This window comes from Anabas testudineus, chromosome 18 (genome assembly GCF_900324465.2).
Source record: "Anabas testudineus chromosome 18, fAnaTes1.2, whole genome shotgun sequence".
Classification (NCBI taxonomy): domain Eukaryota; kingdom Metazoa; phylum Chordata; class Actinopteri; order Anabantiformes; family Anabantidae; genus Anabas; species Anabas testudineus.
Genome location: NC_046627.1, coordinates 16,013,349 through 16,590,064, shown reverse-complemented (window position 1 = coordinate 16,590,064; position 576,716 = coordinate 16,013,349). Strand labels below are relative to the sequence as shown.

At 40.6% G+C, this 576,716-nt stretch overlaps 7 protein-coding genes and 1 long non-coding RNA gene across 25 annotated transcripts; 1 reads left to right on the top strand and 7 right to left on the bottom strand.

The window, feature by feature from the left end:
• Positions 1–97,954: 97,954 nt before the first annotated feature.
• Positions 97,955–100,693, bottom strand: LOC113157917 (caspase activity and apoptosis inhibitor 1). Of its 2 annotated transcripts, none has more exons than XM_026353577.1 (6): positions 100,503–100,693; positions 99,700–99,894; positions 99,108–99,192; positions 98,924–98,990; positions 98,748–98,815; positions 97,955–98,619 (listed from the first exon to the last, which is right to left on the bottom strand). In XM_026353577.1, exons 1-6 carry the CDS (start codon positions 100,605–100,607, stop codon positions 98,132–98,134), a joined length of 1,008 nt encoding a protein of 335 aa, XP_026209362.1. In that variant the 5' UTR covers positions 100,608–100,693; the 3' UTR covers positions 97,955–98,131. The 2 variants fall into 2 exon arrangements, with proteins under 2 accessions (XP_026209362.1, XP_026209363.1); XM_026353578.1 differs by having other exon boundaries at positions 99,700–99,891.
• Positions 100,694–121,985: 21,292 nt separating this feature from the next.
• LOC113157625 (CXADR-like membrane protein) lies at positions 121,986–123,913 on the bottom strand. 2 transcript variants are annotated; one of them, XM_026353216.2, is made up of 3 exons: positions 123,782–123,913; positions 122,500–122,826; positions 121,986–122,280 (listed from the first exon to the last, which is right to left on the bottom strand). In XM_026353216.2, the coding sequence occupies exons 2-3, from the start codon at positions 122,816–122,818 to the stop codon at positions 122,129–122,131; spliced, it is 471 nt and encodes a 156-aa protein (XP_026209001.1). In that variant the 5' UTR covers positions 122,819–122,826; positions 123,782–123,913; the 3' UTR covers positions 121,986–122,128. The 2 variants fall into 2 exon arrangements, with proteins under 2 accessions (XP_026209001.1, XP_033182674.1); XM_033326783.1 differs by having other exon boundaries at positions 122,500–122,822.
• A 6,992-nt stretch (positions 123,914–130,905) lies between these two features.
• Positions 130,906–266,708, bottom strand: LOC113157683 (phospholipid-transporting ATPase ABCA1-like). The gene is given in 51 exon segments (XM_026353281.1): positions 130,906–131,779; positions 139,772–140,015; positions 148,331–148,423; positions 149,590–149,618; positions 149,620–149,694; positions 151,840–151,974; positions 152,943–153,084; positions 154,998–155,104; positions 156,602–156,664; positions 161,022–161,142; positions 161,588–161,717; positions 163,426–163,549; positions 169,291–169,435; positions 171,917–172,032; positions 173,165–173,342; positions 177,414–177,583; positions 178,982–179,056; positions 182,407–182,512; positions 183,217–183,311; positions 191,586–191,775; positions 192,594–192,692; positions 196,574–196,701; positions 199,880–200,019; positions 200,485–200,517; positions 200,628–200,735; positions 202,576–202,624; positions 204,598–204,800; positions 207,697–207,772; positions 209,184–209,398; positions 213,031–213,168; positions 213,831–213,970; positions 214,665–214,796; positions 216,085–216,256; positions 216,840–216,953; positions 217,274–217,478; positions 220,471–220,692; positions 224,663–224,885; positions 233,247–233,423; positions 233,869–234,074; positions 236,815–237,012; positions 240,782–240,898; positions 241,558–241,697; positions 249,211–249,403; positions 250,269–250,355; positions 253,124–253,321; positions 254,047–254,174; positions 256,151–256,278; positions 256,408–256,549; positions 256,750–256,843; positions 261,901–262,030; positions 266,531–266,708. Coding segments are annotated over 50 exon segments (6,738 nt in total). The 5' UTR covers positions 261,967–262,030; positions 266,531–266,708; the 3' UTR covers positions 130,906–131,650.
• Positions 266,709–300,285: 33,577 nt separating this feature from the next.
• LOC113157377 (adhesion G protein-coupled receptor L3-like) lies at positions 300,286–494,813 on the bottom strand. 12 transcript variants are annotated; one of them, XM_026352846.1, is made up of 24 exons: positions 494,164–494,813; positions 473,036–473,121; positions 440,319–440,539; positions 416,300–416,513; positions 388,325–388,434; positions 376,932–376,946; positions 373,236–374,045; positions 361,834–362,196; positions 359,140–359,243; positions 356,033–356,218; positions 353,820–353,858; positions 343,513–343,696; positions 338,861–338,983; positions 336,999–337,204; positions 334,413–334,589; positions 326,632–326,841; positions 324,131–324,351; positions 318,707–318,773; positions 316,811–316,902; positions 310,749–310,917; positions 310,381–310,506; positions 307,868–307,964; positions 304,485–304,610; positions 300,286–301,769 (listed from the first exon to the last, which is right to left on the bottom strand). In XM_026352846.1, exons 3-24 carry the CDS (start codon positions 440,371–440,373, stop codon positions 300,820–300,822), a joined length of 4,644 nt encoding a protein of 1,547 aa, XP_026208631.1. In that variant the 5' UTR covers positions 440,374–440,539; positions 473,036–473,121; positions 494,164–494,813; the 3' UTR covers positions 300,286–300,819. The 12 variants fall into 12 exon arrangements, with proteins under 12 accessions (XP_026208631.1, XP_026208633.1, XP_026208635.1 ...); XM_026352848.1 differs by having other exon boundaries at positions 373,236–374,036; XM_026352852.1 differs by lacking the exon at positions 300,286–301,769 and adding an exon at positions 301,778–303,108.
• Positions 494,814–506,226: 11,413 nt separating this feature from the next.
• Positions 506,227–546,420, top strand: LOC113157264 (multiple PDZ domain protein). Of its 5 annotated transcripts, none has more exons than XM_026352628.1 (49): positions 506,227–506,315; positions 508,481–508,576; positions 510,076–510,242; positions 512,346–512,507; positions 512,745–512,884; positions 513,081–513,294; positions 513,602–513,724; positions 513,891–514,091; positions 515,399–515,501; positions 516,006–516,094; positions 516,815–517,049; positions 518,280–518,366; positions 519,192–519,271; positions 519,508–519,654; positions 520,254–520,424; positions 520,957–521,142; positions 521,393–521,602; positions 522,542–522,700; positions 523,038–523,190; positions 524,709–525,053; positions 525,319–525,430; positions 526,338–526,536; positions 527,094–527,135; positions 528,110–528,217; positions 528,858–528,938; positions 529,081–529,258; positions 529,359–529,469; positions 533,056–533,118; positions 533,267–533,338; positions 533,937–534,114; positions 535,086–535,282; positions 535,456–535,547; positions 536,278–536,356; positions 536,749–536,817; positions 537,594–537,689; positions 537,789–537,863; positions 538,106–538,214; positions 538,320–538,465; positions 539,180–539,263; positions 540,236–540,429; positions 540,652–540,666; positions 542,314–542,461; positions 542,570–542,656; positions 542,761–542,857; positions 542,951–543,114; positions 543,800–543,904; positions 544,190–544,284; positions 544,667–544,790; positions 544,888–546,420. In XM_026352628.1, the coding sequence occupies exons 2-49, from the start codon at positions 508,561–508,563 to the stop codon at positions 545,032–545,034; spliced, it is 6,255 nt and encodes a 2,084-aa protein (XP_026208413.1). In that variant the 5' UTR covers positions 506,227–506,315; positions 508,481–508,560; the 3' UTR covers positions 545,035–546,420. The 5 variants fall into 5 exon arrangements, with proteins under 5 accessions (XP_026208413.1, XP_026208410.1, XP_026208414.1 ...); XM_026352625.1 differs by having other exon boundaries at positions 538,019–538,214; XM_026352629.1 differs by lacking the exon at positions 522,542–522,700 and having other exon boundaries at positions 538,019–538,214.
• On the bottom strand, positions 508,592–514,698 carry LOC113157266. Its single transcript, XR_003298440.1, has 3 exons — positions 514,618–514,698; positions 513,942–514,110; positions 508,592–509,646 (listed from the first exon to the last, which is right to left on the bottom strand). It is a non-coding gene; the product is annotated as an uncharacterized LOC113157266 (long non-coding RNA).
• An 8,937-nt stretch (positions 546,421–555,357) lies between the features above and the next one.
• On the bottom strand, positions 555,358–567,520 carry LOC113157520 (leucine rich adaptor protein 1-like). Its single transcript, XM_026353070.1, has 2 exons — positions 567,009–567,520; positions 555,358–565,108 (listed from the first exon to the last, which is right to left on the bottom strand). Exons 1-2 carry the CDS (start codon positions 567,234–567,236, stop codon positions 564,719–564,721), a joined length of 618 nt encoding a protein of 205 aa, XP_026208855.1. The 5' UTR covers positions 567,237–567,520; the 3' UTR covers positions 555,358–564,718.
• Positions 567,521–568,525: 1,005 nt separating this feature from the next.
• On the bottom strand, positions 568,526–571,604 carry LOC113157596 (5,6-dihydroxyindole-2-carboxylic acid oxidase). The gene is made up of 7 exons (XM_026353172.1): positions 571,250–571,604; positions 570,648–570,970; positions 569,779–569,983; positions 569,487–569,654; positions 569,162–569,341; positions 568,913–569,059; positions 568,526–568,812 (listed from the first exon to the last, which is right to left on the bottom strand). The coding sequence occupies exons 1-7, from the start codon at positions 571,602–571,604 to the stop codon at positions 568,625–568,627; spliced, it is 1,566 nt and encodes a 521-aa protein (XP_026208957.1). The 3' UTR covers positions 568,526–568,624.
• Between the last annotated feature and the right edge of the window lie 5,112 nt (positions 571,605–576,716).

The window sequence follows — 576,716 nt, the reverse complement described above, 5'->3', positions numbered from 1 at the left end:
TGCTGCATTGTGTAAATGGCAACATTTAGACAAAGCCGTAGCAACGTGGAGACTAAATAAAACCATTACCAGAAAGGACAAAGTGGCATTTCGCTTTGAATATAAATCAATTTCACGAGGCTAATTAAATATCACAGCTTTTATTTTGTTAATTTAGGACTCAAATGAGAAACATGTACAGCCATGAAAACAAAATATCACTGACAAGAAAGAAAAAAAAGTTGAAAATGTTGCCACGACCACCACCGAAGGCAAGTTGATAAAATATGATGCTGTGCAGTTGTGCAACTATTCACACCTCTGCCATGTTATCTGCAGTTCTTACAGTAAACACAATAAATGTGTGAGCATTAAAAGTTCAGCTGGTAAAATGTCAGTCCAAACAAAAATGATAATCTAAATGACCTCAAAGAGATCTACGTTAATAGTGGAAATATCCAGACTGAAATAGCACATCACACTGGTGACTGCTCAAAAGCTCTTGCTGTCACTCATTATACACTATGGCTGCCATGGTAACTGTTGGTAAGGCTAAAAAACACCATAAAATAACATTTCAGTCAAACATGTGAAGCAAAAATCAAGGGGATTTTCTGCATTTTTTTCTCCTATGACTGTACCTGGATGACTTACAGTAAATCAATCCATTTTACCTCTTTACTGAGACTAGAATATGTGCTCATCTAGCCTTAATATCTGGTGACTGTTTCTTTGAGAAGAAATACGTCCAACATGTTGCCTAAGGTGTATTTGTTCATACTTAATTAGGAAAAAGCTCATTTGCTTTTGGGATATGTGTTTATTTGTGTTCCAAGGCTGAGACGAGAAGATTGACGGCAACTTCAAATCTGTGCATTAAGTGTGGCGATTCAAGATATTTAGTGGAGAATGCAAACTCTAAAGTAGACAAGTTCACAGTGAGAGTCATGCAAGAACCTTTTTATATTCTCAGTCTGCATTTCTTTTACTTTACTCTGTGAGGTTTGTTCGTCCGTGGATAGGCTGGATTCAAACAGGTAACACTAACCTGGGCGACAAGACTGAAGAGAGGGTGGATGTGTTTCAAACTGCTCCTCCGCACATGCACACGTTTACATTTAAATTTAAAGAAAATTGAGCTTTAGGGGTATTTTCTCCCTTTGGACAGGACACTTGTTTTCTATCTTTATGCTAAGCTAGGCTAAACTTGCCATCTCCATCACTGTACTTAATAGAAATCGATGGACATGGGATTAAACTACACCCTCTTATGTAGGGAAAAAAAAACCCAATGAGCGTATTTCCCAAAACGTTAACTATTTCATTCATAGAAATCAACACAATACAAAGAATCTCCTCTAGACCAACTAAAAAAAAGAATACTCTGGCCTTCCACATACCATGCAGAGAGGAAGCCGATCCTCCCATTGTTCACTACAAACTCTACATTTCATTCGTTTTATTCTCTGTCATGGCAGCTACTCCCGACACGGGGGAACAGTTTAGAATCAAACTGCCAGGAGTCGACAGCTCTGGTGTTTAGGGAGAGTGGGCGAGAGAGACAGAGAGAGTGTGAGCGAAAAAGAGAGAGAGAGAGAGAGAGCTATGGAGGAAGAAATGTGGAGGCACAACAGGTAGCTCTGTCAAACTCCAGGGGTCTGCCTTGCTGATCCCTGCCTCTCATTAGAAGGGAAAGATGACACACAGGCAGTGTAGGAAGAGGGGAGGATTCTGGGAATGAGGCAGAGGGGGAGGAGAGAAACGCGAGGGAAAGACAAAGGGCAAAGTGGGCTCCTAAAAAACCTTTCCACTGACAGGTTTTGGTGTAGCACAGATACGTTTCAGGGAATGACGCCGGTAAAACAAAGCTTCATGAGACGACGGCTGGGTGGGTGAGGGACAAGTAATTGGAAGCTGTGGCATGACATGCGACCCACTGACTCACTTGTAGGGCTGTTTCTGGTAACTGGAAGTGCAGTGTGAGCTCAGGGAGGTGCCGCCCCCACAGTCTGAAAAACAAAAGTCTCCGTAGGTGTGGAGAGAACGAATACACAGGCATCCTCCTCCTCCAAATATGTATAGAGCCACCACCAGCATATAAACAATCCTGGCGATGGTGGGAGTGTGTAAGTCTCACCTTACAAAACTCCACATTTGACAGTTTTCCTGGAGGGGATCTGCTAAGAGGCGGCGCAGTCACAATCTGTATTCACGGTGAAATACCGAAAAACAGTGGCTGGCACGAAAGCGCTGTCATCAAATGCAGAGACAGTGTGAGAGGCTGTCAAACGCCAGGTACTGTACCAGAGTCCTGCTGCCTGTAACGACAGCATTTTATGCTCCAGTGAACATGCAAGGACCACCATGTCACAGTGTACACACAGAGAGAATCTGTGAAGCGCTTTAAAAAAAAAAACAAAAAAAGTTGACACATCCTGGGAGAAACAAAATGGCCTCCTGTCAAGACGGGTCAGCGGGAAGAGGCTGGTCACTCTTGCTGCTCTGTTACACCTCAAACAACTCAAAAGAGAAGGAAACTCTGGGCGAGCCGAGTAACTTTTGGAGCGGTTTTCGATCATGAGCAAATTATGACGGATGCACAACCTAATTTCGGCAGTGCAGACAACTTGGGAGTGAGTCATGGCTGTGTGTTTTTATCAGCAAGGTGTTTTCACACAGTTCCCCAACACAATAAAACCTGAAGATAACACATGTACAGAGAGACTTTTGGCAAGGCTTGTTTGCCAGCTCGCACACCAAGTGCCAGGGGAAAGTGGAAAAACAGCTATAAATTATTAAACGTCTGACCAACCAAATCTGCCCCTAAAAAAAAAACCAAAAAAAAAAAAAGCTAAATGCAGCGTCTAGACACAACATTGTATTACTATCGCTTGACTTGTTAATGCACCAGCACTCAAGTATTTACATAATTAGTTCAGCTTCCTGAAGACTGCAGATTAAAATAGCTGGATCCAGTGTTTACTGTATGTGTTTCAGAAGGCTCAAAAATAGTGAAAATAAACAAAAGTAGCAATAAAACGAAACCTGCTGATGGACGTTTTTGATATAATTCATATAAAATCTAATAATCTCATTATTTTGACTTGTTAAGATGTTGTTTTTTTTTTTAAAGAATATAAAGCACATCAAAAGCTTCCTCAAACATTCAAGAAAAGTAGCAATAAGCCACAAATACACCTTTAAGTGATAAAGGACTTCAGTTGCATGGTACTGTACATGGATTATGTACAAAACAGTAGAACTTATTCTATCAAACCAAACTCCATGTTCACATAGTAACAGTTAAGATGACAAATCAAACTCTGCATATAAACAATACTGCTTTCTGAAAAGTCAACTTTTGTTTTGCACACATCGCTTGCACACGTGGCTTTTCAAAGCTTATTTTCAAAGCTCCCGTGTAGCTGAGGGCATCGACTGAGGCGTGGCGGGAACACTTAGCTCCTGAGAGACGTCTCCACATCGCAGCGCTTCCTCCTGGAGAGGAAGCGAGACACCGCTGAGGGAAAAAGTGCGAGCTGAGGTGTGGTGATGGTGGTGGGGCATAATGACAAGTCATAAAATTTTTAATGCCCGCACCCTTTTTAGTGAGACACTCAATTATTGATACATTTATGGTGTGTCCAAGAAGCTGCAGAGACTTAGTCCAGCAGGACGGCGTGGGGGTTACTGACTGAAAACAACAACAAAAAAACCCCTCGGACGTCACTCTTTTCAAATCTGTCAGACTTGTCAAGGACCCAAATGAACGAGGGAGCAGCAACACACACGTTCTGGTGGAAGCAATAACATTTGAATGTCAGAAAATAATTCTTGCAGTAATATTTTCTAATATTAGAGTCACTGCAAAGGCCATGAATGGCCATGGGGGGAAAAGGAAATGACTTACTACTTTCGCCCGTGACAGTTCATAATTCCATTTCCAATATCTTTTCCTTTAAAAGTTTAAGGTCGCTCTTGATGTACTTGGCATATCTCATATACGTCTTTTGAAACCTGCTCTTTTTTTTAATGTTTTCCTTTGTCATTCTTTGTGTGACAGCTGAAGTGAAATCTCTTTTATTATTTCCCTGCCATCGCATGCCCCTGCATAATCACCCTGAATGTGCTGTAATTACACCTCCCCTGAAAAGGGTACTGGATGCACGACTTTATTGAGGAATGAGCCAATGAACGCCGACTTAAACGGCAGACCTCGTCTCCTGCCTTGTCGCCGTGGCAGGGACAGGGCTTTCAACATTTTTTTTTTCCGGTTGGTGTCTCACATTCTCAGGCGGCAGGTTTCAGTGAATGCCGGTACTTGTCATACCAAGCAAAAACAACTTCCACTCATACCTAGAGCGAACAAAGACGCTCCCAGCTGAGGCGTGCTGTTCAGCTTCTAAGGAGGAATTCCATCTCCATCTAAAATATCTCCACGTGGAAGCACCGCTTATGTGACTCGCAGGATGTTTGGCAATTCCTTTGCAGAAAGATTAAAGAAATGCCCAGTTTTCCCTAACACACTGCCATGCAGCTACTAGCTATGTGGCTACTGCTGGATCCTAATTGGAAGCAGAGTGGCCCTTTCCTGGCTGCCTCCTGTCAGTGGATATGCCACTTGTAATGTATGGCATCCCACCCACTCACTTCGAGATCACACCGCAGCTCAGTGTTGAGCTTGTTTTCCAGATTGGTTGAGCATGCCGGCTGGCCAATTTGCAGCTTTCGAGTTCAAACAACAAACGTGCATTTCCTCTTTCTTTTCTTTCTGCCTGCTTTTGAATACATGTTTGTAACAGGTTGTAATTTAAATGTCATATTTTATGTTCGTGTAAAAGCTTTTTTTTTTTTCTTTTTCTCCTCTTTCTGTGGATTCACAACTTGAAGCTCGCGATTATATTTTTGCCATTACAAAAATCACGGATTGAAATTCACAGCATGCAGAATAAAACAGTGGGAAAGCGCAGCAGCATGGAAATCAGCTGGCTGAGGAGAGAATACATGAATAGGAGGCTCAGACACACATGCCCTCAAGACGAGTGATCATTCACTGGATGCTGACACTTGCCAATTACAAACCACCCACATCCCACTTGTTTTTAAGAGTAATTAGCCAGGCCCAGTGTGTATTCCAGGAAGGTCTTGGGAGATGAGAGAAATCTGCCACAGGTCAGCCTGCTCAGTGGAGGGTTTAGTGCTGAGAGAGCCCCTCTCCATTCAAGTCCGCGCTCAAAATGTGTGGGCTGCATTGAAGTGGAGTAATGGAGTGAAGGTTTGGCACGCTTAACGCCCCCGGGGTCAGCCACGATCATCATCTGACAAGAACCACAAAGGCAAGAACACACACACACATGCTTCTGCTGTGGAGTCGGTGTGGCAGGGGAGCGACGCTGGGAACAAATCTACATGTGGTGCGTAGCTAAACTCGGTTCACAATATACCTTTTTGTCCTGCTTGCGTAATAGACCCGAAATATTTCTGACACATTTTAATAGGTGGGAACATTCAGCTCTCGACCATATGGCTTACTGCTGATGAGAGCAAAAGTATAAGTGTGACTCAGAGAGGCGTTATCACTGGTGAAAATGAACGATTGTGACTGGGTATAGTTGTCTGAAGCTTCTCCCTGTTTATAACAAGGGGACTTTAATGGTACCTGCCATGGAGTGTGATTACTGCGTGTGTGTGTGTGTGCACTTACACACAGTTACACTAGATGAGGAAAGTAGAAACTGCACACAGACTCTAAACCGTTCAGTATCCATTTATCAATCTAATAACAACCAAACATCTTTTTTTATTGCAACAATCACAGCCTTTTAAATACTGTGGAAGTCCAAAACTGCCAAAAGTACAATAATAAAAATACTTATAATACAATTTGTATTCTAACAATAGAAAACTATAAACCTTCCATTGTTGTAACCAGATTGAATGCGAAACGCAAACAATTTCTATTGGTTACCAGGTCCTGAGGAAGAAAATAGGAGCCTCTATTTTACATTTGAGTGCCATGATTATCAAATCAAATAAAGATGAAATGGAAACACGCATAGAACTTTGCGTTCTTATTTGAACAACGCAAAGATCGTCCCTCTTTAAATTGTAATCATGTACAAACATGTGACTGATGAAATGTTCTGCTTGTGTGAGTTGTGTCAATACGACAGAACAAACTCAGTTCAGCCGTGTGCGTACAGGTGAAGAGAAATCGCACAAGATATTATGTTATTTTATCATCGGCGTGGAAACGGAAATAGAGAATCTAAAAAAAGAAGAAGAGAGCGACTTCTTAGGGTTTTAAATTGTGCCTTTTAAGCCTGAGAGGGATAAACTAAACCTGGACTTATAGTCTCTTCTACATGATGCATGAAACAGGAAGTGATTTGGATCATTATATGCATTGTTGGCTTAAAGCTATAGTGTGTCATTTGTTTTTGTATATGCTCCATCTTAATGTGGACTTATTCGCATTAGCTTAGCAGCAGTGCAGAGTTATTCCTTTGGTTGGAGCATGGCAAAACAGGAAGCAGGGTTTGGTGGAGTGGACCAATCCCAGTCTCATGCTGCCACTAGATTAGTTGCCAAAAGTAAGATGAAAGATAGACAACACACTTTGTATCGAGCTTCCTGCAAATGTGTGTACTGACCAAGAAGTGTGGCGAAAAATGCATTTTAATTCTGTTAGTACTGGACTTTTATACATGCACGAGTCCAACGTCTGCTCTCTTTTTAAAGACAGGACCACGCATTAATCAAACAACTAGGGAAAAACGCGGCAAGAGCCTCAGCCCAGAAAATCTGACAGCACATACAGAGGATAGTAATAATAGTTGTGCGACTTGCCTGTGACCTCCTGTCATGGCATGATAAATACCTGGCGGTCGGTTATGGTCGACCGAAACATAACTGGAGGATTGCGCGCCACTTACGGGAGCTTTGTTTCAGCTTGGCATGAGGCACTAACCTCCTCCCTTTGTCCCCGCTGACCCTCGATTCAACATATTTACAGCATTTAAACACAACAGATGGCGTGGTCGCTCTTGTACCAAGCAGGTCATGGAAAATAAAAATCTCAAGGAGCCACAGAACAATCTCGAATCCCGAGGGCGTTGTTTAGTTCCACGCAGAGGTGGCAAAGAGAAATTTGTTTGCTTCTCCTCCTGTCCTTTTGTGATGTTCGAGCTCGGCTCTCGTCTACTTTTTCAAGGTTTTATCAGAGCGGCCTGCGTGTGGGAGAAGGAGAAAGGCACATTAGCGCTGTTGTGAGCAATTCCTAGTCACCCATCAACGTGCGGCGTGTCCGGTAATTGTTGTTTAATTGGCAGTGAAATGTTGTTTTCTGCTTTGACAATTTACAAAGGATGTTAGAAGAGAAGTGAGTCCACTGATTCAACAATATCCACCTCTAATGCTGAGGAAAAAAATAAAAAACTAAGTGAACTAATTGCTGTTTTCTGAAAACATATTGCTTTATAATAAAAAGAAATCCTCCCTGTGTAGTTGTGGATTACTGTAGCATCGCTGTTTACCCTCTTTTGAGGCGTATGTAGGTGGAACTCACGTAGCGCAGTGAAAAGAAAAGGACAAGGATACTATGTGATCTTGAGAGCATACTTCAGCTGTTAGACACGCGATGCAACTTATCTGTAGTTGGGAGAAGTGCTATAAACAGTGCTAATTGTGCTGCTGCCTCTTCTTCTGCAGAACAAAAGGCTGCTTCTCAGACGTCCGTTACAGGCTGCGAAAGAGTCTCTCTGCTCAAGGCCACTGAAATGAATTGAGCAGGCATCAAAATAAAAAAAAATAAAAAACACACACACCACAGCGTGAGGGTTTATCTGTCCATCTCTCCTTCTTTTAGTTAGTGCACTCCTTTATCACTCCCTCTATCCGCCTGTCTCTCTCTCTCCCTCCTGCTTTATCAAGGCAGTGAGACCCCCTGGGAGGCTCTGATCTCCAGTGCATATCCTGAAGAATTAATGACTTCTAATGTACCAGTTAATGCAGAAAAGGCGGAACATCCATCATAACTGACAATTTAATGGCGCTTTCATAGATGGGCCACTCACATCTCTCCCATTCTCCTTCACCATTTTCTCCCCCTCTCCCTTTTCTGCTAACAGACACACACACACATACACATACATATGCAACACATACACCCAAGAGCAAGATTAATCCTCTCAGTGGCTTCGCGGTAAATGTTTCTAAAATGTTTGGAGAAGCATTTCATCGGAGGGATACATGAAATCTGATGGGCCAGACCTTAATAAGGAACACCTAATGATAGTAATCTTGGTCTGTAAGTAAAAGCTATTAGATACTACAAGAGAAGCAGCTCCTTGATGCGGTATGTTAATGAACCAATGTCTGATGATTAGTTGCTACATGTGTGAATGTGCACATTTTCTTAACAAATTGTTCCTGATTGACAGTAAATCCGCTGTTAAATGGTCCGTTACGGCTGTTATCACAAATGCTTCACTGCTTAATATCACCTACAAGAACTAGCTGCCGAGTTACTACAGAGAAATTACAGCGTTCGTGAATGGAACGAGGGAGCTTTGCTGCTTTCATCCGCTCTCACAGCTGTCTAGCCAACACGCCGTCATGGTCCCAGCTCTGTACTTAGGTTTTTAGTTTCTTCCCACGCTCTCTCACTCACCTGGCTACACCCATCCAGCTTTTTTCCATTCTCTACTCAGCACAACAGATTACCTGTCCGCAGCTCCTCCTCCAACACCTGGAAACAAGCCTCATTATTTAGGCTTGCTACTCGCTCTCAGCAAACTGCCAGGTTGTCTTCAGCTCTTATACTGAGGACAGCCAGCCTGCTCTCTCTTGCCATGGACCCAGCTCACGCTCTCGTTCATGCTGTTAGTTGGCATCTGGACTGAGGTACATTTACTGACGTGACACATCAGATCACAGGTTTATTGAATGCACATGCAATTTGACATGTCAACATATTCAAGTACAGTTCTCCAGCTTTATTGGAAACTCCCTTCCATACAATACATTTTCCAATGCTGTATATATGGTGATGCTGATCCCTAGCTTACTGACTAAGCCTACTGAAAGTATGGGGCACAGCACACAGTAAAGAAAAGGCATTATATCTTCTGCTGCCAGACCTGCGCAGATGCACAAACTCAGTGGATGATATAACATGGTTCATTAAACATTAACGTATCTTTGACCCATGTAGTAAAAATAAAAATTGATGGTAGTAAAAAATAGTAAAAAAAATCAATTATCAAGGCATAAAAAATAATAATAATTTAAAACATTCTTGCACCAAACTAGAAGAAATAATGTTGAGAAAACAACTGTATTTCATGTGCATCAGTGTCATTTAGTGTCAGTTGCCAAATTGCCCCATTAATCACACCTGAAAGTGACTTGAGCGAATATGCAGTAAACATAATTGGCATACGTTAAGTTGCTGTAATACGGCTCACTGTCACCGAGCAGCACCGAGAGAGAATTGCTTTGCTGCCCAGCCTCTTTGAGGTGATGTAGAGGACCAATATTCCTCGGAACAGCTTGCACAGGCAGCTAATGTCCCTTTCAACACATCTAAAATTATGTTCAGAGAACTATCCAATCAATGGGATTGTCCAGCGATGGGAGACTGAGCCACCTTGCAGCCAAATGAGTCGGTGTTTCATAATGGTGAGCTAAATTTATTGCAGCACCTGAATTGGTCTTTGCAGGATTTAATCTGAGAGGAGGAAAAAAAAAAAAAAAAAAAGCTGATAGTTTTCACTCAGCTATTTCCAGACACCACAAACACAAGTGAAAAGTGTTGGCTACTCGGAAACACTGCAGACTATGATCTCAGTTTGCTGGCCAGATGAAGATATTGGACTACAATGAAATTACTGGAAATGTTGCAAGACCTACAAACAAGAGAAGCTAAAATGTTGGAAGGGTTGATGAAAACGGTTTAGATTAGTGCCGTCTCTGAAGGCAGACTTCCTCTGAATGAGACAATAATGAATGTGGGCAGTCCACAGAACAAATGAGGATGAATGCTCATGTTTACAGAGAGGACAGCATCTTTTTAGCTTTTACCTTTATTGCCATCAACAGCCTACAACAAGCTGTAAAAACAACATTGACCCACTATCACCTCGTATTTATTTGTCATAAATATGTGTTAGCAAACAGTTGCCAGTTCACACAGCTGACACGAAGCAATAAAAGCCTTGATATTGAGTCATATTTCTGGTCATCAGAGACATCTCAGTCCAAAATTCACTCTGCTTAAAACTTAGTTTTGGTGCCAATCTGCACTCGAGAAAAGAAAATATGCTACAGTAAACGCATCGCTGACCTGTTGCTCATTTGATCTGCTCAGGTGGTGAAACAAGTCGTCCCCCACCTTCATCAACTGGACTGCTGCATTTAAACATCAAGCAAATGACACAAACATCTGGTTGTGATTATGGACAGGTTGATCATGTTGGTTAGGTTTAGGCACAAAAATAATAATAATATGCTGGTAGAAGCAACATACGGTATTTTACAAGTGGACAGTCTCAATGTCACGTAGAGTTGACAGGAAGTACATATGTTACTGTAAATTCCCTCCCTTGTGATTGTGAAACCCTTCAATAAAGACAAACCACAGGGGACTATATTACATATTATATATGGAGCACACATCCCAATAACATGATGCATTAAATGTGCTTTAGTTTAGTTCAGAGTGCTGTGCAGTAGGGCAACTTCATGCAACAACAAGCATCCAGTCTGACATTTGACAACAGATACTATCAACCGCAGTGAAGCACAAATAGCACACGAAGGAAAACTCATGAAGGTATAGCCCTCCAAAATGTCCACATGCACACATGCTTGAGATGGATAGACGTTACACCGGCCTGAAGATTTTTCAGTATGTAGATGCACAGTGCCATTTTAGAAGTCACTTTCTATACCCTGTGGCTTGACCTCTCAGAGTTGACAGCAAAGTCAATAATAAGTGAGTACAACCGAGCTTTTAGAGGATTTACTTTTCCATGGCAAATTTAATCTGTGACAGATGCTTGTTTTTCTGGGGACATCGCTGCTCACAAGGTTGGCTAGGTCAAAAGTACAAGACGAGCCTCTCAGTACGGAGCGGGCAGATGCTAAGAAAAATCATTGTTATTGACCTGCAACAAACTATCAGATAGCCAAGTACAGCAGCAAGCTGATCAGATTACTTGTTACTGTATGTGCAATAATCAGACGTGCAACTCAAGCATGCGTTAAATGGGAAACGTTATCACTGTGGTGGAGTCAATTTCAGATCTTTATATTATCTCAAGGGGTTTTTGAGGTGGTTTAATTTGTTGTCCTCGGGGCTGAGGTCCTTCCTTCTGTTCCCTCCATTTCAGTTTACCCTCAAAACACTACTTATCCACACACACCAGCTGTCCTGTGTTTTTAAGCGAGGCCAAAAAGAAATGCTGAAGCCCCCCCCCCCCAAAAAAAAAAAAAAAAAAAAGTGGGCTTACAAGGAATCACAGCGCATAATGAAAGGAAGCAAAATCTGGTTTCTTTTCTAAGTAGCAATCTCAAGTCAAATAGCCGTCGGTAACCGGTGGATGATGTTTAGCGCTAGCTCATTTAATTCCTTTATTATTTCTCAGCAAGCTCTGTGCTTCAGAAATCACAGGAAATTAATTCCATTATCTGTATCACTTCTCGTCTGTGCAGAGCACCTGCATATGAAATGCAACACACCCGCCATCTTAACATCTCTGCCATTGAAGTGACATTACTATTGTCATGGCAACAAACCCCCTTCTCCATAGAGAAACTGTAGAACAGAGCATCCTTGGAGTCAGGTACGCCAGATTTAGATTTGTGCACAACACACAAAACCAATCCCGTCTCCTAAAAATTACGTTTCCAGCCTGCTAAAGTCCAATCACAAATGTGTCTTTGTGGGCAACGTACTTGCAACACAACAATATTTTCTACTAACGTAATGGCCATATGCTCGCAATTAACTAAATTAATACAGGCGGCATCTTGCAGTACAACATTCAGTTTTGAAGGATTAATAGAGATCAAATCTATCTGTATTCACATTTTAAAAAAAACACACTGACCCAAATCACTGCGGCTTTCTTGTCTAAACCCACCAGGAGCCTGGACTCAAACTCCGATCTGTGGTTTGTCAATCCTGCACGTTATACACCCTCCATCCAACCCAACCACCCACAGGCCGGTAGCCTTCCATTTAATAAACGTGACACTTCATTCATTCGTTGAAACAAACATAACATTACAAGATAATTATTAAATGATTATGTTTGCTTAATCACTGTCACAACCTAAGTGGCACAGAATTGTAATTTTCAGGAGACACTTTTGGACAAATCATGAATGACAACAGAACCACCTTTGGTACCTCCATATAAGTTGTACTGGACTACAATGCACTGGAGATAACTACACTGCACTTTTTATGTATCTTTTCCTGTACTTATTCCTCCTTTTTCATGGTGTGACGTCCTTTATACGTTGTTTTGTACAGATGTTACAATAAAGTACATATTTTATCATGCTGCACAGTTGCTATTCCTGCCGTAAAACATTTGGTAGCGAATGCAGAAGACAGCAACAGACAAGTCGTGCTGACAACATGCTAAACGATGTTAATGTTAATTCAATATTGATGAAACAGTGAAACTTTACATTATAAAGAATCGCAAAGCCGTGCTAGAGAAAGACTGAACCGTGATGACTAATGCTGCAAACTTCAAGAGCGAGGAACAAATGAAGAGACCTTTTGTGCTGTCGTGTGGGACCAAAAGAAATCATTACATTAGCAAATGTGGCAGTTAGATCCTCAAAACTCCTCTTTGCTGTTCAATTTGCTGTTCATTGCAGATTTTTGTCTGTATTTGTCAAAGAAAGGACTAAGGGAGAGTGGAACAAAAAGGCTTTTGATGTGCCTATACTCAAGGACATTGACACAGCACCTTGAAAAATCTAATTTCCAAAGTGTGAAATTTCCTCATTCTCTCCCATGATAGCTTCATTTCATAGTGAAAGCTAATTATGGCTGCTATAATTTCTTTCAGCAGTCAAGTCATCGACTGGTCAAATACAGAGCAGCTCACCAAATGACACAATGTAATTGCTGAGGCAAAAACAAATGCTCTGTAAGTGCCTAGTCATTATATACAAGACAGTGGAACGTACAGGCAGGAACAACACTTTGTATTTGTATTGTCTGGCTTTTTCTGTGTCACTTGTTGTTACTGAAAACTTTTTCACTTTGCATGTTTCCTCACATCACCTCACACTTTCTCAAACTGTGCCTCTTTTGTGCACCCTTTTTTTTTTTTTTTTTTCCTCCAGTGGAGCAGCTGTCTCTCCTTTTCAACCCGAGTAGAAAAGCACAACAACATTTTTACAAGCAAAACAAACAGTCAATCTGCCCCTTTGACATTGTCTTGTTAAAAAAAAGAGAGAGAGAGAGAGAGAGAGACTCGGCCAGATTTAAGATTCACAAGGGTTGCAATCTGCATGCTAAGGCCCATCAATTTTTCATGGCTCTCACACTATGAGCACTCACAGCCTGAAGGGGGTAATGCAAAATTGATTTGTGTATTAAAACTGCTTAGCCAAGCAGGCATCACTGGGAAATGTAGTGATTACCCCCTTAGGACTTGAGAAGGCCACTCATAGCCAAAGTGATCAAAAAAAAAAAAAAAAAAAGGGACTCTTCTGTCCACACTAAAATAATTTGTGTGCATTATATTTTAAACATAATGCAACACAATAAACATTAAAGAGGAAAAATGCAACTGGTAATAGAAATAAGTCCCAAAACTTATCTTAATGCGGAAAGTTGCTGTAAAGAAGAATAACAGAAGAAACGTTTCCATTCGCTGAGTCCAGCAGATACGTTAGTTAAAAGCTATGGAGATGAACATTATTTCTTATTCTGGATACGAATGAAATAAAGTTTACTAACTACAGTTGCCACTGGCATCAGAATTACTCTTTGCTAATGAAAATGCAACAGCAGATAAAAGATTCACTAAGGTTTATCGATTTTCACCTGGAGGTTGCTGTTGTTGACTTGGATGCAAAAATGGAACCAAACCATCTCACTAGTTGACAGGAACACACGTCTGTTAGACGTCACCAACGGACGACACTGACTGGTTTATGACACCTCCCCGTGATGTACAACCCATCGATACCCTTGCGACAACCTTTATTCGGCGCAGAGAAAACTAAGTAATCGCTGCATGGAACAACGCGACCTGTGTCCGGCCCGGGTTTACAAATGCTCACCTTTGTACAGTGATCTTGCCTGCCAGCACAAAACACCACTAACACATACATATTTATCAAAGCACATTTGTAGGGGTCATCAAACACATCGTGTGGACTCTCGCCCGGCTCCCCTGCCTGCTCATACAAATATATGTCCTTGAGTGTCAGAGGTGAATACCTGCAGTCCTTAAGTTGGCAGTTGCAGCCATTATCAAAGGGATCGCTAATATGGTAAAATGAGCTTAGGCTACAAGCTCTCTGCTGTCAACTGACTCCAATAAGGTTTTTTTTCCCAAACATAGTTTTGAAATGTTAAAAAAAACAGATTTAAAATGCAGGTTTTCGTCATCCCTTGGCTTTAAGAAAACAACTATCTTGTGAAGAATAGCTTTCATAAAGGTTAGACTTCTTTTGCCGGCACCAATGTGAAAACAAATTCATAGCGTCCCCATAAATTACATACCCATCAACTCACCCTCCCACATTATGCTTTGACAACGCTTCAACTCTGAAAAGCACTCAAAGGTCATTTTTATCCCGCAACATGAAAAGCTCACTCCAATAAAAGTCCTTTAATGATTATTTGCAAGAGAGTTGGCACATGTCACTGTCGCCGCCAAACAAGTGGTGAGTCATAGTCAGTTAATGGTCAGCTCAACAAGCAGAGTTTAACACAAATGGAATGCCATTTCTTAATTATTGCTAGTGTCATGCAAGCTTAATTTAGTGCTGACCTGCATGTCAAAACATGTCCTCCACTGAAGGGCCTGCAGTGAGGCGGTGAGAGGTTGAGCTGAGATTGAGCTGATTAGGTGGGCTACTGTACAACCGCAAAAAAAAAAAAAAACGGTGACTATGACCAGCAGCATTCATGCACAAGATAATTATGCTGGGCGCACACACTCACACCAACTTTTAAATGATCTGGGCCAAAACAAATTCACCAAATTGCATCAAATTACTGCCAAGTAACAACAGATCCATACACTGTTGGGAAAGTTTGAGTGAAAAAGCATGATTCACACCCCTCCGGCCTTTCTGATGCTATCTCGTCTTAGCTGTGGCGAAAGAAAAGAGGCTCATTCCTGACAAGAGAGGACTCCAACCTGTTGTTAGAAATGTGACTGGAATTGGCAGTGTGGCTTTTTATCCGTGTTTGAGGAGCAGCTACTGACCTTTCCAACTAAGAGCTCAAACATGTTGTCTACTACATCTGGGCTTTGGGCCTGGCAGTCACTGGGCTTTTCAGTGATTATGGAAATATTTGTAGATGTCTCTGCCTGGAGAAAACCCAGGGGAGTATTTACCAGGCCTACCATCAAGCCTTTTTCAGCTTCCGCCTGTTAGTGTGGCTTTATGGTTGTTTTGTTCAGCCTGTAATCCCAAACAAAAAAGTATCATCACAGGGGTGCTTCTGTTTTCAAAAACTTTCTCTATCACCAAACATCCCAAAACATCTGCACGCTATCACACTTTTCAGAATAATGTAAACATAATCAGGAGCAAAACTCAGCAGAAAGTTATTGAAATTGACTATTAATGCGTAATAAAATCAGTTTCCTTCGACTCGTGCTAAATAAAGACAATCAGATCCTGATCAGGAGCTACGTGCTCACATTGCTGCCACAAAGATTATTTTCCTGCCACTCATGTGCGAAAGACAAATTTAAATAACAATCACACCAATCAGAAAGACCTCTCCTTTTCCCTTTGAGTGGCTATTTCTTGTGTTTCTCAAACAGTAAAAGAACATTTACTTTATGCTACACAATCATTGTAATTGTTCAGTAACCTGTTGTAATTTGTTGACAAAGAAAAGCTGAAGCTTTTAGCTGTAACGTGAGCAATAAAATAAATAAATAAATGACTAAAATAAGTCAGATGCGGTTTTGTTAACCATCTAGCTTTAGGCTTTTAATTTGCAAATAACATAGACTGAGATTGAGTGACTGGAAGTATTTAAGATGTAAAGCACGAAAAATATCGGCATGGCGAATGAAGACAAATCGCTAATTGTGAGTAAATTCATTATTTAATGAGTCATGCTGCTGTGGAGCTAATGCAACACACGGCAGCTTGAAAACACACAGTGTCTCAGACGCTGCCCTTTAATACGAGCTTCAACACCTCGAGGCTCAGGGACGCTTCATCTCTGAATGTTCTTTTAGCTAAAGGGTCACATTCAAAATCCGAGCCATTCAAATATATTTTTTACCATTCGACTCCAAAGACAGATCTGTAAGAGCACTATCTCCAGTACGTGGGAGGATCTTATCTAACCTTTCCTGCCTCATGAAAAATTCAGCATCCTGGCCACCAATCTCCTCCGTCTCAGGATGTTATGTCCGATACAGAGGCAGAGGAGCTGGGGAGAGAAGAGGAAATTGCTTTGGACTCCAGCACTGCATGATCAGTATTATCATTGCAATGGACCTCATTCACCCACATATTCTATAGCTCCCTTTACTGTGCGCATTCACTGCAGTCCGATCTCATTGCAGCCATGGATGTGTGCGCAGTGTGTGTGTGTGTGTGTAAGGCCTTGAGTTTGTGATGGGTCTTTGTGATAGGGGTGGCAGGTTATGTAATGAGGGGGAGGCAGCGGCGGGGCGCAGAGGAGTTGAGCGGCAAACCGTGGCATGACAGCTCTCCGAACATAGAGGGAAGGTCTAATGTGGGTGAGTGACAGCGATGTCGAGATAAAGCTTCCTGTCAGTCTCGAGCAAGTGCTGCCCACCATCAGCACCAACCCCCACCACCCTTCTTCCCTCGGGGGGGCCTGGCAGACAGGACAGAGAAGATCCTAAATATCACACAGCTCCAACATTAGACAAGCCAAACATCTGCTTTGTAAAGAGACACAGGCGTCTCGCCTGAGCTTTTTGCATCTATCTCAAACTGTCCTTCTGACTGGCAAAAAAAAAAAAAAAAATTATTATTACAAATACGTCTGCAGACAGGACAGAGACAGGGAAGTGACAGGAAGTGATCCGGACAGGTTTCACTTTTCATTCATGTTTCATGGACTTGAGCGAGTGGTTACTATTGTTTTCTTGGCACTTTTCAGTGGAATAGTTTGACATTTGGAAAGGTAAGCTTCTTTCTTTAGATGTGTCTCCATGTTAAGTCTGGACCTACCCAGAGGCTGGCTAGCTTAGCTTTAGCATGACGACTGGAGGCAGACGTCTACCTTGCTGCAGACTAAAGAAATACACCCAGAGATGCCAAATCCCAGTCTTACGCGTGAGATGCATCCACCCAGCTACCTTATATCAAGCTAATAAAACACTTACCCATGTATAAATGTGTGGTACGTCAGCACCAGAGAGCCACCCGTTATACGTAACGGGTCACGTCGGCCTTTGCATTAGGTCGACCGACTCTGTCTAAAAAGAAGTGTGTACAGAGAAGATGCTCTTAGATGCTAAAAGCCCACACCATGCTCTGTTTGTTCTCTCTTGTCTGGTGTTTGTCCTGTGTGTAAATACTTTTACTATTGTTAGTTTGTCTTTTTCAGACGTCACTTGTATCAACAGAGATAAATACAGTCACCCACAGCTGTTGTTTCACTTGTATAGTTAGCGGTAGGCTAATGACTGAGCATGTGCAATGCTCCATTTGCAGAAGTAATGTCTTTATTTTCATGATCCCACTTGAAGTTTTTCTAAAAAGTTGGCCGTCCTTCATACACCTAACATAACAACACCTCTACACCAAAACAGAAAGACTGGACAAATGTAGGTAAGTTGGTTTCCCTTGATTTAGGTCTTTATGCTAAGCTAAGCTAAGCTAGGCAGTTAATCTAAGGATATATAGCAGCTAAGAGGCAGTTAGCTTAGTTTGAAGGTTGATATCAGTAGGAAAAAGCTAACCAGGCTAAAAGGTTCAATTATGTCTTCTGGTACATTTGAAATCCACATATTTGCTTTTTAAAGTCTGTTAAAAATGACTTCTTTTTGGTTCTGTCAGGGTGGGTTGGGAGTATTAAATAGCAATGATCTTCACATTTAAAAGTGAATAAAACACTGCCTTATGTAAAAGAATTAAAATAATGGACACATTGGAAATTTAATTATGACTGTATCTTCAATCAGTGAAAGCATTTCACTCCTCCAGTTACTGCAGCTGCATTTTGAGGATTTTTTGGAAAATTAAAATCAAGTTTGCTGCTCTTTTAAGTGATTGCAAATTACAAATTCTGGCTCGGTAACTGGTTATTTCAGAACACTTAGGTTTTGTTTGACAGTATGCTGATTTGCCTGCAGCACTAATGTGGGGCAGATGCAGGATAAAGGAGGATGACTATAATGGCCACTACTGTACAGAGGGTTTAAATTTAATCCTGAGGCGTGAACAACCCACGCAACCCAGGCCAGCCACCAACTGTATGTTTGCTTTGCTGTGCACACAAGTGTGAACAACACCATCAGCTGCACGATCTCACAGTAATGCCTCAGCCTTTTAGACGAGAAGTCACACTGCTTTTCTCTGCTGGGCAGGGGGACAACCCCTGTCCCCCAAGCGGCGACTGCAGCCCACCCGTTGAGCCAGACGACAGGGAGCAGCCGTGCCAAGGCACCCGGCCAGAGGCTTGCCAGCAGGGGTGCCAGGCCTGGGCTGAGACAGCCTTTCCTGCTGGATGTCCACCTGGCTGATAAACACTACAAACTCCACTCACCCCTGAGGGCTCACAGCAGGACATGGATACAGAGACGCTGCTGCTAAGAAGAAGAGATTAAATGAACAAATGTATGTTGAAAAGATACGGTGTTACACATCTAGACTATCATAAGCTATGTTTGGTGAGAAAATATAGCTTATTTTATTAAGTATCTTATTGATATGCAGCAGCAGGCGGGAGACGTGCAACATGTTGCCTCATGAGAACGTTTTGGTTTGAGCCCATCCTAAATGTCCCGGTGATATTTGAAGGCACTAACCTTTGAATTTCCTTTGACCTACTTTACTTCCCTGCTTTTTTAAATGCAAAAAAGTAAAAACTAATATATCTTACATAGTGGGAGTTGCCAAGTAAATGTGTTATTCAGTGTTTTCATCAATATCAAATTTGAAGAGGTTCAAAGTGATTTAAATCAGTGACTATTGGTGCACATCAGTGTGTGACATTTAGACTGTGAGCTGTGAAATACTAGTTGGACATAGCTGCATTTGTTATGTAAATGTGAAATGTGAAAATCAGTGCAGCTTTTCATTTGAGTCTGTGTCAGCAAACTATTAGCTGCTCATATGTAGTCAGTGAATGTAGCAATCAATGGATGTATGGATGTATATTGTTGCCATGGTTTCTTGATGTCTTGATGTCTTGATGTGTGCTGTGAGCCGATCTAATGTGAGAGTGGGCTTTGTAGTGATGTGTGGTTTTGTGATAGAATAGAAGAAAAGCGGATTTTAATTGTGATGCATGTTCAGAAGCAGAGAAGAAACAGCTTTGGGCGTCAAGATCTTTGTCGAATGTGAGCGAATCTTAATGGTTTTAATATGTTTAAATGCTGTTTTTGTCATTTAATTTTATTGACGAAGAACGCCTTGACCTCACAGGTGAACGTGTTAAAAAAGAAAAGTAACACATACAGTATGGGGACTTAATCAATACCTGCTGAGGTAAAGTGGCCCAAACCATAAAGTGTCCTCACAGTGAAGCACAGACAAATAAATTATCTGAGGGAAATCAAGATAATGACTTTCATTTACTCAATAAGCAGATATTAATTATCTGTCCTGCAGATTAGGGGGCCAGACGTATTGAGAGCCTTGAGATAAATGGCTCTCTGATCAAGATATTATGAAAACCTTTTTAGGTCCTCCAACCAAACACTCATAAATTTCCATTTTAATTCCTGTCCTTGTTTTGGCAATAATTGCAGAATTTATTCCAACGCCACACCCTAACCATGTTTTGTTTTCTTCAGGGAATTTGTTATCACAAACATGGTGTCTCCACTAGCCCTCAGACCACCGCCTCTCTCTGTGGAAAAGTAATGAAATGATGAATTTGTGAAACAACCGCAGGGTGACTATGATGAATTTTGTGGTATCTCTCAGACTAATAGCTCAACAAGAACAACTCTCTGTAGACGAGCGCAAATAGGCAAAGCAATCATGATATTTGTGGTTTAATGCACAAAACATGAGCGGCGGTAGCTTAAATTGAGGCGGCAAATGTCTCTCTGAGAGAGAGGTTAATCCAGCATTGATTACTAGGGGCCACCGTGTTTTTTCCACAAACACTGAAATGCAGCATCCATTCCCCGACTGTGTCTCTCTTCAGAAGCATATTTGCCAGAGGGGTGAGCTGATTTGTAGCGGGCCATCGTGCATTTGGCTGTTGTCCAGTCGTTTAACCTGCCAATAGCGGCATAATCTTGGAGATACTCACGAGAACAAATATTGCCCTGCAGCCTAGCTAAGCCGATGGCACAGAAAGCAGTGTGGTTACTATCACAAGGCGAAGGAAACCTTATCTATTAACTGCCAAGGCATTCCTCACGTTGGCAAAGTGTCGGTGGGCACAATGTTTGCAAGCACTACTCCTGGCTGTTAGGGGAGCCTTGTTAGGGGATTCCTCAGCAGCTACAATAACTCAGCGATACACAGGTTGCTTTACATTAGTATTTTAATCATTATTCTTATTATTCAAACTTGGGTCGTGCAGCGCAGATAACAGGGTGCGGATGGGAGCAGCCTTTTTTTAACGTCAGCCAGCAGTGAGAGTCCATCATTATTGACGAGCCCACCAATAAAAATGATACTGACTTATGCAATATCACCTTCGAAGACTGTTTTGGCTAGCTGTTGTTGTCCCTGCCTTCACGTTTTCCTTGTGTTATGATGGAAAGAGAGTTTGAGTAGAAAGATGTAACACTGACTAATCAACAGTGGCACCTATCCTGGCTTTACTGGCATGTATTGCAGTTTTTTGGTACATCAGGAAATATCTCGAGTAATACCGTGATTAGGATTTCACCATATCACTCAGCTCATTCAGTTCAGTCTAATATGGAACATAGTTTTCAATGAAGGGTGCACATTTCTCCTTCACATCGCTTTAAATACGCACAAGTTCCCGATGGATCAACACATTTACACACACATATGCACGTGTGCACACACACACACACACACATTTTTTGGGGGTGAGAAACAATAACACAAAGAAGCTCTAAATACTTTAAACCCCTTATTAATTTGGTACAGAACCATCATTTTGCATTACACATGCATTGTTTCTTTGTCTTGGGCGTGTGTGCTAGGGAGAGCATGTTGGCACACATGCAACAAAAGGGCCAGCTGCTAAAATTATGTTTCTTTCTCCTGTATGTGTGTGTGTGTGTGTGTGTGTGTGTTAGCATGCCCAGTAACCACGGCAGTACCTCGGCAGGGCGTGTGTCTGATCACATACCAATCAGTTGCCTGGATAATGAGTATAATTGATTGGAGCCTCATTCAAATTCTGTGGAATAGAGCATGCAAATTGTCCTTGCCAAGTCATAATGAGGGCCCTCTTTAATGGGACAATCAAAAATTTCACTTCTAATTTTGCAAACTGAAGCAAGTGCCCTGTGTTGATTGCATGGTCGGGTGCCAGCATCGATAGCACGCAAATAGAGAGGTTGGTGTTTCATATCCATTTACTAAGAAAATATGCCACATGCATATATCCACGTGGATGGGGGATGAAGACTGAGAGGGTTCATAATCTGTATTTTATTCACTGGAGCTTTTTTTTATGGTTTACTGTGACATTGATTGGTTCTAACACTGGCCACAAGAGACATTATTTTTGATGCTCTACTGAGGGGCCACTAAGTGCTGAGACCCTCCATCACCACCATGCTTACAATGTCAATATCCTGAGCACTTGATCCAGCATCATCCTTAAGGAAATATTCACAGTGGAACACAGCAAAAGAGAAAGCACACGTCATTTTAACGGCAAGCCCTTTATTCAGCCGCAGTGAAGCTATAAACTCTTTAATTTTTTTGTGTTTGCATTTCAAAATGAAATCTATCCAATATTAATAACCTCCTACTGGAAGGATGTAGTAAACAGGTCCTGTAAGTTACAGAAACTTTTGCAAACTGATCACCACAGCATCCTTAGTAGTCTTGTCATTCTTAGACTAATGAATTAATTAACAAATGAAAGAGGATTTGCTTGTCTTGGGCTCTTCCTCAGAGGAAGGTTAATTTTCCTTCAATATGCTAAACTGCTTACAACCCAGGACTTTATTCAAGCACCAGCCTTGCAGCAAACTCAGTGGTCTGTTCTGTGACGGCCTTTTGGCCCATCCTTAATCCTTCAGGATCCTGTGGTCAATATCTTAAGATTGATTCACCTCTCCAGTCAAATAAACTATTAAATCCATTAGTGAGATGGCTCTGGCTTACTTTACATTTTGATTACAATCAATTACGATTTCCTGCTGCAGATCTGATTCTGTGGTTCTGTCTAAATGTTAAAATGCTTTATGCTGTAGACTCAAACAGTGATTTTACAAAGTGAAAATTCAGCCACTGGAAGAAAAAATTACTATTTAAGGGCATTGAAATTCTGTGCAATTATGGTTTTGTTCAGCGACCCTAGGCACTGATCATTATCTTGTTGGCAATGGAAGTAGAAAATGAAATCCCGAGGCCTCTAATGACAAAGATTTATAGGTGGGTGTAGTACCATATTTATCATGGATTTTTTACAGAGAGATTTTCTGTGATGAGTGTAGATGTGTGGGGAGCGCGGACGTGGCACATGAATCAGTCCGAGGTGGATACAGAGCCTGACTCTGCTACCAAGGACAAAAAGAGCATTATGACAAAATCACAGGAAAAAGTCAAGTCGCAGCCTGGAAGACAGCATCTTCTCACTATCTGGTGTATAACGTTTCTCAACCAAAACACAAGCCGTTTATTCTTATAATCCCCATATTAAACGTATAACAGTACCGAAGACGGATACAAATAAAAACGTTAAGACCACATATATTAATTGTGTACAACTAATGGATCACTGCGTTGGGTGACAAATCCACATCAACAAGTAGTCGTCCTCATTGAAAGATCCACTTACTGGTGGACATACAGTATAATATACAAAATCTTTAACTAACAAACATTTTAGAGCCAAAAGTAGAATGAATACTAGACATGCATTCATCAAGTCGTCCAAAACACAACCTTCAACCTCCTTCAAAAACAAAAACAAAACAAAAACAGTATAGGTTAAATAGGGGAAAACGGCTAATTCACCCCTCACGAGCCAAACTAAAGCTAAGGGAGGATACTAATAATAACTATATGGAGTGGTGTTTGTCCTCCTCCTCTGCTAATGTGCCCCTTACATAACATGAGCCACTGATGGGTTACGAAATAGGGCGTTTTCACACCTTGGTTTATTTGCTGTAGTTTAATTGACGAATTTGTAGCATTTTGTCACACAGAAAAAAACCAGAGATATATCAAAATATGTTACTTTAAACTCTTATTGGTCAGATGTGTCTGCCAAAGGAATAAAAAAGTAAATACAGCAAAGAGGTCCTGTGTTGTGGACTACTGCATGTTTCGGTGACACGGGAAAAACAATTACACAATGTACTCTATGTTAACCTGTGCTGGCTGTTTATTACTTTATATCACTTGCACAGTCATCCACACTCGATGTCTGTGAGGCACTGCACCTCCGCACGACTCCACGTTTGTCTGCGATTCATCCTGCAGCATGTTTTGGGCGGACAAACAAAGTAAATTAAAATCTACATACTGTATAATGCAGTGCCCCCAAATCCAAATTGGTAGAGTCATACTCGAGCGGATAATAACAATATGTTGATAATGTTTTGGCTGCTTTATTTATTTACACTTCTTGACGTTGGATTGCATTGTATTGCACCCGTACCTATAAAGTGGACATGTACATTTCTCTCTCGCTCTCACTCCAGTAGCGTGGTTCATGCTCCCGTCTAATGCGTTAGGAGACGTGAATCACAATGACTGAACTAGACAGTAAGGTGCTATGTTAAACTAAATTAATGACAGCTGATAGTATGCCACTAACCGCTTTTAGGGATTCTGTGCAGTATTGGAGCTAAAGATCTAATGAATCAATAGGAAACACTTAAAAGGCCTTGTATGCACAAAACATTGCCACTAAGAGCAGAGGTCCTCCTGATGTAACTCTCAGTGAGTGACCGGATAAATCATGCATCCCTGATTAGGCAATGAAGTAAAAGACTTATGGTTGTTAGGTGATTGTCAACATTGATTACCACTCGTTTAATTACACTGCCTCATGAACTGTACCAGTGTTTTTAGTGTGTGTGTGTGTGTGTGTGTGTGTGTGTGAAGTCCTTCCTAAGCTCATAGTAACTACTACCTAGTTTTAATTAGTCATTTACTAATTTGTGTTGAACTATTAAAACGTAAGCAATGCCTCCGCAAGACCTTAGCAACGTGTAAATCGGTCTCTAGTGGCATCCACTCAAAAGCAGTCAACTATAAAAGAGAAGCAGGACAAACAATCCATATGGGCGTTATAGTTGGAGGACTTAACAAAAACTTTTGTAATTTGAGTTGTTTTTTTTTTTGTCCCCCCAAAACCAACCATTTTAATCAGGTCCCTTTTTAAAACACATTCCATCTTTTACTCCTCACATATTAACAAGATAATATCAATTCATTCAGATAAGCCATCTTGTTGAGTCAGCTGCCAAACAGCACAGCTAGTGTCAAACAGCAGCAAAAAACAACATGGTGGTGGCTAATCCCTACATAAGAGCATAAGAACCACTCCAACTGAAGTCTCTTTTACGAATTTTGAATTCAAGAGTTTGTGCATCATGCTCCTTAAGTAATGCGTACATGCATTTGGTTCTATCTTTAGCTGTTACTAATACAGTGTTGTCATGTCTGTTCTGACACTGACATGAATTATGCCCACAAACGTTACTTATTATTCTGCCACTCGGTAGTTACTGTCTCACTAGTTGATTCAATCGGATAATCGAAGAGATGTCGATGATGAGGAAAGAAGAAATTAACCAAGCCACAGTTCAGACAAGACTGGCTTTTACTCATTAGTAAGAGCTTAAAGAGATAAAAGGATACAAGACAGATGCAGAGCTGGTATTTGTGCTGTTGGCTGAGTAAGTAACAAGCTGTTAGCTGGCTTGTTTTGTGTTGTTGTGCTAGTGAAGTTTGAATTTTTGATCAAAAGGCAAGTCGACACAGGTTGACCGAGGTTTAGCCGCCGGCTATACGTCTTGAGGTTTGTAAAGGTAGTAAATCTTTCTAAGTAACACACTAGGCTATGTGGTGCAGTAACAGACCAGGCACATGAGGCAGAGTTGACATTCACCCTATTATAGTCGGCGTGGTTGGTGTAAACATGTTACATATTGGGGCTTTACAATTTTAGCCTCTCTTGCATGTGCTCCCTGGCATGTTGCTGCGCCTTAATCTTTGAATTTTTGCTCAAAATAGCATCATAAGCTTTCTGCAGTCCCACAGTTTGTGTCTGCGCCCTGTATATTCTGGGTGATAGAATTTTTTGGTAATCCTTTTGGATTAAAAAGACTTCTTGTAATACCTGGCGATGCAAGTCCACCACACTTAGCAGGTAGTTCGTGTAAGCCCGTGTTGCTGCGTGATGAGGAGGGAAACAGAGTGTTCAGGGGGAAGAGACAGAGATGGAGAGAGAAAGAGGGAGCGAAGGGAGAGAAAGAGCTTTAATGCTGGTGTCCCTTTTAGACATGCTTTTAATTTCTCTGCAGGAATATCAGCAATATTTAACTGGAAATGTCACAGAATGTCAAGTTGGAAAATGTCACTGGGGAAGGACTGGAGGGTGACCTCAAACCTCCCCTTTAAGATGAAATAAATATGCCTCTGTGGTATTGTAAAGGGAGATTTTTTTTCACAACACGATTTCTCCATTTTACAGGGGGCTATTCATTTTCGTAGCAACAGAGGGGCGAAAAGGCAGAAGGCAGGCCAGGGAGAGATAAATGAACTCATCAATCGTGGCGAGTGGGGACACGAGAGCGGCTGACGTGTACCATGTCATTTTCACCATCCGTTGGGTAATTGTTGACTTGCAGCATCGCTGCATCATTGGATCTCTCCTCCCATGTGTGATTAGACTGGTGAATACTAAAAGCACTGGTTACTGTTTGCGAAACGATCTATTGGTCAAACATTTACATATGAAAGCATACATTAAAGGGTGAGTCACTCGCTTGACGAGGCAGTCACTCCGTCGTCACTCCGAAGTCAAAGCTGTTTTATTAGGAGAATAAGCTGGCGAGTATCCTGTGCTTTAACCTTCACAACACAGCTGAGGCTCTATAAATAGTGAAAAGATAGTGATTTGTTTATCTTGACCTTGTGGAGTATTAAAGAAGCAAATTATTTACAGTGAAACTGAAAATGTCTGCGCCATTGCTGGCAGGCGAGTTACCCAGCACTTCAACAGGCTCCACCCAGTGCTGTACAGCCATGACAAAGCAAAGACGTGATGGATGACCATGCTCCTCCCATTTCCTGCATCAAGCTGGACATGCATTTGTAAAAACTCACTATACACTCCTGAACAGTGAAGCGCTGCAGAATCTGTGCTGACATTTGAACCGATGCAACAGAGAACTATAAACAGCCCTTAGGCTTGATGAGCTGGAAACCTACACTACAGCAGGCGGCATTGTGAGGTATCTCACTGTACCAAAGCACGGGTTACAGGGAAACATAAAGCGACTGTAATCCAAAATCAATAAGGTTGGAGACAAAGAAAATATTACACAAACAGTAAGAGGACAGAGGGCACAGTTCAGAGAAAAAGCACAGGGATGTTTTAGTCTTTCTTTTCAAGGTGTGCCAGGGAAATTTTTCTAAAGGCAGAAATGATCCACTTATGCCCTATCAAGACATTAGCCAGGAGTGCTAGGTGTCAGATTAGATACGCACTCGCTTTGCTGCAGTGCATCAGAACATCTCTTTCCCCTTCCCTCTCTGCTCTCTCCGCTACATCTCCCCTTAGATAGCTACATCAGTGCTTTTAACATTAAGGAAATTGATATTAACAAGATTGAGTCCATTCTCTGCTGGGTTTTATAGTTTCCAGTAATGGAGCTAATGCAGATCATTACCAACAGAGCCAATCAAATTATAATCTGGCCAGGCAAACATATCCAGCTGACCCTCACAAGAATAGCAATAGCTAACACGAGAAGCTTGGCAGCAGCCAAGTCTTTCACAAGACTTCATTAATGCTGGAAGATTCACCTTGTACAACTTTCTAAAGATGTACAGTACATCTGTACAGGGTTCTGTATGATACAGGTTTATTTAGTAATTTGTATTAGTATTTGTTGTATTTGGTTATCATCCTTAAGATTACAGGCCTAGTTCATTCGATGGCACGTGGCGCTATTGGTAGCAATGACTAATGCACTTTTAATAACACAGGTTCCATTTGAAATGCAACCAACCAAGCACAGAGTATTAATAAATAAGACTAAAGACAACTGTCACCTGCAACAATCCAGTGTCATCTTTCACATACGAATACGTATACTGGCTTTTGCCTTTTGCGTCATGACTTTCATGGACTCACATTTCCATAAATCACTCATGCATCAGTACACGATTTGAATCCAAGTGAACTCCACCATTAACAATGAAACCTTCAGTACAGCATAGAGATGAATAGGTCCTTAATTCATAGTGAGGAAAGCTATCGGAGCTTTGGAGGTTTAAGAATGGGGACAAGTACAAGTTGACTTACAAAAATAACAACCCTTAACTTGACATTTACATAAACATACTCATCACCTTTGTGCTAGGTAAAAATTATATATTAATGACACAGATGCATCATCTGCTGCTGATGGCTTATGGAAAAACAAAACCAAATAACTGCTCCCTAAAGTTAATAACCAAGATAACATGAACTCACATTCAGGCAGAACAAGTCAGGCAACAGACCAGTGTTTCTGTGAAGACAATTATGTTCTTATGCAAACAGAGGTACTGTCGACAATTAAAAGTTATAATGCAAGTTGTTATTTCACTCATACTAACCGAGGCTCTTTCAACAGACATTATTCTTCAGCCTTGATGTCTATGGTTTCCAGTCTTCTTAAGAAAGTTTTAGAATTGAAATAAGCCACTCTACACCTAAAATAATAATATTTCCGTTCAAACCAAGTCTACACACCTTATCAGAAAATACAGATAAGACATAACTGAAATGTTCAGTCTTGGATTAAAAACTACCCCCTCAACCATGGTCCTCAATTCAAACAAAAACCAACTTTAGGAGCACAAAAGATTTAATGCCAGCAGAAAAAAAAAAAAAAAGTGTTTGCTGAAGGTCAAGGCAGATATACAGTGACACTCAAAAGATGTGTGGGTGTTTTTTTTCCCTTCTTGTGCTATTGGCAGGTAATCATATTAAAGGTGCATTATTTCAAGGTCCCAGTACTTTAAATGTGATAAAGTGTAATCTGCTAGCTGTGTGTCCTTTTCTGGGGTCAGCTTGCTCCTCTGCTTTTGTCTGCAGCAAGTCCAGAAAGCTCCCGGGATCAGTCTAAATATGACATGTTGATGGACTGAAATACGTACGAGATAATAACTTCCTGCAACTTGAAGGTGGTGAATAATTGCTCTTTTAAAATTGCAGTTCCCCAAAGCATTTGTTAACAAGTAGGTGGTCTGGAGCTGCCATTGGCAAGCGTGGGATGCAATGCTTTATGTAATCGGCAAACAAATATGTTATGCAAAGCTCTTTTGATGAAGTTGCAGTGAGCAGGAGGGAGTACAGACTGGGACCTTGAACCAGGACAAGGAAACAGTTAACATCAATACCTGTTGCGTACAGTTGTACTTGCATTTTCTCAGTGTTGCCTCGTGAAAGCAACCCACATGGAGTGGCCACAACCCACTTGGAACCCAATAATACTCAATGAGATAATAACTCTTATTACTTTAACCTCTCAAATCATACAACTTCAAATACACCAAAGCTTTTAGATCATGGGAAAGAAAAGCTTTATATTCTGTGACCCACCAGGAATTTTCCATTATCTCAGTGGACTGCTTTTAGTGTTGCCTATTGTTATGAAGTGTTTCATAAATGAGCATATTGGCCACAGATTAGGGACCAAGACTTTGATTCTAGCTGACAACACTTCAACCTAGTTAACCCCCATTTAAACTTATGGTGTTTTCAGTGTGTTTTCACTAGCCTGTCACAAATCCATATATGTAATGTAAATTCACCTGACATCCTCAACACACCCGCGCTTTGTATTGCCTCAAAAACCAGATACAGCGGTGTGGCTCAGGCTTTGTCTGCACCTGATTCATCTTCTCAGAGGTTGAGTAATGTCAGGGCAGCGTTGCATCACATCCAGAGGGGGATGAAATGCCATACATGTTCCTGACCATGTGCACTCCATCCCAGTTCCTGTTTCCATCAGACCTTGTGTCCCCAGGCTCAAGTGCTCCTACATGGGCAGAGAGAACAGGCATTAACCTTTGAGGATAGGGCTTTTTTTATATATCTGTTTTCAAGACGAAGGGAAAATAGGGCATCTGCTTCTATTGATTTTTCCTATGTCTGCTCTGAGTCAGTGGCCAAGTTTTGAGAGTTTCATATATTCTCGCTCCCTCTCAGAGCTACTCCACAGATCTGTCTTTCGATGCCTTGGGGTGTTAATAAGCGTTTTCACTTTTGAGAAATCAGAAAATGTTCTTTAGGTTTGTCTTTTTGTACCAAATCCTATTATTGTCTTCCTTTTCTGACCACGTAAAAACAGCTATTTTTCCATTTTGTCGATTCAGTTTAAAGATTTGTTTGTGATGCATTTCTCCTTGTACTAAAACCTTCAATGCTGTTATTATGCACAGCATTCGTCTGAGTGACACAGCAGTAATTTCCTATTTAATGATTGCATTGTCCTCTGTTCTCTCCTCTTCTCTTCATGGACATTAATTTTTATTGTATAATAGCTTGGCTGTGACGCTACACTAAGTTTGCCTTTATGGTTGTTCATAAACATTGACCACAGTTGCACATTATAGTCGACATTTTTAAAGTGTTAAGTAAAACAAAGTCCTTGAAATTGTCTATGATGAGAGAGCGTTTGGGTCCGCACACATCTCAAATTATGTGAAACTAAAATCCTCGGAAACCGAATGGCTGCAATTATTAAGGCTGATGATAACGGTGTAGGAGTTTATAACCACATAAATGAGCTGCACAAACTTGAGGTGGTAGGAATTGCCTCTACAGTACATGCACTGAAAATAAATGATCACATTTAAAAGTGGGAATTTTCAGAAAATATTTAAATATATAATACACATTTAGATAAAGTCTGACAATAAAAAAGGAAATATGCTTCTGTGTGCTGTTCAAAAACAAAAGGGATATGGGTTTTGAATGCTCAATTCTGTTAAATTCATATCGTAGATGCATGTGTCCGATTTGAGTTTAGCAAACCAAAATTTGAATCATCCTCCAACAGAATTACTCTGTTTTGTGAGAGTGATTTGTCCTCCTAAACATCAAGGCATTGAGTGAATGCAAGTAGTTCAAAATTAGCAAAATAAACAAACAAATAATAACAGGGTCGTAGTTTAATCTTTGTTGTCACCATCTTTCACCAAAAAAAAAAAAAAAATCACCTTTAAACTGTTATTTGCTTTGGTCGCTTCCCTGTGAAGTCTGCCACCGCTCACGTTCCAAAAATTTCCGTCTACCTCCAATCTGCAATTCAAATGGAAAGAATATGCAAAATAGGCCAGATGGTGCATCCCAGCCTGCTATTCCCCAGCCCATCACAAAACCCTTTCTGTGCCTATTCTTCTGCACCCCCCTTCCTCCCCCCCCCATTAACAAATACTTTCAAAATATTTACAAATTCCAAGATGTCTCAGATGAACTGATTTGCACATTTATTGAATTAATTCATAATTAGAGGTAAATTACACATTTTGACATGTCAGTGTCAGTGCTGTTAGAATATATGTTTGAATCTAGTGCAATGCAAACTCTGAGATTCACTAGCTTTTCTGCCTGATGCTGAGCCAATCAAAACAGTGGGATTCCCATTTTCACCAGGCCTCCAAGAGGTCAAACGTATTGACATTGCCCTTGTCTGTTTGTTTGCATGTACTCTGCCAGTTCAGTCATAAAAATCTGTCAATCACAAGTCCATCAACCCACACAAAGATGGACCAGACATCAAGTTTTACAGACTTGAATGCTTAAGCAACTTTCACCTGCCAACCTTTGGCTTCCAAGGACCCCCCCCCCCCACCCACCAAAAAAAGGAGCAGGAAATGATCATTTGCATCTCTGCCAACCTGTCAAGTCAAACCCTCACCAACAAAATGAACACTGTCAAACCCTGACATGACGGGCAATTTTGTGCACACATGCCAGAGTGTGTCAGGAACTCATCTCTCCACCTGTCCTTCAACAGCACCACTGGGTGCCATCTTGCTTTTACTCGCTCCTGCTGATGAGAGGGGGACATGGTACTACTCCCCTCCCGATTCCCCCAAAATAGAGCCCATGTTTCATGTCCTTCTTGGCAGCAGTGAGTCCTCTTTGTCATGACACATTGTCAGAAAGCTGTGCAAAGTAGCAATTTGCCCAGGTATGCTCAATCCAAATTTTAAATACAAGTGAGACATGATCCCTCTAAATTTAGATCAAATCCCATTAAGCTTGCAAAGATCAGTGACACACTGGTAGAGGGTGTGGACTAATAAGATGTTCATGCAGTGCTATCTTTGGCTCCTACTTTTTATTTTATGCATTTCACTTTACAGTTGTGGTCGATTATTTTTGCCTTATATTGTAGAATGTCTAGCTGAATTATTGCTACAGGTATAAAAACACAGCTCTTAATAGAAAAAGAAAATCTTATGCAACTCATTTCCCTGACAATAACTGATGCAGAAGTATGAACTACAGAATGTGTTCCTGATATCATTGCATTTCTTGGCTGTGGGTAAGCATCCTGTTCTCATTTCTGAATGAAAAGACTGTGTAGAGTAGACCACATCAGCCTGACACCAGGTTTATTTGACCTATATGAAGCTTTTCACACCTGCTTTTAAATTTTCACAGTGCACCTTAACAGCTCTTGATAAAGGGTGCTACTGTCATGCCGCCGGGGCATAGAAACAAGCTGTTAAAAAGCAATAGGAACACCAGTATCAGTAGGCAATCCCCAGAAACGAAAAAGAAATATGTCCATTACTGCTGCGGTGAAAATAACATCAGCTGCTGTGTATTGTATTGTCCTGTTTTCACTCTGATATCAGACTACACACTAATGTAAAGCCCATAAAAAGGAGCCCATAAAGCCAGCTACTCCCAGATTCTTGATTAAAAAGAGCACATTAAGAGCCAACTTGACTCTTCCACAGACAATAAGTCATACGTGCTACCACTGCGTGTGAGCACTGAGGGAAATTTTGCAGTCAGGTCTAACCTCCCTTTTCACAGATACCACGGCACTCAGGGACCTTCCTTGTACATATCATTGCTGCCCTCTGCAGTTCTACACCCATTTGCTTCTTAATGAAGATGACAAAGCCAAATGAGTTGATAAGTCTATAATAGGCTGCTGTAAAGCAATGGTGAATTTCGAACTTGAGCAGGCTTTTGCTGTCCCGTGACACATTTTGTGAAAAGCATTATTCATGTATTCTTATCAATATAATTTCCAATGCCATCAGCTCTGCATGTTCTCTGCATGTCAGACGTCCAACAATTAATTCTACACAAAAAACGTGTGTGCTCAAAAAAGTTACATTGCAATCAGAGAGCACTCAACTCTTAACTTTCAACTTTTCATTTCTAGGGCAAGTCCGGCGTCCTATTTTTTATCCGCCAAAGCACAGATCCACACTGACATTAATGTTCAACCCACACCTGTGGTGTGATGTGCCTTGTGACACACAACTCAACTCCTTCCCCCTTGGGCCCGCTCGCCGGCCTTCCTGCCGCATAACAGGAGAATGCAATTAATGACAGATGGCCAGGCGATGACCACGTCCTTGAGCTGCGAGACTTATTGGCACCTACCGCTAATTGTATCACGTATAACACAACTAAAAGCATAATAAATCTGGGAGAGAGTGGAATGTTTTATGCAAGCCCGCTCCTCTTTTTCCAAGTGGTAAATTGCTCTGCTCTTGAAATATCTACAACCTTATGACACCCATACTGCATTAGCTTAATTGCCTTTTTCTCTGCCCAGGTTCTTGGGCATTCAGAATCAGAAGAAGGAAAAAAAAGAGGCAGTGACGGTTAAGAAATTGCAAAGATCTTTAAACTGATTAACAACAACAGGGGGCGATTAGTTGTCATCAGCTGCTATGGAGAGATTCGAGGTAAAAGAGCATGCTATTATGATATGCTGTGTATTTTCTCACTGGTGATGACATCATCAGTACAGCCTGTTACTGTAGGCTGTACCTAAGACATGGCAAATACATAATACTGGACAGACAGACAAAGATGTAGATAGGTGTATGAAAGTTAAGGTTCATGAAACTCCATTAACGAGGACTCTTCACCTGAGTCTCAGAATGTCTGCTTCTCACACGTGTCCATGTAGACAGCTTGTGTCACTGCAGGGTTTTTCCCTCAACACCGAGTGGCACTCCCCACCCCTACCGCCCAGCCTTCCCATTTCACCCTGTGCTCGTTATGGGGAGAGTGATGACGATGTCTTGGCGCAGCTGCTGCTGCTGAGCCACGCTCCCTCGCCAACGTGCTGGAAGAATCCTAGATGCGTAGCCACAGGCGCTCAGGTACATGAGCTATCATATCCTGCGGCAGAAACACACTTCAAAAACCATTCACAAATATTCGCAACATGTGGGCACCAACACACCCAAGTGATGAGTGAAGTGACGGAGGATCTGTTATAATCTGATACAAAAATCCTGTGGTCACTATAGGTTGAGATGCTTTTTTATAAGGTCTGCACTTTGCCCTATATACAAAGTGTTTGTTCAAATCTATTAAACTGTCATACAAAACTGCCCCTTCTTCCCTTCTCCTTATACTTAATTTCCCCCATTCAGTCTCTATTGTCTGTGTTTTTTCACAGGCTTATCTCCTACAGACTCTCGTCCCCTGTGGTAACTTTACCCTTAACCTAACGACCTAGCAAATTAGTCTTAGCCTTCCCTTCCATTGTCGATTATGCTGCAACACAGGCATGGTAATAAGCCGTCAGACAAAGTAAATGCCCATGATGTAGGGAACAAATCTTATTTGGCTGGTCCACAAGTCCACAAAGAAAGCTGAGTCTGCAGCAGGGCTGCTTACTCTGGTGGAAAAAGGAGATTTATTAGCATATTTCATTAAATATATTGAACAACCAGGGACCATGAGGTTCAAATATTTTGATACAGAGGATATATTTCAGGGAGACTTTGATCAAAATAGTGGGAAATAAGTGTGGCTTTTTAAGATAATGTGGACCATCGTTATCCCCTAAAGGCAGTTTATCTGTGCAACACAATGAAAACTAAAATGTAAAAAACCCCAAAAACAAATAAATGACCAGGAACTCAAGGGGTGAAAATGATCCCACTGTGGTTTTGACTGTAATCACCTTTATTTGCATGTATCAAAATTATTTGTTATATCTAACTTCCTCCCGTCCTAAATATTATCCAGTACTCACTCACTTCACTCCTTGACGAGCATTGACGAGCAAACGAAATGACTAAGTGGACTCGTTGCTTAGCTGAGTAAGCACAGCAGGACACATTTCTCCTCACCTCAGCGGGGGGGCAAACCGGACAAACTAACCTTTAAAACCACAGAGGCAAAGAGAATGGGTGGAGCAGGATCCACCACCCCCGTGCCTGCACTCACAACCACATGTGTGGTTGAACTCGCAGCTGTAAAGAAAGAGGATTTCCACTGAACTCCAGAGTAAAAAAAAAAAAAAAAGAGGCTGTTGGAGTGAGCAGAGAGTTTGGGGTAGGTGGTGGGTGGGGAGGGGTGCAGAGACACAGATGGGGAAATCAATAAGGGTGTGTGAAAAACGGTCTGAATGGCTTGCATTTCCTCACTGGTCATCAAAAGGTTATTTTACACCCAAAAGCATGTATTGATTGCACATACTCAGCACAGTCTCTCAGAGAAAGTGGAGGAATATCTGCTGGGGGAGTTTGCACGCTTTTTTATTTTTTGCATTAGGATTAGGGTGGGCGTTGGGGACGATCAATGCTTGTTTAATGTAGATACAGGGATGAAGACATGAATCATAGGCTCTGGGGCTATTACATTTTATTTGGCATTATCATTGGTGGGCTTTAGGGCCCCACTATACTTCAGTTCAGTCAACATATGGAATTAAACTCTCATGTCAAATCCCATGTGGTGCCAAACGTATCTGGCATGAATGTGGACATCCGTGGCAGAACAGGCTGCACACGACAATCAGCTAAATATACGACTAGCAGACAATGAAGAGAGAGAGCTGAAAAATATTTAGACCCAATGTCTAATAAAGCACCCTTTACTGAGGGCAATGAGGTTGTGTTGAGTCAAAATAAATAATTATTAAAGAATTTATAGATTTAGATAAGAAGACTTATTAACACATAACAGATTTTGGGTTGTAAAAAACACATTTTTAAGTTATTTCCATTATTAATTATTGTACCTGTTTTATTCCCCCTTTAAATAACCAATTAATAATTTAGTCCATAAAATGTCCTTCCAATTAAATTTTAATTGTTTAATTTTTATATTATTCATCACGATAAAAACAGTCTTTATGTCGGAGAATCTAGAATCAGTTCTGGCATTTTTGTTTAAAAAATAAAATAAATGATAAACTAGTTTTTAAAATTAGTGATAAATTTTCTGATAATTGACTTTTATTTCAGCACTAGAAAAAAATTCTCCATCTCTTTTGTCAATGTGATACTTGTTTTGTCTTTTTGGTTCTTTTTTGCTTAAATACTTAACTTCTACAAATGGAAAAGATATGTTTGACATTGCAGCTGTAGACTATTGTAGAAACACTTTGTTGATGGCTTAATAATGTTCAAAAATGCAGATTTGATGCCCTGTTACACTTTCAATAATGTCCACCATTAAGTAGGAAATGTTTGAATGAATTCTTTCTTATTAATATATCAGCAGTCAGATGTCTGAAAGGAAATCAGCTCAATCAAAGTTTTATCTCAAATACACTGGCAGCTTGTCCAGAACCTTTTTCCAAGCACTGGCATAAACAGTTTAAAATGATCAATTCTATTAAAGCATGAATCAACACGAAAAAACCACTACATTGCTTTAGCAATGCAGATCAATTCATCAGCAGATATCTGAGCATGTTGAAAATGGTTTATTGTGCAATATGGTTGATGATGAAAAAAAGCAAGGCTGGACCAGGGTCAAGATCAATCACACTGGCAGAAAAAAAAAAAAAATGTTGCAATTCTGCTGATGAAGAAAAGTTAGCGGAGAGAGCATGGATCATTTTCACTCGGCCATCATTGTACCGTCCCCAGCACTTGTCAAGCTCCCAGACAGTCATTGACATGGACCACATAGCCAAGCAGCAATCTTGTGGTTCAAATGAATAATTCAACCATAACCAATAAGCCGATGTTCCAGTGCTCAGCCTGTGACACAAAAACGATAGCATCCCCACTTATGTCTGTTGAAATTACAGAGATTAATAAGAGCACACAATGTTGGCACGCTGACAAACAACAACCAGCATGTTTGATTTGTGTGGCTTCGGAGGAGGAATTTATTTACGAGCCGCTTTGATGTGGTGTACAAGGGGCAGAGAAATCTGACGCACGGTCCTCTTAAAAAGTGGGTTTGGTTCATCTGGCTTAACTAATTGAGAAGGGGAAAAAAAAAAACATGCACACATCAATCGCTGTGAAAAAACAGAGCGGAGACAGGAACAAATGTGCAGTCTCTTAAAGGCAAAGTTAAATGTGACACCACTGTACATTAAAGTATGATGTCATGCAAACTTGCAAACATGCAATTTAACAGCTTTGCTTTTTGCAATGCACCTGTGTGTACAGCATAAAGTTATTAGTGTACATAAAGTGATGATATCAATAAAATAACTTACGATATGGTCAATATGGTCAAGTTTTTGGCAGTCTGACATCCTTCCAAACCCCCTGCATCACTAAATTTTACATGTGCATCATGACGAAATGTGTCTTTTTAGTCTTTAAGTATATTTCTGAGTTTACCTGTGTAACTACAGTGATTGTGTATTGGGCTTTGATGGCTCTCAAAATGCTGGTGACTGACACTTGGGCATTTGCATTGGGCCCAAAAGGCTCCTGCAGACACACACACAGGACCAAAGCTGTGTATTTGTGTAAACACAACATAAGAGTCTACAGCCATGTTAGCAGCTCAGAGAGGTTCAGGTGTAGCAGCACTTTAACCACTACTAACATGCTCACGATGCCAGTGGAACAAACCACTTTAGTTTGTTAGCATGCTAAAATGTGCTAATTAGAACTGCTATTAAATACTATTGCAGACCATTAGCCCTGCAGGTATTAAATACTTCAAGTCATTAGGTTTCATTCCATTAATGTCTGTACAAAATTACATAAAAAGTGTGTTAAAATATTTAATGGGTGGAGTGGCCAACAATCAGTAGCTCCAGCTTCTCAAATGTGAAGATTTGCTTCTTTTTCTGTTCTTTACTATTATAAATTGAAAATCTAGGATTGTGGACTGATGGTCAAATAAATCCGACACTTTAAATACGTCACGTTATCGTTACAATCAACCAAATAACACAATCAGCAGTTTACACAATCTATGTATAGTACACATGTTTTCTCTCTCGCTTCATTTCTCAGTGTCTTTCACACACACATGCACACAAATCACTGATGCAAATGTTGATTGTCAACTGTGATGACACCGTATATATTATATGTGCATATGTAACATATTCTGTAAATTAGCCATATACACTGTTGCCTCACAGTCATCAAGTCCTGGGTTTAAACCTTAGTGCAGTTCAGCTTGAGCTGTGCATGGACATGTATGATGTACACATCCAGAAAGTTAAGATCAGATATTTTCTGTGAATATTTCACTAATATGAACAGTATCAGCACATTTGCCATTTACGTTAATAGTCAACATGTACTCTTTTTGCTAATAGAGAATGTAACCAGGTTGCAGTCAGTGTTCCCTACAAAATGTATTGCTGCATAGAAATGTAATGTTCAAGTAATAGGGCTGCATACATGGTGCCTAGAGATAATTGCAAATAAGAAAACATAACATAACAACATAACTGCACATGAAAATTGAGAAATATTGTAGTGTAGTAGTTTCCACAAGGGAGATTTGGAAAGCAGAGCTCGTCTTTTTGTATGCAGCTAAGAATTCAAGCACTTTTAGTTCAGACTAAAGTTGAATACGGAGACAAGATGGACGCCTTAACGGTAATGGTAGCTGACAGTGTGATTAGCCACTGACAGCACCATTAGCTGGGAAAGTCACCCACATTAAGGGCTGTCCTTTCTTACTTTCCTTTCCCTTCTTGTGGCACATCTAAAGTTACCAGAATTCAAATATTATTCTATCTTGTGTGGTTCTGATGTGTTCAGAGTAGCTGCATAGAAAGGCGCTTTTGTTCTCTAGGCTTGACAATTTCTGATATTTTTTTTTTTGCGAGTATTGATACAGGAAAGCCACATGCAACCGATGAACAAACACTGTAGGCTGCGGTGCAACCAGCTCCGAAAAGCCAAACACCGCAGCTATGGATCAGTATTGCTTTCTCTTGACAGGGAGTGATTGATCACAGGCCGACATGAGATTTCAAGATGAAAACAGCAGGTGTCTTCTCTGGAGGAGGATGTCGAGTAACAGAGCGGTGCGCCCGCTGATGAAACCGACAGGCCGGCAAAGACAGAAACCAGAGCCTTCACTCGCCCACGCACCTTACGTGACTAGAGAGACTCAATTGAAGAGCCTGAGACTGTGGATGCAGCAGCTCTTGCCGCTGCTGCTGCCCTGGAAGTCTGTTACAGTGCTCTCCCGCTGTTTTGAAATGATTTTCGATTGAGGTTTTTATTTTTTATTTTTTTTGCTTTCGTGTCAGTTGCAGAGAAATATGCCCTGACCAGTGTTAAAGTGAGGTTCTTCTTCTGGTCTCTTTTGATGGTTTTTAGGGGGTTGTCTCAGGATCAACTTAATGTTTGCATGCTAACGATTTTGGAGCTTTTTAAACATGCTGGTCAGGGTGGACATTTGACATGTCTGATTTGACTAATCCCAGTTAATTCTGTAATTGGCGGAAAATGTTTTCTGCGTTCCTATGCTCCTTAACTCACCCGTGATTTATCTGTCAGTCAAAGTCTTATGCCTCTTTCTGCCCCTTTATATCAGTGAAAAGCCCTTAGTGGTTCACCAATGGGGCCGTTCAACACAGCAGCCTGTTATCACAGCAAACAACACCGATAAGACGATAAGAGAGCCTTTTATCACAAAGCAGACGTTTAAGAAGGACAAAGCATGTTGGATTTCAGTTGTGGCACATTCCTCTCTCCCGTACTGTCCTTCTGTCTGTGTCACCCTGATTCTATATCTATATAAATTATAATGCAAAGAGCGTTCAGAGCATGAGGCACCCATTCAAGATTGATTACATGGATATCACATCCCATCAAGGACATCAGTGGGCTCCTAGCAGCCTAAAGTAATTCAGCCACATGTTCAGACATGTTTAGGCAGCCTTTTGATACTTCAAAAAGGTTGGAATGTTTGTGATAACATCTCTTGACATCTATTCATGTGGTGGTCTGAGCCTGTGAATGCAACATATTGCCGGTTTTCTAAAGGGCAGCAGTAACCATGGAGAGGCAAAGGCATGTTTGAATCATGACATTTCATGACAATTCATCACAATGAAGACAACTATGGAAGATACGTGTGCTCGATATTCACTTGGGCTGTCATTTACCGACCTTTTTACGTTGAGCTACAGTGTTTATTGGGGAAACAAACACAAAATGGCAAAGCAAACCACCAGTCGAACATTTAGGTCTCACATAGAAATGACATGTTGATGTTTTTTGAAAGAGAAGTAGACATTGTAACATCAAATTGATCATAAATACAGTGTTTGCATTGTTAATATTGTAAATGTATTGTAGCTGGTAGCAGCTGTTTGTTTGCTTTAATCAACAATACTATCATCCAATTTGCACACCATGTTTGCTAATGCAAATGTAATCATTTAAAAGGATAATTGAAAAAAAAACAAAAAAAAACATTTGCATGATATGTACATACAGCCCGTGGTGACTGTTCAAATATCACTTAAATCTACCAACAAGGAAATGTTAAAACAGGCTTTAAATGTTGTTTGAAATACATTTGACTTCAAATTATTTACAAAAGCTTAGTCTACAAACACTTCTCCTTTTCCTGAACAGTTATATATTGTCAAATCAGAACATTTTTAGTATTAAATTATCTCTATCTGTTTCAGTGGTAATAATAACAATAACCATGAATTAAAAAGGAAAACTACTGTTAATTATCTCATTTAAACATTAAACAAATCATTTGTAAACTTATCTATTTGCTTTGATTTATAGTACAATATTTTTGTCATATCATTAAAAAGCATAAATAACAGCATTAGTATATATTTATGTTTGCTTTAAAACAGCTGCACATAGTGAGTTGTCAATGACTAATTCTCTTTAATGATTAAATATGTGGTCAGTGAATAATAATTATTCTGCGCTTCTGCAGCTGGAGGTTTTTCATGTCCCTTATCTCAACGTAGGCTGAACAGAGGTCAACGTAAACAACTGCCAGAGGGTCCAAAGGATCTAATACATTACTGGAACATCTAGTGAGGTTGAAGTAGTTCAGTGGAAGATGAGTTCTCACATTGAGATGGTCTGCTCCTGCTTAAACAGGGGGTCAAGGTTGAGAGGTAATCCAATAAAGCTGATTCACTGCGTTGCTGTAATGTGGGGTCGCGGTGTTCTCAGACGCTGGGAGTGGAAGGAAACTAGTAATTGTCCTTGAGAAGCACCACTGCTGGAGTAATGTGCATCAAGCCAGTTGTGAGTTACACTGACGACATTATTGCAGACTTGCAATTAAAGCTCAAAACTTTGCTGAGTCTAATCTTTCAAGACATTTAAGTCTTTGGCTTGTTGACGATGTGACTTTCCAAACCCGTAAATTGAGAGCAACGTTAAGACGCATGGCAGCGCCTTCCCGAATGCTGTAAGACTGGCCTTAAGGGTGCCAATTGCTCTGTTATGGAAATTGCATTGGCTACTTGTCAATGGTGATGGCTTGGGAGGCAGGGCCACCTAATTGGTTTAAAAAGTATCGTGCCATCCAGAAGAGCTTATCAATGCTTGATACCCAGATCTAAACTGATGATTTAAAGGGCACGGCCGCCTGAGTGGAGAACACTGTGATTATGGATGTCAATGATAGCTCTTTAGAGGACATACTGTGCCATAGGTCAACATCTTACTATGTGTATTATTATGGAGATGGTATGATACAGGAGGCGAGACATTAAACCATTTTGTTTTCATACACCTGCATACTCAAAACACTAGACATACATAGGGAATGTATTACAGTAGAAAGCTACCATGCCATGTGTAGAGTCATACAGAAACAAAGTCTCATCAGGTTGCACATTTCCCTACTCACGGGCACTGAAAAATTTTAGCTAATGATCACTCATAAGTGCATACTTCTTAAAGAACCTCATCACTTAATTTTTTAAACTTAAAAGGTCATGTCTTCTATCTGAGTTTTGCTCATTTCCTCCTCGTTTTGCTCTTGAATCTTTGTAATCGTTTTCTGTTCTGTCCCACTGCTTCTCCCCTCCCAGCAGATACAGTAATATCTAAACTAAAGAGAAATTGATTCTTCTGCCCTTTCTCTGGATAATTTACATGTTGGACTCAGCTAATCTTCAGTAAATTGTGGTCCAAAACTTGTAAAGGTCACGGATGCCGGTACCTTTTGACGACTGCCGCGCGAGAGTTGCTATCTGTCCGAGCTCATCAGTGCTTAGGGTCGGCACGCGGGAGGTGACAGACAGCATGGGGAATGATCAATGTGGCGGCAGCTATTAGGTTGAAAGGGCAACTGTGTTTAAGTGAGCCACCAGGGGAAGCATCGTTTCCATCACTGAACTGGAAAAACGCCACTAACATCAACTAGTGATGGTGTGTTTACAGCTACACAATCGCATCAGATATTACACTGGTGAAGTGAACGGCATGGCACTAACCCACATGTTTTAAGTCAAACTGAGAGGACTATTCATTTTTGTTATAAAATCAGTTTATGATATTGTGAGCTCAGCTAACTAGATGCTCCTTTCTGCTAGCCTTCCTTGCCTCTGCAGCTTCTGGTTGGCTCGTTGAAACACCATCAATGTTGAAGCCATTTCGCATCTTCTCTATGGTTGTGTGAGGCCCACTTAGTTGTCTGGAAAGGATGTCATGATTGCCAATATAATTGTGTGTGGAGTGCCCATTTCATTTGGAGTGAAGAAACATGTCACCTACTGTAACTGGGTGGTCCAATAATGGGTTTTTAATGATTATTAGACAACAACAGAGTTGTAAAGGACAGATGATTAAGCTAAATCATGTTCTGGAGCCACAGATCTTACAATAGTTAAAAGATGCAATTGACTGAAGGTTTTAGTCTCTTCCCCAAATATGATCAATGAGTATTACACTCTTTAAATAATGCACAGTATCTGCATTATCAAAATAGTGTATAAAAAATACAGACAAGAAGTAGGACCCTCATTTTAGTTTTAGAGGTTTGTGTTTTTACTGGTTTGTTTACCGAGTGCTTTTATCCTAGCCATCATCTCGTTGGCTGATGCTCTACCAAGGCCTTTCTTTTAAGTGCTGTATAATTTTCTTAGAGCTAAGCTCATTTCTCAGCATCACTAGCCCAACTCAAAGCCCAGAGCACTATTTCCAAATTTTAAAAAGGTCACAAAGATGTAGAGGAAAGGGCAGTCATGCCTCCCTCTCATCACCCTGTCACTTACGTGTGTCCACAAGGAATGGTAAAGGACAGGAGGGCCTGTGGCAGCATTTGATTGTGTGACGAGTCTCGTAAGGGATCTGTGTGCGTTATCTAATGCAGCCAATAGTAAATGTAAGACACAAGCAATGAGCCAACTAAGGCTTTTCCTTTTTTTTACTTGAACACCAGGGAATTTTTAAATTGATGGCAATTATTGTTTAGTGATTCAGGACAATTGATTTCTATTATGGATGGTGTTAACGAGACCCCGAATCAGGTCACACGTGGGATGATAAGGCTTATGCATAACTGAATGAAAACAGATTAGATACACAGACAAATTGTAATTGGAAATTGAGGGGGAGAACAGAAAGAAACAGTTGAAAGTCTGAGGAGTATAAAAAAAAAAAGTAAGAGTATTTCCAAGGTCTCTTGTGTCTCTGTTTAGATATATTGTTTGCTGCTTTTGTAAAAGCAAAGCGAATCACTGAGAAAAGCAATAAGAAATACTGGGCACTGAACTTGGTATTGGCATGATCTAAACTTATTCTGAAATAGGTCAAGGTCAAAAACCTGGAATTTGTATCATGGACAACCTGCATTTTCATAATTCTTATAAAAATGATTATTTGAGGTATGTAAAACTGGTCTTAAATACTGTATCTGAGTAGTAATGTTAAAGAAAGGTGTGATGCACAATGACAAAAGAATGATATGATCCCTTTAAGAAATATTGTAGTTGGAGATAAACTGAAAATACCCAGAATTATGATGACATAATTTCCAACCTAATACCATGACTCTGACTGTGTTCATGGTAAATATGATCTGATCTGACTGAGTCACAGCAGTGGCAATCCAGCAGTTAGCAATGCTGGTTATTTCCAAAACACGGGAGACAGAGGCTGCCTACCTTCACTTCAATCTAGTAATTGACCTGCAATTACAGCACATCATAATTAAAGGCCCGCTTTCTAGAAATGATTCAACTTTTGTCCTTTAGCAGTTTTTTTTTTTTTTTTTTTGAGAATTTAAGCTAACATTGGAGGACATGTGAGCACACAATTACAACAGACATAAAGGATCGGTTGTCACGGGTCTTTGTAATTTCAATACTCATCACAGGTGAAGGGTAATATTCTAAAAGCTGTCCTGTGGAGTTAGGCTAGCTGTCATAGCGTTGGACCTCACTGCTGCCGATGATGACACTGATATTACAGGAAAAAAACGAGGGCACTAAATCCACAGTAAAGTTAACTGAGCTCTGTCTTTGCAGCACATTTCTGAGGCCTCTGTCTCATGACACTGTCTATTCTAGTAAAAAGCAGACATCATGATACTGGTGCAACTACTTCTGGTAGCAACAATGATGGTGATATCTTTTAACAGGGCTGCTATAGGATGGTTAAAAGTATAGATTGTAAATGGGTCTAGTTAAGACAAACCTAGATAAATGTTTGATAAAAATTCTTCATTTTGATATAATCAATCAACATTTATATTCTGCATAAGTAATGAGATGAGGAATCATCCAATATCATGCAGATTTAAGAATCCTAGGTTGAATTGTTTCCATTCACACATTACAATGGGTTTTATTTTACCATGTCATTATGGAAACAATGATTATAACCTGAAGTTAGAAACAGGATGTTATGATTAATTCATTTGTTGCCTCAACTGAGCTACATTTATTATTTTATGAAGACTGTTCATATTAAATTAGAGATTAAATTAACCTCCAATTCACATACAACTTGAACATGGTATAAAACTGAGCACTGATTTAAGGCCAGTACAGCAGAGATACAGTAATTAAAATGGAAAGTCAATTTACAATTATGTGACAACAGAATTTACAGCATAGCAGAGCCAAGGAGGATTGGGAATTGAGAGAATGAACAAATTTGGACACAGCTCATGTCTCCCTTGACATCTTATGCTCACTAGTACACTAATATAAATCAGATTGCAGGAGCTGTTTCTGAAATGTAGGTAAGATGAAGCACACAGGCAGAGTGAAAAGAAAATATAAACCTGGATTTAGCTTTTTTCTACTTTGCAGTGGATGTGAATGTAGTAAACCTTTTTTCCAATCATGCTCACAAATACAAATAATATTCTGAATGATGATTAAAAAAAAACAAAAGAAAAACACAAGGCTCATCATTCTGTTTCGTTTTAAATATGCATACTTATGGATTTCTTCATAATGTGTCAATCAATTGCACATTAGCATTAGCCAAGGACGCAATCACACCCTCTCTGATTGTCCCACAAGGAAGATTACAGCTGCTTAAGTGGCCAAATCACACAGAAGGTGAGCACGAATGGGCGGCTTCACCTTTGCTGTCACTGTCAGTAATGTTGGACGTTAGCGCTTTGTCACGCCGGGAAGTCATAGAGTTTGACTAAAGTAAAAAGACACGGATGAGCAATGATCTTCAAAATGAGGTGAGGTTTGATAAGCGCACTGTATGTGTGTATTCATTTATAATTGAGCGATGGGTGTTCAGCACATAATTTATTCAATGACTCACTTGTACTCCTCACATTCAGCACAATTATATGAGCATCCATTCTGAGCATCGACACAGTGAATTTTCTGTGTCTCATTTCATGAGCGGCTGTGATTATAAACCTAGTTTTCTGAAGGAGCAGCACTGAAAGCACAGTTCATCCCATTGTGGGTTGAGAGCTCTTTTCCACAACAGGTGCAAAAGAACCTAGCTTTTTGTCTAGAAGATCAGCCGCTTGTCGTCGCTTGGTGTTCCACTGTAGCTCAGGGCTAACACTGTGTCTGCACAAGAAGCACAGCATGAGCAGCACATTATATAGTGTAGGTCAGCCCTAATTTAGAAACACTCAGGGCGCAATACACAGTCATTGTAGTTATGCATGCACACAGGCAGAAAATAGACGTGTGTGAAAGTGTGAAAATACAGTTTGAGTTCTGTTTATATGAATATACAATGACCTGTTATGTTAATAGCTGCAGTGATTAAAATAATGTAGGAGCATATATGTTCCATTATAAGCATTGTGAGATGCATTTCAACAAAGAACCTAATGCTAACTTTAAGGCCTTTTTTTTGGTATGCTAGTTTCCATCCATCATTTTCTGCTCTCAGGTTATGTTGCAGACACTACTGATGTGTCGTACAATTTTGTCCAAGATGCAGTGGCAACAAAAAGTATGTGAAGCTTTTGGAATTATATGTTTTTCTGCTTTATTTTTTTCCCCCCTGTAGAACTGTTTAGCTCTGTCATATTCTTTGGACGTCTCGTGTGCGGCTCTCTTAAAGTCATTCCATAGCATCTCTATTGGGTTGAGGTCTGGGCTCCAATTTGACCACTCCAAAAGGCACGTGTTTGTGTTTTCGGTCATTGTCCTGTTGCAGCTGAGTTTCACGGCTGACGAACAGACATTCTCAAATTATGCTGAAGACTTTCTTTAAACATTAGTTTGTTTACTTCATTAATAAGTGTTTGTTGTGTTCTTGGGGTTGACTGGATGCCCACTTCCCAACAGTCCAACAGTCTTTGACATCACTTTGTAACCTTCATGTAAATCATTTATTCTTGATCATAGATCCTCTGAAAGCTCCTTAAGCACATTCTTCTTGTGTGGAGTGGTTTTTGTAAGTTGAAGTAGCTCCAGTTCACACCTACAAATTAGTGCATCAGATGTTAACTTATGCTAAAACAAATGAGCTTTTTTGAGATCATTATTTAAAAGGTTCACACCTTGTAGCCTGGGGAAGAGTTATTTGCAAACTTCTCTTTGTCATTTAGAAATAGTCAGGTAACAGATCAGCATCACATCTCTGAAATTTGCAAGTTGTGTCAGAAACCTGAGCCAACAATTGGTGGAAACTTGAATTGAATTTGTTCCACAACGTCAAGTTCAAACAGCACAGTGATATGATGAGAAGATCAAGGCAGATGTTGGAGCCACAACAGTAACAAACTCCTTTAATCCCGGGGGGTTTTGTCAGCATGTTTGCCAGCAGTTCTCCTCTGGTGAAAGAAGTAAATGACTGAACGAACTCACACAGGTGGAGGCACTTAGCTAAAGACATGATGCCAATCCAAAACTTTTGACTATGAAGGATTCAGGGAAACATTTTATTCCCAGCATCTTTTTTTTAGCCTTAACTAATGACGGTCAGACAACCACCAGCAGCACGTTGCACCACCTAAACATAAGTTTGATTGCACATTTGTGCGAGTGAGAGTGTAAGTCGGTATTGGCACTTTGCTCAGTCACACCACAACATCGTGGAATTGACTGTAAGTGCTTTAGGGCTGCTCTAACCTCTGTGGGTTGAAAGGATCTAGGTGTGTATCCACATCGATGATCAAAGCAAAGTTAACCCAGGCAAGATTATTTCTCCTGTGTGCAGTTACTCTTTAAAGCTAAGACGTTTGAGCTGCCAGGTGTTGTTTGTGCTCATTCCACAAAACACACAGACGAGATCTTGGACAGTGTTTAAAAGCGTACTGGTGATGAAGATTAACTCTGCAGCTCCAGTAATTGGGCTTAGCCCATAACTCTGTGAGATTTCACCATCTGGATGTGATGGTCCTGAGTGTGGGGCGTCCTGTCAGCAAACACAGGTGTGTCCTCTATTTCTGCCAAGCTCCTATTGGTGTTATTTTAGGTCCTGTGGTGAATAATTTTCCCCTTTAACCAAATTCAATGTAATATTAGTCTACTACAACTCCGGTTGGCCTAGAATCAACTCCAGGGAACGTATAAATTATTTTAAAGCAGCTCCCTAGGTGATGTACAATTGCAGTAGGTGTTGGTATGGACTTCACACTAGGAGTGTGATGTGCTCATGTCCTTCAGAGAATAAGTGTTACTTTCCTGACCTGACTGAAAGGGCACAGGCTACTTTGCTCTCTTAAGTACAGGGAAACCCTCCCTTCATTTAAACAGCCTAATTAAAGCACGGCATACGTTGCTGAATCTAATTAATGTCCTGTCACCTAATGGTGTTATTTTAAATTAAAAAGAGCCATATCTAGCTTGTGATCTGTGTAAACAATTGATTTCTTCTACTTGCTTTATCAGCTTGGACAGTTTCTGAGCACTACACAAGCGTCATCCTGACGTTCGGCTTGTCTCATCCGCGCTGGCCTCGATCCATCCGGCCCAGATCGGCCATTCCATTGGATTATCATTGACAGGAAGTCTGGACCTGCTGAGAGAGGCACTTTCCCTCCTGATTCTCGATCTGACATTGGGACGGACAACAAACAACTCTTTTTCCACGGGGAGCGCAGCGCTCCATAATCCATGCTGACCTTCCCTGGCTGCAATTCAGCTTTATTTTTAGTCAGACAGAAGAGGAGAAACCTAACCGTGTGTTGCTGATGCAGAGAGCACTGCAACAATTTTCCCAGCAGTACTCCTCTTTATTATCGCTTTTAGTCTGATGAATAGCAAAAATGAAATGATTTGGCTGCTTGAAGCTTAAACTTAAGCTATCTCTATGACTCAGAGTTACAGCACTTCACATCCTTTGCTGATAGTATGTGGGTATTTTTATGCACATACTGGGTTGTCGACAAAATAAAACTTAAAACAAGATATTAAACTTATAAAAGGACCTATGATGTTTAACATGCAATGAAGGTAAGGTTTGGAAAACATATTTTATCCATGTTCCTGGATATTGCATTATATTGTGAGTTAGGTTTTGTTTCTAGGGTCAGTAAGAAATAATATGTTATTTATTGCACCACAATATGACAACATATGACTGTCAATCTCAACAGGAAGTAGCCGACCTGGACTAGAAGTTACTTGTTGTTTTTTTAGGGCAATATTGCCATTGACAGGGTAAAGACCTCAGTGTTTAAGTTATAGGTTGTTACTCGTTTGTATTTACAGATGCACCTCAAAACACATTAATTATTAAGTTGACTCAGTGTTTACATCTTAGACGAGATGCTATCTCCTACAACATTATTTCAGTTTTATAATGCTTTAAAGAAAGGTGGCTGTAAACTGTCACACTGTGGACTTCGATATTATACAACAGGTCTGGAAGTTGAGTCATGGAAACTTATTTCTGTTAACAAGAACAAGACAGCAATCAACAAAGAAAGAAGGACTTGTTGTTGCCATGACTGAGCTTCCAGACAACCTCACCTGGATGACAAAGAATCTTGCAACTTATCAGCTCATTTAATTGAGAAAAGGTAAAATAACCACCTGGTAGTGTCTGTTGTGGAAGCTATATTTAGGATGCACTGAACCAGTGTTTCTCTCCCGCTACTCATTGTCATCCACAAGTCATGGTTTCTGCTCAAACAGATTACCAAACCCCAGTGCTGCTGTTTAAAGTCTGTATACCATCAGAAACATAAGGTAACATGAATTTTCTTATGATTGCCCAAAATGTCCAACAGGGAAATATTGATATGATTAACATATTTACCTACATGACTACCTACTACATAATTATTGTTCATACCAACATTTAAGGCTCTAGTTACCTCTGTCTCCACAAAACTTTGCTAATATTACTGCTAAGTCTTTCCATTTCACTCTAAATGACACTGTGTCTTTAAAAAAAGATGCAGTGTTATGGATGCAATTTTGTGTTAGTAAAATTGGGTAATTATTACAAAGACTCTTCTGCTATTTACATACTTTAGTTGATCATCGGGGATCATCTAGAGTCGAAAGCACCTGGAGCAAATCAGATGAAACTTTGTGCCAAAAGATAATTTGGTGATTAATATTTTGGAAAGTTAATATCGGAATAAGTAGGTAAAGAAGAAAAACGGCGACTTTACCGTAACCTGCCGCAGTGTGTGTTTGTGTCTACGGCGTGTGTGTGTGTGTATTATGTGCTTTCAAGCTGCTGCAGTGCTTTCAAGTCTCAGAGAGTAGAAAGTACAGAACCAAGAAATGGTGAACAGGGGGAGTAAATGTTAAAATTACCATATTGATGGATGTTACAAAATAGGGGCTTCATCTTTTTCATCTGAATTTCAATGATGCATAATCATAATGGTCATTTTCTTTGCCTATTTGCATAGTCCCCAGAATTATTCAATTTTTAGGTCATTTTACCAACAAAGAGAAATGAAGACAGGAACTATGTTTTTATGTGGGTCATGACGACAAATCACAAATTACCACTTGCTGCAGAAAACCTGAAGCTGTGAACACACTGGAGGAATTTAATTTTTTAACATGACAACTTGCTATAAAATGAGTTTGAATCACACGTTTTTAGCGTTTGATTTGCTACAGTTCATTACCACAGACATACACTAATCGGCGCAAGTACATAGTCAAATGTTGAGACAGAAAACAGGATCAATAGACTAGATTTGTGACGGCTGTAACAATCTGAAGTTAGGGGCAACAGGTGAGAGCAAATCACCAAACCAACTACCAGGGTCAATGCATGTACCTAAAATAGAAGTAATATGAGCTTACGAATGTTAACAAATGGATGATCCAGATATATTAATTGTTCATTAAAGTCATAAAACAAAATTAAGGGTCCAGATTTATTAGTAGAACTATACTAAAAACCATGACGGCCAACAGAGTTACTACAATTGATTTTGATGGGAACGTGGATGTGGGTATCAAATTTCATCGCAATCCAGTTTATTGAGACATTGTACATTTTAAATGTCGGGATTAGATTTTACTTTTGGGGCTCTTACGCCCACTCTGTTCTGATTGGCTGGCTTGCAGAAGCCTACCAGTAGGCTGAGTAGTTCATGTTCTAATATCCTGTTTAATATCAGTGAACACACACCTAAATATACTATATGACTATATACTATTCTCCTTTTAAAAGCACAAATGTCAACCTCGTGGTGGGTCTATTGAGGTAAAGTTAGAGAATCACCAATATCAGTATTATTAAACAATTTAATATATGTGTGATAAGCTAATATTTGGTGATAATATCTGGCAGGCCAATTTATTTGCTAGGCTCTGGATTTGACAGAAGACTTAATGGAACTCTGCAACAGCTCCCATTATTATTATTATGATGATGATTATTATTATTATATTTTGCATGCAAATCAGATCTCTTGGCACAAATGACTGGACACATAGCTTTGTATTTTTGCTTTAGTTATTTCACAGTTAAGGCTCCAGTGTTCATGTCGCCTGAACACCATTTGATATCGTCTGTTTAGACGGTTTAAATTAGCAACAGCCAGGGCTGCTGAAACAGTGTTTAACCTCGCTGCCTTTGATGTTTTCCACAAAACAGTGCTATAACTACACTCATCTTTGTGTTTGCATAAAGTGTCCGTGGATAGCCTGCTGCAGGTTCCTCACCAAGGTCTCCATAGCAACACCTTGTCATCTGTGTTTAAGTCATTCTGTGCAGCAGTAATGTCAGAGGGAAATACAACCTCAGTACCCATCACAAAGTGACAGTGCAATTTACTCCCTAATCCTGTTTTTCCCCTCAAAGAAGCATCAACACCTGCATTACTTTAAGGAAACCGAGAAAGTAATCTCGGTAACTTTATAAGCTTTTGTGTCAAAATATTTACGACTGTAAATTTAAGCCCGTATAGATTCAGATGGGGTGGATGCGGAGTGTTCTTTACCTGTAATTTCTCCTAAATTACAGTGTATTTGCAGCGTGCTGTGGCAGCCCAGAAGCCTATTTTAAAACTCATAACAACTCAAATCACATACATAGATGAGATTGTTGTTATGGTCTGATATCGTGGCATAGACAGCTCATCCAAACACCGCATAGGGAATCTACATAATCTATCAATACGCTGTAAAGTTTTGAGCCTTCAAGAAGACTCAGGAGATCAATACTCTGCTGCAGGTATCGACAGGACTTTAAATGGTGTCTTAACACAATGTGCAAACTCTGGAAACCTTTTTTTCACAGTTTCTCCATTATCCTGTTGCACATTTGTTTCAGAGACGCGGCATTCAGGGGACTGAGGTTCCCTGCAGAGGACTGGGGGGCATAAATGAAGTGAGTTTTAAAAGGAAAGTTAATCAAAATCTGTTCATCGTGTCAGGTTGTGATGTAAATAAACAAGCCACTGAGAGGCTGCAATCATACATCACCCGGGATTTGCTAAATCACCACAATGGACTGTTAAATGTGTTTGAGACAGCGGATGTAGAAAGGTTCAATCTTATTGGACACATTAGAGCATATTAAGTGATAACATGCACTTTAAAATAAACTCAAATCCTAGTTTTTCTAGGTTGGTAAAATGATGAAATTGTTAAAAATAAACAACACATGCACATGATAAGATGGTTTTATACACCCCCTCAGGTTGTCCGCACAATCAGTTTTATATAGTTTAGTCTAATGTTTTACACTTTAATTAGATACAACTTGTCAGATATTAATCAAAGTGTAACTTTAAAATACCACTGCCAATTAAAAAGAGTAAAAACTTAAATTGGCAGCAATAAACATTTTCCACAAATTACAGTCAAGTTTTGCTTTTTGATGTGTTCTTGAAGCTGTCGCATTTAGTTTTCACTTTGTACATCTCCTCCATTTCCTTTGTGCTTTGCATTGTTGGAGAACGTTGTACATCAAAAGCGCACTTAAAAAATCAAGGGCTTTCAGTCATGTTACTAGCATGGCTCTTTGGACAGTGTTGGTTGGCTGGTCTACACTATACCAGACTGAAATATATTAGATGGCTTATTTGTACAGACACTGATGCATTGATTTATAATAAAGCTAGAGTTTTACTTATACTTTGGCTTATGATGAATAACCTGCAAACGAATGAGTTTACCCACCAGCTTGTTTATCGTGCGTTTATTCGTTTACATTACAAATCTCAAAACTACTAAAATAAAACCCAACTTGTGATAAATGAGAATTAATTTTTTTATTTTTCCATTTCGGTTACAACTTAAAACAAGTTTTTAAAATTCCCCTCAGCAAAATTTTGGAAGGTCACTGTCATCTCATTATGGGCTTAGCGCCATGTTGATCACATAACACAAACAACATTTTTGTGTGTTGTTTCACCGTCCACGCACATAAACGGGCTCTGTCAGGCTGTTTCTTTGTATTGTTACACACAAAAATGTGAGAAATCTAAGGCTAATGTAACATTAAAACACAGAAGATTATGATGTATTTTATATAACAACTAACCACAGAATCTGAAAGAAAAACATTAATTATGAGTAAAATAATATCAGACCCATAAAACAAAGTCACACACTCGCAGCTAAAGACCCCCCCCTAACCCTTTCGTCTTCTGATTTCCCTCTGTGGGTGAAATCAGACAACATTTAAACAAAAAAAAAGATTACTATTATCATCTAGGCTCTTCAGTCAATACGCAGGGAAATAAATGGTTTGATGACAAACTCTAAGACAGGCTGTTTTGTCGAGCTGTGATAAACTTCATGCTTTAATAGATGATCCTCAAGTAGATTTTTCTTGACTTGTTAAAAGAGTGATATTTCAGACTCTCATTAGCATTGCAAAACACAGTATATTATCTTTGTGAGACAGAGCCCTTTCCTGACAAATTTCATTAACAATATTAAAAGAACAACTCTCTTTGAGCTGCCATTTCTTTTTAGTTGAAACAGATTTACACTTTTGCTATAAATGTAGCGACGAAAAGACAGCTTTATCTTATTTAATGCTATATTAAATAATTTGTTGACACTTTAACAATCTCACAATTTCAACAATAATCTATCTTAATAACCAAAGTGCTTCTCTTTTTATCTCGTTCTCTGTCAACTGTCAAATTAATTGTTTGAGTACAACGCAACACTGTGTATTCATTTAATGAGGAAAACGCTGACAACCTGAAATACGACTCCCCCTCTATTGTTGCTTGTTGCCTCACACTTTTCCGTTTTTTTTGTCTCTCTCTACAGTAAAACTAGTTAGTGAGAAACAACAAACGCGATTATAGAGCTACCGCCAATGGACACACATACTCGGAGGTGAGGGTCCTTCTGGGGCAACACGAGTCTCTCACGCTCATCCTGATTATCACCACTTAATTATTATTTATCTACTGTCAAGTGATGCAAATTAACACAACAGACAGCACCAACTGCTCCAAAACAGCAGAGTGCTGTGTTTGTTTACCCCAAAAGGTCTAATTATCGTCAGACTCAGCCCCCCCCCCCTCCCAGCCACAAACCGTAAACTATTAAACTAAAGCTTTTGACACAGCTTTTTTGTTTTATTTTGACTTTTTTGTGTTAGCGTGTCCCAGCATGGTGCCGACCCCGTGGAGCATGATGGGCAAATAAGAAGAGAAAAACATCTTGGACCAACATGAAAAGCAGAAATGTCTTGATCTGGAAACGCTGTCTCACACGGTGAAAGCCTCGAGGTGTTACGCTCTACACTTGAAAAGACTGAAGACTGACGACTCTTCCCCTTTTGCTGTCTATGATGTGCATCTTGCGAGCGTCTAAGAGCAGGCAGTGTAGGAGCAGTCAACGGGAAGCCCAGTGGATCACTGTTGAACTAGTAACAGTAAAGACTGAGCTGACATGCTGTGGGAATATGGGCTAAGTGAGCTGTGAAGGGTTGGAACACTTGGAAGAGGAATCTGGCAGGCGGGTGCTGCATATTTACATATCTGGATGCTTATAAATATATAAAAAAACAGAGTGATTAAAATTATTATTGTTATGTTAAATTAAATAGTTTCAAATGAATGATGTGTCTGAGACCTGGTTGATGTTTGAGTAAACGCTTAATTTAAAGTCACAATAAGCTGACCACACTATAAGTGTAAGTTAACACTGTGGATAAGATATCCTTTGATTGTGTAAATTTCATGCACTGTCCAAAAAAGTAAAGTATTATTAATCACCAATTCCTTGTACTGTCCAACCAACAGTGCAGAACAAAAATATATTTAATTTACAGGGTTCAAAAACAGAAAAGCAGGCAAGCCCTCGTTTTTAAGAATCCCTCTCAGATTTAGCAAAGTTGTGATCATAACACAAATTAAACTAAACCCTGCAAACTCAAGACAGAAAAGACAAAAGAAAATTGACCAACTGATTAAATGCAGATTGCTTTGGAGCATAAAAAAGTCAGTAGCGGTTTTATGGCTCCGCATCGGCATTAGCTGGGGCTGGATGCATTATGTTATGTCCGTCCTTCTGTCCATAAGGCCACCCACTTCTTATGAACACGAGACCTAAGGAAGGCTCGGAGGGAATTTCTTCAAATTTGCCACAACTGTCAATGTGGAGTAAATAATGAACTGATTAGATTTTAGTGTCCAAAGCTGACTGTGACCTTATGGATGTCTTATCCTCGTCAATACTATATCTCAGAAACTCCTGTGGCGCAAACTTTCACTTTGACTCATGCATAAACTTATAAGAACATGAGTCTGGACAGACATGATGCATAGAACTGCAATGTAGTAATTCTAGTTTAATGGGAAGTGGGTCACTTAAGTCAATCATGAAAATAAATACACCATTACTGTCTCCTTCAAACTAAATTCTTAATTAAATTAAAAGCCAGTTTTTTCCTTGAAAATAGATTTAAAAAATCATATTCACATAGCACAAACGTATTTACATATTACTGGAAAAAAGGCAGCTTCTATATGGCCAGCGAGTGTAACCTTGACATGATTTTCAGTAGTATGAAGCCTACTGCTACAACATAGCTTGACAGCACTTTACTTATGTGCACGTCTTACAATGTTCGTGAGAGTTCAATTAGAGTGCTGTTCATAAGTGATTTGTTTTCAAGTCTTTCTTTCAAAAGACATATTGATTTCTATGAGCTTAACTGAGGATATTAAAATGGTTTAACAGATTCACTAAAAGCTGCCACTTTGCATTAGAACTTCTCAAAACTTCTCAAAAATCATTTACTGCTGCTATCTGCAGTCTGAGTCTTGTGCCCTTACTGCCTCGAACTCCCTGCAGCCACTGCTGTGATTATGGGCCTACATGGGGGTAACAGCAAGGCCCTCTATTCCCCCCATGCTATAGTCATCAAAAAGTCTGACCCTATTCTGCCATATCCATCTCCCACTACTGGAAACCTCTTAATTGATGGATGAGGACATTATGGGAAATGGCAGGAGTTGTTATGCCGGTGATTTTCCTTCAAATGTATCTGCCAATTGGCTGGTGGAAGGACGGCTGAACGACAACTTTCTTGGACCCTGAGCAGGCAGAAAGACACGTGGGCTGGAGATGCCACATCAGCAGGGGGTAAAAAGCGAGGGATGGATGATTGATAGGGACTTAAAATGGACGAGGGACAACCACCTACTCTCTCATCGTGCCTACAGCCACAGCGTTGGTGATTTCCAGTGGCTGGAATCAGGAAGGGTCTAATGAAAAAGGACTGTGCTCTTTTCCTCGTCTTCATAGGCTTTCTCTTTCTCTGTGTGTCTCTGTCCTTCCTTGTTACTCACACCCAACCGCTTTCTCTGCAGACAATTTCTCTATTGACAAAGTGTACTAATGAAATGTCACCTCCGACAGCTGGCCAAGAGGATTGATGTGCCAGAACTTTTTTCGCTTTATTTGAATTTTCTTTTCCTGCACTTCCTTCTACTTCATGTATTCTCTATTGTTTTTTTTTCTCTACCATCCATTTGGCAACACTGAAAACATCCATGCCCATCTGTAACACAGGTTTATTAAACTGGTCAGGATTGTCATATGTCATGTACATGTTAGATAATTACTTAATGAACCTATGTAGTATACATTTAAGACTGCAGCACCCATTAAGTCAGTAAAGCCACAGCAGAGGCATCCACATATGCAAGGGCATGAATCCACAAAACTTTGTTAGAGGCGAGACATATTGCTATGACAATGGAAAGAAAGCAGCAGTGGTAACAAGCCAACACCCGAGTACACACTGACATTTACATTGCAGCAAAATACTCAATAAAAATTCTGCTTCAGTTTGCAGATGACGGTACGATAAAGTTACACACAGAGGAAAACTGAAAAATAAGGTAATTAACCTTGGTTTCAAAAGTATATCTATTAATCTTCTATTATTAACAAGTATTTTTAAGATGCACACCCACCCATTTATAAATATTTTACTTGTTGCACTTATTTATCCACATATTTAATGGCACATTTCAGATTAATCAAAAGAGGATGTGAAGTGGGCAGAAGGGTTGGAATACCCTGTTAGAGCTGGACATGACTGGTTTTGGTCTTTTCACACTGGCAGTGAGGACGGTGGACTGATGGTTTGTGGAAACAAACACTAATGGATCCTAGAATAAGGTCTAAGAAGCATTTGTGTTGGCCCTTGCTCCTTATTGAAATATATATTTATTAAACAAGAATTGCCCATCTCTTGACAACATAAGAGTTCATATTGTAAAAAATTAAAAAATTGACATTGAATAGGAAAGAAAAGTTGACATAATGCTGATTTTTCATTTAAGGGTTAGCTGTGACTGGGTAATCGTTGATGGGAGTTTGCCACTTTAGGTGCCAGCCAACCGTCCATGAAAATTGAATACAAACTTTTCTTTCAGACACAGGCCCCTAAACTCATAAAATAGGCACAAATATGGGAATAAATCCATAATTCAAGCTCCCTGCCCTTACGACCAGCCCGCCAGTCCTTAGACATCTAGACACACCGCTGCACAGGTCAGCTGCATGGGCCGCTTTCTCTACAGGCGCACAGCAAGGAAAACAGCGTGACTGAGCAACACTAGAGAATTGCCTTGCACTGCATGCTGAGCGGCATCTCAAGGCGAAGATGGAAGTTGTGGGTTTATGTGTGTCAAAATTCAATCTCAGTGAAGATGACGTATGCAGAGTTAAAAAAACATTCTATTAACATAAGCAAAAATAAATAGATACTACAGATGACAAGCTTCTGTCCCCAAGTATGTGTTAAGTTATATTGATATCTGATTTGAAAATAGCTTAATTTGTCTCAATATGAATTGCAAATTAAGTCAGTTTGTAAAACAGACAAAATTTTTTTTAGGGAATCAGCTGGGGAGTAAATTGGCATTACTCTCAATTAATCATCTTCTACTGTGGTCCAGCACTCAGAGTGATTCATTCACAGGGTTAGACACTCCATTTTCAATTATCACCACCCACAAATAGCCATCACTTTTAATTGGAAACCTGTTCTGTGGGGTCTTAACATAACATAAACACTGATCTGCTCTATACTGGAACCAGTAAATTATTTCCAGCTGCAAAACCTGCGCTCAGACACAGGTATATGTTCTATCCTACTGTTGCTCTGCTCTGTAGGAGTCAAAACTTTCCAGCGTGTTGCATCTCTCGCCACACTCAAATCATACAGTATGTCAAAGCAGGTGTTCTGCCTCTGACAGTAAATGGAGATTACCTGCTTAAATTCAGTGTTGATTTACCCGTGAAAACCGTGGACAGGAAACACCACGGGATGTGCTAACGCCTCAGGACAATACTGTAGGTACATTTATTGGCACCAGGGAGCTGATGCTGTCTTTATGCCCAGGGCTTAAATATTGCTGTCTGTATTCTGTCACTTTTATTTAACCTTGAGGGGATGAGAGGCACTGCCAAACAATGTTAAAGCAGTGACTTACCCCTTTAATTTGCTCTGTATATAGTTACAACACTGGAGATCCCTCAAAACTGAATTATGTCCAAATCCATTTTTACACTAAAATGCTCTTGTTTTCAGGGCTGCATCTCACTTTATTCTTTGCCATTTGCTATGTAGTATCAACCACCTCTCCCAAACACTACATTTGTAAAGAAGTAAAGTGCAATCAGCAATACGTTTTGTGTGGAATGCACTAAATGATTATTTTAGACATTTAAAGAGGTGTTTCTCAGAATAACCTAGATTTACATGGATAAATGACTTCATGAAGTGTGGAAGTGAAGAGCTCAGAGCCTCCAGTCGTCTCGATGTCAGATGAAAATCATGTTGTCAGACTGGATTGAGGTATTTACAGAGCACCTCAGTGCAAGACAGCTTAATGTAGTCAAGACCCAGGAGCGCTGTCAACTGTCAGCGTGACCTTTCAGACATGTGCTCATTAACAAAATGGACAAAACTTGTGTAAAAGGGAACACATTAAAGTGAACAGAAATGATGTGTTTGTAATTAGACAAAATTCTGTGGCGCTTATCTTTTCTATTTTAGACCAATCATTAGTCTGTGGGTACATTGTATACTGTGCTGCGTCTGCTCCGTCATGTTGTTGAAATCACAGAAGGTTAATGGACGATTTTCACATTTCCACATTTTCACATTGCTTTAATTCTTAATCAACACTGTTTCATAAAATGACATTCCTGTGCAACTAAGCCTCAAACAAGATTGCATTGTTGTAGGTAACATTTCGAGGTGGGTGAAGGACTGTTAGACCACCAATTTAAGTTCAACACCAGAGTACTGTGTGTGATTAAGGAAACGATATTGAACTTTTTTTTCAAATGTTTATTCTTGTCTAGAAGTATCTTCCAATATTCTCCATCCTCAGCCAGACTCATTGAACAGCACTGCTAGCAGAGCAGAAAGATTCACTTATACAAGTGTCTGAAAAATCCATGAATAAAGCAGTGATGCTGGTCTGGGGCAGTTACATTGAGGAGAGACTTTGCTCACTTCCTTATTGTCTTCACACATTTGGTTTTCAACCATCAGTTTAGCATTTAGCATCGGTGCACTTGTTTCTATTTCCAAAATCAATTTGTAATTGTTGCATATCATCCTCCCTCAGTGGACTTTGTGTCTTTCTTACAGGGCTCATGATGGAAAGATAAAGAACTACACACACATTTACTAGTAGAGTAACAAAGCATGATCTGATTGCTAATAGCTCACATAAATAAACGCTATATATGTATGTATGTAATATATATGTAATTAGTATGTGCTCTAATTTCACACTCATCTCAGCAGGACTGTCGAGTTTCTCAGTACAAACATTTTCATATTATTGTGTTTAGCACTGTTAGGGATAAACCCTCCTTACTTTACTTAACCGTAACTTACTTGGTTAATGGACAAGAAAGAAAGACTGTGTGTAACATGATACTGGTATTTATTCTACATTATAGAATTACTGTGTCACTAAAAAGGGTTGAATCCTCGCTAACTTGCCTTGATCCTGTAGTCAAGCGTAAATATATATATATATATATCACATATTTGATTCAGAGAACTTTAACTATAGGTTACTGGCTTAGTTTATCATTAAACCAACATATAGGCTGATAATTCAGTGGGCAACAGTAAAGTTGATCTGCTCCTGCTTCAGTCACGCAGTCAGTAGATTCAGAAGCAGCAGACATGCAAATGAACCCACTTCACTATTCAGAGAACAACAGAGGAAACATTGCTGTGCTTTCATCTTTGACTGTTTTATTTGTTGACAAACTGCTCGCTCCTTCCTAATTCATGTTATTTGCATTTAGTGCCAGGTATTACATGATAATAATGGCATTTTTATTGCCAAGTCTCCTTTGGTCTCTCAAAGCTGAGATCACAGGAACATCCTAGGGCTACAGCAGGATTACTCTGTAGTGAGATAGTGCACAGCAGAAGTCACATTAAAACACAAAGAGACCTCCTGTGATGTTATTTGCTTGATTTGGTTCATAGATGAAAACATACAGAGGAATGGTGCAATAAAAATAAAATACAAAAAACTGGAAATAAAAGGCTGCTCTTTGCTGGGATTTGATTTCCGGCGGGGGAAGAGGTGTGTGTGAGGCGCCCTTTGAGTGACTTTTTGACAGCTGTTTGTTTTTGAAGAAGCACCGGGGTAATTTATTTATTTCTCTGACAGATTGTGGATATGTAAAGCGTCTTTGCTCTCCGTACGGAAAATTCCTTGAGCCCTCTTTGTTATTCATTGTTTGAACAACACAAGACATGGGGTGCAATGTTAAACAGTTCCCCTTCTTAAACACACAGAGTCTGAAAGAACGAATGCCGCTGCAGGTACTATTAAATAGATTTTCCCCTTCAAACACAATATCAGGAAAGATAATGAATTACTTAATGTGTCCAATGCACACTCATAATGTTGATTAAAAATTAACAGCTTCAGTTGACTCTCAGCCTTCAAAGCCAATTTACTATAGTAATTGAAGAAGATGAAACTGTGAGCACAATGGACTTGAGGCAGCATATTGATAAGAATTGATGACTGCATTCAGTGTCTGTACATTTCTTGCACAATGAAACAGCAGAGCAGCAAGAAGACAAAGCGAACGGTTGCTCCGTGTTCAGCTTTATCCTATTTTACAGGCGTTTTTCTTCTCCACGCTACGTGTTAGACAAGGACCATGTGCCATCACGTTCATTTTCTACAAGCTCGGGAGGCGGTCTACTAATTTAGCACAGCTTCAACATTTATTGCACCACCTCCTTATTGTTATCTAACAAGCTAAGTTAGTTAGTGAATTCGCTATGCGCTATTAAGTAGCACCTCAGCTCCTGCTGGTCTGTAATCTCCCTAGTGTTTCACTTCCTTCCACGTTACATTTTGAATTTATCTGCACAAAATACTTGAAAGTGGACAAGCTTGCACAGGCACGTAATTCTGGGCTGTATGACTGCATACACCCTGCGTCTCTTATAGACAGCCTCTCTGTGCCACAGGCTTTGTCAATACAGCCATGACTTATATTAATTTCACTGCTCCACTGTAGCATTGATCAGAGCTTCTATCATTCCGATGATCTCATTTCAGGCCGTAATGTGAAACTAAAGGGTCAATAAAGACGTCTTATTTTATTCCCATGTTTGGACGGTCCAGTGGTTTAAGGAGCCGAAAGAACGTGCATCTCTACGATAACCATCTTCAGTTTCATTTAAGAGCTTGTAATAGCAGCTCCCACGAGCTGTGTTGCAGTGAGATGTTTACTCAGTTTTAAATGACAAGTCCCAATGAACTGCACTTCTTTCTGTCTTGTGTTCCACCAGCATTTCTCCATGTCCTTGACACACATAGAGCCCTTTCTCATTCAGGTAACGTTTAAATTAGTAAACACAGTAAAATGCTGTTTAGCTTTAGTTCATACCATTGAACATTGTGCCTTAAAATAACACTAGACACTAGCGACTTAGGTGTAGCAGTGATAAGAATATTATCTGGCATGACGATATGTAACCAATATCAAACTTTCTATTCGTAAAAATATATATTTGACGATCATAACAAATCAGGCGTTTGAGTCCAACACCATGAAGATGTCTCTTCAGGTTTGTTTGCCTTCTCTAAAAAACAATTCACTGAAAAAACCCCCAGCTGCCTAGATGGCAATAAACTTTCATTTCCTGCCTAAAAGCTCACTATATACAGCTTTACCATGTCACTGTGCGCACAGCATCTTGTCTTTTCTACAAAGACAAAGGTTAAAGCAAAGGAAAAAAATGCACAAAGGAACAGAGCAGATAAAAGCTATGTGCTCCATATTAACTGTAGGGGTACACATTAATATCACCGCAGCTCCTTTTCCTATTCTTTGTTATCAACGCAACACACCATCATATCGAAACACAAACCGTGCTGAGGATTCTGGAGAAACGTTATGTGCGATAACGTTGCTGTGAGGTGCCCTTTGCTTGCAGATAGGGTGTGTAATGAGGTAAAAAGGGGAAAAACATCGGATTAATAATACATGGGTCATTTGTAAATCAAAGAGGGGGCATCAGGCCAATGAATAGGCTTGAGGATTTATTCTGATTACAGAATGGCAATAAAGAGCCATTTACAACCTGGTTGGGACAGCTAGTAATTAAGAAGCCTGCCTTAAAACAAAGGGAGAAGGAATTCTGTGGGAGTATGCCGTTAACTCCGGGGAGAACCACTGCATGCTAATGGGCATGCCGTATTTCACCTGCAGCTGGTGGACAGGACCAAGAAAGCCAGTCCTCCAAGAAAATGTGCAGCAGCCATCAATCTTATTATAATATTTGGACCGCACTGCAGTATAATGCTATGGCCTGCAATGGATTTGCTGCATTGTGAGGTGGAATACATTGGAAATTAAATGGGTGGAGTCGAAGGGAACAGGGAACTTTAGTGCGATAAACCAACACGGTTACAAATTTACGCCTAAAATCATCCATACTTGTTGTCAAAGGCGCAGCGGTTGTCATACCAACTGTGACTCCGTCCTCAGGTTACTCTAATTAACTTCCACTTTAATGTATGACATTGCAAACATCAACATATCGACTACATTAGTGTCAGTCTGATTTTATCCTCTTGACAGCATGATGGATTAAGTGCTCATGGCTGCAGTCAGCCACCTCTTTAATTGGTTTGTCTAAATGTTTTATGAAATCAAGATAAAATTCAATCAATCCCCCAAAACTGCTGATTCATTCTAAAACGGCAGCGGACGTTTTGATTTATATCAGTAGCCAAGGGAGCTGCAAAGGTGATATGTGCGCGGGTCGCAACAGCTCAAGGTTAAACAGTGCTAAAAGTGTTTTTTTATGACAAGGAGGTTGGAAACGCCAACACGTGAAAGAGAAGCCTGTGGGTTTTACTGCAGGGCAGCAGAGCTACAGCTACATATCTCCAGATGCTTCACAGGCAGGATGTGAGATATGAGACGCTACAATGTACAGTTTGATCAATCTCGCCACTAACAATCTGTTAATTCATTATACCATCAGACTTTCAGAGGAAATCAATGATCATAACGCTTTACCAGCTTTCTTTCTGCTTGGTTTAGCAACTCTTTATGCAACGTTGTCCTCACAATTGGTCTTGTTCTAAATCATTTTGTACAGTATGTAGGACTTCCAACAACCAAATGTAAAGACATTTTTATTTTCATTATAGATTAATCTGCCCATTACTTTCTTGATGAATCATTTGCTCACAAAAATGCTAGAAAAAGATGAAAAACACCAACTGCAATGTTTCATTTTGTTGAAGAAAACCCTCTAAATTATTAAAAACAAATATTCACATGTGAATTAAATTTGGCAAGTATAATATTTACCATTTCCACACTTTCATTTAAGAGTGTTAGCATGCATGGTTTGTTAATTAGTACTAAGTACAAAGTACAACTGAGGCTGAAGGGAATGTCAATACTGGGCAAATTAAATGTTTTGACCTGGAAGCAGAGCTACAGATAAAGTCAACTGGACACCAGAGTTATTACAGTTAATCCTGTGGACGTGAATGGCTGTACCAAACTGTATGCTAATGTACACAGTTGTTGTCAAGATACTCACACGTCACCTTCTAAAGGAGAAAAACACGAGTTTGCCAAAATCAGTTCATCCTCAGGCGATGATGAACGTACAAAAGTGAATGCAAACCCATCAAATGGTTGTCTATTTCAAGTCGGACCGACCAGCCAACACTGCTGAACGTAAAGGGTTAATCAAAGCCAGTTGATTAATCGATTAATTGACTGAGCTCTAATGATGTTTCATCATGATGCTTTCTTCATAGGAGTAAATGGCAGCACACTACTCTGTATTTAAGATGTACACTGGGAAATGCTCTGTTTTATCTTGATGTGATTTTTAGTGTGAAAGTCTAATTAGTTTTAATGGGTTTTGTAATTGCAGATTAATTGCTTATTTTGAATGAGGATTGATGTTTTTATTCAAACGAGATTGATTTCTAATTAAAATCTAATTGAGCATAAATCAGGGAAGCAACCCAAAAATAACCATTTGGTTTTCCTATAGTGTATCTGCACATTTTGCAAGTTGGGCTATAATAGGCGTTCACTGGTTGCCTGCAGCTGTGATTCACCATATCCTTGCATAGATATTTTTCTGCAATGTGACATATGCTATCTGGAATGTCAGCTGAAATGAGAGGAGGGCTGAAATGCAAAGCCATTTCCTGCTTGTTCCATTATGGAGCTCAGCCATGTTGCTCATCTATTGTATGGCTTCCTCTAAGTTATCTGTCAGGCCTGGCAAGCACCCTATTATTTTCTGCCATTTGACTGTCCCCTCTGCCACAGTGCAACACTTCTGTCGTGCCATGTGATCAGTCTGATTCTTTTGACATCCAGCGAACAGTATCTAGTGATCTGTAATGGCGGTAATGTTTCCTGTCAGAAAATGGTCTGGGGAAATAGGGTGTGGGTGAGGGAGAGAAAGCTAAAGTGAGAATAAGAGACTGAGTGAGAGTAAGAGGAGATAACAGTGAAAGGCAGACAACCTTTATTACAGTCCAGTCTTTATCCAAAGTCAGAACCACAGCAGCGTTTTTTATTGTTGTTGCTTTTTGTGCTTTCTGCTTATATCTGCGCTTTCACTCCATATTTTTTCTTCACCTGTGAGTAAGGCAGGAAGCCAATCACGGCCTCGGTGTGTGTGCACACAGCAGCAAAGCAACATTGCTTGTGAGGCTGTTAGCTCAGAATGGCTTCGGTCTATCGATTCTCTGGAAACTTGGAGGTAGGAGACAGAAGATGCAAACACAAAAGTGTTCCGCTATAATTCTGCTGTTGCTACTTAGGTGTTGTCTTTCAAGGAGACACCGCGGCTGGCTGTTACTCTACACGCAGCAGTCACATCAGTCTGAAGTGACAAAGCTGTAAAGTGCATCTTTAGGTTGATGTGCTTTTCAATTTCACTGACAAACGTTGGCTTTGAATAAGGCCTGAGACGAAATCCGATGTCAAGTTAGACTCTGAGGTCAAAAATCACTACGAATTTTCTACATTAGTCACCCAGAAGTCAAGAGACATACAGGAACCAGGTCCATTTCTGCAGGATATTGCCTAAACATCTTGTATACTAGCATACCAATACCCTTTCTATTGGTAAATGCAGTATTCTCGTGACTGGGTGACAGCATACTGCAGTAATTACCTTTGCTTGCATCAGAATTTTTGTATTCAGTGCATTCAATACTTGTCTCAAAAGCAACAATTGGAGCATAATGAGTCCACAGCAAGCATGCACGTGTAAAAAAGAAAAAAAAAGCTGTAAGATTCCTATTAATGCCATCCTATTTACATAAATGACAGGGTCAAAACATTGGAACCACCTCTTCGTATTATGCACTCCAGTACGGCTCCACTACCCGCTTATGACTTAACCTATAGTTACATTTCAACAAAAACTAAGAAGTTATAACCTTGTAAAAATAGATTTTACGGCTGAGCCTATCCAATAAAGTGGACTGCGAGTGTATGGGGAAGGACTATTAAGAGCGGGACTGTATTATTTTGAAAAACAAAGGACACCTTGCTAATCAAGCCCATAAGAATTAAATCTGAAGAAAGTCTGCAATCTGGAATGGAAAGAGATGAACACTCAAGCAATAAAGGAGCGGTACTATGCGAGGAAGCAAATAATGAAACTACAAGTAATTAGAAGAGAACAGGAAATGGCTTCTGTTTTTCCAAGCCAGCCAAATCCTCAATCTTCAGTCATTTCCCCAGTGCGAGTGTCTATATCCATCGTTATTCAGATTGAGGAAATGCATTGAAAATAGATATTTATAAAACCAGAGCACCAGTAACCAAACATGTAGTGATAACTTTAAAGTCAAACGCCGTCCAACGTTAGTTTCATGTCAACAGAGTCTCTCGTCCCCCTTCTCTCTCTTTTACTCAGTGACAGACCTTAAACACTATATCCAAATTGGATCTGGGCGATGTGAAGCGAGGTCTGCATCTGCTCTGAGAGACACATACACTGAGGAGGATGATCGTTTGAGGAGGCACTGAAAGTTGTGCTGTCATTGTAGAAAATGCTGAGAGATTAATATGGGTGCATTTCACTGCCATCATCTTGCTTTCATTATCAAGTAACAAGCTGTGGGGGGAAAAAAAAAAAAAAAAAAAAGGAGAGACGCTGCTTCACCGCTCAACCTGAGATGTGAGTGTGACATTATGTTGACAATTCAGTGTGTGGGTACTGTTCAGGCAGACACAGGCATATCAATGCGAGCCATTACTGTCTATAGTAGATTGGCTTAGCTTTGTGCTGAGGTGTAATTGCGCAGCTGTCTGGCATTAGTCCTTCCAAACAAATTGGCTTGGGTTAGATTGTCTTCCAAATCTACCAGCGAGGATAGTGTATACACACACACACACACACACACACACCATCCGCTTTCGTTTTGCTTCTAATTTTTAAAATGAATTTGAACAATCATTAGTGCTTTAACTTGCAAGTTTTATCCGCTGCAAGTTATTATTGGATTGTATTGGTTCGCTGGCAAAGTCTGTGGAGGTGAAGATGTGGAACTGTGGGGACTCCATCAAGGCAGCATGCTTTACATCCTACAATGAGCTGAGGTCCTCTGACATGTGTCGGGGTTTGACAGGGGTTATCTAGTCAGGATTATGCCTGTGCCATGGGATCTCCTTTCATGCATTGTGGTTTTATGCATGCACACAAAATGTCATTCTGGACATTCCTATACAAAGCCCAGGGTTACGTAATGCAGAGAATGAAACCCTGCTCCCTGTTGGGCATTAATGTCTTAGCTAATGAAGGGCCAGTGAGGGTCTTTAAAAGTTCTTGCAGCTGCACAAAGAAACTGCTAGGAGCACTTTGTGAATTAATACACATGTTGTTTACATTGTGACACACTGTGTGACTGTGTAGCTTTTCAAAATCAAAAGCTCAGCTGGAAACCGGTAATGAATGTGTGCGTGTTGCCCTTTAAAATTCAATCAGGCCAAATTTTCCACATGTATACAAGAAATATCTAAATGTTATAGAAAGATAACCATGAGATCAAAGTACCTATAGAGCATGCGTAGTCGTCAGAGGATGAACCCTAATCGTATTTTAACCCCTGTTATCCTGTTTTATCTCTCTGTGCAAAATATATATATAAAAACTAATGAGTTTTCAATGGTATCTGCTAAGCAAATACAAGCTCCTCATACTGCCTACAAGTAATGGAAAGTTATTTTATTTTGTGGCTAAATTTGCCTACAGTCAGCAAAGTGTGCTTATTAGAAAACTTAACCAAAAAAAAAAAAAAGAAAAAAGAAAAAGATCAAACGAATTTCTGTGACAACTTCAAGTCAGCAGTCTTTTAAAAAATCAAAACATGATTAATCTCCACCATAAAGTCTGTGGAATGGAGCCTCCTTTTTTTATGAATGGACCTTCAAACTCCTCAAGAGATGATTAATCAATGTCTGAAGAAGACAGAGGAAGAAAAAAAAAAAAACCAACACGTTCATTTTCTGAGGGAAAGGGGGCTGACTTTTGTCAGCTTTGACTCTAATGAGTTCCCCGGCAGAATTGCAGATTACAATTAAGTTTTCCCCGCCTTTGTATTTACGGTGTCATTACTTGACGTACACATTGTCAAATACTATTGTGAATTACAATAAGAAATTATACCGGTGTCTGACCTCATGAGAAAGCAGGGGGGGATTTTAAAGCTACTTAGAGATGCTGGTTTGTTTAACTGACTGCAGATAATCAAAAGTAGATTAAGTGTTTCTGTGATAATATCCACGGGTAATTTTCTAATAAGGTTTTGCAGTGTGTTGTGTTTTTGTGCATCTATATTTATGGTTAAATATACATTTAGACAATTAGTAGACTAACTTGAGCTGTACATTTCCAGCTGACTTAATCTACAAAGAAAAAAAAAAACATCCACTATATACATTATTTCATCAGAAAATATCCCCTATTTCTGCTGTGAGTTCTCAGTCAAGCTCCTGCCCGCTGGACTGGGCAGTTTCAGATCGGAAGTTGAAATGTAAATTCTGAATTTTACTTTCAAAGCAGCTCAGAGCATTAAGGAATGGCAAACTGCTCCTATGAAAGTTTTATTCCAAGCTGCTGACAGTAATCCCTTTCTCATCAACCCTTTGAACGCGTTTGCTGTAGTTAAAAGAGGGAACAATCGATAATGAACTGAATCTGGCCACATCAGAGCCCCCATCTGGGACATGAGTGTTCGCCCCCTCCCCCTCCCCATAAATCCATAACATCATGGGTGAAACACAGCGACGCAGCTAAAGCTAATGAGCAAATATGTTCTCACTCGACACAGCTATCTTTTTAAAAAAGCTGAAAACAATACAGTATTTTCAACAGAATCCACTGGTATCCACCCACTGAGCCCACCATTATTCCTCCATCAATGTCATTCAGAGGTGTCATCTCAATGTGGATCTGTCTCAGGATATTGACTGAAACCGAACGGAGTTATTTAATGTCACCTCATTTTGTCTCTACTCATATAGCACCATGTAAATTAAGTTCACAATATAAAGTTATTTAAAAAAAATAAAATAAAAGCACATTTTCCTTTGTGCAGCTCTATCTGTGTCCCTCTGTAGCTTTCCCCATTGTTCAATCCAGTCACGTACGCCCTATTCCCTCACCTGTTTCCTACAGGGTCACATTCCACCTCAGTTAATTGAGTAATTAAATATTTTTATATCTGTGCTTTCACGGGTGGGAACAGCCATATAAATACTGTATTAACAGGGCAGACTTTCTGCTTTGAAGGTCAAGCATGTCGCACAGACTTCTGTCTGCCCATTAAATATTTTATTACTTCAAAATGAAAAATAGTACATCCAATTCAAACATACCTGCAAGTCATTCACAGAGGCTTTTAGCTGCAGTGTTTACAATAGAAGCAGGGTTGAGTTATTTTTCCTCTTTTGTATCTTGTTTAGATCATTGCAATTATTTGCTCTCATTTATAATACTTGAAACAGAGATGTGAGTTATAATCAGTGGTCTAAAACAGATAGGGCTACGCTAAGGTTACCACTAAAGGTTTACAGATTGTGTACTGAATTAGCCTGCTTTAATTAATAAAAGCCATTCAGCGTGTGTTGTACGGGTTGTACAGAACAACTATATCCACTATTGATTTATTTATTCTATTATAATGCCGGGGAAATGTGAAAAATACCGAAGCTCAAGCAGCCAGTGAAAAGTAATATTCAAAATGATGAATCCACTAATTGGTTATTAGGTTATTTGCTTATTTTGATGTCAATTGACTAATAAATACATTTTATAATCACTTTAGCTGTAATGCATTGAAGATGTAATCAACTAAAAATGTCTCCATGACTTCCATTTTTACAGCATTTCACTGAATAAGTGAAAACTCAAAGGATCATCATAGTCACTAGGATTCATTCCCTGTACCATGAATATGTACCAAATACCAAATGTTCATGACAGTATATGTAAAAGTCGCAAAACTGTCGATGTTATGGGTGGCACTACAAAAGTCAATAGTCAATATCTACACAAAACTGCAGTGCAGCCAACCCTGTCTCCTAAAAATGTTGTTCTTATTCAACTAAACTGCAAATGTGATTGAGTTTTTATAGCCAGTGTAGAAATACTACATTTATTATGTTAGAATAGATCAGTTAGATCCAACAAGCCACTTTCAATATTACATATTACTGGATGTTATACTGCAAGAGCGGATCTTAAAAAATCTGTTGTCCTGAAACATTTTACTCACCATGAGTGTATTTGTGAGTTGTCATTTATGTTAATTGTCAACATATGCTCCTTGTGATAGGAGAAAACGTTTGCACTTCTGCAGTTTAATCCTATAGAAACCCAATTTTCAGGAGATGGGGTTTGTGCAGCAGTCACAGCAAACATCTACCGCAGGAACGACTTGGTGACATTTGAGAATCCTGTCCTGCTGCTATAAATGCCCCCCTTGATTCAATAAGCAATAAACAAATGAATTAAGAGACAATTAAATGCTGGGCCCAATGTCAGACACCAATCCCCCCCCTCAACCTCACTGCGCAGATACTCACAAGCGTACCGAGGTTATCCCGGGCTAACATTAACATTGATCAGGCTGCAGCCTCCCACTGCACAGGGTGCCCGGCCCCTGCTGTCCAATCTCCACCGCCTCTCTCACCTTGGTGCCATTCCATCATCCACAGAGTAAAGACCCCAATGTTAAACATTAATTATTCCACAGGCCAGGACTCATTTGACTAATCAGCAGTTACGGGACTCAGGGGCGCAGCCACTTGAGTGGCAAATGCCAATATGCACTCTGTTGGAGGGGGCAGAGGGAGGGGTGGCTATGGATCAACAAGCCAATATGGAAGAAATGATCCATCATTTTGTCAGCCATTGTCCAGAGGGTGAACTGCGTGTTTTGCCAATGAGAAGCTGCTGCAGTAGTGGTGGGGAGGGTCAACAATCTACGCCTCCCTGGTGAGTGCGTGACCGTACTAAAAACCGCCACTTACAGCTTTTAATTACAAAAGAGAAGGAGGGAGAGGTGAGAGGGATGCAAGCATCAGTGCTACCCACCGTACAACGCTCTGTTGTGTCAGTGATGGTGCTCTAACAGTAGTGTGAATTTTAATAATTTGTTTGAAAAGGCAAAATGAAGCAAAGGCCACATGCTGCCATCATCATATCATAATACTCTTAAAACCCCACTATCCAAACAGTCCAGGCTCGTGTTGAATGACTGTTATTAAAGACACTGGACCAAAGGGTCTGTGAACTCATCTTCAAACAGATTGTGTACATGTTGAACTCTGTTGAATCAAAGTGGCAAAGAAAAACACAAAGTGGCCATATTTCAATGGCGCATAAATTATAACCTTCTTTCCTAAAAATGCACTAAATTCCATTCCAGCTTCCCACGCTATACAAGCACAGCATTTACAGAGAGCTTTTAACCGATTGCATTATTTAAAAAGCCACCCCAACGCACAAAAGCAATTTGGTAGAATAGCAGCCGTAAAATATAGCTTTCAGTATTCAGTCGTGGGCACAAATGGTTTGTCTTTCATCACTGCTTTTTCCTGTGACTGCTTCTGTCCTCTTGTCAGACATGGCACCCACCTCCCCCCACCCGGCTGCAAAGAGCATCATAAGTGTTACTGCCACACTTCAATACAATTGATCTCCCATCAGGTACACTTGAACCTCCCAGCCTCACCCAATTTATGGAGCATTTTCTAATGGCGCTATTTGAATTCCGATATTTGATTTTTTGGCAGTGCCGCAAAAATGTGAGCGGAGACACCACAGCTGTCCAAATTCTGACAAGGTCAATGGCAAAGATGCGAGGTATTTTGTAAGGCTAGAAAGCATCATTGCTGTTTTCAGGAATCTGTAATTCAAAGATGTCTGAAAAATATACAGAAAAATCTAAAAGAAAAGGAAACGCAGTAATTTCGGCAGGCAATAACTTATCCCATTGAAGGATATGAAAAGGAGGGGAACTATGCAACTAATTAAAATGCTGGAACGGTGTAACCTTCAGAGTTTCGATGTTTAAGCATGGCTTCTTGCTCCACCAGAAAGTGGCAAATTAAATCAGGTCTGAGCAGTGACACGCCGTGAGAGACAAGTTCAATATGTATGATTTATCTACTTAGACAAATGAAATCACTGTCAGCTTATTCTTGCGAAAAGGTTTCGATGTCTCCTCCTTGGGAGCAAATGCAATTTGTATCAAATTTGATTTTGTCAAAAACTTTTTTTTTTTTCCTCCCCCTTCGCCCAGTGGCCCAGGATAATGGCTTTGAAGAGTGAATGTGCAGTTTGTTTTCATACAGGGCGACAGCAAGTGGGCATCCACTGCCATTATCAAAGTACAGCTAAAGAGCAACACACTCTGTATCACTGACCTTACACAGTCTGGATACGACAGATAGAAAGATGAGAAAACATATTACAATTTCTTCTCATTTTTAATAAAAACAGCAACATTTTGGAGAGCCGTGTTTATTAAAGGTTTTGCATGTGTTTTTTCTGTGATCAACAACAAATTCGATTTCTTCAGCCTTGTCAAAATACATTGATTCATTAGAACTATTATTTTTATACTATTATTAGGGATTTATCAACCAGGTGTTTTTGATTCTGCTCCTGATCTAAGTACTTTCATACTGTGTATCTGCCAATACCAAGTCTGATCTGATCCATTGAAATCCCAGCTGTAATGCAATACACTTTCATTTTCAAGAGCTTTTTTAGGTCCTGCTTAAATATTCCTTCAATCAACAAGTTACTTAAGGAATTAATGTTAATAAGCTATAGTAACTTTACCTTACTAAAAATAAGAAGCTGATAGCTGAATGTTTTTACACTGTCAGGTACTAATAGTGGCCTAAACCAGCACCAGAGTTTAGCACAATGTGCTCCAAACTTATCTTAATGTGCCAGACTCGCTGAACAGCACTGTCAGCAGTATCTTATTCATTGGTTCTCTCTATTATCAGTGTTTTGCTGCTTCTTGTTGTGGTTGTTTTTTGTTGCCTGCTGTTCTTTCCGCTTTCCTCTTTCCACTCACCCCAAACCGGTCGAGGCAGATGGACGCCCACACTGAGCCTGGTACTGCTTGAGGTTTCTTCCTCCAAACAAAGTTTTTCCTCTCCACTGTCGCCTAGTGCTTGCTCAAGTGGGATTGTTGGGCTTTTTGTTTGTGACCTGTTGGGATTTGGTGCTATGTAAATAAACTGAATTGAATTTAATTGAATTCTCATCAGAGGATTTCTGCAACTCTCAGTTATTGTAGTGGTATACTACTAGCTAAAGGTACATATCTCACCCCCTCTCTCTCATGCTAGTGCTTAAGCTGGATATCGTAGCTTTGTCTTTGTCAAATAGTTTGATTACTGACCAAATACCTGCAAAACTGCAAAATAAAACTATAATATGGTAAATGTTTTACTTTGAGCCTTCTGCATTTACTGCAGCTCATGTACAGTCTCACAGGCTATCGATTCTCGTAAAGATCGTTTCATTTGCTCAAAAACTTCAAAACACCTACATGTTGTTAACGTACACTGAGGTGATGTGCTGTCGAATAAAGAATAAGGAACTGATTAGAGTGACAAGCAACGTCTATGGATGCTGGTGCAGCATCCAATTATTTAGTCATTACTACAGACAATCCTCCTGCGGTATTTTCATAGTTAATGGAGCCATAACCAGCTGATATCAAAAGTAAAAGGACAGGGTAAACTTTGAGTTATCATTTCTCACCATACACAACAGAAGCAAAGTGTTTAAAAAGCGCTGACACTGGATGTGTTCTAAGCAGTCAACGCTTTCCAGTTTCTAAATTATGAAACTGTCGAATACATTAGATCCAACCAGCCACTTTCAAGTAGGAAACTTCTTCGGTTTGATGTGGCTCTGACTGAAGCAAACGCTCTTTGAAATGTAATAATCTCAGGATAGTTTGTTGATATCTGTGCTGCTGTCACCTTCGGATACAGAGTGCTTAAAATTATTTACTGACCTTTTCTTCGCATGTTCCATTATATAACCATTTACCCAGCAGCACTGAAGATGCCTAAAAAGAAGCGCTAACAGATGTAATGACTGAATTTAAGTGCATTTCCCATTTATCCTCAGCTCGCCCAGCCTATTTAGCTCCCCTGGTCTCATCATTTCCTGAATAGCACCCTCAGTGGTCAACACCAGTCTGAATGGTAACAATGACAAATGTGCTTACTTTCGTTCTGCAATCACCATCAGCTCCAAATCCATAGTAATTTTCTCCAAAAAGGATATCCACATTAGCTAAGTGAATGATTTATGAACTTGTCCACAGCTTTAAATACAGAAACCACAAAGGGGAAGTTGGATCATCCTCATTATATCCTGTAGTGGAACTCTTAAGTTATGTGTCCATGCACTTTTTAAAGAAATTATATACTGGATAAAGGAAAGGGCATCAGGAAGAAATACAGAAATAAAGTCCTTTCTAAATAAAATGGCAGGATATCTTATGTAACACATAACCAGTATGTTTTAAAGGCAGAATTTATTTTAATAAATCTGAAAATAAACGAAACAAAAATAACTAAAACTTGCATTTTTGCTACATTGCTGATAGATAAGAAGCTTACTGTACAAATATTGTTGGCTAAAGAATGAGAAATATGTAACAACCTTGATGAATTAAGTTTAAATCCTAAAAGCAAAGATGAATTTGGTATTTTGAAGGTATTTTTATTGGCATGACTAACACCTTTGTCTATATACAGTAGTGACGACTATAGCAAATTCTTCTTTAAACAAATGAGATGCCTGTCAGGACATTGATTTAGGCTTCACCAAGGTTAACATGGATGTAAAACAAGAAGTAAAATATTAGGCAGCAAAAGTTTTTATAGTTAATTGAAAACTTTGTGCATCAAATTGGCTTTTTTACATAAATAAAAACAAATCAAAATAAATAAGATGTGTGAACAGACAGATGAGATGAACAGGTACAGCTGGCTAGAAAAACACACCCAAAAAAAAAAAAATTCACAAACACTAATGGAATATAAATACAACTGAGTAGCATGTGAGGGTTAGATCAGCAGTGAGGCTGAAAGCCAATGAAGGCTCCGCAGAAGACTGGTGCTGGGAATATGGCCCACATGTGTGCATCTACCACCTGTTTATACAAGGAGTCACTGAATCACAGCTGAAATTTAGCCGGAAAAAAAGTTAAAGCAGCTGACAGGAGCAGCCAGTGTGGTTGAAAAGGGAGATGCTGTAAAGACAAGAGTTTATAAATAGCTACTGTAGAAGTCGAAAGCTACACACCACCTTTTCCTTTCCTCACATGCTCTAGCTCCTAACACACGGTTCCACATACTATCCAGGTTTAAATTACAGTCAATGGCCAAAGTCATTCTGGTTACAGACTGTAACCATGTTGAAATTGCTAATCTGGGGTCACCCTCAGGCCTAGGAGTTAAGACCATGGACCTTTTGTTGCATGTCTCTCGCTCTACCTCATTTGCTGCTACTTCTCCACCATTATTACTCCTCTAAAACCAAGTCCTTAACCCGCTCCTCGTCAAGTCAGCATTTGTGATGCGAACACTGAAGCTGTGCCAGCCTACAAATATCCAGGTGTGCACACCTGGACAATAACTTGGACTAGTTAGTTCACACAAGTGTGCAATATAAAGAGGGGCAGAGCCATCTTTTCCTCATAAGGTGGCTTAGGTCAATAGACATCTCGAGGAAGGTCCTACAAATCTTTTACTAAACTACCGGAGCTACAAGGCGAGAACATCCTGATGGACCAGACAAGCAGCTGCAGTGGACGACTCACCTCACTGAGTTGCAGGACCGAAAGCTACAGGAGATCCTTTATCCCCACAACCATCAGGCTCTACAACAACTTAGCCAACAGCAGATAATTACTACTTACATTTACTACCTGATTTTCCCTTTGGGGATTAGTAAAGTTTATTCTATCTTATAATAATCTAATGAAAACATGAAATGCCCAACCACAAATAACTACAATGTCCCATCTAAAGTACGTCTTGGTGTGAATTCTGCAGGAAAATGTGTGCTTCAATGCATTGCTGTACAACAATTGATAAAGGAGCTTCCAAACAATGCTCAAGTTGAAGAAACACAACTAAGTTTTATTTACACTGAATCCTGAACTGCTTCAGTGGGGCCCATCTGTACTTCAAGAAAAAAAAAAAGATTGTAACTTTCTGCCGTGTTGAAGTGGTAAAACATGGAACCCAGAGTTTGCACCAGAGTTTTCCTGAGTGTGTTGCCGTCCATTCTATTATAAGAGGTTCAGTATGGAGCAGGTCGATATAGAGTGCCAATCTAGCTGATGGGGCAGCAACGTCCAGATTTCATCTGCAGAACCAGCTGGCTGAAGGGGGGAATCTGCACTGAAGATAAGGAAAAGTATGACTTTAATCTCTCAAATGGGGCTTCCTGTGGCCTCAGGAAGTCAGAATAAGGGATGCTCCAGCCATTTAGCCCATACTGTACCACTCTCTCCCTACAGCATCACTTTGCTGTAGTTTAATGTTTCATGAGGCTCCCTGGCAGTAAATGCCTGATAAAAACTGATGTAAACAAAACGCTTGGAGAAAGCTGCAGATCTAATCACAATTAGGGATATAATTGCTTACTAGTGACTATTTTGAAAACAGAACAATAATGATTTCCAATGTGTCTTGAGGTGTCGCTTGAGCTACAAAAGCTGAGCTGGGCATCGGTGTTGAGGGGATCTATAAAATGCCCCCAAGATATCCCTGCTTTTCTTTGCCAACAGCTAAATTCTTTTCCAAATAATATCTTTACAGCACACTTAATACTTTTATTCCTGTGACATTTAATACATTGTCACATTACACTATTTCAGCTTTGAAAATTTGCTGCAGTCATACAGTAAGTAGTCTTTTTTCTAAATATAAAAGCTTGTTCCTGGGGCAGAGTCCTAAACAAGCACCGTACTGCACATTTCCATTGCTAGTAAACCAAGAAAGTGTGTAATGTGTCATTCCCTTCCAAATAAACCCAGATGAGATTAAAGTAATGGTCAAATTGGTATCAGTGACCCTAACCCTGTGTCAAAGTCCTCCAACCTAAGAGGTTTCATGGGGAAATAACTTGAAAACATTTCTGTAAAAATTGAATCAAGGGCCATTTAAAGTATTTAAAACAAATGACAAGTGCATTTATTTTTCATGTTAGGACATTGCTTAGCATAAATCTGGGAAAATTGGACCTTTCCAGTACAAGTACTCTTGTGGTTTTACTTTTTGAGTGTGTAACTTGAAGAGTTCTGAGTCTGAAACTGCAATCATATCTTAAAGAAAAGACTCTCCTCCCGAGTTGTGTGTAACGGCTTATTTGTAGATAATTAAAGTGACTTGACAACAATTAAGAGCAATTAAATCATTAATGGGCAGGTAATGGATAATCTGCCTGTTGTGGCAGCCTGAAAACTCAAGTCAATACTCAGCCCGTAATTATGATTTATGCTAGGTTAATAATTGCAGTAATCTTAATGTGCATGCAAGGCTGAATGTGTTGCCAAACTGCTAAGGTGATACTTCATTATCTATTCATAATTCATCATTACATGTTATAGTATCTCACTTAAATAACTGTTTGTGCCCGTTAGGCAGGATTATGAGCAAATGCTGTATCAGTCCATTTCCCTTGGGTTTCGCTCCTTGGATTCAGCAAACTGTGAAACACTTGGGGACACCCTGAGGGACTGCTCACATTAAATATTAGCTCTGACAGGTGTAGATTTTTCATGCCAACTAATCATCGCGCAAATCACTCTCCTACATTCTCAGGAGCCAGGGCTCAACAAGTCTGCTTTAGTCATGTGTGAGTCACTAGATCTGGTCTAATCGACTGTGAATCAAGACCAGGACTAGAGGGCATTGAGACTAAATCAAACTTTAGATGAATCTAACAACGGTTTAATATCTAACCTATAAATATAAGGAGGTTTTGGATAATGTACAAATAGTACAAAGCATATTTTTATGGTCAGTGAATGTTTCTGTTGTATATCCGCACTAATTAGCCGGCTCCTTTGTTTCGTGGTTAAACTGTCACTTTTATTCTTTTACAGCCCATCTTTAACCTAGATAAAGCTGTGCCAGAGGCATGTCAATATTGTTTCCAACTCCACCGTCAGCAATGGAGGTTGATAAAAGTTATAAATTACTTAATACACTCTGTAAATTGTTTATATTGCTGGGAAGAAAATAAAAAGGAGCGAAGCAGTTAGGGGATAACAGATCTTTAAACCTCAGGCAGGTTGAGACAATATCCGCAGCCGAAACAGTCACAACAAAGTAGACACGAGAAGTTTAAGACTTGTGGAAGTGAGTGCAACAACAAATGTACGATATTTCCCTCCAAAATGTTCAATTCACATTTTTGATGTGGATGTAGTGGGCAATTTATCATAAGCACAATTTATTCTGTCTTCAAAAAGCAGGAACATCTCAGCAGTGTCTTTCTCTTTAGATGGGGGATGTTTCATTTAAAGCCTATACATTACATTTAAAGGAGGCAGGCACTGACTTCACTACAGGTTTTTTGGCAGAACACCGCTTCACTGCCCACTGGCCAAAGGATGCATGAAAGAATCCCAATTGTCGTTGTCAGTATATTTCTTTAAGGTTAGATACAACTATTCATAGTGATCATTAGGTTTACACAGCATAAATGATCCTCATTCTATTTTAGAGAGTATTAGTACTAGTGTGCACTCACTGCATTATAACAACAGGTACTTCTCACATTTGTGCAGCAAAAAGAAACAATTTCTTGCTCTCACTTATGGAGAAAGCAGCCGAAAAGTCGAGCAGACAGACTTAGAGATAGATAGAAAGCAGCAGGGAGATTATGAGCGTTTGAAAGTATTTTAAAGACACCACTGATGTATGTAAATTGATGCTTCCTCACTCCTTTGTGTGTCTGAAGGAACAGAGAGGCCGGGGCCCTAGAAAGAAAGAGGTGGCTTCATTTTGAATTCCTACACTGCCCCCTGTTGGAAATTCACAGACATGCAAGGTGTGAATAGATTGAAGCCACCAGAAATCCAGTTTTTGTTTGTTTTGTTTTGTTTTGTTTTCAGGTACAGTACAATTTAATACTGCTGTGAGACTGTCTTTGAACTGGCAACATGTTTATAGAGAAAAGGCTGAATGGATGCATGAGGATTACAGCGTCTCTTTTAAATAATGATGTAAATGCTGCACCTTTACAGTAACAATGCAGTTTTTCAGGCTCATAACTCATCTTCTAATATAACACTGGTTGACTGGCTTGAGCTCAATGTATGTGCTCACCATTTAAAGAGGGACGATCGCAAAACGTTTGAATATACGAGGCTCAGAGACAAAGTGTAACACTGGTCCATCTGAAACTCAAGGATCAAAAACAGAGCATGTTGCTACAGTAGGTCAGGAAATTTTCATTTAATGTGGTCTATTGTTGCTTACTGCCAGAGAAGAGTGGATAAATCAAGCCTGGTCAGACACAATGGGAGAGAGAGAGAGAGAGACGAGGGGGTGGTGGGAGTGAAAGTCCACACATTGGAAAATGAACTGCTGTCTTTCAAACCAAAAATCCCACATGATGGCAAAGCGGCGAAGTGGCACTGCACTGTGACAGAGGCTTGTTAGTGACTTTAGCTTAAGAACTACTACTGCTTTTGGCCCCCTCGGAGAGGGCAGAGAGCTGGGAAAATGAATATAAAGAGGAGCAGGGTGGGGAAGCAGGGACAGGAGTTGCAGGAGTGAGAGAAAAGGAGATACGGCCATGGATCAGCGGCCCTCTCTAGTTCAAGGAAAGTTCATTGGAACCCTTGTGCGGATTCATGTCATCTGTTTAGCTGCTCATTGGTCCCCAGGGTACATTTCTCCTGCTTTACAGTCTGTTCAACTTGACAAAAGGGCAGGAGGCTTATCAAGTCTCCAGCAGCCAGGAACAGGTTCTCAGCCAAGATACATATTTCAAATGAAATTCACAATATCAATTATGGATCTCTCCCAGTATGGACAAAGCGGTTTCAGCTTCTCACTGGCAAATATAAGCATATGATGGTTTGGAGCTTCTGAAGGAAAAACAACCAGTTATTTGGCAGACACTAATAGTACAGTGTCTCTGTCAGTGAGTAAGTGGGCATGCAGGATGCTATGAAAAATTGCTCCTTCTGTCTTGGTCCAGATGACTGAAAAGCAATGGGAATAAAAAAGGAGAGTCATGTGTAATTGCTGCGACAAATGCCAAAGTGGCAAATGGCTGTTGTCAAATGGAGACAGTTTTATAAATGTAAACAGGGAAATTAGGCAGAGGACAGTCCATAGACGCAACTCCCCTGTGAAAAACTATCTGCGAGCTGCACATATCAATTAATAAGTTTCGGAGTGATTGAAAAATCATTACAAACCGAGCTAATACACAAACGTTTGCAAATTCGCCGCCGCTACACATTGAGGACAAAATAACAAACCCCTACGTGAAAGGACATCAAGCTTCTAATGACGTTAATTGCAATTTTGAACGCTGCTGCACAGCTTTAGTTAAATGTCAATTTAGGCTGTGTAGTAGCTTTAAAAGAGCACTGAAAACAACATTTTTCTATGGGAGCTCTCAAGTAAACAAGAGATACATGAGTTTCAAAGAGGCAGATTAGTGCTTGAGCTGAAAATACATCACCTGCAACAACTCAAGAGGTATTCAAGAGGCTATAATCAGTGCTTTACCAGTTGCTGGATTATCAAGCTAAAATTAAATGTGTCGTTCATGTCAACAGAGGACAATCAGTGGTCTTGCTTTCTTAGCTTGCCCATTCTGTCGAACCCCATACGCGTCTCTTTTTTAACATCTGCCCATGTTTAAAATAACGCTACTGTGCAGGATAACAGTGCAAACATTAGTTCAGTGAAAAACTAGGTATGGTAAAAGTAATATTAAAGGTCAGACTGACTCTAAAACACCAGCTTAAGAGCAGAGAAACTAAAATTATCACCAACATGTGCTATGTAATACTATAATACTCACTTCTATGTTGGCGCACCTCACCTCTCTATCAGTGAACCTCTGGTACTTCGCCAGGCCTGCCCTACTTTGTCTTCTGAAATACATTGTAGTTGTCTAGTCTCTAAACCACAGCGTCAGAAATCTGTTGTGACACATTTAAAGCTGCAGTGGATTCAGATTATAACAAGGATGTACTGTAAGACAGCTGATCTGCTGGATCTTTTCTTTATCATTGTAAACATCCTGTCACACCACCTCGGCTAGAATTGCTGCCTCTTTGTTGTAAGTCTCTGCCAACCAGGGAAGTTGCAGTTTACATGCACATCTGTTCATATTCATATTCTAATCAGGTTATTCATGAGCCCAAGTGGAGGTCCGTGCCAGAAATGAAGAAACCTTCTCCAGACGTTCCTGAGATGTTGCCTTAACAAGAAGAGGGAGAAACGTTTGGGTCGCAGCGAGCTCGACCTTTGGCCTCAAGAATCAACTGCTGAGTTTGAGTGTCAAATTTGATTCAGTGAAACAAAAGCAAAAAATACAAATAGAAGTCTCACAATCCAGAAAAAAACATGTATTAACAGAGCGAATTCAACTTTAGGTCATAAGTAGAAGTAAGAACCACACAATCTTATTCACCATCCTGTCCTCTATTTTAGAACCTAAACTTTTGAAGTTTCACTTCAATTCAGTGTAATGCTTATACTATGAAATGTACGTTTTCATTCCCAAAGCTAAACTAAAACTCAGTTTTTTCATTCAAACTTGCTTCCTGTGAATTATAACACACAAAAGACAAGAAATCCACATTGGAAATCATCCACTTAGCAACGACTTGTTTCTATTTCCAACCTGAAGCAGGTCAAACTATTTTCCAACTACTCCATCATTACTTCAAAAAAAAATTAAATAAATAAATAAAAACCAGGAGCAGAAAAAGCTCATTTCACACGATAAAAGATGAAAATAGAGTGATGTAAACTAGTGCAGGAAGGCAGGAAATAAGCTGGCACTCCAATCACACCGGAATAATCCTTTATGGGAATTTCAGGAGCGCAGAGTGCGGTGCTGATTTCCGCCTCCTTCATCACTCAGAGAACTGGAGGTTCTCCATCCCGAGGGATGCTTCAACTTCCCATTGCACACAGTTCAACTCTGAATTACAAGGAAGAATGTAGCTGCTCTGAAGGCAGAGGGTGGCCCTATTCCTTGCTCAGAAAATAATATTCTCACAGTACACGTTGTGTCGTGTTTCCACCTGCTGTATCTCAATATTTTATTACGATATCCTCATGTATATCACCTGGGGCTGGGAAAAAAACTACAAAGACAAACATATGTGACGCGTTCTTCCTGTTTTGAAAAACTCACGATGTGACAACGGAGGACAGATTACATTTCATTTCTATATTGTCTGCAGTGCACTTCTTCTAAACCACACACACATTGCAGCTTTGAAAAAACAAAATAAGAGGCAACCTTCAAGCCTTTAAACGTGTACCTCCTGGTTGAGTGAAATGAAAAATGAAATCTGTTCAAATTAGCTTCCACATTGGTTTTATTATTCAGCTTAAACCATGCTTCAATGTGATTAAAATAACAGCAACTGCAGAAAAAGGCTGGGATAATAAACCGAGAGGTTGTGTGTATGTATCATAATTCTTCATTTAGGCACTAATTCAAATTGAAAAACAATATAGGCTCATAACGGTGACATGATTTGCTCACGCTTGTTTTCAGCAGCGGCTTTGCTTAAAGCTGAGAACCTCTTAATTTGAGGAGCTGCAGTACTTTAGACATTTCAAACAAAAACAACATTATATTGTTCACAAAAAAACAAAAACAAAACATAAATACAAAGCGGGGAGACTGAAATGCGCTCCTTCCTCCAGACAACAATTTATCAAATGCTTCTCCGCTGGAACTGATGCTTTTCAGAGGAAAGCGAGACAAAATGGTATTTAATTTGTCCATCAGTTCTGCCGTCACATTTGGGAAAGTTGAGTTTACTGGTAGTTTATGTTGAAGTATCTGAAGACAGCTGATCGTGATATGCAATTTATTATTTCCTTAAGGTTTGTAATCAGCAAGACATGAGTGATGACTTTCCCGTCACTGAGAAATAACGAATGTTTAGACTTATTACTTCAGTCGACAGAGTTTGAAATACAGCCACAGACGACGCGACAGCCAAGTGAAAGTAAAATCTGTTGAATAATCACACTAATTTGTTTCAAGTTAGGAGAAGGTTGCGTGAGAGATGTTGATTTGAACCACTTGTAGAGTGATGTTTAAGGACTGCACGGAGAATCAGTACTAAACGTGTGTTTTAACTCACAGCACTGGTCGACAACTTCACCATAATGGCAACAAATCAGAAATGTTTATTGATAATCACACAAAGTTTGACAGCGTTGCACTTGTTTAGCTGAATTTTCTATAATAATAATAATAATAAGAATGAATTCTTATTATTCTCAATGCTAAATCATTAAGATCACTTGGCAGATACATGAAATGGCCACATTAAATCTACTTTGACTCTGTGTTGCTTGTGTAGCCTCACATTAGGTTTACAGTAGCGCAGGTCAGTGGTGTTGTTCCCAGTTTAAGCGAGTTAGATGTGCACTTGTGCAAATGGCAAAATAAAGAACTTGACTTGATCTAACACTCTCAAAGGTCAACAGGTCAAACAAAACAAGTGCTCTAAACTAGATGCCCATAAAGACAGTTGCTCCCTACTGTAATACGGCCCCCACCCCATACGACGCAGTACTGACATCATCATAACATGGTTGTAATGACATTTCGGCACAAACTATGTCTGAATCTTTTTTTACCAGAGGACAATCCCCAACATGGCGGACAGAATTGAACTGGAATATAAAAACTAGACTCATCATTTCAGTCACAGTGAAGATTTCTGGGTATTTTGTGCCAAAACCAGCTTTTTTTCCCAAATTGTTTAGCACTAACTCTTAATAAATGGGTGAAAGAAAGTGCATTTCTTGTTCTAAATCGTGCTAATTTAATGAAATTCAACTTGTACGACACATGGCAGATGAAGATTGAGGACCACTGCATCAGTCACATCAAACCAGCAGCTAGACAGGCCTCCTTAGCCAACTTCCCAGCTTGCTTATTATTCTGTTTGGGTTGCCTGCATGCCTCTCTTTATTGCACAATTCATGGCAGCCCATAAAGGCCATTACAGAGCAGTTTAAAGTGACAAAGCATGTGATGTGAACAAGAAGCAGGAAGGCCATTATCACCGTCTGGGGCCAAGCTGCGGTGCCAAGTCCAGCTGGTACCCGCAGCCCACCGGCAGTGCCCCCATGACGACTGAGCGTCCACCGAGTAACACATGGGTCTCGCTGCTGTCCTGGAATACCACTGAACGTCATCACGATTTAATGAGGTGACAGTGCATTGTATCAAAAGCTAGTAGGGGGTCTACTGCTGCCTTCTACTTTCCCCTCATTAAAACCCTTTTAATGGGCTCTGAGGAGGCCAAACCTCCTCTAACTGGCTTAACGCTTGTTCAGGTTGTCAAGGAAAATTATTCTTGTTTAAGGACAAACCTGCTATTCAGCAATGAAATATTGATTCAAGTAAACTTCAAGGGAGCTGCTGGCTGGCACTAGGATAATGGCACAGTGTCTATAGAGCTGATGGCTTTCAGAGACTCAAAGACTTAAAGAATACAGAGTAAAAGTTTAAATTTAGCAAGTGAGGTGAGGAGCAAGTGTCTGGAAAAGAGTCTACCGATAATTACTGTGTGACACTCCATCACTACGCCACAAAGTTACGTCTAAATACAGCAAGACGTCAAGTTCAAACTAAAAAAAAACAACAACAAAAGGTTAAAGTGAACACTGACAATCATTTTGGAGACTGGATGACATTTACAGACCCGGGCTGTGCCGGCACCCGGATGGCATTTTCTTACACTAACAGCATAGCATGCCTGGTAAACAGATGAGATCAAGCAGAGTATAATCTATATAATACAACCTTATGCTTAAAGGACACTCCCCCGACAGCACCTTTTTCCATGTTTGTGTTCATTACGTGTTTGCACTCCTTGAGCTCACGCCTGAGAATCGAGCCTCGAGCCACACAAGACGAATACGCTCTCCATTCAGTGTGACAGCTTATGGAAATCAAACAGGAACAGGCATTAGAGGCCGGCATGTAGAGAGTGATGTTTTTAGAATAACTAATTACATCATTAACCACATTAGAACAACTCTGCATTTCAGAAAAGGGCAAACAACTTTTAGAGCACCACGCACACACAGCGTTTGCTAGTTTGCATGGCGTGGCAGCACAGCGCTACGAGATAGTATAGCTAAAATAAATACAGGGGCCAAATGATATGTTAATTAGTCTGACAGCAGTGGTGGATTTACTCCGTTAATGAGTGCAGATGCTTAAAAGCAGATAATATGTCAGTGAGTTATTGTGATTAACATAAACTGAGCTTTCTTTTTCCTCATTCAGGCACCGACACACTTTTTAAATCATAGTTCACGACACGACCACGGTGCGGGTAAATTTAATGTCATCTTAAATCTTACAGCAACAACAAATGAAAACGCTGCAGTTAGTCAAATAATAAATAAAAATTCTACAAAACCTACCTTCATCTAGGTTTGAAATGCCAAACTAATCACAATTTGTCTACTTTTTGGGGGTTTTCCGTATTTTATATGTGTTTTAATCTAACTCTAGCCTTATATAGACAGCCTTATAGTCCATACTATTTTTAATTTACAATATTTTAGAACCAGCTGTATGTGAACACTGCACAAAATCACCAGTTTACATATAATATACTGTACTATATACTGTATGTTTACAGTACATTTACAGTATATCTATATACTGCAAATGTATATTAAAACACCAAATGGCAGGGAAAAGAAGACTAATCGATGAGCTGATTGCTAAGAATGGTGAACCCAGCTCCAAAACTTTTACAAGAGAAGATCTTTGAACTGCTGCCCGGCTGGTCAATAAGTCTGAGTCACACACAGAAGTCTGTGACAGCACTTCTCTATATTAAGATACGTTTTAGATCTGATGGATCCTAAAAACTAAAAGGAACAAGTCACATTATTACATTACATTATTATCACATTATCTAATAGGAGGAAACTGGATAAAATGTATTAGATCAACATTTATTCAGTTGATAATTTATGGTAAGTCCTCCTTTTGTTGACTGTGATAACATTTTTTTTTAGGGGGGGGGTTGATACAGTGGTGTGGTTCGTTTTAGAAAATGTAGTTTGTGGCTCTGTTGAACGATGCTGCATTATTCAGCCTCGCTTCATTTATCACAGCAGCACGTTACAACTCAACGCGACGGCACCAAAAACTCCATCCTGCAACACGGCCCTACAGTTGAGTCGACACCTCTGAGGCTTTACTGCCGTGCTGTATTAGAGTCTGTTCATTTTTTTATTAGCCCGCTGTAGTACCTAATAAAGTGTCTGCTGCTCGTGTGTGAACAGGAAATAGAAGCGCTCTCCTCTCTCTATCGTTTGACCTCTGGACAGGTCTTACAGGTAGTGCTGAGAATGCAAAGATTGTGATGGGATTTATGGTGCCATTACAATTTCTGTCACTCTAAAATAAAAAAAAAAGTCCAAGAGGATGACCTCTACACCAGAGATTCTTATGACAGTGAAGGACGCTTCAACCAGCAGCTAATCTTTAAAAAAGCTAATACGTGAATCGTCTTCTCACCGACCGACTGCCAGACTCTGTCGTGGGTTGTGACATTCAAACAGCCTTGTCAAAAAGTCTGGAAACAAAGTTCAGAGATGTGTTGTTGTTTGTTTTGTTTTTTTTAACAAATGCATTTATCATGTGTTATGCTCAGTGAAATTGAGAGACAAACTTGAAATCCCTCAATGATTCTTGCATAGAGGCACTTTCTGTGATGTGAGGGGGAGCTATAACTCTTCAAAACAGCAGTTATCCCCGGCAATCTATAAACATACATCATCCCGGTAACAACACATTCATCACAGAGCGGCGAGAACAGAGCTGAGGAAGGGAAGGTCTGCGTAATATCTCTGATTAAATGCCGGGGAAAGCGGCACCCAAAAGTTACATTCTCAAGCGAAATCATTTGTTCTTGGCAAATTAGTGTGGGCAGGTGCTATTATTCTCACATGAACTCTTTGGGCTTTGCAGGAGAAAATTCATCTTTTCAGAAACAGGAGACAGCGAATCACTGTGAAGTTATTCAATCACAACGTAGGGATTCAAGTGAAATTACCTTTTTTTTTTTTTTTTTTGCTTTGTATGCAACTACTGGACTTGTGTAGATGGCGTTTAGTGCGATGATGGCGATGGTCAGAAATAAGTCGTCCTGGTTCACAGAACATGGGGGACTGAAGAAAAAAGAATTACTAGACTCGGTGTAACTGCGCTATTTCACTTTAAAGCTTCATTTAGCACTCAGATGAATAACCTCTTGCTCCCCCTTCAAAGGGCACAGTGCCACCGCCGCCTGAGCCTCGTCCTTTAAACAAAGGCTTCCATCAACAACACCTCAATGTGCTTAACTGACCATTTCTTGCAAAACCATCACTGGATCCTGCCGCAATATGAATAAATAAGCAAACATACGCTCATCTTGTGCCCCCCCAACATCCCCCCACCCCCCCCACACACACACACACATACACAAAGCGAGTACAGTTCTGAACTCAATTTCACACTTCACTGCCTTCTCAGACAATTTAGACAGGCTGATGCCAACAGCAGAAAGTGAAGAGACAATGCATTTATTTATCGACTTTTTGGCAGAAGGGGGGATTTGTCAGACTCGCTGTGTGTGTGTGTGTGTGTGTGTGTGTTAGAGAGACTCTGTGTATATGCGAGCATGTGCCGATGCGCCTATATATGACAGAGACACATTGGAGGGAAGCAAGAGAAATGTGATTCAACCCCGAAGAGACACAGAGGGAGCGTGCGGGAGAGGAAGAGTGAGACAACAGGCATATCCAGGGGAATTGTTTTCTTAGTCACTCATCCGGTGTTTGTCCCAGCGCTCCAGCAATGTGTCTGAGGAGGACATGAAATGCGCCACGTCCACCGAGAGACAAACTCCACCGTGAGAATCCTGACAAATAAAAAATGACTACAATGGAGTTTAAATACAAGTAGGCCAGTTGCCACAACAGCTCAACGCAAATATGTACGTACACTAAAGTCTATATTTGTGCACACACACACTGTCAGTTCCAGTTGGATGATGGGAAATGTGCGATCCAGTGGTTTTGGAGTTAATATGGTTTAAGAGTTTTTTTGCACGTCCACCAAGCAACGTAAAGAATAACAACCATACATTATGTGTGACAACAGGATAGTAAACTTAATAAAGAAATAATTCCAGTTACAATCCACAGGACTCGCTCTGTGGGTGCCTTCGTGTGGAGGGTCTGGAAGGAGCAGCCCGGGCTCCTCTTAAAACACATCTTTAAGTCTTTATTTTGTATCAGTTGCACACACTTTGCAAAGTGGCGTCAAGGACAAAACCTTTAAGCTGGCAGAGGAGGGTGGCGGGTTGGGTGGGGGGGGGGGGGACAGAGTGCCTTTCCAAAGAAGAATTTCTGCCTGGAAATTATTCAAAGCACAGCCGTGTACAAAATATCCAAGTGCTCCCCGAGTCGAACTGGAGGTTCAGGTCCACTGAGCAGTTCCTTATCTCAAAGACTTGGGGTAATTGACTCAGACATATCAAATAAACTTTCCACAAAATTCACGAGTAAGCAGGTATGACATTCTAATTGGCTTTTTAATTAAGTCTTCCGGCAGGGGGTAATGCGTTTGAAATTAATGTGACATTTTCAACTCCAAAGAGTTTCGGTTTCGTCCAGTTAGGATCTGATACAGAGGCGGGTTTTCAAAGCTGCGAGGAACCTGACGCCTGACACTAAACAACGCGCACGTGCACGTATCAGCGCCGGCATGGGCGCAGGCAGGCATCTCATTTGAGGGGAGGTTTCTCACGGCAAGAGGAGTCACCGGGTCAAACAGTCTTTCTCTGCTAAGACCACAGTCTGAGCAACTGGGCACAGATATTTTCCATTTGTAAGACAAACATGCAGCTACTGCAGTTAATGGAAGCAACGTTTTACAGGTGTCACTAATAATATTGTAGCCTAGATTTGAGTAGTTGAAGCTGGTCTGAACCGGCACACAGGCCACGGCTCACTGTTCTCAAACCTGACCTTCACAACCAAATACCTGAGGATTACCCGTCATTGTTGAGGATCCCAGTGTCTCTGTGTGCTCACTTATGTGCTGCTGTCTGTCGCATGTCTCTCACAGTGCAATACATCCAATACCAATTACAAAAACGAGAGCTATCAATATGGAGGCATGCTGAAGTGCGGTGTAGGGAAACTGGGAAGGAAGAGAGAAAAAAAAAAAAAGACAGCAAACGACTTTGCAAAGGAGATGAATGTTGTCTCCTCTCCCTGCAATATGAAGGGGTTAGTCATCCCCAGTTGAGTTTTATCCAACACTCTGTGCTATTATCATCATTTCCCACTAAGCACAAGCTCCCAGATACTCCCCAGAGAGCGGCATTGAGCTGTACTCGCGCCTTTGCCATGTTACCATGGAAACATTCCCATGGCATAGCCCATTACAGAAACAGTCACTTACACATCAGTTCGCAAAAGCTTTCGGGGGAAGATTTCCACCCCAGTGCAACAGCACAGCGACTGTATCATGCTCAAAACTTTAAACCTAAATCTTACGGTGCATCTGCAAAGATATGTGGGGCACGTGGTTGGAGCCTGTGCATCATTGAACTCTGTCTGATAGCATTTTAACATACATCACTGGCAGGAACATGCATCTCAGGAGGAAGTCGGATTTCATGGAGGCTAAATTAGCATCCTGCTCAATACAGAATAAAAAAGCATCCCATCGTAAAATAAACTGCTGTAATTATGACTCCTGACTCATTTGATCGAGCATAAATTTAAAGTAGCAAACCACCCCGCAGCATCCCCCTGTCCTCCATCACCCAAACGAGGACCTTGATGAGGTTAAGTGCATCGGCAGCCCCCTGCCCCATTGTTTCACGCGTTCAGCTGTGGGGAGCCATTATTCTGCAGGTCTGCTTGGTTTGATTAAGTCACGTTTTATTATGTGCCTCTGCACCTGTGTAATGAGCCTGGCTTAAGGATGATAAAGCTTTGATCAAACACCCAACATGGCTGCTGTGACTCCTCCCTATCTGAAATATATATATATATATATATATATATATATATATATATATATATATTTCTATATTTAAGAAGGCAGTGGTGAATGCTGAGTCTAACTCTCGGTGGCAGGATGCTGTTTGTTTACCTCGGGGGAACCAGAGAAAACAGAGATAGGGTACGGGGCATCTTTTCGGCCCTGACTGCAAATACCAAACCCACTGAGATCAGGTATGTGCTGCATCACAGCTTGCATGTCTGCGAGCCGCAGTCATCACTCACATGCAAGAACACTGACTGCTCTTTTTATGACAGATCATTACTTCAGTGACTAATGTGTCACCTAGGAATAGGTGGAGGTGAGGTTATCAATACTGAGGCGCACTATAATTGGTGGATGTTCGCGCTGGATGCAGCACGAGGAGTCGTGATGGATCTTTCGGTTTTGGGGATGTTGATTTTTTTTGAAGTGACTCATCACTTCCGTGTGACCTTTAATTGCGCAAAGCGAGAGTCAATTCATCTTTGCAGGAAAAAACGGAGTAAAAGTTCAATTGTGAAGTGTTGAGGATGGGAGGGGAGGGGGAGGGCTGCATTACCTGCTGATTAGTTTGGAGTTGGACAAGATTAAAACGAACGAAAGGGAATGTTGATTAATGCTACAGTCACTTCGAACTCACCTTGATTAATTCCACAGAAAGCGTTATTAGTGTGCTGAACTATTTAGCCTCTGACAAACAAATAGTTCATTTCCTGAGCTCATAACCGTGCGCACGGCACAAACTCATTTGACGATGACATTATTTTTTTTTGCTCATCAACATTGCACCGAATGATTGTGTTCCCATTTGTAATGAATACATATGCCAACATCATTTTCCAGTGAATTATTTGCAGACAGCAGCCGACAAATGAATGACAATGTGGAAGCCGCACTTGGTGCAAACTTCCAGCTTCAGGCAGGCCTCTGCAGGTCCAGAGGAGCTGGAGCCAGGTCCAGAAGCTTCGGGGGTACTTGGACACTTGGAAGATAAACAGCCACCTCTTCTCCTCCCAGCACGTCGCCTCCGTTTACCAGCAGTCCCCGGTAACACCTGTTCCTGCTGAGGTACATATCAGGAATGACATTTTAACATCTGTCCCCGAATCAACTCGTCAACCCTGCGCTTTCTTTTAACGGCGCTAACACAATGACCTCACTGTCACAAGCAAAACTCGAGATGTTCATTAATTTAAAGGAGCAAAATAACCATTATCATCACCATTAGAGTCATTATCCAACTGCAGACACTCAGTCACAGTGACGGGCGCACGGATTACACAGGAACTATCACTTCTACTTCTACTACAGCTGATCCAGGTGTCACTGTACCACCAGAGTTTCCATATGTGGGGTATAGGGTGTCATTTAACAAAGCTCTGTCCACACACATTTGTATGGAGAACGGCGTACTCTTACTGGACTGCAGGGTGCATTTCCAAGACAAATATAATAAGGAGAACCGGTAAAGACAACTTAAAACAAGACGATCAGCTGAAGGAAACAGCTGAACTCACTGTAAAAAAGAACAACCATCCACGATTTGCATCCCAACTCTTGAAAAAATAAAAATAGCACCGCTTGAAACCACTTGATTCACTGTCACCAGGCAAAAATCATTCCTGGTGGGTTTTTTTTTTTTAAGGTGCAAAAAAGATGTTTCTTCATCACCCCTCTCACAATCAGAACAAGGGATAAGCAATCAGTTTAGAGAAGCGTAAAGCAGACACTGGCTGGTTAATTGGCTGTCAAGAAGTGGAACTGAAATAGCACTCCATTCATGTGACATGATGAAGAAGAGGAGAGCATGGATGCTGGAACTGGAAGTGGTGGTGTGTGTGTGTGTGTGTGTGCTTTTGTGCCACTCACTTTGTTGACTGCATGACTCATGCGTATTGTGGAACAGTTTGAGCGACTTGGACGATAACTTCACATCTGCTTTTCCCCCATAAGAGAAACACAAATGTATAAGTCGTTTCTAACACGGCTGCCTCCTTGTTGTGGTGACCAAAAGCGAGCAGAAACAAAAAGGAAGTGCTGAATAAATGTAAAGTCCCATAAATTCAGTGTTTAAAAGCTGTGTGTCTAACGTAAAAATAAAAGCTTTAATATTCATTAAGTATCCCCACAGAGCTACATGCTCCCATTTAGTTAAAACACACAACAAGGCCGTTAAACTCGAGGCGAGGAGCGTAAAACCCTGATGGCAACAGACAGAAAGCAACTCACCGAGCAATTTGCTCCTCTTTTGACATTCCTTTTGACGATTACTTATGTAATACAATTGCTTGCCAGCTGGTGGTGGGAAGCCATTTGACAGTTTTATCACAACTTTGACAAAAGTAATTTACTTGGCTCGGTCCCTTTGTGCTTCTGTGGGAAATAAATCATCCAAATAAAAATAAATAAATGGCGCCCCACAACCATTTGACAGTTCAATGTCTTCCAACTTCCAGCACCAATGTGGCGTAGGCTTCACCTCAGCGTCGTAAAAAATGGGAGTTAGGGTGTGTGTGTGTGTGTGTGTGCTGTGATTGATCATGTGTCTCGGGGACGGTTTGGTGGTCCACTGGCGATCGTAGGACAGCTGGGACTGCAAACTGTGCAGCTGTGGAAAGCTTCTAGCTCCACAGAAAGCTGGATTTGTTTCAAGACAGCGGATACATGATGGCTCTGGAGTTTGTCTTTCACATTTCTTACATCTTGAGAAACCTTTCATTGAGGATCAGCATGTGCTCCGCTGCAGGACAAACTGATGTTTCTTAATAATATCATTTAGAGCTGTTCTGACACGTGGCATTTCTGACAGTAACACTGCACTTCCCCGAAGATCATGTCGTTACAGGACGAACCAGACTCTGAGGGACATGCCGGGCGACCAATGGGAGGCTGAAATGATACCATTACCAGCATCATTACAAAGTCAGATAGAGCCCCTGCATTAAGACATACCTCCTCCACATTAAATGACTGAACAGTGGTTATAACTCCAGTCATATTGCTTTGAGTTTTATTTCCACCGAGGGTGGAGGCCCCCGCCCCTTTTTTTTTTTAAAATAATGCCTGTTTTATTAGACATGAAAGCTCGTGTTTGAGTTATTATACTCAAATGAGCTTCAGAGTGTTTTGTGTTATTGATGTAGAAATAGAAATATATTCTGACGCTCACATAATTATCATGGGGGCTATCGCTCTTAAATCTCAAAGGAGCGCTAAATCTTTTGCATACTATTATAGATTAGGGGTTGCAGTCTGCATACTCATTTCAGCCGAGCTCGTTCATGTTTACTGATGAAGCTTAACTACATTACACGAACTTTTAAAAGCCACACAACATTACAGATTTAATAAGCCTTCTCTATTAGTTGTAAAATAAATCCATTTCAGGCCATCTACCATGAAATTTCTGTGAGAAGGCACAGATCCCCTCAGAAATGAGGCTTGTTGATCATGTTGCAGTTGCAGTGGGAGCTGGCTTTGATGTAATATTGTGACATTGCATTTGATTATGCTGATTGGATTGTGCGAGGTGATCCATTCTGCCTGATGTCTCTCGATATCCTTCAAAAGCGTTTTGCTTTATTGGCTTGTTGGTCTCCCCGCTAGAATTTCAATGGTTGTTTGATGGTATTAATGCACCATTTGGATGCAGACCCCGAAGTTGTGGAGTGGGGGGAAAAAAAAAAACATGCACAGAGAGAGCATGCCGAGAATCTGAAAGTCAGATGTCAGAGGAGTCAGTGGAGGGGAGGAATTTTCTCCAAATGCAGATACTACACTGGAGTGGAATATCAAATGTTCAAATCTCTTCACAGATTTTGAAATAGAATAAAAAAAAAAAAAAAAAGGGAGCTCTTCTCCTTGAAACTGCACCAAACTTAGAATAACCCCACTTCGCTTTGTTTTCTAAAGGGGGCTCTGCCAAGCTTCCACTGCAGCTCTCGGAGAACAAGCCAAGCATTTACGCACGCAAATGAAGAGAATGGCGAACAGATGTGCAGCACACCTGGGATGAAACTACGACAAACTGCGATTCTTTTCTATTCCATCACAGAGGACTCGCGACAGCAGGATCCCTTTTTTCCTGGACACACGTGGCCAGAGTGAGCTACAATTTAAATGACATGCTACATCTTGTTGAGGAAATCTAAAACGTCAGGGCCCAAAAAAATGAACACAGACCCACAGGTGAAGCCACCACCTCTGGAAGAATCTCTACATTCACATATAATCAGCACGTTCATGCCTCCAATCATCATTCACTATTTCCTATACAGCAGCAATTAACACCATCACAGCATTAGACATTAAATCAAAACACAGCAGCTCTAACGTCAAACTCTCCTTCCACCATGTTAAAAAAAACGCTGTCTTAAACTTGATGAAAATCAAATGTGTCCTATGAGTCACTGCTTTGGGAAATCAATTCATTTAGTCATACAGAGGTGCTAAGTTATTTATTGCCCGTCAGCATGAGCTGTTAGTTCAATTTAATTTCGAGCTACAGAAAAGAACACAGATGCTACTTTATTTGTGCAAACAGGAAAAAAAAAAAAACACTTTTCAGTATCTTTTTTTAACACAGTAACATCTCGAGTTTTATGCTGGACTGAATGTACTGCTACAAAACACATGTAGAGCATAAACATTAAAAGAAATGCACCACAAATCTTTAGAGTTTAACTGTGGCGGTGAACAAGCTCTGGGGTCCAGAGGTTTAGGGGCTCCGGACTTCACCTGTGCAACAACTAAAAGATATAAAATAGCAAAAATAAATAAATAAACTGGACACACTAAATGCAAAACTGACCACAATAAGATGCTGAATTTCCCAAAACCCCAACATCAACAACGAAAACGTCACTTAAAAACCTGCAAAAGAACACAAACACGTCCACAAAGACACGTAAAGTGTTCTCAAAGTGACGGCAATGATGCAAAACAACCGCAAAGACGCATTCAAACTAAACAGAGACACAAAACATCTAGTTAAAACAATGACAAAGAGATAAAATGGCCACTTATTTGTAGTTGGTTATGTTGGGATTTGACCAAACTGGACGTTGCTCCACTCCAACAGGTCAACACTGCATCTTAGAGCAGCCGAATGCACCAATTCAAGAAGTGACTGCTGCCCTTGTCAAATATGATGCAGTACTACAACTTAAAATTAGCATCGGTTCCAGCTGCATTAATAACTTGAAAATACTGCTTACAGCTGACTGCATTAAGAGAAGATTTTAAAAAAACATGAGATACATTACCCATTTTTTATGCCTATGAAGTAAAGTGTTAGATTTTTACCTGTTAGTGGAGACAAACCTGGTAGAAGAAGAAGAAGAGCGACTTATCCATAAACCGACGACCATGGAGGTGTGTGCAGGTTTTAAAGGAGAAGCCCGGTCACTCTCTATGTTTATACATCTTTAGCAAAAGTACATTAAAATAGAGAATGACCTTCATGAAGAACAAACAAAGACAAAATAAATATTCTTTCATTCGATATTTACAGCATTGTGAGTCTCTTCCCTAAATTGTATTGTATTGTATTTACTATGGTATTTGTTGCTACATGTTCACTCCTGTATGTGTTCAGTCCTTAGGGGCCACTGCTACAACTACTGTTTAACGCTCTCTATACATCCACATGGTCAACAGCTCCCACAGTATGCAGCACAAGAAGCGTCACATAGTATGAGGTAGATTGTTTTATGTGTTCTTATTATTATTATTATCTCTAATGAGTATCACTAACCAGTGTCTGGGTCACAACACTGAGGAAAATGACAGACGCCGCTATTAAACAGTGGACACAAGAACTACTTGTACAATCTTTTTTTTTTTTTTTTTTTTACTTTGATAATAGCACCATTCACAGCAGCATCATACTTCAATATTTTAATCATTTGCCAGGTTCATTTGAATTCCAAAAGTACTCCCTTAACAAAACAGCATCATCTCACCTCCATCAATCCATTTTTCAGCCTACTCATTTTGAGGTCTGCTTAAAAAGCCATTTATCTGCTCATTGGAAATCATAATTGGCATTCTAATAGCAGTAAAATGACACCGATAAATACTCACCAATCACAGACACCACGAGCACTTTAGAATCGTTTTCCCTTTTTACTAAAGTGGACATTTTCCTCTTGGAATCATCAATGACTACAATGATACCTGCACATAAATGCATAGAGAACGGTGCATTTAACACTCACTTCTCCCATGAAATAACCCTTTTAAATGCAAATACTCAGGGGGCAACTGGCTTCTTATACTTTTCATCGTCCCCTTGGGGGGACTGGGGCCGAGAGCTGTTTTGTTCTGCATCTGCATGTAATTGTGCGCGTGCACAAACACACACACACACACACACACACACACTCACACAGAGAGGAACAAAACAACATCAGAATAAATTACAGCAAACACTACAGTATTAGATAGGAGGTCGTTATTAGATATTGTTAGCTCTAGTAGTTATACAGAAGTGCAACATTTTTTTAAGTTGCCTTCAAGAGGATACAACTGACACGTTCACTAACTTCATATGTAGATGAGCCTTATTATCTTCAATCATTTTTGTATTTTGTCTGTTTACACATAGGAAGGGAAGTCTTTAGTAGATGCAAATAGAATACAGACAGCAGTACTTGGTATTACTACACATGCTTCACTTTGACCTTCAAACAGGTGTTCAGTGAACAAAATACTGCAAGTGTGTCTAAATCCCAGCACAACACTGCTGCCACCTGCTTTGGTTTGCGAACGCATTCCACTAACACTGACTCAACCAGAACTGCTGCCATGACAGAGTAACAAATACCATCACTGCTAAGAGACTTTAATACTGCCCACGACTATTTTTACTGTAATGTGAGGAAATATGTAATCTGACGCTCTCTCGGGTACAAATTAGAAAAGTTACCACAGATATGTTGTAGCAGAGTAATAGTGCCATCTAGTGTACAAAGGGAGGATCTACAACTCATAGGAAAGTGTTGGGCCATTCCTACAAGACACTAACTCAGTAGAAGAAGGCTTTGTAAGTTTAATTTTGGATTAAACAATTAGATTTATCAGTCCAATAAGGGCTAATATGAATCATGACATAACTGGTCAACTCAGAACAATGTCAAGCTTAAGAACATAATCAGAACTGTGAAGTTCTTTAACGCCAAAACAAAAATAAAAAAAATCTAAAGGAACCATTTTAAGCATTTTTCACTGGAGACAGCTTTTTCCCATTGCTTGCTTTCATCAGAGCCTTGATAGCCCTGGCCCTCATTTCCAACTCCAGAAGCTCCAGTTGTTGAACAGACGGCTGACAAACCGAAGGTGCACGATTTGAAGCGGGTCCTCCCTGAAAGGGAACAGTAACGTCTGAAGGCGGTAGCGGTAAACTCTGTTCTTTAGCTACCTCCCCGCCTGAACTGGAAGTAAACGCTAAAATCTCACTAACACTTTTGTCTATGTCTCTTTGAATGTCTTTCTTTGCTTCAGCTGGTTGGGAACCTGCTGGAGGGTCTGGATCTGCTGAGTCTGGGTTTACAGCTGGATCAACAGTCTCCCTGGTGGCGTCCTCAACTTTGACTGCCACAGTTTTAACAGGCTGCTCCTCCTTCGGTCCCTCTATGTCACTATCATAAGCGTCTGCGTTTATGCTTAGGACGTCACTCTCCTCGCCTGAACCGCCTCCTTCTGTAAAGAGAAGAATGGCAAGACGTTTAAAATGTTAAATAGTCTTATTAAAGCTTTTTTTTGCTGTCTTTGGAGTTTCTGTTTGACCCGTGGGAAGTTTTGTTTTCTCTATATTATATATTAATTACCTTGCTTAGGGTCCTCTGTTTTTGTTGTTTCTTTGAAACAAGATGTTGAGTCAACATTATTGTCTTGCCTAAATCAGGAAAAGGGAAATAAACAAATAGTATATATAATACAAGTTTAAGAACACACACTATTCGCACTCTGAATTGTGCACTGTGCAAAGTTAGGAAACACTCACTGGCTTTCTGATGTCATCTGCATGTCAGTGATACATTCATCCCCGTTTCCAGATGTGAGATCTTCACCTAGACACAATAAAAAAAAAAACAACAACAACATTTACTTAATGATAATGTCTCTTTTGAAAAAAATCACTGTTTAAACACTGATAGTCGAGAAAGTACACAGCTGTAGAGTCTTACCTGCTAAGATCTGAATAAGATTTCTCTCTGAGACGGGCTCCAGTTGATCCCAGCATAGCTTTTTGATTTCGTTTAAACTACAGTCCTGTGAAGGATCAGGTGTTTAAACAGTATCTTTTACACTGCTTCAGTAGGCTCCAAGCAAACAGCAGAAGTCCCTAACTGCATTCCTGTCCTTGTAACATATCTCATGACGTCTTGATTCAAATGTCAAAATGTAGATTCACATTTAACTTGTTACTATACAGCTCCATAGCTAGAAGTAAAAATGCATGTACAACAACGATAGCATTAGCAATGTCAACGTAACTAAGTGATTGTGAAGTGCTGTGAAAAAGAAACATGTAGCTAAGGATATGTTAGATCATCCAGATTAAAATCACAAATGACATATGTGCACTATAATAAATGCCAACAAAAATACAAACACAGTCTCGTTTTCCAATGTATTGTTGTAAGAAAATACTTGCCAATGTAGACACATCAAATGTTGTGACACTTCGGATGAGTTGTCATTAGGATTTCAATAAGTGAAAACATTTCCTAACCCAGGGACAGTTATTAAAATTGACTTCATATGCTCACAAATCACCTTGAGTTCATCAGGCAGCATCTTCCGCAGCTTCTTCTCTCCCAGTACATGGAAACACTGTTCCAGCATCTCCCGCTTGTCGGCGATATAAGCAGTGATGGGTTGAAATGGCAGGCTGAGGTCTAGTCCCCCCTCCTCGATGTCACTGCCAATCCTATCCAGCTCTGGATCCGCAAGTTCATCCTTCGAGTTCTGCTTTAGAAAAGTCAACAAGTTATTCAATCTGGACGTTTTTAATACATATTTGAGATGTAATTGATGTCATTCAAACAACTACTAGAGAGTTATAATTATGGTACCACAATGACACAAACAGTTACTTGATTGTTGAGTCTTAAGACGCTTTAATTTAGCAAAATACTGAGCTTTTAGTGAACATTATGCTGTTTGAGTGAAAGAGAAAAGCGTGGTGCTCTTTTCAATCATTATATAGCGTCAATTTTCACAATTGGTAGCGACCTAAATGGGAATCTTGACAGAGAGCTAAAGAAATACCAAGTACCAGGTTTAGTAAATATTCAGACTGTCTGAAAACAAAACACCTAGTTTAGCTGTTAGCTAGTTTTTTTTACTGCACGTCCACTAGCTTGGCTACAATACTGTTTAAGCTAGCTTACAGTAAATTTAACCAAATCTAGTGTAGTTTTTATAGCTATAGCTCGTTTGTTTGACTTGTTTAACTTTAAATAACACACCCGAAAAAGCCTATAAGCTGTTAAATAGCGCAATCAAAGCGCAGGAATAAGTTACTGTTGAACCATAAACAAAACTAGATTAGCTTGGCGCTAGCTTGAACAGCTCACCTCCTGGTTGGACTCCGTGCTTCTCCGTTTGCTGTTGTCATGTCGTTCTTCAGACTGATAGTGTTTCCTCTTCTTTTCGGCGCTACCTGGTTTCTTTTTAAGCATTTTTAAGCAGTTTTGATCATCAGAAAAACGTCTTGTTTATCCAGTTGAATGTCGCGGGGTAAATGACGTCACCAGCAGGCGACGACTTCTTCTGACGTTAGTGGGAAACTAGTTTTTCTTAGCGCCACCTGCTGGACTGGAGCGGTCCTGCTGCTCTGTCTTTATTAAAATTCCCCCAAAATGAAAGTAAAATCAAACAAATTTGCATCTATGTGTGTTCTGTTAATTTGTTAATTAACATTCAGTTTCCTTATTTATTCTACAAGCATAGCAGTGATGTTCTATTGGACTCAGCTGGAACAAATGAAAATGTAGTGCTAAAGGTTTGGCACTCCTATTAAAACAATACAACACATACTCCTACATATATACTCCTGCAACATCTTAAAAAAATTTAAAATATTACATGTATGCAGTAGACTGTATGCATATATCTATTATTCATGAGTGCAGCCTGAAGACCTAACGTGTTTCCTTTGAGCCACAGAAACAAAGCCTGTCTGTCTGATGCTATATCATAATGTGTAAATCTTACGGCCGCGTACTTGGATTGAACCTTTCTTTTACAGTAAGAGGTGTTTTGCATGTGAGCTCTCAAGCTAATGATGGAAGCTGAAATACATTTCAGGCTGTGTCCCATCATCATTTTACACTTCAAAGCTTGTTCAGATTACTAGTGACAGTCAATCACAAGTCATCATCGCGTATATCACGAGGTCTTGCCATATCCCAGTTTCCATCTGCCTCATCGTTTCATCAAACACTATGTAGTGCATTCATTACTGCAGAAATCTTTACACCTTTAAACTGCTGCTGCTGCTGCTCGTTTACATCACTGAAGTTTTCCCTTTTAAAATCAGGGAGGACACTTCTCATTAATAATAACAATATAAAACACACAATTTCAAGTGGAATTCATTCATAACTGGACGTAGGCACATATAAGTGCATATGCATACTGAAAACTGACTATTTTTTGCCAATGAAACAAAAAGGTACAGCATTTTTAAATAAATCTATGGCCAACAAAACGTCCTTGACTTCACTCAAGTTCATATTAATTTCAAACAAGCTCCTCTGTGGATCAGAATTTTGCTGCTGTGTCGTCCTTATTGCCTCCCAGGTAGCCATGTATTTTCTTTATCTGGACCGAGACACAGGTTTCAAGGTGGTGACGACACGAGCAGGCCGTGAATCAATCTAATTGGCCTCCCCGCCTCTGCCCGAAATGAGGTGGGAGCCAATGCAAAGGCTGCCCGGGCACCATGGCGACAGCTGTCTCCACATAATGCAGGTTGTTATCCTGATGCCATCCGCCAAATTATGCAGTGGATGTGGTGGGAGGTGTGCATCGATCACAATCACGTCACAGTGTGTTTTCTTTGCAACATCTGCTCCCGTGCGTCTGGATGCGGCCTCGTTAAAAGGGACATAGGATGCTGGCACTGGCACTGTGGCGAGGGGACACTGCAGCCATTAATAGGGTCAGAAAAACAATCACACCGCGCCTGTAGCAAAAGCAATCCTCACTAAAGTCCTTCACAAAGCTCTACGATGAAAGACAGCCCCGCTCCAAACAGAACATTATCACACTTGTTAAATTAAAGAGAGCTCATAGAAACAGTTTTTTATGATTCGCGCTTTGTCTTCAAAAGAGCAAAACTGCTCTGTTGTCTAACGAGGAAATTTGGCAAATCAAAAGATTTATAGCTGTGACTTGAACGCTTTATATTTTTCTTTTCTTTTGGCCATTTTCACATTTAATTAGTTTAGTTGCACAATGCATAGAAAATGGAGAGGAAAAAGTTGAACTGGCGAAGGAGAGAAACTTGTGTGAAAACAGCTAAGAGCACATGTTGATAAGAACACAATATAAAACACAATATAAAACATGTGCAATTCAACCTGATGCAGAGAAGAGTTTAGTTTATGAGCTGAAAATGAACAACAACGTGTTTTGATTCCACTTAATTAATCATATATGGCGTTTCTCATAGCTAAGGCAGTGCTCTGGCAGCGACACGAGCCGGTCCGAGACTGTTCAGCGATGTGACATTTACCAAATAAACCGTACGCGCCGGCAATTATTTCCAAAGAGAAACAGTGTTAATTTAACTTGGAGTACATAAATCAACACCCACACCTCCCAGATCCACTCATTCTTCTTCACACTTCCCATAGTTTGGAACACATTTTCTTGATGCCATATAAGTTATACGTGTGAACTCTCCAATCAACACTTGTCCTTCACAAATCAACACTTATTGGCAGTGAGGTTGGCTTCGTGGAGAATAACAATTCCTCTGCCAGCTGAGACAGATACAGTACAGCTGTGCATCTACCCCGTCGCTCAACTTTGCCTGATATGAAGCAGAACTTCTTGTCAGTCCTCTTTAGATATGAACAACACTCCTTACTTTACCACCAGCAGCTCTAACATAAGCATCCCGTAAGCGCCACTGGACCACCGGAGATAGTGTGGCCTGCACTTGCAGCAGCAGTGTACTATCGCCCCTGGAGATGTACAATTACTGTGTGCGTGCGATGTGTTATTTCATGCATTCAAGTGTTGGGGATTCTGTAAAATGTAGCACAACAGCAGACGCGAGGGTCATAATTAGCTTACAATGCACCAGAAATGAGTTTTTAATTACAAAAATCCACCCTAGCTTGAACAAAATGTTATGACATGACCGTGCTTTCGCTCGTTCGGCGCTATGTAGCATGACTCCACTGAGATAAATGTGGGTGGACACAATAATAGACACGACATTCACTTCGCTATCATTAGTGGCACAAAGACCCAGCTAAAGCCACCACCTCTGAGCATCATGGAGAGGTCAGACGGGGGTCGTCCGGCCACCTCGCTGCAGCAAACGTGAAGGAACACTGTGTTAAAAACTCTGCAAGCAGGGTTTTCTTTTTTTTTTAAATGCCTATAGACTATTTTAATGGCCGTCCAGGCTGTTCCTATGTTTTCAGTGAGCGTCCTCAGCTGTCATCACCAATAACAGTTTGCTTCATAAGTTTCAATTATTCTTACACAGTTTTGTGCAGCCGGCTGACAGCTGTCACCAATTAAGCTGAACTAATGTATTAGTTGTCAGAAGCTACACAGCTATAACCACCGGATACCACATTGTCTTAATTATTACTACTCTTCACATTTCCGGAGAGGCTGCTTTTTGATTTGCCTCAACTTTAAATCAGCTTGTTCTGGTTTCTCCACCCAATCACAACAGACCTTACATAAGCAGGTTTGGTAACACGTGGGGCAGGAGTGACTATTGATTGTGTCTGTGGAGCAGCTCTTGTCCTGTTCACATTATTTCCACTATCTATCTCTGGCCAAGAGAAAAAAAAAACACTTCCCGAGTGCCGTTTTAATACTTTTGTTTGCTTTTATGATGAAGCACGTGGTGGCTAATTAGGCAAATTAACCACATTAACTACGTGGCAGCACGTAGAAGAGCACAGAACAACCAATCGCTCTCCTTGTGAGTCGAGATCATGGCACAACAGCTCTCCCGCTTCCCTCATTCGGCATGTTGTTAATGTAAATATCAATTGTTCTCACTTAAGGAGCTGCTTCCCTCCACTGTGCTGCCAGGCAGCTTGTTAGAGGATTGAAAAACAAGACAGTGTGTTGCACACCGTTGTTGCCCTGAGTAATGAACGCAAGAGATGCCTATTAAAAATCTATTCATTGCCTCGCACCGACGTCGGGGGAGTAGCGCGGCTCATCAACAACAACAGTCGTCGTTGAGCGAAGGTGATTTTTGCTGTGGTGGGATTCAAAACAGGCTTTCGGCAGCAACGCCTTTTGGCTTACACTAGCAGAGGCCTCTTTTAAATATTCAAGCATTCCTGCGCCTCTGAGGGTTGAACAGCACATGTTGAAGCACACTAGTGTACAGCATCGCCACAATAAGACATCCAGATTAAAAGTGTGTCAGGCGGTCGCAGCCGAGACATAAGAGAGGTTTCAGATTTACAGTTGCAGTTTCAGTAAATGTAAGCAGTTCATCTTGGATGAAGTACCCAGAGTAACACAAACTTATTTTTTTACTTTCAGGGAACAGTTTTAACGACATAACTCACTGCACTAAGTTAACATGACAGGCGTCTCCTGTACACGGGGCTCCATTATATCTGGATTTACTCTCTAAACATTTGCCAAAAACCACAATCCACTACTCTAACTGAGTTTTTTTTTTTTTTAATATTAGGTTTTTTTTTTTTACTCGTGAGAGTTGGAGCACATTTCCGCTTCATCCCTCCATCCCAGGCGGAAATCGCCTGGAGAATATCCGTCTTAAATCTATGCTGTACCCAAGAAAATAAAAAAAAGAGGCTTTTTTCACAGCTCCTGTGCATTTCACATAAACCAGTCAAGTGATGTCAGTCATACTCATATTCCAGCTGTCACTGCAGTCGTCTTTCCTACTGGGATAAGCCTCTCACTACTTATGCTATAAGCCTTGAAATTGTTTAGTAAATAACAAGATAAAAAGTGCATTTCTTCATAGGACAGGCTGAGAGATGGGGCGGCGGATGAAAATGACACTGACGTGTCTCATCTGAACACGTTCATGTGGGAGCAGCTTAGGAATAAGCAACATGTGAGGGGAGGAGGAGAGGTGAGACGAGCGATGAACTTTGAAGCTTCTTTTGGAGTGAAACCAGCAGCTCGCAACTTGCGAGGCTCCCAGGAGTTGTGCCATGTGTGTGTGTGTGTGTGTGTGTGTGTGTGCGTTCGAGTTAGAGCGAGCGAACAATCAGGCTGAGATAGCCTGTCGGGCTTCGCCGGGTGAGGGTGAGATGAGGACCAGACACAGGATGGGATTTGGTCTTCCTCTCTTACTCTGATTCAGTAATTGAGGACTAAGATTGGGAGGAAAGCTGACTGTTTCTGGCCCTCAAGGGCTAAACCCTGGCCTCGCACAATCCACAATCCGTGGCTACTGGTTCATTCCCCGACCCTTCAGCCCGGGTTGGGTACACACATTTCTCACTTAATAGAGACTAGAAGAGAGACAGAGAGAGATGAGTTCATCATGGCCTGCCTGCCTGCCTGCTTGCTTGCTTGCTTGGGGATTGTCTTGAACAATACTTACTACCTGGCTGTCTTCTTCAGCCAAAGTCAAACAACAGCATCTCCAGGAGCCAAACTGTCTGTGACGGTTAGCAGGAGCAGCACCGATACGTCACTGTAATCGCAGCGTGTCTGCTCAACATAAAGGAGTTTGTTTAAGTTAAGACACAGCAGCAGGTGCTTTCATTACAGCCTGATCTAAAACAACATACTGTAACGTATCAATAGAGAGTTGAAGGGATAGATATGACAGAAAACGAGGCGCAAACCCCCAACTTGAAACTGCTTTAATTCATTCATAATGAGCCACATCTGCTCAAAAATAACACGTAAACTCAGATCAAACCGCGTCCTTCACCTTATGTAACTCATTGAACATATACCCTAGTGTGTCAGCAGGTATGTTGGCGAACGACACAGAAAAAGTTCGATGAATCCCAAGGTAGCTTTGAAGTGACAAGCCTCGCAGCAGCCTCTAAGTCTGACTGACAGCAGCCAAGTCGGACATATTAGTGTCATTTCCAGCTGTCACAGGAATATTTACAGTCACATAAGCCTCGGATTTATCCATGCCTAATTTTTTCTTTTTTTTTTTTTTTTTTGGAGCAATTTCTCTCTCCTTCGCAATCTGTCTCTCGTAAAGAGTCTCCAAGAGGAAACCTGAATCAGGTCAGATAGAAATATATAGAAAGCAATTCAAGGAGAAGCCTTTTAACCGTTTGTTGGGGAGAAAAGCGCTGCGCTGCGCTGCACTTAGTGTGACTCTCCCTCAGTCCATCCAAAGAGGTGGATTTTGTTTTTAAAAAGCTGAAACTGCAAGAGGTTTGTCTGCATTAACAGACAAACGTCGTCCTGACACTCCAGCATATCATTAGATGGCACTGTTTCATTGCTGAAGAGACCGACTGGCTCTTTGCTGCCCAGAAACAATGATGCAGCAGCAGCAGCAGCAGCCCTCAGTTCAACAGCATGATGTCATGCTGTGATTAGCATGGACCCAAACATCCTGTGAACCAGCATATGTGCTGTTTAAACACAAAGTAAATAATAGAAAAACATGATGTGTATGTATGATTAGTATAGTTTATAATTCTGCGTCGTCCCACTCAAGGATTAACGTGTGTCGCTCATTTAATTCCTGTATCAGCAGGTGGAGGAAAAGAATAATTACTGTTCTCGCATGAGGCTCCGTAGAGGGAAGAAGTGGCAGCGGGAGTCTGGGAGGTGTCTGGACAAAACGTCTTGTGGGTCTCTAGTGTGTATCAGTGCTCCTCCGTGTTGAATGCTGACTGTAGCGCGTCGCTCTCGATTTCGTTTTGACAGCACAGGACGCCTGTAGAACCATTTTAATTATGGTGTAGCTGATTTCACGTGTTGACTGTCTGTGGCTGAGAATAATTCGGTGGGAACTGCGCGTGCATGAAGTAGGAGCCTCAAGGACAACTGCTTCACTTCAGTTCATTAACCCGTTGTAGGAGGAGCTGAAAAACGTTTGTCACATCACTGAGGTGGTTAGCATCAACTTCAGGTGCACGTGAAGTGCTGTTTAGCAGAATAACATATGAAGGCAACAACAACTATACCAGCTTGTGAGCATGCTTCACACGCTTCACGCAGATTTAAATGAAAAAATGTACTTGTTTACATAAATTATGTTGTATTTATTACACACTCTGTCCACGTTTGTCCAAAGTAAAGTATCACGGAGGCTTTTGCAGTCACATATGTCGACATCTCTTTAAATTTACTGTGGGAGTCAGATGAGGAGTATCTTCTGTGATCTTGTAATTCAAATAAAGGCGAGCGATCATATCATTAAGCGACTTCTCAAAACAAGGAGTGGAAGCAGCAGACTTTCATTCTCTTAAAATAACCCTTTTGGCTACAGCCACTCCAAACATTAAGGCCTGCAGGGTCTCATAAGGCAGGAGGAGAGTCTGGAGTTATGGCTCTCATATGTTGGACTGAATAAATTTAACATTTCCCGCCAGGATGTTTCCAATTGAGAGCAGATGTTGCAAAGTTCCCTCACCTGATTTGCACTTATCACATACGGCTGATCCCTTTTTTCTATCAATCCATGATGCATACACAGGTAACAATGGAGGTGTGTCTGCTGTCCCGCCTTCAGCATCACGGTGACCTTGAGCAACGCGCCTCCACCCGTTCTTTGAGGGCGTCCAACGGTGTGAAGCTCTGTTTGATCTGAGGAGCTCAAGCCCGGGAAAACGCGTGTGAAGGTGAAGCCGGGCACTGGTGCTAAAGGAGTTTGCATGCTGAGCAGAACTTAAGAGGATATGTTGAGGTTATAAACACACACACACACACACACACACAGACGCGTAAACACACATTAAAGGGCCATATCAAATAGGCAGGACCTAGGATTTTAGCTTACATACAGTGCGAGGGACTGTCATGCGCAGTCAATCAGCCGTCCGTCAGCTCTTTGATTGGAGGAACAAAAAGGCCTCCAGTGAGCAGGCTGATGAATGATTATGCATGACAATAACGTTTCAAAAGCATCACGCCTCCTAAATATGACAAAGCAAAGCGCTGGGTGTGGGCTGCTGCAATCCCCAAACTACTTTCAACTTGAACTGAGTGCTGCAAAACTACAAAATGCAATACATCATTGATGCTTTAACTATTGATGTCCTCCTGTCACTGGTCCACTGTGTACCCTCATCATCCATCACGAGCTCCTTCTTGTCTCTTTTCTCTCTCCTTACACCTGTACTCTTTACAAATGAGCTCCCAGGATGCAGCCTGTCTATCCCCACCACTATCAGCCGCTCGGCACTATTCTTCACAGCTGAGCTAAAGTGTTGGCTCAGATAAAAGAGCTCTATGTCTGAGTGCACCGGTGAGATCGATAACCAGGAATGGGTATAAATGCAGATCATGATTTGGCTTCGATGTGCAAAATGAAAAAAAGGGCCTCGCAAACAAAGGGCTCGAGCTGAACCTAAAATGCTGCAGCTCCTCTTTGTTTTGCTCAGAATTGCAGATTCGACATTTGCGCGTCCATCTGAGGGAAAAACAGCACATGAATAGAGATGAACAGCCGCATGCATTTCACATAGGCGCAGATCTAAGGGGTTTACAGGCCTATAGTGACCTCATGTGGCATCCAACATGGCGCCAACATGGAGCCCATCATAGTTTGAAGCTGCTGTCGGTGACCAATTTGGAGACTCCGCCGGTCTGACACTGAGGTGTAAAATGCAGATGTCTGAGGTGTGAAAACAGTTCCAGGCAGAGAGGCTCCCCGTGGTTTTTGGTGTTACGCACACTTTCCTTCACACCCAGAAATGGTGCCAAAGTCCCAAAAATTTAGTTTGTATTCAGATTAGAGGAAGGTAGAGTTTGGGATGGACAGAAACAACAGTCTGTCTGAATCGGACCTGTCGTGCTCTCGCATTAAGATTTTCTAAGTACTATCTGGGATTTTTAAAGTTGATAAAAAAAACAGTATGAAAATCCAACGTGCTGAGACTAAGTCGAGGCTACAGACTTGGTTGTCTTAAAGGAACAAAGGATTCAACATCACTTTTAATTTAGACTGAAGTGTCTCAGCGCCCTTTTTCCTTATGATCTAGGGCAGGAAGAGCTTTGACCCACACACACAACATAATACAACTTTTAACTCAAAAATCGTGGTCTTGAATTTTGATATGGCTTCTATAATCCTCACTTCCAATCTAAAATTAGATCCATCATCCTCTGCCTGCCAGAATTAACAACGAATCTTCAGCTCAACCATAAAACTGTAGGAGGACTGAGTTAACAAACAACTCCGATTTGGAAGAAATTTTTATTTTTCTCAATTTGACGGGAGTGTTTGGCAACCTATCCAGCACCTTTCAGCTCCAATCACCTATCCTGTAAACAAAGAGTCAGAAAGAGGAGACAGCAAACGGCAGCGTCCAAGGCGAAACTAAGGGAGACTGACGGCAAACAGGTAACAAGAATGCTGGACTGAACAAACCCAGAACTGTCATAAAGTTGTAGAAATTCACTTGAAAACTTCGCTCTCGGACTCCCGGGAGTCAGGCTCGTTGAACAGCACTGGCGGCCGTGCAGAAACAGTTGCTTATGTGGGTTTTGGAGCGAGGCTCGTCTTTCTAACCAATCAGTGTGATTCATGCAGCTTCAGCTTGAGTAACGAGGGCTGCTGGGAGCAGAGTGGATTGATTTTGAGCTCCAGACTGTTTCTCTCAAGCGTGTATTATCCTGTCTTTTGTAAACCACTACTAACGTGACACTGAAAGGATTGTTGTGGTTTGTTTCTGAACGACCCGTCGTTAGCTGCTGTACGTCGCCACCAGCTGAGCAGAGGGGCGTGGCATCACCTCGTTGACACGGCAGATCGTGGCTTTGATGGAGCAACCCGACCTTTGTCCCCGTGTCCTACAGCACTTGGCACAACCTGCTCATTAGTGGGTCCAAGGGTCCACACCTGCCATCTGTCCCAGGGCTAAGGTTCAGAGGGCCCCCCGCTGTGCCCGATTGCACTCTCTTTGGCCCTCCCAGACGAGATGCCAAAGAGCAGAAGGTGACATTCCAACTTTCTGTCTCCCTCTCAACTCCAACTCTACTCAATTCCAGGTTGGCTTTACTGTGAGAACGCCTTTTTTCCCCCGCTCTGCCACCACTGACTACAAACAGAGGTGGAGAGAGCTCGGTTGCGTCTGTTTGCTTTGTTGACAATGTGAAGACAGAGCAGGGGAGAGTGCACCTGCCTGCGAGTCTCAAATCGGCAGCATCTGGCTTTGAACGCATCACCGTGTGCGTCTGTGTACATACACACACTCCCTGCATACATTTGCTTGTAGCCAATGGCAGTGTGTGTGCATGGGGGAGACGAGAACGGGCAGAGAGACGATCCAAATAAACTGCTTTTTGTTTTTTTTTCTCTTTTGTCTAAAGCACTTTTTCCAGGGGATGCTGATGGTTGATAGAGATGTACAAGTGTTGCTCAGCATGACAATGCTCACTCCTCTCGTGTGAAAGTCACAGAGAAAGACAGAGAGAGCGGGAGAGGGAGGAGGATCAAGAGTGGGAGGAAAGAGTGAACGATGGGAGACAGTGCTGCAACTCTCCTGTCAGAGCCTGAAGCCCGACTAGTGCCGACGTTCATCTCATGTGTCACACAGACAGAAATTAGGATGGGCTCTCATACCCATCAATCAGGGGCAGAGCCTCGGCAACTGTTGCAGCTATAAATGAATCCCAGCATTTAATCACTTTTAATCTCCGTCCTCTACAGGTACATCCTCTCTCAGCTGGTCTTAATCTGAAAATAGATTTTATAAAAGAATCTAAGTAATGTCTTTAAAGGCCGTTAAGTAAAGGTCCAATTTCTTCTGCTCGCTCCATTAGATCTGACAGAGCATTTATTTTCAATCACAGTAATGAACGATTTAAATGCTGCTGTCTGTTAAAAAGAATAAAAAAAAAAGGAAGTAGGGAGGAGAACAATCTGTCCTTATGGAAGTAGTTTTGCTTTGTTGGCATGTGCAGTATATAGATACATCATATCAGCACCATCTGCAATATAAACTACATTAAGCGACTTAATATAAACTTTGACGTATTGATTATGTAGCATAAGTGCTGTAAAGATTTCCCAGCAGGATAAAACGTTAGATTTCATTAGCGCTGGAGTAACAGATTACACATCCCGTCATATAACTTCTCCTGAACTGCACACATCACTTACGGTGCTGCTGTACAGACGTGATACAGACCCACACTTGGTGATGCTGCAGTTATACTTCTCACCTGAACCACTAGGGGCCAGTAACAGAACATGTGATCGTGCGTCCACTGCATCACCCCCAGTGTCCCGACGCCGCATGGCGTCCAAAGTGATCAGGTGAGAGACACTGAGAGGCGCTCTGACAGGGCGAGGGCGGTTCCTGCGGGTGGGTAATAAGTGTAAGTTATTGTCCGGCTCTGTTTGTAGTCTCGTAAGAGAAAGAAGAAGAAAGGAAAGGAAAAAGGTGTCTACCTTAATGTTTATGACACACAGTAGGGGAGCATAAAGAAACCCCCCCCCCCGCCCCTCACAGGTATCCAAGCCAGAGCTGCAGGAGGATGTGATGCCTTCAGTGGGATTTAGCAGTGATAGAGGAGAAGAAATAAAACATGGCATTAATGTTGTGTTGCAAATGACTCCACCTTTGATACCCCTCCAGTGAGCGTTCAACACAGCCACCTCTTCTCCTGTTTCGTTTTTTTTTTTTTCCTCTAGTGACAAACTCCAGCCTTATATGTGAAGTTTCTATAGCAACCCTGTTGCCAGCATGAACTCATCAGTTAATTTCCCCATAGGCTGTCTGACAAAGAGAGAAAAACAAAACAAAAAAAAAAAGACTTTGTGAGCCAGGTTGACTTGGTGGGGGTGGGGTCCGCTTCGCCGGCGTCACATCTACTCAGTACAGTAGCTGCCGCTGCCGCTGCTGCTGAGCTGTAACCAATCAGAGAGTGGAGACGGGTTCAATGATCCCAAATGTACCGACTTTTTCGAAAGCATCACAGCAGAAATAAGCAAAAAAAAAAACACAAATACACACGTGTGCTGCAAGGCTGAAGAACACGTTTTAGGACAGGTGCCTCAAGGCAGCAGTGGCACATTTGTAACCTCTTCCCAGGAAGTGCATGGAGAGGCCACAGTAAACAGTCACAAGGAAAAAAACCAGGAGTTGGAGAGCAGAGGACAGGGCACAACCTGCCTTGTTAATGTCTCTCTGACAGCAGGAGAGGCCTAATGTGGGTGGAACACACACACAGCCTCGGCATTGATGGGCATTCGAGGGGGCCGCTCACGCGGCTGGAGATCCGGCAGCTTTTAGGCTCTGACTGTGGCTCTAGAGGTCTTTGGAAATGTCAATCATGTGCCCTTGGATCCACACGCTGCGATGCGGGCTTCACAGCTGAACTGAGCTCGGGCCCTGCGGCTCCCTCGCAATCAACAACATCTGAACGGGGCCACTTTAACTCTCACTGACGTCCTGCGTTCAATTATATTCATTTGGAGCTGGAAAGCGCGCCGCCTTGATGATGGTGACCCCATCAGTGGAGGTGTGAAGAGAGTTTAAAGAGTAGCCGATTATTCAAAGTACAAAAGTTCAAGCAATAGTTTCACATTTTGAGAGAAATCACCAATTCTACCTCTGTGACACGTGTTGTGTGTTTTGGTTATTGGAGAAGCTGCAGCAGTGAGACGTTAGCGTAGCTTAGCATAAAGCATAAATGGGGGATGTTTTATTTTATGGTGCCTTAATTCAATGGAAACAACAACGTTATCCATCACTTATTATAAACAAAACAATGACACTGAATCGTTTTTCGGTGAGTGCACTTTAAAATAAAGACAGCACGACTCTCCACACTGTAAAACTTGCTAAAACTAAACATATAAAACCGAAACGCAGCCCAGTATTTGTGCTATTATTGATTTTACCCTGCTGTTTGTTTTTTTTTATGAGCTTTCCCATTTTCCCCGCTTGTTGACAGGAAGGAACATTAATTCAGCTGCGTGTGGTTATTGATAAATAGCCCAAAGTAATATGATTTGTTACAGCTCAATCATTTTATCTACGTCTGTAAACTTTTGAAAGCATCACTCGTCATAACAGACGCAGACTAATAAGTTCAGGTGGAGGAGCACCGTCATTGATTTGCAGCGCTAATAAACAGCAAAGCTAAATGCTTGTGCAAACCTTATTGCTGCTCGGTATGCTTAAAGCTGGGAATACAAGCATCCAATATTAGGTATGAATTTTTAATACTGGATGTTCAACTAGGGAAATGCTCTGTAAGTAATAAGAATGGGTTTCAGCTGCTGACCAAGGACGAGACTTTGGACGAGGCCGTTACAGTCTTAGCTAAGACTAACAAACACATCAGCTTCTTCAAAACCACTGCGTCTTTTTAACCTCAACTTTTCTGAGAGACTCACTTTCTACACAGTGCGAGTTTATCCTAACATCACCGATGCTGTGCAGTCTCGCTCGCTCGGTTCAAATGCTTCCTTCGACTTTCAAACCGAATGAGAGAACATATATTTCAGCCACCTCATGAATTGTTATTGCTCCTTCATCCCTGGCTGGTGTCAAGTCGGAGGAAAGGAAGAGAGACGTGGTTCCCTTAGAGTTTGTCAGCCAAGATACAACGAACAATCATATCAAATGTCAAACTGGATGTTTTTTAATTAGGCACATAAAACTAATTATATGTGCAAACGCGTGGGGGAAAAGCATCATTCTGCTGTTTCTACTTCTTCTTCACCTGGAGGTTGAATCAAAAGTTGGCCTCCATCTGTTCACTAATGTAAGCACAGTCCTCTACAACGCACAAGCTGCACTAATCGGTAAAAGGTGGGGTTCACAAAGAGGCCACGTTTGCCGTTTGTCTTCACGACTGTTCTCAGCTGCAACAGTTCTGGTGCAAACACTCAAGTTCCTTGAAAGTCTGCTGTGTTTCTAGGTACGAGCCTCCGCATTTCACAAAGTGCTCTTCTTCCTGCCTGCCTCGCCTGGAAAGAGGCCTAATATAATCACATCGAGCCATGACAGCACTTCAAACCAAGCAGAACAGACAAGACTCAAATGGCATCAATAATATTTTCGGGCGCAAGGAAGGGCAGGAAAGCTTCTTAAACTTTTTTTTTTTTTTTTTTCCCATAAAAGCCCAAACAATTTCATCAGAGTCTCATTCAGATGGCTCGGTCACGCCAGGTAAAAGCTTTGACATTGTCACCTGGCACGTCATAATATAAACTGCGTCAGGGTGCTTCCGCCCGGGTGGCCCTGACACCATCATCTATATCTCTTTGATTGTGGATGGAGCTGCCACTCAGAGCACCCCGCCACCTGTCAATCACACGTTTCACCGACACATTAATGACCCTCATTATTTTGCGTGGCCATATGGCGCCTCTGTGTGTGTGTGTGTTTGTGTGTGAGTGCATGGGCACGTATGCCTGCGCCACCTCTTCTGCTCCAACCGTCCTGAAAGCAGATTGCACAGGAGACGAGGCCAAGCTCTTGGTCACCTCCCTTTGAATCTCATTGCCGTGGTTATTCTGACAGAGGAAATATGGCTGCGGAGCTGGGGGGCAACCGTAATGGACTCTTTGCATCTGCTTCAGAATGTCATCCCAGATGTCCCCTTCTGTCCGGCAGGAGCGGGAGAATGAGCACCAGGCAGAGCCGTGTAATCGACATGCGAGGATACCCAGGGGTGATTGGAGGCTTCTGAGAGGAATAGAGGATGCCGGGGACGGTGAACTTTATTTCACCCTTGAAATATTGAAAGTGTCCATCTTTGTGACAATCACTCATGTCCAGAAAGTAGTTTGCGGGTTCTGCAATCAGAAAACAAACCTATTGAGGGTAATTCCATCCAAATGGCACAGGAGTTAACCTTCAGTATGGCCTACAGAGAAGATTAAAAACGGATCTGATGACTGGTCAACACTCCCTGGATCAGTGTGTGCAGAGATGCTACTGCCAACTTTTGCTATGGAAGCTTGAAAGAACTCTTCATTTCATTGTGGTTCTTCACATTTCTAATAAGAATAACAATACTAGATGTTATTTTCAGATATTAATAAGTAAAAAACCTTCACTAAGAGTAAATCAGTGGCTCAGTGAGGTGGAGTTCATCCACACATCATCAAATCTGTTGTTTTTGAATTGAATTCCTGTGACGCCTGTTCTAACAGAGAAAAGCTGACGGGAAACGTCCTGGAAAATGATTTCCTTGCAATGTTTTGCTCGTTGAGTGGATGCGGAGATGGAATGGAAAAACGGCCTGTGGCTCAGTACAGCAGGACTCAGGGTCGCTGCAGCCTGACACGACGACGCCGCAGGTGAAACTGACCTACGCCGACTGACTTCCTGCTCTTAAAAAAGGCTTTTTCTTCGTTGCCATTCCTGTTCTCCAGCTACATGCATGATCTGCTAATGAGCTTTATTTATCCAGCGAGATGGAAACACTCTGGCGATGTTTCATCTTGAACTGAAATGTTAAAAACCCACCAGCTTGCTTTAACTACCTAATCAGATGCTGTTGTTTCTTTTGGTGCGAGAGGGAGAATTCACTGATTAGTGAGATTCAAATTATCTGCAGAATATACCCCCAATTATCCATGTTTAAATGAAAACAAATATTGAAAATTACCATTTACAAAGAACTGTTTATTAGTGGCAGCAGACATCGGTTGAACCACTTTACGAGGAGCCGGGCTGCCATCACCGCTGAATGCACCTGATGTCATCAGTGGGTTTATTTTTAGACCACGGTTTGAACGTCACATACTGTATTTGTGTGTCTCTCTCTTCTAGTCAGCCCTGTCCTCGGAGACGACTACGTGGAGAGGCACATCTCCACCTCTTCTCCTGTGTCAGTGTATTCCAGTGAGGTGGGAGGCTGGAATCAAATCTGCTGCTAACAACAAACAACCAGCTGCAAATTCTGGGACCAAACATGTGCTCTCTCTCGCCTCGGAGTCGAGACTCGTTGCACTCGGTTTCAGGTGATGCATCTGACAAGTAAAGTGGTTTGATTAGCTGCCTAACAGCGAACTTAAGATAAGAACGTGCCCGGGTTGTAACACTTTGAGAATGACTCCAAAAAAAAAAAAAAAAATGTGGTTGTGGTTGATAAGGAATTACCTGACTCTGAAATGCAATTAATTACTGGAGATAACTTAAAAGCTATTTGCCAATTCAGTTTTTTTTCTTTTTCATTGTATTTTGTCTATTTTTGTGCAACTACATTAGCAAAAGAAAGTAATTTTACTGGATTAACAGACTCAGAAAGCAAATACTGTTCTACATTAAAATCAATCACCACAATTAGATGATAGATATTTAATGATCTTAGAGAGACACTTAGCAACTTTCCTTTACCCAACGACTACAAATAAATCACTCACACACACACACACAAGGTGTCTAGAACAAAAAGCTTGTTAAGCTCGTCACTGATGCAGAGATCTGGGCCACAAAGCTAAAGTCACTCGCTCAAGCACGGCACCTCTGCTTTGGCTTCTTGTTTCCTTACAGGCTTCAGATGCTGTACGGACAGATCAGGGAGGGCTAAAAAAAAAAAAGAAAAAAGATGTGCTGGATCCCAAAAGTCCACACTCGGCCAGACTCGCTGACTTGTGGGGCTTCGCAGAGGAGTTAGGGCCCAGCTTTGCCAAAATTCATCTAGTCTGCAAGAGCTCTCATGCGAATATGTGGCGTGGGCTCCGTGTGGCCTTCCACAGAGTCTGCGAGCCTGCGGACGGCGGTACGAGGGAGATTTCTCATGGTTCAGCGCCCGGTTGATGTGATCGTGGAAGATGACAGGTGACAGAGGCTTCTCTTGTCTTTGAAATAAGGTCTGGAGCAAGGTCCTCAATTCCCTGCGATAATGTCAGGGAGCTAATAAGGTGCACCTGTTGTAGAACAATTTGATAATAAAAATGTCTGAGTAGCTGATGTTCATTGATTCTTTAATGCGGCTCTCACAACTCTTTTTCAACCTCCTGTTGTTGCAAACTCACGTATTCACAAAGAACATTTCAGTCACTGTGAGATTCTGTGAAATCGTACTCCGCCAGGACTCAGCCCGCGTGTCCGGAGCCCGGACATCTAAATTCAGCAAAAACAAAACAACAAGCGCGGCACAGGAAACCCACAGAGCACAGAGCAGCGAGCCGAAATGTGCTCTTTGACTAAAGCTGTTAAGCCCCTGCAGATCGATTGGCTTGGCCTTTTTACTGGCACTGTACGCGCACACGCACCAAACAGTGGGGGTGTTGTTCTGACTTGCCCGTACACGCGTGGACAAACCCAGATGTAAGCAGAGACACACACACACACACACACCCATCAAACTGTAAAGACGGCGTCTTTTACCCTCATGCAGCTTATTAAACAATATACTGATAAATGTATCTGAGTGCAGTTACGTTCCCTGCAAAACATGTTTGTGTTTGCAGTCATTGTTGGGCGACAGCCTTCTTATCGTGTGTGGGAGCCAGCGTGATGTTTAGAGGAGTCTCAGTGGGTACTAATGCGTCATGTAAGTGCACACAGCACTCCAATTTACTTACGAGGTAAATGTTTACATCGCACAAAAGGCCCACACTTATACAAGCGAGCTGGGAAAAAAAAGTAGAGGCACAGCGAGACATTTATCGTGATAGCCTGTAATTTCTGGTTGTATCTTTTAAAGTAGAGAGAAAGAAAATCCAGGGAGACTATTTTGCAAACAACGTCCCCTGTGAAAATCCAAAGGAAAGTGTTTATTGCTGATGACCTTTCCTGTTGAGTCAAAAACAAGTAGTTTGAGCGTCTCCTGCTTCTATGATTTAACACATTTCCACAGGAGACAGGAAGTTGGAGTGGGACAAACATTTGTTTCTTTTATTCATTTGTTCGTCTTATTAAAATATCAGTGCTGGCTCCTGTCAGATCGTGAGTTCAGTGATCTCACAACGAAACAAGGATTATTTGAGGGGGTTTGTGTAGCTGCTGCAGCACTCTGAAGGTCAGCCATTTTGTGTGTCCTTAACACTTTTTTTTTTTCCCTGATGCAGCGAAGTACAGTGATGGTAAACATATGTATCGCTTTCTTTTTTAGCCGACTGCGCTTATCTGAGAGAGTGCAGGGTGCTGATACTGTTAGTTTCCAAGCTGTGGCACCCCATTCAGATGTGGCTTTAAAGAGCGGCCCTCTCTCCCGCCTGCTTTGTATTCCAGGGACGCTAAGGTCAAACCTCATTTGATTTAAGGGACCAGAAAATATGTCTTTAAAAAAAAAAAAAAACCCAGTCTTTGTCAACTGCAGCGTTTGTGTCGCCACGTCCCTCAGCAACTAGCTTTATGAAGGGGGGTTCCTGTGCAAAAGGTATGGCAAAGTTCTTAAAGTGTGGCCATGAACTGTTCAAAAAAATAAAACAGAAAAACTGGGTGAATCATCCTGTGCTCAATCAAGCTTTGCTGCATCAGTATGCACCTGCAGGCAGATGTGTGTGGCGCATTAATCGGTTCTTTCCTGTCTTTCATTTTAACCCCTACCCCTGAACTGCATAACAATTCAGCTGCAAATCAAACTGTGTGTGTTTTTCCCGTGTGTATGGGCTGACTTTTCCCTGACTGGTGCGTCCACAGTGTGAACCTACTGCCTCTGACTCAAATAAGCGCAGATCACAACCCTAAGTAACCCTATTTGTCTTCCTGTTTTTATTTACTCTCCGACTTTATGCTTCCGTAGTCAGATGCGGTTTGATAACAGTGTCATAGCTACAGATTTGAGCATCTGCTCAGGCTCCCAGAACAAGTCCGGGCGTAGCTGCTGGGTCATAAAACCCTGTCAAAGTGAATAATGAGGTGGTCTCCAAGGCTGAGTGTGTGCCAGACCAGGTAGGTGACGTGCTGAGGGCAAAGCATGCTGGGAGCTGCGTGGTTCTGCCGACAGGCTCAGCAGCGCTTTGTCATCTGCCAAGTAGGCTTGTGTGTGTACTCTGAAGGGTTGGGAAGGACTGTCGGCGAACTGGGGGAAGCCGAAACCCCTACGCGATGTCAGATAAACACTGCAGCATTCCCGGCTACACAACAGATTGGAAAGCGCTGGGAGGCGCATTAGGAAAGGAGCGGGGGGAAACAGCAAAGGCGTGAGAGTGTCTGGGCCGTGAACTCTCCTTCAGTTTTGTTTTCCCTCTTTTACTCCCCTTCCCCTCTCCCAGAAACCTTGTTGGCAAACCGAGTCTCTTCACCAACCCATTAGACGCTGCGGTTTTGAAGCGGCAAGAGGCTGTGAGAGCCGGCTCGTTATTTCTCCTCTATTGTCAACGAGATCACTGTGTCCTTTCAAGCGAGTGCATCGCTTTCCAGACAAGATTACATACAAAGTCACAAACAACGTTGAGACTTGAAGACGCTCTTTAATGGGCAACATGATAAATCACACCCAACTAGATAATAGAGGAGGATTGTGGGAGGAAGAAAAGGGCAGATGCAGCTGTCAGAAGCCTCATTTAAATACATGTACGCATGCTCAAAATATAAAGTACGTTATGATTTCTATATATAACGTGTTCTGGCTTGGACATCAGTTCTCGTCATTTAGTGCAGAGCATGACATACAGAGGTCCAACCTGCATTCCTGACGTTACGAAGGGATAGAACCACATTTGTTTTGATTCACCCAGCTGCCAAAACCCTCCAAACCTTTCTGGATGACAGGCTGTATCTGAACAGAAAGAACCATCCAGCTTCAGATCTGGACTGATGTACTTCAACAGTGTGATGGCAGCAGATCTGGAACTCTGCCACTGAAGAACAACATCTTGTCCAGGTTTTGCTTTTATCTTGGTATCTAGAGAAAAATTAAAAAGGCAAAAACCCCAAATGTGACACCAAAAGGTTTCTCTCATACAATACAACCAGTTATTCTAATAAGCAATTCCTTCAACCCTCAACGGACTATCACTGCTATCATGCTGTTCATCAAAAGCAGTAGAAATAGTACAGAAACAGAAATAGTAAACTATTTGATTTGAATCCTGTTGGATATTAGTATGGTGGAATCATTACATATGGTTGAACCCCCTTACAGAAGAATGAGAGTAATGTACAAGACAGGAGCAGGTTGTCCCTAATTTAATTAATATGATCATGACGATGCGATACAAAATGAACCAATTTAACTCATGGTGAACCAAGAGCAAAACAGAAGAAAGAAGAAGCTCATTCACTTCTACAGTACCACTTCGGACTATTTCCAATGCTGATGCACCAATAATCATTTGGAAATCATACGTGGACAGAATTAAGATTGATCGGCCATCTCAGTCTCAGACAATCAGTTCTGTGCTGATCACGTTTACATTGATAGTAGTTCCAGATGCAGACCAGAGTGCAGTGGAGCTAGGGGAATTTCCACTCATTGTTCATGGAGCTGTTCACCCACTTTGCTCCTCCACTTAAAGCCTTTGCTTAACTTAGCTGTGAAATTGGAGCAGGACCTAAGGTGACAGTCCGACCCTTTTGTCAAAACATGCTCTGTCATACACATCATGTAGACACAAAGCTCACAATTTGTAAAGCGTCTGATGCGTAAACGAATGACATTGAAAACAGTCTGCAGCACCTGTTCACATCTGGAATAGTACAAACACTGCACTTTACTTGTGCTTTAACGTTATTCCATTAGCTGAAGAACTTTGATTTGGGCATTTGTTTGAATGAGAGTGAGAGAAAGATGGAAAATGTTAAATTACATTTAAATTAGCTTATTCTATTCTTGTGTGTGCTTTCAATTATTGTTGTTATAAATAAAGGAAACTGGAATCTGCCATAATCATCGCTTGCATCTGCATTTTTAATTTACAACATTTGAAACTAAAAGTTGGGACTAGAATTAAGAATCAAAAGAAAGGCTCATTGTTCATTTTCCTTATTTCTAACAGGGCAGTCATCTATTATGTGAATTATTTGTCAAAAAACTATAGGTTGAGCAGAATTACAGTAGTAAGTCTACGCCAGTAAAACTTAAAGACAGGTACATTATTTGTCCGTAGCTGTAAGTGAACACATCATTGACCCCTCGCTGGATCAGTGAGAGGGTGGTGGTCCAACCAGCTAAAGAGGGAGCAACATTGGAAAGACCAGAGAAATAAATCAGAAATACAATGGTGTTGTTGTAAAACTGAAACAAACACGACCACAGCTCTGCACAAACGAACGAGTGAACGCACGAAGGATTTACTGTAAATGCAGCCGATGAACAGGCTTCATCCGCTTGTGTGTGACCCACAGTCAAGGATACAGACCCGAATTCTCGATGCACGTGATGTTTCTATAACAGATCTCTGAGCGTTCACACAAATATGAGTCCACACAAGCTACATGATATGTGACTTTTCACAATTCAGGAAGCATTATTCTCATTAAATGAGGGTTCATCAAGGACTTCACAAAAACATTAAACAAGTACTTTAAAAACTCAGGGTTTTACAAAACACCATAAACTTCATAAACTACGATGATACAAATATAAAGGTTTGTTGTATCCTCAACAGATATTAATAACTAGTTTGATGCTTTTGATTCCAGCTCTGATCAAACCTGCATCAACATGTTCAACAGGTCAGAGAAGTTCCAAACATAAACCCTGCTCATCATCAACATTACTGATAAAGACAGAAATCAAGTCAGAAATCAAATATGAACTAAAGCTTTATTGACAAATTAGTTTGACATATTTATGTAGAGTACAGCAAATTAAAAGCACCAGTAAATAAAAGAAGCTGCACACAACAAACAACAGTTTACAGTAGTTAATGCTGATATAGAATTTAGTAGGTTGGTAGTAGAAGAAGCTAGTTAGTTAGTTAGTTAGTTAGTTAGTTAGTTAGTTAGTTAGTATGAATCCTGTCCTTTTGACCTTTTCTATACAACACAAAACCAACTAAACCAGCAACAACAAGAACAACAACAGTAAGTGACACAGCAATCAGTCCAAGATGTCCTCTCATGTCTCCTCCATCCTTGCGTCCAGCTGCATCACCTGCAGACGAGAAGCAGCAGTGAGTCAGCAGGTGTCAGGTAGGTGACTCCTGTCAGACATTATCTACTGCACTTTCATTCCATCACTCATACCAGCTGTTTTCTAGTCTTGTCAACACCAACATCTGATCTGTGATGTTTCACTCTCACATCAACAACCAGGAAGCAGCTTCAACTCTGATCCACACACACACACACACACACACACACACTAACTCACCTGGATCAACTGTCAGGTGGATGTTGATGAGGTCATGTGTTCCTTCATATCCAATGTGACACTCATATGTTCCAGTATCATTGAGGGTGACGTTCTCTAGGATCACAGATGCGTCTCCGTCCTTCATCTTTGGATCTTTCAGCTCCACTCGATCACGATAAGATGGATCCTGGTAGTTTTCATACCCACGGTTCTCTCTGAAGAAGAAGATGTAACCCTCTAACTGCAGGTCTATTCTGATCCATTTTAACACTGTGATGGCAGAAACTCTGAGGCTGTCACACTGAAGGACGACGTCATCTCCAGGTTTTGCTTTCATCTCTTTATCTAGAGAAAAAATAAAAATAAAAGGCAAGAGTCAATAATATGACCTTTTTTTTGACAAACATGAACAAGTGACTGATTGGAACATATCAGACATTTAAGATCATTTGGTCAAAGTTCACACTGACAGTTTGTCTTTGAGCTGCAGTAAAAGTCTCTGATTTAAAACTGCAGTGACGCATAAAGCCTGAAACAACAAAATGATTTGACTGATTCATTTGTCTTTACTATTTAGCACATTATTAAATATCCCATGCATACCATCACATTCTGGAGAACACATACTGCCTCAGTACATAAGCTCATCTACATCAACATCTTATTAAATCCATAAATTGAAACGTCTGTGTGTTTTCTGTTGGTTCCCTAATTTTAGTAAGCAAGCTGAGTTGTTATTGAACCGTAAACCCAACATACCACAGCCTACCTTCAGCAGCAGCGTGATACAGCAAACATGTGATAAGACAAAGGAATAAAATCCACTGTGAAGACGTCATCTCTAACTTTTCTGATACTGTTAATGTTAATTTTACTGTTATTATTTTGAATGAATTTCTCGCCTCGTGTAAATTTATAAAGCTTTTTTTTCTGCTTCCGGGTTCTGCACATGCGCACTAGTATTTCTGCGCACTAGTATTTCTGCGCACTAGTATTTCTGTGCACTAGTATTTCTGGGCAGGTCCTCGTATATTCACTCTGCTTCCTCCATAAACTACGATGATACAAATATAAAGGTTTGTTGTATCCTCAACAGATGTTAAAATATGTATTTAGTCTGTTGCTTTGTGGTGTATTTTAACCTTTTTTTTTTTGTTGTTGTTGTATTTGAAGAAAGATCAGCTGTAATAAATCGGCGTGTTTTAACTTACTACAAACTCTTAAACTCTACTAACAGAAACATACAGCTCCCACTTGAATGGAACATCTGAAGATCATCAGTAATAACATTAATTCTTACCTTAGACTTCATGATGAGGAGGATGGTTCCTTTAGCAAAGGAAAAAATCAAAAGACTCATAATCTCCCATGTTTCTAATGTAGGCTATACATACAGAAGAACATCTTTCACTGCAGCTGAAACCTTTAACAGTGTCAGTAACACGCAAGAACATGAAGTAAAACCAGACTGCATCACTTCCTTACAGGAAACACTGGTGGTTTACTGTATGTAAATGTATCAGGTGTTGAATTTGCATTGACAGTGACAGTCGCCAAAACAAAAAACAAAAAACACACTCCACTGAACAGGACTAAACTGATAATTCTTCATCACATTAGAAAAACGGTTTTACACTTTTTTAGATATGATGTCTATTTATTTCCTTTTATTTCTTACAAACATGCAGAACCACATTCAGATTTCATGAGAAACAGGAAACAGGATGATTACAGAGCTCTTTGTGTCCTAATCATGTTCACCACAGTCTACACAGCACGACACATTTTAAAAAAACACAATACTTAAGATATTTAAGATATCATCCATTAAAACCTATAAGAATTACAAAACAATTACAATTACAACAGCAGATAATAATCCAATCCTCCTTATGCACAGACATGCATCTGCCAAAAGAGGGATGACGTATCCTTGTATTGAGTTAACTCAAATTGAGTTAACTCAAATAATCTTTCATTGTTAACTGTGAAATACAACAAATTAGGTTATAAAGAGTTAGATTCATAAAAATTAAGCAAAAAAAGTTACAAGTTAGAGAAGGGACTGGGAATTATAAAATCATGATATGATATTAAACGCTTGACTTTAAGGAGGTTTTGTTGTATGACTCAAACGGATCACAAGCTCACCAACTTAGTTCATTTATGATTCTCAACAGTTTCTCTAGTTGAACCACATATTAAAAGAAAGTTGACTCACAAGTAATAATACGTGTTTACTGGGAAAGAAATTGTATCCAGGAAGAATTAGATAAGTATTTAGCTGGCAGGTTTGTCCTTAAGGTGTCTTTGGATGATTAATTTTGCACTGAAATCATTGTCTCTCATAATCAACTCCTCCGAAAAAAAGACAATTGCAATTTTTATAAGCCAGACAAGTCCAAAAGTGACACGATGTAATGAATTGGGAAGGAGAGTAATTCTCCACTGATTGCAAAGGTGACTTAAAGAAAACTAAATTATTAAAATGGCCATAATCAGTCAGCACCCCTAGACAGTTCATGCCTGACGGTGCTGTGACAGCGAGTCACACCCACCACCTTCAGAAAAGAGGAGCAGTACTTTGCAGAGATCAGCCGGACAGGAAAAAGATGGCTGGAAGGCACTGAGAAACGTCTCTGGCTTCACGGTGGTATTGAAGCATTCAACGCTGCAGGAGCTCCTAAATGAACACCAATCAAAAGAGAATGGAGGACCACATGGCGAGCTCGAACCCTCATCATCCCTCAGCATGAAGTCCCATAGAGGTGGGCGGCTCTCTGGTGTAACTTAAATAGCACTGGACTACAAGAGCGACAATACTTGGTCATTACAGGCATTACTGACGCAGCTCTGTCTGGTTAAAGGGGCGATTAACCTGAGCCCTGTCACAGGATGTGTCATCACAACCCACCATTTGGCACAGGGGGTCATACAGCCACACAGAGGTGACAGAATAAGACTCTGAAGTTTGAGCTCTGCTGTGTCTACAGCGTGTCAGACCGAACCTGGCACTAAAGAAATAACCAGAACTATCGGTGACATACCTCAAATACAGTAGAATAGCTACCATAAAATACAATGGGGAAAAAATGATTAGGAAGCTGTTATGTCAGACCTTGAAGTAAAGGGCAAAGAGGAGTTGGTATTTTCATCCTTTAAATCAAACCAGCACACAAGATGAAGAGTTTAGCATGGCGCAAATGCATAAAAATGTCAACAAAGGCAATTAAATGAAGGAGGAGACGCTTTACCACAAGACAACACGCACAGACGTGTAATATTTTACACCAGCTGTAGACAGGGTCTCACACTGGGGGTATGCTTGCTGAAAAATGCAGAGCCAGCTCAGCCAGAAAGATAAAACACACACTGCAGCGTCCAAAATCAATGCAACACTTATTTCTTTCTTTTTCCTTTGTCTGCAAGAAACTGCTGAAGTTCATTAGTAATAAACTGCTTGTACTCACACTCACATTTGGCTACATGTAAAACGCGCAATATGACCACAACATCGCATTAGTCCTTTATGATCCTGGCTCACACGGCCAAAATATCAAGCTACCTACATAAATCACAGTCTAAAGACGTTTAAGTCCTGGATCACTTATGATAATAAGAAAATAAATAGCTTCTCATATAAATAAGAAACCATCAAACATAAGAAGGAAAAAAAAAGGCAGGTCAGAACCATAATTAGGTTTTAAAATAACTTTCTGATCACAACAAAGGCTTTAAAAGGGCAACGTTTCAAGCACTCTGGTTCGGGGCACTTGTGGTACCAATCCCCAAATGTCAGCATCTTTCTTTTATGTATGAAGCAGCTTCAGGTATTGTAACAACACTGTTGTTGCCACAGACTGTGCAAATTGTGTTTTATATATAACAATTCATTAACAATGCATTAAAAAACACAACAGCATCGATTTAGCATTGGTTTAGATAATGGATGGAGTTAGTGTTGAGTCCTGCAAAGACTTTTCACCTGGATGCTGGATGAAGTCTCTGACTTTAAAAAAAACTGAGTTGACAAATTGTCAAAATCATGTGTGAAGAAACAAAACACAACATCAGTAAGGTCAATATTACAATCCATGTGTTTCTGTAACCGTAGTGATGTCTGCTGCTGTGGAAACCTTTCAATTACTGAGCTGTACTGTATGCAGAGAGGATTTCATGTCTTTTTAATGACTGAACATGCAATCAATTCAAGGACATGCAGGATGACAGTCAAGTTGTTTTTCAAAGACTGTAGTGCCTTCAGAGATTTGTTAGATACAACAAAATATGTTTATTATATGACAACATGAGCAAAAATAAACTAAATAAATAAAATACTGTGTGCGTGACTTTAGTAAAAGAAGTAAATACACATTGTGTGATTAGCTTAACACAAATTAACACAATTTATTTTAATATGTTTAGTTCAATACTGTAAAAAGCATAAAAAAGAGGACATATGTTTAATGAGTGATGATTATGCAGAGGGGAGTCTGCTTTCAATAAAACTCAAAGGATAAGTAGCACAAGTTTGTCACAAAAATACACACAATGAGGGAAAACCATTAAAATTAAGAATAATACAAATATAACACTAGACGAGTGCCTCTGAAGTCTCTGTACTAGTTTGACTGGAGTGAGAGGAACAGAGACATTGCACCAATTACTACCTATTCTAGGCCTCCTATAACTGGTACCCCGAAGCAAGAACAGCACACTCAGAGTACAGAGGGTGATTACAGTCTGAAAAGATGGCAGGAGCTTCCTGTAAAGCTCGCCTGTCGAGCAGATCATTGAATCCCCTCTAACTCCTGTAATCGTCCCATTCAGACTGACAACGCCTTTCATTGTATACTTGTACCTGACGCCGAGATTGGCAAAAAGTCAAGTCATGGGAACGAGTCTTGTATGCACACCGAGATCTACAGCAGAAAACGGCGATACCGGAATAAGGTGCTGCTTGTAAAGTTGAGTAAATTAAACAGAAAAATAAGGAATTTGATGATAAAATGAGGAAGCACTGCTAGAGATGCTGTTCAAAAGGTTCTGTGACAAATCTCTCTCCAAAAATAGGAGCAGCTTTCAATTCCTTGAAATGAAAAATATCTTTTATGTATTGTTACCTGGTGTTCCTGTCTGTACTTATTTTCCCCACTCTCTATTATTTCAGAGGGGAGACAACCAAATAAACATTTAATGAAATGCTTTCCATAGTTTCGTCTTGCTCTGCATGTTTAAATATAGCTGCATATTGAAGAGATGCATCAGGGAGAGAATCAATGGCTCAAACGAATTACCAGCCCTGTGTGCTCAGTCCTACACACTCCAATCTCCAGATGTGTAGTGTAACCTCTGCTCATTCACCTCCCCGGTAATACACCGGGGCAAGAAAAAAAGAAGAAAAAGAAACGTTGTTAGGGAATAATGGTGGAATGTGACAAGTAATCTTACCTTAAGACTTGAGTTTTATTGCTTCTGAAGTTCCCAGCTGACTGATTGCCTCTGGCGCTGTGCCCAAGAGCTCGGCGTTCTAACGAATAAAGTGAAAAGAAAAGCCACGACACAGGCAGAAAGCCCAAACATTAACTCAAGATACTCAAGTTGAAGGAAGAGATAATGTGACTTGAGATGTTCTGTGAGTGGAAACATCAGTGATACTGAAGAACTATAAAAAAACTAATTAGAGGCTGAGTAAAAGCTGAGTAATCAATAAAAAAAGCTACATAGGGTAACGTACAAGCAGCTAAATGACAATGACGAAATAACTAAAACGTTAAGTAATCCAAACAGTTAGAGAGTAACAGAGTAAATTTACCTAAGTACTGCACTTAAGTACAATTTTGAGAGCTTTCTGCTACTTTATACATGTTTTAGACAAACGTTGCACTTTCACTCCACCACATTTATTCAATAACTGGAGTTACTGGATATTTTTTACAGAATCAGATAAATAATAAATAATACAGTTCAATCAAATGACTTTATCGATTGCCAGTGTGAAATTCAGATGTTCCCTGCAGTACATGATGCAGAGGAAATTCAAATTACAATTAAAACATGTGATCAAACCGTGCATAGTGTTGTTACAATAACATCCACTGACATCAGCTGCAATATTAAAGTGATGAAAATATGAATGTATTCATAAGTATTATCAATAAGTTAATATTCATTGATGAGAAAATTGTCAGTCATTACTTTGTTTTGTAATTCACTTACGTTTTGCACAAAGTTCAAGTTTCAATTAATATGCAAATTGTTAAGTCATATTTGGTGGGAAATTATGAAACATGAGGCTTCTTTTATTTAATTGCATTTTCTACAAATGAAAATGCAAATGACCATTAGTAAAATGTACATTATAGATTATTGGTTGTAGTATTAAGAGTAAATACAGAGAAATGTCTGACTTACAAACAAAAACAACCAAATACCTGAGAGAGAAAAAAGAAATCCATATACATTTACCAATAATTTAGACTTATAAATAGTGTAGACACTTACATAGATTAGTTGAGGTCTGAGTGTCTAATCCAGAGAGAAAACAAAGCAGGAAATTGGTTGGGGAAATGTTTTTAGAGTTCGACATTTTAACACACATATTACATACTAATGAACTGTCTGTTCCAAAAGAGAGACCTATTTCGTGATATAGAGATGAAATTGGGAAAACAATTGGTATAAACTTACAGCAAACTACTGTAGCTCTGCTAGAAAAAAACAAAACAAACAAATAGAAAGAAAACCCACACAGTAAAACGTGTTTGACAAGAAAATGAATTCATTCTCAGGAATCTGGCAGACAAAATATCTCTTCCCCATTGAGAAGGAGCTATGCCACTAAATGTGAAATAAAATGTCTTACCCACTGTGGTGAAGTCTGTATTTTGGATTCCCATGGTCTGAGTTATACGATGGATGTACGAGAGAGTCAACAAGAGCCTGTAACTGAAAGCTGCACTCAAAGTGAACGACATAAAAGATAGAAAAGAAGGGCAAGGCAATGAAACAGCAAATAAAAGTTGAACTGAAGAGACTTTCAGATTGGAATCCAATGAATCAATGGACAAATAAGGCAACACACAAACAGAACCACAGATGCATCACAGTTTGTGCAAATGTTTAATCATTGTCTTGGCATGAAGTAATATTATTCACTACAAATAGGATTGATTATTCTTTGCAACAGGCATGACAGTTAATGTCGGAAGTTAGCACGGCATACAAATGATGTCAGGCTCTTAAAATAAACCAGCACGCCTGTGAGGAGCCGATTGAACAAGTATTTACATTCTCAAGTAAGTGCCAAGAGTTGTGATTTGCATAAGAAAAGCAGATTTGGATTTGTAAATGTTAAGACATTTACAAATTCTCAGAACAAAGCGTCCAAAATTGTAAGAAGCGTTAGATGTGAATATTCCTGAGTTAAAACTGCCCATGAAACAATCCTGAGTGACATTTGACATACAGTACGCAGCATTGACCATTTTCACAGTATTTATAATAGGAGCATTAGGACCAACTAGCTGTTAAATGCAATAAAATGTATTCTGCTAATTCTTTATTCTGCGTATTTACACTTTGCCCCCGGATTTACAGATTTAAGTGTTCTACAGTGGCATCATATTACATGAAGCACTTATACACACAATACATATTTAAGACTGCTTAAATATTCAAATTAAGGCAGCTGGTCATGGAACAAAAGTTAGAACAAATAGCTGGTAATAGAAAATAAATTGCTATCAAAGGTTGTCATATATAAACAAAACTGATTCTTTCTAAACGTACTAATTCTTAGTGGTTAATTTGCCAGTGTTCTCATTTTAAACTGTAAATATGTGAATAGAAAACCTGACAAAACAATTTGCAATAAAATAGTGTAATAAAGTGATCTATAGACATAAATCAGAAATGTTTCCATAGTGCAAAAAAAGCCCACTGTGACAAAATGTGTTTACTAGCAGGGTTTTGTGCATGAGATGGAGTGCTACAGTACAGCTCCCCTATTCTGGCTTTTGTGGTCTGCACACCAGCGCCAGATCCAGTATGCCCTCAAACATTCTCAGTGATATAGTCTTTTTTTATTCAGTGAAAAAAATTTTTATAAATAAAATAGGGATTTCATGAGGCAATGATTTAAAAATGTTCATAAAACATAAATTTAACTTTTTTTTTTTTTATCCATTCATTAATGATTCTGGAGAAAAATTTGTGATGTGTGTCCACAAGCGCATCTGACATTGCATCTAACGTAGCATCACAAAGGTTGTGAGCTGCGGTTGGTGCTTTCCTTGCAGACTGAACATTTAGTTGGCTCTGACTGACTGGGCATTGTTTCAGCTTCTTTTATTAAACATCATCTACAGCTGATTGGAAGCTCGCTCAGACATTTAAACTCTAACTCGTCTCACAGAGTTATTCATCATTTTCAGCAGCAAATCACGCAGTACGAGGTTGAAGCTTACTACGCCTTCAAATCTTTTGAGATTTACAGTGACAAAAGATCTTGAAATGAGCAGCTTATTGATATTATTTGATTTGTCATTAAATAAATGAAGCATTTGTTCATTGACTGTTAAATAGGCAGATTAATGGTGAAGTAAAAATCTATCAAACAGGTCACATATTGTCTCTCGTCTATCATTACACAGTGCGATCTTATTATAATCATTAGAATCTAAAACAACTTGTAAAAAATTAAAAGAATATAATTAACTATTGGTGCTAATGCTAACGTAGACACTGTGCAGTGTGTGATGCTTTCAGGGGATCGTTTACTCCTTGCTCTCTCCTGAGGTAAATGTATATTACAAAACTGAATGTTTTCAAAGGCTGATTAACACCTGTCAAATGAATAGACATGGTCACATATTGTAGTTTGACTCAGATCATTTAACGATGTTGACAACAGATGGAGAATTTTTAATCAGTGCAGCAGCTGTAGAGTCAGTGCCACTGTCCTTTTACACCACAAACACGTTATGTTGTTGACCAGTGTTTGACACAGTGCACTCGCTGCCAAGGTAAGTCAAAGTATTTTCAAAGATCTACTTGTTCACGTTGTGGTAATTAGGGCCAAATATAGTGCATTGCTTTGCTTATGAAAGTGTCATTTAATGTCAGTGCGAACATTTCTGTGTTCAGGTATACAGTACTGCTGTTTGTGTCACATCTTCACTGCCTCTTCGGAGGTCCTCACAGACTGCAGTGGCAGCTCATCTGAAGTGTCCACTGGGTTGTCATAGGCTTGAGAGTCTTCCTCTCCATGCTGGTCCTTTGCAAAATTCACAAACACCTGGAATATCATTGAGAAAAGAGGAAAAACTCAAGATCAAAACACACACAGAGTCCCGAAGAACCTGTGGATATTTCTCTACCCATCTCATTCTTGCTCTCCTCTACCCTCTGCCTCTAAAACAAACAGAAACAGTACCACAGATAACAGGGCGCATGTGAATGAGTTACCAGACAAGGGCTATGAAGCAGCAAGTAAGCGTCTCGGCTCAAACAGTGAATGTCAGTTTGACGTCTCTGACCAGCTGAGAAAGTGAATAAAACAATCATTCTTCTCTCTGTGATGCCCATTTAATGTCAGAAGAAATCAATCCTATAGCTTTTATAAAAAGCTGTGTGTACTTTATTGTGCTGTAAACATTGCTGCGATCTTGGCTTTTTGTTCTCTTAGCATTAGCTGTTTATAGTGGTAAAGCAGCACAAAGATTTTTATTCTGCTGGAAAAAACAACAACAAAGAGGATCATATAAAATTATAAGAGCATTGCTTTTTCATTAAAAGGTTTTTAGTGGCCGTATGAATATAAAAGGATATATCAATTACTAGATTGTAGTAAAAAAACAAAAAAAGAAATAAAACACCATTCAGACCTTCTTTATGAGAAACTCATAGAATTCAATACTACTTTATAGCAAGAAACACATCCTTAAATTAAAGGGGACATAAAATATATAATGCAGTATTCCTCAGACTTTGGGTTTTGACAATGAGGCTAATAAACAGGGTAATAATAGAAGTCATAAGTATTGTTGAATGACAAACTGTCTTCTCATCAAAGTCTCGTCAGGAAGACAAATAAATGTATTTCCCAAAATACTGACCTGCTGGTTAGGGAACATATATGATATCATATAACATTAGTTGATTTTAATTAGCTAAATGTATCTTTCTATCTTTATTTAGGATGGATTGACTGAACGCCATTGGCAGATGTATAAATTCTTTACACAGCAGGTAGCACAAAAGCAAGTTTTTGTTCTTTATTATTAATTTAATTTAACTACATATATCCAATTGAGACTAGCAACCTGTCTTTCAAGGGAGACCTGGATGGGGCTGCTGCCTCCTTGCCCCTCTCTAGATCCACCCCTGCTGAACACAAATATAGTTTTCCACATTATTATTGGTTGAAAGACAGTCCTGGAAGCAGCTCAGTACAAACACCTACACTGTATAATTTGGTCTCAGAACAGCTGAAGCAGTCTGAGGTTTAATGCCTTGCTTAAGTGGCATTAATAGTAAACGTAACATCTTGCTAAAGTATTGTTTAATTGAAAATGGTTGCCTATATGTGTAAAGCTTCCTGGGCAGGACTGGTCGTGGAGATGTCGACTAGCTGGGTGTGGGAAAAGCAAAACAGCAGACTACCTGTAGCTGAGGAACGAGCTACGCCTGCAGAACGCCTGAAGCTACAGTTGCTTCTGTTTGTGTGATGTCAGACCATCATCATCATGCTTCAAGGTCACAGTTGTCACGGCATCTTATCAGGGGAGAGTGAGTAAGAGGATAAGAATGACAGCAGCAACAAATACACCCTGTGCCCATCTCTTCTGCTCTTCTGGCCTCTGACCCTGCCACTGACTGATACTGACTTAATGTGCTGAGCCATGCAAAGCATTTCATATTCACAGTCAAGTTTTGCAAATCTGGTTTATAAATAACTTAATGATTCATATTATTACTATATAATATTAACAAAAAACTTTATTGGTGCAGTCCACATCACTTTGAACTGAAACATCCATGGTAAGCCCCCACCTCCACCACCACCACCGCCGTTTGGTGATGTGATTTTCTTCATAATGTACTCGTGTGTATTTAGCTAACCATCCATTCATGACCTCAAAGTCATGCACCAGTGCTGCTGAGTGGCACTTACTTAATGACAGATGGATACAGGCATTAATTGCATTACAGAAGACATATCTGGGTGTTTATTCGATGCCCACTGAGGCAGAACAGTGGAGGAGAAGCATGCTGAATCACCCAATTAACCTTTCCTGTATATCAAAAAAGTCCTTGCAATATTTGACATATTAGGTTAATTTATCAAAGATTAACAAATTCATCTGATATGTAACACTACATTCCATGTGGAGTCCTGTTTCCGTGCAGCTGACTAATCTACGTCTTGTTTTTGCTTCTCTGTTAGCTCTGCTTTGGTCTCCATCAACTCCTGATATAGACTGTTATTTATCCTGATATACAAAAATAGTCCAAAGTCACTGACCCTAATTTTTTGTACGATCACCTTTAGCTTTTATTGCAACACACATTCCCCGTGGAATTGTTTGAATAAGATTCTGCAATGTGACAAATATTTAATCCCATCCCCAGTTACATTATTTTTTCCCCAAGATCTTATATTGATGATTTTAAAGTCTGACTGCTGCGCAAAGTCTTCTCTTGAACATCCCAACGATTCTCAGTGAGGTTAAGGTCTGGACTCTGTTGGCCAATTCATAATGTGAAAATGATGTGTCATGGTCCCTGAACCACTCTTTCACAATTTGAGTCTGATTAATCCTGGCGTTGTCATCTTGGAATATGCCCGTGCCATCAGGGAAGAAAAAACTCATTGAAGAAATATCTTAGTCATTCAGTATATTCAGGTCGTCAGCTGACCTCATTCTTTGGCCACATAATGTTGCTGAACATAGATCTGACCAACTGCAGCAAGCCCAGATCATAGCACTGCCCCCACAGGCTTGTACAGTAGACACTAGGCGTGATGGGTGCATCACTTCACCCGTCTCTCTTCTTACCCTGATGCACTCATCACTCTAGAACGAGGTAAATCTGTACACATCAGGCCACTTGACCTTATTCCTTTGCTCCAGAGTCCAATCTTAATGCTCCCTAGCAAATTTAAGCCTTTTTTTTTCCAATTAGCCTCACTGACAAGTGGTTTTCTTAAGGCTAGACAGCTGTTTAGTCCCAATCCCATGAATTCCCTTGGCATTGTGTGTGTTGAAATGCTCTCACTTTCACTATAATACATAGCTGTGAGTTCTACTGTTGTTTTTGTTGTGATTTGATTTCACCAAACGTTTTTGCAGTTTTTCATCGATCACAGTCATTCAAGATTTTTTTCTTACCATATTTCTTCCTTGAAGATGATGGTTCCCCACTATCTTTCCAAATTTTAAAAATGAGTTGGACAGTTCTCAACCCAATTTCAGTAGTTTAATCAATCTCCTTAGATGTTTTCTTTGTTTGATACATGCCAATAATTTAACCCTTCTGAAACAGATTAACATCTTTTCCTCAACCACAGGATGTGTCTTTTGACTTGGTTGTTTTATATCCAAAAATCAACACAAGAGGAGTGATTCATAAGAACTTAATAAAAATAAACATGGCCTCTCTCACAAAACAAAATAAAAAGAAAACAATCAAATGTGGACTGTTAAATATCAGATCTCTCTCATCTAAATACCTGCTATTATTTGATAAGTGACCATCAAATAGATTTTAGATTTTAGATGGAGGAGTAGCAGCAATCTTCCACTTGAACTTATTAATCAACCCCAGACCTAAACATAGGTTTAATTCATTTAAGAAGCCTAACTCTTACCCTATGTTCCAAACTGGAAAAGTAAAACGAACAAACAAACAGTCCTGTTTGTTATTGTGTACCGTCCTCCTGTCCCTTACTCGGAAATTTGAACTGAATTCTGAGACTTTCTATCTGATTTGGTTCTTAGAGCAGATAAGGTCATTATAGTGCCTGACTTTAATATCCATGTACGTGCTGATAATAACTGCCTCAACACTACATTTAATGCTTCATTAAACTCCATTGGTTTTACTCAAAATGTAAATAAACCCACTCACTACTTTAATCACGTCCATGATCTTGTTTTGACAAAAGCCGTTGAAATTGATCATTTAATAGTTTTTCAGCGAAACCCTTTTTTGGCTGACCTTTTTTTAAATAACATTTTAATTTACTGTCCTGAACTTCACCTCACCTAAGAAAAAAATTTCACTACAGTAGATGTTTATCTAAAAGCGCTGTTGGCAAATTTAAGGAACTGACTCCATCTTTTATTTTAGAGCCATGTACCCACACAGAGGAGGGCAGTCAACTTAATTTTAATCCAGCACAAGTCGACTATCTTGTTGATAATACTGCAACCTCACTCCAAACAACTATTGCCCCTCTGAAAAACAAGGTAGTGAGGAAACTAACTCCACTGTACAGGTCACAAATCTGTAGCCTAAAGCAGACATCATGTAAGCTGAAAAGGAGGTGGCGTTCCCCTAATTTAGATGAATCTTGCATAGCCTCAAAAGAAAAAATTATAAAAAAATAAAAGTAAGTAAGCAAATAAGAACAACCTCAGGCTTCTTTTCAGCATCGTAGCCAGGCTGACAAAGAGTCATAGCTCTGCTGAGCCTAGTATCCCCTTAACTCTCAGTAATAATGACAGCAGCTCTAGATTTGTTTGTAAGACATCCCTGTAGCTCATGCTGAGTTAATTTCAATAATTATTGCATCTACACCATCAACATGTCTTTCAGACCCCATCCAGACTAGACTGCACACAGATGTTTTACCTTTTGATTAGCACGTCAATATTAGATCAGATCAATCTATCTTTAATAACATGCTACATACCACAGGCTTTTAAGGTTGCTGTAGTCAAACCTCTACTCAAAAAGCCTACTCTGGATATAGAGGTTTTAGACAATTATAAATCAGTATCCCAATCTGCCCTTTTCCTCTAAAATCCTCGAAAAAGTAATTTCAAAGCAACTGTGTGACCACCTGAAGGAATGACCTGTATGAAGATTTCTAGTCAGGATTTAGAGTGCATCATAGTACAGAAACGGCACTGGGATGGTTTTGAAGGAGGAAACTGTGCTATTTAACAAAGAACTGCACTGAACATTTTTTTGTTGAATTTAAAGTTGCAACTGAAGCATACTAAGTGTGTTAAAATTGTATTAACATTGGCTTGTACACAACCCTAACCCATAATTAATGTTTTTAATCCTTGTTTTAACTTTATTAAAAACAAAAAACAAAACTCCCACACACTGTCTGGCTTACTATTGGAACAATTATTCATTTATGATGTTTTGGTTTGATCGACCTTCATCTGGTACATACCAGCACTAAGCCAGAGAGCATGTGGGAGTCTTTTTCCAATTTTGTTCAAGTTGGTTTTTCCTGTCAATAATTTTGACTTTAAAGGCATTCATAACACACCACACAGAAATTATGAGATAGCAGACTGTACTATAAACAACCTATATAAAAGTAAATCAAAGACGGCGCTTTTCTAGTCTAAAACTATTTTACATTAAATTCCACTACTATTTCAACATGGTTATAAACATAAAGAAAGTAGAGGTGATAATTAAGATTACATGCAGTTAGTATAGTGGATATAAAAGGTCAACTCCTCCACTCCACTGTCCACACACAAGGCAGCAAATGCTTAACATTCCTAGCACACAATCTGCTACTGGCAGTTTAGAAAGTCACATTTTCCTTTCAAATGCTCTGTCTGCTCTGCACTGTCTTGGCCATCAGCATTAACGCCTGAGCTTCAAGCTGTGTGGATCAATATTAATTGTAGTGCAACTTGGGTGTTATATTATAGGTCGAGGCTCTTCTCTATAAATCTCCAGTTGAAAGGTGACTGTCTGGGTCTCCGCAGGTTCTCCAGTCCTCCTCCCTGTGCTTTAATACTGTGACCTTGTGGTCCAAGAATGATTTATTTACTGCATCATATGTGGTAAATATTGACCAGTGCAGAATATGGGGCGAGTTGACAAAAAAGTAAAAAACACAAATTCTGCTAGGTTGCAGATGACGCCAGTCTTTTAAGCGGAAACAGGGTTCGCCCGAACAATCCTTTGGGAGAAACCAAATCTGATTTTAAACCAGATGAAGTTAAAGCACTTAGCCTTTCATTAATCCCTTTCCTGTCATAGTGGTAGTCTAATTGTCCCCTAAAGGGCATATTTTAGTTAAATAATGCCACAAAAGATGATTTTATCTTAAATTAAGGTTCATCCACAAATGGATCAAGTTGATTGTGAAATGCTTAACATCCCTGTGGTGCTCTTCATATTGCATAATTTGAATTAAACGCAGTGCCACAGAACAAATGAATACACAGTAAACCCACCACGCCATTCACTCAGATATCATGTCTAGATTTTTTTTCTCCCTATAGTGGACTGGAGTGATGACCTTTCTGAACCCCTCAGAGGTCATTTTTACCTCCCACTTGGTCATCTACTGCTGAGCTAATGGTGGGTTTGTAAGACCAGACACACTTGCACTCGCCTCTGAGTGCCTGATCACATCAGGTCCCTGGGGCCATTTGAAAAACACAAGGTGAAGCCCGTCTGTAACGGGCAGGAGTCTTGGTTTATCTACCCAATCAGGGCTGGCTAGTGCAGTTGGGATAGAATATAAAAAGAGTCCTGGCTGTGGGGGAAGCTTTGGATAGAAACAAAAAAACCTCAGTCCAGATTCTGGATCAATACTGTGACCTGGCAGCTGAACTATCTTGGCTACTCAAACTCAGTGGAGTCCTCATTGGTCAGTCTGACAGCCTAAATGGGTGAAGACAACATGTGGGCAATGATAGATCTTTAAATCTTATCCTGGCCGGTGCAGACTTGGGTTAACTGAGAACACCTAAAAAGCTGACAGCACTGATTGATGACCTAATGAGCCCTTACATAGTGCTGTCACTCCACAGATTTACAGTAGGACAAAACAACAGGCACCCAGAGTCTCTGCAGTCATCCAAAATTTCAAACATGAAAATTTAGACTGAAATTGTCAGCTATTTTACAAGCCGCAACCTGCTCAAAGTGTTGTTTTGTGCTCAACAATAACCACTGAAATGATTGAACAACTCCACTGTCATGCTCAATTTAGTCAATACACAGTACAAACAAGTTTCATAACTGCATTCAGATGGGCTCCCGCGCTGACAATACTACATTGGGATAAAGGAAAATGTGTCATCACAGCATCTGTGCTTTGAACAAACCTTTGGAAATAATAAAGTCTTCACAATTCGCATGAATAACACCCAAGGCAAAGCACAAATGTTTAACACATTATGGAGCCTGTGTGTAATTTCCTAATACCAGTAACAAAAACCAAGCAAAGCAGATGCACATGTTGCAAAAGCATAGGCACTCTGTGTGTTAAAGCCTTGTGAATATGTTTGTTTCACTACCATTTTTGATGATTAAAATGAAGATTAATATATTTAGACAAATGTTTAGATTTCTATAGCAGTAACCAATCAAATACAGTATATTGTGCTACACTGTACTGTAGGTGTACTTTAACCTGTTGTGCAGGGGTGTCCAAGTTAGAAAGCTTTTCATAATTTTTGTGGTTTGGAATATTTTGGGCAGGGTAGTAAGAAAGCTCGATGACGCACTGGAGCCCCTCAGCTGCAGTGAACTTTCAAAAACTCAATCCAAAATGCCACTGAGATCTCAACATTGCTAGTAACTAAAATTCCTCCCTTGGAAAACAGTGTTTTTGAACAGTATGTGGTGTAACTTAGTGTGTTAAGATAAGTATGGCAGGTCTACGAAAAACAATCTAATAAAGTTTTTATCCACTGGTTACTGCAGCTTTGTATTGGCCTTTAAAGAACACCATTTGACATTGGCCTGAGGGAGAGCGCTAAGTTTAAGTCCACTTGCGTCACGTCTGTAATAACAGTGGCACAGAGAGGAAGAAACACTACAGGTGCTTTTAGAAAGCAGAGATTGCAGCTAGAATTATTTTATCATTAGTTTGAAATCTTATTTGATACACAGAACATATACTTATTCCTGCTTTACATCTGGGTTTGGAAATATTTAAGTCTCTGGATAAATATCAGCAATAAAAGCCTAATATAAGCATACAGCCTGTAGATGCATTGTATCCAATCGTGGTTTCCTTATGCAACTTTCTCACACAACAACCAAACAAAGTGTTGTTTTTGGGCCTCACCTGATCTAGAGTGGTCTGGGACACAGAGTAATCCTCCACCTGCAGCCTCTGCTGATGTTTGGTGAACTGGCTGAAGATCATGGCCAAAGCTCCCTGCGTGTAGGGCAACTGATACTGCAGTGTGTTGTGATGCTTCTCCTTCAGGATGCTGCCCGGGAACGTCTGCTGGACAAAGTCCTCAACTTGCTTCAAGGCAGGAGGCGTGCCGCCAACCCTCACAATCACTGTGTAGCCATCACCAAATCTAGAACAAAACTCCACTGTTAGACATACAGTCCCAAAAAAGAACTGCAAACAAGCATGGCAGTGCCAAATTGTTCACGGTTGGTCATCTAAATAAGGAACACTCTCCTCCTGTGGTCATCACATGGTGTGATGGATAATAGTGTGTTGAGCTGGAAGAACAAGATGAGATAGGGATCAAAAGAGATGACAAAATTTAATTGGTCTCACATTTCCCCAGTCATTTCCAGCTTTCTGGATGTGGTGAGCTGGACAAACGGGTGAGGCACAGCAACAGAGGACAAAAGCAGCTTGACTCAACAGTGCGACAAAGTTTATAGCTGGTGGGGAAACTTTTTATCTTTATGTATTAGACTATGACAGGAACAATGTCATTTTAAGTATCTCATGCTAACATAAACAATGGATACTTCAATTAATTTAAATTACATTTTATTTACAGTAGCCCTGAATCATAAATCAGTCATTTGTGCCCTGTAATTTGTAGAACTCTGCTCTTTATCTGATTTGAACTCTAGGTGTTCAAATCAGAAAAAGAATATTATCCTAAAATGTGAAAGAGGTGTCAGCATCTGTGCACATATGTTTGTTACACAAGTTAAAATCACTAAGTGCAAAAGCTGCTTAGCATTCTGCATCTTCCTGGTTGTATGCTACGTCTGGTGAGCACCAAATAAGACTCTGTGCCTTGTTATTCTGTCGTTAGCACTCTTATGACCCATTGTTTTCTGCCTAATTAATTCCCTAATGTTGGATTTACTCATGGAAATGTCCATGTGGGCTAGTACCGAGCTATATGCAAGTCAGAAACTCCCTTAGAGGCAATTAGAGATATGGTGAATAAACTGCAGGCCTACGTGATCCCAAAGGGAGTGAGAGAGGAAGTGAAACTCGGTTGGTGCTGAGAAGCACAGTGAATGGACCCCATGGGTAGCAGAGTCCTTTCACCACAGTGCAGAAACAGTGCAACGCTGCATTAATTGTATATTGCTTATTTAATGTTAATTTCTATGTGTATGTTACTTGTAGAAATGTATTATGCAAAACACTGAACTTGATTTGATGAGCCAGAATAGATCTTGCAATCACACATGTATAGATTATCTACAGCAATCAGCATATGAAATAACCACTCACTTCATTATTAAAGGTGACTGAATCTATAACTAGAATAATGTATGCTATAGATATCAGAAGTAACACTAAGATGAAGAAAATAGCTGACAAATTTATCACTACAAGTATACGCTTGTCAGCACTTTATTAAAAAAGCTCAATTCAGACAGTCTGTGAATTGTTTTAAATTATATCCCTCCCTGACCTGACCTCTGAAATCCTGTTCTTTTCTAGATATTCACTGTGTACACAAGGCTTTTCCTCTAAAAATGAAAAGTGAATGTTGAATCTTAATGATCAGATAACCAGAGGTTTCAGCAACGACTCTGCCATTATAGCGCAAAAGAAATTATTGTTATAAATATGTCACTACATGTTAACTCAATATGATTATGATTCACACACAACTTAATAAAAAGTACAAATTACTTTTTTAAATTTAAAGTAAGACCTGGTACGTCTTAATGGGCATTAGTAAATGTAATATGTTATTTTGGCCAATTTCAACATGAAAGTGTGAAAACAAAACCACACCGATCTTGGTCGGGTGTTATCACCGCTCTTTTTTCCAAAAGCTTCTGTTAAATCTGTTTAACATTCAAGGGCAATGTAGAAACTACTGTAGCAACCTTCAACAGCATGACTTTAAGCAAACTGACAAAATTATGAATATGTCAAATGTTACGACCGTGGCTGTTGCAACCTCTCACAACAATATATTAGATGTTCTAATAATATAACTATAGTTTCTCATATGAAACGTGAACGTATAGCCAGAATCCTTATTGGGTTGTGTGAAGCCACATCATATATCATCTTTTATTTTTATGGGATGCAAAGACTACAGAGTCTGTAATCAGACACCAGCAGCCCAACATCACAGCTATCCCCACACATCAAGCTTAATTCATCATCCAATCAAGACTATGGCCACAATCCCCTTGTGTTTATTATAGCTGCCGGCTCAGGAAATGTGCTTTGTCCAAGGACTGCCAAGCTCAGCCAAGATGCAAAAACATTTTTGTAAAAATCCAATAAGCTCAGGAAGCATTATGGCAAAAGGGTTTGGTGAAACGGTTTGGAGTATACTGTATGTGGGTAATGAAATGCTGCTTGTCAGTGACGGTAAAAGGATTTATCAATTAGCTTCCTCTCATTCTCTCTCCCTGCCTACCTTACTTCTATTTCCTTTCTTGCTGCAGCTACACAGCAGCTTTGGCAGCACTTTGGGAAAAATACATTTTTTTCATATTCATAATTTTTACTCTGCCTCTATATTCACAACAAAACAAGTTCTTTCATCTTTGATACGCTGCCTGTCTGGACGATCTTAAATAAACTCTGCCTGTGTAGGGGAAAGTAGGCTCACATATCTAAAAACAGAACTACACTGCATAGTCATAACGATATCACATAAGAATTAATTAGCATTTAGCGGGTGACTGGTTTTAGATTTAAAAGCCAGATCTTTGCAATTTGAAAAATGAATGTTTAAAGTTAAGTCAAGACTGTCACAGCTAATTATTTGACAACATTTTACTTTAGAGATTTAAAACAGCAGCTCAACACAGCATGGCAGAGCCTCTGTAATGTCTGGACTGCAGCTCTCTCTTCATTTTCATTATTCTGCCTCACTCTTCTCCTCCATACTGGTCGCTGGGAAGGCGTTCTTCCATGTAATTTAAAACAAACAACAGCCAGATACAGATAAGGGCATGACAGCCAGAATATAATTCTACTGCCTTCCTTCATCTGTGGGAGTCTAGAAAGGTCACCCTCACCACTGCCAAACCTTGTATTTGTGTCCACAGGAGGGAGAACGGACGCAGGGCAAGAGGTCACAGTGCGGCTAGGGTGGTCTGATGCTTTGATCGGGGCAGGAACTCATCCAAAAAACTTCCTTAGTTCCAAGGGGGGAGCTTCTGGCAGATGCACGACAGGAAGTGTGAGGACAGAGGGATTTGCCTGCACACTGATGTGTTTTCTGCCACATTGCCGCCACCAAGTATCAATCAGTGGAAAAGTATGAAACTGTCGGCATGAATGCGTGCGATTGTGTGCAATATATTCAGTCAAATATGAACTAATCAAAGCACTGCCCTGTGACTGCATAACAGAGATGGTTAGTAGTATATCAAATTAAGACATGAAAACAAGCTCATTCTGGATGTTTCCAGTGTTAATTCCATCAACACAAATAACGTTTTGTTGCTTACAGTAAATTAAAAAACACAAATGAAAAGAATAGTGTTTTTCCTCAGTGAATAAAAGCTAACTGATAATAACAGTCTGAAAAAAAAAGACTAATTAAGATGTTTTAAGAGCAGGGGGGAATAGACACAGTATTTGAGAACAACTAAGCACATTTTCTTTTCCCACTAACTTCACCACAGCAACACATGTAACCACAACAAAGACTTTGACTTCTGTAGCCTCAGAGTGATTACTTCAAAAGGCACGACACTAATACTGATGAAAACTAGATTAAAACTGACACAGATACAGTGACTAACATTGGACCACTACTGGGGGCCTTAGCTAACCAACGTCACATGCTTACACTTTCAGAGCTAATTGTTATGATTGAATGACGCCAGAAGGAAGTGACAACATGATCGCTGATATGACTGCTGATCATTCTCGACCTTGGAAAATAGTCAAAAGCCATTTAATCTGTTCCTAAGAGATGACGATTAGTAGTGTCTGTCAGTATTTATGTGACGACATATTTATGAAGTGTTTTATTCAATATTGAGTTTCAAAAGTAATCTTACTCGAAACCATCATTTAGCCTATAAAAGTTATTACTACGGGCTTTTCAAACATGTATACGGACACAGACCTAATAAAACATAGCCATAAATAACCATCCAGCCATCTCTACAGACCTTGAAAGATCTGATGCAGATGCAGATTCATCGCTCGCTTCTATCCACAAAACACTTTGATGTGAAATCTAATAATATGTATATATATAAACTGTACAAGAGTCGCATTCCCACATAAATTAATATTCCTACAAACTATCCAGGGTAACAATACTGTATATTGTAAGTGCAGACAGCTGTCGGATATGTACAGTACCTTTACAGTGCACCATCTGTGTCTCTCCATCCTCTAGCAGTCTTAATTACACCTATGTTGCTGATGCATTGTAAACCACAAAGAGAACTATTTTGTCATCCATCTCTGCTGGTGACACGCACTAAAAAGCTGTAAACTATTTACTTAATGGCACACCTGCAGAGCTGATGCACGGTGAGTGGGACATAGTTTATTGGACTTCTCAACGTCAACTTCAGGGGATTGATCCAAACTTTTAGACACCGCTCTTGTAAAAAACTCCCCAGCGCCCACACTGAATTACCTTAATGCATTAAAGGCACTTTATACTCCACTTTTATATCATGATGTGCTTTAAGTAAGGAGAAAATAAGACTCCAGACTGTGGTGTGTACTAACTGCAGGTACTCTATGAAGCGGGGATATGAAGGATATCAATCAGTGAAAAATCCTGCATCGGCTAGTGGGTGTCCTTCCTAACTGACAAGATTATAGGGGAGCTTTGAAGCTGTTTTTATTGGTTCCTCCACTTCATTTGAGTTTACTTAACACCTGGGAGCTTTCATACCAGCACACTCCTATACTAAACCGATATTTACAGCCTCTTGCACATTTTTTTTTATTTTTTTACTTATTTATTTCTCCTTCTCCACCAGCCTTTCATAAATTCTTTGAAGTGTGATTGATATGAGGGGCTCAATATCAGGACAGGTAAGGAGGATGTTTTTACAACAGCAGAGGAAGGTAATCAAGGGGCTTATTTAAATGGACACCCTGCTGTTTGTAATCCACCACACAAAACCAAATTCCCTGCCCATGTCACACGCTGACCAGCTTCCTAGCAGCTTAAATGGGGTACTTTGGCTCATTTGGGGCTTGATTGATACACAGAGGCAAGATTGTTAAAGCAGAAGGGCATCTCAGTGATAAAGACAGGGTCACCACTGAACTAAAGGGGGCAGCACTAACAAGCAATTGGATGGCTGGCCTGGAAGCCTTGCCACCTGAGAGTAGCACAGGGATGAATAAATAAGAGTAATATAGTCAAAGGTTTTTGAAGGCGAGAAGTCGATGGAGGGAGGGAGGGCTGCGAATGTGGGAGGGTGAGTTGTATTACATATGAGCAATAGGGGGTCAAAATGTGAGAGCTGCTCCTGCGGTGAGATGCTGCACTCCTTTCAGGGGCCTGTGATGAAAAAGAGATGGAGAACTTAGGGGTGGGGGTTGGGGGGCAGGGGGAAGAAGAAGCTGCACCCATAGCTTTGCAGGTCAGCCGCTTACACGGTGTGACACAGGCATGCACCACCTGCCTCTGCTGCTATGCGTCCTCCTTCTCTTCTTCAAACCTTGCTGTCTGATGGAACTGTTCCCATCTGCAAACTGGCAACAGCCCGTGCATTTGTGAGAATCTGGCCTCTCCATCTCCCCCACAGTAAGTATTCAAGCACAAAAGCAGTGGACGGTCAGCGTTTCACTCTGCAAAGCCAGATTGATGAGGCTTGCGACAATTTAAATGATGGCGGATCACGTGGTAAATGGAGGTAAGGGCGCATGCAGGAGGGGGGCAACATGGTAGCACAAACATGTAGTGGGATAGTGACGAGAAAAGAAAACAGAGAAGACAGTCTTTAATTGCCTTTTCAGTCATTAACAGGGTCCCACACCTCATGAAACATTAATTACACCAAGCGCTGCAGAGATAGGGACGCTTAATTAGAAATTATTCACTGCGTGGCGAGAACTGAGCGATAGCATTTCAGCAGCATGTAAATCGTCCGTGAGAGATCTAAAATAAGCACAGCAAAAATCTGTGTAGACGTCACGCTTATCAGGCTTCCTCTCACTTGTACGTCTTGTGAAGTGCGATTCCCTTTTACCTGATAGCATGTTGAGTGAACTAGGGCATGTGTTAGCCCTCTGTGTTCTTCCCTTGTTTACTACTTTTCTCCTTACCCTCCCTTTCCTCCCGTGCCTCTTAACGATCCTATACCTCCTGTGTGGTTCATAATTTATTTACACCAACCTGATTTCCCCCTACAGTCAGGATGTAATTGACACAGAGGATCTGTCCATTTCCTCAACATCTGGGAAAGATTGATTGGTACGTCACTCTCCCATTTTAGCCCTTCATCTCTCAACTCATTTTCACTCTTTTCTAGCCCCATCTACCATCCCTTTTCTCGCTCCACAGTGGTCTAAAAGCACAGCCAATGCGACATTATGATGCTCTTGATGGGAAATACCCTTGACACTGCTGCCCCCGCCTTGCTGTTTCAGGCGTTTCCCCTAATCCCCAGCACGACTTGAAAAATGGTCCGCTCCACCCCTCATCCCAGGTGTATTGATCTTTCTCTCTACCCAACGATCGCCACCACATATTCCTGTTGTGAGTGTAGCTTTTGTGTGTGTGTGTGTGTGTGTGTGTGTGTGTGTGTGTGTATGTCCGTCCTCTTAGAAGATCACACAGTGAAGTGGTAATAATGTCACCAGACTGTACCTAAGGTAATGGATCGGCCTCACTGTTACACGAAGGGCTTGGGGCGTAAGTGCTGGCCTCAGATATCAGACAAGAAACCAAGACAAGGGAATGAAGTTAAAAGCAAGAAATATCCATAATGGAGATGTAACAAAATGCATTACGACATGTGTACAAGGCCTATTAAGGATGAGCATGAGGACAGGGAGGGTGAAAAGAGAATTTATGGGTCTGGAGGGAAACAAATGTTAAGCTAAGTCAGTGCCGGAGGATTTAGGACACTGAACCAAGAACCACAGAACCCAACTGCAATTTTTTCCTGGTATGTACAATCAATGTAATAATTTTGAATATAATACCAGCTGCAGCTTGGCAGCCAAACACATGTGACTTTAACTTGAGCTCATGAAGAAAACACCATCATCCCGGGAACCAAAACAAATTAATGTATAATTGTTCTGTAGCCTCTGAAATAGTTTGAAATCTTGAGATGAGGAGACTGAGATCACTCCACCTTCCTATTTCTGTACATTGTAGTTTTTATTCCTCTACATATATATATGAAGAGTCTCAATACAAAATGTATTCAACTAATAAACAATGATACATTATTGGCGATTAACCAGCTGTAAATATGGAAAGTGGTTAAAATCAGCTCCACCTTGACCAGCTGCTGTTTTTGTTACACATCATGCTGCTATAGTAACACAGATTTTTGCCTTTATTTTTGATTGATAAAAGGTTTTCGCCATATTTTTAACAACTAAAAGTTTGTTTGCACTTTACGGCAAAAATGTGAAATAAGTTTACAAATATTTTGTCCTTTTAAAAAGCAGGTTTAATTGGTGTGTATGCCTTGACATTCGTTTTCCACAGCTACTGACAATAGGTTGCTTTTCTGAATGGAAAAAAAATAACGATTGTGTGATAATTTTACAAAGCAACCCTTCCAAATTCTCAGATAAAAGGTTCCTGAAGTCTCTCCTAGACTTTGTCCATGAAGTTACTAAGGTTAACAAACCTTTTTTATTAGTCAGTAACATTTGAGTTAACGGGATTGAAGTCAATAATAATATAAATATTTAGTTTTTATCAGTAACTCAAAATCTTGTGAGATATAGTACCTCTGTACCTAAAGTAAACCTAGAATTTGAAGTGGTACTATCAGTGGTGGAGAACTTTTTAGAAAAGTTCTTGCACTTAGATGAATATTGAGCCGGTATACCTGTGCCACCTCTGCTAGAGCAGCTAGAGTTATAGCAGGTACCTCATTAGGTTAGGTTAAGTTAGCTTAGCTTGGCATAAAGACTAGAAACATTTCACACTTCATAAAATTCCCGTGGAGTTTATGTGAGGTTCCACTAGTACTGCACACTTTTTGATAAATCATGCTTTTCATGGTCCCTTTTATATTCAGTACTTGTTAGCTGTAGCAATAAATTCTCTTCCCGTCCTTTGAAAAACTTGAATCATAGATTTTTTCATTACCAATATACATGCTCTCTTGTTATTTATACATACTGCATAAATAACAGAACACCTTGGTGGGAAGCAGGGATTTCTTTCATCTCAATTCAAGCTTCAATATATATATATATATATATATATATTTATTCTACTCTTGGTCTATCGCACTCAGTAGCAAAACAAAGGACCCTTACCTGCTCTTCAGATGCTGGATGCTCCCGAGACACTTAAATCGACCATTTACCATGATGGCCATCCGTGTGCACAGTGCTTCACACTCCTCCATACTGTTGAAAGAAAGTAAAGAGTAAAATTTGCAGCATAAATGACAAGTACAGGTAGTAATAATACTACATGTGCAAGCTATTTCCATTTCAGCTAAGAGACAATGACAGCTTAAAACTGTTTTGTCCTCGTTCAGCCGCTAAAATATCAGGTCCAAATATGTTTTATACAGTGTAGAACTCAATTAACTCACAGTACTTTGCTGATTTACTGAAACTTTTCTCCTCATTTAGTAAGGGTTAGACCATTTGTATGTGTCTCCTTTGACACCTTGAATGGACGACAAATTCGGTAATTAGAGGGAAAGGAAAGGACCATCTGTAGGTCTTATTATCTCATTTTTTCTCTTTCGGTGTTGGGCTGCAGCACGAGTCATTTGTACATGAGGCAAAACCTGTGAAGCCTTTCTGAAGAATGGTGCAATTAGGATTATGACTATGTAAAACCTGGTGAATCTGCTACTTAACAAAACACAACCACCTGGTCATGCCATGGACAATTGGATGCAGCTCAACCACATTGCCTGCAACAACACTAAATGTTTTCATTCCTCCATGAAGGCAACACGTACTGAATAATGAGGGCAATATATTCCAAAAGAGCCGAACAGATTATTCACATGACCTGATTTAAAAACTCAGGCAATTTGGGAAATGGTAAAACGAATGGGCATTAGAATTGTTAAATGGTCCACATCGACTTGGACCATCAACTTGTAGGTTTCATTTAAAAAAAGAGAAAGAGAGAGAGACATTTAATTTTTTTTCCTCTCGTAAAACCGTGTCCAAAGCCGCCCAACACTACAAAAGAAAAGTTGGGAAACTTAAATTTGCTCCAGGAAGTCTTGGATAATGAAAAGACTCCAACACTAATATTGACTGTTTCTCTTTTTATGGAGGAAAAAAAGCACGAGTCAGTCAATATGCCCTCGTGCTTCATGAAAGCTTTATAGCAGCCAGCGTGTCTCTGGCAGGCAATATTAACTGCCGCACAGGAAACAATACCTTTCAACTAAGGCGTAACTCAAATCAATCACGATGACAATATTTACTGCTCCAATTTATTTTTGGGGGTGGCGGGTGGGGAGGCAATTTGGATGCAGAAGAGTCAACATCTTGTGTCTACATCTTATTGGGTGGAAAAAGTCAAATAGAGAGTGAGGTTGTACCTGTGTGATGTGAGAATGACTGATCGTCCCCTCTCTGATGACACTCAGGATGCAGTCCCAGAGGAAGCGCCGCGCTTTGGGGTCCATCCCAGTCGTTGGTTCGTCCTGCAACAAGTTGAGCCTCTTCAAAATAGTTTTCTACTTTGGCTCATCATTTACTAATGTAGAACTGTATAGTATACTGTTTACTTTTAACAGATCCCCTAACAATGTGAGCGTACATAGCCACAGTAGGGGAAAAAACGAAATAATTGAAAAGACGGTATCATCAAAACACAAAAACTGGGGAATATCTTTTGGAACAATGCATGCAGCGAGGAGCTGTTTTGTTGTGGTGAGCCAACACATTAATAAGACACTTTACAGTGTCCCTTTATTTGTAAACACACACAGACATATTTGTGTGTAGAGACGTAATTATAGAACAAATATAGGACACAGAAAAACGCATACAGACATGAAGAACATAGGTACATGCATGCACACATAATGAAGACACATACTGAAGCACTCTCCAACACACACAGAGTGTCAGTGACTTGCTGTTTCCTTTTCCTCGGGGCTAGTCTGTCCATACACGATTAGAGAATGACAGTACTCAGTCCACTGGCTGGTTTTGTTCCAGGCCTGGTTCTCCCTCACTAGCAGAATCCTACAAATCCCATGGGGTATTTCCATCACCATATCCAATGTGTCCCTGTGCAAAACCTATGTGGCACTGCCTCAAGGCCTCCTGGGCTCCCTGGGCTAGCACACAACACTGAAACTGACACAGACACTGACAACACATTATCCCACTGCCTCAAAGTGAAGACTAGCTTGGCTCAGACGAGTAAATAAGGAGATTTGAAACTCTACAGCCAAAAAGCAGAGCCAGAAAACAGAAACGGCTGGAAAGATTATTGAGTAATTTATTATGGATTACTCATTACCTGACTTATTAGCAGCATAACCTGAATAATTGCTACATTATGCAAAGTAACAAATGGATTATAGTTTACAGGCAGCAGATTACATTGCCATATGCTGTGTACAGTATACAGTGGCAAGAAAAAGTATGTGAACCTTCTGAAATTGTGTGGTTTTCTGCATTAATTTGTCATAAACAATCTTCATCTTTTTTTTATTGTTCTTCTTGTCTTTATTGTTCTTCTTTTTTGTATAGTGGACATCTCATGTGTGAGACTCTCTTAAAATCGTTCCATAGCATCCCTTTAGGGATGAGGTCTGGGCTCTGACTTGGCGACTCCAAAAGGCAGTAAGCAGCACCCTGCTAGTTCAATGTTTTACCTTCTGTAGAGTAGTATTATTTACAGGGTTCACATACTTTTTCTATTTGTACTGTAAGGTGTTTATGGTTGTTCGTATTGAAGACATGAAAGATCAGATTTTTTTTGTGTTGTTATTTTAGCCACATCATATTTTTAGGTACTCTTGACTAAGATGAAATAAGATCACATTTAATGATAAATTGATGCAGAAAACCACAAACTTCCAAAAAGCTCACATACCTTTTCTTGCCACTGAAGATACTTCAGATACTTCTGGGCATAAACTTGCAGTAAAATTTTGATCGTATTTAATGTCTTGAATCACAAATGTTTTCAACATTTACTTTCTACTCTAGTCTACCATGACATGTGGCAGGCAGAGCGTACAATAATAAGTAAAGTTTGCAATAATCATAATGAAAATTTATACTTCAGGGAGCCCCCAGTGTCATTAAAGTTTGTCCCTCATAATAACACGAACAGAAATTTCCTAATGCACATTAAAGCTGCTTAATTGAATGCATGTGATGCAGCATATTCTGAGTCATACCTTCATTAATCTTGCTTCATGCTCCTGCCCTCAGTTTTAAGTCCTGATGAATGGGAATTTAATCCATGCAAACACAGTTCTGTGTGCTCTACATTTTTCTAAAGGAATTGGTTCTTTCCTCAACAAAATGAATTAAAACATGACCAGTGAGTGACCCCTGAGAGACGCCATTGTCATCCACAAGTAATGTGATTCAAATCCTTGGGGAAATTTAGCAAGAATTTGTGAGTTTGATCCAAAGCCTGTTTTTCTACTCCTCATTTCTGAAAGCATATGTTCTTACTGATTCCTATACTCATCATATTCTTAATACTGTCTAGCTGCTGTAGTGCGAACAATATTCATGTAAAGTATTTAGTACTTTTTAATCATAGTAGACGTGTATCATACTTTCATCATTTATACCACATCTGTAAAGCTGTATCTCACCAGGAAGATGACTGGAGGACAACCGATGAGGGCTATTGCTGTAGAAAGTTTCCGTTTGTTCCCACCGCTGTAGGTTCCTGCTGACTTGTTAGAATAGTTCACAAGCCCCAACTTCTGAATCCCCCACTCGGCCACCTTTTGACAAGAAAAAAAACAAGGAACATTATGGCCTCAAGAAGAGGGTTCAAATTAGCCCCATGAGTACAACTGTATTTCAGTGTTTTAGATCAGCAATGTATTCATTATTCTGTGTCTTTTAAGGACAAGCTATGACAGCGGAAAATTACTGGACCTTAATCACAGGTTGCTGAGGTGATTTACTGCTCTCCCTGCTATTTCAACAACATCTCATCAAACATTAGCAATCAAGAGCAACACTAAAGAGCACCACCGGGTCTCGAAGGACACGTGCAGGGTTGAAAATAACTGCAGGTTGAGGGACCTTTATTTACAGCATAGTCCCTGCACATTATGTATATGTATTTATTTACTGATTATGCAAATATCACAGCACAAGGGCCCAGTTTGGACAGAGAATGGCCACCATATCACAAAGGGCCACAGTAAAATCAAGAGTTATGGTAGCAGCACAGAACTGGGTCCCTCTGCATTGCAGCTAAGACATCAAAGACCTGGCGTCAGGTTTGAGGCCTATGGTTGCCGCCAGCCTCTTCCTCTTTTGATCTTACAGTTGTAGAAGTGGGCAGTGCAAGAGGAGTGCAGGGAGGCTACATAGGGCCGGCCACACCACTGGGCATGGTGAATAATGTAGAGACATAACCCACAGCTGCTGCTTCTGTACCACTGGCCATTTTTCATTATGTATGGTTTCTCCCACTGAGGTTCTCTACCATTCCAATATATGCTCCAGCTTGCCATAAGTGCACGCCAGGTGATGCAAGTATTTGATGCATTTATTTAAGTAGTTATTTGAAGAAGATGTTTAAAATGTATTATTTGTATTAATCTTTTAATTTTAACATGTTAACCATAAAGCTACATTGTTAACTTGTGTTATTTTAGCGTTCATAACATACACCATAAAGTTAACTACTTTTTTTTAAAATACAAGGACAAAAAGTACAGGAGGATGCAATAGTTACCATGGCAACCTCTTTTTCCGGTACCCCTCGCAACCTGGCGTAAAACTCCAGATGTTCTCGTCCTGTAAGGAGGTCATCAATGGCATCAAACTGGGGACAATAGCCCATATTCTGGTGCACCTCGGTCATTTCTGTTCGTATGCTGGGAAAGAACATATCCATTACACGATGTGACTAATGTTTGCAAGAAATCATCTAAAGGTTATATCAAATGGCTGACCATGACACAGAGTATGATATCATATATACAACGAGGACAGTTAGAAGGCCACTAAGTTGCTTACTGCTTTATAGAAAAGAGAAAATCAAGGTCCACATTCCTCTGTGAAACCCCAGTAATAAAGATGTAGATATATTAGAGTACAGAGTAGTTCATTTCACACTGTGTACAGTACTGTGTACAGGCATACCAAGATGCACCTTCTAGAGACCAGTAAAATAATGACAGCAGTAGTTCTGAATGCAGACATGCCCTTTTCGCAATGCACAATATTAATGCTTTCACCACCTGCAGGCAACAAATGTTACAGCTTCTTCTTTTTGTAGCTGCTTTGTTTTTTATTTTTTCCAGAGACTGGAACTATGTTATTTTCCAGCAGCAATGTTCAGCCTTGAGGAGGCAAAATGTGATTTGATGTGTCTGGAAGCTGCTGGATCTCAACAAGGTCACGGTGAACTGAAAACTATAATGATCTATTATTGGGTTTTGTTTTAGCTTTGATAAAAGTTCATGATGTGTTATTATAGCCTTTAATCTGATTCAGGGACAGCTTTGTACTCATAATTAACTCCACTAGATTTTGCTGTTTTACTGTATAGTAAACAAACAATGAGGCTGTGACATTGTGGATAACCATTTCAGTTTAGTCTCCACGGGCACCGAACATCCAGAAACAACAGGTACAGAGACTAAATTAAATTGTTTGTCTAACACTGTGCATGCTAATAGTGGCTAATAGTATGACTAAATGTGGCATTAATACACAACGCCACAGAATTTAAAAGAATAGTTACAGTTGGTATTTCCCAACATCAGACCACCTGTGAGCCACTAGAGGCAGTTAGCCATCTATTTTTTTCTTTTTGGCATTTAACAGTGGCGAAAGGCCGTAAAACAAATGTTGAATGCAGGTAAGAACAGCTATTCCCTGTGAGTCTACAATTCCAGATAAGACGTACAATTGCCACAAGAGCTGAAACGTCTGTTTAAGAGATAATGCTTCTTCTCTTGTGCCGATCATTCCTCTTGCCAATGCATAGAAAGCGTAATGAGCTGAAAACAGAGGAGTGGGCGTACTCACATCTGTTTTTCTCGCTTTTCAGTTTTTGTTTCCCCCTAAAGGTCTCTGGGATTTTTCTTTGATCTCCGTTACACACATTAATCAACTGTGTTGGGTCTTGTTCTATTCAGCTCTCGTTTCTTTGTTGAACAAAAGTCAATTACCAAATGTATAAATTAACAACTATAGCAGTCGCTGTGACGTGAAAACGACCACAGCTCATACTCAACCACTCTCAATTGTGCTGCCTTAGAGATGCACACCGAGACAAAGCAACATAGTTGTTTGTTCCTAAAAATAAAGAAGAGCCTTCCTTCGCTCAGATGCTTGAGTCTCATACTGCTGGTGTCAAGGTATTTTCTGGCATGTGCAAAGATTTCGTATGACTGATTCTGAGGAAGAGACGAAAAACAGGGAAAAGGAATGAAATATGTGTAAGATGTGCGAGAGGCAGGTAGAAAAAGAGGGAGCAGAGTCTTCAGCATTTCTGAGAATATCTCAGTGAGGAGACATAAGAAAACCCAGGTTGAAAAGGCAGAGACTGCAGACTGTGTAAAAGATATCGAAACTACCTAACCAAGAATAACAAAGAAGAGAACGTGAGAGACAGAGAAATAGAAAGCTGTGTTATACAGAGCGCGAGTAGCTCAGAAAGGGTGTGAGCTACAGAAAAAAAAAAAAAAAAACACCTCAGCTCAATCCCCATCTGAGCAGCCATCTTGGGTGGCTAATTATGATGAGCTACTTGGTGCACTAGTGGGAGTTAGCGCCTCACCTGTATCCATTTAGGAAGGCCTCTCCACTGGAGGCTGGGATATCTCCTGTCAGCATCTTGAACGTGGTGGTTTTCCCAGCTCCATTGATTCCCAGCAAGCCAAAGCACTAGTAGACACAATGGGGAGGCCTCCGTTAGGAAAACAGTGCTTTGTACACACAAGCCTCATTAGAAAACAGACAGCAGACAATATTGCTGGATGATAAATATCAGATATTCTTCAAATAGTATGTATGCAGATGAGTTTTCTTTTGAATAAATCCCGTTCATTAATCTTTTTAGTATAATCTATGTATGGACTATGTAAATAGTGTACATAAATAACTGAAAAACAATTTATAGAATATGCATGACTGCTTCAGTGTTCAACATCATAACAAATTGATGTATTTCTGTACACAAACAAAACAACAGACTCTAAATCAACACAGCAGGCACACAGGAACAAATACTGTAAGAACCCGACCGTTCCCAACAGCATTTTTCCCTACCTCTGTAAATTGCTACAACAAACATTAACAACGCTTCTTCTTTTGTCCCTGATGCTGCTCATCTCACATCCCTCTGGAAGGCACACGGCAGGAAGTTGACTCTGTGGATCCCCGTGGTCATGTGACCGGCCCTAGGTGCTCTAGCTCCAGCATAAATATTTGATTCCTGTCATTCATTGATCCCTGCTAGTTTGTGACCTGTGCTTGTGAATGCATAGGAGAAAGCTAAGCTCGATGTAAATAATGCATGGAAATGCACTGTGTGATCAGCAGAGCCCCATGAATCACAATATTCCACTGGCATTTACATTGGGCTCTAAGTAAACAGTGGCAGAGAGGATGGATACCAGCGGAAAGCCCATCGAGCACGACCGCCTGTCAGCATTTGAGATTATGTTTAAATTAGTGTGTGCGTTTGCGGAGGGGTGTGTGTAATGTGGAACATGTTATAATGAATAAGGAGTCTTTACACAAACAATTTCTGTGTTTCTTTGTCCAAAACTACATAACATTTCACTTGTTGCATGGTTGTCTATGGTAAAGTTAGTTTGCTTCTGCCAGTTTACAAGTGTACTGAACTAACCATCCGTGGCTCTTCATGCCTTCGCTCCACAGACCCCGTTGCTCTAGCAATGCTTGTCTACAAGCCCGCTTGTGTGTCTTTTAGCACATGCATGCTTGGCAGTAGCATAATGGCAGAAAACAAGGCCGAAAAGGAGATTAGCGCTCTTGCTAATGCCTTTTCTAAGCAGGGTTTGGAAGATATTGTGATTCGACTCAGTAAGTTAAGACTGAGCCAAACACCAGTTCAAATCTTTCACAAAATAACTGCCTAATCAAAGCCCAGACAGACAACTTGTGCTCATTGCTTCATGCTCTCATGTGCCAATATTTTGCAAATATTTTGATTAATATTCAAATTTTGTTGAATGTGTCAAACTTTATTTTCAGAGGCAATCAAGAATGAAATAACTTCTGCCATATGGGTGTTGCTGTTGAATTCTTAAAAGTAAGCAAATGTGTATAATGCAAGGGCGTCTTCTAACATGGGTAACAACAAATATATTACAGGCTTGAAAAGGGGCTTGTGTGATTCAGCAGCATTTGGCTCACCTCTGCAGTAGGTACGCCCACACATAGCCTGTCCACAGCAGGAGTTTTCTTCCGAGGGTATACCTGCAGGGAGCAGACAATAAAATGAATCAACCAGGCAGCTAGAGAAAGAGAGAGAAAAAGGGGGGAAAGAAAGCAGGAGGCAGGGAAAGGGTGGGGTGGGGAGCAGAAAGTGAGAAAGATAGCAGAGAGGACGGCATGAGAAAATATGGAGCGATAGACCAGAGCAGCAGGGAAGAGGTAAGATGGAAGAAGCAGGTGGAAAAAGGTGCAGGGAAAGTGAAGGAAACAAATTTTAACAAGAGGGGATAATTTGCAACATTTAGAGCGAGCCAGATGGGAAAATGTATTTTAAAAAAAGGCAGACGCTTGCACAGGGAGGAGGAGGACGAGGAGAGGACATGAGCATTCGTATTTGTAAATGCAGTGACAGCATTCATGAGGAAATCTATCTCCACTTTGAGAACAGCTTCACCAACCCCCGATAACCTTCAGCACACTTACAAGTCACCCAGAATTTTATGCATTGATGCTAATTTAAAGCAAAGCTGCATCCAGTGCTCCCAGTATACAGTGAGATAACTTTGGTGAAACAGCACGCTTACGATAGATGCTATAAAGATGTGACAGTGTTAGGGACAGTTATCAAACTGTAAACAACACTGAAATGCTATTGTAACATAAAGCAAGTTTCTGGGACAAAAAAGGTTGGAGCAGGACATGTAAATTAAGAGCTCAACACAACATATGCCCCAAAATTACAGCTTGGTGAGAGAGCAGGTACTGCCTGGTCGACTACTTTGTATCTTGATGTGTGAACACACCATCAGGTTGTGAGTTGTAACACCAAGCAAATGAGCTGGAATAAGCGAACTCTCTCTGTGAAGCTAAAGGGATCTGCGATTTCGATAAATCTCTGCAGGGATTGTCGCCTCAAGCAACACCTTTCACGCTGCAAAGGACCCATTATTTACACAAATGTATTACTGCGGATTTTATAGCTAAAAACAATTTAGATTAGCATGCAACACCAGCATTAAATAAAAGTGTTGGGATGGGACTTCATGTCATATACAGAGGTGTTAGGCGAGGTGAAAACGTTTGACCTGTATAACCTAGCCAACTTCAGAACATGTAAAGTTGGGGAGCCACCAACATTGTGATGAATCACACTACTGACAACTACCGGTAATGTCTATATCAAATATCATGGTAATCCAGTTGATGTCGCTCTTGACCAAAGTGTTGGACCGACAGGCCTTTAAGTGGACAAGCAGGGCCCATCTATAGCACTCCCACCGTGCTAACTTGAGGCCTGAGTTGCTGAAGCCCATCTCTCCAGACAAAGAGGAGTTACTCACATTCTGTCTGTGAGTCGGTACCCTGCTATGATCCGGTAGAAACACTGGAAGTAAGAAAGTGGTTGATGTTTTTCCAACATCTCACTTGAAAACTTTCCATGCTGCATCCACAGCTCCCCCGCTGACCAGCCTCATCCATGCACATTTGCATTCAAGACTGCATCATCTGAAAATCTCACAAGAGCAGCTAAAGAAACCACCACTTCAATGAGACAGGATGTGTTGAAATATATTTTAAAAAATATAGCTGGCGAACATTCGACAAAATGATGTATTTAGTGCATGAGTTTTTGTTTTTTCCCCACACACAACACTATGTAAGGGTTTGATATGTTTTCAAAGTAGTTTCAAGGCAGCGTTGTCTTGCTCTAGCACAGAAAGACAAGACAAGGCCTTTGTTGTTGTTGCTGAGCGCGACAGTTAGGACATTTAGCATTCTGAATCAAGGACAGCACTGTGCCCTTTGGAGTCATGAAAGAGTGACTACTGTTGGCTGTTTTTCACTTTTTAAAAACCGAAAACACACTTCTGTACGAGTGCTGTGTGTTTTTTTTTTTTTTTTTTTTTGTGCCTGTATGTGAGTGTCAGAGACTGAAACCGTGAACGTTCATTAAAACCGAATAGTGACAGCGTACGTTTTCTCCGGATGAAGGATACATTTCCTGTATAGAAACTCTAGAGCTGCATTAATAAAAGTCAGCTGTACCAGCTGTATTCAGAATGCTACCAGGTAAATGTAAATTTAGAACTGCCACTTCAAGCTTGACAAACAATGACATTGCATTTATTACAGAGCCGGCACATCAGAGGCATTAGATAAAAGCAGGAGTAGCATAGATCCATCATTCTTTCAGTGCCATCTGGCAGCTGCAGTCAGTACTTATCAACCTGGATTACACCTACTACTTTTTAATGATAGTTTGCAGTACTAAAGCCACATCAAAGCAGCAGATACTGTATATGTACGGAGGAAGACAATTAAAGGATAATGCCTCTCTGACTTGAGTACCACAGCAGCTGTCATAATAAGCAGGCCGACGTCTAATTTGATGAGACAGTTGAGAGAACGTGATGGCAGCACTTGTCTAATCTCTAAACATAGACATGGGCAGGAAAATCACGTTTTAAGCTCTGCATGGCAAACTTAAGGTAGTAGACAACCATTCAACAAATGGTTAGAACATAAATTATACTAATAACCAATCTCACACCAGTTTAATGTAATTTTATATAATGAATTCCATACAATTTCAATAACCAATATAAGTTCTAATAAATACACTGCATACACACTGTATATTAATATTCTAATAGGTAGAGGAAGCTTTCCTGCGACAATACAAACATCAGCGTACTTGTTATTTATTATCTGTCACACATTCATCTGCTGAATTCAAACAGCTGTCACAAGCTTCTTTAAAAGTTTCTCTGTCAACTTAGTGAGTGACTGCAAGGTTAAACTGCCAAGCACTGGGCCTGGCAAAACGCTCACAGACAGACACACTTCCATTACAGTCTCCATCGATTACAGTGACAACAATAATGCAACAGCTAAGTGGAGGCTAGCAGGTGGGGCACACAGCAAAGCGCCCCTGTTTACAGCAGCAGGAAAAGGAAGGGGAGGAGCAGGAATCTGACACATGATTGATGGCCTGTCGATCGCTTCAGAGGCATGCTTAGATTTATGACGGGACCCAGCCTGTGGCGCATGGCCACCGAAGCAATGCGCTCATTGATCAATTTGTTATCTGCACCTGAAATGGATGGCGCGCAGCTGTGGTGGGAGTCAATGAGGGCAATACAGGAAGACTCCCGATGCCTTCTGTCACTGAACTTCTGTTTTTGTGTTGTGATGGGCTACAGTGTCTCAAGTCGGGAAAATATTGGAGGATTAAAAAAGTCAGATCTTCAATTTTAGCTAAATAAAGAAACATTCTAACAGCCCAACACACCTTCTCACATTGTGAGACCGTTTGTAAAACATTACCCATCCAACTGTTTTACTCAATGCTTGTTCAGTAATTACCCTCGGGAGCACACGTCTGTGTCCATGAGCAATGAGTGAAAGATTAAGTATGGTGAGACTGCAAGGACCGAGGGAGTAAAGGAGTGAAGGAGCGTGGTAAGAAGCAAGAGGCTGTTAGATCGTCCAGCTGTCAGTGCTGGAGCTGCAAACCAGGCTGTTATAGTGACACTTCCTGCTGCCATGCCACCCGCAGGGAGGGAACATCTGCCGATGTATGAAGCGTTAATCTCAGCAGTGTTGAGGCACGCATCATCACAGCAGGCGTGACTTCACCTACCGCAAAGAGGGGAGGGCCAGAGCTATATAGGACCAAGGACCTTCAACTCCCTATAAATATGATCTTGGTTGGATCTGATGCCCACTTATGATACTTGCAAATGTTCACAGCTGCAGGCGAGCGGCCCGTCTTTCCCATTTGCCCAGCAAACCGAAAAATACAGGTGCACGTAGAGGTAAACTCCTCTCACCCGCAGGCACATGCACAAATGTAGTAGATTACTGCAATTAAAGAGGTTTCTAAGTGCAACGTAGTGTAATGACAGAAAAATGAATAAAATTAACGAACTTTAACTAAAGTACAGTAAGTGTCATAATCCCATAATAACACCTGCAGTGACTTTCTACATGTCATCAATACTGGACTAAGTAGAAGGAAAAAAAGTCGTTTGAAGAGTTATATGATAGAATAAAGAGATAACATGACAGATAGGTATTGAAGGTAGGTGTATTGTGTATACTAGCCTGTAAAAATGCTAAATCAACCTACTGCCAATAATTCTGCCCACACACTTGAGTGTAAATATTCCGACGTGCAATATTCACACAGCCTGAGGAAAAAATCTCTCTGAATCATGGACTTGTGGCTTGTTGCCATAAACAATTAAAATCAATTGTAATCCCCCAAGGGGATGAAAAGAATAAAGCAGGAGATCAACCGCTGACCAAATACATATAAAAATGACTGAAGTGGGCAAAGTGATTCATACACAAAAGCAACATTTATGCAAAAGCTCGGAAATGCTCTGCATTATACCTTAGTGAGGTCGGAGATCCTTAAAAGGTCATTCTGGGCATTCCCTTTATAAACTCGCTCACGTTCCCGAGCAACATCGATATCCTCTTCCTCTGCGGATAATGGCTTTGCTGAAATAAGCCTGGCAGAGAGAAGTTAACCACAGTTAATACCCTTCATTAAAATTAACATGAACTCACATGACAAATTATTATGGTCAAAGTTTAAACTCAGTGAAACAATCTCTGCAATTTTCATAAATAGTTGAAGCCACAGGCATTAGTTTCCACGGCAACTCGGCTTTTGGAGTAAGTAAACACTTAGGAGGCGGGGGGGGGGGGGGGGGGGGGGGCAGCATTTGCCAAACAGATTCACCATGCAACAGATGTTTTATATAAAATGAATAGATGGTGCATTACAGATTTAAATAGGGGAATGAATAAGGGGGGAACTGGTTTATTTGTCTGTAACAAATAATGGATGATAAAACACAACATGCACAAAAACTGCATCAGAAAACAACATCATGTAAGTTTGAGTAATGTAACGGTTTTGTTAATTCACTCTAAAATTACTATTATAATGACCTCGGTTTGCAGAAGAACTTATACTGGATGAGGATTGTGACGACGAACATGACGGCTCCCTGGATGGACATGGCGCAAAGGTTCTTTCCCACCATGTCCCAGCTGAGTGGATCCTTGAATCGGTCTTCACCTAATAAAGAAAGTAAGAACAAGGATAAGAGGAAAGAACATAGAATAAAAAAAAATATGTGTGTAAACAAACTCAGGAGTTGGCAAGTAATTTCATGTTAATGAAATTATCGTGTGTCATTTCGTGTTAATTTCTCGCCCTTATCTACAAGCTCAGAGGCTGATTTAGCAGAAACATTGTCAAAGCACAAAGAAATTACAAGATGTGCGTTTTCTTTCGAGGGCAGCCAAATATATATTTGTCAAAAGTTAAAGGAGAGCTGGAATTTGTCAGCTCTTTAAAGTGTTTTTAAGACATGTTCAATGGTGAAAGTCAACTGTTTTAAATGCCACTTAGCCTTAAAAACAAAATAAAATAAAAAAAACTGCTGTCACCAGTGTCGTGTGACATCCTGTACTTTTCATGTTGAAGCCTCTTTTGGCTAATGAACACATACTGTAAGTAAACCTGTGACAGCACCCCTCTAATCATTTTAAATTCTCAGCTCTCACATTTCCTCCGCTCAGCTTCTACAACCCTTCAGCCTCAGGGGGGGAGGGTAAGGAGACAAGAAAAACGAAAACGCTTTCAGTCTCATTCTCTGGTAAATAGCCCCTCTCCACACCAGCCCTTTTAAGTTGTGATTGCTTTTCTCTTCCTGCTCTCCGCCACCACTGCAAATGATTCCTCAAACCATTATTTCCTGCTCCATCTCTCTACAGATAAGACTCCTCTTCCTCCTTCATGTGCTTCTTTGCCTCTCGATGGCCTCCTCAACCCTGGAGGCCATCAAGAGGACCAGTCCCCTTCTTTTCCCTTTTACCTGTCTAAGATGAATACATGCAGAGGGCAGACCTCTAGAGGAGGTTTGAGAGTTGTCTCACTGGTCAAATATTTCTCTCACTGGTGGTATAAAGGGCCAATATTATAGGATGTAGTACTTTAAGATTATGTTGTTAAAGTGTTATTTGAGGCTCTGATACATGGTTAACAAAAGGAATAAATGGTCTTCCAATTCATGCCACATTTTGACGGCTGAATAAATGCAGAACCACTGACATTGATCTAACTGTAAATGCTCAGCTCAGATTTTTTTCCTATAAGTTGTGGTAGAGCTTCAAATCCCACACATAAGAAAATTACAAAGCCTGTAAGCCATGACATATGTTGCAAATATGTTTTGAACAAAAGGAAATTTCAGACCAAGGCTGCCCTCAGCACGCTAATTGTTAAGACTTCAGGCCACTTGCAGAAGAAAGTGATCTACATGAAGCTATTATGATACTTCCTGCAAATAAAAAAATGAAGAAAATAATTCAAAATAGCAGCGTGAGTAACTCAATCAAATTTGTAACCACACATTTGCTGAAGAGAAAATATTTTTGAGATTGATTTTGCTATATCTAAACTTGTGTATTTAGTATGTATTTCCTTCCTTCTGTGTTTTCTTCTTTGCGTTTTTTATATTAGTAAAATTTCACATTCCAGCCCCCTTAAGCTATTCTTCTTTTGTTTATCCTAACATGCTTATCTTCAGCATGCATGGTAAATACTCTTACAGTAGCATTTAGCATTGCAGCTTGTGTTATATTGCGTACATGCAATTATCTCACACCATAGTTTTTACTTTTGTTTGAGGAAATTCTAATATTGAAATGCAATCCAATCTAAAACAAGATGAATCATTAAAAAAAAGACAAACAAATGGGAATTGGTGGTGCCTTCTTACCCAAACTGCTAAAGATGGTTGCCATTGCCTGGTTCTTGGCCATGTCAATTAGCCCTCTGCCCAGACAGAAATGAGGGAATATCAGCAGCACCTGCTTCACTATGTTGTTGATGCGGGTGACGTTCTGTTGAGGAAAATGCACACAAACATGCACAGCGAGATAAGAATTAGTGTCATGTGAAGCCTTTGAATGTTTTCCCACTGGAAAAAAAAACAATATCTTGACTAACCAGCTAGAATCAGCAGGGCCAGAGGTGCAGGAAGTTTGGAAGACTGTTAAACGTGTGGATAATTAACAAACATGCTGCTCGCAATTTGCATGCTGAGTGCTGTTGTGTTTTGTCGCAAGGCTCTAAATGGCACGCTGAGGAAGTGAGTAGCATTTAAGTTCATCAACTTTCTTAAACATTAGGAAACAGACTGTATTATATGTGAGGTAGCACATAGACAGCATGTGTAACCACAAATTGATGAGGTGGTGCTCAGGTAGGCAGATGTTTATCCTTAAAATCTTAACTAAGGCTAGAAGGAAAAACCCAGAGACCAAAGAAACACAGCTGACAAGAGCATAACAATGTGAAAACAGCTACAGGCACTTTAAGTGTGTCTGTCTCTGTTTCTCTTCTGACACTGTACACAAGACCAAAAAGACAAATACACAAACACAAAGCCAAAACATCATGTTTCACAAGGAATACATAAAAAGCTAGTCATATCTTGAAACAGCATTTCCCAGCAACAACTTATCCCTGTCCACAAAACTGCACCTTCTCCCGTTCCGCTTCCTGGGGGTACAACTCAATGGCGGCATAGAAATGCACAAAAGCAATAATTAATTAAACTGAGACACAGCAGACAAGGCTGCAACAACCTGGTTCAAATAGACTAGGGGGTACAGTAAGACAGCGAGAGAGGAACGGGTGAGAGATGGAAGACAAAATATTACTACATTTGGTGCGGCATGGCGTTCAAAAGCAAGTTCATGCATTATGCATAGTACTTCATTGCAGCACAGTCTTCAAAGCTCTTGCATAGTAGCAGAGAGACTATAAATTTATCATTTCTGTTTTTTTGGGCGAGCCCAAGCAAAGAGTAGGTGGGGAGGGGACAGCAGAGCATTTTGTTAAAGCTGTGACGCCCGTTAATGTCACAGAATTCATCCACGGATGTGTGGAGCTCATCTGTGATTTATTAGTTTCACTGAGTACGTTTTAACTGGCAGATAAGGATGAGTGGCTGCAGCCTTATGAGTCCGTCAACCTTAAGGATATTAACCTTTTAGGAGACATGCTTATTCACCTTCATAAGGAGAATTAAATAAGATAGCTTAGTTTAAAGACTAGAAACAGGTAGGAACTGCTATGCTGCCTCTGTACAGGTAACATCTGCAGAACAATCAGCCAAAACATTTTCTTACATGTTAGTTTTAACAAGTTTCAGAGCAGCTGTAGCTGTTTCCTGTTACCAGTCTTTATGCTATGCTATGCTAAACTACGATGTTTGTTATCAACATACTAACACAAATATCTGCATTTTTGCAGAAAATGTCATTTTTGCAATTGCGTTCTTTTAAAAACATATTCACAGTTGCAGTTTAGCAAAATAGAAATCCTCATTTTCATCTTCTTTCACAGAATAATTCAGTTAGAAAGGTGACAAAGATGCTAATTTAAAGGGAACTCCAAATTCCAACAGTGTTGAAACATGTATATGAACTCCTTTACCTCAGTCCTCTCTTGGACAGTCCGAAATGTAAGTGTCTGATCCAAAACTATTTGAAAACATTGACAGTGTTAAATGTTTAATAATCTTGTCTTTCTGAATATGTCAGTTATTGCAGCAACATATCATTTGAGGACATCCAGGCCAAAGAGATGACAGCGATCTAATTCAATCTTTCTCCTTTATGACAAAACGCAGTAATGTTCAAGATCAAAAGTGGGCCCGTACATTTTTTTTTTTGCATGAGTAGGTGGTCACTGGCCTAGTTTCTCTCAGGCAGATATGAGAGTGTGATGAAAAGGCAGGACAATGTCAGAACAACCCTTCAGATGTCCAGCAATGTGTTCAAAAATAATTCATCACTCATTTTTGTCTACTTTTACGCATTTGCTTGAAGACTAAAGAGTACAAAGAGCGGCAATCATGGTCCATGTGTTAGAATACATTCGAATCTACATTAAATGTTGGAGTGGGGATCATTTGAATATATCCCTTTCATCAATCAATGCATCAGTATTCATAACATTCAGCATGAAATATTACAGATCGTTCTTATAAAGCCTGTACTATGTGGAGAGAGGGAGCAGAGGTGGATCAAGACACATTATTTTACATTAGCAATTCCAATAATAAACACTTTCCTCTTAAGTGTACCTCTTGCACATTTTTTTAGGTTACCTTTTATCTAGTTTATATACAATATGCATCAGCCTTTTGATTATACTAAGGTAGCTTTTTTTTATATATATGGAGATAAGGATCATGTTTTCGGTTCAAGCTTCAGTTCAGTGTAGCATAGGAAGTTACCGAAACGTTTCTCTTTGTAAACAATGCAAACATACTGTATTTTTCCCCTAGATGTTCATAAACCTAGACTCACTGGCCCACCCTATTTTACATAAATGAGGAGGCCATAACATTTGGGAACTTGGGATTTGATGAAGTCACAGAAATAAACAACCACTATAACTTGGCCTATTCAAGCCATCAGTCTAAAAGAGAGGTCTAATTCAAGATCAAGATGAAATAATGCACATGACTGCGAGTTCATCAAGGAGATCTAAGAGGCTCTTAGTCGGGGATGATGAAATGCTAGACACGTGTTCCCTTTATGTTCATGGTATACGCTAATAAATAATTTTCAAATACTTTTGAAGGTGGTGTGGCCTGCGAGGCGCTTATCTGATCCATATCTCTACTTATGCTTATTCCCACAGCACAGTCTACAGTCTAGTTAGATATTTCTGGAGATTATATTCATGTTTTTGACTTGCTGTAGTTCTTGTGGAGAAGCAGGAATAATCTAAACCAGTTAATTCAGTATAAGTCCTTGCTTCTGTTTCAATAAATAAACTATAAAAATCTACTGTCTTTTATATCTTTAAAAAAAAAACATCCTGCCAGTAACACAGGACGACAGACAGTCTACTCCCATTAGCCTACATCAAGTAGGTAGTACCTGGTCAAACGGACACACCTGTACGGTAATCCTGGGCAATCTATGTGTGCCTGTGGTTATCTCTGAGTGACACGTGGTGGAGGTATTGACTCAGACACTGCTTCAAGCATACAAGGCAGTCTGAGGTTGATGCAATCCACAGGGAGCTGGACAGTCCTGAGGGGAAGAAAATTTCCCATTGGTCTCAAGACAAAACTGGGGCACAGACTCTGTAAAACTGCAGTTACTTTTTCTATGTCCTCTCTTGGAAATTGGTGCTATGCCCAAAAGGCATCTAGATTCACCCTGTGTTCGAAAACAGAGATCAAATTGCAGCATGGAGCTTCACTTTTGACTGACATTGTTATACTATTGCCACCGATGAGCAGTCTAAAGATGGTGAGACAAAGCTTTGACAGTAGAAGTCAGAGAAGGAGAGATCTGGATCTACCCTTTCTGGCAAACTGGGCCACCATCTATGTTAGCTGTTTTCTGAGTCTGCATCATAAAGATATCTGCTCTGAACAAGGGACAAACGGAAACCTGGAGAGTAATAACATTTGTTGATTGATGTTGACGCATCAGGTTGTCTTATCGGCAGTGAAATCAAGTGAGATTAGCTGAATTATCATAGACCCCTGTCACTGTCAAGCCTCAGAGAACCACTATCTCAGTCCCTAATGCCTTGGACAAGAGAAGTGTGTAGTAAATCCATCCCTTTACACAGCCTGTGGGCAACATACTGTCCATTAAATTATCACCAGTGGCGCCCTCTTTATGAGTAATACGCTCCACTAACACTGTATCAATAAATAAAGTGAATGCAGAGACAACAAAATGGCAACGATGACTTTGTTTGAGGAGAGACATGCCAGATGAAAATACAAATTGATAATGAATGATGGTGATAATGAAATCACAATGCAAATGAGGCAGCCTCGTTAGGAGACAGGAAACATCCCATGCCATCGCAGAGCGGCGCCAGAGGAAACATCAAGTCAGAGGCAGACGTGTCGAAGGAGGGACAGAGGCAACATTTTTCAGACAAACATTACGCTCCGTCTGTAGTGTCGGCTCAGAGCTGTGGGAGACATTCTGATGAAGCATCAGATGTATAAGCAGCTTGTCAGCGACTGAAGCTCTGTTGTGTCTGTTGACAAGGAATGACTGATCAGCGCCAAACTAAAAATATGAGATGAAAAAAATCCAAGCGTGGGTGATGTATGCTAATCATGCAAATAACAATGAAGTCTACAAATCAAATTAGACATATTTAGTTCAAAGAAAAACATTCAAAGGCATAAAGTAAATAATTTCCTCAAATACTGCCACCTGTAAGTAACGGCGGTCTCGCCATTGAGACTCCTGGCTGTTAAAAAAACTGTACATGACAAGAAAAGACTTTTTTTTTAATAAGGGATATAAATTATAATCAAAAGTCAAGTGACTGACAGTCAACAGTCCCCCTCCTCTCTTCCACTACAAACTAAGCTCTGCATTTCTTATTTAGCTCTTTTCTGGTGTCTTTGTCTTTTTGATTCCCTTAGGAACGAAGCAGCTTGCAGTTAAAATGAACACTTGCTGAAAGATGGATGAGGAAGGTTCTCAGAAGACCCAATTCTCACCCAACGATTAAACATTAAAGAAAATAGGGAAAATAACTCCTTTGAAAAATCCTTGGGAGGATAAAGGAAATAATATCAAAAGTTATGCCAGGTGGGTACAGACTTACCCACATGTAAGGAAACCTTTGCTTCGAAAACACAGAGCATTTATCTCTGATTTAAATCAATTAATGATCCAGTACTACAGCTTCCAAACATATTTTTATGAAGCCATCGGAGGCTTAATGCCTGTGCTTGCTATTTTACAGAAAGAGTCACACCTCTACTTATCTTCTGGAAAAGTGTTAAAATTAAAAGCTAATTTGTCACGTATTCTCACATGAGTTCTCACAAAACAAAAAAAGCTATGACAGGAGGTGAGCTCTTCTGCAGTGGTCTGAACAAAACTATGCATCCAGCTGCACCACACCATCGCTTTTTTGACCCAGGAAGATGCCACTTAGTAAGACAGAAAACATACAGAAAAGATCTGACCCTAACCCCAACCCGCCCTAACCCTAACTGTAAGCCATTTTTTGAACCCCTTTGTTGAAGAATGATCTTGTGACAGATGAAACAACATGGGAGTGGTAATACACATCTGCTTTATGTTCACTAAGGAAAAAAAGAAGCTTTCAAAGAAAAGAGCATCATCCCATACATTTCAGGCTGCATTCAATCTATGCAAGGCACAATGAAATCATGATTATCAAGGCGCACTGGAAAAAAATATAGTCTGCCCAGTGTCAAAGAACTCCTACAATAGGGTGATAATCCAAAACAGTGGGACAATGTTGAGTGTGTCTTATTAAGAGCTACAAAAAGTGCTTGATTGCAGTGACTGCCTCAAAAGGCCGCCTTAAGATTTTAGTTGAAGAGTCCCAATATTTTTGTGAATGTAATTTTCATTAGTTATATTATTTAAAATAAAGTTACATGAAACTCAGAAGAAATGTGTATGAAATTAGAAACATTTTTTTATGTAGTACAAAACCAGCACTTTTAACCACATCTGTTGGTAGGGAAGTCTCTCGTTTCGCAGTAGAAAGAATATATATTTATATATGTGTGTGTGTGTGTTTGTATGTGACGGCCTCTTACATCATCATCAAAGAGCTCCATAACAAAGGTGGCCACGCTGCCATTAATACCAATGAAGAGGTTGATGCAAGTCAGCACCACGTAGGCTGTGCTGGGCACGCTGAAGATGAAGGAGGCGGGGTACATCATAGGCGTGATGGACCACCTAAAGAGAACAACACAGTGTCACACAGACAGAAGCTCCTGAACTAATTTAAACCACACTACAGACAGAAGTTGAAATTACGGAGCTGTACTCCAGTTTCATGACACCAACAGCCTCTTCCGATCATTTGCATGCCCATCAAGTGACCCATAAAACCTCTGCAGCACAGTAATTGCCTCCCTGCATATTACCTTCATGTGTTGGAGGTAGCTGTGAGGCTGTGGTATAATGCTGGGAGTAATGTGGCATCTACTTGCCTACATTTATTTGACTGTTGTTTTAGATGAAGACTTTCCAGTGTATTCAGTAAAAACTTGCCATAAAACACTTCATCACGAGGAATCACATACTTCTACTGGATCCGGTACAGGGTAATAAGGTTGGCTTTTCTGAATTATGAGAGGCTGACTTCTACTTTTGACATTTTAAGTACATTTTCCTTGCAATGGAGTGTTTTATGATGCCGTGTTGTTTCTTTCAGAATCCACCACCAACTTTTGGGACAATTATTGAGACAACTCAGATATGGCCACTAGTATTGTATTGTTATCTAACATTATGTCTATCCCATTGTCTCCCTCTTAACATGCTTCTTTCTCTAGCTCCCAACTGTCATTTGTATACAGTGCCTATAAAAGGTATTCACCCCCTTGGATGCTTCATCCTTTTATTGACATTATAAATCAATGATGGTCAATAAAAGTTGGCGACTTTGACAAAAAGAAAATTCAGAAAAATACCTCATTAACGTCAAAGTGAAAACAGGTTACTACAAAGAAATGTCAATTAAATAAAAATATGTAAGGTGAAATCAGTGTTTGCATTAATATTCACCCCCTTTAAAAAGACTGACCTCCAACAGAGGTCCAGATGTTTGGTGCTAGTAGTCCCACAATTAGTGAAATGAGGATCACCTGAGTGCAGTGAATGTGTCTCAAGTGATTGTAGTATAAAGACACTTGTGTCTGGAAGGTCCAGTCCCTGGTTAATCAGTATGCCTGGCTACCATTACACCACGAAGACAAAAGAACACTCCCAGCAACTCAGAGAACAGGTCATTGAAAGGCATAAGTCAGGGGATGGATACAAAAAAATCTCCAAAACACTGAACATCTCCTGGAGTTCAGTGAAATCCATCATCAAGAAATGATAGGAATATGGCACAAGTCTGAATCTGCCTAAAACAGGCCGTCCACACAAACTGAGTGACTGTACAAGAAGGAGACTAATGAGAGAGAGAGGCCACTAACACACTGATGGCTACTCTGAGGGAGTTACAAGCTTCAGCAACTGAGATAGGAGAGACCCAAGGGGGTGAATACTTTTTATAGCACTGTAATTGTGGTCAGGCTGTTTCTTCTTACTGACAAGGTTGAAAAACTGCATTTGAGCGTTTGTTTCACTTTTGTAGTTGTGTCTGCCCAATTAGTTATGAAGCCAGGGAGTTGTGAAGTGACATCAAGAGATGCAAGTTTGCTTCCTGAGTTTGACCTTCTGTTAGCAGTTCCTGCAAGTCTGGACTAAGTCTGGGAAAAGTTTCAGGAAACATAACAGATTCATGAAAGACTTTAGTGCGATTGGTTCCAGTCTGACTTTGAACGATGTGTACTTTCGCTTTTGACTGCATGTTGTTGTTTTTAAGCCGGTATACAGTAAATTCCCTTCTGGAGATTATTACATGTTGTATCTCTGTGGATATGCGCCACTACAGCACAATAGATTTTTAATAATGGATTTATTAATGTGCTATGTTTGACATTACTTGCTCTTTTTGACTTTCCTTGGCTTTTGTGACAGGGTGACAGATGTTATACATGTAACACCTCATTAACATATTGATTTCCATCGGCTTTCAAATGCAGACTCAGCAGACCACGATGCAACAGTTAATACACTACGGGTATGTGATAATCATAATGGTATAGTAGCTAATGTAGTTATTGGTAGAAGTTATTTCTCAAGATAGACAAAATGTTGTATTAGGGCTGCACTTAACGACTATTTAGATATACAATTAATCTATTGATTATAAGAAAGAATAAGTCAACTCTTCAGATTATGACTTACACATTTACTCAATGGCTCATGTTTATCAGCTATTAAATTCAGCTTGACGATTTTAACAACGTTTTAATACATTTATATAGATGGATACATTCCATTCATATAAAACAAGAGTATTAACAAGTATAAAGTATTAACATTATGAAGTTTTTTTTGTACACTGAAATGGATAGTGCACATAACATAACAAATGTTATATTTATGTATCTTAGAATATTTAATAATTAATAATTACATGTAATAATAGATTTGATATAATATGTATGACAACCCATAAAACAAATCCATTATTCAGACATTAACGTTTAATCATGATATAAACTTCACATGTGTACAAACATAATATACTTGTAAACTGACTGAAATTCAACTTTGTCCACATTTAAGGCAGTGTGTGAAATTTGAAAATATACTTACCCATACAGAGCAAGGAGGAGAATCAAAGCAGGCAGGTTAGCAGGAGAAACATAGGCTTTTTGTTGAAAGCTGAGGAATATCACGATGACAATCACGCATGGGATGATGTAGTTGCACTGTCAGAACAAATATAAACAAGCAAACAAAACAATGAGCAGTTATAGCGATGAAAGTAGCGGTCTGTGCATAATTCAGAAATCATCCTTCGGGTGTGACTACATGAAAAGATTGCTTGCTTTTCACATTTGCTTTTTCATCTTTTCATACAAACTGAAAGGCTGTGTAATTATGAAATCTGTACATGACTTTTTAATTAGCACTCAAACATATTCTGCTTCAATTTTCTAATTAATGCAATGAATAACAGAGCCATCTAACTATCTACTGTTTGAGGCAAGTAGTCACTCAATGATACACTGAACTTAATAACTTTAGCTTTTATAAAAATTTCAACTCATCTTTATTTAATATCTATTCAATAAAAAAATAACTTGTATAATGCTGTTATCACACATTCAACTTTGGATTAATGCTCCCTTTGGCTGCAGAGCTATTTTCCACTGGTGGAAAAGTGATGTCCTATAGATAAACCAACTAGAATGTATCAAGACACTATGATACATGTGTATTTACAGTTCACAAAAAAACTTTACACTGAAATATTAAGCAGCTTTCAACATGGGCTGCCTTTAATACCCCTATTGTTGATAGAGCATGCATGCTAATACAGAGAGCTTCAGGCAAGAATCATTAGACTAGCTTCTTGGGTACATTTGTCTTCCACTCAGACAGCATTTATCCAGCATAATGATGAGCACCCGGATGCCGTTTTTACCAAAGGTACCTGATAAAATGTTTACTTCCATTATGCCACAGGGAACCTGTCAGTAAGCCTGTTGAACGTAACCAGCGGGGGTAGCCGCTGTCGATAATTACGCCTCAGCCAATACCTGTTGCTCGGGAGAAGCTTTTCCCAGAAGCCAGCGGTGTCAAAGCTACATTATCAATTACAGTGGATGTGTTTTAGCCTTGGGTGAAAAAAATATCTTCAGAATACTAGTATATTTTCACACTAGGGTAAAATGAGGCCTATAGCACTGATGTTGGGATTGAGTGTTGTACATTCTGGCATAAGTCTTCTAATTTTTGCCTAGATTAATTGTCTCAGGTTATAAAAATTAAACTGTACCTCAAGAAGCAGTGACGAATTAGGAGGTGACAGAGAGGCCTGATGAAGCAGGTACTTACCATATCCCAGGCAAAACTGGCCAGCCAGTAGACAGCTGGGTTTACTCCACTGACAAATTGCAGATGCTTGGCTTTGTTCACCCTCTCTTGGATGAGGAAGAGGACAAAGCTGGCAGGGATGAAGGACATGGCAAAGATAACGCAGATGGACACCACCACATCAGTGGAGGTTGTGGCCCTGTGATTGAATAAAGCACAGCAAACAGGAAGTTGACTGCAGAGCTATTAGTGTGTACCTGGACAGTGGAAAAGAAGAAGAAGAAGAAGAAGAAGAAAAAATAAACACAATAGGAGCGGAGATTAAATTTAGTCCTGGAGACATTTGTAAACTCTTTGAGGTGATGAGAACCATTTATTTTGATTCTGAAAACATCATTTCGAATGTGACCCCACAGAAGGAATGCATTTCACGAGAACACAGGTAACTAAATAATAATTGTACTCCTACCCCTGAGTTTCCAATTGTCGAAATATATGAGCCCTTAGCTTAGGGTGCTGTAAGATGCTTTTGAAGAAAATGGCCACATGAATTGCAATATGAGATACCTTTATGGCATACAGCACTTTAACTCAATTGAAATCTAAATTAAATGGTCCCATTCCTTCTGTGAAACTGATTATATTTGTATGGAATACAGCCTCTCTTGATTTTCCATTTCAGTGGGCACTAGTTATTGCTATATACCAAAGCCTTCACATTTACTTCATCTACCAACACTCACAAGGCCCAATATATTAATAACCACCACACTGATGTCTAGGACAATAACAGAAAAGGTTTAAGACTCAACACTGTGCTGTGGGCAAACTATATTCAAGAGTTTGTAACTTTTAAAAAACAAATGACTGAGTGTAAGTGAAGGTTTCTCTGTGGTTTCTAGTTAGCGGGAAATGAGCTGGATGACATTTACACAGTGTTGTAGCAGCATTTGGGGCATTTCCTGTCATGCAATGCATCCACTCTACTTTGCAAATTTTGTTACACCTGCAGAAATAATTAATATAAACAATGCTATTAGTATTGATGTCTTTAGACAGACAGAAAAACACTGGCAATGCTTTTTTTGTGCATAATAAAAAAATAACTTTTAATGATGATCTCCAACAGGTGAAGAAAAGAGAGGAGCAGTAATAAAAAATTTCCCTTCCTCCTCCGAGATGATGACCTTCATTTCACTGTATCTTCATTTATGCCACCCTAGCTTTGAAAATGTCCTTCGTTGTGTCTGCTCAATTAGCGCCGCACAAAATTGTGGTGTATTCTTTTAACCCCCGCTGTTATCCTCACCCTCGGCCACTGATAATCTCTCACATGGCTTCCTACTGCGTAATTAGCATATTAAATAAGTTACCCTGTGTGGCTACATGGCCATATTTATCATCACCAAACAGATGCAATTACAGCGCATAAATATGAAATCATTTACCACAGTGGGTGCCAGCCCACATTTCAAGAGGTTTCAAGGGCCTGAGTGCTCTGGTATGGTGGGGAGATAATGTACTGTAGGGGACAAAACTGTGAATGATCTAACCCTGAATGCTCAAAGCTGGCTAATTGCTGAGAAGAGGAGGACAAGCAATCGGCTAATTAACTAATAATGGAAAGGCAAGAACAATGAGCAGAGGAAGTAAAACTACAGTGCATTTGTTGAGATTTTTTAATGTGAAGAGGTGCGGACTTAAAGTGTATGGAGGCAGCATTCTGGTCGTTATTTGTTTTGTGCAGCAATATGTAGATAACTTGGAGAAACATTTCCATTTTGATAGGAATCAATTATAATTTGATAGTGCTCCCGTATGCGATTTTTTAAATTGGATATTTTTGCAGATACCATGCACAGAAACAATCAGAAAGATGTTAATATGCTCAGCTAAATTACGCATCAAATTCAACAGGGTGGTAAGAAGTGAAGTTTCTGTCAGTTGCCAAAGTGATGTTCCTTATTAATTAAAATATGATACATATGTCTCCACACTGAAACGGTGCCAAAGTCTGACATTTCTGAAAATTATTTTTGTGCCATTGCAGAAGAAGCACAGAGACCTCGCTCGAGTGAAGTGGTAATTGAGATGGGTGTAAGCATAGATTTTCTTTCCACCTGCACACTTCCACAATTTTGTGGCTCATGAAATTAGTTACATTGAAATTGGTTGTGAAGCATACGGGAGGGGAGTGTCACTTCAAATTAAATGGTGGAGTGAAATTTTGGGCCTGGCGAGAGAACAAGTCTTTAGTGATGAATTATTATCGGTGTGAGGGCTCTAGCAATTGTCTCCCCAATACTTTTAAGGAGACGTCAAAGAGAAATACAAATTCAGTTCTAAGGTTGAGCTTTCTTTAAATTTCAGTATGCTTTTAGGTCAGGTCAGGGAGATATTTTCAGGTAGGTAGTAGTGGTAAGCCCTGCAACCTCACAGCTAGAAGAACCCCAGATTTGAATCTGGCCAGCCAGGTGGAGTTTGTATGTTCTCCATGCACCTGTGTGTTTTCATTTGTTGACTTTAAAAAGTCATACGTGAATGGTTGGCTGTATCTATATGTGTCAGCCCTGTGATAAACTGGAGACCTGTCCACGGAGTACCCTGCACCAGCCCACCCATGACCCTTAACAGGAAAAGCAGTTAAGATAATGAATGGGAGATATGTTTAGTTTTGGTGGGAACCGGTGGCTCTAGTTGCCGCTAAAAATATAGTTCACAACTAGACAGGCAGCGTCATAAAGTAGGATGACAGAGAGCAAGACAAGTGGGGATTTTACCTGCATGCATGTAAGCACTTCAAAGCTGCACTGACTAATACTTTTGGGCCACAGAACAAGCTGAAAAAACTATATGTGACATATTATCAAGTACAAAAAACTAAAATAAAGTATGGGCAGGCTGCGAGCTAAAAGAGCTGAGAGGTAATAAATCCTCGTGGGCTTGTCAGTATGAGCAGCACCCTTTACATTACACCATTGTCTGATGACTGGTCATATAAAAATTATTGATAAGGTTTTCGCAGCCCATCTCCATTGTGCTTGGTCATCTGCTCTAGTAGTCTGTTCCCTTTTTCACATTCTTGTCTGCAATGCACTTATTCAACAATGAAGGAGTGTCCAAGCTAATCTGAAGATCATGGTTCATAAATTGTACTTGTCAACCTCTGCACAGAGAGCTAGCGAGGGAAAAAAAAAAAAAGGCTCGCCCTGAATCTACGGTAGGGAGGTCATCGTAATTATCTCCTAACCCTGGCGCAGTCTCCGTCTCTAACTTAGGGCTGTCTTCAGCACCTGATCACTACATAAATACCTGACTGGGGGGAGTGGGCTGCAGCACCGGCAGAATGGGGAATAAAACTGCTACTATATGGTGATTGGTAGCAGCCACTGAACTGCCTTTATAATAGAGTTGTGTTTATGGCACTGTACAGCAATCTACTGCAGTGGGATGTATTCCCACAGCTCTCCATTAAGACTGTTGATTACAGTTTGGTCTCTGTGCGGCCAAAATGCTAAATATTGACAACAGATTATGTGTAAAGAATAAACACCAAAATCACTGTGACATAATCACAAAATAAAACATGGTGCATAGGAGTTATAGCCATCTGGTATGAACCTGTATGTTGTGATTTAGCACGTCATTAATCTCCGACTCTCATGGGGAGCCGCTCTCTTGCTAGCCCTGAGAGAAAGCATGAGGAAAAAAATTGTATATCCTTGTAAGGAGTTCCCATGGGCCCCCAAATCTGTGCATACTCAAACAAGTCTCTCATCTATCTATCTGTCTTACACTTTCTATTGTACTGTCTCTTACTCATCTGTTTTCCCATTTTCTGGGCTTTCTCCACACTTTTCTTTTCTCTGACTCTACAGCTCTCTCCCTCTCACTCTGTCCCATCTCGCTCAGTTTCTCAGTAGTTAGCAGTCTCCATCTGAAAACCAGAAAACGACGAGTCGTGTCTTCTAATGAGGAAACAGCCCTAAATGGGGGTAAAGCTTGCAGATGCAGTTATCTGGAATAATTGCAGAATACAATATGAACAAAATAGAGCATTTCCTCATCGCACGTTCAGATCCTCCATACACTATGCCCTTGTGTTACCCATATAGAGTAGCTTTAAAATACTAGGCCTGTACATGCAGTATGCTGTCAGCACTCTATGTTAACTATCTCGGTTACATTACTAAAGAGCATACATGGAATAACAAGGAATTTCTTTGCACCTTTGCTCCACAACGCTGAAAGAACTACAGTTTTGACTCACAAGGCCATAAAGGACAGCTGCTCCTTGGTGAGGTTGAGGGGGTGATTGGATACAGACATGCCGTACTTGCGTGGATCCTGTCCTGCAGGCAGATTCCCCCTGAGGATGGCATTGTTGGCCACACTGAGGAAGGACGCCATGCCGTGCCACGCCTGGTTGTAGAACCACACCTGCCGAGATAAACATCAGCATTGGCACGAAGTACAACAAGCTTGCTTTACCTGTCTAGAAACTCATATTCTAATTTCTTACCTAGATATTTAGATGTGCACTCTCTTGTTGTTTTTAACACTACTGAGTTGTGACATCCAGATGTTGCACATTCCCACAGACATTTTTAATTATGATTTCTTTTCCTCTTACAATAGCTACAACATAGTTAGAGACGTAATGGATTTATGTCCACTTAGTGCTGAAACATGGTGGCAGCACACTGTACCGCTCTATAAGAATAGGCGACAGACCTTCAACCGTTTAATAGAAGATAAAGACCTGCTATGAATGCCAAATGCTGATGTGGCATGGTAAAAGAAAAGTAAAAGAAAATACATCTTGCACACTTTCTTTTTAATGTAAGTGATTCTCTTATGGCTGCCAGGGTTTAGAATAAAAAGACTGGATGAAAGAGAGTGGGAGTGACAGAGGACTCCCCGCTGATAGTGCAGCGCTAATTAAGAGTGGATAGTGTTTGAGTGTCGGCCTAACATAACACTGCATCACAGAGGAGGATATGGAGAAGCCTGAGCACACACAGAGATGTGCACACACACACACACACATACTTGTGTGTCTCTGGCTCTCCTTCTCTCTGTTCTCATCGTATCTCAGTCACACATAACAAAAAAAATAAAGAATTTTTATTTTTTATTTTTCCCTCATCCTGTACTTTCTGAAGCGTCTGCAGCTAAAATATCATTTGATGCACTCACGTTAAGTGATAATAAAGATCTTGTCAGGCTTGTCAGGCTAATAAATACATGAGGGTGGTAGAAAGTTAGAGAAAAATATGTGGGAAGCCTTTTTCACATTTTACTTTTGGAAGAACTTTAAACGCAAACTTACTCTGGGGATGAGCAAAATTCTAGTCTCAGTATCAGTTATATGTATAATAGTTGAGATATTATTTTTTTTACCAGATATCAATTTAAATAGCAGTCAACTTAAACTGCATACTTGCACTACATTTCAGTTAAGTTAGTTATGTATTGTATGTGTTGTCTGCAACCAGTAAATATATAGGTACTGCATTAACTGACAGAGTCAGTCCATACCCTAACTTTATCGCATTTTATTCCTAACTTAAGGTGTCATTATTACCACATAAGTTACAAGGTTTGAAAAAAGAAAAGCTATCATTATGAATTTAAGTAAACCGCACAAACACAAAGGTGAGTAGATCAGTTTTAGTTTCACTCTCTCCATTTCCTGTTTCTATTTATCGCCAGCACTCCTTCCCAAAAAATTCAAACTGAGCCAGCCTAATTTCACCTCTCCCATCATTAAAACTTCATCTCATTGGCTCTAATCTAACAGTAGTGCAAAGGGGCACAAGGCAATTACTATAATACCTTTACGTTGTCCCGGGTTCCCAGCTTCTTCAGCAGCGTCTCAGACTTCTGCATGATCTGATCGGTCACATTATCCTAATGAAGATGAGGAAACAAGAGAAAAAACTGAGTTGGAGACTTAATTGGATACACTTGGAAAACCACTACTACTCTTTGATATGCAAAACATGAGGCAGATGGAGACAAGGATTAGGATTTCCGGAGAGCATTTTGGGTGTGCTGAACCACTTGCTCAGACTTGTGGGAATAAAATGTGTCCCCTTCTATTTTAGTTACTTTCTCCTCTTCCAATGTTTCTGTTTTATTAAATTGTGTGAAATAATTAAAATCATGAAAAGCGGTTGAGAACATGAAACAAGTAATTCACAAGTAACAGAAATTGCCTAATTACTTACTGTAATGGACCGATCGGATTTGAATACGGACGTCTTCAAGCACTTATAGTGTATAAAGATAGAAATGAAAGTAGCAGTTGTCTTTCAGAAAGTGTCTGCGCAATATTGTTGTGAGGTGAGGAGATGAAAATGGTAGAGAGACAGTAGACTGGACAGGTTGCATTAAAATCTGCTCTACTCCTCTCATGTTTCTTGTGAAATGAGCCTTGGGATGAGAGCTTGAGATGACAGGCATGCGATTTCCGAAGTGCCATGTTGATACCACGCTGTTCAGCCCAGCCATAAGAGTTCTGAGCACATTACACGTGTGATATAAATGCAAATGGACCTCCTGTTGGACTCATCCTTCATTATAGGACCACAGCAGAGGAAAGGAAGGGGAAAAAGAAGGGAGAGTGGATTTGGCAACAGATAGGAGAGGTCAGTGGTAGAAAAGTGTTGGTGACAACTGGGGAGAGAGGTGTGGGGCAGAAAAAATAAGTGGAGAAAAATCAACAGAGACATCCCAAGAATGCAAGTGTGTGCTCAGGTGGAGGGGCTTGTCTGCACTGAAAGAACAAGACTGGAAAGAAACAGAAACAAAAGCTATCTCCAGCCCCCGAGATACTTACCTGAGGACAAGGGACTGAAGAGATCATAGCTGTTCTTACTTTTTCTATCCCACAATCCTTCACTCAGCCAGTTTTACACCCCACTGTGACATCTCAGACATTTGGAAAAGAGAATTTATTCAGGGCATTTTTTTATTTTTTTGCCTTGCCACAGATCCACTGTGCGCTTTTGGCATAACAAAATGTTTACTATCATTTCAGTAACGTGGCATAAATGATCACAGTGTGAAAGAGGAGGGCAAAAAAAAAAAAAAAACACACCCCCATCTATGCTGACAGGAGTATTTGTGTTTCTAACACCCCTCTGTTCCAAGTCATTACCTATTCATATACAGAGTAGAGAACAAGACTCCTGCTCTTGTCCGTAATGCTTCCTGCAGCAAAAGCAAGGAAATCTTTACTGTATTCTGCGTTTTTACTTCACTCCAGTTTGCAATGTGCCAAGTGGTGACTGGCAGCGCCAATAGGCGGCCTTCCTGAGGATTAGTGGTGGCTGAAATGAGATGAGAAGTGGGCCAGCAGCTGCCTCAGTCTAATCCTTGACAAACTCCTCCCCGCTCAAGGACAATGACAAGGCTGGTTTGGCCAGTGAACCTGCTGGTGCCACAGCTAACGACACAGTAATAAAGCCACTCGAGTGTGTGGTGACTTTTTTGGCAAGTATTCCAAAAATGGTCGGTACAGTTCAGCGCTCATATAGTCTGTGTGGCGGCGTGTGTGAGTGAGTGTGTTAAAAACCTGCCAGTAAGAAGCTCATGGTTGGTAAATTAGGGGCTTATTTCTCTGAATAATTTAAATTAAAAAAAGAAAGAAAAAAAAAAAAGCTGTTATTTGAGAGGGTTCCAGAAATATTTCAGGGACTGCACTGACATTAACACCATCTACATAACACACTGTGCCATCTGAGATACATTTCTTGGCTTAATTATACAATTTCCAGCACACAGACTTTCTTGTTCCCATTGTTCCCGTCAGCTCTTGCAACACAGAACCCCATTTCTACCTGCTAGACAGAGGAAATGCAATTACACAGAAATTTCAAAGCCTCCCTTCCAGTTTGCGCAGGTGGTTTAGAGTGCAAAAACACACTGCTTCCTGTTACCGTATCACATCCCAATGCAGCAGAGAGCCAGACATTTCCCAAGGACAGTGTAGCACTTTAATAACACAGAATACAGAGCTGGGACGGCTAATGCCCGGCCATTAGAGTTACATCATCACTGCTGCACGAATTAAAGTCACATTAGTGTTGAGATCTGGGAGACAGAGAAGGGAGCCAGGGTAGGGATGAGACCGGAGACGCCTGAGGGCAAAGCAATGTGCTGATCTCGAAGTAGTTTGAACGTCCAAAATTTGAAATGTTAATGAGACACTGTGTGTATGTACAAGAGAGGCTGAGAAAGAGGAAGAGAGAGGGAGAGAGATACAAGGAGGGGACAAGTGAAGTAGCATGAAGCTCAAGAAACACTGACCTTAAGTGTGAGAATTGAGCCAAGATAGTTGAAGAAGATAAAGCAAAAAAAAAAATAAATGTGTGTGTAAAAAAGGTTTTGGGGACATTTTCTGAGCGTGTGTATGTGTGTGTTCTTTGCTCGGTAAAGTGCCAGCTTCCTCAATTTGTTCAAACAATGCACAGACAATCACAGCCTGTTGCCATGGACACAAAATGGATTTGAAGAATGTGCACCACCTCTGTCCTTTGCTTTCATTCGTGTTTCTGAATCGTTGTAAGATCCAGCAGGGTCTAAATGTCCGCTCCGAGTAACATGACCTGTATCTAGGATAGAAAGTTAACTGAACAAAGAACGCTGTGCTCAAATTAGGAGCGGCACACTGAAGGGATGACAAACAACGGCAGCCTTGACAGCGACAGAGAAGCAGCTTTTGAACCACTGCTTCAGTCAGAAAACTAGTCTAGACATTAAATGGTGGACAAAGAGATAAACCATACATTTATGTTGGATCTAGGATCCATTGTGGGGGTGGGGGGACCAATAATGAATCCATCAAATAGCTGTTGATAACTACAAACTAGAACTAAAATAAAATAAAGTTTGTGCTGTAAAAGTCATTTTTGAGAAACTTTTTTGACTAAAATATTGTTTTGTTTCATTGTAGATGTTAGACTTAACTTCCATGTGGATTCTCACAATGGGACCTGTTTAACACAGTCCTAATTTAGAGTCAGGAAACTGGTGATTTAAGGGATGTGTTTGTGTCCTTGGTTTAATACCTCTGTGCTGTTAATAAACAAATACTAAACTTCAGGGGTCTTTGGAAATGCCTCTGGGCTATTATCCAGGCATACACATCTTTCGACCTTGCACTACAATATACAACTTTTCTTCTCCTGACAGAAATCCAAATAATCTATGACCAAGTTGGACTCTGTGAATCTAATATTTATCCCATACTCTACCTGAAAAGGCCTAAATAGGTTTTTCAGATCTCTGAAAGTAGCTTCGATTGTTGCCTCAGTCACACGGACTTGAGAGTTGACTGCTCCGACAGAGATTCCTCCATACCTGGACAGAAAGAAGAGAATGAGAGAGGCTTAAGCTAAAAGCAAAGCTGCACATAGACACTAGCTACGCATGAAATACAGATGTAACAGAGGAAACGTCACCAAACGTTCCCTTGAAATGAAGAATCAGCCTCATGCGATTTGATAAACCTGGAATGCTTGATGAATTAAAGGAGAGGAACCGCCCACAGAAACACACAGGTCTCCTGATGAAGAATGGGGTCTTCATCTGTGCGCGGTTCTTCTGTTCAAATATTTGCTTGAGCGAACACAACAGCCTACTGAAAAGCACTGATTTCTCTCGCTGACAGTTTGATCTAAATATGTTCATACAGTAAAATGACAGGTTAAGGGAAGCATATCACAGAATGGCCCAGCAGGATTTGTCAAAGCTTGACAACTGCATAACATTTTAAAATGTAGGGATGTGAAGTCGGCAGGGTTTGTCCTTTCACTCATATTACTCTCGGCTGACCTTCAAAAACAAAAAAAGGATGCACCAATACCACAATAGCAGTGCAGATAGTAATTTGGCTCTGTCGGGTCAAAAAAATAAATTGTTGATCTAAGCATCTGAGCAAAGTCACTAGCGTTGGAAGTGCTACCAGATATGCAAATGCACTGTGATATTGTGGCTGTGCTGCAACATATTGAAAAACTCCAGCAGAAAAAGACATTAACAACATTCGCTCTGACATGTATTACCTCGTTTTACCCGAGCGTTCAAAATTCTTGAGCAAGAAGTCTGTCATGTTCCGCCCAGTTAAATCCAGCAATGTGTCTGTTGTGTTCTGGACCCTCTGTAAAGATGAGAACAAGTTCAACATTATTATTTACCATTTTAATTTCGATTCAACTAAGGCTTAAACCTCGACTTGGCTTTTAAATATCCATAATAAAGTGGCTCTTTCTCTTGAATCCTAAGAATTAATTCATGTCCCTGGTTTCTTTTCAAAGACGTAGATTAATGTCAAGCCTTCGGATGTTGTAAATATTTACACTTTAGCCTTGTTTGGGTTCCTAAAAGCTCCTGAGGAAATATATTTGGACCTCAAAAAAGGTTACAAACAAAGGGTTTATCGCAGCTGAAAACAGCTGCTCGTTTCTGCTGAAAACAGCATTCTTGTGAGCAGCAACAGTGAACTTTAACATTAAAGTTGCTGAACCATGAGGCCACAGCAATCGCCTGAAAGATGCTACAATGCTCTGTAGAGAGCATTATACAGTGTGCTATTCAGGCTAAATACGAGTACCTTTATTTTGACTTATAGAAGAATATAGAACACTTTGTTAATACAGTAGTAGTTGTGCATAGTGCAAAATCAAGAGCAGGATGGTTGAACAACAGACAGGCGCAACAGCTCAGCCACCCATAAAATGCAAAATCAACAAAACTTAGGAGCAGGAACATTTAGCAGGTGATACACTCTCTCAAACCTTATCATAATAGTCAATTAAGGCTGGCTATGGGAAGCCTGGCTGAAATCTAGACCCCCACTAAAGCTGCTAAAGCTGTGTCTAATGTCAAAGGACCCTAATTAGATGCCCCTCTGTGGATAAACGGGTACATTCAAACATCCAATTAAGAGAGGGTGTGACACACCACCATGAACACACTCCATGTTGTGCAGACTGATATTTCCCAATACGCACAAACACACCGACATGAGGCTGCTGTAGCCCTGCTTGTTTAGAGCACTAACACCATGTTAATTAGTACCGTGATTCTTGATAAAGTGCAACTGAAATCCCCAACTGTAATACACTTTACCAACACACCCCCTAGATACGCTGGTTATCTACCCTTGTGTACAAGCAAGTTAATGTGGAAGCTTTTAGGTACTTATGGTGTGTTGTTTAACTTTGTGTTTATTCAAAACATAATAATAATAAACAGGAAGTTCTAGTGTCAGGAAACATTTTTTACATCTTCGATTTGGGGTTCGTGATTTAGTATATTTACTGTATAGTTACTACTAAGGCTGTAATGCTACACACACACACACACAAAAAGAAACTTAAACTTAAATTAATAAACACAACAACTGTCACACATACTGTACAGTACTAAACCACTATCTCCAATAACCTTACCACAAACCTATCACACATGATGACATTAAGTTCTCCAATTTCTGTTTTGCCTACTTAAGCCAAATTGAATTAGGTAAACTGCTAAAAACATTTTGGATACATAATTTTCCTAATTAGACCTTTTGCTTTATCCTAGCTGAACCATCAATGTCCTGTTTTGTACTTGCCAAACGGCTTGTCTTTTAAAATAAAGGATACCTGAACTAAAGGGAAAATCCATCAACTGATAAACCTGCTTTGATTTAATGCTATAACACTATTCTAAATCGAATGATGAAAATTATGTTTTAATAAAACTATCTGCGATTCCAAATATTGTATGCAAATATGCCGATACATACGATATGAAATGTACACAGACAACTTATCTTTGTCCGCTCAATTATTCAATCTACAATATCCCATCCCACACTCAAAAATCTGATCTTGCAGTGCAGCATCCAGTTTTGTAACTAAACGTCATACAGTCACTTCACACGCATCCGTATTAAACACAATCTCTCTCGAACCCAAACTCCCATCGGAAACTGGGGTCGAACTTGGGTCTGCAGTTAGAAAAATTGTTGAAAAATGATAATACAAAGCAACCGATTTGATTACCCTTTCACTCTTCTTTAAAGAAGTAGCACCTGTTTCACCAATCCACAGGTTTTACCACTGCATATTAAATATTTTAGGTTAGAGTATACGATTCTAAAAAGTTTGGGGGAAATTTTCCTTTAACTTCTAGTCACTTAATACACATATATTTTTAAATATTCTCTACCACTGGCTCACTAGCAAGGGCAAATGGAAGGTGAAAAGGGGATCTTGTGCCTTGACCCAAGATTAATTTTTCAGACCCAATATTGTTTGTTACTGCTGGGGTCGGGGGAGCTCAAATGTTTTACTGTGCATGGCGGTGCTAGTAGCAGGGGAGATAGGGTATAACAAGAAGGTGGGGAAGAATGAAGAGAGATAAAAAAAAAAAAAAAAGTTGTTAAAAAACAAATAAGAAAGCAGAGGAAGAAGAGTGTGTAGAGGATAGAAACATAAGTTAAAAACCGAAGAAAAGAGCAGTGGAGACAACACAAGAGGGAGAGGAAGAGAACTGGAATCACAAGGCAAAGAACAAACAGAAGGAGAAAGCAGAGGAAGAAGAGAACCCATCTGGCTTATGAATCAGAGATAAGGAGGACAACGGCACAGCAACCTTGGCTTATCTCTGAACAAACATGCTTCTCTTTCGAAAAGCCACAGGAACTTGGAAACAAACAAAACCAAAAATAAGAGATTTAACACTTCACTGTGTGTACAATGAATTTATACCGGAGCATGCAGTCAGTGTGGGTCTAATTATCTTGGCCTTAGTCCATTTCCCCATCAAAAAGACTAAAATGGGAACATTCTGTGATTGTGCAATACCTGGGCCTGCATCTTTTGTTCATTACCCGAGAGCAGCTTCAGTGTGCTTGGCATTCAGCGTATGGCATCGGTTCTCCACCACACAGTGGTAGCTTGATAGCTCGGGATGCAAACAGGGGTGAGGGAAATGTAAACTAAGGAGCACGGTAATCAAATCTGTTGAATGAGCCGACATACTCGAGCACTAAACAGATAAGAGACTGTGCTGTGCTCATATTAATCCTGGCACTGTTTATATCATGCTTTACCTCTAAGGTAAAATTTAAATGTTATCTAGTGCGCGCCGGGAAAAGCAATCTCAGGCAAGCCGAATCTTCTATAATTAAACATTTTGTGTTAAGGTGTGCGGCCACTTGTCCTTTGACATTAAGTTTTGTGAGTGATAATCAGGTTAATTGTGTTTTCCTGTGATGTTTCATGTTTTTTTTTGCATGTGTTAAGTTGTCTAAAGACTTGCAAACTTACATTTAAATTACAACATGATGCTTTGAAAGTGGAATTAACAGGTGGCCTATTGTGTATCTGTGGGCCAAAATAGGGATTTCAGGTGCTGCAGTTCAATCGTGTGAGTACATTTAATATGATCGCATCACAACAATCGCTTTAAACTCCTATCAAACAACACCATTAGGTAAGAGTTGAAGTTGTGTGTTACCAACCAGCAGTTACACACCACAACAAAAAGCTCCAGCTATTCTGACCCACACCATGAGATAGTGAGTTACAGGAGTCCAAACCCAAAGACAGACTTTCATCCCACCTGCCTATGTTCTGTTTGACCACAACAAAGGGAAACCGTTGTCTCATCTACCATTTGGCTTACCTTACAAGACAATGGCCTTTCTGCTTTTGTTCTGGACAATCGACTGCCTTTCGCTGAGAGGGTGGCTTCGGACAGGTCGTTTCACACGAAAATGAATCTGTGGGTGTTGCGAGTCAAAGTGACAAATCAACAGGACCCAGCGGAGAAAGGATTGGGTTTGGCAGTTTGAGCGTAGACTGTCAGGGTTGTGGAGATGAACTTAGCTTTGCTTGTAAATCCGCTCATTGCCAGCAGCTATAAAGAAAAACTCAAGGCTTTCAAACCCCAGGTTTTCAGATTCATTATGGTTTCATTGACCAGCATGAATAAATGATAACTGAAGATACCAATATTGTGTGAGTCCCAGAGATTTTATGTTCTGAATCTAAATAAAGAGACCACATACTTTAGAAGTGTATAAAACAGCTTTGGGATTGTGCTGCATTAAACATTAACGGCTTTCTTTTCTGTATGTCCAACAAAAAGTCTGTTTTTTTTTTCTTAAAACCAATAAACTAAACTGGGCTGGGGTGGTTGTATTTTCCATACAGAAGTTTCTTTTTTCTACACAAACACTAATCCAATGCCGAACTTCACTAGCTGATAGATGAGGCCAAGCAGAGTAATTTGCAAGCAAGCTGTAGTTAGGCCAGTCTCCAAATGATAAAGACATCAATTGCAATACGGTGAATGAGGCAGCTTTATTCTTTTGCACGCGTGACGGCCTATTCATCTATGAAGGTTAAATATCACCAGTGAACAAGAGTCAATACCTCAGAATTGATAATAGGCTTACCATTGCCTACCATTTCCATGGAAACAATGACTTCACACTACCTCCTGTGGTGCTAGATCCATGTTTTTTTTGTTTTTTTTTTTACTCTCTTCTTTAGTTCCTCAAGGGCACATTTGGAGTATGGACAGGATAAAAGATAAAAAAGAAAACTAATGTGAAGCTGGTACAGTTTGTCATGATTAATTCAACAAGGGTGGTCTTCCAGGTCAAAGGGACTACATCTTCACAATGTGCTTGTCTTCTGCAGGTGGTCTCTGCCTTGGACTTGCCACAGTCAACAGGTAAGCAATAATTGCATGCTACTTTTATTTGCAGCAATACCATCATTAGACTTCATGCTGCATATCTGGGCATAACAGCAACATCATTTATGTTTCTGCTCCATGCATTTCAAACTATGTGTTATGATACATTGACTTTCACACATAAGAAAACTAGTCTACCACAATAAAAAAGTATTTTCAATAATACTGATAATCTCAAAATTACACTGTATGTCAGCATCTTTCTCTCAACAACACGCTATCAACATTTCTAATGACTAGTTAAAAAGCTACAGAGTTTGCTAGTTTACTGTGTAACAAAAACAGATTCTTGCCAAACAGTGTTGCATTATGCAGAAAGAAGGTGATGAATATGGTGTCAACAACCTGTGCATTGCACACCATGCAAAGACAAACTGTATATTGTCCTCTTGCAGTGTCCTCTTTTCCTACTTTTAAAGTACATTTTGTCACTGCAGTAGATGACTGTCAATGATTGTCCTGCGTGATAATAACTTAACATCCTCAAGGTTGTTTCCATACAAAAATTAGGGAACCCACTTATTATCATTTTACAGGATCCTAATTGGAACAAAATAAGATGTAGTAAATAAAGGAGGAATGATGCAACACAAAGTAACAAGATGCAGGCAAGAACTGGCAAAGGTCTTTTTTACTGAGGCTAAGTGTACTACAAGCACTAAGCACGGCATGATAAAGCAGAAATCCAAGAAAAAAAGTAGTAGCCATTCATGAAATAAGAGAGAGAAGGATTCAGGCAGAGCAACACCTAAAATGAAAAAAGAGAGAGAGAGAAATGATTTCAAATAAAAGCAGATGGAGAGGTGGGAAAGGACAAAGAAGAAGATAGCAACTCAAGTAGCAACTCAACAAATGAGCGGCTCCTTGGCAGTGCTGTCACGAGCGAGGGCTGAATGTCACAGTAAGGAAAAGGTTACACGGGGCACCTGTCTTGTTTGACTGTCTTAACAATCATCCTATAACATCGTATCTGGACAGCTGCTCCTTTAAAGTGGAAAAGTAGCCCCGGACGGCCTTGTCACAAAAAGGAGCAACACAAGTTCAACGAGGCATTACGAATCCACGGAGAGTGTGAAATAGCACATTACAAAGCGTGGTATATTGTATAGGGATAGTATAGGGGATTGGAAGTAATATAAAGTCCTAGATGAGCCAAGCAGTTTCAAATTGTCCTGCTAGTTGGAAATGACTGACTTTGCAGAGTGCCTTTTTTTATTATTTACTGTTGTCTCGTTTGTCTTTCCAAGGAGACAAAGTATGCCAAATATTGAAGGGAAAAATGCCAAGGTAATTATGTGACAAAATCATTCTAGATATATCTGGATTTGACTGTCTGAATAGTCATTACTGGGCCAAAATATTTCTTTTTAACACATACTCACTTCCTTTAAGGACTGAGGCTGAAAAAAAAAGCTTTGCAACTTCATAATCGCTTTGCATATTGAACTTACAATGACTGTTTAAACTTATATTCATAGTTATAAAAGAGATGAGACTTCTAAAAAGGAGTTTTCAACCACACTGAAGCACAACTTTATAACTGTCTAATATGTAATTAGATTCTCCGACAACTTATCTTCTTTCACTGAGGGCCACATTAAAGAGATATAATAATATTTTGATTCTAGCTCCAACATCCCCAAAAACTCTGAGGAACTTTCATTGCTGTATTTTAATTTTGGATTATTATGTTGAATTAAAATAACATTCCCTCATTAATGGCTAAATGAGGGAAGACCTAATATGGCGACATGATAACATACAGACTGTGATCTATCTTGCAAATGTAAAGGATGCTATTATAATCTGTTTTAATCATACCTTTATCATATTTGTCGTGCAGCAGATGTATTAATTGGTAGAATCAATGCATGGTAAATGTCAGAGAGTGGGTAGTGTAGAAAACCTGTCTGCTCCTGATGCAATTGAGACATAAATGTTCAGTTTCATGAGCAAGTGCTGACAATGACTACTGCAAGCTGTAAAATAAAGCATGATAATTATATTGTGTTTCTCAAAATAAAAAGGTCACTGCTGTGGTTGTTGTTACATATTTTAAATAACAGACATTTGATCGTTGAAATGTATTTGAAAGTCAAATAATACTTAATAACACACTTTTTTAAAAGGTTATGTTACAAAACAGTGGAAGGTGAATGGTTATATGCACAAAACATAGAGACAGGGAATAAAAATCAGCTTTTAATTCATCTTCCATCTGGGATAAATGACCTTAGTTCAATCACCTTTACCCAACTGATGTTTGACTGCTGACTGAAAGTTTATCAAAAAATTCTGTAATATTCAGAAATTCTGCTTCAATATGACAAAGATTTACAAACTACTGCCAAACAGCACAATACTGAAGAGAAAACTACCCAACCTGTGCATTGCATCACATACCACCTGTCTGTACGAACCTGCACAACGTGTAAATCAGCTAACTTGTAAAAGCTATGCTGGTTTGTAGCCAAATCTCAAGTATCACACTTCAGGATGTCCCTGCTGGTTCCCTCTCTCCGTCTGGGGTAAACTAACTCAAACAATTGGCCAAACCTCATAAAACTCCCAGAAGAAAATATTGGCAGATATAGGTGGGGTTAGGAATGAGACATTCAAATTCAAATCTCTTAAAATCCAGCCACATGCCAAATAGCCTGAGTAATCAGACAAAGACATCCCTAATAAAATTACATTAGGGTGGAGATGGTAGCTTCTTAGTCTATTCTCTTCTTCAGCTTTCCCGTTATCATTGGGGGACTGCAAAGCAAATCAGTTAGGTCAAAAGGAGACACTACTTTATCTCGGTCTCATGATTCGTGTGGTCAGCAGGTGGTGGCTTATAGGTAGAGGTCTCTAACTTGGCACATCAATCTCCGCCTGGATCAAGCCTCCTCAGGCCAGGCGTTGCCACATTCACCATATCTGCATTTGACCATGTTTAGTGTATAAGTAATGGTCTAAAAAATTTATATTGACTTTTGGAGGGTGAGATATTCAAGCCTCCCAGCATTTATGATATGAGTAGGTAAGGTGTAAAGTCTATGCTGGTGGATCTGCAAGGACGCTGGTAAAAGATGAAAGGTTGGCATATACCCGAAAGAGCAAAATTACATTATTTTATACATTTTAACTGATTTTTTTAGCAGCTATGGGGGACAAACTGAACCACGAGCAATGGCTAATTCAGTGTATTTTCAGTGGAATCAATTTTGCCTACTTTCATGCGTGCATGCTAGTTCACAAAAGGGAGGCAGCACAAAAGGCTGATTTACATTTTGCAATGCAATGCAAATTCCTAGTTAGTAAGTACCTCTACGTTTTTAAATCAAAATGATGCTGACTGGGACTTTCAGACTGCAATCCAAAAGCTTCCATGATAAGCATTTTTATTGTACTGCTGTGTCACTGATTTATTTTTTATTTAGACTATTCCACAATCTCCCTGCAGTATATCCCTCTGTGTCACACATACAGTAAATGTAGGTATTTGACCAAAACCTCCGTGGTGCAGAGGCAGCCCAGATGCAGTGCCCGGAGTTCACTCTCTTACTCAATAGAGCTTAGACAGTAGATATGGCACAGTAGATATTCAGACTCCTTCGACTCACACGACGGCAACTCCAAATACCACAGTGCCCTCCCACTAAAAAGGAACTATTTTGAGACTGACCTGAGGTGGAGGGAGTCCTCCTGCACCAGGTGGACAGTCAGGTAACATGGTTGTCCGTTCAGGAGTGCTGCACTGGCAGGAAGGTGAAGGGTTAGACATGCTCCAGTTCCCGTTGAGAAAAATGTCTGCGACAGACTGATCGACAGATGGAGTGAACCAATCAGACCCGCTAGAAGAACATGGTAACTTCCTACAGGAAGAAACACAAGGGAAATATTTCAATCTGCACATATGCACTGAATCCTCTTAGTTTAATTACAGCTGTAACTGCAATGTAGCCTAGACGATCCACTAAAGCCTGTTATCAGAATGATGAGATGGAAAAAGCTATTATAGGTCCTATATAACAGAATATTTTATTAATCAACTGAACTTCATTTGCAACATTCATGCACATTCATGCAATTTAAAGTGTTTAACATATGAATAGCAAGCGAATAGAAACTAAATAAAACATAACCACAATAGAGAGATAAAATCAAAAATTATAATGGGACTCTTCAAATCAGCGGTATGCCCTATGAGCTCTCTTTTCACCAGCTCAGTATATACAACATGATCAGTACTGAGCAGATGAAGTACTTATCTTTTTAAAGGACAGTTGAATAACACCTCCAAACTAAAAGATGTGTGTTTGAAGAACTAGCAGCATTTGTGATGCACAAGTATTTCTGAACTATGTGAGCTCCAAGCTAATTAAAAATGTCATTTGACTAAGTTTAAAAATGTATTCAACTCATCAAGATGACATGGATTGTTTGTGAAAAGGTAATTATTAATTGATCGAACTTGTTAAAAACTGGTTTGCAAAACCTTTCTCCTTTGTCACTTGGCTTTTTGTACATTTCATATTATTTCTAAAGGCTGGATTTCTTGGAGCAGGCATTCAGTATATAGCTCCATCTTTGCATATACTACTACACAGGTGTGTGACCGATAGCCATACATATATATTTTGCATTAATACTTGTGCGCTTGTTTGTGTTCTTGTTCACTGGTCATACTTACGGTATAGGATTTCCATCCATGCACCGAGTCCCGAAGCCAGGGTTGTTCACCAAGGTGTCAACCACCTGAGATACTTCCACATTTTCTGGCAAATCATTGCTGCAAATGTTAAACATAATAAATAACAGTAAAACAAACACACCTGTAAATGTTTCAGGGATTTAATTTCACCTCTCACATCATTTTAATCTGACAGATTAAGACTGGGTCTTATGTTCTGATACAATTGCAGACACAAGACAAAATGTAAAAGGAACACCTTGGTGCATGGTTCATCTTGGTAGCATCAACTGGCTTTATGTGAACTGCGCTGTTGCACTGACTGCTTCAAGGAGAGCTTGAATTAGGCTTCCACACAACACAATTACAGAAGAATTACCCATCTACACAATCAACATGGAAATACTTCTTATCATAGTCTTGGTGGCCAATGATCAGCTAGGGTTTGCCTCCGTTCCACTTAGTCACAGAGCCCATCATTATGAATTCTATCTTTAACAGCTGGATGGATTTACACAATGACTTTTGCAGCCTTGATAATATCAAAATGCTTCTTCAAAGTTCTGTGCAGTGTTGAGATGAGGAACACAGAGTGAGCTCTGTGTAATTCTTGACCTCTAATTGTAATTTCAATGGTGTCACATGAGGTAGAATATCAGTCAATTCAATGTAGATGTTAAATCATTTACAAATATTTGCATTCTGACTTTGTATATATTTCACATGGTTATTGGGACAGAATTGTTGTATCTCCCATCAAATTATTTTCAGTAATATCTTTACTTGAGATATTGGATGCAATCCATCATAACTCAATAACAGGTAGTTATGTCAATTAAATTAATTTAACCAAAATTGAGGGAAACGTCATTGAATTTATAAGACCCCTTCCTTTGGCCCAAAGAGAAAACATAAATTCCCAAAACACCACTAACTGTAAAGTTATGTATAACCTCCCTCCATAGCTCTGTCCTAATGTGTATTCTTGGGCGAGCTTGTACTGATATAAACCTGTTCAAGATTCTGTGTACAATATGGGCTCTTCACAGCCTTTCATTGTTATCTGAATGTCCTGTACATATCTAAGCCCTGTGTCTCGGTTAAACAATCTTCCCATTCCAATTTCATTCTCATTACTAACCACACACACTCTGCCCTTTATCTTAAGGGTACTGTGGGAGTTAAAACACAGTCTTTCATAAAGACCATCATGATGGCTTTCTGCCAGCAGTGGCCACAGCACAGCCGACCATTTGGATTAATACAGTGTTCATTGTCTCATTTAGAGGCGTCTCCATGAAAGTCATACGGTCGTTTCCTTGGCCACCAGCGAGTGCAACAGAAGTGGCCCGATTGTAAAAATGGATTATGTGCAGCCATCTGTTTTGCAATTAACAATGGCTGGGTTACCACGTTATTTAAGATAATAAAACTATTGGATGGTTCCAAAATGAAGACTTGCATATACACAGTAACAGTGGAACTAATGAACAGCTCATCTGGTCAAAATGAAACATCGTAGACAGAGAAACTAAAACAATATTAAAGGAAAATCAAGTGCTGTCTATATACAGTAATAAAACAGGGATAACACCCACTGAGAATAGGAAAACCAAAGAATATGATTGTTTTCTTGATCTATTATCTGTTATTTATTTCCAATTTCTAAAATAATATGTATATATATATATATATATATATATATATATATATATATATATATATATATATATATATATTTTTTTTTTTTTTTTTTTTTCACAGCACATTATTCTTTAATGACCAGGGTCCAAATCCCTTTGAATGTTTAAATTAGATCAATCTTTGTCTTTAATGGATCATTGGCATTTATGAGTTATATAGTGCAACAATGCTGCTGAATGGACTTTTGAAAAGGCCCACTAATTTTAATCACGCAGTTATCCCCCACTAGGATGTTTTTAAGAATTCAAGTCAAGTGATTTAGTGACTTTCCAAAGTGAGGGATAGTGTTAGAGCTCTCCCTTTTTTTGAAATATGCAGCGATACATGAGAATAGTTCTACAGAATACGCAGAATAAACAAAAGTGCTGTTCATGTTTCGCAACTTTGGCAGCGACTATGTGACACATAGATACTGCCCATAAGTTCTTGGTTGATAGATAATATAATATGGAATATAACAATACAATACTGGAATGCATAATATAAAATATAAATACATATATATTCAGAGAAAGAATTGTTGATGCTCACTGGGTTGGAAAGGGTTACAATAGACTTTCTAAAGTGTTTTGAGTCCACCAGTCCATTGTCATGTAGATCTTGTACAGAACATTAGACATCATTGTTACCCTTGCCTAGGAGTGGTCGACCAACACAGATGAAACTGAGAGCCAAGGTGTGTAATAGTCAGGGAGGTAACAAATAACGGCAGGGTAATGTCTAGCAAGCTTAAGGACTCTGTTGCAGTGGTTTAAATCAATGTTTATGAAACCACCACGAGAGAAAGCCACTACTCTCCAAAAAGAGCAGGATGATGTGGATAAACCATGTGGACAAAAAGGCTATTAGAAGAATGTTCTGTGGACAAAGAGTGCATCCCTATCTGTGAAACATCAGCTTGCCATTATTGATGGAGCTTGAAGTCTGACTGATACTGTATATTCAGTATACAGTATATACAGAGTGGACCTTGCAGCCAAACAACAACCCTAAACACACAGGTCACTCTACCAAAGAGAAAGAAATTCTGTCCTAGGGCATGAAACAGGCAGTTCATGCAGGTATGTCAATCAATATCCCTGAGTTTCAGGTCACATTCATGCAGAAACGAAGAAGGTTTCAGGGCTCACAAACTTTCAAGAACCACTGTGAGTTGTGTTCTGGGTTTTTGTTGCTAAATGGTAATAACCACAACATGAAGTGGTCGCAAAGGAAGGAATACTTGTGGTAGATGAAGTGACAGCAAACAGACTGGGTTTAAACAATTCAGCACCACGGACAGAAGCAGTCTAGTAACGTGATGTTTTAACATCATGAACAGGGAGAGGCAGAGAAACCGAGAGAATTGGTAATGTTGGAAAAAAAAGAATTGCATTTAAATGTTCCTGTTTTATGAATTTGGCAAAAAAGAGTGTAACAATAAAAATTGTTAGTGTGACGGAAGAGCAAAGGTCTGGGAAGAAAGTAGAGACATTTGGACTCACCGAAAAATCAATGTGTTAAGAACCAACATTTACTGATGAGCTCAAAGTTCAAGTGTAGTGAATAATTTCAAGATTATAGTTTCTCCTTCATACTTGTGTATGTCATGTGTTTCTGTGAATGGATCACTAATAACCATAATTACACCCGCGTCCTCAATGAGCTTCATGTTAAAATGTCTGTTAGCAGCTATATGTAATGTCAAAATGTGAGGGATGACTGGTTCAGTTACAAGTAGCGTAGAAGCACACAAGGTCAAGATCAGATTTGATTCATGCACAAGTTTTATAAAACTTTTGTTATTGGGGTAATGACAGCAGAATCCCTTGTGAGGGGCCACCTGAAAATTACAGTGCACTGAAAAGTAAAGATGCTGAATCAGGTTGGGATTTTGCTGCAATGCAAACTTATGTAATCTGGAAAGTTGCTTCATTGGTACATGGCACATGAATGTTTTTCCTCTTGATATCCTGTCATTGAAATCTGACTTTTGGTTGCATTCTAGTGTTCCTTTGCTGCTGTAACTAACTCAGTTTTGCTTTAGTTTCTGTTTTGATAACAGTAAACATTATTTGTAAAAGGAAATTGTTCCCTCTGGGACTCAGCAATAGTGAATGTCACATACAGAGTTTTTCAAAGTCAGTATGGGCAAAACACTGTTACTACTGAAAATCAGTCAGCAAAAGCGCAGCTATAGCACTTGGAATTTAAATAAAAATTAAAGTTGAATTGGGTTTAAATGTCACATCAATTCCACTAACATAGTATTTTCTGCTGTGTCATCGTGTGGTTACCTGTAAAAGGTGGTTTGAGGTAGACCATACATCCAGGGCTGCAGTTCTAGACTCGGATATTCAGCGAAAGGTGGCACGATAAGTGAGAAGATCAGAGACAGACACACAAAAACAGCAGGCAGGACCACCTAGGAGAATGGTGACACAGTTAGAGTCAAAATACCTCATTAAAGGTTTTTCCCTTACACTGCTCTCCGACATCTGAAAGCCCATTTGAAGTAAAATGTTACAGACATTAATAGAAATGCAAGGAATTTAGCTAAAATCATGGGTATGTTTCAGGGGAGTGACTTTCACAACAGCCTAAATAAATGGCACAGTGCAAAAGGCTACAGCGATGTCCTGAGAAACAGTTTATTCAGAAATACAAGTACTTCTTTAAAGTTTCAAGTTTCACTATGTCACGGAGTCATATATCTGTTGCAGACCTTCTTTAAACACCATGTAACAAATAAAATCATTCTACTGTGTGCATACAAGGTCTGCATAGGTGATACCGATACATGCTTATGAGTATAAGCATGATTGCACAGGCTTCAATCCAAGATCAATTTCATCATTTTCCTGTGCAGGCCCCCCTGTCATTACACGCTACAAAATGACTGAGGCAATAAACAGGAACGCAGGACCACTGCGACAACGCGTTGGCATTAATATGCTCTCCCCTCGACTTGTTTGGGCTCTTCTTCATGCTTTATGCATTTGAATAAACGCTTCCAACGCTGGCAGCATCATGTGGTCACTCAGAAATAATTAGTTTCTTGCTATTCTCTCGCCTTTTGTGTTGCTTTACTTTAAAACCAGACACCGCCGTGCTTTTCCCTATCCTCCTCAACCCCCCCACCACATTCAATCCTCTTTTCTCCATCATGTAATTTTCTTTTCATTACATTGTTAGAGCTGACAAAGAGGTCAGTGTGAAAAATGCAAGATATCTTTAATGTTTAATCACTTGTAAGGGGGAGGTTTGCATACACTTGATTAATTGCAGGGCGTGCAATTTGCCAATTCAAGACGCTACAATTGAGAGTCCTAAATTTACTGCAAGGACCTATGGCCATGGTAATGTGCTTGGAAGAAAGATAAAGCAATGAGACTGAAAAGCTTTATGGCAGCCTGCAATAGGAGTAAGAAAAAAAATATTCTTTTTCTGTTTCTCTCTCCCTTTCTCCTCCTCTCTCTCTGTCTCTCTGTCGAGAGTAATTGCAGGTGACAGCTGGTACTTCTTCCATTGAGAGAGATCCGCAAAAAAACAGAGAGAAGTCATTATGCTCACAAAGCCCAAGCACTCCCATGAACAATGCATGAGTTTATCGCATTCTCAAGTTTAGCAGGGGTTTCAAAGAAGAGGACAGGATTATATGCAAAACAGGTATAAACAACAAAACACGATTAGATGTGTTTTATTTTCGTCAAAGCCAAATGGCTCATTAGATTGAGTTTGTTTCCTCAACAAACATCTCTGTCCATCCAATTTCATGTATGGATAACAGCTTTATTGCTGTACCTGGTGTTAAAGTGGATAATAGGATCACCTTGGACGTTTTTACTGATGTGTTAATGTTGTCTGTTATTATTTATTTTATTTATTCAGACAAAACATAACAAATAGTCAATAAACATACTGTTATCTCCAGTGGAGACATAATATCCCTGCCATAAACCACGCTCAAGCACTACTTTGTTCTTACATATGACAGAAATATTTTGAATTACACAATGTACATCACCTGCATCACAATGTTCCTTAACAGCCAGACAGCTAGCACTTGAAGGGTGCGTGCTGCACTGAGCTTCAGCTCGTTCGCCACAACATGACCAATAACTGCTTCTCCCTGATTCTGACATTGCCAAGACTCGCCTGTCCCCAACTTTCATCCTCATAAATCACTCCCTTTTGTGTTACACGCCATAATTCCTTTTATATTCTCCTAACTGCTTGTATTTGAGGAGATTACCTCACCACACAATCATATCTGCTGACAATGGGAGCTGTTGACATAATGGGGAAAGAAAAAAAAACTTCAGCCAAATGAATATAAAGGGAGAGGTAGGAGACGTGCCCTTGCAGACAATGTGTACCCTTGTATATACACACTCACACACTTATCCTTCTATCCTGCGCCGCGTCCCCACTAAAGAGGGACGTCCAAGATTGACAGTGACTAATGGGGACTGGTGCTGCAGCAAATTACAAGAAGAACCCGTACGCCTCACAAAGGTGAAGCACTGTTCTCTGTCTTGCTCTCTCACACACTCACTCACAGAACAGCGTCAACTGGATGAGCTGCACTTCAGTCATTTTCAGTTATGGGTATTTCAGCAACATGGCAGCTATCGTGTGATATTTACATAAACACTGAATCTGCAAGGGTGGTAGGTGTGTGTGTGTGTGTGTGTGTGTGTGTGTCGACAGGGTTTAAGTCTAAACACAGCTTTTAGAGTAAGTTTTCAAAATTGAATTTGACTTGTTTAAATTATGTCTGATTATTGGTTTTGACTTCTAAAATTATGTTTATGAGGAACAAAATAATGTAGACGTCCACATAATAAGCTACCAGCAGTCTGTCATCTCTGTAATTGTTGTGCAATCACATTTAATACGCGGCTAATGAAAAGACATGATTAGCACACAGTAAAATGAAGGAAAAACAAATCATAGGTGTCACATTGGCTTTCTGGTGCCAATCACACCAATCAGGTGAAACAGATAGTGATGTAGCTGAAGCCAGATAAAACATTTTCATACGGCCTGTCCACAAACGCATGAACAACTCTTCCTCTCTTTGGCCTCAACAAACATGGTTAATGTGCAGATTTGTCCATTTTAGGGTTAAAAAAACTTCTGCTCGTGTTCATCAAAGTTAAAAAAAGCGAAATCTCCTCTTGAGCAGTGATTAAAACATATCTTTAGTGTTGTTGTTTTTTTTTTTTACCATCAGGTTTTCTTTGGTATAACACATGGCATCCTTTGGGAGGTTAAGATGATTACTGAACACGCAGTTTACTGACATCATGTTACATCATTCTTGGTGCTGCGCTTCACATTCCTCCAAATGTTCTCTTTTATTCTGCTTTCAGTGTCAATTTCTTTCCCCACAACTTAAACTCCGTAACTACTGACTCCATCAAGATGGATGACGTGTCTTTATCCCTCCGGGTTTCAAATGAGCTTACTCTGTCATATATGTCATTAACTGATTTTGAAAGCCAACATGTATTTTATACAATCCTACCTTGATCCTCCTATGAAACCTTCCAAGTATAAGCTTTCAATACATCAATATGACAGACTGAGGCCATTACCTGGGCAATGAGTCCCTTGCGGCTCCTCCGGGCGTGGTGGAAGCGTTTGATGAAGAGAGCCAGGAACTGTCTCCTGATCAGCTTCCACCCAGTGATGACCGTGGACCCCTTTCCAGTCAAACTTGCATTCCTGTTTGAGTCTGGAGTGGACGTTGACCCACAGTGTTAATCATCATATCTACATATGTAGAAAACCGCTGCTAATGGGTTAATCATCAAATATGACTTAAGTCTTAAACCTGCCAGCTGCTCACTACCAAACTGTTTTTCAACATATTATGAATTTGTGTAAAAGGAGAAACTCAGGAGAAAAATAAACAAAGACAAAGACGAGATTTTGTAGAAACCTTTGTCACACTGAGGAAAGAAGCACTACACAGGAGTTCACAGTAGTCATTAAGATAGTAAAAACATATTCTGATTAAAAATGAAATTAAGAAGGATAAAAGAGCATTTGTTTTATAAAGACAACATTGAAAAAGGCAATTCAGATAAAGCTGTTTACTTATTGTGCAGATGAAGCTCTTGTTTAGGTGTGCCACTGAATTTAATTATTAACTGAAGAATAGAATATTTGTGAGAGGAAGACGTATACATATACCTACCTTCCACTTTACTTTTGAATCTTTCCTTTAAATCTGCATAAGAGACATAAAGGAACAAGACTCAAGCTTCAATACAATAAAACCTCTAAACAGTAATAAGCAGACATCCTTGTGCATTAACTGATCCTATTGCAAAGACTTGCCAGTCATTGCAGAGACTTCCTCAGTTCTAGTGTGGACGCTGGCAATGCTGTTCCGCTTGGATTCGCGGGAGCTCCTTTTGCAGTCTCTCACCAACACCTCCTTTGTTGCTGTGGGAATACAAATAAGATATGTTGTTTTGGCCTGACCCAATTTAGGGTTATAAATAACAATAAGAATAGCTACCTGCCCTGCAAGACGCCATTTTATTCCCTGTAAAAGCAAAAACCCAGGTGTTTTAAGAATTCTGAAGGAATCAGATTTTAGGGTAAAAAGAAAAGTGAAGTTATTTCATGGATGCAAACATAAACACTGGAAATAAGGGACAGAAAGCCACTGAGGTCATTCAGAACCAGTGAGAGAGCGAAACTAACACCAATGCCTGGTGACAGACCTTTTAAATAACTAAGTAATGAACGTCTATGTCTATTGATAGTAATATATTGATGAAAGCTTCAATCTATGCTAATACAGATGAATAAACAAAAGGCAAATAAGATATTTTATCCAAATTTAGAGGAAAAAAAAGAGTGGATTCGAAAAGCCATGAAACCTATTCTACAAATGTAAAGTCTAAACCACACCTAGTTCTCTGCAGCGCATTCACCCATTATTCTAAGTCATTGGCATATTGTACAAAATGACCCATCTCTAAACGAAACCTTTAAGGAGACACAAATAGCAACTTTTAAAAGGGTTAGAAATATAGGAGGCAGAGCTGTCTGAGCATGTGATGAGTCTTTAGTCGGTGAACTAGAAACAAAACCTCTTCAAGGCAATTTAAAGTGTGGGACCTAAACAAAAAAAAAACAAAAAAAAGAAGTGAAATCCCTTTAAAACCCATTCAACAGAAAATAAAAAGATGTGTCTTTACCTGTAAAACCTTATATTTTTTATTTATGATACAATGAGCATATCGAATACATGTTCAGGAGACATCCTTTAAAGAATTCATCACATGGCACAGGAGCTCTATTAAGTGAAATGATGTCTCTTACCCTGCTGCACCACGACATGTTAATGAGTTTAAACACCACATATCATGACTGTTTTTCACAGATAGAGGTGATCAAACCAAGAAGAAGAGGTGGCATTTTTATTTATTTCTTTATTTTGAAAAAGAGAGCAGTGTATTTATTTATTTATTTTTAATCCTAAGACTGTATTTCCGGAGGATATGAACAAGTATTTTTCACCTAATTACTTTTTATAGGGCTGCATTAGACACTTTTAATTGGTAAAATGATTCTTCTGCTTTGTGTTACACTTTATTGTGCTTTTTTTAAATATTAATTATTGTTTTTGAAACTTGTTACTTTTGAATGCTTCACGGTGCGTGGTGTTCTGTGTGTTGGTTTTGGTGTCCACCACGTTCATCTACCAGGTTAATTAAATCATACAAGCATCCTGCTTTTCTTTTAACCATATACGATGTCATCAGTGTCAATTAAAGACACCCATTCTAATAAAAATGTTATGTACTTTAATCACACCCAGATGAAAGCCACGGGCCCTACAACACTGGTCTAATACTACAGTTGTCTTGTAATCTACAAGTTTTGCTGGAGACTTGATTTTTTCAGTTTGATTTCCTTGCATCCTTGTATCTGGATGCAGGAGTGCCAGGAACTCCTACTTCTACTCTACTTCAACCAAATACACACGATTAGACAACATCATTACAAAATGTCAAATCCAATGCAGATCTGCCTTGTGTCACAAACACCAACTGCACTGTATCTACCACAATACAGTATGTAAGTCCTTCTAAACATAGAGACAGATAATTGTCAGAGTTCAGAGGAAGTTGTTGGTATGCAGCTACGAAAATACCTTTTTTCTACTAGTGCTTGTGTTTGTGATTAAGCCATATCAGTATGTCCCAAAAGATGTTTAATATGATGTTACACGAAAATAACATGTTAGCATGCAGCCATCTTGTCTCCTTACTTTGTATTTCTGCATCCACTCCAGTATCCTCTGCCACTTTTAGAAATATCTGTGAAACAAACAAACTATTTAGCATATATCAAAGTGTACATCTTGTCATCTTGTAAGTATGCACAAGCCGGACGAACACCAACAGATGATGCTGCAGTGAATGGACGCACTTCAGCTGACACTTCTGGTAAATGTGAGTGATTTTTGTTGCAGCTACTAAACTCAAAATTTACAAAAAAATGCATCTACGGCTTTTGCTGCAGATGGCTGTTACCCCCCTTGTCAATCCCTGCTTCGAATCAGTTCAGAGCTGTGTATTCTAACCTCTACTTGAATACCTGCCAACTGGTCTGTCTAAGAGAAGAGCCCTCCTCGACTCCATTGATTAATTCAGGCCATTTGTCAAAATAAATAAATCTCACTTCCAAAAAAACCTTCTTATTTCATTTTGCTGTGCATGTCAAATTCCATGTCAGCCCTGCAAAAACTTTCTGCACCCTACTGGGAGTAGAGTTAAGTTTATAATTTTAGTTAAACGAAAGAAAGCAAAATTTTAACATGATGTAGAACTCTATAGTGAAAAACCTACTTATGCCATGAGTACATGCTGTTACATGACCTCTTTTCATGGCACACCCCATCTATTAGGCCTTGTTTGTTAGAAAGAAAACATAGATGGGTGAAATAACCTTGTCATGTCTGAATTTTTGAAATTCAAAAGGAATTATTCACACAGCCTGCAGGCCACATGTATCTGAATCATATCTGAGTTACATGGGGAGTATTAAACAACAGTCCCTCAGCGTTATGATTCAAGACAGCCCTGCAAGCCCAACATGATTCATGACTCATTCATTTACAAGATATTAGACCATGTAATGTATGGGCTGATAGCAATTATAATATTATTTGTTCGAGTGGCCGTAAAGTGGATTAATGCATTTAATAGCAACAATATTTGTTTTCCGCACAGAATTAGTTTGAATCCGAGTTGTGAAGGTCCGTCAGCAAAATTGTTCTTGATTAATGCCTCTGTAAAATATTAAAAAAAATATTAAAATTACTACTATGTTTGGAGGAACTAACTTTAAATATGTAAAAAAAAAAAACTTTCCAAACCTACGAAAGCACATGTAATCCTTTAGTTTTAATCAGGAAGGTTTGAGACTTATTTCTTCTGACAACTTCACCGTTATATTCTTTTGTACATCATGGCAAACAAGAACAAAAAGTCTATTACATAAACATGATGCAAGCGGTAGAAATATTCATCATGTAAAACCTAGTACAGATTAAATCCACTTTTTAGGAGAAATGTTTAAATATATTCTACTAGTTACTGAAAGCTCGGTGTGGTTGGTACTGAACATGATCACATGCAGTCAGTTTTAATTTGCCTTTAGTTTGAGCAACTAAACTTCACAGTTTGCAAGGCAGCGAGCGTGGTCAAGAATGTGGAGTTGCAGGACTGTGCATCACACATTTGTCAGGCCTATAGATTCAAGACTTAATAAATAATTAAAGGAATAAATAAAAAATAGAGCGGGTGTGTGTGTAACACTCATTTGAAGCTGAAGGGAACCTGAAAGCAACTAAAACTTTCTAAAAAATAGAAAATGGGTTTTAGATAACTTTCAAATTGGCATCCAAGCAATGAAAGTGAAAACCAAAAGACCCTTTTCACAGCAAATTAATTAATGGTGGCTTCATTCCATGGCTGTGATACTGTGTGTGCTCAGTCACAGACACATGGAGACAGAGCCATTGCTAATGTTATTATTTACACCTGCGCTTTTCCTTCTTTGACAAGACAAAATGTTAGCGGTGAACGGGTTTTAACTTGCAATTATAATTAAAAATGTTGCCTTTCATAATGCTAAAATTTAAGTTGGCAGAGAGAAGACAAAGAAAAGCAAGAGTAACTTTGCCTGTGTGCTTTTATGCTCCTGTGTGAATGTAAGCAGTCTGTCTACAATATATGTTTGCATGATTTTATGTCTAACGAGGCTGTCAGTCCCACGCTTACTGTACCTCCTCCAACGTGGTGTCAGAGATGCCGTAGCTGGTCAGGCCGAGATTACCCATGGCCAGGTCGAGCTCCTGGAAGAGCAGCGCAAAGGTCCCATCTCTGGCTCCGCCATAGGGCAGGACGTAGGTGATCTCCTGACCGATGCATTCCAAGAAGACCGCCTCGGGGATGTGGCGCCGCACAAGTTGACCCACAGCTGTCAGGTCTGCTAGTTGAATAGTCGTGAAGTTGCACACAAAACAGACTCCAAAGGTTGGCAAGATTTCACACATACAGCTAGGCCTGGATGTTTATACACCACCACGATGGATTTGAAAATAAAACCATCAAGATGTGATTGAAGTGTCGACTTTATTTTAACAGGAACTTTACATAAAATATGACATTTATCATTTAGGAATTAAAGTCATTTTAAGCACAGTATCTCCAATTTGAGGGGCTCAATAATATTGGGACAAAAAAGATAATTGTAAATATAACCATCACTTTTCATTTGTTGCAAAGCGCTTTTTAGCAAGAATTCAGCAGTCGTCCACTTTTGTTGTCTTCGCCAGTGCTTTCTTTCTTTTTAAGAAGATCCTGAACTGTTGTTGACTTGGCCACACCTTTGTTTGGTTGTTGCTTTTGCCTGTTTTTTAGAATTATTTTGCTTTGTCAGCCTCCTTTACTTGTGTTGACATCTCCTTGGACTTCATATTGGTAGTCTCTGTCAAAAAGCTGCCAAATACTAACTCACTACCTGATAATTATCCAGATAATTTATCTGCTTCATTTGTCTTCAAGTACAGTAGCAAGGGAATGGACTCACGGTCAGTTCACTTCTTGGCAGTCGGTTTGTCCAAATACTATCGAGCCTCTGGAAACAGAGATACTTTGCTAAAAATGGCTGTAATTCCTAAATGGTAAATGCCGTATTTTTGTGACACCTCACAACACAATAAATTTCAGCACCTTTCAAATGAAACGAGTGTTGGTGCAACGTGATTTTAGACAAACTTGGCCAAAAATCTTTTAGATACCACTGAGTTAACATATTAGGAACACAACATACCTCATACCGTGACCTTTAAACATACTGAAACACATCAGTGAACATAATTCTCCTGTCTCATCCATTCTTAGGCTGGGTCTTAGGGAGAATCAATCAGGACAGTGTTGCAGAACGCACTGCATCCATTATTGATCCAGAACCTCTCATACATAATTACTGCAGCTTAACAACCAACGGCTTGGTGCTTTATGAAGAAGTAAATGGAGCGGCTTCACACATCAGACTGAATTATTTGTGAAAATGTTGGTGCGTTTCTGTCTCTTTGCCCGTGTGTGTGTAATAAAGAGAAATGTGCTGTCACTTGGAGAGAATATGTGGGAACTTGATTACTGTTATGACAGTTTCTATTTTATATTTAAGCATCACGTGCACATAGAACCCTTTTAAAGGTATAGGCAGTTTTGATTTACCTTCACATGCACAATAACATGGAGCCTACCTGACAGTTTTCTTCTGATCATGTCTTACATCAAAGCCAAGAATGATCAAAACTAATCAAATCACCGGCATATGTGTGAGTCAGCAAATAGTTGATCTTTCTTGTTGCCGTCTTTTTACTTTCTTTAGTCTGTATATTTAAAAAAAGAAAGATCTGATTGATTATTTATGACACGCAACACACTACGATTAATACGTTGGATGAGGTTTTGTGGCAGGTTTCAATTTACGGGTGGTACACAACATACATAAAAGTAAAAACTGAGAATGTGCCGAATTAGTTTGTTTGTATTTATATTATGAAGTATATTTTTACATAGAATAAAATCCTACATTTATCTGCATAACTGTAAAACAGAAATTAAGACAAGAGCTACAGCAGAACATAAAAAAAAAATCCCTTCAAAACTTTAAACTTGCAATAGCTGATTTTTGCTAACCTGGCAACAGTGTAAACAAGTTTAATTCTCTCTTTAAATCCAAATTTGGCCTCAACTTAATCTTTAAGAAAACAGCTCTTTAGCTGCTGTGTCTGTTTCTTATTTTGTGTCATGTGGGTAGTGTGCCGTTGGTTTCTGGACATATTTGTAGCTGAAAACAGCTACTGTACCTGCTGCGGCCAAAAACAAAGCTGTGAGAACAGCGAGAGTGAACCACAACAGTAACTTTGCGGCCAAACAGCTAAACAATGAACAATGAAAATGAAATTCACCATAAAGCTCAGTCAAGCTGAGAAAAGCTGCAGATTTGATTATTGTAGGAGAATCACTATGAGAGACCCTCTTTACACTATTCTATTATTTTCAGATTGTCATTTTATTCATCGTTATCTGTGATTCCAACCTTGATGATATGGGATGGAGAGTACAGACTCTTTTAATGCTGAATAGATCTGCCGAATAACCAAATTAAAGCACATGTAATGCAGTATCCACTGTTTTATTTCAAACAAACCTCTCCAGAAATGTAACTGATTTTAAAGGAGCAGCTAAACGTACAACACCCATCTATAGCATAGTCGACCCTAGTGGCTCTTGACTGTGCTGCATCTCACACTGTTGTAGTCGTTAGCGATGCTGAGGAGCGAATGCAACTAACAAGACGACGTGATGTGTTAACTCCCTCTTTAAAGCAAAATCATGGTTCATTATCCATATTCCATAATAGGCTGAAAAATCCATTATATTTGTACCGTTTCGTAGTGTTTCATAAAACTCTCCTAAGCCTCTCTATCAGTTAAAGTCCTACTTTCTCATGTGAATCATTTTACTGAGACATTAATGTGCTCTCTAACTGTAGAACATTTTAATAGCATCTCAAAGCACTAGCATCTTTACTACTACTGAGTGCTGGTTGGTTTGAGATTAAAAAGGTAAAAAAAACCAAAAAACTTTGAGCTAATGGATATTCAGCGCACTTGTCCTATGCTATTTTCAGAGGTTTTGTGGTTGTTTGCATGTTTTGAAACACTCCCCAGGTTCTCGTGTTGTTTTGAACAACTTGCACACATTCTTCCATCACACGTTTTGTTGTTCCTACCAACTATTTTCATGTAACATGAATTTGTTCACCGTTAATTCTAAACTGTCAATAACAGAGGTGAAGATTGTACCTGAGGGATCAGAGTTGCTCCATGTTTGGCTGCCGATGCCGTCATCTGGACTGGCCCTCAAAGGATGCTCTTGCTCCTGTTAATCAGAATTGGATTTAAAAGGCTTTATCATGCCTGACCACTAGGAATGAACGGTGCTTCCTGTACAGCTGCTGTTCACTGAATAATGAATGTCATACAGAGTTTAAGTTTTTATTCATTTGATTTAAATAAAGCTTTATTTAACCTGTGGCCGGATAGTGTAGTCGAATCCCAGCTGTGGCCTACCTCCAGTAGGTCCTTAGTTAAGACCTCCTTAAGCTTACCCTGCCTTTGCCTTGTACCTTACGTGTAAGTTGCTTTGGATTTGACATTTACATTTAGTCATTTAGCAGACGCTTTTATCCAAAGCGACTTACAAGTGAATAAAAGCTTCTGCTAAATGTAAATTGTAAGCGACGACGGGTGTAATGCTGTCACCCTGTAAAACCGGTTTTAGACAATATGCACCCAATGAATGTCAACATTTAAAGGATATCAAATGTTAAATAAATGTTGCAGAATTTTTTACTTCACATCCTGTATTATGCAAAGTTTAATCACACTGAAATGGGATCTTAATTAAATTTCTAGATCTGTTTAAGACTTTAATATCAACTGTGTAACTGCTAAATCTTCACCGTCATCCCCTTGTCTTGGATAAAGTTATCTCTCTGGATAGAGGCTACTGTTCTAACTTGCCCACAAAGGTGTTTGCATGTTTAATTCATTCATTCAAACAAATGACTCCGCTTACCTCAAAGAGCCTGCAGACTAATGGTAATTGCTCTAGCCCTGCTGGCATTAGTGCATCTTGTTCATTTGCTCCTATTGATTAAAACTAAGTGCGCGAGGCACCATTGGCAAGCGAAAGCGAGAATCCCCCCTCTCCCCGGTGACAATTAGTATCATCCAGCATGTAGGCGTTTGCCTGTTCTCATGCTGGGAGAGACTAAACACAGATCATTTTAGGGGGAGGGTGGCAAGAGAGAAAGAGAGCACTCAAGAAAGCCAGCAGAAGTGCGATAATAGAGTAGAGAAAGGTTGTTGTTGTGTCAAAGGGGCTTGCAGCTAAAGTTCTTCTGTTGATTCATGAAGTCTATGAGAACGAACCCTTTCCAATTACATTAGGTTTATGTAAAGATATTTAATTAGGGATAAAAAAAAAAAAGAGGCTAATTGCAAGGTCAGACGGCATTGAAAAGAAATCATGCTTTGGGAATCAAAGGCCACTTGAGGTCACAGCACCACATTACATACGTTAAGTTAGAGCCACAATTCTGGCTTATAAATCCATGTAGGTCTAATACTGTCATTTAAATATTTGGGCTATTACACTCCTTCTGTGAGAATAGACCAAACTGTAAAGTTGTGAGACATTAAAAAAGGACATACAGTATCTGCTTAAGCACTTCCTGTAAAATGAAGATCCGGAATCCAATTAGTACCCAGAAACTATGTGTTCATACCTCTTTGGCCTGCCTTTGCATGATACCATTACGCTGAGCTGTCATCTTTTCAGCCCTATCTCGGACCAGAGTCAGATAGTAGCCGCTGCCAAAACACTTCTTTAGGAAGAGCGAGGAGCCGCAGCAACGCAGCTTGCCACTGGAGATGATAGCAATGCGATCGCCTAAGATGTCTGCCTCATCCATGTGGTGTGTAGACAAAATGATGGTGCGGCCTGAGGGGAGACAGAAAGCGAGACTCAATCAATGTTCCCTGAATGGGCACAATAAGCCAGCGTGCCTGGTGTCTGCAGTGGAGCGCACACTGCTCTGCGTGTGTGAGACAAAGTCACAGACAGCGTGTCTGAAGTAAAGAATAAACACAATGGATTGCAAATGTAAAATAGGTAAGGCACAAACTGGAAATAATACTTCCAATAGCATTTTTTTTTGGGAGCTTGTTTGCTTTGACAACTAGTGGTTATGAAAAAGAAGGCTGACAAGAAAAGATGCCACAGATGAAAACTGTTCAAATCAAGCCAATATCACAATCTGTCTCTGCATGGCAGTCACTTACTGTATCTCCTTATAGCACATTCCTCTGTTTTTTTGTTTTTTTTTCTACCCATGCCCATGGCAACAAAGCACACTCCAGAGCAATGTGTGGGCGTGAATCTAGGACGAAATTAAAATTACGATAAAGGCCACCCTAAGCCTGCTTTTCAGCGTTTCTATGAGACCACGTTTTATTTCAGCACTCACTTTTTTGTTGTGCGAGTCCTTTGATTCGAGAGGCATCACACTGAGCACAATTGCAGTGACGACTACAGCATGCCTTGCAAGGTTATTCACAGGTGTTCTAATCCTTTCAAATCACGCTGTATCAGATAACACATATTAATTATCACATACCCCGGAAATCGGAAAATGGACGAGGTTTGTAATGAAGTCGCAGCATGGCCGCGTCACTGTAATCAGCATGAAAGGAGTATCACAGCGAACTGGGTAACGTTTGATCCAGTCATGTTTTATAGCAGAAAACAGTTAATCCAACACCTTTATTATTAAGTGACAAAGAAAGAAACCTGCTGAATTCTGTGCTAGTTCAAAGTAAAGGACTTTTTTTGGCGTTACCAACGTCAAAGAGACTCAGTTTGTTTGCTCAGCTTGCTGCACCAATTGTCTTCCAGACTCTAATAGCTTCACAACTATTAGATAGAAATAAAAAAAAAACCTCTTCACCACCTTAACCACCACCATTTAGCTGACAAACTCTCTGTACAGTAGATCCGTACAGCAAAGACATCATTATGAAAAAGACTGTATCAGATCACAGCACCTCCCTGTAGAAAGTTGTGCCATATCCCGTGTATTAATCTCCAAAGGAGATGCACACTCAGTTGCTTGCTGACTAAATGGAGTCTTGGCCCTGTCTTCACTAAATTTGTTGGTGTTTATTGCAGAAGGGTCAGGCGCTCTGCTGAGCACGGTGGCTTTTTAAGGCACTAAGCTCGTTAAATTTGTATCCTCGTAGGTCACATTATCCCCAGGACAAGGACACACTCAGAGGTCATTAACTGAAGCACAACCCAGCAATTTTGCTTGGCTACCTGTTTCTGGTATTCTCCCCTCCCCTCTTCCCACGTAACCTCCTATTTGTGTCCTGCGACCAGCTGAGCAGCTAAACCCATCCCCTCTCAGTTAAGTATTTCTCTTTTATGCCACGCCAAGCATGGCTGGATCCCTCCATATATAAACTCCAACAAAACGCTGAAGTGAATGAATGCCCACAACCTAGCTGATTTAACATATGGGGGAAGAGCTATGCTTATGAAGGGGGTGGGGTGAGGAGATTGCTTGAGGTTTAGCTGAGCCTTCTCCCTGTGTACGGGAAGCTCACGCTCACGGAGGATTTTCTTGGGGATTTGTTGGGGTTCACAAAGAAAAAAAATAATCAAAACGCTGGTATAGTGTGTGACTTGGGAACAAAATAAATGTGTTTGGGCTGCAGATGGCCCACAAAGGTATACTGATTTATAGTGTGTTGTGGTGCATTACAGCACCAAGTGATATATCAACAGAGTTGGGTGTGTTCAGTTAAATTAGTACTCGCGCTGCGTACAGCAAAGTAAGACTGAAAATCTAGTTTATGTTGTTTAGAAACTGATTCTCAGTAAGACTCCTACGCAGGAATTGTTAGACAAAACTATGTTAATTGCTGCTTTGTAGAAGACAATTCAGATCAATACACTTTAAAACGACTTTGCTTTTTACGACCTGAAACTAAAGTTTTGTTCTCCACGAGATTTTCAAATATTTGAGTGTTTATTGACACAACCTTGTGATTCCTTTGAGTCTAACTATTTGCTGAAGGTTAAAAAAAATATTCTCTGTACTGAGTATTGTGCTACATGTTATTTGATGCTCACACTACTACAGTTGGATCTTCACGCCTTCCCCTCCACCCTCTGCACAGGTTTGGTTTTCATAACGTTAGCATTCTTTCTTCATTCATAAGACAAAAACTGCACAATGGCTTTTTTTTTCCTATGACTTACATAAGGTCACATACAAGAAATAAAGGCAGCAACATCTTTATGCCATTTGTACTGCAACATTGGCTTCTACCATTGATTCATTTGTATTCCTGCACAAAAAAAAAAAAAAAAAAAATGCATTATGTATGGTACTTCAATTTTTCACCCCTGGCAGAAAAACAGAGAGAAATTCATGCGAGTGCAATCAGAGTCAACAATAAATGGAGTTGTTACGAACATGCACCTTGAATTTAATAAGTACATTTAGGTTAAGTCTTGGCTTAATTCAGCTTAACTATTATACATTATTGCAGACATTACAATACATTATTTGAATTGTATAGTTTTAATCTTCACCTTCACACAACAAAAAAGTCACTAAGCTCCACCAGCATGCTGCCATATTTGCCTTTTGCACGAACCTTCTTACTCATTATTACCAGATAAATCCAGTTTACACATTGCAAATGTACACTGAGGATTTAATTGAATCTATTAACACACATACATTATGCCCATATTCCTTTATGCCTTGTGTAATTTTAAGACAAAGTTGGAACTGCCACCAACCAAATAATTTCACACAGAAGTGAATCAAAACAACACCCACTTAGGGCAATCTGGTCATCCTATCTCAGTGAAAAACCTGCACACTTAATTAGCTATGAAGAGCCACAAAAATACACTAAGTCCAATTTCTCCTTTAATCTTTTTTTTTTTTTTAAGATACAAATAGACTGCCCATCGTCTTTTTTGCTTAATGACAAACCTTAGGAACCTTCTGGAGCAAATGAATCTGGACACGACTGATTCCAGCAGCCATGATGTGGGTGTTTTCACTATAACAGAGTTATCTCCGGCTCCAAATTGGAGTGAAAGGACTTGATTAGAGAGACAGAAGCTAATGACACAGTGAGGGTGGAACGTCACTCAAAGTGCATTCAACATTTACACATCTGCTGAGAAAATGTGGGACTATTATGTCCATGTCCTGCTTACAGTCACTAGAAACCACCAGTATACAAGGCCAAAGAGTGACAAGCTGACTGATATGGCAGACAATTAGGGACTCAATTAAACAGCCATGCCAGAGTGTCTTGGATTCACTTGTCTTCCCTTCCATCTCAATCTGTTTAAGTGCAAATTACAATTTCAGTTTCTCCACCCACAATTGAGTGTCACGGAAAGCAAGGCTGAAAAATGATCAATTCTGCTGGTGAATTTAGCTGGTTCATACCATAGCAGATTTCATACTGGGTAGAGTTGAGCTGATATAATTAAATGGGGAACACCTTTGAGTGGAGCCTTGGCTCTTACCACCGATTCCATACCTTGTTTGTACTTCAACAGCAGATCCCAGATACCCCTGCGGGCGTAGGGGTCCACTCCTGCTGTAGGTTCATCCAAGATGACAATTTTGGAGCCGCCAACAAATGCTATAGCCACAGACAGCTTCCTCTGCATCCCACCTAGAAGACAGAACAATTTACAGTCAGCTATGGTATCTATGGTATGTCTCGGACATGTGCTTGTATGACAAATATGCATGTGTCCTGAGTAGTAGACATTCAGCCTATAATCAATAAACAATCCTACGCAACCATCTGTCAACATTAAGCTTCGCATGTGAATGGACGCGTTATTGGAAATTGATTACGGAGACATGTTTATTGTCTATTACATGGTGTAAAATGATTTATTCCAGGGGAAGTAGATACACCTTACTTGAGTTATTCTAGCCTCCACTCACACAGTGAGCTTTTCAAAATGCATCCAATGTAGAGCTAATGCAGTGGAAATGTCAGCATAGAACAACCTTGAAAGTCATATTTCAGTGATTTTGCTCACAAGCAATCCATGACTGGGGACGATTTATCAAGCAGGACTTGCTCCTGCCCCCTAGACAATGAATTACAACGTGTGACACACAGGTACAGTGGTTGTCAAGACAGTCGCATATGTGCATAAAAGAGCAGCTTTATCCTAAATAAAATGGATAATCTACAGATGAATCTTCTTCCCAAGGGGACAAGAATGCACAGAGAAATACAGACTGATGCACAAACAACATTTAAATCTGCATAGTTTCAATCAGACCTTCCGAGATAATCAGAGCCACAAACAGACACACCTGACAGGTTCTTGGCAAGATCCTTGCGCTTATGTGGTAAACCAACATCCTTAATCATCTGGTCCATCTCAATTTTCACTTCATCGCGGCTGCGTCCTTTCAGCCTGGCGTAAAAGTAGATGTGCTCCTCCACCGTCAGCCTGGAAAGGTAAAAATAATATCAGCGCTCTCGTATGATTGACGTGCGAGAAGATGCAGAAGTGACCACAGAGCGCATCACCTGCCACTTCTTCATATGCAGTTGTTTGAAATAACTTGTCACATTAAAGCATCTTACTGTACTTCTGCAAACTAAAATAAAGCCTTGACTATCTATGTAATCTAAACTGTCTTATAATAATGGCTACCACTATTTTTGGATGAATATTTTAACCCTTCTTGACATAGATGGTTTGACTATATGGAAATATTAATGAAAGCTACTTGAAGGTGCTCTGCCATAATTATCATGCAGGACTTGCGTCTAGTTGCAGGTAAAGTGGAATTATAGTGGGGAATGTAAAGACTGTAAAGTGCCTTGAGATGATGTCTGTTGTGATTTAGCAGTATACAAATAAAACTGAATTGAATTGAATGGAATGATGCTATTAGGAGAAATTTAGAGGACAGAGAACAAAGAGTATTTAAAAGTTCCTTTTATAAAAGAAGAGGATAATGATGTGTTGATGTGAAACATAAGCCAAGACTGAGGTCTCGTTATGCATGTGATTAAACTGCCCTGTAATTATTTTTCCCCCCTTTCTTCTTCTTTTTTTTTAAATATACCAGAGGCTAAACATGATTTTACCAATGGCCGGCCGAGAACATAGCTGGGTCACAACCCGCTAAACTCACTCATTGAACAGGACATTGTGCTGTGGGCACATTCCCAAATACTTCCGGATGCTGTCTATGTCGGTGTGGATGTCATATCCATTGATGAGGGCTGTGCCCGATGTCGGTGGGAAGAGTCCAGTCAGAATTGACCTACGCAGATGAAAAGACATGCAGAAGACACACATCCCGATTACATTCTGTAGCGACATTCAGCCTGTTGTCCATTTGCGCCTCGGGATAAGCAATTATCTAACTGCAAAAAGCTGTGACTTTCTGTTGGTGAACACTTTGATCATTATCTACAGTGGTAATAAAAGGACGACCAATCAGTCTCTGTTTAAGCACTAGAGCATGAATTTAGCCGTGTGACTAGATCTAGACACTTTTTAGATGCCTTTTGCAAGTTTTAAAGATTTCAAAAAGGGACTTGTAATAAATCAAATGACTTTTTGTTCAAACCTTATCGACTTACCTAAAGGTGAGTCAGTAAAATGTGTCAGTGAATGTTTTCTGCTGTGGCTGTGACTCCTTCACTGTCTCTGTGTTCAGTGTGGAGGGAGCAGCAGCAGCCAGAATAAAGAGCGAATGCAATCATCGACCCCCGTTGTTTGTCCCTGTAAACTACTTCTAAGTTTTTGTCAATTTAACATAACTATTTAAGTCTAAAAACATAGTTTAGTAGCAAGATAGCAGCTTAGATTCACTCTATTAATGATAGTTCAGATTATATTATTATATATTTTATAGCTAATATGATTAAAAATATGCAAATGATATCCAATTCCATCAACATCCTCTAATTTAGTTTTCAAACGTAAGAAAAGAGGATTTTCTTCACAATTGGGACTTGCACTGCATCGTTGTATCAGCATTGACTGTGTTAAACACATTAAAAAAAATTATAATAGTGAAAAATTATAAAATCTGACATTTCTCGTCAACAAAAAAGCTCTTTGTCCTACAATTCGCCTAACACTACATCACAGCGATAGGTACTGTATACATCCGAACAGAGCTTCAGTGTATGACAGTCCTTGCACTGTCCTTTCTGTTATTGTGCTCTATTATGTTTTGTTACAGTGGCTCCGAGCGGATGTCTTCCCTTCAGCCCTTAGTCTTGCATCACTTGCTCTCTCTCTCTGTGGCTCATTTTTTTCTGGGCCACTGGGTTTCATTTATTCCCTGTCATCCTGTCCCCCTAACAACCTTTCTGCTATTTTTTAAAAAGCAAGTAGATAACTTTACTATCAACACAACAGATGACTGTGTGTGATAGATGTCCCTCTCAGAAGATGTCACTTGTTGAAAGCAGTGACCACTGAATTAATGTAGTAACAGTACAGTTGCTGTGTACAAGTTAGATTAGTTACACCCTGTGAAATTACATGAACACCGAGCCAAGTGGCAAGGCATGGGAGGAACAGATAATGCAGCTCACATTGTGGTTGTTTTTCCAGCTCCATTGTGGCCAAGAAAAGATGTGATCTGATTCTCGTAGAAATCCACACTCAGTCCATCCACAGCGAGCTTCTTTCCAGTCTTGTAGATTTTGACAAGATTGCGGATTGAGACCCCCGCTTTCACATTAGGTGCTGGTTTCTCCAGATATTCTGTAGAAAGCCATGCATAGATTTATAAACTCATGTATAAATAAAGATTGGAGCAAAATAAAAAAAATGAATCAGATAAAAAATAAATCTATGAAACATACATCTTATAAAACTGCAAACCCTGATTCGAATGTTAATGCAAGTAACACAAAATAACAACAAAACTAGAATTTTGAAATAATATGTTGTCTTTTCCTCTCCAGCTCTTTAAACACGTGATTACTCTTTTTAACAACATATTGTCAAAAATGAAAAACACACGGCTGTTGACTAACGGACATAAATAACCAACCTTAGCTCACTCTCCTGAACGTTAATTGGAATTAGTTTTTTTGGCAAGTTCCTGACTTCAGTTCACCTTTTTTCCCTTCAAAGCGGCAACTTCTATTATCACCATATGTGACGAATAAGGTGCTAATGTTTGTTTGCGAACCATCCCAATTAACTTACACTTATTATTAGAACTATGTTCCCTGTAGTACACCAGCAAGCTGCTGAGAGTCTGGCAAATACATAATAATTATGTGGTTCACACTACACTTACACACTACAGGTGAGAATAGCAAATAATATGGGAGTTTACCATTACTGTTGGAGTCCGTCAGCAAACCGGGGTCAACGTCAGTCACTGAAGGTCTCCCACACCAATAAGAGGCAGTGAAAGGGAAGTACCAGGGTTTAGGGATTCCATATTGGCCTGTGATCGAGCACAGAGAGCATTAGTCATACTTTAATAACAGTCTGGCTTGAGGAATATTGTACTATCCTGTGTAGGTTTGCTCATGACAGCCCAGCACAAATCCCATCTTCTTTTAATTAGTGTCGATAAAAAAAAAAAACATTAAGAGTAGTGTGTTAGGTCTGCAGCACTGGCTATTGATTTAGCTTACACCACTTGAAGAGACCTAATGTATAAAGAGTAAAGCAGAACATCCATAGAACATGTCATTCTATTTTCAGATGCAGCTTCTCAGACAATACAGAGAAAAGGTTGGTTGATATTGTATAAAACTGTACCTGGAAAGACATTCTCAGTGTACCAGGTCAGGATCCAGTAAAAAAGAGCATCAAAGAGCATCATGACGATGGACACAACAAACGTGTAGCGCTCCCCTTCTTCTGGACTCTTGCCAATGTTGTACCACTGGATGCCGATGCCTTGCTCCTCATACTTGGCGAAATTGTCACAGCCATAGCCGAAGGCCACACATGACAACAAACTCTGTGAATGAAACGGCAAGGAAGAAAATATTTTAAAACAAAATGGTGCAGCGAACATTTCTTACGTCACTACATGTGCATTTAGAACCAGCGTCAGGTAAGCTAAGCTTAAAAACTGGAAACGAAGAGAAACCAGATCTAATTTCATTGAATCTAAAACCCTCAGTAAAACGATCAAACGTTGGTTTAGTATTTCAGTTTCTATAATGAGTTATATTGTTTCCCAAAATACTCTTTAAAATCTATGAAGTATGGTCCCAAAGAATATTCACATATGATATTTATGCAATAGCCTTTGATTTCAACAATCAGGTGAATGCACTTTAAAACTAATCGATACACTATTGTAGCAGACAGAGGAGGAATATCTACACAGGGATTAGCTGGTTTAATTGCCGTGTTGCCTTTGTAAACACTTTGAAGGACCTTTACTGTAGACAAAAACAAAGATGGAGACTAAAACATGTGTGCAGCATACTAAGATTTGTTGAATAGTTCCTACAGTAGGAAACTGCAAATGATGTGTTGCCCACGAGACATCATCTGCCATGGCCTATCACTCTGTATTGCCATGCTGCCTGCCAGCTGTTTTATCACGCCTCATTTGCTCACAGCATTTTCACTCTGGCAGAAGCATTTGCTAAAGCTTCAGAGAAGCACCATCATGGATACTGTGTCTCCAACAGTAGGCAGAGAATCCGAAAAGCTCTGCAGCAACGCCAAACGTCTAGCCTGGCTGCTAACACCACTGGCAACTTCCTGTGTTGTCCTCCTCTGCCCATCTACTGCCAAGCAATCAACAGTCAGGCACGAGATAAGAGGTGACAGCAAGGCTAGTGGGCACCCTTCTCTGACCTCTGTGTGAAAGGCTGACAAAATGACAGGAACCACTCTTTTGGCTTTTGAGACGAGGGTATTAGTTGTGAGACAAAACAAGCCCCCGCCCTCTATTGAACACATCAAGACTGCGGATTCAGCCACCATTCAGTTGGCTGCAGACAAAGAACAACATTAAGAGGAGGAATAATCCCAGTCTTTCTACCAAGTAGTTGTCTACGATATTTGAGACAAATAGAGCTGGAATGATGACGAGGTATCACAACAGAGATAAATGTTTCTGTCTGAAAAACATTTTACATGAGAACATCACAGTCTGTGAGGAATCTGTCTGAAAAAAATACCTCGAAGAGGAAAAAAAACAGGAGGCAAAAGCTGCACTGATTAATCCACTAACTGATAGTGATAGTGATTTTAGAACTGAGTAATTGTTTAAGTCATTTTTCAGGAAAAGCATTGTTTTGGTTTAGCTTCTCAAAGGTGGGGGTTAGCAGCTCGGACATGTGTTGTCCTGTGTAATGACCTATAGTCCGGAGAAACAAAGAAAATTATTCAGGCAACTTCCCAATTTTCTGATATTTTACACTGTATCAATTCATTGAGAGAATAATCAGCACAGGAGTGCAGTAGCTGAAAGGTTAAGGCAGTTGCCATGTGATTTTGCAAAACCACTGATCAATTAATAGATTTAAACAAAGGAAAATACGAGAAGTTTAAATTATTCTGTAGGAATTTTCCTTTTTTTTCCTCAGGATTTCTCCCGGTTTGAAAGATTCATTAAAAATATTTCTGGTTTGCCACAACATAAAAGGACTCAGAGCTCTTTCTTGTTTCTACCTCATTAAAAAGCTGGAAATAAAAGCGGGGGAAAATAGTGAAAGTACAGTAGATAGGAAGCTGCATTATGAATGTGCCCTATCTTATAGTGGCCCTCTGATACACTGCCTGTAGCTCTCCTTTGGCACAAAGCTGCAATCAAAAACCGTTCATATAAATTCAGGTGATCTTTTGAAATTCTGTTCCGATTAAAGACTTCATTATCAGGGACAGTGCGACGGAGAGAGAGAGGGAGACCAATGCACGGGCGCGCACACATCGTTGATAAAGTATAGGGATGAACTGGATAGTGGTTTGGTCAGGGGAACATTGCTCATGCTAATTAGAGGGCTAGAGGGCTATCCATCTACTTGGAGCAGTGGGAGAAAAATCTAAGTGCCAGGGGAGAACCTAGCAATGGCACTTTGTGTCGAGAATAAATAAGGTTTCAGTGCTTTATATTTAAAATGCTTACCTAACCTGTATGCAGCCTGTAAAAGGAAATTGAAAAGTTTCTTGAAGAAAAAGAATGACCTCGTTTTAAAGGACTTACTTAACGACAAACAATTTCAGCTGTTGATATGTTGCAACTGCTTGCTGGCAAATGCAATGTTTACAAAGTGACTTCTGTCTGTGGGCAAGTATATTATTGACTGTTTACCTTGAGACTATTTACCGTGGCCATCCACATCTAGTAAAACATTGTTGCAATTGACAAACAAGAAAAACATAACCTGATGGAAATTCTGGGAAGGATGCAATAGCGTGCAATCACAACAATGAAGATACAGGATTTTATGTGTCTTTGTCTGCAGAGAAGACAGCTTGAGGACAAATGATGCCGCCACCACCGTAAAGGTCGCTCAAAAAGGCTACGCTGAAAGTTGAGCAATAGAGTGCTATTTATCTTTATCCCTTGGAGGATAAATTAAAAGACCATACTTCCTTTTTGTCTGTTCGTTTATGTAAACGTTTCATGTTTCAGTCAGTTAAATATGTCGAGTTTTAACAAAATTCGTCAAGTGCCTAATGTGTCAGAACAACTGGCATTGTGAGTATGTCCTCCATGAGTTCCAATTCAAATTTCACCCTTCAATTCATCTTGGAGGTACACACTTCATACATTGTTTATCAGGAGACTTGTGACTTGTGCCTGTTTGGATTTAAAAGGAACAGGAGATGGATAAGAAGCAAACAACTGTGACTTACCCAAGTGTGATTATAGTAGCACAAACATAACCTAAGAATATAACTCCAACCATCAGCCATTTCTCATGTACAGTACGATAACAGCAGGGGAAGATATAAAAAAAAAATGTCAGAGCTAAAGACAGACTTACCACGGCAACCTTGGCCCGGAAACTCATGACGTCCCTCCAGGCGTAGCAGAGGACGTGAGGCAGGTAGAGGACAAAGTAGATGAGGCCACCGCACGCGGCTGCTAAGTTGGCCTTAGAGAAGAAGACGCTAATGAAGAAGCACTGAGAGATGGTGGCCAGGCAGAACACCAGCAGGAAGACAAAGATTACTGAGGGGTCGCTATACTGGAGCACTTTTCCGTACTGTGCCAGAAAAAATACATGAAAGAGGGGAGAGACAGAAATGTAAACATTTACAGTAAGTTAGTGCAAAAACATAGAAACACTGAAAATTAGCAGGAAAGTGTTGATTGAGATTAAAACAAGCAGGGAGATTCAGGAAAAATGATTTCTATAACTGATTTCTAAAACACAAGTGACAGAGTAAAAGGTGTTTGACATGGTTAAAGTAACTTAAACCTGTGTACATTTTCCCAATGGACTAATATTTAATACATAATCTGAAAGTCATGAAATACTATACATCACTCTTTTACTCTGCCAGTTTGAAGGAGGGCCCTTCTCTAGTTTTAGAGAGCTACTTGTGAATCCATCCATTCTCCCACATTGAGCTATGATGCTGCTGTCTTCTCCAAGCCTAATTCAAAAAGCCACTTGAACTGTTGGGATAATGGTGCTATTGTAATGGATGCAATTATGACTAAAAACCTTATAGAGAACACTGTTACATGGAGTGTATAAATGTTAATTATAGAAACTCGTCTAAATTTGCTCAGGCTAATTGAACCCCGTAGTACAACAGTGTTTGTAACAAAAAAAAAAATCTAATTTTAGTGCTTAAGTTTCACTTCAGATTAACGTCTTCATTATTTTAAACAAAAGTCTCATTAGTTCATGAGACTTGCTGACCTAAACTCTCCAAAAGTAGTGCTGGGCCCTCCCTGAATCATTGCTGAATCATTTTGGAATCACCTTCAGTATAAGTGTAAGGAGGAGAGCGCTGACGGCCAATGGCAGTGCACTGGACACGGCCCAGCTCAGCCAATACATGTTACTTCTCAGACCCATGATCCTCACGATCTCCTTAAGTCTCGCCTCTTTCTCCGCGACAATACTCTTAACGATCATGGCCACTGAGTAGATCCAGGCTAAAGTCATGTATAAGGGGAGGGAACGTGACAACGACCGTAGGAACCTGAAGGATGGAAGAGCCAGACCATACAAGACAGTGACACCATTTACATGTGGAACTACAGGTAATAGGTAATCTGCATCTGCAGTCTGGATAATGGTATCAGATTAAGTGAAGGTAAATGGAGTTCATATTAACAATTTATGACACAGAGGGAATTAGCATTCATTTTAATTTATGTATTTACTACCTATAAATGTTTCTCCTTATAGCTTTGTTTTGAATTTTACAAATGCCCCCGATTGTATTCTACACACTATGTTCATCACCTCATTGTTTCTCATCTGTCTACTTTGGATAATTTGTGGATTTATTTGCCTTCTAGCGGAAACGGTGGTAATGAGAGAAGCACTATCAAACATAACAGTAAAGTTGTGGTAATAACACCAGCAATGAGATGAAAGCGAAAACACACTGTAGGGCTACGGGGAGGATGATAATTCTTTGGGTTCAAGTCTATGCCACAACCATTTGCATAGATGCACTCACTTGCAAATGTAAATATAAAGATAATGATCATAACTAAAAATATGGCCAAACTCTACAGACGTCAGAGATCTCACTTAAGCATAACTATGAAATGAAACTATGAAACAATTAACTGAGTTGTGTTTAATTTATATATCTCTGTTATGTGCCACCCTTTGTTTGGGTTATAATCTTTACTCTTTAAAATAAAATAAAATCAATAACTTAAAATTGCAGGACATGTTGATGGTGTTGCTAGTTCTCACAGTTGCTAGTTAAGGCTGTTTTTTTGCCTCCCAAATGAAAACACTGTAAAACTGAAACATACAAATAAAAACATATATAAATCAATCATATCAAAAATAAAAGCACATTCAAATATCTACTACAGTACGACACGTTTCCCATCCTAGTCAAATGACAATGAAAGCGTGCCATGAAGTGCTTAAAAACTAACCTATGGAATTTCCTATTAACACACTTACAGAGATTAACATCAGTGGTGATGTTAGACAGTAGTGAGGATGAAATCCTAGAACCTCCCCTGGTTTTGGATGTAATGCTATGGACTGGAATGTTATTCTTTACTGATCTTTAATGATGATGACGTAACAATCATCATCATTTTATTAGAAGAAAACTAACCTGCATAGTAACTATAGCTGTCGAACACAAAGTGAAGTGACAAGAACAACTGTTCTTCTCTAAAATGTATGTATGTGTAAGTTCAAACTGATTATACTGAGTTACAGTACCTGGGTGAATGTATTTGTAATGTTGCATTACTTGTGCAAGCAAAATCTCATGTTATTTTTTCTGTGTCCTGTGAAGATGAGATTGATGAGATGTCAACAGCTGTCTTCCAACTGTGAAGGTGGTCTCTGATGCATTTGTGCAACACAGCAGTGAGTGTTGTGCACAACAAATTAATCACATTTTAATGGCCGAGTGGAAACATGACAAAACATTTGAAAAGGTGGCTTCACATCGTCAATACAAGGGCATACTGTTTGGTGGGAGGAAATGTATATTGATTATACCTGATCGGTGGTTATTTTTGTAAAGAAAATCTTGAACAAACACTTTGCCTCAGCTGGTTTGAAGATGTGAGTCAAATGTGGCAACAGTGCAATTCTCAGTCTGGTTGCTTAAGCTTCCCCACAACAGTCCAGAAAACAAGTGTTAGATGAAAGAGGACTCAGGTGCTGATAACAAAACTAGTTGTTGCCATACATAATCCAGATACAGCCTTATGATAATTACCATTTGATTTGCTATTATTATTAATGTGCTGAAAATGACTGTGAAATTATCATTTAGAACGGGCCTGTGATCTGAATACACATCGTGCTTGCAGTTGCTCCTCCAAGGCACTCAACTAACCCAATTTATTATTATTAATGTTTACGAATTGTTGATGACTTGCAAACACATTAGGCTGATGGGAAATTACATTTCACCCAGCTGTTCAAATATCAGTTTTTATTTACCAGTCGGATTTTCCAATTAAACTGCAAAAATTGATTAGGCTGATCTAAAATAACCATCCTTTATTTCATTAACAACGCCTACAAAACAAGTCGTTTGAAGGATGTGCTCTATCTAAAGGAGACCGATAATAATGCGGCTACATTACCAGAGGCACAAAGGGGCTTTGTTTTATGTGCCTTTTGTATCTTTTCCTAAATGTTTTTTAAGCATTTTGACTGAAATAAATTCTAATAATCTTTATATGTATATATATATATATATATATATATATATATATATATATATATATATTTGTATATGTGTATACATAAATATATATATATATACAAAGTTTATAACTGCTACTTCCTTCCACTTATGGTTATTACCCTGCAAATTAGATTAAACATAATGTAAAATAGTGGACAGCATTCAAGTGGCAGAACATAATTGATTTTCATTCCAATCATGGAAATATACAGTACTGAATATTCCCTTCTTAAATTACATAACACAAGCCATCTTTATATATAAAGGCAGAGAAGAAGAGGTGATGCAATTACAGGAAATAAAGCCCAGATATTACTTGCGTGATTTTTATTTGACTAAATTGCAGTTGGAGATGCATGCGCAATTCATTAGCCTAGGAAATCTGATTTTAAGAATCACTGATAATGATTTGATTCGGTGCTCATTAAATGGTTAGAATAACAAGAGCGGGAATACTAAAACACAAAGCATGAACAATTCTCTCACCTGTATTAACCACAAAATCCTATATTATTTGACTGGATGCATTTGGATAGACACTTATTTTCTTAGTTCTACTGCTTTGATGAGTTTCAGTGTATTTGTTTGTATTAATTTACATTATTAGATCAATCTCTCAATTCAAAACAATAAAATTAGCATTTTTCTAAAAGGTTTAAAAACACTACTAAATAAAGAATGTGTACTTATCGTAGTGGTTATTTAAGAATATGTGGTGGAAGTTTTTATTTACGATTAGCAAAAGGTATGATACTTACATGTTTATGGTTTGTGTTTTGGTATTTGCCATTGAATAACTGTTTTTCTACTGACCTTAACCATGACACTTATGAGCACACAGGGAACTGTGAGCAGAACAATGTTCTCTGTGAACCTTGCCGACCAAAGGGCACCATTTTGAATGCCAACAGCACGCATCACTTCCTTGAGCCGGAGTTCCTTCTCCAGCACGAGGCTTTTGATCATCATGCACACAGTTTCCATAAAGGCCAGCACTAGAAACATGGGGAGGACACTTCCAATACTCTCGATGAAGCTGGTTGTAAAGAAAAGCAATCAAAAAGATCAGGACTGCACATTAAGGGAGTGTATGTGAACTCTATATGTGGAGGAAAGACTGCCAGATGGGTGCTAATCATTTTCAATTGGCTGCACACTCCCATGTGTATGCATGCTCAGTTATCAGTTTATATGATACAGCAAGCTGAAACTACTACTGTCTAACATAACATAATGTTGAATGTTCTGTTTTTGGTGTACCTTCTTTAGTAAAACGCTAATAATAATTTTGGAGAATGAAGTTGGGGTGATAACAAGGAATACTGCAAGGAGTATAGCTTATCACCACACATATTGAATACAAGTGTATGTAGATATATTTCAACCATACCATTCAAACATTTAGGTTCACTTGTGTTTGTTTTCCAAGAAAACACACATGTTAAGCTATGCTAACATAATTACAAAATAATTATATAACATAGCATAGCAGAGCATAGCATAACCATCACGGTGGTCATTTATAACATTAAAAACATCTGCACTGTATTATTGAGCAATCTGATGTGATACAATCTGTTTTTCTTTTAAAAATAAGGAAATACCTACGTAAACCCAAACATTAGAATGGTATTGTTAACACAACACATTAGAAGGGGGAGCAAAGTAACCCAATGTCTTTCTAGTTGGTAGTAATGAAGCCGCTGTATATTCCACAGGCTAGAGGGGTTTTCGGGTAATGCAATGAATGATGAGGCCGAGTCAGAACATACACAGTGAAAAATTGTTCCAAAAGATGACAAGCATACCAGTGAAGAAAACAGAACCAGTGGAAATGATGGTCACCAATAGAAATGACATTCTTTTGGTCTGACAGATAGAAGGAAACCACTTCAAGGCCAACCCAGACAAACCCATCCAAGTCTATCTAACAGAATACCTCAGTCAACAGTATCAATGGAATTTAATACCATAGCAATCTCAGTGCTGTGGTGTTCATTCTACACATGGCTGAAACGTGTTTTGTGCTCAAAAAAGGTATGAGTTGTCACACATTTTTTTCGAGGAACTTAAAAATAAAAGGCATTTTGAAATTGGTCTGTAGTTGCTGAGCTTTCAAAAATCCAGAAAATACTTTCTTAAGAGATATAAAGTGCCTATAAAAAGTATTCACCCCCTTGGATGCTTCATCCTTTTATTGACATTTTAAATCAATCATGGTCAATAAAAGTTGGTGACTTTGACAAAAAAAACCAGAAATATACCTCATTAATGTCAATGTGAAAACGGGTTTCTACAAAGTAATGTCAATTAAATAAAATATATATAAGGTGAAATCAGTGTTTGCATTATGATATAATGACTGATGTAATCTAACAGATTTTTTTTTTGTCAAAGTTGCTAACTTTTATTGACCATGACTAATTTATAATGTCTGATGTAACTTAATGTGGTACAGACTCACACTAATTAGCAGTGTGCAGGTTAATTATGTAATCAATAGGTTAAAAAGAACTCTGAGACTAATTGCTCGTTTAAGTTAAGATATTATAAGACATCATCCTGTCATAAATTGCCTTATTTTCTGATAACACACTTAAAGACTTTTCCTTTCCCACGTCCTTTCTACTGTCTGGCATTCACTTTGGAAAGCATAGATGACATGAGTAATAATATAATAATATATCTGTTTACAGATATATTATTGTAAATTAAGTTTTGTAAATTAAGTTTTCACCATCTGAGAAATGTATTAAATACAACATCAGAACAGATGGAGGAGAATTCAAATCAGTCAAATACGTATATATTAACAAAGTTGATAGCACATGAGGTGCTGTGTGAATACTAAAATCTCCAAATGAAGTAATTGTGTTGTTAAATAAAAATTGAAGTATTGGGAAAAAAATTCACAACTAAATCAAAGATGCTAGTAGATGGCCAAACTACGGGTAGGAATTGCACATTTCATTTGAAAATCAAAATTAAACATATCCAGGCTTGGGATTTCTTGCCACAGGTTTAAGTTAAATTTAATTAGTTTAACATAGACTGAATATAAACATAGAGTTCTGGAAAAAATCATATTGAATAAAAATGAAGGAAATCTATTTACTTGTTAACAAAGTGTTAATAATATTATCACTAAAAAACATTCAGAAATCCGTATTTGATTGAACAACCCTGGTTTGCAATCACTGCTTTCATGTATTTTGGCTGCTCTCCACAAGTTTGTCCACATTGCTGTTGGGTAACTGTATACCACTCCTTTTGCAAAAAATCAACAGATTCAGCTGATCACCTAATCGGTACCTCATGAGGAAGAATTAGATGTGTTGGTGTAGGACTTTAACAGACACTGGTATGGAATGAATGCTATTTTCATATACGTGCTATTTGACAGAAGAAATTGCAGAGGTCTCTTGACTCTCTCTTTCTCTTTTTTCTTCTATAGCCGTATACAGTCAGGGTCTTAAAATCTTGCATGAGCCCAATTCACATGCATAGCGGAAAGACAGCTTACAGAATATTTTTTTAATATTACAAAAATATTTGGTAATATTTTGTAAAGTACACATGACTGTATCATAAAACTAAATGTGCTTAATCAGTTATGTTGGTTATGGGTTTTAGGTTAATCAAGTGGCCATTTTACACAGAAAAATGAAAAATAACCCTAACCCTAACTAATCCAGAAATCAAGATTAAATGACACCAAGAATTGTTAGTTCTTAATCTTACAGTACGCTTTTAAGTGCATACATACAAAAGTTGCCCCTGGCATTCTTATCCTTCGCCCTTATAACATGATCATCACTAGATACAGGAGACAAGACAATATGAGTTGTATTAACGGAAATACGGTGCCATTGACGTAGCTTTTATTTTTACACTGAGCCAACCTTCATAAACTTTGTGCATCAGCTCAGTCAAGCCATTTAGTGCCGTAGCTCATGCCAGAGATGATGTATGATGTGATGCTGTTACAACACAATAAGGCGATATTAAACAGGCTTCATAATGCCACCAAAATGCCATGTCAATATCATCTCCACTGCCAATAAAACAAAGTGCTTCCTGTGCTTTATTAGACAGTGAAGGAGAGCTCAAACTGCTTTTGACAATGTATAGATTTCACTTATCATCACTTATGCTTGCATTACATTAATAATGGGAACATAAAGTAAGCAAAGAACTGCTCAGTAAAGATGTACAGATGGAACAAAGAGTCAATATGCATTGCATACACATATTCCAGTACATCAGTGAATTACTTCTGTAATTATGCACAAGTTATCTTTTCAAAGATCATTTTGTGTGCATGGTTCACTCAAAGCTCTATTTTTCTTTATTACTAGTTAGCCCTGCACAAGTGCTTTTTGTTTAAAGGTGATGTTGAATGAGTAATTGGTTTTCTTTTAAACAGGTGTAAGTTATTTTATTCTATTTTCTTTTAAAGGTATTTACTTGTCCTCTTTGTCACAGGTATCGTACCGTGAAGGCTTTTTAGTTAACATTTTATCAAGATAACAGGGGACAGGCCAAACAACACTTTTGCAAATGCATTTATTTTCACTTACAGTCTATGCTATATAATGTTTAGTATAAATAGTGTTGTCAATAAATTTACAGATGATGATATTTATGGATGAGGATGTCTTGCAAACCCAATAAAGAAAGAACTTAGAGGCCCTCGAGGAAGTTTAGTCATATGAGAAGTTGAGCGAGAGACAGAGTTGTTTTTGAGGACAGTATCCCAGACCTCTTGGGATGAATAGCTTTGAAAGCTGCGAGAAAGGATTGTTTGACACAGAGTTTCCTAAAGTTCAGACTTAGAGAAACTAAAACCACAACCCCCTACAAGAATATGCAAATAGAATCACTTCTTTGAACCTATAAATTTAAATTTGAAGAGACCACCAACTCAATACACTTCAACAAATAAAGCTAGGTCATCCATTAGTATCTTTTCTAGAGAGGTAGCAGCCTCAAGTAACAAGAGCATCAAGCTGAATACTAATTCTGGCATTATCTGCTCCTGATTCTACCCTAACATCTCTGTAACAGCTGACAGCCTGTGTGACTTAACTCCTTCTGTGACTTCTAGCACTGGAGGGGGAGAGATCAGTCATGCACACCGTGTCTGACACTGACAACCTTGCCACCAGATGCTCTTGAATTATACATTTGGTGATCGATCAAAGGTGCTTAAGTAATAGAACTCCAGGCGGGTCTGTGTTACAGGGCTCCAGTTACATTGGCAGCCTGACCTAAATTTAGGGAAGCTGGAAGACTGATTTCTCAGTAAATGGAGAGATAGTAGAGCAGAGCTTCCCCAGAGGTTGGTGTACTATGCTAAAAAAAAAAAAGCTTCCTGTCTCATTTTGAGCAAATATACCGTTGAGTTCCTTGGCTGGCTGGAAATGAGCAATTCATTGAAGGAACAGGCTTTATTATTCAATGGGGATTATCTCATTGCTGGTACAAATTATTGCTCAGGGAGGGATGTGCATGCAGTTATGGCATAAAGAGTGCTTAAGATGCCATACGTCATGTGCTTTTTTTTTTCTTCTTTTCAACAAAGGAGCAAGATCACATCTACAAAAAATAAGTATAATTCCACTAAGCAATGGTGATAGAAGTGCTGAGACACAGCTGTAGTTTAGAGAGTGTGGTACAGCTTTAGAAATAATATCTGCCATATACTGTATTAGAGGAGTAAAATGACCAAGACTGTTGCCCAATGAGAGAGATGCACTGCTTTCATTAGTCCCCAATGAATAACTGTATAAATACTGATAATTAAAGACTGAGTCAAAGATAAGTAAAGATAATGAATGGATGGATTTTAATAACTACTCAAATACCTCGTAATAAATTGAGACTTGACTTTGAAAACCAAAAGGCACCATTTCAGGCATGTGTCAATCTAGTTAGAAACTACCACGAAACGTTTACACTATTGATTATTAATTGTCTAAGAACTAATAATTGCGGCCCTGTAATTTTAGTTTTTTCTTGTTTCATTATGTCAGCACATCAGTGAAATAGCTTTAACTCAGTAATGAAGCAAATTTTAAAGCTACAAAATGCCAGGACTTCAGTGTAACAGAAGACCAAAAGATTAAATAAACAAAGTACTCTACACATCTTATTGCACATTCAGCTTCAGTATTAATCAACATGTTGATGGCTATACTGTCAGGCTTCGAAATTCAACCAGTTTAGCATGTTAATCATGTTCATTTGCAAAATTACATTGTCTGTGCATCCTGGTCTCTGAATTATTTATTTCTGCTTTAGTGAAATACAATATAGGCTGCTTATTGATAAGCCATTGCACCCCTCTGTTATCTTACATAAACAGGAAGAAAACATTTATGAAAAGCTGCAATTACAAAAAAGCACAAGCCATATTTCGGCCGTGGCTACAAAGGGGTGTTTTAAAGTGTGGGGAGTCATGCAGGGAATATTTTCTGATGTTATCATTACAGCATGTAACTACAAACATGAAACAAAAAACAACAGCTGATTATAAGCTTGTTATGAGCTTTAAATGTCCCATTCATGCTCAACCTCACTGTGTCACCAACTCTCTTTACTAAAAGCGCAAACATCAGGTTAATTAGCTACTGCGGAAGGACAAATGCATTTCCCCCCTCTAATCGCTGAATTAAATATTCCTCAAGTCCACTGCAGGCTTGTGTTATGTAATGGTGAATGCAGTCTCAGATCTCACATCAAGACCAAGTGAATGTCAAAGACCTATTGATGGGGAGCATCGCCTTAGGATTCAAACAAGAGATGCCTCTGATTCAGAACTGTGCAATGGCACAGAGACCACAGATAAAGGGCCAGTTTATGTGCTATCAGGCCCCGCAGGGGTCAAGTTTTATCCTACCCTGTCATCCGAGGCCTCTGCACAATGTGAACACAAAGACAGTGGAATCTAATACAGTTTGGTTCAAAATATCAACAGGGTCAGCTTTGTGAAGTGTCCCACATTGGTGGTAGTTCATCAGGTACATTTCAGCAAAAAAAACAGCAGCGTCGATAAAATTTGCAAACTAAATTATTTCAAAACAAGGTGTTCTTTTAAGAGTGTTGATAACTGTTGGGTCTGTGCTAAGTATACCTTATTTACAAATGTTTGCCACTAAAATAAAGTAAAGTAAAAGTAACATATGAAAGTGATGATTAGGTGTTCTCAAAGAAACTAATGCAGTAATGTATAATGTCCTTAGTTTTCAGTCTTTCAAAATATTTTCTCTTGTAGAAATTGTTACATGAAAGACTCAAATCTAAAATACACAGCAGTGTGCTCACAACTGCACTATACCTCATATGTCCACAAATAATTCTTTACTTGAACTGTATTTTGTTAAAGCCTTATGCATTTAACTCATTTGTATGTGTAGTACATTCTGTCCAGTTGTTTTATATACACTGACTATGCATTGTATATTTATTCATCTTTCATTTTCCAGGTGAGAATATAATTCTTGATTGCATCTCTGAAATGATCTAAATGCACATTGATGTCTTTTAAATGTGGCCTTTTTTTTCTGAACTAATAAACGGAGCAGACCACAAACATATTCATCTGAATGCACAATGTACCTTCCTTCCATTTGGTTGGCAACATGGTTGAAGAGGAAAATAATTACCACTGAGGTTCTTCCCCCATCATGCCTCTCTGCGTTTTAGCGCATCTTCCTTTGTGTGATTTCACTCTCAATTATTTATGAATGAAATAGCAGTTTTCAAGTGTTAATAATTTACAGAAATGCCCAAATGGCTAGGCAGGAGAAAGAGTAAATGGTGGAGGGACTGAGGGTATTGCGGTGTTTTATGGCTCCTATTTATCTTCTGTAATTATTAATCCTTTGTTTTAGAAAGATGAAACAGAAGCAACAGGGCCGGCATTAGCAAATAAGCTGTACCATGACTGCCTCATTTCAGATCATTATCACAACAATGAGCTGTAAATGATGTCTAAAGCATTTTCACAGCCTTCTTTAACTATTGTGCATAGCTAATCTCATGCAGGTGTTTTGCTTTTTACTTCAAAATACAAGTAAGAAAAAAAAGGATAAGTGGGGATGTCAGTCATCTTCTGTCTGCAGCGTGTCCTCTTGTAAATATAGTACAATAAAGGGAATACGTACAGTATGTGCTTTATTTAATGACAAATTCCAAAAGGAAGTGGAGTATTAAGTTCAGCTTTCCTTCAGTTGCTGCATGTAAAACTATACCACTGGCTTACAAGCCAAACCAAGTGTTTCCACTTATACAATTAAGGTTAACTGAAGCATCTACAGAAATCAGTGAAGCTGCACTTAACGAAGAAGCATTTCATTAAGAAACAATACAAACCCCAGATGATTAAAACCAAATCAACAAAACTGTTACTTTGAACACCACTTTTTGTTTCACTGTAAATTCAGTGTTACCCAGAGCACATACCCATAATATCTTAAAAGTAGATACCTAATTTCTGGAGCTATGTTTCCCATGGAGTGTGAATATGTTTTGTCTACTGGATAGGGGCGTATTGTGTTGTTGGGCTTAAGTCTCGCTGCTAATTATCTCTTCTCTTGATGGCATCGCTGGGCTTCTCCGTTATTAATGGAGATCATAATGTTGTGTGGGGAGGGGAGTAATTTCCCCGACTCTGAGGAAATCTTGGCTGTGCAGATTTAGAGTGATACCACCTCGTTTGTGTCCCTAGGTAAATGATCTAACACGATAGACGCCAGTGCTATCAATGGGTACACATGAAACACGGATGGCGTGCTGCTATCACTCTTTGCATGTGATGGATCTACAGCATGTGAGACATTTGATAGGGTGTGTTCACTTTGTTAAGAATGAAATGCCTTAGAAATACAAGAAAGGAAGGGACTCATAGTGGTTGCTTAAATAATTCAGCATTCATCAACTATTCAGGAATTTCCTGTGGTTTGACTAAAATCAATAGCTTTGGCCCACTCTTTGCCTCTTGCTGCCTCGTCATCCATTTCTTTTCCCTTGCTGACCCTCATTTTATGATTAAATACATCCTCAAGGATCTTACACTTTTATTATTGACTTATAACACTGGCATTATTAGGAGTCCCCTATCTTAGTTCCCTCATCTGTGATTAGTGATACCATAAGACTCCAGCAGAAGAGCAATACAGATATTAAACAAAGGGTAAGTTAGACAAATAGAAGGGAGCATTCTTGAAGTTTCCACAGGGAAATCTGGAGGCCCTAAGTGACTGATAAGACCATAACTCCACTATGTGGTGGCAGTGAGTGGCAGCTCCCTAGAGTGAGAAGAATTTTATTGCTGTAATACCTCCTTTCTCTTCCTCTAATCACAAGGCTGACAGATAAAAGCTTTTGTACTCACACATCATTCACGAAGCAAGGGTATGGCATTTGCTGGACAAAAACACCAAGGGGTTGACTCTTTGACGTTTGTGCTCGTATAATTCCATGGTCCATCATATCCTGCAGATAGGCGAAGCCTCCCCATATATAGCGCAGGTCGTTATAGGAATTGTCTCGAGCCCCAGGAGACCATGACCTTATTAAAAGCAGACACACCGTGATCGGTCTTTGCAAAGGGCAAGTAAACTACAACCAGGAATCAAAAATAGTGTCACAGTATCATGACTGTTTTTAAAGCTGATATTTTTGGACAGCAAACCTTGAAATACAGAAAAAAACTCAGTTCCTCTGAAAAGCAAAATATGACACGGAACACATAAGCTTTCTTACAATCACTTAGACTATTTGTCTAGGTATCACTTGGGTTTGAATTAGTTAAAAGTAAAAGTTGGTAAATTAAATAGTGAATCCTGTTAAACAGGGAGCATCAGAGATAACAAACATTTCCTGTTGGACAAAGCCAGGCCAGGTGTATGCCCTCTCGTCTCCAGTCCACAACAGCCTCTTTGGTTATTCCACTAAGCGAAGCTAAGCACCTTCTAGCTCAACTTTAGAGTACATGGTATAAATGCGTCACATACCTATCTTTCACTTTATTGGTACGCTCTACTTCATCGATGTCCATGCGGATTTTGTACTTCACATAAGGAGGGGGCTGGCTTCCGTCTGGCTGGAGGTTCTCGAAGACAACGCCGGCCCAGAACGTATTATTCGGAAGAAGCTCCAGTGCTTTTTTCACCAGATGGGATTCAGTGGGAGCAGACTCAAATTTATTCAGGTCTAAACACTGTCAACAAATACAAAGGTATCACAAAAATGACTTACTTTCCAATAATCGTCTTACAGTAAACCATTGTGTTTTTATCCCTGTGAAAAAAAAAAAAAAAAAAAAAAAAAATATATATATATATATATATATATATATATATATATATATATATATTATCCACAAAAAAGTGAACAAAGAAGAGGCAGACATGAACTCGCAGGCAGAATGGCAGATATTTAATGAAAAGTATCGGCTATTGACTAAACCACGAAGTGTGTGGTTCCAAATTATCTGGAGCTGCCAGGGGGTGGGCTATGTTTTGAGCTTCAGCAGAGACAAGCAAATAAGATACTGCTTTGCTAGCACTCCCTGTTCTGTGGCCCTGTCCCCCCTGTTTCATGAGACGATAATGAGCTAGCCATCCTGGGAGGCAGTCACACCTGACAGCTGTCCACACATTTCAGTGCTGCAATAATTTTATCATTTCTCCCACAGGATTCTGTATTCTCCATCAAGCTATGGTGGGAAACAAAATATCGCAACAACAGGATTTGTTCAGTAGATACTAGTGAGGACCGTGACAGTATTTGAATGGTTACATGAATCCAAAGTTTGGACAAGTGCTGATTCTATTATAGTCTATATGTAGTCATTATAGCTATGGTTAAGTTGTCCTCTATCAACAATCTGACTTTGTCTCAGGACTGAGAAACTCAGCACTGCTGGTCAATTCCATCTTGGTCTTATTCACAGAAACATGCAGAGTAGCACACAGAAGTCATGGTTGTGTCATGCTTATAGAGGCTGTGACATTATAAATGTACTGTACAAAGAGTTACTGGTCAATGTGCTTGACGAAGCCTTGAACAAGACTGTGTTTCACTTATGCACAAGAAATCAGACACTCTATAAATCATCTTTATCTGCTCATGTCAAACAGAAACCAGAGGTTGTAGCAGCTAATGCAGTACTGTCAGACAACACAAGTACCCTTAATGTCCTTAATGTTTAAGCGTTATTGTATACAGTGTTAACATCCTCCGTAAACTATAGAAAAATAACTAGAGAATCTAGTAGTCAAGATTTATTCATGTCATGTCATATGGATAATGCACCACCATTCAGTTTCTATTTTATAAATACCACCATTAATCTGATGACGTCTTAATTCTGTCGTGCGGCAGTTAATTGATCTGTTTTTGCACATTATATTGTTTTTACCATGCAAGCTAAAACTAAAAAAGCAAAATTGGTCTGCTCTATAGAGGGATTACAGTAAAAGCATTTAAGTCAGGATGAAATGTCTTCTGCATCAGATGGACAAGGTGTGTCTTTGAACTTCTCTTATTTGTTCTATCCTTTAAAACAGTTTATCTAGTGGGCCTACATTATGTCACTGTATTATTTGTCGTATGGCTACTGCATCTGTTTACATTGCTGAAAGTACTGTATGTACTCCGTCAGCCTAATTCCCTGTAGACGAGAGGACACCAGAGTAAAGGTTGGCTAATAACTGTTCTTGTCCTGGTATCCATTTGGAGCAATGCAATTTCCATTAGGGCAGAAAACCGATTGCATTATGTTGGAATTTCACTGGCTGTGTATGGATTATAAGGGTCCAACCTGCCATTTTACCTGCCAGTTGTTTAAGCTAGTGTGTGTGTGTGTGTGTGTGTGAGAGAGAGAGAGAGCGAGAGAGAGAAAGAGTGTGTCAGCAGGTGCAGACGGGTTTTGTACATCTGTTTGATCACACAACATAGAGAAAGAAGGGTTTTGCTGCAAACTGTGCCACAGATCAATATATCAATGTCAACTGTGTGTGTTCCTACTTAGAGACGCCACTCTGTTGGATGTCATTACAGCTGCATTATAGTCAGGTCCATAACAGTGTTTTTGTGATTATTACGGAGGCAAAATGTAGTGACAGATCTTCTTATGTATCTGACAGTTTTCTAAGTCAGGGATATTAAAGTTTAATGAATAAAAGACCAAAGAGTCTTCTGCTCCTTCTACAAAAACACGCAAAGGCTGACAGATGAAAAACCTGAATGTCAACTGGAAAAGTCTTGATATTGGTTTGAACAGAAACAGAGCACAGACACAGCAACAAAAGAGACAATAAGAAAAAAGCCATGCACTAAACATGGACACATTGTGCCGTAGATATGAAGCCCCCTGCTTACGCTCTATAGCAGCCCTGCTGTGTTGAGTTGTGTGACAGTTGTGAACAGAAGAGGATTTAAGTACAGTAATTATATCAGGGCAGCACAATCTATGTCAGATCACATCTCAAAGTAAAAGTATATGTGATCGAATTGCTAACACTGTAAAATAAATTTAAATATATGATAACAAATTGTGATTAATATTTGAGTAGGATGCTGCTCTGCGTGAATAAAGCTAGATCATCCAGGTCATCCAACAAAATAAAGCTGATACAACAGAAATGGATCATTAATTTCACCCCAAAAAACTGTAGTTTGAGCACTTTAGTGAAATCATACAGCACTTGGATCTAGCCAAGCACGGACAAATAAAAACATACAGGTAATATAAGAAAAAAGCTCAAACAGAATAGTGGTGGAAAGAAGAAGAAGAAAAAAAAAAGATTTGGTGAAAATTAAGTTTTAAACTGAAATGTCAGAGCAGACTTTACTAAAGAGGTTACACAACCCCGCAATACAAGATTGAGCTGGAAGTAAGACGAGGTGCTTCACATTTAATAAGAGCTCAGACAAAAAAAAAAAAATGTACATACACCGAGAAAGTTGGAGAGAAGCCTCAGGATTTGGCTGGTGGCGTTGTAAACATCCCGCCAGTTATATGCCGACATGTTGGGTGGACGATCGTCTAGAGGCCCGTTGTACAGGAAGTCGGCCAGCCGCTTTGCCGTCCACCCCGTGCTGTTGAGAGGCTGGCTGAGGGCAGCAGCAAACACTGGATTTGCCAGCAAAGCCTGGTTGAGAGGGCAAGAGGATGGGTTTAATTCTAGTTACAAAGGTTACCACTGAGATGCCTAGGATGAATGCAGCATGAATGCAATCGAATCTCAATGAGGACAAAAGTGTTTTAAAAAAAAAAAACACTTTTATTTTGGGGGGGGAGCATGGGAAGTCAGCAATGTTCTTTGGTGGTGCTGACTTTTTTCCTACAGAATTAATTACATGCATTAAGATGGATGGAGCTGTTACACTTGAGGCTTATGCACAGGATACAGTATATATGTGGTGCACTGCACATGCAGCATGAACATATTAGTCCTCAGACCCCGAGAGCAATAAACAATAAATGTTCATTTAAACTCTCCTCTCAGCTTTATTCATGTCAGGTCATGGATCAAGCTGCTAATAATGTAATGAGTTCATATACATACAATAAATGAATATGTATGTATTTTTGTGGGAAGAGAAAAATGCTTCTAAGCTCCTACAACAATAGCTCCTTCATAATAAGGAGATTTTACTCCCACAATTTTAAAAACAATGACCTTCAGTAGCCACAGCCACTCCTATCACTCCCACCCAGTATCTGCATAGTTTCCTGCTGCTGTCAAATGAACGCCCAAGAAATAATATGACACTGTTCCACTAATGACAGTGTTACTATGTCAACTAACATTTAACTTAAACAGTGATTATGTATACAGATAATTACTACATAGGGTCCTAAATCCACTGAGGTAAGTTATTTATCAAATATATAATTTTAGAACAGTATCCATCCCAATCTTCGCAGTACAGTACAGTCTATTTAGTCTGCATTTACATATTAAAGTGGACAATGTGGTGTCCAACTTTTTGTGAGGAAAGGGCGACGTGCGCTGTTGAGAACTGGGCCTCTACGGTGTGAAAAATTCAGGCCAGCATGCTCAGTGGCATTTCAGTGTCAACACTTCTGATGATATTCTGCTTAACCTCAGGACATAATGTCAAATTAAGTAATGTCTACTCTGCATGTGACCTTTTAAAAATGACTACATTCATCTTTAAATGGCCTGTAAAAAATGTGTTTTTAAAATCTATAAGTCATTTTTAAATAGTAGCAGCAGAGTCATGCTGGCAAATTGACTTTATCTGTTGGGATGGCTCAGTGTTTGAAATTCTCATCTGGCTAAAGCGGCATATGTAGGCTATCCAGCAACGTTCACTGGAATTATACTTTAATGTCCATGAGAGAAGACCATGGATCCCATTTGTAGTATGGAATTTAATATTTAACGTTACTAATATTATGTTGGTGTTATGGCCTGTCATTTGATGTAATCATATTTATTAAGAAACCCTTTATTTGGTAGTTTTTGTCATAATCAGAAGCAGTTATGGCATCTGTCAAACACGTGATAGCTGGCTTACTATTTAATGCTTGCTTTCTTAACACTGTATCAATGTATTTGATGCTAACGCAAAATAACATTGTACGGGTGAGGCTTCATATTAAAAGCATTTAACGTGCCATATTTAGCTAGTTAGTGACACTCTTGTGCCTCAGCACGGCAGCTAACTGTATTTTGCCCTGCTCTCGTGTGGAAAACAACCCACACCTCGAGCAGTAAGAATTAGATCAGGCTTGCTTACGGCATAATGGAAAGGCATATTATTGACTGACTTCTTTATTAAAACCCGAGTCTGTTTGTCTGCTCGTTAAAGAGTCTTCAGTGTCTTCTGCTGTTAAGTAGCTGCTCAAAAAGTCTGGGACATAATTTTACTGCACTTGCTGTTACCACGTAGTAACCTTTGCATCTGCATACATAAAAATTGTCTCCTCAGTGTAGGCAGTGACACTTCTTTCTCCTCAGGAGTGTTTTTGACTTGACTAGATGTTGCAAAAGGGTTCTTCCGGACTGTGAACACAATTCTGTAGACATCTACTAGTTGTCTTTGGTCTCCTAGGTTGCTGTTGTTGAGCTGCCTGCTTATATCTTCTTTTTAAAAAATATTAACGTGTTTTAATGGTCCCTCCCAATGTTTGTGCTGTCTCTCTGCTGGGTTTATTTTGTTGTTGTTGTTTTTTTGTTTTTTTGCTCAATGATGGCCTCCTTTACTTGCATGGACACTCTTTTTGGACCTCACGCTGACAGTTGCAGTGAACCAAATGGAAACGTAACACTCAGAACCACCTCCAGGCCTTGTATCTGCTGGATTAGTCATGGAGTAACAAGGAAACAGGCCACGGTTGGCAATGCAAATGCTTTTCAGCCGTATTTGACATTATTTATAAGTGTAATGAAAACGGCTGTAAATCCTGAATGGTTTATGTCACCCTTTTGTCAGACCACTTGAATTATAGCTGAAAGTCTTGACTTCGCTCACATCTTAGGTGTTTCACTTCAAATTCAAAGTGGTGGGTACACAATTAATGCCAAAAACACTATCATTATTTTATTATTGATGGACCTAATTGTAAATATATAGGTAATTATGTCAAATTTATTTTCAACTCATTTTAAATCTAAGCCATGTCAGAGAATATGCTACAGTACCACATATCCTTTTATGCTGCTCTACACCCTAAATCTTTCTCAAATGTAGTTATGGTGGTCATGGCAATTGGTCCATCAATGTAGAACATGTCTACGACCTTGAAGGACCTCTGAAGATGACAAACCTCTAAAGCCAGCAGCTTTGTAGCAAGAGGTGGAGAGAGAAGGGGAGAAAATGAAGACAAAGGGAGGACTGCCGGCCCATTTGTGTAAAGGTTAGGGCTAGGGTAATGAATACCCTGGCTATATGGAGCTCCCAATGTCTGCTTCCCTCCAGCTGCCTATAAGCTCATTTGGAGTGACACTGGAGTAATGTCAGTGTCAAGGAAATACAGCGAGAGGCAAAGAGAGAGAGAGGGAAGGGGAGAGGGAGGCAGAGAGATAGAGAGAGAAGTGATGCAGAAGGTGTCCTCTACTTCTATAGATAATCCTTTCTGCCACCATCCTGCACTTATCCATAATTACTTCCCACTCCAGGTTTCCATATCTAACAGGAGGTGCAACAAATTACAGACAAATATACACCTGTTATATATGTAGGGCTAATCTCTGTCATGTTTTTTTATAGATTTTCGCAGAAAATAACAGGAGTTTTAAAAGAAACAATTTAATTTAACTGAGTTCTGTTCAAAGTGAAAAGTGTTTTACAGCTGACCCAGCTTAGAAAAAAAAGGTGCAAATGAGTTGACAATCAAGTGTCAGTAGATTTATGGGATTCAAAATAAAAAAAGGTTAGATTAAATTAAACAAAGACATATTTTTTGAGCTCAGTTAGTGGTCTCTTGGCTTTAGTGGCATTTTTAGCATGAAGATGTAAGAGTGCTATCCCACTCAATCTAATTCCAGACACGACAGTGAATAAGTATATTTAATAAAATGTTGGAGTATTGTTTTGTATTTGCACTATACAAATAAGCATAAAATAGCAACATATAATATTTCCACTTTTTGACTATATATCCATCTGTTATCCAAACTTCTTATGCTGTTAAGGGAGGTGGACGTGTTGAAGGTGGCCGAACTGTCTGGCTGAGAAGTGGGGTGCACCCCAGAGGACAAACACCAATGGCCTGGATTCAAACCAGGGACCTTCTACCTGTAGCTGTGAAGTGGCAGCACTAACCACTCTTTTACTGTTGTGTCTTAAAGTACACAGCTACAGCCAAAAATACTCCAATACTTAAATAAAATAAAAAATGTGATTCCAGTTATTTTGTGATTATTGCAACGTGGTGTCCAATCTTACCCGTATTGTATTCACTTGAGAACCATTTTGAAAGAAATCCCAGACACGTGGCCCAAGTTCATCCCACAAATCAGCAATCTCCTTTAACTTGGCCAAGGCATTGAATGTGCTATTTGCCTGAAACAAAATTAAAAAAAACAACAATTAACAATGAAATCATTTCACCTTTCTCTGGAGGGAAAGCATACCTACTGAGGCTTCTCTGCACTCCGAGCAAACCCAGACATGAAAGTGTTCCACATCTGCACATTTCAGCTAATCCCTTGAGGAAATCAACACACTGTAACACTGCCACCCCCCACGGTGACAAATGTAAATGGGGTTATTTACCTCTGAACGCTGACTTGTAAACAATCTGACTATGTCTGGTGTAAAGAGGGCCTCCTGTGCCAACACCGGGCCACTTGCTGTGATTTTTCTCAGGCTCATTATGTATTCTCAATGCAAAAATCCTCGCTGGCTGCCTGTTGTTTGTTTTGCTTAAGCAGTTATCAAAATGATGCTAATGTCTGGCAGAAATGTGATGTCATGAAAATACAGATCTCCTGACTATCTGTTATATTATTTTCCCTTTTCTTCCCCAGGTGGTATCGTTGCATTGCATTGAGTGTTTCATTCCCACACAGGAGGCGTCTTTATATACTGAATATTCAAATGTGTAAACCAAACAAGGTTTCAACAAAAATGTAATTTACAGTGATATGAGCAAGATATTGAACTACTCATGTAAAGTCAGGGTCCCTATAAATATGCTGCAGTTTCCAATCTGGCCTTACTTCTTTCACCATGAGACGAGCAGCAGGTGTATCAGGTGTGTAGAGGACTTTCCCCAGCAATAACGGCTTGAAGGTGCTCCAAATGTTGCGGAGACCAGGTGTGCCCTCTAGGGTGTCAATGAGAGTCTGACAGAAAGAATCTACAGAGGAAGAGAGGAGAGGGGAGAAGACAGGGAAAGTCAAGACACGACCATAATGATAACTCTACATTTTCTGACGGCTGTGTGTATACTTTAAATGCTGTACACACACGGGGGACATCAGATATTCACGTTAACTGACAATATCACATATGTCCACAAAAATACTGTAGATTATTTTGCTATCAATTTATTCATAATCGCTCACCCAAAAGAGTTGACAGCAGCTATTCAAAAGTGGCCTTTGGAAAGTATTAGTTTTATAAGAGTCATGTGAGAGCACAGATGTATAATGATTTCACAACATGTTAATTTTCTTTTTCAGTCACTTCTCAAAATACATCCTTTGTTAATGTTTATTGCTTGTTATAGCATGTTGGAACTTTGACAGGAAAAGTTCTTCCAAAAAAGTTTAATTAGTTTTTGTTCAGATGGAATTTCCTAATAATAGTTTTTTTTTTAGAGACATTAAAGGTCTAACAAATAAAAATTAATGAATAAAATACAGTGTTGAGAGAAAATCTACTTAACCACAGAACATCAGAAAAGTTTGACAATGGGTCTTTGTAGCTTGAGTGAGTGTCACAAATTTCGGGATGACATCATCAGAAGCTCGACCAGCCAGGATGCAATAGGAGCCAAGTCTAACACTAGGAAAGACTCTTGGATAGCTGGGCAGATGTTATCTAGGGTTCGGTGGTCCCTTAATGAGCCTACTGAGCTGTAGTCATCCACCCAATGAGATAAGGGAGGAGCTGTAGCATCAAGCCTGTAAAACCTGGCCAGCACCCTGAATGGAAACTCCTCTGTAAAAGGGCTCAGAGGTGGTTTACGTTGTTTAGATGTGTGGAGCTGGCATCTCCTAAAGCAGACCACTTAAAGGTCAGCGTCAGTAACAATCTGAGGAAGGCAGAATTAACTTTATAAGTTTAGAATTAAGCTAACGAAGGCCTTTTTCTTTTACTTTGTTATTGATAGGAGAGCTTACTCTCCAGTTCAAATTGTTATACACACCATTGCTTTTGCTTCCACAGATGGTAGCAAGATTTTTTATCAAATGATAAACTTTCACAAAGTAGATATTACGTGACTTACTGGTACTTTACCACACATCAGCGACCAGATGGCTGGCATGTAGTTTTTTTTTTATGGTATTATTGCTTTGAAAAACACATAGTCAGAGGAAAAAGAACACAAGAGTCCAGACCCGTGTACATGAGGAAATGCTTCTGTGGAGCAGAGGAAAAAAAGTCAATATGCCCAGCAGCGGTACAATCATTACTAATTTAACTTATCTGCCAACGTGAATATTGGTTGGTAGAGCGCTTAATAGGTTACACGAGGACCTGCACTGCAAGGAACAGAAGCTGGATTAGGTTGACAGCTTGTGTTGGACTGTACCTGCCTTTTTCTGTCTAAAAATATGTGATTCCTATAGTTTGGTACTATTAATGGATTATTAATTCAGTGTGTTGTCTTTTTAATCTGTTAGTAAAGACTTTTGTTTCCAGTCCTGTTTTTTTCCTGTTATTTTTCCTCTGTCAAGATCGCAACAAGGCCTCTATCCTCCTCTCCTTCTCATCTCACCAGGGCAGCCATTTCCACCATCAGGGAGATTTTAGTGATCATTTTCAGTGCAATTAAATGTTAGCCTTCCTGCCTGCTGGCCATCTTTCCCAGGTGCTCTGGGAGGTCTGTGTGCGGCGAGCTAATGGCCACCCTTTAGTATGAGTCTGGCCAGCTGTTCCCTCTAAGGACTGGACAGATGCCACTTTCGGTAATCATAACACCTGAAAGACAGAAAATGTGTGTAACACAGACAGGAGCTCTCCGCTCAGACTCTTGGCTGTCACTCTGAAATAAAACAGGTCCAATTTGTAAGATGACAAGTAAGAAAAAAAAAGAATTGTAATTATTGAAAACATTTTGTATAATGCACATCATGATCGGAGTAATGGATTTCTGACGGAGTACGAGTTCAAAAGTGATGGATCACATTAATTAAAGCAGTGGATCCCAGTCTGGAGGTCTGCACCCAGGATGGGAGGGGCAGGATAAATCTGAGAGGCTTTTAAGGTGGAGTCACAAGTAGACAATTCTTCATCTTGAGGGTTCACATACTAAAAAAAGTTGTAAACCGACTGCTGTAAAAAAATATATAAAGATCCCCACATATCGATGTTTTCCGTATTAGAAAATGTTGCAGCCATTGTAAAAGTAATGCATCACTCTGTCTATCACACAGGATACTTTGGGAACATATATATCTATATGCCTACATCCTAATTATTTTCACAAATCTATTGAAAATGCAGTAACATTTTGTCTATTATGGATTAGTATTTATCTCAGTCCCTTTATGTTTCTTTGTATAGAGCATGAATGCTCATTTCAGATACACGCTGTGACTATGAAAGGAACTACAATAAAAGACAGCAATGACTAACTCCAACCAAAAACTGACAAGAAATACAGAATGTATTCAAGCATAAAGCATGAATCTACTCACTGGCCACTTTATTATGTACACCTGTACAATGCAATCCAAATGCAGCAGCTCCACCATGAATTCTACTTTTACAACATTATAAATTCTCCGTTTTTGCTGAAACTGTCAGAAAGGCGATAAATCTACGACGTGTTTATTACTGAGGTCATAGAGGGTGTTGGAGTGGTACTGCAGTGCATTATGTTGGAAGGTGTTTTTAATATTCAGGCCTCCTCATTTGTGTAAATAGGTGGGTTGTGCAGATATACCTGGCTCGTGGTAACAAATACGCAGTACTCTAATATTAGATTCCTCTGTCTGGCAGAAAAGATGAATCTGTTTTTGGTATTTTGTGTGCTAAAGGGAGCATCAGATTACAGAGGTTACACATTTTCCAAAGCTGTAATCTGTAGTTCTTTTTGACAACAGATCTTTATTCTTTATTCCCTTTTTTTTTATTATTACAAAACGGCAGAATGAAGGAACAAGAGAATCTGTTCTTTACACCAGATTTAGCAACAGTCAAATAATTGCTTAGAGCCTAAAGTCTGCCCCTCAACTTACCTGGCAAATTTAATCAATTTGAGCAGCACCCTGGAGACTGACTCAGATCAGTGCTACAGTGAGACAGTGCAGACGGTGCTACACACACACACACGCGATCACGCGTACACTGTCTTGCATGTTCGACTACATGTGCACAAAGAGAATAAAAATATATTACTCTCATTACAGGCGTTTCATGCCACGCACAATAAGAGACAGAGCCAGATGTACACACTCAGTCACAAACACCAGACATAGCGAATATGACATGGCAGTTTAAAGCGAACCACCCCATACATAGTCGAGCAGCGCTCGTGTCTTACAAGCAGTGCAAATCAAGTGCTGTCGTGCAGCAATCAAACAGAAATGCTATTGAAGTCACTTCATCATGAGAGACAGAAAGAGAGAGGCCCCTCTGACATTCAGTAGTCTGAGATGAGCCTCTCTCACATCAACTAACATAGACATGTAGTATGGCTGTACCAGCTCCAGTATATATATTAAAGGGATGTGCTTAGAACTAGACATAAAGGTACCAATTACCCATTATTCAGAGGGACACCCATGGGTGAATACTGACTATAGTATTATGAGTCTCAAGATTAGGAAATGTTGGGAAGTTTATTCTGACAGATCAACACAGCACTGATTAATAGAAGGTGTTTGCTGTCAGTAACTAACAAGTGATCATTGTGCTGCATCTACAGATATAAATAACTTTAAAATTCAAAAGAGGTCAGGTGATTTGACCAGCTAAACAGAAAAAAGGGTCAAACTTGTTCACATGCACAACCCACAATGGACCAGAAACTAAATATAATGTTTAACAACAATAATAAAAAGGTTACTAAGAGACTGAAATGCATGTGCAAAATGTGGTTGAAATGCATACATGTTAGTAAATGACATTGCAGAGTCACGTACCACTGTACCACTGTTTACTGTCATGTAAAGCAGCTTTTATCCATATATAATGACTCAGAAGTTTCCCTTTGCTGTCAACAGTTAATTGGGAAGGGAATATTACTGAGCCGTTAGGAAAACATCAGTGCTGGCCTTTATTGTTGCTATTTTGCTATTCCTTTGAGTGTACTTTTACACTTACAAAGGAGTTGTAATTGGCCATTATGCAGACATATTGCAAATTCCAGATTCATTTAACTATGCATAGACCAACACAATGAAATGCCATGGCAAATCCAAATCAGCCATTAGCATGCTAACAGAGATGTTAGTGCTTATTTTGTATGGGTGATACAATGTTTTTGCTAATTTGTGCTGGCACTAGCATGCAATTCCACTTTACAGTGCAACTTTATTCCCAGGGAGGGGGTTTCTTATTAAAATCTAATTTTGTGAACTTTTCTCCAAAGAACGGGCTTTTAATGAAACAGGAAGGCAGAGTCTCTAATGAGCACAAAGCTGCAAGAAGTTGCACTGAAGATCTAATTCTCAGGGGTTTTATGAAACAAACATGAAGTAATTTTCAAGGCTGCACCACCATCTATAATTGTTTACTTACTTTTCTTTACCTTGTCCTTCCATATATTAAAATGTAAGGACAACATAATTACGTGTTTTAACCTTTATTTCCTTATTCATTAATTTTCACTGAGAGGCTGCCTCTCGTTTGTAGAAGTACCCTGATTACAGTCATACTATTACACACTTTTACACCTTGCAATCAGCTGGGATTGAACCAACAACCTTTCATTTCAAGAAAATACAACACACTCAAAAACTTTATTCAAACCATAACTTGTTAATAAATAAAGTAATATTTCAACAACATATCTGAAAATTGGGACAGGATACTTTTTCTTTGGGAATTATTTATGCACTTAAACATAACACCATGTGAAAATGAAACCATCCTTTAAATGACTAAAAATAGAATCAGGTGCATTTAAACAGGTGCAAATGATAAAAACACTGTTAGTCTTAGAGGATTCGACCATACATCACGATCAGACACATGGTCAGGTCAGGTCTTGTTTTAAACTTTCAGGTGTGTGATTATCCAAACCCAGTAGTTTTTATTTTTTCCACCTACACATAGAAAGATTTTTAGACCACTGTCAGTCTGTTTTGAAGAGGTCATCTTAACAAGTTCAGTGCACACACTAACTACATAACTAACTAAAACCACAGAAGAACCACACGGTCCACAGACCTGTTTTAACAGCAGAAAGAAATCCACACAAGGATAAAAGCAAGACATAACAAAACAGGGGGAAAGATGCTCATCCAATTTAGAGACTTCAGTTCCAAAACCACATTACTAATAGAGATCTGGTCAAAACGTTTTGGCATCGGCCTACAAAGCTCTCTGCTAGCTCAAAATGTTGCTTTGTGATTTAATTTGCTAGGAGGTCCCAGTGCAGTGTGTGAATCGCTTGTTTGCGTCTTGCCACAGGCATGTCTTGCCACAATTACTTCTAAATACATGTCACATGTGGCACAAGCCTGACCTAAATGATAGCTCAGAGGGATTCACCACACAGCACTTTCTAATCTATTCTGGAACAAGAAACTCACTTTAACCATTTGTAAAGTGCAGTTCTACCTTAATACCAGAGTACTGCCTCAGGCCCCTACCAACTGGCCTGAGGCCACATAAGCTGCTTGTGGCATTTCATGGACATTGATTTTTTAATTTTAATTGGTTAAATGGTACATTACAGAGTGACACTCGGGCAAAATGACCTCTCATTTTGAGTGAAAAAGTGATTCGATGGGCCATGACATAGATAAATTAGGACAAACTTTTTCTGTGAGTACAAATTGTTTTATTTTGATATCAAGTCCTCAACCACAACAACTCCACTTATTAAAACCAACATCAATGCAGTAATGCCAAGAGGGAGGGCGATTCATATCAGTAATTGATTCATCCACAAATGCTTGTTCTATCTTTGGTTTCCCTTTTGTAAATCAAATCCTTAAAGCCATAAGACTCTTTCATCTGCAATACAATCAAACTGAATGCAGGATATGAGGTCCAGATTTTCAGAGCACAGTAAACCACAGTTTATTCCAGTGTGAATATCTGAAATAAATCTTTCATAAGTAGCATCAGTCTGCTAGAAAAGCAAGCGTCTGTGGTCGGCTAATTTTCACCATGTTGTCATGTTGATGCACTGCATATAATCAGGAGAACAAAAGACAATGACCTCCTAGGAACGATAAAACAGGAGACCGCACTGAGAACCAGAGTTTAAAGTGTGTCAGTCAAAACTGATTATATTGATACTGACACTGACTGAGATATTATCTTTCTCAAAGCTTAAACATGGCTGCTCATTTAAACCACTAGAAGGCAAACTGAACCGCGTTCAGTGAAATGAATGTAGCAACTGTGGAGAATCTGAGTACAAATGCTCACAATATGGTCGTTATAGCTTCCTTTCTAAATAGTATAAAATACCACTTTAGAACTCAGAGAAGTGTTTCAGTGACACCATCTGTCCTCTGTGGGAAGTTTGGGTCGCCATATGCTCACATTTACGACGTCATATATTTGCGCCTCGTGACTCTGCACCACCCAGACAACGACATCAGTTTCCAGTCGGGCTAAGTTGCTCTGGACTTTGCTGTCCATTAGGAAAACATCATTATGTAAGAGTGGGGAGTGCACAGCTTTTAAGTGGAAAGGCAAAAGCTGATTTGATTGGCTGCGACTTGGCGAAGCCAGCCCCTAACAAAGCTGCTGATCATGTATTTGGAATCAAACCTGGTTTCCAACTCTGGCTCAGGTGCCAACTGTGCCACACTTACCTGTTCCTGGAAATGCACAAGCTTAACTTCCTCTGCACTGTGTGCTCTTGACTGCGCTCCATGAAAATCATGAATCATTCCCTTTTTTCTCCCACGACTGCATCTATTTTCTGACAACTATGTGTGCATTCACCAGTTACAGATTACTTCATCTACTACAATTACTTATATATATATATATATATATATATATATATATATATATATATATATATATATATATATATATATATATATATATATATATATATATATATATATAAACAACAGTAAAAGCAACCCCTAACTTATGAATATTACTACAGAGATGTGTAGATCGATCAATTTGCCTTATTAAGGTAGTACTAAATAAAGTTATCAAACACCATTGATTCAGTTTTATAAGGAGAAAAACATGATTTGATTAATTGTGCATAAACTCATCCTAGGCCACACCCACTACTCAAGACTAATTTACTCTCCTTTCCTGTTTTTTCTTAATTCAGCACAGTTGCTGACATGCAGTATGATGCCTCTGGCATCAAGTTTACAAATGCCATGGGATGTTAGCATTATCATTAAACACCACTGATTCTTAAAGGAAATAACTGACCTCTTCTGTTTCCGAGAAACCGTTTCCAAATCTGAGATGTAGATACATGAATGAGATACAAGTACTCTGCGACAGCTTTGCTTTAAAAAGAACTTTGCTGTAACACTTACCAGAACCGTTGCCCATAATGAAGATTGACTTGTTGTTAACCACCTGTCCAGGTGAGCGTAAGCTCAGGGTCATTTTGGTGGAATTGATGTCAGGTTGCCTTCCACACAGCAGCATATTGATGCTGCCAATCATGTCTTGCTGGAAATTCAATGAGCTGGCGGCCTTAAAGACAGAGCTCTGCAGCCTGGCCATCTGGATAAGAACAAGTAAAAGTAAGGAATTTTGAAAAAAAACTTGTTAGCTATGCACTGAACACATAAAATGGGTTTAAAATAAAATGAATATTTGATGAAAGTTAAATTAATGTCAGCCTTTTATTTTCTCGTATTAACATATAAACTACATAAACACAGCTCCTTTTGTATCAGATAACCCAAATTTAATCGGAGAGAAAGTATGTACTGTATGCTTAATTGGGTAAAAAACTGATGATTTGCTGGACCAATCCCAAACTTTCAGCTTCTTCCCTCTGATAAAGTCCTAAGTTTAGGTGCATTTCTCTGTCCACTGGCGTTCAAAAATGTTTCTGTCCAGGTCTGAATTCATTCTGCTGCGACCATCACAAATTATATTGTCAATAGAAATTTGGGAACCTATTCCTGAGGCGGCCATGCGAGTCCAAGGACACTACCTCACAGATGAACTTGTATGGTTTTGATAGTGAGCAGATCCTTTCTGCAGCTCAGTCTCATCTGTGCATAGACTTCTATTCGAAATCTTCAAATTCCAGTCTGGCCTTTCAATCCTTAATGCTGACGAGTGGTTTGCTTCTTATGGTATGGCTCCTGTATTGTTGCTCATAAGTTTTCACAGCTCAGTTCATTAGCTTCTGCAAGGTTGACCTGTTCTGTGCATGTCGCTCATGTTTTTCCTTTCTGTTTCAAGCTGTGTAGGGCCACGGGTAACAATAAACAGTCGGCTGTCTGTTTCAATACCTTTGCTGACTTAAAAATGGGGTACAAAATACAAAAGGTTTTATGTTTTATGATGTTTTAACTATCTAAGTGTTAATACCATCTAATAAAGGATCAATATTTGAAGCACAGTGTCCACCAACCTCCTGAATCACTGGTAAAGCATCTTGAGTTGTTTTCCCCATCAGTTTCACTCGGTCTGCTGCGTTCAGATCCAAAGTTGAAGGCAGCTAAAGAGGGGTATGAGCACCTAGTTTAAATAACAATCGATATCACATGCAACAAAGAAGTAATAAAACAATAAAATGATGCTTGCTGTGACATTTTCTATTTTTCAAATGTTTTTTGTTTTGTTTTGTTTTGTTTTTTAACTACATATATGTCAAAATGACAAAAATAAAATATGTATTTTATGTACGGCCAGTTGCTCCAGTTACAGCTTTCATATCAATTTATGATAAGATTTTATTAGATCACTGGTGATAAAAATACCAATCTCATATCAGCAGTTCCATTCAAGATACTACATAATGGAAATTTACACACTAATTTCTGTATATTGACCTGTAAATTGCATCCTAACATCATCAACGCTGACGGTTGATAATAAGGTGACAAGTGTGGCATTCTTAAGGTCCAATTAGAAGAACTAAATGGCATGCCCTTTCAAACACTGTCATTTTAATAAATCAAGTGTCAAATATAGGCTGCATTAGAAGTGCTTGTGTTGTTTTTTCAGCATTTACAATTACAAAGCTTAGAAATGTATGCAAGACAAAAGTCAGGAAAAGCCTAGGAGTGGGAAGATAACAAGGCTTAGAGAGGTATAAAGAGGAGTGAGATAGAGCAGAGTGGGAAAATAAACCTCTTTTCAAAAAAAAAAAGTCAATTCAAGCATAGTTCGGGCAATAGCATAGCAGATCAATGGAAGGAGAGATTTCCGTATTGTCACATTAAAGGCAAATAAAGTGAGCCCTGGCGCAAAACAGGTTTTCTCACACTCATTTGTTAAACTCAATTTCCACTGTGCTTTGTTGTCGAAGGCTCCAACGGTTGGTTTCTTTTCACTGCCGGGTAAGCTGATTAGAAAGCTAATGCTATGAGATGTACTAACCATACATATTTTGAATGATACAAAACAAACTGTTGTACTAATAAACAGAAAAAAAAGATACACTGTCAAAAACAGACAAATAAAAAGACAGATGTTGACATTTGAGTGACTCTGTCCAGTGCCACATACTTTTAAATGGGGTTGTTTACCATCTTCCATGTCTGTTGTGTTCTGAAATTATTTCCAGAAACCCAAACACAAAGCTGTGAAACCGATGTCTAAATCACCATCTGCCACTCACTACCTCAGTGATAAACCCCTGACTTCTTCCCTTGTCCTTTTCTTTATGTTGTTGTTGTTATCGCAATCATTCAGCAACGTCAGGCTTTAAGTATGAAGGCTTGATGTTCTTTTCCATCCATTTGCTTGAGGCACTGAAGAGCTTTTCCACCATATCTTGTCTGGGCTTTCTGTTTTTTTTTTTTTTTTTCTGCCTCTGAAAACGCCTGTGGGCTTAAATTGTTCAAATGCTCTCTCCTACGAACTTCCTTCCTTATCATTTATTTATTGGATTTGCTGTCCCATATATTTTCTCTGAAAGATAAACCCAAAGAAAAGTGCAAGCTTTCATCATCCCAAAGGAAGCTGGGAGATTTAAAAAAATTCAAGAAAACATTGGTTCTAATAAATAATTCCCACCTGATTGCATGCACTCTAGTTAAAAAGACACAGAGGTACAGCTGACAGTGACAATTTTGAAAGCTTACACCCTCTGGGAAAGAAAATGATTTCTCACTCAAAATATGAGAACTAAAACTACAGTGAGATAATGGTGCAGTAATAACATTTTTAAAAAGTGTAAGGGTGTTGCTCTTGAAGTGAAAACATTAGCAACTTTCAACTTTAAAAGATATTTCTTCATCTCACTAAGTCACAGAGCCAGACAAGCATTAAACATTTAATGTTTAAATTGGTTGCTCAATTGGCTGGCACAGAAAATCATTGTCTTTTCATTCAATTTTCTGCAAGCCATGCGAGAATTATAGTTAGCACAGCCAATGTGCTTGGAATACTTCTCTCGAGATCATTTCATCTTACAGTATATAAATGATAGAACCACCAAGCTGAAAATTAGCTTGTTTACTTTGTTTTATTAACCTACAACTTGGGATGATATCCATCATAACTTCTACATGCCACCTGCCAGAAATAGGAGGCCTCAACGGGTCAATTTGACATATAAAAAGCACCTACAGACTGCCCTTAGTTTAGATATAGATGTGTTTGTAGCCATAATAAAAAAAAAATAGTTCTGTCACAAAGACTGTATAGTCGTGCATATATCAATCTGTGTTTTAACTATGTATTTACTAGGCAAATGTAATAAGTAAAATTCATTCTAGCAAATGAATGTATAGTATTTTGGATTTTCCCAGTGTAGCAGCTCCATTAGTCACTCTTACATTGTAAAACTGTCTAATTGCAATTACACTGGTGAAATATCTGCGTGGACAAGGACATAAAAAGAGTCGGTAATTTGCACTTCAGTGCAATGGGCCACAAGTGTGGTGGTGACCTTTATTATCAGCCACTGACTGGTCACGTGTTACTTCACTACAGTGTACAACGCTCCATAACTCAGCATACTAATCTGAATCACATGTCAAAGTCCTGAGGTTACAGGACTACTTGTTGCTCTACGTTTTAACATCTGTCAGTGGAGCTGCCACAAATCAAAATGCCGTCTGACTTTAAGATATCTGAGATATAAATATGCGTACAAATGTCCCTAACAGGTCAGTAAAGGTAAACACAGTTCCCAAATGCTCCCCAGCTTCTGACAAGATTAGACCATTTGTATCCAACCACACAAAAACCTTTCAAGTTTCATTAGACACGTTGTGACATTTGTTCATAGTGATGGAAACAGCAAGAAAAGCTCACCTCAGAAAGCACTTTTCTCATATCCAAGTTTTGCAGGAATACTTGCTGGGTGTTAATCAGCTGCTGTGGAGTGAGGGAGCAGCTGACATTTTGAAAAGCCTTCTTTTCAGCCTGGCTGCTAAATTGGACATACCCATCCAGACCTGTCCCCTCGCACAGGATCCTCCTCAGGTTATCTGGCCTTGGGATGCCCATCAACTAATAAATAAAAAAAAATAAACACCAACTTTGGTAGAATTTTGTATCTGACTTTGTTTTATTTATTCATGCGTCGTGTCCTTTGGAATGTTGCACAAGCAGATGGTGTGGATAAATCACATTTCAAGATCACATATAAAATATCACTTTTAATTTAGCCTTATGTTTTCATACAAAAAACGCACACAACAACACACTCACACACATACATACATGCAGGTACAAGGGCATATGAATTATACCAGAGTATATATTAATACCAAGCAAGACAGGATTAATGGGCAGAAGACAGAGAATGAGTTCTTAGTAGTAACTGGGAAGTTTTACTTTCTAGACACATAGGAGAGTTTGTGCCACTGAAACAATCACAGTGCCTCATACACAGTAACAATCCTTGAATCAGTACATGCTCTGTTTAAACCTCCTCCATCCTTGTGAGTGTCAGTGAAACATAATTACCCTCTTGCAGCTTATTGTATATTACTTGATACATACCAGTGTATCAACTGGGGAAAAGACACTCATCAGTCTCATTACTGCTTCAAGTTCAGTTCATTCTAAATAAGCTAATGTAGGCATCTTCAGATTACTTCTTGTCAAAGCAAATACTAGAGTTTGGACATTTTATTCACAAATTATATTATTTTAGTTCAAAGCAGGTTACTTACTGGATACTACATTCAATGGTTTTCACCATGGTAGGAGGGTTGTGAAATGATACTCACTGGATTGATGTAAACCTTAGCATTCATTAGGCTTTGGATGATGGTTGGTGGCACTGCCAAATTCTCTTTCAGATGCGTGGAGAAGCTTTCATTGTCTTGCAGAATACTCCTAAGGATCACTGGTTGAGCTTAAGCATAAAGACAGAGCGGCATTACTTTTGCAGCACTGCAACTGATACAGCAAACACATTTAAGCAGAGGTGTACTCAACACTGAAGTGATAAGGTGTGTTGTGTGATGCTCAGAACAGACCAGGAAATTTTATTTGCTTGTTTTTATTGTCATAGTTTGATCACAAATCTTTCCCACTCGCCATCTGCACTGCAGATATTTTGCAGCCAACCCTGCAGCCTTTTGTGTCTGCCACAACTGTTTGTCTATCCTCCTACATTTGGTTTCCACATGACTGCAGACAAATCTGGGTGCATGCAAAAACATGTGAGTCTAACGGGAACCTATACTGTACCAATAGTGGAAGAGAGCCTGTCGTGTAACTAACCGGACAGGAGCCTTTCTGCTGCAAGGGAAGGTTGCTTAACCAAAACCTAAAGGATTTATTCTGTTGTAGAAAAAACACAGTTAAAGCTAAAGGCTCTGCTCGAAGCTATTGCAGCGCAGCTGTTGAATACAATGTTATCATAACTCACAATGGTCCCGTCTATCAACACCTAAAATGAAAAGAAATCCCAGAATGTTTCATGTGTACGAAGTACAGAACAAATGGAACATCAGAAATGCACAAGTCATGCTAGAATGATGTTTTGGTTTTGTTCTATGTGTTGCTTCGAGTGGTATTGCAGACTGATGAATATGAGATAAAATGATGCCTTCTAGATGACGGTTTTAATTAAATCCTTCACTGGTGCAAGTAGGAGCTGAACACTTGAGTTGCATGAGTGTGTGAAAGAAGACAATTTGTTGCTTAACATGTCCCAGATTGTTAACCAGCCATTTTCTCCTGATTAGCTGCAGGATTTCTAAGAGTCAGCTTCGAACCCAACTGTTTATTGTAACACAGGGCCCTCACAAAGCTCGACATAGCAGGGATCTCCGTTCAGCATATTCACAGACTCATACTGTATTCCTTCAACATATCATTATCTCAACAACATGCGTTACTGAGACGATGAAGAGGTTACGTCATTTAATTAGATTACCCTTTTCACCAGTGCAATGCATGAAAGTCAGTCAATTACGATGCGGAAGAGAAGTGACTCATACTGTCTAATCTAAGGTTCAATAAAGATAAACGTTTGGCAACAATCATTCAATATTGTCTTGAATTAATTATTCTGTTTGATACTCTGCCTAAGCTCAATACAACTCCTGATTTGTACTAAACACATATTATTATGCCACTCATGTCTGCAGGGGAATCATGACACACGAACAAGGTTAGATAATTGGGAAGTAGAACATGCTCTGGGCTCTTCTTGAACACTATTGCCTTTCTGATTGAAGTGACCACCTGAGTCTTTTAATCAAGCCTTGGCAAAAACAAAAAAGGACAACACAATCACCTCTGCCATCCCAGTCTTTTGATAGTACTTCTATCTCTATACTTGTTAATGACCTTTTGTGCTCTCACCTCAGACAGTGAAACCCATTAATTATGTCCTGGCTTAGATCTTTGATGGATTTAATCTTGTATATTACAAGCCAGCGACCCCAAAATGCAAATGGCCCACAACCCGTTGGTTGAACAGCAGGCTGCCCCCCTTTGCGTTTTTGCAAATTAGGTGGCGTATGAAAATCTGAATATCATCAGGCTAAATGAGCCTAATGCAAAGCAGCAACTTATCAAGACAAATGATCTGTCAGTCTGCATTGCAAATTGCATCATAAATAATCACACAACATTGTTTTTGAGGGATAAAGGGGAATAACAAATCCTCCGACTTGTCATCCACATGAAGGGGATATTTTCCTTGATGGAGACTACTTAACAAAGACATTGCAGAGTGATTGTTGCTGAAGCTGAGTATTCACTATGGCAATTTTTACTCTTTTATATCTTTACCAATTTACACAGTAGTGTGTGAAAGTAACACTAAAAGACCCTTTCATAAAAAAAAAAAAAAAAACTATTATCAAATTACCTTACCATTTTGAAAGTTAGACTGTGACAGGGCTAAAGTCCATTGATTGAGGTCATCTGCTAGTAACTGCGCCTTGCTGAGAATAGATCTGTTCACGAGGAGGTTTTGCAGCTCTATCAGCATCCCAGCGATTCTGACAATTCGGCAAAATGAAAATAATAAATGTTATGCCCTAAATGTGATGTTGAATCATAAAAAAAACTTTTTTTTTTTTTCATCTTAACTTCTGTATTTAAGATCAGAAAAGTGAACAAGTACATACATGGAGTTGTTGAAATTGTTGACCTGTCCTGGTGTCTCCCCTGGCATTGGATAGTTCATGCAGGGATTGTTGATGTTACACATCATACCTTGAAGCCATGGCAGCACACCAGCTGATGGCATAGCTTTATTTGGGTAGTGACCTAAAGGAACAGAGATACTGAACACTTACTTGTCTACTCAGCTGCACAGCTAAATCTTTTGGAAAATTATATGTAGTGATGTCACGGGGTGTACTGGATATATCAATGTTTTCAAGAGCGATAGGAGTTGTTGTGAAAAAACACATTAAACCTAGATGTCCTGCAGGTGTGACTGACATTACAACCGAGTTTCTACTTACATTGGTCTTGGAAAATTGGTTTATTGGTAGTCCGCACCCACACCAGTATGAAAAAGAGAAACAGAGGCCATAGCACTTCAACGACCAGTCGCACCTGCACAAGTGGAAAAAGTGGTTGTATTTTCATACTCTGTTTGTGAAACACATCTGCGGAGCATTATTAAGATTGACATTATTGACATTATTTGCATTGTTTTCTCATTAGTTAAAGATGTGACAACACCATCAGCAAAGATCTTATGGGCCTGAGAAAACGTGTGGTCAGTTTTTTGTTAGGAAACACAAACCAGCCGTACTTTCAAACAAATTAGTACAACTGTCATGCCTTAACAAATTTAGTTGATCATTTAAATAATTATTCAAAATACTTACAGCTTGAAAATGATAACATTTGAGGTGCTGAATGCTCAATGACTTAAATGGCCTCATGTACTGTGGGTCTGTGTGTTTACAATGTGGCTGCACATGACATAGTTCATATGTTTCTCTGTTAGCCTTGTTCTTCCTCTGACCACTTACAGGATCGAAACAGCAATCTCTTCTTGTGACTCCCTGAGCAGAAGCTATCAAACACTCCTTGTCATCTCCTTGCCACACTCAATCCTCTCCTGGATGAAGAGTACCAACCACTTCCTTGCTTTAATACAACCACCTCAACACCGGCTAGCAAGTGCACCCTATGTGACATCCCAGGCTTTTATTTCAACCACAGGAAGCAGGACAGAGAAACCTAAAAAGCAAATGGGTAGCCTCAAGGTTTTACTTGCTCACCAGCTAGTTTCTCATGTTGTTCCCTCTTACTTGGCCTTGAGGTATATTCTAGTACAAAGATTAGTATGTTGTTACTGTGGAAATATCAAAGCAATTCAGGTTCTTTATGCAAAAAAGTCAAAGTAACATGCATCCTTGAAAGCTGAAGGCCATTTTATAAAGGCAATTCAGCTCGGTGGTGAAGTGTTTTAAACAGGAAGTAATATCCAGCTCATCTTTATCTCAGTCTTCATCCCACACCCTCTGCCATCTAGGCTTTTATATCCCCCTTGGCACACCATCTTTCAACAACCTCTCCCGCTGGCCTTGTACTCACCCACTGCGCCCTCCCTGCTAACCTTGGCTGACCTGGTCTGCCTGCATACTCAGCCCTCTCAACATCTCTGGTGGAGTGACCTGCTTATAGGAATCAGCTGGAAAGCTCCATCAACAAATCCGTGTTCAGACATCATATCTGATGACTCACATTAGCACTGATAATAAGACAAGATCTATACTACAGGCACTGTCTTCATAATTTAACTGGAGGGCAGACGGAGGTGGGAAAAATACAATATATATTTGCTTGTGATGCCACATCCCCATGGAAACCCTTTGAAATAAAGAATGGTTTCTACAGTAGAACAAGTATGAAAAAAGGGAATGAACACTTATTTAGTTCAGATGGGTCACATCTCTTTAGTTGTACAATTGTATCAATCAAATACAAATGAAAATAATACACATATTTCAAAGAAACGAGACAGAATTCAAATTCTGTCCTTTGATTTCCTTCAGGCTGTCTGTCAGTGATGACAGAAAAGGCACGGAGAAGAAACACAGATCACTGGGACTTTCTCAATGTCTGGCTCCCCAGGCATTTGCCATTGGACACCAGCTTCTTTGTGAATAGATAATCTCCTCCTATGAAATTATGTGAAATACTGGACCATAAAATCAGTTTCATGCCTGTTATAAAATCTTAAAATGCTTGGTGAGGCATTCATATAATTGGTCATTAACCTCCACAAGCCCTCCAGAAGCACCATTGTCCTTGCTAACTCCCACTGGTTTTGTCTAATAACAATATTTCATGTTGACATTGGCCAAATATCCCATGTTTCATGCACAAAACCACCACTGTCCCCTCACATATTCTAGGGGAAACACAGACCCATATTTCTTCCTGATACAAAAGGATACCATCCTGTTCTAGACAGCTGGTTGATAAGATTAAAAAGGAGAATATTTCCCAGATACAAAGTTGTAAATTTCGAATGACTTTGCCTTGAGTTATTCAAAAAAGTATGAACTTTGATGAAAGCTGATATTTTTGTGTGAAGATGTCTTTTGTTCTTCTCTGGCATCAGGCACGCTGCTGTGCTTGAACTCCTAACAAAACAAGTGGGTGGATGTGACTCCTATCATCACTGCAAGGGTTTAAATCAAAGAACACAATGTGGCTCTTTGTAACAGCTATATCTGTCTCAAAATGACTCATAGGGCTAACTAGATTCCTTGACAACTTGTTCTGACCCCTGAAATACAGTTCAGACACATGGTGTAACTGTTATATTCCTGTAGCATGTGACCTCTTTGCCAGTGTAGGTGACATCAGAGGTAATAATATCCACAATATATCATTGGCTGATCATGTGTAGGCTAGTTTATGTGATGAGAACAAGGAAGTAATGACTGGGGTTAAGGCAACTGACTGGAAGCGAGCAATGAGACTAAAGGTTCAACAGGAGACCAATAATGATGTGTAAATATAAAATGTTGAATTGTTAACATCAAGAACATTTTTTTAAATCAACATAGTTTAGAGCAAAAATGTGTACTTTTTATTTTATTGTGGTATTAGTGATGGGACCCTCATCATCGAATTCACACCTTGTTCGTGATAGTGCAATACAGAACAGAACCAGAGACGCCACATACTAGAAAGTGTAGGCACATGTTTTAAGATTCCCAATATCAATGTATAGCCCCTTGTAAATGGCAATAAAACTATACTTATCTTACCTTATATAACACACTGATTATGTGATTCAAGGCTAAATTTTGAAAAATAAAAACTGAACCAGGTTTCGATACACACACAGTGAACTTTTGCTGTTTAATGTGCCCATTAAAAATCTCATAACCTTAAATTCAGCACACATGTACAGTTCCTGGCTGGCAACTGGCCCACTGGTTAGAGGAAACCTTCTTCTTCCCCATCTTTCCAAAATGCACATATAATCAGATGACTAAAATATTTACACAGATAAAACATGACAATTATTATTACTATTATAACTTAAACCTTACAGTGTAAAGTGCCTTGAGATGACTTCTGTTGTTATATGGCACTATACAAATAAGATTGAATTGAATTTAATTGAATTCAGAAAGACCCTTTAATCAGTACTTTCAGTACTTTGTTAGAGTGCCTGTGGCAGCTATTATAGCCACACGACTTTAAGGGTATGATGAGACAAGCTTTGTACACCTGGATTAGGGGATTTTCTGCCATTCTTCTTTGCAAATCCTCTCAAGCTCAGTCAGGTTGGATGGGGACCATTGGTGGAGAGCCATTTTCAGGACTCCCCTGAAACTTTCAATAGGGATCAAGACAGGGCTCTGGCTGGGCCACTCACAGAGTTGTCCCTAAGCTACTCCCATGTTGTCTTGGCTTGTCAGCTTTCCTTTAACCCAGTCCCTGTTGCTGAAAAACACCCCCACAGCACGATGCTGCCACCACCATGCTTCACTGTTAGGATGTTATTCAATTCACTTGTATTTATATAGTGCCAAATCACAACAGAAGCCATCTTACAGTGTAAAGTTTAGTGTATACAGAGATATATAGAATCAGTGCCTGGTTTTCTCAAGACATAACATTCAGAATTGAGGCCAGGCAGTTCAACCTTGGTTTCATCAGACTAGAGAAACTATTTCCTCACAGTATGAGTGTCCTTCAGATGCTCTTTAGCAAACTCCAAATCGGGCTTTCATTTCACTGAGAAGAAGCTTCTGTCTAGTCACTCTGCCAAGTAAGCCCAGATCGGTGGAGGGCTGACAGTGATGGTTTTCCTCCTGGAACTGTGACCCATTTCAACACAGGATCACCAGTCACATTGACAATTGGGTATTTGGTCACCTCTCTTACTAAAGCCCTTCTCCCCGATTGCTCAAGGGACCAGCTCTTGGAGGAGTCCTGGCTGTGCCAAGCATCTTCCATTTGAGAAATATGGAGGCCAGTGTGCTCTTGGGAACCTTGAGTGCAGCAGATATTTTTTTTATAGCCTTCCCCAGATCCATGCTTTGCAATAAGCTTGTCTCTGAGCTCTGCAGGCAGTTTCCTTGACCTTATGGTTTCTGGTTTCTGATACAGAACACATTATCAGCTGTGGGGCCTTCTATAGTAGCGTCTGCCTTTCCAATCATGTCCAGACAATTTAATTAACCACAGCTGGACTCCAATCAAGGTGAGGAAACAATGATCAAGAGCAATGGGAGGCCAATGTGAAATTTCAGTTTTTCTTTCTATGTACTGAAGAAACTAAATAAAATAATAGTTTGAACGACACTAAAGCTAAATGGTTTGAATTGTTTTTTTTATTGGACTTGTTCAGAGATTTTGACATTATTAAGCACTTATAGTACATCAACCATGATTTGAAGTCAAATCACTAAAAGCAGTTGAACTGTCTGTTGTAGCTGAAGCACTGAAAGGGTTTGATGCGTCTTTTTAAGTGTGAGCACTCTTGAAATGTAATCCCTATAGGCAGTTGAACAAACATGTGAAGCAAAAGCACTGGAATCAGTTAAACTGTCAAAAAGTTGAAATATTGAAAGCTTTCAATGCTTCAGCTAAAGTTAAAGTGCCAGAGAAAGTGTATTACAGTGTCAGTTGATAGGTACGTGAAGACTAAAAAGTAAAGTAAAAAGTATTTTGGTCAACTGCAATGATAGTAAATCTTTGGATAACATTGCTGACAGTAAGTTTGCAAGAAAGCTAGAAAGAGTATTTGCCCTTCAAACAAAGCATTTAACGTTCGTCACTCCCTATCCACTTCCATTAGGCCAAAGGCTGGCTTTGTTAGATCTAAAATACAGGCAATGTGACATAACATGCACAAGAGATAGATCTCCAAAAATTGAAGGTGACACTTTGAATTGGTCAGCATTAGGGTAAGATTGTTCTTGTTCTCTAGTGGGAGAGTTAAAGGTAGCTTACTTCTGTAGGAGACAATTTTCTTGGTAAATCCCTCTTATTACCTTTCCCTCCCATGAATAACTTAGTTGCCCTTGATAACACAACCCTGAGACCAGATCCTCATTTTCCCCCCACTGCTGACCGATTTTAGCAGCTATACGTTGATTTGCGAAAGGAGCAGGTGAGCACAAGTGTACCTTTTGTCTCTTCCGGAGAGTGAAGTTCTTCCACAGGAGGAGAGTGAACTGCGTCCAGAGACCCATTATGGCTTATCCTGGCAATATCCTGCCAAAGCGTTGCTATGGCAGCCAGCCCACTTAATAAACCCTAGAGGGAATAAAAGGCAGAATTTGGTTTTAATACAGAGGAGCAATGCATCTTGGGGGAATGCCACTAATCATTCACTTCCCCAGGCCTTGGGGCTTATGGTGAAGCACCTGTTCTAAGAATTATTATCACCTACACTCAGCAAATCTCAGGACGGGACTGTGTCTCAGCACATGGAGGTTACGTGATTTGGATCTACAGTATAAGGAATCTTTATTAAAGACCATGTTTTATTCAATGAACAGCGTATAAAGTATTAAATTATCATCATAAAGTGGTAAGAGACTATGTAAACTGTGCTCTTTGTCTCATTAACCAGCACTGGGCTACAATTCTCTCTTAATTATTCAGTCTTTTTTGTTGGCCAGAGTCAAATAAAAGAAAATGCAAGGGGAACTGCTCGACTTCTCATGTGGACTAAAGGTTGCTGTAAAATATTTATTGCAAGTTTTACAAGCTGCCATACACTGATTACACAGATAATAAACAAATAGATCTTCCTTGGCATTCTTAGACTGTTATGTGAAGTAAGACCTTTATTAAAATCCTACAACAAAGTCACCTCTCGCTACAGTTCATACATTTGCCTGCTTTAAGGTAAAGCACAGACTTTTTGACTGTTATTTTATTTCGCTGCCAATATCAATTTGTGCGATTGTCAAGCTATTAAATGCATGCCATATTTTTGACATATCCCAAAGATTGCTGTGTACTACATCACCTCCTCCACAGCAGTTTTTTTCTTTCTTTTAGTGTACTGTTCTTTATTTACTTTAGCCTCCAGTCCATGGCTTACTTTGTATATGTTTGGGAGGAGACGATAGATGTGGAACTGTACAAGATACAGCTACATGTAGGCTTAGTATATATGTGTGACCACTCAAGTCCATCAAATGTTTGTATAATTGAGAATATACTGCATTCGCTTGCACTGCTTTTCAACCTTGTCTTCTAAAACATGTAAAGCGCAAGAGAAGGACAGCTCTGTACCACCTCCTCTCTGAAATCACGTCAAGCGTGAAGGGTAAGCAATATCTTTAAGAATATAGTCAGCCCATACGTCAAAAAAGTGTGTGAGTTGTGTTAGAAAAGAGATGCGTCTGTAAGAGATGGTGTGCATATCGGTGTGTGTGGGTGTGTGTGGAAAGGCCCAGCTCAAGGACTCTTTTCCAATTCCACATCTAAAGAAGACATAACAAGCAACAAGAGAGGGTATGATTGTGATTTGCATTGCATCTGCAATGTTACAAAACACAACAAACACAGTTCTCCAGGGAACAAAAAGCACACAGTGTGAGGGAGTGTGTTACACATCATTATTTTTACATAGGAGTATAGAGAATGACTGTAATAAGTTCTATTTGCCACTCTTTATACTTCTTTTAACTTACAGGTGCTGTGGCCACCAGGCACTGGCTTCAGGTTTTTTACAGTATTATTAGTTCCAAAGAAAGCAACAAGAAGCTAGTGATACAAAAACAAAAGCAAAGCAAAGTAGTAAGAGGATGAAAGTGTTGATGCATGATTGCAACAAGTAAACAGAAAGGTTTCATACAGCATGAGAGTAGACAACAGCATTGACTGCCTGCAACATCCGTAACAAAGAGGGTGGCTATAGTCCTTTGAAGGCCCTAATGGTTCCTGTGCTCCTTCATTCAGTCGGTCTTTTTTTCTTTTTTAACTCTATCGTAAGCTCCCCTACAACTTCACTGCATCAGGAATGAATACTGTACACTGGGAGTAGACAAGCTCAAGAAGATGTTTTTGTTGCTTAAATTATAATACATTCTGATGAACCAGCTTGATCGCATTTAATACTGAATAAAAAAGTAGATTGAAAATAAAAACATAACAGATAAAGTCAAATTCTGAATTCATTTAAACATTTACAAAATCATTATTTATCAATATGTGCATTTCTGATTTAAAAAAAATGTCAGCAGAGCAAAAACAGAAATAAGAAAAAAATAAAAAAAAAACTCTACTAAAACGCTGCGTTCTAAAAAACCTTTAGCTACCAGCTTGTTCCTTTAGAAGTTTGCAGGCTCGATTCATGGTGGTTACAATGAATGCTAACAGTGACCTAGTTTCGTGGTAAAAGAAAGTAACAGAACGTCCATAGAAACTTTTCAATTCATAAACAACTCCTCTGTACATTCACATGCTCAGTATGTCCCACAACATACACTCACAACACAGGATTTCAAAGATGCAGCTAAGTGCACATATTCCATTTTGGCATTATGAGCACGACAATCACATAATGCAGTGAGTGTCCAATGCGATAGCTGCATATTCACTTAGCTTTGGCCACTCTTTTCCAATACTGGTGATGTGTTTTGGCATAAATGTATCATCACTGTATTCATCAGATACATCCACACCAACACTGCTTTAATTTTCTACTGATTGCTGCAAATATAACTGCACTGCTAGAGCTTTACTGTTTCCTGTTTTCCTTTTGCATCATTCTTTCAGCTCCATTCTCAATCATGCCTGCAGGAACATGTTTGTCAACACATCTCCAATTCAAATGATATATTTTCCAACTATGCTTTATCTGTTAACCTAGATACAGCAGCCATGCCCTTCAGTCAAACACTACTGCGGGCCACAGGAAACGCAGGTTTTCATTGCACATCGCCAGCCAGTGTTAACTACAAGTTTTCCATTTGCATATTACTTGCACTGCAATACGGCACTTTACTAGCTATCAGCATCTTGTTTTCCTCTCTATCCATGTACCAGCTCTTAGGCTCATAAAGAAAGTTTACTGTACTTACTGCAAATTATATAATGACAGCAGATGCAAGTATTACATCATTCCAGACCTTTGCTATTTTGATTAACCTCCTCATGGGAGAACATATGTTTGCAACAAGAAATTTAATTGCACAACAATGCTTGTAGTGTAAACACATTCAACATTTCATTGAATTGTGCCTCATTTAAACATGTCTTAATCCTGGGGGCACAGCAGGATTATCTGACAGAAAATGTTATTATGTCTAACACCATAATTTCACTTTTTCCTTTTTAAATGGAAAAGTCAAAACTCATCAGTGCCCACATCAACAAATAACACACTGAATGATTTAGGTTATGCACAATGAAGAGACGTAATATTACACCCCTATTTGTTTACTTGCTAGACTGACAAGGGCACAGACCCATAATTGCCTATTTGGGCTGAAAAATTACACCTTGTGTGACAAGACAATGTGACAATATTATGTTGCTGTACTGTGGTGTTAGCAAACTCAACACTAGCTACCCAGGTGTTAGTTCTGATTATAATAAATAAATTACTTAATCTGAGGAATTCAGTCAGGCCTGCATAAATTATTCTTATTAATGTTTTAAAGTGCGAGTGAAAAACCAAATGTGCTGCAATTACGTGCTTATTAAATTTACCAGGACATAAATGAGTACACTAACTAGTCTGGCTGAGGCCAACAGTTGATTGTGTCATCATGTGAGTTTAAGACATAAGTACAAAATATTAAGGGTGTGTACCTGCTATACAGCGTATGCTACATACTGCAGCACGTCAACCCCTATTGTAGTTACATGAGCAGCACAAATTTAAGTAATTAGCAGGCATCGTGAATTTGCATTGATAAACTTTAAAATCAATGCATTGTTACTTCACAAAGTCAACATTTTTGCAGCCATCAATCATTTAATCACTCTAGGCTGTGATGGGGAGTCTGTTAACACTCTGTGATTGATATTAAGTTAGTCATTATAGGTAATTAGCTTTAGAGTAGTAATCTTTTTAAGCTCTGGTAACTGTGTTTCCTGGGGCAAACTGTCAGTCACTTTTAACAGTCAATTACTCTTTCATTAGAAACAAATGAAACTAATAAATAAAGAAATCATAGGATAAATGTTGGTGCTTCGAGAATCATTAAGACATGTCATTCAAGAGGAACTTATTATACACATACAGTATACACTACAGTTATACTCCATATGAAGAGTTGCTTCTTTACTACTCTAGTATAAATCATTAACACAGGAGTATTGTAGCCCAGAATGGACTCAAGTTCAGTCTCTCTGCCCTTGTGACTCAGCAAACAAACCATTAAAATATTGAATTTACATATCTGGTCAACAACTATAATCAAACACACACAGTAATGCCTTTAATTTTCTTTCATTTCGTATAACACGTAGGTATCTACAGAAATCCCTTTCTTCCATCTCAGCTCCTCTATTTCCATTTCAAAAACAGCCAGCCTGGAGGCCGGTTTATTAAATGCTTTCAAATACGATAAGCAGTTCTCAGGGCAGTCTATTTGATCCACTACAGACAAGACAAGTGAAGGGAAACAGAGACAACTGTACAGATACCCAGGCCTGAGCTAGCCTCAGGAGTAGAGAGCAAGCAGCAATAACAAAAACAACAACAACAACAGAAGAAAGACAGCATCACAGAGGGCCTGCCTACAAAACATGTGTCCTGTAAGGGAAAAGAAACTTTCAAAAACAACCTACCTCACAGCTGTTTGGTTTTCACCCATCAGCACATCTTAGGGCTTGTAGATGGATTTGACCAGTTTTAACTGGTAGGGCTTGTGACTCACACAAAAAGGCACGCTTTGACACCCTCTTTCCCTACTCACTGCCTGCCTACCTCTCATGGTCTCTATCCTCTTTTACCCAGAGTCATAAAGTATGCAAATGACCTCTGCTGAGCCTGTCGTAGCGACTGTAGCCACAGTAATACCACAGCCAGGAAGTGCACAGGTGGTGTACATTACACAGCATGTTCCCTTAAGCTTCACCCCGTAGCAGAGCTCATATGTCTGCTTCTTGTAGCCTTGTTTGAGTCACCTGATGAGGCAAAGAGGGTGAACAGGAGCATTGCCCTACATTTCAATGGCCTTGTTTTTGCATTCATGGGCTGTGTAAGTTGGTCTCACGGGGCGCATCACTGTAAACTTTGGAATTTATTCACCCTGTTCACAAATTATTCATGAGCTATTTAGTCTTAAAATTAATCTTTTCTTAATAAGTAAAGCTTCGGACCAGATTGGATCAGCACGGTATGTGCATTTATTTACTGTTAAGACAGAGCCAAGCTGGAAATGTTGAAGTTGACAATGATCAACTAAATGTGTCACATGGGGGAGAGAAGCAAAGTGCATTGAATGCAGTGTTTTATAGCAACTATATAATTTGGTAACAAGGGGGCTAAGAGTTTATTATGCTAGGTGATAAAGAATAATACCACAGGTGCACTGGGAGGATATAATTATGTAGATGAGATAGATGTTTACCAAGGGGGTAGACAGAAGATAAACAGGAAAGCTTCACATTGGACTGGACAGTATTTCTCTGTCCAGGAAAAATGTCCACGAAAACTTTTTTTTTTTCTTTCAGGCTAAAGAGAAAGTTCTGCAGTCTCCCTTTAAAAAATACATTTTATCAACATTCCTGTATTTCAGATCATTGTAAGGTTTTTTTTGCATTTTGAAACTTCTAAAGAAAATAGTAAAATACAGCAGCACAGTGTACCAGTAAAAACTCTTATATGATTTATATGTGTCACTGTCGTCCTCCATGCTCTTTCAAACTACAGCAGGAAACTTTTCTTGTCCCTCACAGTCACTCAAGGGTCACTGTGGCTTGTTCATGAGGTGTAGGTCTATACTTTCAATTAGTTACACACGCTCATACTCGTGCAACTCAGGTGAAACCACAACTGCCCAAAAGTAATTGCTTCGACTAATGAAGTGCTGCTGCTCGAAGGTGCCAGCACGGCGGAGTACACCTGCTGTTTCCAAATCAGTAAACCCGGTATTCGTCTGGCCATACTAATGAAAACAAGGAACACATCTGCAAGAACACTACCATATGATTTGAATCTCGCATACCTTAAAGAACAGATAAATGCACAACCTGAACACGGCAAAAAAAAAAAAAAAGTGCTGAGCCCCACAAACAAACGAAAAGGTAAAGCAATGTAAGGAAACAGCTATAATTAAAGCAGATCTTCAGCGTAAGAGACAGTAATTTAAAGGCCTCCCTCTGTGAGGAGCTCAATATCAGTATATTATTAACTGTATTTGGGATGTCTGTGTAGAATGCTGGACAAGTAATTTCTCATTATAGGTGGAAAACTGCAATAATTTACAACCTGTACAGATAAAATAGTACTAGATTAATTTACCCTGCAGACATATAGATACATAGTAAACTTAATGGGGCATGCTAAAACATCAGCTCAAACACCCAACTTTAACACCCTCATCACCAACTCACTACTCACATCATTATACGTTTGCTGTGATCCACAGAAGTAAAAAATATTCCTTACCAAACAACTTAGTGGAAGGCATTACAAGCTCCTTTGCAATCCTTGCTGATTTTATTGCCTGCTCAGGGGAACTCAAGTAGAGACGAGTTCACTGACTGACTTATTTATGTGCATCAAAGTTCAAGCTGGCACTTTTACTTGTTTCGACTTGTGTGCCTGTATTTCAATCCATTAAATAAAAACCCCAACATAATAAGATAAATGATCACAGATGAATTTCCAAGCAAGTGTAGTCAATATACCAGACTCCTTACTGAGAGCTTCAAAGAAAAGCCAGATCGAACACTACTGAGAGCTCCCTTAAAAGTCTGCTCTAGCAGGCTAGCTGGCTTCCTTTCTCCCTTTCCTACAATTTCTCCCTCCCTGTTGATAAGGTGAGGAGTAAACACATAGGTGCTTGTTAACCATGTTCATCCGGACAGACAGGGCAGCTGATGGACACTGGGCAGGGATAAACATTCAGCAGTCCTGTAGGGTCACTCACAGCTGCCATTTTGGCTTTCAATTGTATGTTATGTCTTCTTCTTAGCAGGTGGAGAGTTGTCCAGGGGAAAAGAGAAAACCAGAAAAGTTGAGGAAAAAAATAACAACCTTCCTCAACAGATGCTGTTGCCTCTTCCTGACTGCAGGCCACGGGTACAATTGTGCTTGTTTTCACTTCAGCCAACACAGCCCACACAGACTGCAGAGGAAGAACAACACTTTTCTTTTTTTTTTTTTAACATGTGTGGTCTGTTTTGGCATAACCGCTGTAAGAACTGAAATGAAAATATAAATATAAATATGAACAACTACACATTAAAATAAATATGGACTCCAGAGGCCATTAGATTCAAGCAAAAGAATGTCATCACTTGAAAATTAAGTGCACAATATACAGCAAAGTTAGATTTAAGCATACAAAGCTGATCAAGAAGGACAACATATAAGTTCACAACCTCACTAATAGATACAGTAGCTGCAGTAAACAGGCGGAGCTGCAGCAACGAGAGGGAAATACACATTTTGAAATAGAGAAGGAAAAGCAATGTGAACTGACAGTACCAAGAATTGCACAGATTTGGATAAGTAATGTTACCCTGGCAGGACTGAAGATATTATTAGGGTTGTAATTTTTCTAAAAAATAGATGTGAACTACTTCACTCATCATAATCCACTTAGAAGAATGGATGTTGTTCTGTTCATCTCTGGTGCCTCCACTTACTCCAGATATATTCCCATTTGTTGCCGTGATTAGCTTCTCAATATGTTTAATCTAGTTTAATTAATTGTGCATAAATACACTAAAACTTGATTGTGGAAGTTCAATCTTGGTGTTTTTCCTCAAAACAAGACCTACCGCTAGTTGGTCAGTACACATTTTATGATAGGAACTTTTATATCTGCGCATTTTTTAACTGTCCAGGTGTAGCTACTTGCTGCAGAGCTAAATAATCAACCAGCGATCTCTGTGCAGTCTTTGGGAAACTAATTCTACCATATTAGAGAGGCAAAACATACGATTTCTCTCTGCTGTGCATGTAGACAGAGTGTGATCAATGATCTTATATTCTGCAAGGTGTGACACCTGCTGCCACACTGGCATGCAGACTCACAGGAACACCATGCCAACACAGACATTTGCCAGCATATTAATGGGGCCAACATCAGCACCGGTATCAGCTGCAGTAGTCGGTGCTGGTCCATCAGGTTGGCTAGGTAGAGTGCCCATTTGTATTGGTAAAGATTTTCATAGGACTGAGAGGTTGTTAACAAGTCTTTTGAGATTCTGTGTGTAAAACTGACAGACTTTCCGAGTGCTATCAATAGCAGAGCATGTTATACAGATGACCTTGATACCTACATTCACTAAAGCAAAATGCAGTGCTTCATGTTTTATCTTCTCCCTTGATCAAGCATTACACTTTCTTTTCATAACTCTCAAGTTTCAAAATATGTAAGGAACCCATGTCTTTGGTGAAATATGGATCTATTTAATCTTTTCTCTTTTTCAAAGATGACTACTTTACAATCATTAGGGATGAACAGACTTGTGTGATCAAAAATTAATATTTGTGCCATCATCTGAGATATTGTTCCAAACTTTTAACTCTAAGAAACATTTCCCAAATGTAACAAATCATGCTGCTTACCAGCCTTTGATTTCAAAGCAAAGAAAAGAGAGTCCAACATTTGCTAAAGAACAAAAAAAAGATAAAAGTAGTACTAATGAGAATTTCTTTTTTATCTGCATCCCTCATGGAAATATAAGCTATGCTTCACTGTGGAAAATTATATGCCTGTGTTATCTGTAAACACCTCACTTTCAGTTTCAAAAGCTAATTTTAAAAACACAAGTAACTCAACAAGATGATTTACTTACAGTGCATAACACATTGTTAAATCTTTGTTGAAATTTAAATGAGAAGCAGATGGGACTATAAGAATTTAAGAAGTGAGAATATTTTACAAGACACATCCAGCTCTTACTTTCATTAGTATGAAAACTGCAAGTCTCCAGAAAGCTGTGTTACACATGTGATTGATACTGTGTGTAGGTATATATAGTAATATATAGTATCTCTCTTTATGTTTCTTACAAATTTTAAACAAACATTGTATATGCTTGATGGCAAAATTCCACTCTTTCCATTAATAACAATCCTTCAAAATGTTCAAAGGTCAGTTTACTTCAATACACTCATCCCTAGACTTTAACTCTAAAGTATTAATATGGGCATTATCAGTTAATGTGTATCTGTATCAGGGTGTGGTTCTCTATCAGCCCTGCATGTTCCCAGCAGGTGAGAACTCAGGCTTCTATGGTTGTCCTTAGAACAAAAAATATTTTACCAATCATAGCTCAAGTTTGACCACTCAACAAGTCATTATCTGGCCGTGTGACACAGAATTTGGCATCATCCAGACTCATGGATGGCCCTGGAAACTGTGAATAAATTAAGACACTGCTGCAGAGAAGTCTAAGTGGCCGTTTTTCCAAATATGCGTGGCAAAAAAGTGAATATGTGGGGGAAAAAAAAATATGCCGGTTATGTGAAATCAAATGACCCGAGGCTTACTTTTGCCCCAGCATTATTGAGCATAGTGATGCTGCACTGGCAAAAAGCAGTAGTCTTGTAAGCTGTTTTTTTTTTCATGGTCTGCATCCATGAAGTAATTTTACATTGGGTACAAACAAACATTATTATTATTATTTTGTAACGGGTGAGGGTATAAAAGGAGCATCCATCAAATGCTCAGTCTTTGCAAGTGGGTCATGTCTCAATATGCAATATTGCAAAGAACTGACATCTTTAACCATCTACAGTAAAACATATTACATTCTGGGATATCAGAATGCATAAGGCCAAGAGTAGAAACCACTGCTAAATATGCATGATCTACTTATGGGGCGTCAGTCAGCACTGCATGAGAAACCGTCTTTTTACCATGATGAATACAGTCACATTGTCACATAACACTGCTGTATTCAAGCCAACTGGAAACCCTACAAATAATATATAAATATAATATAAACATCAATTATGTGCAGAAACTGCCTGTCTGTCTGACAAAATCTACTAAGTGCTAAGCAGCTAAAGTCTTGCATCTTTTAAAAAAGGTCCAAATTAACTGGGCGAAATAACATTAAGTTGGTTAGTGAAAACACAAAAAATGTCCAAGCCAAATACCAAATCACTAATTTTAGTTTTTATAGTCTATATTTTATATGAAAGGTAGTGAAAATATAAAAACTAATTGAAAGAGATGGTTGGTATATACACTAGAGCTGTTAGAAAACATAGAGATAGAAAGAAACTGGGCTGGGATACTGCTTTGAAGGTGGTTAACAAAAGTTCAAAATCAATTTCAAAACAAACCTGGAAGCTATAAAAGTGTAGAGTAATCTTGCCTCGTTTTTTTAATTCCTGTCAAGAGCCTGGTTGCTGCAGGGTTGAACAGATCAGAATGTGAAGATTTAAATCATTCAATCAAAGATTAAATATAAGAAAGAAGTTATTATTCCCTTGTCAAAAATACCTCATTTGGAAATGCTTCTTGATCAATCAGTCTTAATAAAAACACTCTGGAATTTCAAAATTCAAACCTGATTGAAGAACACATTCACGTTCCAACTAGTTAATTTGACATTTCTGCAGAAAGTTAAGCTTTTTTGTGTATAACAGAGAATGCAATTAGTGGATTAAAATAAGCTGTAGAAAGTTTTGAATTCTCAAAAGTTCCGACCTTTACTATCAGCAAGACTTACTGCTAGATTTAAAAAGCAAAACAGCTAGATATCTTTTGAATAATTGAAATAACCTATTGTATACATACACATTTGTGGTTAAGATTGTAGGCAAAACATGGAAAGCCTCATCCATGTTTACATGGTAAGAATCACTGTCTCATATAGACATGTCACTAACTTTGACATGTGTAACAACTTTTTTTTTTTATCATGTTAAATCTATCATATTATTTGAGTTGGGACCAAGACACATCTGGCTCTGCTGCAGGAGACATAATCAATTTGACAGCAACATCTAGTCTGTTTTGATGATGTCACATTCATCAACCTTAGCTCGTCTCAAATCATTGTCTCTGCTCCTTATATAGTGTGAAGAGAAAACACCCCACAACCATTTCAGCACACATAAATATAGTATATAACATAATGGACTTTTAGTTCAGTTATTTGTTTAATATTTTATAAATATTAGTGAAGGCATCATTAAATATCCAGAGGTTTTACATGAAGTCGTATGATAGTTGATGCCAAAGCAGTGTGAACAGTGTAGGAATTAAACAATTACCACTTTCCCAGTAAACCAAAGTGCAATTCCCAACAGTTTTAAAATTTTAATCATCATTAAAACTGTGATCGATTACTGCACATTAGATAAACTCCCCAGCTCAAGATTAAAACAGAGTGCAGCATCAACCAACATTTAGCCACAGGCTCCCAGACATGCTCGCCGTTTTTTGTCTATCTATGCTGAGCTTTATGTGATGACTGCAAACTCCACTAAGTAATTTAAATCAATGCAAACTCTGTTACTAGCTCTCGTACAGATTTCCTCTACCTCAATAATTTCCATTATACTGATCATGATCTGAAAAATGACAACATTGGACTTAGTACTTGATAGCCTGTTAGCTTGTGAATACTACAATATTACGCCTGCAAGATTCCTAATGCCTGTGGCATTTGGAGAGACTCATTGATGGTGCCATTTGATTAAGGTAGTTATAACTTATAGTGTGTGTCAAGGTTAATATTTGTTCTCGATTTTTATTTTAATACTTTTAACCTCTTCAAGTTATTTCTCATATATATTAAAGTCAAAACATAACATTCAAGTTGGTATATTTTTATTTACTTCAAAAATACACATGAAGCATCATCACAGTTGTCACATTAAGTTAGTAAGATTGATTTGATTTAATAAATTATTATTTATTATTAGCTTTCTTCAGCTGGCAGTTTAATTTTTATGAAGGATAATGCTGCAAATATTCGTGTGATCAACACAACTTTTGCTTTTATTCATATTAGTAGTAATTATAACAGATAAATGATTTTGGTTTGTGTACTAGTACTTTTTCAAACATTTTCTGAACGTTTTGACAATAGCAAGTTAATTTCCATAATAATCTTGGTCACTGTAATTGTGATATATAATTTTCATACCCTTTAATCTCAAATTCTATTTTATTGAGTATCTAACACACAGTCTCAAAACACCATTTAATGTGGCGCTTATAATAATCCAATTTTGTGTTAGAAATCTTTAAATTAAATCTATCTTATTTTTTGAGGCTTTAGAATAAGGTTCTGAAGTGGCTGCGTTATGTCCTATCTGCTAAAGTGTTAATTTGTCTCGAAGGAGCTGAAGTGGTGCACATTTATCATCAATCATCATCCCCTATAGACAACAAGAGGCCTAAAGAAAGACCACAGAAATGATTCAAAACCTCCCTGACATGCTGTTATAGACATTATAAGCTTGACAAGGGTAGTATTCATTGCACGCCTGCTGTATTGGATTGCATTATTTTGTCCTGAATGTTCCAGTAATGTCCACCCCCTCTACGTACTTCCAGTGACATTGCTGATAATGTGAAAGTGCTAGGAAATCAGTTCTTTACCAGGCAAATTGAAAATAACAACTGATTGTGTATTGATAACTGCCAACTGAAACAATTAAAGGAGGACGTCTTGTCCCCATTTCTTCAATGCGCCAAGATCTCATTGACTTGTGTAGATAGCGCAGCCCTTTTAGAGTGTATTCATAGGATCTTATACATTTCTAAGGATGATGAGGTCACTGGACATTTTGCTAGTCCCTTATTAAAAACTATGGTGGTGTTAGGCATGCATTGAAGCTTGCCTGAACAGAGAAAGTTTTCCACATCACATCAGCACACAAAGACAGTCCATCTGGAGAAGTAATTATTTGTGCTGAATGGCCACATATATCTGAGGCCTCAACAAAAGATAGTCTGAGTGTTGCTTATATCTGGTGTCTCAGAGATCGATCAGTATTTTATTTGAATAAACTTCACCAAGGAAATACAAAGCAGCCTTTGACATACTGTCAGCTGTCACTGTAAGTCAATGAGCAAAGACATGTTACTTACTAAGACACAAAGGCTCAGTAATATTGCAAATATCAAGGGTGCACACTGAATAATGGAAGCAGGTAATGGAATCGCAGTGTTCTATTGGTTAGGGACACATCACAAATCGACTAATTTGTTGTTTCTATCTATCTTTTACTTGCAGTTTATTTTCATGTATTGTGCAAGTGCTTTCATTCAATATCTAATTATGTTACCAAAAGTGATAAAAATAGAAGGCCGGGTCTTGAAAGATGGGACATGAAGGGTGAAAAATACATTGCCCGAGAAAATACATTTCGATTTTGCCATTATTCCACAATAATCATGCTATAGACTTTGAATGTACATTGTGTTAATGGGCTTACATTGTTCACTGCACACAACTGAATCTGGCAGTAGCATACTATAATGTCTTCAAAGTGATTTGATTCATGTAAAAGAAAATGGCACTAATAGGTCAGGTTCCCAGAGTAAGCATTCATAAAGAAACAGCATGGATTAATGTTTATGTTAGTCAGTTGTTATTATTGTATTACAAAATTGTGAACAACATGTTTTTCACTAAATATTTGTCTAAAATGACATAGTGTGATGAAAAAAGGTGGTTGTTTACACTCATCTCTTACATCTTGATCCCAGTGAGCCCGAACACAATAATCAGAAATTTGGCATTCTTTGAAAAAAGGTCTAACGAAATGGTGCTATAAACAAGATGGTTTATAGGGATATATAAAACAACAAACCAGACAACAGCCATTCCCATTTTGTTACGCTGTATACATGTGCAAGCAATCTTATGCACACAAATGCATGCACACTACAATCAACACTAGCCACTGTAGCATCACTAGTGCACAGACCAGAGTAACCTGCATGAAGGACATGAGTCACATCATTGCCCTTGAAAATGAAATGTGGGTCACACTGAAATGAGCGAACAATTCAACAACAACCACATAGTTATAATGGAGGAGAGTTCACAACCCAGCTTGGCTGCAGAGAGCGTGATTTGCACTCTGAGCAATTTAAAACCCTTGCTTGGAAATGGCTCAGATTTTGGTGATAGGTGACAAAACTGTGGAACCTTGACTCAAAGTAAACAAGCTAACGTTGACACAGTTAACTTATCATCTCAGCACTAGTAACCTGAGGGCACAATGGCTCCTCAATCAGTACAACAAGAAATAATGTGTTAAAGCCAACTGCACCAATGAAGCAAGCGTTATATCCAGTGAACTCTTTCCATACAGAGTGGGAAAAGCTGTTTTTATGGCTTAACATGTCCGGACGCTGACTGAGCTTTAAAGTTTGGCCTTGTTAAAGGTTAAACACTAAATACAAGCAAAAATCTGTTAGCAATCTGTATGAAAAAAGTTTCTCAATATAATTTATTCCACCTCTAGCCCTTAAATGAACTTCACTTTGTGGCAACAATCAAATAACAACAAAGGCGTTACAAAAAATGTACATTAAGAAGAAAGTGAATTGCTATTAAGCTGTCACTGCAGCAACATCCTTATTTATTGAGGTTTCCTTCATAAATTCTTTCATTTTCCCCTTGGAAAAATCCAAGACAAAAGGAATCCTACTTATCTGATCGCCAGCCAAGTCATCCTAAATTCTCCACTCGAACCAAATGCTTACAGGGTGAAAATGCACCAAACAGATGTACCATGTCAGCAAAAACAGGAATTAAACGACCACTGAAACTGAGCTGCTTTGGCCGTGTTGTCATCAGAATGTCATCTGGAATGTGATGAATCATGATAAAGGAGAAACTGATCAAAATGTCTGACTTGAGTTCATGTTTGTGCTGAAGAGGACAAGCTTGAGCCTCAGCAGTGTCTATGATTCATACCCATGGGATAAAAAGTCATACAACTACAATTTAAAATCTTATAGACAACCTCTATGGGAACTGACAGTGCATTTTCTCTTATGTGGCAAGAACTGTCAAGTTGCTGCAATTTTTAGCAATGCTGTTGCGAGGAGTAAAAAAAAAAATATCTTGAATGCGTCATTTTGTGTTTGAACAGACATTTCCATACAGGAATCCTATGCATGAAAGCTAAAAACTGCTGTCTTACTCAGTTATGCGAATCAAGATTTGTCCAGGTTCCATGTATGGAAAAGGACTTGAGATGCAGACCAAGAGAGCTGGACAGGAAAGAAGCTGTTAACTTATCACAAAATGCCACACATCTACTATGGCCCCCATTCTTTACACAGTATGGTCAGAGTAGCACAAACATAGATGTTATAAATTGATCTCAGTGTGATGTTACAGCCTTGAGCTCTGGCTGGGAATACAGGAAATTGACTTGTATCTTTTCATGCTGTATTTGAGAACAAGAGGTTGCTCTGATTCACCTCGCTGCATGAGAGAAAGGAGTCGATAAAAGGTGGATAAACTGGCTGGAGGACGTTTGCACGGGCTGCATCTGTCTCTTAATAAAGACCATCACTGCAACATAGTAGTGGGAGCAGCATCTGCATGCACTACATTTTCCCTACGCTTCAGAGTGCAGTACTAGTGACTTCAAAGGTAAAGATAAGTCATTCCCTGTCATGTAAGTATATGGTATATCTGCAATGCACCACAACTCTATACTACACTGGCAGAAGAAGATATAATGTATTACACTATTTAGAAGAGTGGCTTTTTACTAATTTACTTTACGAGGGGGGGAAAAAAAAGCATCACTATATATGTATACGTGACTGTACTGCATTAGCTATAAAATAATCTGACAGGTTAGTAATATATATACTATGAAGTTATAAAACAAAACTTAAACAAAAGGTCAGCACAATATATTTTATAATCCATTGCACATTCTTACAAGGTTTCTTTCTTGACATTTTTTTTTTATCTGGCCTTTCAAACTGTAAGACTCTGGGTGACAACGGTTTTCTAAAATGTTTGACCTTGGATTCACACCTCAGACAACAGACGGTTTAGAGTGATCCAAATTGCACTCTGTTCAAAGTCTGATTGGCATTTCAAAAAAAAAAACAGTCCATCGATTTGCCCAGGTTATTTCCTCCTCTGTGACACACTCCCCAGGCTGTTATCCCAGCAGGTAGTTGACTTGTGGTTCAGTCTAAGAGCAAGCGGCGAGAGCTGGCTAAAACCAAGAGACAAGACATGGTTGAACTAAAACAGAAGTAGTAGACAGATACTGACCAAGACATACGGATGTATATGCATCATTATAATCAACAACAAAGAGGACATTAAGGAATACCCAGAATGCTGAATTCACATTGTGTCCACAAATGCACAGAGTGATGTCGAGGTATCTCTAACTGGTAATATATCTGCTGTGTGCTTTGATTTACACAAAGGGTTCACAACAGTGAGTAATGATGCTCTCCCATCTCCCACAGGATATGGACAACACTTAATCTATGAAAGCTGGAATCTGTCTTCTTTACTTATCTGTTTTTGGAAAAAGGGAAAAGGTCACAGCAAAGAAGCCACATTTTCACATTTGTGGAAAAAAGCGAAAGCTTTTAGCCAGTGACTGTATACAAAAAATAAATAAAAATATTTACCTAGCCTGAGTTACTAGAATACTGTCTTCAAATTCAGACTTAAATAAACCTTTCACCCACATCTCTTCACAGCAAAGCCACTGGCCTGACAAAAATATTTAGCCCTGCCACTCTCTTGATATTGGATATGTCACCCTCCATTGCCTGTACCATGGACCAATGTCAAACTCATTTTGCTTGTAGTGATTTTCTGTACCATGAGCAGCACAATACTTCTTACAGGAGATGATGCTGTCCATGTGAAGAATTTAGAAAAAGGTAAATACATTGTTGGCTCAAAGGGTACAATGTTTAAAACTGTAAGAAATTACAAATTAGCATGTTTACTAATTTTAATCAGTAAAGTTACCAATTTTTTTATTTCTTTTTGTTATTCACCCAACTGAACATTTTTCTTGCATGTTTCTTGTGTGACAGCATAATAACTAATAATGATTATGCAGAGTAAAAAAAATATTTTAAGTATTAATACAGATAATTCTAATTAAAGAACTGATTTGTGGAATTGCCTGTTTTATTGGTTGTTCGATAGCTTTTTCACGTGTTGTTGTAATTTAATGCATATTCATTTTTTATTGATTGTAATCAATATGGGACATTTTGTTGGTTCTTATTTGTTCATCTAGTCAGTTAATTACAAACATAAGCTATAATGTTAAGTAAAATGCATTTTCACTGTGTTTGAAAATTTGTGATAAGTTAAATGTCAAAAAACCAGAAGAGCAAAGCACCTATGCAAAGGCACGCCGACAATAAAACAAAACAAACTAAAGCAGCAGCAGGTTATTAGACGTTCTACGGTTTCATGCACAACAACCCGAGCAGAGGTCTATACATCTATCTATCTTTATATATATATATATATATATATATACATATATAAGGTCCCTATAGCCAAACTGGTGTGAGGCAAGACGCAAAGACTGACAGGGAGAACGAGTAAAGAGGAGGCAGACAGGGAATTATACCGCCAACACAGTGACAACCAATTTGGCAAAACAACCACTGCCTGGCCATCACAATATGATTTTTCACCAAGGGAAGGGAAGTTTATATGAAATGTCAGGGCAAACATTGACCGTGACAGGCTGACCGTTGAGGTAATCCATTACTGGGCTCTGATAATGGTGCCACTCATGGAGCCTGCAGAATTTGTCTGTGAATCACCCTTGGGGTTCGGGGGTTGGTGGGATGACTGTGAATGATGTGAGTGATGACTGTGCAGATGAATGATTGTTAGTAAAGCTAAACCTGAGCCGCAGGGAGCACACTGAGACTTAATACACCACCTTCAAATATGTCTTCCAAGTCCAAGAGCCAAGATCACCCATCTGTTTCGGTTATGGCACCATCAGGTACAGCATTGTTATAAAGGCCTTAGCAAAGTGATGTTGAATAAAGACATATGAAGAGATGCACCCTGGCAGCACTCCATTACACATTCATGCAAAGCTTCTCTGTTATTTAAACAGATGAAACAAATCAAGAACAACTTAATTATAAATCTTTATAACGACCTGCTACATTACAGCACCGTTGGAGATGGCCAAGCAATCTATTTAAATTACATACTGTATATCAAACCCAACATTAAAAAAAAAAAAGGGGGGGGGGGGGATGTCTATTAACATTGTTATATTCCAATTTATGAGGATACACTGCATAATGTCCACACACTCCCTTGGGTGTCATTCAAATACCCACTTTATAGAAATGATTTTGCTGCTGTGTAACAAAATTCAAACCGCAGTGAATAATTCATGGGCATGTTGTAACTTATAAAGACAAATTACACATATAGCCACTGGTAACTCTGTAGGCAATACAGAGGAACATGGATGTGGTTTAAAATTTGATTATTTAACTAGAGCTGAATTCTGTATCTGAGGTACCATGGGGGGACTCACACTGAGATTAAAATGGGAACATGTATTTCATCTCTTCAAAGCAAGCACACAGTGCTGTCTTTGCCAAAGATATATCCATTGTTTTAATTAGGCATCAATTCAATAAATGTGTCACAAGGCCCTGCACCTAGATCTGGTATATTTAGCAATACCAGAACAGGCTCACAGGCTACTGCTTCTAATGCTTTAACTCCGGTGCCAGGCAGGATGGATTTTTTTTATATACAACAGAGCTAAACATACAACATAGACAAAACAGTGGATTACCCAAATTCTATCTTTAAAAGGGACACCTGTGAAACAAACAATTCTAGGAAGAGATAGGTGAGATTAGCAGATCTGACCAAGTCCCTGCTTTTAGGACAATAGCAGTGCTCAGCTTCTCTGTACACAGCAAACAGAGTACATGCAGAAAGGGAGAAGAAAGCAGCGGTACAGTGCAGCGTCATATTTTAATTTGACATAATCTTTGTTTGTTAATGTGCATGCAATTAAAGTCAAAAGAATTGATTGCTATGAACACACTGAAGTGAAAGTGACTGTCTGAGACAGCCTAATCCAAACCAACCAGAAACACGTTACATGGGAACTATTTTCTTTCTGCTCTATCTTTTAACTGCGACTGATACTGTCGATGAAAGATTAAGATAGCCACACATGAAGGTGCACAGTCAGCTTTTTTAAAAAAGCAAGCAGTGGAGCATAATTGTGACTGATCAACAGCTATTTTAATACCTGAATACCCTGTCTTGAAGGATATAAATAGGACATATTGTGCAGTAATACTGAGCTTGTTTCCTACTTGGGAAATATAACATTTGACAATATCTCTTGGAACTGTTCTTTGCTTTAATATTCTCAGTACTCCCAACAGTAGAATAAGCCACAGACTTGTAAAGAATTAGTTAGAGTTTTATGCTAATTTATACTTTTGCTCCACTCGAATTTAAAGGAAATTACTGCACATTTAGCCTTTTTGACAGCAAGTATTACCCTGCAAATTAAGATTTTAGATGCAATTTGGGTCTAAAATATGCATTCTTTTCAGGATGAACCCAACCACATATATAAATAAACACTAAATGAATAAACTGCGCATGGGACAAATTATTTTGTTATGGAGGAAAACAAATCCAAGTGAGTTCTATCAACTCAAGAAACACTGCAGTGAATAGATGACACTAGCTTTTTGGTTGGTCCGTCAACAGCATCATAACAACATAATTTCTGATGCTATGTTGTGCCTACACATAACAAAATATGCCTTTCTTAGTTGTGCAGTTAAAAGCTCATGCTGAAGGAAGCTTTTCTGCATAGAACAGTATGTTCTCCCACATCACTATTACAGAAAGTACCAAACGCTGAGGGAATATGCTGCAATAAATACATACATTTTATTTTTTCTTGACCACAGATGTGCAACTGGACAAGACCCGTACAAGGATGCAATCTCACATACTGCCCACAGGCAACCATACTAGTTTCAACCTTTTATCCTATTTGCTCCTAGCATAAAAACAAGCTAATTTCCCTCTCTACAGAGCAAGTTGAGCTGTCAAGATGCTCCTCAAGCAATGGTCTACATGCCAACACTGTTGGAGGGTGCGCACACATGCAGATGCTCCTCCCTTTCCTTTTAACAAGCCTTATTCAGTCTGCGGATAACATCTCTGCATATTTTAGCACATTTGAGTAAGCAGGCTGCATGTAAGTGCCTTGACTGACAATAAAGAAGACGAAGGAAGAGAAGAGAGAGTCATAGAAAGAGAAGTACGTGTTCAAGCTGAAATGCAAAGTTGCCCACCACTGTGGTTCCTGTCATCAGTATTCTGGGTCACTCTCAGATACTCATTTATTTATTTTATTCTGTCTCTCACTTCCCATTCACAAGGTCTGGGGCTTTTCATATCACTCTGTGTGATGGAATGTAGCCATTGTTCCCCCCCGGAGATTAAACTCTATGAAATGTCAATTTGAAATAAACTGTGGAAAAGGCAATTGAAAATCAAACTCAAGCACTAGGGAGGGAAGGTGGAGTCAAGGCAAAGAATGAGACAGAGGGGAAGGAAAACGAGAACACTGCAGATGCAGGATTAGATGCACAAGGAAGAGAGGGTCTTTAGGAGGGGGGCTTGTGTTCTGATGTGTCTTGGCCAAGGCGAAAGTAGAGTGAAAGTGCAGTAAAAACGTCTAAATATTTTGGACTGAGCCGCCAAGCAAATCCTTTTTATTCCCCGGGCTAAACAGCCATCTTGGAAGAAAAGTGTTTCATTCCTGCACATTTTTTGCTACGGGCAATTGGAGGAACCAGCAACCAATACATTGTAAAGTGCCACAGGAAGCTTGGGTGAGGAAGGTTAATGAACCCACCTTTTCCATCATCCCAGTGGGCGTTTTTATGGGAGAGAAATTAATTACTTGTGACAAATACAACGGTGCTTGGACGAGCTGCCATTTCTGCCAGGCAGCCTGTGAACAAAAACATTTTTCCAATGTGGTTATATTAGCCATGGACTTGCCCAATCACTGCCCTATGCAGAAACCCATGTCAACACACACAAAAGGTGCACAAGCAAAGCTACATGTCTAGACTCACTGACAAAACATGACAGCCCATAAAAAATGCAAAGTTCACAAGCTCTGACACTGATGGCATGCTGTTTCCTGAGTAAAACATTGTGCACTCTCTGCTATTATGCCTCCACTCTCAGGGGTAACAGCCATGTGAAATGACAGACATATTTCCTTTTAAGCCCATTGCTCAACAGTCTTTCTCCCCAGCATCCTTACACAGGCAGGGCCTGCAGGGCTTGAGATTTTTTTTTTTTTTTCTTTTACGCAGTGCAGCAAGATGTTTGAAAATGGTAATGAAATAATTTGCTCCCATCTCTCCCACCAGCATTGCCATGATTAAAATGACATGTTTTAGTGTCCCCTGTTAGCATCATATTGACCCCATTAATCATGCTGCTAAATGCTGTTTCCTTTCTGGGATCGGTCAGTTTGATGAACTGTTCATGGGCTTCTTACGTTGGAAAGTGCCAGGGTCTGAACCAGAACTATTAGGCTAATAAAGAATATGGAGTTTTAATAATTAAGATCATGCTGGCTCATGATTGCATTCATTGCTCCTAGCAGACACCATGGAGACAAGATATTGTATAGAAATTAGGAATAAGCCGTGTGACTAAATAAATATTTAACAAAATCTTTAAAGATCACACAGACCTAAAACAACGGCTATAAACTATATGGAGATGGTGTCAACAAATCAGGGTGAACTTTGTCTATTCTCTTTGATGTTCAGCCCACTACCTATCAATACACTTAAGAATAATGTGCTTCAGTATATGCACATGGCTCAGCTCACCTTAAGTCCACTTCTCTGTGGCTAGCTCACTGATGTCCCTGAAGGAGAGTATTAATCCTCACCCGTGACTCATACATTTCTATAATCCTTAGAGGGAAAAACATTGACAAGTAGGGAGAGATATGAGCCAAGAAGGAAAGGTACAAAAAGGTGAAGAATTTTATGTGGATCTCAAATCAAAATAAAGCAGAGAAGGTAATTCAACAAGGCTTTTGACACTACTGTCAGTGAAAGCACTGAAGTATAGCCTCGGCAAGACAATTAAATAGCTATCCATTTCCTCTAATGGTCGCATTTGTTGGAGGAATGACAAATTAGAATTCAATGAAGTTGTACTTATTATAGCTGGATGCTTGCCTTTTAATGTCTGTGCAGTGCCACACTGAACTCACAGACAAATTACCCAGAACACCACAGCTATGAATTATTTATTATGCGATATTGGATAATGGACACCTTCAGTTGAAACTTTCACAAGAAAAAAAGCCAAAAACTTTAGAAATGTCAACCAACTGGAAAAACCAAATTCTTGTAAAATGTACATAGAAGTGAAAAGAGAAATAAGCAGTCTTTTTTTTCTTTTTCTACATAAATGACACGTAGTTGTAATTGTAGAGCATAGTGACTACACAACTATCAGTGGAAGCAATTTGCCATAAGCAATGACAACAAAATATTATTGAAGAAAAGATCTGAAAGACTTATTGCAACATTACTGCAGCTTGCACAAGCTTTAGCATATTGCTGTTGTTGGAATCACCATCTAATAGTGCACTGCACAATATGTTGTAAGGACATTTGGTATTTGTGTCTATAGCTATACAGAAAAGAACTAGCATATCTGATCTAGTCCAAATGTCAAGGTGCTAGTACTGTAAGACGGCGGAATTAAAAAGGAAACAGACCAACACTTCAAACAAATGTTTGCCTCCCAACCTCTAGAAAGCATCTATCTGTTATCAGAAGCGTCAAAGGACTGAATTAGCCCATAATGTCATTGCAAGCACATCAAACAAACAATCACAAAATGCATTCAAATTTACAACTTAATCAATCCACTTATCGTCTAGGTGGCCTGTTGGGAACATCACTTAATTGACAGTATTTGTGCAGGAATACTAAACAAGCGGTGGCATAGATTGCCTTTAAAGCTCTCTTAGTGGGACATGCATAATTATGGAAACCCAGACACAGATGCTCTGGGTGATATGATGGCATCAGAAGGCTCACTTAATTTAATGCAGGCACATCATTTGTCCTATGGGAGCTTTATTTTAATACAGGAGCTTATTGCAGATTTAGTTAGATACTAATTTCAGTCATCACTCACATAAAGAACACTGCCAGCATTGCTAGTGCATGAAATATATTGTGGAACATTTATGATGGTTTTGAGTTATGAGATTCAATTTATTCCCAAGGAGTGAGGAAATTACCTGCTTTTAAAGAATTCTTTTAAATGTAGTCATTACTTGACTTCTCTCTGCCCATTTTGACTAACAAAAGGACTATGAAATGTGTTAGTAAAGAAGAAAATGCACAGTGACAGTTTAAAAACATCAATGGTAATTTTAATTTAGTTAGATATCTGTTTGTGCTTTTTGAACACACTTATATTAGATACTTTAAAAAGAGATGGCAGAGCTACTGGTGTATTTCCTTCTAAGAAATGACAACACCTGGAGGGCTCAAAGAACACTTACTTTCCAGTTGTTGCCTCAAATTGCCCCCAAGACAAGCCCATTTGGTTCACTCATGTATGATCTGCTAGAAATGTTGTATTGTCAAAGGCTTGGGAGACTTGTCATGGTTAGCCTCTCCAGGGGAAGAGAATACCACAACTGTCCATGCTATCAGATATAAATGAATGGCTGTGGCTCTGAATTGAAACATGTCTCGGTAAGCTTTGAGGTCATTACTTTAACTTAGATGGAAAAAGGGGATTTTGATTGAAAGTCATATCTCAAGAGAAAACATAAGGTCATGGCAGCTGAGTAACTGCTGAAGTTCACATGGGAAGTGTACTGTAGGATTGAGAAGGAGGACTAGCTACGAGATGGACAAAACACAATATATTTTGTTAACAAGAGCTGACTGGCGTGAAGCCTATGAAAGAAAACAGTCAGTCGTCCAGCAGTAACAGCTACAAAGAACAACAGACTGGGAGAAAACAGCACAGTTGGTATCTTGGAGATAGTTTTGTGATTTGATAGCAAATGAAGTTGCTTTTAATATGATTTCTAAATAATAACAAACTGGCAACATAGGATGAAGAAAACATACTCAACATATTTAATTTAAAAACTCCTTTACAGTTAAAATTCAGACTTTAAAGTTTCCTCTTTTCAGGAGAAGGCGCACAAAAAGAGGTTTCTGAGACCAAGAGACTGTATTCAAGGTAAGAGTTTGGACAATAAAATCTGCAGCTAGTCTTTTGTCCTCTTAAGGTTTTATGCTATTTTTTTTTTTTTTTTTTACACTATGGGAACTTTTACTGTTTCCACAAAAACATTTAATAGAACATGTGGCCTTGATCTTTGGGTGCTTTTAACCAGTGCGTCTACAAGATAAAAATAATCACTCAGACGATCAGGAAACAATTTCTGTTTCAGAATGTTTCTAAATAATTAGCTAAATAACTAGTTAATTAAAATAGCACTAGGTAAAGTGCAGCTGCAAAATCAATTGTTTTAAATCTTGATTCACCCGTTCATACATGATAACAATACTGTCATGTGCTGTATTTGTGGCACTTATTAAAATCACTGACAAAAAAACCTTGTTAAAATTCAATTGAGCTGGTGTAAAGACACATTCTCTCACTGCCTACTGAAGGTGGGTTGTAGCAACCTATGACTGTGATAAAATGGCCCTTATTGAACTAAAAGTTCACATTACTTACTGACTAAAAGTGAGGTTAAAGCAGCAAGCTGAATAAATCTGGTTGTAATGTATCATAATATCTTTGCCAGGATTCAGTTATTACAATAATGTCAGAATCAGGGCCAGCAATGAGTTGAAAGTTTCCTGAGAGTAAAAGTGAAGGGCCAACACTGCATAACATTTTCTAGGCTGTGGCCTGTGTAGTAAACAGGACATTTGTGGATCAAACCAAGTCATTAGAACAAACTTTAAAAGAAAATTAACTGAAGGTTCAGCAGTGATGATAACAACATGACACATATATATATATATCCAAGTACATGGAGCTAAAATGAGGTCAAGTGGTTCCCCAGGTGAGGAACAACAGGTGAGATAGTGAACAGGTGAGGAACAACATGACATCAATATGTAAATGTCAATAAATTAACACATTAAATAAGAATACATTCTTGCCAACAATGAAAAGACAAAGAAAAGTTAAACTGAACAATTGTGTGAGTGCTTTCTTAAAAACCGCACCTGTTAGCAGTCCCTCTGCTAGCCACAGTGACAATAATAGTCCAGGCCTCTTTTTAGCAAACGTCTGGTTAGTTTTGAATAGATCAATCGCAGATGATCACGAGCAAGGTGATAGAGTGATGATGTTTAACTGACAACAAACTGCAATGCACTCATTGCAGGCTCTGTTAACACCTGATCGCCTTAGTTAAATAGAGCGGAAAAGCCAAAATGCCAAGTTTGCCCACGAAGTAGACAGTCACACATCACACTACCAAAATCAATATTTGCCCATAGCTCAGGGAGCACAGCACACACAGGTCTACATCCATGTGCTGCCATCATGGATTTGATGGAAGGACTTGTGTGGCAACCCGCTGTTTGTATGAATAAGCCATTCCAAAATTTGACAAGTGGCTTGAGTGTTCTTTTATTTTTTTATTTCATTGCGCAAAAACACAAATATGGCGTGAAAAGTGTCACTGCCAGTGTGCTTGCTCAGTTTCGAAACATACTTTATAAGCACTGTCAAACGGGATAGGTGTGACCTGACAAGCTGACAAACCATGGAAACAGGAACGCTGTGAGTGTGAACCATGGAGCTAATGCTCGTTCACTGCAACAGCCTGAATACAGATAGGCTTAAGGTTTAATAAATAAATAAATAAAACAGAATATCATATTATCACTGTGCCTAAATCGTACAGTCATATGGTGAAATGAGCAGCAAAACTACACAGTTCTAATGTGAATCTGGATCTATACTTGAGGATGACTACATTATTACACTTAATGCACCTTTAGCACTGTAGATTGGGACCAGCAGCCCTCTTACCTTACCATTAGAGTCCTACTAAATGGCACCAAAAAAAAAAAAAAAAAGTCCTCTGAAGAACAATTCATTACACTGCTGACAGCAATTTTGATAAGAATATTATCACTGTATGTCTGTGATTGCTGACAGATGCCATGGCTGTGTCAGTGAATATTAAATTAAATATTTATCAATGCCTACTGACAATCAGTGTTGGAGTGTTGTCATGAAAACATGTAATTAAACTAGTAGTTTCCATTTTGCAGTAGTTGCTAGTAGTTTAACTACATTCATATATGTACAGTGTCTATAAAACCTATTCACCCCCTGCAAATACTCACCTAAAGGCGATGAACATTAATGCAAACACTGACTTCACCTTACATATTTTTATTTAAAAAATTACTTTGTAGAAACCTGTTTTCATTTTCACATTAATCAGGTATTTTTCTGAAGTCACCAACTTGTATTGACCATGATTAATTTATAATAACATCTAAGGGGGGTGAATACGTTTTTAACTGCATAGTGATTAAATTACTTTGTGTTAAAAGAAGCTTCCCCAACTTTACCATACTTGACAAACTCCAGGCACAAGATTGGATTAGTTTAAATCACAATATTAGATTGATATATCAGAAGTGAGATAAAAATGTAATTAAATTTTCAATCCCCATCTGTGTTTGTGTGTACAGGCACAGCATTGACTGTAGGTCAATTTCACTGTAGTTAGACTTGAAAAATGAAGAAAATGGCTAAATCCATATGGCGCAAAATTAGATGCAATCTGTTGTTGCACATCGTGCATAGACTTTTTTAAAACTGCTTTATTGATCTTCATGGGGACATTGTTCTTGGACAGCTGCACATAGATGATGGTGCTACTACGCAGTTTTGATGTCTTGTTTAAAGACAGCTCAATGTGCTGCCAGAAGGAACCAGGAATCCAACTGCATCCCAGCCACAATCCTGATATTACAGAGAAAATGTTAAAAACTGTTATCCCGCCTTCACTGTAAATTTCCTGATAGGCTTTGTTTTTTTCCACTCCATTTCTGTACTCCTGCAGTACAGTACATTCCCACTACATATACTATATCATGCATGTTTGACTTGTCGCTGTTAATATATAGTGTATGCAAAAAAAAAAAAAAACACTGCAACTCCCAACAATGAATCACCTTAATAACAGCTTTGTCGATGCAAAAATGTATAGCCTTCCTCACAAATGCAGTATTTTATTCAGAATGACTGCTATTAAGTCTGACATTTGCACATTGTCAGACTTAAAGCATGCCCCCTGCCTAAAAAAAAAACAACAAAACACTACACCTATTCACTATTTTTACAAATTATTTTTTTTCTCTCTCTCCATCTGGCTGACAGTTCTATTTCCTGTACAAAGTTTTTATTTGATAAATCCTTTCTATACTGTATCTTGAGTTTAAATCTTACAAGGTCATCTCAGCATAAAGAAGAAATGGCCATTGTGCTGATAATCATCTGCAGTGTAATTTCTTATATTACCATAGTGCAACTGCAAACCCCAGGCAGAACAAAGCTTATTTGCAGGGGGTCACCTTTTATCTGTATTCTCTTAAAAGAGCCTGTGGGCACTTAGTTTTGATAGCTGCTTCTCAGAGCTGACTGACGGGCTGCACAAAACACAAAACATATTCAATCACCGAAGGCCAGGAACCTCATCTTTCAGTCCCAGCGGACCACTTCTTATCCTCTAAGGTGGCGACAGAGGTGTGACAACTAGAGAGCAACCTGTTATGCTATGCTTTTCAAAAGAAATACTTGAATGTAAAATCTTGCACAAAATCAACAAACCCTATACTGCACAACCTGCAGTGTTACATGGACCAAAGAAGCTGGAAAGCGCATAGCTACGCTGCACTCGCACGTGCACACAAGCGCACACAAACAGAATTAGTGTTTTATTGATTGAGGAATGCGCTTAAAGTAATTGCCTAAGGTCAATCTAGCCAGATAAACTGTTCCCTTGCTTCATTAAAAGAAACCACAACTTCTCCCTCAGACATTCAATGTGAGTTATTGACTCCCAGTCCCATGACATTTTGATACAAAAGCAAAGTCCCACAGATTTTAGATAAACTGATTGTGTTTGCTGGCCTTTGTCTTGTAAAAGATGTCTTTATCAGACTTACTCCTTTTAGTTTTTGCCGCTGAGCGTCTATAAATGCATTTATTTTCAAAGAGAAAGGATGGATTCAATTCAAAGCTTGATATAAAATCCTTTACACTGGTAATCAGCAGCAAAAGTCATTTTGTTGGAAAGTCAGTGTAATTTCACCAGTTTAATTTTCCCGTATTGTGTCTGTGATAATTCCCACCCTTTAATACAGAGATACATTATCTACCCTAAACAAATTACAAATCCAACCTAAATTACAGTAAATTGTGTTAGTGACAGCAATTGATTTCCATGCGTTAAATGAAAATCAATTTTTAGACCTGACACCTGCTAGACTTCGCTAATCGATCACAGTGGACATCATGCCAGTTCTCCTGAAAGTCACATAGCTGCTACACAGTGTTGCAGTTCAATGCTGATTCATTAAAAAAAAAAAAAAAAAAGCAGCAGTGCATCAAAACCAAACAACAGCAACAGGCATGGTCCACTGTGATGGATTAATAAACTGTTAAACTGTATAAAGTGTTAGGTTGATTTTCATGAGTTACAGAAATGTGTGAAAACTAATGGCTGCCCTGAAGGTAAAAAAAAGATAATAATTTAAACCAGTACGACATGCCAATGGAAGGAACAATCTAAAGATGTGAGTTGTGGTTAAATTTACTACATACCAGCATGTGGCAAACATAGGGACTGTATGTCACAGGCCTGCCTAAAATATATTTATTAAATTTAAAAAAAAATCCTGAATCAGTTCCTTAGTGCCTGTCATATTTGATATAACAGAAATTTTGTTTCTGTCTCTATCACATGATGATTGTACTGGCTTTCACAATGCATGACACGATAATGTAGAGCTACAAAAATAACCATCACCTCAGCATCGTCAGCTTATTTGTGTGCTCTGCTGAGTTTGACTTGAGCTAGCCTTACATCTTACCCAGACTAGTTTGATCACTACACAGATCCCGGCAGTGCAGTAGAGTCAATGTGTCTCTGCACATCAGCGCCAGAGACTGTGATGTGATTACAAATAAAGCTGAGGAAGTGTCACCCTCTTATGCAACCATGTCCCGACAAAAAAAAAAAAAATGGATGTTTTCTTTTCACTGCCCTACCACAGTATGTAGTTTGATTCAATTTTATTTGTAAAGCGTCAAATCACAACATAAGTCATCTCAAGGCACCTTACAGTGTTCAAGATTTAACACAACAGTATTCAGAATTATATAGAAATCCACTTGAGCAACCCATCACTGCACTAGTATATTTTTTCTAGTATATTTTTTAATTAACCATTTTTGTCTTTAGAAATGTAATTATAAATGTCTGTAACAGTTATATTAATTTTAAATAATTACTGTAATAATACAGCAAATACACAAAGATTATAAACCACAGCCCCCTTCAAACTCTGTAGCAGGCCTCATCATACAGTATATATGAAATATGCAGCATTCCTACCACTGACATTAGCATATTAGTTAGAAAATGTCAGTTCTCTATAAATTGCAAATTACTATAGAAACAAACATTAAGGTGCAATTAAATATATTTTAAAGTGGCTCTGGCATCATAGTCTTTTGCATTTATAACTTACAAAAAATACTGAAAAGTGCTGCATGTGCTAATGCACTATTTGAATGTTAACTAAAAGTGGTTTCATTACATCCTTAGGGGAAGGCTCCCATGTTCCAAGCAAAAGAAAAAATGTTCCTTAAAAACTTCACATCTAAACAGTTTCTTTGTGGTCTGAAGTACAATTCAGAGAGGGAGAGGCCCAATTAATATACCGACATGATTTGACTTGATTTGGTTTCAAAAAGGAAGAAAGACTCTACTATACAATCATAATAATGCAGGAGGGCAATTGTAGATGCAGACTAAAAGGCCACATGGGATCCATTTGAAGTCTTGTAAGCTGAAATGATAAATTGTCTGTACATTTAAATACATTCACACCAAATAACCCTGTCTGGAATATCAAGTGTTTGACTCACCGTTGTGTTTCAGAGCAAAATTAAGCCAATTAAAGAATGTACAAGGAGAGCCAGACAATTAGTGATTTCAACGCTTTGTTCAAAGGCGGAAATCAAACTACTTAATCACTGCCCAAATCCTCAGACCCTCCCAAACAGTCTTCTAATGTGTGGCATGCAACTGCAGACTTTGACAAAAATATCTACTCCAGTAGTTACAGTATAAAAACGGAGGTCTTTCAACTGTGCCGACTTAATAATAAAACACAGTTTCCCTTGCTATACATTTATCTCCGAATACAATAAGTTGATACCAACCATATCCAAAACTAATAATACTACACAGATTCAAATGTCAAGTGATTTGACAACAGGAAATTCAAGGTTTCTGTTTCAGGAGATTTTCTGCAACTTGAGCCGTTACTTTCCACAGGGCATCTCTGCTGCTCCTTGAAATCCAGACTCATCCAGTCAGCTCAGCGACCCAATTAGTAAACATGGCGCTTAACAACTTCATCATTTAGGTCTACCACTACATGCTAGCGTCCATGATAACCCGATGTTGGTATTAGCATCCAGTCATATCCAGCTCCTGTGATGAAAGCAGATGTGTACACATTAGTAAGAGCATCCCTTTAGGAGATCTCATTAAATTGCTGGATCACAGCAGTGTCCAATCAACAGTATCCACAGAGAATCCAGAGGAATTTATTTTTATTATCTTAGCATGGGCTGCATGTAGAGCTCAGCTCAGCTTTTTGGTTTTACACTCTAAATGTTTCCGTGCCTGCAATTATCATGTTGAAACAGCCTTTTCACAATAGACAGAACTTTATCTCGGTTCTTCAAGGCATATTTTGAAGGAAAACTGATTATCATCAAGCAAGGTCAAGATATTAATGGACAGGAAAGATATCTGGGACCACACACAGTGACCTTGTGAGCCAACAGCATCAAAGTATACACTTTCTTCTTTCACTTCCTACACAAACAGTAATCAAAAAAGAAAAACATATCTGCCCTTAGGACATTATATAGCTTGTATGTTTGAACATTTTAAGATGCTGGTGGCGCATCTGAGGCTAGCACACCTACCCTGCCGTGACACTATTGCCAGATTCAATCTACAATATGCTGATTCTATCATAATAAAGAAAATTGGCTCAATCCCCGAGGAGAGGGGCCCTAATAGAAAATAATTCTGCCCTTGAAACACTCTGGGCCTTGCTTTGATTAGATGATGCTATCTTTGTTTAGACTTGAGCATCTGGGGCAGGACCATGTGTTCATATATTTAATTAAAATACCATTGCTTGCACTGACAAAGGCTACTTATCTCATCAAAGTGTTCACCCCGGATTTTTTCTCTTAATTCAAAAGATTATCTGTGTTGATTGGTCATAGAGGTGGGATGAATGGGGGGCAATGGTGAGTATGGAATCCATTGGCTTGTCAGAGCACTGACTCGTCTGCTGTCCACCTTGACTGCAAGCCAGACATCATCGCTGCATGCCATCTGGCTCAGAGACAAAACTATTTTACCTTTATCGTCACATTTTTATCATTCATCTAGAGGTGTGTGAGAGTATAATTACAATGTCATTATGGTCGTCACAACCTTGCAACAACAAAATTTATATCGCTGAGCCAAAGATGACCTTTGTATGCCCACTCGGCTCATCTAGTACTGATACACTTTAAGTGGGCAATACAAACTGTGGGAAACATGCCAAACATAGTGCTTTTTACATATAGGATTTCTAAATGAGGCTGTAATAAGCAAGTATTTTATTTTGCAGTGAATATGCATTTTATTTTTCTAAAATGTATGAAAATGGTAAAAATGGTCATTTTCACTTTCCACAGCTCAATGAAAAGTATTCAAATGTCCTGTTTTACTTGAGGAATGACAAAAACAAATACGAGATTACCAAAATAGGTGCTATTATTTAAATCAATTAGTCAAAGCTTTAGTGTGTGAGATTTAGTGTTACATAGCTTTGAGCCTGCAAATTGCAACCATCAGAATAACCCCCCCAACGACCCACGCCTCCATTTACATGTTGGTGTCATGGTATTTAGTGAGAGAGAGCCTACAGTGTCCACCAGGTGCCACGTTGTTGTCTTTCTTGTCTATGGCTCCATCAAGTCATGATGTTAACTTTATATTTAAAAGTCGAATATGGATACCCTACTTAGTATTAAAGACTACATGTCACGCCTTCTATGTAAGCCAGCAAATATGATTACTTTTCCCACCTCGTGGTAGCTTTTGTTTTGTCTTTTAAATCCATTCTGTGCTACTCTAAAACCACGGCAGCCACTGTGCCACAAAGCTCCTTATGCAGCTATAGAAAGCTCATCAATTATTTCAGATGCTTACATCCAATTAACCTAACTGCATATCTTTAGACTGTGGGAGGAAGCCAGAGTACCCAATCGGAATAACATATTCATAATCATCAGAGGTATATACAGCAATCTAATCCGAATCTATGATATTATCCAGTTTTCAAGATTAGCATTGTGCAGAATTTCAGCTGATGTTTGAACCGATTGTAAACAAGACTACAGCTGAGGGGATCTCAGAGCTGTCAGACCACTGAGACTTTACCAAGAACTTTGTCGTGCTACAGTACTAAAGTGTTTCTGGTAAGACACAGAAATTCCCTGGATAGCCATTACCGTTTTCCCAGATAGCATGCTCTTTCTCCTGTGGCCTGTGCACTGAAAATTATCTTCCAAATTAACTCGCAGAGGATTCTTGTGAATGCCACATAACCTGTTTGCCTGTGGCATGCGGGGACCGTTGGCTTCTCCCGGGTGAGTAAGTGTTATGATACTGCCAGACATTAAAGGGGTACAGGCTTTGGCTGCTTAACCCTTACGTCATAAAACAAGGCTGTGATGGGACATAACAACGTATGTTTACGAGTGCTCAAAAGTGACAAGGGCAACTGGGAGCGTGTATAAGACACAAAGCAATGGATGAGAGTTGAGCAAAATCAAATCATTTCAGCTGTACTTTAACTGTACATATAAACAACTGCAAGGAAAAGACAAACACTCGATACAATACTTTTAAGTGATTCAATTATTAATGCAAACACCTCTGAGACACTGCGATAATTTACACCATCTTCCTATAAATTACCATAAACCACATATTATTATTTTTAACAATAAAGTAAGTGAAAATAATTGTTGGGTTCAGCCCTAATATTTTCATTTGAGTATTAAGGTTACTGCTAATATAAAGATAAGATTTAATGTAAAGTATTTTATACATTTTCTATTTAATCACAAATTATTTTTGCAATATTTATAATAATACATTTAAAAACGCAGAGCTCCACACATAATAATAATAATTATTATTATTTATCAATTAATTAAATACATTACAAATCATTCAGTTTAACTCGTCTTATATATTATTAAGACAAATTCAATGAAACTTCACTTAAACGCAACTTAACAAAGTCAACCTTGCTATTTGATGTTATCTAGCATCTGTACTGCAGCTGACTTGTCAGCCATCTTGTAATATGAGCTTGTACTTCCGTATTTTCTGGCGGCTACATTTATACATATAAATGTAGCCGCCATACTATTTATACATATATCATACATATAAATAGTAATAATAGCAATACGATTGTACATTTTTTGTTGGGTTTAATGCTTCAATTCTCAAGTTATGTACTTTTCAGGGCTGTGTGGTTGCTGTGATTAAGCGGCTGAGCAATAAGCAATAAAAGTATTCACCCCATAATTATTATAAAATTAGCTGAACTCACCTCTATATAACAAAATTAGCTTTCCAGGACCTGTAAAGTCACCTGTGTGGGTTTAGTATAGATGTATAGGGCCTTTACAGTGATACCCCTGTCACTTATTTATAAGCCTTATAATAAGGAGAGTTTTATCTTTTCTTTATTTTGTATTATTTTTTGTGCACTATTGATGAAGTTTAAACATCTCAAATAGTGCAACCAGCACAAAGTCTCGAACACTTTAGGTCCCAAAGTGGCAAGCATCGATAAAAATCCTCCCTCTCTCTTAAACCAATGTTATCTGGACTAAAAAAGCCAGAGAGGTATTTTCTTTTATGTGCCAAGGCTGTCAAGTTCTCCCAATACACAAAGCTAGAGATGACATTGATTCACCTTTCATTTGGAATATGGCCAGACATTCAGCCATTGATTTTTCACTATGGGGCAAGATATGAAATGTGCCATTTTATAAATCATGCGAGCCGCTCATACGCTGTCGTTCACACGGCGGGCAGGTGCTCCCGTAGGCTGCGTTCGCCCATTCACACACACACACACACACACACACACACGGACACATGGCTTGGAGAATAGGAGACTGGTTAAGTGCAGGTGAAGGTAGGGATGTGGGGGGGAAAGTAGACATCACCCTTTACTGTCACCAACAAGGACATCTCCTCTCACACGGACTGTCGAATCAAGCAGCCTGCCAGAGAGCACTTCATCAGGGGCTTGAAATGTGCAGTCCTGAATGAACGAATGCATGTTTGTCAAAAGTTTTTAATCCTTTAGAGTGAGACATTTATGGGTGATGGTGGCTGTGTGTTCCTATATTATCATTTAAAATGTACACACGCTGTGTATTGATTACTTCTTTGGGGGTTTGCATATGTTCCACTCTAGAGCACTGAGCACATGTCAACACTTATACTTGGCGGTTAGGGAGGTAAGCGGAAAACCTTTAGCAATTAAGGATTTTAATCCAATGTCTGACGGCTTAGTCAGTAAAATCAATATGCACTTGTGCACATGCGTGAATAAAGTATTAACTTTAAAAATATCACCCGCTTAACGCAATCTGTATCTAGATCTGCATGAAATAGACCAATGAGAAGTGAGCTGCAGGGTTAGTTCTTCATCGTGACTGTTTTTTTTTGTTTTTTTTTTTGCCATGCAAGCATGTTCTCGGGCAGCGCCAGGGCCCAGGGTGGCCTTCGGGCTTGCATAACAACTCATTAATAAAGTGAACAGGAGGCCAGAGTCACATCTTCAGCACATATACCATGAACTCACCCGGGTTTGCAAATGCCACTCAAAGTGATGCGGCGCTGACGGCCGAAGCAATTTCTGTCCACCAGAGTCATTTCTCTGAGTAAAAATCCATGCTCAAGCATATGGGCCAGAATAACAGCTCGAGCTCAGCCCTGCCTGCATCTTTTGATGCAAGATCCAGACTGTAATAAGAGGAGCCACACATCTTTGGATTTTTTTTTTTTTTTCCCCACAATGACTCAGCCATCAATCACAGTACCCGCTCAGTGAGAATAGCCTGAATTTTCTTTTTCTCCAACAAGACACGCAGAATAAAAAAATACAGTAAGCACATCTAGTGAAAGAAAGCCCACAAATTATTGTTGCACAGCAAGCCGATAACAATGAATCTATCAGTCCACTGGGAACATCTACTACATAGCATAACAGTATATAAATATCATAGTCAACTAGACTTTATAGCTGTACTGACATAGTATTAATTATTATTATTCTGCAGCATATTGTGCAAATCATCTAGTCCTTGAAATTGCACATACTGCATTTATTCACATTTTAAAGTCACTTCCTTATTGGTGTTCAGGTGAAATACAAGTAGGGCTTAAGAAAGTGTCACTGCTCTAACCCATCTAACCGTCCGTGCTGTGAAGCACAGACAAGCAGAGTTTAAATGGCTGTTTGATGATGCAAGTTGAACATTTAACAAGCTAAAATTTCGATACTTTCATCAGGAGTTGGTAGACGTGGCAAGTAAATACTTAATGGAACACCTCCAAAGGGATGCTTGCGTTGCTCTGTGCATGCTGCAAGTTTTGGTCGACATGGTTGCAGCACACTAGCTATATATATAAAAAATGAACAAGATGTGGAATTGTTTAGAAACCTTGTTGTCCCCTTGTGCTCAATAATCATTCGAAACTGCTTTGAAATGTAGATTCACCACTCTAGTTTTTAAGTTATACTAGTCAAATTGTGAAAGGAGAATTAATATGACTAGCGTCATATATAATAAATGGAAAAAATATATGTGGTGGTGAATATTTTAGAAAATGGTTACATAGTTACAAAGTAAGCAGACCCAGAGCAATATTAAGATTCATTTGGTGCCATTTTTCATCTTGATTGAAGTTTGTTTAGGTCTCCATGTCTATTCACTAATGCTAAATTTATATGACGGATCTTAATCCTCAATTGCATTCAGCCATTTCATGTTGAAGGGTCACATTGATGGTTAAAGGTGAGATGGGTCCATCTTAAACTGCCACACGTCCAAATTCAGCTGAAATTCGAGCCACGTGATCATACAGTAACAACATCATTTGTGTGTTCTCCTCAGTTACACCCTCCGTCGAGTTTGGCTTGAACAGAAAACATCTTCATGATTTTCTTCTTCGTCTCCGTTTCTGTTGTTTCCCCTTCTTCTCCTCCTCTGGGTTTACTTTTGCTGGACTGAGATGAACGCTGAATATGTAACTCACTAAAGTGTTTTAGCTTGTTAAAGCACAGACTTAACGGCCCGATGGTGACTGATAACAGATGTGAATGAGTTGTAGGAGCTGAAAGTTGTTAAATGCACTTACATCTAAAGACGCCTGTATTTTCATTCATTATTAATATAAAACTATTGTTTAGCTATACAATGAATGCAATAATATCTCTATTTCTGTCTGTATTATGTTTATGACTTTCAGGTTATTTCGCATGAAATACTGGCAGCATGAAAAATGTCCGGATGACTTTCATATTGCATTATCAAACTCATGTTAAACATACAGTATCTCTAAAAAATCCATTGGTTACAACAGCGATGGTATTGAAATATTTATTACAGCTTATGAAACCACTGCTTCTATCGTAAAGCAGAGCATACAGAGCACATCCACTGTAGCTGGGCCAAAAATCATTTGGCACTAAAAATGGACAGACGACTAATGAGGGATATGAACTGATAATAATAATAATAATAATAATAATAATAATAACAATGATAATAACTGCCCATTGCTTCCTTAGAAGTTCCTTTGCTGTTATCCATATAAAATAGTTCCAAGACCAAGACAAAACACCAGAGCTTTTGTCATAGCTAAGTAATAAATCTTAATCAGCAATTTATTTGTTGGCAAACAAGTTTCACTGTTACAACCAATAGGAGTTATGTGGTCATTCAACTTGGAAACCAATACAAAAAGGAATAAATAAGAAGCATAATCATAGCCAATAATAAAACCTTATCTGTGCCACTAAAACTGCTCACGTCCCCCATTTTATTATTGTTTCATTAAACAAATAAATAAATATATTTTCTTCTCGAGGAAGAAAGCAAAACACGTCCAGTTCTTACTCCAAAAGCTCTTTCTCTAATAAGTAAAACAGCCATTTTCTTTTCTTTTCTTTATACAAGTGCCTCGTGCTCATCAATGTTCAATTTGTTCTCTTTCTGAGAAGCACAAGCGTTTTCTGAATGCCAATAGAGATGCAGAATGCACTATGAACCTTTCTGAGAGACACCTCATGATTAAGTGGGACTGGCTGTCTCCTCGGCGAACTGTGTGTCGGAGCTCTGCTATCTACACTGTAAAAAAAAAAAAGAATAGAAATCAAACAGGAAAAAGAAAAAGACCTGAAAACAAGGTGAGTACGATGCACAAAAATGCCTGCACGATAAAGTGTTTTGTTTTATTTTTTGTGTTATTTTGTTTCTATTTAAATGATCATTTCTTGGAAAGTGATAAAAGAGGAAAAGAAATAAAGGCAGACTGGTACCAGAAACCCAGAAAGGTCAGCACAACAGAACAAAATTGATCCTAGCCACTACATTTACAGAGACAGAAACCGTTTTCTTGGAAAAAAAAAAAAACAGAAAAAAAAAAAAAAAAAAAAAAAAAAGCTTACTATTATGTGCAATGCTATTTATCTGTACAATTACATAGAAATATCTCATAATTATCTTATTAGTTTTTTCTCCCTCTTTTAACAACTGTTATTACATTAAAATTAAAAGAAAAAAAAGGACAGCTATGCTTGAAAGCATACGATCAATAATTCCTTCATGGTAATTGTTCAAAGTGTGTGTGTGTATGTGTGTTTGTATTTTTCCATTGAAGGGACACTTCAGCAAACAAAATGTCTTGCAACTCACCAAAGAGGAAGAAAATGTTTCAAAAAGTCAATATAGATACAGAAGTATAATAAAATAGTCTTTTTTTTTCCATTTCCCATTTAATCCGATGAAGTCTAGTTTGGACTTACATTTGGACTTGTATAGTTTGGGGCTATGCAGTTCCTTTTGACTGTCAGACTAGATCTCTGGGATCTAAAAATCCTGTGTGAGTCGTTGTCTCTTTTCACACCGAGACAAAACACGCCGAACCACACAGGGCTTGAGGGGGTAGGGTGGGGACACAACATCAACAATTTCCCGCAATGTCTAACCAAATATAGTCACATATTAGCCCCCGTACATAGCAATTATCCTGTTTGTGGTCAGTAACAGCAAGAGTAATTTACTTTGCCTCAGTCTTCGGGATCACACAATAAAAAGAAAGGCTACCACTGCCAACGACTGATGGAACGAGGCGACACTGGGAAGAGAAGAGGACTACGGTAATAGGAGGGACACAGGTGGGATGGTGTTTGGGCCTATAGGCTGGTGACCAGGTGCGACGGCTCCTGGTGGGCCTCTTCTGGAGATAGATCCTCTTTGTTTGGGGGCACAATGAACCCATCGCTGCTGCCCCGCCCTAGGTGGTAGTATGAGTGCAGCTGATGAAGGTGGTTACGAGAGCCCAAGTTGGGCATGCTCTTGTAGTAAACGTCGTCTGAGCTGGCCTCTGGGCTCTTGGCGTCTCCGGCATCCTTGGAGCCATCAGCAGATTCTGCAGATACATCAGGCAGACCGGGCAGCATGGGCATGCTGGTGTACAGAGAGTCTCTCTGGTGGTTGTGGGTGGGAGACGAGCCCTCGTCCTCAGTGTGCTCGTTAGTGAGTAAGGGAAAGAAACTTTCGCTGTTCTCCTGGGGGATCCTTCTTCGAGACAAGGAGGAAGTGTTGGTGGACGAGAAGGGGTGGTGGGGCAGTGGAAGGGGTGGTGGCACTGATTGGTGGAGGTGATTGTGAAGGTTGTCCACCGCCTGCAGGGTAGGGGGCGGTCTTTGAGGCAACAGCGGGGCATTAGACTCCTCGCGGATTAACTCCAGGCCCAAGCCTTCGTCGTGGTGTGGACCAAAGGTGGAGTGGTCATCCAGGCTGAGCGCAACATTCATGCCTATCCCCACTCCCAAGCCCATCCCATATCCACTGTCCTTGCCACCGTTGCTAACATTATTGACCAGCTTATTCATGAGGTTCCGGTTTTGCTCGGAGGAGCGCTCGTGGGAATTGTTGAGGTAGGAGGGAATATAATTGGAGGTGAGCTCTTTCAGGATCTTCTTTTCCAAGGTGGTCTCCTTGTGGTTGTAGCCCCGATCAATGATCTGGACACAGTCACTCATGTACTCCGCACTGGCGATGTTGTAGCTGTTGCCATGGTTACCATTCAGTGGTAGAGTATCCATGACACTTGTATCCCGGGCATTGTTCAGGATTCCCTCTGGAATGACAAACATGGGTTGGGTTGGGGGGAGGGGATGGGGTCAGAGCCGGTGAGTGATAAAGGTGAAATCTGATGGGATATAATTGCCACAGCTATAGATCAGCCATTTTTACAAACACAATTTACACCCATTAAATACTGTAGCCCTCATATTCTGAAATGTGTCCTGACTCTCAAACACTCTCAGCACATAATGCCACAAACAGTTTGATAAAGTGCACTGTGTGGAAATAAAAACTCTATACAGTATTAGTAAAGACATGTTTTATATTTGTATTATACTTCAGAGCATTAAAAACTTACCTTGTTACATTTTCTACTACCTAATTTCCCTTATTTTTCATTTAACTTGTTAAAGTTATTCTGAGGCAGTGGTGAAAACACTGATATATGTGCGACACAAAACAACACAACACGAGGTTTGAGCACAGCACAAAATCACAAAGCATCTAAACTAATCATGCATAGACGAAGAAAATAGCCGTGCATTTTACAATTCACAAAGTAAACACAAACCAGCTGTAAATTTGGACCCCAGCCATATTGTCCCATATGAGCATAACATTGTCATATTGAGAAAAAAAAAGGATTCATATTTTTTATCCATGTAAACTTAACTGATCATTGTGCCAGGCATGAATTAGTAAGAGAGTTCAAAATCAAACCACATTGAGAGGAAGAAAATTCTCTGTTCTCTCAGTTGTAGAGTTCAAATTTGATCAAGTTGACCAAGTCCATGCTATAAACATCAAAGCACATTTTTGACAATAATTCAAACTACCTCAGACAAGGCCATCCAGCTTGTTAAAAGTGTCAAGCACGCAGTCTGACCTCTTGAAATTTTGACAAGACGCATTTCTGAGACCTTCAAGAAATGTGTTGGCTTGATCAAAGTGAATGGGTGCAATAAAAAAACATAAGTGCATGAACAAAGGCACGGCCGTTCATTATTGACTGAAGAAGGCTACAGATCAATGTATATCGACGTGCCTTATGAATGTTGAGGTGAGTCTCAGTGTTGACTGTAACTAGATTTGCCTATTTCATGTAAAGTGAGCCAATGGATATTTGGCTGCAAGAAGCACCAAAGGCCTGACGTCTTTTTCACTTCGACTAGTGCAAACTACAGTAAGCAGTGCGATTTCAACTGATTTTTACACAGCTATTTGTACTGGTGAAGGTCTTCGTCATAAAAGAATGCTATTACTTCCAAAGGGAATGACATTTTTTCATTACCCCTTTGTCAGCATCGAGTGAAAAGAAAGTAAAGCCAAAGTCAATTACATTTGATAAGCAATGTTTAGTTTGACTCCCATACTTGTCTCTCTGTAGGGCTCTTTTAGGGACAGCATGAGGGAGAGGAAAGAAGAAAACACAATAAGCGTAACAGTGACAGGTAGAAAGAGAAATGTGCACATACAGTATGCTGATGACGCATCAAGGGAATGTTTCTCGAATGCAATTGTCTTATGTCACCATGCAAACTTTGCGTATCCAGAGAATAAAACACAGCGTGTCTATTAACAAATATAGAAGAAAAAACTGTATTTGCTAGAAGTTTTGGCAGAATCCTTCGGGTAAAACACGGCAAAGGGACAAGCGCATAAAAAGAAGTCTTTTGATGAATCTGCATTTTCATCTTTGCAGATACTTCTTTTATATCTATGGCAATGTAAGTGAATTATAGTCCTCTGACGAGCTCTCCATTGCAGCACTTGTAGTGCATACATAAATTATCCACTGATCAAAGCTTAAACAAGTTTCTCAGTCTTACAGCCTCAAAAAGTTACAGCAGTCCTATAGTGAGGGTTGGTATAAAGTAAGAGCTCTGTAGAGAGAAAAATAGGACTCCAACAGTAAGACTGATCCCACAATAGAGTGGATTGTTACTTGGAGGAGAAGAGATGGCTTCTAATACTCAGATGCTATATTTGTATTGGCGTATTAGCCAATATACTGTATTAAAAAGACTATCCTCTCTCTCTCTCTCTCTCTCTCTCTCTCTCTCTCTCTCTCTCTATATATATATATATATATATATATATATATATATATATATATATATATATATGAATATACAACGATCCACCTTCTGAATATAGGAAGTTGAACTTCTATTCACAGCAAAAAAAGCACTTTTCATTTTTGTTTCACCAAAGGAAGAATTAACCTCTAATATTTATTTTGACGCAATACAAATGATTAGCATTTTTAATTTTCTAACAGCAGCATTAAAAGAAATAAAAGAAAGAAAACTAAAAACAGAGAGACAGAAGACATGGCACACAAGCTTCACTGACAACATTAGAGCACATTTAAAATACGTCGCTGGGGATGTATCCGCCTTCCCTACGGGCACTCGTTCCTCCTTTTTACAATAGCTTTGCCATGGGTGAAAATGAGTTATGTGACCAAATTGCGTGCCCTGACCTGGAAGCCAGGATACACCTCCAGCGGAAAACCCCACAGCTGAACAAACCTGCAGGATTTTTGACACAAAGCTATAGTTTGTATAGAGCAGTGTTTTTAATTTAGGTGGAACACAATCATCAACTCCCCAAATCGTGAAGATGCTTTGTGTTCCTTTGTGGAGGACCAGAGATGTTCACATCACATCATAGTTTCAAATATGAAAAAAACAAAAACAACAATAAAAAACAAAAAAACACTGCTCTAGCCACAATGTTTAAAAATGAAAAGAAGCTAGCACACCTTGTGTGTTGTACATGCCCAGAGGGTTGTTATAGACTGCCGATTCCCCAAGCAATGTATTATAGGGATTGTTAGTGCCATGAGGACGTAGGAGAGCATTTGGTATAAGATGGTTAGCCATAGCCCCTGGAGCAGCCAGAAAAAGACAAGAGTGAGAGGAGAACAAGAGCATAGAGACAGAAAAAGGTAGGTGGGCAGATAAATTGAGATAGAGACAGAGAGAAAGAGAGAGAACATACATATCAGTTGGGCAAGATGCAGCTGAGCAATGACAGCCATTAACATCCAAATGATCACATGATCATTAATGTGAGGGGGGGTTTGCTACATGAACGTGGCGGAGCTGAACCGACATGGCTAATGGGACCGATGGAAGTGCGTTAATTGTATCGTTAATGCCGGCCATTAGTGTTGAGTCCCTTTTTTTTTTTTTTTTTTTTTTTTTTTTGAGCTCCACATTCAGGCTGTATACACGCAGACAAAAATTACAACGAAGGCAACATGGCTAACACGACAACATTACATTTCTGGACCCAAACAGGACAGAATAGAGTAATCAGTCGGGACGCTGGAGGCTGAACTAATGAAGAAAAAAGTGTTGTAATTGAAAAAACTTGATCATTTGTTAAACACCTCCCGTGAACTGAGAGTTCACCGCTAATGGAGGGGGGGGGCAGGCCTAGTGAGCTTGAGACCTCTCCACAGGACAAAGTGGTTGAGCATGGAGCTGTAGTAACAGTGACGCCTGGTACTTTAAAAATTTATAAAGGAAAGAAAAAAGTTAACTTTATAGTTTCAAACCTTCTTAGATTTGTAGATACCGTGCAGTTGCAGACTGTAGCACAGGAAGCTACTCAACAACACTGTTATTATGATTGCTTTGGTCATCTTCTGTCACAGAATTAACCAATAAGTCTCTTTTTTTAGTCGGTCATAACTTCGTTCCGGTGTTGCCTCCTTTACACAAACAACACAGGCTCATTTTCTATTTATGCAAACGCTCGTCCTCAGACACTTACTGCCAGGATCTTGCCCGAATGAGTCATCAGTTTCCGAAAACCAAATAGCACCACACCAAAGCAACCTTCACAGTCTGAGCCCTGTGATTAGCTTCAGATTTAAAGGCTGCAATCTTAAACATGAATGGTGCAGATTCCCTGATGTTTGTTTTTCTTCACTGGTGATAAAAATAATTTATTTTCAAGTGTTTGAATACATTATGCGGAATATCAAGTATGCTGAAAATGTTTGTGACTCGCATTCATTTCCTGTTTACAACATTTCTTTCCCCCCTGTCAACATGATACGATGCTATTATTTTTAAAGAAGCCCAATTCAGCCCTGATACGGAGGATGCATGTGCTTCCAGAACACGCTATGCCAGAACGAGTAAACATCTTTTTACCTGAGGTACAAGTACACAGCAATTAGATCCTCCGGCAGAGTGTACTGTTCTTTTTTAATGCTCTGAATCTGTCACACCAGCGGAAAATGATTTTTTTTTTTTTTATATGTTGCTCTCGCCATCGTATCAAAAGTTGCTCTTACACTTTCTGGCTGTCTTCTAATCCAAGTATTTCCTCACTTGGAAGACCATTCGCAATGAGATTATTATAATAAGATATGCCATGCTGCTAATTTAGAAACATCTTTCGGGATTATTCAGATTTTTTACTTCAGTGAATTAAGCGTTAATTAGACATTTTAGAATTTTGACTAGCAGCAACAGCAAATTACTAGTTTTGATTAAAAACTAGTAATTTGCTGTTGCTGCTCGCCCTAATTACAGTGTATCCCATAAACACCCATCCCTTTTGAATTCTCCTAACGACAGACCCCCCCAAACATTTATTGTGCCTATTTGATAAATTGGACAATTTCCAAAAACCACACCGACTGTGAAGCAACAACCCTGAATGCTGGGATAAGCTGAACATGCAGACGGCATCAAGATGATTGCATGAATCTGCACTTGAGAGGGGAGCAGCGGGAGCGTCAGCTCCAAGATCAGGGAGAAGCTGGCGTGCAAAGATTGAAAAGGACAAATCAGCACAAAATATTTACTCCTCGACACGTAATTCCTTAATAGCAACACGGGAGCAGGCGCGGATAAGTGCTGTTCTATTTGCATCTGTTCCTTATGATACTTGAAAAAGGCAGAACACACTTCCTGAGCTCTTGTGAGCTTTGTCTGGTAGATACAGTCTGGGAAGCCGCCAGAGGTATAACATTGCATTAATAATTTCTATCTCCGCCTTTTATCTATGTCTTCTATGGAAAATCCGTGCAGAACTTTTTTGTACCCCCGACCTCCCGCTCCAGTTCAGCCTCTTCACAATGGATAAAAGCCGTGTCTGTTGATGGTGCTAAGCCGAGTGCCTAATTATTGAGATCTTGACACTTCCTCCCTGTGTCGAACATTCATCCATCACTGTAGCTGTGCATTAGTGTCTATGTAAGCAGGTTCCCAGAGCGAGTTTAGAGCACGAACAGTGAGCAACCAGAGATGCGATGGGTGGTTAGAGGGTGAGGAAGCTACGCCAGCGAGGGCATGTTTACTACTTGATGTCAAATGTACTCTGGTATTTTTTTTCTGCACAACCTCTGAAGATTTGGAAGTTAACTTTATTTACTATGCTGCTGTCAAAAGCATTATGGCAAACTACTTTTTATTAACGTGTTTCTGAGAGGGAATTCCACTGAATTGATTCTTTGGGTTGTTATTCAGCACTTTTCCAGAGAGGATGCCCAGTTTGTGTTTCAAGGCTTCTGCAGTCAGTGTTGCATCACTTGGCAGGGTGGAAAAAATTTAACTGCAGCTCATGCGCACGTAGAACTTCCCTAAACAGTCGGTTGCGAACGATGTTCTGAGTCACGATTTACGTTATTCTACGGCTCGCGGTTTTGGAGATTGATTCGTCTACATCATTTCGACTGGGTCCCTTTAAAAGACGAGGCAGTTCAAATGATTTGTTGATGCTTCAAAATAACAGACGTGATAAACAATTTTCTGTAGCAGTATGACACCAAAAAGGATTTTAGCCTTTCAATCTCTGCCTTGTATGCCGAATCACGTTCTCTTTTGTCCAGGCAAAATATGTTGAGTGCTGCATGACTATTGACAGTTTTGATGCAGCTTGATTTCTCATAAAAAAAAAAAAAAAAAGCTTACTGATTAATTACTGATTAGCCTTGACTTGAGACGTGGTTGAGGTTTAGACAGAATGAAAAAGCTCCTATTATACTGTAAACCACTGTGTCACATGAAGTGGGAAGCAATTCTAACTATACTATAGTAAGCCTTTGTAGAAAGAAAAACATTCCTCTGCATTAGTCATCTAGTCTGAGTCATTCAAGAAAATATTTGCTGTGGGACCAAGTACCTCTGTTGAGTGATGCAGAGCTGTTGATGTCACCAGTCATGAAAGAGGATTCTGACTGTTTTCTGACTGTGTCATTCCACATTCGACGAATGCGGCTCTGCAAAGATAAAAGAAGGGTAAAAAAGAAAAAGTCAACCACACCAGAATACTGATTCTGAACAGGGTTAATGCTGCAGCTATAAAACAAAAGGTGCAGAAAACAGATGTAAACAGTTTTGCCTACTTTATAACACAAGAGAAGCCTCATAAATGTAGCAAAAAAGGAAACCAACAAAAAAAGCTGTCAGGTTTTGAAACATGTCAGCTGTGGAGATACAGTACGTAATCTCCAATTACAGATGAGCACTAGTACTGGGGTAGATAAAGTCAATAATAAAATCATCAGTCAAGCTCATTGAATCAGTGTCTCCGGTCGCAAAGGCTCAATCCAAAAGGTTTCATCCTGGTTAATTATGATGGGAGTCTCATGGGTTGTTGCACAAGCTAACGCCAGACGAGCTTGATAGAAGATTTCAGATTAATACTTCATGATGAGATGCTTCATTTAAAAAAATAAAAAATAAATAAATAAATAAATAAAGCTTTATTACAGCCTGAGGCTTTTTTTGTTTGTTTGTTTGTTTGGTCATTATTGTACTGTATTTTACCAGTCTTGTACTCACCAAATAAGATGCTGAAATCTGGTAATGTGGCAACAATAAAATGCTTAGACATGTTAAGCAGCCAAAACTAAGGCGAATGGCTCCACTTCTACAAGCCTCAACATTGTTGTTGATTGTGTATCCATGGGGAGTTTATGGTATCAGATTGATAAGGCTGACAGTAATTGTTTAATTATACAAACTGGTCATTTTCTGGATCATGCTGCATGAGTTTCCTATGCATTGAGGCATTATGAGCAACATTTTGGGTGCACTTACTTTCGTTTTTTCATTCAGATAAAGAGTGCATACAGTAATTTGCCACATTCTTAGATCCCAGCTATCACTTTGTTGAGTACACAACTACGGTGCAATATCACCACTGATAGCAGCCATAACAGAAACCATAAGACCCGTGATGTAACCAGGCCGGGTTTGACCTCTGCTGCTGCAGTGAAGCACAATCTTCACACTGCCGTACTCGCAATCTGTTGTCAACCATAATATAACAGATAAATATAATAGCAGGATGATATAATGTCATAATAAGAAGGAGCATCAATATAATAACAGGATGAAGTGACAGCTTTAAGAACGATGTCATGCTATGAAGACTTTGTTTTTCTGCGATTCCTCTCCACACCTCAGACAGACTTCAGCTTAATTAAGTCATTGCCACTTTGCCATCACCATTACCTATTTTTGGACTAACTGTCACAGCACCTCACCTAATCTCTTCCTGAAAGTCTGTACTGCAGAGTGACATTCAGGCTGCAAACATGTTTTTTTTTTATGTATTCATACATGCTTAATCATCACATAATGAATGAGGTCAAAAGAAAAATGCCCACACAGGAAAGTGTCAACCCCTCGATCATATACTCTAACAGCTGATCTCATTAACATATTATACCCCACGTTGTTTCCAGCCTTGGAGATGCAGATGGGTTGGAAATGACACAGCCATCTCTCGTTGTGTTGTGGACAGATGAGAACGTGCGCACAGGCAGCGAGTTAGCATGTACTCTGCTGATTGCACATTCATTTCGAAGCCTCAAAGTTAGCAATAAACAACCACATCTTTCTGAGTGTTTCCATCCGTGCATCGACTGAGCATGAGGTTAGAGCCATCTTGTCAAAGCACTGTGTATAATTAAACGCTTTGATCTGTATGCAGAATCAAGCTTGTATCGTGGGTTGCCACTGCATGCCTCACTCTAAGGACTATTTATAATTGAACACTGGAAGGAAATCGCACTCTTTGGAGTATGGATACGATGTTCAATTATAGTGTATCATGGCAATTCATCCTATACTTCATGTCAATGTGGGAGGAATCCATTAACAATTTACTTTACAAGGAGACTTACCACTTAGGAACAAAATTCACATATCTTGGCAGAGGCAGTAAAATCTGCATTTATGAGCATGAACAAATTCCTCACAAAGCTCGAGCCAAAGCTTCAGTCAGTGAGTCAGTGTTGCTGTACCAGTGTGCAGCCTAGACCTGCTGCAGTGAAATGAATTGAAGACTTGATGTACTTTGAAAGTGTTTAGCTCAATAAGCAGCACATTTTCCTGCTATCAACCGAGGATATTTGTTGTGCTTGAAACCTGTCATGCATACGCACACAGTCAGCTTAAAAAAACCCTCTGCACATTTGTTCTGCAAGGAGATGCATATCTGGTGCATTATTTAGGATCATCTCTCTGCCCTCTAGCTACTGACTGCAGACTGAATTGTTGGAAAATATGCACATAATGTTTTTAAGAACCACTGGCGATCAATAAATGAATAAGCATAAAGGAGCTAAGTGGGTAAAGAATGGAAAGACTAGGATAACATGAGGGACATGAAAAGGGTCGTGCCACCTGTGACCCCGTAGAGTAACGTCCTGGGGCACGAGAGGCGGCGCCTTTCCCAGATCCGATGGAGCTGTCCACACTTTTACCACTGCAGCAGTGAGTACGCAGGCATTTCCCATACTCCTTGCGCACCTGTATGCAAATGAAAACAAAGACACAGCACGCACAAGCTAACAATTAGACCCATCGCACCGCATTTTCATAATTTTGCACATTTGAAACTGCTGTTTCGGTGCGTAAAAGCATCACCGTAAAAGCAGAAACATGCAATTAATTTAATAGCAGTCTAAGCGTGGCCAATTAGCATCACATTAAACAATTTCCAGGTTCTGTAGGTACAGTTAGAAATCTTTCTTTCCCCACATGAACCGTACCTTTTTCTGCAGGACGCAGTGAAAGATGAAGATGAACATTCCCTGCAGGGAGTTGAAGATGGTGAACAGGTAGGCCATGACCACCGTGCTCTCGTTGACATACATCAGGCCAAAGGCCCAGGTCAGGCCCAGCAGACACAGCAGAGCAATGGCCCCAATCACCCATGATCTAGAACATGACGAAAGAAGACAGCTGTTACAGCATGTTAGAGACAACAGCAACTGGACCAAACTACAATGTGTTGTTAGAATAAATGGAGGAATGGCTAAAGTGTGTGCTAATTGAACAAATACCCGAAAAAATATCCGATCGACGTACCACATAATCTAGAGTTTTATTAGGAGGAGGGGCACAAAACAAGTGATGCGGGAGAAGTGAGAAATGACAATATATATAATCACAGATGACTTAACTTCACGTTCAGATATAAATATCTGTATAGTAATGGAGGTCTGTATAGATATGACATTTTTTATCCAAAGAAAATTTAAATAAATTTATAAAGGTTGGGATAAAATCATGTAAAGTCCTACTCAAGCTGAGAGACTGAGTACAATACAAAATACTGCAACATTTCTACAGAGTACACTGTGAAGATACAGGTGATATTCAAGTACCGAGTACTCCACAGTAACACGTGTTAATGATTCGCAGAGGCAATTAGATGGATTTGGGAGTGGAATCGTTCATGTGGGGGTGAGTAAATGTTAAGATGGCATTATGGGAAAAGATTCCCTTCCAATTCTGTCTTACTTGATCTCAGGTTCATAATCCTGATAGCTGAGCAACACAATAAAAAAACAAAATTAACACAAATCAAGTGTTGAAAAAAATACAGAAACAAATCACATCACATAAAGAGATGATGAGCTGGAATCTAGAATATGTGGCCACAAATACAATGTACAAATTTAGACATTAAGATGAAAACAATACACTGTGAAGGAAGATGGCTTATTCTGGCAGCGGAGATTAAAGCTGTATTCACAGCGTCCACATCCAAACATCAAGGACAGACATTCAGGCACTTTTGGAAGGGATTTATTTGTGATTTACAGGTGCTAACTGTAATTATCTGGGTTCACAGAAGTACATACCTCCCCTCATAAATGCTGGCAGACCTTCGCATTTAAGCTTTTATAAATGGGCCAGGTGTGCGGCAAAATAAATGATTTATGAATTCACCAGGGCAACCATTAAACATAATTTTCCCAGGGCTGTCTTAATGACCTGGTGGGAGAGGTACTTCATCAAGGCGGCTGCCCCCGAAATGGACACAGAAACAGAAGCAGTGGGTGCAAAGAACAAAATATTGTCCTCTAGCAGAAGTTCGGCGAATGGCGGATGATAGAGACACAATAGGTCATGCTGAGTTATCAGATACACACGTGAGGAAGACTTTTGAGGCCTCGAGGCAAAACTTCTGCGATTGTGTGAACAGTCACTAAAAAGCATAACAGCTCACTTCCAAATGCCGTATTTAGGTTTAATCCTGTCAGGGCTGCTGCACGCCTCGAAGCTACTAACACAATGTCGCTTAAAGATCCTCTCATATTCTTGGCATCATTAGGTTCAAAACAGTTTACTGTATGGCTAATTCTAAATACATGTATATTTTTAGAGTATCAAATACAGAATCTAAGCAACTAAAGTGCTTAAGCTCCGATGTAATCGTCACAAAAACGTAGATCCATCTGAATGGCTGAAGAATATATAGACATACCATCCATCCCTGAGAGCTGCGGCATAGCACTTTTCGGCTTTTGAAGCACGAAAAAAAAAGTAAGGAAGGCTTTATTGTGCTAATCATCGAGCAGAAACACCAAAAAATGAGCAATTTGAGTCAGAGAACTACTTCAGACTGTGGCTTCAAATTACCACCAATTTCCTTCGAAATGACTTAATTTGCAGAGGTGCCATTCATTGCAATGTCACAGATCATTTATGTATGAGATTGCAATTGGTCAATTCAACCTGTTTTAAATCTGCATAAAGTAATTATATAGGCTGTTTCTGGGAGGACGAGAGGAAGTGCTGTGATCAACCCGACAGGGTGTTCATTATTTAACCAAAGGTATGCTCAAAATGCTAATCACCTCAAAGTGTTTAAGACATCAATGGTGCAAAGTTTTTGATGTGGGCACAGCCTTTTTTTTTTTTTATCTTTGACATCATCCTCATTGGCGTAGTTCATTTGAAGTTGCTAATCGCCACAGGGAGGGAAGCAGCATGAGAAGGAATTCATACATTTCTCTAAAAATGTTCAGTCCACCGCGCGTGGACGAGCAAGTTTCGAGTATAAGTCACAACGGTGCAAAAGTCACGTTGTAATCCATGAATCACAAGGGCAGTGGCAGCCGCTGTCTCCATTATGGGGTGAGGAGGGAAAAACACATCAAACACAATATCAATTCTATTCTACACCCTCTACTGAGAAATGTTGCATCTTACCAGTGCCATTCTACAATAACACATCCATCATAATAACGGTAGCTAAAATGAAGAGAGGGGGGGGAAAAAAAAAAAGAAACAGAAGATGAAAAACAGAAAGATGTTAAAGATAAACACGGCTTAAGATAAAAAGGCAGGATGTGAGTGCTAATCAAAAGAAGAAAAGCAGAGAGGGAGAGAAAGAAAGAGATACACAGCGAAAGAGAGATGAAACATTCATATTAAAACAAGGCAGCATGATGAAATCCGAACAGAAAACGTGACATCAAACCATAAAGAGGAACCAAAGAGCAGAAAGATGAGACAAAAGCAGATATACCTCATTAAGCTAAGCTAGATTGACTCAATTAACCCGAGCTATCATGATCATCAAACCAGTTTTGCTTTAATTCCAAGAAAAGTTCATACAGGAAAGAAGGTGATAACAGATCTGCAATGATCAACTGTGATAGTCCAGAGGTCACGAGGCGCTAATGCTTAAAGCGGAAACACATGTTTTGTTTCTCTGTACTTGTTTCCGATCTAACGGAGGAAGCAGCTTTGCAGCTTTATGAATGTGTTCGTGCGTCCGTGTTGTTGAGTAATGGGCGACAGGGTGCCAGATGAATGAGAGATGACTAACACGCCGCGGGTTCACACCATTTTCCAAACGGTCATCTGAAACACTGCACAGCGTTTCAAAGTCAGTAAGGCTCAGGGTCAAGCGGCCGGGTTTGTTTGGTACATTTTGGGAGGCGGGTGTTATAAATCATATGACACTGAGAACTCCAGCAGTCAATATTTTTTCTGCAGAACAAACTACACAATGTGTCTCCACGGTATCAAAGATGAAATGGACCCGACCACAGTGATGCACTAAGCAGTCAGAGTACGCAGAGTAGTAGCTGGCTTCATGTGCCCTGCCGGCGGTCGTCTTCCTGTATCTGTGTCCGCGTTTGAAGCCCGTATCTGAGACTGGTCAGGTGCACGTATTCGCACCTATTCTTGTGTCTCTGTGGGAACATGAGCATCTATTTTTAGGGAATCTATTGTTTGGGCATGTAGGTTTCTATTAGCAGATCTGCTGGTGATTAAGCCACACTGTGAGCGCGGTCTCTTCTCTTGTTTTTCATAGAACAGGGAGGACATGAGAAAAGGTCATGTGTTGATCCACCACCCAAATATATATATATATAAAAAAAGAAAGAATAAAAGAAAGAAACCTGGATTCGGATCATTTACAAGTCTTTGTTGCTACTCTTGGTGGCAATGGCAACACTTTATACAACTGCTTCACAGCTTTCACTGCTGCAAAAGTACAAAGTGCATAATATTGATTCACATTTTCTTTGTCACAGGCTTGAATCAAACGGGATCAAAACACACCATTTTTCTGATGGAAAACTTTCAAATAAGGTCACACTGAATGGTTTCTCCTGTGTAGCCATGACAGGAGACACGGTCGGTTCATATTTAGCTATTTAATAAAGACTAATCCCTGTGTAATGTTGATTTAGCACGGTGGAACCCCTTTGATTTCACTAATGCTTAATTCGCTACTTACATTAAAATTAGGCTAAATACAAACCTACAAAGAGATGATGAGATTAGAGGATAACACATTTTATGTGATTTGTTGTGTTGTTAAATGTTGTGCTCTTTGTAAATGTCATCTTCAGGCTAGTACAGATGACACTTTGGCCCTGTTCAAAAGCAGCACTTACAGCCACTGGTCGGCTCAGGGAACATCCTGCTGCGAGTCTGTGATGGTAAAACACGCCGGCACAGTACGATCTGACGTGTCGCAGCTAAGCATGCTACATCATGCTCACAGAAGATTGTTTTTTTGTTTTTTTTTATGTGTGTATCACTGAGCTGAGAGGAGCAGGGCAGACAGGGGCCACTGTGCTGAGACATAACCAGTGATGTGATGCCACAAAAAAAAAAAAAAAGAAAAAACACATCCACAACGCCAGCCATAAAGTAGACTAATCTGTCCACAGTGGCTCGAGAGGAGCAAGGCAGACAGCAAAAAAACAGAGCAGAGACCCTTATCTATCATAGCAAACAGGCAGAAAACAACTTTACAGCGTCTGCAGAAGCAGTGCGCCCTGACACAGAGTAGCTGCAGCCTACGTCAAAGACAACGACAGGAAAAAAAGCTGTGTCACTGCGCTGAAAAACAACTTTTAAAAGTCTTTTTCCACGTCGAGCCTGACTTATGGAGAGAACTTTTGTAAGTGTGGCTGAATTGGTCTGTGAACTGTCATGTAGAGACCCCGATACTAAACATCTAACCCTTCAACAATAAAGCAACAATAAAAGGCAATGAAGGGCGACAGTACGTTTGCAAGTGTTATCCCTTTAACTACAGATCACTAAATATAACTGTTATCCCATTTTTGATTTGCTATTCATGCTACAACTCCAGGCGGCCGTTATTTTCCATGAATTCCTTCCAAAATGAAACTCAATTAGCAGACTCTCACTTGAGCTGTGTTAGTTATCGCTCTGAACGTCATACTTCATCTGCATATTTTTGTCATCTTTCCTTTTTTTATTATTATGATTTGGGAGTTCAGGCAGCTGGGCTTGTTTCTTTTGAGACTGAAATGTTTGTTGATGTTGCTGTACCCATCTGCTGTAAGTAGCCTCTTCAGTCTGAGGAAAAGGTTGTTAGGGCGTCCCGAATGTGTCCTCCAGGGCGGTTTTGTTTCTCACCTGACCTGGAACAACTTCAAACCATCCTGAAAGATAAGTCTGAGATGCCGTAAACCGACTCTCTTCACGCTGAAGAAGCTGCTTGGATGAGTAGTGACGTGTTTTGAATTGCAGTTCATGCCAGACGTCTGCACTAATGAAACTTTCAATGAAAACAATAAGCAGCATGGTTTGCATGATGTATACCTGTTACATAAGTGACCTCAGTTATCTTTGCAAACCGAATGCTTAAAAAAGAGCAGCAATGTATTTAAACTTTCACTAACACACCTGAAGTTTTATAGTCATCATTGTCCCTCAAGCTTTCACATTATCTGGTAGCTGCCAGGCGTAGGCAGATAAACAGAGACAAACACACACGACGCGCACGCGCTCTGCCTATGAATATTCATCGGCGACATGTTGACTCCAAGATAACACCAGGTCAGGCTTGTCAGATTGTCTCCTGGCCTTTTCTTGCGCAGACAACAGTGTTCTTCAGATAGTGATGGAGACACAACAGAATGCCTGTTTGATTTTAACCCCGCCTGACACAACCTTTCAGCATAATGGGAGGTGCTTACCCTTTGCAGGCTTAGATTCCAGGGCCCCTTTTGGGTTGGGCGTTCACAACCTTAAGTGCCTTTAATGATGTTTTAAAATATCAAAGGGACACTGGCTTGAATACAGAGCGCCGTGCGAGAGGCGGCTCTTTTAGCCGGGGGTTGGCTAAACTGGAGAAGGCACGAGGGAAAGGTGAGCTCAAACAGAGCCTCGCACAGCACAATCAAGTCGCCAGAGTGCCTTTGGTGGAAGCTAGCCCGTCACACACTTAACGAGACATCATTTCCCCCCCCTGTAACAAAATGTCACAGGGAGTGCTATTTCTGGGTAACTTTAATGGATATCTGGGTGATCTGAGTGCTCTTACTTGATGTTGTCCAGGCAACCGGAGTCTGGTTTCAAGATGGCCGTGTGATGGAACATCTTGTAGAGAGCGATGCCCAGGAAGATCACGTTCAGCTGAAAGAAGAAGAAGAGAGAGAGAGAGACAGCGAGAGAGAGAGGAGTGAAGCCTGTGTGATTGCTGTTTCACTTCCATTCATTTTAAATCAGGGCACTTTGTAGCACAAAGCTGGGACGCCGCAGCCGTACTCGGTTTCCCACTTTGCCAAACAGAGCGCAAAATCCAGTGAAACCTCTACGGTGGTACGACGGACTAAACAGGGAACGGTGAGACGAGACAGCTGCATACTTGTATGAGGGAGCATTTCCATCTGACTTATTCGCACTTGTCTCATCATATTCACACTTAGAGGAAACCACGGGGAATGGCTGCCACTGCCACAGTTTGGAGATTCACAAAGAAACTTCTCGCTGCACTCGTTGAGATTTTCGTTAAATTCTTCAAGAACTGTCAGCGTGCACCTCGCAACGTGTCCCCTGCATTATCGCGAGCAATGACAACTTTTAATAGGTGGGATACAGCTTTAACGATAATTTAATCTGCCCAGGAGAGGCACCTTTTAAATTTAATATGCTGCCCATATGTGCTGAATACTTCTTTGCATTAACAGAGAAATAAAACTTCAAATAATTACAGAAGTTGAGTCAAGCACATCTCTGTGTGTTGAGAACCAAACACACTGTAATTAGTCAGAGAACTAAAGAAGCGGCCTCATGTTTAACTGCTGGATATGAAGAAAAAAAAACGTAATTAAACATTACACTAAACAGACCTACTCTGGTGTATCTCATTATTTTCTATTTCTCTGAGTCAATAATCACAAAAACAGAAAATTAGTCAAATCTGGTCACGGCATAGGGTCTTTTCAAAAACGACTCCTCAGAAATTACAGCAATTAATGAGCTTTCACTGATTTTTACTGTTGTTTACAAGAGACATTCAGCTAAAATGAGGTGAAAAACAACAAATTCCTGGAGGTAGAACTGGATTTGTGCTGTAGCCCTGCATTCCTGTTGGTAAATCAAAGACAGAAACAGTGAGTCATGAAGCACACCGAGATGCATTGTGAATGATTAGTGCAAACTGGAGCATGAAAGCACATTATTCATATTTGCATTTAGAAAGCTGATCGTAGCCGGTCGCTATCGTGCTGTGGTAAGAACGGCTGAAACAACACGTTAGCTCGTACCAAATCTTGTCATCGAATGAGAATTGTGACTGCTGTTGGGGACATTTATTAGCCGATTGCAAATGTTTATTGTGATAGCTGACTGCTGTCTTGAAAAATAAGGAGCACGCCTCTGGAGACAAACAGTATTTATAACTTGGCATTGGATAGAACACTTAGAAACTAAAGTAAGGCACCTGAATTAAAGCACTTGGATCAATATATGAGCTATTATATTAGAAAATTAGGCCTGTCCTAGTTGGGAATGACACAAAAAGTGTGTGTGTGTGTGTGTGTGTGTGCCTGCGAGGAGGAGATGGCAAAAGGTAGTGTAGTACGAGTTGGAACGGGAACAAAATCAATCATAATCGCAGTGAAGATTACTCCAACACTGCATACTGAGCAGAGTTCACTCTCTTTCTCTCCCCTCGCTTACTCTCCCACCACCACCCTCCAAAAAAGTGTCTCAGCCGGTGACTGCGGCAGGGTGACAAACTGTAATATATTCTCTACACCCCTCATTCGTTTTTCTGGACGGCTCTGTGCCCGGCGGTGGCATATATGCTCAACAGGGCAGAGAGAAGGGAGAGGATGGGAGCTCGAAAAAGGGATCTCGGCGGACCATTTAAGCGGCGACCCGCAGGCTAAGTAGGGTTAATGAGCAGACAGGGAAGGGGGGGGGGTATGCTTACCATAATTATCAAGGTTGCTGGTCCTATGAAACTCCAAATGAAATAGGTGTCCAGACGAAGCCAGCAACTGCAGTGAAAGAGATAGAAGGGAAGAGAGGGGGGGGGGTATGAATATGGGAGAGAAAGATTTGAGGTTATAGCTTTATACTGCTGCTCAGAGGAAATACATCAAGTGGGCAGCTGGAGCGACACAGAGGAATAGGCACTTCAAGACATAGATTGCCACAAGGGGCTTTAAGAATTATCGCCATCGCTAAGATTTTGAAGGAACGGAGGCCTTTCGATGTCGACGTCCGCGCCGATGATTGGCTTTTCATAGCCAACACAGGCACACTAATCAATAGGTAAATTAGAAAATGAGTACACCAGTGAAGTAAGAGCTTCCTGTGACCAGATTTAGTTGAATTCATCACCAAATTACCATCACAGACGATAATTTATTCAATTAGTTCTCAATTGAATCCCAACTGTAGCACTCCGGAGGAGACAGGAGTGACCCCGACTCTGACAGACGCGGTCACACACATTCCTAGAAGCACTCGGCAAAGTGTCTCACGTGATGACTCTGTAGGAGTGCTGTAATTATGTCAATAATGAAATAAAGCGCTCTCCCGGCCTCGTACTTCATTCTAGCATTACACGTAGTCAATCATTGTTCTGTGCTGAGTAAAACTAAAAACAGATCAGAAACAGCGGGGCCAGGGGAAGGTGACAGCGCTGTGCCTTTGAAATGGCAACAGAAAAAAGAAGGAGTAAAAAAAAAAAAAGAAGAAGAAGAAGAAGCTTGATTCATGACCTGTGGTTGAATTATTAATCTTTTAATCTCCGCTACCGCAGCAGATAGACGCCTCCATTTTTGGCCACTGGAAAATTACAGTTGGTACAGCCACACTGTCATTCAGGTTGACAGAGAAGGAAAATGGAAGTGGCAGAGAATCATCTGTAATGGTTCAATGGCATTTTAAGGCAAACGGAAGTGCATGAGGTATTTTAGTCAGTCACAAGTCAGCACTGGGCTTTAGACAGTGACTGTGGTTAAAAAAAAATAAAAAGGCGTACGGCTTCAAAGAGCATCTTATTTGACGTAAACCTATTTAATGTTGATGTTGAAGCAAAACAAAGCCAGATACCATCGTCCATGATATGATTAATGCTATTTTGGTTCAAAAACAAAATGAGATCTTCACTATTTACAGCTATGTAAACCACAAATTGAAAATTCAGGCTTAAAATCCACCTGCCACGGACAAGTTTGTACGTTTCACTTATTTGTCGCCGAAGAACTCACAAACACACACGGGAGAGGATACTTTGCTTAAAAAAAAAAAAAAAAAAAAAAAGTGACAGGACAAAAATTTACTGTTTCTTTCCTCACACCGGGAGTCGATATGTCTCTCCCTCGCCGATATCAATGGAGGAGAGGAGGCAACACAGAAAAACACATATGGGCGCATAAAGGAGCGAAGATTCCCAAACAAAAAGCTGAACAACATGCACGGCTGCTCTGGCAGCTCATCAAAAGCACATGCTCCAAACGCCGCTGTTATTATAAATTATGCTGAAGGTTCTATTGTTCGTTTTTTTTTTTTTTGCCTTCTTCGTCGTCTTCGTCTTCAGATCATAGGAAGATTTTAAGACGTGGTGGGCGGCTGGAGCTGCAGGCTGTCATTTTTTTTTTTCCTTCCCTGCCTCCTCTAACTCCCCTTCTCCACTTGTGTCATGCTTGTGTTTGGCTTTTAGAGTACATCTAGTTTCATCCCCCCCCCACCACCACCACCTCCTGGTGTGCAACTATTTTTTGCCTTATTCCTTTAGTAACCAAGCAATCAAAACCATCAATGTGTGCCAGGAAGAATAAATAAATAAATAAATAAATAAAACACAAGTCAAGCTTGTGCCAACAGCTTGTGCTGAGCATCCTGGCATTCAATCTGCAGTAAGCTGACATATGCTGTCCTTTGAGCCAAGGCAACTTAATCTGCAAAGACATCTTTGCAACTGAGATAGTCACTTCAGTGATAGTGAGTTGATGACCAAGTTACTGATGGAACCACTGTGAAATATTTGGGCCACAAAATGACTAATAGCCTTCAGATTCAGTCTTAAAACCCTAAAGCACAATTTGTCTTTAAATACGACCTTTAATACTTGTGCATGGCTTTTTTGTAGCATTGATTAAAGGTACATTGTACATGTTTTTCGACCACTACTCGTCCTATTGAATAAAGTTTGGAGAGACAGGCCCCAGTCTTATTTGTATCTTGCATTTTTCTATTCATACAAATTCCTGTAGACGTTTAAGCCAACACATAAAAAAAAAAAAAAACATAGCAATGTACTAGTAAAATGCAGGAAATGTCAGGGCAGCAGTAAGCAGGCTCGCTAGATACGCTCACTAGTTAAGGTTGGCTATCGTTGCTCATCATGTGACCCCTTTGCCTTGCAGCTCCCTTGAGAATCCCTCGAATGCTAGCTCTAGTCAAAACTGATGTAAACATAACAGATTTCAGTACGTCCAGCGATATCTGCCTCGCAAATGTTGGACAGACAAGAAGGAGAAAGCATTCGCCATGTGTGCGAGGCCTCGGGGATACACGGAGCAGTTTTGGTTAAGAAACACTGAATGTTGGGATCAACTGTGTTTGTTTACAGAAACTTTACTTGGAAACAATACCCGCCGTTATTCTGCACTCGCTCGGTGGAACACACTGAACTACAGTCGCAGTAAATCAATTACTGAAACTACACCGTAATTCTGTTTCCTCAGCTTGCAGGTGGTTGATTTATTGCTTTCATTAAACCTGGAGGAATGACACAGAATCACGTTTGTTATGTTGACCAGTGAGCAGCCACACTGGACAGGAGGAAAAAAGGAAAGGTGCCTTGCTCAAGGGCACATTTAGAGTACTTACTGCGAACAGCCGCATGCAAATCCTACTGTACTGATTGGATCCCGGACTGAGACCAGATGACTTCAGAAGCAAGCTGACCTTTAGGCTGCTGCAGCCTTTTTTTATGTGCTCACTTATTATGAGTCACTCCACATACCTTCATTCATCTACTGCACCTGGGTCACTTTTGACTGCAGTATATTGGATATTTCTGCTCAAAATAAGGCCACATGTGATAATGCCGCCATGGTCCCCGAATCAATTTGTGCCAGGCCGACGTGCCCTCTCCCACCTTTTGCTATTCACCACATGTCACACCTTGTCCCTTCCCTCATCCTTCACTGGCTGCATATAATTGTTCCACCGGTGGCAGGCTTTAATTATTCACATGATGCCAAGGCTCAGGCGGTGGCAGCTATCACCTCATCCATCACTAAGAACTATGGCTCCGACAATCTACAAATGTACTGTCTACCGGTTGCGTTGTATGTGGCAATGCATGTGTGTGTGTGTGTGTGTGTGTGGGTGTGTGTGTGGGTGTGTGTGTGTGCCACATATGATAAACATCTTGGAAGCAAACTGCTGATGCTGGTCTTCATTACTTTCAGATGGGTTTGAGATTAACAGAGAGGAATGGAGCACAACCCTTTGCTTGGCATTACACTGCTTTATAGACCACTTTGTATTTCAGAGGAAAAAGGGCTGGGAAATTATCTTGTGTAGCTTCTGTGGGAAACACAAAAAGGCAGTCTCTGTCGCTCCTCATCTTTCCGTTAATCTCCTCTCTCTTTCACTCACTTTCCGGCTCAATCTCCCTGTTTTTACAACCTCCTCCTTTCCTATAAATCTCTCCATCCACGTGCTGGAATCTGTATCTATCGTCAAACACTGCAGACTTACTCTCATCCAGCATTACTATTTCCTGAGGTTAGCATTTTTCACTGTCAAAATCAAATGTCGGTTCAGCAGTAGGGAAATGTATGCATCTTTAGTAATTGCTATGCTTCATTAAAAGTTGATGATGAGCTTTAGCTCACTCTGTGAGGCTGTCGAAGACTCCATGACCAACAAAAACCATGTTGTCGTTCTGTTAGCAGGGTGCAGGCTATACATTCGGATTCCCTGCTTCACCACAGTGTCTAAACTGAGGAGTGAGCATCTTCAAGGTGTCCAGCAGACAATTTGTTCAGATGTTCTTACTGCTGCATCACTTCTGTTACAGTTGGGCTGTCAACCTGCCATCAGACTTAGGGTGAGGTGGTTGTGCAGGCTGTCGGACCAGGGGTGGAGGTGTTAAGGAAGGTGTTGGACTAATAGTAGCATGTTCTGGCACGTTTTCACCACAGACATCACCTTGTTCCATACTGATAAAGTACCCTCCAGTGACATTCTTGTCAGGGATGCATCAAGATTGTCGGGGATGAATCAGGGGGTTTTGTCTTGTTGTTCTTTTATACTTGTATTTGTATATATGTGAAGGAGGAGCTAAATTTAACTACTTTATATACTGACAGCTGATTAGCCCTAAATAGCATATCAGAGGGCATTTTCATAACAATCAACATCTGGAAAAAATAGATACTAGTAAGTAAAGTATAAGGATTTGATAATTGTATTTAATAAGCACTGTGATTGACTAAATGCACTTAACTATTTACCATATCTATTACAATCTCTCTATTAATTGTTAATTTTATCCACATGTAGGTATAACTGTAGATCCCTTTGGACAAAAGCACCTTTAAAATGCCTCATATTGTTGGAGTCTGGTAGAATAGAGGCATTAAATGCAGATTCTGCATTAAAGCCAAATACTTCTGACTGCTTAAGATGCCAAATCAGTGTACCAGAACTGCTTTTTCACTTCCTTGAGTTTCATTTTCATATCTAAATATCTGATGTAACATTTGCCCCAGAATATTCAAAGACTACTCTATTATCCTTTATATCACTTTCATTATACTGTATCTCACTTGGGGAACTCTCAAGAGACTCCTCCCTTAATGTGGTTTGCTAGCTTCTTTCAATGGTCTCACCCTGCCTGGAAAACACCCACATTTTTCAAAATCCTTCCACCCCCTTCGCTTAAAAAGCTTTCTTGCAGTAGTTGAAAGGCATCAAAACAAAATCTAGTTATTCTTTAGTGTTTCACTATTGACTAGACAAACCTCCTCTGGGGCAACAAAAGACATTATACAACTGTTTTCACAAGGTTACTGCCACTCAACATGACACATAAATGGATCTGGATGTATAAAATTGGTGGAGTTGTCCTTTAATATTAAACATATCCCTGACAGGATCTGTTGGCCTAATGCACTATTCTAGGAAGCTGCCCGTGTACTCTACAATAATGCATGGGTTTAATGTCTACTCATGCACAAATGAATCGCAAATCTAATATGTTCTAAAACGAATCAGCTACCACAAGGCAATCTTTTGAGTATTACGTTAAGAAGCCAACTCCCCCGGCACATTCAGACAGATTGGGAAGTCTAATGTGCTCACAAGCTAGCACCCCACAAGTACTCACATTCGGTCAGTGCCATAGCTGCGGTAGTCCACCGCGGCGGAAACGGCCACAATTAATGCAGGAACTCCGTAGCCCACCAGGTAGAAGTAGCGTCGGCGCGAGTGCTCGCTCTCGAACACCTCCACCAGCATGATGTAGAGCTGCACGCCCTCCAGGAACATCCATGTGAACGCCGCCAGGAAGAAGAAATGGAGCAGGGCGGCGAAGACAGCACAAGCAATCTGGGAAGGGTTTACAGCGATAGACATAAACAAGAATAAGAGAGATAAAGAGAGGGGGGGGGGAAAAGAACAGAAGTGTGCGAATTCACAGTCGAAGACATGTCTTAATCACATCGCTTTGGGGCTTTTAGATGATTTCCTGAAGGATTAAGTGCCTTGCTAAAGGGTATAATACCAGTGGCAAAGTGTGTCATCCAAGTGACTATAACCGAGCAGCATTTATTTGACCTCTCCATGTTTGTGTCTTCCCAACGATTAGCATTGCTAAGCTTTGTTTGGCTGAAGCGATTGGATGTTTGCCTGTAGCGACTGGCAGAGGAACGCCACAGCTACTGAGCGCATGTGGTCTTGTTTGCTGTAGCTGGCATGGGAGGAAACAGAGATATGAAGAAGTGAAGTCAACAGTCCAAGAACCATTTGGAGCTCGCTGCATTTCATACCACGGCCAGGTGTGAGGACATAATGTAGTTACACACTTCCCGAGCTGATAGAGATATGTGCAGACAAGACACGAATAGAGCAGACTGTCATTTGCATGTATGCATGCGCCCACACACTTTCTAACAATAATAAGATACAGTACTTACATGGATTGATCTAATTATTGGCACAGTTGAACATAACTAGCATATTTTGTCATTGAAATGGGTTCAATTAAATAACTAAAAGGTTGAGTGGACATTAATTGCGGTCCAGGAGAGTGATCTTAGAGCCTGGCTGTGAATCACGCCCATAAAATGTTATGGAAGGGAAAGGTGTGGGGCCAAAGCATTATCTTTAACTTCACAGGGATATAGATTTTGCGGCTAAACTATGGCTGTGAGTTTTGGTTGAGGTGCTTATAGTGATATTGGTAGAGCAATATATAATATTTGTTTTAATAGCAAGAGGTTTTGGCTAGAAGGGCACACATTTGTGAACTATGTGGCGCATTAAGATTAACAGTGACAATAAATAAATGACTCAAATGACTAAAAAGACAATCAGCAATAAACTGTACTCTGATGTGTGACCCCATTATAAATTTACAGGCATAGAGCTAATTTCAAACTGTGATCAGACAATCACTCCAGTGTTTCTTTTTCTTACCCCAAGCGAACAAAACTACTAAACTGAAAAATGGTGTAGGTGAAATCAATCCCAGTGCCATCCTGCGTGCATGTGACGACTCCACATTCGTCTACAGTATGAGTGCTGAAGATGACTATGCAGTGACAGCATGCCTCCACCTGCTACCACAGCTGAGCTCCTACAGAGAAGTAATGCCATCCAAACTACAGCAAGCGCACAAGAACACGCTTTAGTATGTTTAGCAGCTTAGTCATGATGCATCCAAAGTGTTTACAAACTGGAAAAACTGCACCGGGAGGCGGTGGCGGGGCGAAAAGATGAATTCGTGTCGGGGAGAGAGTGCGTGCCGCGTAAGAGTGATCAACATATGAGGACGTAGCAGTGCCTTGGCGTGTGTTTTTGTGCGAATGAGTGAGTGTACTTTGAAGTAAGTGTTTTGCTTCTCCGCAGCTGATGGAGGGAGCATTGGTTGGATAAAGAGATCCAGTTCTTTTCATTCAGTGTTTCATCTCACTCAGTCTGGTGGGATCAAAAAAGTTCAGGGCCACTGGCAATCACTGGGAAGGACTGCTCACAGCACAGCAGGATACCAACGTTTCCATCATCTCAGAAAATATTTTAGTCGCTCACATCTAGTCAGGAGACTGTGAACAGTCCTCATGGAGACACTTAAAATGCACTCTTTACTGACATATATAGTGGAAAGACAGTTCAAAACACTGCCACTGAGTGTCAAGCCAACATGTAAGACTTCATATAAACTTAATTTAAACCTCAATGGGTTTTTTTTTTTATATATTGGCATTTTTGGAAATATTGCCAGAAGCTGGAGCCAGCAGCCACTTAGCTCCTCTTAGGGCAAAGGCCCAAAGTTAATGAAATCTAAGGTGCTTGAAGCACCTCTAGAGCTCACAAATGTTATATCCTGTTTGTTTAATCTGTACAAAAGCTAATTCTTGGCTGGGAACAGCAACACTTCCCTCCCCCGACTGCTTTCTAGTGTTAGAAGTGCTAAGATCCAGCAAATGAAGCTAAGCTGCTGCTGGTTCTGTCTTAATATTTACCATACAGATGTGAGGGTGCGTTTTTTCAGCACAACCTTGGTGAGAATGGGCCGTGGCCTACTTCTTTTAATAGCTGCCACTGGTTATGCAGTATTTTCACCAGCACGTTAAATGTGACAGAGGTAAAAACACAAGCACATCTTACTGGCTGGTCACCCCGATTGATCCCCACCAGGAACAGGGACTCTGCGATGAACAGGCTGATGCAGAGGTTCTTGTGGATGGTGTTGCGATCGCTCTGCAGGCCGCGGAAGAAGCAGAAGGTGAAGAGGCTGATGAGCAGGCACACCAGTGACAGAAGTATGCCGACCCAAGTGATGACATCCAGCAGCATGTCGTGAACAGGGGCTGTGTTCTGCAAAAGAGTTGACAAGTGAGAGTGATCAACACCGATGACATTATGCCAGAAAAAGTCTTTTTCTTTTTAATGCACCTAGAAATGACTGTACATTACAGGCATTTATTAGTAAAGCAAAAAACAAAACTGTCTCAATGGTACAAAAAAAAAAACATAAAAATAAATTGCCTTTCTATTCCAGCAACAACCCCAAAGCTTTTATTTTTATTATTTTTGGGGGTGGGGGAGTGCATTCGTTCAAGCCTTCAATAAACCACAACACAGCGAGCCACAGGTGGTAAATATGAATCATGAATTAGTCCGTCTGAATCAATCTAAAATACCCTCCTGTTGTTTCATTGTGGATGGGCAACAAAGTAAGCAGTCCAAAGGGCCACAGGTGTCTAAGACCAGCACAACAGGAATACAATCAAACCCCAACATGGTCAATAACTTTCACTGTTGCTTTTAGATAAATTTCTCTTTTCAAACAGTAATTTGCCACCACAGCCAGTTTTGGGCAGTAAAAAGGCTTTTGCTGACAATAAATATGTGGCTTTACGGGAGAGATAAGGATCAACAGTGACTCCACCACAGCCATGAAAGAAAATTTACATCAGTCCATAAAAGCCAAGAGCACATTGGGATACTTGGACAGAAGTGGTGGGAAAAGCAATACAGGCTAAAAGAGCCAAATCTGCAAAATGTTGTTGGGAGCCACAGCAGACCCCAACTCAGGGTAATAAAATCAAGGGTTATACCCACTGTTACGCCAGGTTTGATATCATTAATATGTAAATAATAAGCAGATTGAAGTCAATGGAAACAAACCTATTTGGAACATGATGGGTGGTGTGGATGTAACGGTACTGCATGGCTGTGTAGGAGCTTATATATTACTGAAACAGATGTGCTGATTCTCAGTGCAATTCATATGTTATATATATATATATATATATATATATATATATATATATGGAACAACCTGACAATTCTTCACCATGCTACTGGTGGGGAAGAAGAGACTTGACAAGACAAAACAAAATAAAAAAACAACCAACTGTCTTCTATATGTAAAACGCTGGGACAAGCATCAGAGAGTGACGTTTTGATATATTAACTAAACATAATTACTGCATCTAAACACTTTGGTCAGCTTCCGAGGCGTCCTAATTTCCCAACGGGATCGTCATTTTCAGCCTGATGGGCATTGATTTAAATAAAAAAAAAAAGAGGAATTAAAAAAGAAAGGTGGGGGAAGGAGATGGGTAATTTTTAAAGAAATGCACCATCCTCCTTTCGAACTGTCGTCCTCGCTCCGGTGGAACTTTTGAGTTTTGACATGACAGCTGCGCTCGAATGCTAATGAAGATCAAACAGGCATTACTTCAACACAGAAGAAGTAACAAACAGTTGACGGCAGACCATAAATTAGCGCTGACAGGTAGTTAAAAGCCAGCACCTACACTGTCTATTAAGTGCCACACTTAAGAGTACAGTCTGGCTGTTTGATATCTGAACACTGTGTGCGCCGTGCTGGCCTCTAGCAAATAGAGCATGACTCAGAACTACAGCATAGGGCAAACACAAGAAAATATTGGCTTACATTGGGAAATAACCCGGCAATATGTCTAATATGTCTCTTGACAAAGCACCTATTTAAATAATATTTCGCCCATAGTCTGTATTTTCCTGCTGGAGCAGGGAGAGGAGGACCATCAACAACCACGGATGTTTTTCTTTTTTTTTTATTCCATTCTCCCAGTCAAGCTAGAGTGAGGAAACTTGGGGGTTGAAGTACTGCACAAAGGCCTTGTTTAGTGGCAGCTCAGCCTAACGCTAGCAGAAAAGGGAACAGATGCTGATCATTAAGGGGCTCTGGTACAATAACAGCCGCAGTGCTCCTTGAGTCTGGGGAGAGAGCTCTTTTGATTTTCCTGCCTGATGAGCCGTTGTGTATATGTTGGAGAGGTGGTGGTGGTGGCGGTGGTGGTGGTGGGGTGGCAAGATGTTATATGGAGCAGACGTCTCTGTGTGTATATGCGTCTGTCTGTGTGAAAGTGAAGCTGATTTCAGCCCCCTTACTTTAGAGGGGTGCCTACGCAGTGGGTGGCAACAGATGTTGATGTTTGTGCTTGCATGCTCTGTAGGTGTGTGGTGTCTGCTTTCAGTCCGCTGCATGACAGAGGTATTGATGCAGTGGGTGGTACAAGCTGCAGCACATTGCGAGGAGACCCTAAGGTCTCCCGGGCTAGCGAGCTGTGCAGTGGCTGCAGGCTCTATCCATCACAATCTCACCTTCAATTGGAGAGGGGCCAGGTCAGAGAGAAAGAGACGGCAACAGAGGAAGAGAGAAAAAGAGACAAAGCTATAGAAACGGAGAGGAGAGGGCAGGGAGTGTATCTACACCTGGGTGATGGATTTACTGTGGAATGATTTCTTTGTTCTCAGAGGTGGATGATGGCTGAGACATCACCATTCACAATGCCTCTGCTGAAAAGTTTCCTTTTAGTCAGGGTTCTGCCCAGGCAGGATCGCAAATGATGTGATCCTCGGAGCCTCTGCACATAACCTCGCACCGACAAGCCTCCATGATGGGAATCTGTATAGGGGTCTCTAAAGTGGGCAGACTTAATTTGCTCTGAAATTCACTCGCTGTGTTGCGAGGGCGGCCAAGTCATACAGCATCCATGTTACTTACTGGGGCGAGGCACATTTGTGCACATTCAATTTGTCGTCCAATCCGTCTGCCCTACATTTTTCTCTTATTTTTTTTTTTAAACACACATATTTTTCATTCTAGACGGATGCCGGAGGAGATTGGCTTTGCCCCTGATCTGCACGCACGTAGCTCAAAAACAAGGTTTCTGGGCACTCGATAAGTCCGACGTGGAGGAGAAAACGTGGCAACAAGCTTTTCACATCACGCGCTGGTCATCGTGGCCACGACACCTGAATCCAAGATCGCATCATGTGCATTTGGTTACCAGCTCTCTGAAATGCATAGTAGTAGCAAACATAGCATCAACCCTTTATACCTCAAAGAACTGCTCTCAGCATGGGGCCATGAAGCCAATCCAATTAAAATGTATAAATCTCCCTATATGCCTCCAGAGCCGGGCTCTGACTCGTGAAATACGGTCAGGCAGGGCAGACAGCTGCGCTAAGGGGTAGTGGCCCGCTGCAGGGAATCATGTGACATGATCACCTATGTATGATAGGTTGGATTTATGATCTGCACAGGGATGGGGAACAGTTGTGGGAGGGGGGGGGGGGGGGGGGGGGTATATGAATCATCATTCCTTGGCAAATTTGTCAATTTCAAAAGGTTGGGAGAGAGATTCCAGCTCGCATGGTGGGAATCGACATTCAGCACGTGCACATAATGTCACACAGCGTTCTCGACTACAATCATTATAATGCAACGTTCAAGCATGACTTTCAGTTGCTATGGCAGTCAGCATGGCCTCCGTCTAATCCGCCTGTGCCTTCAATGTATAAACATCCTTCTTCTTGTGTGTCCAGGGCTGCACCGGTCGTATGCGTTACATCATAAAACACAGAACTAACCTTGACTGTCCTTTCTCATCATATTTACTGTCTGATGGTGCCAGCATGGAGTTGTCCTATAAGGACAGTGATAAATGCTACCCAAATATCACCCTCTCCATCATCCAGTGGGATGTGCCATTGATTTATACTTACGGGTCTGTCGAGAATAGTGCCACTTACTAGTAGCTCAATGCCTCCCTGGGGCCGATCTTAGCACACACATCTACTAAGTAAATAATGCTCTGTAGGTGAAACCAGAGCAGGTCTATATTTCTTGAGCTGGGGCTTTTTTGCTCTAACCCATATTTAAAAGATTTTTTTTTTTCCTGTATCTTAATGCCCACTAGCTATCCTCACAAATGGACAGACTTAAATTCAAAAGAAAAGAGTTCAATAAGGAGCCTTAGGAGCCTGAATGGGCATTAGCCATTGGAGAATCTTTAAAAAAAAAAAAAAGTTTAAAGCAGACCCTGATAAAATAGTGGTCATACGTTCCTGGGACATTCATCAAAATCTTGCATCTGCTGGGTGACCCAGAAAGGTTTGTTCAACAAAGAGGCCAAGAAACTAGTTAACATCACCACTACTATGAAGTGACAGGTCACACTTTTTTTTAAACGTTCTTGCGGTGTCCAAGTTCGACAGCAACACTGCTAGAGCTAAATCTCGCCTTTCAATATCGAGTCAAGTGGAATGACTTCACTTTGAATGCATCTTAACCACCTTTGATCGCTGCGTGTCTATGGGCTCGGTAGAGGTAATCACCTTTTGTAGCAAAGTGAAATCAAAGTGAAGCCCCTCTCACACCGCCCCCCCCAAAAAAAAACCCCAGTTTGCAATCATTCTGAACAAGATGCAACAGAGACGCGTAATCTCTCGCACGCAGCTGTCGTCTGCGAGTGTAGTTTTAATTTGTTTATGCAGCCGATGGCGTTTTCTCTGCTCAGAGCGCGGGATCAGTCGAAGGCATCAGCTCTCTGGCTAGGTAGCCCAAAAATGAGCACTCAGTGCCCTTGTGATGGTGTAAGTGGTGGTTGCCTGTATCTGATCGCCCTGTATCTGACAGATCCTGTGTGAGACGGAGTACCGACGTGAAAAGTGGTTTAAATATTTGGATTTAATTAGTCGTTGCGAGTGTGTAACTTTTAAAAGGTTTCACATTTGGCGATTTGGTTAACGACTTTACATTAAAACCCACCAAGGCTCGAAAACATCTTTTGGTATACTTGCTTGCAAATTTTCGACAATGCTTCAACATCTACAATATGTGAATTAGAAATTATTCTGAGGAACTAATCGACTTCAAACATAATTAGTCCCAATGAGACACAGTCTGGAGTTTCTCCACTGCTGTGTGTGTGTAGTAATTGCACACGCTCTACATTACATTCTAGTTCAAGGGTTTCTTATGAATATGAATGTGTGGACACAGGCCTTTACCTTGCCCACACACACACAATCAATGTCAGGTCACAGCATGATTACAAGGCACTTTTTGTTAAAAAGTATATTAGCAGCACATATTTTAGTTTTAAAAACAAATGTTTGGCCTCAGAGGAGTCAAAGTTTAGTCAGTAAAAACTTGGAGGTCCTAAAGTTTCTGGTGGGCAAGTGAACTAAACAACTGCAAAATGTGAAATACACAAATACTGTATGTAGAATGGTTGTATAATTACTGTTATTGCAGTGCATCACATCCCACCTGATGAATACAATAGCTATAAATCAAATCAAAACAATATGGGTTATTATTTTTTTTTGCTTCAAGCACCATGCAGCGACTTCAAATCGCTATCAAGGACTAAATGACAGCGTTCATAATGTCACATACTCGTAGCATTTGGCCACTTCTGATTTGATGATTCCGATAAGAATCATCAATAAAAAAAGAAAAAGTCAAATTGCCAGAGCGATGCAGGCGACAGCTTATTAGGCTGAACATAAAGATATCTGAATATAACCCTATCATTATTCCCAACTAGCGTGGATACATAAATACATACATACGGGGCAAAAAACCAAAAAACAAAACAACAACAAGATGAAAGACGATGGTGATACTGTAGCGAGCCTCTGTCCTCCGAAGAAAAATTGTAATTACAGCGGGCCTATGTTTTGTTTTTTTTTTCTCCTTCTGATATGCCACTGAGAAATAAACAAGGTTAGAATATAATCTGTTGCTCTGAGGGTAATGAGTAATAACAATGCAGAGATGAGCAGTGGTATGTTGTGTTGCCATGGATACAAAAACAGATAGTCTCTAATTTGGGAGTGTGTGTGCGACAAATAGGCAGAGAAATTTCTTTCCTGGCTTCTTTCTTGCACGTGCACGCACGCACACACACACACACACACACACACTCCATTCACTGGGTTTTCAGATACAGCACTGAGACAATTTGGCAAATAAAAAGCCACAGAATGTCCCATTCACAGCGGCACCTTCCAACAAACATCCAAAAGATAAAGCATAAGAGAAGATGCACACACACACACACACACACAAAATAACAGCTAACACTCAAAAAGTGGGGTGCAACTACTGTCCACTTTATTCCAGTGAATGCAGCACCACAAGCTAGTCAGCCTTTCCAAAATGTTCGGGAATGGCTCGACTGAAAGTGTTCCTTTCACTGCTTTCTTCTCCTTCTTCTTCTTTTTTTTTTTTTGCTGCTTTGCTTTCATTATGTGAAGGCTCCCATTCTTCATGGCTCCCTCTCTATTCCAGACTCCACTTCAGCCCCGCAGAGAGCTTAGTGACTCCAAAAGCCACGCTGCTGAGTGACAAACAGTGGCTCTCTCTAGCTGGAAGTAAACCACACCAAGTCAGACTGGCCTGGAGTCGTGTGTGTGTGTGTGTGCATGTAGGGGGGGAAAAAATAAATAAAAAAAGAGATTCTGAATTTTAGATTTTGTGTATGATTGTGTGCATGAATGTGTTTGCAGTCGAGTGTGTGCATTGTATATGTGAGAGAGAGGCAGACTGGGGAATAGAGGGAGGCGAAAGGAGGTCTAGTGGCTTTATGGATAGGGTCCAACTGGGACAGCGCTCAGAGAGTCTGCTTTTTCTCCCACTGATTCCGTGGAGAGAGGCTCTGGAGAGACAGATTGTCATGACACATACCAAGAACTACTCTGTCAGCAGCGGGTTCCTCAAACTTCTTGTTACAGAAATAATTAAGCCGTCTGTCAGCATCAGAACGACAACACAACTTCTTCCGCGATCGGCATGTCTTCTGCTTTTTCCTTCTGTAGCTCACGCAGCTTCATTTCTGTCCTCTTCGCACACGTGCTCTTTCCCTTTTTGTAAGTGTTGAGTAATAATTCCACAAAAATCTCACAAATTACAGTTTGTTTTTTTACTTTATAAGTTTTTTTTTCCATTAGCACCTAATAATTGCTGCCCTCAGTTCCACATCACACTTTTTGTGCTGTACTTATTTCACTTTGTTTTCGTGTGTGTCCTGAAGGCAAAATGAAACCAAATGGTGCACTGAGACAACCCCGCGATGTGGGAATACAGTGTAAAAGTTCTGTTGTCCTCCATCCTCCCTTTGCATAAGCTTCTTTTAGGCACTGTGGAGCTCGTTAACTTAAAAAAAAAACTATAAAAATGGCATTTTATAGGAGGAAATGACTATGCTACTATGCTACTTTGAAAAAAAAAAAAGATGTGTAAATAAGTGTTCAACAAGCAGCTGAAACAGCTGCATGTGGACAACACAATGCACTTTGATGCAAATCATATAAACGGCTGATTCACACATGACTATACTGTATGAATCGAGTTTGCATTGGCACTTTAAATGTTAGCCTACAAAGCGCTATGAAGGTCATGAAACGTATCTATTTTACCTTCAAATAGCAATGAAAGGCATGCATTCTGCTTTATGCTGACTCCAGCTTACTCTTCTTGTCAACCTATAAACTTGGATGGAATGGACCGTTAACCGTGATGGATCAATGTGTTTTCATTCCCTCTGCTTTTGAGGATTAATCATCGAAAAAGCACGAAAAGTAAGAAAAGCGTGACCCACCTTGACATCCACATGGGCCATGAGTACAGCGAAGTTTGTTAGGTGAGTACAGGAGCAGGTGGTGTGCGTCCTGTTGGTGCCTAGCAAGCGACAGTCCTGCGTGGACCAGTATCCGGTCATGGTTTTCTTAGAGTAACTCCAGAATGAACAGTTGGGGTTGAAGTTCTCCTTAGATTGCTGTTGAAAGACAAAAATCACACACACATACACACAAATGAGTCACACAGGCCGGAATAAATACACGAGAAAATAAAAAATTAACAGTCCTCTTGCTTGATGAAACAAAGGGGTGTGGAATTAATCACACATTAACGTTGTCCATTCCTATTTTCCTTTGTTTGCAGAATAAACATCCTGAAAAGAGGCTATTTTCCCGCACTGCAATCCACATCCTTTTGAAAGTGAATAGCAGGCGGTTTTACTGTCATACAGCATCAAGCAGCTCCGTGCCTGGTTTTCATTGGGTTTTTTGACCTTTCTCTTTAACTTTCACCGCGTGACAATGGACTGCCCCACTGTTTAATGGGCACCACCGCCGTCTGCGCCAGGCTACGGCCCCTAATAACAAGCAGGCCTCCCTGCTATCTCACTTGCCATTTTATAAAAGTCATCCACGCCACTGAGGTTGTGTAGCACACAAGCACAACAAAACATAACTGCTGATAAATGGCTACATTAACAGCCTTTTCCCGTCTTCAGCCCAATTTCTTTTCGTCGCCTCAGAAACAAAGGAGGGTACAGTCACTATCCCTTCCTTTGTGTCTCATAGCTTCCAAGGTTAAATGTTCTCGTGCTATAAACACCGTAAGGAGCTGGAGTTTTCATAGTTTCACACTTGCTCCGGGGTAATTAGTCTAATAAGATTTATCCTCTGTGAATGTAAATTTGCCATTGACTGAGTTTACCCTTCACACAACCAAACCTTGTGTAAAATATATTCCACAGCAAAGGAGATAGGATGACCCTCTGTCCCATTAATGGCTTTAATTGGTCCCATTAAGTGGTGAGGCAAGGAAGCGAAACAATAACTAGAGGACACATCATCATCCCAGAAGACCAGTGATCCAAAACCTCATGGTTGAGAGGGGGACTTAACTAGAAAAATCGTAACATAGTCGAGATAAAGGAGGTTCATTTTCAAGGGTAAGTTAACTCAACATGCCTTAAACAAATAATTAATATCTTAGCCTGAATGTATATAAGTTTACACAATTTCTATATATGGTGGCTGTTTAGCGTCATAATCAGTTTACTTAGAGCCAAATTAATATATAGTTATCACTTTGTCCCTTAAAGCCAAATAAAAATGAAGCCAGGCTAAAAAAAAACTGTGATATTACCACAGTTGGGCGTGCAATAAAATACAAACGATTTACAGTATCTCCACATAAAAAAAAAGGAGAAAACCTTCATGCCTGGAGCCACAGTGACGCTCGGGAAGCAAAGACCAGTTAATCACAGCATTAGCTTCCCAACAATTGGTTTACCAGTTTACCAGAGAGTAGGGAGCGCTTGATTTGATGCACCAGAGCAGGCGCTATATACGCAAAACACCAATATTGCATCCAATCAAGTTTAATTAATAGCGGGGGGGGGGGGCATGAAATGTAATCATGATTACTATATGATTAACTGCACGGCCCTCGGTGTACACAAACTGTAGTGTGCATGTAAACGCTTGCGTGATTACGGCCCTTTAAAACGTGATGAAACTGCAGCAGCGCTGGAGCTGTGCAGAAAACACACTTTTCCAAAAGGGCACCGTTTTATTGAAACGACTTGATCTGAGCAAGAAAAGGGTATAAAAAGTGCCACTGCCCCAACATTAGACACACAGTAAAATTACTGATTCTACAGTCCAAATTACAAATTACACTTAAGGCAGGTGAGTCACGGCAATAACTGCGCCGACATTGCCCCGTGACATTTTCCCACCATTTAATTTTGACATCCATAAGCTATCATCCTTTTTACTCTCTTTACTCTGCTACTCTCAGTGTATTTTCTTTTTTTTTTTTTTTTTTTTTATCCTGCTGTTGTTGCTTCCTCACAGCTCCCTCCTACACGCGGGACTCGCTGCAGTTCTTCTATGGTTGTTCAACATCCCTGATAATCGCTGAAGGCGCTGTTCGTAGACAAAACAGGGATATTTCGAGGGTAGCAGAGTGTGGAGAAGATAATGGAGTCAAGAGGGAGAAGTCGCGACTCCCCACAATGACTAAGCAGCCTCCAGTGAGGCTCAATATGACTATTTGTTCAGGAGATCAGGCTGGTATTTATTCATACTAATAAACAACAACGTGCATCCCTGGCATCACCTTCTGAGCAATTTTGTTTTGCACAATTTAATTTTTCACACCTTTCTTTCAATAAAACTTCATTTTCTTGGCTTGAGATAGGATTTGTACATTTTTGTTTTGCTTCGGGGGGGAGAGAAAATTGTGATGAAAGGGATCTATGAACAAAGAAAGAAGGACAGAAAGAAAGGCCATTAAATGCAGACGCAGCGATATCAAAGTGAAAACCAAATGCGACTCCACTCAGAGTGATGTGCACACGCACATATATACAGACACAGACGATTACCTGTAGATGTCTGATGGTAAAAATGACTGGGTCAGAGAGGTAGACTTTGTTTGAGTCCTTGCTGATGGCGGCTGTGATGACCGGTGAGTTGACGATGACCGAGTAGTTGGTAGCCATGGCGTCGCTGCCAAGCTTCATGCTGGCATTCTCAGTGGAAAGGTAGACGCCGATGTGTTTGTACAGGACAAACGCTATTCGGATCTCGCCTGCAAGAAGATGATTGGGAAAGAAGGTATCGTAAGAACACATGAGATGGGCAGAAGCATGCAGACGCACATTTGTGAGGGGCTTTACTGAACATAAATGCTGCTGTAACAGCCTCTGTTCTTATTGGGAGGATGGCTGCAAGATCAACTTCTATTCGGCCACAGGAACATTAGTAAGGTCGAAACACTGGTCTGGACAGCGGCACAGGAACAGTACGTGTTTTCAGATAACAAGCCGCCAGCATCATTATTTTCTGCTGCCTTTAAAGTTGTCAGTAGCTTCCATTTTATTTATTTCTTCCTTTTCTCTATTTTGGAGACGTCTCGGTGAAGTAAATCATAGACCCACACCTCTCCAACAGCGAACAAACATAACAGTGAATGAAACAACATGAGTTAGCACAACAGCTTCACGTTCACTGCTTGGTCTAACCTATTTTAAGCTACGGCCTGTTCTATTTGGAGGCTTAATGACATTACTGGAGGTGGATGGCAGCAGCTTCTGGTTTATGTTGGAGGCCATTAGAAGAAACAGAGGTGGCTGCAGCTGGAGGGGGATGTGTCCGCAGTTTTATTCGTACGTTTGTAGTCTATTAAAAAAGCACAAAGTCCAAATTGTATGGTATCTATGTGGTTTATAAACTGGACTGCCGAACTGCAGCAACGCTGAGGAAATAATGGGAATAAAAAGTGAAGCAGTGCTGCCTGTAATAGAAAAACAGTCAAATAAGAGACAGACACCAATGTTGCTGGAATACTGAAGAATTTTTTCCTCTATCAACAAACTTATTATAATTCAGTATTTAAAAACGTGGTTACCACTTTCCAGTGCCCTGGCAAAGGCGACCATTTTTCTTGTTAATATTTTCTCCTCTTTTTCCCTCAAACACATCTGTTCCCCTCCTGCTGTCTCTCTTTTGAGCACTGATATGAAAGAAAACCCCCCTCCTGCGGTGACTGAGATCACTCACTCAGATGAAAAGAAAACATTTTGGGTGCTACAGCACTGGATGACAGGAGAAATATCCACCACCCTGCTATAATGATCCGCCTGGGCACGGCTGGACGTCCAGCTGGGAGGCACCGGGGGCGCAGCTTGAGTCGATTCTAATTTACATGAGCTGATAATAAAATAAAAAAATAAATAAAATAAACGGTGCAGCGGTTCCTCGCGAAGATAGCTATGTATTGTGTCTAACTGCCTCATTTACAGTTTAGAGGCAGTGCTTGAATGTAACTAATTCTACTGCCAGGGCTCCTATTTGAGGACCGAGAAACGATCCTTGTGCTTTAAATGCAGCCCAACAAAGGATCTGGGCAGCAAAGTGAAAGTTATTCACAAGCATCTGTAATGAAATCCCTACAAAACTACTGCAGCACAATGCAATGTCACATCCAGAAGAGGAAAGGGAAAAAATAACAAAAGGAATTTTTGATTTATTGCCGTGGATCTTGTAAACTGCAAAGCTTTTTTTTTTTTTTTTTTGCAAAGTGTAATACAACATTACTTCTATTGCAGTCAAGTCATATTTTATCTGTTAAAGTTCGGCTTTTATCACAAACCTGAGTAACTGAAGCTTGGCAAAAAGTTGTGATCAAACTTCAAACCGACAACAGGAAACCAATAAAAGCAGCTTCAGAACACTGACTACTCACCGTTTCTCCCGTGCTGCTTTAGCGTGTTAGCGGAGAGGTGGATCGAGTTGCCTTGTCCTCCGGTTTGTGGGAACTTCAGATCGGGCAAATTCCCGTCTGTGCTCATCCTTGCCACCTCCAGCTCTGCGCACACACAAACACACACACACACACACAAGCTGAGCAATGCAACATTTAGAAATCAACAGGGCTTTTTTGTGTAAAGGCACAACAGTGTACACTATTCTGACGGCTGAGGTCTTAAAGAAAATGTTCAACAGTTTGGAAAAACATTGATCTGCAGTCTTGCAGAGAGTAGGATGAGGGGAATGAGTCCACTCCCAAGTCTTTAGAGTCCAGGGCTGTAGCCAGGATTGAATTATCTATTTTCTAGTGTATACAGTTTAAATGAATAAACACAACGTGACAACATGATGCGTCATTTGTTGTCATTTCCACTTTCCAACTTTGAAATACTGCTGTATGAAAGCTGTAATGTGAATTACTTGTGATGTGAATTCTCAAAAGTCTTAAACGTGCAGCGCAGCAAAACAAATCTCATAACCGACGTGTAAAACAATACAAGTGATCACAGACGCTCTGCGTGACCTCCTTCTTGTTGCTGCTATTAGGCAAAGACCCGACAACGACAGCAGACAACAGCGACGGGCGAACTTCAAACACGCCTCCAGTCACTTCGCTGATTCAAAACGCCGCCCTACTCTAGTAGACGATTTTATTAATCAGTGCTTAGCCAATGAGCCTTAAATGAAACACATCCCGTGGCTTTGAAGACCTGCCTCCCTCTCAGCTATCTGTGCTGGCGAGGTTAGTGTCTCACTATAGGCTTCTTCATCAATAGTTATCGTTTCTTCTTAAACTGTAAAAAATAAATGTTGTCTTTGTTCTTCTGGGGGGAAAAAAAAAAGTTGTTTCAAGCCATTTTTTTTCCTCATGAAGAGCAAAGAGATAGCAAGAGATACAAGCAGGACATAAAGACCAGAGAGGGAAGATGAGCTCGCTTCTCTGGCAGCTCAACAGCTGTTGTGTCTGAAGCAAGCTCTTAATTTATGGTTCAAAGACTCCAGCGTCATACAGCAGAAGAAAATGAGCTCCTGATAGGAGCCTGGCTGAAATAAAAAGCTCATTCCATCAAAGTTATTATGGCGCGATACAATTCACTTTAATAAAGCAGTCGAGTGCGCTCTGATCTCGAGTACAGGTGACCTGTGTGACGTCCAGGCATTCCTAAATGTCAAATTAACTCCCGGAGCACCGAGATGGAGCTGCTCCGAGGCAGAAATACAGAAAATATGTTTCACAAATACCACAAAAAGTGAGTAACCATGTGGTAAACATGAGTAAATTCATGTAGCAATGTGTTATTATATGTGTGTATTATAGATATATGTTATACAGCTCATGTTACAGTGGATCAGATAAAAGCCATTAAAATGTATGTAACCTGTATCCTGTCATTTCTCAATAGATGAATTAAACTAATTACCTGCCCTGGGTTCAACCGACTCATTCATATTTTTTTTAAAAGAAACAAAACCAGCACATCAGTGTGTTCAATTAAGTCACGCTCGTTTCTTTTCACAATAATAAAACAGCGATAACAAAGACGAAGGTTGGCGCTGAATTCAGGCTCTGCCCTTGTACAATTAGAGCAGCCTCGGGTGTTGTCTTCATCATGTCTCTCATACGAAATAGCTTCAAAAGCGGCGGCTGTGGGATTTTTCATGTCGAATAAATCGACCCGGCTCTTTTTAACGGAGATGTATAAAAGGAAAGAGATCAATCCTTTTTCTTAATTATTGATCTTAATTAATAATATCTTCGTGGTGCCCCTTTAAATCTATGTGTACTGTTATTTACTGTTTGTAGTTTTGCTGAAATGCTCTTCCTTTCACAAATGTGATGAGTAATTTCACGCTGGTGTCATGAGACAGAAGAAAATGAACTCTCATACAGGCTTCTTTCATCTGTCGGAGAATTCGGAGCATGATAAATCCAGACATTTACACTTTCATGGTCGATGACACTGCATTCGCTTCTACTCTGCCACCATGCTGATGGCAATCACCACTAGACCAACACATAAACTGGATGACAGATTAGTCTGCGGTAGAGAATCTCAACCTTAAACATTATTTCATCGCGAGCAAGAAATAGAAACTTCGTTAAGCCTGATAAGGCATTCAGCTGACGATGTGATGTCGGCGGACTATGACATGTCTGACTTTGATAAAGGTTAGTGCCTACGAAAAGCTACAAAGTAGGCCACATTTAATCCTGTATCTGTTCTCATAGCAAGAACTTGCCATACTTCCTCTTTAATAAAACGTTATAGTAACATTCTCTTGTGCATTTCCAAAGGCCAGGGGGTTTAGGTGATACATTCCTATTCAACTTAGCTAAGACAATGCCCCAGATAGCTTACCATTCCCTGGTTTCCAAGCCTGCCTACTGAATAAAAAAACGTCTTCTCCCTCTCTTTTTCTTGTGTACTTGTGTTAAAAAGAGCTTACAACGGGCTTTAGGGAATGTCTTTGATGCCATGGTAGTTATTTAGACCCAAAAGGCTCCACCAACAAAGCTAATCAGAAGAAAATCTGTTTCAAAAGATTACCACGCAGAGAGTGAGGTGCATTCGTGCTCAGACAAAACCCTGGACAAGCACGTGCACTGCGATGTGTAAACACAGAAACAATGGGTGAGGAAATATTCTGTTCTATCAAAGCAGAGAAAATAGATGTTCTCATCAGCTTGAGCCTAAAACTGCAATCAGGAGAGTGGACTCCTGACATCGAGAACACGTCAACCAGGTGCGAGCTACAGTGCACCTGCACGCCACAAACCCCCTTCGCTTCACATCTAATTCAATGCAAGAGATCAATAATCAGCTGCTGCATTGATTACTTGAGCCTCCTTGCCCTCATTTAACTGCCCTGCATGGGATGAGGGATTGCAAGGAGCCAACCTGCTGGAAAAAAAAAATAAAAATAAAAAAAAATAAGCCGAGCAAACAGAGAGATAAGGCCTAGTAAACATGTCACCAGCACATAATTAACCAGACTACCACTACGCGCTGTAAAATCTCACTCGAGCTGTGCAGGCGTCGTCTCATTCGCTTCTTCCAAACGAGCCCAGAATCTCCTTAATACCCAGATGAATTATGTGCCAGATACAATGAAATCCATTTCATTAATTCTCCTTACACTCGCTTCCTTTTAAGTCAGTAGACCTATATTTTTAGGTTGCCATGGCAGCGGGAACTTGAAAAAAAAAAAAAAAAAACCCCGACTTGTTCAGAGAACGGCGATACATCATAACATTATTGTTTTCTAATTCCCCTTGTGCCAGTAGTCACTGTCTACAAAAAAAAAAAAAGCGTTTTAATTCAATTTTTATTTTGCGCTTTGTAAATGCTCCTCAATGTAGACTGCATATTTAATAAATTCTACTTTTCAACAATCCAGTTTTGAAAAAGACAGCCCACCAGGGAAAACAGTAATGACAGAAGTTCCATTATCTCTGCTCACTTGGTATTTATACACCGAATAATGAGCACTCATCCCTGATCTGCGCGAATACTGGTTAATTTCGGCTGATAATTGACACGAATATAAACACGCTCATTTGGGATAATTGTCAATTTACAGCCGGCTGCCATCAGCAGCCCCGCCAAACTTGACCTCCCTGTTAGGGAGAAAGCATTCATCTAGTTTCATCTAACCTTCATACTTGTACCACAGCCTCAAGAGCTCGGCTGTCAATATAGGAGCAGCCTGGATCAATGGCAGTATGGTGAACTTGTAACCCATGTGCAGTGGGCAAGGCGGGTGAAGGATAAACCATGCCCCACACACACACACACACACACGAGCCAAACACCACTTTGAAGCATTTTTAAACACCCCACCGAACTTTCAGCTCTTTAAATTTAGCTCCTCGTTCTCTAAATGTTCTCTAAATGTCATAATTCACTACGCCGAGTCTTCCAGCTGAGCAAATAATCAGCTTCACAGCAGCTGGAGGAGAAATTAACTTAATTCTGTCCAGGCTGGTTTGCTCGTATAGATGAGGACAACCACGTTCAATTAGATTTTGTTTGTTGGAGGGAAACTTTTATTGCTTTCATGTGAAAAAAAAAAAAAAAGAAAGAACAACCACAATTTCAAGTCCACCTCTATTACGATGTGTTTTGATTGTTGTGCAGAATGACGCATATGTGCAGTGAGTCTGACGAAGGAGATATTTAACTAGGGTGGAATTCAATTACGTTTGTTACTTGAACTGTTGAAGTAGGCGAGGGAAGGGCAATTTATGTCTTTAATATTTTGTATTTTACTGTCACTATTCGCTTTGGGAGCCAAACTCTGAATGAGAAACGGATCGATTCTACTAATCAAATCTTAATAAGTGTAAAAGACACTTAAAAGCTTGTGGGAGTATCAACAGGAAGTCAGTTGGTTCCCTGTTGTGCCCCAAAGAACGCCTATAAAGTAAGTCTGAAAATAATAGCCAGTTTGCCCAGTTTGTGAAAGTTTGACTTTCCAAGCATATATTTTTGTCTCAAGATCTTTTTGTTGCTGATTCGTGTTCACTTTAATTCCTATTAATTTGTATGTGAAGCCCCAAAACTAAAAATCTTAGCATATACTCACGGATGTTCTCGGTGTTCTCTTGCACAATGTCCGTCTTCAGTAAGTTGTCAGCCAGGACGAAGGCTCCCTGCTCCACGGTGTCCAGCAGCATGGTGGCGGCCCTCAGCTGCTCGCTGCTGCTCAGCTCCCTCCACACCGCCTGGGCCTGTGGCTGCAGCAAATTGTTGACCGTCTCCACCATGGCCTGAGGGAGTCCAAATCATTGATTTAGTGGGAAAAGAAAAAGCCTGGTCACATGGTGATTTGGTAAATAGTTAGAGTGAAGGAAGATCAAAGAGAGTTCAGCACTGAAAAACAAATCAACACAATCCTGTGGGACTGTGTTGATTTCCCTCCCTTCCTCTTCGCCTTTCTACCGAGCAATTTCATGACTCTATTTCCAGATCATTTGCAAGTTATGCTTTTGGACATGGATCATCAACATAGCAGTGGCAACACCTGAATCGGTAATTGCACTGGATGTGTTGTTACCTCGCTTGTTGTTGTCCCTTTATGTATAAGAAGAATTAATCATGTAAATGAATCAGAGACTGCGCTTACAAGACTGGAGGCCAATTCGTACATGACTTGAGGCTAGTGTCTCTAATTGGTGTGATAAATGTTCTTCCATACAGACAATCCCAATACAGAAAAACTGAGGCGGTACAAGGTATTTGCTGGTAGCAACTATCTGCAACCATTCACCTGAAATCTTTCCTGCACATTAATAGCACTGAAGAACCATTATGCCTTCTTTAATCTCCCCCACAACAATCCCAAAGTTAGTAAGCGAGGCAGAAACAAGAACATTCTCAAGACAAGATGAAAAATTAAGAGCCATTAAAGATTTAAAAATGCCAATGGCAAGATTTATGAATGGAATACTAATTGGTCAAGCAATTCTTTCCTAGTACATCGGCTCTGAAGAGCAAAATCAGCCCTGACTGAGTGGGGGAAAAAAGTTATTTCTAAAGCCATTATAGTACAGTAGGTGGTCAAATCCGTAATTGTTCGAAACTTCCTGCTCTTGTAATAATTGTCATGTTTCCGCACTTCACAGTAAATCATACAACTGATAAAAAAATTAAAAAAAATTAGTTCATGTTCTGATACTCCCTTTGAACTTCTTCAAAAGCCACTTTAGTAACTTGTGACGTGCTGAAGATGGAAGCACTGATGTATGTAAAAACAGTGGGTGTCGTGCCATAGAAGTTCTCTGTGAACCTCGCTTAGATCCCTTTATTTGATCAATGGATTACCAAAGGGAATAAGAGTGTTAGTGGTTTTAACGCTGCATAGGGATAAAGCTAAGAGCCATATGAGAAATCATGTGCTTGAGTGCATCAAATGAATTCCAGATCAGAAAAACAAAAAATGGCTTTACAGTCACAAAACATAAGTGCTATGGGCCCCACAATTAGCGCATAATGCTAAGTTGTATGTTTGTTTCGAATCACTGTGATAGCAAGAAGAGGAGGACTGATTGTATTCAGCTCACTGGTGCTGGCTGAGAATCTGAAATAGCACCAGCTGGCTTTTTCCTCATTCAAAACATACCCTGCACACATCGAGCCGCCCACACCCGCACCCAGACACAACCACACACACACACACACACTGTGAGAGACTGACGCAAGAGCGAACACACACACACACCTCTGCACCTGTTACAAAAACATACACAAGCCGGCAAGCACATGCATGAACCGCGGGGCGTGCACAGTGAAAGAGCTACACGTGCACACACGCACGCACGCATGCGTGCACACACACAGATAGAGACACGCACCAACAGCAGACTACCAACTTTGATGTAATTATTCATTATCTGCAGCCAATCTCCAATCACACCTTTTGACATTCAGCTAGAGGCAGAGGTTGATTCACTCTCAATTAAGGAGCTCTTTTTCTCCAGGCACTGACTTTTTTTTTTTTTTTCCTTTGTTCACCACCGCAAGATTTTTTTTTTTTTCTCCAGCACTTCTTAAAACACTGAAATAATAGATCTTCAGGGAAAAGACTGATTGACTTGCAGAGGTGGCTTCTTGCATTGTCACATATGGGAAAGACACACACAAAAACAACAACAACAACAAAGGTGAATGAATAGCTCTATCACAGCTGAAGGGTTTGGTCAGGGATTAGGGAATGTGTAAAGGATAATTAATAAACTAACAAAAGGGTAAAGTGCATTAAAAACCTATTTTAGAGATCAGTTTTCTTGCTGGCACTTATGAGATGGACTCAAGAAAAGCAATATAGCTGACAATCATTAATGGGCTGTGGAGTAGTGTCTCCATGTTGGAAGGCAGGTGACCGACATCGTACTTTACTCATAGCCTAACCCGAACACGAGCATCCAAGCACCAAACATAAAACATAAAGAAAAATGGTGTGTATGCAAGCGTGTTGTTAAATTTCTAACAAGCCAAATGAGTCTAATAGAAAATTCCAAAGTAAAATCTTATTCTTGCACAAGGACAATTACATTCCTCCATCACAATACTGTACATCGAACTGATTCGTTTATCCTGATCCGTTCTATAATAGTTTACAAAGTGTTCAACAATTTTGCCAACTATGTTAACTTCAGTTAGAGGCCATACCGAATAAAAAAAAATACCTCTTCTGAGTTATCACATAACTGAGTGTTTGTTCAGCTATCTGCGTGAGACAAGCAGAGCTGCAGCTATCACAGAGAACACTGTGGTGTCATGTCCTTCGTCATATCTGCCATAATATTTAACGTTCTACAAATTAAAAGGGTAAAACTTTGAAGAAACAGTTAAATTGCGAGAAATACAAGTACATTAAATAAAACTGAAGCAGTCGGCTAGCTCAGCTTAGCACAATTTAGCTCCGCACTAATTAAACAAAATGTTTATAAGGTGTTCATTAGTGTCCTTCAGAACTTTGTCATACTTGGTCAAATTTGGACTAACTGCACTAAAACAGTGCTGTTTTCAAACTGTTTTATGAGCCAATCCATCTGCAAATCTTTCCAGTTCCAGACGAAGCATAATCCATTAACTTCTCTAAAAACGTGAACATCATCCAAATTTGTATGTACAGTTGTAACATGGCGAGCTTTCATTTTAAACCCCTGTTTACGGCTTTGGGACAAAGACAAGTCTAATTTGCATATATCTTCTACGAATGCCACCCCTCTCTGTTCCTACGAGGTGTCAAAATACTTTTTTCTGACAGATTGTGCACCCAGGAGGCTTAGATAACAACTCTATCCAATAAAATGTTAAAACAGATTTTGGATTATTTCTGCAAACAAATAAAAACCGGCGGGTACATTTTTCCTTTGAGCCTAGTGGCATCAGCAGTTGTCACAGGTTTGTATTGGACACAAAAACACTGGGTAGTACTCAGGATAAAACCTCTACCCTTATTTTCTTCTTTGATGACAACAGTGACACAGAAAAGTCTATCGTGCAGTCCTCAGTTCAAGATCTTGAACAATATCCTGTCCTAAACTCTCTCTCTCTCTCTCAATGGAGAAATCATCATCCAACCACAGAAAAACCCACTGGTTTCAGTCGGATCCAAGCAGCAACGTCGACATATAAAAAGCCTGTTATACAAGTCCTGGACCAGGTACCACTGGGATAACAATAACATATTCTACAGCTCAAGCTGACAGTGTTTTAGCTTAGCTCCAAAGTGCAGTTCAATTGTCCCTACACTCTTCGAGAGACTCTAGACAAAGTGGAGCTGCAACTGAGGTAAAAGGAAAAGCTTTTGAAGGAACGCGCTTTCATGTCAGGAGTTAGATAAAAAAAAAAAGATTGAGACCATTTAATGCATGTATATAGGGGGGAAACAAGACGAGGCATTTAGCTTGAGTCTGTGCCCATGGTATATCTTGTTTGTGTAATTATCTGAGTGAGGTTACCAGGCAACTAAAATGTCAAACTAATCCTTTAAAGTAAGATGTTACGGTGGCAGTAAAATTATGAGTAAGCCTAATGTGTGAAGACATAGGGTGGCTGCTTAGTAATGGGTTAAATAGCTGCAAATGGTATTTTTCTACAAATTCATAACACCCAAAACCTTGTACCTAGATGGGGAATCTTGTTTCCCATATTTTTCATATACAGAGAGAGAAGGTTAACTGTATTTCAGAAACGCCGTGCTCATTCGATAAACTTTCACGAGATCTGTGTGAACACACATCGTTTCCAGCCTTAGTGGGAAAAGACACAGAGGTGTCTGAGTCGGGGGGGTGCGGGTGCACCCAAGCAGCACACCACTACCATCATCCTAGTCAGTGTGCAGTGGAGTCACAGAGATGTGATGGTGGCTTGCTGCTATTTTACTGCTATTAGCACACTGCCACTCCATCTGTCAAATGTAGCAGCTCACTCTGCGGCTGCAATCTCCCAACCATTTTTTTTTTTTTTTTAGATACTTTATTTTCTTGTGATGAAAGAATGTAAGCCAGCAGTAAAAAAAATTAAAAATAAAAAATAAAAAAAACAGTTCCTCGTACAGTAGGAAATGCATAATCGTTAACTGGACTCACTGCTGAAATGCTCCACATGGAACAAGCATGAAGGCTGGGGGTGAAATGCTGCAGTGCACAGGCCATTTTATACCAGTGCAGGCGGAAGAAGGAGGTGGACATTAGTGTCCCTCTGGCATGAGTCCAAGTCGAACTGTGGTCTGTGCGCCTCTATCTGTGTGCTGATTGATGAAATGAACTCTGGGTCCTGGAAATTGATTCTGGCTGAGGCTGATCCCCCCCCCCCCCCCCCCCACCCCTATGCTTTTCTAGCTTCTCACTTCTCCTAACTCCTCTTCCTTCCTTTTCACCAATTGGTTCCTCTTGCTTGTTTTCTCACACTGGCGTTGAAGACTGATCTAAAAATTGGGGGTTGAGGGTTGGGTGGGACAACACAAACAAGGCAAGACATCTTGTTCTTGCTGTCCTCTTCCATCTGTCTACACCAGTCTCTTGGCAGGTGGAGAAGCTGTTGCACGATTCTTTTAGCCTGTTTCATTTTACCTGCGAGCCAAATCACCTGTCTTCTTTGAGACTCACTTCGACTTTGCTCTTTAATATTTCATGAAAACTTTTCTGTGTTTAAGGTTTCATTCAGGTTTCTTACTACTGTACAATTCCCAAATAGTGGCAACTGTCAACAGCATCATAACATACTAACACTTAGTAACACTTCAACTCCGAGGAGGTCTTTTCTAAGAGAAATACAGTCTTTTAGTCACAAATTATTTCCTGTCATTATAATTTATTAATTCTTTGGTTCACTGTATCCTTGAAGTGCTAAAAGGCATAACTCTTTCTGCTTTTATTTTGAAAAAAAATATATTTTGATTTGGATGTTAAAGCTCATGGAAAGCCAATTGGGTTTTAATGTTTCCTCCTCCTCGATTAAGTGAAATCTCTTTTAGCAGATATATACAGTGCATCCAGAAAGTATTAACTTTTTTTCAAAATTCTGCAAAAAATGCTTCATAATGTCAAAGTGAAAGACTTTTGTTTATAATAAATGCAATTTTTTTTTTTAAATAAAGAAAAAGATCACATGTACATAAGTATTCACAGTCACTTTTTGAGTCTGATGCTACAAGCCTGGCACCTATTCTTGGACAGTTTCTCCCATTCTTCTTAGCACTATCTCTCAAGCTCCATCAGGTTGGATGGGGAGTGTCACAGACATTTTCAGATCTCTCCAGAGATGTTCAATCGGTTTCAAGTCTGAGCTCTGGCTGGACCACTCAAGGACATTTATAGAGTTGCCCCGTGGCCACTCCTTTGTTATCTTGACTGTGTGCTTAGGGTCCTTTTCCTGTTGAAAGATGAACTGTCACCCCAATCTGAGGTCCAGAGTGCTCTGGAACATGTTTTAATCACGGATGTCTCTGTACTTTGCTGCATTCATCATTCCCTCGATCCTGACTAGTCTCCCAGTTCCTGCCGCTGAAAAACATCCCCACAGCATGATGCGTCCACCACCATCCTTCACTGTAGGGATAGATTCTGGAACCTGCTCCTCTCTCTGCAGACAAATGCTGGTCACCTTTCTGACTAAGACCCTTCCCTCTCAAATGCTCAGTTTGGCTAGGTGGCCTGCTCTAAGACGAGTCCTGGTGCTTTTAAACTTCTTACATTTATAGATGATGGAGGCCACTGTCCTCATCGGAACCTTCAATGCTGCAAAAGTTTTTCTGCATCTGTTCCCTTCTGTGCCCCGACACAATCCCGTCTCTGAGGTCTACAGGCCCTTCCTTGGACTTAATGGCTTGGTTTGTGTTTCGACATGCCCTGTTAACTGTGGGGCGTTATATATACAGGTGTTTTTTAAATCATGTCCAATAAAATGAATTTCCCCACGGTTGGACTCCAATCAAGTTGGTGACACATTTTAAGGATGATCAGTGGAAACACAATGCACCAGAGCTCAATTTTGAGGGTCACTGCATAGACTGAGAATGCTTATGTACATGTGCTTTTAATTTTATTTACTTTTATCAAATTTACAAATACTTTAACATTTCAAATAAACTTATTTCACTTTGACATTTAGAGAAAAATGATGAATATTCAGTAATTAGTTTTTGCTATACTCGTTACCTAAAACAAATTCTAAAACCCTCCATTGTCCCTGTTGTAAGCAAATGCTGCTCACACATTATTCAGACAAAACTCTGCACTGCAGGGCATTCGAGGAGGCCTCTGTTTATGAGGATGTGGTTATCTTCATCTTTCGACAAATTGACTACCAGGGAAATTTTATCATCTTGTTACATTCCCAAACGAGGAGCCTCCCTCCGTTTCGCCTGCACTAAGGTCACCCTGCGCTGTGATACTCCCCCTGGTCATCTTTGCATACAGAGGTGTCATTTTAATTAGGGGTCAGAGCTCAATATCCTCCATGTATCCTGCAAATTCACACACACTTAGCCTCTACTAAGGCATGAGAAATTGTTTCTGCTCTTTTATGTGTAGAAGGGAGGAGTAGGCACAATATACTGTAAATCCCGCACCTTAACTTAAAATACACGCCGCAGGAAGAAGCTATTTCAAAGCTAGCTTGTTTGACTTAAGCTTGAGACAACATATGGACATAATCACAGTAATTGGGAGATGATAATGTCACGGCCTATAAACAAGCTGCCATTAATATGACTAAAAGGCACAGAAGGGAGGCTCCCATATTTATCATATTTGTTCAAATTCAAAGGGCAAAAACAGAGAAACATTCCTGCAGGGTAAACTCAGAGCACAGGGAGTTGATCATTACATGCTTTGTAGCTTTATCAAGGCCAAATACTGTTCAGTGAGATTAAACCGACTGTGGTATGTAGCAGATGCACATGTCCTTGTTTAAAAGCTGCAAAAAATAGACACAAAAAGAAATCTAAAGTACTCATACCTAATCATTGTTTCATCTGTGGAGCATCGACTGAGGCAGGAAGAGTAATACAGGTTGAACTGTGATTATGTAACTCAACTAGCATATTAAGCTCTTTGTACTGAAACTCCCTCATGATCCTAAAGAGATAAAGAGCTCAGTACCAGGTGAATTTAAGCACCACTTACCAATTAAACAAGATGGAAATCCTCAATCAAAAACGAGAATCGCTTCTTGTCTCATTTACACATCAATACAAGCCCTGTACTTTATTTTGGACTAGGCCTCTCGCTCGCCACAAGCACACCTGCACTCGCACAATCTGCCATTTCCCCAAGTACCGTCGAAGTCTGTTTTCAGCACCGTGCGTGGTCTCTGAGCAGAGGGACAGCAGAGGCAGGTGCACCTCTCATTTGCTTTGTATTCCTCTGCCAATCCCACTTATGTCAACCACCAGGGCCCCGTTGGAGAAAACATTGCCCAATTTCCCTAATCAATGAAAGTCCCTGAAAGGCTGGCAGCATGTGCAGTCAATGCCTGTGTTTACCTAAGGCCACAGATGTTCCTCCATTATTCTGGATTGTCAAGTAAAGGCACTTTGCTGTTTGGATTTGTCAACCCAGAGAGGGGACAGAACAGTGGAGGAGGTGCACAGCTGAGCAGAGTGTACAGTCATGCACAGACTGAAACAGCAAATGGATGGACCGCCATGGAGGTTTGTGCAGATATTCGTACTTGAGTCAAGTCAAAGCATCGTGAGGTTTCGAGTAAAGTGTCGCCACAACTATTGGATAAATTGCTGTATAATGTAATGTACAGAAACCTTTACATTACATCTATTGTAAAATAATCTACTGCTGGACAGACACTGTCAATCATATTAAGATTGTATTTAGTATTAATTAGCCAACATGCTAAATGAAGACAGTCAACATATTATACAGATCTTGCTAATCTGTCATCCCATATTAGTTTTATCCTGTGACCATGTTAGCATGCAGATTTTAAGAACTCATGTGTCAAAGTGTAGCTGAAGAACCACTGTTTTTCATTTCTTTGTTTTTATTATATTAGGTATTTTTTTATCTAAAAATATATCTTGTGATTGTGACACTGTCAGCATTTAGAAGATTAGCTCTGGCCTCAGTCTGTTTTTTCATTTATTTAAATTTAACTCTCATGGAAACACTAAAACCAACAAAGTATTACTACATCTCTTAATGATTTGCACATTTAACAAGCTCTCTGATGAAACTGATGAGTACACTACCTGGTGTAACAGCTTCAGATTAACATAGACTACTATTTATTTAGTATTTAAATTTGCAGTGCACATGTTATATGTGATGACTTCTTTACTTCTTCTGATTAACATTGTCCAGAAGAACCAGGCTTTTACAGTGGTTTTATTTGATTAATTGTTTGCTTGGTGTTTCTACTGTACATTTTTTACTGTACAACAATATAAGAATAAAAAAACCTATTTGCAACTATCTCAGCTATTTACAATTAATCACAACCATATACAAGCTCACATTCCCACTGAATATCAATTGAACAGCAACACAGTTTTGCATCACTAAGTGCCTTTTGACACGCCCCAGAGGCAAAACACATGTTTAACATTAGTGGTTCAGATTAGCACTGCAGAGCACCCTTATACTGCAACACAGCATCTGGCTGTACATCTTTTACTGGAGCCATCTGTATGGAAGACAGAGATGTCAACTTCTTTCATAGCTCTGTGGTCAAGATAAACCTGGTTCTGATGACAGCTAAAATGTCACCCTGGGGAGAACAAAATCACTCCGTAGCCCGAGAAATAGCTGAGAGAAGCCATGGAGACTCGCCTAAATTGGGACACATATGTATTATGCATTAGGGCGAATCATAACATGCCATGACTTTGGCTGAGTTAGTAGTTAGAAGTTGACTTGCTGGTATAATGAGGTCACTTCTTTGGCTCTTAAGTATTTGCTGAGAAATGTAAAAGTGTGTTACGCGCCTAAGAGCTTTATTTTTGACTGATAATATCCACTTATGTGGGTTATTTCTCTAGAAAGCAGTGCTGATGTGATAGTTTTGGGGCATTTTTAAAATGACTGAGGGTTATCCAATATTTATATATGGCATTTAAAAATCTAAGAATGATCAGGCCACATGTATCACACAGGGAGGGGAGTTTCACAGCACACTCATGCAGGGGGAAATTATGACATGCAGCATGACGACAGTAATAAAGTGGCAGGTTTCAGCTACTGACGGTATGGGGGTAATGTAAGTGATGTCATACTTAAGTGATGTCATATTGAAATTTGACCCTTTGATTTAAAGAGAAACACAGTAGGTGGTACAGCAGAGACCTGCACAAGTCTGCGAACCTGCATCAGCAAATCATGCTATTGAGACTGACCTAATACCCAAATCTATAGCTAAAGCAGATCTGGACCTGTCCCAACCCAATAATATAAGGCTCAACCCTTACCTATATGTAAATGTACAGTATCGTCACTCACTAAAACACATCCATGCTGTAGTATGCACAAAGCACTCAGCTACAGTTGTAAATTACAAAGATAATCATCTGCCTACAAATCAAACCACTAGTTTCATCAGTCAGCTGCGTTCTCAATTTGGGAATGACAATAAGATGCGCTACTCTACATGTTAGAGAAACTGTACTTTATTTTCATTTTGGATTTTTGGTTTTCATTTCAATATCAGCCCAAATAGTTTTTTTTGTTTTTTTTTTACAATAATCTATAATAACTATTGAAGGTCACACGCAGGTACCTGATGCAGTGCAGGACTCTGTGGCACACGCATACACTATACCGACTTTGTGTTTCAACTCAAAAGGCCAAACTTAATTAAATGGCACAAATGAAAATCGCCACAATGAATGAATGGAAAGGAAGCACGAGGAAAATTTCACCCAAATACCTGGACATAAAATCGGCAAGAGCGCTCTCTTTTCTGCAGCTGCAATCCAAAGGAAATGGAAGAGTTAGTAAAAGGTCAACAACGTCTTATTACTGCTCGTAGTAGAGATTTCAGAGTTGTGAGGAAAATCATCTTACAATATAAATGTTTATTTAACATAAATTGTGTGAAAAGCAGCGTATATGTCTACACTATAAATACACTTGGACAGACAATACAGACTTGTGTTAATTAGCACTAAAATGACAAATACAAGACATGTGCGAATATGCAATGCTATGACATTCCCTTCAAAGGATTTCATATTATTTTTCACTTGAGAAATTCAAGTGAGAACTAGGAGGAGGTATTTATTGTTTAGTGCACTGCCACCACTGAATAGGACACATTATCAACAATTTTGCATACGTAAAAATGAGAAAAAAAAAAGCTTAGGCTCAAAGTGCTGCTAGCACTGCACGGAGAGTGAATCGATTTAATTGAGTTCTGATACAAGCATTGTGGCCAACAGAGCTACCGTGTGGCTTAACAGCAAGGTTCTGGTACCATGCTAAATCCCATGCAGATTAGCTCCAAAGAGTACCATTTTCCCATAAAGGAGCCTCTTGCTCTACATCACAACCCACTCTTCTGGAAGCGGTCCCATCCGTACCGTTAGCCAGCTAACCCTTTGATCATGAAAACGACACTGGTCTCGCCGTTTGCCAACTCAATCCTTTCATTGTCTGCTGGCAGAGAGCATTGTGCTTCGCTATCAAAAAAAAAAAAAATCTTTAATTCGCTTAGCTCTTTGCAGATTGTGTCAAAATGATTGAACTCGGGGAGGTAAACATGCGCCACTGCCAGAGCAGGGGAGAAGAGTTTTGTTGGCTCCCGCGTTTCCTCGGGGAAAACTCTCAGTGGTAAAGGAAGTCGAACACAAGAGAAAGCTGTAGGGACTTTTGTTTTTTTTTTTTTTTTCCAATAGATGCACCATACTGCAAGAATCGAGTGTGTATCAGCAGACACAGAATTATAAATCATAGATAAAACCCTGACCTCTTGAATAAATTATTCGGGTATAGGAGGCTTTTTACTTCCCTCAGCCCAGATACTTCTTTATTTGTTCATATTTACAGTAGAAACTACAACTCAACCACAGGAGTTGCTTCTACCTTTTGTGTTTTTATGAGAAGCCTTTTTTTTTTTTTCAAGAGGTATTATAAACTCTAGCTGCTCCTCAATGTGAATTTACTCATCACCGTCCCTTCTGAGGCCTTTTGGGCATCTTTACTGCCTCGCCTCTCCACTGGAGAAAAATGGCAGTAAAATCTCAATGGGGACATCTGTGTCTGATGCAGCAATGAAATAAAAAACCGTCCTCCCCGAAAAAGCAATCTGAAAACAGGTGTTCATGTTCCTCTACAAGTGAAGCCGCTCCAGCAAATTAACGAATGACATTTTGAATTTCACTGATGTTTGCTTTTCTGTTGGCTGCTCAGCAGACAGAAAGTATTATTTTAGCTTGCTTTGCCTGAGTGCCCCTTACTGTGCTCCACTGTGAATTGGGGAATAAACGCATTAGCTTCAGGTTCAGCAGAAATGAAAACGCTGCACTCCCACAGCTTAGATCAAGCCCACTGAAATCTTAGCCTGTCCCATTAGTAAAAATCAAATGGTGCAAATGTAGTGCTCTTGACGAGCATGACATATGGGTAACATCTTTTAAACTACATCAAAGAAAAGCTGATAGCATAATACATGATACTAAAGTAAGAAGTGTGTTTGAGCTACCCACTGAAATTGAAGGTCTGTTTTTAGCATGCATTAGACCACAGGAAAATGGTGGGATATCATTTTATCTGACAGCACAGGGCCAAGTAGCAGATCATTAAAAGAATACCTACATTTCAAGATTGACTGTATTGAAGTCTAGTGGTAGGTGTGCCTCCGTTTTGGAAACTCAGAAAGGTTTTGGAGTCGGGATGAAAATGTTAACTTGGCACCATCAAGTAAAATTGTTCTCCGGAAAACGTCTTCATTTCGAGTCTGCGGCTTTACAAATTTGTGATGTGAACGGTGTGGACGTGCAGGAGGATGGGTCGCCTCCACACCTCCAGGTCATGTTTATACAGGCTGTTAGCTCGTCAGAAATATTCTTTCAAACCAAAGGAGAAACTGTGGGGAAAAAAGATCAGGCTTGATATTTCTCTCACAACAGTTTCTTTCACTACCTTGTTGAGACTTCGGGCCGCGCTGTCTTTGCCGCCTGGCGTTAGGTTCCTCAGCTGCACGTCCAGGAGATCCACCAGCTGTGCCATAGCGTTCACTGTGTAGGTGATGTCCCCTGCCTGGAGATTACTTTTGGTTTGCTCTGCCAGCTCCCTGGCAATAACCGCAGCTGTCTCTCTGGCTTTTAGCTGTAATGAAACAAAACAAAACAAAAGAGAAGCAAATTACAACAAGAAACCTTATGTCCTTATTGTGGCGTTATTTTCAACGTACACACTGGAAAACATGACAAATTGCAATATACAAACTTGTAGCCCCTCACAATAAATGCCATTTAGCCCATACATATTCCCCAACTGCTGCTATATTGCACACAATTAATGTGCTGAGACGGTACTCAGCTGAGTGTACACTTGGGCCAATATTGTATCCGGAAGCAATTATGAAATCAACTATTGAGGGAATTTCCCTAGATAGTCTTAGACCTTTGTGAAACTAATAGGGAGCACTACAGCTTAGGGAAAGCAGTGCATATGTGGTAAACAGATTGCAGATATTCGTTTGTTCTTACGTTCAAAAGTTTTTATTTCTTTTTTTGAAGAATGACACCACTATCAATGATTATTCTCGAGTGTTTGCTTTATTGTATTTTCCACACTGTCTTATAAAGGCAGAGAAACATTTTCAAACAATTTACGGGGATAAAATCACCTTAATTAGCTACCTAGCCAGCTGTCGCTGATAAAAACTGGCAGCAAAGGTCATTTCAAGGCAGCAAAATCAATAGTTGCCAGAGAAAATAACACATTTGTCTCTATATTTGTGTGAAATTAAGGATTTATTGTTGCTATATTGTATTAAATGCCCATCACATAGAGGTTTCTGGGTATGAACCTGCTGAGTGGCTGTGGTGTTTTTGCATGCTCTCTCCATATCTGCAAAACCTTCCTCCAGGTGCTCTGGTTTGAGTTTTGACTGGTAAGTCATCATCGTTTTAAAGTCTAACAACACTAACTAAACGCAGGAGTGCCTGGCAAACAATGAATTTGCTTGAGCCTCAAGTGAAATGTATAATGTAGTTTTACAATGGTAGGAAAGGCGCCTCATTCTACATCTTCCACTGGGGAATAACTATTGTAACTTGTGTATATGACTAATGAGACTCGCTACAAACCGTGACAGGTTCGCTCACAAACATCTTCTTTGTGCTTGCACAGTTCTTTATCCTGGCTTCCTTATTACATCTTGTAGGTTGGTAATAAAGTGAAGAGGTGCTCCTTGACACCAACCATCTCAAACTGCTTTTAATTTTTGAGTCTGTACCTGTAGTTTCCAGATACTAGATCCGGTGACTCATTGTTTCAGAGTTGTGCCGCAAATCCGGTACATCAGCGAGTAAACAGATATCAGAGTGAGAAGATTTAGACTGCAACAAGAGATCATACAGTACCTACAGGCAATTTTGTAATTGTAGGACTTGATTATAAAGAGTAAACAACTCCAATGTTAGTTGGACGTTGCAGCTGAAAGGTCAGATACCTTCAAGGCTTTAACTAATAAATCTGGCGCAGTAAGATAAGTCTCAAAATCACAGGCAGTGACTCCAACTAACACAAACCCTTAATGATTTGCTGTGGCATCACCTGCTATCATTGCCTGTGAGTTTATTAGTTAGGCCAATTACGCTGCTTAAATTGGTCTTCGCAGAGGTGTGTGCAGGGGGAACACATCTTCGGAAGATGTTTTCTTCTCTTCCCTCCCAGCTCTTGTCTCTTAATGAGGGGTGTTAGAGGGTGCTGAGTAAATAGCGCTGCCTTACTACTTTCAGCCAGTTCTGCTTATGTGATGTCATCTCTTTCTCGTTTTTTATTCTCTTCATCTTCCCATCTCGTTTCGCCTACCAGAACCATCTGGTAACGAGCAGTGCCACGCGCAGGACAATGGCTCTGGATGTAAAATAACGAAGTGCCAGATGGGCAATTCCAGATCTCTGACAGGTTGATCTTCATTATAAAGTCTTCCTGTCTCCACTTCAACAGACATGAGCTCAAGTGTGATTTGCTTAAAAAAAAAAAACTCACAAAGGCATTTTTGTTAAAAATACATTCATTACTCCATTGATGCTTCTGTCGCTTTTCACAGGCATTACTCCACATTAGCCCGTTACTGTGTGCGTGCAACCACATTGCAAAATGTTGCCTCTGCGGCAAGTTCAGAAAGAATTTTTGCTGTAGTTAATTTCTCCAAACAGCAGCCAGTAGTCGAGCTTTATTGCGCCGCTCGAATGCTGCTGTGCTGCACAGAAATGCACCTGATAATTTCTCTCCCTTCTATTTTGTTCCCCAACAGCCATTCTCCGTCCATATCTGCAAACTGCCGTTTGTTTAATGGGCTGAGCTTGGTGCCGTTGAGTAGATCATAAGTGTTATAACACGCACGCCTCAGGGTCCTATGAGTTTAAGGGAGAGCATTTTCAACATTGCCTGCAATTCATAAACCGAAACTCTGATCCTCACTTGCGGTAAACCTCTCGTCTTTTAATTTGACTCTATTAGAGATTTAAACATAGGAAACTTTAAATGAGGCTTTGCATAATAACCTGTCTGCAAAGGAGGAGATACAAATCACTTGTGCTGGAGAGTTATGTGCCACAAATAGCCAGCGTATCAAGTCATAGGGAAGGAGAGTGGTCTGCTTTACACACATCAGTCCATTAGAAAAGGTGATGTACGGTTTTCGCTCGCCCGATTCACCCACTCACGGCAAGCACACTCACACACACGGAAATATCCCAGCTACTGAGTAGAGCCGCAGGCTAATCGATGACATAAATTGACCAATTAAAAAGAGACAAAAGAGAAAAAGCACAAAAACTAAAGCTCTTTGAGGACGAGTGATACGTACGCCCTTAATTTACACAGTGAGCTGTTGGAAATGTTACTTAATACGGGCTGAAAGGACACAGTGCTGCTAAAAAACAGAACTCCCCTGAACAAATTTCACATCGAAATGACATCTAAGCTCAGTGCCGAATACAGCCACCTCCCAAACCACACTGCAATGTTACATAGCTGCATATTCTCTGCTTGTTAATCATGTCGCCTGGTACCTTCTGGTTGATGAGGTTGACCCAGGGGGAGGTACAGTTGCTAAAGTCAGGTCCCTGGGGGTCCCAGTATCCCTCTGGACCGACGCAGGTGTAGGAGGCAACGCCTAGAGGGGGAACAAAGACAGTTTCTTAGTGAGAACAGTGTCATTTGGTTTATTAGATCAAGACATCACATGTTTTGTGACAAATCCCTTTAAGTGTGAGTGTCCCAGAAGGAAAACAATCTCACTTATCCACGTTTTCTTTCTTTGTTTTTTTTTGTTTGTTTTTTTTAAACACCTTTTTCCCATTAGAAAGTGACGAACTACATAATGTTTTCAGCCTTGTAAACTAATGCATAATCGTGCTGTATGTCAAGCACTTTTCCTTATTTGCTCAACTTTGTCCAAATAGAACGTCCCAAGAAACACAATTCTTAAGTGATTAAATGAATGGATGTAGAAAAATGTAATTGGATGGTTTTTTTATCTTTGAGCGACTAAAATGAAGTTGCTTCACTTGAGGCCATCCTGGCTCAGCCAGACAGCAACTGTATTTAATCATTAAAAGTCAGACAGTGTCTGGATGTGTGTGACAGTTCAGCTCCTGCGTGAGAAAGGAAAAATACACCAAAATAGGTGCCAATTAAGTCTGCCATAGCTGAATTCATCACGAAAGGTCAATTAAGCTGGTTGGAGAAGATTGTCTCTGCTGACAGATACGCAGTTTGGTGAGTGAGTGTCGATGTTCAGTTTGGGCTGTAGCATAAATAAAACTGCAGGTTTGGAGTAAAGTTAATCTGTGGAGTTTTTTTGACTCTGCTGTACTTTCCTTAAACCGTATTAATCGTAATTAGATAAATGACATCAAGAAACACACAAACATGTGTGATCAAACATGTTTTCAGGGTATTTGCGATTAATCCAGCGGCTGCAGCGCTTTCAGAAGCAAAGAGCATCTTTGACTAGTTCTCCCACAGCCCTGAAACAACTTGCATCTATATTTTGAGAGCTGACATCAGCACGGCAACACGCTGACATTAAATTGCCCTTGCTTGTACTTAAAGAGAGAGGGTGAGCTGGAGGGAGAGGCGAGCAGCATTAGCCGATATAAATTTTGATTGACATATAATTTCCTTCCCCGGTCCACCTTGGACAGTCTTATGTTTGATGGGTTTTATAAGATAAGGGACTTCTGCATTTGCTCCTATATTGAGAGGCAGGAGAAGGAGCATGAAAGCGAGAAGGAGAAAAACGAAGGAGTCAGAGGGGTGTTGGAGGGGTGGGGGGGTGCGGAGCGACAGAGAATGAACTGAGGTAGATGGAAGGGGAGCTCGAGGAACTTTCAAAGAGCGGCAGAGGAAGCTCACACAGTCGTGTTCTGCTTGGCAGTGTCGTCTGAAGAGCAGCGGCTTTGAAGCGTGCGCCGAGAGGAGGTGGGGTATGTGTCCTTTTATCCTGCCATATGACGGCTGCTAGTGAGGTCTCGGCGGGCGCCGGTGTCGCCCGTTAATGAAGCCCTGTATGTATACGTGTGTGCGTGCTGATTGATGAAATGGGAGAAAAAAAAAAAAATTGTTCCAGGCTTCAGGTCAAATTCGGGGGTATGATGTCACTCCCCAATCTGGGCTGACATGGTCTACAAAAAGTTCAAGATGTGGAAGCGTCAGAAGATTCCTTCACAAAGGCACATTTTGCAATTTTAACATGTCTGTTTTGCATTGCTTCCTCTTGTGGATTTGCAGTAATGTGTTACCACAGCTGAGCTGCTTTATTTATGCAAAAATACTCTCTGGCACACAATATGCAGGTTTCTAGGTACATTCAACTTTCATTCCTCCCTCACTTTTAATATGATTTTAACAACAGGCTCGATCTTTAACCTTCTAACATCAGAGTGAGCTGCCCCCCTTGCTTTGCATTGATTGAGCCTCTAACTTCCTCAGGTAAAGCTTTTATATCTAAAGCAGCCAACATCAGCTTCATATTAAAGACTTGACTTGGTATTTTTAGTATTGATGCAAAAAAAGAGCTGGAACAACTTATACAGAAACAAATGGTCTGATGCCGTGTTAAAAAAAAAAAAGCACAACACCCCTTTCAAAGCACATAACACAAATGTGTTTAGCCACTAATTAATTGCAACAATTGTGTCCTGAGAGACAGGAAATAAATATGGGTGTGTGGTGTATTAGTTACTGGATTCCTTTCAGATGCAATGCTAAGCTATCTTTAGCTTTGTATCTGTGAGTCAGTGAAAAAAAAAAAGTGAGGGGGGAGGACAGGAAGTGAGAGAACCGGTGCTGCAGGGGGAGTGTAAACATAAACAAAACACACAGCAATGATCAACATCAAGGCGAAGAGGCTCACAGCAACGTATTGACGCCCTCACAGAGTCGAGGAATAAAGAAGCAACATATATATATTTCACAAGCGGGGCTGTTCATTTTTTTAACAGAGGGGGTGTTTGAGGTTTCGGATGATTATTCGAGTCGTATGTGTATCTGGAGTAGTGTGCAGGGCCATATACTGCAATACCTGCACACTTGTAGGGATGCAAGTGGCAAAAATGACTTTCAGTGGTTGGTTGAATGCATGAACGCATAGATAAATCTTGTTTTGTCTTGGTCAAAGAAGCCAGAGTAACCCAGATATGCTGTGTTCATTGTTGGTTGTCTGTTTAAATACTGGTAAAGCAAAAATAACGATACACTACCTATGGTTCCAGGTGGACATGGCATCTTAGCCACCAGGCCCTGCTTGGTCTTGGGCCAGGATATGTCCATCATCAGCAGGGGATTGCAGTACTCCACCCTGATGTTGGGAAGTTTGGAGGAAGGCGGTGCCCTGTCGTCATGGTCGTCTTCTTCTGGGACCAAACCCTCCACCAGCGTCTGGACCGGGGACACCACTGTGGACGTAGTCCGAGGCCACGGCGCCAAAGCGGTCGTCGTGGCAGGCCTGTTGGTCGTGGTAGTCCTGGTTGTTGTGGTTGTCGCGGTAACCGTGGTGGGTCGAGTGGTGGTCCGCGTCGTCGTGGTCGTCGTGTCCATGTACACCATCACAGAGGAGGACGTTTCTAATAAAAGAGAAAGCGGGAAAAAACAAAGTGAACTGACAGATACGAAGAAAAAAATAAAAAAATACAGAGCTGGAGAAAAAGATGGAGAATAAATGTCAAATTTCATTTACGTCTCAGAGGAAAATCTATTTTGGTGCTGGTGAAGGAAAAAAAGAGAGAGCATGTGCAGGGTGCCGCTATTCTATATCCTGCTTGCCATGTGTCAGTTTAAGAGAAGATAGTTTAAAGAGGATCAATTGGAGCTGGCAAGTGTGACTCGCATGGGCATGCATGGTGTCTGGGTTGGGACCCCCCACTGGCTCAGCTAACACACACACACACACACACACACACCAAACACACACACTTGTGTGCTGTGCAATGCAAATGTAGCTTCTGACTAGAGGATATATCTCTGCAAGCCGAGGTCTGGGTGTTAGCTGCATGCTATTTCTGGGTCAGCTGGGACTAACTGGAATAACCACTTCCTGCATGGGAGCCCTCCCTGTTGTTACACTCCAGGAGACGCCTGCTAATGATCCTGTTTACGTGAACAGTCGGGGAAAGGGGGGGGGCTGTCATAACAGCAACACGCTCGCGCTCAAGATGCGCCCGTACGCTTGCTCCGTAATCCTTTTGTTCACACTGAAATGCACTCAGAGCTCCGCGACTCCGCCCGTCATCAATCATCCCATCTACCCATCCTTTCTTCGCCCTTTATTCTCTCTTCTACGATTCCCTTGTTGGAAAGCAGGGGTCCCAGATTAATTTAGCTAGAGGGTTTTTATGAATGCATGGACTTAGTTATGCCACTGAGGGTCAAAGGACACACAGTAAGGTCATATCTCACAGTACAGCTTCAGTAAGTGAACGCAGCTTGGCTTTCTCTATAAGAATCTGTCCTTAATTTAAGTATGTTGCTCTATAATACACATTATATATTTGCAGTGTTATTTTCACACACAGACTCCTCAGTACACTTTAATGACATTTCTATATGTCACAAACTTATTTGAGTGTGTGGTTTGGAAGAAGGCAGCATGCTGTACAGCCTCTGAATAAATTCCCATAAGACAGCACTTTGTCATAGACACAATCTGGGCCTCTGTAAAAAATGCAATTTGGGGGTAGGCGTCGTTTCTCCCTAATGCAGATACACAATCAAACTGACAGAAGTGACAAACGGTCCCAATCTTTGTATGAAAGTGGAGAGAAAAAACTTAATTTAATGAGGGTCAATTTTAGGTTGGCAGGTGTAATAGAGTCCACACATCTAGGACGGCTTAGATAGGAGACACCACCGCTGAAATCCAGTTCAGTGAGATTCAATTTGCGATAGGACAATTTCTCTGTATGGTAAATTTGAGAGCAGTGATATAAGACAGCATAAATTAGTGCCACTGTTTTGGAATCACAGACACCCCCGAAGGCTGTAATGACACAAACCAGACTACTATCAGCAGTCAATGCATTCAACGCATAACAGCATTCGCACAACAACCAAGGTTGATTAAATAGGTTGCCACCGCGGCAAGGGTTCCGGGCTGATTGAGAGTATTTGTTTTCTCTCCCTAACAAAAGAGTTTGTTGTGTTTTTTAGGATCCGCAGGTATCTCGCACACTCCCGTGGAGGCACTCCATCAGTTAAAGTAGAACTCATTGAATTGCAATGTGAGCTAAAGGCACACGGCAACTACAGTAACGGTGACACAACCACACTATCACACATCAACACCAACTATTTAACACTTCCAGCAGCCACTAAGACATCACCATTTACATCCTATAACCACTATTAAATATGATCATCAATCTGTGCCCAGTGGATCGTGCAGCTGCAATAATCTGGAAAACATGACAGAGACGGATCTTCAAGGACGCCAGTGTATTCATTTGATTATGTATGAAAGAAGTTGTTTATGCACCTGTATTTCAGGAGACGCGATGATAAACTCGAATGTGCCACATCAACTCATCGTAAAAGGAAGCAGCATCAATTTCTGTATAATTGAAATCAGCCAGCGGTGCTTTAAGTGCATATAGTAAAGGAGGCCATTAGAGCACCTCATGGAAATCTGATAATGGAAATTCACTGCACATATTGAGGTCAGTAAAGGTCACAGTGCACAGGCTCAGATAAGCTAGTGGCTGTAAAGGGGTACAGATGGACCTATTAGGATACAGGAATGATTGGAGTGGTCACGATGGCTGATAAGCGATTGGGACTCTAACACGTTTTTACGGCAGGAGTTTTGCTGGAGCTGCCCCAAAAATACAGATGTAAGCGAATAAGCACAGATATACTGTGTATGATGCATCGTATGAATGTTGATGGATGTATGATGAAGGTTTGATAGCATTTCAATTAAAAAAATATAAGTGTGTGCCAATATTTTCAAAAGACACAAACAAATGCTTCATAAAAAAAATTGCATTTATAAGTAATAAAATATATGGTATTTGCTTTTTTTGTGCTAAAGCCATTAAATGCTGACTCATTAGAGTTGATTATACAATATGAGGGACTATGAGCCACCATACCAGGCTTCACACCAGGTAAAAGTAGAGTAAAACCCCAGAGTTTACTGCAGTGCAGTGAGCAACAGTGTGTTTTATTACTTATGAGTCCAAATGTGTCTCTCAACATGAAGGACAATAATAGAAATTTAGTTTAACAGTCCTTTATAAATAATAATGATAGGAGTTAGCATACTGCCTTTATTAATACTGGAGGTAATGTGACAGCACAGAGAAATATGGCTTTAGGAAATCACCATCACAGCATGAGGTTAATTCAAAGTCACTGGGAAACATGTCTTGAATGTAATTCCATACTTCCCGATCATCCTGTGGAGTCCACTGTTAAATTATTTTTCAAAATGTTCTGTCTACACACAGCATGTTAAATAAGCCTGCACACACACACACACACACACACACACACACACACGAGACAGAGAGCAAGAAGAAAGTGTCCTTGAGCAAACTTGCATATAAAAAAAAAAAAAAAGGGGAAGCCAGCAGCAGACAGCACCCACAGTCACTATCGCCTTGGAGACAACACAAGGACATTTTGTTTTGCTTTGCCAGCTTTCCCGTTCTATCCAAAGGGATGAAGAGAGAGAGAAAAAAAAATGAACTCAAGAGCACCAACGAGTCGTTGGTATGCTTCGAGGGACTCGTCGATGACCTTACGGGAAGATTTGAATGTTGCAGGTTGTAGGTTTTGCAAAGAAGCTACAACGAAACTGTAGGCTACTAAGAGGACAGGGACACACGACTATAGCCGGATAAACTCTTGTTCACTTTCGACTTCTTCTTGTATTTTAAGGTCAACGTAACAGGTGCTACCTTTGCAATGTGTTCAATAACACAACATAGATACTACACATTGATCCAACGCCAACTTTAAGTATATAAGTCACTATAATGGATTCAGGCCTTACAGCAATTCATCCTCTGTATACCTAAGGTTCAATACATTTTCAAAAGCATTACAGACTAGATAAAATATTAATAATGCTAACAGCCAGTTATCAGATATTCATGATTCTTAAGCTAAGGGGCTTAAGAATGTCCTGACACCTAAACAGACGACCTTTTCATTCATAAAAGATGGGAGCAAACTCCTGTGGGCACTCCAGCATCCTCTCATTGAAGCTCCACCTCCACTCATCATTTACGCTCCGCTTCTATTGCACAAAATCCCCCTCACCTCCGTCTGTCTCCACCACACACGGGGCTTTGTGCTTCATTTCAAAGCATTCATTTCAAACTAATTAGCCTCTCTCTCTCTGTGTGTGTGTCCCTGGGCTCGTGGCTTCCACAATTAGATAAGCCCGCTCTACGTCGCTCTAAGAAGAAGAAGAAAAAAAAAAAAAAAACTGCTATGCTCTTATGAAATGAATCCGGTTTATATGACCTGAAAATTTCTGCACCAATAGCGGGCTCGGCGGCTCCGAGAAACCTCTGCATGCTCAAGATCAAAAGAGGAGGAATGTGCTTTCGGGGGAAAAAAATTAAACAAGCATCATATGGTAAAGTGACTCTCCGTGCCTCGAGCTGAACCCAATTACCTAATATTTTAGTATGTGAACCTTTATGCATGGTTACATCTTCAGTAGACTTTCACAGACTACAGAAAAAAAGCAGGACAGGATATGTGTTATGTCACCCGTTCATTTGCTACCAGCCTTTTTTTTTAAGGCTGAAAATTTAGATTTCTGGGAGCTGGGACGTGCACTTTTAGACTGAAGTATACTTGAATAACAATTAATATAATATAACAATTCATTCAGGCTACAAGCTTATCATTTCCCTAATGTTTATGCCATATGATTCCAACAAAATTGTACACACGAGTGCTGTGAAGAGTGGTTGGAAAATAAAACGATGATAAAAGTGCTGTTGTTTAAGGGAGCCCTTTTTTGTGGCAGGCCTACAAATCCATCAGAGAGTGCAACTGGGGATGGGGGTGTGGTGGCATAAGGGAGGCGCGGTAAATTATGCAGCCAGACATCCGGTAATGCTTCGATATCATCTGACATGATGAGAACCGTAATGGATGGGAGCTATGCATTGTTTGGCAATTAATTTCTCATTCCCGAGCTCTTTTCCCGAGACTTGAGAGGGCATCTATGGAGGTCACGCGGCGCTGGGAGAAGCGTACGCACCGGGCTGATATATATGCACACATGGACACGGGCCCGCAGAGACACTCACGGTGTTTGAGTTAAATGACAGAGGAGAAGTGAGAGAGCTAAGCCTGCTTGCATATTCACCACGGTGCAGTACTGTAGGGTGAATTCAGCACATAGACATGCAGAACATGCAGGCAAAGAAGACAAAAAAAAATAAAAAACCTTGCACATGTGAATCATCTCAATATTTTATTTTAGAATTATAGTCAAGTCTCGAAATCCTACTTCATGAAGACATTATGCAGGATTTGGTGTACATTAAAAACTTAGTTCATCTCTGAAAGGCAAAACTTGAGCGTCCCAGGCTACTGACAAGGCCAAACATCATCATACATACCAGAAGGTGGCAAAATTTTTAAAAGAAGCGAGGGTACCGTGCAAAGGCACACTCCTCCAAGCGCTCACTGTTGGCCAAAAAACCTTGAGCGAGGCTTTTTTTCTTTTTTTTTAAAGGACTGTCAACCAATTGTAGAATGGGCCAAATGGATTGGATGAAGCTGTGCAGAGGAACTCTGACACTGGTGATAAAGATGCTCCAGAAGCCTCCAATCAGATTTACTCAACTAATTGGCCAAAATAAATCACTTTGAGCCTGCGTCCCACTAAGCCTGTTAAATTTAATGTCATCATTTTTGGAGTTCTGGAGAAATCTCCAGTAAATAAAGAGCAGAGTGGAGGTGAACGTCTCGCATGCTACAGTATGGAACATTTTTTTGATATTCATCAGGTGAAAGGCTTCAAATCACTGCCAACTGTGCTTAGAACAAATAGTGCACAGCTGATCGGTAAGTGAGAAGCATCAGGTGTGTTTAAATACATGAAAGAAATCTAGGAAATCCAGCAGAAGCACTAATAGTCCTCATTGTTTTTTTTACACAGAGAAGTGTACCTGTGCCTAAAAATCCACAGGCACCTTAGAGGTAAAAAAGAAAAATGTTGCTCAGCGTATGTTTTTTCCATTTCTGCTCACGTCAGGAGAGATGGATAGGCTGTTGGCATTAATTGAGGGATCGCCTGCCACCCCTCTCACTACACAGGTGATCTGCGTATGATTTCTAGATCAAAGTAGAGGCACCAAGGCCAGTGATGGATGGCCAGTCAGGAGAAGCATGAACACGCCACAATCTGAACCACTTGAAACATGAGCTCACCAGCTGAAATTGACAAGCATTCATTCACATTTCAAATCAAAAGTAAAATAAAAAAAAAAAGCATCCTAAGATCAGCAAAACACATCCGCTCAGAGAACAGGCAACGGGTTGAGAACGACTGTCATATCCAGTGTGATATATATTGTTTTTACATCAGGGGAATATGGCTCTAAAATATTCAAAGAGGCTCTGAAGTACCAACAAAGCGCTTCTTGTTTCCAAGCAAAAAAAAAATCTAAAGCTGCATTACTAACAGAGCCCCATTGTGTCACAGCATTAAAGGGTTTGCAAGACGAACGTGCATTTGTTCATGGATGTGTACACACACATACACACACACACACACACACACACAAAAATACTCATAGACAGTGTTAGAAAAATCATTCTAAACTATAATCCTAAACCTTGCACTTTCCCTCCAAGAAAATTGCCCTCTGCCAGAGGTGCACCAGGCATGTGATAAGTGCGTAGCCTGCAAATAAGCATGTAGCCTACATTCCTAAGCCTCGACATCAAAAAGGGATTCATGCAGCATGCAAAAGACTGTTTTTTTTTTTTTTTTGTGAAATAGTAGCATTTAGCTGCAAAGAATTGCTAAGGAAGATATACCTTAAAGCTGTGTAATGAAGAAAGAAATGCTTCTATGAAGAACCCAAGGCAAGTGCAGTCGCTCGAATCTACAGTATATACTGTAATAGCGTGGCGAGTAAATCAATCAAAAGAAATGACAGGTACCAGACAGTGCATAAGCAATGAAAAGCCAAAGGATAACAGTTTGTGCCTTTAAAAGCACACTGAGTCACACTCATATTATCTCCACCAGACTCTGGCAGCCTGCATTTACTGCTTAGATAGTCTTAATCAATTTAAGCATGTGTCAGGCACTTCTAAACAGAGCCAAGACGGGCCCGAGAATCCCCCCCCCCCCAAAAAAAAAAACACATCGGCTGTTTTGGCATGAAGGTCGGGGCGCCGTGTCTGAGGGCTCCCTGCAGGCCGGCCAGGGCTGGCACTGTGCCCTGGCCAGATGGCAACATGTGGCAAAATTACAGAACTGCCAGACAGCGAATGTATCTGTGACACGAGCTGAGCCGCATGCTATGCGCCAATCATGAGTCGACAAAAGGATGGGTCCAACAGGCAACCTGCAGAGACGAAGGCATCAACAGTCTGACAGATGCTGATTACTGTATTCTATAAACACGAGGATCAGAATATACTAATTATAATTAGAGGAATCGCAGGAAATCTAAAAGTGCATAAACAGTAAACACAACTTGGTGTTAAACCTGAGAACTGCACAAATACAGTGGAGCAGAAAGCAGCACGGGCTCTTATTTTATGACTGCATATTAGCACCACAGACCGCAGCAGCAGGTGTGTGAGACGGAGGCAAATTTTCCTCATGTGGCTGCTCTCGTCTTTGCAGTCCTGTGAGGTCAGTGCCGCCGCTGCTGCTGCTGCTGCTGCCTCGTGTTCACAGCGGCAGAAAGCTTAGTCCGGTAAAGATTCAAGACTCGATGTAATGTCTCCAGTGTGGTTTAAAGAAAACTACTGCGTATATCTCTGGAGCTGGACGTTCAGGTAACCACAACGGAGATAAGATATATTGAAGCAATGTTGCTGATACATTCGATTGAGTGTGTCTCTCTCGAGTCTCCCAGGACCCATCTTATTTCCCAAATTTAAAAACCTCATTGCCTACTGCTTATTAGAATAAGGTCATGTAAGGTAGCATAAAGCTTTTATGGGAAAAAGAAAACAACATGACAGCAGAAGGGGGGAATTTTTAAATTACACTGACAAAGAAACTAATTGGTCTGGATTTGTCACATCTTTCAATACTGGGGCAGATTTGGATGCAGCAACTCCGGTCTGTGTATGTCTTATAAGAAATGGGAATGTAGACATAATTCAAACACAAGAGGACGACAGACTAAGTAAATATGCAGAAAGAAATCCTAAAGTCGCACATATCACAGACAACAAACACTGAGAACAATGAATACACAGCTACTGATGCACTTGCTGAAAAAAAAAAAAAAAACATAAATAAAGTTATAACTTGTCCAATTTATAAATAAGTCTAGTTTACTACACACTGCACTCGACCTTTGCACGACTTGGTGACCTGTGACTCTGAAAACACGAGCAAGTTTTAGGAATGGACTGAAGCACGGCTTGTTGAGCATTGACATGCTTTCAGAAACAAATTGTTCAGATGATGTGATGTACTGGTTTTAATGTTTTTTCCATGGGTGACTGCCAGGTCAGCAGTAGTTCTGCTACTTGTAATCTTGACACTGACGTCAAGCTGCTTCCTGACTGGGAGCTGCAGCCTTGTCCTGGTCTGTGTTTCCTTTGGTGAAATGCTTGTTTAAGATAAACCACAATGAAAGAGGGGTGCGAATGGTGATTTTTAGATTTCTAGAGTGAGAATGAACTTCTTCAACTGTCATGACGAACATTACAATTTTCTATTTGCTTCAGGATCCTGAAGTAAATGCTACTGACTATTAAAGTACATGCATGTGCTATCTCTAGAGCTTCGAGGTGACTGTCAGGTCAGTAGCAGCTCTACTCATGACTATCTTGAGTTTCTTGTATTTTTTTTTTATTTTTATCATTTAAAGGATAAAAAGCAATGTTTCACTTGTCCTTGTCTATTCTGCATTGAACCTGATCATGAAAAGGGGGCCTAATGGTAAGAGAGCTTTTATACCTGCCTACTAACAGCAGCCTGTACAGAACATTTTTTATGACCAATTCAGTGAATTTAATTATCAATGGAGTTGTCATGGAAGCGCTCTTGGGCACGGATTCACTGTCCTTGAAAACAGCCTGTTTGGGCAAAAAAAAAAATTTAAAAAAATGCTCTGTGTGTGGATGAGACTGCAGCGAGTGTACGCGTTAGCACGGGAGCACTGTGGAAAGTAGAGTGCATGCAGAACAAAAACGCACATCCACATATATTAATCATATTCCTAAATGGGAAACATCATTAACAGCTTAGTTTTCTTAGTTTTGGTAATTCCAGATTTCCCTACAGCCTAAAGCATCTGGCCCATGCGCTTTGTCATATGGCACCAAGCCGCAGCTGCAGATCTCACCATCCCTCTCTCTCTCTCCCGCTCGGTCGCCCGCATACCATGCTTCACTGGTGTGGTAGGTCATGCATGTTCGCGGAGGTGGAAGCACAAGTGGAAATGAGCTTGTGTGATCATAAAGTGACACCTTTGTGGGAGTGTTAATAGGAACTGCGATCGTGACACTGGATCAGACTTCAAGAGCTCATTTTGCTTCAAAAAGGAAGGCGCTGCATTGGATTTAGATTCTACTTTGTGCGCTGGATCTCTGGCTTATTTTGTCAAATTTGGGGCCTAAATGAAAGACAGACACAGTTTAATCATTTGGAAGAAACATATGTGTCTTTTTATTTAATTTGCTAGTGAGGTTTCACAGTTAGACTGTGTTGGTGTAGAACATCAGGACTGTGTTGTTTCTGAAACCTTTTCACTGCTGTGGCTCTTCGGGACTTTCTGTGACCGTCACGTGATCTTTTTAAGCACCCTGACTGGAGTAGTAGGTAAACATATGCGTGAGAGCTTACAGAATAATCTGTGTGCAGCGAAGTGGCTGACACAATGACGGCGATTCTCACCATGTTGTTTTAACCAACCTACCATCTCATAATGAGCCTCCTCGTGAGACAATTTAGGGGAAAATGCGCACAGCTAACAGCACTTGCTTCCACCAGAATAAGTCTGCATCATCTGTTTCTGTAGTTGTTCTTGGTCTGGAGTTGATCAAACTAAATGGTTTATACTCTGGAGTCCATTCAGTCATTCTTTCACTTCTTATCAGTCTGTGTATCTGACATTTATATTTGTTCTTTGACCACATCTGTCCCTTTAAAGCAACATTTTACGGTCTATTTTCATGCTGCAGACTCTTTGGAGGGGTGCCTATTCTGCACAACAGCAGCCAAACACAACTTAACATTTTACTGGGAAGTGTCGTACTGAGAATTTGCATTTGAATGTGTGTGCGTGTGTGTGTACATGCAAGTACATGTGATCATTGTGTGTCACTTTTAAAAAGTGATGGATAATAATTTAATACAGAAAGCACACAAATACACCATTTCACTCTCCTTAACTACATCAAATTATATCATGGGTAGCTGTGTATCATCAAAACCAAACAGTGTAAGCATGGCTGCTGAATGAATGAATATATTATGTGGTGTGTTGAAGCAGGACTCAGTGTATAAAAAGACTTGGGGTAGAGTAGCAGCCAGCTAAGGAAAATAAATTAAACTGGCAAACAGCAGGTAGAGAAAGCTCCAAAGGAGAAAGCAGAGGTAGGGACTTCACAGTCAAATAACTTGTGACATTTTTGACTAGAACTGTTGATGAGATAGCGCAAAGAATTACCTTGGTGTGTCAAAACAGGTTCTTTTTTTCCCCATTTCATGCTTCCCAACAAGCGACAATTTATAAAAAGAACAATGGAGTGGAGAAATTAGACTTTTCAAAAGAGTTTTGGGAAGTTTAACGTGAGCAGTCGCTTGTTTCCTTTTAAAGGCAACAGCTGGAGTAAGTAAAATCTGTAGATGGTGGAAAACCTGGTACCCAAGAACTGAAGATGATTTAAAGTCATTGCTGCCATTGATAGATGATCGCTGATTAGCACAGTACAACAGATTTAGTAAATACTAAAGTACTTGTTTCAGTTACATGTTGGGGGGTTGATTAAAAATAAACCCACTGAGCAGCATTATGTTCCATCACCAACCTACACTTTTGCTGAGGTGGCAAAATTTGTGTGCATCTCTTATATTTATGGCTTTACAGTTGATTAAAATATAAAAACCACAGGACATAAAGTGTAAAAAAACTCGCCAAGCCAAGCTGTTCTTTACGTCCCACCACACAAATGTGTTGGATAGAAGGAACATGTTGTGGAAAATGGCTTATTGAGTGTCTAAAATGGAAACGGCTCACCCCATGGGTAGCAGGAACTCACTAAATCTGCTAACTGATAATATACAGTAAAAAAAAACACAGTCCAGCTATTTTATTTTCGGTTTTGCATTATATGCACACAATGTTAGCGCCATGCATCCACTTTAAATCACCAAACTGCATTTATAAAAAAACAGAAGACGACATTATAAAAGAATAAATAAAGCTGGGCTTACCGAGTCTGTTGTCCAAGGCTCCAAAGTCCAGGGAGTACTTCACCACATGGTAATTGTTCCAAACATACAGCAGGTTGTCTCTGGGATTATAATCCACAGCAGCAATGTACTGGTAGGAGTTGGGGAAGGGGATGTCCAGAAACCCATCTTTACTTAGTTCTGTGTTGTAGATGTAGTCAATCTTGTTCCCCGTTGCCTCATTGTCATCGTCCTCATACACTGACTTAACCACGTACAGGATTCCACAGATCATGAAGGCATTGGATGCTGAGCGCTTGTCGTAAGCCGTGTCCCATGTCCCCTCAACACGCAACGTGTAGGGGTTGAGCTGGCTGATGACAATCCGCCCGTTGTTCTGCTCAGTGGCATAAATCACCCAAAGGCCGTTTTCATCTACAGCCAAGTCGATGTCGGATTTCCCTCCCCAGCGGTATGGAGATGTGTCATGATAATTGGCGTTGGCGATTATGGCCTCGCCGCTTTTGATACGAGTCCGGAGGTCGAACTTGACAATGTTGCGTGTGCGCTCCTTGTTGAAGAAGAGTGCACCATCGTAGACCACAAACCCCGTACCATCGACTCGATGGGGGAGTTTGTAGGTTGTTGTGGGCCTACCGGCAATAAAGTCTTCTTTGGAGGAGTATTCAGTCAACGTGTCAGTGCGGTAGGGTGTCCAGGGCATGTAGTAGATCTTATCGGAGGCTTGGAGCGGGTCTTTGCACCAGGCTCCAGACTGGTGGTCCGATTCAAAGAGGTGCTCGCTCTGGTACACCCTGCGCAGAAGCCCTGGGCACAGGAATACTGAGGAGCCAAAATAGGGGAAAAACAAGTACAGAGTTACATTGGCAGGTATTATACAGTACATCCGTAAAGTACATCTCCTCTTTAGAGAAATAAGATGTTCCGTGACTACACCTTCATCCGAATCAGGTCTACAGTACATTAATAGGTTCACAATTTCCCAATCTACCTTGAAACAATAATCAAGTGCCCTCATGAAATATTATAACTTGGTCTTATTGCTTTAGTTATATTGCATCCACAGTCCTTGCTCTGTGCAAACACATATTTGAATGTGCATCTAAAGCTAATCAAAGGCTGTGTTAATCGAATCTTGTGGATATCTATTACAAAGCTAAATTGTTTTTAGTGTGAGATACAAAAACATTTTGGCTGTTACTTTGGTAGAAGATTTAATGTGACCAATTTGGGAGTTTGAAGTCTTACATTGTCTTCAAATAAAACTTTTTTTAATACGTTTTTTTTTGCACAGATGGAGAACTGTGCATTTTGGCCCCCATATACTGCATCTGCAGTCCATGGGAATTAATCAGACACAGCTTGCCAACCACTAAAACTAAGTCTCAAATGCACTAAGTGCTTCAATTACTAATTACGCTTTACAGTTTTTGTAAAAGAAACACAATTCAGAAAACTCTGTCGGACTCTTATATTAACATCAGGACTGTAGAGACTTCAGATATTGCAAAGAGGGGTGAACAGAATAGGTGGGGATAATCTCTTCTGATTGAATTTAGAACAGAAACAAGTCAACTTACCACAGACTGACTGTCACCCACCCACACACATATCATCTTTTTTACATCTCTTAAGTTTGTTTCTTTTTGCAGACTGTGTTTACTATACTAAATACACGATTTCATTCTTTGCTTTGATAAAAACACACCAGTGGTACTGAGGCGTATATTAAACATACAAACCCAGGAGTTAAAAGATTTTGATAAATAGCTCCACTGTAATTATTGGCTGAGGCAGTCCTTTAAGAGAAACAAAACAAAAGGAAAAAACACACTAATTACATCATCTATATAATGATTGCCTGTCCATTATTTCATCCACATGACATTTTTAGTCTGCGGCATGATTTACAATTGCACGCACTGTAAACTAATTATACCTGAACTGGTTTGCACTCAAATTTGATAAAGCTAGGCGAAGGCAATACAGCTGAAGCAGGTCAATAGTAGGGGCTCCGTTTGCAAAAGCTAATTTCAGTTCATTATGGATTATCTTGGACTGAGGCAATTATAATTTTCATTCTTTCTAAAAGGAGGACTGGATCTAGGCTCTAGTGCGATGTTGATACATGTGTAGTAGGGTTATTTAAATTAAAATGACAATTATAATAACAAAAATAGTTAAAGGAGAAAAATAAATACTTCAGTCTTCCTCTTTTTCTACAGTGCATCACAAATAAAAACAGAATGTAAAGGGCCAGGTGCCTGACACGGCGCTGACGGGCTCTCGCTGCAGATCCACTGAGAAGCAAAAGCTGGTGTCTCCAACGAGAAGGAGGAGAAGGAGGAATAAATAAAAAAAGCCTTCTACTTGCATCCTCTTAAGATGAAACATGTGGTCTACCTGCAGGTGAAAAAATGTGGCAAGATGCATCCTGTTGACATAGTGCCTCAGCGCACACACTAAGAGGGCTGTTTGTATGGTGGAGAAAGACGGGATGTGCTGGGGTACAAGGTCTGAGTGGTTAAGCTTTGTGCTGACTAGTGCGCCGGGCTGTGAGAAAGTTGTAAAAGATGCTTTTTAAAGATGTGAGCGCAAAGATGGAGGAGTGAATGAGAGATATTAGAGAAGTGATACAAAAGCAAACATGGCTTTCATGGGGAATTTCACACAAACTGTTATTGGAGCAGCGCAGTCGTCTCTGTAAAATGTTTTTAACTCCCTCTTCACCTTCATTGCTCATTCTCTTTGCCACAGATTTCACTAGATACGTCGTCAATTCAACTTTAATTCTAGAGCGTAGATATATTAAAACCAAACGTTCGGCTCTTGTTAATGACTCCACCTCTATCTTGAACCTTCATCCAGTTTTACAGTATGTCTGACACGGACAAGTTTTTCCACTTGTGTACAAAGGTAACACTATAAACGCAAGGCTCCTGGGGTACAAGTGAAAATTTCGCATATGTTGCAGCATCATAAAGTGCTGATAAGGTAAGAACACGACTGCTATGATCTGTCTCCAGTATTGACTGGCGAGTCCCTGAAGGTTATAGCCATCATCATGTTAAAGCTGTAATCAAAATGCTGACAGCTTATTGGACAAGCTATTGATCACCGTGTATAGCCCTCTCCTTTAATATTATACAGCTGATAAAGCACAGCCAGAATAATCTTTAGTTATTACAGGGAATAAAAACATCCCAGGGTTACTGGATTTCTGCAGAAAGGAGGTCTGTAATGACCTTCTGCTAAAGTATTACCCCATACTGGGAGTGCCCTGGTAGCTAGGTGCTTGCCACATAATGGCAGCATCCCGGGTTTGAGTTCAGCTCGGGATATTAGCTGCATGTCACACACTTTAAGTTTCCTGTCTCCCTCATATTGCTCCTACAAAATAAAGGCACTACATATGGATGAACAAAGAAGGCAGGGGCTCAGCTTATTATCCGCTGTTTGCTGCAGCTGCACCTACAGCATGTGCTCCACTAAATAAGAGAAATCACTTTGCTCATTAGGTGCATGCCCACCGTTTCCCTGAACAATTTCATTTTCCCCATGAATGACATTCTCTGTGATTATAATGAATCATACAATGAACATGAACTTGCAAAATGCCAGAAACCCGCTTTAGCAACCCATCACCAACGAATGCAAGCACATACCCAAAATGGAAAATGGAGGTGAAAAAAATAAAAGTTGTTGGCATTTAGTTACCTTTTTGTTCCACTTCTACATTTAGGCGTGAAGGGGAGAGAAAGACAGAAAAAAAACATATTACAGATTACTGTTGTGATAACTGTTATTATAGCAGTCACGCAAAAGAAGGGGTTAGTAAAATAGGCATATAAAACACAAAATCATAAGGCAAGCTTAGAGTAAAAGGAGAAAAATACAGGTCGAAAATGAGCCTGTAGGAAAAAGACAGATTAATCAGGTCTTAAACAGTACAACACACGTGAAGTTTGTACATATTGTTTGGTGTGGTGATGGGTTTACACAGAATGGGAATGTGGAAAACAGTTGTACATACATGTAGGATAGAACTTTTCGGGCTATTTCCGTATATTAGTTTCTCAAACTGAGTCTGTAATTTATTAACAAAACTATTTTTAATTTACTTTTTTGAACAAACACAATCTGCCCTAACGACATTAAAAGACTGATCATATGTAGCTACTGTTGCTCTAATGGACACTGAACCATATGAGCATTAATCTGACGTCACGTGCAGCAGCTAGCCACTAACTTCTGTCTGCCGTTGTGTTGTGTTGTGGCTGGTGTACGTTAGGTTTACTGGAGCAGCTTTTGAAGCAGCTGCTGCTGCTGGTGGAAAAGTGTCTGATGAGACTAGTGAGTTTGAACTAAAACAAAACAGCTGCGAGACGTGAAACTAAAATGATGAGCTAAATGACATACACAAAAAAAAAAAAAAACTCTTCAGAACGGAGAGGAACTGCACAATCAGGTGGTTAATTATGAATGATCCCTTTTGCATTACAAAGCCATTTGCTGTACATACTGATCTGTGCATTTCTAAGCTTGCTTCCTATGGTAGTAGTTAGAGGAGAACATGTGGATCAATGACATTAATTATTCCCCTATGTATAGTAAAACATCACAACAGCAGGGAGATATTTTAACACAGCAAACGCAGAGAGACTTCTACTTTCCTAAAGCACAAACCACATGAAACACTTAACAAAGCCAAAATTGGTGAAGTTGGCCTTTAAATATTGTGGAGAAACCAAATATTTTCTTCATAATTGTGAATGGAAGTGAAATTCAGCAACTCTACAAGTGCTGATTACTAAAGGCCTGTAAAAAAAAACACATCCATCTTTATATCACTTTCTGAGTGGACAAGCTTTTTATGTCAGTCATGGCATTTTTGCTCATCTCTTCCATTTGTAGAAGGGGTTAGCATTCACGCAGCAGGTCTGCTCCTGTCCCTTCCCCTCCAGTAATCCCAGTTCTAATAAGAGAGGATTAACCTCTGTTACCAGGGTTTACAAGAGTCCTCTCCTCCAAATGGAGAGTGCAACAGAGTGAGGTATGGAGGTCAGTGGGTAGGAGCAGGCGGGGTAAACTTTGAAAGATGGGAAAGTTATTAGGGGAGAACAATATTAATGCAAGGCGGTGAGCCAGTGAGAAATTATCAGGTGGAGCTGTGTTAGATGGGGCAGGAGAGAGAAAAAAAAAGAGATAATGGGGAGGGGAGAGGCTTTCAACAAGTCGTCTGTGTTTGTCAGATCATAAAATTGCACGCTCGTACAGCACAGCACAGCACCTCATCAACAGCGAACACTCCAGCTGTCACTGAAACACGATAAGTCCATACCAAGCCTGAGCAACAATAGCTCTGGGCTACATCTGAATCACCTTTAATGGCAACACAAATTTGCCAATAATTTGGAACTGCATGTGGACGCCATAGATCAAATCAAAGCAAACAGCCAAACGGTCCCAATCGAAGCCTCTTCACCTCCCGTGAGCAACGGCCACACAACAGGGGACCGCGGGGAGGCCGGCATTTCTGATTGAGCGATCGCTAACAGCGGCGAGGGAAGAGGAGGGTAATGATCTATAGAAAAAGGCATTAGCGGTGGGGATGTGAAAAGCGGTATACGACACAATCGCCGGGGGAGATGGTGTGAGGAAGGAGTAAAAGGATGTGGATGAAATCTCTGACAAGGAAAGACGCCACTCCCCTGGGGGGTGGGGAGGCTACGGCGCAGCATGGGGCTGTGCGGCATGACCGGAAGATGCTGCTGGATACAGCAAGGTCACCTCTCAGACGACGCTCATGTTCCAACTACACGTACAGAGAGGGCTGAAACATACATGCACCTGTCACACGTGCCCTGGGTTTCCACGTTTACCGTGTCACCGACACAAGAGGAGCAACGGGGGACACAAAAAAAAAAAGCAGAGTCAGATGGAGAATTGATTCATTTGAAAAGCTTCTTTACTCCACCCCACCACCCCCATTGTGACCTTAATACGATTTTGGTCACGGCTGTCACTGAGTCACTAAAAAGCACTTAGCTCTCTTATCCTGTCTTCTCGTGCTTTTTTTCTCTCCGACCCCCACCCTCCTCGCCACCACCCACTGACGACTGAGGGGTGCTCAACAATATACACACAAGTAGAAAGAAGCAAAAGAGGATCCTGTTGGGATCTCATACAGGCTCCACATGATGGAAACTTCCTGCTCCGGAACACCTGATAACAATAAGGACGGACAATTTAACTTGGTTACATCTGTTTCACATCTACTGTATAATATCAGCTTTTGTAGCACCCCACGTGCACACGTTCAGTAGCACACATGCACGATAATGCTAATCACGCCACTCTCCGACACACTGTGATTCAATTCAAATCTACTTTAAAACACCGGGCGAGGTAATGAGCTAATGGTTTGAATAGGAGATGATGAATGTTGAGTGGCCGTTCAATTATTTCAAAGCAAAAATGCAACTAAGAGGTTTTAAAACAACAACAAACAAACAAAAATGGAATTTAAGGGTGCTAAGGATTGTGCTTCGCTCTTGACATTTCTGCAACTTAAGAGGCACACGTGGCTTCAGCTGCCACTTAAAGTTAGAATTGGACTAATTAGCAATCGCACCAATTTGATGGACGGGCATTGATCAGTAGACTCTCCGCCAGGATGAATACTCCTCCTTTTCATGCTGCCTTACATAGCTGCACACAGGCAGACCTGGGAGCAGCACAGTGCGAGCCGTCTTATCTGGGAGGCTCCAGTGGAGCAGTCCAGGGCGCATCTCGTTCTCTGTGTGGTTATGTTGTATGCATGTGCTTCAGGTTTTGACAACATACAATGCTGTTGCACCCCTGGCGTTCAGCCATACCACCTACTATACAATCAAAATACACTGCCGCAGTATAGTGTGCTATATTTGCTGTGATAATGTATAATTTCCAGCTCAGGAGTTGCTCTGCCGAGCAGCTAACAACGGGGACCTTTAGCCACAGTGAGCAGCGGCCCCGTCATGTGAGCGGCATCTGTATGGATTTTCATTTGAATAATTAACGCTTCCCAATTTCACACTAATGGTTGAGAGGTATCAGAATGGTATCATTAGCCGCTAATAGAGATTCATGGTGGAATGGCTTCAATATATTTCGCAATATTTCCCGCTTCTTCTTTTTTTTTTTTTCCCCCCCCCCCCCCCATTCCCTTTCTCTCTGCCAAGGAGTTGCAGAGTGCAAACCCCTTAACTCAATCCCATCAGCTTTTTAATTAATGACACAAATTACAGGGCTTTGAATAGCATGTGCCTAAGGATGGGGGAGGACACCCAGGCTACCATCTCTCTTTCTCTGAATTCTCTCTTCATCTCTCTCATTTCTCTCCCCCCTATCATTTCACTCAGTTGGTGCTCATGAGTCTCCCATACCGTCATTACAGGTTCCATTTCTCAACAGCCCTCTTTCTCTTTCAACCACTTGTCTGCTCTCTTTGTGCTCCCTTCTTGTACTTATTCAATCTCCTCCCTAGTGTCTCCTTTCAGTCTCCGTCGCTTTCCGTCTCCTTCCTACTGAGAAGCAGCTATGCTATCTCATAACCTTGACAATGCAGGATGCTCGTGTGTGCATGCGTGTATGTGTTTGTCTCTCCTCTTGAGGGACAGGTGCAAGGACTTGGCGCTCATCCAGCACTGCTACCCATGTGGGACCGACCAGCAGAGGGAGAGAAGACAAGTGCAGCCTGGGCAAAACAAAATTAAATACATTTTTGTGGAACATAGCGACAACTGGAGCAGAAATAACCTAATTGCACCTCCTCAAAATACGTCTTGATTTTCAAGGACCTTGGAATTAAGGAGGAGAACAGAGGGGTTGGGGCGTTGTGGAGTTGTGGTTGGGTGGGGAGAAAGGAAAGAGGATATTTAGAGTGGTGTGTGGCTGGATGTGACGGGACACCAGTGAACAGAGAAAGTATAAAGACAACGAAATTGAAAATCGCTTTGATTAGTAGGGTGATCATTAAAAAGAGAGACCCCCTGATGAGAGCAATCTCTAATTAGCGCTATATCCTCGACACTTGGCACCCCAACAAGTCTTTGAGACATCGGTGGCTGAGTGAGTGTGTGTGTGTGTGTGTGTGTGTGTGTGTGTGTGTGTGTGTGTGTGTGTGTGTGTGTGTGTGTTTGGAAAGCTGGTGGAGGAAGCATCGAGATTAAAGCTCTGCTGGTGTTATGTAAATGGTAATGTTTATGAACAGTCCTGGAAACTTGTTCAGCATGCAGAGGCATTTATTGCAGTATGTCGGCGTGTGCTCATTTCTGTCTCCGACAATGAAGAAGCAAAAGGTTGATCCTGTATGTATGTCACAGAGCAAAAACAGCAAGGATCTGCAGGTTCACTCTTATATAGTGGGGGAGAACAGCGTGGCCAGATTCACCCCTAGCACGCCGACCATTTAGCCACAGTCCTGTTCACGGCCTGCCTGAGGAATTACCTTACATCTCAACTGGGTAATACAGTAGAAAGATAAACATTTTGTTTTCTGCGAACCGTAATTAAGCCATACCTAACACATATGCATTCTATGGAGACAGCAGAGAGACACGGAGAGCAGCGAGGGGAGGAAAAGCATTCACTAACGCACCCCAAAATCAAACATCACAGCTATGGCCAAGTAAAGCAGGGCACAGTAAGTATATGAACTAGTTTACTGGCACAAATGAGACAGGGAAAGGTAAAAGGCAAAAGAGTCCACAGTATGTGAGCATAACCAAAGGAAGTACCGGTGAGGAGGTGCTGCAGTGTTCCAGCCTGTCCGTCATGTGGGCTGACAGAGCTTATTTTGCAAGTTTGTGCATCAACACTGTGCTTCAAATGAGTTATTACTACATTAATAATTTCTCCAGAGACATATTCTGCACCATCACTAGGCAGAAGCTCATATTGCAACTCCTGACACCATCAGAACTGGGGGTGGGGTCGCGCAGTCTGTCATAGGACAACACTCGATGATCCCTGGTCTATCACCTCAATGCAAAACACTCACGCAAACCCGGAGGTCCAAGCTAAAAGCTGAGAGGCAATGAAGACCTGTCGCCGACAGACGACGAATGAAACATTTTTTTGTTTGTTTTTTTGAAAATAATATCAATCTCAATATAATAATGTAATATTCAATTAAATTCTGTTCATTTATGTAGCAGCCAATCACAACAGAATTATCCCATTTCACATTGCAGAATTGATTTCACGTATATGTATATGAGAATTTGTTGCTTATATTAAAGTACAACAACGAGTACTTTAATTCTTACGTACCAAGTTCTACAATGGTTGAACAAGCATCCAAACAGTCAGTCAGTTGCTGTGGAAGACAACACTGCTAACATCGGCTTGTAGACTGAGTAGACAATAAGCTACTAACATAAAGACAATAAACAACGGATAAAAAATGTAAACCTCAGCTTTGATTTTGGTGTGGTCCTTACTCTTTAACACCCCTGTTAACAAAATGCCGTCTGTCATCATCCTAAAAGCTAAAAAAGAAAGCAGCTCAGGTTTGTTTACTTTGTCTCCTTATATCAGTGCAGAAAAGAAGCCTGCCGGCGAAGCTGTCAATCAAAAAACTGACACTGACCCCGCCTCCTCAGACGCTCGAGGGAAAACATTTCCGAAAAATCTCCCAAGACATTTTTCATTCCTTTCAATAATGCAAAACTAATACATACAATATTAAAGTTACTTTTAGATTATTTTTTTTCTACGAAACAGAATTTCAGCGGTCCTACAAAAGCAGGACGCTTCTGCAAAGAACAATTTAAAATCAGTGTGCTGTGACAGGATCAATCTCTGCAAATTCAGGCCGCGACACCAGTGTGAATCTCGTTTGTGTGCTATGTGACAGAGAGTCATAGTAATCAGAGCTTGCTGCACGGGCCAGGGAGTGGTCAGCTGTCACTGAGTGATGAGATGGCATTACAGCCCCCCCCCCCCTTCACACATGGGAAGACGTGAAGCTGGTCGCTCAGGTGGGGAGAAGAAGAAGAAGAAGTAGAAGAAGAAGAAAAAAGCTGTCTGAACAAGCAGGCTAATGCTCACTGGCATTTCAGCGGGGAGTGAGGAGGGTGTAGCTGTGTGATGTATCTGCTGTCACGGTGTCGACTCCCACACTAGGCCCTGATGAACGTGGATCGGAGAGCTCAAGGGCAAAAAAGCCACCGAACTTCCGTACAATCTGCTTAGTAGATTTACCGATAGCATCAAATAGAGTGATCTACTCTTCAAGAAGCTTAAAAGTTACTAAAAGATTATCCGAGGCGAAGGGGAACTGCCTGGGTGCTTGTAAGGTAGGGCGGATGTGATGTTTGAATACTAAGTGCGAGCACGTTCACAAGCAAATCGACATCCGACTAAAAATGTAGATGTTTTGATGAATTCAAACGTCTTAGAGAAAGAAACTCATAAGAACAAAGAGCTGATAAGACAAAAGTGTGATCCACATGAACAGTCGCAGCGTCCGCCGTTCTAGCCATGACGTCCTAAAGCGGTCACACAGGTGGTGTTTACCTTAGGTGTGACCACTGCATAACGGGCGCAGTAATCACATCACATTACGCCCAAGCTGCATTGTAAGTGATAGCCGTGTGCAGAGCATCAATTTCATGGTTTCACCTGCCAACACAGAAGGACCGAAATTGGTAGCAGGTGCTGAGCAAAACTTGCCAAAACAATCCACTCCATTATTCAATTAGGTGCCCCTGAACCTGTTAGTTGTGTTACTATTAGCAAAATCAATTAAAAAACAATTAGGCAAAGTTGGAAAGAAGAGAACTACGACACACTACACGGCGAGTTTCTATGAGCTATGAGCTCAGGATTACACCGCTCCACTACCCAAATCAGAGAATTGATTGCATGATTATATGTCCTGGATTAGTTTCTGAAGCAAGAGCCATTTTCTGACAGGGCTGAGCTGGATCCCACTGTGCAAGGCAAGATTTTACATTGTCCTTATTAGCTACAAACAGTGGGGGGAACTAGTGGCTTATGTATAGCAACAGACTGCCAGCAGGTTTTCATCCTTTGTTCTCCCCCTCTCTCTTCTTGTCTCTGCCTTTTCTGTCTCTCACTTTCCCTCCACCTCATCTGCCATACACACTGAGGTGTCAATTTTGAGAAGTGAACTGAACAAAAGCGTTTCACTAAAAGGACATGTAATTATCCCCTAGCTTGCTTTTTTTTTTCCATCTTCTTTTTTTTGGGGGGGGGGGGGGGGTTGACCAGGCGCCTGGACCAAATCAGTCAATTTGCCATGGAAACTACACGAAAAGGTACATCTAATTACTGGAGGGAGATGGCTGATACCAAGGACAAAGACAAGAAAGGTAACAGCAAGCTGTCAACAACAGAGAGGCTCCTCAATGCAGAGCATGGCGACGCAGGATTCCACATGCTCTCCTGTGTGACAAATCACTGAATTTGAGGGGCCACTGAGGACATGTAAGTGCTTAATTACTGCTGAGGAAGAGCACTGGGCGGGTAGGAATACGCCACAGCAGCGCGCTGACCTCTTACGAGCTCGACCTGAGCTGTAAAAGTGAAAGTTGCACGAAGGGAAAGGAGGCGCAAGCGACGGAGAGAGGTTTTAATAAGGCGCCGAGAGAATAGAGGTGCATCTCTCCACTGAACCGTTTGAAAGTCGAGGTGAGAGGGGGTTGGTCGGAGACAGATGTCAACTACAGGCGCACCGTCATGTTTGTGAGTCATCATAAGGGGGTCAGCGCATGACTTCTGCCTGAGGATAGCCCTACTAATCTGTAAAGTGCATGGGGGAGCACGCACAAACTGCACTAGTATAAAGAGGAATGAGTGTATCCTGATGATCATGTCCCTCCGGGGGTAAATGTAATCAAATCTGCTTATATATTAAGTCCTTCTATTTTCAAATGCAATATATAGCCTATCCATGCATTTTTGTATTCTTTGTATTAACCTTTCTGGCAGTGAAGTTGCGCCTCACTCATTGTTCAATGTGATGCTATTTCCTCACACATAAAAACCCACAGCCCCTATCAAATAATTAGCGAGATGGCAGCTCGAATTAAAATATGATGAGATGCCTTGTGCTGTGACACCGCCACAGATCCCCTCTTGGTTATAATTGTAACTTTTTTTTTTTTCCCTATTACAACTGATAAAGTGGATCAAATTGCAAATTAATAAAATCAATATTGTATCTGCGGCATGTGTCCATCGATTTAGCACACTCCTCTGCCGTTATTAGCGGCGAATCTGATTGTGCAATCTCGCCGACTTATAAAGATATGGAGGAGAGGGCGGTACTTTCTCCTAAGAGAAAAAAGAAAGCCCCCCTCAAGCAGGATACAGATAAAATCCGTCAGTCAAAGGTGGTGGAGAATGAGGGGAGGGGCATGTAGCTGAGATTGCAGCGTGGAGGGAACATAAAGGGATGCTGGCGTAGAAATGCGAGTGAAAATGAGTGAGAGAGAAAAAGAGTATTAGGACAGAGAGGGGCAGCTTGTCAGTGGAGCACCACTGGAGCAGAGTTGGAGTCATGGGTGGCTGCTTCTCTTATTAAACACTCAAATCCTTCAGTCTCTCTCAGCAACTTGGTAAGGAGACTTGTGTTAAAAGCCCATCAATTGAGCTGCCATGTGCCAATGTAATCTAATTCTGTGTACGGCAAACGCACGAACCACTCCGACCCATTTAGCTTTTATTTGGACATTTCAATATAGGTAGTCAAACGACTGAAGGAGACACAGAAACAAAGGAAAAAAAAAAAACAAAAGGACTGTCTCTAAATGCGGTTCATTCCAGCCAAATGGATCTCATTGCTTCATTTGAGAGGTAAAAAGATAGCCCACTGAGCTGCTGCAGGTTAATTACATTCACACCCTGCTATAAAATGCATCTTGAAATCCATCTCCAGTGACCACTAGTGATTACACTTTACTTCCCTGCTCAATATACAAATAAACGCCTACATGACTTCTGCAATGATTATGCTCTGCCAGCAGAATGTTTTATCCTACAATGGTTCTGGGCACAATCCATAGTTATCCCACACAAGGTACTTCCATTTCCCTATAGTGCATCCCTAATAGGCGGCCCCAGTGTTACAGCAATAAAGCAGCCAGAAACAGTTTTTCAACAATGTGGGATGGCTGTTCCATATTTTGTCTTAAGGAAGTTTAGTGCTGTATCTTACTAAAAAAAAAAAGAGTGGGAGGTGGTAAGCTAGGGGAAAATGGATTGAGAAATCCGCTGGGATCAGGACAGGCTGGGGGAACCAAGGCTCATGCGTTGGAAAGGTGCCATTTTTACATAGAGCCGCAGGTTCCAATACATTAAGAATTAAGAAAAAATAACATTTACATAAAGTGAAAGTAACACGGTTAGGATGGGATTGAGGATGACAGCAACAGATGGCTCCAGAATAAATAAATTAAATAATTCACTCTAATTTGCCCCTCTAGTGGTTGATGACCACCAGTCACAGCAGGGGGTCCCCGAGCCTGGAAACAAAGGCTGAAATTCTTAACTTTCATCTTTCATCGTATTCATCTTTTGATCTCAAACCTGCACCGCATGTTCACACGCTGACAGGTTATCACACTAAAACTGGAGCCTTCGATGAAGCTGTGCTACTGTTCAAAAACAGTCCGTGTTCACCCTGGATACTGTAGAAAGACGCTTACGTTGGGTGGCTGAGGCAGCAAAATGTGCACGTTGCGAAGGGTCAGTCTGGCACCTCTGAATCACACAGAAATTATTTTTACTTCGCCACATGAAAGCTCCTGTCAGGAGAACTGGTGGGTGAATCATGGTGGGACGTCAAATGGCTTTGATTTTAATTAGCAGAGGTCGCTCGAACCCAGCAGCTGCAAACTGTACAGATAAATGTGTAGGACCAAATATTTCCAGTTTCACCCATTGAGAGAAAGTTGCACGTTAGGATTTTGGCAGTGAGCACTCTGACTTTGCTGTTGCACTTTAAAAGGTCATTTACAGCACAATGCGTAAGGTTGTATGGCAACAGCCGTGCCACTTCCTGAAGCCTCACCTGGAATTCCTCTCTCTGTGTTTTTCCCCATCACCCCATGCTGATCCTTCCATTCCCAGCCCAAATGTTTCCACTCAAGTTATGTGCAGGCTGATGGTGCTTTTCACCCTCTGCACTAATTAAATCCTTTTTATTTACTCCCCCTTCAGAGATGCTCCACTAGCCTAAACATTAACTGGCGTCCACTGAGCTGAACTGAACCGAAAACAACAAGTATGTTTCATTCTGATGAACGTCAAACGGTCTTTCTTGCTGGTGCGCTAACAGAGACGTGACATGATCAGACATGATTCCTCAAAGATATTTAAGTGCTGTGAACCGGGGGAGCTGATGGGAAGGTTTTGACATGTATCGTCTTAAAAAAGAAACGCAGCTAATACTACGTCTGCCTGAATTTATTACCAGACGTGCAGTTTTATTGTATTTTTTTTTAGCATGTTGTTGACGATATGCAGCAGCATTATTCCAGGTAACAAATCTACGTTGATCTCAAATTATGTGCTGTATTAGTTAAATACTGTATCTACATTATAAATCTGGGATATTGTTATTTTATCATCAATAAATCACACAACCAATATCCCATGGAGGATGTTCATTGTTAGCTGGCACACTGTTGACATAACTGACACCACGGGGGATGAAGAAATGAAGAAAGCGTTAATCTCCTGTCAGTTACAACAAAGACAAACATCTGATAAACAACAGTATCACATCAACGGGTAAACATTACCGCAGACTGATATACTGTATCATTTTATCACATGCAAACAACACTGTTAATAATATTTCCTGTACTGATACATGGTGTTATGTTTTTCGTGGATCACGGGAATCATCCCTCGTCTTCACATCCACTGCCGCATCTGTTCTATTAGACCGAAATGACACATTCGTGGTGTTTCTGAATGATACGAGGAACAAAACGAGCACATGTGGCGATGAGTCACTGCTGTTATGTGGAGAAGAAGTAAATGGGTAAGTGCATATTAATGTAACAGTGTGAAAAGGGTGAAGGAATACGTACTGTAGGGTACGCATTCATATTGGACTTCCAGGTATTTGTAGGTTCCGGGGCATGGGTCAGGAAATACGTCTGGTCCGGCCACGACCGCACACTGGGTCCTGTTATTACATCTGGAAACACAGTAAATGTAACTTTATTAGAAGAAACAAGCAAGTACAGCAGAAATCAGACAATCAGGTCCTTCACAATGGCCACAGCATACAGTAGCACATTAGTTAGATGTTTACTGGTTAATGTGCAGTTAATGAAGTTGAAAATGTTTCATTCTGTACTGTAGCTTCACTGTGAAGGATTCATTTAGTTTATTCCCTTAAATACTGTATATAGCAGCCTGAGCAGGGTTCAGTTTAATTGTTGTGGCAGTACATTGCGACGTGTGAAAATAATAGCCCGTAATGTCTTCCGTGTCTGCGGGGATCGCTCCAAAGTTTGAAAAACTTGCATGATGCTTTTCTCTTTTTATTATGTCGCAGGCTCCAGGCACAGAAAACAGTGTCAGTGTCAGTGTCAGATAGCACTCGGATTAAGGCGGGCAAGGACATTAAGGAGGTCGGCTTAGGTTTTAGGTCCAGGGGACACTGTTATGGTTCATTTCATCTTTCTCCTGTTGGTAGAGCTGGAATAAATAACCAGGTTTTAAACCATGTATAGGTTACATGGTTATTACTTTATGATGGATGGCAGCTGCGGTGGCAGTGGAGGAGAGGGGTAGACACAATCAACTGAGTGCTAAATCAGGTCCAACGCGAAATGTAGGTCTTCATTAAAAAACGCAATTACGGTGCCGGTGGTGTTCTCGTGTGCCATTTTGTTTTTGGCAGTCATCAATCAAAAAGCCCGCTTCTTATGCACGGAGAGGCTCTCGCCACACATTATAGCAACACTTATCTCACAACATTAACTCTTAAAACGTCTTGACAAGCATTGATCTGTCTGTGCTCCACATCTGCGCGCACACCGGAAAGGATTCGACGGTCGGTCCAGTCGCCCATTTCATTGTGTATGGGATCTTAGCGAGGCCCGACGCCGCAAGCCACAGTGCAGACAGAATCGCCGTCCATCAAATCTACTCAATTACGCACTACCATTACCTTGTAATATATAAAAAGGTATTTATTCCCCAGCAGGCAGTTCACAGTGTAAGCCTCGTGAAGGTCAAGGCGGGGTCTGACACAATGATTCATACGGCACGATTATGGGATTCTCTACACCTTAATTAACATTGATTGGCTGCCGAAGAATCAATCGAACTAGTGAGGGACAAGCAAAAAGAGGCCCATCTCATTTCAACCCAGCCTAGTAATGAGATATGGTCTGCACAGACTCTCCCCATGTGAGCTTTATGGGTTCATGAACCCACGTCTATCCCCACCGACCGACCCCCACCCTCCATCGCTCCCTCAAACCAGTCAGCTGTCTGTGGCTCGTCTCCCCCCCCGCCTGTTGAAAAGTTAATTCCTAGGCAGTAAATGCCAGTCAAATAAACAAGGGGTCAAACCTATGAAGCTGAGAAACAATTATACAAGCAGCCCTCTCATCTCAACACCCTTCCTCCTCCTCGCTACCATTTCTGGTTTCTTCTGTTTGGAAGTGTGGGGTTGGGGAATGGTGGAGGGTAATGAGCGGGTGAGAACACAAGTTAAGATTAAGTGTCACATAGAATTAGACGCGAGACGGATAGAGGAGATGTAAGTAGCCAGAGGTTGTTGGAGCAGATACACAAAACGCTTGGGCGAACATGCACATGCACACACATGCATTCGCAGACGCCTGCTCTACAGAGCGCCGGTTCGTTTGGTGTTGTTGGCCGTTAAAATGAACAACATCAACACGTTTCCCATTCAACAACGTTGTCCTGTAAACTAGAACCAAATCTGGATTTTTAATCATAGTTTGTAATAACTTCCTCTTGAGGGATTAAGCATCATAATGTGTACTTAACATGGATTGCAAACTTAATCCCAGCCTTAACATCTATCTTGACCCATATTCAAAATCCCTTTTATCACTGCTGTGCTTTTTTTTTTTTTTTTTTTTAACCTCTGCTCACACGGCCACAAATACCTGATCAGTTTTCCGTTCGTGTCCTAAAGGCACCCACACACACACACACACACTGAGAGGGAATAAAATAAGGTGGAGAAATAATTACAATTAAATGTATTAAGTGCTAATCAATGGCAGAGCAGGAGGGGGATCGATCGCAGGAGAAAGTTGCCCACGCCGCCACGTGCCGCAACGACTTCGCAATTACCAATTAGGGGGGATAATCTTGATTTCATCAGACACTTGGCTCTGGTGAGGCCCTTTGAACTAGCAGGGTGAAAAGGGAAATGGATTCAGACGTGCATGTGTTTCTGTACAGTAGGCACTATAGGAGGAAGTGGACGGCAGATGCCTTGAAGCGACTGAAGGCTAAACGCTCTATCGGCGTCTTGTTGGAAACAAGCAAATGACAAACAAAAGGATACACACTCGGCGGTGATAAATCAATTCTAGGTGCTATCGGCAAACAAACATTTGGCCATCAACTGTCCCTTTTTATCCAAATTCCTGCTTTTCCTCCTCCATAGCTTTTTCCTCCTGTTCCCTCGTCTGCTGTTTGCTATAACTGGCAGATTAAAGCTCAGACTGCCAGCTGACAAGGGGAGATGTGGCACAAAGCAGCAGAGCCCTATGTAAGCACAAACTGTAATCACTATAATCTCGGGCTTATCCTGCTGCTGCCTCTGATGACAGTCACTGGGTTGTGTCCCCTCAGTCTATTGACCCATGACATAGGATCCAAAAAATTAATTTTGAATGAATGAATGCATGAATGGGTGAATAATAAATAAATCAGTGAAAGAAAGAGGAAGGCAACAGGCGGCAGTGTAAGACAGTGCAGCAGCTGTCAAAGCCAGACAGATTTGTCCACATTGGAGAGTAATAAAGGGGAATTGGTGTGCACCACTGTTACCTTTCAGAAATAAAGTGATTTATATCAGGATGAAAATACCAACCGAGTGGAAAGAAGGAAAGGTTCACCAGCTTTTAAAAGTTCACGAGGAAAAAAAGATGCTACGCCGAGCCTGCTTCCAACGTGCCAAATTGCTTTGAGTGATTTTTTTCCATAGAATCCATATCAAAGACGTTCGCCCGAGGTAAGTCAAATAAGAACAGAGACGGCCGAGCTGACGTTGGCGGCGTTGAGGGGACGTCTCTGGAGTTCTCACCACAGTTCTCTCTGTTTGATGAAAAAGACCCTGTCAGGGAGCGCAAACTCTCTCAGTTAGAAAGAGCAAACATGTCCAAACTGCCTCGCCACCTTCACGCGCACACATGGCGGGAGAAGGTGTTTAGAACTTCAAGCGTGCGTGTTGGTGTTGTTGGTTTAATGCGTGCACTGCAGTGTGCGTGTGTGTGTGTGTGTGTGTGTATGAGTCAGGCTTGAACACACTTGTGAGAGTTTGCGTTTGTAGGAAAAGGCGCGAGGGAAGAAGGGGCTGGAAAAAAAAAAAAGTGACGGACGGGTCAATATCCACGTCCCTCTGTTGGGACCCATTACGAGTTAGTGATGGTCTTCGCCACCCACGGTCGACTTCATTCATTATCTTTCCCAGCTGCACGCCGCAGCATATCCATCTTTTCTCATTCAGCCTGTCTCCTGGCACAGCACAGACAAAAAAAAAAAAAAAAAACCTTTAAAACTACAAAGACAACTTACAGAAAACATCAGATGAAAGGAAGCGATGGCCATGAGCGCTGTGTATTAAGCTCTTGAATAAAACCAAAAAGTACTGAAAAACTAACAATTTGTTGTTGATTAGTGGAGCCCCTTTACAGAAAGAGTGCTTAACTCTTGTTAAGGAGCATGTGTTTAATGCATCTTACATATTTCATATATAGTATATAAACAACCATGGCAAAGCTACTGCATCTTAACAGCTTGACCCTCGTCGCTGCTTTAAGCGAGCAGTTCAAGGCTACACTAGCATAACACACCTGAATGTATCCACCATGCCATCGGTGCATTGTGGGTAATGTAGGCGCCATGCTTTAATAAGGAAGTAGAATGCTTGAACTATAAAAGATGTTTGGCACACACGTATTTAAATGTATAAAACACCACACACGTACTGTGTCGGTGTTCTGTAACAATCTTGCATAAAAAAAAACAAACAAAAAAAAAAATTAAATGTGCTAAATATCCTAATCCTGTATTTTAATATAGAGCATCCCTGAGAATTCATTTAGATTATACGAACCGTTGTGATAAAGCTCAGCTAGCTTATCTTTCCTTGCACACATCTCTCCTTCTTGATAGTCTGTCTTCTGTACTGTTTGCGCTGGCAGACCCATGCATCACACAGTATACATATTGTGCTTCTGGCAAGTGACCAGCTCTATCACAGCAGTCAGGGGTTAAAAGGCTGAGGGCAAATTGAAAGTAGCACACTGTATTCCGACCGTTTCCGTTTGCTTGCCTGGTGTAGGGACGCAACACTGCTAAGAAGAGATGATTTAAACCTCACAGGTTGCACGTCGGTACAAACACATTCAAACAACCTACACAAGGACACAATCCCCTTGCCGAAACACACCTCCGTCTGTATACAAGGTGACCAATCTATGATGGCGCTACTGAATCCACCCGGCAAATTCTGCCTTTATACTCGAAGCTCCAGAATTTGTTTCCAAAACACCGAGAGAGCCGCTCAACGCAGATTACGTTGACGGGGTATGAATGTAACCAACACAAATACAATGGCTGAGTGTGGGTGTGGAGGATTTGAAGTGCATCGCTGAAGGGGCTCGCTGTTCTCAAGCGCTTCTGAGCTCACATAGCTGCACACAAACACGGACGGACACGCAAACGTATGCACGCTCCCACGCGTTCAGCAGATGATCGACGGGCGTGAATGGCCGCAGATGATAGAGAGGAGTGCCGTAAAGATTAATGGCACCGCCTGCGTACCGGGTGGCATTAGCAACGTGCTACACAACAACAGGAAGACATCTCTGTCAGACTGTTTGCACAAACACTATGGGCGACAAAAACATCAGCCATATTCCTTTTTTTAAAGGATTAACTATGTGGAACTAAGCAGAAATGAATGAAAGTGCAGAGTGACTGTTCGGCATAGGGAAGATGGAGCTATATCAGACTTCCTTAACTATGGAATAAGACGATCATTAGTGATGGTCAAACACAGGCCAGCATTGATCATCTCTCATAAACTACTTCCACCGCTTACATAAATTCAATGCTATTTCTCAAAAATTGAGCATCCAGTTGTTGTTTTTTTTTTTTTTCCTGACAAGAATAATCCCTCTTAGCCATTCATGCAGATTAGTGGCTTTCATAAGATTTTTACATCACACAGTTTTGCCTCTCTCTCTCTCTCTCTAATATTATATTTGAAAGATAAGCCGCAGTTCATCTCAATGCAACAACAGAGTGAGGCAAATACAGTGGAAGTACGCTGTACATACTATTTAAAAAACAAACAAACCCTGAGTGCATACGGAGACGTTATACATGGATGCAACATATGGATTCATGTGTGATGTCCTGTGCTTGGCTTTGGTCCAGGAGCTTTAAGCGAAGCTCAGTTTGATAAACACATGCTTTTGGTGGTTCACTGTGATTAGATGAGTGGGCACTTCCACCGAGGTGATGACTAGAATAAGATTCTGTAACTTCGGTTTTGCTTTTTCCTCACAATGACGGATAAGATGCAACATTTGTCCACTTACCGAAGGAAACACAGAGAAAAAAATCCAGTCTTTATTAACATTTGGTTTGTCTTAGGCGTGTGTCCAGGGTTTTGTTTGCACATCTGAACTTATGTTGACTGTAGGAATATGTATTCAACAACAACATCAACAATATGGAAACAGTCTGCGGGGTAAGGACAGCTGTGAGTTGACAGCTGCTGTCACTAAAACTTGGTCCTCCAACAATCGTTAACTATAACTTCTTTTTATTATCCATCTACTTTCTTCATTGTAATTGTCTCAGCTGCAAGTTAATTCTGTCTTTTCCACTAAATAAAGGAAAAGCAAAACAAAACAACATGAGATTCCCTCGCACACACTTTTCTGGGCTCTTACTCTGCGAGACGCCACAAGGATTCGTGGTCAGGCCAGAGAAAGGTTATCACCCCAGGGGATGCACTCCTCTCCCCTGTGAAGAGCATTGCTTGTGAGCAGGAATTTATTTTACTTCAGGTCGGCTGCTGTTCTCAGTGAGGTCTCAACCGTGAGAGCGGGAGAATGTTGAACTGACGCCACAGAGGTTGATCAGGCGCTGTAAACATTTTGTATATACACGCGCGCTTTGGAATAAAAGCCCTGCTACCTAACAGGCTTCATAAATCACAAGGAATACAAGGGCAACACGCTGACCTGCGGTGACTTCAGAGATACAGTACAGATACTAATAACTATTGTTAAAATGCAGAATCACAGAAATCCAATCACTGCTATGAGCTAGTGACAATACTTAAAAGGAAAATAAACCTCTGAGCTCCTCAGTATATGTTATCATGTATATGTATATATATATATGTATATTACTTTAGTAAAACCTCATTTTATTAAAACATTTTGGGGGATATTCATGTTTTGAGTGTACTGTAGCTGAACTGTGTATGTATAGCTTGCTGGTTGTGGTAGAATTAATAAAGCTTTTAGCTTTTATAAATAAAAAGTTGCTTATAAAACCATGGCACACATCCATCTCACAAGCTACGTCGATTCCTTCGCAAGAATTTTACAAATACGACTCCTGTTCTTGTTATTTTGACGTGCTAGTAATCCATCTGCGGACAAATCAAACATACTCAGCAAACCTCTTTGAAATTAATCAATTTATTTTGGTGCCACAACAGGTATTAGATGATGCAATTTCTCTCTCCACCTGAAAGGTCAACCCGTGATTCGGCACATGCTGTAGACATCTACCTGGCCGCGCACGCTGAAATTCCATTAAAGTATAAATTTGGCTCATGCTGGAGACCGCTGTGGGAGTTTGACTGTTCCAAATTCAACATTAGGAGAAAAGACGAATTGCTGAGCCAAATAAATTCAGTAAAACTGCTCTTACAGGAGGAATGAAGTCAGAGCTTATATTACAAGTGTATTGTTTCAATTATACAATAAAAGCTCGGCCCTGTACGATGATTAATTTAGATGAATGCTGGAGTTCACACTGTTATATTCACTTCAACACTGGAAATATACAACCATTCTTTCCAAGACAATGACGCTCATATAATGAATCCTCTTTGACATCAATGCTCATATTTGCATTCTCATGTAAGGCTTATCGCTGCTTTCAAGGCAAGGGACACAGCGAGCGGTCTCTTTTGGAGCACAAGACAAGAGTGTCTGTCTCTAAAGGGCACAGATAAACTCAGCTGAATACTCCTCAGCCGTTTCCTCGGATGTGTGGAGAGATGCACATCTTGAAAATTGCACAGCTCAAAAGAGAGCAAAGAACAATGTTTAGTTTAAACCTGATAGCGATTCCAAGTCCTGCCAATATTAGTTTAAATAACTCTCTTGCACACACACACACACACACACATGCGCGCTGAACTGCAGCCTTGTAGCCAGAGTGGATACAGCAATAAATAATGCATTTTGTGCACTCTACTCTATTCTTTGTTTTTTTTTTCCTGCAATTGAACTGAATCCAGCACTAATGTTTACTGATACAATATGTTAGGAGAACTGCATTCTTTCCATTTACAGTGAGGCCCTGATTAGAGAAAATGAATCTGAACTATGTATACTGTCAAGTATATCATGCAGCATGCAGACATAGGTATATGACTGATGCAATAGCTGTGACAGGGATTCATTTTAATGCTAGCACATGCCTTTAGTCAACATAGAGTATGCTCTGACTTCAATCACAGAGCATTTCTGCTATAGGGGACTGACAACTCCGCATATAATCTGTGACAGTTCATAAGATACAATATAGTGCACCGTGTGATCTTTCCCCGGGCCTTTTCCTCCGTTCTGATCAGTACATAACATGTCAATTGTCCTGTGGGCTTTTACATTGTGTGGACGGCATTACAAAGAGCAACACACACTGCTTAGCAACCTCAAAGAAAACCTGAAAGTCCCCGTAAAGTGGACTGGGTTTAATTTGCATGCATGAGGTCATTAGAGGCAGGAGGTGTTATTGTTTTTAGACAGATTATGACTAAGTCGAAATGGGTAAAAAGAAAAGTTATTTCCACTTGCTTCAGGACAATGGTTCATTAAGACATATTTTGAAATCTGCTGCTGTTTCAACAATAGGAATTGATTGGGAAAACGTTTTCACTCCCACTCCACTTACAGGCACCCACACCACAGAACTAACCTGATGACACTAATATTCATTACACAAGCTTAATAGCATATTTTAAATACCTCTCTTACAGTAAAAGCAAACAAACAAATGAAGCCCAATCTATGATCCGTCGCTCTGTCGAGAACAGTAAGCGTCTGATCTCTGGGTATGTATATGTAAATCTTTAACGCCCACGGTGTCTCTCCAGGTGCCTGTAAGAAGCCAGAAGCGAGGATTGAAATGTGCAATAACTTCAAGAATCGATTTGTTTGGTGGGTGAGGCTTATTCACTGGGGCCTGCCCGTCTAATGATTTACGATTTCCAGGATGAATTTTTCTACTCTCGCCAACAAATGATGGCGCTCCCTATCTATCCTGGTGACGCTTGATTTATCTCCTGACGAAGACCCGTGGGACTTTTCAGCCTGTAGGCCCATTTTAGCCTAAGCCTCATTCCACAGGGGATTGTGTACAAGCAGGGACTGGGTCATATTTTTTCTTTTACAACTAGTCAGATGAATATTAATGTGTCACATATTGAAGAAAAAATGATAATTTGACATAGAAGGTGTGAAGTAAGATTTCTGATGGGTGTGTGGTTGCGGCCGCATACACTGTATTGGGTTGAGCAAACAAGCTAAAGTGCAAACAGACATGCGCACGCATCCAAGCATACACAATATACTCTTTCTACAGCATAAAGGAATCCATCCTGAAATATGCCAGTGACAGGCCCCATTGAATTGCTGACCAGGGTTAGCCTTTTGAACCATTCCTGCTGATATTCTGAGCCCATCTCAAGATGCATCTCTGCAGGCGTCAGATTCTTCAGCCAGATACCCAGTGGTGCCTCTGCTGTGTTGGCCTTCACACGGACGGATGGGGAATAAAAACAGAGAGGCAGAAATGCCACCGGTTTGACTTTTCAAGGCGGCGAGTCCTGTTTGTTACGCACAAAGAGCGACGTCCGCTGCTGGTTCTGAGTGAAAGGAGTGCTTCGGGGAGCTTATGCGGCTGCATGCACTGCACGGCGATAACAAAAAGATTCTAATCCTTTTCCTTGGACCGATTCAATCTCTATTTTGGAAAACTGGAAACAATTCGGAGGTTTGTCTCAACAAAAGGACACAAAACCGCTCACACGCAGACACTCAAACAGAATAGCACTCCACTTGCTGTATTTATAATCTACACACAAATCAATAAGCACTATATCACTGACCCTCCCCCTCCCCAAACCGCCATCTCTCTCTCACTTTCTCAAGCACACACACATACACACCAGGACCTGCCTTTAAGCACACATTTTTCATTTCCAGTCGCTGTCACCATGGTAACTTCCAATGTCCGACTTGGGCCAGTATGTGCTTCCAGCACTTTCCTTCTTCAAAGCCCCTTTCAAAGCCTAAAACCACATTTCTTCACTAACGATCACCCACAGTGCTGAGCTTGTAGGAGGGTGTTTAGTTGTTAATTACCTCATATGACAAAGGGACAAACAGGTGCCTCTAATAACAAACCACTCTATCTATGCGAGCCACAAGGTTTAGGGATAAATCAGCCTCGTCAGACAGTCGCCGTCTCCTAATCCTTCATGTAAAATGACAACATGGAATGAGGCCTTGCGGGTTTCAACCCAGCCATTTTTAAAAAATGCATGTTCACCATGCGCGCTCGCCACGACCTGTTTGTACATTTAAAATGGCCGCCTTCGTTCCCATATAGATGGGTGTCTTGGCAGAGCACCACAAGTGACAATCAAATATTACCGTGTTGACCGATCGATGAGAGCCACCACCACCCCCCTCCGCCCCGACCTTCCTCATTCACATCTCAATAATGAAAGACGAGCAGGGGGTTATGAGTAACCTTAGCGTTCAATACGTCGATACCTCGGCAAGGGTCCAGGCCTGCATCGGCATGCAGGAAATCACCAAGGGTCTTAGGGAACAGTCCTGGAGGAACCATGGTTGGGATTAAAAGCTTGGGCTTGACTAAGATCTCTTGTCTGCTGCGTGTCAATATGCCGAGGCCCTGTCACTTATACATTTAGGCTGAGGGGAAAGTAATTTACTGGCCCTTGAAGGCACAGACATCCTAATTCAGTACAAGATATAGTCACAGTACAAGATACTGATACAAGTTGAGCATGTTAAATTATTTAGAAGATAGATATTTATAAAAGCATCAATTACAATCCTGTAAAGAATCATTTAAACATTATTGGTGATTGGTATAGTTTATTACAGCTTCATTATTATTATGGATTGTTTAGTCTATAACAGGGTTTCCAGTGGTAAAGGGAGTATTACTCTTTAGCATATTAAGGAGCTTTAAAAATATGAGGAATTGTTGCAAGCTCTTTACGTTCCTACTGTATTCTATAATTCAGAAACCCTGCTTCCATGAACCTTTGCTTCAGAAAGATGCAGAGCTCGAGTTTGACAGACCAAGAGTGCAGGCGAGGTGAACAAGAAGGGAACAAGAAGTACAAAGACTGATAGAGCTCTGGCCCCTTCCTGTACTGCTAGAGGTGACAAGGCGTTCCTTGTATTTCACCCCACGCACCACCACACTGTCCCGTTGAATTTGTCAAGGGAAACCAAGACATTTAGCTGTCTTTTAACTTCTCTTCCATACCAACAGGTCTCTTGAGATACAGCCTGAGGAGGAGGGTAGTCTCATTCTGGTGCAAAACAAAGTCTAGAGTGTGTCACCCTGTCTGTTTGGTTTTTGTTTTTTTTTTTCTGCTCGGCTTACTTCCCAACTCTGGTATGTGTTTGGTGTCAACGTCTGTTTGTAGCAGAAGATTTATTGCAGAACACTTTGAAAAATGACAGCTTTTTGGAGCGGCACTTTGTTGTGCTGTTGTACGAAACATAAAACATGTTATCCTCACCTAATTCCATCATTTCTCGTATCCGTTATGACCTGAGGCCTGTCTCACAAAGCGGGATTATTGGGGAGGAAAGCTAACTTTGACTTAACACTCACTGTTTTCTCGCAAAGACATCGCAAGTTATAACCATGCTCTGTTACCATGGTTTCTAATGCTACACATCAAATCTGCGAGGAACTGCTTTTGTCCAGGATCTAGGATAAATACGTGATCACCTCCTCGCCGACATCAATTGTGAGAAAAATACAGTGACCATTTCAATGGAGTCCAAACAGAGCTAAAAAGAGTGCAGTTGTACTAAAGTGAGAAACACACAGAGCTCAGAGTTACGTCTTTATATGAAAGTAGTTTCAAGAACTGGGTAATGAGTGTAATTGCAAACTGCTGCTAAATTTGTTCGCGCTATTTTTGATAAGCTATCATTTGCTTCAATTTATTTGAAAACTAATCATTGCAGTTATACCCTGCAGTACATGGAGTTACCTGAATAGAAATCATTTGACAGTGGTTAGCAAAAAATTAATAAATAAATAAAACACTTCTGTTGTTGTGTACTGTGTTGAATAAAATTTCAATAAATTGAATTTATTTCTTTAAGTCACTTATAAATTACACCTATAAATGCCACAATGTAAGAAAACAGCGGATTTACATTTAGATTTCTATCTAAATGCAGCATCAGACTCCTTTTAAATAGCCTATTATTCAAATAGTGAACTGTTTCCTCCCTCTTTTCCTTGGTATATTACACTTCACATTGTTTTTAAATTGTATATTAGAAATAAAGCTGTGTCTTTTAGTTTTTTTTTTTTTTCTATTCTTATAGTCTTTTCCTTTGCTGTATTATATTATTTTATGCTCCTGCAGAAACCTATTTACCCAACTGGAATCGACACTTCCATTATATATTTTATTAAATACACTGACAGCCGGTGATTGCTTCAGTCCTCAACTTTTGCATGTGAACTTCATCATGGGAAAAGCTTCAACTTCAACTGCAACTGCATTTGGGTTTGTTTTTGAAGAAATGCTACATATACAACAGACAATACAGCAAATCATTTAAGGTTGTAGCAGCTCTGTGCAATTTGATGTAAAATCAAGATGGGAACAAAAATTCAAATTGTGATCCCACAGCTAATCACACACCAACAGATGTCCAGGTTTCCATGTAAACAACAGTACCCTGGCACAGTGGCTGTAAAATACATTACACCGGCTTTTCAGAGTGACATGGTTGTGTCGCAACAGAATCAACTGGCAAAAAAAGAAAAAGGGTGCAGTGGTGTTTCAGATAAATCATATTTTATCTCTGCTGCATCATTCTCCAGCTACTGAAACAGTGCCTCATTCATCTGCATCCAAACCTTCTCTGTGTATCCTCTAAAGCCTTTTGTCAGTGCTCTTATCATACAGACGGTTTAAAGGCACAGTTTCAAATTCTGTAACAAATCTTAGTTGTTTGATTGTCGAGTTGTTGGAGTAAAAAAGGGAGACTAAAGAAATTCTGCAGATTTAGTGGGACAAAATGCTCGTCTCAATCTATGAAAGTGTAACACAGATTCGAGCTAGTTTTATGCATGGAGTGCAAACTGAGAGCTGAGGGTTTTTAAGCACACAATCAAATTGGTCCTCTTGTCCTTTTGTCCCCTGTTCCTGGTATTTTCACGTTCAAAACAGCCTAAACCTGCATCATAGAATTATAATTTCACCAAGTAAATTAACATTTCATAATAATTAATAATAAAATATTGCCACCCACTCACATTCACATTTAAACATAAACGTATTCTCTGTGGGAGTTACCCGATATAAAAGAGGTCACATAAAGCGTTGACTAAAGCAGTAAGGATGTAAGTAGCTATGAGCCCTTTTACAAAGCTACACCTTATGCAAATTTAATTAGGCAAGTTAACCGAGGCTAGTTGTTGCAGAATTGTTGCACTAGCTTTTCTTCCAAAATCCAAAATAAAGCTGCTGCACCATTGAACCGACAACTAGAGCGTCGTGTTCAATTCCACGGCAGGGTCCATAACAAGTGCCTTGCACTTTGCAGCACAGCCATTCAGCTCCCACCTTCTGCACTCTCAACCCCAATAAGCATGTACATGAGAAAATTAGGCCCATGTCAGCACCCACAAAAGGCCTTCTCTCACTTTTAAACATGTTCTAAAGCAAACGCTGAGTGGGTGGCGCCACGAGCTGCACTCTTTCATGGTGGAGCATTACCCTGTGGCAGCTACAAGCACTTTCCTTAAAATCACACCACGGTAAGGAACGGTCCAGTGGCCGAGGAGTCCATTGATAGAATTAAGGCTCATGAATAAGAATGCAGCGCGGGGCGAGAGTGAGAGCTCTCCCACTGTGTAATATTGACATGCTCTATGGTCAGAAAATAGCCTGCTATAATTAGCTTTCACAAGCAGGTATAGGGGCCAGCAGGAGAGGCCACTCTAGACACAGACAAAACCCTCAAAAGCACAAAGTGTGCTAGTGAATGCGAGTGAAAGGTAGACTGAGGCGTGAGGACAATCAGTCAGGGTCAATGAAAGACTTTGTCTTTTGTGAGAACTACAGTACTGAATTTGTTAATCACTGTACTAAAAACTGATACGGGATCACCTGACACGCAAACATTTTTATTAAATTAAGCTTGATGCACAAACACCCCCCAAAAAAAGATGACAAGTGATATGTGCAACTTTTTGACTGCTGATGATCATATAATACGAATGAAAGACTTGACTCAGACAGGATTAAGATAAGCAATATCAGATTATTAACATAACACTACACAGCCACATGTTGGGATTAACACACATTTCAAAGCAAACTATTTGAATTCAATGTCATTTAGATAGTTTATAGAGACTTAAGAAATTACTTCCTCAAAGATTTGACAAGTGACATTAAACTTGCTTTGCCAAGATTTTAGATTGAACTAAGACTGGAGTCAAAAGATTGAAAAAACAACTTAAATGGAGGACCTATTCATAGTTTTCAGTTATGTGACAGAACCGGAAACTCCGTATAACTATAGCACAGACCTGTTAATTTTCCATCTGCTTCGAGCGGTGAATATTTAGAAGAAATATCAACAGAAGCAAATCAGAGATATGACAACAAACTGCGAGTTTTGAGCTCTTGTGATCCAAATACAGCATCTCGCCACAGTATTTCAGTCACTAAAAAACAGCATAGTCCCTGCCAGAGCTCTGCCCACATTCACTTCTGGAGGATGGAAACACAGGTATACACAGCTATATGTATTTTCAATGCGGAAGGGACAGTAATGCTGCCGTTTGAGAGATGAAGGACGAGAATTTCTTTCTTGCATTTTCAGCCTATCTATGTGCTGTCATGTACTCTATATGCACCCAAAATATTAAATAAAAATGTCTAAAAACAAGCTTACTGCTGAGTCTTTCCACATGGATTACCAAATACATACAGTATAGAGTTCTAGTGGTACAAACTTGATGAATGTTAATGTGCTTGGGCATGATCAAAGTGAATTATGCAACCATTATGCAACGTCAAAAGAGAGTTTTTCCAGTTTCTCAGCTTTAAGATTGATACATCATGTTTTTAAGTTTGAATGTCATATTAAACATGCAGGTGAATCCATAAGATGACAAGAAAAAAGATCCCATAAAATGTTTAAGCATGTCCTCTTACTTCACCGGATAAACACATATCCTTACCAAATGGAAATTAAGGAAGCATAGAATGAGACCAGGCTTATAAAACAGGTGTTTTGTGAGAGTTGAAACCCTTCCTTGTCTTGCTCACTCGATTTTGTCTTGTCAAGGTTAGAGGTCACGTGGCATGATTGTGGATCCTACTTCCACTGCCCTTGCAAGTGCAGCACCTACAGAATCAGCATTGTGGCTGCTCATTCATGTCGAGCATAAACCCATTAGAAAGAGAGCGGTGTGACAAAAAGAAACATTAAAGTGGAAAAGAAGAAACAGACAGTAGAAGAAGAGTGTTACAGGATACGAAAAAAGGATTCAGAGTCAGGGAAGTAATTGAGAGGACAGCGAAAGAGACAGAGAGGTGAAGATAGCAGGATTAAGAGAGGTAGAAAGAGCCTTGTAATGCTAGGCTGAACAAGGGCTGCAGGCTTTTCTAGGCCAAGCAGTTTGAGTCATCCATAGTTTCAGTAGGACTACAGTACCTCCTCAGAATCAGTCCAAGATGAGTCATTTTCGAAGCGATGTTCGACGCCAACCAAGCAAGATGACAAACAGCACCCTTCACATAGACGCAGAGCAATTTTAAATATCCATTACAAATGCTGTGAGTATACTACAGAGGTGAAAAAAAAAAAACAAACAAGAAAGCTGTAACCAGTTATTGTGGGACCGAAGAGAAGTTGCACTGCTGGAAGCGAGACGAAAAAGCTCAGCACAGTGCTTAGAAATGACTCGGCGCCCCAGCATGAGGGGCAAATGGTAAAGACTAATCAAAACCGACTGAAATGACACAAAACAAACCCAGTCAAAGGAAATAATGGCTTGGCAAACGTAGGATTAAAGTCATGTGTTAAAAAGTCACTGCGTGAAAAAAACAACTTCTAATAGTTATTATCATACAGGAGATGGACGAGAAACCCACTCAACCCATTTCAGCTGGTCCAATAACATTATAAAGGACACGGCATTAAAGGAATTACTATCCATAGGAGGGTTTTATCAAAATATCAAAGGGTTGGATGATGAGTAGTGATTAATCATCATCTCTTCAGACAGTCACATTACTTTGTGGTCTCATACATTTTAAACAGCTCTGCCAAACGCAGTGGTGATTGACAAAAATGGATCCCTCAATGGAGAGCAAAGTGCGCCGGGATAATCTTTTTGAGTCATCCAGCAGGTTGAGAGTGGCAACTTGCAAATAGTCCAGCACCAAAGGCGTGATTATGCGTCTTTGTGGGGATGCTGAAAGTTTAATTCGGCAACCACAGTGACGATCCCGCTGCACACCGACTCTGCGCTGAAGTGTATTATACATTACGTTATTTTGATGTTTGCCTTTGTTTCACTTAAGTGATTAATAAGGCTGGATTCCATTAGATACACTTACTTTTATATGCAACAGCGACGCCACCGTTGCCAAAACTGAGACTGAAGCAGTTTGTTTAAGCTGTTTATATGATTGCATAAACAAACAATTCCCCATTATAATCCTGTTTACATGACTACCCAGAGAGAGCTGTTGATTTTTTTTTTCCACCCCCCTCTCACAGACGATAAACTCGCTGCTCACCCCTATCAAATTTAATCAAAACTATTACAATCATAAATCTTGCTGCAGAACATCATACTGCATTTTAAGGTGCATTTGAACAATTAAAAATACAATGCGAGTTTTTTTTCCAGATGGGTTTAAAGGGAGGTGATGACTCAAGCAGCTGCCGCCTCTGGCAACCTAGGGTTTTTCTGTCGACGATGTAGAGATAAGACTGGCATAAACAAACTGTACTGAGATCATTCAGTGATGTGAAGAAAAGGGGGAACTTTCTAAATAACTTGAACCATATGTCCATTAAGGAAGATCCCATCTCCTAAACCTAATTAGTTAGTTTGTAATGGTTAAACTGGGGAGTCTACCAGCATCAGTGTAGGATGAGCCAGTGTAGTGCAAGATGTGCCTGACTTAATATTACAGTTAATCACTGTTGACGACATGGAGAACGGCAAATTTGAGTGCTTAGGAAATTCAGCAAGGATCTGTAATTGCTGTGTATTGCTTGTGTATCACCAAATGTTGAAGTATCACACATCACTACCTGTGCACAGAACTTTAATTGCACGGCACCTTTTTGACATGCAAGCTGCCTAGGGAATCAAAACACCAACAGATCTGCAAGAAAATGGTTGTGTACAGTTTAATAATCTAAATAAATTCAGACAACCATTTACTCTGTTAATGCTACTTTAACAGCATCCGATGAAAAGCTGAAATTCACGATGATTACATGTTTGATTCAGACCCACAATTAAATTACTGTATATTGACAATTGCAGATGTTAATCTGAAGAAAGGCCGTCAGGGGAAAGTTGTTTTTATTGCCAAGTGATAGACAGGCGAATGAAAGAGCCACAAGATGTTTTGGATCTAATTCCAAAAAAATGAGTCATGAATCAGCATGAAAGGATGTTGTTTTTTTTATCTTGGGGGAGAGATGATGAATAGCCAGCAAAGTTATTAAAAGGTCACAAGAAGTTGCATGCCCCCTTTCGTGTTGGAGGAAAAAAAAAAAAGATGCATCCAGTGCTTCAGGGCACGAGGAGAAGATGGAGCAGTAGACATCAAATGTGCATGTTGGCTACTCCCACCTGCCAATTAAAAAAAAAAAAAAAAAAAGAAGAAGAAGCAGAAAACTAGAAGAACAAGGATGAAAGACTGGAGTGCAGTGCAGAGAAGGGCAAATATCAGATAGTGGAAAGGAAAAAGCCAAGCCTGCTCCCTGCACTCTCACTAACCACCTGCGCCTGCCTGAATTAGCCCTTTCTTTACTGTTTGGACTCATCCAAGTGAAACTCACTCCCCAAGCTGACAAATGGACTGAGGCCTCCTACTTCCATTTTTTAACACATTATAAAAACCCCATGTTTAGTGAGGCACTGCTGCGACGGCTATTAATCTGACACCAAAAGACCCTACGACCAGTTCCAGGCTTCCTCGGGGTAATATGAAGAGAGCCGAGAATAAAAAACATTTCTGAAAACCCCCAAACTTCTGGATTCTTTGGCACAGTGCTAAACTTGTAGGGGCATAATAAAGTCTATGGGGCATTCAGCTCAGACTCTGTAGATGGACACCGTTCCGGTTGATTCAAACCGCTAGTTTGGTTGGAGTCAATCCGTTTCTTCTTTATCGGTATCTCCTGAGAGATACCAATCCGCTTCAAATGGGGAGATGTCCTTAAACATTTCCCATTTGCCAACCAGGGCTTCGTTTTCCATCTAATCACCGTAGAAGCTTACATGGTCATGTCTGGAGACTGACTGGGTAGGCTGCCAGCTTGACATTTTACAGCAACAAACTGCCCAAAATAAAATGCGGCAGGTTCTTATCAAAGACGATTGAAGCGGTCAGAGGCCGGAGGGCTGAAAAATGAGTCCGGATAATGAACGTGAGGCAATGTCATCCAATTCAGGAAAAGAATAGAACGGGGGAATAAATAAACCTCTTTGATTTAAGAAGTCTTTACGAAAAGAGGGTTACGCAAGGGCAAGAGGCAAACATGCACAGATGGAAAGGCAGCTTCAAATCCTACAGTAATCCAAAGAACTTCGAAATGTGTTTATTACTTTGCATGTTTGCTTTATAGCAAAAGGGGGTCTTTATCTTCCCCTTCTGTGAGAGCTTATATTAATATCCCTTTGCATATTAACGCTAGCTGCAAAGCCACCCACCATTCTCTATTTGTTCATACTATTACAACAGGCAGTTGTTCCCCGCTGCGCTCATCGGTCATGTTTTTGTTCTGTAATTGTCAGGTGCTCAACACATAATTGTATCATGGAAAAACAGCCTCCAACCAAGAGTAAGCAAGACAAATCAATGCCTGTATAAATAGAGAAAGCCTGGTAGAAAAAGCTTGTAGACAGGGCCTCGCAGGCTCTGCACACTCAGTGTTATCTAATGTGAGATATTGCATGCACAAATATACGCCCTTATACATGTGTTGTTTTATAGTTCGGGTGGCCCGGTTGGAATTAAATCTCTAAAAATAGCAGCGGTAGTGCATCATATAATGAAGTATAGATCCCCTTTTATTACAATCTGCCTAATAGAACCTTTAATATAAAACAGCACCTGCGTGATATTTGCACTTCCAACATTAAAGTCATGCATTAATTCATCTCATTGTTTAGGGAGCTGAATGCAAACCTCGACTTTAAACAGGGGGAAGCCACTTATGGTTGGGCTTTAGGGGGGTCATGCATGAACAATGATGGTATTACTCAAACATCTGCTCAGCTCCATAACCTCTCTTTTTATGTCGATGACAGCTGTCTATTTTCTCATAAGACCGTGTTAAATAGTTCAGACTATTCATGTTTCGGCATTCTTTAATGCATTATGAAACAAATGAGAGAATTAAAGCTGTAAAAACTGTCGTTAATTATTAAGGGAGCACTTGTGCTATTTAACATAACACTCCCATCCTCGCTGGTTACAGCTGAAACACCAAAGGCCTTGATATACTGACTTTCGTTTGCATCTAACAACACTGGATTCTACACCTTCCATTAAGTAAATGAATAGCTTGAGGGCTTCCTACCTGCGGCCCATGGCTCCCATTTTTGCACCCTGAACTCATCTAGACACCACCTAGAGGGCCTGAATGTGAGTATGCAAATGTCTGGAGCAGCTGGACTGATCATTAAATGGACTTCACCATGTACAAAGTTCTAGCAATGTCTGATTGAGCCCATATGTGAATAGTGCAACACACTGTCTGGAGAATTCAACGTGAGCGAGTTCCTATCATGTGACTGGCGCTGCTTCGATGTGCTGTGAACAAAGCGGTGATTTCCACGGCATACTTTTTGTGTCTTGCCGAGTATCCTGCATGCTCTGCAGGTGCTACCCTTCATCTAAACCAAAGTGAAAGGTGAGAACACGTCTGACACAGACAGTCTCTGGTCTGTGGCATGTGTGAAAGGGCAACTTCAGACAATGTCCAGACCTGATTATTTGGACATGTCCAGAACTCTTGCCCAGAGTTGATATGAGAAACAGATTTAGAGTAGGGGTGTGCGATACTGCCAAAAATTATATCTGAAGGTCTTCGGGCATTTTGTTGATAATATTTTGCAAAATGCGAAACCTTCAATTTTTTATTCTTCATATTCTGCGCAGTGGTTAGTTTGCATGTACTGAAACCCACCAAATCAGCATCACGCTAGTGAAGATTCCCTACAAGCAACAATAAAGGTTGTATTTTTTTCTCCTGGCGCTGTCGCTTACCAATTCTGTAATTTCATTCACACAATTTTAGTCAGCTAAGAGAGCCTAACTTGGTGCGGTAACCACATTTGCCTATATCAGGAGTGGCTAACCCTGGTCCTCAAGATCGACAGCCCTGCTTGCCTTCCAACCATCGCTGCACTTCCAGCTTCATATTGCCTCAACACAACAGATCCAGGCCGGTGGTAGGGCAGAAATAGCTGGAGAAGCAGAACAGTGGCTCTCAAGGTCCAGGGCTGGGTCGCACATCGTGAAAACAACAATATAATTGTAGAATATATATACAGTGAGGGAAAAAATTATTTGAACCCCAGCTGATTTTGTAAGTTTGCCCACTAACAAAGAAATGATCAGTCTATAATTTCAATGGTAGGTGTATTTGAACAGTGAGACACAACAATGACAAAAAAAATCCAGAAAAATGCGTTTCAAAAAGAGTTATAAATTAATTTGCATTTCCACGAAGGAAAGAAGTATTTGATCCCTTCGAAAAACGTGCTTTAGTACTTGGTGGCAAAACCTTTGTTGGCAATCACAGAGGTCAGCCGTTTCTTGTAGTTGGCCACAAGGTTTGCACACATCTCAGGGGGGATTTTGGCCCACTCCTCTTTGCAGATCCTCTCCAATGTTTGGCAACTCGAACCTTCAGCTCCCTCCACAGATTTTCTATGGGATTAAGGTCTGGAGACTGACTAGGCCACTCCATGACCTTAATATTCCTCTTCTTGAGCCAGTGATTTGTTGCCTTAGCCGTGTGTTATGGATCATTGTCATGCTGGAGTACCCAACCACGACCCTTTTCAATGCCCTGACTGAGGGAAGGAGGTTCTCACCCAACATTTGACGGTACATGGCCCCATCCATCCTCCCTTTGATGCGGTGCAATTGTCCTGTCCCCTTGGCAGAAAAACACCCCCAAAGCATAATGTTTCCACCTCCATATTTGACAGTGGGGATGGTGTTTTTGGAGTCATAGGCAGCCTTCCTCCTCCTCCAAACACAGCGAGTTGAGTTGATGCCAAAGAGCTCGATTTTGGTCTTATCTGACCACAACACTTTCACCCAGTCTTCCTCTGAATCAGTCAGATGTTCAGTGGCAAACTTCAAACGGGCCTGTAGATGGGCTTTCTTGAGCAGGGGGACCTTGCGGGCACAGCAGGATTTCAGTCCTTCTCGGCGTAGTGTGTTACCAACTGTTTTTTTGGTGACTATGGTCCCAGCTGCCTTGAGATCATTGACAAGTTCCTCCCGAGTGGTTATTGGCTGATTCCTCACCGTTCTCATTATCATTGAAACTCCACGAGGTGAGATCTTGCATGGAGCTCCAGACCAAGGGAGATTGGCAGTTAATTTATGTTTCTTCCATTTGCGAATAATTGCACCAACTGTTGTCACCTTCTCACCCAGCTGCTTGGCGATGGTCTTGTAGCCCATTCCAGCCTTGTGTAGGTCCACAATCTTGTCCCTGACATCCTTGGAAAGCTCTTTGGTCTTGGCCATGGTGAAGAGTTTGGAATCTGGATTGATTGATTGCTTCTGTGGACAGGTCTCTTTTATACAGGTAACGAGCTGAGAGGGCTACCAATGTCAGCTCGTTACCTGTATAAGATCCACCTGGGAGCTAGAGATCTTGCTGACGGATAGGGGATCAAATACTTATTTCCTTCATGGAAATGCAAATTAATTTATAACTCTTTTTGAAACGCATTTTTCTGGATTTTTTTTGTCATTGTTGTGTCTCACTGTTCAAATAAACCTACCATTGAAATTATAGCCTGATCATTTCTTTGTTAGTGGGCAAACTTACAAAATCAGCTGGGGTTCAAATAATTTTTTCCCTCACTGTATATATATATATATATATATATAGTACATCTCTACTTAAAGCTAATCATAATATACCATGATGAGATCATTCTTTATTATTAACACTAATCTTCTATCTGCACACTATAAGCACTTTGCTGTATTTCATGATATCTTTGTAGAAGCATCCACTTACAATACGTCACAGTGAAATTATATATTCTAGCCACATTTGAGCACTGATAAAGTGATGAACAAAACCAACAAAAGGGATATGTGAGGGAGTAGGAAGCAGATGGCCATGCTCTCATATTCGCCTAACCACCCTCAGAGCTGAGGGCAAATGAGGACAGGTAGGCATGTGCTTGCTTTTTTAAGCTGATTTAAGCTGGAATTACAAGGACATACATACAAGGATATATGTTACTTTCATAATGCAGTGCACTTGAAAACAAAGTGACAGTGTATACCCTATGTCTGCTCCATTTCCATGCCTTAGCATTTTTTGGTAATTGGGCAACGCATGGACCTCAGACTCTTTCTTCTCTTCTCAGAAAACCTATGCCTATAAAATCCAGCTTGAGATGAGGGGATTTAAATGAAGATGGGCAAAAAAAAACGAAGGGGATTCTTCAGTTAATCCTACTCCCCTGCTCAAACAAATATCTCATCAAATCCTTTGACTCTGAAATAAGGTCAAAAGCCAAGGATAATGAGAACTGGAACGTATGGGAAAGATCATCAGCAAAGGAGAGAGGAACCTCCCATCTGTTTTCCACTTCTTATGCTTGAATCATTCTCGTCCCTCTGTCAGCATGTTTTCATCAGACGGGAGAGTCGTTCATCTCATGCATTTCAGCCTAAGGGTGCGTGCACACATGCAGACCTTTAATGAATCAGTAGTTAAGGGGGAGTGTTTTGTTTAAAACATGATTTTCATACTCTGCTCTCTCTTTTTGCGTCAGACACACGGATAATGGTGAAGATAGGTTTCCATTTGTCCTCGAAGACACATAGGAGACAACTGGGAGGCTGGCGACTGCAACCTATTCTCCATTTTTGTTAAAAATTCCTTCATGTAGTGGAGGGGAGAAGTAAACAACTCTCATGTAAACAACCTGTCAGCCTCTGGAACAGGTCTCAGTATGTGGGATCAAGATGATCGCGTAATTGGACCGCAAACCCAGGTATTCGCAACGAACACCAGCCGCCACTCTCTGTATGCATGAACTGCACATGTGTGGTGTGTGGTGAATTAAACTTTGGCCTGGACACATTTGTTTTCCATATGAATGCCATTAACCGGAAGGTTGTCAAATGTCAGCTGTCACAAAGCAAGCAGGTTCAAATCACAGGTTAATTTAGTTTTATTGTCCTCATGAGACTCATCAAGCTGTGATATCTATTAACCTTCATCATTAGTGTCTTGTGCACAAACACAGAACACCGGTATACGAAAATGTGTTTTGTGCCTCTTTGTTCCTTCAAATAAAAAGTGCGATGACACACGAGTAAAAGGAATTCCAGCGGGGGACTAAAGAAACTAAATTAAAGCGATACAAGAGACAAAAAGGACAGCCTGAACAGACGGGGACAAAATCGTGTATGTGTGTGTGTGTTTGCGTTTGGATGTGTACGTGCTGGATGTGGGGGTTACTCCTTCCTGACCTGCTTTTCTCCTTCAGAGGTCATGCACAAGCCTGCCACAATGCTATCAGTTGTCCCTTAAGGTGCCTGCTGAGGTCTACTGAGATATAAGGTGATATATAGCTTTGATATAGCCTGTAATTACTGGCCGTGAAGGCCACACCGCCTTGGGGAGAGGAAAAGGGGAACACAAAAAAAGGGAGGAGAGAGACACAGGAGCTCTGATGAGAAAAGGGTCACTGTTGTTTGATAGCACAAGTGTCCGGTCTCTCCAGCGATTTTCACACCGTGGCAAGTGGTACTAGATCTGTACATGTGTGGAGAGAGGCAGAGTCAACAGACGCCCAAAAGCTCTCAAACAACACCCACCGAAAATATCCCACAAGGGAAAAGCAATGACTGCAGGAGTCAGACTGCACTATGTGTGTACACACTATGCAAATGGTCTGAAATGGTGCTAAATGAATCCTGAGTAGCATGTTTCAATTACAGCTTTATTAGCCTCTGTCTAGCTTGCAACGCGACACCACCTACAGGTGACGTGTTTATCCAAAAGCCGTGGATTGTGCACAGCCGTGATGTTCGCACCACAAAGCAAGGAACGGCTAATGAAAGAGAGCCATTCATTTCATCCTGCCACAGCGTGGTGCGAGACAGCCTTTTACAGCCCGAGATGCATTACAGCACTCACAAGCTCAGTGGTGTGCTATCACTCAGGTACAGGGTGCTATTAACTCTCGCTTAAAAGACTGTAATGGAACCAAACACCTCACCAGAGCAGTCCAGTGTACACCTTTATAAGTGGGATAAACTGGAACAGATAGCGCTCGGCTTTAATAGCTGAATATTAATGAAGGGCTGTTAGTGGCCTGGATGGCTGGGGTGGAGAGGGTGATGCGGAGTTGGTGACATATCTGGACACTGGCCAGTGATGGATGTGAGCCTGGCGCACGGACTAAACCGGCAGCAGCACTTCTCATCTTCAGACGACATGCGAATGCTAACTACCAACTGCTTGCCAGTCACCACGACTTAACTGGTGCCAGCAGGAGAGGCAGGTGATACACAGGCCGGCAGAGAGCAGAGACCCACAAAAGGAGAATACGGTCTGTATTTTAAGCAGACAAGGATGAAATTCTGATGATTACACCTTAACCAGCAACTGGTTTGTCCTTATTAGATGAAGTTTACATGTCAGCTCATGAGTACTTATAATACAAAAAATCATTAGGACATTTGATGGAAAAAAAATGCCACTGTTGCTCGCAAAAGAGTTCTGACAAGTACCTTTTTCGAACTCAGTATGTTGTTCGGTGCATATTTTGCTCGCTGCTCACAAATGTTGTAACACCTCAAACTTAGATATCGTCTTCCAGCCATCTTGAGTCTGTAATCCAGCACACGGGTGCAGATGCTCCAGATACTTAACAAATCTCCAAAAACTCCCGTTTTTTGATTGTTTCTTTAACCAGATCAGCAATTTTTAGCTGAGCTAACATGATTGCAAAAGACTGTTAAGTTTTTCCAAATGACTACATGTAAAGGTACCTACTCTGCAGATGATCGTTTCTATGAACGTCTATGTAGATATTCACATACAGTCACATAAACATGTCTACACTATATTTCTGACCAATTTCATAGTGTTATAATGGACTAAATATCAAGTGCAGTATTGATTAAAGCTATTGTGTCTATACGCAAACAAGGGCACGGCTTGCAGGAGTGGAGAATTTATGCACATCAATGAATCCATCCATTTTCTGTCTACCTTTTGTTTTCTGTTGTCTTCCAGACATTAGCCAAGTGATCAAACAACTTGTGGAAACAGCAATTATTGGGGGAAATCTGGTTACTGCGAAGCGTGTAAATACTTTAATCACACCATTACACTGTTTGGGTTGTTTCCAGTGATTGGGTTATAGTGCGCATGTAAACATACAGATGAGGAATAGATGGGGACAAAAGATGAGGCGAGGGAGAGAATTCCAGCTAAAATATAAATTAAAGGGTGCAGATACATCACTAATATCGACTCATTGGAGATTATAAAGCAGAGAAGCTACCAAAGAACAACCTAATTACCTCTGGTTGTATATTTAACAATCACAAAATCTTGTCAGCGTTGGTGTACACACTAAAAGTCTGATCAAAGTGAATTCATTATGATTTAAAAAGAGAAAGCACCACTGTAAATTACTTCAGACATTTATCAACATGTGAGACTGGTTTCCAAGTTTCAATTTTTTCTCGCTGACATTACACAGTCTCTGGAAAAACCGGGCCAATTTTTGGTGCCCTGGCTTTAACCTTCAACCTTTTCTGTTTCTGTTTTGCGCTCGTTTTCCTTTTTTAACCCTAATGAGCTCAGCCCAAGGTGCCTAGCAACGGCTCTGACGGCTCAACAATGAAATAGTCAAGGGTGGTATCCATTTCTCGGGCTAACCCCTGCATGCTAATGTGCAGTTGTGTTGCTGCAGCCACTAACATCACCGAGTCCTCTCACCCTGCCCCTCCCCATGCACCCATTTCATACCACCCACACCTTTCATCCACTTAGCAACTTCCTCTCCCAATAAAAAAGGCCTCTGGCTCTGAATCAGCTTGCAGTTACCTTTTAGCTTTACTGAAACGCCTCCAATAGAAACGAGATACTAAAAAGACATGATTTTCCCTGGTACTTTGTGTTTTGTGTTCTTGACAGTAACAGGACCTGTTGATTCATTCCTGCAGGGATTTTTAGTCTGAGTGGGCGGCTGGAGAAAAAGGGAGCTACAGGGTGCATCAATTATCTGACAACATGCTTCAAACTACCTCTTTTTTTCTTTTTTTTTTTTTTAACCATCAGCTGCTTTTCACACGGCTGATTATCTGAACTCTATGGTACTGAACTAAAAAGCCAAGAGCAATTGTTTGATAAAGCCCAAAGGTCCATTCATATTCTCAAAGGGGTACATCCAATGTGAAACTAAAGCTTGGGAAATAAAAAGAACTGGACATATGTTAAGCTCTGGAAATGAAAAAAAAAAAAAAAAAAAAGAAAGAGGTAGACAAACGTTAACGCTGAGTAGCAATTTAGATGAAGTCCATTCCTTCTGAGGTTTCTCTGCTTCTCAGGGGTACTTTGACCTCAAAGGCAAGAGTAACCATGCTTAGAGTGATATCCACAAGAGGAGCCTTCATTTTGTTCTAAGTGCAGCAATGAGTCAACAACAGAGCTAAGATTGACTGCACATACATTCACTCGGCTCTCGCCTTGAGCTCTTTATTTTCTTGAATCCAGACTACTTGGCTAAAACCAAAACTTGTACTGTATCTTAATGGTAGCCATCAATTACACTACAAAACCCAAAGTATAGCAAGACTACAGTCTGTCTACCTTGACAAATAGGACTCCCCGCCCCGGTTTCTGCACAGCACAACCATAACTCTGAAAACGGGGCTCACATCTGGCAACAGAGCTCATCAAGCACATATTTTATTTTGACGAATAACTCGTAATGTACTCAATGTGTTATTTAAAATAAACACTGATTTGTGTTAGACTAAATTTACAGATTATCAGACAGGTATGGTGAGGTTTACGTTCGACCCATTTAAAACACAAGAGGCATGTACACCGTGCAGTATATACCAATATAATGCTTTTCACAAGCCGTAACATTTTCATATTCTGCAAAGTGAGTCCGATCAATAGAGAATCATTTCATCATTTGAGACCACAGGTGTGAATTACAGCATTAAGTGAAGATCTGCTCAGTGTTTTATTTTGGTATTTTTATAACAATTGCAGCTACTCCAGCACATTCAGCTTGTGAGTGCAGCTGATTGTGTGTAATATTCATACATGCAAATATTCGTATGAATATTCTCAATGGGAGCCCAGACAGCTCCTTCTCATCATTATTACTTGCTGTCATTACAGGAGCATTTGGATGAAAAAATAAGACCTGGTGGAGCATTATTGTTACTGATACATCTAACCTATGTCTTATTTGCAATGAAAATATAGCAAACTGTGTGTTTAAATCCTTAATATTTATTAAATCATAGCTGAAATTGACTGAAATTTTAAACTTATAGTATAAATATGCTATAGTTTGACAGCCAGTGTTGCTAAAGGAAGTGGTGGTGTCTTTACCTGCACCTTGTCACAGCTGTGTGTTAGTTTTTCTTCCCTTTTTTTAAACAAGCTCACAAAGACTCCATTGTTCTTCATGTTGTTTTCTAAAACCAGCACAGTCCATGTTCAAATAACTTCTACTAAGACTCACACGACTATGCCAGAACATGTTCCCACCTTTGAGACATGATCTTGTAGGCATCTGGCAGGTAACACCTCGTGTTCTCCATCTGTGCTGGATCTGCGTCACAGATCTTGTCATCGGTGCGGCCGTAATTGGCACTCTCGATCATGATGACGTCAGTGCCCGGGCAGCGAAGCTCGATGGGATAGCTCTCACACGATAGCTCCCTCCTCACCACCGCCATGGGGATGGGTGCTCGACTGAAGGCTAAAAAGAGGAAACACAAAACAAATGTCAACATTAGATATTTAGATTGCTCACTTTTCTACTTGGGTTAAAGATTGTCTGCACTCGAGTGCGAAAACTACTTCACCCTAGAGTTGGGTTAGTCTGAAGCTGCAGGAAAACACAAGAACAGATGGGAGGGCCAGCAATCAAAAGGTCTGACCATCGAGACGTGAAAAGAGGTTGCCCACCCTGGAGTAGAGCGTGTGGGCAGAAAGGACGCTGGTTGTTTGGAGTGGGAGGATGAGCAATACCGCAGGGGCCCCTGAGAAGCCAGGAGTTGTGGAAACAGAGAGTGCGAGATTGACACAGATCAAACATAAGGAAATAGAACCAGTGTTTGCGTTGCGACAAAATAAACATTCATTACATGGGCATTCAGCTGAGAAATTAGAGAGAGACAGAAGTGCAGAGACAAAGAAAACACAGTAGAGTGTGTCTCATGCAAATTGGCAAAACTTCCCTCCAGACCAGATTTCATAAATTATAGGAGATGCCTTATTCTTTGTATTTTAGGGTGACACAGTGCACTTCAGTTAAGCCGCACGTGGGCTGGAGACACACAGTCAAAAGGTGCGTGTTGCCCGAAGCGAAAGCTCAGAGGCTGTTTGGCAAAAAAATCAGCTGTTTACTGCAGAGCCCGAATGGCCAGGAGGGCTACTGAGACCAAACGGCGGCGGTGGCGGCGGCCCGGAGGTTGCTGTTTTCTCTCCTCTCCTTGACACACGGGCAACACACGCGCGCCCGCGCCCACGCATGTCTGCCGAGCGGGGGCACATGCACAACAGACTGGAGGAGTCCTGTGTTTACAGCGGGAATAAAAAATGAGCGAGAAACGTAAACATTGGCCTGAGTGACTGTAGGAGGACTGTGGCAGTTATAGATTTTTATAAACATCCTTTCAGACAAGTGTCTGAGCTGCAAGAGCCACCACTATATCAGGGAACCGACCCGGAGGAAGAATAAAAGACGCAGAGTGATGAACACCTAGAAACAGCTTTTTCCTAAATAAATGTGACTTTTTACTGAACCTAAAAAAAGAGAAAATCATGACTCAGTACCATTTTATCAACTAATCCAGAACAGCGTGTACGTTCAGTAGTCGCTCTGGAGCTTTTAATCATATCACATGACCTTCGCCAGCAGACAAGCTACAGCACCTGACTGTGCTCTGGGGCAGATACAGGGGAAAGGGCACCTTGATTTCTCTTTTTTTTTTTGGTTGTTTTGAGTCAGTCAGTTGTAATTTTACATTTCTTTTTAGAGGCTTTACGCGTTTATGGTCGGTTAATGTGTCGCTTTGAATATTTTTATGTCCATTTTGGAAGATGTGAATGTTCTCGGCTCTGTTTTCATTCAGTTAGTGCCTCTTTCGGATAGTTTCAGATCACCGTTCATCCTTTCTGAGTTGTTTGTGCGTCTCTTTGTGATTATTTTGTGCCTTTAAACAGAGTTTTTTTATATATATGTACAGTTAATTCAGAGGCTCTTGCCAATTGGGCTTCCTGAGCTCTTGAACCCCTGGTATTGTGCCTGAGAGGCCCATACAGTAATCCATCCATGCCTTTATCAAAAAAAACAAAACCTAATTCTGTGTTATTATATGTCATTATTATTAATTTAAGTGACTCTTCCTAAATGGACTGACCATTTGTTACCACAACGCTGACGCTCCTTGTTGAAACCTGAGTCTTTTTTCCATTCTTCGATGACGTCCAGGAAATATGACTGAAAGGTCTAAATAAAACGTACCTTTAAATCATCCTGTCAAAGATATTAGGAATCCATTTGTAAAAACATCCCACTTTATTCCATCTGCACATTTTAAGAAACAGAACAGAACGGAAAAAGGCTTGGACTGAAAATGCACCTTGGTCAAGTGTGCAATTTCATATCATTACCTTTTTCTCTGCCATGCAGTTAGACTGTATGAGATGATTGTGATTTAGGGGACGGAGGAAGAAAAAAAATGTTTGTTTCCGCTTGAAGCTGTAATGACTTCTTTTCAACAGGAGTGACATTTAAATGTGCTCGCCATCAACATTGACTCATATGGCACTTTTTTTTTTTCTGTTAAGGTTCAACATGGGCACTCGTGGTTCACAATCTTAAAACTTCTGGTTGCACACATTGTTAACCTGAGTTTCTCTATCTGGTTTATCACCTGCTAATCCACAGGACTTCACTGGCATGACTTAAAGCTGTTTTTTACATTAACAAAGGATCACATTATTGAAGATTTGCACACATTTTAGCATCTTTAAGCGTGTTGTCTTGGTTTCAACTATAAACAAATAAAATAATAATATAATACTACCTGCCAAATAGGCAGTGACACACACTAGTATCATGACAAGCCTTTGCTATTAGTAGCTTTTTGCAGTGCCCCTAGGTGGCAAAAAAAAACAAGAACAAACACAATAAAGCTTTGAATTGGGTCAGTTTATGTAAATTGGTTAATTTTGTGAGCCCTGTGTAAAGTATTTAAGTATTTAAGTGTTATTATGTTAAGTAAAGTTCTATTAATAAACATTTACAGACATGTTTTCGGAAGTATATTTATATATATATATATATATATATATATATTAAAAAAAGTTGTTCGTTACATTACAAGACTTTACAAACCAGCCATTTTTTTTTATTTTTTCAAAAAGCCATTTAGGCAGCAACTCTAATCTTTACCTGAAAATAAACAAAACACTTTAGAGAAAAGAGAAAGTCACGTGGTGCGGTGCAATAACAAAAGAAGCCCATCATTATCGTGTCATTTCATTTTGTCTCATAAATCATTCAAACCCAACACAATAAAGCGCACTTGCCATTGAAACGTCACAGTTTGAAATAATTGTATTCCATTTGGTGATGAAAGCCATCAATTATCTTCCTCTTAATGGTAAGATTTATTCCGCCCCCCCGAAGAGTGCTAGTCTGGATCACACCAAACTTCTTTGAAACTGACAACAGCAGAGAAAAGGATAACGCAGGTTGACTTTGGCAGGTGCACTCAGATTAGTGGAAAAAATAAAATAAAATACAGTAATTGAATCTGAATGGAAAAGAACAATCTTGTTTTATTGATTCTCAGGCCTCTGTGTTGTTGCTTTTCTTTAAAAGCCTTTATCCGACATGAGAAAACACAAAAAGGCCTATTCTATTCTATTCTAAGATTCGTTATACAACCATATATTATGAGACCAATTAATTTTGATCTTGATCTCTATGGTTTGCCATGAAATACTAATAATAAAAGAAAAAGCTTAGAATGATTCTCTGCAATTCTCTGTAAAGGCTTAGTTCATGCCAGCACGCCCCTAGATCCCCCCAACCCTTCAAAAATAACATAAAACAACCATCAGTGCAGCGAGTACAGCACTGTCAACATGGACACCAGCAATCCCCCTAATGCAAGCAAGTAAATGCATGCCAGTGATGTCTCGGATTACCCGGCTAGTCAACAACTATAGTGTAATTACATTTGTGCCCGAAGCGGTGATTGATAGGGCTCATATTCCGCGGGCGCCGGAGCCAGCATCCTGGCCGCCTCGCACGTATCGCTGTCTACCTGCACGCGCCAATCGACAGAGCTATCGAAAATCAAAATAGTCTTTATTGAAAGTCCATCCTCTTATCTGAGCTCACATGTTCTATTCACTTCATCTCACTTCCTCCCTTTGCAGCTAATACTTTAGAGGAGTATTTATATGCAGCGCGTATCTCCTTTTTCTCCACTGCAGATTCTCCCTAGATAATTCTTCTGACAAGTGCACTGCTGAATATAGGGGGAGAAAAAAAAAGTAGTTTGGGGAGGAAAGCAAACTGTAAGGGTCATGCTGGATACTTCCATTACTTTCACACCACAGAGCAGTGCTCTTAATCATGTTGCTTGCAATTGACATAACTCACAAATGAATATTTAAAAAAAAAATGCAATTACTCACCAAAAAGGGCAGCAAGAAAGGTCAGAGACAAAAATGGTCATTTGGAAAATGTCGCTCCCCCGCAGAGCTTTTAAAAATCACTCCGATGTGGGGGGAAAGGCTTTCGAGTTGTGATTGTGGGTTTTGTTAATAGTGATACCGAGTATGAAGGGAGATTTTTGTGCTGTTTAAAAGCCCAGATTATCCCTGGGTCACCAACACCGAACACCAGACCCCATCACGTTCCCCGAACCACCGGGCATTGAGGTGCAGACGGAGCACAGTAACAATGACATTTAAAAGTCATTAGTAGCAAAACAGGGGCCTTGGGATGGACCCGGATTTCACTTCACTTCACTCCCAAGAAAACGTGACAGGAGGAAAAAAGGAAGCTAAGGTCAAGCGGCGCACACAATTCCGACTAAATGAGCCAACATCACTTGGATAAACAGATGTAGTGGACATGTGACAGCTCTCAACAAAGAGAAAACATGGTTTTAGCCGTTTCCAGGCCTCAGCTGAAGTGTGTAAGCTCAGACACTGTAATTTTCCAGTAAATAATAATGCTCCCTGCAATTTGACGGAGTTTGGCTAAGTGCCAAATAGCTTCCCAGTACAGAAGAATAAAAACATACAGATTATTTTCTTCTTTAAAAAGGAGGCTCAGTTTCTGTAGTAGACAATACAAACTGAAAACTTTCTAGTGTGTGTGTGTGTGTGTGTGTGTGAGTGTGAGAGAAGGAGAGGGATAGAAACAGAGAGAGAGGGTGTTGCATTCAAATGAACTCGAATGAATGAATTAATGTAAGACAGATAGACGAGAGGAGGAGGAGAAGAAAAGGGAGCTGATTCATCAGATCAAATGTCTCTTTTTTTCTACCGAGAATCGCTGCATGGGTACAGCCCCCAGAGCCAGTGATTAATTAGCACATTAATCTGTATACTGCTATTTGATTAGACCACTGGGAGTTTGTCACACCCACTTCCTAGTTTGCAACAAACGGCATTTTCCGGTGGTGAGGGGAGAATAAAAATCACTCAGTCACTTGCAAGGAGGGATAGAAATCCTCGAATTGCCGAATAATGTAGAGCACTCTCAATAATGCATGCAGGGTTATTTATCTTCAAGTGAAAAACATTTCGGGTAAGTTGTTCTACCACGTAAGTGTGTTTACATCTGATCTGAGCGAGATCTCGAAGAATCCTGCAGATCGAAGACTGGAGAGAAGAGCGCCAGTAAAACTACATTTGTGCTGCATAAGAAGAATCTGTGAATGAATCGGCGCGATCGACCTCTGGTCTGAGGACGAGGTGCACAGAGGACCTCAGACACAGTTGAGTTTTGTTGAAACACACGTGCGGCTGAATGACAGATAACAACCTCTGCGATGATGCATTCGTGGGTCGACGGAAACGATTGTGACAAACTTCTCAAGCCGACTTGATGGCATTTGACACTTTGACCAATGATGCTGCTAAGCACAATTAGCATTACTCATCGTGACAGGAGCCAGATACATCCATTCAACACGGAGAATGAACGAACCATTTGTTTTGTCTCTGCTTGCATTCGCTGACACCCATTTGAACACATTAATTGGCAACGCACCACGCACTTGCAAATTCCAGCAGAGGGGAAAGACTGATGGTGTGTTTTTTTTTTTTTTTTTTTTGCAGGGCAGCTACGTACAAATGTGAGTTTCAAACTGTCTGTCAAACTGCCCATGACGCCTGCAGGGAAATTAGCTCCTCAGTGTTAACAAATTAGCGGAGAGAGAGGAGAGAGGAGCTGATCTTGTGCAGTCGTAATAAACTGCTGCACCTTACTGGATAAACCTCCTCACGTGGTTGATACTGTATCTTATTTTTAATGAGAAGCCGCATGTAGCGTCTGCCGGATGAAATCGACAACATGGCTCTCATTACACAGTAGTGCTGTGTTGCTTTTTCCACCCCCTTTCTTTCAGTCTGTGACAACTTATCGGCACTGGGAAAGTTAATAACTGGGAAAGTTAATAAATTGGTCACTAGATGGAGGGAAATCTGCCGAGCCCAGCAACTTCCTTCTCCTCTGATGTACTTCCAGTAGACAGTAACGCCATGTTTGCGTACAGACACAAGTAACAAACACTCCATAAGTGCCGTCACTCCATAAATGCTTGATTCACATACTCAGAAACATAGAGGTGAAGTGTATTTCCATCCAGCAAGCACTTCCATTTAATTAATCGCTGCTTCAATTCATTAAGTACATAGTTGTTGTGAGAAAAAAAAAATAAAAAATGAGGAAATGGGCAGCAAGTCTCCCATCAAGGTCTTATGTTAAAATCCACTTCAGTTTGCAAATTACAACATTAGTTTGTTCGGTTAAATCCTTTGCAGCTTAGGAGAAATCAGTAATTCCCTAAAGTGTTGTTCAAGCAGTTTGTTGTTATCCAGAGTAGCTGCATTGTTCTAACATTTGTGTGCGTCTGTATTGTTTCACAGGTATCCAAACCGCTTTATTTTTATACTTTAGTGCCAAATGGGAGCAGATTTGGTCACTTTCCCAATTTTCCCCTTGCTGAGGATAAACAGAGCAGGGATGTGCGTCCTGCTTCCCATCGGTGAAGCGCTGTTTTGTCAGATGGTCCGAGCCGGAGGTGATGTCTGGGAGCTGGCAGATGCCGCGGCTGCGGCTCCTGAAAGCGAGCTGGGCTTTGTTCGGCTCCTGTCATGTCAGGCATCGCTTTGCTATTTCCGCTTCTTTCATTCCCGTCTCCCTCCCCCCTCCCGTTCATTCCTGTAACCCACCTACGTGTGCTGGCATCACCCGAGGGAGCATCTCAGCCAAGACCAATGCGCCTTGGCCACCACCTGGTGAACCTGCCTCCTAGGCTAAAATGAACACAGTCCCTGTCACACACACACACACACACGTGACATACACACCAACACACACACACACATACACGCAGAACTCCCAGAGCAAGCATGACTCAACATGGCCCTATAGTAGCATGTGCCCTGATAGTAATTGAGGTCAAAGAAAAGAAACAACAGGCTGATTTTCGTCTCGTGTGAGGGGAAAGAGGTCTTTTCCTGTCTCTTCCTTTACTACACATCATCAGCTGGAATTGCCCAACAGCACACTGGAGGCAAAAGCTCGGCTAAGTTTAGCGTTGTGAACTGAGACAAACTGCAGGGCAACCTCGCTAATCTGAACCTCTCAGGAAATGGAGGTTGTTCAGACAAGGAAAACAGCGAAGTACAAGGGGCCAGGAAATCAATATGAAGTAAAAAAAATGAAAGAAGAAATACAACATGCATACTTTCCACAGCATCCTGAGGGAGCTATTTTTGGTGATAGCAGATTGGTGGTACTTTTGTAGATGTGATATTCGTGTAGGATGTAGGAAGTATGGTTTTCTTTCTAAAGAACTGTTCCTCAACACTACCTTATACCACGCTTCCCCCGAGGCATCATATTTAGAAATCCAAAATATACTGAAAGTACAGTTCTTCTAACTGTATTTTTATAAATATATAGCCGTCAGCTTTGCAGCTTTGTTTAGTTTTTCCACCACCAACTATCAACTTTAGGTGCGCTGGCTGTAGACATTTGACTCGGTTGAATGAATATTTGCATATACACCTATTTATAATTTTTTTTAAAGTAACACTTCATTCTCAAAGTGTTTAAGACCTGAAGGTTAGATTCAACATTTATTCCACATTCAAGAGTTTACCTGAGTAAATGTGTTTTCAGTTTATTATTCAGAGCGTCATCAAGTCATTCAAGAGAGTAAAACAACACAACTTTAACAGGGACATGACTAGAATATTTTTCTAATAGTAAAACAAGTCTATTTAAACCTTTTTAGCAAATTATAGGTACATTTACTCAAGTACAATTTTAAGTTACAAGTGATTTTGTAGTGACAAATCTGGACTAGATTAGTCTGTGTACTCCTACCACAGCTGATGCTACCACACACACACACACATAGATGGATCATGGATGATATATATCTCTCTCTTAACTTCAGGAAGCACCATTCATGTTAACACTTTATTCATTGTAATAGCAACCAGGAGTATTCAAGTGCCACGGCCCGTTCACATGAGATACTGCACAAACCCGATGACAGAACACCTAGAAAATGCGTTATCTTCTAATGAATAGGAAAACCAGGCAATATCGCTATCTCAATGAATCCCCGGGGGCCCCGAGTCATTATAGTTGTATTAACAGAGCGACTGTGAAGAGTAAACGGAGCTGAACTCCATCACAAAAACACTGGCCACCAGGATAGCACCACCGCCAGCTGTCACCACCAGCCTGATAATAAGTTTTTGCTTTGGCACAGTATGATGTTTGTATTCGTTGATCATAGTGATAGTAAAAAAAAAAAAAAACACTTAATCTAAGATGACCCAGCGAAATGACAACAGCAAAATGAACCCAACACCGTATCAACTGCGCACGCTACAGCCAGGAATGTGTTGGCGACTGATAATAACAGCAACAAATGCATTTCTCAACTTGAAACATGCAGTAACAGGAAGGAAAGATAGCAACAGGATTTACATAAAGCAGCATATTGGCTGTTGATGAAATCTTGAGATAAAATTTTTTTTCGTTGCATTGGCCGTGAAGGCTGTATGAGAAATTTAGCCTTGTTTGGAATTTGGGGCTGTGGGAAGCTGTGGGATGAGTATTTTTCAGCTTCTCACCGATTGAAAGCGAAATCTGGAAACTGAAGCTCGCTCTCACGGTGTCCTTGTATGAACTTGTTTGCATTCTGTTTTATCAAAAGTATCCTTGCACAAGGTCCAAACCCTATGAATTACATTGCAGAGATTTGTTTTCTGCAGCAGGAGAACATGTTGGGAAATAAACCTAAGCCAATTCTCTTCAAGTCTCTTTCTCTCTCAACTCACATATTTTTCACTGCAGTGTAATATCTGAGGGGCAAAAAGCATGAATTAATACCAATTAAAGCTTGGTGCTGTAATGTTTACTTACATAATGAAGAACAAGAAATTATTTAAATGACTAAATTAAAATGGGATTTCATGCATATTCATCTGTGATGTTGGAGGTTAACAATAGCACTATGTCATAGTGCTATTGTTATTGTTTTATTGCTATATGATTGCAGGATCAAGGACCATTTTTCAGGGGAGATATTCCAACTGCTCCTGATATTTTCACACAAGAACTGGCTGATAAAACTTGGTTTAATCTTTCCACGTGCATGTTAAATCCCTATAAGACATAATTCAAAGGTATTTGAATGCATACAGATAATAGAAAATTGAAGTGCGGCAGCCGTTAAAAGGGATTTGTGCTATAAAATGTAAGAATCCAGAGGGTGGTGGAGTCTGACGCGCTGGATGGCATCAGCAGATTAAAGGCTGTCTATGTCTGTATTTAACTTGCAACCTGCTTCTTCTGTTACCTCCCATGTGGTCTGTTCATTTGTACACGAGTGTGTGTATAAATGCCCACTTTAATGCATTATTCATCGGGCGGGGGCGTTTCTCCCTAGGGAACCTGTCTATCTGGTGCGCACACCTACGCGTGAGGAACGTGCCATCGTTAAACTTTTAAATTAGACCCCCCCCTGCATGTTGTGTTTCATTTCTTCCACCCTGAGCTACAACATCCAGCGGCAGGGTGTAGGACTGATTCAATCTAAATGTTTAGCATTAACAAAGTGCCAGTCAAGACGCCGGAGCTGAAGAAGGGAAACGGGAGACAGGAAAGAGGGACGGGAAAGTGTAGGCGAGATTGCTGTAAAGGTGGGATTGTGATGAAAGCAAAAGTAATGTGCCAGAGTGTGTAATGTGTAACGTGTTAGAGACAAAACCCTGGTTTTGGAGATGAAAAAAGTGATTCCTCAACCACCCACAGAGTGAGAACTAATCTCATTCACATTTCAGCAATCAAAGCAGCACTGCTGAAATTAGCCTAGGTGGCTAAGCTACGTCTGAGAAAACACACAGCTACGATGATCCCCTTTGATCTTATTTCTGTTCTGGATCCAAAATGACAGGTACCAGAAATGGAGTTATTGTGCAGAGATAATGAGGGCTGAATATTTATGAAGCAACGTGTACGTGATGTTTGTGCATCCAATCATGGCCACGACTCTTAACACGCGGCGCACTAGAAACCGACAACAAGCACAGGAAGCATGAAATAGGAAGGAATGCGAGACTTTCGACAAAACACGCCGCACATGATTTCACACGAGCAGGTGTAGAAGCTGCGATGCATGATATAATATCACATTGAGACTGGCTTGCACCTCAGAAACAACTAATTTATTTGGCAAACCTGTTACTGGGAAAGAGAGACGCTCCAGTGAATGCATATATTAGTTTAGGTATTGAACTGATGAAAGTTCCTCTAAAACATCATCTGATCATTAGCGGAGTTGTTCCAATTTATTGCTCAAAAACACTTTGAGGGAAAGCTGAATACAATTTTGAAGTGACACATGACAAATAACCATATGTGAAGTGCCAGAGGAGAATGTGCATATTCAGGAAATGCAAAGTTTAGTCTGGTAAAAAAGAAAAAAGTGAAAACACAAAGAAAACACAATTTTTCAAGGGTTGTTTTCACTTGTTTGCAGTTGCGGGTGAATGGTTTTGGGCTCTGCTCTATGTCAGCAGCCACCAGCCAGGGGTTAGGTACATTTCCAAACAGGAACTAGAAACGTTTTACAAGTCGCAAGATGATTAACAGATCTTTTTTTTTTTTTATAAAGAAAACAATGAGTCACAAGGCCGTAGCATTGCCTCATTTTAAAGGGTTAGAACATCTTCTTTAGGTTATGTACACAGGGTAATGTGGTGAAAGTCAAGTTACAGTAGCCACCGGCTATGTTGGGACGTTTTGGTTAATCAGTGCCTTGGAAAGTCATGCTTGATTCGCTATTAGCAGTTCCCTGTTTGCACTGTAACTATGGGAATCATCCAGTCATCCAGGGTAAAGCTCATAAACATGTGATTACATCTTAAGTTACTGTATAAAGAAGAAGTGACTTTATAAGTTGCAGCGATTAGCGTTGTGTGTTTAGTGTGCTTGCATTCCCATCTGGGTCATTTACCGTAGAACGCAAAAATCTGTCAGAAATCCCCCCCCACCACCACCACCACCACCACCATTGTGTGCACAGAGCTAACGTGCAGCTGAGGAACATCTGCAGCGGGGCAATAAAAATGGAGTGCCACATTGTTTGATGCCGCTGCCTGCTGTGGAATGACATCGCTCACTCCGCTTCTCGAGTTTCAACCCTTTCCTCGGTCAATCTCGGGGCTGAGAAAGGAGTGTATTATCACAGTGAAAAAGGATCTCCTACTAAACCACCACCCCCCCCCCCAATCCACCCCCGCCACCGCTGCCCCCATGCCAGCAAATGAGGGGCACTGATCACGGAGGCATGGTGTGTGTGAACACAAGTGTTAATATATGTGTGGAGTGTGGGAGGAAAGAGGGAGCGCACCACTGGGGAATGTGCACCTGCATCTTTTCCTCATTTGACACAGTTGGTCTTTTGTAGGGTCTCAAGCACAGGGAGATGTCTGTGAAAGTAATGGCTCCTGCCCTTTACCCCCACCTCCCCAAAAAAATACATCTTCCCTCTGGTATTCTCCATCAGAGTTCAGAAAATCCTGTGTAAGAAGGAAAGAAGGCCAACATTCATTGTAGACGACTAGTTTCCCTCAAAACACATTTCTCACCATCTGAGAGATATCAGATGTACACAAAACTTTTAACAAGACGTAAATCCATATGGGAGTGGAAAAAACAAAGATAGCGGAGGATAATTAAAAAAAAAATGCTCATAAGAAAGAACAAATAAGACCAGATTGAAGACTCCATTATAATTTATTGGCTTCTGTATTTACATTCAAGAAGCTGTTGATGGAACACTGCAATTTGTTCTCATTACTGTCTGCATTATATTTTAAGGGGAACCCTATAGATTTATCTAATATAGGAAAAAAAGGGAATAACTGATAAATTAGCCAGAGCTTGAAGAATGCATCTACAGAGCCAAATATTAAATATGATGTCCAGAGAAAGTGTTGGCCTGAAAGAGCAGATCCAAGTGTTTGCTTAAACAACTATTAGTCAGTTTCATTATCAATGAAACTCTTTATTATTGTCTTTCAACTGAATGAATCATTTTGTCTACTAAATCTTTATAAAATAGTGATAATGTGTTGTGTGTTGTGTCTACAGTTTACTTGCTTTGGCTGAAGAATAGTGGAAAACCTTAAGATATGTAAAGTAGCGTCATAAATAAAATCTGATAAGCTGGATACAGAACATAGATGGCTTTAAAACAGCTGTTAATTAATTTTCCTTTACTAATCAATTACTTGAATAATCGCTGCAGCTCCACAGTGATATCACATATTGTCTGTACATAGTTTTTCTTTGCAGTGAAGGATTACTACTCTACCAACATACTAGATGCACCCCCTTCCGGTTTCACACCTTGGTCCCCAGCGCTGATCCTCAAGGCCCACTGCCAACTGCCCCTGTCCCACTCACTTCTAATTACCTGGATCAGGTGTTTTCAGCCAATCAGAAGACATTGGTCCTTGAGGACCAGGGTTGGGGACCACTGTCTTAATGCAGTACTTTAAATAATCTGACTGCTTTTAGTTTCCTGCCATGAGTTGCTGCTCTGTTCCCAGATGTCAGCAGTTACTTACAGTGTTATCCTATTTGATAAAACTACAAAAACATGACCCAAGTTGTAATAAATAAGAATTATCCAATAAGCGGAGAGCAACAGATGTCTTTAGGGAGTATCTTCGAGCGGGATATCAGTGATCCATGGCCTAAACTGATGACTCCTCCCTTGGCTGACAGCTGTGGGGCGAGACCGAGGCCAAGCTGTGACCTCCAGAGCCTTGATACTGTACATCTGCAGGGGATGCGGCAGGAGCCAATGAGGAAGATTTGTGTTCTTGTGCTGGGGTGTGTATTTAAGGCGCTGACGATAAAGGGAGGAAGTGGGTGTCTGTCTTTCTGTGTGTACCGTACATGCAGTACATAAAAGAAAATAAACTACAGTGTATTTCCAGTCCTGTGTGAAGCACTGGAGCTGTAAACTACTTGACCCTGGCATCCTTCCAAACAAGGAGGCCACGCTCAAGAGCTACCATTACTCTCGCTCTATCCGTTCCCCTCTCTCCTTCCTTTTATTTTAATGAGAGCACAATTAATAAGGAAATGGAACAGCCTCCCGAAGGAGGCTGGTTCCTCCACAATGGAAGCCTTCTTTTGTCAATGGCTGTATTGAATTCCCCTCCAAGGCCACTGGGCCATACTGAAGGCCATCTCCAGTATCGCCCCACCTCACTTGCTCCCTCTTTCTCTCTTATCCTCAAGGTCTCATGGGGTAATCTGTGCCACAGTATCATTTGATCCCCTCCTCCACCCCCACCCCCACCCTTTTGTACCAAATGCAGTCTTTACAATACTTCATATTGATTATCTGAGGTGAAATCGCCACTTACTCTGCATGCTTGGTTTGTTCAATGACAGCAGAGAGGGAACAGAGAGCAGGGTTGTACACCATCTTGCCCATAATTGGCCCACTGTGTCTGTGGTGAACTTTACTTTGAGGCTAACTGTACCAGATCTTAGGCACTCGTGTATGAATACATTAAAATTCGCCCTGATAGTGCGAGTGCCGCATACAAACAGGAAATGAAGATCAAACGAAACAATGCCTAATTAATCTTTTACACCTTTTGTTTTTCCTTTTCTCAGTCAAATAAAGGTTGTACAGTATCGCATCTCCCTGTTCTCTGACACATATTTCTCTCCGCAGTACTCCAGTGCCGCAGTTCTCCCGGAAGACAAGCACAACAGCGACAATACCTCATCCACCGAACAATGCAGCACTCTAATCAAGATTTACTGACAATGCTTGAGTGAAACCAGAATACCAGTTGTTTAGATGCACTTTTAAACATTTTTAATCAGATATGGTTCAGGTGAAATGGTACAATTATGTTGACTTTTACTTTTAATCAATAGACAATGCATCAAGAACGACTGGAACAGCACTTTGCTCGATGCTGTGTGACCATTGTGCAACACGTTAGCTGCATGAGAAGACATTCCTAGGCTCTCGAAGAGCTTCCACTGAAATAAGATCTGCGTGTCTCCGTGTCACCGAACAATGCCAAAAACACAACAACCCAATCAATAGCTTCACTAATGTCAAAGAAATAGAGCTAGCTAGTTAGACTGTTAGATCCCTACTGCACACAGCAGATGTACAGTATACAGTAGTCTTTATTTTGCAGTGTAAAGACTATTATATTTGTTGTTTGACATTTTGGGAGCTACTTCAGACTATTGTAGCTTCATATTTAGCAGATATCAGTGTGCTGTGGGACATCTCACCTAACTTTGCACCATTAACCTTCTCTAAAGTTAAAGCAATCCCTTGAAAATGAAAGCAACTGTGAGCAACACAAAGCAACTACAGCTAGTGATGGTACTGTAGCTCGTGTTTTTGCCCGTAACTCTATTTATATTTATTTATTTCTAAATATAACTATTTATCTTAGTGACATGTCATCATTAAATTCATTCAATTGTAATTATGACTGAATCTAATTATAAAATGCGATCTGAGTCGACATCAAATCATAGTATAACACATTTATTTGTGATCGCCGAGCGTGTTCATGTCGACACATATCAAATTATCTGAGGAAGACGTAGCTGCACAGCACTCAACCTCCTTACACAGGAAAAAGAAATTAAAATCAACTCATGTTATAAGCAACATGTTACTTAGAAGGAGAAACTCTAATCTCAATAATTTGCAAAATGTATATACTTTCCGAAAGCCTGGAGGCGAACTGTAATCATGTACTGCCACAAAAAAAACCCCAAAAACAATTCATTATGTCACTGTCATAACCTCACCCATGATTGTGAAAGCCTTCTAGTGGAATGAAGATAAGAGTGGGCAACCCTACAAAGATGATAGATTTGCATATACATCATTTTAGTGTCTAACATTGCAACATGTAATCATCTGCCCAGTCTTACCGCGTCATCAAAATGCAAATGCATCGCATTTACAAACAGCTACATGTATGCGGACACATTTGTTTTACAGGCGGGGGGGGGATTAAAAAAAAAAAAAAGCATATGTTGCACGTATAGATTTCGCAGTTTGGCTCGGGAAGGGAGAAGTAATTAATTTCACAAATTGAGCAAAGCATGTAGTGGGTCGCTGCTTTGTCTCTCTGTGTGGTTTCTGTTTGCCCTTCCTGCTCCTCACAATCCGCCCACACCCCAAATTACTGCCTGACCCCTGCTGTTATGCATTGTGGGAAACCCTGCGGTCTTGCACACCCACCGTTTTGGCCCTGTGAACTGGTCTGTGGGGTTACTTAGCAATTCCTTCTCCAACCTCCCAGCCACCACAAATGCATACATGCACCAGGCACACACACGCGGGCACATTATGCAGCCTAATGTAAACTAGCATTCACTGCCACTTGACCTTGCTGTCGATATCTGTCCTCATTAAACACAATTCAACCAGCTGCAAGTCCACTTTAAATGGCATCATTCAGCGCTTACCAAATTATGCCTGCGCACCCAGGCTGAGTGGACGGTGAGTCTGATTCATTCATTTGTAAGATATACACAGTCCCCAACATGGACACCTATAAAACATGCAGAGGTATTTAACCCCACCATGCCATTCTTAATGTTGCTGTCATTCATTCCTCTTGGGTTGGAGGTTCTGACAGCAATTTGGCAATGCCGGGCAGTCGGTATGGATGCAACGAGCAGCAAAGGCCATTTTTTTAATTCTCCATGTCAGGCAGGTATTGATTTTTCACTCATTATAGAAGAGCATAAAATGCGGAAGGGGATTTCTGAGTGCCATGCCAAATGCCACACGAAATGTTACGGAGAATAACAGAAGTGAAACGCAGTACATTTTGAATCAAATAAGGTCACGTGTCCTCGCAGTCCAACTCAATCGGCTATACAGAAAGAATAGTAGTCAGAAAAGACGTATAAAATGAGCTGGCAACCAAATGACAGCTGTGCTGGCCACCCTTAGGGTAGATATAAAAACAAAGTAATTTTTTCCATAACTGCAACGCTATTATCTATTTTCAGGAAGCCTTGTGTGGCTTATGGTAAAGGCCTAATCCATTCCCTAGGAAAAAAAGAAAAAGAAAAAAGAGGCAAATAAAAAATGTTAAAGCATTAAACCCAAGGCGTTTTAAGAATATCATCAAAACCATTTCCAGAGCAATAAAACTTTTATGTTAAAGTCAAGTAACAAATGTATTTAAAATATACCTTTTGCTGGCAATAAATTGCTCCGTCATTAGATTAAAATCTGTGGATTTGTGGAGAGTTAGAAGTATGTGCTCAGAAGCAGCACGACTCTCTGTGCTCTTATCACACCTTTACTTACTGGAATAAATCATTATGTTTACCATCATATGCAGCGCTATAATTTCATGCCAATACAGATCAACACCACTGACCATGCACGGGGATGTACTAGTGTCACTGGGCACAAGGTGATGTTTTCCTGCCTGGTTAGTACTTTTGCAACCTGGCCTCGACTTCTACAGCACCGACATGAGCCGTGCACGTCGCATTCCAAGCTTGGATCCGAGCAGTTTCCAAACCCAGGACACGCACACGCCTCATCCAGTACGAACGAGCCGTGATATCTTGCGCAATTAGCAGCGGGCTCTAACAGAATAAACACAAAAACCACGGGTGGAAATAAAAGTTTGGTCCAGACTGAAATATTTTAACAGCTACTGGATGGATTGCCATGACATCTTATACGGACATTCATGGTTCCCAGAGGACAAAAGCAGCACTAAAGAATTTGGTTGATGACCTTATTCAGTCCTTGAGAAATCTTAAGCAATAAATTGATCTGAGTGAAAAAATGTAATCAAATATGTTTTGTCACTGTGTTCTTGTTCTTTTTCTGACCTGATTTATGGCCACCATCACACACAGATATACTACAACATATGTTCTGTACTGTTTTCTGTCAGCACTCCATTTGATTTGTAAATGACACGCATGTAAATTCACGTAATATAAGCACAGTTTGTGGTATTCACCAAGCCATGCAAAATAAATACGTACAACGTTTGAAACCCTATCAGCACACTTAATGTCTACTGCAAATATGCAAGGTGCCTAAAGTGCAGACAGAGATAAAATACAGGGACGCAAGACCATGATATTTAAATAAACCAAATGCTTAAAGAGACAAATAAGAAACATGTCAGTGCTCAAAGTATTAACTGTAGTTTTAAATCTAGTCAAAGACACCAGGTTGCACATTTTAATCTTCTTTTGCAACCTGTTCCATGTGTCCGGAGCATAAAAACCAAAAGCTTTCTTTCTTGTTACAGCCCTCACACTAACAGTGAGAAGACGGGCAGTAGGGATAAATGTCAAGGTCTCCCTAAAATACCTCAATGCTGTCTTGACTTGAGTTTGACCTGAAGCACTTTAACACTGCGGTGGCAATGTGGTAAACAATAGGAACCATCATTTGGTCATTTTAGCATGAAGTGTTGTTAACAGCTGGGAATAAGCTGCATTACACAGGTTTTTCCAGTTGTCTTGGCCCAGTTCTGTAACTTTGAACCTTTCGCTAGTATTACACCTCAAAATATAGCGACAGATGACAAATGAAGAAGAGCTTCGGCGTGCCTTGGCACTGATCCTACATCTCTGTAGCTCTACTGGCGGATATGAAACACCGTCTTTCCAAAATATTATATTCTCATTTGGTGTCACGATGATGGCGAGGGAGAGTGGAGTCTAACATGCCAGGTTGAAAAAGAAAAAAAGGAAAAAGTCTACAGCTTGTGATTCACATCATTTTAATGCTCATCCAACCATTCAGTGACCCCTCATGCCCCATGGATCAGGGTCATTGTCATCCTGGAACATCTATCTATCTATCCATCCTATCTGTTGGTCTCTATATAGGCCTGATAATTTGGTGCACAAAGCCTACAGCCGTTAAACTCTTCTCCTCCAAACTTGCACCAAAGTGAAACAATGCGACTGTAATCATCCCCATACGTCACCTTAACAAAACAGAGACACTCACTCAATTTAAATGCATATAATAATTTACCCCCCCCCACCCCCGCATTATGCTGCTGCAGATGAATGGCTGACATCCACCCACTCCAAAGCCCACTTAATTTCAGTGCTTCAAGAGGCATCTCGCAGTCACAACAAAACAGTACATGCCTCAGTAGCCTCCACAAAGAACTTTCTCCCCCTTTGAAATATGAGCTCAAATAAATCATTTGTTTAATTAATTAAGCAAATTAGGCAAATCCAGGGATGCCTTGGCGGATGAAGTCTGTGCCCTGGCACAAGGAGATTAATTAAGTGGATCGTGTACGGGAACAGCAAGACTGACGTTGGGGTTTAATGTTCTTGTTTGGTTAGATAAAGCTAACTGTAGCATATTGGCGCCTCAACGTGACTGCTTGAAAGGCGCATGTTGGCTTGCTTTCAACTTAGTTTAAGCTCTGGACGAGCGTATAGAAGTATATGAATGACAGGCGACAAACAACATGGATGCTCATACGTGTATTTTCTCCAATCTTTCCGGGCCCCGTTTTGCAGAATTTGCTATTTATCCGACACCTGAGAGCTACAAAGACCTACAAAAGCACACACACAAGCGCTGAACATATGCGTCAAGCACACATCTGTCTCTTTGTCACATCCATCCCTCATTATGTACCTCCCCACCACCACCACCACCTCATCTCCCAACTCTCAGCCCCAGCAGGATGATTTCTGCTTCCAGATTTGATGTATGCACTAGTATCTGACCATGAGAGTGTGTGTGTCAGACTTCCCGCTTTTGTCTCCAGGATTGGTCCACGAGGTGCCATCCGTTACAGTGGCGATGTCTCTGATTCCATGGGGTGGTATTAAGTGGAATGAATATAAAATCCTTCCTCGAGCATTTTACATGCACAGAAACACATGATTAATGTGCTGCTCAGGCGTGGCCGCAGCGTTTGGGGCATTGCTTTTTCCATTGTTATTCACCGTTACCAAAACAATGACAAGGATGCATTTTACTTATTTTTCGACTCAGTGACAGCATCTGTGATGGAACTTTTTATTAATCTCGCAAGACTACACTTACACACAAACAAAGACAAGGAACTCCACCCACGCACAGCCACATATCCCAATCCCGTCCTTAAGCTGTGTTCTGTCATTGACTTTTTTTCCCCCATCTCGCTGCAGAGAAGCTTGTCCAGAAATATTCCTCATTTTCGTCAGACAAGTGTAAAGTGCCAGACAGTTGACATACAAACGATTACAAGGAAGGGCAGAGTGCGGTGCTGCTTCAAACGCACACTCTGAGCTAACGTGGTATGTGCTTCTGTGTGCATTTTTTTGCACGTATGTTGTCATTATTATACGTGAAACTTGGCATGTGTGTGTCAACAAAACAATGCTAGTTCCTGTGTTTGACACCATTCGTCCACGCACATGTGTGTGCATGTCTGTGCCTGACAAAAGGGACTAGAGGACCTAAAGTAGGCCAGCATCCCCTGGAGTATACATTTCCCCAACACTCTCGGGGAGAAACATGCACAGTGATATTGTGGTGAACGTTCCCACTTCAGCTTTTCACAGCTGCAGATGAATTCAGTGGTTACATCTGGACACATCTGCTTATGGCATCAAGCTTGGGCTGTGTGTTAAAGGACTGCTTTAAAAAAATTAATACAAACACTTTGTCGAGCACTTGATCTGGAGTTAAACCAGGCCTGAAAGGCCTAGATTCAGTTTCAACACCCAAAAAAAACACAGCAGCTAGATCGTTAGTCAGCTTGATGTCACGTATGCCCGTGAGATCAATGATTGATTGATTATGCAGGTGCGAAGTATGCAGGTGTGTTTGAGCTCATTTATGATCAATCATGCGTGTCCTGCTGATGACCATTTTCCAAATGGTTCAAACAGCTTTCGAGGTTTGATGAATTAATTTTTCCTATCTTGTCGCACCATACTAATGTAAACGTAATCCAACGGCACCCTGACAGGTAAGAAGAAGGAAGTAGACTGGCTAAAACATGCTTAAACACAGGATGCAGGCCATTAGCATTTCAGCCATATATCTAAGATGTCTGTCATCCCCCCATGACACTTTCTAATTGGATGAGCTGGTTGTTCTATACTAACTGTTTATGCAGCCAAGTGAACATCAATATGCATCTTTCTAGTCCCGATATATCTTCTTGTGTTTTACTGTGAGCCAATAGCCAGACAGTCCAAACTCACAGCAAAGGGTACTGCTGTCCTTCATAATCTGCATGTGCTTCATAACGTGAATCACAAGACACAGGAAGTAACACACAGAGTCACTGTGTCGTGTTGGGAGTGCTTAGATCACAGATGGGAATAAACAGAAGCTCGAAATATCTGCCCCTAAGCTGGTGATATTAGAAACTATTTCTGCAGACCGACACAGTTTTAGTGCAGACAAATAACATTGAGAAATGTACATTCATGACCAAATGAACGCATTAGTAATTTATATTTTAATTTGAGTTCAGTTTCCACTCATGCTCTGTCACATTGGCTCCTTTGAATGACTTTGGTTAGTCTCACAAGGCCTTTGTTTTTATTGCTGTTTCATTTAATTACTAAGTAGTTCTTTCCAAGATATATGTACTGAGCGGGCCATTTGTTAAATATATACATATATATTTGTATTCTATTGCAATAGTTAACCACTACGTAAGTCACCATTTAAAAGCAAGGCACCTTTAACAAGGTGGAATAAGACCTCAAATTAGAGAAGGGGGCTGGGAATCAGCTTTCACAATCACTTACTAATGCACACACACACACATTTATTCAACACTAGTGTTTTTCTACATGTTTTAAACAACAAGCAAACGACCAACATACTGTATTTTCCCAAATCTCTGAAGTACAACATTTGTACATCATCAAATTCATTTCATTTTTGCAGGAGATATAGAGACACTATTATGTTTTCATTCGTGATGCATTTATTTCTTCGATGGCAGCAAAACACATTACATCAGCCTTCAGAAACTCCTGCAGGTTACACTAACCTCACTTTACAAAAAAAACACTTTAAATGGTAGGTTAACCATCCTGAAAAACATTTGCAAACATAGCAACATTAAAGCTACAACTTCTTTATTAAAGACTCTGCAGTTGAACTCGTACTTTCTCTACTTTCTCACAAAGACCATCTCCTGTTGTGAAGGTTGATAAATAAATGTCTCTGCAGCTGATAGCTTCTCTTTGCACCAACGTAAAAAGGATTTATTTGATAGCACTCACTGGATTGACCAACACTCAATACTCGGTACAATAGGGAAAGTCCACTGTGCTCAGTGCAGAGCTGAGAAGGAGGATGGTAGATTTACACAGGAATGTGTCTTTGAGCCATTTCTAAACAACTGCACATTCCAGGATTATCAGCTCAAACAATTGTACACAAATCCATGTTACTTAGAGGTGTAGCAAACGTCCAGCAGACAAACCAAACTGTCCCCTTCAGCTCAGAGAATATTCATTTGGATGGTGAAGAACCACCAAAGAACTGACCGGCCATGAACCTGGTTACTGCTGGAACAGCAGACTCATTGTCTACAGTAAAGCAACTTTTACATTAACTGAAATTCTGCCGTCCAAGAAAAAAAAAAGCCCCTGCTCCAAAATCAACAATTTCAAGCTCGACTGAAGTTTGCAGCTGACCACACGGACAAAGAAAAACGCCTTATGGAGGAAAGTTTTATGGTCAAATGAGATAAAGATTGAGTTGTTTGGCCACAATGACCTGAGACTTTTTTGAAAGGGTACAGATGAGATTTTCAACGCCAAGAACACAGGACCAAATTTTAAGCACGACGGTGGTAGCATCATTCTCTGAGGGGGCTCAGCCGCCAGTGGACCTGGGAAATCGCACAGGGTGATGTAGTAATGAAGAAGAAGCATTACCTCAAAATTCCTGAGCATAACCTCAAACCACCGGCTAGACTGTTACAATACTGGGTGTTCCAATAGGACAAAGACTGCAAACACACATCAAATCTGGTTGTGGAATGGGTAAAACAGGCTTTTAGTGGCCTCAATCCTACTGAAAACTCATTCACTGGGCTTAAAAGTCAGGTCCATGCCAGACATACTCATTTAAAAGTACTAAATATTAAACCTGAATTCTACCAGAAGCGTGTCGATAGCTAACAAAAGCACCTGCTGAAGTTAAATCCTAAGGCACAATTAAACAAAATATTAGGCATGCTGTACAGTGTGTATTTTCCCTTTGATTTTGTGTTGATTTAAAAAAAAAAAACAACAATAAATGAGAACTTGCATCTGCACCAAATTCTTTGGGTTTGTCTTCATTTATAGATGCAGCAGAAACAAAATGATGATTTTGTGCCAGTAATGTTTGGTTTAGTGTTGAGTTGCGGTTTGTTTAATTAACCTCAAGGCCCTGGTTTTGAACTGGTTTTTCTTGGGTTTAGTCCTTTCTTTTTTGTATTATCAGTATTTTTAGCTAACTAGACCTTGTTTTCTTGAGCCTTACAGCTTGATCCCGGACAGTAGTACTGCAGCTAATTACCGCAACAAAATCTGTATTCCTGATGGGACTGCCTGTCTGGAGAAATGAGGAGATGTGGTTCATGAAAATGAGCAACTTAACGTGATGACACAGACCAACAAGGGTGCTGCTCCAATGAACAATAGCAACACTAGTTTAAAAAAAAACAAAAACAAAAGCATCAGAAGCAACAAGCATCTTTGGCTTTGTATTAGTTTAATGTTGCGTTAATTATTCTTCATTATAAATTCATATATGGATTCATCTGCAATTAGCTTAGATGAGTTGATGAAATCAGCCAGACCCAGTTGCCACCACCCTCCACAGATATCACAGTGCAAAAACAATTCAATTAGCTTTAAATCTCCCATTAATGGTTTTAGCCATATCAAATTAAGATTTTTATGGGCCATTGCCCAACTCCCAACACTCCCTACATCTAAACCTTAGCTGATTGTGACCAACCTCCCCAACCACACACACACACACACACACATCAACACACCCACAAACCACCCAACCACCTCCACTGACTTCTTTTAATGTGAACTTAAATGACTTCATTTAGTTTGCCGCGGAAACAATCCACAGAAGGCAAAAGAGAAACTACAGCAGTTTCCGTTTACCAAGACGTGGGTAGAGAAAGACCTTGCAAATTAATCTTAAGATCTTAATGCGTGAAATGATAAAAGGGGTCTTCTTCTCTGCCTGCTGCAATTCTCGCTATCCTAAACACACACCACAAAGCCACAGCAGTGTTAATTATTCTTTGAACGCAATTTTAGTTCATTTCCTATTGCCAGGAGAGCAAGAGACAGAGCCAAGAGAAAGAGGGACAGATCTATAAATAGATAGAAAATCACAGAAAGAAACAGACACAGAAAGCAAAGTGGAAAAAAAAAAAGTTTCAAGGAGTTTCAGGAGCATGAAACTGTTAATTAGCGAGCACAGCTAGACGCAGAGTGGAAATGAGACTGACATAAAGTCAGAGGACTTGTTTTTTAGTGCGATTGACTGACAGAAGCTGGCACCTAAATGCCAAAAGACGAAATTCTGATAGAGCCACAATCTACGCCAACCACAAAATGCAAAGGGGCCTGTTTTGAACCCACATCTCTACGTCTTAGAACATGTAGGCAAAAAAAAAAAAAAAAAAACACAGGTTTGCTCTAATGAGCCAAACTCACCCAGAGCGGCTGGTGCGAAGAGGCTGGCGAGGACTAGCAGGCGTGCGGTCCACATGGCCTCCTCCTCTTACCGCCCGCTGCTGAAGGTCCCAGTTGAGTTCAGTGCTCAGTCTTTTGGCGGCAAATGCCCAAGTTGGGTGATTCCTTTATGGCACGGCTCCCTCCACTGCGCCACTCTTTCCACAAGTCCTGTCGCACTGGTGCTAGATGGCGTCCAAAATCTGTCAAAAGTAAAGAAAAAAAAAAAAAACATGTTAGTTGAACAGAGGACTTACAAACTGAATGAATAACGTGGAGGAACTTGGTGATTCAGTCTTTTTTACAGGAACAATGCAGTAGGAGTGAGTCTTTTCCAGTAAGAAACAACAGATGGATGCACCATGGCTTTATCATCCTCGTGCACAGTCCTTATGGCATTGTGGGTTTCGAGTTGTCATCAAGTGACACGGTGCAAGTTGTTCAATCTCCAGTCAGCCGAACCCATACCGGGTGTGATCAGCCAAACACTAAGACTGTGCAAACCACAAAATGTATTTTTGGATATTCTGTTGTTGTTTGCTCATCGAAGTGTTAACTCCCCCACCTTACCAACAAATCACTCCCACAGAGAGACAAGGAGCGAGGGATGAAACACACACTGCTTTGGCAGGCTACAATGCATGCACAGGATATATGTAGTGCCTTAACACGCGCATATGTACGCCAGACTTCGTGCATATCCCTGCGAGGCCTGATGGTAATTGACATAAGAAACATGGCAGTGTTTTGCTTTTCCTGTGGACATGTGCCATAACTTCACAGTTTGAGTGTTTGCACCTGTGAATGAATTTGCGTGACCTAAGAAACAACTACTGTGCTTGCAGGCTTCTCTCCAAAGTTTCAGTTGACAAAAATGTATAAGCAGATACTCTCTGAAGAGATGAATGAGATGGAGCTTTCTTAAACCTCGTCTGTGCTTATGAGAGTCACACTGGGGGAAATCGTGGCTAAGCTATCGCTAGTTACCATAAAATGAGTTGCAAGCATCTATGTGATTTACATGTTGTCTTGTGACTGCTGTGAGATTAACAATTAGGATGTGTCAAGGCTTTAAAAATGATGGTAGAAGAAAATGTGCAACTCCACATCCCAAGAGTGTAGTATGACTATAGAAAACACAGTTAGAGGAGGAAATGACAGGAGGAAATTTTACAATCAATATTCCGACTCGATTGTGAGGACAATCCATCAAAAGACCCGCACCGGGCTGCGTGTGTGTTCTCAAAAGAAAGAAATAATTCCCAAGATGATCCCCATCAAACCCCATAGCATGATATTAAGGTTAAGTCAGCTTTAATGATTAGGCTATCCCAACTCTCCCTATTATCCCCTATCAGCCACGATCTGCTGCAGAAAATTAATCTCTGCAAAATGATACAAGCAATCCTCTATACGAGCATTATCCGTACCGCGTACCAGGCATTCCATACTGCATTTAATATTGCAGGGAGCTAAGTCCTTTGTGGGGACGCCAGAACATTTGGTTACTAAAAGGTCAAAACGTGAGTGTTGCATTAAAGGACAGGCCTCTTGGGAATCTGTATGACATCAGAATTTTAAGATACAGTATACACACATTACATTTTAAAAACATGTCTATGCTTTTATCAGACTGCATGGGGATATTTTTCTGACGTCAAGTACAAGCTGTGGTACCACGAACATTTCCAATCTCGTAATCTGGTTCTTAATCCCTATTTAAAAATCCAAGATTAGAGTAATCATATTTTTTGAGCAGAGGGCATCAAGCCTATCATGATTTTCTGCATAAACAGACCATTTGGACAATATTAGGAGGTTAAATGCTTGTGTTGTTATCAGGAAGGTCTTGGCAGAAGTGTGTGAGTAAACAAAACCAGAGCTCGAACAACTCTTTCTACGGCACGTCTCTCGTGTATCTATCTATGACGTGACATGACTTTAAAGACATTAAAATAGCAATGCGAAGGAGTGTATTTGATCAAAGGTATATCCTTGTGAGTAAACAGCACTTTTAATAAAATGTTCTGACATCTGCGGGAGAGATAAATTAAATATGACATCAAATCAGATACTGTGACTCCATTTACAAAAAAAAAAAAAAACTTTATCCCAGAAATACACACATTCAAATACACCTCCCATTCAGTAAATTAGACCTGACGTTTATACAGCAGGAACATTTTTAAATGCTTAGCAGGGATATAGACAAACACATTTAGGCACAGGCATACAAGAATATTCAAAATCTCATATCATATGTTGAAGACAAGACAAGCTGTCACTGATTTCATGGTACCATTGTTAGTATATGTTTTCTTTTTTTTTTTGCAACTTCGCACCCAAACTGTAAAAAAAATGCAAGTAGCAGGCGACAGAGGCTGTTTTCTAAAGCATAAGACAATGCGAATTAGAAGCTCGTCGCGTGTAAGTGCGAGTGTATGTGCCATATCTCGCAGCACAACAGATAAAGCAGCAACTACTCGCACAGGTGTTACTTAGAAAATTATCACATAAAGTGAAAAACACTTCACTATCACAGTAGTTAATTTGCTCTCAAAAAGAAACGTGTGGGCTTAGGTACAGGAACTGCCATCAACCGCCAAAAGAACACATCATAAAATACATATTTATGAGAAGGGCTTGGACCCAGTTCAATGAAAGACAGGAAAAAAAAAAAAAAGAGGAAGGATAAAAAAAAAACAAAAAAACAGAAAACATGGTAGTCCAGCATTGCCAACTCGTCTTGTATTCCAGAAGGAGCCTTATGATACATTATGGTGCTGACGTTTCAAGGGTACTTGTTCTGAGGGGGATTTAGGATAACTCCCTTAGATAAGCTGGCCAACATTTAGCAGTGACTGGAGCGTCTGTTCTCAGCCACATCACGGAGACTTCTTCATTACTGCCTCACTGTTTCCTGCACAACAACTTTTTTCAAATCAGTAATCTTGTTTTTTTTATTTATTTATTTATTTTTTTTTGTCATTTTAGAAATTGCATGTGTGCCAGTGGGGCCAAGACGAGACCTGACAGTTTTAATTAATTGACTTCTCTATCTAGTTAAAGCAAAACGGAGCCGGGTGTTACAGGCAGTACGAGCAGTGGTTGATGAAGGGGAAATCTGTTGGCTCACGGCAATCATGTGACATGTAGGGGTGGGGGAGAAAGACAAATGAGAGGCCAGGAGCAGTAAGGGAAATAGCTTGATTTAAGCTGGATCCAAAACGAGGGCTGATGAATAATTCAGAGTAAAAAATGCTACGGAAAGTTCTAACAAATCCAGACGTATGTTCATTATTCATCTGCGGCAATATTGATGCTAACACGCACACCTTTCTGGAAAGGTGTTGAAGATGTGAGCAGGTAAGATGAGATGACGGTGTTAAAAGCTACAAAAGACGATGTTTGGCTTTCGGTGGTTTACTACTGAACACGTCCCGCTGCCTTGACATGGATAACACTTGATTAGTGGCATGATATTGGTGACAGTCAGACGTGTTAGGTTGTAATTAGCATCCTGAGTGACTGCTTTGTCAATCATCCAACACCCAAAATGACACATTTCTCAGGTGAGCAACCAGGAAAATGATTATTATAGTATATTATTGCCGTTTGGTTTGCATTACCTGACGTGACTGTATTACGAGTTCATCAATTTTACAGTATTTCATATATTTCATAGAAGCCTGGTCAGCATTTCTGTTGAGACAACGTCGGAAAATGTCTCCACACTCCCTCACGCCTGTTCTCTAACTCTAAGCTAGACTGCCTGCAGTGAAATAGAGTATTCAAGTTGTTTTACATATTTTTTTTACATATCCTTTTCATATTTAAATAGACAACTACTAGTTTGCATGTGGGTCACTGTCCTTCCACTGTGATGTCTAAACACCTTAACCCTGTTTTCAATAAAAAAAGAACAAGGCAAATGCATTCTGAAAAGATCTAAGGAGGACAAGGGGCCATAAGAAATGTTTGAACCTTTTCAACGGATACAAAAGCTTCTTCTATATTCAATGTAATGGACTGGAAGAACAAAATGTGATAGTTTATAACAATAAACTAGTTGGACTAGTGTATCCCTATTTAGTCTCTTACGGTTATTTTATATTCACTTTTAATATCTTGTGTGTGCATGATTTAGAAATACAAAAATATATGCACAATATATCCAATATTGCCATTAGGCATTCCTGCTTATTGATTTGTCAAGTTAGCTACAATTCAACACAATGCAAATGTCTATAGGCTCATAGTGTTTACAATTATAGCACTTTACTAATATTTAAGTTGAACAAATTGAGTCTAAAAACACACTAAGGGGCAGAAGAAGATGACTTTCTTACCCTCTTTCTGGGCGTGTTAGGCTGAAAATAATGATCATTTTCATTAGTCTGACAATTACTTTCTGTTTTAATTAATTAATCATTTAGTCTATGAAATGAGAAAAAAATAACTATGATGAATATAACACATTACTGGTTCTTAGTGTCATCTGATTGCTTGTTTTTAACAAGCAGCAGTCCCAAACCTGAAGATGTTCAATTAACCATCGCTCATAAAAAAAAAATTGTTTCAAATTAGAATATTTGATATTTCTTAATCAAAATAGTTGCCTAAAAAGGAGATTATTTCTCAGTCTTTTGAGACTCAGAGGATCAGTTAATGGTCTTAATGTTTCAATTCTAACATGATTAGGTTGAATATAGATTTTGTTGCTTTGTATGGACACAGTATGGTATGGAAACAACTTTAGTCTCGGAGATGCTCATGGATTTCTACATATGCAGCAGTCATCTCTGATACGAACGGTGAATTCGCTCTCACCTCACCACCATCTGTCACATGCTGACCTGAAGAAACCAAAGATGATTTCCAACAATCCAAAGGCGTTCCACACAACGCTACGGCAACAAAGTGAAACTTGATGCTCTGTGTTATGTGACGGGAGCCTACTAAGTATGATGTTACCAGTCACGCCTCCTTGAAGCTCTTCCGAATAACAGTATGTAATGAAGAGGGATCGCGTTGCCAGGTTAAGTACCACATCTCAGATTTTCAGCTGTTTCGTGTCCAGATGATTATCACTCCGGCGGGGAGGGCCAAGTCGTTTTTATGAGGCAGCCATTGCAGTCATGCAAATGAAGTGTCTCATATAAAATGAATATTAATCAAGCACACTGTCTGCATACAGCCTGATTGAGGAGCACTCACTCGGAAATCTTAGAAGATGAGCTGAGATGATTAAAACAGAGACGATCCTTTCCGTCTAGAGTCTCGATTATTTTTTCCACTTGGCCGGGCTTTCAAATCTCGTCGATGGTTCAGAATAGAGCGGTCAATTTTTATATTACTAAACACAGGTGAAATGTCAAAATCATTCTCCTCTAACGTGCTGTAAGTTGAAATGTGTGAAAGGCTGAAGGGGAAACGGTGAGTGCTCTTTTCGAGGCGCTATGTGTATGCCTCAAGCTTGACAAGATGAGCAACAACGCAACGCAGCCAGCCGGTGACACATGCATAATAGCACTAACCTAAACCTGCACGGTGTCTGAATGGTACTATATGATAGGCTTGTTAAGTGAGACTGATAGCTTGGGTTAAATAATGGGACCATCCCTCCTCCCCTCTGTTCACACAAAAGTACTGCAACCCCTCTGGACACAAAAAAAACACTTCCCAACTACAAGATGGTAGAAATACAATCCATTAGAGGAAATGACTTGCTTACACACAATAAAAAAGCCCTAGAAGCAAAACAAATTCCTAATACAAATATTTAACAGTACACAGGCATACAACAGAGGCGGCTCACATTCCTACAAGTGAGAGAAATTAAAGCACAGTGCCTGAGCGGCAAGTTTGGTTGGGTGAATAAATGCAGACAGATGCATCAGTTGAAGGCAGGGAGAAATCTGCCTTGAGACAGTTCTCCATTATAATGCAAAGCTCAGACACAATCCATTTTCCACATGTTCCTTCGTTCTATCCTCCCTCTCGCTCTCTCTAAGCATATCTTGCTTAATGCAGCACAAATGGATCTCAGACAAAGTAAGAAAGAGAGGGAGAGGCGGGGTAATAGGCAGGACAGGAAAGAGAGAGGGGAGAGAATTGGTGGAGGGACGAACGTAAAAGATTGAGGGATGGAGGATGAGGCAGCAGGAAGACGGGCCGAAAAGGGAAAAAATCTGCAAGATAAATGGAAAAGGTGGATAAAATGGATCAATGGGTGGATACCAAAACATAAAATAAAAGACTGATGAAGACATAAAACATTTTTATTTTTGCTGATGTTTGAAGGTCATCAATTGCTGTACGAGTGTAGCCTGCACTGTAGCTGCTGTTGCTATAGCAGCTCAGGTGGACAGGTTACCATGACAACCATACCTGTTGGCAATTAATCACCTGCCATAGGCAACTGGCACGCTGTGTCGACAAACACTACAGGTCACGATAGAGCCGAGCTTGATGTTGAAAGAGGGCACATTACACATAAAGTACTGAATTTCTAATTGTGATGACCTTAAATAAAAGGATAAAGTCAATAAATCGACAAAGATGGTATACAGATATAAAAATGATGTGAGCTCAAAGGTAAATTCCATGTACTCCACTGATTTCCTCCTAGAAAGCAGTAAGAATAAACTGCCAATGTAATATGGCGACGAGTCATTTTCTTTGACACATATCGACAGCATTGGCAGGGTTACGGGTATGATAGATACGGAGTCTACGGCGCCACAGGCGTCACATGCTTTTTAGCCACTTTAGCGGCGTAGCTGTAAGAATGGCAACATCAATTTGATGACGATAATAGACAGATCGCCAATAAATGTCTCCAGGATGAATGGGAATGACTTTGGCGATCCCCGGGATCTTCATCAGGCAGCAAAATTAGCTTGAAATGTGTTGTTTTGAGTTATATGTCTCGACTACTACTATATGGATTTTTATGAGACGTGGTCAGACATTCATGTCTCCCTTGGGATAGACTTTAATAGCCATGGAGATCCCTTAAGTTTTCAGCTTGTGCCATTATCAGAGCGAAATTGTACTGTTTGTATGGTTTATGGCCAAACGTCTGTAAAATTAATTAGAGATTTACTAATATCAGTTTCAGGTACTGGGCCCCTTTTGTACTTGTAATCATAAAAATTCTGATACGAATGCACGATACGACTTTACAGCAACATTAGGTTAATCTCTGCCTCAGGTAGATAGAGGAGGAGATATCTGAGCGGATTAGGAGATAATTTTAGATAAGCGATGATGACAAAAAGTGCTCTGTGTGTCTGACAGTGTGAAAGGAAGGTGTGCTCAGAGACACAGCAGAGTGGGGACGATGATGTATTTTATTTGAGACGACCATGCTCAAAACGTGGCTGAAGGAAGTCCTCCAGTCATCGAGAGAATGTGAACAATTAATCAAACATTAACTGAGCGAGCAGAAGGCAAACGTGGGGAAATGTGAGGCCCCTGTGCGCCACGTGGTCACGATGTGGGGGCTGGGCTGGGAAATATTTTCATCCCAACACAGGGTTGCACTCTTATAAAGGTTAAGAGCCACTGTGTTGTAGTATTTGGTGTAGTTGCTGGAATTTAGTTGGAGCAATTAATTGGAGTGATGGCAGCGCCGGGTTTGAATTGTTGTCTCGTCAAAAAGACCTGATGAGAAGAATGACTAAGTCTCCATAGTCGTTGAGCTTTATAATAATATTTACAATAAAAGAACTGCTTATTGTAGTGATATTTTGGGGAACACTAGTAGCACTAGAACTACTGTAGCATGGAGGCATTAGCATCAACCCCAAAGGACAACAGGGTGGACCTCACAGAGCACGGTACGGCCGCCTGCAAAAAAACAAACCAGATGGAACCACAAAAACTTTTAAAAACCCAAAACATGCCACACCCTTTAACGTGTGAAACAAAAGCAGAACCATGTTTCTAAATACCGCTATCATTTATTTCAGTAGGGCCTGAACTCGGCTGAGCCATGTTTGGAGGGCATCTGCTCAGAAAACTTCACCATTTATTTTCTTTTTTATTCGTATTTGACTTTTCAGGTCTCAATTTCCATGTATTTTGTATTCCCTCTAACTGCATCTGCATAATTTTCCAATAGACACTTCATTCCCTTGCAGTTTTCTGAAGAGAGAGAGAGAGGAAAAAAAAAAGAATCACAGACACACGCATATACATACAAACAACAACAGCAATTTCAGCTCAGCCTCTGAATCAGGGATACAGCAAATTCCAATGTCAATAACAGTGATCCCAATGGCGCATGCGTTTCAATATCATTATCTGATGCTGAGCCAAGTGCACAGAATATAATAAAATCTTTAAAAAATGAACTGAATAGCATCCTGGGCAAATGCGATGCACATTTTCCAACACGTACATTATGCATCTTGCTGCATGCGCCCAATACAGGACTTGATTACAATGTTAATTCCACCCTGCATCTGGTTGTGTGTATCCGTGTTAGTGTTTTTGACCACGAAATTGCAATGGTGTGTCTAGGTGCCATAATGATTGTACCTTGAGTGTTACCGATGGTAAGGATATGTTGTAAATGGTCTGGAAATGAGAAGTATGGCTGTGTCACAAGTAACCACAGTGGTCACGACCACAGGGAATTCAAATGGGTTCCACCTGGACTCCACTCACAGCTCAATTAGAGGCAGTGGGGGATAGGGGAAAAAAGAGGGGCGGTGGGGGTGGGGTGTTAAAAGCACAATGATCTAGTGGTTTGAAGAGAAGGCAGGTGTGTGTGTGTGCATGTGTGTATCCACGTACATGTCCACCAAACGTACAATTCCTGGTTTTAAGTAAGACTACATTAAATGAAACAGTGGAATAAAAAACAGAATATTATTCAGATATGTTGGCTAGCATTATCTAACATAATCTACCAGTTACTGAATATTCTTATGCACTCCTGCAGCTCCCTTATTGATGTATCCCTCCAGATTAGTCTCTGTGTGGTATTTTTACCCTTCTTACACCACATAACATTTGAAATGTCCAAACAGCATCTTCGTATTATGAGTTAGCTCCCATGAAAACCACAGTGACAGTGCAGAATACTGTGGAGGAAGAAAAAAAAATGATTCACTGCTACTCTGACAACACTTCAAGGATCTTTTTTTTTATTTTATTAGGCCTTAACTGCTGACATTTCAGTCAAAACATTGTTTTGTTAGAAGTCACTCTGCCTACTTGGTCTTAGCAACATGAATAAATGTGAAAATATCAATATAAAAGTGTGAACAAAGTGAATGCAGCAATATACACCACACTGGGGTACACATAGATAAAACTCAACTTGACCTCACTGATACAGATGGGATGGACAAAATAACAGATGATAAATGTGGCAGTGCAATGCAATAAAGTTCAACAGCAGCAACAAGGAGTTGTGTTATACTGCATAAAGGTCAGTCGTACTGTACTTTCCACCCCAGCCTTCACAGACCTTAAGGGTTGACAGAATACAATCATGAATACAGACTCAGAAACCATTAATTGGCCATTAGTGTATTTCATGGTACCTAAACTATAGATAAACTGCCAACTGAGTGCACTAGAGTGATTTGAATGTTATCAATTCAGGAGTGATGAATACTAAGATTTATTCTGTGTTCAGCTTTTTGTCACATATAGTGTGAAAGACTTTGGCTTTGGAGAAATGACATATTGTCTTGGTATATGGTAAACTAGAGCCTCCTTTAGTTACTTCATCTTTATTACAAATATATCCGCTGTTATATTTTGAGTTTGTTTTGCAAACCAGTGTTCTGCAACTCTACAAAACATTACTTATTCAGTGTTGGACTACATTCACAAACTTACAGTATTTTCTGTGCTGCTTTGACCTGATTAGGGATAACTTAGTCTGACTGGAAAAACTCACAAAACAACATTAAAGGATGGAAAAATGTAGGGGGGGGGCCGCAAACACTCCAGCCCATTCCAGACTTGTTCTTTGCAGTCAACAATGGTTCACTTCCTTGTTCAATCAGACTTTCTTATTCGCCTGGCGTTTAAAGGTAAATAATCATCCAAACATCGTTGACACAGAGGTCAGGGGTCATCATGGTGAATTGCTTTGCAGGCTTCTTTCGTGTTGTCTAACAGCTTTTGAGAAAATGCTGGCTGAAATGTGAGAGAGCTTCTTTTGAGGAGACCTCGGTGACCTGGCTTTGGAGTGATCGATTAGCGAGCAAGAATGAACTTGTAAACGCCCGCTAGAACGACTGGCTTTTCATGTCAACATTTGAAAAGATACAAAGCAGGGAAAGGCTAGTAAGAATGGCGAGAGAGCATTCTGAGGAATAAAAAAAGTTTGTTTTCATTTTTAAACATGTTGTTGTTGTCTTTTGGAAGTTTGACTGTCAGCCCACGCAGACCACTATGAGAAAAAACAACTAACAGTAGGGTCCGCTGGCAGGAGCTGCCAGCTCAGCCAAGATCCTACAAACCATTTCCTGATCATGATTGTTCTAGTCACCTCGAGAGGCACTTCCTTCTCCTATCTTTCTCAAGTCCAACACCTCACATGCTCAAAGATAACCACATATAATTGGAAAATGGTGTTTTCTCCAAGCCATAGGGAAGAGGTGCCTGCTGAGTAAAGTATGGAAGAAGTGCAGAGAGCCGGCAGGCTGCGGGGTCCCTCAGTTCTCACTCAGACCAGTACGGAGTTTGATGAAAGCCTGATTGGTCTGGGCAAACATCCTCAAGGGGTATGTCTCCGGACAAAAAGAGCAATGCTCTCCTTTCTTGTTGAAGCAAACACTCTCAGGTCTGACAAATCAGGGCTGGTCTCGACATGCCTAGTCTTAGCACGGATTCTAAAACCTGATGTGATAGCCGGGGCGCCCGGGGTTATATCAACCTCAATCTAAATGTCTACAGAGTAATCGTTTTCCTCTTCCTCTTAATATACTTTTCTAGCAATCCACTAAGTATTTTACACTTTACAGTGATTGAACAGACAAAGTAAAGGTGAGACAAAAGGTTTTGCAGCAGCACGGCATAAATCATGACTCCAACTAATGTCACACTTGTGTAACAGACTCAGCAGCATTAACTCTCACACTGTGCTATTTGCAAAAAAAATGCACCGATGTGCTGGTTTAAATTTCAATAAATGCTGACTAATGATACTTAAATCGTTAAAGACTTGTGTACAAATTGAGAGGATCACAATAAGAGAATCACAGTGACACCATGTTGATGCTAATGATGGCTGTATTGTATGTGAGAAGGGGAAGTCAGTTACATAGATGCTTTACTTGTCAAATCAGAAAATGAACAAACAGTACCTGCAGTACACAGTGAGAGGAAAGGACACCCAGTGACACCCTCTGTGTTTTTATGAATCCAGACCCCAACACAAATCACTGACCTTGCCCTGTGTTTTTTGGCTGAGTGGTAGAATGTGTTTGGGTTGGACTCAGCAGGCAACCTTTCTAAATCTAAAAGTGGATGTCTCCCGGGGTGAGACGGCCACATAACAGTTGGGGAGTAGTTAGCGAAATGTCAAAGTACAGGAACAAACTTGTAAACCAGTGCTTTTACGGCGCTGTGACGAGTTACACGCATGTAAACACACATACGTACTGGACAGTCTGTTACAGCCGGAGCCTTTTGTCTGAGAAATAAAAATGCACAATTGGGGATTCAAATAAAGGAGTTGGATAGATGGACCTGGAAGGACTTAACAGCTAAATATGATTGGAATGGAAAGCAGAATAATAGAGTTTGTCAGAAAATGTAATATTACGGTATGTGTATATTTTTACAGATGCTCCACCCCCACCATCTTTTTCTCTGTTTCTCTAAAACACAATGTAGAGTCATCAGGACTCGAGACCTAGGTCCAGGTCTTAATTGCGCTCCGGTGTAATGTTATTCATCCACTTATGCCCCAGTCTCGAACACCATGCTGCCTTTTGCAACACGGCGCGGCTCAGAGCGAGGAAGTCTGTAATTGCTTTTGACTTTCCAGAGTACTGTAAACCAAATATGTGGAAAATTTGCAGACCCATACGGAGCGCAGTCTTTTTAATGAGATTGCCTCCTGTTTATGCCAACGGACTAACACACGACTCTGGTGTGACTCTGGCCTTTCAACAATCTATCTTGAGCGTATCTGTATTTAAACCGGCCAAAAGATCGACCCTCAATGTTTTAAAGAGAATTCATTCATGCTAAAGTCCTGATGTTTATTTTAACCCACTAAACAGTCTTTATAGTGTATCTACAGACAAATTACATTAATAAGTTGTATATGAAGTGAATACACCAATATACAATATAAATAAACTCTCACAAAGTAGGGATGGCCAAGTCAGACAGTCATTTAATAAACCATTTCGATTTTAACTAAATGGTCGCTTAACAACTACTGCATGGATTCAATTTTCCCACAGAACTTCATAGTGGCTAGAGGATAAATCGCAGTTCCATCATTAGAATTGGTGGTGAAAGACCTTAATTACTTGTAATCTTGTGTTGAGAAATACATTTTTAAACTGACAATTCTCTCACTGAGTTTGGCACAAAGTGGTGAGCCACAATCGACCTTTCCTTGCAAACACTGAGGCTTTGCTGCATGCAAACACCCAATAATGATATTGTCACATACTATTAAGTAAACTGCTAATTCTGAAATCATCCACATCAGTGTGTGTTGCTGGTATCTAACTCTAAATTACCTTAAATATAGAAAATATGTTGGTCAAAAAAAAATATTGAACAGCTTTTCTTTTAGATTAAAAAAGTTGCAAGCAAATTAGGAAACCAAAGATTTTTCTTTTTACTGCATTTCAGAAGAAGCTCCAAGTTCTCTGGAAATGGGTCTAATAAGATTTTTGGCTTATGACCAACAGCAAAACTGATTATATTTCCATTAGCCTCCGGTGAACCTAGGTACCTGCTACCGAGCAAATGTTAACATACTTGTGTGTTGAACTAACATGGTGAACATTTTCACTATTAAACCTACTAAACATCATTGTCATTTTGGGTATATTAACATGCAATTATATCTATGTCTACTTCTATGTCTATGCAAACGTTTACAGCTGCCAGTATGGATGCAAAGTCATAGTTTGGTTTAACCCAAAATGACAACCCAAAGAACTCCAAAAAGCATAAATGCAAAGTTATTATTCTCATCTGCATTCTCGTTTGGTGTAAATTTAGAAAATCGGAGGGTTGTGTACCGACTCATGGCGTCGGTGTCAAATCGATTTGACACTGATGCCAATCTAACAGTGACTCTTTTTGCATTGCTGATTATCCTCTTTGATCCAAAATCTCAAACCCTTTCAGAGAGAACAATTTTGACTCCTTCTCTGAGGAATCCTGTCAGCCTCCTCTATCCCATACTTACAGTGGGGTGCCCAGAGCTAGCTTATGGGGGACTTTCCACCCCTCCAGCTTTTCTCTTTTAATACTCCTCATTTCATTTTTGCATCAATCCGACACTGGAATGTTTCAACCTGCACAACAGGCCATCGGCACTGTGGGGGAGGAGGACCACCGTTAAAGCAAACTCTGAAACTCTATCCTACCCCTTCGCAAATCACCCCCATCCTGATTCCTCAATGAATCTGGCAAAGCCAAAGATTTTTTTTTTCTTTCTGCTTCTATATCTTAAGTGAGGGGGAGTCTATTTCAATGCCAGAGTCTTTCTTTTGACTTGGACACAGAGCAAAGAGGGGTCTCTAGGACTCTCCACAAGTCTGGCATGCAATTCCTGGACCAGTTGGTGTCAGCGCAGGGGGGGTCAGGAATGGGGAGAGATGAGGACTCTGCTCTGACAGACGTCCAATACACACAGCTGATGCTTCAAGCTGGCAAGTGTGATAACATCATCTGTGCGAAACATTACTGGTGGATCTCATATTTATTACCCAATATGTCCATCAGGAGGAGTGGAAATATTAAGACAGCAGCCAACACCACAATTCTCATGTCAAATATTTCAGAATGGATAGAGTTAGGCAACTCTTGGCAAAGCTGAGACATACAAATTGAAAAATTAGGAAAACTGACGCACAACTAACTATGGTCATCTCTGATTAACAGAAGACTTAGAAGTCCCAGCGCACGGGCTGCCTTCCCCCTAAAAATCTGTCACCATCTTGAATTTGAGAGGCTTCATCACATTTGATGGAGTCATCCAAGCTCAGATTTAAAAATAAGTAATGTGATGATAGCCAGCGGGAAGGGTTAAATTCATTTGACTCAATCACTTTCGAAATGTAAATGTATTAAAACTGTGACTGCAAACATCTCCACTAAGAATTAAACTAAAAATATATATAAAGAGCTTGGAAATATAAAATCTAAATGTCAAATGTAGAATCTCTCTTTGCTTTACAAAAGGCAGTACATTTCAATTTAAAAACATAAGTGATACTATTCTACATATTTTTTCTGAAAACAAACAACAAGAAAAGACCAAAACCAATCATTATTTGATCTTTAAAAAGTACTGTGTACAATATGTAGCTTCCTACTACTCTGTATCATGGCCTGCTTTGGGTATGGGAGAAATCTAAACGCTATAAAACACAGTTTTTAAAGTAATAATTACACTCAACGTGCTTTTCTTCATTTTTCCTAATAACCTGGTTTCCTGTGTGCATGTAAACAGTGTCTGTGAGTTCCCTCAGTAGTTCAGCTCTACTATTTCCTCATGCCATCTTCTCAGGAGCCTGAATCGTTAAGAGCTCCATCAGTGAGAATCACTCCTTTAATCCTTTTGACACATCACAGTGACTGTGTCGCTGAGATGATTGATGATGGCAACATGTACTGCTATGCTCCTGTTTCTCTGTTGTCTAAACTGTGTGAAGAAAAAAGCCCACAAGCGTGAATCACAATCATTTCTGCTCCAACTGCTGCAGCCTTATCTGCATATAGGCAGAATCCGCTTTTCGACCTCGCATCCTGCCCAGAGCTGAATCAGATTTCAGCCAAAAACACATCTCCAGCATGTGTATGTTTTTCCACAGTGTTCGAGCGCTGTGCTTTAAGATTTCTCTGAATCATCATAATGGAAAACAAGGTTCACAAAGGCTAATGCAATTTTATGATAGTAATAGTTGCACAAATTGGATACAGAGAATGGGGTGGTCGGGATAATTAAACTACTTTCAAATAAAAGAAACATAATACTGCAGATGTAATGTCAAAGGACAAAGTCAAGTAGCATGCACTGCTGCCTGTGAGAGCCTGCTGGAGACTGAAGTAACAATTGGGTTTGTTCAAAATCACCATTTCATTGACCTTTCCTACTTATAGAGCCACTGACATTTCTTCTCCTATTCTTATAGTGTCGTACAGTATATTTCAGCACTACCATTAAATACCACATGGCTTTAATTTCAGTTTGGCGAGGACAACAGCGCCGGAGACATTTCCAGATCTTTCTCAACAGACATTCTGTCAAAAGCTGGGACCTGTCACCAGAACGGAAAGGGCATGTTAAGTGGACTGACACGGAGAAATGTCCTTTGTTCAGACCGACTCTGAAAATCATTATTCAGATTGAAGCACACTTCAGCGATCCGAGCCCGTATCCATGCACTAATGCTTGCAGCAAATGGCACCAATAAGTCAGTATGTTTGAGTGATTTCCTCCGTGCACGCTGATGCTGACAATTTCTTTGACGATCCCTTAAAAATTCTAATGACTTGTGTGAGTTAAAGAAGTGTGTGTGTGTGTGTGTGTGTGTGTGTGCGCCACGCATCAATGTGCACTGTAAGCATTAATTCAGACTTAGGGAACTAAAGTGGTTATGATTTTATGACATTTTTATTTTAAAAATTTGCTTGAATTTAATGCTGCTGATTAGCAATTCAAGTATTTAAAATGTGCAATTAATGTCCTAGATAATAACTCTTGGAGTTAGTATTGTGCATTAATATTATGTAAATGCTCCTTATCATGTCGGTTAGTTGCAAAGCCACCCACATACAGTACATTCAAATGCATGCAATCCAGTTCACACCGTCAGCGTAGTGTAACTCACCAGAAAGCCCCCCATAAACAGAGATCATCAAACCATAGTATTAGCAAATAGGAGTAGTTAGGAACTGTTAAGCGTAGGACGTGTGCACAGCGGCTTTATGAAAACTAAATACACAAGAGTGAAAGTTTAAGGACTGAGCGCACTGAGCCGCGTTTATCTACCCTAACGTAATGGCTACGATCATTGGCAGGCCCAGCTAACTTGCTTTTTTGCCATTTTCCTGCTCTCTACTGTTAATGACGCTAAAAGCAGTATTAGCTGCATTAACTTTACATTAAAGAAGATTAAACTTGTGTACTGTGTCTTTTTTGTATTACACTGGGTGAAATACACTCCTGCAACTCTAAACAATCACTTTAGCTGACTTTAATGTTGCCAAACTTGTCAGTTAGTCTTCATCCAAAAGATTATGTAGTTAATAGTGACATTATACTTTGCTAAAAGACTAAGAAATGTTACATTGTTCTTGCCAGATAGCACAATTCATATTAGTTATTATTAAATTAGTTTTATTGATTAGTAATTGATTTTATTTCAACATACAGTTGCAAGAAAACTTATGCGAACCTTTTGAAATGTTTGTCATAAAACAAACTTTCTAAATGTATTTATCGAGAAAAAACACAAAAATCTCATAGTGCTAGTGGAAAAAGTATGTGAACCCTTGGAATAATGACCTCAAAGAGGCAGGTGTGGACTAGAGCTACTTTGACTGACAAAAACAACTAACTTTTTCAGTTTGCTCCGCACAAAAAGAAGGTGCATATGTGAACCATGCTGCACCAAAAGAAGCTTACAGAGGATCTGTGATCAAGACTTGTTGAGTTGCATAAAGCTGGAAAGAGTTGTGGGCTGATGAAACTATATTGAACTATTTGGAAAGTACACATAGCGCTACATCTGGCATAAAAAAGGTCAGTGCATATCATCATGAAAACATCATCACGATCGTAAAGTATGGGGGAGGACACATCATGATTTGGGGGGATGTCTGTACGTCAGCTAAAAGTTTGTAGAAGTTGAGTGATGCTAAAGGAAAATTACCCAAAACACCAAAACCTAAAAAGCCAAATAACAGAATGGCTTCAGAAGAACAAGATGTGCTTTTTGGATTGGTCAAGTCAGACCCCAAACCTCAAGAGATGCAGATATGCCATGGAACTACTTTAAGAGAGCCACATGCACAAGACAAGAATTTGACAGAGCTAAAGCAGTGCTGCAGGAAGAATTTAAAATTCCTCCGGAGCAATGTGCAGGTCTGAACCACAGCTACAGGAAGCGTCTGGTTGAGGTTATTGCTGCCGGGGGGGGGGTCAACCAGTAATTAATTTCAAAGGTTCACATACTTTTCCACTAGCTATGAGGTTTTTATAGTAGAATTCTTTGTGTTATTATTTTAGGCACATTACATAATAAATACACAGTTAAATCAAGCTCATTCTTGTTTTCAACATATAATCTGACAGCAGCCATATGGGAACTGCTCACACTGCAAGACAGCTGACCACAATATCTGACAGAAATCCACTGATGTTCGGGGATCATTTATTAATTAATATTTAGCAACAGAGGTGGCCTTTTAACACATAAACCACTACACCCTGAAAAACTGACTCACTCAGGGGCTGGGTACCACTTTGAATCTCAAACAGGCCGAATATCACAAAGTAAGTGGTCGTCCTCCCACTGATCGGCTCAAAGAGGAGAAACCTTAACCTCTTGCTACATTTGGTATTAACATCGACAGTATGACATGTGCGTTACACACCAGGGCACGTTGTTAGGCCAAGGTCAGAAACTTTTCAGGGGAAATTAAGTGTGAGAAGCATGAATGCACATCTCTGTTTGGAATCTGTTCAAATCCCATACACATATATTGACTGATCATGTCTAACCTGTGAGTCAGATTTGTGTTTATTACCCACCAAATAAACACAGAAACACCCTGCAGGTCAAGGAGGAAAAAATAAAAAAGACTTTGTTTAAAATTTTAATAAAGAGTCGTATTTGAATGATTGAAAATGAAATTATTTAGCGCCTCCAGTGTTTCATGGTGCTCCCTTATTATACATCTGAAAAGCAATTTATCCGTTATTGCTTCCTAATAGGGCAACATATCTTGGGTCACATCTTGAAATAGCTAGAGAGGAAAAAAAAAATAGAAAAGAAAACGCTGTAGCAGAGACAAGGCATCACAGTTTGTGGGTGTTAAACTGTTTAAATATGCACATAATGTCCCGTCTACTGTGTGAAACTTGCCCTTCCGCTAAATGAATTATAAATACAATGGACCTCGTGCTAGTGTGAAAAATGAAGCACTTAGGCAACTGTAGTTTGAGGGTCCTGGGTGCCATATGGCTTCATATCCACTTTCAGCAGTGCTGTCTGTCAAGTGACGGACAAAAGGATAAACTCAAGCTGTCTCCGGTAGGTGAAAAGAGAAGATGCTCATAAGAAATATATACTCAAGCTATTCTAGCACTCAGCACCTTCAGGTTTCTTCTTCCTGAAGACCTCTGCAAGAGTCACAAAATATTGGCTCATGCTCTGCTATGTGAGAATCAACTGCTGAGGCCACTCGTCACAGTTTATCTTGAGGCTCAAACTCACAAAGAAATAGAGTCGAGTAGTCCGAGTCCTCCATCGCTGTCTCAAACGTGTTCGTATAAGCTGTAATAAATGGTCAGACTCCAATCTGACAGCACAGTAGATACCCAAGTAAGTGGAATATCAGACAAGCCCAGTCACAAACAAATAGTATTCTTTGTTAATATGTATATATTCAAATTTAACCGCTATGGAGGTCAGGTTGGGAAGTGAGATGCATCTGATGTATCTGTCTAGCATCGGGGGAATCTTGGCGAATGCCCAGGCTTTTGAGCGTCTTGTCGTGGACAGGCTAATATATCCCATGGGTCTGCTAACCAAGTGAAGCACATTGATTTGTTATGCCTTCAGAAAAAAAAGAAGTCATTGAGAAAGAACACTAGTAGTAAGCCATTTTCAAACTATTTCTGCATCACTGCCCTCAATTTTTCTGTGCAGAGTCAAATGGTTATTAAGCACAGTCAAAGTCACTAAATTTGTTTTTCATTTCTTCTCCCCAAACAGTTCAAAGGTCGAACTGCCCTCGAGCAACCTTAAAGAGGATGTTGGACAGCAGCTCCCTGCCGAAAAAAAATCTACTTTCTTTTCTTCTTCTTCTTCTTCTTCTTTTATTTTTATCTTCTCCACATCATGCAAATTACACACTCTGCTGGCTCATTGATCGGTTCCACAGCTTCAAACAGCAGGTTCACATGGAAATGCTAGGTCTACACGGAGGGAAAGGTAATGTGAGCCGATGAGCTCGGCGTGCATGGATAGGCCGTTTAATGTGTCCCTGCTAAGATGTCTGCATCAGGAGATCATGAGTCTTTACTTCCTACAAAGAAGGTATCTATCCACGCAGCTTATATAACACATATTTTCAAAAATAAACGTGTTATTTGGAAAACAATATAATAATACAATCACATTTTTGAGGGATTTAAACGGCTTTTAGTAAGTACCTACTTGTGTATTTAATGTAAGAATAGAACAGAGAAGCAGAGAAATCTTTTATAAACTCACCAGGGGAGTGGAACTGTAGCCAAAAAGATTATTATTCAATCTTGCCATTTACCTTCAGAATTCAGGATAATGGCGTCCTGTCCACTAAACATAGCCTATTTAGAAATTGCAGGACAAATGCCAATTTTCCGTCTTTACAGGGCATCAACAAAAGAGCCAGAAAAACAGTACATCCAAAAATCATTTCCATGTTCTGGCAACCCGGATGGATTACAATATCCAAGCCATAGATTACTGAAATCTAAACCCGCTGACAATGCAGGAGAACATTTACAACCAAGATTAGGGCGGGAAAGGATGAAAAGTAGGATATGTGGACACAAGAAAAAAAAAAAAAAAAGGTTCGCAATAAAATGACTTTATTTACATCAGCGCCTTCTTTATTAAGGCAAATATAGAGCACTTTCTCTTGGGATATAGAATAACAAAGTCCCTTTTCTTTGTCTCAGAGGACCCCTTCCTGTAAGCACTACGCTGGAAATAACAAGTCCTCGGGTGAGAGCCCTCAGGGACACATCCAGACAAAGTGTGCTGTGTGTGTTATCATATCCAGCTCATCTCCAAATACTTTATCCGAGGAACCGGCGTCTTCAGGAGCCAGAGAAGATACCTGGCAAAGTATTAGTTTTTTAAAGGTTCCCATACTGCGGTAGTGTTATCCCGATGGGAGGGCGTAGTAAAATATATTTATTTGAGCTGGACATAGCAACCCTAATATACTCTCTAAAGTCTGTGCTGGTTCAAAGTTTAGGTAAAGATATAAATAAGTTTTTTTTTTTTTCTGTGTTCCACACAGTCATTTTATGTCCAAGCTGAAGTGCATCTATTTAGTTAAAAGCACAAGAAAAGGTCTGGGCCATTTTTCAAAAATTGATGATGGCTTTGCATAAATTATGCAAACTTTTGTCCTTGTGCCAAACAGTGCATCTACTGAATAATAATTACAAGAGGGACTTGGGGGATACGGCTATGCAGAATATGAAACACATGCCAACGTCCCCTGTCATCTGTGGCCAAATCAAGGAAAAGAAGGGCCGCGGAGTTTAGCAGAGCACGGTGCAAAGAAAGCCACAAATATCACAACAATAGACGTAACTTTTGATTAACCTTTGTTTACTGCTTTCAAATGTACAGAGTTGGACTATTCAATCAATTTAATCCACAACTGTCTTATTGTTAGCATCATTTTGTGGGGCTGGCACCAATAGGATCTTTAGCCTGGCATGCAAATTAACAATCTTCTGTATTATTTTATTGCCATGGTTAACGGCTTGGATCGCTGTTGGACATTTAAAAAGATCCCATGTTTTTTTTTTTTTTTTTTTTCCTTCTTTCTGCAGTTTGATGTCTCAATGAACAAGGCAGTTAAATGTTCACACTGGGGATAACAGAGTGCAGTTGGATTTTATAAGTTTTCAATAGTCCATAAAAAAAAAAGACACAAAACAATGTCTACAATAATGCACTTGTTTAATAAATAATTTATTGTAGTCATAAGAATAATCAGCACACATTGTGCATATTGATAGCTGTGAAAGTGCGAAGAGATACTGAAGCCGACACCTGGCACGAACGAGCACAGCAGCAGGACAGTTGTTGATTATCTGATAATAAAAATGCAGTTACCTCATTTGCTAATCAGGTGTCCCCCCCCCCCCCCCCCCCTCCATCCTCACCCCCTTTGCCAAGACAAAAGGTGTCCAATTTCAGGTGAACCCTATCGCTTTTTTGTATCTGTAAGTAGAGACCAGCGTGCTGTAGCTTAATTAGGGAAATAGCTTCCTTTCATTAGTTCTGTGCACTCTAGAGCGAGCTTGTAGGGAGGCTTCGGCCTTGAAAGCTTCATTGTGCCTGTTCTTTCTTTTTACTGACATCATAGAGATTCATCTCCGTTTTATTATTTATTCAGTCACTAACAATAAAAATGTTTCAGAACAAGTTAATGTCTGTGTTCTACTGTCTGACTCTTCACTGGTACGAGCTACGTGGTCTATTTTACGGGATTTACTGGGGATGTGGCCCTTTGGGGTCAAATTCCCTCCACAAAGACAAAAAAAAAAACTGTTTTGAAAACATCTTTTTGTTTTGTTTGAGGGAACAGTTTTTTATATTTTGTTAGTTTCCTTTGTTTGATTCCTCTGGCAATCTGTTTCATTGTGGAAGCCAGGGAGGAAATGGTTGATTGATTTATGGGAATTCTGTATCTGTGGTATTCGTGTCCAACAGTAATACTGACGGCGAGCACTCTAACGTCACAGACAGAGCGAGAGAAGACAATACAGGACGACCCGTGATGAGATTTAATTATGCAAAGAAAAAGGAACTTTCCCAATGTGCATTTTGGATTTCAGCTCTCCAACATTCAAGACATGACTTGTCTTAATTCTCTGGGAAAAAAAAGAAGAGATCACAAAGTAAAGAGAGACTGACGTGCTTAAACACACACACACAGACACTCTCTCCTGCACACATCTGCTCATCAGTGAGCCTGTTGGAAACTGTCACATGCCTGGCAGGTTCTGTAACTTGGGCAGATGGTGCAGCACAATTAGGCCCCGCCGAATCTCTCAATCAATCTTCTGTATGCCATATGAAGAACCTGGGCCTGAGCGGACTGTTTCTGTTAAAGCAACGCGCTTGTCCACTTTGTATTCCAGGCCGCGGTTGGCTAATTGTTTTTTATTCTCGCTGCTGCAAACCATTTCTGCTGCCTTGCCGTTTCCTGGAAAGTGTTCTTCATCACTTACTTCTTTTAGTACCTGAAATCTTTGTTTTCCTCATTGTCTTATTGTCAGTTTCTCCACATGCTGTTCAATTTCTCTGATTCTTCATGTCCCCTCCCCCCAAAACACACTTCCTTTGACTGTCCCTCGCCCAGTTTCTCCTCTACCTTTCCTGCCCACTCTCTTGGCTTGTTTAACCATTGGCTTGAAAGCAACATGACGATGTAGACAATGGGCAAGTGCAAGTGTTTCATTCACACCCAAATACTGTGAGAGGGATTTTTTTTCTGGCTAGAAATTCACAGAGGAGCACAATAGACCGTCACAAAGGAAGAAGATATTCCTGGCGTTTCATATTTTGTCCCATGTTCCCCGCACAAAAGAGAAGGAAAAGTGATCCAGAGCATCGAATACCAGCAAAGGCCATTAGGCAGAGCTGGTTAACTAAGGGGCGGCTCTAACTGAGACGCTAACAGAGATGGGAAACATCTGGTGCTTGTGCGGGGCCCTTGTTGGCCGTAAAGGATTTTGCCTTTGATCAGCTGCCCTCGCAACCACCTTTCTACAAGAGCTCAGATGAAACAACCTCTCAAAAGGCACACGGCGAGTGCAAGAGAAGGACACCCACGGTCAAAGAAATACAACTGCAAACACACAAACAAAGCAGGATTGCAACATGTGCACGAACACACACACACACACACACACACACACACACAAAGATGAGTACGTCTGGAAATTTGTGTATATTATTTTAAAATCTGCCGCATCGTTGAAGTAGTCAAAGTAGAGAGAGCGAGAGAGAGAGAAAGAAACTACTTTCCTTCTCCTGCATGGACAAATACAACATACCCTTATTTCCAGCGGAAGCAAGCCAAACACCTCACTCAACAGTGGGCCAGACGCCACCTTTGCACTGCCAATCCCGCTGTTGTATTTCCTGAACCTGTGACGGGAAGATGATTCACTAGACTTGCCAGACTGCATCTAGGGGACTGTGTGTACTGGGGCATACTCACTACCAGCACAGACAGGGGGGGGGGGGTGGGGGGGGGGGGGGGTGAGGGGGGCGGGGGACTTCTACACTGCACTGTGACCTGCAAACGCAGTTGATAAAATAACGTAGCCCGTGAGCAGATGTATCATACTCTACCTACTCAGGGTGCAACAATTCACCAATTCGAATCAAGGCATTGAGCCAAATGATTATGATATGGCAGACGGGAGCAAAAGCTGGGCCGTATACACGGGGAGAATGTTAAAAATGCCGTTGCCCTGCCTGAACACACCAGCTGCACCAGAAAAGCAATGCGAGAATTATAGGTTAAATTAGATTTTTTTTTTTTTGTATATGTAATTTTTTTTGCAGAGAAACACAGGCTCCACCTGTGCTGTATTCATCTATGAATAGACAAACACCACCGAGTTTTTGTTGTGGCAATACAAATAGAATATTAGATATAACACTGTTTTCACTAGGAATTTAAAAGCTAGGCTATGCTTAAATCTCCCCAAACAACATACGCAACGGGGCGCATTTGTGCAAAAATATGTTTTTTGTTTTTTTTACCTGCATTATCTCCAGTCATACTTTGAGAATTGTAGTTTTGCCTCAACTTTATTTCTGTTACAGATAGATATTTGATGTGACTGTGTGGCACAGTGGAATAAAGTAATTCACAAAGTTTTTTTTTTTTTTTTCCTGCAGATAAACAATGTATAGCTGTGCTCCTCTCTCAGTAGGCTACTTAAGAAATTGCTTAAATTAAGGAATGGTGCTAGACAATCAGGCAAATCTGAAAGAATCATCAACTTATTAAATTACAGCAATCTAATTAATTTACAGTAAGAGATTTGTTTTCATAGGATTTCAATGGGACTGGGTTGGACTGCATAAAATTTAATCAGCGCTTAATCAATTTCACTTAATCTCAAATTGTATTACGCCATAGATCACATGTCAAATTGGAATTCAATTTATCAAGCTAGACTACTTCATGACCCTAAATCTTTTCAAATGAATTAAAATTATACTTTCATATATGGAAAGAAATGGAGAAAAAAAAAATGCTGGAGTGCAATTATAAAGGTCACAGGAGTTCAAAAGTCTTAATGAAATGACTTGTGTGCAAGCCAAACTCATTTTTTCCCCCCGCCCCAGTCTTGTGCGTTGCCATTTTCAGGTGTTCATTATTCTAACCATGGAGAACATCCTGAGGGTCGTGACATTTTCTAATTCCTAATTAACTGGCCAGAACAGAGATCATGGTTGACAGTGACCCTGACCGGTGAACAGGACCAGTCGGAGTCTCGGGGCATTACTCTTACTCACGTTTGTAACTGCTCATTTCTAATAAACCCTCCTCTAATGTATTTATTCTACTGTGTGTCATGGAATTGTAGGAACTGGGTCACGCTTTGAGGAGGACAACCCAAAGCCCGCTGGAGGATACGCATTTTCAAGACTTAGCACAACTGGAAACACCTGTGGACTCGGGGGGGCTTATGCTTAACCACTTTAAAAGTTCCCAGCAGGATTCTGTTTGTTCTGTACATGCCACCTGTCTGTCAACCAAGAATAAGAAGGGGGGGAAACACAACAAATGGATAATTCCTGTCTTCATGGCTAATCACAACTAAAGCTGTGTGCTCATCAGTGGCATGTTTTTACTATGAGATTAGTCATGTGTACACTCGCGGTATTACCAGCACTTGTAGGGAACACAAAAGCGCAGGCAGTGACTAAATGTCTATGTTTGCTTTGCAGAGATCAGGCATGCCCTCTGTGTTGCAAGACAGGGCACCTGCAGGCTGGGAAATAGGTTTCGGAGGGAAATTAGAGGATTCTGATGAATGAACAAGACAGACATGAGTAACCCGGCCCAATATGCTGCTTATCTGCAAGCTTATGTTGCACAAAGGAGGCAGATAAGCTAATACATGCCAGACAAATGAAAGAATGGAGTAAAACAGCAGAAATGAGGCTGGGATGGGGGCGGGGGGGTGAAGAAAACATACCCAGGTCAAGATCTACAGAAGAGCGGTCAGTTGCGACAGGGCCTGCATGCTTTGAATTGCCGCAGAACAGTTAACCATTGACTAGAGGTACTCATAGCACGGGATCCATGTCATCCGTGGTTATTCTATTCCGAAGACCATGAAAGCAAAGCATAAAGTCATTATTAAAGCCTCTGCCTGCCCTGAGCAGTGAATGCAACACTAATCAATGAGAAAGAAAGGTATTGTGGTCTTAGAGGGTTGCTGTGTGTGTGTGTGTGTGTGTGTGTGTGTGTGTGTGTGTGTGTGTGTGTACGTGTGTGTGTGTGTGTGTGTGTGTGTACGTGTGTGTGTGTGCGCATATGGATAACATTATCCTGTCTATTAGGTCTCTTAGAGGTAGGTCCGGATGATAGCAGCAAGCAACCCAATCCAATTATTAACTTGTGACGATGAGTACAGGGCATGTGATTCACTGTCTGTCACTGTTTCTTAGGCTTTCAAATTATTAACTTCATTAACTTGAGCGTGGGTAAAATATTTACCCTTGCTAAGTGTCAAGCCTTTGAAACTTGTATGACAGAACAGAATAGAATAGGATACTCTATTTCATCTATTTCATATATTAATAATATGTCTACATTAATGCAATTATTGTTTATGTAAAGGTATTTTAAAGTGAGTTTGCTTTGTGTTTTATTCCTTCTGTACTTGTCTCTTTTCAGACACTACCAATAGGGATGGCCACAGTTCAAAATGAATAATAAAATATAACAATAATCCTTATTTCCTGCATATTAATAGCAGTTTTGCCCACAAATATATACAATATGCTGGAAATTGCTCGTGTGCAAGCTTTCTGTTAACAAAGTAAAATTGTTCTTACATACAATAGAAGGACCAGTGTGAGCAGCTCTGGTGCTCCATGAGCATGAGGCGTTCAGGGACTGTACATAATGAAGGTAATTTATGTATCAATACCTAAAATATTAACCCTTGAATATTTAGTTGTGTGAAACATACAATTCATTTACTGATGATAATGATTCGGCAACAGTTTTGGCTGTTGTCCAAACAAAACATTTGTACATCACCTCAGCTTATCAGAAGTTTGTGGCAGGCATATATGCTGCAACGCCTTCAGGACCTTGGCATTTGACCATGAAAACTTTATTTATCATGGAGAGAAATTAAACACTGATGAATGTTTTTTCTATTTTCTGGTAAATGGAAAGGCACACTGATTTCAGTCCAGTCCTGTTTGAGCATTTCACAATAAGCCATGAGTGACAAAATTGAACTTCAGTTTTCAAGTACCATAATTCCATCCCTGGTGTATATTACGCAATCATCTATAGTGCCAGGAAACAAAATCCCATTGACTTGATTCCTATTTAATAATTCTACTTGAAAATCCTTTTTTGTGCTCCCTTTTCTGTGAACCTGAGAGAAAAAGAAATTGCTTTACCCATTAAAAAAAATCTCTACCTTTTTGAGAATAGCATTCCTCCCAGCTTGTCAGTTTCTATTCACAAGAACCCACCTTCAGCACTTATTTTATTTAAACCTGAGCAAATGTGGCACAACACAATGGGGTTTCACTGAGGTAAAATAATTGCCTAAATACAGTGTGACAGTGGAGGTTGATTCCTTCTGGAGAAAACATTGCCTGTTGAGAAGAAGTGAAAGTAGTGGAGAGGCTGTAAAATGGAAGGACAAGGAATGAAGAAAGACATAGAAACGGGGCAGTGTACAGTTTCCATCACCAAACAAAACACTCCATGCTTCTTTGAAAGACAAAGTGTTAACTTAGGCTACTCTGCGCACTGTCAATAGCGACGTTGATCATAGGGCCAGCGCAGTCTATATATTGATTAAACCATCCATCACTTAAACTCTACAAGACATTATTTCTAATTAAAAAGTAAGTCATAAATTGTGGGCTTTATTGCCAAGCTGGGGTTGTAAATAAAATTCAAGGGAGGACAGAAACAGATTGCAGCTCCTGTCCACAGTTTAGAGCCACCGTAAAAAGGACAGACGGGTGTGATGGCACCTTTGGGATCCCTGACAGCAGGGAGGTGCTCTCCTTCATCCCGAAATAAACAGATGCAAAAGAAAGAATTTCTCTGGTTGTGTTTTTACAAGGCACGTGCTTCCTCTCTCAGAGGGGCTAAGGAGCAGGCCATGCATATGGAGAAGAAATATGCAAATTAAATTGTCATAAACCACTTGGGAATATGTAAAAAAGAACACTATTCGGGTGCACTTGAAAATGATGTATAATCATAAGAGGTCATGAAAGTGTATGAAAGTGTTCCATCACACAACGGGGTTGGCTAGTGGGCTGGCAGTGACAACAAGCTCCTATTATCCATCTGTGTCTGCATTTTCCTCTGCTAAACAACTATTTTGCTGCCAAATGTGCAGGCGCAGGACATTATTTAATGATCCCCGTTGATAAAGAGGCCATTAGTACACCTACACTGTAGCCAAAGCTCCAGCGTTGGACAGGCAAACACAGAACACGCTCTTAGTCATGGCAGAGGACACTTCACATTTGACAACTTCTGATTACCTCAGCGTGTACGCCGATTGTCAGGCGGTGAACTCCCCTGACAGCCAGTCGCACAGTGGCAGAGTGTTGGTTATTTTTTGACGGGCACAGAGGGATGTCTGATTTCACAGGTACTAGCCAAAGGGAGGGAGGAAATGGAGGGAACTGGGGGAAGAAAATGAAGAAAAGACATGTCTTGGGCACTAAAGCCTCAAATGCCAACAAAAGGCTGCTTATTTCCCCATACCTGCCAGATCGGGAGCAGCTCTGTAGCATGTAAGCACCACCTGACTATGATTTGATAATGATGGAAAGGCTGGGGTTCTCAAATTTGGTTAACTGAGAGACAGACAGGTCCCTTGCCAAAGTGAGGGAAGTGGCCGTGGTCTTGGTGCGAGACAGAGAGAATCACCCTCCAGGGGGAAGTGAGAACTAATGAGCAAGCTAAAAAGGACAAGATGGAGTGATCCTCTATAAAAAGACCAGCAGTAATCTCTGCCTCTCCTCCCTCTCCCCTTAATGTCCTAAGAGATCTTGGCTCCTCTGTAAAGCCTGCTGCCTCCACACATCAAACAGAGCTGATTAGAGCTGCACACCTTGCTGGAGCTGAAGCTTTGGACAGGGTGCAGCTGAAGTTCAAGAGAGACTCAGTGTTACAAAAACCAAAGAAGAAAAAACTCTTCAAGATAGCGGGCATCTCTCTAGACTAGGTACATTTCAACAGCTTCCACTGCGTCAGCATGTGACTTCAGTATTCACTCAACATATCTCTAACCCACCGCCTTGGAGCTCAAAAACCATCAGTAGTCTTTCAAATTAGGGCCATTGCTGCTTTGGATCCTTCTGTCATGTCGGATGATATCAATGTGGACCCAGAGGTGCAAGCAGTGCTTAGATCTAATCGTCATCAGCAGATCGCCCTGTTCGTTTACATTAGCATAAACGGTCATGACGAGGACCGGGGTGTCCTAAGAAAGACACAGTGGAGACGAAGGAGTGGCAGAAGAAGACGGAGAGAGTCGACCGAGCTGCTCTGTGAGTCCACTGTCAAGGGTGTTGTTTTATTAGGACACCCAAACTGTCAGGGCAGGTAGCAAGAGAGCAGCCAGGCACACGTCAAGACACCTCGGCTTTCATCCCAGCAACCCCCTTCTTATACTGAAATAGCTTCATCCGAATGTACCGTCCACTCTGTCGAGGCAAGCGAAACGTTCACCTGCATGACCCCGTGGCGCTGAGGAGGTGGGCAGTGACAGGCAATAAAAATGTTGAGAGAGAAAGCCAAACTACTAAAGTGTATTTTGATAGATGCGACTCCGCTCGACAAAGTGTTACATAAATAGTTCAAGATAACTATGATATAGTTGGGAAATATTTTTGTGACATTCATGCAAAAACGGAACTGGATAGACAACAGTGCCACACAAAGTGTCAGACAACCATCCACACTCCCATCCGCACCTACAGGCACTAGCCTACAGCAAGCCTAACCTTTACGTCTTTAGATGGTGGGAAGAAGCTGGAGTACCTGAAGGAAACCCACAGAGGACCTTCCTGCTGTGAGGGAACAGTGTTAACCACTGTGCTGCCCAGTCATATTTGCCAAAAGTATTTATTCTCCTAACTTTAAAAATGACCTCTACCTGAACTATTTCTAATTCACTTGTGTGAATGTGTGAAAACCCTCTTAGCACATTTCTGAATGGATTAGGAATAGAATATTTAGAAAATGCATGGCTATAATCAAACAAGAAAAACAAAATGAAGCTCTTATCGTGATAATGCAAAAGAAGAGAGCGACGAAAAAGCCACTGAACATCTTAATATTGTACTGGGAAAAGTAGAAAAGGTGGACGTGCACATGTCTCGGTAAACACCACATTAAGCAGAAGTACATGCACATCAACTGCATGTATGCTGCATGCATGCCAGTTGGCATACACGCATATTCTGATCAAGCATGACCACCACACACACAGATAGATCTACAACAGCGAATAATTAAGGTAACAGCTGCGTTGAGTTCAGAACCAACTGTGTTGCTGTTCTGTAAATCTGTCTTCAAAAAGAGGCAGTCGAATGGCCTAAATAATGTTGGTTTATAATAATTCTACCTAAAGTATGTATGTGAATCATCTAGCATCGCTAATAATCGGATTATTTGGCGTTATCTCTCATATAATCATCATATTTTCCATCCTACATTCATCCTATAAGTGAGGATACGATGACTAATTGACATTTTCATGCAGCCACAGTAGTGTCCTCACATTAACTCCCCTCCTATTGGGGACAAAATAACCACAAACATGTCTGAGCAAATAAACTTCTAGCAGGTTGCTGTTGTCTTGACAACGGCAATCTGCACAGAGAGTCAACAAATTTGTCATTATCAGCTGTGCACTGCATCAAGCGATGTGTGGACCTTTGAAATAATTCGGTCATTTAGAAGGTTTTCAATGCTCTGATGTCCTTCAGGTTTTGGTACCGGCTGCAGTTGCCCAAGTAACTGGACAACAACAACAAAGACGTGCAAAGTCAACTACCTCTGGACACCATTCAAATTCAAGAACACTGCTGACATCGGCCAAAAGGATTTCATTCCCCCTCTCCATTCAAATGACATGTTTTGCATCATTGTGAGAAGTCCAGGCAGGATCACGCTATGAAAACAAATGGCGGGGCTTTAAGATAACAGAACCAAAACTTGGGAGGGCTAATGTCATCACTGGGCCATTATGGTCAATCTAACTTGAATGGCTGGTGCTATGGGCAACCATGTTGGGTATGCAAAGAACTGTGGAGGAAAGCACAGAGGTTCATACGTTATGACCAGACTGAAAAGAGCTTTTGTAGATGAGGTTTCTCGATATTAAAAATGTAAAATCCCGCCTAAAAATGTCTTTCACATTTTACTTTACAGAAATCTCTTGTGGCTAACTTGGTTGGGTTGTTACAAAATACTGTGCTTGTAAATCAAGCAGGGCATTTGCTTTCCTTTCCCTTTTCCCCCCCTAAAAAGACTCCAGTGAAGCAGATTAGACTTAATCTAAAGTGACCACAAATTAGACAAAAGGAGGTGCATCAAATCAAGCTTATAATTCCATGTCAGAGTGTTTTATGATATTTGTCATCACCACAATCCCCTGCTTTTAATTCATTTGACGTCTTTCAGCAATAATACAGTATCTGATTTCTGAGACACACCAGTACACGGTCACACAGTGGGACATATGGAGAAAAGCAGTGGGTTGCAGGGCAAGTCACTGAAGTGTGTTCCTACACTGAATAAAGACCAAGGTCATTACGTCTATACCAGATTTACGCTTCATATCTACAAAGCAAAAGCCAGCGCCGTGCACAACCACCGCCCGCTGCTCACAGCGTTATTCAAATGACAGCACAATTCTATTTTCACCTTGCAACTAATGTGACCATTACTCTGATGTCAGCAACATCCACTGTCCTTTTCTTTTGTGCTGGATATGCTGGCGAAGTGGTAAATTAAGTCAGAAAAAATAAAACGAGATTATCCTGAAAGGTGTGTGTAGATGCAGGGATTGAGCTCCAAATGTAGTTTCTAATTATTCTCTCCTCTCTCAAAAACTCCATCAGCCTTACAGACAAAGTTGTATGAGAATATGACTCAACGTGGCCTTGACAAAAAGGTGACATGACACATCTCCCACAGCGCCAGTTTTTATGCCTTGATCTTCACACGCAGTAAACAATGTAGGCACAAAAATGCACTGCCATGAGTACATAGTGAGGAGGAGAGAAAAGGAGCGGTGGCTGCATTGAGTCAGGTGGAAAGGAAACAGGCTGAATGGATGTAGCAGGGTATGTTTGTGTGGGCCGGAGTAGGTGTGTGTGTGTGTGTGTGTGTGTGTGTGTGTGTGTGTGTGGAGTGAGGAAAAGGAGGAGGAGGGAACGTCGGCAGGCAAACCTATCATCCACGGAGCCCACCAGTAAACTCTGGAGGGCAAACAATCTCCCTAATTGAATTCAATCCAGCCTCACCACAGGAAGGACTGAGGCTAGTGGCTCCATTCTGAATGGAGAGGGTTTGGCGGAGGTGGCAGCGGTGGAGGGAAGCGTGCGCGTCGATGAGATGAGGAGGTGGAGGCCTTTAGCTGGCCTAACAAGTGTGCGAGGAAAGGGGGGGGGAAGGTAAGTACGAGAGGCATAGTGAAAATACAGGGTTGTAGGAGACAACAATGTCAAACCAACTGGGGGAGAACTAAGAGCTCAATGCAGAAAGGTTACGGCAGTTAAGGGGTGGAGTGTAGGGAGTGCGTGTGCAGGGAGCAAGAGACTTGAGGCGTAGAGAAATAGAAGCCAGCTGTGCTTTTGCATGATTACACTGAAAACATCATTTGCATCAGGGAATGAAATCCAAATACGCAGAGTAGCTACGTATGGTTATCAACCAAAAGCATCCTCCTTTTGACTGGTGGCAGAAATTAAAGGCTTACCAGTGAGGTCCCACGGATTTACATATGAAGAACCATCATCAATCATTTTCATAAACATCCCACTGCACACAGATCGAGAACAAGTCCAATTGGGGCCCATAGAGTAAATGCTCTTCATTACAGCGCTGTGTTGGGGGCAAAGTGCTTGTGTACTTAATCTGTGATGTATTCTGTATTCACGGCTCGTAATTAAACATTTTTTAGCTCCGTTTGTCAGGACTGATGCTGTCAGAAAAGATGGCAAAAATAAATAAATAAATAAACAGTACGATACCTTGAAATGACAACGAATGGGATTCTTGAGTGTTCTCTCCACAAATCCAGTGTATCACACTCCGGATAATAAAACCATGTTCTGTCCTGCACGGAAACAGAGGAAAGGAAGCAGATTAGGAGACAGGACATGACAGAGAGAGTCTTGCGTCAGTAAAACATGGTAGCGCTTACAGTGCTCTTTCAAAAATAAGTGACAGGGTACAGCAGCAACTTTTAATATCTGCCATAATGACTTTAAGTCACAGTTACCGGGCTTGTGCGCTTCTAAGACGTAGATTTGCATTGGGGAAAAAACTTTCAAAACACCTTTACAACGTCTGTTAGTTTGTCGTAGTCGCCTCAAACACAAAACATTTATATATATTTTTTTGGTTTCTTTTTGGTCGTCCCCCCGTAGGTGGCATATTCATACATTTTTCAGCTGTTTGTCTGGTTCCCACACTGGTGCTAGAGCTGCCGTATGAAGTGCTATTCAGGTCACATCAGCCTTTAATGGCTGATTTATTAGAGCCCAACACAGGCTTGGTGATGGGTTGCAGGACAAAGAGCCTGTTTTAAACTGCATTAACACACTGCAGTAAATATCCCATGCAGCATTAGCATTTTGATGACTTCTTCCACCACTCACCTTTTGCACTGTCTCGTTTTCCCCATCGTGCACACTCTGCTCTCCCGCTCTACCTCTTAGACTTCGCATCAATCTCCCCTTTTGCATGTCCCACTTTGCGTCTGTCGCTCTTGCTACATTTTTTCACAACATAAGCCTTTGCTCGGGTGATACTCCTCGTGCACAGGTTAGGTGGTTAGGTTTAATTGTGAATACATTAAAGAGCTTCTTGCGCTTTCACAGAGGTAAATTTAAACGGCACGTTGTGAAAAAAGTGTCACCTTGCTCTCTCTCCTTGTTGTGATGCAAACTATCTCTCTTTAGTCATTTCTAGTTCATTCTCACCTGCAATAACAAAGCTTTTGCGTCTGTAGCACGTTAAGGTCTTGAATAATAAACTATAATTAAAAACGGATTAATCAGTGGTTCTGTGTTTATTATGCTAATGAGGTAGATATTGAATTGAACCAATATCTGTCTGTCATGTGTCAATATTTTTTAAAAGCAGTGGCATACGCCAGAAATTACCTTCTATGTCCATAAAAAGTCCTGAATAAAGCACTGACAAACAAATTGAGAGAAACGGCTTCTGTTTGTAGCTGTCATCAGGTTCCCTATTGTGCATGTGTGTCACTGATCAAAAACACGCTGAGTAAAATGGCTCCATCTTTTCTCCAAATTGCTACTACAAAAGAAAAGAAAAAAATGTCAGTTATATTGCCAAACTACCAAATATCATCTGGGCACAATGTCCGACTGATCTTGGCTTCCGAACAAGTGCCGGGGCCGTGCTTCATCAAATCTGCTGTTCATTATGTTTGATCAAATTTGAGACTTTGGCAGAGGAAACAGATGCCCTAGGTCAATTTAGCCGAACCGCTCGAGCTAGTTTGGTCAACAGAGCATCTGCCAGTCATTTAGCGGGCCTCAAAGTGTTTGGAAAGGAACACAATCACACCATATTGCAACAATCCTAACCACAAACTGTTTCACAATAGTAGTGACGGTTCACAGACAGGAGAAAATAAAAATTACATTCTGGACGGTTTAATGAGGCGTAGTTGGCTTCATCGTCGGCTCACGGTGGATTCAGTTTTTTTTTTTTATTCAGACTTAATTTACTGGGATTACAGCAATTGTCCAAGTCTTTAATTTTACACATTTACCTCCCATGAAACACATATCCACCACTGCTGTCTCTGAACTTCCTCACTGAGCTGAGACACCGTCGGAGCCAAATCCAAACCTGCTCGCTTATAATCATCGGCGTTAAAAGTACTGGCAATAGTTGGGAACTGAAGCTTCCAAAGTATCTTCAAAGAGTTTCGGGCCAGAGAAATAGTACACCAGGCAGTTCCAGGCACTCAAGGCAATCTTGTACTATTACTACTAGGATGTTCATTCCAAATATATGCAATTTCATTGAAGTACAAGGCAAAGATGACCCCACATGACACTGTGTGAGAAAGCGGCTTATTACTGCCAGGTTGCTTGTTAGTGAAAGCATAACTAGAGGTAGAGCTATTCAGGACTGTGCTCTTTTTCTGAGTAATACCGAAATGTAAATTGATTATTTTCTGTCATTTTAACTTAAGATATTTATGTACTGTATATTCCTACGTAGTATAGTCTGCCACGCATAATCACAAACCTTGTGTTGTGAATAATAATGATTACATTTAGCTATAGAACTAATAGAACTGTACCAACATATATACATACTGCAGTAATGTCACAAATTTTTAATTTTGTAAATGGTAAAAGATGCATTATTGTCAATTTATCAGTAACATTTCTAGTAAGTCACCTCATACAAAGTTTGACAGCACTTCCTATAAAGCCATTGTTAACAGTGTTTCATCGAAGCTGCTCAAGGAACAACTTTGAATCTTGTCAGCTGCAACTGAGAACATTCAAAACCACAGCATAATAGGTTTAAGTGAAAGATTGAACGATGTCAACATCCTGCTCACAAGCTGCCTATGACTTTGTGTTACAATTGAAAATGACTGAGCTACCTGGCAATCAGGTCAGTCACCTGAAGCATGTCTATGTAGAAGATGACTTCCAACTTTGTATCTACAGTATACTATAGCAGGAAACACAAACAAACACCTTAAAATCACCTTGTAAAGGCCTTTTAAAATAACATCACTTATCAGTGGCACAAAGAGCAGAAATTGATGTGAAAGATTTTTGTTGGACTGCCAAGAAAGCTGGCCAAGACCACTAGATATTTGTAGGCCAATGATTCCCCATTTTTGATGCTTTAGCCCAGAAGGGTATGTAGCAACTTTATGACATTAACACACACACAGACGAAAAAAAAGGCCAAGGAATAGTCTTTGGCCCTTTTCTCCATCACATTAACAATGGTACTCTGTATTTTTTCTATTCCCATGCTGAAAAGAGTATTTTTTTAAATTACAAAATGATGAAACACAGCCTGACTAACCCGCATTCACTGCCATGAACTTACACCCAAATTTGATTTCACACTCCAGAAGTGATTCACTATGGCACATTGTGCTTGATATCATAGTTGAGTTTGGTCGCCAGAGCAGCAGAGCATATGACTGACCACGCCCAACAGTAACGTTGGCTGTAACAATGTTTCCTGCTATACTGTAGTATAATCAAGGGGAGAAACACTACTAAACTGAGCTGCAATGCTAAAAATCATGCATACACAAAACCAAAAGGACAATGAGCATCATCACTTATATATTGGTGTTGGCTGCCTTGCCATGCTTCTGTTTTGCTTTTGCAGCTTCTGCCTCGGGCTTTGTGCTGTTTCAAGGTAAATAACTAATCATGACCGAAAGTACCTGGGCATGAATTTGACCAGCTGACAAGAAACAGCGCAGGACTAATGATACTATATACAAGGAAATGTTTATAGTGGTTTTAAGGCACAGCTGCTGCCAAAACTGTCATCAGAAGACAAAACCGCACATGAGAAAAAAGCAGTGGACGCATGCGGCATGTGCAGTACGACTGATCCGAGTCGACAGCCTGTGGTGTGTCTCTATAAAAGCATTTACTGAGGCGCGGCACCGTGGCCTGCCGAAAGCTCATCAAAGAGTGGCTTATTTTATCAGCCAAGTGGAAAATGTGCTGAGAAAGAGAGGGAGAGGCAATAGTGAGGAAGTCAGCGAGAGTAACTAAGCTATTGTGCCCACTGCTGACCCAAACACCCGTGTTACAGTAGTCAAAACTGCTCACAACAAAAGCCCTAATCACAGGAGCAGGGCTCTAAATTAAATGGCCCTGTGGTTGCGACGCTGTAACTGACAAACCAGCCTATGCATGCTGAGGTCAAAGGCAAAGGAGATGTGGCTAATGAACGGCGAAGGAATTAAAATGGTGGCATCTTTTACAAGAAACCTGCATATTCTTTATAAACATGCAATATGCACTGGTAGTACTTTTTTGCATATACTATTACAGATTTTGCAAAGAAGAGAAGTAACCAGGCTCCGTAGCGATTTGGTTTTTAAATTCTACTTACAATATATCAAACCATGACTTTCACTTAATGGTACAATTACACCTCTCACACTGTGAGGAACAGTCGTACAGTCTTAAATCCTACCAACACTTAGGAAGGGTAAAGGTATAGGAGGCGAATTTAGCACTGCATTGAAACGCAAAGCCCTCTGTTCATGAAAAGTAAATGTAACAAATTATACTGCACTGCTACTATCTGTTAAGTAATCATAGCCGGACAGGAGCTGCTCTTTGAGAAGGGAGGAAAAGCTTAGCAACTGAACTCAATGGGCAACATTTATAATGCATGGGCAGCATCCCTACCCCCAAGGGTCACATTAAATTCAGGCAAGCTGATAACAATTGACTGAAGTTGCTGGCCACTGCAGGAAGATTATGTACATTTACGAGTCTGCTTTTTCATTATTTAGTCCCACTGTAGTTCACTCTGACAGCATCTACTCATCTTGTGTTTGATTCTTTCACTCTTGTTTTCTCGGCTTTCATCTCCCTCCATCTCCTCCATCATTGTTTCTATGTTTTTCCCCTAGTTCATATTCCTGTATTGCACTCTGTGTAGGCATACAAATAGAGGAGAAAAGGGTTATGAGACACATACAGCACAGAACAGTACTTCCCCCAGAAGACTTCCATATGCGCATGTCCTAATTGACCTTAATTGGAAAAGGATGAACCATGGGATATGAATCTGTAGGTTATGTACTGTATGCAAGCCTGTGTTCTTCCACGGGCTCGTTTGTCTGTGTCTGTTGAAACATGAGAAAGTACCAGTAATAAGCAGACTCCACAATACTGTGCTCACATAAGGTGGTACACAGCACGGCTGCTTAAAATTTTTATACATATGCACGCTCATGTGTTGGAATATTTATGTAAATGTCATGTTTTTGTAGTCGTCGGGCCGAATATTGCTTCTCAAGCCAGAACGAGATTTCCATTATCGCATGATCTCACCACCAATCCCAGTTCAAAGCCAATTCTTAAAAAGGCTTCGTCTTTTGATGCCCAATATTAAATGCATGAAATGTATCGTCAAAAATAAGCTGTCAAAATGCCATACTGTTTACCTTAGCGGTGGAATATCATTATGATAATCACTCTTGTCTTTGTTTGGAATACACACATTCCCACCACGATGACCAACCTTGAGGCACAACATAAAAGTCAATAGAGGGGAAAATTGTATGGATGACACAAGTGGGAGTTGACATCATAGGTCTTTCATGAGGGTGCACGTTGTGTGAATGTACAATCAGCCATTTAGCTTTTTTTTTTCCTTTGATGATAATGCCACGCAGAGGGGCACATTTGTTCTGTGGAGGGTTGCCGGCCAAAGCAATGAAGACATGCTCAGAGAGACAAAGAGGAAACACTTGAGGTGAGTGTGGCAAGACCTCAAAAAGAGGGTTTCCTTTAGTGGGTCATGAATTATACAGTGCACTCGGTTTAATGTATACCAGGGCTGCAATTACTTTATCATTCTTTATCCATCTATCTGATGCATTTCAAATAGTTGGTGACTGCAAAAAAATGTCTCATGTCATCTTCCAGCCAGTTATTTGAGTGCAAAACTGTTAAAAACTTAATAAATTGTGTTGCAAAGTGACAGAATGAAATAATTGAGTGAAAAGCTAATTTAACTTAGCCATTTTCTTTTGCATTAAACATGCCTAGTCATTTTTTAGCTAATACGTTGATAGTCTGGTTTATAAAATGCAAAAAAAAAAAAGAAATAATAATAATAATGAAAAATCCCATGCCCAAGGTGAAAATTTTAAAGGTTAATGTTTTACCCAAGCATTCGTCCAAAATATATCCCAATTAAGAAGCGGTAACCTGGCAATTTGAAGCATTTCTCTTAAAACCTTTTACCACAGTGAATTAATATTCAAACTGTTGTCATTAATCTTCTATACATGTTTGCTATATAGTAGGGACGCTAGCTGGGCCCCGAGTGGCCTCTCTCTCTCAATTGAAAAACTGAAAATCTGCAACTTATTAAAGACGTGGGTCAAGTTACAGGTAGTTTACTTCTGAATCCTTTTTCCATGTGCAAGCATGTGCACCCCCAACCAACCTTCTGTGCCCTTGCCCACCTCCCCCAACCTGACAAATATGGAACTTGACCCTTTTTGAATTCTGAAGCCGACCTACACACTGAATATAACCTTGGCAGAGGCAAGGGGAGCGAGGTGTGTTTCCAATAAACTCAGGTCTTCGAGTATGCTTGTGTGTGTGTGTAAATGTATGCATGCATGCTCTGTTTATGTCAAAATTCAATTGTGTATGTCTGCGTGTATACATATCTGTGTTACACAGGTCTGTGTCGCCACATGTGTTTATTTGATCATATATTACTGCTTTTAGGTGTGTGTTTGTGGGTGCATAAGGGTTCAATAACCCTGTGTGCGGCAGGGGGGCTCTGGAGTGTCTCAGCACCCAAGGCGCCAAGGACATGGCTTGACAGGTGTGTATGGTGGACCTATTGGTCTGCAGAGCAGCAGCGGGCAGCAGCACAAAGTGCCCATTCAGGCTTGGAAGGAGACAACCGAGATATCGCAGGACCCCTGTGAGGAGGGGGGGTGGTCATTCGGGGGCATGTCAACCTTTCACCATGACTACAAGAAAAAGACATAACTGCATTTACATTTGCTTCTATGGAGGCTAGCCGTCTACCAGTATGTGACAGATTCTATAAATAAAAAGTAAACAATCAAATGTGGAAAATAGTCCACTCAAGCTTATTAATCAACTCCAAACCTAAACATAGGTTGGGATATCTCTTTTACGTCATACATGGAAGAAACATCTAGAACTTCTTCCACCTGAGGAATATGATGAAATTAGGAGCACCATGTCCGAGCATACATCCAAGTGATGCTGAAAAACTAATCCATGCATTAGTTACCTCTAGACCTGAATATTGTAATTCACTAATGATAGTTTGTCCCAATAAATCCTTCAAACGCCTCCACTTAGTCCAAAATGCTGCAGCCAGAGTTCTGACTGGAATTAGCAAGAGAGATCATATTACCTACATTACTGCAAAGTGCCTTGAGATGATTTCTGTTGTGATTTGGCACTATAACAAATAAGGTGAATTAAAGTGGTATATTTTTTATGATGTCTGAAATCATTATTATAAAAATAATTATCAAATACTACTTAATGCATACCAATTCACACATATCCAGGTGGAATAAAAAAGAAAAACTCAAATAGCTGCAGCATACAAGCTAATGACAGCATGTGACAGAAATGAGCAATGTCTTTGTAATGGAATTACACGGCTATGTGGCCCATACGTCCTTAACGCGCATCTGACAAGAGCATTTAAAAACGCACAATGCCACCAACACTGCTATCCATGCAGAAAATTGGACAGCCATCCTTTAGCTCTGACATAAGTCTATGTGCTAGGATCACGCATCAGAGAGCAATATAGTATAGAACGAGCCTCTGCTCAAACCAAAAAGTAATTGAATCGAGGATGAATATAGACAGAATGGGATGAGAGTTGAAAGAAAAACACGCTGTATGAATTTGATGCTCTGTTAGACAATGTTTTGAAGAAAGTTGCAGGAAGCGCGCTCAAAGAGACGAGCAAAAGAACGCAGAAGAAAGAAGCTGTTGAAAAGAGTGAAACCATCAGCAACGTCTGAATGTTTCTGTTGGCCTTGATGGGAAGGTAAAAACGCCTTGGCAGTTCTCCAACCTTAACCCTATCCGCACCTTTTCCTCTGCTATATCCAGTTCCAAAGCATGCCCAACATCTGAGAGATAACCTTAACCTACATATGTTGTTGCAATATACGACACAGCAGAGGTCAATGAAGAGACCCTTGAGTCCCAAGGGTATCTGGCCACTAAATCACATTTGTAGAGTCATATTGAACACATAGCCCTGAGGAGAGTAAAAAGCACAGCAAAGAGCGATAGGCATCTTTCTATCACTGAAAGCCTGCACAGCATTATTTAATGGTAGTGGTGATGACATGTGGCAATCGCCTGCTTTAATGTTACAATACGGGCTGCCGAGACGTGTTCAATTCTTCTTAGGGTCTTGTTCTCATCAGGGTAACCAGCAATGAGCAAATGTGACTGAAGTGCAGTGATGTGGAGAAAAGAAAAATATCTATATATACAGCCTTTCTCATGCATGAGATAAAAAGATGTCTATGCTTATAATTACTAGAAAAACCTTCATAGAAGAAGGGAGGGAAAAAAGCGTGGATGTTCAACAGTTTGTGCATTCACTGGCAGTACTTAATGAGGTATGGATAACCTTTACGCTAAAGACCCCCAAAGTCACCCCTAAAGCCCCCCCGCAAAAATCCCACCTCCCAAATCAGACTGTCACCAGAAATGTCAAATTCAGTCACCGGTGTAAGAGAGGAAACCAGAAACGGGTGTAATTGTGAGAAAACAGTGTGCTGCAGTTACCAGTGCTCAAGAGTGCTGCATACTAGCGGAGACCCAGACCTCTGAAGCATTTAGCATATTCCCACCACTCTCCTGCTGTTATTGTCTAATTGGGCATGCTGCAAGTACGACAACAGGAGAGTCACTGAGACAACTGTCTAATTCATTCAAATAGGCTAGAAATGACATCGTATTGGAAGATTCTGCAGAGGCAATGCATGAATGAAGCAAAGCATGTTTGACAGTTCACCTACAGTCACAGACTTGCAACTAACAATAGCTTTTAATTAAGGGCAAGCCAGTTCCTTAACCAAGTTTATTTACTGCCTGGTCATTAACATGCCCCATGCCATTTCCCAATCCTCATTGGTTAACCCTATCTATATTGTAAACACAGCTTATCTACATTAATCACAAATCAACCCATACTGTAGATGGAGGATGGTTATTGAACGCAACTGTAACTAGTGATAGGGTTATTCTAATTTTACACCTCGTTCCGCTGACTTGGTGAAATGAAGAAATGGCTCCTGAAGTTGGTATCAGATTCCAGATCAGTTAAAGTGATCCCTCTGACCTCCTTGCTTTTATCCCTGTTGTGGTTTAGCGTGTTGTTTTTGCTGGACTATCTAAGAACCAGAGCCAAATTTCATTTTAACCTGGCATACTAATTCAATCCAGCTATCCAGAGGTGGTAAAAGTATGGTGTGGCTCTAAATTGCAAACTCTTCCACAAGTCTCAGAAACTGTATATGGTGACAGTCTGCATATTTTCTGGTTTCTGTTACCTGGGTCACTTATAGGTCATGAATGAGACTTTAGAATGAGGTTCAGAGGTCATGAGATTGGTTCAGCATATTTTGCATGCCATTAAAATTGTATATGGGTCTATGAAAACAAACTGCTAGCGCACGGTAACAGACACAAGGAGACAGATGGCTGCCGGAGTGGGGTTTCTTATGCATGACGAATTGTCGCATCTGCTGGTGTGACTGAGCAAAGCTCACGGTCAGAGGAAGTTCTCAAGAAAACAGGAGGAAGCGCCATCTGAAAACAAGCAAACAAAAAGCCAGCCTGTCATCTGTTTTCAAAGTAACTCGTCTTTTTATAGTCAAGAGTCATCTGCAGTAACTAAGTCAAACAGGAATCCTGCTGGGACCTGAGGGAAATCAAGGTGGCAGTCACTCTCCTGAAGCACAGGTGAGGTGACATTCTGCCAAAATAAAAGTCTACCGATCGCTGCAAACAGCTAAAAGGAGTACACATCATTAGGGGAAACCTGTAGGAGGTCTTGTCATCCATGTTATAAAATAACGTACAGAAGGTTGATGAAAACAGATCACAAAAAGAGAAAAAAAAAAAACATTAAAACTCTATCTAGGTGAAGTGCTTGTGTGGCCTCTGTCCAGACCTGTCCGAGTTCCTTTTCAATTCAATGGCGTTTCCTAATTAGATGAGAAGGCCGGGTTGATGTACAGTACATGCTCTCATTGTATTAAAAACTCAGGAAAAAAAGGGGCCATGCGTGGAGGTCTGCAGTGCTTCGACAGATGATTACAATTGTCTCTCCCTCACTCCAGCATGTCCACAGATCCAGAGGAAAGAATCGATACGCAAAAAGCACTTAATTCCTGCTTAATTTCATTCTTTACTGTCAGTATAATTAAAAGGGGTTTCAACTAACATTCCCGTCCAAATTTATCCATGGTGATGGAGGTAGCCTTCTCAAAAAGCATCAGCGGTCCGGGGAAACGGCTTCTCTTGGAACTGTTGGAACAGCATCATGTTTGTAGGACTCTTGTTGACTGTGTGGTACGTCAATTTATTAACAACGACAGTGCTGTGTGGCATTTACCCCAATGTGCATATGCACATTTATACAGCTTTGCAAAGATAAGATAACTGTAGCACAGCCAACAACAAAACCAAGGAGAAAGTGGCGTTTATTATTGTTCATTTTTGAAGTGATACAATTAGATTTTGCTCCCCTTAAAAATACAAGGAAACTGTGACTGTGCAGCGATTGGCACCAAACCAAACCAAAGCCTTGTTTGCCACATTTCCATTTGTACCGAAGCTACAGGAGGAGTATAAATCATTTCTCCACACACTTTCAGTTTCCTGCACAGTTAACACCAGCTGAGAGACAGAAATTAGCAAATTACCTGTGTGTCATGGCTGCATCCAAGCTGCTGGACCAATTATTTCTACTCTGCTGCAATTGTAAAGGCCTTTCCAGCTGTGCTTGACACAAAGCTGGCTTAGGGAGGCTTCCTACTGACCAAAAGCATAAACAAGATTACAGCAACCTAACCTTTCACAGTGTTTCTGAGTGACAACAGAAAACCTGCTAAATGGACCTTTGGCCTAGAGCTGTGAAAAAATCCTGGATTGTCTCTTTGGAGATTTCATTGGGAGAGGCTGAGCTGATAAAAAAAAAAAAAAAAAACAGTGGAACAAGGTAGTGCTTGTTGTCTATACTGGTCAATAATGGACTATTCATTAGCGGAGACTGTATTGCATTTAGAATTAACAGGAAAAAGAACAACGCATTAACAAAGAAAAACTGCAGACCCAGGTGTATGGAAACTAGATTACAGATAGTCGTTGTATTGTTCAACTGATGACTTCCAAAGCAATAACTAAACCTACCTTATTAATCATTATAGGCAGAAATTCCATGAAGGGTTGACCTACACTGACCCGAGTGAGCTAACTGTCTCGGGACACGCTGCGGCTTTCTGGTTTGTAGGTGGAAGCTACCACGCTACTGTGTTAAGCCATTTGCTCTATGTTAGCCCGACTTTAAACTACATTTATTATGTATGAGAGGGTAAAATGGGTGCATGAGAAGATTATAAGAGCTTAACATTTTGATGAGATTAATCTGGCTATCAATCTTTGCGTGCACACAGTGGTGCACCAATTATTATGTGGCAGTCGATGAACAAATAACATTTATATCTCGGTGACTGTATGTTCCTTTAAAAGGAAAACATTAATTGGGAGCAGATTTTGTTTCCTGCACCATTCACTAGAAGAAAATGTATATCAGGAGCTTGTCAAGTGTACTAGTGAGGTGGGGAAGCAGAGGGACTGCGACTATCAATGTGGGCCCTGTCAGAAGATAGACTATCAACGTGGAGAACAGGAAGGGAGTGGATGTCAGTTGCCTGGAGAGGACGGGCTGACATCTCAACTCCCACTGTCTGTCATTCTGTCTTCCTGGTGATGTATGGATGTTATACGGCACCACTCACCCAGCAGAACCAGTCAATACTACCATGCCGAGGAATGCTGTGGTGAGACAATGGGAGACTGTGACCCTTGTTATGGAATGACAAAACTGCATGAGGGAGGAGGGGGGGAAAGGAATGGGGTTTATGGAGGAGGGTGGGCTGCTTCTCTATATCACATAGTCAGCAATCCAGTAGAGGCATTTCATTGATTAAACCTTGCAGGATTATCTGAGAAGTCCAAAAAAAAAAAAAAAAAACAACAACATGGTAGTGCTACCTATTCTTTATATTAAGCCATGGGTGTTAGCATATTTCTACTTGCAATCATAAGACAATAATAATAATGGTAATAATAATGGACCACACATCCTTGTTAGCACCCTCACGTATTAAGTTATTAAGAGCAGAACTGTATGAAAAGCTTGATGCAGCCCTTGAACCACCGTGACGTCCATATGTAGGCAGATGAGAGGAAAAGGCCCCCCGTTTTCTAGCTCCCCGTCCATGGGGGCTCTGTTGCTGCCTGCATGGCAGCTCCGTTATCTGCTGCTTATTATTTGGCTGAATGAGCTGGAGCGGGGCTCACGGGGCTTGCTTCTGACATAATGACTGATTACAGTCTTGTGGCTCCCCTCTAAGAAATCCCACAGTTGCCACCATTGCGCCGTGGCGGCTCAGCATCACAGGCAGGACCAGTGTACAAGCGGGCGGGAAAGAAGGGTGGGGGGTAGCCGGCCTGTTCCAGTGACAGCGTAACTGCTGCTAAAAGTCCTCGAGCTGTCACAACTGCCAGTGACACTGGTAGACACCTGGGTTATCAACCTACTTGTCATCAGCTGCCTTGTTAATGACGGCTTTTTCAAACTAAAAGGTAGAAATTAGAGGAACAGTAGAAATCTCATCTCCCGATGCCAATCTGCAAGAAATGTCACTAAATATCACTGTATTATCAATGTTTTCAACTTCACCTTTGCATTGTGAACAATACATCTGTCACTTCCCCTTTCTGCAGGAACAGAACGCATGAGGATGCATGTGAACATTAACCCTGCTTGGAGCAATACGTGTAACATGAAGCATCCATAATGCGTAGCCTTATGAGCACACAGTGCATGCTTACTTATGAACGTGGCGTACAGATGCATGCAACTGTGACAGCAATCGGGAAAACAACACACACAACAGGCTCTGTCAATAGCTACCGTTTCCAAACAACAAGAGAAGTCTTTCTGTCAGCACTTTTCAAACGCCAGCTTTCAGGCAGTCAATTAAGTTCAAGGTGAGACAAAAATGTGTTGTCATTTAAACGGTTTTGCTCCACTGGGGCGGTGCATCAGTTCAGTCATCTCCTTTCCAGAGGTGACAAAAGGCTGGCAGGGAAGTTTATATTTGCTGAGCGAATACACAGTTCTGCTGTTATTTTACTGAGCTAAAGCAGGATATCAGGCGAACAGAGCGCCCCCGAATTTAAAATGCACATTTCCTCGTGAGCAGAGGCTCATAAAGACGGTAAGGAAGAAGAGAGCCTCCGTGCTTAGGCAGTCCGTCCTGCCAGATTGCACCTCCCACTTCCACACTCCTAAATCCAATACTGTGCTATTGATTAAGAAAATCTATGTGAGCTAAGTCACAAGCACAGAGGGGGTGATGCTGAAATGCAGCCATACAGTAGAAGGCAAAAGTATGTGAACCCTTTAGAATTTCATGGTTTTATGCATTCACTTGTCATGAAATCTGATCTGATCTTCATCTGAGAGTAATAAATAACATATTGTGCCTAAAATAATAACACAAACCGAATCTGATCTTTCATGTCTTTATCGAGAAGAACCATAAACACCTGATAGCGCTAGTGAAAAAAGCTAATTAGCTTAGATGAAGATCAGATCACAATTTATGACAGATTACTGCAGAAAAAACATGAACTTCCAACAGGTTCATTTGCTTTTTCTTGCCCTGCATATTTTGAAGTCACACGTGCAATTGGATTCTGATCAACCCAACAAATTAACCTTGTTTATGTATGTATAACAAATGTGCTTCTTCTTAATTAAAAAAAAAATAAAATAGCCCGACACAACAGAAGCGTAAATCTTTCATTATGGAGCTATCCACCTGTATAAAAATACTTTATCTTCCTATAAAAATGTGTGCACCCTCTGTATATCATATCAAGTATGAATGAAAAAAGTGTATTTTAATTTAGAAAACATTCAGCGGAGTTGTAATCAACACTTCTGCAAGGCAAGTTCACACTTGGTGTGCCATTACAAGCTCTTGTGAGCCGCTGGCTTTAAAGTATGGCAGAATGAGAAAAAAAAAAAAAAAAACATTGTAATGGAATTTTTATTCAAAGATAGTATAGTTTCCTAGTGCACCAGCATGTTTTGGAGATGTCAAATTACTGAGGGCGGTGGATGGATTGCTGAATGGTAATACCAGACATAGAGTGAGGGTCCCAAGGGACAGGGGGGGCCCCCCGTACAAGAGCCTCTGCTTGAAGTGACTTGACATTTCTAGTTGGAAAATCAATCAAATGAATGCACAGGGATGCAAAGTACTGTTACTACAAAGACACCAAAAAAGACAAAAAAGATGCAAAACTACAAAGATATTCAAAACAACTACAAATAGACAGAGCATCTCTAGTCTGGGAATCCTGCCATCATGTAGGACGAGTGAATGCCCACAATCTGTCCATGCTGAGGAGCTATAGTGCTTTATATCACCCATGCAGCACATTGTTTTTGACTTGATTTGTCAGAGCATCCAGATATGCAGGTATATTTTTGGATCAATGTATGCATCATAAACCTAACTGTATTTTCACTATATGCAAATCGAAGTTAACATTTTGTAAAGAACATTTCTCTTGTGTCAAACTTTGCTGTAGGTTGAAAACAGAGGAGGGGAGTAGAGTTACTGGGCGCAAAACTGCACCTGATTTTTGCAGATGCAGCAGCCTGTGAACAAGGAAGCTATCTTCATTTCTCTTTGCTGGCCAATTAGTGGTCAGATCAGGAGGTCCCAATGGTTTAGGGAGGCGTAAATACTAACCGTCATTTCCATTCATTTGTATGCGGCTGCAGGTGCACTACCTTATTATGTATTCAAGGCCAAACCTGCCTCCCAAACAGGCCATAAATTAACTTCTTTTAGAGCTTCGGCCTCAGAGAAGCATTGCATCTTTGTTTGAATCCCCTTCACTGGTCTAAAGTTCACAGAGGAGGGGGAAAAAAAAAAAACCTCAGAACAAAGCAAAGCCATGAATATTGTTAAAGAAAACTTGGTGTCCTGGTACTGTAAAATGTACATAGGCAAATGTGTTCGATTTTACAGAGTGGTAAAGAGGTTGATGTACTACAGCTCTGTCAGGTTTTGTCAGTTTGATGGTTTCTGGATACTTTTACCACCACCAACAGAATCGTAAGAGCGGCTTGGATTGCTCTAAATGCTAAGCTGACATTTTTGGGTCCATATCTGCACACAAGCAGACAAATTCATTCACAAATCATTTTCCACGTCTTTGATAGTGTGCTGGGGTTAACGGTGTCATAGAAACACGCTTTTTTTGGGGGGGGATAGATAGTAATTACTGAGAATTAGTGGGGAACATACATGGTGATTTCACCAAGCAAATGGCTTGATCTCTGTGCGATTTAACGGTCGGGGCACACTTTGGTGGTCCTTATCTGCAAGAAACACTCCTATAAGAATCTGCACTACAAGTCAAAGATGGCATCTCCGTGGCCAGTCAGAAAACGAATGCATATCTGAATTCGCAGTTCTGCCCAAGTAAGTTAATGCTTCGCACTCCAGTCCCCGTGCAATGCAGCTTTTTGTATCTCTGCCTCCAGAAGTTGTTGAGTGTTAAAATGCGCCTGCTAAGTGTTTTGACCCCCCCAGGGACAACTTAACTAAGTGTCAAATTAAGGGTGGAGGGGTGCCTTGCAGATAATTAAAACTGCAGTCTAAAACATAAGATTTTTTTTTTTTTAAACACAGTGTCACTTGCTATGGTAACGTATACACTTGAGCTTGATAATATACCAGCCCTACAGGCATTTATTAAAATTGAATGCATAAATTAAAGTGACATGTGAGTGGAATTCAAACCCAGCCAAAGCTTAGTGTGTGTATGTGTGCTGTGAATTCGACACTCAGAAATGGCACTGCAGCCCTAATTGTTTTCACGGTCAACCAATAATCTTACACATGCACACGCATCCTTGCCCAAAACCACACTTGTGTTCCTATTCATTGTCAGGATTACACGTCAAAGCGATAGACCCGGTGAAATATTTCCATGACCTCACCCTATCCTCAACACACCAGACTCACTGGAGTGGTATAAAATCCCCCGCAAATCCGTTAGTGATTTAAAGAGGCTCATCAATACCCCACACAGCCTCTCCAGCTCTCTCATCCTAACCACTTTTTTTTTTTTTTTGGTTGTAAACCAGTCACAGATAAAGGGCCTGGAATTAATTTGACAATCCTCATCATGATGCCAGTAAATAATAGGTCTACTTTAGAAACAATGGCTTGGTTTACAGATGATTTTTCTTGCATGCTTAACATTTCACAGATAGCAGTCATTGACTCACACTATTTCCAAACTTAGTGCAATAGTAGGAGTTTTTTTTTTTTTAAATCACAAATATCAGATATAGTCTTCAGCCTGCATTTGTAGTTTCTATTTCATAGATGTTTCAAAACCCATCCTTTGATGTTCTAATGTTAGATGCCAGTCTGTGATAACCACACAAAAAGTATTGATGCCGAGCACTCAAAACCTGTTGACCCTATAACATATATTCACAAGCTTCAACACTGTATCTATGGCAGAATATGCTCTTTTAGTCCGTTATCTACAGTTTTCTTTTACACTCCTCGATATCATGGTCACTCTTCACAGAGCTATTCAGAATCAAGAAACTAATTGTCTGTTCTTTCCATCAACCACCAGCTGAAGACTCCATCTCAACTGTAACCCAATTTCCTGCAATTTAGTGTTCAGGGGATTGTGAAAGCTTGTGTCAAAACCTTTGTGTTGAGGGTCTTTATGAGACAGGACAGCTAAAGCGAGAGGCACAGACCTTAAGGACCTTTTCTCAGCCATGTGCTTTTTTTATTTTCTATTTTTTTATTTGCAGCTTTTGCTTTTCTTCTTCTGTGACACTCCTGCCAGAGAAAGGGCCCCCGCAGGCCGACCTGCCTCACTCGTAACGGCGTGACAACTCCAGTCTTTGGGAACGTAGACAAACCAAAGGCCCTCACTGTAGCGATGGGTGATATTTGGCTCGTAATAATGTGCATACCTGACAGGAAGAGGTAGCCTGCTTGATCTATTCACCACAGGTTTCACATTTAAACTTAAAAAGCGTGTAAGGTATCCTGGAAATGATATCACAATATTTTGAGGAAATTTGTGATAATTATGTTTATGAAGCTAGAGAAATACACACTGAAAAACATATTCTATGGTAAAAGCACCATGCCAGCAGCCCCATTTATTCGCGCAAACAAAATCAAGGGTATTTTTCATCTTTCTTTTCTAGCAAGCTACTGCCCTTGACTGTGTTTTCATGCACTTAAGGAACCAGGTCACTTAGAGAAAGCTGCTATTTCAACTAGTCAGGAAATAGAGTTTACATGCACTTCATAAACGTGGTTACAGAAAATTGGCATATACATGCAACTCGATCTTATTGTGGAAGCATGATACCAGTAATTTGTTAGTCCCAACACCACTGATATTCTACGAGACTCGCTATTAATGTGGATACCACTGTAAAAGCCTGACAAACAAACTAGCGACTGTTAGACTCTGTAAACACAGACTCTGAAAAGTCTGTCTGAGACTTTGAGCGTTCGCTAGTTTTCGCCAATTTTCGTTCCGAAAATCCAGAGACAACAGAACATAAAATGAGAAACTGTGTGAACTGGCTAAATAAAATAAATCCACAGCAAAAAGTGACTTATTAAATGTTAAGTTTGTGTTCTAAATATTCACACATTATCAAAAAAATTCCACAATCTAAAGGTTGCATCTTTTAATGGCAATGAATAAAAGTCACATTTCAGTAGCCAGACATAAAAAACTGGTCAGTTAATTGATTTTTAGAATAGGTATAGAAATAGTAACGCACTGTCTAATGACTCACTGACCAACTTGCTTGCGATTCTACGGGATACAACCATCATTGTCTTTGCTTCAGTCAAGTGAACAAGGAAAGTGGACTGTACTGTTACTGGAAGAACTGAAACCAGCGATGCTGCTGACTCAACGTGTGGATGAGGCTAATGAATGGTATCCATGGACACCACTCGGTACAATCAAACTGTAATTGCTTACTGTAAGAAATAGGTTCAAGTTCTAAGCATGAGGGACACGAAAGGAAATCCCAAACAATGCGCAGCCTTTGATCCCGAGAGACACTCAGCGAGAGCCTAACATCTGAAAAAGTATGTGCGGCGCATGCCCTTGAGCATTAAATTCAGTTGTACAGTGGTATGTCAAATCACTGCAAACAAAGATAGACAGGCATTGAAGGGTTATTTTTTCAGACCAGGATTAATTAGTACAACAATTGGACATGTTTTTTTTGCATTATTATTATACCAGATGGTTGTATATAGTATAGGGGATGGGTTTAAAGCTACCATATGTGCCAATTATACATAACTGAAAAAATGGTAATAGACAGAAAGTGTGTGTGTGAGAGAGAGAGATTGTCCTCACTTTTATAAAACAACAATCCAAACTGTAAAAAACACTCCCTGTACTTAATCTTAGCCACAAATCCACGTCCCACGTAAGATAACCTGATGAAGAAAATTGGAGAGCCCTCGTCTCCATTTGTACAGCAACGGCAAATTGGATTCCCCCCCCCCCTTTGACTTGCAATTGTGTCCAAAACGGCAAAAATCAAATCAAATAAATGGAAATGCCAATCGAGAGGAAAACTACACTAAATCAATTGGGTGAATCAAGTGAGTGAAAAAAAGGGGGAAATCACAGTGAGCGATTACCTACAATACAAGTGGCCCAACAAAGAGAAACACGCTTTCCCAATTAGGGCACCAAACCAACCCATATTAGTGTAATACAATACAACACAGTGCCGGTCTTACACTGTTAAAAAAAAAAAAAAAAAAAAAAAAAAACTGAAAGAATAAGGATAGAATGAGTCACTTTACAGACAAAAGAAGACCTGGTTAACAGTCTCACAAGGCCTCTAATTAATCCAGTCCAGGGTTTTGTAAGAGTTCTCATTATTTAAGTAACAGAAAAAGATTTCAATGCCATGTACAAGGTGGAAGAAAAAATAGACTTCAGAAGCATTTAACATCATAACTGATCAAAAAAGCTACAGAACAATAAAAAGAAATCGTACTCTGCCACGGTGCTGCTTTCATGTTTATTTCCGCCACCTATCAATATCCCACTGTGTTTATTTACCCATGATAACCAATTCAATCAATATGTAGTACAGTGGCTCATATCCAGCACAGTATCTTCCAATAACGGACTGCAAGATAACAACGCCTTCGACAAAAGCGAGGGAGCAATTATTTTCCTTTTCCTGCCCCATCAGGTATCACTGCCAGAGTCTGGGTTCAACTGCGGTTTTATTAAATGTGACTCAAATGATATTCCACGAGGAGCAGTGTTTACGTGGATCCAAAACGGATAGGACGCCGAAAACAAAGTGCAGGGCTGACATAACTCTTAGTCAGAAAGCATCAAATGTCGCCTCGAGTTTACCCTAGAGGAGGAAGTGGAGGTTTTCACTGTTGACTGAGGAAACAATGTGCGTGTGTGTGTGTGTGTGTGAGTGTGTGTCATCTGCTTGAGGGCGCGTCCACTAATGCAGATTATATGACAGATGGTACTGCAGTCCTGGACATAATGAACACAATTGTCAGATAAGGATACAACCAATAATGATGTGCACGATATTCTGACAATTTGGAAGGGTGTGTGTGTGTGTGTGTGTGTGTGTGGATGTGAGTGGGGGGAGTTACATGATGGAAATAAGTCACACAGCTGAATCACATGAAGCCAAATCCTGGCTGAAAAAAAAAAAGATCACCTCCAACCCAACAGCTGTTACGTTATCCAGGGTAAAACTCAACCAAGATGGGACCGGATGACAAAACAATGAACTGAAAATGAGGGGGCATCGGTGTGCAGTGGTGGGAAAAAAGAAAAATAAACTTCTGATCCGATTCGACGTGATCGAGGCTTAGTTACCTTTTCCCAATTTGATTTTGATGCTGAAAGACAGTTTGTGCTGTCCTCGCATCAAAGCATTTGGCACAGTGGCCCCCCTCGACCCCGCGCTTCTTCCAGACACAGGGCAGCGTTTCTTCTTCGGGCATAGGCAAGCATTCACCTGTTTCTATTCTTCTATAGGTGCTCGTGATAATGCTATTTGACTTTTATTTGCTCTGATGGGGGGAAAAGAAGCCGATGATAGAGAATGATTGAGGTGAGACAGCAGCCAAAGGAGACACACATGAACTGTTTCCATATTCTATACCAGCCACTTCAATATTTCATTCCTAATGCATTCTTAACCCATCATGAAAAATGCAGATGCTCACACCACTGCATCCGTCCTCGCACTCCAGTACATTTTGAGCAACAAATAGCAACAGACAAAAGCAGGCCAGCACTGGCACATATCTTCATCCTAAAAGACACACAGTCTTTCTGCTTGACACTCATCTACTGCTAGAGCTCCATCCCTCACAAACCAGAGGCACATATTCACTTTTAGGAGGGGGGGGGGGCAAGGTGGCTGAAACTCAAGTACTGCATGACTTTAAAATGCTAAACTTTCATTCAAAAGGCATGCATTGAATGAGGAACTTCGATGTGAAGCCATTTTTTTTTTTTGTCTTTAATCCGTACACGCTGTTTTAAGCATCGCCACGAATGGTACAGTATAATAAATAAAAAAAAAAAAAAAGACCTTTCACGATTCTACAATTAGCTGGAAAATATAAGATCTCAATCCAAAGCGCTAACAGAGTGGGTTAATTAGTCCAGCAGGAAATGTGACATTTTCATTTTGCCTATCAATATGTTGCGCGTTTTATCGGCGCTGATTGCACCTGAACGCACCGATAGCCCAGTTAAAGTAATTAAGAGTGGAGCGCACGGCAGGACTGACATTACAGAGCACATCCAAACACTGCTGCAGGGTGTCTTTCATGGGCATTATTATCATCATCCTGAGCTCAATCTGCAGATAACAGTGGATATGCGCGCACGCACACACACACACACACACACACGGGGACATATGCATTGTGTAGAGGAACGTCCACACTTACCGTGGATTTAGAAGTTACTGGTGAAAAGGAGGGGACAGCTCGCGTCCTTCCATTCAAAGTGTTTGCGTTAATTTCTCTCCTGACTGTCTCTCAGCCGCGGGGTAAGGTCCTTACGCACTGGGGTGCGATGAATGGACTTGGATGAACGGGGGTCGGGGAGACAGAACAACGAATCCAAAACAGGATGCCCGCTGCTCGCCTCGTTCAATATCCTCGTAAAAGGAAAAAAAAAAAAAAACAATCGCCTCAGTTTAAATCTGCTGCGCGTCCACAATCCGAGTCTTGGTGATGTCGCAGGACAAACAGCGGGCTTTCCCCAAGCTTTGTATCCACGGCACTGTCCCTTACATCCTCCCTTTATGGCACAAGGCGTCCGTCCTTCTGTGCGTTGGCTACATCACGTCCCATAAAGCTGAAAGGCGAAGCGCCACCAGCCCTCGCCGCTCGCGCACACAAACACACAGGAATAAAAATAAAATTAAAAAAAAAAAGAAAGAGTATCCAGATATTTTTTTTGGAAATCTTGTCAGAAAAGCTCCGCGGGGGCGAAAAAGAAATCTAAGTTGTTTGTGGTTCACAAATTCAGCTCTCCGCGACTATGACAAACCAATTGCGCGCACCGGCTGGGAGTCATTCTGCACGGACACCGAGGGTTTTGGAGAGCCTGTGGAAAGGTGAGAGGAAAAACTCGGATGTGGATTGCCGCTCTCGCCGTATACTCGGGCTCCACCTAGCAGCAAACACTAGATAACATGCTACAAACCAAAGCCTCTCCACCTGCAGTATATCTTGCCCCGAGGCTGGCAATGAGACCTATGTTATATTACATTCCGTCTGTGCGCCTGCTGGTGCAATATTTATGCGATATCCACTGCCTCTGTCAGAAAACTCAATGCATTTGAAAATGCAGCTGACATAAGAACGTCCCATCAATAGTGCAATCAAAGAAATGTAGACTGCAAGAGTTTAGTAGATGAGTAACACACCGAAAAGATGTTTTAGGCGTGGTGGACGAAGTGACATACATGCGTACGCAGGGATGGCTCCAAATGTAAATGTTTTTTTTTTTTTTTTTCAAAAGCTATATGTTGTCATGTGTTGTGAGGAGTTCACGGTCCCTTTTTTTTTTTTTTTTTTTTTTTTTTTTTTTGCTGGGAGGGCGTTATTGATCAATGACAAAAAATAGCTGGAGGCTGTTGAAACCCCATCTTCTTATCTCACCACATCTAACATTACTTCAGCTGTTCCTGGGACTGTATCTTCAGATAAGGTCTGAAGCACAAGTGAAATATGGCTTGAGCAAATTTAGATACTACATGATTTTTGGAAATGTCTTTGACTCAAAAACACTGATGGCCATTGAATGCTGCACCACCTGCACACTTACAGCTGGAGCCAGCCAGCATTCGACTACTCAATCATCCTATAGCCACTTAATCACTTTAATAACCTAATTGCAATCAAACAATAACAGGTAATCATCTAATCACTCACCCAGTGCTCCACTAATTAGTCAACGTGAACGCCGACCTGTTAAAGCCCACTTTTGCATGTGTTTCCTGTCTGACAAACACCTTGAACTCCTCAATGCCCCCAATGAAAAATAACTGGCTGCATGCATTTGAAAAGATGCAGCGTTATCTCTCCCTGGCACTGCTTTCCATGCATCCCCCCCGATGCAAATGGATTTCTCCAGGTAGAGGACTGACCAAAGCTGCCTGCCATTACACTTGCATAAACTAGGTAGCTTCAAAGCGACACATTAAGTGCCATGCAATATACTGCTGCCATCTCAACTATATAAAATATACAAGCACAACAAAATAACAGTCTCCATATTAACCCTTATCACAAGCACTACGCCAGTATTGGGAGGCAGATGCCTACAGATTAATAGAACTGAGCAATCAAAGCAGCTCCTTTTTATCCTCTGAATAACTGACTCGTTGTGATTAAAGTGTAAACAGCTTTGCACGTCTTCCACAGAAATGCAAAAGGCTTTCAAAAACATGGAAATGAGTGGCAAGTGAGACCTCACTATATCTAGTTTTGCTGCAGACAAAGGTAGAAAAATCATGAGAACTGGTAGGAGACATGACCAAACTCCATGAATATACAGTAGCAAGTTTCCTGTTTGAACGCTGAAAAGGAAGGTGAACTAGAACTCAAAATCTGAAATGAATAATCAAAATAAATAGCATTTCTATTCAGCGCTTGTCGGGAACAGGAACTGTTATTTTTTTAAGCTGTAAAATAAACAAAATAATAAAAAGGTGTGATCAGACAACAGTTTAATGGTAATGGGAGCTAACGGTGAGAAATCAAACATCAGATTTGATGCTAATGAATAAAATAATAAATCTCTATTCTTTTATCTTCTGTCTTCCATTTACAGCAGGTGGATCTGCACGAGGATTTGTTCCTTACTTCAAGCTGGAGGAGATTACTTTATGCTAATTCTGAAGTAACTGTCCTCAAGACAGAGATGACTTTACTGCTGTCAGATGAAAATCCTTTTTTTATTTCCCACAGAGAGTCCTTCCAGGAATTGTAATATTCATTCATTTTCATATGCCTTCTTCTAAATAGCAAAATTATAATGGGGTGAAGAGTTTCTACTAAATTAAATCAACACCCACACATGTTCACACATCGTAATGCAAACATTATTCAGAGAATTCATATCACAAACAGAAAAAAAGGGTATGAGAGCTATTTCATTACAATAATTACAATAATCTAAACCAGGAAATGGAGAAATTAAAATGATTTGCACAGAGAGACCCTGTTATGATTTAGAGCTTTAAACCTGCCCTGTAAATTCTTTTTATTTTGGGAAATTGGTCAAATGATGTGGAAGCGAATGCAACAGATAATTATCACCCAGCTCTGCAGTTTCGCTGAGTTTTGTGGAGCTTTATACCATCTTTAAACTCACTGTTTTTGTTTTCAGGTTCATGATTTTTACTGTTTTGGTTCAATATCACTGTTTTTACCAGTGGTGTGAGTAGCCAGGGAAGGAAGAAGGTGAAAAATGTCAAACTATCTGCCCAGAACTAAATGATAATGAACTAATTTAGCAACTAGCTTGCCAAATTAGTTACTAAAGAGATAGATCTTTCCATCAATGGCACAAAAACAAAACTAAATAGAACAAATTTTGGATCTTCATTTGCCATGATGGCAGAAACGTGACTCCATAGGAATGATAATCTGAATATCTGCAACAGGTCTTCCACATCAACAATAAAAGTTTTTTTAAAATACATCAACATAATCAAATGTTTCGCAGTACAGTAGAATAGATTAAAACCTAATAAATATTAGCTATAATGAAAAAACTACACGGTACATTCATTTCACTAAAGCTTCGATGTAATGTAACTTTCTATTTTTGAGTTCCCGAAACCCAGTGACCACATTATTTTGTACTACAAAAACAAGGTTGAAGTGTAAAATGCTAACGCCATTACATTTGCAAATGTACTGAGTAAAATACAAATCTATAGCTGCAAGTTGCATCAGTTGGATTTTGTGGCACCCATTCAGAATCGGCACACTGATACCAAATGGGCACAGTAATAGTTTTTCTGTGTCATAACATAAACAGATGAGAAAACGCCACACAACAGCATGAAAATGTCCTGTTTCTCTTTGTAATTAAGCTACATGAAATGTTAATGAATAAAAAAAAATATGCAGAAAGAAAAGGGGAACATTTAGCAAACGTAGTTATACAAAGTCATCTGTAACAACAAGCTCAGTTCAATATCCATTTCCGCGTAAACAACAACATTTCAGTTCTGTGGCATCTGTGTGTGTGACATGCTAATGCTAAAGTTCCACCTGCCAACAATGGATTTACTAAATACAGAGTTAAGCACCTGAGACACACTCATAATTGAACACCATGAAGTGATGCACGACACTATAAAACCTCTGTACAGCTACTCGCCATGCTGTTGTAAGAAACTCCTGCCAAACATAAAGCTGTTGAGGAAAATTAAGGCTTATGGGGACAGTTGTTGTGCAAAGTGAATCCAATAATGCAGAAGCCATTTTCCCTGTTTATCCACGCTAGCAAGCCTAGGAATTATCATCTCCACAGTGCTGACACTTACATATGCAGCAGTGCTTACTGCTTAATGTGCTTAGAAAAGTAGACACTCTTCTTCAGCTGTTTGCAGGGAAATGTGTGGATGTGTACTTGGGTTACTAAAGTGAGCTAGAGAAAAAGGTGTTAATGATATTAGTGCTGAAAGTACAGAAGTGGGGAAAGCGTTCAATGCAGGTTTAACATCCAGGTCACGTAGTTCACATAAGAAAAGTGAGAAATGCCGGCCTAACCAAGCCAACAAAACATATCCCCCAAAGTAAACAACAAAACATGTCTTCTGAAACAAAATTTCGTCAAAGTTGATGTAACAGAACCATTACAAAATGATTCATACCTTTTCTGATCTGCCACCACCATGGTTATTGTTTGGTTTACAAATTAAAAGTCTCACACTTAAGCCATAAAATGAACCTTGTTCAACTTTAAATATATTTTGTTGCTACAGCAAAAGTTGTTCTTTTATGACCAATGGCAAACTTTAGCTTTTCCTGTACTTGTGTTTATGATCTGTCCCGAAGTTGTCAGCAAAAGTTACATATGTTAACCTTAGGCTAATAAAATTACTTATTTTACTTTACTTTATTTATTTAAAAACAAATACAGATTAAGAAAAAAAACTTGTGGTCATGCCTAAATGTACTCTTTGTGAAGGTTACAGAAAACTTAACAAGTCACTGTAACGAACAAAAATCTTCTGGTGCAGTTCACAGCTGTTCATGACCCACCCCAATTTTTCACTTTGTAGTTCTACAGTAATGAAATCTCCTTACTTGTTTCTGACAAATGAGTCATGATTCAGACTGCCACTCAGATTTTCAGCATACGAGCAAATAATAAATGCAGCATTGGTGTATCTCAAGAGCAAACTTTTGCATTTGTTCAAAAATAACAAGGACGCAAATACAGATGGATACAACTGAAAGCTTGATATAGGTCCAGAGTCTGAAATATCAAATCAAAATAAAATTCAGCTCAACCAGGCAACCTATTGAGCTTATTTTGTCCATGTATCAAAGTGTTGAGGAGATAACTTCTGTGCATGCAGGCCCACAGTTAGTGGGCTCGACACGCCTGCCTACATTCAGCACGACATCAGCTGATATGAACTTCACCGAGCATCACCTACATGTCTTTCGCCCACTGCAGCATTTAAAACATTTCAATAAAAACAAAGCAAACTTAGTTCCCAAGGATTTAAGAAATAAATACAGAATAAAACTCATTTATTAGAGTTGAATGTAGGACTTAAAACTAACAAAAACAGCTAATTCACTGTACAGTCCAATAGGCTGGTTATGAGTGTTTGTATTTCTGTGTGTGGCTGTGTGGGAGTACATCCCATGGTAGCCTGTTTTGTCTAGTTTTTGTTTTTTTATACAATCTAGATTTAAATCTCATCCATGATGAGTTGAGTCAGCTCTACAGTAATAGACATTTTTCGAATACTGAATAATCATCAACAACAGTTCAGAATATCCACTTCAGATTAATTTGTGTCCTAATGAATAGGGAGACAATGATTCTGACACAATCTTAAAAAATAAAAAAATAGAGTGGATAACTCAATGGACTGAAATTAGCAGCTCCGTTTGCTGCGTCAGAGCATGTGGGAGCGAGGCTTGTGTGTGGAAAAAGAGAAAAAGCTATATGCATTGCACTCACTGCTGGCTGTGTTTTAAGATGCGAGTTAAATATAGATCCATTCTGTTTACTCACGAATAATAGTGCTACATTAAATTAAATATATACTATATATACACTGAAGTAATGCTGCTAAAATAAAGAAAAAGTTTAAAAAGTCTTCTTGTGTGAATATACTGTGTATAGCCTCCTGTATCTACCCATCTCCAACTACAATATGTGTTGTATTAACAATCAATTCATACATCTACAGCGTATCTGTGCCCTCCTTGAGATTTGGGTTTGACCTTTGCTGCGTTTAAGCCCCCACATGCTTCAAAAACTGCTGAAGCAAAGCAAAGAAAAGAAAAGAAACACAGCAGCACATCCACAAAGATACCACAAAAGCAAAGACTGGAGCTCTGTGCTAAAAAGACACCTCCTCAACCCACATTTCAGCGTTTGGGAACGGTTTTCTGCTAGTTGCACAACATGCAAAATTTGTACACTTGTCAAAAACGTTTTTTGTTAGTTTTAAGTTAAGTTTATTTTAACGGTGCTATTTTAAGAAGTAGGTACGTTTGGGAAAGAAGGCGACAAATCTACAACAATTTCAACAGATATATAACAATTATACACTTGTTATTCTCCTTCCCTCATTGGTCGTATGGATTTCCACTCAGTCACCGACACACATACTGACACATTTCATACTGCATGTTTTCCATTAAATGTCAGTTATCTGGAGGTAAAACCAAAATCTTTACCTTCAAAGAGTCTCAGGTGTGGAGAAAAGGCAGATACAGGGGACGCAATCAGGAAGAGTCTAAAAAGAAAAGAATAGCATTACATCCCTTTATGAATTGTGGCTTGAATTAACTCAAACTCCTGTTTTTGCTCATTGTGACTATTAAAGAAACGGTCCAACATGCTTACATTTGAGTGGCCAGTAAACATGACTAAACAGGTGAATGCTAATGTTGCTCTTTGTGTCAACTAGGTAACTATAAAAGCTACTAGAATAGAGAGCTCACACAGCAAACGCTGTGCCTCATGTAAAAATGTTAAAGCCCATGCAATTACCTCCAAACATGATCTGTTAATGGGATGCGGTAACAAATGGCCTCTATGACCTACAACAAAATTAAGTGGAGGACACTGTCACTGTCTGATATGTGTGCTTCTTCATCAATTTAAAACTTTTTCTGAGCAGAAAGTGTGGTTGGCCTATTTGTTGCACGGTGGTACGTGCGTTCATTTACTGGGTCCTTATAAACTAAAAATATCAGCATGCGGGCGGTCATGTGTATCGCTACATGGAAGATCAGTCAACAACCAGAATCTTGACAAGATACAGTTTTTTTTTTTTTTTTTTTGTCGCCACTCTGTCACACAGATAGCACGGCAGTCACTTCCTCTGTAATTAAAAGCATTTTCACAAACAACACTTCATTATTTATCATCGTGACAGGCATCCGCAAATCTCTGTGGCGCTGTCTCTCTCTCTCTCTCTCTCTCTCTCTCTCTCTCTCTCTCTCTCTCTTTTGAAGTTTGGTGTGAACTTGTCAACATTAAAAAAAGTTGAGGCGACGCGGACCATAAAGAAGTCTCATTAAATTGCTGTAACTATGGTTAAAACAAACATGGAAAACACTCAAATGCAAAGCCACTATGCTGCGTAATAATTACCAGAAAATAACTTGCTATTTTGCTGATATAATAGAGGCTCCAAACTGTTGTCATTCTCTTGATTCAGAGCTACAAAAACATATAATTAAGTAGACAAAAAAAGAAAAAGAAAGAAAAAAACTTAGCATTTATTTCTACCTCTGTACAATGTAAAAAAAAAAAAAAATCACAATAGTCTAAAAGATGTAATTACTACAATTCAGAAGAAAAGCTGTCCTAGGGGCTAACCAGTGTTGGGGAAGATTGAAAGCGCAACTTTGCAAGCTACTAATTACTTCACACTGAAAGAAGCTGAACTACAGCAAAGCACTAAAGCTGCTTAGAAACAAAAGTTCAGTCAAACTGGCAACGTACGAGTGAAAAGAACCTGTAACAGAATATAAAACAACAAAAAAAAAGTCACATAACCATAATGTAATGACCTGTGAAGTATGTTAACTACACCAAAAAAGTTAACAACATAAATGCTACAAGCAATAAAATGTAAAACACAGTTAATTTAATGTAGTTCCCTTAACCACATGCAAACAGGAAATAATCACGTTGCTAGTTTTGTAACATGAACAGATAAATTAAAACTGGAAAAACACACTGAATGCTTTTTGCTGCAGCTGATGTGTCATAACAGCATGTGTAGAGACACGACCTGCAGCGTTTCTCTGAGTCGCCATTTATTTTTGAGACAGACAGACGCTGCAGCTTTGTGACTTCGATCTCATCAGTACAGTCTGTAATGTTGAAGATTAGATGAGAGGCACAACCTGGTGCCAGTGTATGTTGTGAAAATTAACCCGCTGTGACCTTTTCTTCTTCCGATGCTTGCATTTTAGAACGAGTGGGAATTTAATTCATCATTCATTTATCTTGTTTTTTTTTTTTTTTGTCAACCTCACTAAACGTTGCTGGTATCCTCGGTATGGCACCTCCTAGGATACGTGAAAGCATCTGACTTCACGTGGCAGCAATAAAAAAATATGGGAATCCACACTGTTGAACGTTAGGCCCCTACATTCAGCTGTCAGACACACTGAGGCCAGGTACTGTGGGGGGGACATGGGTTGGGGTTAACTGCTCTTTCAAGCGGTCCAAGTCGTAATTTCCTCTGAGTGTAATGTTTCAGAAACTTGAGAGAGGACGGGGGCAACAAATTGTTTGTAATAAGCTCCTGTGCCAGGTTAGCAATCAAACGACCTTTAGCAAGCAATCGCGCAGCTGCCAATGCTCGCACGGTGATGGCAATTGACTTTAATCACATTCGCTGGCGCCACACCTCCTATTTATGGCGCCGTGAAAGTCTGAAAAGGCAAATGAGCACTTGTGACACAAATTTGTGACACTTTTTTCTGTCATGTACTAACCAACACTTGTTGCCGTGCTCATGACTTGCCTTCATGAGCCATACTAGACACATAGCCTGTAATGTTAACCTTTATTATAGTTCAGGGTCTTTACACTGAGGCTACCTGCTCACATTGATGCAGTAAGACCACAGTGTGACCTGTGGCCACTGAGCAGCTCCACTGGATGACACCGCAGGTCAGGGGTTGAATCAGCCAAGACCTTCCCAACACAAGCTCACTACTCTAACCATTAGACCACAAGGATATTTGTCCAGCTACGCCATACCCCATACTTAAAAACTACTTTGTCTAGGACTAGGATAAGGATAGGACCAACATAACTCTTAAATCTTCTAAACCTTTATCCGTTTTATTCTCATGCAGCCCCACAGCCTCAGTTTAAGAGGTGTCTTGTAAACTGCTGCGTGATACAAAAGGAAGTGCAAAGATTGCCTCAGTAAAACCAGACACTATTACTACTTAGTGACTTTTTATTTCATTTTTCTTTGGTTATTGAAAAGTAAAAGCATGATCTAAATCCTTCTACGAGCCTTTGTGCAGCTTTTGGGATGTTGTAATTTCAAAGGCTATTTCAATGTTGATGGATTTACTGGCAATAAATCACGACGGGCAGACAATGCCAGCTTTCACTGTGCCAATATCGTTCCGTCATTGAATTTGTGATTTCTTCAGGGCATTTCTTTATTACACCATATGACTTCATACACCTAGCTGGCATCCAATAAAGCACGGTATCTGAGAGTGAGTTCCTTCAAGAAAAATACGCGGGTTTAGTGAAGTGATGTCATTTTTATTTTTTTTTTATGGCAGAGACGGTTGTCATTGTGTTTCTAAATTATGGTGACCTTGAATAATCACTCCCACGATTAATCCCCACAGCAAATTGCAATCAAGCAGGGTCCGCTAACATACGAATGTGACTCGCATAAAGTGCAGCCTATCAAGCAATCTACGTACAGACAGTTCACGCAGCAGACGTTTTGACCTGTCAAACAGCGTTTCAAGCGGCATTAATTGTGTTAGCCTTCCATTCAGGTGGTGCCTTTTTCTCTGGTGCGTCTTTGTCAATGCTATTAGTTACACATGTAGTCATGGGGGACATCTCACACACTGACTCCAGGACAACCATGGAGACTGTCAAACAATCATCGCCCCCCTCATCGTGCTCAGTGGTTAATAGCAGCCAACCTCAGGTGTGACAATGAGGCCGAAACAATAATTGGGTTATCCAAATTGGCCCATTTGAAAGAAATGAATCCAATAAACTAATTAAATGAAATCCTAGCGCAAAGTATGAGAGGAGAAAACTTCAGGAGAGAAAATAAAAACCCAAGAAAGATCTAAAAACAATTCACCACAGCTTTGTTGTCTCATCTTACTAAGCGGCCTCAGACAATGACTACTACTGAATGCCTGTGATAGGCAGGTATAAAAATACAAAACGCTGAAGCTGCCTAGTGCTGAGCTGAGTTGTTTTCTCTTCCTTTCCTTTCTTGTTTCAATCTCTTGTCTCTTTTTTTTTTTTTTTCGGTCTTTGGCTGAGTCAGACCTCCCACATAAAAGTGGCTTATTGTCAAAGTAAGAGGGGAGTTAACGGGTGGATAAGAGGGAGGTAGAAGCGAAGATATAAATGGTGGAGGGATTTAGTCGGTATCAGCTCTTTAAAAAGCAGCTTGGATCCCTCTCCCTGTTGTTGAAATGACGTCTTACAGAGTGACCCGGGTCTAACGCCGAGGTCTTGAGCCACCGAAAGCAAAAAGTTCTGCAGTTGCTAGTATGGAGGACAAAGGGCAGAGAGCAGCCAACAACATGGTAGCATTCACCTCACTAGATAAATAAGGCACGTTCTTTTCCCCACAGTGAAATGAAAACAATGCAAACATCATCAGATCTTTACTATTTTGGTGCCGTTGGATCCGAGTCACGAGCCAACAGGCAGCGGCTCCTATCCCACTGGGCATCTGATGCATTTCATTTCGAGTAACAGCTCCTATCAAATTTGATAAGCATGGACGCGTTGCTGCGTGGAATAGTCTGCATAATCCCATAAACAGGACACAGATGTGGAATTCAGCATGCTGCGTCCTTTACCAAGGTGCTTCCTGGGCCTAAAAAACCACGTGCTTCTCACTAATCAAAATCCCACAATACACTGTATATTACAGTGCTGACACTCACACTACATGTGTGTCAGGCTGAGTTTCTTATTTATTAGTAGTCCTACAATGACTCTAATGGGTCTATAACATGACAACAGTGCTACTCTTGCTTTTTAGATTATTTTATGCAGCTCAGTATTTTTGCCTAAGGGCACACGAAGAGCACGCAGGTGCACCTGTGACACCGGCCGCTCAGGCCAGGTGTTCTCGTTCGTTTCTCTTGATCTCAAGGACCCAACTCAAGTGACTTAGACAAATGAGTTTAAAGCCGAGTCTCGCAGACTGTCATGTAAAAAAAAACAAAAAAACAAAAACATAATCAGGCTGTGCAGCTTTTTTTTTTGTGGACACACACTTTGTGGCTGTGTGAATGGTTCTCTACCGTCTGAGCTGAAATACAGAAAAGTTCAACCTGTTGTAGTTTAGTAAAGTGCTTTTTTTTTTGTTAATGCATTTCTGAAACCCAGACTTGCTAAAGCTTCCCCCCCCCTGTTTAGCATTTCAATGTGCCTCTTTATTTATCGAGTGATCTGCTCTTGGGACTAACGCAGGCCACAAAGCCGCATTACAAAACTGTGCAAAGTGGGCCTCAGACGCCAAAACCCCAAGTCCACTGCATGCCAGTCATTTTCCAAGCAACTGGAAATGTAAACTTATTAATGCATTATGTTTGCATTGCTGTTAAAGTCTGGGGACAGGATGCCTATCGACAGGCATTGTTGTTACACTAAAAGAGCACTTGCATACAAATTTGAGGCACTTTTGTTTGAAGGATTCCCACATTATGTGCATGTATTAGACTGATTCTCCCTAAAACCCACAACGAAGCAGTAAACGAGGACGTCAACACAGAACATAAAGTGATAAAGTCAGATCAGCTGCTGTTTCTTTCTCTTTTCATTTATGTAAAGGCATTTGCATAAATATCAGTTTTCCATTTAAAACATTTTTAGCTGACACCAGCTTTATTTATTATTATTATTATTATTATTCTTATTCTTCTTATTATTGCTAACTCAGTAGACTAGGTGTCACGGTGAACCAGCATGTGGCGCTTCAGGCCCAGCTCCTCTCTCCCCCCCCGAGGATCGAGTTCCGCTCCCCGCCCCGTGTTTAAGCCCCAGTCGCTGCTCCGTTAGCCGCAGGACAGCAGACGATCGGCTGGGACACTGTCCGCCGGGGGAAGGAAGAGGCTCCACCACTCATGTAAGTCGCTATTTTATTTTTCATTTATTTTTGTGGCAAAGTTTCGCTACGGGTGACTCTTCCTGGAAAAGAAAAAAAACATTTTTTGGTAACTAAAGTAGCAACTTCAGCCATTTTTGATTCTTTCGCCTTTGTTCGCCGCAGCGCTACAGAGGAGAAACGACGCATTAGGAGCCGAGCTCAAAGAAAGAGAAAGACGCGGTTCAAATAGATCCTACACCCCCACACCCCCCCATCCAAAGTGGGTTTTTTTAATGTGCGTTTTTAAAAACAAACAAACAAACAAACAAACGCGGGCGTCTTGTTTTTGTGGGGGGGGCGAAGCAGCCCGACTAACTCCTCCACCGCGTCCTTCTCGGAAGCCTGTTGCTTTCTCGCTCCATGGATGAGATGAAGGAGGAGGAGGAGGAGGAGGAGGAGTTGAGAAAAGCGGATTGTCCCCAGATCCCAGGCTGCTCGATTCAAAACACCAACAAAAGCTGGAAACAGAAACGAGCGCACATCAGTCGCTCTTGTAGCACACGGTTTATTCATAGGGATATTAAAAGGGGGACGCGGTGGAGCGACGGTGCCTATTGTTTTGTTTTTTTTTTTTTGGGGGGGGGGGAGAGGTGCGATGTGAGTTGACATCCTGCTATTATTAGCCATTTGTGGTCACGCATCACATCGGTGATCGTCTTAAATGTAGTCCACACAGCTTCTCTGACTCACTGCGAACCTGTGGATATGATATCAACTCGTTTAAGACCCATGTCAGATAAAGCGAACTACTACTGAACTGAACACACGCTGTATGTCCCTGAATGCAGCACCCATACACCTGTGCTATACTGTTTGTAGATTTATTACAACCACATCATTTCCTGCAGCTACTCGTTAAAGCCCCAAATATAAAAGAGATAATAGAGAAATGTGTGTTGAACTGTGCACTTTCCCCAGAGCTGGACCTCAATGAGTAATTTGAATTGCAATTTAGGTGATCGTGCAATTAAATTAAGTTTTCCAGAAACACTGATAGAACAGTAAACCTAATGCAGCACTAACATATTTCCTAGATGTAAAATTAAGTTTCGTTTCACAAGCCTGCATAGGAATTAAAGTAATAATTCACAGGTTAAAGCAAATAAAAACACACAGCTGGCACATACTGCATTTAGAAAGCTCATTATTCAGTACATCTACAGACAGTAGATGAAGCATGGTAATTGAACATAAACAAACCACTGCTGCGGTGATCCTGTCGCCACATGTACTGGAGCTATTTCAAGAGTCTGTATACTGTAGGGCTTTTAATTATCTTACCGATATCCTTTAATCGTGTCTTCCTGACTCGTGTCGTTCCTGTAACAAAGCCACTTCCAAAACTCAAGCTTGATGTTCAGGGGATGGGACTTGACAGCCATCATTAATAAAATTATACATTTAATTAAAAAAGACATAACCAGTCTGTGACAAACACTGTCATATTCATTGTGATGGAAGACATTTGTGTTAACCTGAATTTAAAAAAAAAAAAGAAAAGAAAAACATCAATTTGCTGCAGCTGGATACTGAAATTATGATGCAAGCCGGGCGTTAGCTAGTTTCTACAGGACTGATAAGACTTTTTTTTTTGCATGCACAGGGTTAATAATCATGCAAATGTTATGTGAGAAAGACATTTATCTATTTGAGTTATGATATTAATGCTGTTAGAAGACACGCCATACATTCCAGAAAACTACTACCAAAGTGCACCGAATGAAGTCCCAGGAATTTAAATGACCAGGTGTTAATCCATCAACGCGCACATTAGTCAAATATAAAGGGAACGCGCCAACATACAGTAGATGTGTGCTCAGACTGCCTGCTCGTAAAGGCACAGCGGGGCTGGGACTCGGTAAACAGCCTGCAGTTCTTCTGAACAATGGCTGCTCTGTGATGTTGCAGTGAAACATTCCTGAGATATAAATATGGCCCTGACAGAGAGGGAATAAAATCTGCTGCCGTTTTCACGTTGACCCTTCGAGTGGAGAATGTTTAAGAAGTTGGATTTGGAGGAGACTTAGCCGCTCATGCTCATACTTCCTCTTTGGAGACAGTGCATTGTTAAAGTAAAGACAAAAAGATTGGATTCATGCCCTGATATTCAGGTCTGTGATTAACACAGTTTGTTTTGTTCACAGGCCATGAAGAAGGGAAGAGTGTGAAGTTGTTGCTAAGGGGGGGGGGAAACCACGCTGAATTGGAATTGAGAAAAAAAAAAATGATCGAAACAATGGGTAAGTCATCAGCTTCATTGTTTAATTGTGGCAAGAATCACTTGATGGACTCAGCATAAATACAAGCAAGTGCTGAGAATGATTTCTACATGAGTAGAACAGTCAGTCCGTCACAGGCTTAACTCTCAAACCAGTCGCTTTCATCAAGAGTCGGTTCCACTGTAATAAATGGTCTAGTTTTTTTTTGTGAAGTGGTTGGTTTTGTCAGTTGGGCGTCCATCTTTGCTGGCTCTGCATCCCACATTTGGCTCCTGCCGTGGGTTTTCTCAACCAGCCTTAAGAGGCTGTGGATTCAGTTCAAGGCAAGCGGACTGCCAGTGTTGCCATATCTGATCATGTTGCCATATATTTGATTATTCGTTTGTCCCCCGTAGAGATTTATTTGTGCAACTGTCAAGCGTGTAGCCAAATTGGTGCTGCCCAGTTTCTCCCTTTAAAGCTTCAAAGTCTGTAGTTACTGTCTGGCATATTGACTGATGAACACCAGCTAACCACAAGGTGCTGATGTTTTATATGAGGCATGTTTGAAAGTACATAAATTAATATCAAATGTGACATCTGAACTAAATAGTCATATAAAATGTAGCCTTAATTTGGTCATCCTTGTACTCCCACCTTATAGTGGAGCATAAGCGCAAATAAATAAAGACATATACATAGATGTTGCACTCTGGTCTCTCTTCATTATACACACTAAGGCAAAGAAAAGAAACAAAAAAAATACAGTTACTTGCACAGGGCCAGTGGTGAACAACAACAACAACAAGTCTGGTGAGGCTCAAGTGTTACTGGCTTGTTTACAACCTTTTGTTCAAACAACAAGAGGTGCTAAAAGAGCTTTGGATCCTGTGCACACCTTATTAGGTGTTAGTCACAGTTGTGGAGCTGCAGAAATTGCTTCATATTTGTCCGGACGACGGCTGGCTGGCCCATCCTCAATAACAAAACCACTCTGGAGTTGCTGTGGGGCTTCTGCAGGGTCCAGCAAACAAACTGTCGAGGGCCCGATTCTTTTATCTTTTTCCCCTCTTGATACCGGTTCGGTGTTGCTGTGCAAGTCACCATTGACCCTAAAGGCAAAGAAGGAAATATTGCCATTTTGAAAATACACAGTATGCCGAAAATTGAGTTGTTTTTTTATTTTTTTGACCTGGTGCAAAACTTGATGCCGTGTGATTCCAATATAGTAAGGTCTGTTGAGCACCACTCAGCTGTAACTAAGCCGATTCATCCTTCCTTCATCCTACCTCTGTGATTCATTTACATGTCATTGTTAAACATAAAGAATTGTTAAGCAAGAATGTTTTTTTTAAAGCCTATCATTTGAGGTAAAATTAAATAGCAGCTAAATACGGTAATGTCTAAACACCCTTACTCGTCTCACCGTTCCCGTTAAAGCCGCTCTCCTCATCACCTCTATCTCTCCCATGCCTCCTTCTCCCTGCACCCTCTCCACCACTCCGGCCGGGGCTGCCACTAAAAAATGCGATGGCTTGCAGATACACAGCGTGCCTTACAGGCGGTGGAGCGTCTCCAGGCCAAACTGAAGGAGAGGGGGGAGGTGCCCACTGAGGAGAAGCTCAGCCTGCTCAGGTCGGTACTCCAGAGCCCCCTCTTTCACCAGATCCTGGCCTTGCAGAAGTCCGTCCAGCATCTCAGAGACCAGGTAGATGAAGTTATTTTACAGTCTCCACTTTTGTTACTTTAGAGGCCAGTGCCATGAAAATGCAATAAATAACAGTTTTCATCTGAAGTTATTTTATTGTGAGCCCATGTGGTCCTCTGCAAATGTAAAGATGCTAAATTACAATGATTGTGTATTTATATTGGTTTAGTTTACTACTTATTGGTGTCTTAAGGGACCAAAACATCACTTCCGCATTACCTGCATGTCATTTTCTGTATTGTCCTAGATTGCTAGTGTGTTTATCTTTCGTGTATCCAGTGTGACCTCACTGACTCCGTTTCTGGCTCGTGTCAAGCCACAGACACACACACACACACACACACACTTACACACCCACCCCTTTCAATCCCCAGCCTCAGTAGTGCTACCGCTATGGCCAAATTGCTGTCAGGGTACGCACAAGCCAGACATAATATGGGTGCATGAGCAGAGATAGTTGGTCCAAGTGAGGAACAATTTTTTAAGCTGATTCTCTCCATTGAGAATTGAGCATTTGATAGGAAGGAAAGAGCTCTTAAATCACAGCGGAAAAAGGGGCCAGGGTAAGCGCTCGAGAAATAGAGATGAAAATATGTGAGCTATGCAGTGGGAGGCAGGGATGCTAGAGCTTTTTACCCCTTGTGGAATTTAGATTATGAAAGCCCTGCTGGCATTTTTTTTGAGTGCTGGCAATTTAGCTTATTTCAAAAGGAGGTGCATTCCTCTGTGTGCGCTTGTGTTCTGATGCATGTGTTTTTATCTTCCTTAGCGACATTTATCAAGGAAATAGTCATTGTAAATTCCCTCGAGATCTTAAAATGTACCTTTGTTGTTCATAAACTAAAAAAATATATATATCACAGTTGTTGTGTTTTGACATAGCTTCCCCATAAGCTAAACCAATTTTAGTCAGACAACAGCCAGACATACAAACACACAGTCTGTGTCCTGGCTCGGCTAGTTAGGCCTTGCTCAGCTCATGTCACTATGGCGACAAGACCCTGCTCTCCAATGAGAGAGAGAGGCCGCTGACGCCGTGTGAAGTGGGGCAGAAACAATTTCTTAAATGTGCAAGAACCAAACTGGAACTTTAATCCTCTTAGCCAGGCCCCAGCTAACAAAGCTCATGCATGGGGACAGTAACTTAGCAGCATGCTACGCTAACTTAGCCCAGCCCATAGGGGTTTGTCTGCACCGTGCAGCACTAATGGGTCCTGTCCTATGGAGTTTGGTTTCTGAGGACTAATCTGGGACTGCGTTTAAAAGCAAGCATACATTACTGTGCATGTTTTCTAAGATCTCAAAAGTTGTACGGTCAACTTCCTAATGCAAATGCACAAGTTCACAAGGACAGCTTTTCTGGGCAATGGCATATGCCAAATGGACTGTTATGAAATTATCACTGTTTATATCCATCCAATCCAATTCAGATGGTCATAAACATTACACATTTTGGCTAATGAAAGTGGGGGAAAAAAAAACAACAACACTGTTTTATGTTGTTGTCACGTTCATGTAACTCATCTGTCACACGAGTAAAGTCACTGCAGTAATTAAAACCCAAGCATATTAAGGCATCCAGATGGCCAGTGATGCTTTCCCCGCACCATGATGGAAATATTGTATTTGGAGCCTAGTCATTGTTGGAACATCAGCTAAGAGCTATTATCTGCTGAAGGATGAGACTGCCATAGATCCAGCTAATCATGGCGGGATAACAAACTATCTGCCCATCTCAGTTTTTTTTTTTTTTTTTTTTAAGACAGAGACTTCAGGGTTTCTTTGTCTAAAAAGAAACAGAACGCTGACTCTCGCAGTAGGAATAAGTCATTATGTTTTTTGTTGGAACATCCCATTGTTTTTTATTGGCTGGATAAATGGGAGGTAATTGTAAGTGCTGTGTGTAGGATCACTGTACAAATTCAGAGCCGTTTGATGTTTTTAAACTGGAAACGTCAGGGCTTTCATAAGCGAGTGTCACTTTTAATGTTATTGAGAATCATGTTATTCTGCACATATTTAGATGAAGACAAAATAATTTGCCGATTAAACCTCTGCAGTTTTTAGCGTCACTCACCATCCACATTTTACTTATTTGTCCAGGGGAGTGTCCCAGCATCCCGTGGGAGTGACCTTGGCGATCACATCACAGCGGTGAAGCCCAATGGCGGCCATGTTTCCTACTCAGACACAGCAGCTGCTAAAAACATCAATGGCAGGACATCGTCTGCAGAGTTTGAACATATCATTCAATCCATGGCACAGGTAAAACTGTGATGTTTGAATACTGCTTGTGAATTTAATGTCAGTGTAGTAATACCACCACGTCTGTAAAATAAGTCATAACACAACATCCAAAGAGTCAAATTTGAGAACTGCAGCCACACACGCACAGTGCTCTTCCCTCCTGAGGCATTTCAAACAGACTTTTAAAGGCTGCCTGTAGCTTTGATAATGTAGTGAACAGGGTCAAAGTGGACTGTTTATGTGGGTATGACGCAGGGGCGCTACGTGACGCATGTGGATCTACAGAAACCAGTGTCAGGAGGTCTGGGCTTCAGTGTGGTCGGCCTGAAGAGCGAGAACCGCGGAGAGCTCGGCATCTTCATCCAGGAAATTCAGCCGGGAAGTGTAGCTCACTGGTATGTATGCATCAACATGCAATCATTCAGAGAACTGAGTATAATATGAATAGTAAATGCTACAGTTTGGTCAACATTGCAAATTGAAATTAAGACGTTACAGTGTCATTAAGATTGACAATATCTGAGGCTCTGATAATATTTCCTGTTCTATGCCCTCCTCTCAATTATACTCCCTCTGTCTTTCCCCATTTAGTGATGGGAAGCTCAAAGAAGCTGACCAGATCTTAGCCATCAATGGCCAGGTCCTGGACCAGACAGTGACCCACCAGCAGGCTATAGGCATCCTGCAGAGTGCTTCAGAGAGGGTGCAGCTCACTGTGGCTAGGGGACCAATACCTCAGCTGGCTAGTCCTGGGGTGTCTCGCACGCCCTCTGCTGCCAGCACACTGTCGGCCAACTCCAGCGCGGTATTAATATGTTCACACACTCCAGTAGTTAATGAAAAGTGGCACTTTTACGCACAGGCGCTAGTTTTGAGAACATCAAGCAAACATTTTTCTGGAAATATTCAAGTACATGCATGGTTCACGATCTGACACACGAGAGTAGAAACAACACTGCGTATGCTAAGAATAAACATGCTTGTTTTGATGTCTACATGAAATAATCACATATGGGCACAGACACAACTGAAAAAAGTTATAGAAGCACCACAATTAACTTAAACTTGTCTTCCCACTAGACTTATCGTTTCTTTTTTCCCCCTTTACAAAGTGGCAACACGTGGAGACAATTGAACTGGTCAATGACGGCACTGGTCTCGGCTTTGGTATTGTTGGAGGAAAAACCACCGGGGTTATTGTCAAAACCATCCTTCCAGGAGGCATAGCTGATCAGGTTCTTGCATTTATGCTTCTCATCATATTTTGGGAATTGGTTTTCAGAAGGTTTAGCATTGTTAATAATGGTTTACGCAGTGATTATCATGGAAATGTCAGATTTTTGTTTAGGATTGTCAGTGTCATTATGGGTTTGATTTATACTTAAACACTTTCTTCCTCAGGATGGGCGCCTGCGTAGCGGGGACCACATCCTGAGAATCGGAGACACTGACCTGTATGGCATGGGCAGTGAGCAAGTGGCTCAAGTCCTCAGGCAGTGTGGGAACAGAGTGAAGCTGGTGGTTACCAGGGGTCCTGTGGACGAGAATCCATCCTTGTCCGCGGTCATGCCAGTGGTACTCCCCACTGTCAACGAACAACAAGTAAGAGAAGCTTGCTTCACTGTAAAACACAAATATGACGAGAATTTCACACAAATGATCACAATAAGGAAACGTGGTACATTCAGACCAACTGAATGATTTGTAGTTTTGTCATTCATAAGGCAGTGAAGTATTTTCTTTATAACAAAGTATCAAGAAGATGAATGACTGTTGGGGCTTAGGTTTTTACGACCCAATTAAAATGCCAGACAAGTTCAAACAAAACAAGGTTTAATGAAAAAAGGGGGAGAAACAAATAGGGCATACAAAGTAGCAAACAAAATACAGCTAACAGATAACTAGGCACACAGTAATAAAAGAAAACAGGAGACGTGGCTCGGCACAAAGTAAACTCGAGACTTGAATTTAACAAGACAGGAACATAGAATCAACAGAAAACCACCGATAACACGTCAAGACACAGGGACACAGTAACAAGTGAAACCAAAAAAAAATCACAGAACAAGAGCAACACCAGAAAAGTCACAACAGAAAAATCACTGCCAAAAGGGCAGGCAAAACTCACAAAGAGGCAGGGACAAGGTAAAGGTATAGTCCAGGGATGAAGGAGGTCGTCCAAAAGGCCGGAGAGTAGTGTGAGGACTAGCATTAACGACAATATGGCAGGGGAGTGACTTCAGGGAGGTGCTTAAATAGAAGAGGACAGGAGGACCAGGTGAAATCAATCAAGGACATAGTGGTGCAATGCATGAATCTGATTAAGGGAAGCTGGAGGAGTGAGGGCAGGGCTAGGAGAGGAAGTGAAAGTCAAAATAGAAGCATGGAAACAGGAAGTGGTGGCAGGATAATGACAATGACTACATATACATATTACATAGTACACATTCAGACTTACACACTCAAACATTACGGTGTTTCATCTACAGTTTTATCCATCCTGACTTCTTCAAAGCCTGGGTTACATCAAATTAAAGAAAATTGCAGGTTACATCATCTGTGAGTCATACTTTATAGAGCAGATGCTGCTTTACCATCTCAGAAACAGCACCTGCAGACTGTGGTTTCACGGCTTCTCTCAACACCCAGCTCTATTTAAACATGAATGACTTTCATTGACTGGCTATACCAACGATGAACATTAAAAGATTTTGATCACACACATTAGCTGTGTTGTTTATGGCTGACAGGTCATTTCTCTCCTCATTCAAAATTGAAAAATGGTTTTCGTTGACCATGCGCTGCAGCCAGATGACGTGAAGTGTCACGGCTTGCTTTCCTGCTCGTTTGTTACTTTTATGTGTTTACTTGATGTTGAAATGAAGTTACTCCCATCAATCTTCTCACAGGGCTACGAGGAAGAGGAGAGTGAATCGTTTGATGTGAGCCTCACTAAGAACACCCAGGGACTGGGGATCACCATTGCTGGCTATGTTGGAGATAAAAATTTGGGTGAGAAAATCTGTATCTGTTTATAATGTGTATAAGCTTAGAAATGTTTCTTCAGGAGCCCAAAACACAGATATAAAAGAGCACAACTGCTCAAATGAATGCTAATGCTGCTCCATGTCTAATAGGTGTGAAGCCATGCATAAAATGTAATGACAACAGCTTTGCAAGCTCGTGTCAGTGTGGTGTCTTTATATTTTCACAGTGTCCCTCAAAATGTCAAAGAAAAATTGTGAATGTGTTTTTTTTATTAACTGAAATATGTTTTCCCTTTAACTGTATCTGCTTTACAAATTGGGGCCATATGCATCAGTTTATCAGATTCTGTTGCTGTTATATGAAATGAATTAAATAATTTATTGCCTGGGCTAAAAATTACTCAACATTGTGTCTTAATGAATTAATTACATCACTTTTTACCACTGAAACATGCATACTAACTTTTCAAGTTAAAATACCTTGGCTATTTTGTTAATGCATTTATTTTTTCTTGTTCTCTCCTCTCAGAGCCCTCTGGTATTTTTGTTAAGAGCATTACAAAAGACAGTGCCGTAGACCAAGATGGCCGTATTCACGTGGGAGACCAGATAATAGCTGTAAGCACCCTAATTATGTTCTTTGGATATGACTATTTTTTGTGTCTTTAGCGACATGAGGTAAAATATCTGTGAATGTTTTATATTATCTATTGATTCATTCAATCAATGGAAGGAAATTAGGACATGAATAATTCAGAATTAACTGATACTTCATAGTGTTTTTTTTCTGGTGACTGTGAATATTAAATTTTCTTTAATTAGCACAAAGGGCAATTCAATTATTAATTTCATTACTGCAGGACATTAACAGTTAAACTGTGTTTAATATCTTGCATGATAGGAGTTAATGTGTTTTCTCAAGTTCTCACCAACTCTTGTTCTGTCCTGTGTGTACGTGTTTGCGTTTGTGTGTGTGCATGCATGTTGGGGGAGTGTGCTGGGTTGAGTTGGGTCCTTAAGCATAAATGATAATGTGTTTAGGGACAAAGCTCAAGAACTTAATAAACCACTTAATTGACTGTGAATTATTTAAACTCAGTTTTTACCTGCTCTAAATGATCTAAATTAATAAAGTGAGTTGCCAAAGTAGATTGTAATATTCATGTGCAGCAGTTTCTCCTCGTTTACACCTGCTGGTATTTTTAATTGCTTTGATCAATCTTATTTCAATTGTATTTATGTCAAGCATGAATATAGCAACACTTCAACACTCTCCCATTGACCACACAATCTCTTTTGCTGTGATTTAATCCTCGAGTTCTCCAATGATCTCTGCAGGTCGATGGTGTAAATATCCAGGGATATACCAATCAACAGGCCGTCGAAGTGCTCAGACACACCGGCCAGACAGTCCACCTCAAGCTGATTCGACGGGGCTTCAGGCCTGACGAAATCCCCCCTGCTGTAACCCCCAGTGTCACAATCCTGCCCCCTTCCACCACCATCCCCACCACCACCACTGTCATGAGGGAGCTTGAGCTGGAGAGTAAAAAGGCTGAGGAGGCTACTGAAGGTAGGAAGGACAAAGTGCGATAAATTTTACAGAAAGTACAGTAAAACACATTCCGTTTTTCAGAAATATGTGTCATTTGATGTAAAATGTGGGTTTGAAACCATTTAATTATTATTACATTTTTTTAGTCATATATGAAAAACACTGACGTGAGTTAAAGTTAAATGCAATTCAGATTTATGTCAATATTTTGTTATATATATATTGACTCTGACAGATTTAGAGACTGGCTAGAGTGATCAAACTTTCACATTTTTACAGAAAAAATGCAGATTTTTCCATTATGTTGAACTATAATCAGTAATAACTTGGATCTAATAGCAAAGAAACTGACAGTTGACAGTTGAGTATGGACTATGAGCTGTTACCACAAAGTGCATCATGTCTTGTTTTTTTTTAAACAATAACCTTTTGCATTTTTTATTATATTTTTTATAATACATCAACCAAGATAGGTGGATGGTAAACAGAAAGATACATATCTCCAGCTGTCTTGACAGAACCTTCAGGCTATTAAAGAAGCAAGGAAAAACAAGTTGCAAAAGTTAGTGTCAGTAGTAATATTGGACCTTGAAGGTGGTTTGATTTGGCACCAGGACTCCATAGCCCACAAACTGCAAAAAAAATCTCTTCTACCTAACTTTATCGACTGCTGTAAAATCTGTCATGACAATCACACAAGTTTACACTAGTGTATATAACATGTAATAAAGAGCTCTCTGGATGCAAAACTACAACATTGCAGCTGGCAACTATGTCTTAGGTGTAATTCACAGAATTTAATGGGTCATTTAATAGTTGGAATTAGTATTATTTTGATGTTAAAAGATGCTGCTGTGAAATACTCATGGGCTCAAGAATAGTTATCTCATAGGTGACTAGTTTGGTGCCCTGTGGAACCCCTCTGGAAGTAAAAATGTACCAGGATCACTAAAGATATATTTGAAGTCCCTGGACAGCCATTATGAATAGTATTAGCAAAGGCAACTAGATTATTTTCAACAAATAGGGCCATGAGATAAGTTCAGCCTATTCAGGAAGAAATAAGTAGCAGAACATAAAAAAAGACGGACCAAATACAGTCAACATTTGTGGGCATTTCTGTGTATCTCAGCATGTATATGTGGTGTTTTGTGGGGACTAGATGTCTTTTTCCAGTGTGCCTATACTGTCAAATTCCAGTGCTGCTGCCTGCTTCTGTCTGTCTTACTGTTCATTGTGTGATTGCAGTCACCACAGATGAAAAGACGCTCCAGACAAAGAGTGAAGGATCTGATGTCAGCCCAGCTGCGGATCAGCTAACAGAAGACAAACATGGTAGGAGGCTGGGATTCTTCTTTAAGTACGCCAGCAAAGAGATACTGGGCACACATCTGACAGATAAGGGTTGTTGTTGTCAGAACTAGCAGTACACAATGTGAGGAAACACTGAGATGGGCGCTGTTAGTAGTTTCACAGATGGTGCAGAAGTAAAATTTTCAATACAGTGTCAAGAAAAGGTATGTGAACCTTTAGGAACCTTTTCATGGTTTTCTGCAATAATTGTGTCATCAAATGTGATCTGATCTTCATCTAAGTCAAGAGTATTAATATGCACTAAAAATCTGAGTAGCTACAGTTCCATTGTCTCCATTTGTAGATTGTTTGTTTATCTGTAGACTAGTGGAAAGTCTTTGACATCACTTTGTAACCCTTTCTAGCTTTATGTAAATCAGCAATTCTTGATCGTAAATCCTCTGAACGATTCTTTTAGTTAGACATTGCTCACATAAGCATATTCTTCAAACTCAAAACATTTCTTGTCAGTCTCAAGTCTACACCTCTAAACTAAATTTCTTAACTTGTGCTAACACCTGACTCCAATCATTATTGAAAGGATTCACATACTTTTTCCACTAGAACTGTGAGGTTTTTATGGCTGTTCTCATCTGATCAGATCACATTTTATGACAAAGTAATGCTGAAAACCATGACATCACATACTTCATCTTGCTCAGCAAAACATTTTTTGTTGTTTTTTTCTATGTGGGTCATATCTCAAACATAAAATAAATATTTTAGTTGAATGGTTTTTCACAAATTTGATTAGATTTAATGGTGTTTCACTGTATATGTTAATACAAGTTTTATTTGTTTTCCAAGGTGTAAAGCTTACGCCCTTTGAAGAAGAACAACTAATGAAGAAGTGGCAGGAGATTCTGGGTCCTAGTAACGAAATTATAGTATGTTTCATTTCCAAAGTTATTTTTCCGTTTGCTTCTACATCAAATCAGACTTTTCAGAACTTTGTTCATTAGCAACAGCTTCGTAATGGTAAACAAGTCAAAACTAGTATCTTAAAACATCTGAGTTGTCAAATGAAGAAGACAAATGAACATATTTATAACATAAATAATGATGCTGTATGAGAGACTGAACTTTTCACAAACTGAGATGTAATTACTTGTTTCCATGAAAGGTGGCTCAGGTGGAGAAGTATAGCGAGAGCAGCGGCCTGGGCATCAGTCTGGAAGCCAGCAGTGGGCATCATTACATCCGCTCTGTTCTACCTGAGGGACCTGTAGGTCGCTGTGGCAAGCTGTTCAGTGGGGATGAACTGCTTGAGGTACACGGCCACTTAAATGAGATATAGAAACAGTGTGAATGTATTTTCCATTAATACTAACAGGGATTTTAATTATTTAAAGGTATTTATAAAATATTTATACATAAAGTGTTACAGCATGCTTATGATACATACATGAGAAAATGTGTTAAGTCATTCAAAGGTTAATGCAAATGAGCTACTCCACAGGGTAAAAAAAAAAAAGCTGTACTAGCCAGTATCTTCCTATTAACAAAATGTTAATTGACTTATTGTAATAGGAAATTAATAGTTTGAAGTGACAACCCATGGAGAATTATCCCCTGACTCTGCAGTTTCCTTTGCTCTAGTGGGTGTTTTTTCCTCCTTCAGCACTTTGTTTTGGATTTATGGCCCGTGGCTTTAGTGTTTAACTGCAGCACGAGAGTGAGATAGTGAATACTGGCCTTAAATTTGTCAGGTGACGAGAGATATGAATACTAATGTGGTTCTATGTTTGCTACATGTGTGAATAGTGAACAACAATTGCCAAAATAACAAAAAGTCAAAGGGATGTCAGTTCTGCTGCCTCCAATTCTCCAATTAAAGTCCATTTCAACCCTATTCTTGTTCTATCACAGGTCAGTGGTATATCCCTGATTGGTGAGACACACAAGGAAGTAGTCAGGATCTTGAAGGAGCTCCCACTTCGAGTATACATGACGTGCTGTAGACCTGCCCCTCTCCTACAGACTGACATGGATTCTGTCGAACCAGAATCAGACACTTTGTCCCGCACACCTAAACTAAAGGTACTGCATCTACATTTTTATACTACAGCATGAAACTATAGGGCTTTAGATAACTTTTCGACCAATCATCATGACTTTAACATTGTTGTTTGTTATTTGTGTGAAAGAGAAAACTCGGCTCAAACATGCTGCTTTAAAGTTCTCTTCCTCTTTTATAAGCCATCAGTCATTATTAGCTTAACCCAGACTGTCATTTGCTCCATTGACCTACCACATTGCATGATGGATTAAGACTTGACGATAAGGGGAGGGGGCCTAAAAGTTTAATAGTAATACCTCACCAGCAGTAGCCAACAACATTTGCTAGCGATATGAGACATCAAACGCAGCTTCCCTTTGGGGAAGGACTTTCATCTCTCCAGCTTTATCTGTGATAATGTACCAAGGCTCAAGCATCCCAAAGATATTTCCCTTTTATCTACTGCCAGAAACCTGAGCCAGAAACACAACTAGAGGGTAGCAGCCTATGGGTTGGGAGGAAAAGTAAAGAAGGCACGCCATCACATAGAGATTTTCTTTTTTTCCTCTACAGAAGCAAATAGACCTGAGCAGTATATTGGTAGCTGAAGAGTCAGAGGTGAGCACAACAGCCACGACACAGGATAATGTGACAGAGGAGGCAATAGGATCTCCTTTGGCCATGTGGGAGTTGGAGATCCAGAATATCGAGCTGGAGAAGGGAGAAGGGGGATTGGGATTCAGCATTTTGGACTACCAGGTGGGAATTCTTAATGGGAATTTTAATGTTATTGTGTGGGTAGGAGAGATATTGGGCTTGTATTTCTAGGTAGATAGCTGTATTATTCACTTTAATAAATCTTGATGTACACTTAATGTTGTAATCTTATGCACATAATCATAATTTGAAAAGTGCAAATACAATTCCTTTTCATTACGCAACTTAAGGCTGTGATAGTTTATATGTTGATCTATTCTCACTCAATTTCACTGACCTGGATCTGCCACAGGACCCATTGGACCCGACCAAGACTGTGATCGTGATTCGCTCTCTGGTTCCCAACGGTGTAGCCGAACAGGATGGCAGACTGTTGCCAGGGGATCGACTCATGTACGTTAACACCACAAACCTGGAGAATGCTAGCCTGGAGGATGCTGTCCAGGCCCTGAAAGGGGCAAAGCTCGGCAAGGTCCAGATAGGAGTCGCCAAACCACTGCCTGTAAGAATGATTATAAATATTCATTATTTTTTTCTGTGCTTTAAACTGTTCCAAGTATTAAACGTGACTTTTGTTGTTGGGGTTAGATGCAGATTGCTTTTGTGCTCTCGATTTTCCTACTGGAATATTTATTTTTTGTTAAATTTTAAGTTTTGTCCAGCTTTTAGGTAATGCATCACTGCGCGTATGTAAGGTTGTGAGTCAGTCTGTCTTTGTAACATGCAACTTCAGTCCAGTCACGAGGGTTCAGCTTACAGGGACTTGAATTTTTCATGCAGGAAAAGAAAAGAGGTAGGCTTCATGGATTAGCATTCCACCCACTTGTTCTTTCAGAGCCCAGTCTAAAATGCTCTGTGCACTTTGCTCCATAATATTATTATTCAATTTTCAAAGAGCACACAGCCTCTTGTACATTGGGTCATCTGTCAGAAATTAGGTATGTTGTTTCAAGTACCTGAACTCTTTGTACCCGATGTCTTTCTGAAAACTGCTCGCATTCTTTTATCTGCTTTTGCTGTATTTCCCTTGCACTGAGTCTGCCAATGGATTACACAGTGAAACCTCGGGTCTGCCAAGGTTAGCTGGATTACAGGGCTATAGGAAACCTCTGTGGCGTTATCCAGCTCTCCTGCAGGGCGCGGAATGTACTTCTGCAGGCTGTTTTGTTGTATCACCTCTCACAATTAAGTCTGACAAGTGCAATCCTTCAATATGCCTTCTTGCTGTCCTGTACAGATGATGTCTCGATTGCACGCACAGCACATAAAGTCAATATTAAGAGTTCTAAAAGACTAAAGCTAAAGACTGCCTGGGAAATTATTTTAAATTATTTATTTGAAATAATAACACAATAAAAAATGTGGATGTGCCATTTCAAAGACAAAAAAACAAAAATTACATAAAGCTGGAGACACTGAAAGAATTTCTCCACTTTCCTAGGGAATATATGGATATTCCCACTCTCCACACCCATATGGTGAGCAGGAAATTACCTCATCACCCTCCATCCATTCATTTGACTTCAACAATATTTTGGTTGAAGAAGGAGAGGAAGAAGGACTGACTGAGGGCGTCGTTTACCGAGCAGAGCCTGCATTGGTTAGTTAGCTTTTTGGGAAAAACTGAAACAAATCAATCAGAACATCCTGAGAAATGGAAAACGCACTTTACATGTGATATTTTTCTGTGCCTATTTTTTATCAAGAGCGGTGTATTTGTGATTTGTTACCATATATGAGGAGTGTTCTGTGAAATAGATGCCATTGATTAATCATTAAATTATATTAAATTAGCATTAGCATAGCAACATTTTATGATTGGTGACTTTTGGTTCATAGAATAGCATCATTTTTGTCTATGATCTAGTCGTTCATTAAACAACTGAGTGTCAGTTTTGTGTTCCAGCTCATTGTACTCTTTCCATTCGCTATCACAGATTGACACCAGTGAAGCAGAGCTGTCTGATGACAAGGTGCTAGAACATACTTACCCTGAGATAGAGGACGACACTTTCCAGGCATCCATGATAGCTCTTCACGGTAGCAGCTGTGGCACAGACCTGGATTATCGTAACTCCTCCACACCTAAGGTGAGCACAGATTTGTGCATTGTATCGCGGATTGTGTGCGATCAGCACAGATTGAAATTATTTTCTCATTTCATTAAATGTTGCTTCAACAGTAGCTGCCCTTTGTTACAATGAACTCTACACCATGTAGTCATTATTCTGGCTACTGTGAACCAAAATGTCACGAGAAGTGTTTTTCCTTTTGTTAAAGGAATTACATTACTAACTTTTTTTTGTTTGTTTTATGAAGATTGTAGCTGGGTTTTGTTGCCCTGGGTGCCTAAGAACAGCAATTCCCCAGATGGATATTAAATTATAAGGAAAATAAACAAAGACGAACATGGGCCACACAGAGTGTTTTCCTAAGGGCATCTCTGCACTTCCAGTTTCCTAAAGGTCACAGCTTAACTTATTTCAAGGGTCTTCCTAAGAAATTTATACTGGAATAGACACGGGCCTGAGACGACTGGGGCATTTTTATAGCACTGTAGGATTTCACAAAACTGATGTGAAATGTTTGTATGAGGTCAGACAGCTCACTCTTCTTGTGATGATGAACAGTTTTTTTCCTAAAGCGCTAGAGAGAGAGAGAGAGGCAACACGTGTGGTTATAAATCTCAGATCTAGTAGTGACAGTCGCTGGTGGACCAGCTTCTCAGACTTGCTGACAGGATCTAAGGTGATGTCATTGAGCGGGATGCTAAAGATCAAATAAGCCCAGTGAATCCACAAAGTCAGCGTGCAAGTCACTGCCGGTGAAGCAGACAGCTCGTTTTTTTTTTCCTGATTGCATCAATAGAATATAGTCATGCCACTTGCTTTTCTAGTGTCTGGCTTTGAAGAGAGTCATTGAATTTAGCATATTTTTTAAAAACCTAAAATATGGGAAATCTCTAAAGGCACTTTTGTTTTATCTCTTTAATATGGAAGACGGTGCCCTTTTAAATGTGACTGATTAGATTAATTTTATAGACCAAAGCAGACAAACACAATTCCCTCTAATGAAATAGACTAATTTCCAAAGTGATTATAAAAAACAGCATCTTAAGCTTAATTTAGTTCCACTCAGAGTGGCAGAAATATTTGTTTTACCACTGAATGTCCCTGATCTTATTTCATTGTCTCATGGGTATATAAAAAACTGTGCTCTCACAAATGTATTACCCTGAGCTCTACGTGACACAACCCAATTGACCCCAAATGCATTTCTTTGACTTCTCGTGTCTCCTTATTCAGTCTCACCTGCAATAACTGTATGTGCATGTTTAAACTTTTGTTTAAATGTGGTTCTCCTCAGATCTGTAGAAAGTCTGGTTCTAATGAAGCCTTAAATGCTGTTGTAATAAAACCACATTTTGTGAATTTTGCTGTCAAGATCAGTCATTCCTACAGTCCCCTACTGGCCACTGATGGTTTTTCTATGGCTCATTACGAGAAGGGCAGGATGGCGACTGAGCAAGAGAAATTTCCCCTGTTGGGAAATTGTCTAACTAACACAGTGGAACGTTCATTCAGCTGCTGTGCTTTGTTTTACCCCAGCTGACAGCTCGCCTGGACTTGTTGGATGAGCATGCCTGCTTTGAAGCATCGTCCGGCCTCGGAGACGACACTCAATTGTTCTCCCCGGAGAAGTCGGCCTCTTTACCTCCTCCGAGTTTGAGAGGTCACATCCCAGCTTTTAACGACATACTAAGCAGTTCTGATCAGTATCTGGCACAGCACTCGACCAAGGAAAAACCAGTGGACTGCTCCAACTCATACAGCCCCTTTGTGGAAATAGGGACCGGATGTAATGCACAAGATGAACCTGTGGAGTCGCTTCATTTCCACAAGGAGCCACCCATTTGTTTTGGAGATATTGGTGATATTAAGCTTTTGATGAAGGTAAAGCAATCTGTTTGAATACAAATCATAGTCAGATTAGTCAAATTTGTATTGTATTAGTCACCAATTAATAAATAGTTTAATATTTGACCTCTCTTCAGTTGGATAACAGGCTGTAGTCACATTGTAAATGCAAAAAATATATATATATTTTTTTTACTTATTGCAGCTCTACAGTTTCACTAGAGACACTTGCTTTGTTTGGAATCCAAACTGATATTTTCATTTACTTACATGAATAACTGTTCAAATCATCACTCTCAAGGACGAAGAGCTCGGTGCGAAAGACTCGTCAAAGGGCGACGGCAAGAAAGTCCTGACCTCTGGGAGCAATTTTGAAAGAACCATCACAGTTGTCAAGGGCAACTCCAGCCTCGGTTTGTGCTAATTTGCTCCCATTCTTTTATTTGTTCTTATTTAGTTTTTTCCTCCATCCTTCACAGCGGTGGAAACGAGGTTGTGGGACTGAAAGGCGTATTTGGCCTTTATATTTGTGTCGTGTTTTATGAATGCTAGGTTTGAAGGCAAATTATAGAAAATATTTTTTTGGCTGTTATCCAGGCTGAAAGGGTAATTCCATTGCTTTACAAGGTATTTACATTTCAAAGCCTATAGAGCTGCTAGAATACTAGGTTTTACCATCCAAAACAAAAAGGTCTTATAAAGGCTGTGTTAAAATCCTTGATGCCTCTATGAAAACTTTTTTTTTGTACTTTTAAAAGGTCTTTCATTTGTTAGTTGATTGAAAATTTCTGCCTTATGTGTTTGGTTTTATATTTTCAGTGTACTTTAAAACCAAATATGCACTCTTACACAGACCACAGCGGTGTTCATTTTATGGTCTTTGCTAATTAATTCCCACACATGGTGCTATTACATAAGGGAAATTTTGTTTACGGCTTCAGCAACACTATCTCCCAATTGGCGAAAGACAAGAATTTTTATTTTTAAGCTTTTGGTAGACAGGTCTCTAGATATATTATGCCACACTCTCAATAGAGAAGTTACTCTATTGAGAATACTATGAAAACCAAATACTGTGAACATTTAGGTTTACAGTATTTGGGGTTATTGAAACTAAGATACTAGGTTTATTAGCTCAGGACATAAAGGTGTTTTATCATTCATAATGGAGTTCCTACTGAAGTGGATTCGTTGACTTGAAGAATTCGGTTCAAAGGGCACAAGCTCCACCAATTGCTTTTCTTTTAATCATTATTACTAAACAGAATATAATAAAATCCAGGGCTGGTGTGTAACTTTCAACCCTGATATACCCCAAAGGCATGACCGTAAGCGCAATGAAAGACGGATTGGGGATGCTGATCCGCAGTATAATCCACGGTGGATCCATTAGTCGTGATGGGCGTCTTGGTGTTGGTGATCTCATCCTGGCTATCAATGGAGAGCCCACTGCCAACCTGACTAACGCCCAGGCTCGCGCCATGCTGCGAAGACACTCTCTGATTGGACCAGACCTGGGGTAGGAGACTATTAATAGACAGTAACTGTAAATGAGAAAGTATTTCTGTATAAGAATGAAGTGGTTTCTCCTTCTCCTTGACATCAAATCTGTTAAAAGAAATTAGAGACTGAGAATGTGATATTGTACAAAATTGACATTTTAGTGCCAAAGTGTTCAGCGTTCTCAAAACATTTTGTACTTCTGCACTATAATAACAAAAAGTAGCAGACCCCTCTAGTGTTTGACACATTGTTTAAATAATAACACATGGCCAAGCTTGATTACATCAGGGATTGCTGCAAACCTATTGCAAACAACATATGTTGATTTATTATGGTCTATGTATTTCTTTATTATTCGATCAATTCAAAAGCGAAAGAAGTAAAGAATTATGCCTGTTACTTATCTGGACAAAAAAATCATTTGTTGTATTAGAGGAGATTTAATTCCCCCCAAGTCTTGAATGAATTACCTTACGAGTACATTAGATGTGACATTTTGCAAATTCTGCTTGCTGAACTAAACTTACCAGTTCGTTAGCTTTGGTCCATAAAAGCCGACTCTTCACATTTTAGATCTGCTTGTGCACCTGAGGACGATCTGTGCCCATTTTATGTGTGAGTATGACTAACTTCCACGCTGGTGTTGTTCCAGCGAGAAACTGCCTTCTTGGTTTCCTTCCTCTCGTTCTAACCATCTGCTGCAGTCTGTCAAAGAGTTTCATCCAGACAAAGAATTAGAAAACGAGCTCACTCCAGTAGTGTCAAACAACAAAAGCAATGCCTACTACAACACAGAATTATTTTTGGAGTTAAATAAGCTGTGTTTAATATTGTTTGGATGTATTAGTGTCACACACATATAAAATAATATCTGGATAAATCTTGATTGACTGCATCACTTACGTTCTCTACTTAACTTCCTTTCTTTCTGTGACTAACATCGTTCACGTCTCACTTTTTAAATTCACGGTTTTTATATTAATCATTAGTATTTGAGCTCTGCCACATCTATCACTGCATGTTGTGTTTCTCTTAATGAACTGACTCATCCATGTCATTATTTCGCTCGGATTCGTTTTCCTCTCCGTCCGCATGCTGTCATGGCTAAAAAACCAAATCAACCCATCTGTTGAAGCTCTGTCAGCTTTCCTCAAATGTGTTAATGTGCCCTTCAGAATCGATTTATGGGACTTTAAGTGGGTGTCAGATTTTGTCAGCGAGCTTTTGGTTCATTTCTTAACATCAATTAGTAACCCACTCATGAATGATTTATGCCCTTCAAATCTGTCAAAACGCTCGCCACACAATAGGTAGATAGAAGACTTGATTATATCAGAAATTGCTGAAGGTAAACATCTGTTACAAACGGTATATATAATATATAATTCATGGATATCTGACCTTGGGCTGTTGATAGCGAGATTGAGTTGCACTGTTGTGCTAAGAGTTAAATCTAAAGGGAGGGTATAATAGCCACAAAGGTGAGTACTGTAGTGAACTTGCTAAAATAGTGACAGCCAAGAAATGTTTGACTTTTGTATGTACTCATGTGTCTGTGTGTGTGTGTGTGTGTGTGTGTGTTTGTTCAGAATTACATATGTTCCAGCAGAGTATCTGGAGGAGTACAAGGCCAGTTTAGAGCAGACTAAAGATGATGTCTTCTCTGAAGCAGCTCCAGCTCCTGTTCCAGCCCCAAAGTACGTCCTCAACACACCACTGTAGTTACTGTTGTCCTTTAACTGCAAACCCCATCTTACGTTTACATGCACTCAAGTAATAAGGTAACATTTTCATGTACATTGGAAACCTGGTTACCATCATTGAATCGATGTCTTGAATCGAATTCTTCTGTCAAATGTGCAGGGCTAGCGGCTGCAGACAGCAGCGGAGTTGTTGTAGTCGCCACAGTATGATGCCTCCTAGTTTTTCAATCAGAGTCTGACTAAAACTGGGCCCAACACAAAGTGGCCTGAAAGTATGTCGCCTTTGGCAGTTTACGCTGTAAAAGAGAGCTTCATTGTGTCTTCCTTTCTGTTTCTCGCTTTGCAGCCTGCTCTTAAAATACACACAGAGCAAAACACTTTTAAACATACACGTTTTATTTGTTACTATAAAGTTAAGTTTCTTCCAAAATATGTCATTATGAATCATCATTCATCTGATGCTTGTTTATACAGTAACCTGGCACTAAAGTAAACTTGTTTCTGACAATTAGTTGAATGAGATAAATAAAGTACAACGAGTCTCACTGCTCAGTAGCGCACTAGTGATTTACAACTCCACATGCTACTTTTAAGTCATCGTATTTAACATAACCTGTGGTTTGTTTGTGATCAGAGATATTCCTCACCTCCCTGAGCGTGAAGATGGGGAGGGAGAGGAGAGCGCCTCTTACAGCAACTGGAACCAGCCTAGGAAGTGAGTACTCACTAATCTTCTTATCTACCCTTTCAAACATGTCCATAACTCTTTAGTACACAGCTGAAGAATAAAAGAGTATAATTGGTATCAGAGTCACAGCATCAAGGTTACAAATTTAGCATGTTGGTCCCTTCCCCAGAGTGGAGCTCTTCAGAGAGCCAGGCAAGTCGCTGGGTATCAGTATTGTTGGGGGCCGAGGGATGGGCAGCCGCCTGAGCAACGGAGAGGTGATGAGGGGTATTTTTATCAAACACATCCTGGAGGACAGTCCTGCCGGACAGAACGGGACTCTGAAGACTGGAGACAGGATTGTAGAGGTAAAGGAATACAAGTTCGGGTCACAGAGGCATGTGGTGTGGAGACTTCATATGCACGACCAACCCTTTCTTTGTTTTATTCCTGTTAACTTACTGTCAGGTGGACGGAGTAGACCTAAGAGATGCTAGTCACGAACAGGCAGTGGAGGCCATACGCAGGGCAGGCAACCCTGTCACCTTCTTGGTCCAGAGTATTATTCACAGGCCTAGGGTAAGTGCAGAGTGTCAAACCAATTGCTAGTAACTGCCTCATAATCTAAAGGTCACTATTTCCTCACTCTGTAGCCTTTAAGTAAAAGTTTAGTCTCTGCACAGGCCATTTAGGGCACTTTTAAAAATTAAATAATAATAACGTACTTTATATATACACCTTTGTAGTAGCTGGCCTGCATTTGAATGTTGCTAGAAGGTAGTTTAGATTATTTGTTTTTATGACAACAACAGGAAATCCTGCATGACATATTAAATACATTAGCAAGTTTTAACCTTTAAGTGTGACACTTATTGGAAAGCAGCGTGTCAACAACACTGTTTGTTGTTTGAAAGTGCCCTCAGGCTTTTAAAGGATGACTAAATAGTTTCCTGCTGGGGCTGTTGCTGGCTTGGTTTCAGTGTTAGATATCTTCATAGTCAATCACTTTTCATGCCCATTTGTGAGACATTCCCACTTGTTCTCCTTATCATGTTCATTAACCCTTGTAGCAACTCGTGTAATGCAGACGCAGGACACTAAGCAAGGGTTTAGCAATCTAAATCTAAATGACTATAATCAATATTTTAATAATAGTATCTGCAGCAGCTGTTTTTTGTGGCATCTAACTAACTCAAATGGAGTATTTAGCAGCTATATTAGCTCATCTTAACAGCTGATATTTCACTCAGGAATTGATAAAGCTGATAAAATGTGAACTCTAATGTTTGATACGTGGCTGCTGGAGGTTAGTTAACCAATTTTCCAGAGGGAAAAAGGCGATTATATATCATTATTGTATTAGCTTTACACTTTGGCCAGTTGAACAATTTTGGGAAATTTGCTTATTGATAGAGATGAGAAACTTGATGTCCCTGTCTGAGAACTGTGAAACTAACAGAGGACATTTATCACAAAGAGCACAATTGTAGGCAGACATGCTTCTCTTAATCTTTCTCTAACAATAGCAAATTAACTCATTAATTAAATTACATTAATGTTGTTGCTGTTGGATTAAGCCACAGTGACTTTGTTCCCGTTTTCTCTTTCCTTGTTTTTAAGCTAACTGACCTCCTGTCCCTACAATAAGTGCGTGCACTTATTTTTTTAAGCGTTGCATTATGAGTTGCTTTAAATCGCCATCTCTGTTCCTTCACACCGCTTTCTCAGCCTGAGTCAATATATATCCCAGCTCCATCACCTGCAGTAGAGAAACACACCACTGCTTTCACATGCATGCCACATCACACGTGTCAGGTAATCTGTCTTTGTCTTTTTTGTCTCTCTCCTTTCTACTGAATCAGCTATCCATCACTCCCGATCTTTGTTGCATTATCTTTTCCCCTCCGCGGACAGCTGGGTTCTTTCTATTCTAACTCTGACATACACATTATTATTATGTGTGTACTAATGTGAATAAAGACAAACTAGAATTAGAGATTCTCACTGGGAGAAAAATAACTACAAATATTTTCTATCACAGCAACGTTAACAATGACATAAAACACGTTTTTAATCAAAGGGAGAGCAAGTGGTAAATTTAATGGCAATATATCCAGTGCCAGTGACAAATACTAACAATATAAATAACAATAGAATATTTTAGTAAACATCTTTGCTGAAGGCGTATGATGCCGGCATTCATCCATCCAATGCTAGATTCTTAAGCAATCTAACCGCGGGGGTTATTGAAATTTTATCGCTCTCTACGGCTGCGAAGGTTCCCATCGTGAGCAAAGCAATAGAAAAGCAAGTAAGGAAATGATACATGCTTGTGTGGCTAGAAGAAGTGGAAATAAAAGTCCATGATACTGATTTTGCAGCTAAATTGAAATTCACATCAATGGGCTGAATAGTTTAAGTGTCAGGTGCAGGTGGCAGGTCAGTAATGCTGCGGCTAAATGCAGCCAGATGCCACCTAGAGAGCATAATAGCATAGCCGTGCTGTTTCCCTTTAAGTTTCAAATTCTCCTCTTGTAAGCAGTGAATAATCTCAAAGCAGCCTGAAGGAATTTTTGAAACATTTAGTTAAACTATTTCAGAGAAAGAGTTTTTGCTCTGATTTTTTTTTTTTAAACACAGAGGAAGCCATCCTCAAGGAAAGCGCTTGCTTTAATGACTCCTCGTTTAAATAAAACCTTAAGTGCTTCTACCCTCCATACACTCCTTTTTCTTTCTCCCGGGTGCCTCTGATTAAATTTTGTCACACAAAGGCTCAGCCGTCATATTAAATATTTGTCATGTTGTCAGCTTGTCGGTCCTGTGTGTTGCTTTTAGAAGCCGCCCCTGCCCTTTCTGCAGCTAAATAGCCACCACGGGTCGAGCCTCCGCTGCACTAATCAAACCTACTTAGCGCCTTCCCTCCCTCAGGTTAGAAAGCTACTCCGTGTCTACGTCTGCCTGCTCGTCTGTGGGTGTGTCTTTCACTTGACCTGTGCTGCTTTGATTTGTGTAAACTGTGTTGCATGCAGTGTTTGGATAAAGAGAATGAAAATGTGTGTGTGTGTGTGTGTGTGTGTGTGTGTGTCTCTGTGTCTGTTTGTTGCCTTGCAGCAACTCTTACAAAAAATGTGTTTCTGTCTGTCTGCATACAGGTTTACCACATCATGGCGTTTCATTTAGTGTCAAGAGCCACCAGTCTCATTAAATGTGTCTAAATTGGTCCAATTGCTAAACTTAGTTTTGCCTTTTATGGTAAACTTCTGCTGTCAGACAGGACGATTATCCCAAACTTTGTGTTCTGTTTCCTTTGTTGTGCGTTTCTATACCTTCCCCTCATCTGTAAGCATATGTTGCCTTTATTTATACTGTATATCTATCCATCTGTGCTTTTATGTGTCCTTCTGTTGTTCCAAACAAAAAGTAAAATCAGAGACTTTCATTGTAACTTTATTTTATTTTGCTCCTGTCGCCGGCTTCGAAAGGCACAATTTTTCCCAATTATCCCCCAAAAAACCTCTCCCGAGTGTCTCATTGCCGATGTAAAGACGACAACATGATAAGCCAGAAGGCAGTCAGCACAAATGCGAAGATGTGAAGAAACTCTTTCTTTTTTTTTTTTTCTCGTTTGTTTGTTTGTTTTTTCAAATTGCCAGAAATTCTGGAGAAACCTTTTGAGCTCAGTCACTGGGAAAGAAATGGTCAAGCTTGGACAGACATGTGGTGCTGGGCAGGCAGTTTTTTTTTTTTTCACATCAATGTTTTGGCGCGGCTGAGAGTGTGTGCATGCGTGCGCGTGCTTCAGTTCTTAGTCTGGCTTCAATTTAGCTGAAAGACACAAGTGAAAGTTTTTTTTCTGTACTTAAGAAATGTGGGGTTTTCTTCAGTAGCAACATTTATACACAGATGGCTTCTCTTGGTACAGCATATGCTGCATGAGACTGCTTTTAGTCATTCAGAACATTTCTGCCTATTTATGAACGTATTAATATTTATGGCTTTACTTCTTCACATTGTGCATCAGAATAATTCAGCATCTTTTACTCACTCATGATATAGAAGTGAATATTATGAATTCCTCCTCCATTCATGACAATGTATTTGAAATTCCTTAGCAGTGACTGAGAGTACAGTGCTTTACCTTTATGTATGTCTTAACATGCAACAGTCATCGGTAACAGACCCCAGCGAGGAGAGACCTGCGGCCGTAACGAAGGACAACGAGGACAAGGTTGGTCGTTTCGGTTCATTTTTTGAGAAGTTGTGTTCAACCTTTCATATAAGTGGTCAGAAAACAGCCGTGGCCTATGTTTGTCAATAGATATCTGTCAGAAATGTGTTGTCCTCTGAAGTTGTTGCCCATTGTCTCTTCTCTGTAGGAGGGTGACAGTCACTGTAGACTTTACCTCCGCCTCTTCCCAACTAACCCTTTCACTCCTACCCCGTTTAAGGTTTGTTGGCCTCTGTGTTGTGCTTTCCACTTTTCCTCTCTGTGTATGCTCGTGCAGATGTGCTGCATGCATTAGGTGTATTCTAACACGTTGTACATGCATATACTCGTACTGTGTCCTCTGGCTCTCTGACTTTCTATGTGGATTTTGCCTTTTGTTGCTTCCTTTCCTTAAAAAAATAACAGAATCAACAATCAGTGCAATAGGGGATTTAAAAAAAAATATCTTATTTGTAGACAGGTTTTATATATTTTTTATTTATTTATTTTATTTATTTTTGCTTTTGGTAGTCGGGTAAGTTTATATATCAACATCAAATGAGTCATTATTTGATTCTCAGTGCTAATTTATGGATTAATATATAATTAAATGTTGCATTTTGGCACAGTAATTATAATTTCATATTAAATTAAGGCTTAAGATGATCTTGAATCTCTAATGTATAAACTAAGCAAATGGCCTCTGTTGATTACATCTACCACTCTCATGTGCCTTCCTATCCTGGAGATTACATCGACTTGATTTGGGCTTAAATGCCATGATGAATCCTTTCTTTCTCTCTGCTAACTGTTTTCCAACTCAATCTGCGGCGTGACAGCCTGTGAAGCGTGAAGCGGCAAAGGCATCTCCCACCAGCACTGTCCTCCCCCTGCCAGTGGTGCCCCATGTGGGAGAGACTGATACAGACACGCTGACAGAGATTCCTGGCAGACCTGCTGAGGCAGAGGAGGAGAAAGAAGAGGAGGAGGCGGAGGACGAGTTTGGATACAACTGGAGTGAGTTCAGAGTCTCTGCTTCCACGGGTGCAGTCATATATTGTGAATAACAGTAAAAAAAAAATGTGCAGTTTATTTAATTTTAGAAGTCAACTTGATATTTACAGTATACAAATATACAAAAATATGTGACCTGTGATTCATGCATGTATTCCTGGAAATTTCTTCTAAACTCAAGCACTCAATGGAGAAAGTAGAGTGTATTTACAGCATGTATTTGCTGTGGCATTGTCACGTAACTGCCACTAGAGGTCCCCCAAGTTAAATTAGTCTTTCTCATACATAGAGTAAATCTGCAATAAAAGTGTGATTACCATGCTTGCTGTGGTCGTACTGTAGCAAACCCTGAAGGACTTGAGGCTCCTGTTAAGCATCCTGCAAATGCTGGTACGTCAACTGTAGGATGAACTCACTGCTTCAAGGTGAACGGGTCACATTCAACTCAGGCAAACAGCATAAAGGACAGACTTCCAGCCTCCAAACACCTGGGACCGTGGTGAATGTGGGTGTGTTAGAGAGACAGAACCCATCCTGTGGGGATAAGATTGATGAGGTTGGGCCCGGGGAGGTGAGTTGTGGAGATTAGTACAGGACTGATGGTTCAACAGTGGCAGGGAGCCCAGAACAACATGAGCCCATTGGTCTGAACAGTGGCTATCTAACACACCAGAGACAGGAGAGGTGGTGAGAAAGAGAAGGGACTGGAGTGAGAACAATAGAGACAAGGCTGAGACAAAGAGATAAACAGTGAGCCTGGGACCAATAACAACAACAACAAAAAAAAAAGTGCAGTCTGACATTTAAAACTTTTACTTCTTGTACTTGTGCATCTTGTAAAATCCTGGTACCTGCCACACAACACTAGAGCAACATGAACTGATATGGAAGCCCAGGATCAAGACAAACCTGGCTCTGTTCAGCTTTACTGACAGCTTACATCTGTCTGCCACGACTTCATCTGCCTTTCCCAGAGATCATAATCCAGCGCTATGGCAGCCTCCCAGGTGTCCTACACATGATTGAGCTGGAGAAAGGCAAGACAGGCCTGGGCCTCAGCTTGGCAGGGAACAGGGACCGCTCTCGCATGAGTGTCTTTGTGGTGGGAATAGACCCCAGCGGGGCAGCCGGCAGGGACGGACGTCTGTTAGTGGGGGATGAGCTGCTGGAGGTGAGTTGTGTGTTGCTTGTGGTTCTCGGTTCATTAGAAATGTTGATTGTCTGTGTATTTTAATATCTAATCTAGATTTTAAACACATCATCAGTGCTTCTCTGTTTTGATTTTGGTTTAACAATTACATAATATGCCTCGCTGTACACTGATGCTTGATTTTATTTTGTTAGATCAATGGGCAAGTCCTTTATGGCCACAGTCACCAGAATGCATCCTCCATCATCAAGAGCTCCCCATCCAAAGTCAAAATCATCTTTGTCAGGTATGCAAACATGTCTTACAGACATTGACCTGGGAAAATTCACATTGATTGTAATGCTAGTCAAAATCCAATAGAGGGGGCTATTGTAGTTCACAAGAAGGGTGCACTTGAAGCTGAAGTACATACAATTCATACTGAATAGTGATCAGAAGCTTCTTTAACAGGCGTGTGTATAAAAAGAAATACATCTAATTATAACAAACACACACTACAACAGTTTCTCATCTATTACTAGTTTTTGTGTGAAGAATTTTATAATGTGTAAAAATAAATCAAGCTGACATTTCACTATGGAAATTGATGCCCTTGTTGCTACAGCTGCAGCTGCATCTGACATTCATGGACACTTAGTTTGTATATGACTAGTTTAAAAGTAAAAAAGACAATATTTAAGGCTGAACATGATAATTTTTTGCATAAGTACTGTAAAATATTATCCAATAAACATTAGACTATAGATAGGTAGACACACTGTATGGAGATTGTATGTACAGTAGCATAGAACAGGAACATATTAGGTGATGTATCACCACACACTCAGACATGTTAGACCCTTCGCTCTCCTCCAAACAGTCATTTGCAGCATTACACTACTTAACCTTCTACTTAACTGGCATCCATTTCCTGACCCTCTTGTAAGAGACACCGTGAGCAGCACGCGTAAATCACGGCTCCGTTGTCGTGAAGCAGGGGAGCAATGATTTTCATGAGTTACGACTCTCTGAAACAGGAACACTGAAGCGCTGAGCCAGATGGCCGTGGGACCTGTGAGAGAACACGAGAGAGACGCAGCGGAGCCCCACACAGAGGTACGACTCAGTGGCCACACATAAATAACACAAACATGAATAAGCACTCAAACAGGGAAACTCCTGAGGATGTTAAGAGAGTAAAGTTCCAGCGATGATACACACTAAACCACTATTATCATTTTAACTCTGCACATAAATAATTCAGCTTTTACCCCGTGTCAAACTTTCGAATAGTTTTCAGATGTGTTTACTCCTAAAAGTCACTTTATGAGGTTTTGGCATTCCCAACATCCCAAGCCTGCGTGTGACTCCCATGACATCCAAAAGCCACAAACAGTTATGTAGATGCTCATCATACTGGTTGGATTGTGGATTCCCACCAGCCAACAGACACGCGAGTATCGCTCATTTTCTTCACACTGTAACAACTAATGTCTGTTTTCTTTCAGCTGGAAACAACTGCTGCCAATGGCGATGCTGATAATTCGAACTATGTCCATCATGTCATAAAGCTAAAGGTGAGACGCAACAGGTCCATCCTGTTGTCTTGAATTGCCAAAATGAACTAAATAATAGAGAAAAAGTTTTGGAAGCAATGCAATAATGAGGGAGGTATTCACAAAGAAAAGTCAGTGAGGTGTGCCAGAGAAAGACAGAGAGGGAGCACACAGTGTGACGAGCTGCCAAGACAGAGAAAGGAGACAGAAGACTTTCAAATAAAAGAGTGAATAAACAAAACAGTGAGTGAATGGGAGACGTTCCGAAAGGCAGTAAAGGCTCAGTTCACCCATAATAAAAAAGGAACAGATATTTTTTACCCCTTGTGGTGTCTTATTTCCTTGCAATGCAGAAGACATTAAAAAATGCCTCATTAGAATAACCCTGCAGCAGCTTGTCTTTCTAGAAAACTGTTCACAGTGAAGTATGTGGATCATGTTTTTCCCCCCAATGTCTTTGATACTTTGAACTCCGCCAGTAAAATTTAATTCAGCTCTAGTGTTTTGGGAAGGCAGGAGAGGTCTCACCAGGGGGGGTATCTCAAAATCTTAGCAAAAAAAGTGAAAAATCGTTCAAAATAAAAACAGGAGAAAAGGGAACTTAGCTTGAAAAGCACCTCTGCATCAGTATGGCGTATAAAACAACAGAGGATAACCAGGCAAGTCACCGATCTGAAAACACTAAAGATCACATGTAGGAAGGATGCAAGGTGAAGCTGGGGCTACTAATCTTCAGTCACTAATACTTGTTCTCAGTAGCCACTGCAGCTCTGTCTAATCCTGTTGTTCTTCAACAGGAGGATGGGGGACTTGGCATCACCTTTGTCGAGGGAAACACAGAGAGCGGAGTTGAGATTCAGAGTATATCTGAAGGAAAAGGACACACGGGCAAGGTACAGTATGTAGTAAACAGTACAACATGTGGTTCCTGTACACGACACAGTTAGTATCGTTTAGTATAGCTAATAAAAGCTATGATCTGCTCCATGCAGGAGGGCTGCATGAAGCCCGGGGACAAACTGCTAGCTGTGAACGGTGAATCGGTACTGGGATACACTGTGGAAAAGGTACTGGAGATAAGCTCGAATCATTATCTGTTATTCTCCTTAGCAACTAGGATTTGAAGAGTTTGTTTCTTTGCATTACAAAAATTAAGTACATGTAGAAAACAGCAGCCACAATGTAAAGACACAGTCTGATTAGTAATCCTAATGTGTTTTAGGTCAGTTCTCTACTGAGACAAACCAAAGGTCCAGTGAAGCTAACCTTCTCTACAAATGAGACCTCCTCCTCCTTCTCCTCTCCCCAGCCAAGCTGCCAGGACAGCGACTGCTCGGACGGATTCCTTGTCAGCCTACCCAGCATGCCTAGCACCGCCACAGCTCCTCTGAGTCAGACTGAGGCGGAAGCAGTCACTAGTGAGTCTACTCATATTAGCAAGATTTGATCTGATTGATATTCGTATTTATTTAATGAGAAATCACTTTTGTACTCGAGCTCACTTCGCCTCCTCAATGTTACAGGTACAAGTCGCTCTTCCACTCCATCCACGCTGGCTTGTGATCCGACGACCTGCCCCATCATCCCTGGCTGTGAGACCACCATTGACATCTCCAAGGGCCGGACAGGCCTGGGCCTCAGCATCGTGGGGGGCTGCGACACCCTGCTGGTAGGGAGGCAAACAAAATACGAACACAAGTCTGCTTATGCTGCTGCAGCACTGTCCTAATGCCCTTATCTTATGTGAGGAGCACACAGTTACCAACCCAAGGGGCCCAAAACATCTGAACTGTACATTAGCAGTGATTTGTAGGTGTTTCGTGACTGTACGTTGTCAGTTTCCAGCCACAATGCCACCCACTTAGAATCTCTGGTGGTGGTATAACCTGGGTTTGAAATGCCCGTGGCAGCTCAGGAATGTAGGAAATGATGTTACAGCCTTTCCTCCTCCTCCTCCTCCTCCTCCTGCCCCTGCTATCCTCCTCTCAGCCCATTTATTCTGCCTGCTCAGTCAGGCTTTGGGAGAGCAGCTCTTTGTCTGGCCCCAGCCGCAGCAGACAATATCCAGCCCTGGAATGTAACCTCTGAACCCCAAATGACACTCGCTGTGGAAGACAGAGAAAACACACTGGAAGTCAGAAACATACACACGCAGACTGAGAATCTAAATGTTTGTGTCATTTTTAAAATCATTCCAGTTTTGAATGTGGTTCTTGTACTTTTTTATCCTCACTATTTCCACTCCAGTATCTCTCTCTCTATCCAACATCATTTCCAACACTTTTACTCTGCTCACTTTGTTTCAGTCGCTTCCTTTTCACCATTTTCTCCTAGCCTGCACTTATGTGCTGTATACTCTCTCTCTCTCTTTCTCTCTCTCCAGGGGGCCATCATTATCCATGAAGTCTATGAAGAAGGGGCAGCCTCCAAAGATGGCAGGCTATGGGCAGGAGACCAAATCTTAGAGGTGCGGTGCAGTGTAATGAGCATATTACACGTCACTTAGATAAAAAAAAAAAAAAAGAGGCTGAACTTGTTTCAGTAACTCAGATGTGACTGTCTGAGGAGTCTGGACATGAAGGGTTGGATTTATAGATCTAGTCAAAGATTAAATTCATAAAAACGACAAGACTGTGTGCTTAATAAGATAATAGTGGCAACTTAACACTATTGGTGAATAAATGATCATTAGATTGAAATTGAGTGAAGAGGCAGATGATGAGTAATCACTAGTATGAGTCCTTTATGTACTATGTGGATCGACAAGTTAAGCATCCAAGCTCAACTGCTGCCCTCCATTTGACCTCATGCTTTGTCACAGAGGGAGTCCAGGGGTGGAGCCCAGGAGTTTAGTCATGGTAGCTCAGTCAGTAGCTCTAAATTGAAAGGCATACATGCAAACACACATATACACACACACACACACCCTTATGACTTAATTACCCTCACAATTAATTTCTGTCCCTGAGCTAAGCTGTTGTATTTAGAGAAATGGGGTCAGAGAGGTGAAAAAAAGTGAAAAGAGTGGTTTCCTTAGCTGCCATGGGAAAAATCTTTTACATGTCCATGGCAAAAGCAAATGGGGTATTTCCCCCCTCTAATTTGGAAAAAAAGTAGCTGGACACACATCAATCCTTAAACTGACCAGTGGAGCCTCTCACAGAGTTTTGTGGGAAGGCGGCTTCCCTTTAGTTTAATCTAAGTGTTCTAACAGCACCCTGTGGTTTAAATGCTATGATATCTCATCAGTCTGGGTTTCTAGAGAACAAAAGTGACCTCAGTGGTTCAAAGTTTGAGCATTAAACGAGGCTTTTGGCACTTTTTTCAAAGGAGAGGAACAAGAATGGGACTTTTTTTTTCTGAATCTTGAATGTTTAGATTGTTTTAAGCACAAACACAGATCACACAGATATCAATCTCTCTTCCTCTCTTGTCACAGGTGAATGGCATTGACCTGCGCTCAGCCAGTCATGACGAAGCCATCAATGTGCTCCGGCAGACCCCGCAGAGGGTTCGGCTGACGGTCTACAGGGACGAGGCGCAGTACAAGGAGGAAGACCTGTGGGACTCATTCACTGTGGAGCTGCACAAGAATCCTGGCCAGGGCCTGGGTCTGAGCATTGTAGGGAGGAGGTGAATGAGCTTTCTGTATTACAAGTTGCTTTCTAGGACACAGTGTTAGTAGCTGTTTAATTAAAACTAATTTAAAAAATTACTAGTGTCTAGTAATAGACTATCCAGACTATAAAGATGATTAAAACCTTTTATGGGCCGTTAAAGGTAATTAACAAACTTAACTCGCAGTTTAAGAGTCAACATAGTTATTAATTGCACTGTTTCTCTTTTTAAATGCAGATCGCGGGACCAGAGGTAACTGATTAAAATCTACATTTAAATATAGTTTAGTGACAATAATTACATGTAGAGAATAGTGTTAAACAACGAGAGTTTTTAGATATCAAGAAGACGTACAGGACCATATGCACAATGATGTGCTACCTTCTATTTGTTGTTGTTTTGTATCTTTATATGTTTCTTTTAAATCCTGTTTTATAGTTGAATGGCTGTCTGCCTGGGTGGATTGCTAACATGGTAAACATCATAAAATAGAGGAGTGACTCAGCACGTCACCAGAGGTTTGCGTATTAGTCATTTTCAGTGGCACCAGTGGGGATCCCGACCTCAGAGTTTTGCCACGAACGAGGCTGTAACCACATGTTCGCTGTGTCGAGGAGTGTTGCTCTCCGTGTTCCCAATAGAGCCGCCTGACTAGTCTGACTATGTCATGAGCTGGCACACTGCGGACTGTGTTACACATTAAGTCAACTCGGGATTGCATTCTGGTAGAGCATTTACAGGTTAAGACTCACGTGGGAAAAAGACTGCAGGCTGTTTGTCCAAAGACACAACAGTGTGCTGTTGTCAGGTGTGTGCTGTGTGGTGATTGATCTCGCCTTTGGGACAAGCTTCAGATATAGCTCCTACAGGCCATACATGCACAGGAACTGCCAACTGTGTGTATTCATGCATGTTTTTGTCTGCAATCTGTGGATTTGTTTAAGCGTGTAAATGTTTGCTGCTAACTTCCTTGGGTCTAAGTTGAAGTGTTTAAATCAGTTTATAAGAAAAATATAATATGAACTGCAGGGCAAAAGTTACAAGTGGAGGTCAACTAAGAGTTTGGAGACTCAGATCAGCTTTTAATATAGTTGTAAACGTTTGCCTGTGTCGCAGCGGTTTTGCTGTACTAGTGGAAAAAACGGCTAAAATGCTCAACAGGATGGAAAAGACAGTAACATAAGAGACAAACCAAAACCCTTGGCTAAAATGGAAATCACAAGCTAGCACTTAGTGGTGAGGAGATGTGACAGCCAAGTACCTCTGGCACTGGGGACTGAGTGGGATCCAGTTGCTTTGCTTCACGGCTTCTGCTTGTGTTAGTCTTTATCCACGTGGAGATTGGCACCTCAGATATGCAAAGTGTTCAGTGGAGATGTGTATAAATTGGAAAAAAAGCGTCATCGCCTTTGCAATTTAGTTAAAATGCCACAGCAGTGTGACTGTATGAACCGCACACTAAAGACAAACATGGGCACACTTGACTGTATTTTCTGTAACAACAGAAAGGATCTTAATTTGGACAAGGGTTAAAAGCGTGTCTGGTGCGGAGGTGGGAGAAGAAATAAATAAACATTAAGTGACAGGTTGGATAATGTCTGTTCTAAGTAATCCGTGGTAGCTTGAGGATTCAAGATGGAAAACACATTCACTGAGTCTCAGTTGAGGGGGGTAAACACACTTTTCGCTGTTAAATATTCCATTTTACCAGCTGTTTGTCAGTGGTTTTCCAAGAAGTATGAGCCATCTTTCTGCAGAAGTTCATTGGAAAAATGTGGATTTGCTGGATCAATAGTTTTTCATCCAAAAGAATGATAAAAAAAAATATGTGAAATGCAGCACAGAGGCACAAGCAGTAATTGATGAGGTTATCTCACTGTCATGTCATTTCCCTACCAGGAATGACACAGGAGTGTTTGTGTCTGATATTGTGAAAGAAGGTTTGGTGGACGCCGACGGCAGACTGATGCAGGGCGACCAGATCTTGTCAGTCAACGGTGAGGATGTCAGGTCGGCCACTCAGGAGGCCGTGGCTGCGCTACTCAAGGTACATGAACCACGCCGCCTGATAGAATCAAGCACAGGCAGTGAATTAAGGATGTGCTTGAACAGTAAAATAATAATAATAATAATAAAGCTATGCTTTGTATTGTAGTGCTGCATGGGGCCTATAAAAATGGAGGTGGGGAGGTTTAAAGCTGGGCCCTTCCACTCTGAAAGAAGGCTGTCTCAGAGCAGTCAGGTAATGTACAGCTGATTTACCCAATCGAGGGCATGGACAAGGAATTATTTGTTGAAACAAACAACAAAAAAATGACATAGAAGTGCTGAATGCCTTTGTTTCAGATGAGTGAAACAGGCAGCTCCAATGTGGCCTCTCAGTCGTGTTCAGACTCTGGAAACCTTCCTGGTGACCCTGACAAACTAAGTAGAAATCAGGAATGTAAGTATTAATCCATAGAACAGAACACAGCCATAAAAAAAAGGGGTAAACGGCAATGCTTTGCTGATATTATGGATTTTTTCTTCCTCCCAGCTCCAGACCATCAGGACACCAGAACAGTGGAGTTCACTAAAGGTCCCAGTGACTCTCTGGGTATCAGTATAGCAGGCGGAGTGGGCAGCCCTCTGGGTGATATACCCATCTTCATCGCCATGATGAACCCTGTCGGCCTGGCTGCTCAAACTCAGAGGCTCAAGGTGCCGAGCTTACACCTCAGAAACCTTTATCTGACTTTTAGCAGAATTCAAAATGTGCATAGAATAAATGTCAATTACTTACAGCAATGTCATTCCCACCCACTATGCTCAGTTGTCAAAGAACAAATCCAACCAAAGGTCAAGAGCCTGCCGCCTGTAGCTGTGACCTTTGCAGATAAACGACAGACAATTGGCAATTGTAGCTCCGTGCAGACGCAGACTGGGTGACGACAATAGCCATAAATCTCCCACTCATGCATTCACATCATTTAGCCTCTAGAAGGGCTCATTGACATGAATAGGAGGAATCTTAAATAGTATTTTCATGCTGCTTCAACTATTCAGTCTGAAGGAGAGATGACAGTGCTACTACATATTTGAAATTACTGAGCTCAGTACAAGCATAGATTAGCCATTCGTGGATTCGTTGTGTCACTTCCTCTTCTTATGGAGAGTTTAGAACATGCTGCACAACTCCTGTCCAATATTTTACACTCAAGGGCTGCTTTGTTGCAAACACGGAGTTAATTAGAGCTGAGCAAGGAATCGTACCCACCGAGCCCGCATCTACAATTTCCAGCTTTCTGTAGAAAGTGCTAAAGTGCCGCTTTCACAACGGCACGTGCCAAGTTAGTGTTCCTCATGTGTTTCCTATTAAACTGTACGCCACTCTCACTCTTTCCAGATCGGGGACCGCATCGTCAGCATCTGTGGAACCTCCGCTGAAGGCATGAGCCACTCGCAGGCCGTCACTCTGCTCAAGAACGCCACGGGCACAATACAGCTGCAGGTTGCAAAACGCACACACGTCTCACCCCTTCTGTTCTTATTAGATAAAACCCGCAGACACTGTTCTACAATCTCCAGTTGATCTTGAACTGTATTCTTTACTTTATCTGTGTCCAAAGTTTTCATCTGAAAACTACCAGCGGCAGACTTTGACGTACCATAAAACTTCTCCCTCATTCAGTGCTACCACCATGCTGGACTCTTTATCTTGTCAGTAAATCAAGTCTACCATAACGCAACACTGTGTGGATGTTTGTGTGTGTGTGCGTGTGTGTTTATGCACCAGGTGGTAGCAGGTGGTGACAGTACCGTGACGGGCCCCGCTCAGGAGCAGGCAGCTGGAGGTCTTACACCGAGCTGCATTTTCCAGGATGACCTCGGGTATAAACAGTTTTTGACACAGAGAGAATATTTTGCAATGATCTAACTTCTTCTTCTTCCTCTTCTTCGTCTGTCTAAGTGATAGTAAGAAAATTATTACTTGGGTTAGGAGTGGAGGTGACAGTGATAGTCTGAATGTCAGTAGTTCGAACTGAGTAATACAGTAGCTGCAATGTCTAGGTACTGCTCTATATTTACTACAGTTTCTGATTGATCAGTTGAGTTGTACCAAAGCGACATGTATTTTTTTGAAATATAAGGATTAGAGTAAGTTCCAGGTTCCATTAACATTTTTATAATTTTATAGGTTTGAGGTTCAGCCCCCGCCCTCCACAAACCAGACATTTACATACCGTCCCTAACTGTCTTCTCTATCCATTAGTCCGCCTCAGTACAAGACCATCACTCTTGAACGAGGACCTGACGGACTGGGTTTCAGTATAGTCGGAGGGTACGGCAGCCCCCACGGAGACTTGCCCATCTATGTTAAAACAGTGTTTGGAAAGGTAAACAAGTCAACAAATGTGACTTTGCGCAACCGCCATGCTGTGCGCTACTAATCAAAATCCCTACGTGTGTGTGTGTGTGTGTGTGTGTGCTCAGGGGGCGGCAGCAGAAGACGGGCGCCTGAAGCGAGGAGACCAGATAATGGCTGTTAACGGGCAGACTTTGGAGGGGGTCACACATGAAGAAGCCGTTGGCATCCTGAAAAGGACCAAAGGGACTGTCACGCTCACTGTGCTGTCGTAGACACACACACACCAGGGGGGGGCAAACACTCACAAACAATCAGTATTGTCACTGCTTTTTATACACTCCTTATTACACTTCTTCTTATCTACAAAGTACTGATAACTGAAAGTGGCACCACATCTTGCAGACGGAGAACTCGCACCAGCAATATTTCACAACCCAAGTGTGTTAAAATCACCAGATAGTGATCTTTGGAAATATGCACAGTGAAATATGAACCGCACACCGATGATCATGAAGGAGCTTGTTGCTCATTGTAGCTTAGAACACTGTGATCCATGTTAGCCTGCTTCAAATAGACATGTAACATATTTCATCGTCTGACCTTTTATCATGACGCTCTCACCAAATCGCTCCTAAAAATGTAAAGTAGTTATATGAATTCATAGGTAGCTGGCCACGTGCACAGTTGAATGTAAACCGCTGAATCTCGGAGCGTTTGTAAATAGTGTTAGAAGTTCCCCGTCTCTGGATTGAAGTATTCACTGGACACTGTGCTTGGTGTTTTAGCATTACCTGTATTAACATAAATAGATTAAATGTAAGGTTATTATTTTGAGCAGTGTTTTATAACAGAGTGCACCCTTGAGCAATATTACAATATTGCTAATGAGGACTATTTTTCAAGGTTTTTTACAGTCTGACTTATGGGGGTGATTTCCCACTACATTTAGAGCATGAAAATACCCCTGAGGCAATGAACAGATTAGCAGTATTTAGCTAATGGCTATATTATCTGATCACAGCATTATTAGTCTTTTTACACTGCACTGCTGTCGGCAGTTCATCATCGTCTGAATTTCCCTAAAAGCGGATGCTGCTGTAAACTGGTGTTACTCAACTTATCGAGGAGTCACTGAGAGCTCTGATCACGTAAATCCACAGTGTGCTAATACTTTTCTGAAGGAAAAGAGGTGAAAAGTGTGGTTCGAGTACAAACTTGACTTGATGAAGAATTGAAATACTCACTGAAATGTAGTGCTGCTAAAGCTGATGTTAAACGGTATTATGTCACAGCATTTTATTTGTGTGTGTGTGTGTGTGTGTGTGTTTAAGTATTAATGTTCACTTCATGCAATTGCACAGAAAATGTACCTACCTGTGCTTTTTAGTTTGAAATGGATGAGTGGTTGTTCTTGTGTGTTAAACGTGTCACGTGGATTACACATGTGTAATGGAGCTGAGCTCATTTTGACTTTATTTACCCAAACAAAGTCACCCGGTGTGTAGTTTCTAATGTTGTTATGCATTAACTGTGTGCTCTAGTTTCAGAGAAAGTTGTCTGTTCTCTGTCTTATCACCTGAAATGTGGCTCTAGTACTGTCAGAGTGATAGTACTGAAGGTATTCTCACTGAATTAAATAAAAGTGACCTTTGGATTCAGTCGGCGTGCTCTGTTTTGGCATTGTCTTGTGTTTGATTATTTACCATACAAATATGAGACAACACTCATGCTATCATTAAATCCGCCGTGTAAACAAGCTTAGCTGAACGACTATGAACTTAAATAGAGCCATATAGTGGTACTGAATGAATAATAGTCATTGAGCAAATTCAGGGCAGCTGTCCAAGTGCACCAGCTGTTAGTCAGTGTCACTGCTCCTCGCTGAACACTCGGGTTGTTGTACAACATACATACCACATCTCACACACGCTGTTCAAGAGACATGTTTTTATCTGGAAGATAAAAGCGAGTTGCTGTTGCTGGAGGTTGCATTTAAATGAAAGTTGATCTAAATCAGTTGAAATGAAATGTCCATGAACACAGATTTATAGACACGGGATAATGACGTGGAGCGGCACATTAAGTCTTGCTTGAATGGATTCTCTGTTGTCACTTGAGACTTCATAAAGTCTGAATAGTGCGCGGCAGATCTGTATTCGAATACGGCACCCCATCTGTCTGCCAGGCGCAGCTGCTCCGCAGCCTGTCACATGATTAGTAAGTCCTGTGCATTAAGTCCAACCTCTTAAGTTGGTTTACAGCAAACATAGGGGCTACCAATTAATCACACGAGTCAAGCAAGACCTTCCTGTCTTAACGAGGTCCGGCGTTGGTTCAGATTCAGTGGGTTAGTACAGAAGAGCACCTTTGTAGTAGAGTACATATGCTCAACTGTTGGGTGACGCTTTGACCCCGAGGTCAAGACCCAGTAGTGTTACCTGCAGCTGCTACTTGCTGAACCACCGTCTAGCTCCCACATGCACTCAACAGCTGAGCTTTCTCCAAGCACCTGTTGTTTTAATGGCCCCAGTGGATTTGGAGGTTACCAAGGCCCCCCCGCTCCAGGTTCAGGAGACACGAGATTGGTTTACACAAGACTTGTCTGCACACGCCTTTTTTACAGATGAGATCAAATGTAGCCGTCGTGCCGCGCTTGACTTGAATACGGGCGAGCGGTGTGATGTTCCCGTGCCGGTGGAGCCTGAGCTAAATCACTAGAAAGGACTCAATTATCAAAATGTCAATCAGGCCTCTGTGTAGGTCGTCACGGGATTTTCCCATGAATAAAATTCTTTCTTGATCTCATAAGAAAGACTTATGACAAAGACGGTTTTTTACCTCCAAAGGCCTTCTCCGCATTAGACCCCTTTGACCTCGCAGCTTTAGAAATAATAACGTGGCCACCTGTTCAAACACTGCAGGACTCAATATGATCATGCGAGACCCACGCTAGCTCCGCACTCGCTAACAAGAAGTAAAGCAAACAGAAGTTCATTATTTGGCCCCGTGACGAGACAGGAAACATGCATACATACATACATGATGGGGCAGCATCATGCCAGTGTGTCTGCAGTTGGCTCTTTTTCTTCAATATCACAGAGCAGGTACGGACAAGTCGGTGGAAACAACTGAATTATGACCGACAAATTTTGTTCAGGCTCCCCAACCTGCCCCGACACATCAAACTATCAATGAACACATGCTGTTTTGAGCCGACAGGCTTGACGGAACAACACCATTCATCTTTCAGGTACCTGATCCGCCGTCAGGTAAGAGCAAGATAACACAGGGTCTTAAAAGGTCACCTTACAAGAAAGAGCCTGAACTCTTGATGACACGCTGTTGCATTGGTAAACTGGCAAGCATAATTAAATTCCCACTCAAGGTGATTGTGTAAAATAGCTGCTCGATGAACACACCACTCTGCAGGAAGACAATACCTCCCATTGACTCGCTTTAAAGGGCAATGATTTGACCCCACTGCACCGACTCTGTGGCCTCAAGTCTTTACTTGTCTGTCAGAAAGATTAGCACATCGAATGTGTGCACAATCCTCTGCATTGTTCCAGTCGGCTTTTATTAGTTGCTCTTTAACTTGTCTGTCCTCCTGATGCAGAGGTGTTACTGGTGCGTGGCAACTGTTGGTGGAAACTGACTCTACCCAAGGAGGACGAACACATCATGAACGTTCCTGTGAATTAATATTTACGTAATGAAACAGCAATCAGTCTAATTAAATGACTAGTGAACACTGGAATGTGCGGATGCATTGGGTTAGTACCTTGTTAGTGTAGCATTATTATGATTAAACGTTATTAAGAAAACAATTAGTCATAGAGCAGGCAATGGGAAGTGAGTCCAAACCTTGAGGAAAATATTGCCCAAGACTTGTAAACGAGTCTTGCAACTCCAACCCCGAATGAAGATTAAATAAAGAATGAGTGAAAGAAAAAAAAAAAAGATTTGCATGACTAATCTTCTGCAGCTCTGCTTATAGCATTTCCATTTGTATCGTCTTATTTTACATATCTTGCTCTGGCGTCTCGTTTCCAGGACAAACAAAAGCACATATAACTATCCTCCTTTATTTGGACGCCAACGACTGTATTTTTCTGAGTAAACAGCCGAGTCACAAACAAACACATACTTTCCTTCCTTCATAACCCGAAATTATGCCAAAGTCATACTTTGCATGTAGGAAGCCGAACGTTATGGTGATTTACTGTGAGGTTTTTCCTCATTATGAGGTGCAGCTCAGCTCCCAGTCTCGCCTTCCCTGGCTGTTCAAATAAACTCGGGAGTCAACCAAAGCAGCGATGACTTCATGCAGGATTGGATTTCCTCCTCACCTTTAGCATGTTTGCACAAAGTGGAGCGTTGGCTAATGAGCCTGTTCACACAGACAACGGAGCACGAGATCAATGAAGGAACATCAAACACGCGCATGAAATGTTTGGGTGTTAAACACCTCTGTGCACTTTTTACATGTTAGCAATGCAAACAGTTCCGCAGCTCTGACTGCAGCTGCAGTAAACTTCAGTCTCCACGTGAGCGCCTGATAACAGGAAGCTACATCACCACGACGCACCTCGCGTGTTCCGCTTGGTATGTTTGCATGCGAGTTAGTTAGTTAGTTCCAGTTACATCACCGCGGCTGAGGCCCTGATAAGGAGCAGTGTGTAATCATCGCATTATGAGCAGTGTGCAGAGCAATGCGGTGACACAGCCACTGGGAAATGTTTGCAGAGCCGAGGGTAGAAGAATCAGCTTTGTTTGCAGGGCGAGAGGCGCACGTGGTCCGACCTTGTGGAAGGACGTTGCTGCTGGGGGTTGTTGAACCAGCACTCAAGCAACATTGAGTTATGCAAGTGGCGCCCATTTATCTGAGGGAGCGTGTGACACTGAGCTCTAATTAACATGAGCACTCCTTTGGTTTGCAATTTTGTCATAACTGTCTCCTAAATATCTCAATGTAGTACAGATAATAAATAGATATGTTGCATGAGAACATAGTAGTTGATGAGATATGGACCCAGTGGTGGTGGATCGACCAGTGGACTGACACTGCTGTCACTAGGCCCCCCCCTGCAATGTGCTTGTTCTACATTTGCTCCACATGGATTGTGTTATTGACCGCCATCTCTCTGCACCAGTGGTTTCAAAATAAAGGCATCCTATTGATTTTAGGCCAGGATGGAAAAATGAATCAGTGATAAAAAAAAAGCCATTTGCGCCTCTGGCCCATGCTGCAGTTTGAGCCCGTTTTCCACCTTCGTTCAGCAAACCTGGCCGTGCCATTACACTAAAATAAAAATAAAAAATAAGCGTAAAAGTTAAATGATGTACCATAAATAATCTTAAAAAGTGGCTCTTGCTCGTGGTTCGACTTGAATGTCTAACTTTTTGATTCACGCCACGCTCACTTTATTATTCCGAGGATGACACTTTTAGAGTCTGTTATCAATCCTGGAGTTACAACCTGGGCTTTAACCTCTATTTAAGACTGTGTTACAATTGTTAAATTTTAAAGCGTCGTGGTGAGCGGGGTGGGGGATGAGACATAAATCACCCGGAGCTCTCAGCCCTTGAACATTAGTAAATAGCTCTGGCATAGTGAAACCTATTGTACCATGGAGCCTTCTGCAGTCATTACCTGTATCACACAGACATTATCTCACCTCAAAACCCTCTGTTTTGTTTGTTAGTTTGAATTGTTTGGCCTGCCTTTTGCAGTGTATTTTTTGTTGTTACTTTGTCCTGTTAGTTTTGTACGTTTGTTTCCGTCTATCCTGCCTCCTGCAGTGATTTTAGTTTGTTACTTTGTACATCTGCTTTGTCCGTTAGTTTGGTCCACATTAGTGTGTAGTTTCAGTTGTTACTTTGTATGTTGGGTTATGGTTTTGTTTGTATGTTGTTACAGCGTTTTTGGGTCTCTTTCATTTGATACTTTGTTGGTTTGTGTAGTTTCCTGTGTCCCCTGCCCTTCTTTTGTTAATAAATGTATCTTTTTGTTCTTACTCGTTGGTCCCGTTAGTCTGTTCGTAACAGAACAAACCAGCCACTATTGCAACCATGGAACCACCACGTTCCACCACTGGTTGTTTCTCCCTTCCGTCTTGCCCCAGTTTTGTGCGCTATGGGGGCCTGGCGGATATTCTGGAGGAGGAGTATTTGGACCTATGTTGCAGTGCAGAGCATGTGGTCGGTTGGCTACACTCGGGTGTGGACCCCGAGTGTTTCGAGGCGCTGTACAGGGCAGCAATCGGAACCTTTGTGAAGAAGGGATACATGATGACGTATCCAGAGTTCCAGTGTCTTAAAGACACTGTGATGTCTGCTCTGAATTCCTTCAAGCAGGGGTTTCGTTTGACTGCCCTGCCTAGCCAGCACTGTTTGCTCTCCTCCTCCTCCAGTACTCCCCGGTCCCCAGCGCTTGTTTGTCCGGCAGCTAATGCTGCTTTTGTTAGTTCTGCAGCCGAAGCTGCTTTTGTTGGTTCTGCAGCCGAAGCTGCTTTTGTTAGTCCCGCAGCTAGTGCTGCTTTAGTTGGTTCTGCAGCCGAAGCTGCTTTTGTTAGTTCTGCAGCCGAAGCTGCTTTTGTTAGTTCTGCAGCCGAAGCTGCTTTTGTTAGTCCTGCAGCTACCGCTGCTTTTGTTGGTCCTGCAGCTACTGCTGCTTTTGTTGGTTGTGCAGCTGAAGCTGCCTTTGTTAGTCCCGCAGCTAGTGCTGCGCTAGTTAGCCCAGCAGCCCATGCTGCGCTAGTTAGGCCCGCAGCTACTGCTGCTCATGTTAGGCCCCCGGCTAGCACTACTGCTCATGTTAGGCCCCCAGCTAGCGCTGCTTTAGTTGGTCCCCCAGCTGCCAATGCCGGTTTTGTTAGTCCGGCAGCCGATGCCGTGTGTGTCAGTCCGGCAGCCGATGCCGTTTTTGTTAGTCCAGCAGCTCCCGCTGCTTTTGTTGGTCCTGCAGCCCAGGCTGCTTTGGTCTCGGCTCCTGTTCCTGTCACGGATCCGGCTCCTGTTCCTGTCACGGATCCGGCTCCTGTTCCTGTCACGGATCCGGCTCCTGTTCCTGTCACGGATCCGGCTCCTGTTCCTGTCACGGATCCGGCTCCTGTTCCTGTCACGGATCCGGCTCCTGTTCCTGTCACGGATCCGGCTCCTGTTCCTGTCACGGATCTGGCTTCTGTTCCTGGTCCTTCAGCTGTCGCCGCAGTTGCAGCCACCTTGATTGCTGCAGTCACCGCTGCTCTGGTGTCAGCTGCTGCTCCGGTCCCTGCAGCCGCCAGGTTCCCAGGCGGGTCGACGCAGAGGTCGCCGTCGTCGCCGTCTCTTCAGTCTCCGGACGGGTCGACGCAGAGGTCGCCGTCGTCGCCGTCTCTTCAGTCTCCGGACGGGTCGACGCAGAGGTCGCCGTCGTCGCCGTCTCTTCAGTCTCCGGACGGGTCGACGCAGAGGTCGCCGTCGTCGCCGTCTCTTCAGTCTCCGGACGGGTCGACGCAGAGGTCGCCGTCGTCGCCGTCTCTTCAGTCTCCGGACGGGTCGTCGCCGTCTCTTCAGTCTTCGGACGGGTCGACGCAGAGGCCGTCGCCACCGTCTCTTGACTTCGAACTTTGTTTGTCACCCCAGGAGATGTGGTGGGATGACAATGAGGACACCACCACCCTGCTCCTGTCTCCTTGGGGGGCCCCTGAGAACTGTGGTCCTGTCCTGGCCCCTCAGCTCCAGCTGGCTCAAAGTTCGTCGCCGCCGGGCAGTCCGCCTGGGAGTCCTCAGCCGTCTTGCTGTTCCCCGGCTCACTGCTCACCATCCGGCAGTCGGCCTGCGGGTCTCCTGCCCCGTGGGTCGTATCCTGGCCCCCGGCCTGGGGGTCCTCGGCCTGCTCTCCGGCTGGCTTTCCGGTCCCCGGTTCTCCAGCCGGCTCAAGGGTCTCGGGTTCTCCCTTCTAGTTCGTCGCCTCCCGGCCGTCCGCCCGAGGCTCTGTCTTCTGGTTCGTCGCCTCCCGGCCGTCCGCCCGAGGCTCTGTCTTCTGGTTCGTCGCCTCCCGGCCGTCCGCCCGAGGCTCTGTCTTCTGGTTCGTCGCCTCCCGGCCGTCCGCCCGAGGCTCTGTCTTCTGGTTCGTCGCCTCCCGGCCGTCCGCCCGAGGCTCTGTCTTCTGGTTCGTCGCCTCCCGGCCGTCCGCCCGAGGCTCTGTCTTCTGGTTCGTCGCCTCCCGGCCGTCCGCCGGAGGCACTCCTGGTCCGTTTGCCGCCTCCCGGCCGTCCGCCGGAGGCACTCCTGGTCCGTTTGCCGCCTCCTGGCCGTCCGCCGGAGGCACTCCTGGTCCGTTTGCCGCCTCCTGGCCGTCCGCCGGAGGCACTCCTGGTCCGTTTTGCCGCCTCCTGGCCGTCCGCCGGCGGCACTCCTGGTCCGTTTTGCCGCCTCCTGGCCGTCCGCCGGAGGCACTCCTGGTCCGTTTTGCCGCCTCCTGGCCGTCCGCCGGAGGCACTCCTGGTCCGTTTTGCCGCCTCCTGGCCGTCCGCCGGAGGCACTCCTGGTCTGCTGCGCCTGGTCCCTCCTCCGGGCCTCCCTCCGCCCGCCCGGTCTGGTGTTTCGGGCCCTCCTCCGGGCCTCCCTCCCCCCGCCCGTCCTGGTTTGTTTGGGGCTGTCTGGGATCCGCCCCTTGCCGGGGGGGTTCTGTTACGATTCCTCCCTCTGCCCCTGTCTGTTATGTTTGGTTCTGTGTCTCACCCTCCTGCCACACCCACATATGGACTTCCTCTACTCTCCACTCTCACTCACCGGACTAATTGACTCATTCAGTTCACCTGTGCATCCCTCCACTTTATAAGCTCCCGTCCGTCCTCTGCTCATTGCTGGTTTGTTGACTTTCATGCTCACTCACTTCTGCGTATTCATTCATGCTCCACAATTCTGGTCAGTTTGTTCGTTCGTTCGTTTGTCCATCAGGAACCTCTGTTTTGTTTGTTAGTTTGAATTGTCTGGCCTGCCTTTTGCAGTGTATTTTTTGTTGTTACTTTGTCCTGTTAGTTTTGTACGTTTGTTTCCGTCTATCCTGCCTCCTGCAGTGATTTTAGTTTGTTACTTTGTACATCTGCTTTGTCCGTTAGTTTGGTCCACATTAGTGTGTAGTTTCAGTTGTTACTTTGTATGTTTGGGTTATGGTTTTGTTTGTATGTTGTTACAGCGTTTTTGGGTCTCTTTAATTTGATACTTTGTTGGTTTGTGTAGTTTCCTGTGTCCCCTGCCCTTCTTTTGTTAATAAATGTATCTTTTTGTTCTTACTCGTTGGTCCCGTTAGTCTGTTCGTAACACAAAACCTTGAGAAAGCCTCAATAAGGTCATAAAATTTAGCCTGCAAGGTGTATTTGCAGATTTCGCTTTAATCTATTATTAACATCTTATCTGTGACTAGCAGCCAACAGCGACTTGAAGACGCTAAGTAACACTGGTGACGTGTGATGTCAGGTTTTTTTGAGGACATTTTTGCACCATCGCACCCTCAGACAAACCCCCTCAAATGATAAAATAAAGCAGTTGACGTCATTTTCAGCTGCTTTGATTAACTAGTATGGTTCTTTGCAAAGCATACCACTGCTGCGGCTATACTTGAGGTACCTACTCCCAGCTTGATTTACGAGGATGCCCTGCAGGAGGAAGTGGCAAAGACTTCTAGTTCCTCTAGAGGAGACCACATCAGGCTTTCAAAACATGTTTACAACTCCCTTAAACATGTTAATGTTTCTCTGTGGTTTGTCATTTTCCCCCTTCAGACCACAGATCCCCATTTATTTTGTACTTCCTGTGTGGATTCCAAGCATTAAACAGGTGTAACCATCTCGTCTAGTCACTGTGAAATCATGCAAGGAAACAGAAACACAGGTGCATCCATTGGGTGAGTTTCTAGCTGTGCTGATGGCTATCTGACTATAACTGTTTGACTGTCACGTCGTCCCGATGCCCAAAAGATAAGAGCACAAGTTTTAGTCAGGCTCATTTTGTAAAAAACACCTAAAGGAAAAAGCTTTTCTGGATCTCTTCCACAAAGTCTGACACATGAATTGCTGAGATTAAGGAACGCCAATTAGCCGAATTTCTAAATCTACATCAACACAGAGTCAGAGAAGACTAAAAACACAGCGATAAAAAGTTGCGTGTGAACAGTTTCTTTGACTGATTGCACACCGTCTCAAACAATAACTGCCCTTCAGCTACTTGTGTAGCACTCCAGTTGTTTGATCAGTGGCATATTCAATCAGCATGTACCTGAGAAATTGTCAAAGGAAAGGAAAGTGTCAGCGGCCTACAAGGCATTCGTCACCCTGAGCCTGTGAGGTGTACGAGGCAGAACTTGCACGAACCTGTTATTTGCAAGCCGGTGAACAGATTTATAGTCTCATTATGTTGCTGTGTCAATCTAGTTTCCTACAGGCAAATTAAACGACGGCGGCGTCAGTAAAATTAGATTATTATCAGCTTAATAGCTACCTTGCCTTTTTTAAAATTATTTCCAATTAATTGTGTGACAAAAAAAAACATTGGTCCAGTTGGCTTTTGAATCAGCACATTTCAGTTTGTTGACAGACAGTGAGCTGCCAACAGACATGGCTGCAGGATCCTGCTTCCATTACATCATTAGGGGGTACTTTCACACACTTAGGCTGGCATTGTGTCATTTTTTTTAATCATGCCAAGCATCAACACGCATTTAATGCAGGTTTACATCCTGCTATATATGCAAATATAATGTATTCTAACTGATACAATGTCATTTTTATACTTTTAAAACACAGATGCAGATTTCTCTAGAATGCTTCATATTTAAAAGGCTGGAATAACTGCAGAGCATCTCTGTCACTAAAATATAATTCATGAAGTCATGTTTGGAAGTCGAGTAGAAAAAGAGAAATGAACAAGATAAATAAGACAAGAAATGAACATTCCCCCTGTGATAATGCCTTGTTATATTTCCAGGAATTTAAATAATAGCTTGTCTTGTCTGGGTTGTCAGAAAGCTAAACTTTTTTTTTTCACGTAAATCAAAAACAAGCCCACTGACAAGTCTTTTTTACATTTTAAATAAATTCACTCCTACTTAAATTAAATACTTATTCAAACAGGTAAACACTGTACAAATGTAGACAGGAAATGTACTCAATATGTGGTTGGCGACGGTTCAGTCAACGGTACTATTCACTTGCAAAGCACAGAAAATCCTCTCCCCAACGTTTATAGCGCTATAAACTGTTATCATCTGATGGTGGAATGTCAGCATCCCTGCTACAAAAGAGAGAAAGCCCTTCGCAAAGCCTCGCAGCCACACATTTATCCTCCCACTGTTTTCAGAAGTGGGCTCCGGTGGAATCTCTGCTATGTTGCATTGCTTGCCAAGATCCCGAGATTCCCCTCAAATTTCACTTTCCATTCCTGTATAAAAGAAAAGAAACGAAAAGAGCTGGGGACTGAAATAAACCAGGCACTAAATATTTATTAATTTAGTAAACAAACAAACAAACAAACAAACAAAAAAGAACCAGTATTTTTTATATGGAAAAACGCTTTTGTTTTGTACCATCATCTTCACTATCTATGATAGTAATAAACAGACAACACACAATTCCCATATAGTACCTGAACAGGTACCTATGACTAGTTAATGTCTGAATGGAGAACCATTGAGCTTGAGTGAAGTGTTGAATCTTCATTCATTTATCACAGGAAATGTTGTGGCCAATTTCAGAAACATCTACTGCATCTCTGTGAGATTGGAGAGATGAGGAAATGCTCCTGAAAACCATTAGCAGAACAAGTCACAGCTGACTATGATCCTAGATTTAAAGGGGCAGAAGATCTGCATCTCTCTTCCAGCACTTTTAGCCCTTCAGCAATCTGCTTGATCGTTTGTCTTCATTACTCTCGTAGTAAAACCACGACATCCTCACCTATCTGGCTGCGGCGCTCGGTGGAAATAGGGGGGGAAGGACATCTAGTCATCTATCTACATAAACAGACAAGCTGTCCGCGAGCGGTGCAACAGTGATTCAAACGATGATCCTGTACTGAGGAAATCATTAATGCAACCTGTCAGCAGCCCGAACACTGTGAGGTCAGCTATCAGTCTGTGCAGCGGCTGGGCTGTTTGTTTTAAAGCTGAAGTCGCCTCGGCTGTAGCCTGTTCTGTACTAAAAAAGACCACCGAAGCTGTATTATTAAAGAAAGTTCTGCACCACTGAGGCCTGAAAAAAAGACAATACGTGAGCCCCACCACTGTAGTTGCACTGCTGTAACCCCTCCCTCACAGCACAAGTCTCCTGCGTCCTATCAGTAACAGCCCACTAAGAGGCTTTACTCCCCCCCACCCCAGCACAAAGAGCTGTCTGTTGGACCAAGGAGGCATCCCAGGAGTCAACTGAGACAGGTGGCTATCCCCACAGGGTATGTATGTGGGGGCTGGGAAGCTGAATGTGGAGTAATCAGAGACAAGTCAAGACAAAAGAATGGTGTTATTTCAGTGGTGTGCGTTTACAACTGCTGTCTGTGTTAGATGTTTGATGGAGAACGACATGTCAAATATGAAAAACAAGCACTTTGTCGGCCACATCTGTAGCCTGGACTCCAGAAATGGGAATGGTAAAGCAAGGTGAATGATGAAACATACTTAAACTCACTACTGTTGATCGAAGAAAGAGTCCAAACAATATTAATTCTAAAACGGAGAATTAGACATAAGGCTCAGCATCGTCCACACCCCAATTATTTTATTACAGTGCCTAACATGCATACTTATTTTATGAGCATCAATAAAAGTAAGAAAGTGACTTTGCAGCCAGACACTGGAATGAAACTCAAATATCACAGAGCTCGTCTGTCAACATCAGAGGAAACTGGATCCAAATGTTCCTCCAGATTTACACCCCAACTCTAAAATCTAGTTATGGTTTGCATGCAACCTTTCCAGGTAGATGGGACCTGACCTGTAATTCAAGCCTTCCAAAATTACACCACTGGTGAGGTGGAGAACATCCAAATCCTGCTCAAGTAGAAATGATCCAGTGTTTTTCGCTGAAGCTCTGGATTTGAACGAGGAGGCTTTAATAGGGTGCCAAGAAAACCTTGCCAGTTTTGCATCCTAATCCTCCCCCACCCTCCACCCCCGGATATTAGAGGTCCTTTACCTCTTAAACCAGAGCACTTGGGTGAAATCTTCAAGGTCCTGTTACACCAATTTTGAGAAGCAGAGCGAGGCTTTAGTGGCAAGTTTTGAGGTTTAAACTTGGACCTTAGAACGTTTTTTTTCACTCGCCAGTGTTATGAGGGATAAAAAGAAAAGGAGGGGGGGTTATTTTGGGTTGCATTCAGAATTGAATGAATCCGAGTTTGTGCCACAGTCTAGCACATTACAGCCCAAATCATAGACAAGAACCTCATATAACAGCCGTGATTATGACAGTGCCATAAGAGGACCATGGCAGGGTCTTGCCTTGCAGGACAGTGATGAGAGAGTGCAGTATTTGTTCTTTCCCAAGAGGATCACATCTCTTTTCCCAGGAAGGATGACAGTTTATGAGAGAGTGCGGACGGAACGGTTGGGAAAATAGGATCCCGTAGTGACGAGAAAACTGCAAATCTCCCGGACGACACGCTGTGTACAGCTCAGTAATGAAGATAGAAGAGCAAATTGGTCCAGACGACGTAAAGGCAGAAAATAACACAGTGAAAAAAAAAAGTGTTGCTCTGAATGAAGAGCTGGAGGCGACAGCAGCCAAACGACTACATTTCTCAGCAGAGTTCGTTATGAGCCTTGAAAAGGAAAAGAAAATATACTAGGAATGAACATTTTTCTTAGACAGCTGTTCTTCTTCCTACTTGCAGTACTTCACTTTAAATGCGATGTGTCCTTTGAACTGTAACTAAGCTGGTTCACATAGGGCCTAATACAATTCTGAAAACATCTCCAGGCAGGCAAACAAAAAAACATGAGCTCATATCTAGCAGGTCGGTAGCAAATCCACACCGCCTCACCAACAAAGTCGTCAGATCAACCTCTGTCGACCTCTTAAAGCCAATCAATTGTAATGTTTTCCTGCTGACCCCAAACTGCTCTCGTTTGACCTGAATGAGTGTCCAGGGAATTACAGAGCACACATTCGCACGGAAACATTTTGGGCCAACCAACGATCTGTCCCAGCAGTGTCCCTTTAACACACAACAGGGTCATCGTGTTGCCAGGAAACACTTGAAAAGACTTTAACCTTTTGGCTTCGCGTTGCCTGTTGCTGGGAGTGTTTCTCATCCACTTTGGTTAAAGTCAGTCCGGAAATGATCAGTATGAGAACGTCTTAATGGTCTATGAGTGTGTGTCCATCTTGAACTATCTTGTTTCACATAACAAACTAAATCTACAGACACAGCTGTACCAGAGAAATATGTAGCTTAAAGTAATCACGCGCACTGTAATGCCACATGTTCCACAAACCTCAAGCAACTATTATAATACATTCTTTCTCTCTTACAACTTGGCTGTCAAAGAGCAAAGCTAAAGTTCAAACGCTCTGACAGGGTCAGTGCCTACTGTAGAGGTCCCTTTGATTCCTTATATAGTAACGGAAAAGACTTCCTGGCCTGCATAGAAAAAGGGAGTGAAAAAAAGGGGGGGGATCAAATAGGATAGAGACCTGTGTTGTTCTCTCCCACCCTTTCTGCTGAAGGTTACTGGCTGATATAGTCAGTCGTTTAATCTCAGCTCAGTGGCTCTGCCTGTGGCAGTGTGGCCAGGAAAAGGCACCCAGTTCAGAGAGACATCAGATAGGGAGTGAGACGTCGACTTGACAAATGTGAAGGTAAAACGCGTAGAGAATAGATTGATAGATGGATTGGGGCGATGTTGAAGTCACTGGGCTAAAGACTCATTTTGCCCCAGCTAAAAACAATCCTTGATCCCCTTATGGAGCCCATGTCATTTGCATACAGGTTTGTAGATGAACAACCAGTTGAGGAACCTACACCAGAATCATGTCTGTTGACTTTAGGTCAACATTTAATGCAATCATGCAGATGTCTTTCATGATTCTGCTCTCACGAGGGTGTGGCATCGTCAACACATTCATGAGAATAGAGTTGACAATAGACTTCAGGAGAGCTCCTCTCCACTCACAATCAACAACTTCATATGGAGTTTAACCCCCGCAGGGTACCACCTCAACACGCTTTTAGTACCAGGTGCTTTATTTTACAGCCATTTTCTTGCACAGTCGTCAGTGTAGCTGGTCTCACGGCGAGGCAGCGTGAAACCGCAGAAACACACGAGGGAACAATGGAGGACATCGGAGGAATACTGCTTTTGTTTCAGAAGAGCCTGAAGCTCGCAAGATCAAAGACTGTTGGAAGATCAGGGGAGTGTGGGGAACACTTCAGAGTTCAAATGACAAGATGACTTCGGGTGCAGTAGCTATATTCCAGTACTCTACAGTGTTTGCACATGTTGGTATCACCTCAGCTTGATTAGGACTCGACTGAGGTGATATAAAAAAGGTATTCCACAACATTTGCCTGATAGACAACCAAAAAAAGGCAAGTAGAGTCAAGCTGAGCAGGAACTGTGTAATAGAAAAGCTCTAAAAGTCACAACTGTGGAGACTGTTAGGACCCTTGACACCTTCATCTTCAAAGATCTTAAAAGGGACAACAGCGCAACAACACTGCATAATAAAAGCGGCCCTTTAGCGACAGTGTTCAGGGGATCTTAAACTCCTTACGAAGCGTGATATTGAAATACACTGAAGTTTAGGGCAAAGGTTAAATCCTTGTGACTAATGATGACTTGCCAATCCTGAGTTCTTAGCACAAAGGGCTGCACAGGAACTTTGGGAAATATGTTTACATTAGCCGTAGGCACCGTGTAACTGGTTCCACCAGTTTGTGCCTTCGGTTGCAAATTATCGCACAACCATCTACTGATTGCATTATAAATACTTTGGTCATTCTTTATTTAGGTCAAGAGTTTGCTTTATTGATACCAGGACATTTCAGTGGAATTACCACAAATACTGTGGGAGGCCAACAGTGGTTACAAAATGTTCCTACTGAACCAGTGCAACACTAATGCCTTCAGCACTTTAGATGTAATTTCTTATGTCCCTCGAGATCCTAGAATGCCAGAAAAAAAAGTCTAAATTGTTCTAATGGGCTGATTTGTAATCTCTATAGTCATAACTACCCTGGTAATCAAGCATGTCTTGTGTTTATTGTGTGAATGAATGGAATGCAGCCTGACCAGCCTCGAGGGCAATAAGTTCTCAGGCTGTCTCCTCTCTGTATTTGGGTTTCTCATACACTTTCTGTGTGACGTTTACAGGAACCTCTAAAGGGTGTTTCAGCTAGAGTTATTTAAGAGAGGGGTTGTTGTTAAAGTGAAAGATTTGCGCTGACAGGAACAGTGTTCTGTCTCCGCTGTGGTTAAATACAGTAGTTCCCAGGAGCAGCAAAGTTTTATGAAGCCCTTTGGAAGTGATTCACAGATGCACAGCGTGGCGTGCGGCCAACTGAAAGCTCTTTCCGGATTTTATCTCACAAAAATGCAGACGTATAAGGCAGACGTACAGCTTCTACTCATGTCACGATGGAATCAATAGCAAGTATTTGCTTGGTCTGACGTTGGGACGCATCATCACGCCATCAGGGCAGGAAGCTCATGTGAAGCACATCATTAGTATTTTCTCTAGACAAAACAATACACCCATGTAATGAGACAGGTCTTATTAAGTTTTCCACAGCTTCATAAATCTCCCAACATGGAGCTCTACAACGTCTGGAAATGTAATCAGGTCGCCACAGTGGATCTAACGTGCCACATCCATCACAAGTATTAGTACGAGTGCACGCAGGGCCGTCGCATTCGTTCGTGCGTCTATCACGTCATGCACGAGAATTACATTTCTTCATTGCAGCTGTAGCATTTATAGACTTCTTCGCTGCAGTTGTCGGGAGAACTAAACAAGAACTAGAAGAGAAACCACAGGCCCACCAGAGACAAAACCTAATTAAACCAGAAGAAAAGGTTGCTTTACAATTGTGTATATGTAGTCAGTATCTATGGCTTCCTGTCTGAGGGGGTCCACTGTGTCTCTAGCTCTTTCGACCTCCCCTCCCTCCTGAAAACCTACCCCAGTAACCCATATCCTTTATCCTCATTTGGTAGCGTGGTGACAGTTTCTCCGATACCAGACGGTATTGGTTTCCCTTCATCTTGTGGCACAGGCTCAACCCCAGTGTCTAATTTGCTAATGGGTTCCTGGTGGAGGCTGCCGTCTCCACTGTATGACAGTTTAATTATTTGTGCTCAAGTGCAGTAACTGAGGACTAACTAAGGGAATGAATAAACCACTATTTTGCACTGCTCCCAAACGCAGGGGAATGCGGCCGATCTTCCCCTTGTTTGCTTTCCACTGAGCCTGGATGTCATTCACCCTTAGAACAGGGTGATTATAATTGCTGACTAAGAATGATTTCACCAACTCTGGATGACTTTATAAACTCATAGACGTTTTTTTCTCTCTTGCTTTCCTAAGGAAACTGTTACATGAACAATAAAAAACATGCTTTTAGGCCTTCAACTGGAAGAAAAAGAAAGTTCATTTTCTCAAATGTGACTGAGCTGATTTGTTGACAGCGCCACAAAGGCTGTGTCAACTGGTTCTACTGATCATGTAGGAAATGTACACTTACAGGGCGACGCAAAGGCCCAAAAGGCAACGTCTGTTCAGGGGTAGTGTACCATGTAGCTCCCAGGAATTCTGACTTAGACCTATTAAAACATAAACCTGCAGAACCTGTTCTGTGTGTTCAATTATTTCAAGACCACTAGCTCTAGTCTCAACATTTCCCTTGAAGGGATATTAGCTCCAAGTCAGGCAAGACATGGTTACATTTGTTAAGACATGACAAATCTGAGACGTTAAGAGAAGGTTTTGTGTTTTTAATTGAAGTGCTGACAAGGAGGTCATGTTGCCATTCACAGGGATCTATGGTTTAGTGGCCGTAGCCTGGTTCAGCTTGACAGGGAGCTTAAGCTTGCCAAAGCCTCTGGGAGGTTGAGATAAGGAAAAGGCAGCATAAAACCCCAAATAAAGCAGCTTTGCACTTGGAGTGAGACAAAGTTACAAGTGCACTTACTGTGCCTGGATAAAGTGATTATATCTGTCTGGAACTAATGTAAGACTAAAAGTGTCCTCTGTGCCCAATCCTGTTATTTAGTGCATTATATATTTCATAACAAGACTATCACACATTCGGGAAAGAAAAACTCTTCATGCACAATTTCATGAACTATTGTTCCCTAATAAGATGAGAACCAAAACATGAGACACCATTATGGACAAAGTGGATATCTGAAGACTAATGCAACAAGGTAGTACTTCTAAAGCAACGCCCTGATGTCTGAGAGCTGGTGAAGGACTGTGCCCCATGGCCACTCGCTCATTTGCAAACCAAAAGGGACCAAAGGTTCTCATCTTTCTTATACTGAATAACCCTGTATACTCTGTCTGGAAAGAAGCTTGTGGGATGCATTTCAATTCCTTCTGGTTTTTCTAATTGGTGTTATTTGAAAAATGTCCGTTCAAGCTCAGCACACAGATGATAGATACTCAAACACTCCTGGCAACATGATTCCTCGCCTGTGATAACACTTGCCATGCTATCTTAAATATTCTCCCAAATGGTCTCCCTCTGCTTATAGCTCAATAATTGTAAATGGCACAAAAAGAAAAGCAGCTATTTGGTGAATTTCCCTCTGGGTTTTGTGTTTAAAAGGACGTGACACGGGGGCGACAAGGTGAATTAATGAGGCTCATTTCCATGCAACATTAGCACCACTTTAACTTAAATTTAGCAAAAGTTGAAAGCACCATAATGTTCACTTTCTACCTCATTACGATCCCATAGCAAGGGCGCTCAACCATTTTTTCCTTTTTGTTTCTTTCTAAAAATTGGCATTTTAGTCACAAACAGATATAATATATGTTGTTTTTTTTCCCATTAAAGACTTTACACAATGTGAGAATAGGGGGAAAACATCACAATATATTATTTTATCTCCACAACAAAACAATCAGCACTCTATAATAATAATAATAATAAAAAAAAAAGAGTTAACAAATCAATTTCTGAAGTTTAAAGCTAAACCAACACATTTATGTACAGCAACATAGAGATCTTAATAAGTCTTTGTGAACAACAGACAATTAAAAATAGACCCACAAAGCAAACAAACTAAATATGTCCACCGTCTGGTGTTAACTGGGTGTAACAGCTTCAGTCAAACATCTGTGAAATCTGCGAGCAGCTAATCTTGTGTTTAAGACAAAATGCTGAAACGTCTATTTCAGCTCAGTGGGGTTTAGCTTAGCTGAACTTCGTCAGTCAAAACATACACGCAGGAATAAAAGTTATTAGTTAGTAAGTGCTCGGAGTTTGGCTTGAAAAGCAAATTGCACTTGCTGTAACACTTGAACGAACCACTTTACTGCTTTAAACGATGAAGCAATCAGCATGAAATGTCCAATTTTGTAAATGGCTCCTAATCCTAATCTCATTTACTTAGATCGCTGATTGCGGTTGACCTAGTCTAACTCGAGATTTCCACATATAAAGAAGAAACCTAGGGTTAAACCTGGAGTCCCTTATTTCAGTTCAGTTTAACAAGCTCTTTGGCTATGACAAACTGAAACCTGTTGAGGTATAGCTTAACAAATACAATATTTCTGCATAAGAGAGCACCTTTTGACGGGAATTAACCTGCATGAGAAGACTTTAAGACTTGAATGTGGGTTGATAATAAGTGGCAGCGGTGAGGTGAGGTGTGTGAAATTGACAACATATGGTAGTTGACAGTTGTGTCCATCAGTCAAAGTGTAAAATATCTCAGTAGTCTTTGCAACCACCACGTTTAGCTTATCGACATTATCCAAAGCAGTAGTATTCATCTGATTCCACCCTGAGTTTCAGAGGTGATTTGCTGAAAGCGTCGCCGTCAAGAATCGTTTTATCCACAAAGCAGTCCGGGTCTGTAGGCGAGGGGTCGTCCGAGAGGTCTTCTGCCAGAGTGTCCAGGTAGCTGCCCACAGACAGGGCGTCCAGCCCGTCGCTGTTCCCGTCATTCAAGCTGTTGAAGCTGCCCCGCAGCGACGTGCCGTCCTGGCTGTCCGACAGGCTGTACAAGCTGCCCGTCAGGCTCCCGTCTTGGCTGGCGACGCCTCCTTTGTCTTCAATCATCCAGCGGACGGACTCGATGCCTTCGTTGATTGACACGAGCTGCTGCATCAGCTTCACATCGATGGCGCGCAGATTTGCCTGTGAGGGAAATAAAAACGCAATGTAACACATTTTGTCTAACTTTTTTTTTCTGCCTGATGATGCCACCTTGTTACTCGTTCTAGGGATGTTGCAGTCTTGGTTGACTTGCTCTCCAGACAGCATCATCTGAACCATAACCATCCAAATAACATCCTCTAATGTGCACTTCCATATCCAGATCTATGACAAGCAAGTTGTAACCTGATGAAGTGATGAGCCAACATTTAAAGGAGTAGCTTAACATTTTTTCTGGAGACACACTTGTGGCTGAAATGATTCTTGTGTCGCTTTGTTAAATATAACAATACAGAAAGCAGCCCGCAAGCTAAAGAGGTGAACACCGTGCACTGTTTAGCTGAGACTAGATGCTTAACTGTGCAGCACTGGGAAACAACTGTAACACACAGTGTAACAGCACAGGCAGGAAACGGTTGTCAGCCGGGATAATGAATGATAATACAGCACAGTACGACCATTGGCTTAACTCCCTGTCGTGACAAGCCCTGCCATTGATTGTGAACGGAAGTGGACAGCCTATTGAGTCACTCGCAGGGACCCCCCCCCAACCTCCATGTGCACTGTAACATCCTGCCACATTCAAAAAAAAAAATGCACAGGTGCAGCTGAAGGCAAACGGGGCTGGTAGAGTCTCAAAGACAGCTTGCCTGACACGACCGCCTTTTCTTAGGAGTGGATTTGCAACCTGCCGTCATCTATCTCACATGGCTGCTGGTTTGTGTTTGTTTTGACAGTAAAGCCACCGGCTCTACCGGCCCCGGAGAAGACTAGCAGATGGGAGTCATATTTGAATTTGAGTCCAAGTTTTTTAATGAGATGGCACCAGCGGGTCTGTATCACAAAAACGAGTTTGGGAAACACAATGAGTTCTGAATAACTGTGTGCCCTGGATAGTAGCAATAAAGCTACACAAACATGTTGCAGCGTACCACAGGCTGGTCCCCAACTTGTTCTATTTGCATCTTTTGACAGCTTGTTGATGTTTGCAGCCCCTCAATAATGTCAAATCACAACTCTGTTGCCGGACCCGTGCACACCACAGCCTACACTTTAAATGAGCTGTCTGATAATAAGAGCCCACTAACGGCATTACACTCAGCTTCATTTTTAAAAGTCAATTTGTTTCTACCTCTTATCAGTGCAATTCTTTTTAACTCTATGGCTGCTGGTAGATCTGAAGCTAAAGTAAAGCCTGGTACATATGCAGGGACACAATGTGCCCGGCCTCCTCGCTCGGTCTGTCACATCAACATGAAACTAAGCCTATCAACACAAAGTCTGTGTGTGTGTGTGTGTGTGTGTGTGAGTGATTGGTCAGGCTGCTGACCATGATGCAGCTCCACTACAGTCTGTAAACTCGGTCAACTTAGCCATCTGCCCAGGAATCCTAATACCTTTCCTGACCTGACTCAAAACACTGCCGCTGACATTTGTTGTAAATAGATGATACTGAACAATATGTATGATGGTAGTTACACAGGCACAATTGGATTTAGTTTCATGAGGTGGGTGGGGTGGGGAGGGTCCAGGTGTGAACGTCTCACCCGTCAGCGGGACTTTGCATTTAACAACCACATGTTGCTGCAGCTCGCAGAGCTGCTTTGCATCCAACACAGACACTGTCCTGTGAGCTCTGGGGGTCAATAAACGCAGTGCAGTGAAGAGATCAGACTCACTTAAGATAAAACTAAGCAAAATAAAGTGATGGCTTGTAGCTTGTACAGCCAGTCTAGTTTGTATCGTTACACCCCGGTCAACTTTGGAAACACTTGAAGCGCAACAGCGTTTCTTGGCTGGGGGCGCATGTGCCATATGGTCTGCAGCGGTCTATTAGTGGACACCAGCTTCGTTTCAACGCGTTTCTGACCAAGTCTCTTACCATCTCTTGCTTGAGGAACTGCATTTTGCTCTCCAGCCTCTTCAAGTCCCCAGAATTGGCACAAAACGTGCAGTTCGCTAAATGCGGCGCCGCCGCCGCCGCCGAATCGCGCTTTTCGTGGTGTTTTCCCGCAACGAGAGAACGAATCAGACTGTCCGGGACCTTTCGACCCATTTTGGACTCTATGTCCTTCAAATCGGGCAGAAAGTTGTTGTTGTCCCCGTCCATCGCAGAAGTCGCAGGGATGACGCGTTTTGCGCTTTCGGAGCAGGCAGATGGGACGAGATGAGATGTTCCCAGTGGTTTGATGAGGATACACGCGAGGACCAAGAGTGTGTATCCACAGATTAAAAAGGAAAAAAGTTAAACCAAACGCCTTCTCGTCACGGTTTTGTTCAAGCAGCTCTCAGAAAGAAGTGACGGCACAATGACGCGCAGCAGCAACAGTCCGCTCCACCAACAGACCTCCCATCGAGGCCGTCTGGCCAGTGGGAGGACAGTTGGATGACAGCGTGCGCTCCTCTAGACACTCCCAGAGAGGAGCGTCCTGTGAAACCAGACACCAGACAGGTGAGGCGACAGGTTTCCTGGTGGCAGGAGGGAGGTTGGGGGAATACACTTTTCCTGGGAGTTACAAATTAGCAGCCATCAAGTAAATGACTCCCTATAAGAGGACTGCGAGGGGATGGGTCTGCACGGACATGTGCAAAGAAAGGCGAGAAAGACCTTCAAACACCACGGGCTGAAGGAAAGTCCACATGAATGAGCTCAATAAATGAAGTGTGTGTGTGTGTGTGATTCGTTGTGTGCATGGACATATTTCGTTGTCCTCCCCCCATATGTGATATGAAAACTTTGGTGTGTTATGCGCCCTGCTCCAACTGCGTTTGGCACAAATTAAAAACGTAAGATGACGAAAGCATTAGTGACCGTTTCACATACATTTAGCTGCACGTGCTCAGTGAGAACCCAGTGTCAAACCCCGCTGTAAATAATAATAATAATAATTATAATAATAATAAAAAGAAGAATCAGAAGGATCTCCTGAGAAGCACCGCTCTACAAGTGCTGCCTCAGATGTTGAACTATTGCACCCCCGTGTGGTGAAATTTATACCAATTAGTGTCATCCTACAAATAATGTGTGCTGTCAATGTGCAACTAACTAAAATGTACATATATGTGTGCGTATTATATATATATACACACAGAGATGGTGCAAGTTGCTTGGTTACATGTACATTTCTCCATACTTTGCATTACTTACTTAAAATGTGTTCTATAAAAATACAGATCACTTATGATTTTTAAAATAAAAACATCAAACACTGCTGAGAGCCAGGGGTTATTTTCAAAGCCGGGAGAGTTGAGCACCACCCTGTGGCGCCTTTATCACACCGACACTTTATTAGTTCACGTTCACTTTATTTTTACACCATTATCTGTGTTAAAAACTTCCAGAAATATGAAAATTGCAAAGACAAATCCTTTTACTAAAAGACAAAGTCAAGTGATTATTTTCAGGAGTCTACATGTGTTGACAAACTGCACAGCTGTGTCACTGTTAAAGGTCAAAAGAGTAAGAGGCACGCAGGCGATGCCGCTGGCACGCAGGTCTCACACTACTGATTGGCTTTTCTCGTCGTCGTACCGCTGGTACTGGTCGCCGAGCAGGGGCTGGTGACCCTCCATCCTGTAAGACCTGGCGCGCAGGGCGCATGTGGTGGCGGCGAAGATGACTGCGACGACCACAAGGGCGGCAACTATTGCCATGGTGATGATTTCGGTCAGAGTGAAAGGTTGAGCTGGAAAGGTGAAGGTCGAGCATTATTAACCTCGTCAACTGCATTTATTCAAAGGCGAGAATAAGAGCGAACAGGTGGGGAAGTATTTTAAAATGCCTACCTGGCCACTGAGCCTCATAAGAGTAACCAAGATTTTCAGGCGCAGTCACAAACATCTCAGCGTTCGTCACCGGAGGCCAGAAAGGCACCATGTTGTAGCCCCTGTTGTGCCCAATGGGGGCATTTTCTTCCGGATACACTGATGAATCTGCCAAGGAAGACTCCATGTTAGCCCCGAAAAGCTCATCAGGATGGCAATAAATAGGTGAAATACTCATATTACTCATATAAGAGGTTTTGTTGCACAGACCTGGACTGTGTCTCCTCAGCCATTCATCAAATACGGCGTCAGTGAATGTGTGGAGCAGGACAAAGATGGGATCGTTGGGTGAAAGGTGGGTCTGTCCTCCCGTCCCGTTCAGGAACAGGTGAGCCAGGTTGTGGAGGCTTCTCACGATGGGGTCGTAGTTCCCCTGGGGGGCGCTGTAGCCTGACCAAAAAAAGACAGGGATAGATATTAGAAAATGAATTTGAATGTTTGAGATATATGTGTATATATATATATATATATATATATATATATATATATATATATATATATATATATATATATATATAATATGACAGACACTCACCTTCAATGGTGTTTCTGAAGCTTTCAGAGGAGGTGGAGTAGTAGGGTGGTGTGTCAAAAGTGGTGACCTGCAGACAGTCTGCAACGTCCTGTGGCTCTGGTAGACGCTGGACCATCGGCCTGTTGACGTTTCCTGCAGGGTTTCTCCTGATGGGAGCCGTCTCGGTGCCTGGAGGGAGACAGGAAAAGGGAATCCAGATAAGACAAACCGCAGCACTTAAAGACTGAAACGAATCAGTGCAACAATCACGGCCGTGTTTTCCAAAAGCAAAGTAAACAAACCACAGTCTTACTGTTGCAGATGGTTCCCAGCGTGTCGTAGTCGTTCACGCTCTCGCACACCACCCTCCACTGGGAGAAGATGGAGTTGGCGCTCAGGGAGTTCATGTCGAAGTTGCTCCGGGCTCCCATCAGGTCGTCTGTGCAGATGTCGCATGTGTTGCCGCCGATGGCGAAGTTCCAGTAGGGCAGGGCGAAAGAGGGGTCTCGCAGCATGTCCTGGATGTTTCCATAAAAAAAGAAGTGAAAGCATGTCTGGATTAGTGCGATGTGAATGTGAACATGGAGCCTGGAAAGAATCCATTAGCACTGAATGAGGACTGGTCCTTTAACAGTAATCCACTTCACTAAAATCCAGGCCTCTAACCTGTGATCATGCCAAAGAGCCGATCTTAGTTGCATTTGCCAGTGCGTCTGCTCGAAAGAAACCCTGCAGAATTGTGAACCACAAGATGGATATGATCATTATCACCAACTCTACCCCGGAAGCGATGCTGAACTTTCTCTCAACGCGTCGCATCTGTGACCGGTGCAGTTTAAACAACCGCTCCATTCAGTTTTTTTTATTCTGCGCGTCAAATCGATGGCGCAGTGATCAAATCCAATCTGACACCATCAAACGCTCACAATTACATTTTGCGCGCTTATTAAGGCGGAAAATTGCGTCGTCTATTACGGGGTGGGGGCGTATTACACAAAACAAACAAGCAGGGGAGACGACAGGCTGAAGTTAGCCATTAGTGGGTGATGTACTGGGAAATTAGACATAAGCAGTCAGGGCAACTACAGAAACAGAAATCAATTATCATTATCATTATTATTATTATTATTGTTATTATTATTAAAATAACCAACAGCATGTCAGCATGGTGCCATTACTCACCTGCATGTCTGTCTCCAGCTGCAGCAGGTGGTACCTGTGCCAGGTAAGGAAACCGGGCCCCTCATGTGAGAAGTCCACTCCCCCGAAACTGGCCTGTCCGGGGCCCAGGAACGTCTTGCTGACCGAGTAATAGTGGGACCACACGAAGTAGTTGTAGATGGTGACGTTTTCGAACTGCACCGTGTTCCCGTCGGGCCCGAAGATTTCCGCGTAGCGCCGAGTGGCGATCACCAGCTCCGGGTGCACCGTGCGCTTGGCCTGGTCCAGCGCGTTCACGAACCGGCGCTTCTCGTCCGCGCTGAGCTGCATCACGTTTCTCCTTACTGGAGGGGATTAGAGCAGAAGGAGGAGGAGGAGGAGGAGGTGGATTAACTCAAATAAGTCATGCGTTAATTAGGGATCTGTTTTTAATGAGCGAGGAAACAAGAAGAGAAATTGTTGACAGAACGTTTTCTAAATATCTCCATCTTATTTTAACTGACTCGCTTTTTAGAAAATAAAAGAACCTGCTGCGTTAAATGCAAATATTTATTCTACCAGCATTTTATAACGTATCCTCCTCATGGACATCTCATGTGTAACGTTCAAGGACGCGCACGTACCGACAGAAACTCTCTGCTCACAGTTGGGCCCAGTCCACCCGTGTTTGCAGCGGCCACAGTTGTACCCGCTGAAGTTCCCGTTACACTGACAGGTCCTGTTGAAGAACCGGATGGGCCACCGCTCCCGATCGTCCCGTCCGTCGTGCGGGTACTGGGGCCCGTGCGGCCGCGCGTCCACGCTCACGGGCACGCACTGTCCGCGGCCCGCGCTGGCGCCGCACGGGTCGTTGTTGAGTCCCGGAGGTGACGGACAGCACTGTCCGCTCCTGAGTCCCTCGGGTGTCACGCACTCTCTGGGGAACTGTGCGCTCACGAGCACGGCGCCCGCGAGCACCAACAAGCAGCAGCGCCACATTATCCAAACAGCGCGCGCGCGGTGGGGGGGGGCGGCGGTGGTGGTGGTTTGGCCAAACTTTACGCACGTCTGATGCGGATTGTGACTGAAGAGTTACCTCAAAAAAACGCACTTCAACCGACCCTTTATCCAAGGAGAACGCGCATAACGTCAACACATGAGGGGTCTTGCTGTCTCGACAGGGGCCCTTGCTTCTGTTTCTCCCAAAAACCCAGTCGAGCTTAAATACCGGATTAGCGCATGACTGCCCAGATTTTCTGACTCCCGCGTGATCCCCATCACACAGCATCATCTCTCTACTGGGGATGGAGGGAAGGGAAGGGAAGGTAGTGTGATTCCGTCATGCAGGGTGCTCAATGGACACGGCGGTGCCCAGGGCAGGACGGGCGCCCCCCCCCCCACGAGGCCGCTCACGCCTTTGTATTTGAATATTTTATGACTGTTGAATGAGAATTGTGCTGTTCTATCGTGTCACATGTAAAAGGCCCTTCTGTGTAGAGGCACCCTGCTGCACTCAAGACAGTTAAACTCACTGGATTTACAGTGATTGTCAAACATTAAATTTGTTTCTGATTAAAACTCACATCATGATGTATGGGTGGTGCACAGGCCCACCAGTAAACCTTAATGCACGTGTGGACTGGAACACTTCTGCATGGCTTTATGAATGGCTGTGAATGAATAGCTTTTTTACTAATGTAGCCTCTGGCTCACAAGTACAAGTGGATGATGAGGAATTAAAGTAATCAACTTGGGACTTGGGAGCAAGCTCAGGAATATGATATACAGTAGGATCTTCTTACATTATTAGTTCAACGCCGCCATTATGTATGATTTAAAATCAAATTCTGTAGAAAAGGCACCAAATCACCCTCCTTGAGTATGAAGGGATTTCTCCCACTGTATAAAATAATGCCACAATCCAGTCTTGAATAAGCCTCAAAGGTTCATGTGTTTGTAAAGTGATCATATTATGGGTCATTTGACTTCTCAGGCTGGGCCCTTTCATTCTCTCTCTCTCTCTCTCTCTCTCTCTCACCTCCTCCTGCTTTTGCTGCCACTACCATGTGAGACATGGAAGAATGGGCAGAATTCATTCTACAAAGAAAAAAAAAAGTGGTCTTCCAGGAATGAGAAACTCTTCCTGTTCTGTTTTTTTTATTTTTATTTTTTTAAAAATATACATTCAGGTGTGTTGTATTTAGGTGAAGTATACCGTTATCTTTTACTGCTCTATGTCCAGTTTGCAGCAAAGGAAGTCTGTTTTATCATCTAAGACTGAACTTTTGTGCCTTTTATTTACAGTGCACAGAGTCCTTCCTCACAACTCTTTACACTCACTGTGCTGGACTGAAATGAATGTGAGTCATTTCGGGCTTGCGAGGACGAAAAGTGTAACAAAAGAAACGTAGTGAACTCATGGATGCTAAACATTTTTGGCAAGACGTGACTTCTGCTTATTATTAGAGAGGTTGTCACTCACTTCAGAGGAATTTCGTGTTGCTTCTATGAAGTTTGGTGAAGAGCTGGAGACAAACAAATAAAAAAAAAAAAGGTTTCAGACTGCTGATAAAAAAATTATACATTATTAACATTATTAACATTATTTATAAAATAGTTGTATCATCACAACTCCAACATAATGCACCATAAAATCCCTTCTGCTTAGTGAAGCTACTGGGTATTCAGCAAGTATAAAATCAGCTTAAATGCCATGAAAACCTGCCTCTCTCCTCTGTTGTGTTGCTTTTACTGCTAACCTTTGGTATGAACTTCCCGTGCAGCCTTCATTAGATCGCCCCTACAGCACTGTGTGCACCATTTTACTGATTAGCTTCACCGTTGTGCAGGTGAAAGAGTTGAGCTGAGAACAACAAGAACCAAAAAAAAACATTAATAAGTTTAAATGAGATGATGATACCAGAGGCAATATTTAGTTTATTGGTTGCTGCAACGATATCCTCCAGGCAGTTTTGTGATAGGGGAACTTATTTTGTTGACAAAACCTACAGCGAGAACCCGGAGGAGTTAGAAACTAGGGCAAGATCAGCGAGGCAGGTTCTTTCTAAAAGATTCAAAGCCTTTCGCTGTCTCCTTAATTCACTGCCAGCTTCACACTGCATCATTTGGGGGAAAAGGAAGAAAAATAAAAATCACGTGGCTGGAGTGTTGTTCAATATCATTTCACTCGCTCATTTCATTATTTCTGTCTTCAGGATCAGCGCCCGCTCATTAGCGAGCAGGTGCTTCACACATTCACTCATCGAATCAGCTGTTTCGAGAGAGAGAAGTCACACATTTCTCTTAAAATAACCGCTTTTCGCTTCAAAAGACCAGGAATTTCCAGTAATGAGCAAAGCGGCAGATCATCAGCGCATTTCCAAACAACAAAGCCGCCCTGAAAGTAGCACCATTAGGAGTTAAAGCGCTCTGTTAGATGCAGATAATGTTGAATACAGACACACTTTACTTGTGTCTGTCCATTTTATGCTGCATTACAACTTCCTACCTCCTATTTCCATTTGTTAGACAGTTGTAGCTACTGTTCACATTAACATTTACATTAAAACATGTTAGAAATGTAGCTGCCAGCCTGTTGGTTCGTGAAGTATAAACTGTTTTAGTGTTCGTTTGTGAGTTTCAACACAGGATCTTGATAAAGTAGTTTACATTACTCAAGTAAAGGATTTATTTTGCCTTGTAATTGTCCAATAACTAACCTATCTTTTTACTCCTGAGGCTAAATTGTCACAGTCATTTCAAAAGGTACTCCTCAGGCAAACACAAACCCCTCAACAATCCAGACGTCTTCCAGTGTGAACCCCCGTCCGCGGAAAGGCAAAGACTCTTAACCCAGTCACATGCGTTTCACGTTGGCTATCATAATTCCAGCCCGCATGTATTGTTTCATAACAGAGGCACGATGGCGAGGATTACACAAAGCTAGCGCTAAGCTCATTCCCATGAAGTGCACTTGAAAAATACAACCGCATTCCTTATGTATGTTCAGTTCCCATGTTCCCCTTGAGAACGAGGAGGGGGCCTATTAGCATGTCAAGGTTGTTATGACCATTAAAACATCATTTGTCTGGTTTTCTACATAATGTTTTTTTTTAAATGCCAGGATGAGTACTCTAATAGTTCGAATGAACAATTATTTTGACCTTAAGAGTCTCATGCCGACCCTAAATGAATTTTCTATGATTTATCATCCAACTAGACCTGCGGGTGTTTAATAATTCAAAGTGCTATTGACCTGAAAATGCACTGCAGTGTTTTTAAGGTCACATTTTGAGGAGAAAGGGAGTCAGCTATTTACTGGCTCTCTTTTGATTAAGTCTGCAAAGAAGCTTTTATGTTTGCTTTTCTCCCCGCCACGCTGCCAGTACAGTTCACTTCAGGAAAAAGCCAGTAAGAGTACATGAATATGATATAGAGCCAATGACAGTACAAATAACGGGCTCTCATTTAAAGCAATTTCCTCTGTTGCCATAGATTTAGTCAATGAATCTAGTCTGTAGAAGCTAATTTTGTCAATATATCTTTAAATTGAAACAGTGTGAACAAAATGAAAAGGTCAGGGGACCGAGGGGGAGCTGAAAGGTCCATTAACGCACAAACAGATATTATTTGTGATTCCAATAGGCGCTACACAAGCCTACACAAACATAATTTTCATATTGGATTCTGAAATTTAAACCCTGTGGTTTTACAAATTGACTCGGTTCTGTGTAACTTCGTGTTTAACATCTCCTCCGTTTGTCCTGTGACCGCGGCTCGGTCGACCTCCCTCGCCCTGTGCCTCTTCCCCTTGCTACCATTCAGCGCGTGCTCGCGTCTGGGCACATGTGTGAGTAAACCTCGGGCGAGATAGAGGATCATGTGAGAAGATGTGACTCGGGCTTAATGGTAATCCTTGCCTTTGGTAAAAATGGCACAGTGGGAGTCATTAGGAGGGAGCTATAAGAGCTGTTCATATGACTGTCTGCCCCCCTCTCTCTCTCCTCCCCTTCCCTCTCCTTTAAGACAATGCCTGCAACTTTTATTCTCTTTGACTTTCTCATCACAGGCCGTCTTCATGCCACCTTGTTCTCGTTTGCTTCTGCTCCAAATGAGGGGAAACTACTAATATTGTCTGTGCCCACACAGTGTTGATCTGTGCTATAACAAGACTACAGCCACGTTACCTGCTCTACACGGCTTTATTCAGACAATCTGAGGCCGTACATCAGCTTAAATGCTACCATCAGAAGGCTGACGTGCCCCCAATGGCTGATAATGTTTAACATAATCTTCGCCGTGCTAGTTTAGTGCACTAGTTTGTTAATAACCACCAACAAACAGTAGCAAGTGGCTCAGCTAATGATCAACGGGTTCAGAATCGGTGCAATGGACTTTAAACAGTGTATGAAAAATAACAGCCTGCGTTTTGCAGAGAGTTCAGGGGCCAATTGTGTGAATGGAGGTCTACCCTGTGGGACTGCCTGCTCATGGATAGATACAGGCTCATGACCAAAGCCCCGTGAGAGAGAGAGAGAGAGAGAAAAGGTTTCTTATCTCCATACATTCTGCACACCGAATAGTTTTTCATTTCATTCATGCCACTGTATTAAGGCACTATAGGTTTGTTAGCTTATACTCTTTAATTTGGACTCCTAAAAGAAAGAAACAACAACAACAAACAATGATACAATAAGTTTTTGTTCCACACGATATCTGGCACATGAATCCAAATAAGCCAGGAAATCATTTTTACATTTGTGTTGCAAAAGTTATGAGCCTATGTGCACGGATAGACAAAAGAGAGTTTTCAACATTAAGACAATTAAACAATGGAGTTTTCTTCTGTGATAAGCATATTAACAGTCACAAGCTTGAACTCCAGCACAAATTCGTTTTTTTTTCTTAGCGGCAGATCTAAAACAGTGTTGTTTTAGATCTGACTGACTACAGCTGCCGAGGTTTGATTGCAGCTGTGTCAAATTCTGAACAGGTTGCGATTTTATAAACTAAATAAATGTTATTAAAAGTAGGACCTATTTACTTCAAATCAGCTGATCCAAAAATGAATTTTATACACTGGAGGTGTAATAGAGCGTGGTGACCAGCAGA

Bases quoted from the DNA above. Each gene is read 5' to 3' on its own strand.
- LOC113157264 (XM_026352625.1), top strand. The intron at 512,885-513,080 runs GTATGTATGCAT...TTCCCCATTTAG, and splicing joins CCGGGAAGTGTAGCTCACTG to TGATGGGAAGCTCAAAGAAG. The intron at 537,690-537,788 runs GTACAGTATGTA...TGCTCCATGCAG, and splicing joins GAAAAGGACACACGGGCAAG to GAGGGCTGCATGAAGCCCGG.
- LOC113157596 (XM_026353172.1), bottom strand. From the start codon at position 571,604: ATGTGGCGCTGCTGCTTGTTGGTGCTCGCGGGCGCCGTGCTCGTGAGC. The intron at 569,655-569,778 runs GTAAGACTGTGG...GTCTCCCTCCAG, and splicing joins GCTGGGAACCATCTGCAACA to GCACCGAGACGGCTCCCATC. The intron at 569,342-569,486 runs GTGAGTGTCTGT...TTTTTTGGTCAG, and splicing joins CTTCAGAAACACCATTGAAG to GCTACAGCGCCCCCCAGGGG.
- LOC113157377 (XM_026352846.1), bottom strand. From the start codon at position 440,373: ATGTGGACCGCACGCCTGCTAGTCCTCGCCAGCCTCTTCGCACCAGCC. The intron at 356,219-359,139 runs GTACCAGGCGAC...GTTTCATTACAG, and splicing joins TCAACCTCATCAACCAGAAG to CTAAAAGCCAGAGAGACAGC. The intron at 343,697-353,819 runs GTATTTGGGTGA...GGACTCCCTCAG, and splicing joins CTTGCCGATTTTATGTCCAG to GCCATGGTGGAGACGGTCAA.
- LOC113157520 (XM_026353070.1), bottom strand. From the start codon at position 567,236: ATGGACGGGGACAACAACAACTTTCTGCCCGATTTGAAGGACATAGAG. The intron at 565,109-567,008 runs GTAAGAGACTTG...TTTCCCTCACAG, and splicing joins AGTTCCTCAAGCAAGAGATG to GCAAATCTGCGCGCCATCGA.
- LOC113157625 (XM_026353216.2), bottom strand. From the start codon at position 122,818: ATGAAAGCAAAACCTGGAGATGACGTCGTCCTTCAGTGTGACAGCCTC. The intron at 122,281-122,499 runs GTGAGTTAGTGT...TCTCGTCTGCAG, and splicing joins CCACCTGACAGTTGATCCAG to GTGATGCAGCTGGACGCAAG.
- LOC113157917 (XM_026353577.1), bottom strand. From the start codon at position 100,607: ATGCTTAAAAAGAAACCAGGTAGCGCCGAAAAGAAGAGGAAACACTAT. The intron at 99,895-100,502 runs GTGAGCTGTTCA...ACTTTTCTAAAG, and splicing joins GCACGGAGTCCAACCAGGAG to CAGAACTCGAAGGATGAACT. The intron at 99,193-99,699 runs GTGATTTGTGAG...GATCCTTCACAG, and splicing joins TGCTGCCTGATGAACTCAAG to GACTGTAGTTTAAACGAAAT.